Source organism: Pinus tabuliformis, chromosome 4_2 (assembly GCF_031772625.1).
Source record: "Pinus tabuliformis cultivar Carrire ecotype Pingquan chromosome 4_2, CPIR1, whole genome shotgun sequence".
NCBI lineage: Eukaryota > Viridiplantae > Streptophyta > Pinopsida > Pinales > Pinaceae > Pinus > Pinus tabuliformis.
This window is the reverse complement of record NC_142304.1, coordinates 936,075,667-936,652,382: the sequence shown is the minus strand read 5'-3', so window position 1 is coordinate 936,652,382 and position 576,716 is coordinate 936,075,667. Positions and strand designations below refer to the sequence as shown.

The 576,716-nt window shown below is 39.1% G+C and overlaps 2 protein-coding genes across 5 annotated transcripts; one reads left to right on the top strand and one right to left on the bottom strand.

Annotated features, from left to right (window-relative positions):
- Nucleotides 1–177,656: 177,656 nt before the first annotated feature.
- LOC149172763 (metal tolerance protein 5-like) lies at nucleotides 177,657–489,152 on the top strand. 4 transcript variants are annotated; one of them, XM_089424430.1, is made up of 7 exons: nucleotides 177,657–177,873; nucleotides 235,699–235,902; nucleotides 238,182–238,346; nucleotides 415,235–415,350; nucleotides 415,455–415,700; nucleotides 485,604–485,837; nucleotides 488,448–489,152. In XM_089424430.1, exons 1-7 carry the CDS (start codon nucleotides 177,672–177,674, stop codon nucleotides 488,787–488,789), a joined length of 1,509 nt encoding a protein of 502 aa, XP_089280556.1. In that variant the 5' UTR covers nucleotides 177,657–177,671; the 3' UTR covers nucleotides 488,790–489,152. The 4 variants fall into 4 exon arrangements, with proteins under 4 accessions (XP_089280556.1, XP_089280557.1, XP_089280559.1 ...); XM_089424431.1 differs by lacking the exon at nucleotides 177,657–177,873 and adding an exon at nucleotides 448,883–448,963 and having other exon boundaries at nucleotides 235,594–235,902; XM_089424433.1 differs by lacking the exons at nucleotides 177,657–177,873; nucleotides 235,699–235,902; nucleotides 238,182–238,346 and adding exons at nucleotides 308,394–308,617; nucleotides 448,883–448,963.
- Nucleotides 354,287–355,395, bottom strand: LOC149172764 (uncharacterized). The gene is made up of 4 exons (XM_089428083.1): nucleotides 355,232–355,395; nucleotides 354,935–355,122; nucleotides 354,421–354,828; nucleotides 354,287–354,327 (listed from the first exon to the last, which is right to left on the bottom strand). Exons 1-4 carry the CDS (start codon nucleotides 355,393–355,395, stop codon nucleotides 354,287–354,289), a joined length of 801 nt encoding a protein of 266 aa, XP_089284209.1.
- Nucleotides 489,153–576,716: the final 87,564 nt, after the last annotated feature.

The window sequence follows — 576,716 nt, the reverse complement described above, 5'->3', positions numbered from 1 at the left end:
GGGCAACCTCTTCATACTAGGCTCGGATCAGATTCTAAGAAGGTGTGTCAAGGAGGAGGAAGTCTTTGACATCCTTCTGACCTGTCATGATGGGCATTTTGGAGGTCACTTTGCAGCAAAGAGGACAATATTTAAAGTGTCACAAGCTATTTATTATTGGCCCACTCTTCATTAGGATGTGAAAATATATACTAGTCATTGTGATCGGTGCTAAAGGATGGGAAATCCTTGTAGTTTTTAACCCCGTATAGAAATTACCTGCATATGAATTATAAAACACAGAAAATAAACAATGCGAGAGAATAACACATAAAACACATATACACATAGATTTTCCCCTAGATCACAAAACCAAGACTACCAGCTTGATTTTTTATTATGTTCCTTTCAATGTTATAATACATATTTCTACATGCTGAAGCATCCAATACCATGGACCGAAAACTATCACATTCAATAACATGGACCAAAAACCATCGCACCCAAAAAACATGTGCAAAAATCATGCACAAAACCATAGGTGGGTCCGCCCAACCTAACATACGGTCCAAAACCCAAATTTTCCATGGCGCTGCCCCGAACCCCATAAAGTGGGGTTATGGGTACACCTCAAACCCCTTGTGACCTCCCCCCCTCTAACCCCTGATTAACTACGTGGGCTAGTCGTGGAAAGAATATAACACAACCCAACATTCTCCCACTTGTTGTTTTCTTTCCACAAAGGGCCACAAGAGAGCTTAGTCATTTTTCAGCCCTGAAACACCCATTGTCTCTCTACACCAAGAAAACTTCTTAGAGCTCACAGATTTTTTCAATGCATCTGCAGTTTTCTTCAAAGTGTCCACCTTTACCAACAACACCTTTTTGTCTTCTATCATATCCTTCACAAAGTGATACTGAACATAAATGTGCTTTGTCTTTGAATGATATGCAGGGTTCTTTGCCAAGAAAATTGCACTTTGGTTGTCACAGTCTATCCTTATAGCTCCCTGTACTAACCCCATACTTAAACACAATCTATGCAACCAAACTGATTCCTTACTGCATGAGTGGCTGCCATGTATTCTGCCTCTGTAATTGATAGTGCCACTACAGATTGCTTCTTACTCATCCAACTGACTGCACCTCCAAATAGGTTAAACACAAATACTCACTTGTAGATCTTCTCTGATCCAAATCTCCAACCTAGTCCGCATCAACAAAGACATGAATATCCAACACTTTGTCTAATCCTGGTCTTCCTTGGTAGCACAAACTATAATCACTAGTGCCACGCAAATACTTGAAAACCTACTTCACTATTGTCCAATGCTCCTTCCCTGGTTTTGACATAAACCTACTCAATACTCCCACTGCATGTGCAATGTCTGGTCTAGTACAGACCATCGCATACATCAAGATACCAACTACACTTGCATATGGAACATGTTGCATGTCTGCTTCCTCTTCTTGTCTCTTGGGACACTTTTCAGCAGATAACTTTACACCTACAGGAATAGGAACCTTCACCGGTTTATTATCCTGCATGTTAAACCTTTGCAATATTGTCTCGACATACTTCCTCTGGTTTAACCAGAGCTTCCTCTTTGTCCGATCTCTTTTAATTTCCATGCCCAAAATATAGTTTGCAGCACCAAGATCTTTCATGTCTAATTTGGAGGACAATTGGGTCTTCAAATCCTGGATAATTTCTTTGTCATTTCCAACCAGCAACATATCATCCACATAGAAGACCATATAAATAACACAGTCACCAATTAATTTAAAATACACACAGTGATCTGCTTTGCTTTTGGTGAAGCCAATTCCCTGTATAAAACTATCAAATTTCTGATACCACATTCTTGGTGACTATTTTAACCCATACAGAGACTTCTTTAACTTGCATACTATTTCTTTCTTACCCTTCACCACAAAGCCTTCAAGTTGCTTCACGTAGATTTCCTCTTCCAGATCCCCGTGAAGAAATGTTGTATTCATATCCATATCTTATACCTCAAAATCAAAAGCAGCAGCGACAGATAAAAGTAATCTAATAGAAGTTACCTTAGCAACAGGAGAGAAAATATCACCAAAATCAATTCCCAGCACCTAGGAATAACCTTTTGCTACTAACCGAGCTTTGTATTTCTCCACCTTTCCTTCTGCATTTGTCTTCTTCTTGAACACCCATTTGTTGCTAATGGGTTTCCTTCCAGCTAGCAACTCCACCAGATACCAAGCCTCATTTTTGTGCAAAGATGCCATTTCATCAACCATGGCCTCTTTCCAGAGTTTTCCATCCTCCAAATCCACTGCTTCCTTCATGGTTTTGGGATCATCATCAGTAATAGATAAATCAAAATTTGAACAGAAAGTGGATGTAATATACCTTTCTGGCTGCCTTCTTTCTCGAACTAATCTTCTCAAATTCGTAGTTTGTGGCTCTTCATCTTCTGATTCCTCCTCTGCTATAGAGTCTGATTTTTCCTCCTTTGATCAAACTCTATCTTCTCAGGTTCCTTTGGTTGGACTTCATGTTTAATAACATCTTTCACCTCTCTGAACACCACATCTCAGCTGTACACAACCTTCCTTGTTAGTGGGTTCCAAAGCTTATAACCCTTTAAACCATCCTTATACCCAATAAAGATGCACTTTTCAGATTTACTATCCAACTTGGTTCAATTCTCCTTTGGAACATGTACATATGCATCACATCCAAATACCCTTAGATGTGAAAGAGAGAGTTTCTTACCAGTCCATACCTCTTGTGGAGTCTTATCCTCCAACACTAATGAAGGTGATCTGTTGACCAGGTAACATGTTCTCTCCACCACCTCTACCTAGAATTCATGTCCTAACTCGGCACCACTAAGCATGCTTCTTGCCCTTTCCATAAACGTCTTGTTCATTCTTTCTGCAACTCCATTTTGCTAAGGTGTATATGGAGTAGTCTTTTGCCATGCTATACCACACTTCTTGCAGAATTCTTCAAATTCCTTACTGCAAAACTCTCCACCATTATCTGTCCTCAGCACCTTTATCTTCTTTTTTGTCCAGTTTTCCACCAGAGCCTTAAATTCTTTAAGCTTGTCAAAGACTTCAAATTTCTTCTTAAGGAAATATATCCATGTATTCCTTGAGAAGTCATATATAAATGATACATAGTACACAGACTTACCTAGTGATGGAACCTTCACAGGTCCAAACACATCACTATGCACAAGCTCTAATATATGTTTCACCCTCTTACCACCAGAGGGGAAACTCATCTGATTCTACTTCCCGTATACACAATCTTCATAGAAATCAAAATCTAGAGAGCTATTACTCATACCTTCTACCATACCTTTACCATGAAGTATTAGAAGGCCCTTTTCTCCAATATGTCCAAGCCTTTGATGCCACAACATGGTCTTCTCTCCAGAAATCACTAGATTTTCTGCTCCACTTTCAGGAACCACAGAACTGTTGCACCCATCAACAATTGTGCTACCTTGCAGCTTATACAGAGTTCCAATCCAAACTCTCCACATCAATACTAGTGATCCCCAAACCATCTTGCAAGTATCCTTCTCAAACACTGTTTTTACACCTGCATCATCCAGCTTGCTTACAGAAATCAGATTTCTAGCTAATGTAGGAATATACAAAACACCTGGAAGTGTTCTAACCCTTCCACCTTGCAACTTCAAATTTACTTTTCCACGACCAATGATTCTAGCCTTCCTATCATCCCCTAAGAAGACATCACCTCCATCATATTTCTCATACTCACAGAACCACTCTTTATGGGGAGTGAAGTGAAATGATGCACCTGAGTCAATCAACCGTGCCTCATGATCTACATGTGTACTTAAAGAAGCCAAGTACACATCCCCACCTTCATCTGAGGTGGTTTTCGCCTCTACAGAAGGAGCATCATCAGATCCCTTTCCTTTATCAGGAGCTTTAGATTTACAGTCCCTTTTGTGGTGCCCTTCCTTTCCGCATTTCCAGCACACGACCTTTACAGGTTTTCCTTGAGATTTAGATCTCCCACTTGATGACTTATTTTTGTTTCTGTTCTAGGACCGTCCTCGTACAGATAAGGCATCACCATTCTGGCTCTCCATATTTTTCCGTCTCATCTCCTCTGTTAGCAAGGCTGAGACTATTTCATCAAACTGCAAGGCAGATGCATTGCTACCTATTGCAATAACTAGACTATCCCACAAATCTGGTAGAGAACACAACAAACTGATGCACTTATATTAATCTAAAATTTTAACATCAACAGATGCTAACTGACTTACCACAGTATTAAATGCGTTCAGATGCTCTGTCACCAAGTCTCCATCTTTCATCCTCAAGTTATATAGCTTTTTCCGCAGGAACAATTTATTCACCAGAGACTTAGATTGGTACAGAGTCCCTAACTTGTCCCACAAAGCCTTCGTCGTAGCCTCCCCTGATACATTCAGCAATACTGAATCTGAGACACAATCTTATTGTGCTCTTTGCCTTATGATCCAACTTCTTCCATTCTTCATCGGACACATCCGTTGGTTTAGTACCTGGATTTATCGTGATCCGTTGATCTTTATCCACCAACAGATCCTCCATCTTGAGTTTCCACAACTCAAAACTCTAACCATTAAATTTCTCAATCTCTATCTTTCCACTGCTCACCATCTTCTTTCACCAACAGAATCGATCTCACATATCTGCCACTGAACAGGGTCTACAATAAGCCCGAGCGAAACCCCTCAGCAACAAATGCATCCCCTTGAAGCCAAAACAGCTCTGATACCAAATGTAGGTTTTAAACCAATACATAAATTACCTACATATGAATTCTAAAACACACAAAATAAACAATGCGAGAGAATAACACATTAAACACATATACACAGAGATTTTCCCCTGGATCCCAAAACCGGGACTACCAGCTTGATTTTTCATTATGTTCCTTTCAATGTTATAATACATATTTATACATGTCGAAGCGTCCAATACCATGGACCGAGAACCATCGCATCCAATACCATGGACCGAAAACCATCGCGCCCAAAAAACATGTGCAAAAATCATGCACAAAACCATAGGTGGGTCTATCCAACCTAACATAGGGTCCAAAACCATAATTTTCCGAGGCGCTACACCGGACCCCATAAAGCGGGGTTACGAGTACACCTCATACCACTTATGACCTCCCCCCCTCTAATCCCAAATTAACTACGTGTGCTAGTCGTGGAAAGGATGTAACACAACCCAACAAGCCTACTCCAAGAGATGAAATGCCTCAGTAACCTCAAGTGACTTTCGAGCCATTTGACAAGTGGGGCATGGACCTCATTGGACCTATTGATCCTCCTTCCAAGAAAAAGCATTTTATCATTGTATGCACTGACGATCTCACTAAGTGGGATGAAACCAAGGAAATCAAGGCAGAAACAAAGGAGAAGGTGGCTCAGTTCTTAAGGGAGAATGTATTTTACAAGTTTTGGTACCCTAGAGAACTGGTCACTGATCAAGGTAGCCATTTTACCTCCAACATGATTGAAGACTTGCTAAGCCAGCACAAGATAAAGCTTAGAACCTCCACTCCCTATCACCCACAAGCTAATGGGTAAGTAGAGGTGACCAACAAAGCACTGGAAGGCATCTTGACCAAAGTGGTTAGTAGTAGCAGGAAAGATTGGGCAGATAGACTAGTTGAGGCCACTTGGGCCTATAATACCACCTAGAAGACAACCACTGGATTCACACCCTATGAGATGGTCTATTGGAAAAAGGCCCTGATGTCCATTGAGTTTGAGTATAATACATTGAGGATGGCAACCCAACTAGATCTAGATCTCATCATTGCACAAAAATATGGATTGCTCCAGTTGAATGGTTTAGATGAGTTCAGAATACAGGGGCTCCTACACACAGAGGTAACTCAAATTTAGAGGAAGATATGGCATGATAAGAACATCAAGGATAAGAAATTTCAAGAAGGCGATTGGGCTTTGTTATATGATTCCAGGTATAAAGACTTTAAGGGCAAGTTAAGGACAAGATGGTTAGGGCCTTATGTTATAGAGATATGTCATGATAATGGTTCGGTGCAGATCAAAACCATATATGCAGAGGCCATTCCTTTACTTGTTAATGGGAACATATTAAAAGCTTAAAAAAGGCCATTGTCAAAGAAAGACTTCATTGATGGTATCAATAAAATAGTGATGGTGTTGGAGCAAGCCTTAGCTCCTACCTCATCATGTCACTGAGAAAAAAGAAAAAGAAAAAATAAGGAGACTTAGGTGAAAACCTCCATGAGGTGCCTAAGTCCCACTATTAGGTTGAAAACCTCTTGGGGTGGCCCAATGGTGTCAAAACAAAACCAAAAAAAGAGATAAAAATATATCTCGGTGAAAACCTCTCTTGAGGCACCTAGGGCAAGTAGCTAGGATGAAAACCTCTTGGTGGTAGACTAGTTGTTTTCAAAAGAAAAAGAAAAAAAGAGAAAAGAAACAAATCATGAAAAATTATTTGTAGGTCAGCAGGAGGACGATCAGAGAGAAAAGGAGAATCAAAAGGGACTTGTTCCACTCATATTTTTATTTTTCCATTCATTATCCTTCATCATTCCACCATTCCTTTCATTTTTTTCACTCATTTTCCTCAGTTTGCAAGGGTACTACGTTTTCTACAGGATTCCCTGTAAACCTATAGGATCCCCTGAAAACCTGCAGGATGATCTTGTAGGAATTACAGTGGCTTGGGAATCCTAGAGGATGTAACCCTAGGGGATGGAAATGACCTACACATGTCAAAAAATAAAATTCCTACATCACCACTCCATTAACATAACTCTCTCTGCCTTGATCACCCCTGCATTCATCATTAAAAAAATAAGTTTTCAAAAAAAAAATACAGTCTTCAAGAAAAAAAACAGAGAAAAAATGAGACAGAGAGAAAATGGGAACAACACCTCAAGGTTTATTTCTTATTATTCACACACCCCTAGACCTCCTCTTTTTCCATGTTCATCATCCTCAAGTCCCAGCAGTATAAATGATTAAAAATTCTGAGGGAGAAGAAGCTACAGGAAATCTTGTAGGAAATCCTATAGCAACCTATCCCATAGAATAAAAATCATAAGTTGCAGCAATTTTCCAGCATGGAGATCCAATGATAGAAGAAGCTCCATAGCAGCAGCAACACCATCATCTTCAACACCAGGTACCTGCACATCAAAGAAATCATCAAAGGACAATAAAATAAAAAAGAAGGAAATATCACATGTAGCCAACATATAGCAAAAACCTCGTTTCTTCAACAAACTGCAACAAGGTATTGTTACCACGGGTAAGTATCTCGCTTCACTCTCTCATTTGCATAATGTAATCAAAATATGTAAAGGTTGTGAACGAGTTGGTTTATAAGTCAAAGGTGGTCAGTTAACTTGGCCACCTTCGTTCAGTTGGCAGGGACAAAACAGTTAGTCCTCACACAAGTGGCAGCAGTCAAGTCAAAGAAAAGGAGGATGAGGTCGAAATCAGTTAAGACTACAGATGCCTGAAGTGGGATTTTATTATGAGGTGAAAGGAATGATAATGTGGTAGTGGGGACCAATGTCCAAAAATAGAAATCCATACCTCGGATGCCAGCACACCACCTCACTCAACTCAACCATAAGAGGAAATAAACTTTTATCACCATGCACTCATGCATTCATTTTCTCAAGGCTCATGCTAGAAAAGTCGCTCTTGTCCCAAAGCAACCTATAGAAGTGGAAAACTTAATTTTTTCCTGCACAGGACTTCCTACAGGATCCTACAGGAAATCCTATAGGATCACATAGGAATCCTACAAGATATAGTCAGGTAGTGTACAGGATTGGTAGAGAGCAATTTCAGAGGGGGAAACACAAGGGTTGGCTACAACAAACACTATGAGGAGGTAGGCTCTTCATTTCTTTCCATTTTTCCAAGTAAAAAGAATGGATAAATCTCCTAGTTTGATGAAATTGATAGTTGTATAAGGGAATTGTATCCACATAAATTTTAGTTCCATTTCCTCCGTTAAAATTTTGTATCTTTTCTCCTCAAATTCATGAGACAAAATGACTAGGGGGTTTAATAGAAGGGAGCCCATTAACACTGTAAGGATTCACCAATACCCGCCTATGATAGAAATATTCACAAGGCATAATTGGATGGGGAACTTTGAGAAATTGCGGGGGTATGATGGTAAAGTAGCCAGAGACTTTTCTCTCTCCCTCATTCCACTGACCAGGACCCATGCTACTATTGTGGTGAGAGGCCTCTCCATAGAGATCACCCTTGAACTCATAAGTAGAATTACCACAATTCCCTTAGGATTGCCTTGGAGAAATGAAGACACGGGAGATAGCCAAACTACAAAAAAGAAATTATTTTTAGAGGGAGAGGATCCCATTGAAGACAAAAATGGAGTGAGGAGAGAAATCCTATAAGATACACAGTAGGGCCTATAGGAAGCAGAGGAAGTCCTACAAGAAACTCTGCTAAACCTACAGGAAACTCAGAAATTGGATAAGGAAGGAAGTATGCAGTAAGAAACAAAGAGAGAGGACCCAGAGCTAAGGGAACCTAGTCCTCAACCTAACCTTGACTCCTACTATAGATTTATTGAATGGGTAGGGTCATTGCACAAAATTTTCTATCCCATTATTCTTTGAGCTCAAGAAAGAAAGATCCAGAACACATAGATGGATGTAGATTTCCAAGTCCAAGTGTGTGGAGGACATTTGTCAAATGGAGGAGAAGTTCAAAGAGATGGGCAGAGAACTAAGTATCCTGAGGGACAGAGAGGCCATAATAAAAACTCAGTGGGAGGCAAAAAATGCATGGTTGAAAGGACAGTTGCAAGAAAGAGAGAATCAATTAGCATCCATGGCCAGTCTATCTTTGGAAGCAATCCAATGCAGGATGCTAGCTAAGTCCTATGCATTATACCTTAAGGAATATTGGATGCAATTCCAAATCAAGACCCTAGCACAAAGAGCCACAATGCCATTTGTTGTAGGGAAAAGTATCTGACTCGGATGACCCTATCCCACTCTAAGGGTGATAGTTCCTTAGCAACAACTGTAAAACAAACTACTTAAGGTTTACTTCTTTATGAAAGCAAAAGAGAATGGAGAAATGCACTAACCGTTGCCTTGCGCTTAATGTCGAATCCAAACTCTTCTCTTTGGCCGCTTGCTCCTAGCTCCTTGTTCTTTTGCTTGCCCAGCTACAATGAGATCCTTCAAAATAACAAAGAAGGAAACTACAAGAGGCATGCAATCATAACTGGTTCATGGATTAGTGTAAACCAAACATGCAATCATCACAATATATTATTGAAACAAGAGCACATAGAAGAACCTCAATAGCTTTTATTAATGAAGAAGTAAAGGTTCTGAGAGTATTACAACCATTGAAGGTTCCAACCCAGCAACACCTCCCAGCAGAAAGAATTTCTCCTCTTCACCTCTCTCAAACAATCACCCAATAGCTCAATAGTGAAACCAACAGCATATCATTACTTTGCACAAAATTCCCCTCTTGAGCTCATAGGAGAGAGCTCAATATATAGATGAATTGAGAAAGGATGAGTCAGCTTGCAACTGATGTGTAGCTGCCTTGTGTCCTCTCTCTCTTCAGTTAATCTTTAGTTGATCTTCAGTTCTTGAGTCCACTTGGAGAACTTTGCTTCCACTTGGAGAAACAGAGCCTCTGACTCATCACAAGGCGAAATACCTGATCCAAGTGTCATTTTTGGAAGATTCCAGAGCAATGACTCAGTGTGCCACTTGTCCCATCTCGCTCAGCGCAGGTGGCCTTTGTTCCACTTGCTTTGCAACGCAGGTATACCATGGAGCAACTGAGTTTCAGCGCAGAAACCTAGTGGAGCACCTGCTTTGATTTCAGGATTGCTTGTTTTTGAGTGTTTTCAGGTGGAGAACTGATCTGAGAGCTGTTGGTTTGATGACCTTGTTCCTCTAGGGGTAGGAACATCATGTTTAGGGAACTTTGGATCCCTTGGATTATTGACAATTCATGCTTGTTGCTGTAAGGCACAAAATTGTCTATAACAGATGCCCCCTAAAGTATGAGGTCGTTTATCGGGCGAAATGCTTTATTGAGAGGATCCGAAGTTCATTCAATCTGCTGAGAAGTGTCCTGTAATAAGATACAATACGATACATTATTTTTCATACATTTTCATGATCTAGCTGAGGCGGGCATTCCCATGCTCAGCTTTATAAATACATTTTGGTACATAGAACAGACGATCGTCTGATTGTAGACTGATAATTCTCTGCTGAAATTATCATCCTTTGAGAAGGATGATCATCTGCTGCAATGATGTACATATCAAATGTCTTTATATCCTGAATATATATCGCAGCCCGGATGGATGAAACTAGATCCGGGGTCTTCAATCTCTTCCGATCTTCACTCGATGTACAAGTCGATCCATGTGAGAATTTCTTGAAGTCGAACATGGAAAGACATCGCTTGATTACCGGCCAATGATGTAAACCGTTAACAAGCGCGAGAGGAATCACCGATAAGGATGATGACCCTCCAGGTACAACAGTACAATTCACATGGTGGGAATAAAGGACTTGGCGTCGACCACCATGCAAAATCCTCTGGTCGAAGGTCATTGATGTATACCTGTCGCCGGAAGTGAGAAACTTGCCATTGAGGCATGCAAGCTTCAAAGTACTGAAGGGGATGTTCCTAGATCAACTCCTTGGATAATGAGCTGATGTCGACAAGGAGCGATCCGTCAAAGGAGGGCCTTAATGAATCCCACATCATTGACACGGAACGGAGCTAGTGATTGTGATGAGGTGAAAACAAACTGTGATGTATGATTCAGGGTGGCGGTCATGAAATGGATGAAGGACAATGTATGGCAGTGGATGGGACACGGTTGACTCTTTGCAGAACAACATCTCTTGAACATATAACGACACTGATGTGATGGATCGGTAGCATTACCCCAAATGTGGATGGTGTGGCGAGGACCATGGTGATGAGACCGGTGAATGAAACAACCCAACCCGATGTGATACGGAGGACAAAGTGTCATGTTCAAGAGCGACTTGCTACCATTAAAGCTGTGAGGTTCTCCCAATTTTTCCTCAGTCATTGCTGACCAGTACCTCTTTATTTTTGTCAAGCTTGAGGAGGATAACATATGCTTGTTCTATAACCTGCCCTTCGGGCAAGCCCATCGCTATGTTTTAACGAGCCTAGCGATAGGGAAACTCGTTCTCGTCTAAAGACAAGTTTGTCGCTATTTAATGAATTTAACGAGTCTAACGACAAGGATAACTCGGTCCTTTTCATTTTTAGAGAGTCTGAAAAGGTACGTAAAGTCAACTCCAAAATTCCTTTTTCGTCATCTAATCCCTTCAGTCCGGAAAAGTATAAAACAATACAGAAGGGATGAATTTTCGATTGCTTTAACGAGCCGAACAAAACAAGCGCTCGATCTCTTTGTGCAATAATCCCTCAGGTCCAAAAAAGATTAAAATCTAGAGGAGGGATAGCTTTCCGGTCGCTTTAACGAGCTGGAAGGCCAAAACTCGGCAATCTTTTCATATTTTACGAGTCAGTGAAAAGAGCTTAAAGACGACTCGTCTTTCGAGGAACGAGTGATGAACAGGGCAGCAGCAGATTCCAGGTACAGGTTGGAATATTCCAATCACGGCAGTGTCACAAGGATGGCTTAGTGAAATCACTCTTCGCAGCTGTTCCTCAAAACGGGTAAACAAACATATGGAGATGAACGATTGGCCAAATGAACGAATGGAGGTGAGACTGCAAGAACACGACCAAGGGCTTTAATATGGCTGTCAAAGGTTACATTTACCAAGGTTATTTACCGGTTCATTTTTTCTGGGTGAGCTTGAACTCTAGGGGAAGATTGCTCACAACTTATGTTTATTTTTTAACGAGCATGAACTATGTGCTAAAACTGCTCGGATCTTGCGTTTATTTTTTAACGAGCATGAACTGTGTGCTAAAACTGCTCGATGGTGGATGCCCCCAGCATAATAATGCAGACGAGGCATATGCCCCCTAAACTTTTGAGGGGACATTTCATTTTTTAATGAGGTTGACATCGTAAAGAACTATCCTCTTGACTCCTTATTTCATTTTTTAACGAGGTTGACATGATATAAGAACTATCCTCGTAACTTTTAGATCCATTAAAAATAGAAGGCTTCATATTCCGTTGCACCCATCTCCGTAAGATTACTTGGCGGTGATGGGGCAAAAGTGCCTATTAAAGAAGGGCCTTTTAGGAAAATTACTCCGATATATTGGAGAGGATGATTGCCTCCATGGATCGTTGGAATGCGTCTTGTATTGGATGGCGGCACAACTTCTGTCGAAGTTGTTGTCGAACTGCCTGATCGACCTTTTCTCTCGCCATTCAACAACTGTGAATTCCCATGAATTTTGTTTAATGTTGAAATTAAAGCATCATCTTGGTGCTTAAAACTTGACAACATCATAACTTGTGATGGGGAAGCATTTCCACTATCAACCAGATTCTGACTCGGATCGGGAAACGGATCAGTTAATACAGCTGGGGTTTGTGAATTCTTTATGAATCTTTTAAACTCAGCTTTGAACGGACAATCTGTTGTCCAGTGATCCTCTTCACATATTCGACATGGATACGGTTTCCTATTCCTAGGAGGGCTTGAAGAATTTTTCTTAGGAGATGACTCACCTTGTTTATTCTTCTTCCCTTTGTTTTGTTTCTTCTTGCTTCCTGGTTGATTGGTTTCTTTGCCCTTATCTGTCGATACGGCATTTACTTCCGAAGCAAGAACTTCTTCATGTGCATTTTGATTCGAATCCTTACGGGCCTTCTTTTGATGGGTCCTTTTCGGATTCGTGTTTGCCGTGCCAATCACGCCATCGCCGGCATGAGAGTCACTATTTGATTTAGGAGGAGGAGGGATTGAAAACTCTGGTCTAGGGGCGTCTGGTATTTTGTCATAGAGCGTGCCGGACTGAGTATATACTAAGTCCAAATATTGCGCACGAGCAATAACCTGCTCTTCTGTTACGACCCCCCCCTTTGCCACATCTTCCGTTATGGCCGGAAGTAACGACTTTATAAACCACTCAGCTAAAAGCTGATCAGGAACGTATGTTTTAACCATTCTTCGTCGACGTCGCCACTCATGTATATGATCTGATATATGAGTTGCGGTTGTCTGTTTGAAGTTATTCAATATCTCTGTTCCCGTTTCATACCTTATTGGTAATTGAAAGTGGGTTAAGAATGTCATGGCAAGGGAGCTAAAATTGTCGAACGAAGCTCTAGGCAATTCTATATACCATTTTGCCGCTGGACCTGTCAATGTCCTCTGAAAGAGGCGAAGCCTTACTGAATCGTCATTTAAAGTGTTCGACGAACACCATAGATGAAATGTCATCACATGATTCGACGGGTCTTCGCCTGGATTTCCATTGAATTTAGGAATGTCGGATGGAAGTTTGTGCGGAATCACTGGCCACCAAGGGGCGTAAGCAATTGGATCATTGGTTAACCGATGTAAATCAGGCAACTCTAAAGTCGCCACGAATGGTAACTGTTGATTCAAGTTAGGTGAAGCGTAACCAGGATACGATGGAATCGCCTGAACAGTTGGTCTTTGCATACCAGCATAATGGAGTTGATGTTGGTACGATGAATACGGTTGATGGACTTGACCACTATAAAGTGGTTGATTTTGACCATTTTGGATATATGGTTGTCCAGTATTCGCAAAGATTTGTTGTTCAGAACCTTGGTACACTTGTTGGAATTGTGGCTGTTGGTATTGCACTATCCATGGTTGTGATACCATGGGTTGTTGCGCTATACTAACCATTGGACCAAGATGTGGGGTGATTGTGCCCGATTGTACTTGTGTCGCCCCACCAGTAGGCGATTGTGGTTGGGTCGTAGGGTCAAGGGGCTGTTGCATGAGAACCTGAGAAATCTGAGGTTGACATACAACAGGCATCGTTTGAACTTGCGACACGGTTACAATAGCCGGTGTAGTTGGGATGTTCGTCACAGGTACACACTGTTGCATAGAATATACAACTCTTGGTGGCTGGGATAGCATAGGTACCCAACTACTCGTTGCAATTCCACCATAACTTGAATAAGGTTGAGAACTCCCGTATGGGTACCCTCCCGGAGGGGGTAATGAAAGGGCATACTGCCCCCCATACGGTGGTAATCCAGAGCTCAAGGCAATTGATTGTCCTGGAGGACTGGATGGCCTAGATTGATTCCCAAAAGGGTCAATTTGTTGAGTCTCACCATAAGAGTTACCAGACATTACTCCGGAACAAACAGGAACAGACCATACTGTCGAGATAGTCCCTTGGTGGACTCCTTCTAGCGACTGAGAGCTAGTTGGGACAGATGGTATGCCGGCAAACATTGTTGGATTTGTAGCAGGTAATTCTGTCGTCGCCGTGTCGTTTGACACAGTCCTAGATGTCGACGGTTGTTCAGACATTTTGAGTCTATCCAATTGATTGCCTAGTGATTCTACAGGAACTTCCACTGGTGATGGACAAACTTCTGTTGTAGCAGGAAATAGAGTGACCTCTACTCCAAAATGAATTGGAGTGGATACTTGCGGTTCCTCTATAATTTCCTCTATCGCAATCAAACCAGGTGGAAGAGGAAGACCGTCAGGTCCGTAAAAGATTTCCGGTGCCGAAGAAGGGGTTGTATCAACAGCGACAGATGTTTGAGGAACAAAACTCTCTGGACCAGTTATAGATGGAACTGGTTCAGTTATATAAGTATTTGCCCCCAGACTAGGATCAGTATTACTGTCCTTCTGTGGCGGTTGAACTTCTTCTATAGAGGCAGGATTTCCGGAAATGTTTGGAGTAACCAGAATCTCAGATGTTGTCGGAACACTTGTTCTAACTTTTAAAGGAGATTTTGAACTGGTTCGACGAGCTCGCTTTGTCTGGATTGTTTTCGATTCCGGAGACAAAGATGGTTGACTCACAAGCCTCTGAGAACGACGGATATTCAATTGACTTTCTTCCACGATTGTGGATTACTCGATCAACTAAAATATAAAGGGGAAAATTTGTGTTTCCGATTTGAATGAATTTTATTAGACGCTTTTAAACATAACTTTGCTTTTTCATGTTTTAAGAGTCGAGAAAAAGCTAAAGATGACTCTAGTCTCCTTCGATGTATTAATGAGCCCGAAGTGACAAATGCTCGGTTGGACCTTTTCAGTTATAGAGTTTGAAAAGGGCCAAAAGAAACTGCTTTGGAGATCTAGGCAGAGGGTGTGCCAAACCTTTCGTGAAACCACAGAATACGTTTTACGGTACGGGTGGTCGATCTTCGTGAATGCTGTGTTCACTGCATCGCGATCAGTAGGGCGGCCGACACGGCTTCCTAAGAATAAAGGATAAATGCCTATAGGGGTCTCCCAATATATACGCGACGGTACGTGGGAGCACAAGTCCGTATTAGTGCCACCGACTCTCAGGAGGAATCACCCACCTTCGTAGAGATCGACAGTCACTATGTTTAACGACGCCGGAACACGTCTCTACCTAGACCTCTATGTGTTTGCGTTATGTTTCAAATGCGTTGTTAGGTTCATTCAGTATATTTTAAGTTGATCTTTTTAAAGTTTGCCTTTCAAGGTTCACCACGAGATGTATATGGACAATTCCTAAATGCAGCCTAAGATGAGAAGCAAGCTTTTTCAAATCTTTTTGACTGATGAAAATCTTAACTACTGAGGGAGAAGAAAGGCAAATCTTTTCACACAGTTCATACAGCACAAACTAATGCACTTTCTCCTAAATCATCATGCAAACTTTTTCAAATGCAAAATGCACAATGCATGTATTTTCTTTTCCCTTTCTTAATGTTGATGGGTTACAAAAAGAAAGTTGTTATATAACTTTGATTTCGATTTAAAGCGAAAGTAAACAAGCTTGTCCAAAATCAAAAGACACCTTAAGATTCACTTGCTTAATCACTGGAAATGCATGAAATCAAACCATAATGGCGAAAGTAAATGACTAATCAGCTATGGACAGCAAACAAGCTAACTCTTTAGACCAGCAAAATGCCTAACACAGGTTCAGATCTAAGAGGCCAAAAGCAAGACTAGTTTACTCTTCGTTATGGGAAATTGTAAATGAGTAAGAAATACAAAAGAACAAGTACAATTTCGTTATATAACAGAGGCAGAATGATGGCAAGTAAGGTTGGTTTCAGAACAGGTACAAGACTGGTAACTGGCAGCCAAATCTATGGTGAAAACAGGCAAGAAAAAAGGAGGAAACCCCAACTGCACTAGGCAAAATTGGGCCAACGCAGGTGCTGCACAGCCAGTCTGGCTCTCAGCGCAGGTAGCCCCTTCGGGACCTGCGTTGCAAAGCAGGTAGCCTGTGTACTACCTGCTTTGGAAAACGAAAGTTGCGTTTTCTCAGTTTCCGGGTCACAATTTTCTCAAAAATGCACAGTTTTTGCTCAAATCAGAAGCAATCAGTCAAGCACACTCAAAGGGATGATTAGGAAGGTGAAAAGCTATCACTAAGAGCTTACAAGGATCCTTGTAGATCAGCTCTTCAAATCATGAACTTGCTCAGAAATGAGCTAGAGTAGCTGCCCTCTACTTCGCTTTTGATATAGTCAAAAGCTTTTCGATTTGGTACTCTTTTGTTCAGGAAATGAATAGCAAAATACTACAAACACAATCAAACGGATACGATCCCCAGTGGAGTCGCCAGTTTGTTGTAGGGAAAAGTATCCGACTCGGATGACCCTATCCCACTCTAAGGGTGATAGTTCCTTAGCAACAACTGTAAAACAAACTACTTAAGGTTTACTTCTTTATGAAAGCAAAAGAGAATGGAGAAATGCACTAACCGTTGCCTTGCGCTTAATGTCGAATCCAAACTCTTCTCTTTGGCCGCTTGCTCCTAGCTCCTTGTTCTTTTGCTTGCCCAGCTACAATGAGATCCTGCAAAATAACAAAGAAGGAAACTACAAGAGGCATGCAATCATAACTGGTTCATGGATTAGTGTAAACCAAACATGCAATCATCACAATATATTATTGAAACAAGAGCACATAGAAGAACCTCAATAGCTTTTATTAATGAAGAAGTAAAGGTTCTGAGAGTATTACAACCATTGAAGGTTCCAACCCAGCAACACCTCCCAACAGAAAGAATTTCTCCTCTTCACCTCTCTCAAACAATCACCCAATAGCTCAATAGTGAAACCAACAGCATATCATTACTTTGCACAAAATTCCCCTCTTGAGCTCATAGGAGAGAGCTCAATATATAGATGAATTGAGAAAGGATGAGTCAGCTTGCAACTGATGTGTAGCTGCCTTGTGTCCTCTCTCTCTTCAGTTAATCTTTAGTTGATCTTCAGTTCTTGAGTCCACTTGGAGAACTTTGCTTCCACTTGGAGAAACAGAGCCTCTGACTCATCACAAGGCGAAATACCTGATCCAAGTGTCATTTTTGGAAGATTCCAGAGCAATGACTCAGTGTGCCACTTGTCCCATCTCGCTCAGCGCAGGTGGCCTTTGTTCCACTTGCTTTGCAACGTAGGTATACCATGGAGCAACTGAGTTTCAGCGCAGAAACCTAGTGGAGCACCTGCTTTGATTTCAGGATTGCTTGTTTTTGAGTGTTTTCAGGTGGAGAACTGATCTGAGAGCTGTTGGTTTGCTGACCTTGTTCCTCTAGGGGTAGGAACATCATGTTTAGGGAACTTTGGATCCCTTGGATTATTGACAATTCATGCTTGTTGCTGTAAGGCACAAAATTGTCTATAACACCATTCCAGGGTTATAAACAGTTCATTGATCTTTGTGATCAAAGCACATTGGAAGATAGGGCTAAGATGTCTGAGTTCTACTTGCATAACATGGCCTTAATAGATATGAATGTATGGGACCCTAATGCAAAGCTAGTGGATTTACAGTTGATGGCTTTGGCATCAAGGATGAACCATGAGGAAGAAAGGGCTACAGAAATGAAGAGGATATTGGCAAGGGAACAAATAGAGCCTCTCATGATAAGAGCTAAGCAGTCCAATCCAATGGTTGTCATTAGCACACATAATTTAATTGCAAATGATCCTCAACTTGCACCCAGGTATCTTGCTGCCCAAGAGTAAGAAATTACAAATTTTGAGTATATGTTCAGACTGTTAGGGGATGACAGCATGCAATCTTACCAAAGGAGATGGAATACTTTGCCTTACAGTTTGAAAATCAGAGAGTACCATTATCCTCAAAGGATTAGAGAAGCACTGAACAGGACACTGATGTACAAACAAACCACCAAAGGCTCAAAGTCAATTGGATTTGCTTGAGACACAGTCCAACACTGCTCTTGGGGATGTTAGAAGGAAGGAAGGAAGAGGAAAAAAGAATACATTGGGAGGAGATAGAAAGGAAGGCAGGATTTTATGCACAAGAAGAAGAATGAACAGCAGAAGCATGGTATGTTAGGGAAGCCACTAGAGCTATGAAAGACATGGATATTGATTGAGTTGTTCAAAGAATGAGTAACACTTTTAGTAGGAAAGTGATGATGAGCCTCATCATTTGGTAACTATATGGACCTTCATTCACCTCCTAAATTAGTCAAATCAACTCTTCTCACAACTTATTGCATGTTTTGATTATATTTTGTTTAATGAGATGAGTCAAAGTGAGATATTATGCCTATTGGACTAATGTGCATTAAATGCAGGTTTGTGAGAGAAAATAAGGGAATTTTGGCAATATTAAAGGCTGAAACTCAAATGGGACAAGGAATAGAGATTTAGGAGTTAAATCCTCCTCATTTACTCCTCCCTCATTCAAATATTCCTCCATCAATCACACTAGCTCGAAGTACAAGCAGCCAATTCATGGAGATCAAAATGCAACCGAGCAAGTGATAGTCAAAGATTTAGTTCATCTTGAAGTTGTGAGTCAAGTCTCCCTAGATTTAAGGAAGTCATTGGAGACTTCAGTTGTATAAATAAATAGGCCTAGAGTGTCATTAGGGTTCGAATTTTTGTTGTAAAAAAATGCTAGTTATTTTGGAGCTCCAGACATATGGAAGACATTGCTATGTAATTTTCTATTTTGATAATGAGAATGAGCTTTTTCATGATCCAGTACTGAGTTAACTCATAAAGCTGAAGCTCTTGGGTTAGGGCCCAGCCCTAGCAACAAAATATCCTCTTATTGTATCTGTATGCTTAGATTAGTATCATAAATTCATGGTTAAATCGTCCTTAGAAGTATTTCATTGCAAGTAGTGTAGATTTGATTAGTTTGTTTATTAGTCTTCTTCCATTTCTGCTTTACTTTAGCAATAGGTTATAAAGGATAAAATTAACACCAAAAAGTTTTCTATAGGTGTCTTTGCCTCACTTCCTCCTTCAGGGATCATGATTTAAGGAAAGGACCCCTATGCAGCCCCAAAAAGACAGATTTCTACTCTCTCATAGATTTTAGAGTTTATTGTACTTGAACCAACATTTGATCAGTTTGCAAGTGTATGATTTAATTACCATTTCTTCCATTTTCAGTCTTACATTAGATTTCATCAATGACTTCATCTTATTCTGCAAATTTTCCTCATGCATGAAATAGACAGCTAGCTCATTAAACTCTGTTTTTCTAGCTCATTGAAATTCTTCTTATTTACATGATTTTTGGGCAAATATCATTGTTTGATGCAGTGTAGTTGTTTCAGAAGTACAAAAATATTTCATATCAAGCAACCTCCCTCCAACTTCATCCATCCATTATCATTCCTTGCTTTCACTAAGACCTTCACCAATTTCATCATTTTACATGGAAACTTCTACAAGCATGTTGAGCAAATCCAACCATCTCCCAATCTTGGTTTTGAGTTTTGAGTGATCCTAGGCATTTTTTCACTCCATTCCATCCACCAACCACATTCCCTAAGCCTTCCATCACCTCCATTACCCATCATTTTTCTCTTGGTTGTATCCTGTAGAAATATAGGGAACCTTGTAGGTTTTTAGGGCATCCTATAGGTTTTCCTGTAGTGGCTTGTTTTGAGGCCGAATTGAGGGAAAACCTCCAGGAAGCCACACAAGGTCACCTAAGGGTCTCCCAAACCTTCCAACCATCCACCAGCATCCCTAAGCCACCTGCCACATCACCAAAAGATATTAGCTTTCACACTTGTTTTTCCATAAAAAGAATAAAAAGAAAAAACATATTTATTTCATTCCTTTACATGCATAGTAGTGATGTTTGATGTTTTGAACTTTCATGCTTAGGACAGTAGCATTTCATACATGCTAGCTTGGAATTCTTGTAAAACTTATTTTCTTAGTAGTTAGTTAGGAAATGGTGTGTTTTGAGCATTGGATTTCAATCCTTTTCCTTATTGCAGTAGACAAGCTTTCTCCTAGAGTAAATTTCTCTTTCTTTCATCAGTAATCAAGCTTCTTCTAAATCCATATAAGTCTTACTTGAAAAACCTAGTGGTCTCTCTCTAGCTGAACAATGAAAAAAGGCAGAACCATCACTTTTACTTGTGTATACAACACTATCACCTCTAATTTTGTACGAACCCTGGGTTGATAAAGTAAAGCTGGTAGCCCTAAGAGTTGCAACATTCTTGCTGCAATACTGGTGCTCATCAGCAACCATCATTCTAGCTAGGGTCTAGTCATCAATGCATGACCTTATCACCAACGCATACCACAACCTCATGCATAACAACCACCATTAAATTACTATACACTTGACCACATGCAAACCTTAACATGCATAAGCAATGCGTACTCAACCACACACACACACATAAACACATATAATCAAGCATAACTAAACAATACTTGTAACCAAGCTTACAAGAATGATACATGTAACCAAGTTTACAAGAATGTAACCAAGCATACAAAAATGATATATGTAAGCGACATATAATGACATCTAACCAGTCATGCACTCATGATGATGCACTCCACAATAACAAGATCAACTTCCACATGGTGACATCACTACAACCATAGTCAACACCTCAAATGCAACAAGCGCATGGAATGAAAACATAAGCGACGCACATGCAACGAACATGGAGGCATGAATGGCACACCCAACGCATCCAGTCTGAGGGGTCAAACCATGCTCTAATACCACTTTGTAACACCCTCCTCCCACATCTACCCAAGAAATCAGCCAACCAGAGGAAACATGTGACAAGAGGCCACTGATATGATTCAAACTCCTAAGTTACATTAACGAAGTGGAACTGACGGAAACACATCATACAAACATTCAACATCAGCATTATGACGCTCAGGAATCAACCCAACCTTTCTACCAACCATCCCATGGGTCCCATTAAGATTTTGGACCACTTGGCCCTAGTACGCTCCCATGTTATAAGCCTACCAGCATCCAGGAGGCTCTGAACACTCTCATGCTATAAGTGTTCCAGCATGTATGGAATATTTTTCTCAGTGTTGTTCCAGCATCCTCAGGGTTTGAGCCACTTTTTCAAGCCCAGAGCCCAAGTGAATGCCCAAAATTGAATGACACCTTCAAAATAGTAAGATAACAAGGAAATGACAGTACAAATGAAGTTACTTGACAAGACCTTGACTAAACCCCTACTAGCCATGACGCCATTTCATCAAACATATCACTAATATGTAATCCACAGGTGTAAATAACATATCTGAGCATAGGGGTCTCATACTTAGCTGAGAATCGCTAAGAGACATTGATGCCTCAACACATTAGTTGTCATTTCATCCATTAGGTCATAGATACATTGTTCATTCATTTACCAATAAAAGGATGATGGGAGCCATACATAGCTATTGTCACAAAACATATACATAACCAAAAGACTAGCAATAGAAATACCAATGAAATCATAGCCATATGATCCACATATAAACTAGTATAATACTCATAGAAATACAAGAATAAATAACCTCATATTGATGATGTAAAATCCAAACTCAGGATGGGACTTCCACATTCCACCCAATCATAGAATGGTTGAGCCAAATCTCTCTTCAGCCATTCACCCTAGTTCCATATAACAACCATGAATGTGGGATATCATAGAAAACATCAATCCAAAACCATCCAGAGATTCCAGAGGCCATCAACCTCAACCCATCAAAATAGTGATTCCACCTCATGGTCGAACATCACAAAACCATCATCAGATTGGTCTCTAGCCAAGCCTTCTAGAGCTCTAGAGCGTTTGTTACAATCAAGGCTCCAAGAATAGTAGCTCAACCCACATTTTTCATTGGGCTCCAGAGCATTTTTCCAACCAAGGCTCCAGAACTAGTAACTCAACCCCACCAAGGGCTCTGAAGTGTTTGTCCATCTAAGGCTACGGGACTAGTAACTCAACCCAAGCTGTTACAGGGATCTAGAGTGTTTGTCAAACCAAGGTGATGAGGCTCATCAATAGGTAAATTATATGGGCTTAATGCCTCTCTATAGCTTATTAAAATTAATGTTTCTCACATTTCTTTACATATTGTATTATATTTTTCTTAGTGAGAAGGGTAAATGTGAGATGTTGTCAGGTGGCCTAATGTGCATTAATTGCAGGTTTTGGAGAATTTTTGGGCTAATTAAGTGCATGAACTCAAAGTAGACAAGAACAAGGGATTTTAAGAGATTGGGTCTCCCTCCTTAACTCCTCAATCACTCGAAGATTCCGTCTTTAGATATCATAGCTTGGAGTTACAAGTTGCCAAGCCCACTGAGTTCATTGGCAGCAAAGCCAATGATAGTTGAAGACACGTCAATCTTGGGTTTGAAGCCTAGCCTCCCTAATTTTAAGGAAAGTGTTGGTAGCTTCAGTTGTATAAATAAGAAGGCCTAGGGCCTCATTAGGATTTGACTTTTTATTGTAGCCAAAAGGCAATTTCGAGCTTAAGATATTGTGATTGTTATTCTCATGTTATTTCTGACATTTTGGTGATAATGAAAAGGGTTTCTTTGATCCAGCATTGAGATGACTCAGAGGCAAAAGCTCTTGGGTTAGGGCCCAACCTTAGTAGTAGAAGTTCCTCTTTCTATACATGTATCCTTAGATTAGAATCATAGATTAGCTACTGAATTTATCTATGTTTTGTTTAATTTACAAGTCTTTGCATGGTTGGTTATTTTTCTTTCCATTAATTGAAGAAGTAGATCAGTGTTACTATAGTGAAAGAAAATACTTATAAAATATTGTGACAGTGACCTCGTCCTCATCTCCCTCATGGGATCAAGTTTTGAGCGCCCCACTCTCACAGCCCCAAAAACAAATTTATATTTTGGTTATTACATAAATTAGGATTTCTTGTTGAGTAGATCATTGTTAATGATATCTTAGAAGCACCTACAATTTTCATTTTGGTTTCCTGATTTTTTTCTAGATTAGAAAGCATTCCATTCAATAGATTTGATCCATTAGCTATCAATAAATCCGTTTCTCAAATTCAGCCCATCTTTTCCATATTTACATAAACTTGTGAATAAATGAAGAAATGAATATGTGTTGTTGCAGGAGTTGTTGATCTATAGGGAGGAACTCATTCAACTAGCCTAATCCAAGTCTTCTCCACCTCTCACCAAATCCTACCAATCACTAATTCATATTTTTGTTTTTTGGCTACCGTGGACAACCACCTTAAGAAAATTCAATCATCCTAAAGAGTTGGGTTGATGCTTGGGTAGTGTTCACCTTCCCCATACCTTATTCCACCATCATACACCTTCCCAAAACTTCCTTTCACCTTCCCTACCTTCCTACAACTTTCAACTAAGTTTCTTGTAGTAAACTAGGAAATCCTCTAATAACTACAGGAAATCCTGTAGCAACTATAGGAAACCCTATAGTAGCCTGTTTTAGATTTTTTTAGGTAGAAATGATGATTAGAGCCTAGGATAGGGCTTCAACTTGACCTACATAGCCCTCAATGCCATTTTGTACTAGTTTTCCCATACCTTCCTCCCCTACAAAAGATCAACTTCTTTGGCTTAACGTTTACATTTCTAAATTGAAAACCAAAAGACTATTTTTTGTAAAATTTAGCTAGTACATCCATACATCAGTCTTAGCAATGTTAGGATCATTCCCATGCTTAGTCCCGATAACTAGATGATACAGTGCAAGGTTAAATTAGGTATCTTCTGCAAGTAATGTGTGTTAATTCTTAGCTAGGTAATTTCATGTCATTTCATAGCACTTTCTATTCAGCACTTTCTTTTCCTCAACATAGGCAAGCATTTACTTTCTACATTAGAGATAGATTTACATTCACTATCAGTAGTCAACCTCCTTCTATTCAATAGAAGATTGGTTTGAAAACCCTAGTGGTCTATCGCCATAGTTTAGAAGTGACAAGATTAGATTGTTGCATTTGTTGTGCATATAGCACTATCACCTCCAAGTTTGTATGAACCCTAGGTTTATAAAGTAAAGGTGGTCTCCCTAGGAGTTGCAACATCCTTGCTGCAATATTCGGGCTCATCACTTTTTGGCACCGTTGCCATGGAGGTGTCTAGGTAGATGTGATTTATGTTTTCCTTTCTATTTGACATTTAATAAATAGATGTAATTCATGCTTTCCTTTTATTTTTCATTCAATAGATAATTGCAATTTATTCTTTCTTTCCATTCTGCAAGAATTTCCATTCAGAAAATAATTGCAATTTCTTCTTTCTTTCCATTCTGCAAGTAGTTCCACTTAGAAAATAGTTGCAATTTATGCTTTCTTTCCATTCTAAAAGTAGTTTTGAAAAAACCCTAAAAGAAACAAAACAAATTTATTTCATGCATACCCTATCATGTTTGTTTGATGGTGTGTGGGTGAAATACTACATACCCTTACTCTGCAAATGGACACCATTCAGATCAAGAGGAAGAAAGAGGAATCAGAAAGAGCCTTAGTTGTTTTTTTCCCTAGATGCACTAGGAGGAAACCTATAAATGAATGTCCATTGAATCTTATAGAGATCTACTCAGTCTATGAGGAGAACCACTCCACCGAAAAGTGCCCTTCTCTGCCTAAATTAAAAGTTATGTATCAAGGCACTGAAGGTGTGATTGAACAGCTCTGCTATATCAACCAAAGGAGGCCTTAAGGACCTTGATCATACCAGCAAGGCATGTAAGGGACATCCTATTCATATTACAACCCTAACCAGAATTCATCCATTCCCCTTGGTGTCCTCCTGCTCATCCTTCATGGTCCACACCTTCTCCCTAGACTTTTGCACCTCAATACCATTCCCTACCTTCCAATCAATCATTTTATCAAATATGCTCCCCCACAACCTCAGTGGAATACACTATCACAGGGGTAGAGGCCCTCATACAGCCAATCTCCAACATTACTATCTCCACCTCCATATCAACCACAACTCCTTCACCCTACTCCACCTGAGAAACCTCATATTCTTGCTCAGCCAAAACTGAACCCGAAAAACAAGAAGGCATAACAAGTCTATAGTGGAGAAACATCTTACCCTACCTATGCTGTGGAAATTCAAGAAATCAACCTTAGGTCTAGAAGAGTGCTTCCAGATAACCAACCTCCATCTCCACCTGAGGAGCTTGAAGAGGAAAAGGAAGAGAGTGTTCCTCTAGCCAGTCCACCTCCTTTCCTTAAGAGAATAATTCATCCTAGCCAACACGCCCCAGAAGAGATTGAACTTCTGGGTGAATTGAAAAAATTGTTTGTTAAAATCCCACTCCTACACGATATCAAGGATGTCCAGATATACAACAAGTTAATCAAGGAGAAATTATCCAAACATCCTGGAAGGAGACATAAAGACACCCCTACCATTAATGTCATTGGAAAGTTGTCTAACTTAATGTTGGTGATAGTGATTTTCCCAAAGTATCTAGACCCTGGAAGTCTTGTGGTATATGTGCATATCGATGTTATCATTGTACCTCATACCTTTATTGATCTTTGGATTTCCATCAGTGTGATGACTAAGGAGACTATGCTTAAACTAAATCTCCAAGGATCATTAACAAAGACCACAATAGTCTTGCAGCTTGTAGACATATCCACAGTAGCTCCTGAGGGAGTTGTTGAAGATGTGATGATCTGCATTGATTCCTGGGAATACCCTACTTAATTCTTGATTCTCCAACCTAATACCAAGTTAAATGGTTATCCTCTCATCCTTGGAAGTCCATGGCTAGCCACTGTTGATGCTTATATAAGTTACAGGGCTAGGAATATGACCATTAAAAATGGGCATTTGTCCAAACAATTGGTCTTGTACCCTCCTGCTCAACCATATCTAGAGCATGACTTACCTTTATGGTTGGAAGAGGAGTAATATTAATTCTACTCTGCCACATCTTACCTAATTTGTACCCTAGATGCTACTATAGGAGGGGGGAAACCTGATGAAGATGATCAGATTGGTCAAATCCTCTAGAATTAGTCCCCCAACACCATGTCTCTTGATGAGTTAGTAAAGAAAGTTGAAGATAACCCTTGGACTAATTTGTGTCTAGTTGGCTCAAGTCCCACTCATGTCAAGATGATAGAATTTGGTCCAACTAGATCATTGAAAATCAACCCCTCTCTCTCTGCACATCAGGAAAAGGAGTTACCTGACATTCTAAGGGAGAATCTCGATGCGTTTTCTTGGAGTTATAAGGAAATGAAGGGAGTGCACCCTTCAATGTGTACTCACCACATTTACATCAAGGAAGGTTGTAAGCCAGTGCACCAACCTTAGAGGAGAATGAACCTAGCCCTCAAAGACATAGTTAAAGAAGAACTACAAAAGTTGTTGGGTGCGGGGTTAATTTACCCCATCTCAGATAGTGAGTGGGTGTCTCCTCTTTTTCTAGTCCCAAATAAGAATTGAAAATGGAGGATCTTTGTGGAATACAAAGAGTTAAACAAATCCATCGAAAAATACAATTTCCCTCTACCTTTCATTGATCAAGTCTTGGATGGTTTTGTAGGAAAGAAGTTTGTCTTTTTCCTAGATGGATGTAGTGGTTACAATCAAATCCAGTTTAACCCAAAGGACCAAGATAAAACCACCTTCACTTTTCCTTGGGTATCTTTTCTTATAGGGTCCTTCCATTTGGATTATGTAATTCCCCTACCAATTTTCATAGGGCAGTTATGAGCATCTTTGCAGAGCTAGTCCATGACTCTGTAGAAATTTATATGGATTATTTCACTCCCTATGGGTGTGATTTCTTGGAGGCTCTCTCTAACTTGGGGAAAGTATTAAATAAATTCATTGGAATGAACCTATCCCTTAGTCCTGAGAAGTGTGAGTTCTTGATGAATGCAGGGATTGTTCTAGGTCACTCAATATCCCAAGAAGGACTGCAAGTGGACCCAAATAAAATTTCTATCATAAAGAGGGTTCCTACTCCTCAAAAACAAAGGGATGTCAAAAGTTTCTTAGGCTTAGATATATACTATAGGAGATTCATAAAGGACTTCAGCAAAGTAGCCTCACCTTTGTTTGGACTATTGGCCAAGGACTCTAAATTTTTCTGGTTAGAAAGTTTCCAAGTGGCCCTAAAAGCAATAAAGGACAAGTTGACTACTACACCCATACTTTGAGGCCCAAATTGGGCTCTTCCTTTCCACATCCATGTTGATTCTTATGACAACGCTATAGGAGCAGCCCTAGGCCAGTTAGATGAAAAGTTGCCTTATGTCATTTATTTCATCATGAAAAATATGTCCAAGGCAAATTGAACTATTGTGGCTGAAAAAGAGCTCCTAGATATTCTCCATTCCTTTAATAAATTTAGACATTACATCATTGGTCACCAGACCTCTGTACATACTGACCATGTTGTTATTAAATATTTGATGAACAAGCTTGACGTGAATGCCAGAATTATTAGACGGTTGCTTTTATTCCAACAGATTGATCTAACTATGATTGATAAGCCTCGTAAAGAAAATGTAGTTGCAGATTTTTTGTCTAGACTTGCTTTGATTGCAGGTGAGGAAGGAATGGTTGACGATCAGCTGCCAGATGAGAATTTATTTTCTATTTCAATTCTCTCTCCATGTTTTGCTAACATAGCCACCTACTTAGTGGTTTCACAGTTCCCTCCAAATCTATCCTCCAAGGAAGAGAATAAAATTATAAGAAAGAGTGCCCCATTCACTTGGATTGGGGGAAATATCTTTAATCTAGGCCCAAATCAAATTTTTAGGAGATGCATTAGGGAGGAGGAAGTCTTTGACATCCTTCTGGCCTGTCATGATGGGCCTTGTGGAGGTCACTTTGCAGCCAAGAGGAACCTTCAAGGTACTGCAAACTAGCTATTACTGGCCCACTCTCCACCAAGATGCAAGAAGATAAACCAGTCAATGTGACCAGTGCCAAAGAATGGGGAAACCTACTCCCATGGATGAAATGCTTTTGCAACCTCAAGTGATTCTTGAGCCATTTTAAAAGTAGAGCATGGATTTCATTAAGCCCATTGATCCACCATTAGGGCAGAAAAAGTACATAATTATGTGCACTAATTATTTGACAAATTGGGCTGAAACCAAGGCTGGCAAGGTAGAAATAGAAAAGAAATTAGTTGAGTTCTTAAAGGAGAATGTATTTTACAATTTTGGGTACCCTAGAGAGCTAGTCATTGAGCAGGGAGCTCAATTCACCTCACACCTGATTGAAAATCTATTAAGGCAGCATAAGGTCAAGCACACAAAGTCAGCTTCTTATCATCCTTAGACCAATGGACAAGTAGAGGTTGCCAACATAGCATTGGAAGGCATTCTCATGAAGGTTGTGAGCAGTAGCAGAAAAGATTGGGCTGACGGACAAGTAGAGGCAACTTGGGCCTATAATACAACCTGGAAGACAACCACTGGCTTCACCCCTTATGACTTGTTCCATGCGAATAAGGCTCTGCTCTCCATTGAGTTTGAGTACAACATTTTCAAAATGGAAACTCATTTGGATTTAGATGTTACAAAGGCACCACAACAGAGGCTACTCCAACTAAATGGTTTATATGAATTCATGATGCAGGCCCTCCTAAGAATAGAAGTTACTTAGGTACAAAGTAATGTTTGGCATGATAAAAACATAAAGACAAATTTTTTCAAGAAGGTGATTGGGCTTTGCTATGTGAATCTCAGTTCAAGGACTTCAAAGGAAATGATGACCAGGTGGTTGGGCCCATATCTAATAAAAAAGTGCCATGACAATGGGGTTGTGTAAATAAGGACCATTGATGAAGAAGGTATCCCCTTGCTTGTCAATGGATACATATTGAAAGCCTATAAAAGACCTATGTCAAGGGAAGAGTTCATTAGTACCAACAGTAACGAAGTGAGCATGCTTGCAAGTGTCTCGGCTTCCAGCTCACCAAATTCTTAAAGATTGTTTTTATTTTTGAAAAAATGAAAAAAGAAAAAAAAATTATAAGGGACCTAGGTACCTCTATGGGGCACCTGAGGCCAACTTTTGGGGTTGAAAACCTCCTTGAGGCAACACAAGAGTGAAAAAAGGAAAATAAAAAGATCCCTAGGTGAAACCCTCCCTTGAGGTTCCTACAGTAGGAAGTCAGGTTGAAAACCTCGTTTGAGGTGACCTGTGTGTCTTTCAAGAAAAAAAAAAGAGGAAAAAAAAAATGACATGGCAGGGACCTTAAACCTTCCCATTAATAAAATTCTGTAATTTTTGCAGGTTTTTAATGGAAACAAAGGACTCTAGAGGACAGCAAGCCAAGCATCACCACACTCTTCATCAATTCACTTCATATCTCCCATTTCTACTATGTCTCCATCATCCATCCTCACTCCTAGGCATCAAAAACCAATTTTTATGCAATTTTATAACTTCTACAAGGATTCTTGTAGTTATTACAGGAGTTTTCTGTAGTACTACAGGATATCCTGAAACGCTATAGAATGAAATTATGATTCTAGGTTAAAAGAAGGGACCATACACCTCACCACCTCTCACCCAACACTAGCTCATGACCATACCAACCTCTGTGTCCATCAAAAACCACTCAGAAAAATAAAATAAAAATAAAAAATAAAAAGAGAGTCCAAGGGCCATGCCATCATTTGCCTCACTCACCTACCACTCCATCTCCTCCATTTCCATCCTTCCACTCCTACATCACCACCCATTCCTCCTCCAAGTGAAAAAAAAAAAAGCAAAACAAATGATGAAAAAGGCAGCTACATGATTTCCTGTAGTAACTACAAGAAACCTTGTAGCAACCTGTGTTCTCATAGCAACAGTTTCTCCATGCATTCTCCTTCAACACCCATGCAAGGAAACATCTCTAGCACCCCTAAAGACATTATGACTCCCATCCAGAGGTCAGCATTAGAAGCTGTTAGAGTCGGTCTGGTCAGTCCTCCATCAGAGATCAAAACACTTTATGAATTTCATTTTTAGGTGTCCCACTCCATTCACTCAGCTGCATTTCACTAGGGGCATGCCACGATCTGACGAAGAAAGTCATGCTAGTCATTTCCCCTCATGTCTGGCTCCTGTTGGCTTATGTCTTTGTGTCAAATAATCAAAAAGTCCATAACAGTCAAGGTTTGGTCCTTTAATGGACAAAAGTCATTTTTGGTCGTTAGGTCTAGGGAGGTATTAGTTTGGTCTTTAAATATGCCCAGTAAAGCCATGCAGGCTAGAGTGATGCTCTTGCAAAGTAATGATCCACAGATTTCCATCATCTTATTGATAAAATCCGACAGTTCTTCAAAACTTTGTTTTGAAGAAAAGTCAAACAGTGCTATTGGTGACAAATTTTCAAAAGGGTCAACAATTGATTTCTTCAGGTGCAGTCATGGTTTCCATGACAAGATGCTCTGTCATGCAATCCCTGCAAAAAGTGTCGAAAATTTCATCGTTTGAGCCAAAATTTCAAAGGAAAAGTGAAAAATAGGGTTATATTAAAATCAGGGAAAATGTGTCAAAAAAGACATTAGAAAAGTGGGTTTTTTAAAAAGTAAATTTAAAACATGACCTCCAAGCCTATATACACAAGTTTCCATCACAAAACAAACTCATTGTGCAATCAAGGCATTGGGAGAATGTTGCAAGGTAGTGAGGTGAGCAATTGAGTGATTTGGAGAAATTGGAGGGGGTTTCAGGGTGCGCGGCGCACACAGAGCCCGCCCACAGTGTTAAATCATAACCAGCGCGGCGCACACAGAGCGCGTGGCACACTGGGCTTTTCGCGTGGCGCATTGGGCTTTGTGCGCGACGCACATGGAAAAAATGCCCAGAACTTTACCAAATCACCTCAAATCTTTTGTGGAGCTCATCTATTTGCAAGATTATCAAAACAACATACCTTTCATCATCATCAAAGGGGGAGCCTAAATTCAGTTTATAAAATAGCAGTCATGGCATCCGAGGTTTCATCAGAGTATGAGGAGGAAACCCACAGTGATACAACTTCAGGAGAACAGGCCCCCAGGAGACATCACCGGAGTGGCAAACATGTTAGAGATGAGCCAAACACCCTCACCGAGTTGCATGCATGCCCTCTTGCTATGTCATGTTTCCTGCATTTAGCATGTCTTGAATTTTGTCAAAGAGTGGCAAATGTCAGAGTTCATCATGAGTTGGCCCGTCTTTTTGCACTTCACCTACATGGAGGTCAGTCTATCTTGGCTGGGGTCACTTTCACATTGACACCCGAAACCGTATCAATGGCAACAGGCATACCAAACATTGGAGAACAATGGCATAAGAAGAAGAAGGTGGATAGGCATAATTATGAGCCTTGCATTAAGGCCAGTTGTTTGAGTCAGCTCACGAGAGTTTTCCCATTCAGATTTTTTACAGATGAGTATGCTCCGCTCATGAAATTGATCATGAAGTACTTCAGTTGTGAGGGGAGGTTTTCTCGCCTTTATGCCTATCACATCAGGTTGCTCATGCACTTTACCAGGGTGCGGATGATGAACCTCCCATTTTTCTTTTGCGGGAACATAGAGAGGATGAAAAATTTCATGCAGCATAAGACCCCTCAGCAGCAGCTCAATAGTGTTTATCACTTTTCTCTTATCCACTTTTCTCTTATCCGGATTTTGGTGGATCATTAGTTGGGATTACAGGGTATTGCTTGGGAGGACTTCATCTCCGTGACTTCTTCAGCACTCCACAGGTAGTATCAGAGGCAGAGCATGAGATTGGTGGTCCTTCACATCAGTATGAGCGCCACGAGACCGCTACTATGCCAGTATTCATCACCTATCAGAGAGGCAGTAGACATTTGTTTGCAGCGGCAAAGCGAGTGTTATCTCCACCCGAGGTTGAAGGGGCCTCGCTCCCGACATCAGCATCACATGAGCAGGGTAGAGGTAAGGAGCCAATGCAGGAGGAAGGGCCATCAGGTGAACGAGAGACCGAGTTCGTTCTCCTCCATGATGATGAGACAGATACAGAACCGACAAATGCAGAGCTTGGAGAGATCATCCAAGAGCAGCAGTCAGTGATTGAGGCCTTATCCCTTGACTTGGAGAGGGCCAAGTGGAACATGAAGTACCTGGATCAAAGAAACAAGCAGCTTGAGGACCAGCGGGTGATTATGGAGCTGCAAAACATTCGTGAGCATCGCCAAGTTGCTCAAAGGAGAAGAGTTGAGCTCACATCATTGGAGTAAGATATCAATGAGGATCGGGAGGCCCATCTTGAGAGCGTGAACATGCACTTGAAGAGGCTACTGGACAAGGCCGATCAGGACCTTGCCTTGCTGAGACACATGGATTATCATTACAGGACACGAAATATGAGTGCAAGGGCCCGAATAAGGAGCTTGAAGGCAAAATTAAGGAAAGCAACAAGAAAGGCAAAAGAGGAAAAAGAGAAAGATCGGCTTTGAATCTTAGTTGAGGCTTCCTTGGCCCATCATAACACCCCATAGAGAACCTCCAGCCCAAATTTCAAGAAATTTGGGGAATTTTTGGTCACATGACAAATTTTTGGGCAAAACACATGGTTTTTCTCCCTGTGGCACGGCGCTAAAAATCTAGAGCTCCAAATGAGGAATGGTTTGCATTTTTGGATTCATCATGGAAAATCACTACTACTGGTGCTCGGACAAGAAATTTGGGCGAGATATGAGTCTCCAAAAGGTCAAAAACACCCAAACAATGGCCTCCCTGCCCCTTTTTTGACACATAGGAAGCAGTCTTGGGAGAATGGAGATTTGGAGGGGCAAATGAGCACCAAATTCAAAAATTATAGTGGGGTTAGAAATTAGATAGGACAGGCTTTCCAACAAGCCCACTTGGACACATTTTGGACACCTTCAAGTGCCCCAAAAGAGGCCCCAAAGTAGCGTGGTTCACAGAGAAAATGGCGCGGCGCACAGAGGAAAAAATTGCAAAATTTGCTTCCGTTTCGCGAATTTTCAATTCGTGACTTCTCCAAGTGGGCCCGCTCATCTACACTTCATTTTTTTGGCACCAAAGGCCACATTTAAAGTATTTTCTTTCCACATGGGCTTCTATCCAAGTGGCGAAGGAAGGCAAACAGTCACCCAAACCATTTGTCATGTTTGTAACGCTGCACCTGTAGCTGATGGTTGGCTCTTCACCTCCATTTTGAAATGATTCAAGTAACTCCCCAACCCTTGGGCGTTCTATCTCTTCATGGCACATTCTATATATTGTATGCAAGCTATTTGCAAAGGGTGGGTTAGTTTGTAACTTCTGGGAGACTGTGGGAAAGAAACTATGTTTCTTCACTGTGTATTTTTGACAGAGAATTAATGAAAGGCAGCGGCTGTGTTTCATGAGATTCTTGTGGTTGTGAGTGTAGAAAATGTGTCTCTTATGTTTTCATATGTATTTAGTTATGTTTCATAATTCAATTCATGTTCATTTCCAGTGAAATTTTCTGAGTGAGATTAGGTAGAATTCAATTTTATTGCTCTGCCTATGGGAAAATTTCATGTTCAGTGTTCTTCTTCTGTTGAAAAGGATTCATGTTCCTATGCCCTTTTCACACTCCTCGGCAATCTCTCTGTTCTTCGTTATTACAAACTAAATTGCTACACTTTCCGCCTGCCTTGCCTCACGAAGTAATTTGTGCCTTTGTATTAAATTCTCTGTTCGTTGCTGACCGTTGGTCCCATACCATCCCAGAAGCTCGGCCATTCATAAAAATTGTTTCTCGTATCCATATTCACTTACTAGCCTAAGATAAATATTTCAGTGTAAGTCATCTCAGACCGTTTTTGCTTATCTATTCACTGAGCGTGACTCGGAGAGAGCCCTCTCCTGTTCTGGTAGGGTTAGCTACCAGACTGAGCATGGTTTGTGGTTACCCTGAATTTTGCCTTCCTTCAGCCTAGGGCAGATTTAGGTGCTAACATAGTGGCGACTCCATTGGGGAGGAAAATTGTTTGCTTGAAGCTTGTCTTGCCCTAGTACATCTATCAAGTTCAGATCTGATGGTTGATGGTGAACAACGATTAGACATAAGAAGGCTGAAATCATTCACCTGGCGACTCCATTCACTAAAGAATCCAGCAATCGATGCTTCATGGTGACTCCACTGTAGAGAGGTCAGTAGCTTTGAGATTTTGAAAGATGGATTGGGTTGCAAGAAGATACACTCCCATGAGCTGAGATCACATTCCAGGTTTTCCAAATAAGATTCCGAAAGTATATTGGTCAAGGAATTTTCCTACGTTTAAAGATGATGGTAAGAAGGACGCCGATTTACATCTAGTTCGATTTCACATGCATATTCGCAAGTTGAAGGTTGATTTTCCTGAAGATTTCTTAATGAAGATATTCATGGCCACTCTAGAAGGTGAAGCCCAATATTGATATGAAAGTTTTCCACCTGCTTGTATTTACTGTTTAAAGGATTTTCATGCCATGTTCATTGAAAGATATAAAGGCTCTTATCCATCATTAAATCTAGTTCATGACTGTTGCAAACATGCTTCTACTTTTATTGAAAGCCTTGAAAAATACTATTAGGATGATAGTTTTATGGATGATGAGATCATGGAAGCCCTGGATGAAAATCCCTTTCAGCAGTGTAAAGACGATCATGAAAATTTGCAGCATGATCAAGATTGTAGTATGGTGGAAGAGGAAAGAATTTTGCATCTTGACAGTCAACAGGAATTACATGAAATGGATCAGCAGTATGAGGAATATTTATATACACCTTCACTTGAAATTAATGAAGACAATCACTGTTTGAGTGAAAGGAAACAAAAGGTCTTATCTCCTTTGTCTGAAGACGAGATAGGTCAACTCTTGCACGGTTATGTTCCAGCACAAGCTAAAGTAGATTTGCAGTGCACACATGGTCAAGAAAGTTTTGGTGAAACTTCTTCCTCTTTTGAAAAGGATGGCAGTCCAGTGAACAACTTTATAAATCAGTAGGTTGAAGAATTCCATATGGCTGAAAGTGATGAAAGAAAAAGTGTCGTTTCGGATCTGTCCATAGAAGAAGACTGCATGCAGGGAAGTCTAGTTCTACTTTCAGAATGTGATAACGTTAAGTCAACCCTTTCAGATCTAGATTTGGATTATGGTGACCAAGAAAACCTTGTACTAAGTCCCATGAAAGAGAACTCTGCTGCTAAAATCATCTGGGATGAAGAAGACAGAGTTTTGGATCCAAATGTTCTCATGTCATCAGAACACAGTCTTCATGAAGAGGTAATCCAGTCAGCTCATGAACAGCAAGATGAGAATTTTGTTCAAGTAAGTGAAAAAGGTTCCTTGGATGAATCATTGGTAGATGATAGAAATGTCATGCTTGGGTTTCAAGAATGATTCGAAGTTTCTTTTCTCATGATTGATGAATGCAAAGACAATCTGGTTGTCATATCATATGAAGGTGACCTACAATACATTTAGGCTACCGAAGAGCAGAACATTCAGGATTGTCTTTCAGACTCTTCCTCATATGTTTCATGTTTTGAAGTGTTCTTTGAAGAGGAAATCCGCTCAGAATTTTTTGAGGACCAGGAACATACTTTTTCTGAAGTACATTATGAATGAAGATCATAATCAAAAGAAAAGGACCTCTTGTTTCCTCAGCAGGAGGTAAATCTTCATGATTTTCATGATCCAATGGAAAATCTGTTACAATCAGTAGTGAAGGTCATTATTGCAGTATTCAGTGATGAAGGAGATCATGGTCAATTATGTTTATGGAGGCTCAGTTACCAGCATTTGTTGTTGACCAGAAGATCTGATCCGGAGAATCAATCAAGGAGGCATCTACTAGATTGGTTACATTGGAAGACACATTACACATGATTGTACATATTGCATTAGTACATAGGTGGCTGTCATCATGATTTGAAACCCTCACATCTTGATGGACTGCTGCCATTGAATAAGTTTTGTCAGTTCTTGTTTTAGTTAAGTCATGAGTCATTTCCTTTTGCATTGAGTCGGTTTTTCAGTCATGTTGGTTTCATAATTAAGTCGGTTTAAGTCAAGTTTCAGTCAATAAATAAGTCAGAGTCCTGTGTTGTAGTCAAAATGATGACTCCATAGCCCAATGGACAAAAGGCACTATCTAGCTCCTCCAGAGATCTGTTGTTCTTGGAACCTACAAGGAGCTACCATCCCCCATTGGAACCAATGTTAGAGTCGGTCTGGTCAGTCCTCCGTCAGAGATTAAAACTCTTTATGCATTTCATTTTTAGGTGTCCCACTCCATTCACTTAGCTGCATTCCACTAGGGGCATGCCACGATTTGACGGAGAAAGTCATGCTAGTCATTTCCCCTCATGTCTGGCTCCTGCTGGCTTATGTCTTTGTGTCAAATAATCAAAAAGTACATAACAGTCAAGGTTTGGTCCTTTAATGGACAAAAGTCATTTTTGGTCATTAGGTCTAGGGATTGATTAGTTTGGTCTTTAAATATGCCCAGTAAATCCATGCAGGCCAGAGTGATGCTCTTGCAAAGTAATGATCTGCAAGTTTCCATCATCTTATTGATAAAATTCGACGGTTCGTCAAACAGTGCTATTGGTGACAAATTTTCTAAAAAGGGTCGACAATTGATTTCTTCAGGTGCAGTCATGGTTTCCATGACCAGATGCTTTGTCATGCAATCCCCGCAAAAAGTGTCGAAAATTTCATCGTTTGAGCCAAAATTTCAGAGGAGAAGTGAAAATCAGGGTTATATTAAAATCAGGGAAAAAGTGTCAAACAAGACACTAGAAAAGTGGGTTTTTTAAAAAGTAAATTTAAAACATGACCTCCAAGCCTATATACACAAGTTTACATCACAAAACAAACTCATTGTGCAATCAAGGCATTGGGAGAACATTGCAAGGTAGTGAGGTGAGAAATTGAGCGATTTGGAGCAATTGGAGGGAGTTTCAGGGTGCACGGCGCACATAGAGCCCACCCACAGTGTTAAATCATAACCAGCGCGGTGCACACAGAGCACGTGATGCACAGGGACAAAACGCCCAGAACTTTACCAAATCAGCTCAAATCTTTTATGGAGCTCATCTATTTGCAAGATTATCAAAACAACATAGCTTTCATCATCATCAAAGGGGGAGCCTAAATTCAGTTTATAAAACAACAGTCATGGCATCCGAGGTTTCATCAGAGTATGAGGAGTAAACCCTCAGTGATACAGCTTCAGGAGAAAAGGCCCCCAGGAGACATCACCGGAGTGGCAAACATGTTAGGGATGAGCCAAACACCCTCACCGAGTTGCAGGCATGCCCTCTTGCTATGTCATGTTTCCAGCATTTAGCATGTCTTGAATTTTGTCAAAGGGTGGCAAATGTCAGAGTTCATCATGAGTTGGCCCGTCTTTTTGCACTTCACCTACATGGAGGTCAATCTATCTTGGCTGGGGTCACTTTCACATTGACACCCGAAACCGTATCAGTGGCAACAAGCATACCAAACATTAGAGAACAGTGGCATAAGAAGAAGAAGGTGGATAGGCATCATTATGAGCCTTACATTAAGGCCAGTTGTTTGAGACAGCTCACGAGAGTTTTCCCATTCAGATTTTTGAGAGATGAGTATGCTCCACTCATGAAATTGATCATGAAGTACTTCAGTTGTGAGGGGAGGTTTTCTCGCCTTTATGCCTATCACATCAGGTTGCTCATGCACTTTACCAGGGTGCGGATGATGAACCTCCCATTTTTCATTTGCGGGAACATAGAGAGGATGAAAAATTTCATGCAGCATAAGACCCCTCAGCAGCAGCTCAACAGTGTTTATCACTTTGCTCTTATTCTGATTTTGGTGGATCATCAGTTGGGATTGCAGGGTATTACTTGGGAGGACTTCATCTCCCGTGACTTCTTCAGCACTCCACAGGTAGTATCAAAGGCAGAGCATGAGATAGGTGGTCCTTCACATCAGTATGAGCACCACGAGACCGCTACTATGCCAGTATTCATCACCTATCAGAGAGGCAGTAGACATTTGTTTGCAGTGGAAAAGCGAGTGTTATCTCCACCCGGGGTGGAAGGGGCCTCGCTTCCGACATCAGCAACACATGAGCAGGGCAGAGGTAAGGAGCCAATGTAGGAAGAAGGGCCATCAGGTGAACGAGAGACCGAGTTCGTTCTCCTCCATGATGATGAGACAGATACAGAACCGACAAATGTAGAGCTTGGAGAGATCATCCAGGAGCAGCAATCAATGATTGAGGCCTTATCCCTTGACTTGGAGAGGGCCAAGTGGAACATGAAGTACCTGGAGCAAAGAAACAAGCAGCTTGAGGACCAGCGAGTGATTATGGAGCTACAAAACATTTGTGAGCATCACCAAGTTGCTCAAAGGAGAAGAGTTGAGCTCACATCATTGGAGCAAGAGATCAATGAGGATCGGGAGGCCCATCTTGAGAGCGTGAACATGCACTTGAAGAGGTTGTTGGACAAGGCTAATCAGGACCTTGCCTTTCTGAGACACATGGCTTATCATTACAGGACACGAAATATGAGTGCAAGGGCTCGAATAAGGAGCTTGAAGGCAATATTAAGGAAAGCAACAAGAAAGGCAAAAGAGGCAAAAGAGAAAGATCGGCATCGAATCTTGGCTGAGGCTTCCTTCGCCCATCATAACACCCCATAAAGAACCTCCAGCCCAAATTTCAAGAAATTTGGGGAATTTTTGGTCACATGACAAATTTTTGGGCAAAACACAGGGTTTTTCTCCCTGTGGCGCGGCGCTAAAAATCTAGAGCTCCAAATGAGGAATGGTTTGTATTTTTGGATTCAGCATGAAAAATCACGACTACTGGTGCGTGGAAAAGAAATTTTGGCAAGATATGAGTCTCCAAAAGGTCAAAAACACCCAAAAAATGGCCTCTCTGCCCCTTTTTTGACACACGGGAAGAAGTCTTGGGAGAATGGAGATTTGGAGGGGAAAATGAGCACCAAATTCAAAAATTCCAGTGGGGTTAGAAAGTAGACAGGACAGGATTTCCAACAAGCCCACTTGGGCACATTTTTGACACCTTCAAGTGCCCCAAAACAGGCCCCAAAGTAGCACCGCGCACAGAGAAAATGGTGCGGCGCACAGAGGAAAAAATTACCAAATTTGCTTCCGTTTCGCGAATTTTCGATTCGCGACTTCTCCAAGTGGGCCCGCTCATCTACACTTCGGTTTTTTGGCACCAAAGGCTGCATTTAAAGCATTTTCTTTCCATATGGGCTTCTATCCAAGTGGCGAAGGAAGGCAAACGGTCACCCAAACCATTTGTCATGTTTATAACGCTGCACCTATAGCTGATGGTTGGCTCTTCACCTCCATTTTGCAATGATTCAAGTAACTCTCCAACCCTTGGGCATTCTATCTCTTCATGGCACATTCTATATATTGTACGCAAGCTATTTGCAAAGGGTGGGTTAGTTTGTAACTTTTGGAAGACTGTGGGAAAGAAACTATGTTTCTTCACTGTGTATTTTTGACAGAGAATTAATGAAAGGCAGCGGCTGTGTTTCATGAGATTCTTGTTGTTGTGAGTGTAGAAAATGTGTCTCTTATGTTTTCATATGTATTTCTTTATGTTTCACAATTCAATTCATGTTCATTTCCGGTGAAATTTTTTGAGTGAGATTAGGTAGAATTCAATTTTATTGCTCTGCCTGTGGGAAATTTCATGTTCAATGTTTTTCTTCTGTTGAAAAGGATTCATGTTCCTGTGCCCTTTTCACACTCCTCAGCAATCTCTCTGTTCCATGTTATTCCAAACTAAATTTCTACACTTTCCGCCTGCCTTGCCTCATGAAGTAATCTGTGCCTTTGTATTAAATTCTCTGTTTCGTTCTGACCGTTGGTCCCATACCATCCCAGAAGCTCGGTCATTCATAAAAATTGTTTCTCGTATCCATATTCACTTACTAGCCTAAGATCAATATTTCATTGTAAGTCATCTCAGACTGTTTTTGCTTATCTATTCACTAAGCGTGACTCGGAGAGAGCCCTCTCCTATTTTGGTAGGGCTAGCTACCAGACTGAGCGTGGTTTGTGGTTACCATGAATTTTGCCTTCCTTCAGCCTAGGGCAGATTTAGGTGCTAACAAAGGCAAAGACCAAGAACCTACACATAGCAACAAAGAGGAAAATTACATCAACAGGAAGAAATACACAGAAAAGTGACCAAGGAAAAGCACTTACCTGAACAAAAACAAGAACATCATAGTCACCCTCCAGCATGCATACACCAAGTGAAGGAAGACATAGGTATGGCACCTCATCTGAATTCTTCCCTATGTACGATATCATAAAAATGTAGGAATATGAAAAATTTTGATTTTATAAGTTGGAGGTGGCTAGTTAACTTGGCCACCCTCAACTCGAAAAAAAAAAGGTGAACTCCTAGTTATCCTGACACATGGAAACATCACATCAAGAAGAATGAGTTGAAAAGGTGGTCGAATTAAGTTGTGTGAGAGTGGGTGACAATTATGAGGGGAGGTTGCATGATAAATAACGGTGGGCCAACAATACCAAAGAGGAAATCTTGTACGCTATCAGCAAATACAACACTCCAAGGAATTGATCCTAAATAGAAAACATTCCAAACTCTCATGTACCATTTGTTCATTTCGATCAAAGAGGACTGAGACCAACTTGGAGACCTACAGGAAATAGAACTACAAGAACAACTACAAGAAATGCAAGCAACTACAGGAAATCATGGAAATTCAGAGAGAATGCTAAAAGGCGGTGCATATGGTCCAGCTGCTCAGAAACTCTCCTCATCCAAAGCATCACAGTGAAAGTGTTATAGACATTTTTGGGCACTACAACCCCAAGCATGAAATGTCCATAAACCAAGGGCTTCTAAGTCCCTAAAAGTGTTGTTCTAACCCCTAAAGGAACAAGGTCAACTGATTACAGCTTCTCCCAGAAGTTCTCCATGAAAAACTGCTCAAAACTGGTCAAAACAGGATCATTTCAGCTGCTCCATAGGCAAAGTGTGTTGCATCTCACCTAAGTACACTGTGTGGGTGCGTTGCATTTCAAAAATCCCTTCTATGGGGTGCGATGGGCGATAAGTGACAAATGGTAGTGTCATTCCGCGAGGTGGAGAGGCATGGAATCTTCCAGAAACTTCTCCTGTGACACTTGCCTCTCTGAATTCAACCAAGGATGAGTAAGAGATCATCAATCTCCAAGTGGAAGAAAGAACTATCAGAGGGAATACACTAATCAAATCACAAGCTGACTCATCTCCCTTACAGATATCTATATATGGATCCCTCATCCCAGAGATCCAGAGGCTGGAATTTTGCATATTGTAAGGAATTGTTGTTGGTTTCTTGAGACAACATCATAGTGTTGGGTGATCTAAGCTTTGTGTGAGGTGAAGAAGGGCTTACTTGCTGAGAGGATGATGCTGGGTCAGAACAACTGGTTGTAACTCCCTTGGCTCTTTCTTGTTTATCAATAAAAGTTATTCAAGTTTTCCTCCATACTCTTGTGTTATTTATGTTTTATGCATTTGTATGGTCAATTTACATCTGATCCTAGATTGTTTATGATTATAGATCCATGTTCTTGTATAGTGTCATGCCACTATGATCCTACAGGTACTTTGTGAAGTTGGGCGTACAAGGGAGAAAGTAGCGAAAGGCTATCAAGAGAGAGAGGAATCGAACTAGGAGATTAGCGCAAGACAGAGGTTGGTCTTCTTTGTTCTTCTCTCATCTATATTTCATAAAGGAAAAACGAAAGTAGCTTTACTTTGTTTGTTTCTAAGGTAGCTACCACACCTTAGTGGGATAAGCAGTTCTGTGTAGACACTTTTCCCTGTAACAAAATGGCGACTCCGCTGGGGACAAATTAGTTTGTTTGTTTATCTTCCTTGTTGCTTATTTTATAAACTTACAGACGGAGCCTGAAGTAGAGCCAGGTAGCTTTCGAACTGCATTTGCTATCCAAATTCAAAGTAGATAAATGTTGCTTCAGTCAATCTCCAGGTTTTGTTTATAGATTAAACAACTGATTTACAAACTCTCCGATTGCCCTCGTGGTAGCTCTTGGAACCTCCTTAGATCTACCCCTGATTGTTCCTTTAGTGATTACCATTTGCTCAGCCAAAACCCATGAACTAAACTACAAACCGTGACCCGGAACCCAAGCAAAGTCTCGTCTCTGGCCCAGCGCAGGTACTGTTCTGTGAAATCGAAATTCAGCGCACTTCCCGAGTGTAGTAGGTGCGTTGCATTTCAAGTTCCCTGTGTTACAGGTGCGCTGATCAGACTAGGCATTCTTCAGTTTGGTTTCTGTGATTCATTCTTTTCAGTTATATTCATAAATTTTGCTTCCTGTAATCAGTATATCTCTGTTTGAAACCCCTTTCCTTGTTGTTATTCTGCCTCCAATGTGAAAAGAACTGTAAATGTTTTAGTGTATTTGTTGAGTCATTTTCAGTTCTCCTTTGCAAAAAGTAACGTAATTGTACTATCGTCCTTTGATTTGAAAGTGTCGTAAGGGTCGTTTTCAGTCATAGGAAAGATTTTGGTTGCTGTAGATAGTTGATTACCCTGTTACTATTGTATTTGGTCTGAATTTGTAATTTTTCTAGTGTCGAAAACAAGTATTCATTTCCAAATCGTAAAGTGTTGTGATTGTCTCCATTTTTTATTTCGAAAAGAAACTTGTTAGTAATTGTCGCTTGAAAAGTAATTCAGATTTGTGCATTAGCTTTCTTTTTACCATTCATCTACTAAGAAAGTCGAAAACAAATACATGCATGTGCATTTGCATTTAGACTATTTGATTGGTTTGATTTAGGATAGTGCATTTAGAGTGTGCTCTTTGCTCTTTGTGAAAGAATACTGTCTATCTTTCCTTAGTAGCTAGGATTTTCATTGCACAAAGAATATAAAAGACTGTTTATCATCTTAGATTGCATTTTAGGAATTGTATATCTACATCTCGCGGTGAACATGAAAGGCAAATTTCTTAAGCAAGATCAACTATAAAATAAATTTAATGAATCTAACAACGCTTTGGAACCTAACGCACAACATCTAGAAGTCTAGGCTAGAGACGTATTCCGGTGTCGTAAAGCCTGGTAACTATTATTCTCACTGGTGGTTGGGTGATTCCTCCACTTTGAGACGATAAGTGCCAGTACGGACTTGTGCTCCCACGTACCGTCGAGTATATTTTGGGAGACCACAATAAGCTTAATTTTTTATCCATAGGAAGCCGTGTCTGCCGCCCTATCGATCGCAATGCACTGAACACAGCATTCGGGAAGATTGACTGTTGTACCGTAAAAAGTATTCTGCAGTTTTGCGATTGGTTTGGTAATCCCTCTACCTAGATTTCCAGAGCAGTCCCTTTCGTTCCTTTTTAGACTCCTTAACGGAAAAGGTCCATCTGAGCACTTGTCACTTCAGGCTCATTAAAAATCGAAGGCGACTAGAGTCATCTTTTGTTTTTTCTCGACTCTTAAACATTGAAAAAACAAGTTGTGTCAAAGCGTCTAAAAATTTATTTTAAACGGAGTAATCATCACCCTTTCCTACATTGATCTTAGGTTGAGAAAATGGAACCCACCAACCAAGGAATTCCCCTTGGAGGAAATCCTAGTACCTTCTCCTCTTGGGGAGATGTTGGTGCACCCCATATGGCCACATTGTCGCTTCCAGGATTGAAAATCGGCTTGCCCATATGGCTCTTCTCAACCTCTGTCATTCAGAACACCGTAATTCATGAACAATCGAGTCAGCAACTAGACGAATCCAGAGTTACCCACCAACCTTCTACTTCCTCGAATTCTTCCTCTCCTCCTTCCTCTTCGCTTGATGGGGTTGGTAAAGCCAAAAATCAAGTACCTAAGAAGAAGAAGGAAAAGAAGAAGAAAGAGAATAAGAAGAAGGAGCCAAAAGCGAAAGGGGGCAACCAAGCGTCGTCTAGCGAAAATCCACACAATGCACCGACCAGGCCTAAATCGCCATGTGTCATTTGCAAAGGAGACCACTATCATAGATATTGTCCTTGCATCCCTCGGATCTTAAGTGACTGGTCTCCTCGTTTTCACAACCCGGTGTCATCAACCTCTGATGATCATGTTGAAAACACACCGTCGACTAGTGAAAGTGAAGCCCCATGACAAAAAGGAAAATATAGATTTCCTTGTAAACTGTGCGAAGGCGACCATGCCGTCCATCGTTGTCCCTTCTTAGACGAGGCTAAAAGAGTTTTGGATGATCGTCCGGTTTCACCGTTATGACTTCCCCCTAGATATAAAAAACTCTTACCGAGTCCGTCACTAGTTGAAAAGCCGGCTGACCCGCCTAGGTGGTCGGCCGAAGCATCTATCATTGAAGACAAACCATCTGAACCCATACCAGACGAAAGTCAAAAGGTCGAGGCGGCAGTTGACCCGGTCTTGCCTTCAGAGGTTCCATCTTCAGATGATACAATCACAGAAGAGAATAAGGATGACACCGTCCAAATTCTTTTCATAAGCACAGACTCCGATGAACATGGGGGCAATTTACCCATTCCTTTACCACAGGAAGGAAGTTTTTCAGAGTCGTACCCGGCCGTCTATTCGGTCCCACCTCCAAGCAACCTAGTTGTCTCCTTCGACTGGAATCAACTAGGCAGACCCCGTTTACCGGCTAGTGTACCATTCTGAATTATTGCTCAAGTATATAGAATGGTTATGGCTGGTACCATCATAGATGAAGGGGCTTCTGTGAGTATCCTTTCCTCGACTGCTTGGAAAGCGCTTGGTTCGCCATCGCTTTTGCCTGAGATGAGAAATCTAACAAGCTTTGACAAAGGAACCAGTCGACCATTAGGGATCCTTCCCAATGTGCCCATAACATTGAGAGGGAAAACCATTCACATGAACGTAATGGTAGTTCAATGGCCCCTGGATTATAATCTACTCCTTTGACGAGACTATATTTATTGCATGGAAGCCATTGTCTCATCACTCTTTAGAGTGATGTGTTTTCCGCACGAAGGAAGAGTGGTCAAGCTCGTAGACCAGCTTTCATTTCCCGGATCACACAGAGCAAATAGTCATATGCCATCCCTAAACGGTCTTTTCACACAAGGAATGTCTCATCAATCTCCAGTCCGTCCACCTGATGAGCGCGAGTGATTCGGGGGACACGACTAAAACCCAAGGGGCATGCACCCTGGTCTGCTTCGGCAGGAAAACTTTGGGTATAGGGTAGGTTTCCGCGAGAGATATATGACTGGACTGTACTCCCATCCATGATTGGAAGAGGGGGTTAGACTGGAATAAGATTCTCTTGTCAAAGTTATGTGAGTGGATTGTCTCACCTTTGTCTATTTCGGTAGACATCGCCGAAGAAGTGTTTTGTTTGCGTTGTGAATAGAACAATCTTTGGTAACCTGAAAGAGGTAGACCTTTCCTAATAAAAAAAATGTTTTGTTGGAGATTTGAAAGGTGACCTTGAAACTCTTTTTTATACCTGGGGGCATGCAAACCTTTTGGTGTGCAAGCGAAGAGCGACTATTTATTTTTTAAATTTGTAGGTCCTCTAACCCTTTAAACTCGTAGGATTGGTCGTTTCCTAACTTGCATAAAGAAAGGATGTGGGGCAAAACTCTAAAAATTGTTGTTTTCATATATGAGACATTCTTATTATACGACTGGATTAATTGAGCAGTTTTAGCACATAGTTCAAGCTCGTTAAAAAATAAACATAAGTCATGAGCAAATGTTTCTTCCCGCATTTAAGCTCATTAAAAAATGAACTATTTCCCGGTAAATAACCATCGTGAATGTAGTACTTCAGCCTTTAAAGCCTTGGTCGTGTTCACATTATCACCTCCACTCTCACCTCCATTTGATTGTTTACCCCTTTTGAGGAACAGCTGCGAAGAGTGATCTCACTAGCCATCCTTGTAACACTGCCGTGATTGGAAAATTCCAAACCTTACCTAGAATCAGCTGCTACCCAATTTTATCACTCGTTCCTCAAAAGACGAGTCTCCTTTAAGCTCTTTTCAACTGACTCGTAAAATATGAAAAGATTGCCGAGCCATTGGCCTCTCCAGCTCGTTAAAGGGACCGGAAGTGCTATCTCTCCTCTAGATTTTAATCTTTTTGGACCTGAGGGATTATTACACAAAAAGATCGAGCGCTTGTTTTGTTCGGCTCGTTAAAAGTATCGAAAATTCATCCCTTCTGTATTGTTTTATACTTTTTCGGACTTAAGGGATTAGATGACGAAAAAGGAATTTTGGAGTTTCCTTTACATTCCTTTTCAGACTCTCTAAAATTGAAAAGGACTGAGTTATCTTTGTTGTTAAACTCGTTAAAACTTAATAGCGACAAACTTGTCCGTAGCAGACAAGAATGAGTTTCACTATCACTAGGCTTGTTAAAACATAGCGATGGGTTTGCCCGAAGGGAAAATTATAGAACCAGCATATGTTATCCTCCTCAAGCTTGACAAAAATAAAGAGGTACTGGTCAACAATGACTGGGGAAATATTGGGAAGAAAACTTGAAGGAACTTTGTTGGTAGCAAGTCGCTCTTGAACATGACACTTTCACTCCGCATCCAAGTCTGGTTGGGTTGTTTCATTCACCGGTCACATCACCATGGTCCCATCACACCATCCACATTTGGGGTTAATTCTACCAATCCATCACGTCAGTGTCGCCGATATGTTAAAGAGAAGTCATTCAGAGAATTCACCTGTGTCTCACCCGCTACAATACATTTACCCTCCATTCTTTCATGACCGCCAACCTAAACCTTATGTCATCAGATCGTTTTCACCTCCATTAAAATAATTTGCTCCGTTCCGTGTCATTGATGTGGGATTCATTAAGGCCCTCCTATGACGGATCGCTTCTTGTCGACATCAGCTCATTATCCAAGAAGTCGATCTAGGAACACCCCATTCAGTACTTTGAAGCTTGCATGCCTCAATGGCAAGTTTCTCACTTCCGGCGACAGGTTTACATCAATGGCCTTCGACCGAAAGATTTTGCGTGGTGTTCAACGCCAAGTCCTTTATTCACACCATGTGAGTTGTACTGCAGTACCTTGAGGGTCATTATCATTATCGGTGATTCCTCTTGCGCCTGTTAACAGCTTACATCATTGGCTGGTAATCAGGCGATGTCTTTCCATGTTCGACTCCAGAACATCTCTCACATGGATCGACTTGTACCTCGAGTGAAGATTGAACGAGATTGAAGACCCCGGATCTAGTTTCATCCATCCGGGCTGCGATATATATTCATGGAAATAAAGACATCAAATGTACATCATTGCTGCACAGATAATCATCCAATCAAAGGGATGATGGCTCTACCAGAATCATCAGTCTACACTCAGACGATTGTCTGTCCTATGTACATGAAAATGAATTTATAAAGCTGAGCATGGGAATGCCCGCCTCAGCTAGATCATGAAAATATTATGAAGATAATGTATTGTATTGTATCTTATTACAGGTCTCCTGTCAGCTTGAAAGAACTTCGGATCCTCATAATAAAGCATTTCACCCGACATCAAAAGATTAACGACCTCATGCTTTATGGGGCAACTGTTATAGACATTTTTGGGCACTACAACCCCAAGCATGAAATGTTCATAAACCAAGGCCTCCTAAGTCCCTAAAAGTGTTGTTCTAACCCCTAAAGGAACAAGGTCAACTGATTATAGCTTCTCCCAGAAGTTCTCCATGAAAAACGGCTCAAAACTGGTCAAAACAGGATCATTTCAGCTGCTCCATAGGCAAAGTGCATTGCATCTCACCTAAGTACACTGTGTGGGTGCGTTGCATTTCAAAAAGCCCTTCTATGGGGTGCGATGGGCGAGAAGTGACAAATGGTAGTGTCATTCCGCGAGGTGGAGAGGCATGGAATCTTCCAGAAACTTCTCCTATGACACTTGCCTCTCTAAATTCGACCAAGGATGAGTAAGAGATCATCAATCTCCAAGTGGAAGCAAGAACTATCAGAGGGAAGACACTAATCAAATCACAAGCTGACTCATCTCCCTTATAGATATCTATATATGGATCCCTCATCCCAGAGATCCAGAGGCTGGAATTTTGCATATTGTAAGGAATTGTTGTTGGTTTCTTGAGACAACATCATAGTGTTGGGTGATCTAAGCTTTGTGTGAGGTGAAGAAGGGCTTACTTGCTGAGAGGATGATGCTAGGTCAGAACAACTGGTTGTAACTCCCTTGGCTCTTTCTTGTTTATCAATAAAAGTTATTCAAGTTTTCCTCCATACTCTTGTGTTATTTATGTTTTATGCATTTGTATGGTCAATTTACATCTGATCCTAGATTGTTTATGATTATAGATCTATGTTCTTGTATAGTGTCATGCTACTGTGATCCTACAGGTACTTTGTGAAGCTGGGTGTACAAGGGAGCAAGTAGCGAAAGGCTATCAAGAGAGAGAGGAATCGAACTAGGAGATTAGCGCAAGACAGAGGTTGGTCTTCTTTGTTCTTCTCTCATCTATATTTCATAAAGGAAAAACGAAAGTAGCTTTACTTTGTTTGTTTCTAAGGTAGCTACCACACCTTAGTGGGATAAGCAGTTCTGTGTAGACACTTTTCCTGTAATAGAAAGGTAGGTGGCCCATATCTCCTATTCTTTGAATTGATAGCTAGGAACAAAAATTATGAGTTTTAAGTGATTACATTGGGCTTGGTAGTTTTAAAAGAATTGTGAATAATTTAAAAGTTGTATGGAGATAGGGAGAAATTGCAGCCATCCACCACTATTATAAACTCTCAATCACCCTAAAAACTAAGGCTGGCCTACTAAAATCCCTATAGCCAGCCAACCAAAAAAGAGACATGATAGGAGGGTTTAATAGAAGGGAACCCACAGAGACATCCAGGATACCCCTCCTTCCCCCTATGGTAGAAATATTTAGAAGGCATAACTGGTTGAGATTCTTTGAGCTGCTTAGAGGGTATGATGATGATGTAGCTTTCCATGGCACTTAACCCTCAAGCTAGAATCAGTGCTACCACTATGGTAAGAGGACTATCAATTACAATTATTCCTGAAGTAATTAGAGGGATCACAACACTTCCTCAAGGGATGCCATGGAGAAAGGAGGATGAGGCTACAAGCACTTTTGTAAGGAAAAACTTCTTCTTAAGGGATGAAAAGCCAATTGAGGAAAAAAAATTGGATAATAAGGGAAATCCTTCACTACCCTTGGAATGAGGTGAGATATCATATTCTCAAATATATCTCTTGTGAAGGGAGGCTCGGTATCATCTGTGGCTATCAATTTAGACTCCTCCATGATTTGAGATTTGGAGAGGAGATACCCATTGACAGAAAACCCAGTGTACCCTACTTCTTGATGCAATAAATAATAAACATGAGCCTAAAGGTCCAAGATGGAAAACATCATCAATTGGCACACAATGGACTCACTAAGCTAATACTAGAGGATGCCTTGATCTAGCTAAGAATCCCCATTCAATGGTCCACATTTAAAGACATGGACAAAGAGTATGTGATTGAAATACAAGCCCTTGAATATGATAGGGACAATACCTCTAGTGGTTAATAGGAGGTAGAAGAAGATGAAGAAAAACATAAAATGATGAATAAGAATAAGAAGACGAAGAGGAGGTAGAAAGAGAGAAAATAGAGGAAGAAGAAGAAGAGGAGGAGAAAAGTGAAGAGAAATAACATAAGAAAGAAGAAAGCTGATGAGCCTCATAATTGGGTAACTATATCGACCTTAATCCACCTCCTAGTTTATTCAAATCAACTCTTCTCATAATTTAGTACATATTTTGATTGTATTTTTCTTAATGAGATGAGTCAAAGTGAGATATTATGCCTAGTGGACTAATATGCATTGATTGCAGGTTTTTGAGAGAAAATCATGGAAATTTTTGCTAATTAAGGGTTGAAACTCAAATGAGACAAGGAGGAGAGATTGTAGGAGGTAGATCCTCGTCATTTACTCCTCACTCATTCGAATATTCCTCCATCAATCACACTAGCTCGGAGTACAAGCAGCCATGTCATGGAGATAAAAAGGCAGTCAAGCAAGTGACAGTTAAAGAGCTAGTTTATCTCGAGTTTGGGAGCCGAGCCTCCCTATATTTAAGGAAGTTGTTGGAGACTTCAGTTGTATAAATAAGGATGCCTAGAGCCTCATTAGGATTCGAATTTTTGTTGTAAAAACACTAGTCATTTTCGAGTTCAAGACTTGTGGAAGACATTGTTATGTAACTTTATGTTTTGATGATGAGAATGAGTATTTCCTTGATCCAACACTAAGTTGAACTAGAGGGATGAAGCTCTTGGGTTAGGGTCCAAACCTAGCAGCAAAGGCTCCTCTTTTTGTATTTGTATGTTTAGTTGATTTCACAGTTGAATCGTCTTTAGCATTATTTCATTGCAAGTAGTTGTGGATTTGATTAGTTTGCTTCCATTTGTGCTTTACTTCAGTGGTAGCTTAGAAGAGATAAAGGAACATCCAAAAGTTGTTAGTAGGTTGATTTCACCTCACTCCTTCCTTCAGGGATCATGGTTTGAGGAAAGAAGCCCTATGCAGCCCCAAAAGGGCAGAATTCTAGTTTCTCATGGAATTTAGGGTTTTTTGTACTTATACCAGCATTTGATTAGTTTGCAAGGATAGGATTTAGTTATAAATTCTTCTATCTTTTATTTTTACTTCAGATCTCATCAAGGTTTCATCTTATTCTGTAATTTTTCCCTCATGCATGAAGTAGGCAGCTAGCTCATGAAATTTTGTTTTCTTTAGTTAATTGAAATCCTTCTTATTTGCATGATTTATGGATAAATGTCGATGTTTGATGCACTACAATAGTTTCAGTAGTACATAGATATTTCATGATCAATAACCTCATCCCAACTTCATCCATCCATGATCATTCCTTCCTTTCACCAAAACCCTCACCAACTTCATCATTTCACAAGAATATTAAGCTTCTTGACCAAATCCACCCATCTCCCAACTCTGGTTTTGAGTTCTTAAGTGGTCCTAGGAACTCCTTGGCCTCATTCCATCCACCAAACACCTTCCCTAAGCCTTCCATCACCTTCAACATCCGTCCTTTTTCTCTCGGATGTATCCTGTAAGGATACAGGGGATCTTGTAGGAATTCAGGACATCTTGCAGAACGCATTAGGACATCCTGTAGGTTGACCTATAGTGGCCCATTTTGAGGCTGAATTGTGGAAGAATACCTTAGGAAGCTAGAAAAGGACCCCTACTTTTCTCCCAAGCCTTCTAACCATTCACCATCATCCACCTGCCACATCACCAAAAGAAGTTAGCTTTCACACTTTCTCATGGAAAAAGACAAAAAGAAAAATAGAGTTATTTTGGTCACTTACATACACAGTAGTAGAATGTTTGATGTTTCAATTTACATGCCTATGACAGTAGGATTGCATACATGTTAACTTAACATTATTTTGAAGCAAAGCCTCTTAGTAGCTAGTTAGAAAAGTGGTGCATTTCAGCATTTGATTTCAGTGTTTTTCTTCACTACAGTAGACAAGCTTTCTCTTGGTGTAGATTTCTCTTTTCCTCATTGGTAATCAAGCTTCTTATGAATCCATAGAAGTCTGGTTTGAAAAAACTTAGTGTTCTATCACCAGCTTAGCAGTGAAAAAGATCAAACCCATCACATTTACTTATGTATACAGCACTGTCACCTCCACATTTGTATAAACCCCAAGTTGATAATGTAAAGTTGGTAGACCGAGGAGTTGCAACATTTTTGCTGCAATACTGGTGCTCATCACTTTTTGGCATCATTGTCAGGGAGGTGTCTAAGTAATATGTGATTACTTCTTTCTTTCTTCCATTTCTTATCTCTGACATTCTACTATTAGTTTCATTTCTGCAAAAGTAATTTAGTTTCCTTTCTTTTCCATTCTGCAAGTGATTTTTCATTCAAGCAGTTAGTTTCATTCAGTCAGTTAGTTTCCATTCAGTTTGCAATTTCAATTCTGCAATTATTCTCAAAGCTAAAAAAACAAAAACACTTCTTTCATGCCTCGTAGGAATAGGGATAACTTAGGGAAATTTTTGCCAAATACCCCCACCGCTTCAAATAGAAACCCTTCCCTCTTCTTCGGTGGTTGTGAGTTGGAGGAACCCTTAGGTGAAAAACCAAAGATATTTGAAGAGCATACAGGGGGAAAAGAAGAAGAAGAACACATTCCAACTGACCCAATGGCTGAAAATAGAAATGACAGAGGAAATAGAGAAAGATTTGAGGATACCTTTCCCATCAGAGAAACTAATGGGGATACCAAGATGAAAAATATAAACCCATCTTCTTTTCCTCATTTCAATGGCTGACCTCAGAAGATCCAGACACTTTCTTGCTTGAGTTTGTTGTCATATGCAAAAACTATGATTACACCAAGGATGAGAATAAGTTGAAACTATTCCCATCCACTCTAAGGGATGCAACTTTGCCTTGGTTCATGGGTTTACTTGTGGATAGCATCACAACTTGGGCTCAAATGCAGCAACCCTTCAACAATAAGTATCGAGACTACTGCAGGTCCAAAGACACTAAATAAGAAACTTTTAGGATGACCTTAGGGCATGATGAATCCCTAGAGGATTATGAAGAAAGATTCCAATTTAGCTACAAAACATCCAAGTGTACACTTGATCCTGAGTCACTGAAGCTAGTCTCACTTAGAGGGGTAAGGGAATATCTTCTGGATACCCTAAACATGCTAACAGGAGGGGAGATCTACCAACTACCCTATGAAGTTATCAAGACTGTCTTTAGGAACCATTCTAGGATAGCTAGGAAAAATGGCCGAGGTATTCAACCTATGGTAAGTCTATCCTCTTCCAATACATCCATCAAAGGTGAGTTGGAAATATGCTGCAAGATATCAAGAGTGAGATGTCGCAAACCCTTTCCCTACAGATGGACATTATGCACATCAAGAGAAAGTAGGAGGAGTCAAAGAGAGCCTTCGCCATTTTCTTCCCTAGATGCACAAGGATGCACCCTACGAATGAATGTCCATTGAATCTGATTGAAGTATGTTTGGTATATGAAGAAAAACACTCCACATTCAAGTGCTCTTCTCTACCTGAACTAAAATCCGTGTATCAAGGAACTAAAGGAGTGATTAAACAGTTATGCTACATAAATCAAACGAGACCTCATGGGCCTTAGCAATACCAGCAGAGCATGCAAGGGTCATCTCGTGCCTATTAGAACCCTAACCAAACTACATCCATTCCCTCTTGGGGCCCCCCTACTCATCCTTCCTGACCTAGACCTCCTCCTTGGTCCTTTGCAGCTCAATACCATTCCCAGCCAACCATCCAGTAATTTCAGCCATATGCTCCACCTTAACCAAGTGGATGATGAGCCTCATCATTGGGTAATTATATGGGCCTTAATTCACCTCCTAGCTTCGTCAAACCAACTATTCTCACAACACATTTCATACTTTTGATTATATTTTGTTTATGAGATGAGTTAGAGTTGGATATTCTGCTTTGTCATCTAACGTGCATTTAATGTAGGATTAAAGGATAAAAGAAATGAATTTTGGCAAAGACCTTGGTCAAAACTCGAATGGGACAAGGGATAGAAATTATAAGAGGTAAATCCTCCTCATTTACTACCCCGCATTCGAATATTCCTCCATCAACTTGGAGTGCAAACCACCAAATATTGAGGACTAGAAGGCAGCCGAGCAAGTGAAAGTCAAAGCACCAGTTTATCTCGAGTTTGGGAGCCAAGCCTCCCTAATTTTAAGGAAGTCATTGGAGACTTCAGATGTATAAGTGGAGCGACCTAGGACCTCAGTAGGATTTAGACTTTTGATTGTAAAACTCTATTCTGTTTTCGAGTTGCAAGACTTGTGACAGTTTTTGATGTAATCCATTGTTTTGATAATAAGAATGAGTTTTGTTTTGAGCCAGCACTGAGTTAACTCAGAGGGCTGAAGCTCTTGGGTTAGGGCCCAACCCTAGCAGCTAAGGCTCCTCTTTATTATACATGTATGCTAGTGTAGATTCATGGTTTAATTGTTCATCTGCTTAAGTAGTGTTGGGCATGGAATCCCCCACAGCATGTTTTGGGGCTTAAAGCCCAAGTTTTGAGTTAATATTGTTGTAAATCTCCACGAATTACTGGCACGAAATGTATGTTAGAGTCATAGGGTTGTCCACCCTATTTTTGAATGAAATGCTGGCCTACCCATGGTCCGCAGACCATGGGATTGTATAAATAGAGCGAAGCTCTATGTGTAAAAGAAGGGGAAGAAGAGTGAAGTATGAGATAGAAGCATAGAGCAAGTGTCTAAGTGTATCTTGGGTCGTAGAGTAGGAGAAGACTCTGCACTTGAGTGCACAGAGGCCTAGTAGAGTCTGTAGCTAAGTGTGCGGACCCCTACAGCTGAGTGCGTAGGGTGGAATAGAGTCTATAACTGAAGGAAGAAAATAATAAAGAGAAGTTTTATCTGAATTTTGTGTATCTCTTCTTGGGTTGTTACATGTTTGATATCAATTTGCAATGTACTATTTATTTACTGCGCGCACTTGTATGAATGATTTATATTGCTAAGTATACTTTACACAAGCAAGTAAGCTATGTTAATCAACTAATATCGGGTTACTAGTAAAGTCTTGGGTAATCACATTATTCAGCCCCCGAGTAGGGCTACGTGAAGGTAGAATCATAGGCTACGAGGTACGTGTAAGTGCGTGTAGCGACGTGCGCACAGGGCCGAACCATGGACCACTTGAAACTCATCAGACATCTCCAAGGTGCAGAAACCTGGTTCTAGCACCCTCCCATACTACTTCGAGTGAGACCTCAGTGCGCGCTCCATGGACTACTGTTGAAAGGGCCAGTAGTATCTGGATATGTTTGGCTAAATCACCTCTGAACCTGGGTCAGGCCCCAGAAAGCCAACAAATGGTTCATTTGTCGGGACCAGGATCTGCATAAGGGATGTCTAATGTCATGCCACTGGAATCCAACAAAGAAAGAAATTGAAGGGTGGTTGGATAGAAATATTCAAGAGTTTGCGGCATAGGAAAATAGGAATCTACAAGTATCAAAGGAACGGTGGTTGGAGAGCTAATTATATGCGGAAATCCACAAAATTTTCTTTGCATCCTTCCCCTCTAAGTTGTACTAGTGGATTGCGAAGCTAGCAGACATTTAGGGAAGGTGTAGGCTCGACAAACTGATTGTGTGGACTCCAAAGTTGGTGCACAGACTAGAAGCATCAAAAGATAAGATCGTGCGCACTGTGGACCATTGGCTCAATCAAATTATAGGAGGGTTTATCAACGAGTTCGTGGTAGACATGACTATCAGCTACAATGAGGCGGAACGACGCTTCCTCAAAGGACTACGAGGTAAGTACATTAAATCTTTCAACACTTGGATTAAAATGCTACTATGTGAAAAGTGTGTTATGCGAATAAATTGATGTTTGGGGCTATGCAAAGTGGGAGGATCTATAGAAATGAAGGTATTGCAGAAATAGAAAATAGCCCCTTGATTTCGCCTCGACGGAAAAACGAGGAAGAGCTCGTGAAAGTTTCTCCAAGAAGCGTAATCAGTCTGATAAGGCAGTGAATTCCGTGCGTACAACCCCCACCTAGACCACCACTAGTTTCACCATCATCACCTACATCTCCGTCCACACCACCTTTGCCACCACCGTAGTTCAATATGGCGAGCGCAATAAAATTGCCAGTGTTCAAAGGAGTAGGGAACCAAGATCCAGACCAATTTTGGTTCGTGGTAAAAGTTGTATGGGAAGCAGAAGGAGTTGTGGATGAAAATATAAAGAAGGAAATGTTGGTGAGCGCATTGCAGGATCATGCACTAACATGGTACATGAAGAATTCTAATGACCATCCAAACGCGGGGATTGTAGATATCCAAGCCGCACTAAACAGGGAATTTAGCAAGCCAAAATCGGAGACATAATCAATTATCAGGTTTAATGAAATCACGTTGCTTCCAGCCGAGACTCCATGGGATCTGGATCAGAGACTGAAGAGTATGATTCACAAAGCCAACATGACCTTGACGAATGGGCAGCACTACATATGGTTTGTAGCGTCACTAACGCCGCATTTAAGGATGGCGCTATCATAGCAGAAGTTATCCACCCAGGCCGAATCTTTGGAGATTGCAATGAGACTGCACGAGACCCCAATACAAGATCCTGGCCTGGGAGTCCAACAAATCCATGCGCAACTGCAAAATTTGTGTCTAGAAATGTAGAGTTTGAAACAGGACAGGACAACTTGCCCAGAAGCACGTGAGAAGGTATGGTGCATAAATTGTAAAGACAAGGACCATTGTCCAGTCTTCACGAACTACTTGGTGGGAGGAGGGTTGATGCCACTAAGACCAGAGGCATAAAGAGGACTGAGTGCGACGCCTGCATTATGGTGCACGATTTGTCAGATAGGAGGAAAACACGCTACAGATAACTATCACCTATTACAGAATTATACGCAGACGTCCCAGCAATTGTTCTGTAATTTTTGCAAGTCAGTAGGCCATGATGAGCGCACCTGTAGAAGTTACGAGCTGATGATGGATCAAAATCCTACCTATATAGTGCAGACTGAAATGTGAGCCCTCGATCCAAATACAGGAGTAGTGCACACTCGATTTTAGGGGGACAAGGTCGAGGTTGAAGGGAACTAGGAAGGGGTCGCAGACAGCTGATTTGCTACAATTACAGAGGGCCAGGGCATTATGCCCATGATTGTACAAATCTGACAAGAGAATCATGTTTATATTGTACTCAGTTTGATCATGAGATAGAAGACTTCCCTACACTAATAGCGAGGTTGCGCAATAAAGGAATACTCTAGCCTCCCCCGACTCAGAACCTACAAATGATGAGGCCTGAGCCATGTGAAGAGGACCCAAATGTAAACATCGTGCTTCGAAGTGGTATCACAACAGGAGATGACAAAGGTAAGTAGCCTAAAGAAAGTGTGTGGGTTTGCACGGCTCCTACAAAGTAACCTGAATTTGATTTGGATCGTGTGAAGCAGACATTCATGGAAGCTAAGAAGAGCTTCACAGAGGCATCCACTTCAGGTAGTATGAATCAACTAGAACCAGGGATGGATCCTTCAATGCTCACTACCTTTCTAGAGACATGCATGAAGCTATTGCATGACAACAAGGTCGTGAAGGGACTGTAGGAACTCATCACTAGGTGTGCTAGGTCAAGAGAACCGCATGTAGTCCAAAAGCTTGAAAAGCATGCATTGTAAACAGAAAGGGAAATGAGATTGACTGTGAAAATCGGAGGATATGAAATGGATCAAGTGATTCTGGATTTAGGATCGGACGCAAACGTACTGCCAAAGCAGACATGGGAACGCATGGGCAGGCCACGTTGCAATGGTCCCCTATTCAATTGTAAATGGCGAACCAATAGAAGATCCTATCGATGGGGAGATTATAGGGAATAACGATAGACATCGAGGTTGTGAGCACGCTTGCAGATTTCGAAGTGATAGAGATTGTCAATGATAGCAATCCCTATCCCGCACTACTGGGAATAGATTGGGACACTGATATGAATGGAGTGATAAATCTAAAGAAGCGAAAAAAGATTTTTGAGAAAAATTCACTACGTGTAGTGGTACCTTTAGACCCTTCGAAAGGATCGCACTACACAAAGCTAGTGCGTGATGACAAAAGCGACGATGAGCTAGACTGTATCTACAAGATAACCACTTGAGAACATGATTGGTTAAATCCTGCTGCCAATGGCAGGATTTTGTGGGAGCAAAAAATCTCCTGCACATTAGATCTAGATGACAAAACAGAATGATGGCAGAACTGGTTACACGAGGTAACCACACTCAATTGCAACATGATGATATGATCACTGCGCTGCATGACAACAGAGGTAAGGGATCTGCCTATGTATGACGGGTTGACAGTGGTGGATGAAATACTGAACAAATTTGAGAGAAAAATGCTAGAACAATAGCGTTTTGACGCTTTGAAATGGGCACTACACGCTACACCCGCAAGGTGGTGGGGTACGCATCAAAGAAGCCTTGAGGACTAGCATGGATGTAGAAGGATGATGCACCTACAATTTGGGAAACCACAAATGCAGCTAGCAGACAAGTATGATAGATGGGATGATCCACGTACACACCTCGTGAAATGGACCAAGGTTTATGGAGAAGAGCCACAACCTGAATGGGTGCATTTGTTCTATCATACTCTGGATGTCATACACATGAATTGGTATACTGAAACAGAGCTCCACCATGGCATGAGTGAATGGGATATCTTGCGCGAAGGATTCCTACTAACCTTCACATTTGAATATCGTTGGTGAGATACTGTTGATGATGCGCTAAAAGTAGTAAAAGCAGCTATCTTCAAAATAACCCAAGAGCCAATGGAAGTGCTTCAGCCGAAATGGGTGACACAGCTGAGCTGCGCACTGGAATTACAATGTAAATGTTGAGGAGGATGATGAGGACGCACAAAATATTAACATCCCAAAAACAAAAGGCTGTCGCGAGGTTCGAGGACCATTGATTGAGGACCCCGACATCACAGCGCCATTAAAAACCAAGCAAGTAAACATTGGAACGAAGGCGGAACCAAAGTATGCAACGCTTGGAGACTATTGGGATGAGGCCATGGTGGATAAGGTCATTGAGTTATTCCACAAATACCAAGACTTATTCCCAACCAAAATTACAGATTTAAAAGGGATTGTTGGCAACTAAGGGATGATGAAGATCACTCTAAAACCCAACGCGAAGCCGGTTAAGTAGAGGCCTTACTTCTTGAATCTGATATATAAGGAAAAGGTCCATGTAGAATTATACAAAATGCTTGCAGCCAGAATTATTGAGCCAGTGGAAGAATCCGACTGGGTGAGTCCTATGGTAGTATAGGAGAAAAAGAAGAAGGATGAAATAAGAATATGCATGGACCTCAAGAAGCTGAATGATGCCTATGTACACAACCCATTCCGACACCGTTCACAGATGAAGTATTGGAAAATGTTGGTAGACAAGAAGCATACTCGTTCATGGATGGGTTCTCGGGGTACCACCATATCAAGATCATGCTGGAAGACAGGATCAAAATGACCTTCGTAATGGAATGGGGCTGTTTTAAATACACCATTATGTCATTTGGATTGAAGAACACACCAGCCATCTTTTCGTGCATCGTTGTTGCCGCGTTCAAAGAATACATCCATAAATTCTTGGAGGTCTATCTATATGATTGGACGGCCTTCAGATTAGTTAAGAACCGTGTAGAAAGCTTACGCTTGATGCTGGATACTTGTCGACGACGCCAAATTGCGTTGAACCTTAAGAACTACACATTCCTCGTTCCCTTCGAAAACCCATTGGGACATGTGGCTTGCAAATAGGGACTAATGGTGCACCTTGGGAATATCTCTGTTTTTCTAAATTTGGAAGCACCGCGAAGTGTTAAACAGCTACGCGCTACCTTGGGACACACTGGGTACTACAGAAAGTTTATCAAAAACTATGCCCAAATCACCACGCCAATGGAAAAACTAATGAAAAAGGATGTTACATTTTGCTGGAATGATGATTGCATGAAAAGTTTGGATGTCCTGAAAGGGAAATTGGCCTCCGCTCCAATCCTGGTCTTCCCAAAATGGGATGTGGAGTTTCATGTCCATGTTGATGCGTCATGTATCACGCTAGGAGCAATGCTCACACATGAGGGTGGGGAAGGCTTGGATCACCCTATCGCATTTACAAGCCAAAGGTTGTCCAAACCAAGAAGAACTATTCCACCACCAAGCGTGAGGGGTTGGCGATGGTGTATGCGCTCCAAAAATACTGACACTATTTGCTCAGAGGATATTTCAAGATGTATATTGACCATTCCATGCTGAAATACCTGGTCAATAAGCTTGTGTTGGGGGGGTGCATATGCAGGTGGCTCTTATTGTTCCAAGAATATGATTTTGAGGTCAGAGTAAAGCTAGGATGCTTGAACGCAAGACCAGATCACTTGTCACACATTGAGATGGGCGAGGAATCCACTAATTTGGAGGAGGGACTACTTGACACACAGCGTTTTGTGGTGCAAGTCGCGGACGGGCACTTTGAAGATATAATCCATTTTCTAACAACAGGGACTGTGCCGAAGGAATACTCCGTCCAACAAAACAAGGAATTGGTGGTCCGCGCAGCAGATTTTTCTTTCATTGCAGGGCACCTATATAAAATGGGAAATGATGAGATATTGCAAAGATACGTACCTGAATTTGAAAGAAGTCAGATCCTCGTGGAAGCACATGGGGGCATTACAGGAGGACACTATGCAGGATGAGCAAGTGCACAAAAGATTCTCCGCGCAGGGTTGTGGTGGCCAACCCTGCACCAGGATTGGAAAGCGCACTGTAAGTCCTGCAATATATGTCAAAGGACTGGAAAACCATCACGGAGGGATGACGTGCCATTAAATCCACAAATGACACTATAGCCATTCAAAAAATGGGCAATTGACTTTGTGGAACCAATCAAACCTCAGGGAAAGATAGGCACACACTACATCATCACCGCAACGGGGTATCTAACACGATGGGCCGAAGTGCAACCAGTCAAAGACTGCACGACTGCTATGGCTGTGAAGTTTTTGTTTGAAAGCGTGTTAACCCGATTTGGTTGTCTAAAAATATTAATGAGTGATCGCAAAACACATTTTCTGAACGAAACTATCAGCGTGCTCACAGAAGAATTCAAGGTGTATCATCAGAAAAGTACACCGTAACACCCACAAGCCAATGGGACTGTAGAAAATTCAACAAAATACTAGAGACTACACTAACCAAATTATGCAATGCACAATGAAACGATTGGGACCTACATGTACCTGCCATGCTATGGCCTTAAAGGACAACTTGTAAGAAGCTGATGGGATAGACACCATTCTGGTTATTTTATGGCATGGAAGTTGTCATGCCAATGGAATATATCGTACCTAGTCTACATTGGCTGGAACCATATGTGGTTAAGGAGGTCACAGACGAATGCGCGGTCCAGCTAGTCAAACTAAATGGAGAACCCTTCCCAGGCAAAGTAAATGGTAGCCGCTTGAAGCCCTACATGGGTGGTCTGGCTATCTGACTAACCGACCAACGCATAATCTTCGTGCTCTAGGGAGCCGGACAAAGGCATAGGACTATAAACATACACAACATATGCCGGTACAAATGTAAGGAAACAATTCAGACACGGAGGTCTCAGACCATAAGATGCAGCAGGTTCAACAAATAGCATCTCAATGCGTTGCAGACATCAGTGCCATTCAGGAACAGTTGGAGGGACTCCATGCAATGATTGCCACACCTACCAAGTGACTCGAGGGCGAGTCACGATGTTTTTGTTGGGGGGCTGTTGGGCATGGAATCCCCCCACAACATGTTTTGAGGCTCAAAGCCCAAGTTTTGAGTTAATATTGTTGTAAAGCTCCGCGAATTATGGGCGCAAAATATATGCTAGAGTCATAGGGATATCTGCCCTAGTTTTGAATGAAATGTCGGCATACCCATAGTCCACGGACCATGGGATTGTATAAATAGAGCAAAGCTTTAAGTGTAAAATAAGGGGAAGAAGATCAAAGTATGAGATAGAAGCATAGAGCAAGTGTCTAAGTGTATCGTGGGTTGTAGAGTAGGAGAAGGCTATGTAGTTGAGTGCGCAGAGGGCTAGTAGAGTCCACAATTGAGTGCATGGATCCCCATAGCTAAGTGCGCAGGGCGGAATAGAGTCTGTAACCGAAGGAAGAAAATAATAAAGAGAAGTTTTATCTGAATTATATGTATATTTTCTTGGGTTGTTACATGTTTGATTTCAATTGCCAATGTACTATTTATTTACTGCACGCACTTGTATGAATGATTTATATTTCTATGTATAATTTACACAAGAAAGTAAGCTATGTTAATCAACTAATATCGGGTTACTAGTAAAGTCTTGGGTAATAATATTGTTTGGCCCCCGAGTAGGGCTGCGCAAAGGCAACATCACAAGCTGCGAGGTACGGGTAAGTGCGCATAGTGACGTGCACGCAGGGTTGAGACGTGGACCACTTGAAACTCATCAGACATCTCCAGGGTGTGGAAACCTGGTTCTAGCACCCTCCCATACTACTTCAGGTGACACCTCAGTCCACACTCTGTGGATTGTTGCTGAAAGGGCCAGTAGCACCGGGATTTGTTTGGCTAAATCACCTTTGAACCTGGGTCAGGCCCCAACAAACCGACAAGTAGCTGCATTTCCATTATAGTAGTATAGCGCATAGATTCATGGTTTAATTGTTCATTTGCTTAAGTAGTTGCATTTCCATTACAACAGGGTAGCATAGATTGGTTGTCTTTTAGTTTGCTTCCATTTGTGCCTTCTTTCAATTAGCAGGTTATCAAGGAGAAAACGATCACCATAAGGTTGTCAGCAGGTGTCTCAGCCTCACCTCCTCCCTTTGGGACCATGACTTGAGGAAGAGACCCTTCAGCAACCCCAAAAACATAGATTTCTAGTTCTTGCATGAGCTTTGGAGTTTTTCATCTTGATTCATTACTTGGTTCATTTTATTGTCATATTTTTCCATCGCTCTCTTTCTGTAATAAGATCTCACTCATATTCTTATTTCCTTCAACACTTTCTCCATTCATAATATATGCAGAAGCTAATAAATCATGTCTTAATCAGATTATGCCCGTATATTTCCTTACCGTCCAATCCACAACAAACCTAGCCAATCACCATCAACCGTGTGCATATTCATTTCAATGTTTGACTTTAGGTGCTCTAAATCTCCACTATTGATCTGCCTCCCTTAATCCAATGGCTATTGCGTCACCCAATTGCTAACTAGCTTGCCCGATCTCCACTGCTGATCAATCCTCCATGATCCAACATTTATCGTGCAATCTTGCGTGAATTCTTGCATGGTTGATATCCACCCAAGAGCACACGAGAAAAGTGGTTTTCTCATGCTACTTGTCACTCACTTAGGCTAATCACGTAAAATTTAGGAATTCCACTTACATCTTTGAGGGTGCATGAGAAACTGCTTACCACCTATGAAAACCCGCTCCATCATTCCACATGTTTTCCACCCTTTTGTCAACATGTGACTTGATGTGATCCATCCATCTATTGACTTCATCTCCCGTGATAAGATCTCCACCATTCATCTCCCATTAATCATGTTCGTCCATCTATTGACTTAACCTCCCGTGATAAGATCCCCATCGCTTATCTTCGATTAGTCCTATTCATCCATCTATTCACCTAATCCCCTGTGATAAGATCTACGCCATTCATCTCCCGTTAATCCTATTCATCCATCTATTCACTTAATCCCTTGCGATAAGATCTTTGTCACTTATCTTTCGTTAGTCCTGTTTGTCCATCTATTCACTTAAGCCCCTGCAATAAGATCTCCACCATTCATCTCCCATTAGTCCTGTTCATCCACCTATTCACTTAATTTCCTCCGATATGATCTCTTTCACTCGTCTTCCATTTATACTATTCGTTGATCCGACTGATCCAATGGTTCCCATGCACTGTTGCTTCATTATATCCTCCTTTCAATGATTTCGATCTTTGTTTGCTCTTCTGCTTGACTCCTTGCATGCTTCATTTTACCAATAAAAAACCAAAAATGCGAAAACAAATTTAGTTTAGTTTCCTTTCTTACACATTAGTTTGGTTTGATGCTCTTTACTTCTATAACCTAGATAGAAGCATTAGGATAGTCTTGATTTAACAATTCTTCTTAGCATATTTATTTAAATGGTTAATTTAGATATGGTATGATTTAGCATTTCATGTTGTTTTCTTCATTTTGCAGTAGAGTAGCTCTCTTAGAATAGATTTTCTCTTCTTCCATCAAAGAATCAAGCTTCTTCTGACCCTACAGAAATCTAGCTTGGAACCCCTAGGGTTTCTCTCCAGATGAACAGTGACAATAGGTGGGACCTGCACTTCTACTTGTGTATATCGCACTATCACCTCCAAGTTTGTACGAACCCCAGGTTGATAAGTAAAGTTGGTAGCCCAGGAGTTGCAGCATCCTTGCTGCAATACTGGCGCTCATCACTTTTTGGTGCCACTGCCGGGGAGGTGTCTGAGTAGAATGTGAGTACTACTTTCTTTCTTCTATTTCTAGTCTCAAATTTTTTTCCTTTAGTTTATTTTTTCAAAAGTAATCTAGTAGCTTTCTTTCTTTCAGTTGTCATTATCTACTTTCCTTTACATTCTACAAGTAGAATTTCAATTTAGCAAGCAGTTTTTTTGTCAGTAGTTTTCATTCAATCAACCATTTCATTTCTGCAAAGTACTTTCCAGCTTAAAAAATATTATAAAAGCCAACCCAAAAACATTTCCTTTCAGGCCTCATAGGAATAGGGAAAACTTAGGGAGATTCTTGCCAAACACCCCCACTGCATCCAACAGCCAACCTTCTCACTTCTTTGGTGGCTGTGAACTAAAGGAACCTTTAGGTGAGCAACCTGACATATTTGAAGAACCTACAGGGAAAGAAAAAGAAGAAGAGGAACCCATTCCAAATGAACCAATGGCTGAAAACCGAAATTACAGAGGAAATAGAGAGAGAATTGAAGGTTCCCTCCCCATCAGGGAAACCAATGGGGACACTAAGATGAAGAATATAAGCCCCTCTGCTCTACCTCATTTCCATGGCCTGACCACAGAGGACCCTGACACTTTCCTATTTGAGTTTTTGTATATCGAACATATGGCTATACAGATGATGATCAAAAGTTAAAACAGTTCCCATCTATCCTCAAGGATGTAGCATTGTGTTGGTTCATGGGTTTACCTGGAGATAGCATCACAACTTGGGCTCAGATGCAGCAGGCTTTTAACAAAAAATATAGGGAATATTGTAGGTCAAAGGATACTAAAGAAGAGATTTTCAGGATGACCATGGGCCAGGATGAATCCTTAGAAGACTACGAAGAAAGATTCCAACTCAGTTACAAAAGGGCCAGGTGCACACTTGACCCCAAGTCACTAAAGTTAGTCCTGCTCAGAGGACTATGGGAAGATCTTCTAGATAACTTATATTTGTTAGTAGGAGGAGATGTCTGTCAATTACCTTGTGAGGATATCAAGACTATCTTTAGAAACCATTCTAGGGTAGCTGGGAAAAAGGGTAGGAGTAATCAACCTATGGTCAGTACATCATCTTCCAACTCATCCATCAAGGATGAAATTGGAAATATGCTGGAAGATTTCAAAAGTGAGATGTTGCAAACCCTTGCCTTGCAATTGGACACCATGAACATCAAAAGGAAGCAAAAGGAAGGAGAGAGAGCCTTGGCCATATTTTATCCTAGATGCACCAAGAGGCATCCTAGGAATAAATGTCCATTGAACTACATTGAGATTTGCTTGGTCTGTGAAGAAAACCACTCCACAGACAAGTGCCCTTCTTTACCTGGACTCAAAGTTTTATACCAAGGAGCTGAAGGGGTCACTGAGTAGCTTTGTTACATCAACCAAAGGAGACCTCTTGGGCCTAGACCATACCAGCAGGGTATGCAAGGGTCATCCCATGCATATTACAACCCCAACCAAACCATAGCTATACCTTCTTGGGGACCCCTACTGATCCTTCCTGGTCTACACCCTTGGTCCTATGCATCTCAGTACCATTCCCAGTGAGCCATTCGGTCATTTCAACCTTATGTCCACCACAACTTAGGTGGAATACCCCATTTCAGGGGTGGAGGCCCCAATAAAACAATGCTCTAGCTCTATTTCCTCCACCACCTACCCAACCACAACTCCTACACTCTGCTCCACCCAAGCAACCCCATATGCCTACTCAACCAAATCTGAACCTGAACAATAGGCAGACTCAACAAGTATATAGTGGAGAGACATCATACCCAGCTTATGCTATAGAAATCCAAGAGATCAACCTAAGATCTCAGAGAGTTCTCCCAGATAACCAACCTCCCTCTCCACATAGGGAGGTTGAGGAATAAAGAGAGGAAACCAACCTTAAAGTAAATCCACCCTTTCCTAAGATATTAGCCCAACCACTTCAACATACCCCAAAAGAAACTGAACTTCTAGGAGAATTGAAAAATCTATGTGTAAAGATCCCCCTTCTCCAAGCAATAAAGATGTTCCCATTTACAATAAGTTGATTAAGGAGAAATGCTTCAAGCATCCAGGAAGAAGAAAAAGGGATGCCCCTACCATTAATGTCATTAGGCAGGTGTCTGACTTAATGTTTGGGTAGGTAATATGTTTGAAATAGTTGGACCTTGGAAGCCCTATAGTAGATGTGCACATCAATGGAACCATCATCCCACACAATATGATCATTCTTGGCTGCCATTAATGTGATGACAAAGGGCACCATGCTCAAGCTCAACCTCCAAGGGTCATTGAGGAATACCACAATAGTTCTGCAACTTGCAGACCATTCCATAGCCACCCCTGATGGAATTGTGGAGGATGTAATGGTCTCCATTGACTCCTGGGAGTACCCTGTAGATTTTCTAGTTCTCCAGCCTAAGGCTAAGCTTACTGGTTACCCTCTGTTATGAAACTAGCTCAATAAAAGATAGAAAAGATAGATCAACGCCTTAGAATTCAGCCTCTTCGAGGGGGCAACCTCCTTTACATTACATAAATGAACAATTCTTGGATGATACAAATGACAAAACCTCATTTCTATATATAGGAGTCTAAGGAGTCACAATATAATCCAGCCGACCTAACAATAATAATATAAAGCCACAAAAAAAACAATAGAGGGATTCTATGGGGCACAGAAATAACAACATGGGGGTAATATGGGCACAACAATATAAATAAGGGGTGTAACTACAATAGTAATGTGGTAATCACTAGTATTATAGGGACCCAACATGCCCCTCTCCTTCAAAAAAGTGTTGTCCTCAACGCTTGAGTAGTTCTGGATACGTCTGCATAAAATTCTCATCCTCCCATGTGGAATCTTCAGCGGATAAGTTCTTCCACTTGATAAGATACTCTGAAATTGATTGATTTCGTAGCTGTCGAGTTCTTATTTCTGTGACTGCTTCCGGTTCCAATATAATTTTTCCTTCCTCGTCAAGTTCTGGCAATATTGTTTGAACTGGGAGCTTGTCACCTACAACCTTCTTTAAACATGAAACATGGAAAACTGGGTGCAATCGAGAAGCTGCAGGAAGCTCCAATTTGTATGCCATAGTACCAATCTTTTGCAACACCTTGTACGGACCATAATACTTTGGTGATAATTTATTATCCTTTTTAGCTTGCTTTAGGGACATTTTCTTATATGGTTGTAGCCGTAGGAATACCCAATTACCTACATCAAAACTTCTTTCACTGCGAAGTTGATCTGCCTGTTGCTTCATTCTATTTTGTGCCAACACGAGGTTATCCTTTAAGAGTTGGAGGACTTGTTGTTGATGTTCGATGTGATGTTCCACTGCCTGAACCTTAGAATTTTCTCTTAAATATGATGTGATGGATGGTGGTTGATACCCATAAAGTGCCATAAATGGGGTCATTTTTGTTGCTGTATGGAAGGAAGTGTTATACCACCATTCAGCCAGAGGCAACCATTTGACCCATTGTGTCTGTTTATCAAATACAAAGCAACGAAGATATCCTTCCAAACATTTGTTTACTATGTCAGTTTGCCCATCAGATTGAGGATGATAAGATGAGCTATGAGCTAACTGAGTACCAAGACAAGAAAATAATTTTGTCCAAAAATTTCCAGTGAAAATGGGATCTCTGTCACTTACAATAATCTTTGGGTTTCCATGTAGCTTTTGAATTGTTTCCATAAATGCAGTAGAAATTGTACTGGCTTTAAATGGATGTGATAATGCACAAAAGTGTGCATACTTGGTAAGTCTGTCAACTACCACCATGATGACACTCTTTTCCTCAGACTTGGGTAAACCTGTGATAAAATCCATTGAAACCTCCTCCCAACATTGGCTTGGAATGGATAAAGGTTGTAATAGACCTGGTGTCTTAATTGTTTCAACTTTATTTTGTTGGCAAACCAAACATTCCGCCACAAACTTTTGAATATCTGATTTAAGGCCATCCCAAAAAAATTCCTTCTTAACCCTGTGGTAAGTTTTTAAAAATCCTGAGTGCCCTCCTAAGGGAGAAGTGTGCAATTCCATAAGAATCTTTTGTTTTAGCTGAGAATTCTTACAGAGGTATAAGCGATCTTTGTACCATAATGAATCATTTTGCCAGCTAAATGTATCAGACGTACTGGAATCTTGTTGTAGCTTTCGAATAAGTGCCCATACTTCTTCATCATTCTTCCATTCCTCCCTTGCTTCGTTTATCCAATCTGGTTGGATAATAGAAATGGCGCACAACAATGCTTCCACATCCTCATCCTTTCTTGAGAGTGCATCTGCCACCACATTTTGCTTCCCTTTTTTGTAGATGATTTCAAAGTCATAACCCAACATCTTTGTGACCCACTTTTGTTGCTCTTCATAGGATAATCTTTGTTCTAAAAAGTATTTAAGGCTATCATGATCCGTTTTTACCTTGAAGTGTCTTCCCATTAGGTAGGGTCGCCATTTCTTAAGTGCATGGAGTATTGCCAACATTTCCTTCTCATAAATAGCTTTGCTTAAAAACTTTCCCTTGATTGGACGACTTTCAAAAGCAATGGGTCTTTCATCTTGCATTAGAACAGCACCAATTCCATTTCCTGAAGCATCACATTCCACAATAAAGGTTTTTGTGAAGTCTGGTGTAGCTAAGACAGGTGTTTGGCACATTGCCTCTTTAAGATGTTCAAAGGCCTTTGTTGCTTGCGGAGTCCATGAAAATGCATCTTTCTTCAATAATGTTGTTAGAGGTGCTGCTATTCTCCCATAATTCTTAACAAACTTGCGATAATACCCTGTCAACCCAAGAAATCCTCACAGATGCTTTATGGATGTGGGGATTTTCCATTCCTTAATGGCTTTAATTTTGCTAGGGTCTACCTTAACTCCTTCATGAGATACAATATGACCCAAATATTCCACCTCCTGGACTCCAAAGAAACATTTGGATCTTTTTGCATATAATTGTTTCTCCTTCAATAGTTGTAGCACCCTGTCAACATGTTCAACATGATCCTTCCAAGACTTGTTGTAGATTAGTATATCATCAAAAAATACTAACACAAATTTTCTAAGGAATGGTTTGAAAATTGAATTCATCAAACCTTGAAATGTTGAAGGTGCATTAGTAAGGCCAAAAGGCATGACCAAAAATTCATAATGACCCTCATGAGTTCTAAATGCCGTTTTCGGAATGTCTTCAACCTTCATTCTGATTTGATGATATCCCGAACGAAGATCCAACTTGGTGAAGTAAATTGATCCATGCAATTCATCCAGTAATTCATCAATGACAGGAATGGGGAACTTATCTTTAATAGTGAGCTTGTTGAGCTCCCTATAATCCGAACACATGCGCCATGATCCATCCTTCTTGTGCACCAATACTACTGGAGCAGAGAAAGAACTTTGACTTGGTTGAATTATACCAGCCTCTAGCATTTCTGCAACCATACGTTCAATTTCACTTTTTTGGACATAGGGATATCTGTACGGCCTGATGTTTGGAGGAACACTTCCTGGAATCAGATGAATAGCATGATCATGATCATGCATAGGTGGGAGACCTTTGGGAGTCTCAAATACCTTGGAATGATTGTCCAGGACTTTTTGGAGATCTAGAGAAATAGATGATTCCGATGTGGAAACATCTAGCGAACATAATTGTGCAATTACACCTCTTTGCTCCTTTCTTAGAAGCTTTGTCATACCATTAGAGCTTATTATCTTTCCTGGTTTCCCTGCAATACCCCTTAATTCAACTTCCTTTCCTTCCGTAGAAAATTTGATGGAAAGTTCTTGAAAATTAAAAGCTATTGTACCCAAGGATTGTAGCCATTGGACTCCTAGTACAACATCAGCACCTCCCATTGGAATGGAAAGCATTGGGCTAGTCAATACATATTCTCCCATGGATAGCTTGATATTATGGCACCTTCCAGAGCAATTTATTGTTCCTCCATTTGCAATCATCACTTGACACTCTGGTGCTGGATATAGGAAGCAATTCAATTCTTTTGCTACCCTACAATGAATAAAATTGTGGGTGCTTCTTGAATCAATCAACACTATTACCTTTTTCTTCTTGATTTGTCCTTCTATCTTGATGGTTTGAGGAGTGGTAATTCCCGCCAATGCATTACAAGATATGGTCGGATTTATTTGTTCTTCATCTAGGCTTTGTTCCTGGAGTATATCTTCTTCTTTTGACCTTTCTTGCTCCTTTTCTTCTTCCTCTTCACAATCTATGTAGAATAATTTCTTCTCAGCACACTTATGACCTTTAGTGTATTTGCTATCACAACTGTAACAAAGCCCTTTTGCTCTTTTTTCTTCCAATTGTTGTGGTGTCAACCTTATAGGTTGTGGAAGACTAGGGGCAACAACACTTCCGTCTTTATAGTTGTGAGTGGTATGCTTCCTAGTTGCCATAATTTTGCTTTCCATTTTTCTTGCTAACCTGAATGCCTTCTCTAATGAATCAAGTTCCCAAAGTCGAACATCATGTTGGATATTTTCCTTTAAAGACCCTATGAACACATCAATCCTATGCTCCTCTGGAATATCTTTTACCCTTATGTTCAATTTTTGGAACTCCTCAATGTGCTCCATTACTGAACCCTTTTGTTTGAGACTTATCAATTGGCTAAAAAAAGTGTTGCTTTTTGTATCTTCATAATGTGCTATCAATTCTTCCGTAAAAATTGCCCAAGTGATAAATTTTTTACGAGAGCAAAGCCATTGATACCATACAAATTGATTTGGTTCCAAATATACAGTTTCCATACGTACCTTTTGTGTGTTTTGCACATTATTGAGATCGAAGAACTGCTCCATCTGTAATATCCATGTGGCGGGATCCTTGCCATCAAACTTCCTGATATCGATTTTTGGAATATGGTGGGTCTTCGATCCAACATTAGAGTCTATGGAATCATGATTAACATTACTTTTGTTCACATCATGAGTTTCCTTTACACCCTTTTCACCATTAGTAAGTATTTCTTGTAGAAAATTTGTCAAATCTGTCTTCAAATCTGCCATGTCTGTCTTTAAATCTGTCTTCAAATCCGCCATGTTTGTCTTCAAATCCGTCTTCAAATCATCCATCTTAGCTTCCATGCCCTTTATCTTAGATTCGACGCCATTTATCTTATATTCCACGCCATTTATCTTAGCTTCTATTAGCTTTTGTGAGCGTGACATTAGTTGCACTTGTTCTTGTAATTTTGATATATCATGTAGCATTTCTTCCTCTTCTTCATGAGTCATGCTAGAGCTTTTAGGTTCCTTACTAGATGTTTGCATTTTCTTTCCTCAGGGCATCAGTTACCGATAATAATGCTTTACTATGCCCTTTGAATTCCGTTAAACCAAGCTTACACAAAAATTTTAAAAAAAACTACACACCTTTTTTCACTTTATAGAAGCCTGATATTGAATCTGATGTATCTCTGTAATTTCAGATCATCCAATTCTGAAGTTGCAACCTGTAGTAGCCTTCTGCGTCCTCTTTCCAATGCCACAAGTCTGACCCAAATTGGATTCTCCAAGGAAGAGTTATGTGAAATCTCCCACAGTGACTTGCTTTTAGACTAGTTCAGTAGAGCAAACTTGTACGACGTACCACGAGTCACTGTTTCAACCATTGGATCTGAAACTCGCATACAAGAAACTACAGTCCGTCCTCTTTCTGTATCTTCTTACGAAATTTCAATCCGATCCCCAGAGAGAAAGTTATGACGATTTTCCCCAGGTCACCTGTTTTGAATGTAATTCAGGAGTCTGCAAAAAGACCAACTTCCTTAGATCATATCTCCGCAAATATCGCACGAAAAGCTCTAAAATTCAGACCCAAGGTTCAGCGCGATTTCTTCTTAAACTGATTTTTTTTGCGACTTCTGAAACGTTACAAAAAAAAAGTTATAGCGAAAATGCCACGATGACCTGTTTGGAGCAGCGAAACCCTAGAATCCAAAGCTCTGATACCAAATGTTATGAAACCAGCTCAAGAAAAGATAGAAAAGATAGATCAACGCCTTAGAATTCAGCCTCTTCGAGGGGGCAACCTCCTTTACATTACATAAATGAACAATTCTTGGATGATACAAATGACAAAACCTCCTTTCTATATATAGGAGTCTAAGGAGTCACAATATAATCCAGCCGACCTAACAATAATAATATAAAGCCACAAAAATAACAATAGAGGGATTCTATGGGGCACAGAAATAACAACATGGGGGTAATATGGGCACAAAAATATAAATAAGGGGTGTAACCACAATAGTAATGTGGTAATCACTAGTATTATAGGGACCCAACACCCTCTCATCCTTGGGGGGCCATGGTTGGCCACAGCTAATTCTTACATTAGCTACAGAGCTAGGAATATGACCATCAAGAATGGTCATATGTCCAAACAGTTAGTCCTATACCCTCCTGTTCAACCTTCTCTAGAGCATGATTTACCCTTGTGGTTTGAGGAGGAGGAAGAAGATGAGGCTTATTTAGCCCAACTTTATGCTTTGGAAGCAACCATAGGAGGAGGACAACAAGATTAGGATGACTCAATTGAACACCTGCTCCAAAGTTCAACTCCTAGTTTGTTAGCATCAGAAGAAGAAGTAAGGGAAACCCATAACAATCATCCAATTGACTTATGCTTAGCCAATTCCAACCCACTCCATGTCAAAACCATAGAATTTGGCCTAGAGAGAACTTTGAAAATTAATCCATCTCTTTCTACTCTTGAAGAGGAAAAGCTATGCAACATGTTGAGATTAAACCTAGAAGCCTTCACTTGGAGTTGCAAGGAAATGAAGGGAGTACACACCTTAGTGTGTACTCACCACATATACATCAAAGAAGCTTGCAACCCATTCTGGAAACCAAAGGAGGATAATCCAGCTCTTAAATATATAGTCAAAGAAGAACTGCAAAAACTGCTAGATACAGGATTCATTTACCCTATCTCTGATAGTGAGTGGGTCCTTTAGTGCTAGTTCCCAAGAAAAATGGTAAGTGGAGGATTTATGTCGATTACAGGGAGTTGAAAAAAGCCACAAAGAAGGATCATTTTCCCCTACCCTTCATTGACCAAAAGCTAGATTTCCTGGCAAGGAAGAAGTTTTTTTCTTTCCTAGATGGATTCAATGGGTACAACCAAATCCAAATCTGCCCAAAAGACCAGGATAAGACTACATTCACATGTCCTTGGGGTAATTTTGCCTATAGGGTCCTTCCTTTTTCCCTATGCAATGCTCCTCCCACTTTCCAGAGAGCAGTCTTGAATATTTTTGCTAAATTAGTACATGATGCGGTGGAAATTTATATGGATGATTTTACACCTTATGGCTATGATTTTCAAGAAGCCCTGACTAACCTAGGCAAGTATTACACATATGCATTGAAACGAACCTCTCTCTAATTCCTAAAAAAATTGAATTCTTAATGATTGAATGGACCGTGCTAGGTCATTCAATATCTCAGCAAGAACTATAGGTGGACTCGAACAAAATAGAAATCATCCAAAGGGTCCCACCTCAACAAAAGCAGAGGGATGTCAATAGTTTCTTGGGGTTAGCTGAATACTACCAAAGGTTCATAAAAGACATCAACAAGTTGGCCTCTCCTTTATTTGGGTTAGTGGCCAAAGATTTTGAGTTTATATCGTCAAAAATTTGTCAAGAGGCCTTAGACATTTTAAAGGGTAAGTTAACCACTGCACCAATTCTTCAAGGCTCAAACTGGGCCCTCCCTTTTCATATTCATGTTGATGCCTCACACAAAGCCATAGGAGTATCCTTAGGTCAAGTAGAGGATAAATTGCCCTATGCCATTTATTTTATCAATAAGAACCTGTCAAAGGTTAAGCTAAATTATACTATGACTGAAAAGGAACTCTTGGTTGTTGTGCATTCATTAAACAAATTTAGGCATTACATTATAAGCTACCAAACATTTTTGCATACTGACCAAGATGCAATCAAATATTTAATGAACAAACCAGATGTGAATGCTAGAATTATAATATGATTGCTTTTATTGGAACAGTTTGATCTAACTATTGTTGATAATCTGGGTAAGGAAAATGTTGTTGTAGACTTCCTATCTAGGATGAATATGCTTGCAGGTGAAGAAGGAATGGTGGATGACCAGTTACCTGTCCATTGAGTTGAATATAACACATTGAGGATGGCAACACAACTAGATTTGGATCTCAGTCATGCACAGAAAGAAAGATTGTTCCATTTGAATGGCTTGGATGATTTCAGAATGAATGGCCTCCTACATACAGAGATAGTTCAGCTTTAGAGGAAGATCCAGCATGATAGACATATTAAGGAGAAGCAATTTCAAGAGGGAGATTAGGCATTACTATATGATTCTAGGTATAAACACTTCAAGGGCAAGCTAAGGACAAGATGGATCAAACCTTATGTGGTGGAAAGATGGCATGATAATGGTTCAATGCAAATCAGAACTCTAGATGAAGAAGCCATTCCATTGCTTGTTAATGGACACCGATTGAAAATGTACAAGAGGCCTTTATCGAAACAAGAGTTCAATGACAATACCAATAAGACAGTGATGATGGTGGAGCAAGTTCCAGCGCCTCCCTCACCAAGTCATTAAAAAAGAGGAAAAAAAGAATAAGGATTCAAGTGAAAACCTCCATGAGGCACTTGAGTCCCATCTTTCGGTTGAAAACCTTGTGAGGTGGCCCAATGATGAAAAAAAATATGATGAAAAGAAATGGAAAAAATAATAAGAAGATCCCTGGGTGAAAACCTTCCTTGAGGCGCCTAGGGAAAAAATCTAGGGTGAAAACCTCTCTGAGGCAGCCTAGGTGTATATATATATATATATATATATATATATATATATATATATATATATATATATATATATATATATAACTGTTATTTGTAAGTGGGCGAGAAAGACAATCAAGGAGCAAAGAGAGGATCCAAAGGAAACCCTGCCTCACATATATTCATCTCCTCCACTCCTTACCATGCATCTCTCCATCAATTCCATTTTTTTGTTACTTCATTACTTCTATTTAGGCGAAGACTATGTTTTCTACAGGATCCCCTATATTCCTATAGGATCCCCCGCAAAACCTACAGGGAGTAATCCGAGGGTGAATGGTAGGTTGGTTAGGTCCTGTAGCAGACTATCCCACAGAATATCAATCATCAGCTATAGGTCTTCACTAGGATGATCCAGGAGCTCTAGACAGTAGAAAATAGACAACAGATAGCAAACAATAGAGGAGGAAGAAGAATGAACATGCAACAAATAAACAACGCAACACCTCTGATCTTCGACAATTGCAGCATGGCATCGAGACCACAGGTAAGTACCTTCTCACTCACTCATATGCAAAATTTGATCAAAAGTTGTAAGGGTTACGAGGTAGTTGGTTTATAAGCAAAAAGTTGGCTAGTTAACTTGGCCACCTTCGACAAAGAAGATAGTTAGGTGGCAAAAAGGAAATTATTTTTAAAATCAAAAGAGAAGGCAAGAGTCTGAAAACAGTGATTTATTTCTTATGGCATTCAATCCGATGTAAGGTGTGGCCCCGACCCATATTAAAGTTCGAGCGATATCACAAGATTTAAGTAAGTGTGGGTTAGAGAGGCAAATAAAGTGCTCTATGGGGGAGCAATGAGCATGAGTTACAACTTAGGCTTAACCCCCGCAGTTGACCATGACATCAAGGTGTTTGACCGAGATCTACAGCCTGAGATTGTTTTTTTTTGGGGGGGGGGGTGTTCAAGCCTGATGAACATCTCGTACATTCCCTACCCCTGCAACGAGCCATCCCAATCGCTCCACTCCATCTCATATCATCCACCACCCTCATTCATTATTGTCCACCTCATTCACCGTACCCCAACACCTCATCTGCCATTCCATAAATACAATGTTTTTTATGGCTACCATTTTTAGGATGCTTGAAGAATTAAGATTTGGGGTAGAAACACCAGTTCACCAAAGATTCAGCATACCCTATTTATTGAAGCAATCACTCATAGACTCCAGCAACGAAGTAAAGGAAGGGAATTCCCAACAATTGGCTCACCATGGGTTGATCAGGATCCTCATTGAGGATTCCCTCTAAAACCTCAGGATCCCTATAACATGGTCATTCTTCAAAGACTTAGCAGCAAAGGATGACTTCAAAACCTTCACCTATGATGTTATTCCTTTTATCAATGAGGAGGAGGCAAAACAACAAGAAGAAGATACAGAGCTAGATGGGGATGAGATGGATGAAGAAAAAACTAATACACGGGAACATGATGAAACAGGGGAAGAGAAGGAGGATGATGTTGAACAGAGGAAGAAATGAAGGAAGAAACTAATGGAGATGAGAAAGAAAATCAAGAGGAAGAAGATAAGAAAAACAGAGAGGAAGAAGGCATTGAAACAAAGCTCAAGGAAATGGGCAAATAGCTAAGTGGATTAAGGGACAAAGAAACAATAATGAGAGATCAACTTGAGGGGGAAAATGCATGGCTGAGAGGACAGCTACAGGAACCAACTAGCATGTATGGCCAACCTCTCCTTGGAGGCCATCCAGTGTAGGATGCCAACTAAATCCTATGCTCTTTACCTCAGAGAAAAATGGCTGCAATTTCAGATTAAAACACTAGCACAAAGGGGCACCATGCCATTTCAAGACTACAGGTAGTTTATTGATCTTTGTGATCAAAGTACACTAGAGAATAGGGCCAAAATGGCTGATTTTTACTTACATAACATGGCCCTCACAAACATGAATGTTTTGGATCCTAATGCCGAGTTAGGAGATCTGCAATTAATGGCTTTGGCATCATGGATGAGCCATGAGGAGTCAAGGGCTGCAGAGATGAAAAGAATATTGGCTAGAGAGCAGAATGAACCTCTTTTCATCAAAGCTAAACAATAAAATCCAAAGGCCCTAATCAACACCCATAATCTAATTGCAAATGATCCTCAGCTAGCACCTAGATATCTTGTTGCCCAAGAGCAAGCAATTTCACATTTAGGATGCTAGAAGATGATAGTATACATGCACGCTTAAGGAGATAGAACACACTGCCGCAAAGCTTGAAGATCAAAGAATATTGTGGAGTACTAAAAAGGTATGTTTTTGATGATCATTTCAATGGCTTTTCAGTGGAACTTGTGAACCTTTTTGCATCATGAACGTGGAAAACAATAAAAAATTATAACAAAACATGTGCGATTATTATGCAAGACTTAACCACTGATAGTTGTCATTCTCCTGTGCAGGAAGGGGTAAAAACGAGGAGCTGTTGTTCCAAAGAAAAAGACAAGAACAAGGTAACTGTTGTCCCTTTGACAAAGGACCAAGTGCAAATGAGGCTAAGCAGGTTGAGGCAAACCGGTCCGGAAAAGGAGGATAAGACACCAGCTCGGCGGAGGAGAAAAGAAGTGATTAAGGATTAACAGTTTGGCGAATCCCTCAGGATCTTCGATCCTGGGGGATCGCTGCTTTATTTATCTTATTGCTTAGACATCTCCGTCGTCACCCTTATATAAAGGGACGACACTGTTAGCTTTGGGAGTGATGTTTTTATGTAACTTTCTGTTAAAGATCGAACTTTGATCATCGAGTCTCGTTGAACTTGGCTCATTGTACTTTTCGTTTTATGCATTAATATAAACTTGGTGATTATCATATCTCTATGTCTGGATTAACTTAAAGCGGTGTACCCTTGAGGCTAAGGGCCCGGCCCCGGAGGACACTTGCTTTTGTATCACTACGATTTGATTTCTGCGTGGTTTTCTTATCGTCATTATTTGGTAATCTGATAAGTTACATCATATGCTCTGTTAAGATTCGTTCATTAAGGTTTTTACAGAAAATAACTGTTGTATTGACTCTGCATTATGTCACTAATCCTTTCGGAGTTGATTGAATATTATTAGACTTAACTGAACATTGTTACTATTTTGTTACAGAGCTCTTATGATGTATACTCGTGTTATGGAATTTATCTGAAAGTTGTGTTCTTTATTATTTAGGAGTAATGTTGTTCCATTTTGAAACACAGTTGTATTCTTGTTGATGATAATTGGCGCTAGATCAGATTACTTTTCAAGTGTGTTGTTGTGTGCATGATTTCCAACGTTGTTCCATAACTTATTAGTAATTAATGTTGTTCCATTAATGTGTGCTGCTTGATTTGCCTGGAGAATGAAAGATTGATGTTTGATTACAACGAGTGCATTTGAGTTGATAGGATAAAGCTTGATTACTGCTCGCGAGATTTAGTTGTTCGATTGTCATTCCATTTCAGAATTGTTGTTCCATTTGAGCATTGCTGTTCCATTCCAGATTTGTTGTTCAATTTCTTATTTGTTGTTCCATTTTTCTACCGGTCGTTTCATTTACTTAAAATTGTTATTTTGGTGTGAGAGACGATCTGTGGCTGTAGTGAGCCTCGGCATTTACTGCCTAGCTCCCAGACCCGTGGTCCATGCTCTAATTTTCTTTCCATCAGTTTCCAAAGGGATGGGCTATTGTTGTCGAACCCTTGACTGATAAAGTTGCCTAGCTTTCTGAGTGTGTGATTTATTCCTTTGAAGTAACTTAGTTGTAGACAAGCATTCGTTTACTCTTGTATTTCTGTTAAACGTTGTACTACTAGCATTACTCTGACAAGTGATAGCCTTAGACTGAGTCACTCTTTGCAATAACAAAACGCTCCCGGATTGACATATTAATGTGAGATAATTAGAGGTGAAAGAGACCCTTTTTATAACTCTACATTTTGGCATCGTTGTCGGGGAAAGAGTGTAGCCATTTGTCTTTTTCAGAGTAGTGTACGAACCTGCTAGGGAAGAGTTGGATCTTAAAAACGAAAGGTAAGAACCTGCGTGCGGAGCATGTAAAAGCCCTGCTCCACTCTCCGCTTTCCTAACAGATTTGTTGTTTCTTTGTTTGAATAGAATTTAGTAGTTCAATTAAGTGCATGACTAAGCAGAAAAAACTAGAAAAGAATATTAAACCTCCACCCAAACCTGAAAAAGCTAAGGGGTCGGTGACCCTTGGCCGAACGACCTTCATAGACGAAATATATAAGAAAGCAGAATCTCAGCCATCAGTAGGCCCCAGGAAAACCATTTCTAAATAGCCTACTAGTTCCCTTCAGGCCACAGAATCACCATCTGTAGCCTTTGCTGAGGTGCATAGTCAAACTGAAGAGCAGGACTTTCAAGAAATTGAAAATTCTACTCCAGAACTATTGCAGGAAGGGAATTTTACAACTTCTGTGAAGGAGAAGGAGAAACAGGGGAGACCGAGGAACCAAAATCTCCTATTGGAACAAATCAGCCATTAAATAGCCCAGATAAGGGGAGCACTGCAAAAATCATTGTTGAAGGAACCCAATCTCCTCAGACATCAGGTATTATCATTATCCCATATAAAGGAAGTGCTATTAAAACTATCCCTGTCAAAACCATCCCCTCTCAACCTAGGAATACCCTCCTAGATATCCCAGAAGGATATTGGCATATATTCGATCCTATGGCTCAGAATTAGCCAAATACTCAAACCTCTACATTACAATATCCTATAGTGGATTCTGCAGCAAATGCTCCCATGAAAGCTATCCCTCTTCAACATATCCCTACATTTCATGGTATCACATCAGATGATCCAGATGCATTTTTATTCGAATTCGATGTGTTATGCAGGGGATATGATTACACCACCGATCCTCAAAATTGAAATTATTTCCCTCTACGTTAAAAGGGGCTGCTCTAAGATGGTTTATGGGACTAGGAGGTGGGGTTATAAACAATTGGGATCAAATGAAAGAATCCTTCTTAAAAAAATATCAGGATTATTGCAGGTCTAGAGAATTGAAAGACGAAATATTCCAAATGACAGCCAAACCGAATGAAACATTAGAGGAGTATGTGGAACGTTTTCAATACAATTTACAAAGATCTCCTTATGCATCACTACCTTTACCTGATAATGTGTTAAAAACTGCATTGATAAGGGGCATGAAGGAACAATGGATTGAAACATTAAACATTATGGGAAAAGGGGATATTTATCAAGAGAATTTTTCTGACATCATTGATTTATGTATCAGGAGTTCGAGAGGCAGCACAAGAGTAAAACCGGCAGAATATGATCGGTTTGTAAGAGATAATAAAATACCAACAGAAGGAGTAACACGTGTAGAGATTGGAAATTTATTAGAAAATTTTAAAACCGATATTCTGGGGACACTGACTACAAAACTTGATATTATGCAGGCTAAACAGAAGCAGATGGAGGCAGAACAGAATTTGGCAATCTTCTGTCCCCAATGCAGGAAAAAGCATAGTCACAAGGAATGTCCACTGGATACAGTCCAAACATGCACCATCTGTACAAAAGACCACCTTACGGAAAGCTGTCCCTCACTTCCTGGATTAAAAGCAGTATATAAGGAAGCGGAAGAAGAACCAGAATCAGCATACTTGATCAATCAGTGCCGCCAGTGGCAGCCAAGACAATCTGGTATGTTTCCAAACCCAACTTCTTCTTTTCAACCTCCACAGTATAATGCTCAACAATATAGTATGTGGCAAAATCAATCTCAACCCCCATTTTCAAACTGGTCACCACAGTCGTTTCCTTCTTCAAACCCGTGGCTGAATCAGGCAAGCCAATCTGGGTGGCCGAATTTCCCTTACACTCCACCATATTGGCAAAATGGCCCATATTCTCCATAATGGACTCCCCCTACTTCACAAAGTTCACCCTGGCAGACAAACTGGCAAAGACCGATGCACCAGCCAGTAGGAACTATTCCACTCCATCAACCTACTCTGCCAGCTTTACAACAAAATCCCCAGTCCAATATGAGACCACAACTCCCAGCCCAACCCAACCCCAATCCAAATAACAGACCGGTCCAATCTCTTCAAATTATAGAATCACCAGAAATAGGACCCGATCTGAGGGAGTGTAATGATCTTCAGTTACGATCTGGACGTATTATTGAAACTGAGGGAGATAAAACAGTTCGTATTGAAGATCAGCTACCAAGAGAACATCAGTTGCAACAAGAGGATGTAAGTAAACAACAGACTCATAATCAAGCAACCACATCCTCTCCTCCATTCCCAGAACGATTAGTCATACCTCAACCTCTACAGTATCCTAACTTTGACATTCTGGGATAATTACAATATCTATACATAAAAATCCCATTCCTCCAAGCCATTCAAGACATTCCTATATACGCAAAAACTATCAAAGAATTGTGCATAAAGAAACCAAGGAGGAATATAACAACTAATCCAAGAGTCCAAGTAGTCGGTACCTTATCTGATCTACTATCGAGGAAAGAAACACCCATTAAATATGAGGACCCAGGAAATCCAATTTTAACTGTTCAAATTTATGGTCAGACCCTGTCTAATGCCTTGGTTGATCTAGGAGCTGCAATTAATATTTTAACAACCACTACTTGCCAAAAGGTCAGCATTACATCTGTAGAACCCACCTCTACTTTGTTAGAATTGGCTGACCGATCTGTGGTTAGACCAGAAGGCACTCTACATGATGTCATGGTCTCTGTAGATTCCTAGGAATATCCAACCGATTTCCTGATAATTAATCCAAAAACCCGACTTGATGGACACCCGTTAATCCTAGGTAGACCTTGGCTTGCCACTGCTAATGCTTACATTGGTTGCCGGCAAGGAAATATGACCATAACCAAAGGACCAAATATCAAAAATTTAGTTCTATACGCTCCAGCGCAGCCAAGTGTCACAATAATTAAAACTAACAAACACCCTGTATCATACCTTACTGATAACATTAGATCTCCATTGACTATACAACAGGCACTTGATTTTAAAGATCAAACGGAAGATGATGCCATTAACAACTTCATTAGTCAAACTGAATCTGTATCCTGCACACAATGTCACATGATAGAAGCAGCATTTGATAATGAATTAGAGGAAGATCCTATGAAAGATACGCATGACCAAACAATACCTGTTACCTCTGTTGCAAATAGTAAAATTGTGGAAATTGAACCAAGAAAAACTTTAAATATCAATGCCAACCTCACACCTGAACAAGAAATGAAGTTCATCCATTTGTTAAGAAAATATCAAGAGGCATTCACATGGGATTATCCTGATATGAAAGGAATCGATCTCCAATTATGTACACACCACATTTATATAGAAAAAGATGTCAGACCTATTCGTCAACCGCAAAGGAGACTTAATCCTCATCTAAAGGATGTGGTAAAAGCTGAACTTCAGAAACTTTTAGATGTTAATTTTATCTATCCTATTTCTGATAGTAAATGGGTCTCTCCGCTTGTGGTGGTACCAAAAAAGAATGGGAAATGGAGAATTTGTGTGGATTATAGAGAACTCAATAAAGCCACACAAAAATATCACTTCCCTCTCTCGTTCATAGACCAAGTATTAGATACTTTAGCAAGAAAGAAATTCTTTTCTTTCCTGGATGGCTTTAGTGGATACAATCAGATTCAGATTGCCCCTGAAGACCAAGAACAAACTACTTTTACTTGTCCTTGCGGAACATTTGCCTATCGAGTCCTACCTTTTTGCCTATGTAATGCTCCTGCCACATTCCAAAGGGCTATCCTTAGCATTTTTGCAGATTCAATAAATGATGGACTTGAATTATACATGGATGACTTTACACCATATGGAGATGATTTTGATCCGGCACTAGACACCCTAGAAAAAGTCCTACAACGCTACATAGCTAGCAGGCTCTGCTTAAGTCACGAAAAATGTTACATGATGATGACTGAAGGACTTATCCTAAGACACTATGTTTCAGCAGCCGGTATTCAGGTAGACCCGGCCAAAATCCAAATACTTTTGCTTATTCCCACTCCTACTACTCAAACAGAGGTACACAGCTTCCTTGGATTTTCAGGTTATTATAGACAATTTATAGAACATTATTTGTATATTGCTGCACCTTTATATGCACTAACTGGTAACGTTGATTTTCTTTGGACAGAAAAATGTGAGCGTGCTTTCAAGGATTTAAAGAAGCTCGTATCCATAGCCCCAGTCCTTCGAGGACCGAACTGGGATTTTCCATTCTAGATATCATCTGATGCCTCAGATACAGCCATTGGCACAGTCCTTGGGTAGGAAGAGGATAAAAAACCATATGCTATCTATTACATTAGCAAAAATTTATCTCATGCCGAATTAAATTACACTGTTACTGAAAAAGAATTCCTAGCTGTAATAAATGTTGTCAATAAGTTTAGACATTATATTACAGGCTATCCTGTTATCTTGTATACAGATCATTCTGCCATAAAATATTTAGCAAATAAGCCTGTTACAAACGCCAGAATAACCAGATGGTTGATTTTATTGCAGGAATTCGATATCACAATCAAGGATCGACCTGGCAAAGAAAACCCTATGGCTGATTTTCTCTCAAGAATGCCAAAGCCAATCGATGCAGCAGCAGTAGAAGATCAGTTTCCAGACAAACATCTATTTGTTGTTGGCGTTCAAACACCGTGGTATGCGGATGTTGCCAATTACCTCGCAGTAGGCAAACTACCAAAACACCTAACCCCTAATGAACGCAAACAGATTGTTCAGAAGAGTACTCGATTCTCGTGGATTGGGGGCTACTTGTTTCACACAGGGGCAGACATGCATATCAGGAGATGTGTTCGAGAAGATGAAATCTTTGACATCCTAAAAGTCTGTCACGATGGACCATGTGGTGGACACTTCGCTAAGCGTAGAAGTGGACATAAAGTATTGCAGATAGGATATTATTGGCCTACGATTTTCAGAGATGCAAGGAAATTTGTCCAAGCCTGTGACAACTACCAGTGAGCAGGATGTCCTGGTCAAGCTGACGAGATGCCTCTGAAGCCACAATTATTCATTGAACCATTCGAGCGATGGGCTCTTGATTATGTTGGACCCATCAACCCATCATCAAATAAGAAAACATATATCTTGGTGGCAACAGAATATGTCACCAAATGGGTTGAGGCAGAAGCATTGCCAAGAGCCACAGAGGACTTTGTCATTCAGTTCCTGTTCCATCTATTTGTACGTTATGGCCTTCCAAGGGAAATAATTACAGACGGAGGACCACAATTTGCTGGGAATAGATTAGCTGCAACACCCAATAATTATCACGCCCAGCATAAAATCACTACTCCATACCACCCACAGGCGAATGGACAAGTAAAAAGCAGCAATAAGGTAATAGAATCAATCCTAACAAAAACCATTGCGTCACATAGGCGTGATTGGGCTGCCAGACTACCTGAAGCACTCAGGGCCTATAGAACAACATGGAGGAGCACCACTGGTTACTCACCTTATCAATTAGTGTTTGGAAAACAACCCATTTTTCCCATAGAATTTGAAATCCAAACATTACGAACAGCACAGGAAGTTGGCTTAGATCTAAGCGAGGCACAAATCAATCGACTACAACAGATCAATGAATTGGACAAAATTAGGCTCTCTGCACTACAAAATACAGCACTGATTCAACAGCAGCGAGCTAAATGGCATGATGCGCTCATCAAAAACAAAGTCTTCCACGAGGGAGACTGGGCTCTGTTGTACGACTCTCGATTTCAGGACTTCCCTAGGAAACTCCAAACTCGTTGGTTGGGACCATACAAAATCCAGAATGTACATGACAATGGGACCCTTACTCTAATCACCATTGACGGTTCTGGATATGCCTTCAAAGTCAATGGCCACCGAGTTCGTCTCTATCGTAAACCACTCACTCGGGAATCCTTCTGCCAGCAGCTAAGCCGAGACACTGATATGGAGATCATAGGAGAGCAAGAGAAGTCTTCCTCACCGGTAATTCATTAAGGAATTCATTTCTTTTTACAATTTGTACATAACTTCTTTTCTTTGAGTCGCTCTTGTACATATGTTTGAACTGAATATTTTCTTGTCATTTTTGTTGTTCCCTTTTTCAAAAAAAAAAAAAACAGCATTTCGATTTTTGCCGTTCCTTTTCCAAAAGGATGGCATTTGTGTGTTTCTGCTATTCCTTTTCAAAAGGAACAGCATTCTTGATTTTCTGTTGTTCCTTTTCAAAAGAAACAGCATTCTTGTGTTTCTGTTGTTCCTTTTCAAAAGGAACAGCATTCTTGATTTTCTGTTGTTCCTTTTCAAAAGGAACATCATTCTTGTGTTTCTGCTGTTCCTTTTTCAAAGGAGCAGCATTCTTGATTTTCTGTTGTTTCTTTTCAAAAGGAACAGCATTCTTGTGTTTCTGTTGTTCCTTTTCAAAAGGAACAGCATTCTTGATTTTCTGTTGTTCCTTTTCCAAAGGAACAGCATTCTTGATTTTCTGTTGTTTGTTCTGTTGTTCCTTTTCAAAAAGGAACAGCATTTTGATTTTTTTCTGTTCCTTTTTCAAAAGGAACGGCACTGCAGTGTGTTTGTTGTTCCTTTTCTAAAGGCACAGCATATTTTTTGATTTCTGATGTTCCTTTTTCAAAGGAACAGTATTTTTGCATCTTTTGCTATTCCTTTTTCAAAGAAACAACATTTTTATGGCTGTTGTTCCTTTTTCAAAAGGAACGGCATTTGCACTTTTTGAGATTTATGCTCTTTTGTTGTTCCTCTTTCCAAAAGGAACACTTCTAGCCTACTTTTTCTCTTCTTGTGAAATAGCTTATCCCTTTTGCTGATCTAAATTAAGGATGCTTCTTGCTCCTGTTCTTTCAAAGTCTTTAAGAGACAACTATGCACTTATGCAATGAACACAAAATCACAACATACTGAAATCCGCAAATTATAAATCGCTATCTTTATAAGGCTCTGTATTAGTAAGAGGACAAAAGGAAGGACACATTTATTCATCATCTTTTGTTGTCATTGACTTACTAATTTTTCTTTGATTGGTTATCTTTATCATGACATTTCCTTTAATCCTCTTTGATTATTGTTTAGGAATAAGAGCAAAGGGTTTATATCTTCCTATTGAGATGATAAGACTTCTTCCACCATTCCTACTCTTAAGGAGTGTTGAACCACCCTTTGTGTATAAATAAGGAAAAGTGCTTTATGAAAAAGAAAAAGTAAAAAAATGAATTATAAATTGTCAAATGCAGGATAGGGGGTCTCATCAAGAGCCAGCCTACCATGATCATAAGGATGGAAGTGAAGTGGCATTCCCACTATGGCCACCACACCACGGATATGGTCCAAAGGTATATCAAATAAACAAACCTTGGAACAGGAGGTCTCATCACGAGCCGGCCTGCCCACCTTTCGCTCCTTCCTCGTGAATGGCATTATGATTCACTGGTTACCAAGCCAGCATAATGGCCTACATTATTGACATTACATTCCTTAATATATACATAAAGTATCATGGTTCCAGGGGTGAAATAAACAACTCTGCCAAGGTTATGGACACCTATTGGCATCAGAGCACTGTTAATGGTATTGAAGTCACATTGGTTCCACCAATAGGTAAGATACTAATACTCTTTTGTTTCTTATAGCCTAGGCACTAATCATATATTATTTCCAGACTTATATAACGTATGAACATTTATTACCACCAATCATGGCAAAAGAAATGACAATGACCACTTGAGATTTGGCAAGTACGACAGACGTCCTATCCCCCAGCCTCGCATCATATCACAGCAGCCTCTTACGTAATAGGCGATCCAACTTTATGCCTCGATTTCGGTAATTCGTTGTTTTTCTAAACATGGCATACTTTCATACGTTGTTCCTTTATGACTTTGTTGTAGATCGGGTGCTGCTCCTTTCTTTGATGGCTGGGACAGCCTATCATATTGTGGGGGGGGAGGTTAACCTCATTATTCCCCGGATTATGTGTCAGCTCACCATTCGAGAAAGATAGTGTACTAGGGTATGGCACGGCTTAACGGCATGATATTTCTATTTTTACACAAGTTGTTGTTCATAAGCCATTTTTGTTGCATACTCTGTGTTTTTTCGAAATCTTGCGATTATTACCCTCTCTGTGTTGCTGTTCCATTAAGGATCCACAGTGAAACCTTGGGAGGAAGGGCAATTCGAAGGGAACCTCAGGTGTTGGCAATCTCCGCTACTGCCCGGGAAATCCTGGAAAGAGCAGGGTGGCTGACTTATCTCAACCGCTTGCAGGAATATAATGAAACAGTGGCGATTGAATTCTTGCAGAATCTGCAGGAGAACTACTCCATAGTAAGAGGGAAGCAGATAACAGTCACCGACGATATAATCACAGAAGTCTCGGGACTACCAGTCACCGGACCTGTATGGACACTAAAGAAGGAAAGACTACAGAAGATTATGGAAATCTTCCAGGACGAAGGCCAGAGCTTGACTATCAAAGGGAAGGGAGTTCTGTCGGCAATGCTAGGAGAACCCTGGGCAGAATTAGAGAGAACCGTGATAAGCTACATTACCTGCGAGGGTAGAAAAGACGTGGTAAGACCACGACATCTCAAACTCTTAGCTGTTTTAAAGCAGAAATTCTCTGTAAATCTGCCTGCACTTCTAAATTCGTTACTTCATGACGCTGCACGAAGCTTAAAAAAGGCACATCATATAGAGTCAGTCGTTAGTCACCACGGGTTAATTCGATTAATTGTTAGTCATAGCCTCACCCAGTAGCAAAGCAGCTGGTAAGAGCTAATTGCAATAATTGAGGGAAGGGTGACAGCAACATCCCCAAAACGTAAACATACTACAAGCACACCAGAACGCTCGGAAAAACGCAGAGAATTAGGAAAACAAAAACATGTTGCTAGTACATCCGAACGACCAGAAACACGATAGGAATCGGCAAAGCGTAAGCATGCCACTGGTACACCTGAATAGCCAGAGAAACGCAGAAAATCAGTCTGTTTAGCTCGGATAAGAGGAAGGCTAGAAAAGCTCCAAGAAAGCACCAGCCAGCCAGTGGAAATTGAGGACGAGCAATGCTCACGGTCAGAAGTAGAAGTAGAACAGGCTGAAGGAGAAGAGATAAAAGAGGCCGAGCAAACCAAAGAAGAGAACGAGGAAGAAGCTGAGCATTCTGAAGTAGAAGTTGAGCATTTTGAGGCAAAAACTGAACATCCAAGCAGGAGGAGGAAATGGGACAGCAGGAAGGTAGCCCACCACAGGACCCAGTGGGAGAAGACGAATTGGCCGCAATTTTGGCCAATATGGGTGAATATGGCCAACCCCCAGTCCAGCAGACCTACACGACAGACCCCAAGAAGAAAATGCATCTGAAAAACCACATGCAGAAGAGGCAGAAGAAGGAAATCTGCTTGTTCATGAGGAAGAGGAGATAAGAGATACTGAACGGGAACAATCTGTTCCCAAGGCACCAGAGGAAATTCTGGAGGAAGTAGGAGCAGAAAAAGAAGCTGCCCAGGAAGTGACGGAACCAGCTAAGGTTCCTACCCCAGAACAGCTAGAGCAAAACAACGAAGAAACACCCCAGGAGAAAGATCCAGGAACTAGTCACGGTCCAGACCACAGCAGACAGCCTGCTGTTCCTTCTAAGGAAACACTGGAAATTAAGGAATTGCGAAAGGAACAGCAGAGATTATTGAGCATAATAGCCCAACTCCACCAGCAGATCAGGATCTTGAAAGCAAGGCAGAGGGTAAGAAAGACCGCGGGGAAAGAAAAAGGAGACCATTCCAGTAAAACTCCATAGGGTAAAAAGGCGGAGGACTAAAAATTGCCCTGCTGCTCAAAACCCTGCTGAAGATCCAGCTGTTGTTCCAAACCCTGCTGAATATCCAGCTGCTGTTCCAAATGATGCTGAGGAACAGACTGCTGTTCCATTTTAAAAGGAACAGCAGCATGCTGATATTCATGTTAAAATAGAAATGGAGGATATGATGACTTGTGACAAGGAAATCCAGACGGAGGCACCACCCTCAGGGGTGATAAGGGTTCTGAACTCAAAACAATGCAATAGGAAAGTTCAGGTAAAACTCCCGGCCTCTACTGCTACATGGAGAAGAGATCCAAAGACAAGGACCTTGCACAAGGGATTGAAACAGGCTCAGCAAGAAATAGAAAGGCTTAGAGAACAAACGGTCCCTCGCGAGAAGTATGAAGAACTCCAACAGCAACTAAGGAATGTCAATCAATCTGAAAGCCAGGCCTTTGAGGGGTGGCGAAAGGAAAAAGAGAAGGTTGCAAAGGTAACTCATAGGCTAGATACTGTTATCAAGCAGATGGATACCTTGTGTTCTTTATACAATGACGTTTTAACATATAGGGCCCCTGCCAAAAACTATGCTCTATTTTTGCTGGAACGGTATTTACAATTAAAAATAAAAGCTGTTAAAGCAGGCGCCCCTATACAAATTAACACTGTCAATGACTTTATAGACTATTGTAAACATTATGGGGTGAAGGTCCAGAGATTGCTGTGTGAATTTTATTTGCATAACCTCGTGCTTGATTAGGAGACTGAACTGAACCCCAGCCCTTTTGTTGGGGACATTCAATTGCAAGCAGTCATCTCATTCAGGGTTAATCAGATTAAATGGCTCAAAGCCTATAATACTTTCCAGAGGCAGGAAAATGGCCTAGACTTGTGGGTAAGGGCTGAGCCTAGGAACCCAGTGCAGTTGTGGAAAGCACATAGAAACCTCATGAGGACTCTGGGTGTTATTGAAACGTTAGGACCCATGCATGAGGCACTCATTCGACAAAGTTTAGAATATTTTCTTTCTATCAAAGACCTCGCCATTGATGCAGCCAAATTTCGGTACCGAATCTCTAATCCAAACATCCAGCTCAGGGAGCCATTTAAGTATGAGAATTTTCAATTAGCTGCCAACCGTTTGAACCTCTATGGTGAAAGCATTTTGAAAGCAGGGCCATCCTGGTTAGGATATAGATTCCGCAGTCCAATTATCTGGCACCCTGCACCTGGATATCAAGCCCTATATGAGATGCCTGAGGGTCAAACAGGCTAGTTCTTTGACTACCTAGTCACTCACCATGGCTGTAGGCCTCCACATGAGATTCCTTCTCCAGCCTATTCTCTCACTTCTTTGCATGTCAACTACAACGTTTTCATGAGGGCATGAAACAAGGTAAGCAGGGGGGTGTGTGGAGTACTAAAAAGGTATGTTTTTGATGATCATTTCAATGGATTTTCAGTGGAACTTGTGAACCTTTTTGCATCATGAACGTGGAAAACAATAAAAAATTATAACAAAACATGTGGGATTAGTATGCAAGACTTAACCGCTGATAGTTGTCATTGTCCTGTGCAGGAAGGGATAAAAACGAGGAGCTGTTGTTCCAAAGAAAAAGACAAGAACAGGGTAACTGCTATCCCTTTGACGAAGGACCAAGTGCAAACGAGGCTAAGCAGGTTGAGGCAAACCAGTCCGGAAAAGGAGGAGAAGACACCAGCTCGGCGGAGGAGAAAAGAAGTGATTAAGGATTAACAGTTTGGCGAATCCCTCAGGATCTTCGATCCTGAGGGATCGCTGCTTTATTTATCTTATTGCTTAGACATCTCCGCCGTCACCCTTATATAAAGGGACGGCACTGTTAGCTTTGGGAGTGATGTTTTTATGTAACTTTCTGTTAAAGATCGAACTTTGATCATCGAGTCTCGTTGAACTTGGCTCATTGTAATTTTTGTTTTATGCATTAATATAAACTTGGTGATTATCTTATCTCTACGTCTGGATTAACTTAAAGCGGTGTACCCTTGAGGCTAAGGGCCCGGCCCCAGAGGACACTTGCTTCTGTATCACTACGATTTTATTTCTGCGTGGTTTGCTTATCGTCATTATTTGGTAATCTGATAAGTTACATCATATGCTCTGTTAAGATTCGTTCATTAAGGTTTTTACAGACAATAACTATTGTATTGACTCTGCATTATGTCACTAATCATTTCGGAGTTGATTGAATATTATTAGAATTAACTGAACATTGTTACTATTTTGTTACAGAGCTCTTATGTTGTATACTCGTGTTATGGAATTTATCTGAAAGTTGTGTTCTTTATGATTCAGGAGTAATGCTGTTCCATTTTGAAACACAGTTGTATTCCTGTTGATGACGATTGGCGCTAGATCAGATTACTTTTCAAGTGTGTTGTTGTGTGCATGATTTCCAACGTTGTTCCATGACTTATTAGTAATTAATGTTGTTCCATTAATGCGTGCTGCTTGATTTGCCTGGAGAATGAAAGATTGATGTTTGATTACAACGAGTGCATTTGAGTTGGTAGGATAAAGCTTGATTACTGCTCGCGAGATTTAGTTGTTCGATTGTCGTTCCATTTTAGAATTGATGTTCCATTTGAGCATTGTTGTTCCATTCCAGATTTGTTGTTCGATTTCTTATTTGTTGTTCCATTTTTCTACCTGTCGTTTCATTTACCCGCATTTGTTATTTTGGTGTGAGAGACGATCTGTGGCTGTAGTGAGCCTCTGCATTTACTGCCTAGCTCCCAGACCCGTGGTCCATGCTCTAATTTCCTTTCCATCAGTTTCCAAAGGGATGGGCTATTGCTGTCGAACCCTTGACTGATAAAGTTGCCTAGCTTTCTGAGTGTGTGATTTATTCCTTTGAAGTAACTTAGTTGTAGACAAGCATCCGTTTACTCTTGTATTTCTATTAAACGCTGTACTACTAGCATTACCCTGACAAGTGATAACCTCAAACTAAGTCACTCTTTGCAATAACAAAACGCTCCCGGATTGACATATTAATGTGAGATAATTAGAGGTGAAAGAGACCCTTTTTATAGCTCTACAAATATCACTCCCCTAAAAGGTCGAGAGAGGCACTCAATAGGACACCCGTGTATAAGCAATCAATGTAAAGGTTGAAGGTCATTTGGATAGACCTAAAACTCAGTCCACCACTACTCTTAAGGATGCCAAAAGGGAGAAAAGAATAAGAGGAAAAGAGGCAATGGGAAGAAGTAGAAAGGAAAGCAGGCTTCTATGAACAAGAAGAAGAGACCACAAAAAAAGGCATGGGATGTCAGAGAGGCTACCAGAGCCATGAAGGACATGGACATTGACTAAGTTTCTCAGAGGATGAGCAACACTTTCAGTAGGGGGTGATGACGAGCCTCATCATTGGGTAATTATATGGGCCTTAATTCACCTCCCAGCTTAGTCAAACCAACTATTATCACAACTTATTGCATAGTTTTGATTATTTCTTTTTATGAGATGATTTAGAGTTGGATATTTTTCTTTGTGGTCTAATGTGCATTTAATGCAGGATTAAAGGATAAAAGCAAGGAATTTTGGCAAAAACCTTCGTCAAAACTTGAATGGGACAAGGGAGAGGAATTATAGGAGGTAAATCCACCTCATTTACTAACCCCCATTCGAATATTCCTCCATCAGCTTGGAGTGAAAACAGCCAAATCATGAGGACTAGAAGGTAGCCAAGCAAGTGAGAATCAAAGCACCAGTTTATCTTGTTGGGTGTGGAGCATGATTATTTAGAGGTCTTTGTTTCAGCCGGATGTATACCCCAGGAAGATTGTACACCCCTCCACGCGGGGGGGTGCGAGGGGGACTTGTCCCCCTACGGGGGTTCAGGGGGTCCCATCCCCCCCGGCTGGGGGGTCGCGGGGGCCAGCGACCCCCTGGCATGGATTTCGGGGGCAGCGCCCCCAAAGCTAAAAATAGATGTAAAATTGCCTTGTAAAAGTATAGAAATTTCTAGTCAATTTGGGCCATTCATTAGGCGAATGATCTAACGGTAGAACTTATGTTTAGTTTAGGGTTTTTTTCCCTAAAAGGCAACCCCTCTCTTAGTATGAGGGCATTGTATTGAGGCTATGAAATAGATGTGTATTCTCCGAGACAGAAAAAGAGAGGTGAGACTGTGAAAGAAAACAGAGGATATTATAGCGGATCTGTTGTAGGTTGTGTCTCTTCATTTTGCTGGATAATAGAAAGGAAGGACTAGCTATTCGGGGTGGACGTAGCCCAAACTAGGTGAACCATGTATATCTGTGTCTCTCTAGTTTTATGCATTTTCTTTGTTTATATTTATGCAATATTCTATGTGTTACATTGCTTTGTAATATATAATTTTCTAACATATCTCGAGTTTGGGAGCCAAGCCTCCCTAATTTTAAGGAATTCATTGGAGACTTCAAACGCATAAGTAGAGAGGCCTAGGACCTCAATAGGATTTGGACTTTTGATTGTAAAACTCTACTCTATTTTCAAGCTGCAAGACTTGTGATAGTTTTTTATGTAATCCATTGTTTTGATAATAAGAATGAGTTTTGTTTTGAGCCAGCACTGAGTTAACTCAGAGGGCTGAAGCTCTTGGGTTAGGGCCTAACCCTAGCAGCTAAGGCTCCTCTTTACTGTACATGTATGCTAGCATAGATTCATGGCTTAATTGTTTATTTTCTTAAGTAGCTGCATTTCCATTACAACAATGTAGCACATAGATTCATGGTTTAATCGTTCATTTGCTTATGTAGTTGCATTTCCATTACACCAGGGTAGCATGGATTGGTTGTGTTTTAGTTTGCTTCCATTTGTGCCTTCTTTCAATTAGCAGGTTATCAAGGAGAAAATGATCACCATAAGGTTGTCAGCAGGTGTCTCGGCCTCACGTCCTCCCTCTGGGACCATGACTTGAGGAAGAGACCCTTCAGCAACCCCAAAAACATAGATTTCTAGTTCTTGCATGAGCTTTGGAGTTTGTCATATTCATTCAGTACTTTGTTCATTTTATCGTCATCTTTTTCCATCACTCTCTTCCTGTAATAAGTTCTCACTTGTATTCTCACTTCCTTCAACACTTTCTCCATGCATAATATATGTGGAAGATAATAAATCACGTCTTAATCAGATTATGCCCGTAGATTTCCTTACGTCTGACCCACAACAAACCTGGCCAATCAACATCAACCACATGCGTATTCATTTCAATGTTTGACTTTAGGTGCTCCAAATCTCCACCGTCGATCTACCGTGCTTGATCCAATGGCTATCGCGTCACCCGATCACCAACTAGCTTGGTTGATCTCCACCGCTGATCAATCCTGCACGATCCAACGATTATCGTGCAATCTCGCGCAAATTCTTGCAGGACCGATATCCACCCGAGAGCAGGTGATAAAAGTGGTTTTATCATGCTACGTGTAACTCACTTAGGCTAATCTCTTAAAATTTAGGAATTTTTCTTACAGCTTTGAGGGTGCGCGAGAAATGGCTTACCACCTATGAAAACCCACATGTTTTCCACCCTTATGTCGACATGTGACTTGATGTGATCCATCTATCTATTGACTTCATCTCCCGCGATAAGATCTCTGCCATTCATCTCCCATTAATCCTATTCAACCATCTATTGACTTAACCTCCCGTGATAAGATCCCCATTGCTTATCTTCCGTTAGTCCTGTTCGTCCATCTATTTACTTAATCCCCTACGATAAGATCTCCACCATTCATCTCCCATTGATCCTGTCCGTCAATCTATTCACTTAATCCCCTACGATAAGATCTCCACCGCTTATCTTCCATTAGTCCTGTTCATCCATCTATTCACTTAATCCCCTGTGATAAGATATCCGCCAATCATCTCCCGTTAGTCCTGTTCGTCCATATATTCACTTAATCTCTTGTGATACGATCTCTGCCTCTTGTCTTCCTTTTATATTGTTTTTTGATCCAACTGAACCAATAGTTCCCATGCATTGTTTCCTCATTACGTCCTCCTTTCACTGATTACGATCTTTGTTTTCTCTTCCACTTGACTCTTTGCATGCTTGATTTTACCAAAAAAATCCAAAAACACGAAAACAAATTTAGTTTAGTTTCCTCGCTTACACATTAGTTTGGTTTGATTCTCTTTACTTTTGTAACTTAGATAGAAGCATTAGGATAGTGTTCATTTAGCAATTTCGCTTAGCATAGCTGTTTAAATGGTTAATTAGGATATGGTGTGATTTAGAATTACATGTTTTTTTCTTCATTACTATAGTAGAGTAGCTCTCTTAGAATAGATTTTCTCTTCTTCCATCAAATAATCAAGCTTCTTCTGACCCTATAAAATTCTGGCTTGGAACCCCTGGGGTCTCTCGCCAAATGAACAGCAACAACAGGCAGGACCGTCACTTCTAATTTTGCATATAGCACTGTCACCTCCAAGTTTGTACAAACCCCGGGTTGATAAGTAAAGATGGTAGCCGAGGAGTTGTAGCATCCTTGCCGCAATACTGGCACTCATCAGTGGAATGAACTGCTCAGTGGTGGAGGCCCCCATACAATAATGCTCCAGCTTTATTTCCATCGCCACCTACTCAACCACAACTATTACACATTTCTCCACCTAAAAAACCCTAGATGCCTGCCCAGCCAAATCCGAACCCGAACAATAGACAGGCACAACAAGTATACAGTGGAGAGACATCCTATCCTGCTTATGCTCTAGAGATTTAGGAAATCAACCTGAGATCTAGGAGAGTACTCCTGGACAACCAACCTCTACCTCCACTTAGGGATACTGAGGAAGAAAGAGAGGAAAGCATGCCTAGAGTAAATCCTCCACCCTCTCCTAAGAGATTAACTCATCTAGTCCAGCCTATCCCAGAAGAGAATGAACTTCTGTGTGAATTGAAAAATCTTTGTGTCAAAATTCCACTTCTCCAAGCCATAAAGGATGTACCTATTTACAACAAGTGGATTAAGGAGAAGTTCTTCAAACATCCAGGGAGGAAAAAAAGAGACACCCCTACCATTAATTTCATTGGACAACTGTCTGACTTAATGTTGGGGCAGGTAATTTGTCCGAAGTATTTGGACCCTGGAAGCCCTATAGTAGATGTGCACATAAATGGAACCATTGTCCCACACACTTTGATTGATCTTGGAGCTGCCATTAATGTGATGACTAAGGACACCATGTTCAAGCTCAACCTCTAGGGTTCATTTAGAAAGACCACAATAGTCTTGCAACTTTCATATCATTCCACAGTGACATTTGAGGGGATTATGGAGGATGTGATGGTCTCCATTGACTCTTGGGAGTACCCTGCAAACTTCCTATTTGTCAAGCCTAAGGCCAAGCTTACTAGTTATCCTCTCATCCTTGGGAAGCCTTGGTTAGCCAATGTCGATGCTTACATCAGTTGCAGGGTTGGAAACATGACTATAAAAAATGGGCATATGTCCAAGTAGTTAGTCTTGTACCCTCCTGCTCAGCCATATCTATAACATGACTTACCTTTATGGCTGGAAGAGGAGGAAGAAGATGAATTTTATTCAGCCCAAATCTATACCTTAGAAACAACTATGGGAGAAGGACAACCGGATGAAGATGATTTGATTGAACACATACTCTAGAGTCCAACCCCTAGAACCTTGTCCTTAGAGGAAGTAGTAAAGGAAACCCAGAACAACCATCAGATTGATCTATGCTTAGCTGATTCTAACCCTACTCGTGTCAAAACCATAGAATTTGGCCCTTAGAGAACTTTGAAAATCAACCCATATGTTTCTGTACACCAAGAAGAAAATTTGTGCAAGAACATTTGGATGCCTTCTCTTGGAATTACAAGGAAATGAAGGGAGTGCACCCCTCGGTGTGTACTCACCAAATTTATATCAAAGAAGGTTTAAAACCAATCTGACAACCCCAAATGAGAATGAATCCAGCTGTCAAGGATATAGTCAAAGAAGAACTGCAAAAATTGCTTGATACAGGATTCATTTACCCTATCTCGGATAGTGAGTGGGTCTCTCCTTTGGTGATGGTTCTAAAGAAAAATGGGAAGTGGATGATTTTTGTTGATTATAAAGACTTAAACAAAGAAACAAAGAAGGACTATTTCCCTCTACCTTTCATTGACCAAGTGCTAGATGGCCTAGCAGGTAAAAAAGTTTTCTCTTTCGTAGATGGGTTCAACAGGAAAAATCAAATCTAGATCAGCCCGGAAGACTAGGATAAAACCACCTTCACTTGTCCTTGGAATACTTTCGCCTATAGGTTCCTTTTGGCCTATGCAATTCCCCTGCCACTTTCCAGAGAGAAGTCCTGAGTATCTTTGCTGAGCTATTCCATGATGAAATAGAGATTTATATGGATGATTTTACACCCTATGGGTGTGATTTCTAGGAGGATCTATGCAACATAGGTAAGGTGGTGAACAAGTGAATTGAAATGAACCTTTCCTTTTGTCCTAAAAAATGTGAGCTCTTAATGACTGCAGGGACTGTTCTAGGTCATTCAACATCCCAGCAAGGACTGCAGGCGGACCCAAACAAAATAGCCATCATCCAAAGGGTCCCACCTCCGCAAAAACAAAGGGATGTCAGAAGTTTTCTAGGTTTAGCTGGATACTATCAAAGGTTTATAAAATACTTCAGCAAGTTAACTTCTCCTTTATTTGGGTTATTGGCCAAAGTCTCTAAATTTGTATGGTCAAAAAGATGCCAAGAGGACTTGGACACCCTAAAGGACAAGCTGACCACTGCACCTATTCTCCAAGGCTCGAATTGGGCACTTCCTTTTCATATACATGCTAATGCCTCTCACAAAGCCATAGGAGCAGCTCTAGGCCAGATAGATGACAAGTTACCTTACGCCATTTACTTTATCAGTAAGAATATGTCAAGGGCTGAACTGAACTACACAGTGACCAAAAAGGAGCTCCTAGTTGTTGTGCATTCATTAAACAAATTTAGGCATTAAATTACAGGTTACCAAATATTTGTACATACTAACCATGCTGCAATTAAATATTTGATGAATAAACCTTATGTGAATGTCTGAATTATTATATGGTTTCTTTTATTACAGCATTTTGATCTAACTATTGCTGATAAGCCTCGCAAGGAAAATGTTGTTGCAGATTTTTTATCCAGGTTAACTTTGTCTATGGGGGAGGAAGGAACGGTTGATGATCAATTACTGGATGAACACTTATACGCCATTTCAGTTCTCTCTCCATGGTTTGCTGAAATAGAAAACTATTTTGTGTCTGCACAATTCCCACCGAATTTGTCCTCCAAAGAGAAAAGCAAGATTGTGAGGAAGAGCACCCCATTGACTTGGATTGGAGACAACTTCTTCAAACTAAGCTCGAATCAAATTCTGAGAAGATGTGTCAGGGAGGAGGCAGTCTTTGACATCCTTCTAAACTGCTAGGATGGGCCTTGTGGAGGTCACTTCGCAGCTGAGAGGACAACATTCAAGGTGTTACAAGCTGGGTATTATTGGCCCACTCTTCGTCAGGATGTGAGAAGGTATACTAGTCAGTGTGATCAATGCCAAAGGATGGGAAAGCCTACTCCAAGGGATGAAATGCCTCTGCAACCTCAAGTGACTTTTCAGCCATTTGACAAGTGGGCATGAATTTCATTGGACCTATTGACCCTTCATCCAAGCAAAAGCAATACATCATTTTGTGCACTAACTACTTGACCAAGTGGGCTGAAGCCAAGGCAATCAAGGCAACAACAGAGGAGAAAGTGGCTGAGTTCATATGGGAAAATGTATTTTACAAGTTTGGGTACCCTAGTGAACTGGTCACTGATCAATATAGCCAATTTACATCTCACATGATCAAAGACTTGTTAAGACAGCATAAGATCATGCATAGAACCTCCACTCCCTATCACCCACAAGCTAATGGGAAAGTAGAGGTGACCAACAGAGCACTGGAGAGCATTCTAACCAAAGTGGTTAGAGTAGCAGAAAATATTGGGCAGATAGATTAGTTGAGGCCACTTAGGCCTACAATACCACTTGGAAGACCTCCGCTAGATTCGCACTCTATGAGTTGGTCTATGGGAAAAAGGCCCTGCTGTCCATTGAATTTGAGTACAATCTGTTCGTTGAATTTGAGTACAATACATTGAGGATGGCAGCCCAAATAGATCTAGATCTTAGCAGTGCACAAAACAAGAGATTGCTCTAGCTAAATGGGTTATATGAGTTTAGAATGCAGGCCCTCCTACACACAGAGGTGACTCAAATTCAGAGGAAGATCTGGCATGACAAGAACATCAAGGACAAATAATTTCAACAAGGTGATTGGGCTTTGTTATATGATTTCAGTTATAAAGATTTTAAGGGCAAGTTAATGACTAGATGGTTAGGGCCTTATGTCATAGAGAAATGTCATAATAACATTTCAGTGCAGATTAGAACCATTGATACAGATGTCATTCCTTTACCTGTTAATGGGCACATATTGAAGGTTTACAAGAAGCCATTGTCAAAGAAAAAGTTCATTAGTGGCATCATCAAGGCAGTGATGGTGGTGGAACAAATATTAGCTTCTACCTCATCAAGTCACTAAAAAAAGAAAAAAGACAAAAATAAGGAGACTCGGGTGAAAACCTCCATGAGGCACCTGAGTCCCACTGTTGGGTTGAAAACCTCTTGAGGCAGCTTAATGGTGTCAAAAAAAAAAAAAAAAAAATCTGGGTGAAAGCCTCTTTTGAGGTGCCCATGGCAAGCAGCGAGGATGAAAACCTCTTGGAGGTTGACTAATTGCTTTAAAAAAAAAAACAAAAAAAAAAAAAATTATATATATATATATATATATATATACATATAAAAGAGGAAAGACATTTTGAAAATATTGTTTGCAAGTCAACAGGAGGAGGATCAAAGCAACAATACAGGATCAAAAGTGACCTATCCAGTTCATTTTTTTTTATTTTTCCATTAAATATCCTTCATCATTCCATCATTCCCTCCATTTTTCCACTCAATTAGCTCAGTTTGCAAGGGTTTTGTGTTTTCTACAAGATTCCCTGTAAACCTACAAGATTCTTTGAAAACCTACAGGATGATCTTGTAGGAATTACAGTGGCTTTGGGATCCTAAAGGAAGTAACCCTAGAGCAAGGAGCTGACCTACCCATGTAAAAAAAAAAAATTCTACTTCACCATCTCATCACCATGCCTCTCTCCACCATGATCACCCCTGCATTCATCCAAAAAAAGCCAGTTTCAAAAATTACAGGTTTCGAAGAAAAAACAAAGAAAAGAGGATGAAGATAGAGAACAAGGGGACAACACCTGAAGGTTATTTTCCTCATTCACAAATCCCTAGACCCCTTCCTTGCCCATGCCAACCATGCTCATGTTCTCTAAGTGGAAAATGATTAAAAAAAATTGAGCGAGAAGCAACTATATGACATCCTATAGGAAATCCTGTAGCAGCCTATCCCACAAAACAAAAAATCATAGGTTGTAGTTAGCTTTCAAGCATGATGAACCAAAGGTCAAAGAAGCTCCTCTAGAGCTTAGCAGTAGCATCAGGATCATCAACATCAACACCCAGTACTTTCACATCAAAGAAAAACATCAGAGGAAAATAATAAAAAAAGAGAGGAGAAAAACACATGAAGCTAGTACACAACAAGGACTTTATTCTTCAACAAACAACATCAAGGCATCATTACCATAGGTGAGTATCTCACGTCCACTCTCTTGTTAGCATAATATGATCAAAAATGTAAAAGTTGTGAGAGAGTTGATTTATAAGCGAAAGGTGGCCAGTTAAATTGGCCACCTTCGCTTAGTCAATGAGGAGAAGATAGTTAGTCCTTACACACGTGGCAGCGGTAAAGTCAAGGAGAGATGAGGTCAAAAGTGGTTAAGCTACAGATGCCTAAAGTGGGAGTTGATTACGTGGTGAGAAGAATGATGATGTGGTAGTGGGACCAACGGTCCAAAAATAGATATTCATACCTTGGCTACCAGCACACCACCCCACTCAAATCACCCATATGAGGAAATAAACGTTGATCCCATGTAGATTCACATTCTCGAGGCTACACACTAGAAAAGTCTCTCTCAGCCCTCAAACATTCTACAGGAAAGGCAGAATTCATTTTTTCCCTGTGTAGGAGCACCTACAAGATCCTACAGGATGCAAAACAACACCTACAGGATTGGCAATGAGAAATTATAGAAGGGAAAAACAAAGGTTGGCTTCATCAAGTAGTGATAAGGAGGTAGGCTCTATAATTTCCCATAATTTCCAGGTGAAAATAATATAGAAAAGCCTTCTATTGTGTTGGAAAATATTGCAATCTACGGGAATTGTATACACAGAATTTTCATTTAAAATTCCTCATTCATTAAATTTGGTATTAGACATATACAACCCTCCATCCATAAGAGAAAATGACAAGGGGATTTAATAAGAGGGAACCCATCAACATAGTGAGGGTTCATCAGCACCCTTCTGTACTAGAGATATTTACAAGGCACAATTGGTTAGGGAAAATGACAAGGGGATTTCATAAGAGGGAACCCATCGACATAGTGAGGATTCATCAGCACCCTTCTGTACTAGAGATATTCACAAGGAACAATTGGATGTATTTCTTTGATAAACTGAGGGGATATGATTATGAAGTAGCTAGAGATTTTTCTCTCTCCCTCATTCCACTGACTAGGACCCATGCCACTGTTGTGGTGAAAGGCCTACCTATAGAACTCACCCCTGAAATCATAGGCAGAATTGACACCCTTCCTTTAGGGATGCCTTGGAGAAAGGAAAGGGAAATAACCAAATTGAAAAGAAGAAATTCTTTTTAGAAGGAAAGGAGGCAGTGGAAGACACAAATGGAGTAAGAAGATCAAGCCTACCATATCCTTGGAATGAAATTAGCTACCACCTTTTAAAATATATATCATCTAAAGGTAGGTACAGTGTGGTATATGGATACCACTTTAGGCTTCTCCAAGAGTTGAGGTTTGGAGTAGACACACCTCCTCAAAATAGACTCAGCATACCCTACTTCCTTCTTCAATTAGTGATATATATGAGCATTAAGGTGTAGGAATGAAACCATCAACAGCTAGCCCATCATGGGTTAATTAGACTAATCATAGAAGATGCCCTCCAAAACTTCGGATTCCCTATCATATGGGAAACTTTCAGAGACATGCAAGCAAAGGAAGGCATAAAATCCCTTGAGTATGACAAGAGCCCCACTACCATTGAAAGGGATGAAGAAGAAATAGAGAAGGATGAGGAAGAAATTGAAAAGGAAAACGAAGAAATAGAGAGGGATGAAGAGGAAATAGATGAGGAAGAAGAGGAAGAAAAGGAAAAGGAAAGAGGTGAAGAGACAGAAGAAGATGCAAAGGAGGAAACTGATGAAGAGAGTGAGGAAATGGAGGGAGAAGAAGAGGATAAATACAAGACTGGAAAGGGAAATGGAAAAGGGGAGGAATCACTCAGGGTATCTCCATAACCCACTGAGAAGTAGGTAGCTTCTACTCTCACTACCCTTAGTACCCTTATCAAACAAAAAGGGAAAGTGATGAGCCCCATAAATCGATAATTATATGGGCTCATTTTACCTCCTAACGTAGTTAAATCAACCATTCTCTTAGATTATTGCATGTTCTTTTATTATATTTATGCTTCTAGAGTGAGTTGGGTTGGTTATTATGCCATGGAGTCTAATATATGTTTAATGCAGATTTTTGTTGAATTTTGGAGACAAAGTCAAAGATTTAATGGACAATTGGCAGCAATAATTCAAAGAAGACAAGGGAGAGGATTTATAGGAGGGTGTCCCCCTCATTTATGACTCCCCACTTCAAATTCTCCTTCATGAAGCTCAGAGCATAAACAACCAAATCAATGCACTAGGAGGCAACTGAGCAAGTGGAGGATAACTTCTGTTTATCTCAAGTTTTGGAAGCCAAGCCTCCCTGATTTTAAGGAAGTTGTTTGGAGCTTCAGTTGTATAAGTAAAGAGGCCTAGGGCCTCATTAGGGAGTTGTTCAAACTTTCGAATTTTTGTTGCAGCTTTGCTCTGCTCAACTTCGAGCTTACTTTTGTTGACAGTCTCATGTAATCTTATTATTACTTTGATAATAAAGATGAGATCCTTTTTGAGCTAGCACTGAGTCTCAAAGGGCTAAAGCTCTTGGTTTAAGTCCCAATCCAAGAATCCAAGCTCCTCTTTTCCTGTGCTTTTATGTTTTATTTCAGTTTATGGATTCGCCACTGTCAGATAAATTCCTTTCTTGGTTAAGAATAGGTTGCTTTTGGTAATTTATAAGGTTGTTTCGATTTAAGTTTTCTGTAGAAGGTTGAATAGTGATATAAAGAAGATAAGAAAAGGCCATCACAGAGCCTTGGCCTCCTTTCCTCCCCTTGGGACCATGAACTGAGGCCAAGACCCTCTTGCTGCCACAAAAACAGAGATTCCGCTTCTCCATAGGATTTCTAGTGTTGCATTTTGTTAGAAGGTTAATACTTTGCTTTAGATCTATCTCATCATGCTCATTTCTGTATTTGCAATAAGTCTTCTTCCATGCTTTCTTTCCTTGTAGCATTTCTCAGCATTTACTTTCATAGATCAGAGTTTAGACTAGCTTGATGCAAAATTCTATTTTTCTTATGTATCTAGTTTCCTTGCTTGCTTAATCTCATTGTTTGATTTTTCAGTTCTCTTGCAGCAAATCTCTTCTCACAACAAGTCATCCAATCAGCCATCACAATCTCTCCTTGATCTATGCCCCGCAGGTCGCCCAAAGTTCCTCACAAATCTGCCTTAATTTTCTGCACTTTTCCCATAGACTTTCCTCTCCTTCCTTGAACAAGTCCAACCATCTTTTCCCTCTCCTAATAATTCTTGGTGAACCTTAGACACCTTAACACATCATCCTAGCCTTCAACTACCCTTTCCACCCACTTTCCCACCTTCAAAACCTCCAAAACTGCTCTCGGCATCCTCCTGTAGACCTCTTGTAGACCTCTTGTAGATCCCCTACATCCTCCTATAGATTTTCCTATATGCTTCCTTTTGAAGTCCAATTGCAGGAAAAGCCTCTAGAAGGCCACCTGAGACCTCCTAGGACCCATCCACACCTTCCTACACCTCTACAAATCCCAAAGTCGCCCTCCATTGCCACCTAATCGCTGGCACATTCACAAACAAATAAATTACATGCATGACAATTTCACATAAAAATCCAAAAGATGTTTTTTCCTCATTTAATTCTAGAAATAGCTTGAGTAGATGTTGTTTACTTCTGAAGTAGGTAATGGCATTCATTCCATGGTTTTTCATCGCTCTTTCTACAAAATTAGGATTAGTTGGTTAAGTAGGGTTTGCTAGGTTTACTTTACATTTTAGTCCTTTTCCTTTGTATAAGTAGAGTAGCCTCTGTAGAGTAAGTTTTCCTCTCTTTCATCACATATAGAGCTTCTTTTGGAATCCATATAAGTTGGCTTGAGCTCCTAGTGATCTTGCGCCAGCTGACCAAGTGACAGCCTGTAGTAAGCACTAGTACTTGTGCATACAACATCGTCGCTTCCAAGTTTGTTACGAACTACCAGGCTAATAAAAGTAAAGTAGGGAGCCCAAGAGTTGCAGCATTATTACTGCAATACTGGTGCTCACCAGCTTTTTTGGTGCCATTGCCAGGGAAGCGTCAGAGTATTTTTTGATTACTGCTTTCTTCTATTTCTTCTTGCAACATTCCGCTAATAGTTTATTTCAACAAGAGTAGACTAGTCATCTCTTTCAGTTTCTGCATTTCCTTGCTTTCGTTTTCAATTTTGCAAATTTCATTTCAGCAAGAGTAGAATAGTTGTTTCTTTCAGTTTCTGCATTTCCCTACTTTCATTTTCAATTCTGCAAATTTCATTTCAGCAAAAATAGAGTAGTTGTTTCTTTCAGCAAATTCATTTTAGCAAAAGTAGATTAGTCATTTCCTTGCTTTCAGCTCTATATTTCATTTGCTTTCCTTTTCAATTCTACATTTCCATTTCAGCAAAAGTAGATTAGTCATTTCCTTACTTTTAGTTCTGCATTTCATTTGATTTTCTCTTCAGTTCTACAATTTCACTTCAGCAAGTTCATTTCAGTTAGTTGCAATTTGTTTTGTTCAATCAATTTTAGTTTTGCAGGTACTATCAGTGTGGGGAAAATAAACAAAAACCAGCCAAAAATATTTCCTTTCATGCCTCATAGGAATAGAGATAATTCAGGAAAATGTTCGCCAGCCACCCCCACTGCTTCACACAGCCAACCTTTTCTCTTCTTCGGTAGCTGCAATGAATAAAAACCCTTAGGTAACAGCCGGACATATTTGAAGAACCTATAGGGGAAGAAGAAGAAGAAAACATTCCTCTGGAGCCAATGGCTGAAAACAGAAATGTTGGGAGAAGTACCTTTTCTTCCAATTCATCCATTAAAGGTGAAATTGGAAGCATGCTGGAAGACCTAAAGAGTGAGATGCTGCAGATTCTTTCCATGAAAATGGATGTCTTACATATCAAAAGGAAACAAGAGGAAGTATAGAGGGCTTTGGCCATTTTTTTCCCTAGATGCACGAGGAGGCATCCTAGGAATGAATGCCCATTGAACTCTATAAGGGTTTGTTTAATCTGCGAAGAAGATCATTCTACAGATAAGTGCCCTTCCTTGCTAGGACTTAAAGCTATATACCAAGGGGCTGCAGGAGTCACTGAAAAGATCTATTACATAAACCAAAGGGGCCTGCATGGACCTAGACCATACCAGCAGGGGATGCAAGGGACATCTCAGGCATACTACAACCCCAACCAAGTCACATCCATACCTTCTTGGGGCCCCCCTGCTCATGCTTCCTGGTCCTCGCCTCCTCCTTGGTCCTTCACATCTCAATATCATGCCCAACCAGCCACCCATTCATTTCAATCCTATGCTCAGTCGCAACCTCAGTGGAATGTAGCTCATCAGGGGTGCAGGCCCCAATACCACTCTCTTCCCGACCTTCTGCCTCCACCACCTACCCAACCACAACCCAATCCACATCCATCCCACATATACACTCCCACTCAACTACCTATCCCACCATTTCCAAAACCGCACATTGAAGTAACTCAACCCAATTACAATGTTGAGGTACAACACTTCCAAACAACTCCTCTTGAGCTCAGTGATATTCACCATAGCTTAGAAAGAGTATTGCAAAAAAGAGATTATATTGGTATCATTGAAGGACCACATCCAGAAAAAGAAGATTCAAAAGAAAAGATTAAATAACCATGGGCTGCACTTGATGAAGAAAAGACATCAAAATCAGAGATCGGAAGAGCTCCCTCATGGTTACCATCAAATCCTCCATGTATTCAAGAGAAAAATCAAAAAAAAGAAGATGTGAATGTCACGATAGAAGAAGACATGAAGAATGATCTAGATTAGCAAAAGGACCAAGGACATCACAACTATATTGAGATATGGTTCCAGACAATCACTAATTTGTAGCATCACTCTCTTCCTCAACTATGCTTGATCCCTTCAAAGTCAAATCATTTGGTCTCTAAAATCCGGATATATGTCAAAGCATACATTTCCAACCTCCACATCATTTTGTCTATCATCTTGATGTGCACATGGCTCAATTGGAAGTATTCTTATACTTGAAAGTGATTTTGTTTTTCAAGTAGGGTAGGGTAGAGAAAAAATGAAAAATAAGAGAAAAAAATAAAAATCTAAGGTGAAAACCTCCTTGGAGGTGCCTCAGACTGGCGTATTGATTGAAAACCTCCATGAGGCGGTCAATGGGTTGGAAAGAAGAAAAAAGAAGAAAAATAATAAGATCCCTGGGTGAAAACCTCCCTTGGAGGTGCCCAAGGCAGGCAATCAGAGTGAAAACCTCCTTGAGGCGGCCTAGTTGTTTTCAAAAGAGAAAAGGAAAAAGAAAAATGATTTTCCAGTTGTATTGTAGGTGCAGAATGACTACAGGAAGTAGCAGTAGGTGCCAAGGAAGCTTTGAAACCAATACCAACACCCATCCTACCTTCCCTCACCTTTCTCCATCATTCTTGACATTCTTTTCACCTCACTGTGCTTCTTTTTCGAAAATTGTGTTTTCTACAAGAGGCTCCTATAGAAATTACAAAGAGCCAGAAATGGATTTTAAAGGAAGTTTGAGGAAGAGGGAAGCTTCATACAAGATTTCTAAATCCTCCTGTAGTCTTCAAACCTCTCTTCCATCATTTCCAAGCCTACATCACACCCCAAGCTCATTTTCCTTGCTATCCAAAAAACTATAGGATGCAAAAATACATAGAGAAGAGATTTGTTTTTTTCCATAACTTGAAAGCCATGCATCTATTTGCCAAGTTGTTTTAGGGGGAGATGGATATGGATGATGGTAACATGCTCAAGAAATTTTAGCAAATTTTAGTGCATAGTTTCCAAGAAATCGGCCTCCATCACCTTCAGCCATTTTTACACTTTATCAATATACATGCATCCATTTAAAAAACTGTTTCATGGGGAGATGCATAGGGATGATGGTAACATTCCAAAGAAATTTCAGCCAATTCCAGTGCATGGTTTCCAAGAAATCAGACTCCATCACCTTCAGCCATTTTCAGTTTTTCTCAAAATCCATGCATCCATTGACCAAAATTTTTCTATGGGAGGTGCACAATGATGATGGAAACATGCTCAGAAAATTTCAGGTCAATCAAGTCTACCGTTTGGGAGATATGGACAACACAAGTCATTGTCCCATTAAAATCTAGCATCAGCAACACGAGAGTGTAAATCTGAAGTTGAAGCAGACACCTGAAGATCAAAACCAGCCAGAGGATACCTGCATAAAGCAAACAAGCTACATATCAAGAAGAAAAGATCATGCAGTAAAGGAAATACAGGCATGCAGAAACTGAAATACAAGAATGCAGCAGCAAAAGGAACCAAAATGCCTCACAGCACATACATTCGACTCACAGGTAAGTGAGTAAACCCTCTCATCTGTTGCATCTGTGTAATTAAAAATATGCATAAGTGAATGAGATGGTTAGGGTTGAATGAGAAAAGGTGGTCTGTTAACTGGCAACCCTCATCCAGTTGACTGCACTCATCCGGAGACGCCACCACACGTGTGCCTAGTCAACTCAGGGAAAAATCTAAAGGACAGGTAGTGGAGGGTATGCAAACTCTGATGCAATGGTGGGAAGTGATTGCGAGAAAGAGCCATGATGAAAAGGCAAGTGGGGACCAATGGTCCAAATATGGCAATGTACATTTTTTCCAGTTCACCCCATCACCGGAAATATCTAAGTGAAGGAATAAGTACTCCTCCTCAAAACTCCTGCACCACCTTTTCCCTCATTCTCTCCTCGTAAAATTAGCTGCAGCAAACTCCTTGTCAACCGACAACCTTGAAACCATAATTTTCCATCAATCTCACCCATCCTCCTGCTCTCAGCATTGTCTACAGGAGCACCTACAGGCAGTTCTACAGGAGGGGCAATGAGTTGTTTTTAAGAAGAAAACACGAGTTTTTTGCTCGATTTCTGGCTTGAGAAGGTAGGTTCTGTGCATACCCACCTTTATTATTAGCATATCCAAGAAATGATATCATTTGAAGGGTGAATTAAGTCCATAGAAGAAGAAGAATTGCATAAGAATTTTTTGCATGTCTTTTAAAATAACACTGTTTTCCTCTGTTTTCCTGTTTTTTCAAAATTCTTGTCTCCATCTCTACATTTGGTGTTAAAAAGGGGATATAAGCACAATGGCAGGAGGATTCATGAGGAAGGAGCTCCCCAATTCAGAACAGGCTCCATGAACATCCCCAAGTAGTAGCCATATTCACAAGAGCAATTGGATGGCCTTCTTTGAAAAATTCTAATAGTTTGATGAGGAAATTGCTCAAGCATTTTCCCTTTCTTTAGTCCCTCACTCAAGGACCCATGCCACTATTACTTTTAGAGGTATCTCCATGGAAATCACCCCAGAATTTATCAGTCGGGTTACCACCCTTCCTCTTGGATTACCTTGGAGCAAAGATGAAAAGCCAATTGGACAAGCTGCCAAGAAAAACTTCTTCCAAAACAATGAACACCATGTAGAAGACCAAAATAGCATTAGAAGCACAAGCATACCCTACCCTTGGGATGAGGTTAGTTACCAAATCATCAAGTATATTTCCTGTGAGGGGAGGTATAGCATAATCTATGGCTACCATTTTATAATTCTTCATGAGTTGAGGTATGGCATGGACACTCCAACACACCAAAAACTAATCATCCCCTATTTTCTCCTACAGTCCCTCATAGACTCCAACACTAAGTTTAAGGCAGAGATCCTAGATCAACTGGCTCACCATGGGCTCATCAAAATTTTGGTGAAAGAGACCCTCCATACATTTACATTCCCCATAGCCTGGGAAATCTTCAGAAATATGACAATGGAAGATGACATAAAGGCTCACACATATAATATCAGTCCTTCTGACAATGAGGAAGAAGAGCAGAAAGGGGGAGAAGGTGAAGCAACTGATGACTCTACTGAACAAAAGAAGGAGGGGGAAGATACCAAGATAGAAGAGGAGAAGGATGAAGAGGCAGAAAAGGAAGAAACACAACAAACAAAGGAAGCAGAAAAGACAAAAGTGTCTCCAGAGACCTTAAAAAGAGAGGCAGCAGTTACCCTCACTACCTTGAGCACTCCAATTAAACCAAAAGAGAAAAGAAAGAGGCAGGCCTCCATGTATTTCAAGGCCAAGAAAAGCACAAGGATAAAAACAGGAAAACCACAGCCATCTTCAATAGTTCCCATTATAATTAAAGTTCACCTACTATCAAAGGGGAAGAAACTCCCTCTAAAACCCCTATCACATATGAAATAGGAACTCTCAGATCTTCCACCTGGAAGGAAAGAGTGCAACTACAGGACTCAAAAACAGTTCTACAGGAGGCACAGACTGTTCTACAGGAGACCCTGACAAAGCTACAGGAGACCGAGAAACTTGAGAAAAGGGTAGAAGAACAGCCAAAGGGGAAGGAGGAAGCTACAGAGCCACAAGAACCTGATCCCCAGCCCAACCTTGCCTCCTATTACTGCCTCCTTGAAGGAGGAAGGATAATTCCTCAAACATTTGTAATTCCACTATTCTTTGAGTTGGAGAAAGAAAGAATAAGGAGCCATAGGTGGATGAAAATCGCCAAATCCAAGGGAGTAGAGGATATTGGCCACATGGAGAACAAGCTTAGAGAAATGGCAGGGAGTTAAGTGATGTAAGACATCGAGAGGCAATTACAAGAACTCACTTGGAAACAGAAAATGCATTACTTAGAAGACAGCTACAAGAGAGGGAGACACAACTAGCATGCATGGCTAGCTGGTCCATGGAGGCACTACAATGCAGAACACCAACAAAATCATATGGATTATACCTCAAGGACCAATGGCTACAGTTTCAGATCAAGACTTTGGCATAGAGAGGCACAATGCCTTTTCAGGATTACAGACAGTTCATGGACCTATGTGACCAAAGCTCTTCAGAAGACAAGGAAAAAATAGTAGAGTTCTATTTGCATAACATGGCCCTCATAGACATGAATGTGTGGGACCCCAATGCTAGGCTAGGGGACCTGCAACTAATAGCCATGGCCTCATGGATGAATCATGACGAGTTGAGGGCAACGGAAATAAAAATATTTGATGGTAAAAGAGCAGAATGAGCCCTTAATGATTAGAGCTGAGCCATCAGACCCCATGGCCCTCATCAGCACACATCACTTGATTGGAAATAATCCCCAAATTGCCCCTAAGTATATCAATGATTAGGATGAATCCATTGTGCATTTTGACGACATGGAAAGGTTACTTGGGGATGACTGTGTGCATGCATGCATAAGGAGATGGAACACCTTACCACACAGTCTACAAATCAAGGAGTATCATTCCCCAATGAGGATGAAGGAGGCATTAAGGAGAGTGTCATTATACAAGCACTCTATGCAGAGTTTGAAGGTCAATTGGATTGGCCTCAAACTGAGTCCCCCACTACTGTTAGGTATGCTAGAGGGCAGAATAGAGGAAAAATAGCAACAGCAGTGGGAAGAGGTGGACAGAAATACAAGATTCCATGACAAAGAAGAGGAGCTCACATCAGAAGCATGGGATGTCAGGGAGGCCATCAAGGCCATCAAAGATGAGGAGATGGAGTAGTTTCTCAGAGGATGAGCAACACCTTTAGTAGGGGGTGATGATGAGCCCCATAAATGGGTAATTATATGGGCTCATTTTGCCTCCTAACATAGTTAAATCAACCATTCTCTCAGCTTATTGTATGTTTTTTAATTATATTTATGCTTCTAGAGTGAGTTGGGTTGGTTATTATGCCATGGAGTCTAATATGTGTTTAATGAGATTTTTGTTGAATTTTGGAGACAAATTCAAAGATTTAATGGACAATTGGCAACAATAATTCGAAGAAGACAAGGGAGAGGGTTTATAGGAGGGTGTCCCCCTCATTTATGACTCCCCACTTCAAATTCTCCTTCATGAAGCTCGGAGCACAAACAGCCAAATCAATGCACTAGGAGGCAGCCGAGCAAGTGGAGGATAACTTCTGTTTATCTCAAGTTTTTGGAGCCAAGCCTCCCTGATTTTAAGGAAGTTGTTTGGAGCTTCAGTTGTATAAGTAGAGAGGCCAAGGGCCTCATTAGAGAGTTGGTCAAATTTTTGAATTTTTGTTGCAGCTTTGCTCTGCTCAACTTTGAGCTTACTTTTGTTGACAATTTCATGTAATCCTATTATTACTTTGATAATAAAGATGAGATCCTTTTTGAGCTAGCACTAAGTCTTCTCAGAGGGCTAAAGCTCTTGGGTTAGGGCCCGATCCAAGCAGCCAAGCTCCTCTTTTCCTGTACTTTTATGTTTTATTTCAGTTTATGGATTAGTTAGATAAATTCCTTTCTTAGTTAAGAATAGGTTGCTTTTGGTAATTTATAGCATTGTTTCCATTTAAGTTTACTGTAGCAAGTTTAATAGTGATAGAAAGAAGATACAAAAAAGCCATCAATAGAGCCTTGGCATCTTTTCCTCCCCTTGGGACCATGAACTGAGGCCAAGACCCTCTTGCTGCCACAAAAACACAGATTTCCCTTCTCCATAGGATTTCTAGTGTTGTAGTTTGTTAGAAGGTTAATCATTTGCTTTAGATGTATCTCACCATGCTCATTTCTATCTTTGCAATAATTCTTCTTCCATGCTTTCTTTCCTTTTAGCATTTCTCAGCATTTACTTTCATAGATCAAAGTTTAGACTAGCTTGATGCAAAATTCTGTTTTTTTATGTATCTAGTTTCCTTGCTTGCTTAATCTCATTGTTTGATTTTCAGTTCTCTTTCAGCAAATATCTTCTCACAACAAGTCATCTAATTAGCCATCACAATCTCTCCTTGATCTATGCCCCGCAGGTCACCCAAAATTCCTCACGAATCTACCTTAATTTTCTGCACTTTTCCCATAGACTTTCCTCTCCTTCGTTGAACAAGTCCAACCATATTTTCCCTCTCCTAATAATTCTTGGTGAACCTCAAACACCTTAACACATCATCCTATCCTTCAACTACCCTTTCCACCCACTTTCCCACCTTCAAAACCTCCAAAACTTCTCTCGGCATCCTCCTGTAGACCTCTTGTAGGTCCCCTGCATCCTCCTGTAGATTTTCCTATAGGCTTTCTTTTGAAGTCCGATTGCAAGAAAAGCCTCCATAAGGCCACCTGAGACCTCCTAGGACCCATCCACACCTTCCTACCTCTACAAATCCAAAAGTCGCCCTCCATCGCCACCTAATCGCTTCCACATTCACAAACAAATAAATTACATACATAACAATTTCACATAAAAGTACATAAAAATCCAAAAAGATGTTTTTTCCTCATTTAATTCTAGAAATAGCTTGAGTAGATGTTGTTTACTTCCTAAGTAGGTAATGGCATTCATTCCATGGTTTTTCATCGCTCTTTCTGCAAAAGTAGGATAAGTTGGTTAAGTAGGGTTTGCTAGGTTTACTTTACATTTCAGTCCTTTTCCTTTCTGCAAGTAGAGTAGCCTCTGTAGAGTAAGCTTTCCTCTCTTTCATCACATATAGAGCTTCTTCTGGAATCCATAGAAGTTGGCTTGAGCTCCTAGTGATCTTGTGCTAACTGACCAAGTGATAGCCTACAGTAAGAACTAGTACTTATGCATACAGCACCGTCGCTTCCAAGTTTGTTACGAACTACTGGGTTGATAAAAGTAAAGTAGGGAGCCCAGGAGTTGCAGCATTATTACTGCAATACTGGTGCTCACCAGAAAGACAGAGAAAAACTCCATTGTATTTTAGGACAAGAAAAAGTACAATAATAGGCCAAGGAAAACCTCAGACTCCCACAAAAGTTCTGTTGTGCTATACAACAACCCCCCCATTTCATTTTTTTTAACTCTTAGTCTTAAAATGCTAACTAAGAAATGGGTCCCCTTCAAAATATAAATAAAATAAATTTTCCATAAAAAGTCATACAATTTTTTTTTGAGTATTTAAGACCGTTCATCACAAACCGCATTGCCTTAGAACCCGTGAACTTCCATTTGGAGAGCTTGTCATGCAACCAGAGTTATAATGAAACCCTCATCATGAATTTTTATCAAGATAAGCCATTTATACACATGATGTAATAAAACTATCACATCTCGCGCAAACATAAATCCCACGGAATGACTTAAAGTGGCACTAAAAGTTGGCATTGTGATAATACTATCGCAATCGCATATCGCTCATTCATAGTGAAGCACTCCAAAAACTCTATTAAAATATCGCGATGCGATGTGAATAACGCTATCACATCTCGCTCATTCATAACGAAACATCCAATGCACCTTATTAAGAAATTTGTGATGCAATTTAATTATCGCATATCACGCTCTCGATAAAAGCAAATCCTAAATACATGCATTATAGAGATGGATTGATTATAAAGAAATAGCATGATTTGCCAAGTTTGAAACCCGCCATTTCCCCAACGCCGACTCAGCACTCATCGCAATTGCAACTATTTAAGCAAACCATTTAAGAATGGTGCTTGAAGCTTCTGATTTTCAATACGCGATTATTATACAAATATTAAAATCAATCAATCGTTGATCGCAAATCACAGAGTCTCGGCACCTATTCTAAAAAGGACCGTTACAAAGCTGCTACACAACGTATGGCTTCAACATTAAATTTTCACGTTGGAAGTTACTGTAAAACATTAAGGAGCAGTTATGAGTAAGTCTTTTAAATATTTCATCTATGATAATTAAGTGAAATATAACATCCCATGCATCTAATGCGCTTAACTACATTTTGTCTGCAATTTGTGTTATATGTTCTCAAGTTTTCGACTGTTATACTCCTCTTTCTCATTTTGCAGAGCTAACTAAGAATTACACAGTCAAGCAAGATGTTGAAGAAATCTCGAAAGGCAAAGGCCCCCGTTATAGTGGAAGAGGCACCAGTAAAATTGGTGTTAATTGCAGACACTACCTATCAAGGCCTCGGTAAAATCTCATGGGAGGGCATATACTCTTTACTCGAAGCAAAAAATCCAACAGAGATTGAGGAGGAAGCAACAGCTGATGCAACTAACCAAACAAAGAACATGCTCAGTGATTTGGCCAGCACCTTCCTCCATAGAATAGCAGCCCGTGCTAAAAATTTTCCATACAATGATCTAGTGAGATGGATGATTGAAAGTATTAATATAACAGGCAGATATTTCTATATAGCCAATGGAAGGATGTTTGGGACATTCAAGCCTGAAGATGTGAAGAAGATGTATCACTTGTTGGATCCCCAACGACACTACAATAAGGCATTTCTGGAATATTTTGCTAAGGAGAACGAGGTAGAGTCAAACCATATCAAATAGTGGAGGCATTTTCCCAACAAGAATAAACATGAATCTTCTGGTATGTACTCCGCAAACTCTTTGGCATCTCCATATTCTTATGATTCCGCTATGGTATGTAGTCTCTTTGGAACCCATGACTCTACTAGATTCTCTTTAGAAATGGTTCCTTTGATAGAAGCAGCAATCAACTCCTTCATTATGGATTGGGAAACCATTCTATCGGATAAAATTGCTAGTCAAGTATTAGAGTATAGAAGGAACAAATGTCACCACCAGAGTCGTGCCCCAATTTTATATGAATGCCTATATAATGGACACAATCTATTTTAACTATGACTATCCCATTCTAGGTTGGAAATGGACAGTCCAAGACCCAACCCCCATTCATATTTATCATAGGTATTTATGGATGTCTGACTATAAGAATCATATACACAGAATTTGCCATGGTTTTATTTTACATGTTCATCAAGCCATTTTTAATAAACCTACTCCTTTGGTGTCTGACGAGGCAAGCATTGATTTAACTTCAATCGGCAGTTGGTTCAGGGAGGAAAATTTCACTTATAGTAGGGTTTTTGGCAGTGTTACAGATCTCCATGTCCTTCCACTCTATATTCAAAATAAGCTATTAGCTAGAGAAATAGCATACTAGATAGTGGAAAATGGAATCACTAGAAATCTTAAAGACTCTAAAACACAAGTATGGCCTTCAGTTCCCTTCCACTGTGGCGCTTATACATTGCATGATATTAAACATGCTGAGAAAGAGGCAGAGAAAACTAAGAATCTGGGTCTAGTAGTGATTCTTAAAAGACAGTATGATCCAAAAAAGGTCGCTTACAATTTCAGCAATCAAGTGAAAATTAGTAAATTTATACATGAGGAGGATGAGTTTGATGATTCATTTGCTTCAGCACAGCTATTCTCACAAGTAACTCATCTGGTACAATTAAAACTAGGAGCCGAGAAGATGGATAAGTTCATGGAATATAGGACATGAAGGTTATAGACATTGCCTCTAGATTTATTGAATACTACCCCTATTGTTTAGTAAACGAGCATAGCGGGGAACAAACTATTGAATATATTTCTAGGGAAGGGGAAACAATTGAAAAAACTAGTGAACCCCTTAGCAAAGATGTTAATATTGACCCCATCTTGATCAGAGAATGGGAGCAGTTTGATCAGTAGATCAAAAGCCAGAGCGACCCCCAAAGCATCATTGCATCAGCATTGTCCACAACAAAACAGCCCATTGTTACTGACAGTGCAATTAAGGGGACACCCAGTATAGACATGGCTCAAAAAGAGGTTGAAATAATCCCTGAAAATCCTTCAGGAGAAATTACATTAAATATTGAGGAAATACTACCTTTGGATGTATTTTATAGCCCAAAGCATAGGGTTGTAGTCAAGAGACAAAGGAAAAGGAGGAAAATTGATTAGACATCATCCATGGCTCCTCAATCAGAATTCATGAATCTAATATGGAAAGATTCAGAGGTCAATCCTTCTGAGGACTTAACTAAGTTGTCCCAATTTGCAGGGGCATATACAGCTGCCACAATTGATAAGGCTATTGAATTTAATCTATTGATCAAAGAAAAATATCAAAAGATTACTCATCTTGAAGAGAAAACAATAGTAGAACAACAGAAAATTCATTAGCTTGAGGAACAATTGGCAAAAGAAAAGCGAAAGAACGAGCAGCTTAAAGTGCAATCAAACCTAGAGAAACAAAAGATTGACCAGCATGCCATTGAAAAACAACAACAGTTGTCCCAATAGCTCGAACAACTTCAATTGACACATCAACAAGGAATGAAAGCTAAAGAGGAGGAAATCTCACAACTACAACTGTATATAGAACAATTCAGAGATAATCCTAAGGTCGAGGAATTTAAGAAGGAAGCCCTAGAAGCAAGTAAGGCCTTATCACAACAACTCAATCTACTTTGCCATAAAATATCTCTTGTTGATCCATTATGCATTATAACTACATCATTGATTGATCAAGCAGTCAATACCATATTAGAATTTGAGGACGCAGATGACAAGGTCACAAATTTCCTCTCATGGCAAAGCACAGCAGAAGGCAGAGCTGCTAACCTACCAAAAATTCAAGAATCACATAAAGAAATATTATTTTCGGAATGGGAAACACAACTAATAAAGGCAAAAAGGGCTACTTCCAGAGCCAGGGCTACAATGAACAATGTGATTGAGCTGGTAAATGATAATTTATATGGAGAAAATTTGATTTCCGATTGTTCCCTAGGGAAGCTTCCAAAAGCGAAAGTCTTAGAAAATCAATGGAAGCAGGATTTGGCCACTAAAGATGAACAACTCAGTAGAGTACAAAGCCTTACTTGGGATGCTTATTGGTCCTTTTTAGTCAAGTCGCACAGTCAACAGATGACCGTCAAATGCCTTACCGACGCTGTTGATCGCATGGTGCCCGAGCTTTCAGCTGCCATGTGTATAGGACAACTACACTCCACGATGAGTCATCCTCCGAAAATTCAAAGAATGCTCTCAATTTTTTAGTTGCGGGTACAGGAGAAGAAATAGATACAATGAATCTTTGCAAAGGCAATTGCACTACTATTTTTGCAATTCAAATCCCAGATTTTAATGTTTATTATTTCAACAACTCTAAGCGATTTTTGTTGACATTTTGTCTTAATTCTATTATACAAACCCTTTCATGTTATTGAAGAAAGGGTCCTCAATTTGTACAAAAACTAGACTTGAGAAGTTGCACTTTTGCACCTCTAAATTTATTTTTTATGAGCAGCGGATCAAGGTTTCAAATTTTTGTGGGAAACTTTTTCAGGACCTGCATTTTTGTATCTTCTGAAAGTTTCTAGAATAAAGAGGTTGAACCAGAATGTTATTTACATATCAAGACTCAATCGCATGTGGTATTTCTATCATTGTTCTTTTGTCTTAATTTAATTAGAATTTTATTTAACTTGTTATTGTTGATGTATTCATACACTTCAAGCAATTCTATATTGAGTTCTTTTTGAATGGTTTAGAATTGTTAAAATCGGAGATATATCTCAGCAATATATATTATCATGTCATGCGATATGTTTTTATAAATACTTTGTTTAATTTCTTAAACAAAGTAATCATTATTTAAATGCATCTTTCCATAGATAAGCAAATCATCTATATGATTGTTTGTCTAGTAGGAATTATCAGAAATCACATTGTTGTAAGCTTACCTGGGTTATATTGGTATATTTGTATACTTTAAAGTCATAGATTAAATGATCTACCACCTTTGATATATATTTTAAAACACTCATTCATTATAACCACACCTTATTGGGAAACTGGTCCCATAATATCCAGTTGCAGCCACCATCCCAAACAGAAAAGGAGTTGTACTAAGGTCCATGCCGGTTAGTTATCCCCCAATGTTGGTGCTACGATTTTAGAGGCATCAACATTTTTGGTGCTAGAAGGAGGGCTAGACTGTGAATGGCGAGCAAATCCAAATCCATAAGCCATTCTAAGAGTAAAACTCCCTCACCATCCCCTCCAACTTCTCCTTCGCATTCTAAATCTCCTATTTCTAAGTGATAAGTTGAAAAGAAAAATACAACACCCACTACTGAAACATTAAACACACCAGAGAATTATTCTCTCGAACCACCTGAAGTACAATCTTTGATTCATAAACTCCAATGGTTTTCGATATCCCAACAACAGTCTGAGTTATCCCAAGGCAGTGTGACTTCGCAATATATCCCATCATAACCACTTACTAGAGCACAGAGTGAAAAACTTGGTATTCCACCAGTTGAATTCTCTCTGCCAAGTCAAAAAAGGGCTAGAAAGACACCATCAGAGTCTAACAGTGAGACTTTGTCCTCATCATCATCCGTTCTATCCATACCACTCCAAAGTCACCCATCTGTTTCCCAACTTCAGATCATAGTCCAAAAGGATACAGGAAATTCAACATCCTCTACCCAATCACTTTCAACTGTCTTGTCACCCTCTTCTACTGTTAGCTCGACAATGACACATAATCAAACTCAACAAAGGCCATGGACCAATCCAGGAGCAGTCAGAATGCCTGCACCTCTGAGCCAATTGCCAGCTCATCCTGAAAAATGGTTACCAAAATTGAATCCTGACATCGGCCTGTTAGCAGAAGAACATATAAACAGTTTCATGTTATCAATCAACTTTAATGCAGTAACGGAAGAAGATGTTGTTGTTAGACTATTTCCATACACTCTACAAGGAGCAGCAAGATCATGGTACTTTTCGTTACCACCAGGGTCCATCAATAGCTGGGATGCTTTTCAGGAGCAATTTCTAACTAAGTTTGGAGATGATAGGTCTACTGCCACTTTGATTAATGATCTCTCCTTTTCAGGAGCAATTTCTAACTAAGTTTGGAGATGATAGGTCTACTGCCACTTTGATTAATGATCTCTCCAATCTAAAATCGGAATCAAAAGAACCCATCAAAGACTTCAACTCACACTTTAATAAGCTATTAAATAAAATTCCTGCAACATCCAAGCCTAGTGAAGAAGTCTGAAATGAATGGTATATCTCTTCGTTGATAGGGCTACTAAACCAACATTAGCATAAAATATGAAGGAAGTTATCACTGTTGAAAAATGTATCCTTGCCTTGGAAAATAAAAATGCTCTCGAGGAGAGGAAATCCAAAAAAGTGACCTTTAGAGATGATTCAAAGAAGAAAGCAATCAAAGATCCATATGACATGGAAGGTTTACAAAAGGTTCTTAAAACTATGTCTAATGAAATGGTGGAAATCAAAAAATAGGTGGTTGAAACTTCTACGAAGAAACCATTTAGGAACTTTAAAAGGAATCAGTTAACTGATCCTAAACCGCCTAATGCTATATCTAATGTTGAATCTAATCTTAATGATGACGAAGATGAAGATACAATTTTATCAGCTGAAGAAATCGAAGAAGATGAAATAGTTGAATGTCATGGAATGTTGGACTTTATCTTACCCAATTCGGATAATGAGAGTGAAGGGGAAGCTTTCTGAGTAGGTACCAGAAGCAAAAGTATAGCTGAGCCTAATCAGGTAAATTCTAAGAATAAAAATTCAAGTCTTGTTACTAAAGACAAAGCTCCCATAAAGAAAACTCCAGTCACACCTCCGCATAATCAACCATCATCCTCCAACCCTCCCTCATCATCTAAAACTCTAATAGTTTCAGACTCCATGGATTATAACATTGTGGAAGACATGAAGAAGACTCGAGAAAATATTTCTTTGCATGAACTTAGCAAGATCAAACATCAACAAAATTTGCTGCTAAAAGAATTAAATGTAGTACCTTCTTCTCCTTTTTCAACCAATGTATTATCCAAGGCAGCTAAAGGATCAGGTAAGCCACCATCTAATAAGGTAGATGCTACTGATGTTGTTTTAATTGGGGATAGATCAAATTCTCATACTCCTCCTTTTCTCTTGACCTATGAGATCTATAATAGAAATTTGCATAACTGCTTAATAGATTCAGGGGCTTCATTAGATATAATGCCAGCCTCAGTTTGCTCAAAATTAAATATTGAGCCCCAGAAGTCTACAATTCACATTATTCAATTAGATTGAACTAAGGTACAAGTATTAAGAGAGATAAATTTAGTTACTATTAGACTAGCAGCCGATCCCAGGGTGGTTCAAAGAATTGATATATTAATTGCTGACATCCCTGAGTTTTATGGTTTGATCCTTAGTAGAGATTGGTCCAAAAAATTTCACGTTATATTTCAACCGATGGATCTCACATGTGGCTCCCCTATAATGGGAAACCAAATCAAATAAGAATAGATCGCGAAGAACATTTGACTCATACAGTAACTGAGTTTGAACAAGAAAATCGACTTGTAGCCTTCAATAATAACATTCTTGGAAACTATTCTTCTTAGTCATTTTTTGGGAATTTTAATGCTCAGAAATCTCCTTTTCCTGTTAATAGTGTCATATCGCAAATTGAAAATTTTTCCCATATTGATACATCAATGTGTGTTAGTGTTTTTGATGAACTTGTAAATAAGCTTGTAAATAAGCCTTTGTTTTGGTCTTTGTATTTTGACAGATCAAAATCTAATGACGATGCAGGAGAAGGATTTATTTTAGTTAGTCCAGAAGGAGAAAAAATGATGTTATCATGTAGATTAGAATTTGAGTGTACCAATAACACTGCGGAATATGAGGAATTGATTCAAGGGCTTTATAAAGCAATAGGCCGGAATATCTAATATCTAAAATTTTTTGGTGATTCTGAAATCATAATTAAACAAGTAAGAAATATTATCCATTGTCTCTTGGGTCATCTCAAACATTATCAATCACTTGTTCAAGATATCATAACTCATTTTCTAGCATTTGACATTTCTCTTATTCCTAGATCACAAAATGTAGCAGCCGATATTTTGGCTAATGTCGCTTCTAAACTCCTTCCATCCGAGGATTATAGTCCAGATAGATTTGCAATTGAATTAATTTTTCGACCATCTGTCCCAGATAATGTCACCAATTGGCATGTATTTAATGATGATGAAGACATCTTAAATTTCTTGACCTCTGAAGCATCTTATGACGAGAATATTATTGATGAAAGTAATCATGATCTTCAATTAAAACAAAGACTCAATGAAAATCCTATTCCTAAATCTATGGTCAAGCTCGAAGATCTTTATGATATTAAGGATAGATTCAAAAAGGTAACTAGTTCAAAGCTTCAAAGTTCTACTTTAAGGTTTGAATTAGTAAATCTTGGTACTAAAGCCTGTTAAACACACACATGGCAGCAACATAATAGGAAAGATAAGCAGGAGAGTACATTTATTATTAACAAATGATATACATTTATAGTACATGGTGTGACCCTTGGATTCATATTCCAAGTGGTCTCTTGGACTCCTTTTGGCTGTTCATCTTCCACACCAACCCTTAGAGGATTAGGTGTCCAACATTCCCCCCTTAATCCGAAGTGTTATGTATGAGTCCAAGAAGAGAGCTATAATACAAAATGTGCAAAAAATGCATGGCAGAACTAGGCTGAATGTGCTCTCTGAAATGTTGGTATAAAGGGTGGTGGTTTAAGGATGACCACCAACACTGGAACGCTTAGTGCAGTTCCTAGAACTCTTCCAAGTCTGGCATTAAGCTCAAGTATTCTGTTAGAGGAAGTGCTCTTGATGTTTTGAAGAGGGAAACCTTCAACCATGAAAGGGAGGTCTCACCCCGTATAAAAGGAAAAACTTCAACCTGAAAATGGAAGTCTTAACCTGTGATGGTTTAAGGATGACCAAAAACTATGGAATGCTTAATGAAATTCCTGGAACTCTTCCGAAACTGGCAAGAAGTTGAAGTCTTCTACTAGAGGAAATGCCCCCCATTCTTTGAAGAGGTATCACTGACTGAAGGCATGCTCAGGGGCATCTTTGTCTCTGGCTATAACTCTAAATTTGGTATGGCAGGTTGTGGCTCAGGCTTGCTTGATGTGGCTTTGAAGCTTGTAGATGACCATCATTTCCCCTTATCAAATACAAGGTGAGATGATGGAGAAAACTCAACTACAAGACTGTTCAATACTCTTGAACAAGTTTTGACATGTGACTGAAATATCTTCTTGGCTGTTGATGCCCATTGCCGAGAAGTGATCCATCCAAGATGAATCTTTGTTCTTGCAGGAGGTTTGTTTCTGAATCATTTGTTTGAAGAATGAGTGGTTTTATGACAATGCTTACATGGATGAAGATCAAAATAGTGATCTTTCAAATGGCCAACTCGGTCACAGTGCTAGCATTTCACAGTCTGTTGTTGATGTTGTGGAAGAGGAGCAAAATTTGGAACAGTTGAAGGTGAACTGTCATGAGGAGCAGATGAAGATGAACCGTCCTGAAGAAATCTAGCACTTTGAAATTGGATTGGTTTGGAGTAGTCTAGAATATGAAAGGACACATTCTTGTCATATCCAAGACCATTTTTGTGCTTGTTGTGGACAAGCTCTTCCCAAGGTCTAATGACCGACTTGGGAAGTGCAGATTGAATTTCTGCATCTATATGCAATTCTGTTGTTGCATTAGGCACTGAATATGAATTGATTTGTTTCTCATGGGAGTCTACTTCAATGTTCTGAACAAAAACAAGTTTAGAATGATGACTCCACTGTTGTAATTCTTCTCGTTGTAGGTGAGATTCAAGCTACAAAAAATCAACGTTTTCCTATGCATTTTGTAGACAGGTTTGGATGTCAAAGACAGTGTCTTTGTTGACCTTCATCATTTCTTCAACAATAGACAACATTAATGTGCTTAATAGCTCTAAAAAATCATTGATTTTGGCCATTATCTCAGCAAAAATGAAGACCTCAAAGGATTTCAACTAGAAATAAATCCCAAGAGATAGAGGTGGAGCTGGGCCCAAAATAGTAAAAAATATCTAATATATTTCAGCAATTATCTCCAAAATAACGTTGTAATTTTGACTTTATATGTTTCAATGATTTAAATAGTAGCCACGCACCAACCATGCATCATATATGTGAGCCAACATACCCATACCAAATTACTGCCTTCATAGAAAGATACCAATGAACCATGCACAATCTTCCACATACATATATCACGGCTTTCACACACCACATACCAGTTGCAACAAGAATACATACCATTAAAGCTGACATCATGCTCCAAATAATGTATCACTTCCTCTTTGTAATAGCCTGAACGCAAAATAATGCACTATATACAATCACAATAATTACACTCAGGGCCACGTTTTATGGCAGAACAAGATGCTTCTCCTTCACTACAATGACCCAGGCAATGTGGGATCCTTTGCAGAGATATAATGTCGATGAAGGGGCATGGACGCTGTCAATCGAAATCCACAAATCACTTTCTTCTCAACAAAGTGTTTGAGTAGGAGATGAAGGGAGGTCAAGAAAGTAGAGAAATCGCAAAAAGTCAATCCACCATAAACACTAGATGGATTCTGACAAAAGAACAAAAAGATTTATTAGAAGAAATGTACAGGGAAGGGATCTGCAATCCCACTCCCAATCAAATTGATGAGATTTCTGGTCGACTGCAAATGTATGGTACCATTCAAAGCAAGAGCGTGTACTACTGGTTTCAAAGGACCACAAATTTCTTCAAGTGGCAGCGAAGAAGCAGAGTCTTGGGCATGATTAACCATAGAAAACTGATGCATACTGCAAGTGTCCTACTGGCTTTTATTATGTGTATTAATCTCTAAGGCAGCCGAAGCATTAATCGTCATAAAACAACCGAAGAGATTGCTGCTTACTGTCTTTGATTGGTTGAGATTGTTAATGTCGTTGGAAGACCTACAGTAGGATTCGATCGAATGATTCGCGGAGTCATCACATTCCAAGCTAAGAGAACTATCATTTTTTCTTCTGTTGCTGATGGGAGGAGCATTGACGACCGAGGAATTAGATGTCCTAGAGTCGTCCCGATAGTTTTTTGCCTTCCTAATGAACGAAATCTCTCCAGTTCCCGAGGTCCAAGGTTCGACTCTGTTTTGGCTACTATGACGGCTGGATTAATAGATGTTTCATCGCATATAGAACTGGATTCTTCCACCTTGGATGATATTGCTCCAACAAGAAGACTATGTGTAGGAAGCCATATTCTCAATCTCGGCTGCAAGTAAATATGCTTTTTTTTAAGTTATGGTTTTCCTGGTTCTATGTGAATCGAACGCGAGACCTGAATTGTGGAAACAATTGACCCAACAGGTTTACAGGAATTTGGTTATCAGATATTTATGTGTTTCCCAAGCCTTCACAGCTAATCTCGATCATTGTTTGAACATCCCTATGACTGAGTCTCGTCATCGATCTTTGGAATGGGTTTTACTGTGAACTCTTTGTCGGGAACTTGGTTAAGATCATTGGCTCCTCCTCACAATTAATTGTTCGCCATTTTCAGCAGCTGCAAACGCATATGGAAACCAAATCCAATGTGAAAAAATGCTTGTAGCTATGGGCTTGATGCCTTGAATTGGCTCAAACGATGGCTCAAAGCCATAATGAGGGCAAGCTGCAAGAAAGGAGCGCAAAGCATTTTGTTTGCTGAGCGTTTTGTTTGCAAGTATTGTACAACAGCATTCAAGTCAATGAATAAATTGTCAGACCAGTGGAAGCGTCAGCATCAGAGCTGCCAAGATTTTTCTATTTGGGGAAGTGTGCGCAGAGAATGCAGCTAAAATATGGCTGATAGGATTTCAAAATAGAGAATCTAAGTCGCAGAGGGTTAGTACTTGTTTAGAACAGGTTTGAGTGGGAGCATGAAAGTGTTAGAGTGTTGCATTGGTAGAGAGGGATAGGTCTGGCAATATTCCTCTTTGTAGTAGTAGAGGCAGGTCTGCTCACAACAGAGGAATGGCAGAGCTGATAGAGGCAACAACCTCTATTCTAACAAATGCTCAGAAAGGTATAATCAGGAGGAGAGCATTGGTTTACAAAGGCCACATAAACAAGTGGCTCACACTTGAGCAAGGCAAGAGATCACCTGCTCTGATACCATGTTAAACACACACATGGTAGCAACATAATAGGAAAGATAGGCAAGAGAGTACATTTATTATTAACAAATGATATACATTTATAGTACATGGTGTGACCCTTGGATTCATATTCCAAGTGGTCTCTTGGACTCCTTTTGGTTGTTCAGCTTCCACACCAACCCTTAGAGGATTAGGTGTCCAACAAAGCCAAACCCAGAATGTCAATCTAGGACTTGGACTTTCATTAAAGGAGAGATTTTCTTTTATCAGATTATTAAAGAAATACAAAAATGTTTTTTCTTGGAATTACGAAGACCTAAAAACTTATGATACCCCTATCATCCAACACAAGATTCCAATGATTTCTGATGATAAACTTGTACAACAAAAGCTAAGGAAAATTCACCCAAACCTTAAAATCCAAATCAAAAAAGAGTTGAATAAACTCCTTAAAGCTAAAATAATCTTTCCTTTCAGACATTCTAAATGGGTCTCAAACTTAGTACCTGTAAGGAAAAAGAATGGTGATATTAGGATTTGTATAGATTTTAGAAATCTCAACAAAGCATGACAGAAAGATAATTTTCCATTGCCAACCATGGAACAGATACTTCAATCAGTAGCTGGCTCAAAGTTAATGTCTTTCTTGATGGTTTTTTAGGATATAATCAGATACTAGTACATCCAGACGATAGACTAAAGACTACATTCCGGACTAAATGGGGAACATATGCTTATCAGAAAATGCCTTTTGGTTTGATAAATGTTGGAGCTACTTTCCAACGATCCATGGATATAGCCTTCAAAGGTTTGATCAATCGGACAGTCATTGTTTACTTAGATGACATAACTGTCTATTCTAAGAAAAGGAGCAATCATCTGCATGATTTAAAACAGATCTTTGAATGTTGTAAAAGGTATGGGATTTCTTTAAATCCCAAGAAATCATTCTTCGCTCTTAATGAAGGAAAACTCTTAGCGTTTATTGTATCCAAAGATGGCATAAACATTGATCCAGACAGGATAAAATAGATTTCTGATATTCCTTTGCCACACAATAAAAAATCTATGCAAACATTTTTGGGACAGATAAATTTTGTGAAAAGATTTGTTCATGACTTTTCTCATATAGTATTACCCTTGCAATCTATGATTAAGAAAAATTCAGTTTTAAAATGGGGACATAACCAAAAAGAGGCTTTTGAATCAATCAAACAAGCAATCATTAATGCTCTTGCACTGAATTCTCTGAATTTTTCTAGTCATTTTATTTTGTATACTTTGGCCACCAAAACAACTTACATTGTTGTCTTAACACAGATCAATGACCAGTAAGTAGAAGCACCCATATCCTTCTTTAGTTCTAATTTGCAAGGTTCTGAACTCAACTATTCCGAAGTTGAAAAACAAGATTTCGCTATATTTAAATCTATCAAACACCTTAGAACATTTCTCCTAAAAACACACACAAAAGTAATAGTCCCATTCTGTAGTGAGGCAATTGCTAGTTCAAAGGGAAGTAGGAGAGAAGAGAGCTAACTGGGTAACAAATTTACAAGAGTATGATGTTGATATTAAACCAGCGAAAATTGTTAGAGGACAAGGTTTTTGCAGGTTATTAACAGGAGCTCTAATATTCCAAACTATGAAGATTCAGGCAATACTACACAAATAAATGAGATAAGTATCAATAATTCTCAATCTCAATATGCTGATATGATATTTTACTTAAAGAATGGATATGCTCCTCTTGAAATAAGTTACAAAAACAAACGTGCCTTGAGATTAAAAGCCAAACACTTTGAAATCATTGAAAATGTGTTATTCAAAAGAAATTATGATTCAATTTTATTAAGATGCCCTCAAAAAACAGAAGCGCAAATGGTTTTGAAGGAATTGCATGATGGCCCAGTAGGTGGACATTTTGCAGGAGACACTACAGCTCACAAAATACTACATACAGGATATTACTGGCCCACTTTGTTTAAAGATGCCCATGACTACGTAAGAAAATGAAAGATATGCCAAACTGCTAGTGGAAGACAAAGGAAACCATCCTTTCCTCTACAACCAGTAAACATTGAGCAACCATTTGAATAGTGGGGGCTTGATATTATAGGAGAGATTGTTCCACATTCTTCCAAGCAACACAGATACATCCTCACTGCCACAAATTACTTCACAAAGTGGGTAGAAGCAATTCCACTAAAGGTAGCCAATTCTGATGCAATTATTGAATTTACTGATCAATTCATCATTATAAGGTTTGGTTTACCTAACGCTCTTATTTTTTATAATGCATCTTCTTTTTTTGGGAATAGTATATTTGAATTTTCTCTTAAGAGAGTTTTTAAGTTAAAGTACTCTGCAAATTACTATCCTCAAGGAAATGGCTTAGCAGAGTCAACTAACAAGAATCTCATCAAGATTATTAAAAGAATTGTTGATCAAAACCAAAAGAATTGGCATAAATCTTTAATATTTGCATTATGGGCAAATCGCATAACTCAGACGACCTCTATAGGTACTTCCCCTTTTAACTTGGTATATGGGAAAGAAGCTATAATACCTCTAAAATTAGCACTCCCATCCCTAGCCCTAGTGCAATTTATTGAATAAATCCCTTCCTCCTCTATCCAATTGAGGTTTGACCAAATCCTTAAATTGGATGAGGAAAGGGAAAATGCCAAAATTACTCAAGCTAAACATCAGCAAGTCATTAAATCTTCTTTTGATGCAAGTTCTACCAGCTCAAAAACATTACAAAGTGGTGATCTTGAAATGGGACAAAGCACATGAAGACAAAGGTAAGCATACCAAATTTCAGAAAATGTGGCTTGGACCATTTCAGATCATTGAAAAGATAGGCTCATCAATGTTTCTACTGCAAGACTTATCAGGAAAGAGAGATTTTCTTCCTGTAAATGGACTTATTTTATAGAAATTTTTTTCCTAAGAAGGTAACCCCTTCCTATTTGTACATATTCTTTATGCAAGCTAGTTTCTTTTAGGAAATAATGTTGTAAATAGTCTCCCATTGACTTTTCACTATTGAAAAGATCTTTGAAAGAATTTTGTGAATACTTGCTTTCAAAAAATAGAACCTTTCAAGGAAATGATTACAATTTTGGAAGTTAGATAAGAAATGAAACTCTAAGAAACTCTTTAAATTTGTGAAATATTCTAAATCTTGAAAATACATTAAATCATTATGAGTTTTATAAAGTTGAGAAAGGTTATCTACAGAAAAGGTAGAGACTTTTTCCAGCTAAGCATCCACAACTCTAGAATTGTCATCCATAAACTCTTAAGGAGTAAGTCATTCACCCCATCCACTAGGTTTATGATTTTTTAGTGTGTAATTCTAAAATATATCTGATATAAAAGATAAGAGGTCTCATTACAAGCCTGATTACCATGATCATAAGGAACTAATTAAACTGACATTACCAATACTGCATATCAAAATAGAGTAATGGCTTATAATCATACGACAAGGTGTCTCATTACGAGCCACCTTGTTCAGTGCAATTACAACCAGTGAATGGCATTGTCATCATCTAGCTCCCAAACCAGGACAATCGCTTTTATCCAAAAAAAAAAAAAGCAAGGAAAAAAAATACAGATAGACATATCTTTTTGGATATACCTTTCAAAATTTATACTCTTAGATGGATGGGACAATGAATCACTGATGGTTAAAAGATAACCCTGCCAAGACTATAGATGTTTGTTGGCAACAGAGGCACTACCTGTGACAAAAGAGAAAATTTAAAAGCTAAGTTGGAAGTGCCCCCTATTTTATATTTAACAACCAATCGAAAGCTTGAAGAAACCAAAAAATGTTTTTATTTTATCGTAAGGGTTTGTGCAAGAAGTTGCAAAATTCATATATTTTTGTTCAGAGTAAATATTTATCTAAACAATTCTTAAATAGTTGTTTTTTTTCCTTAATTGATTCTACATAAGAAAGTTTTAGAAATTTCAGAGATATATGGTTCTCCCATTGAATCGCCAATTGTTGTGCTATACAACAACCCCCCCATTTCATTTTTTTAAACTCTTAGTCTTAAAATGCTAAATAAGAAATGAGTACCCTTTAGAATATAAATAAAAGCAATAAACTTTTGAATAAAATAAAATTTCCATAAAAAGTCATATAAAAATTGCTTTTAGATTATTTAAGACCGTTCATCACAAATCACATTGCTTTAGAACCCGTGAACTTCCATTTGGAGAGCTTGCGATGCAACCAGAGTTATAACAAAACCCTCATCACGAAGTTTTACCAAGATAAGCCATTTATACACACGATGTAATAAAACTATCACATCTTGTGCAAACATAAATCCCATGGAATGACTTAAAGCGGCATTGAAACTTCGCGATGCGATAATACTATCGCAATCACATATCTTTGATTCATAGTGAAGTGCTCAAAAAACTCTATTGAAATCTCGCGATGTGATGAGACTATCGCAATCGCATATCACCCATTCATAAGGAAACATCCAATGCACCTTATTAAGGATTTTGTGATGCGATTTAATTATCGCATATCACGCTCTCGATAAAATTGAATCCTAAATACATGCATTATAGAGATGGGTTGATTGTAAAGAAATAGCATGATTTGCCAAGTTTAAAACCTGCCATTTCCCCAATGCCAGCTTAGCGCTCATTGCAATCGCAACTATTCAATCAAACCATTTAAGAATGGTGCTTGAAGCTTCTGATTTGCGATACGCAATTATTATACAAATATTAAAATAATCGCTGATCGCAAATCACAGAGTCTCGGCGCCTATTCTGAAAATGACTATTACAAAGCTATGACGTGACATATGGCTTCAACATTAAAGTTTCACGTTAGAAGTTACGGTAAAACATTAAGGAGCAGTTATGAGTAAGACCTTTAAAGATTTCATATGTGATAGTTAAGTACAACATAACACCTCATGCATCTAATGCACTTAAATACATTTTGTATGCAATTTGTATCATCTCTTCTCAAGTTTTCGATTGTTATACTTATCTTTCTCATTTTGCAGAGCTAACTCAGAATTACACAATCAAGCAAGATGTTAAAGAAATACTGAAAGGCAAAGGCCCCCGTTATAGTGGAAGAGGCACCAGTAAAATTAGCGTTAATTGCAGACACTACCTGTTAAGGCCTCAATAAAATCTCATGGGAGGGCATATATTCTTTACTCGAAGTAGAAAATCCATCAGAGATTGAGGAAGTAGCAACGACTGATGCAACTCACCAAACAGAGAACATGCTCAGTGATTTGGCCAGCTCCTTCCTCCATAGAATAGCAACTCGCACTAAAGTTTTGCCATACAATGATCTAGTGAGATGGGTGATTGAAAGTATTAATATAATAGACAAAGCTTTCTATACAACCAATGGAAGGATGTTCAGGACATTCAAGCCTGAAGATGTAAAGAAGATGTATCACTTGCCGGATCCCCAGCAACACTACAATAAGGCATTTCTGGAAGCTTTTGCTAAGGAGGAGGAGGTAGAGTCAGACCCTATCAAATAGTGGAGGAATTTTCCCAACAAGCATAGACATGAATCTTCTGATATGTACTCCGCAGACTCTTTGGCATCTCCATATTATTATGTTGTCACTATGGTATGTAGGCTCTTTGGAACCCCTAACTCTACTAGATTCTCTATAGAAATGGTTCCTTTGATGGAAGCAGCAATCAACTCCTTCATTATGGATTGGGCAACCATTCTATCAAATAAAATAGCCAGTCAAATATTAGAGTATAGAAGGAACATATTTGTCACCACCAAAGTCGTGCCCCCATTTTATATGAGCGCCTATATAATGGACATAATCTGTTTTAATTCTGACTATCCCATTATAGGTTGGAAATGGATAGTCCAAGACCCAACCCCCATTCATATTTATCATAAGTATTTATGGAAGTCTGACTATAGGAATCATAAATACAGAATTTGCCATGGTTTTATTTTACATGTTCATCAAGCCATTTTTAACAAACCTACTCCTCGAGTGTCTAACGAGGCGAGCAATGATTTAACTTCAATCGGCAACTGGTTCAGGGAGGAAAATTTCACTTATATTAGGGTTTTTGGTAGTATTACAGATCCCCATGTCCTTCCACTTTATATTCCAAATAAGCCATTAGTTAGAGAAATAGCATACCAAATAGTGGAAAAGGGAATGACTAGAAACCTTAAAGACTCTAAAAAACAAGTATGGCCTTCATTTCCCCTCCGATAAGGTGGTAGTTGGAGCTATAACAGAGTTTTCTTGGTTTTACTGGATATTATAGAAGATTCATAGAAAACTTCACAAAGATTGCATCTCCACTCTTCAAATTACTCACCAAGAACTGTGAATTTAGTTGGAACTTTGATTGTCAAAAGGCTTTTGAAACTTTGAGAAAGAAGATCTCTAAAGCACCTATCTTAAAAAGACCTAATTGGAAATTTCATTTTCTTATATCAACTGATGCTTCAGAGACATCTCTAGGAGTTGTAATAGGACAAAAAGACCTTACTCCTTATGCCATTTATTATACTGGTCAGTAAAAATTTAACTCTTGTAGAGCTAAATTATACTGTACCCGAAAAGGAGTTTCTAGCAGTGATACATGTTATTAATAAATTTAGACATTACATTACTCGCTATGAAACTTTCATTCATACATATCATTCTGCCATTAGATATTTAATGAACAAACCAGATACTAATGGCAGAGTAACAAGATGGCTATTACTGTTACAAGAGTTTAATATCACCATTTTGGACCGACCTGGAAAACAAAACACAATTGCTGACTTTTTATCTAGAATTCAAAATGATAACAACAATATACCTGTAGACGGTAAGTTTCTTGATGAATATCTTTTTCCAGTGTTTACTATATCACCTTGGTTTGAAGATATCTCCAATTATTTAGTTTCAGGAAAATTACCTCCTATTTGCTTCCTGAAGAAAAGAGAAGAATAATCTAATCAAGTGCATCTTATTCATGGATAAATGAAGAATCATACAAGACTGGACCAGATCTCATCATTCGAAGATGTGTAAGAGAAGATGAAATACCTGAAATACTTAAAGAATGCCATGATGAACCATGTGGGGGTCATTTTGCTGACAAAAGAACTTCTTATAAAGTCCTTCTCTTATGATATTATTGGCCTTCCATTTTTAATGATGTCAAGGAATATGTCAAGAGGTGTGATAGTTGTCAAAGAATGGGGAAACTTGTTCCTTCAGACGAAATTCCACTACAACCTCCGGTACTCATCGAACCTTTTGAAAAATGGCCTTTGGATATTTTTGGACCAATTAATCCATCTTCAAAACATAAAAAAATATATTCTTGTATGCATTGATTATGTTATTAAGTGGGTAAAAGCTAAAGCACTTTATTTTGTTACTGAAAATGTTGCAGTTTCATTTCTTTTTGAGGATATTTTTACTCGTTTTGGTGTCCCAAGAGAAATTGTAACAGATCAAGTAAACCAATTCACATCCAGAATGGCGCAAAAGATAGTGGAAGAATATGAAATCAAGCATTGGAAGTCTACTTCATACCATCCACAAGAAAATGGGCAAGTAGAGCCTACCAACAAAGTCATTGAAGCAATCCTTACCAAGACAATTCACTTGCATAGAAGGGACCAAGCCGAAAAGCTTTCAGAAGCTTTATGGGCCTACCGTACCACATGGAAAAACACTACAAGACATACTCCCCATGAACTTGTTTATGGGAAACAAGTCCTATTTCCAATTGAGTTCCAGATCCATACTTACAAGACAGCAGTGAAGTTGGAACTTGATTTATCAGAAGCACAAAAACAAATAATGGGACAACTCAATGAGCTTTATGAAATAAGGTAAGATGCTATCCAGAACATTATTTTGGTCTAGCAATAGAGATCCAGATGGCATGATAAGTACATCAAAGAAAGAAAATTTCAGCGAGGAGACTAGGCATTACTCTTTGATTCAAAGTTCAAAAATTTCCAAGGAAAATTTCAAACTCACTAACTTGGGCCTTTTTCAAACTCACTAACTTGGGCCTTATGAGATTGAAAATGTTTTTGATAATGGAGGAGCCAGAATTACGATTATTGAAGAAAAAATTTCCTCTCCTAATAAATGAGCATCGACTCAGAATCTATCACAAACCCATGACAAAAGAGAAATTTGTAAATATTTTCTAAAACAACTCTGATGTGAGAAGACCATAATTAAAATAACAAATAAAATAAAAACCATAAAACAAAACCGAATATATATATATATAAACCAAAAAAGAATAAAAGACAAATCATAAAACAAAACATTAAGAAATTATTAAATAAAAACAAAAACACTATGTCATTCTAAACATCATTGTATATACCAAACAAAAAAACGAGGGTTTCAATTTGTTAAACAGCAAACCCTATGAAACAGAATATGGCAATGGCACTACTTCACAATGGCCATGGCATGTGGAGGAAAAATAGCTCCTTGATGAGGCAAATCGTTTCGTTTCATCTTGATACCTGCAACAAAAAATTTCGACTGCGCAAACCATTTGAGCTCTGGCTCAGTAATTAAAATGGTAATTTGTATTTGGCAATTCGTTAAACAGATTCATTTTTTGCGAGAGAAAGATTTTAAAATTAAATCAAAAACCTCGGTGGCAATGAAGTCATAGGGTGAAATGGCTTGATTCATTAAATTGTTGACGGAAATCCTGGAATGCAGTTCACTCGTCGTTAGTCATTTTGTCTAATAGTTTATCATTTTGTTACACTATTAATATTTTACAATTTAAATAAACTTATTTTCATTTTATTTCATAAAATATTCATGTGGCTCAATGGTAAATTATTTGTTTGAATTTAAATAAACTTATTTTCATTTTATTTCATAAAATATTCATGTGGCTCAATGGTAAATTATTTGTTTGTAGATTGGAAGTCATTAGTTTGAATCTTGGTGGAGGGCATTTCTTAATAATCCAACAATTTGATAGTCTTATTCATTAACCATGCGACAATTTGCTATCATGTGGCAGTATGCAATTGGTCCACACGCTAGCATATCATTGGCCCATTTCTATTCTCAATTCACTATAATGTGGTAGTTTGCAATTGGCCCATTTCAACCACTTAGTTGTCTGCCACGTTAACATGCCACATCATTGCATAGTCAACAATGTCAAATCAACATCAGTATATTCCATGTTGCATTTTCTGGTATTACCACGTGGCATCATCTCATGTTTCCATGCGACACCCTTCACAACATTTTTTTATTGTTTCATAAAAACTTTAGAAGATAATAACTTTCTCATACGACATCTGTTTGCATCATTGGAAATATCTTGACGAGCACTACATGATGGGATGATTTTCATTAACATTGGAGACATTAAACAATTGGTCATTTTTTAGATTTTGTAGCAATTAGACTTCCAAAATTCATTGATTAATTAAACACATTTTTCTGATATGAATTTATTTTAACCTAGTTTTTGAATCACTCAAATTTGATATCAAACAAAGAAATTATCAACAAAAATCTGGTAGGTTGTCCAAGGTACCACTTTCTAGCATGTAAAAAGTGCATTTCATTTTTATTTATCTTCCTTGAATTTGTTTTTTTAGCATTATTTATGAATTTGTTGCATATATATCGTATGAAGAGAGACTAGTCACTTCTATCCTTCGAGAATCTTACATTTTATTGTAAATTAGTGCTAAGCTTTTGTAGGTTCTAAGATTATCAAGGAAGACAATCTATGCACGAGTGGTTTCCAAAAACCAATTTCTTTTCAAAATAACATGAAGAAGTCAAGTCCATGTTAGAATAATATTCATCATGTCATTTATACTCATTCATTTACGTATTTTCTAAGCTAGAAGTCCATCCAAGCATTTTCATCTTCTTGGAGCATGACTTCAAAATCACTTTCCTTTGCAAGTTTCACACTTTCTTGTCTCACTTACATTTTATCCCTAACCCATGATGAATAAAGTCATTGAGCTCACTTACAATGTTGAGTTACCTCATTGTCCTTTTCCTTTTGCAAAATAAAACCTACCTCATAATTGCAAATATTTCATCTATGGTCATTTAAATCATTACTTTATGCTCGTGTTAGATGATGGGGGATTCATTAAGGCCCTCCTTCTAGTAAGTCTTCACCCATCGACTTCGCCACATTATTTAGGTTTGAGACTAAAGTTCTTTTTATTACCTTAAGGCTTGCATGCCTTAATGTCAAGCTCTCTTGACAATAAACAGTGGGAATACATCAATGTTCCTTGTTTGTCAAATCTTCTAGGTGACTCAACTCCAAATCATCTATTTGTACCTAGTAAAATTGTTATGCTCTTAACCTGCAAGACGATACCAGAATACCAAATATGCGAAGAAAGATACCAAGAACATAGAACAATGAGAAATAGCAGCAAGTATTTTATTATTTAGAAAGCAATGTTCACTTGCCTCTTCAAGGGGGCAACCTCCAATAGAGCTGAGCTCAATTACAAAATAAGACACGATGCTCCTCGAGGGGAGTCTCTATCCTTTATATAGGATTCATACATGCAATGCCATGGTTCTTATTAATACCATCTATCTAATACCATGACCAATTTGCAACTAATTGTGGTCCCTTCATTAAATGCAGGTTAACCACTTACAATTATTAATATGGAATTTATTGACTCTTTACTTAACTATAACTATGAATCGATCCTATTACATAAATAAGGGGGTTAGGGTTGGACCCTAACATGCCCTCCCCCATAAGAATAGCCTTGTCCTCAAGGTTGAAGTTGCGGAAACTGCTGAAGGATAGTGGCTGTTTCCCAGGTTGCATCTTCCAGAGAGGTTTCTTTCCACTTGACGAGGACTTCCTTGATCGTGCGGCCACGCAGGTGTCGTTCTCGTGTGTCAAGAACCTATTTAGGTTGGAGCCAGATTGACCCTTCTTCATCCACGTCAGGTAGACTGGTTTGAATTATGCAATGGTTCCCAATCACTTTCTTGAGGCATGAGACATGGAAGACTGGATGGATTTTTCCAGTGGGTGGCAGAGCTAACTTGTAGGCGACTTCTCCAATGCGCTGAAGTACTTGATACGATCCATAGAATTTTGGAGATAATTTCTGACAACCCTTGTCTTTGAGTGATTTTTGCTTATATGGTTGCAGCCTCAAAAATACCTGATCCCCTTCTTGAAATTGGCGTTCTGAGCGATGTTGATCTACATGTTGCTTCATGTGGTTTTGGGCTTGATGAATATTCTCTCTAAGGTGGGCCAGCATGGTTGTGCGGTTATGTAGGAGTTGATCCACTGCTTGTACCTTCGAGCATCCCTTGATATAAGAAGTAGGGGAAGGAGGGAGTTGACCATAAACTGCTTCATATGGAGTCATTTTGGCGGTGGCATGATAGTTGGTGTTATACCACCATTCGGCTAGAGGTCACTACTGTACCTAGAGATGTTGCTTTTCTGAAGTGAAATACCTAAGGTAGGTCTCCAAATATTTGTTGACTGCTTCAATTTGACCCTCATTTTGTGGATGATAGGTAGTACTAAGTTGTAGTTGGGTACCTTGTAGCTGGAAGAGTTCCTACCAAAATTTACTGGTGAAGATCGAGTCACGATCAGACACAATGGAAGTGGGCATGCCATGTAATTTGAAGATCTGATCCATGAAAGATTGAATGACCAAAGTCGGTGTAAAAGGGTGGGGTAGGGCGCAAAAATGAGCATACTTAGAAAGTCTGTCCAGAACCACCATGATGACTGACTTGTTTCCTAACTTTGGAAGACCCGTAATGAAATCCATAAAGACCTCCATCCAGATTGAGGCTGGGATGGGCAATGGTTGTAATGTGCCTAGGGATTTGATTGTTTCTCCTTTGTGGCGCTGGCAGACTTCGCATTTATCTACAAAAATAAGAATGTCCTTTTTCATGTCTGTCCAAAAAAATGATCTTCAAGTGCGAGCATACATCTTCTGAAAGCCTGAATGTCCTGCAGTGGGAGATGAGTGCAACTCCACCAAAATGTGGCTTTTGAGGGTGGAAGTTGGTGATATTACGACTCTGTCCTTGTAGCAAAGAATCTCATCCTGCCACAAGTAGCCCGCTGTGGAATGTGGATCCATCTGCAATTGATTAATGAGTTGGGAGAGCCGGGGATGTGAAAACCATTCCTTACGAGCCTCTTCAATCCATTCTGGAATGGGAAGGAAAATTGTGAGCAGAGTACTTTCCTTCTCAAATTGGCGGGATAATGCATCTACTGCAATATTTTCACGCCCTTTCTTGTAAATTATCTCATAATCATATCCCAGCATTTTGGCAAGCCATTTATTTTGTTGTGGTGAGGATAGGTGTTGCTCCAAGAAATATTTAAGGCTTTTATGGTCTGTGCGGATTTGGAAACGTCGCCCCAATAAGTATGGTCGCCAGGTATCTACTGCATGTAAGATGGCCATCATCTCCTTCTCATAGGTATATTGTCCCAGATTCTTCCCACTTAGTTGTTGGCTCGTGAAGGCTAAGGGTCGACCTTCCTGGATTAAGACCGCCCCAATACTCGTACTAGAAGCATCACATTCAATCACAAAAGATTTGGTGAAGTCAGGTAGTGCTAAGGCTGGAGTTGAACACATGGCATGTTTGAGAGCTGTAAAGGCCTATTGTGCTTCATCATTCCAGAGGAATGAATTTTTCTTGAGGAGTTGAGTGAGGGGCCTAGCAATGCGACCATAATTGTGGAAAAATTTGTGATAATAACCTATGAGACCCAAAAATCCTCTCAGGCTCTTCAAGGTCTTTGGTTGAGGCCAATCCTGCATTGGCTAGATCTTTTTGGGGTCCACCCTGACACCTTCACGCCCCACAATGTGGCCCAAATACTCAACTTCTTCCATGCCAAAAGAGCACTTGGACATCTTGACAAATAATTTATGCTTACGGAGCAGTTGCAAGAGCAGATCTACATGCTGAAGATCTGTGGCCCAGGTGCGACTGTAGATGAGGATGTCATCAAAGAAAACAAGGACAAATTTTCTGAGATATGGTTTGAGCAGGTGGTTCATAAGGCTCTGAAAAGTGAATGGGGCATTACAATGACCGAATGGCATGACTAGGAACTCATAATGGCCTTCATGAGTTCGGAAAGAAGTCTTTGGAATGTCTACTTTTTTCATGCGAATTTGGTGGTAGCCCGAGCGAAGATCGAGCTTGGTAAAGAATTGAGCCCCATGTAGTTCATCCAGCAAATCATTGACAACCGGGATGGGAAATTTATCTTTGACTGTCAACTTATTAAGGGCCCTGAAGTCTGGACACATACGTTATTCCCCATCTTTCTTGAGCACCATGACCACCGGTGATGAATAAGGACTAATGTTGGGACGAATGACGCCTGCTTCCAAGAGTTCCTTGATTATTTTTTCAATTTCATTCTTTTGGACGAACGGATATCTATATGGGCACACATTTGGTGGTTGGGCCCCTGGGACCAAAGTAATGCTATGATCATGTTCCCCTCTCGAGGGTGGAAGCTCATGAGGCTTGTCAAAGACTAGTAGATGGTTGTTTAAGATCTGTTGCATCTCAGGATGAATATGAAAAGAATTAGGTTCAAGGCCTGGATGGCATTAGATTGGGCTATAACTCCATCGTGTCCCTTTTTTAACAATTTTTCCATCTGATGTGAGGTGATGATAGAGAGAGCTCCCGCTTGGAGTCCGCGGAGGGTATGTGTGTGGTTGTTCTGCTTAAAGCTCATATATAACTCTTGGAAATCCATTTTGATTGGGCCAAGTGTGTGAAGCCATTCAACACCTAGGACAATTTCGCACCCTCCCATGTGTATGGCAAACATGTGGGTCTTTAACTGATAATCCCTCATTTGAAGTTTGACATTTTCATAGCAGCCTTCACATTTCATTGTCCCCCTGTCAACAATTTGGACCTGGAAGTTAGAAACTACTCGGACAAAACAATGCACTGCTTCCGCAACTCTTTGATGGATAAAATTATGTGTACAACCACTATCAATCAAGACTACTACTGGGTGATTCTTAATAAAACCTCTGATTTTGAGAGTTTGGGGCGAAGAAATCCCTGCCAAAGCATGCAGCAAGATAACTGGTTCTTCAGGTACATTGTCCTGTTGGTTGACCTCTTCTTCCTCTTCTGGTTCCTCAAGTGGTGGGGCTTCCTCCGATTAACTGTGATCAGTAGGATCAATTTGAAAGAATTTGGGCTCCTTGCATTTATGCTCCAGGGAGTATTTCTCACACAGTAGTAACATAATCCTTGCTTTCTTCTTTCTGCCATTTTTGCTAGTGACACCTTTTAAACCTTGAGTGTTTGGGTAGTGCTTTGAGCCTGTGGGGGGCGACCCTTGGCGATGAAATTTGGGCGATTGGACTGGGCCACTAATCCACATTCTACTTCACGAGCTATCCTGCAAGCATGCAGCCATGAGCTAGGGTGGTGCAGTCGGGCGTGCACTTGTATGGCTTCTTTGAGACCATTGACAAAACATTCCACATAGAACTCATCGTGTAGACCTCCAGTATGGAATGCTAAGGCTTCAAAGACGGCAATATATTCGTTCACTGTTCCTGTCTGTCGAAGCTTAGTGAGACGACCCAAAAATCAAATTCATGGTCAAAGCGATCCATAAGAGCTTTTTTGAATGTCTTCGAAGTCAAGGACCTTCCATAGCAACGTTGATGCCATTGCCACCATTGCCATCTTTCATTGTCCAAGTACATGATACCCACACTAAGCTGAGTCGCATTATCTAGGATGTAATTTAGTGTGAAATATTGCTCCATTTGTGCTATCCATGTGACCGGGTGAGAGCTATCAAATTTATACATGTCTAGCTTGGGTGGTCGCAAATGGGATTTGTTGGTGGGTGCCAAAGAGGTGAAGAGACTGGCTAGACTCACCCTCAATGTTTTCATTGCCAATATATGCCTCCTCGCGTGCCTCCACCTTGCCCTTAGAGAGTGTTGCATTTAAGTTCTGCAGCTGCAATACAACCTCTTTCAATTGTGATTCAAGGTTGTCAATCCTCTCATTCGCCATAGCTTGAGCTCTATTTTGTACCATGCACCGATCCGATGTACTTGAAATTTGGGACCGCATGAATTTTTTGGCACTAACAATTGAATTGTACCACCTTGCTCAGCTCATCATTCTGATTATTATGTGCTAAGTCACCAATAAGCACCCTGGGGGGTCTCAAACTTTTTTTCAGAAATGTCAATGCTGCCAAAAGTCTTACGAAAATCATGCCCAGGTATAGGAACCCACACCACTACTCAGATCTGAATGGTGGATCTGATGGATCTGAGAGATCGGAATGGCTGATCTGATAGATCTGAACGGTGGAACTGATTACTGCTACTACGACAAAAACCCCACTTGCGAGATCTGATCTGGCAAAGATTATGCGTGATCCAGAGATAGAGAAGGGAACTATGGTCTCCAGGAGTGTCAATGCTACAGATCGCAATATACATAAGGGTCTGACAGTAGTACTCGGCCCAATTTTTCAGGGCACTAATCAAGGAGGATCAATTGTACCCTTAGGCATACAACCCGACTACCCTATCGTACGAGCAAGTAATCTCTCCGAGTGCTGTTCTCGGTGTACTGTAGTAGCAAGACAGCCGACGGTTTATCTATGGCGAGGTTTCAAGGGAGATAGGGGGCTTCCGATATACCCAGAGGGTACTTAAAAGATAATCTGTGCGCGGTTCTGTCTAATGCGCTACTACTCGAAGGGGTACCCACAGGGGTTACAAGGGAGTCCAACAAGCGTGACCACCTCTTGTATTTCTTGCATGCATGCCTCCCCAAATCTGCAGGTTTATGCGCTTAATGACAAATCTCGTGGTTTAAAGATGCCGGAACATGTCTCTAGCCAAAAAAAAATTGCTAAAAAATGTAGATCCCGCCAGCCCTGGAAAGCGCTCTGATACCATTTGCTATGCTCTTAACCTGCAATACGATACCAGAATACCAAATATGTGAAGAAAGATACCCAGAACATAGAACAATGATAAATAAGAACAAGTATTTTATTATTCAGAAAGCAATGTTCACTTGCCTCTTCGAGGGGGCAACCTCCAATAGAGCTAAGCTCAATTACAAAATAAGACACAATGCTCCTCAAGAGGAGTCTTTATCCTTTATATAGGATTCATACATGCAATACCATGGGGCAATACCATGGTTCTTATTAATACCAACTATCTAATACCATGGCCCATTTTCAACTAACTGTGGTCCCTTCATTAAATGCGGGTTAACCACTTACAATTATTAATATGGGCTTTATTGACACTTTACTTAACTATAACTATGACTCGATCCTATTACATAAATAAGGGGGTTAGGGTTGGACCCTAACAAAAATGTACTTTGGCATCTTGACACTCATTAACATTAATGGTGAGTAGTCTCAGGTTGGTTAACAACATTCTTTAATGGTTGGTAATCCAACAATTTATTTCTATGTACAACATCTTCAAATGTATTCACATAGAGAAGAATTATGCCATGATGCGGATATGAATGAAAACTATATGATTTCAGTAACTTGCAACAATGTTCCCATAAATTATATTTAGTTTCCAAAAAAAGGCACAAAGATTCCACTTTCAAATTTCATCCATTATTCATGCAAAAAAGAAGCAGATTAGATTCTTTCACTTCACATTCCATGATCCAACAATAACAACCAAGATCTCACATATGCATATCTTATCGACTTTTCAAGTATGTGAAGGTATGTTGTTTTTTAATCTTTAATCATTAATTCCTTGAACGCTAAAAGGCATGTATTTGAAAATTTTCCCATGTGACATTTATTTCCCCATTTTCAAAAGACAAAAGCACCTTTAGTTGGGGGGAGGATATTCATTACCATTTTTCATTTCCATATTCCATAACCTCATACATTATTGATCAACATGCTTCTTCGAATTGAATGTTGTAAAAGATGGATATGTTTTGTAAAATATTCAAATTATAAGCAAGGATTGATTGATATGTATATGAATATGTCTTCATTGAATACATTCTTAAGTATTCTTTGTTGTAGCAAGAAGAAGAATAAAATAAAAGTGTTTTCACACAAAAACCAACACTTGAAATAGTCATGGTTGTCACACAAGAACCAACCATAAGTGTTTCCACTTAGATATCTTTTGGATAAAGATGAATTTTCAAAAGATGTAAGCCTTGCAAAATTATATTAAGTCACAAAATTACTTGTTGAAAAATCTTTGAGGCTACAAAAAAAGAGAAAAAGTTATTGAAAATGACTTTAGAACCAATGCAAACTTGCATGAGGACATGCAATATCTTTAGTTGGGGGAAATTTTGGGTCTCCAAAATGTCATTCATTTCACCCTCTTTTCTTTCACTTTGCTTCAGAATTTACCATATTTCGTAGCTCCATAACCATGCACTAAGACCATCTTCATAATTAAATATGGGTTTAGACACATTATTTTCCAATACATTTATTTTGGTATTTTAAGTGAATTTATGGTTAAATATTAGAAAAATAACATGTATTCACTTATATATAAAATTTGGATGAGTTTTGCAATGTGTGTAGGCATATTTGAAGATTTCAGGACAATCATATTTGGCCTAGAAGTCTCAAATTCGAATTTCCTCTTCAAACTCTTGAATATTTGAGAAAGATTTGAGATCATTGATCAATCATAATTCATAGAGAAGAATGATGGAAGTTCTCATAAGTGTCTGATATCAAAGCTATGAGAGACTTGTGAGAGGATATGAAGAGATGCTAGTTGTTATATCTTAACACATGGTTGTAACCACATGAGATATTTGTGGATCTAGGAGAGATTTGTGGATCTACATTTATGAATTAGTTATCTTAGTTTTTGTATAAATAGGAGTGTCTTCTCCTCTCAAAAGGTGTGAAAAGTTTGGGAGCTATGCTCATGCTTCAGTGTAAAGTTTTGAGTGTTAAGGATTGGCATTATGTTTATTATTGATGTAATGAATACCATTGTAATTCACTTTTATATAGTTGTGCCTTCATCATGAAATACGTTGTTTGATCAATATTTTTCTCAACTTTTCACCTCTCATGCACTTGATGATGGCTATTTGATGAGTCAAGCATTATTACTTTCATTTCATAAATTCAATGCTTTTCAATTTGTTTGTTTTTCATATACATACTCATGAATAATTCTAATTTGATAATGCACACAATAGTAATTTCAATTGATCTCTCACTTTTTTCAAAATAAGTTTCTTTTAAATTTCATAGTTTAATAATTCAATGCTTTCTTAGTATAGGATTTGTTGATATAAATTAAATTTACTTTCAAGTCATTAGGATAATTTTTTTTTTCTTGTTTGATAAGATAGATTTACTTTCGTGTCCGTAAAATAGATTTATTTTCATGTCAATAGAGTAAGTTTACTTTCATGTCAATCGTCATTTCAATTTCATATATTAAAAGATTGATTTCCAAGTTCTAAATTTGAGACTTTTGGAAAAGAAAGTGTGTGCATACTCATCTTAGACATTTTTCATGAATAGGTTTTATTTCGGTCTTGCAATTTCTTTCAATAGAGTTGAATTTCCTTTCGAAATTTAAAGTTGATTCCTAACATATATTTTGCAAGTGTACTTTGCAAGTTCACTAACCCCAAGTTTGACAAATTAATGACAAGTAATTTAACTAACAATTAAGTTACCGAACACTCTGTATTGGCATTGTAATCCAATAGAAAACTAACTTTAAGAATTATTATAAACTTTATAACTTTTAATAATAATAAAAATTAAAATAAATATATTTTGTTAATAATTTATAAATAATATTAATAATAATATGTTAAAAAAAAAAATTTATATATCAATTTAGAGATATAGATTTTTAAAATTAATTTATTAGGTTTTTAAGTGTATATAATGTTTTCTAACCCATTTAAATTTCAAAATTATGATGCTTGTGAACGTAATTACAATCTTTACACATTTAACATATACTTGAAATGAAAAGGAAAGAAGTGGTGCAAAAGTGAATCATTAAAAATAAAATAAACTGAATTATTCAAAGGCCCTAATGACCATTAATTAGAGTCCCTGATTGGGGTGAATATCATAATGATAAAAGATATTTGGAGGGGCACCCACCACCTTGTCACCTCCGAAAGAATTTAATTTTGGGGGGTGGGTGACGTGGCTTACCCTTACCGAGTAGAATGCATGCAACATCCAAAGATGCACAAGTCTCTGGCTTGGGTCATCTGCAGACTCTTGAGTGAAATGGTGATAAATGGGGATTTTTATTTAAGGATCAATGATTATGCTAGCCATCTACAGGTGGGAGTAAAATTTCCCTAACCTAGCTTAATAATTCTAACAGTAGGGTGGGGTTCAATAGACATATGGGACAATTTATTATTCTTTTTGGATGGAGCATTGCTATTTCGCAGAGTGTGCGATGACGAATTTTAGATAGTCTTATCTAGTTGCATTATGTTGTAGAAAGGGGTAGCTATTGTGCAACATGTTGGGAACATAGTTGCATGGAGAATTTTCATTCAAAGAGTGTTGAGGTTCTAGCATAGGATACCTTCGTCATGTCTACAATATGTCGAGAGGTATGCACAGTTGATTCCTTCCAGCTCTTTTGGACTTGCCTTCAACCAAAGTTGGAGTGTCGGCGCTTCCTCATTCTGGTAAACGTTTTGGTCATGTTCACTGTTGTTTTACTATTTTGGTTTTGTGAGGCAAGGTCTCTATTGGATCTCCTAGCTCTGATTTGTTATATTTGTCAAGGGTTTTCATAAGTCTTTTGTTGTTCATCCTGGTGTGGAGCCTTCAACCTGGATTTAACTTCTATATATTGTCTCTCTCCGGCCTGAGAAAGGCACCTCCATTCCATCCCTATTTGGACTTACATTATAGTCGTATGAGGTTCAATTGATACTTTTGTATTATGCTCACTTTGTCAATTAGGGTGTCTGTAATTGTTGTTATGTCTATGTATCTAATAAGACCTCATTTTTTATTAGTGTGGTGGACCCCTATTGGAGATGAGGTCGTGGCTCATTGGATCTCGTTGGGCAACACTTGGGATTGTTTCTGGGGGGGTATTAATATTTCTCGTCAAATCTAAACAAAGAATGAGATGCAATAGAAGGCATGCAAGATGAGGGGATCATGCCCAACCTACCTAGCTATTAGCCCAATGATCCAGGTGGATATTGGTGGCCACCTGCCAAGTCCACCTGGACCCCCACCATTGTCTTTCTCAGCATTTTCAGTTTCCTTAATTGTAGCACAACTTACTATTTTTAGCAGTTTTTCGGGTCCTGAACTTCCGGAGCCGTTTTGAGGCCCTAAACGACGTTTTTTGGGGAATCCGGGGGTGACTCGTGTTGCCCGTTCCAACAATGATAGTGCTCGGATAGATCTTTCTAATGAGCTATTGTACGCGTCAAACGGAGATCATATGCCAAAGTTACGACCCCGGGAAGTTGATGTACCAACTTACCCCAAAACGGGGCCCACAGTTTGGCGTTTCATCTCCTAGGGTTAGGTTTTGGAATGATAAGGGTTTTTCCATTGTTTCTCAACAATAAATAGGCCTTCGAGCCTCATTGTAACACAGTTCAGAGGCATGTAGCCATCACATCTCTTCTCAGAGATAAGCTACCATCGCCCTAGCTAGTTTATTTCCATTTATGTTTGTAAGCATATTTCAGTATTTTCCATTAATGAAATGAAGTATTATTTCCGCTGCATCTTTGTGTATATGGTTATCTCTGTAATTTGTTGCGTTCCTATTTAAATCCGGATCAGTGGTATCAGAGCGGTCTGCTTTTTCTCTGTTTTTCTTTGCATGTCCCCAACAAGGTCGAGATATAAGGAGTTAGGGCTTGAACTGGTTGAACCTTTGCAAGACCAGCCTCGCAAATCCCGATGGCCTCCCATGGCGGACAAGAAGAAAGACGAGGGGGCAGGAGATCCCATCAAAATCTTGCTCGAAGAAGCGCTCGAGCGACAACGGAACGCGATGATGGACAGCTTTGCGCAGATCCTTCAGCGGCTACCCAGAAGCGGCGCATCGGCTTCCAGCAGCTCCTCTGGAAACGCCACACCCTTTAAGGTACAAGTTAATTTTGAAATCCCCATATTCGAGGGTCAGATAGACACCGATGCCGTAGATAAATGGTTAAATCTGCTAGAGGGTTATTTTTCTGTTCATGAATTTTCGAGTCGGGAAAAGATTGTTTTTGCTCTTCTCAAAGCAGCCCCCCACGTCAAGGACTGGTGGGAAACCTACTGCGAGCAGAAGGATGAAAGTACTGGCTCACTATTTTCAGCCGCACCCACCTGGGATTCGTTCCGGGATGCCATCAAGGAGCAGTACTACCCTGTCGGAAGCTATGAGGATGAATACATAAAGTGGACCACGCTGCGGCAAGGAAGGGACCAAGACGTGCCAGAGTTCACCAATCTTTTCCATACCCTTCGCACAAAGTTGGGTATCAAGGATTCGGAGCAACATTTGATACTCAAATACCGTGGTTGCCTGCACAAGTACATCCAGGAAGAAATACAGTTCCTAAACATCCCCTCGCTCGGCGCAGCATACCGGTATGCCGTCAAGGTCGAGCAGAAGTTTAAATAAAAGAAGCGAGACTTTGGATCTGCGAATCCAAAGCAGGGGAAAGGTGCCCCTAAACCACAGAACAAAGGACAAAGCCAAGGCGGGACAGCCCAAGACAACCAGCCGAAGCTGCAAGCAAAGAGCAACGCCGCGAAGCTGAGAAAGGACACTGGAAAATGGTGCGAGTTCCATAAGAGCTCCACTCACAACACAAGTGAGTGTCGGGCCAAGCAGTCACTGGTGGCTGAGCTAAAGGTTTCAGAATCAGATGCATGTTCCGACTCTGAGTCAGAACCCGATAAGGGGTATGAAAAAGGGAAGCAGATCATTGATGCGGATCCCAGCGCCACTGTTGCTACCGCAAAGATCCAGAAAAATGAACCCGAAGATCCAGAGGAGGAGGAGCGTCTCTTCCACTCCCAGATGTGGGTAAAGGGCTCCCCGATACAGTTCATTGTTGATAGCGGGAGTCAAAAGAACCTCATTTCGGCAGAGGTCGTGAAGCGGTTGGGCTTACCGACCACAGCACATCCACAACCATACACCATTGGGTGGCTTCACCAAGGGCGAGATCTTCGCGTGAGCCAGCAGTGTCGCCTTCCATACAACATCAAGCCCTTCACGGATGAGGTATTGTGTGACATTGCTCCCCTTGAAGTTTGTGATGTATTACTAGGACAACCATACTTGTGGAAGCGACATGCTGTGTATGAATCAAGGCCCCGTGCTGTTATTATTACATTGGGAAATAAGTTGTTCAGGATACCAGAGGTAGCACCACCTGCCGCCATCTCTTTGATTACTGCAAAACAATGCAGTAAGATCATTTCCAAAACCAGGAAATTTGTTTTCCTGATGATACGCCCTCAAGGGAAGAAGAAGACAGTGGCCGCGGCCTCCAAACGGGGTCCCTCTGCACGGCAGCTACAGATGGACAAGATTGTGGAGGAGTACGAAGACATCTTCACCTCCCCGGCAGGGGTTCCTCTGCACTGTCAAGTCAAGCACTCCATCGATCTGACCCCAGGTGCGCCGCTACCCAATGGACCAATTTATCGGCGCTCCGTTCTGGAGAACAATGAAATCAAGAGGCAGATTCAGGAGCTCCTGCAAAAAGGTCACATCCGTCCGAGTTCTTCGCCCTGTGGGAGCCCGATAGTGTTGGTACAGAAGAAGGATGGGACGTGGAGACTCTGTATTGACTATCGGGCGCTGAACAAGATCACTGTCCGTAATAGGTACCCGATCCCGCGGATTGATGACCTCCTAGACCAACTAAAGGGGGCGAAATATTTCAGCAAGATCGATATGAAGTCAGGATATCACCAGGTACCAATTGAACCCTCAGATGTGTGGAAGACTGCCTTCAAATCCAAGGAGGGCCTCTTCGAATGGTTGGTCATGCCTTTCGGATTGACGAATGCTCCTGCAACCTTTATGAGGCTAATGGATGACATCTTGCGGCCATTCACCAACTCCTTTGTAGTAGTATACTTGGATGACATTCTGATCTTCAGCCAGAGTTGGGAAGAGCACCTCCACCACATCCGACAGGTTCTCCAAACACTGCGGCAACACAAGCTATGTGCCAATTTGGAGAAATGCACTTTTGGCATGACCGAGGTTCAGTATCTGGGATACATCATTGATGAACAGGGGGTGCATGTTGATCCAGCCAAGGTCCAAGTCATTCGGGATTGGCCCTCTCCAACCACTCTAACAGAGCTCCGCAGCTTTCTAGGTCTTGCCAACTTCTACCGCAGGTTTGTGTTGGGATTTTCTCATATTTCTTGGCCCTTGAGTCAAGTCACCAAGGGCGGGGCGAAAGCAAAATTCTTTTGGTCTGAATCTCAACAGAAGGCATTCAGGGAGTTGAAGGATCGCCTCTGCACGGCACCAGTGCTTGCGTTACCAGATTTACAACAACCATTTGAGGTCGAGACAGATGCCTCTGACTATGCTATTGGGGCAGTCCTTACTCAACATGGACATCCAGTGGCATATCACAGTGAAACACTTTCAGACACAGTCCGAAAGTACCCCACTTATGATAAAGAGATGTATTCCATTGTACAGGCCTGCCGACAATGGAAGCATTACATTTTGGGGAAGGAAACGGTCATCCACACAGACCACCGACCTCTGCAGTTCATACAGACCCAAGGGAAATTGCAGAATGATCGCCATCAGAAGTGGTCTACATACCTGCAACAGTTTCACTTGAATATCAAGTATAAAAAGGGCAGCACCAATAATGTTGCAGATTGCCTCAGTCGACCACCGATCATGGCGCTAACCACCGTGCTCAACTCTTGCGGGCACGAGACTTCTGATTGGCCACTTCTCTACAAAAGCGACCCAGAATTCGGCCACACATACCAGACACTCTTGGAGGGTCGGCAGGTTGCAGATTTTCACCTCCAGGATGCCCTATTATGCCACCTCGGTCACCTTTGTGTTCCTTCAAGCGAGCGTGCCAAGATGATTTGGGAAGCACACTACAGTCGGGCTGCTGGGCATTTCGGGGTCGAGAAAACAGTGGCAGTACTGCAAAACTATTTCTATTGGCCGAATCTTCGACAGGATGTTGGGAAGTACATCTGATCATGTACTGCCTGTGCCATTGCCAAACCGACCATTAAGAAGCAAGGCCTCTATACCCCGTTGCCTACCCCTAGTCGACCTTGGGAATCCATCTCCATGGATTACATGTCAGGCCTTCCTTCCACTAAGCATGGAAATGACTGTGTTTTTGTGGTCGTCGACAGGTTCTCAAAGATGGCCATTATGATGGCCTGCAAGAAGAATATCACAGCAGAAGCCACTGCTAAACTCTTCTTTGAACGAGTGTGGGTGCACTTTGGGATCCCACAGTCTATCATCTCAGATCGGGACAGTCGGTTTCTCAGCACCTTTTGGTCCAGTCTCTGGTCAATGCTGGACACCAAACTCACGAAGTCCACAGCCTTCCATCCTCAAACTGATGGCCAGACAGAGGTTGTCAATAGGATGATTGTGCACATTCTGCGCATGTATAACTCAAAGCATCCACGCACATGGGACGAGAGCCTCCCCTACGTTCAGCACAGCTACAACCGAGCTCTTCACAGCTCCACTGGCCATAGCCCTTTTCAGGTGGGTTTTGGATTCCAACCACTATGCCCCATTGATGTGGCCATGCCACTTGCAGCTACTCACATGAATTCAGCTCATGTCCAGTCCGAAACAGATAAGGCCACCAGCTTCATTGAGCGCATCCAACATATTCGCCAGCAGGTCCATGACATTCTTGAGAAATCAAATGCCAAGTACAAGCAGCGACATGATCAACATCGGGTGCCACACAAGTTTCAGGTGGGCGACAAAGTCTGGTTGCATTTGCAAAAGAACGCCTTACTGGAGCCTATCGGAAATTGAGACCACTCCGATATGGTCCTTACACCATTACTAAGGCTATGGGAGACAATGCATTTGAGCTCAGCATTCCCCCATTCCTTGGCCTGCACCCAGTATTCAATGTGGACCGCCTTCGGCCATACTTTCCACCATTGCTAGACACATCCGACATTGCAGAACAGCTCAAACCCACAGAATTAAATCCAGATTGCATGGAACAAGCTGCAACTGATCGGATCATGGACACACAGATCAAGAACACTCGCCAACAGAATATCCAACTGTATCGAGTTGTCAAAGCGGGCCAACTCCTTCAGCAGGGCAAGTGGCTCACCAGGGAACAAGTTCAGCAGAAGTTTCCTCATCTCATGGAGGAGCTCAACGCAATGGGGACCATTGCTTCCTAAGGGGGGAGGAATGATCCAGGTGGATATTGGTGGCCACCTGCCAAGTCCACCTGGACCCCCACCATTGTCTTTCTCAGCATTTTCAGTTTCCTTAATTGTAGCACAACTTACTATTTTTAGCAGTTTTTCGGGTCCTGAACTTCCGGAGCCGTTTTGAGGCCCTAAACGACGTTTTTTGGGGAATCCGGGGCAACACGAGTCCATGGAATGGACTCGTGTTGCCCGTTCCAACAATGATAGTGCTCGGATAGATCTTTCTAATGAGCTATTGTACGCGTCAAACGGAGATCATATGCCAAAGTTACGACCCCGGGAAGTTGATGTACCAACTTACCCCCAAACGGGGCCCACAGTTTGGCGTTTCATCTCCTAGGGTTAGGTTTTGGAATGATAAGGGTTTTTCCATTGTTTCTCAACAATAAATAGGCCTTCGAGCCTCATTGTAACACAGTTCAGAGGCATGTAGCCATCACATCTCTTCTCAGAGATAAGCTACCATCGCCCTAGCTAGTTTATTTCCATTTCTGTTTGTAAGCATATTTCAGTATTTTCCATTAATGAAATGAAGTATTATTTCCGCTGCATCTTTGTGTATATGGTTATCTCTGTAATTTGTTGCGTTCCTGTTTAAATCCGGATCAGTGGTATCAGAGCGGTCTGCTTTTTCTCTGTTTTTCTTTGCATGTCCCCAACAAGGTCGGGATATAAGGAGTTAGGGCTTGAACTGGTTGAACCTTTGCAAGACCAGCCTCGCAAATCCCGACGGCCTCCCATGGCGGACGAGAAGAAAGACGAGGGGGCAGGAGATCCCATCAAAATCTTGCTCGAAGAAGCGCTCGAGCGACAACGAAACGCGATGATGGACAACTTTGCGCAGATCCTTCAGCGGCTACCCAGAAGCGGCGCATCGGCTTCCAGCAGCTCCTCTGGAAACGCCACACCCTTTAAGGTACAAGTTAATTTTGAAATCCCCATATTCGAGGGTCAGATAGACGCCGATGCCGTAGATAAATGGTTAAATCTGCTAGAGGGTTATTTTTCTGTTCATGAATTTTCGAGTCGGGAAAAGATTGTTTTTGCTCTTCTCAAAGCAGCCCCCCACGTCAAGGACTGGTGGGAAACCTACTGCGAGCAGAAGGATGAAAGTACTGGCTCACTATTTTCAGCCGCACCCACCTGGGATTCGTTCCGGGATGCCATCAAGGAGCAGTACTACCCTGTCGGAAGCTATGAGGATGAATACATAAAGTGGACCACGCTGCGGCAGGGAAGGGACCAAGACGTGCCGGAGTTCACCAATCTTTTCCATACCCTTCGCACAAAGTTGGGTATCAAGGATTCGGAGCAACATTTGATACTCAAATACCGTGGCTGCCTGCACAAGTACATCCAGGAAGAAATACAGTTCCTAAACATCCCCTCGCTCGGCGCAGCATACCGGTATGCCGTCAAGGTCGAGCAGAAGTTTAAACAAAAGAAGCGAGACTTTGGATCTGCGAATCCAAAGCAGGGGAAAGGTGCCCCTAAACCACAGAACAAAGGACAAAGCCAAGGCGGGACAGCCCAAGACAACCAGCCGAAGCTGCAAGCAAAGAGCAACGCCGCGAAGCCGAGAAAGGACACTGGAAAATGGTGCGAGTTCCATAAGAGCTCCACTCACAACACAAGTGAGTGTCGGGCCAAGCAGTCACTGGTGGCTGAGCTAAAGGTTTCAGAATCAGATGCATGTTCCGACTCTGAGTCAGAACCCGATAAGGGGTATGAAAAAGGGAAGCAGATCATTGATGCGGATCCCAGCGCCACTGTTGCTACCGCAAAGATCCAGAAAAATGAACCCGAAGATCCAGAGGAGGAGGAGCGTCTCTTCCACTCCCAGATGTGGGTAAAGGGCTCCCCGATACAGTTCATTGTTGATAGCGGGAGTCAAAAGAACCTCATTTCGGCAGAGGTCGTGAAGCGGTTGGGCTTACCGACCACAGCACATCCACAACCATACACCATTGGGTGGCTTCACCAAGGGCGAGATCTTCGCGTGAGCCAGCAGTGTCGCCTTCCATACAACATCAAGCCCTTCACGGATGAGGTATTGTGTGACATTGCTCCCCTTGAAGTTTGTGATGTATTACTAGGACAACCATACTTGTGGAAGCGACATGCTGTGTATGAATCAAGGCCCCGTGCTGTTATTATTACATTGGGAAATAAGTTGTTCAGGATACCAGAGGTAGCACCACCTGCCGCCATCTCTTTGATTACTGCAAAACAATGCAGTAAGATCATTTCCAAAACCAGGAAATTTGTTTTCCTGATGATACGCCCTCAAGGGAAGAAGAAGACAGTGGCCGCGGCCTCCAAACGGGGTCCCTCTGCACGGCAGCTACAGATGGACAAGATTGTGGAGGAGTACGAAGACATCTTCACCTCCCCGGCAGGGGTTCCTCTGCACTGTCAAGTCAAGCACTCCATCGATCTGACCCCAGGTGCGCCGCTACCCAATGGACCAATTTATCGGCGCTCCGTTCTGGAGAACAATGAAATCAAGAGGCAGATTCAGGAGCTCCTGCAGAAAGGTCACATCCGTCCGAGTTCTTCGCCCTGTGGGAGCCCGATAGTGTTGGTACAGAAGAAGGATGGGACGTGGAGACTCTGTATTGACTATCGGGCGCTGAACAAGATCACTGTCCGTAATAGGTACCCGATCCCGCGGATTGATGACCTCCTAGACCAACTAAAGGGGGCGAAATATTTCAGCAAGATCGATCTGAAGTCAGGATATCACCAGGTACCAATTGAACCCTCAGATGTGTGGAAGACTGCCTTCAAATCCAAGGAGGGCCTCTTCGAATGGTTGGTCATGCCTTTCGGATTGACGAATGCTCCTGCAACCTTTATGAGGCTAATGGATGACATCTTGCGGCCATTCACCAACTCCTTTGTAGTAGTATACTTGGATGACATTCTGATCTTCAGCCAGAGTTGGGAAGAGCACCTCCACCACATCCGACAGGTTCTCCAAACACTGCGGCAACACAAGCTATGTGCCAATTTGGAGAAATGCACTTTTGGCATGACCGAGGTTCAGTATCTGGGATACATCATTGATGAACAGGGGGTGCATGTCGATCCAGCCAAGGTCCAAGTCATTCGGGATTGGCCCTCTCCAACCACTCTAACAGAGCTCCGCAGCTTTCTAGGTCTTGCCAACTTCTACCGCAGGTTTGTGTTGGGATTTTCTCATATTTCTTGGCCCTTGAGTCAAGTCACCAAGGGCGGGGCGAAAGCAAAATTCTTTTGGTCTGAATCTCAACAGAAGGCATTCAGGGAGTTGAAGGATCGCCTCTGCACGGCACCAGTGCTCGCGTTACCAGATTTACAACAACCATTTGAGGTCGAGACAGATGCCTCTGACTATGCTATTGGGGCAGTCCTTACTCAACATGGACATCCAGTGGCATATCACAGTGAAACACTTTCAGACACAGTCCGGAAGTACCCCACTTATGATAAAGAGATGTATTCCATTGTACAGGCCTGCCGACAATGGAAGCATTACATTTTGGGGAAGGAAACGGTCATCCACACAGACCACCGACCTCTGCAGTTCATACAGACCCAAGGGAAATTGCAGAATGATCGCCATCAGAAGTGGTCTACATACCTGCAACAGTTTCACTTGAATATCAAGTATAAAAAGGGCAGCACCAATAATGTTGCAGATTGCCTCAGTCGACCACCGATCATGGCGCTAACCACCGTGCTCAACTCTTGCGGGCACGAGACTTCTGATTGGCCACTTCTCTACAAAAGCGACCCAGAATTCGGCCACACATACCAGACACTCTTGGAGGGTCGGCAGGTTGCAGATTTTCACCTCCAGGATGCCCTATTATGCCACCTCGGTCACCTTTGTGTTCCTTCAAGCGAGCGTGCCAAGATGATTTGGGAAGCACACTACAGTCGGGCTGCTGGGCATTTCGGGGTCGAGAAAACAGTGGCAGTACTGCAAAACTATTTCTATTGGCCGAATCTTCGACAGGATGTTGGGAAGTACATCCGATCATGTACTGCCTGTGCCATTGCCAAACCGACCATTAAGAAGCAAGGCCTCTATACCCCGTTGCCTACCCCTAGTCGACCTTGGGAATCCATCTCCATGGATTACATGTCAGGCCTTCCTTCCACTAAGCATGGAAATGACTGTGTTTTTGTGGTCGTCGACAGGTTCTCAAAGATGGCCATTATGATGGCCTGCAAGAAGAATATCACAGCAGAAGCCACTGCTAAACTCTTCTTTGAACGAGTGTGGGTGCACTTTGGGATCCCACAGTCTATCATCTCAGATCGGGACAGTCGGTTTCTCAGCACCTTTTGGTCCAGTCTCTGGTCAATGCTGGACACCAAACTCACGAAGTCCACAGCCTTCCATCCTCAAACTGATGGCCAGACAGAGGTTGTCAATAGGATGATTGTGCACATTCTGCGCATGTATAACTCAAAGCATCCACGCACATGGGACGAGAGCCTCCCCTACGTTCAGCACAGCTACAACCGAGCTCTTCACAGCTCCACTGGCCATAGCCCTTTTCAGGTGGGTTTGGGATTCCAGCCACTATGCCCCATTGATGTGGCCATGCCACTTGCAGCTACTCACATGAATTCAGCTCATGTCCAGTCCGAAACAGATAAGGCCACCAGCTTCATTGAGCGCATCCAACATATTCGCCAGCAGGTCCATGACATTCTTGAGAAATCAAATGCCAAGTACAAGCAGCGACATGATCAACATCGGGTGCCACACAAGTTTCAGGTGGGCGACAAAGTCTGGTTGCATTTGCAAAAGGAACGCCTTACTGGAGCCTATCGGAAATTGAGACCACTCCGATATGGTCCTTACACCATTACTAAGGCTATGGGAGACAATGCATTTGAGCTCAGCATTCCCCCATTCCTTGGCCTGCACCCAGTATTCAATGTGGACCGCCTTCGGCCATACTTTCCACCATTGCTAGACACATCCGACATTGCAGAACAGCTCAAACCCACAGAATTAAATCCAGATTGCATGGAACAAGCTGCAACTGATCGGATCATGGACACACAGATCAAGAACACTCGCCAACAGAATATCCAACTGTATCGAGTTGTCAAAGCGGGCCAACTCCTTCAGCAGGGCAAGTGGCTCACCAGGGAACAAGTTCAGCAGAAGTTTCCTCATCTCATGGAGGAGCTCAACGCAATGGGGACCATTGCTTCCTAAGGGGGGAGGAATGATCCAGGTGGATATTGGTGGCCACCTGCCAAGTCCACCTGGACCCCCACCATTGTCTTTCTCAGCATTTTCAGTTTCCTTAATTGTAGCACAACTTACTATTTTTAGCAGTTTTTCGGGTCCTGAACTTCCGGAGCCGTTTTGAGGCCCTAAACGACGTTTTTTGGGGAATCCGGGGGCAACACGAGTCCATTCCAAAAGTGCTCGGATAGATCTTTCTAATGAGCTATTGTACGCGTCAAACGGAGATCATATGCCAAAGTTACGACCCCGGGAATTTGATGTACCAACTTACCCCCAAACGGGGCCCACAGTTTGGCGTTTCATCTCCTAGGGTTAGGTTTTGGAATGTTAAGGGTTTTTCCATTGTTTCTCAACAATAAATAGGCCTTCGAGCCTCATTGTAACACAGTTCAGAGGCATGTAGCCATCACATCTCTTCTCAGAGATAAGCTACCATCGCCCTAGCTAGTTTATTTCCATTTCTGTTTGTAAGCATATTTCAGTATTTTCCATTAATGAAATGAAGTATTATTCCGCTGCATCTTTGTGTATATGGTTATCTCTGTAATTTGTTGCGTTCCTGTTTAAATCCGGATCAGTGGTATCAGAGCGGTCTGCTTTTTCTCTGTTTTTCTTTGCATGTCCCCAACAAGGTCGGGATATAAGGAGTTAGGGCTTGAACTGGTTGAACCTTTGCAAGACCAGCCTCGCAAATCCCGACGGCCTCCCATGGCGGACGAGAAGAAAGACGAGGGGGCAGGAGATCCCATCAAAATCTTGCTCGAAGAAGCGCTCGAGCGACAACGGAACGCGATGATGGACAGCTTTGCGCAGATCCTTCAGCGGCTACCCAGAAGCGTCGCATCGGCTTCCAGCAGCTCCTCTGGAAACGCCACACCCTTTAAGGTACAAGTTAATTTTGAAATCCCCATATTCGAGGGTCAGATAGACGCCGATGCCGTAGATAAATGGTTAAATCTGCTAGAGGGTTATTTTTCTGTTCATGAATTTTCGAGTCGGGAAAAGATTGTTTTTGCTCTTCTCAAAGCAGCCCCCCACGTCAAGGACTGGTGGGAAACCTACTGCGAGCAGAAGGATGAAAGTACTGGCTCACTATTTTCAGCCGCACCCACCTGGGATTCGTTCCGGGATGCCATCAAGGAGCAGTACTACCCTGTCGGAAGCTATGAGGATGAATACATAAAGTGGACCACGCTGCGGCAGGGAAGGGACCAAGACGTGCCGGAGTTCACCAATCTTTTCCATACCCTTCGCACAAAGTTGGGTATCAAGGATTCGGAGCAACATTTGATACTCAAATACCGTGGCTGCCTGCACAAGTACATCCAGGAAGAAATACAGTTCCTAAACATCCCCTCGCTCGGCGCAGCATACCGGTATGCCGTCAAGGTCGAGCAGAAGTTTAAACAAAAGAAGCGAGACTTTGGATCTGCGAATCCAAAGCAGGGGAAAGGTGCCCCTAAACCACAGAACAAAGGACAAAGCCAAGGCGGGACAGCCCAAGACAACCAGCCGAAGCTGCAAGCAAAGAGCAACGCCGCGAAGCCGAGAAAGGACACTGGAAAATGGTGCGAGTTCCATAAGAGCTCCACTCACAACACAAGTGAGTGTCGGGCCAAGCAGTCACTGGTGGCTGAGCTAAAGGTTTCAGAATCAGATGCATGTTCCGACTCTGAGTCAGAACCCGATAAGGGGTATGAAAAAGGGAAGCAGATCATTGATGCGGATCCCAGCGCCACTGTTGCTACCGCAAAGATCCAGAAAAATGAACCCGAAGATCCAGAGGAGGAGGAGCGTCTCTTCCACTCCCAGATGTGGGTAAAGGGCTCCCCGATACAGTTCATTGTTGATAGCGGGAGTCAAAAGAACCTCATTTCGGCAGAGGTCGTGAAGCGGTTGGGCTTACCGACCACAGCACATCCACAACCATACACCATTGGGTGGCTTCACCAAGGGCGAGATCTTCGCGTGAGCCAGCAGTGTCGCCTTCCATACAACATCAAGCCCTTCACGGATGAGGTATTGTGTGACATTGCTCCCCTTGAAGTTTGTGATGTATTACTAGGACAACCATACTTGTGGAAGCGACATGCTGTGTATGAATCAAGGCCCCGTGCTGTTATTATTACATTGGGAAATAAGTTGTTCAGGATACCAGAGGTAGCACCACCTGCCGCCATCTCTTTGATTACTGCAAAACAATGCAGTAAGATCATTTCCAAAACCAGGAAATTTGTTTTCCTGATGATACGCCCTCAAGGGAAGAAGAAGACAGTGGCCGCGGCCTCCAAACGGGGTCCCTCTGCACGGCAGCTACAGATGGACAAGATTGTGGAGGAGTACGAAGACATCTTCACCTCCCCGGCAGGGGTTCCTCTGCACTGTCAAGTCAAGCACTCCATCGATCTGACCCCAGGTGCGCCGCTACCCAATGGACCAATTTATCGGCGCTCCGTTCTGGAGAACAATGAAATCAAGAGGCAGATTCAGGAGCTCCTACAGAAAGGTCACATCCGTCCGAGTTCTTCGCCCTGTGGGAGCCCGATAGTGTTGGTACAGAAGAAGGATGGGACGTGGAGACTCTGTATTGACTATCGGGCGCTGAACAGGATCACTGTCCGTAATAGGTACCGATCCCGCGGATTGATGACCTCCTAGACCAACTAAAGGGGGCGAAATATTTCAGCAAGATCGATCTGAAGTCAGGATATCACCAGGTACCAATTGAACCCTCAGATGTGTGGAAGACTGCCTTCAAATCCAAGGAGGGCCTCTTCGAATGGTTGGTCATGCCTTTCGGATTGACGAATGCTCCTGCAACCTTTATGAGGCTAATGGATGACATCTTGCGGCCATTCACCAACTCCTTTGTAGTAGTATACTTGGATGACATTCTGATCTTCAGCCAGAGTTGGGAAGAGCACCTCCACCACATCCGACAGGTTCTCCAAACACTGCGGCAACACAAGCTATGTGCCAATTTGGAGAAATGCACTTTTGGCATGACCGAGGTTCAGTATCTGGGATACATCATTGATGAACAGGGGGTGCATGTCGATCCAGCCAAGGTCCAAGTCATTCGGGATTGGCCCTCTCCAACCACTCTAACAGAGCTCCGCAGCTTTCTAGGTCTTGCCAACTTCTACCGCAGGTTTGTGTTGGGATTTTCTCATATTTCTTGGCCCTTGAGTCAAGTCACCAAGGGCGGGGCGAAAGCAAAATTCTTTTGGTCTGAATCTCAACAGAAGGCATTCAGGGAGTTGAAGGATCGCCTCTGCACGGCACCAGTGCTCGCGTTACCAGATTTACAACAACCATTTGAGGTCGAGACAGATGCCTCTGACTATGCTATTGGGGCAGTCCTTACTCAACATGGACATCCAGTGGCATATCACAGTGAAACACTTTCAGACACAGTCCGGAAGTACCCCACTTATGATAAAGAGATGTATTCCATTGTACAGGCCTGCCGACAATGGAAGCATTACATTTTGGGGAAGGAAACGGTCATCCACACAGACCACCGACCTCTGCAGTTCATACAGACCCAAGGGAAATTGCAGAATGATCGCCATCAGAAGTGGTCTACATACCTGCAACAGTTTCACTTGAATATCAAGTATAAAAAGGGCAGCACCAATAATGTTGCAGATTGCCTCAGTCGACCACCGATCATGGCGCTAACCACCGTGCTCAACTCTTGCGGGCACGAGACTTCTGATTGGCCACTTCTCTACAAAAGCGACCCAGAATTCGGCCACACATACCAGACACTCTTGGAGGGTCGGCAGGTTGCAGATTTTCACCTCCAGGATGCCCTGTTATGCCACCTCGGTCACCTTTGTGTTCCTTCAAGCGAGCGTGCCAAGATGATTTGGGAAGCACACTACAGTCGGGCTGCTGGGCATTTCGGGGTCGAGAAAACAGTGGCAGTACTGCAAAACTATTTCTATTGGCCGAATCTTCGACAGGATGTTGGGAAGTACATCCGATCATGTACTGCCTGTGCCATTGCCAAACCGACCATTAAGAAGCAAGGCCTCTATACCCCGTTGCCTACCCCTAGTCGACCTTGGGAATCCATCTCCATGGATTACATGTCAGGCCTTCCTTCCACTAAGCATGGAAATGACTGTGTTTTTGTGGTCGTCGACAGGTTCTCAAAGATGGCCATTATGATGGCCTGCAAGAAGAATATCACAGCAGAAGCCACTGCTAAACTCTTCTTTGAACGAGTGTGGGTGCACTTTGGGATCCCACAGTCTATCATCTCAGATCGGGACAGTCGGTTTCTCAGCACCTTTTGGTCCAGTCTCTGGTCAATGCTGGACACCAAACTCACGAAGTCCACAGCCTTCCATCCTCAAACTGATGGCCAAACAGAGGTTGTCAATAGGATGATTGTGCACATTCTGCGCATGTATAACTCAAAGCATCCACGCACATGGGACGAGAGCCTCCCCTACGTTCAACACAGCTACAACCGAGCTCTTCACAGCTCCACTGGCCATAGCCCTTTTCAGGTGGGTTTGGGATTCCAGCCACTATGCCCCATTGATGTGGCCATGCCACTTGCAGCTACTCACATGAATTCAGCTCATGTCCAGTCCGAAACAGATAAGGCCACCAGCTTCATTGAGCGCATCCAACATATTCGCCAGCAGGTCCATGACATTCTTGAGAAATCAAATGCCAAGTACAAGCAGCGACATGATCAACATCGGGTGCCACACAAGTTTCAGGTGGGCGACAAAGTCTGGTTGCATTTGCAAAAGGAACGCCTTACTGGAGCCTATCGGAAATTGAGACCACTCCGATATGGTCCTTACACCATTACTAAGGCTATGGGAGACAATGCATTTGAGCTCAGCATTCCCCCATTCCTTGGCCTGCACCCAGTATTCAATGTGGACCGCCTTCGGCCATACTTTCCACCATTGCTAGACACATCCGACATTGCAGAACAGGTCAAACCCACAGAATTAAATCTAGATTGCATGGAACAAGCTGCAACTGATCGGATCATGGACACACAGATCAAGAACACTCGCCAACAGAATATCCAACTGTATCGAGTTGTCAAAGCGGGCCAACTCCTTCAGCAGGGCAAGTGGCTCACCAGGGAACAAGTTCAGCAGAAGTTTCCTCATCTCATGGAGGAGCTCAACGCAATGGGGACCATTGCTTCCTAAGGGGGGAGGAATGATCCAGGTGGATATTGGTGGCCACCTGCCAAGTCCACCTGGACCCCCACCATTGTCTTTCTCAGCATTTTCAGTTTCCTTAATTGTAGCACAACTTACTATTTTTAGCAGTTTTTCGGGTCCTGAACTTCCGGAGCCGTTTTGAGGCCCTAAACGACGTTTTTTGGGGAATCCGGGGGCAACACGAGTCCATGGAATGGACTCGTGTTGCCCGTTCCAACAATGATAGTGCTCGGATAGATCTTTCTAATGAGCTATTGTACGCGTCAAACGGAGATCATATGCCAAAGTTACGACCCCAGGAAGTTGATGTACCAACTTACCCCCAAACGGGGCCCACAGTTTGGCGTTTCATCTCCTAGGGTTAGGTTTTGGAATGATAAGGGTTTTTCCATTGTTTCTCAACAATAAATAGGCCTTCGAGCCTCATTGTAACACAGTTCAGAGGCATGTAGCCATCACATCTCTTCTCAGAGATAAGCTACCATCGCCCTAGCTAGTTTATTTCCATTTCTGTTTGTAAGCATATTTCAGTATTTTCCATTAATGAAATGAAGTATTATTTCCGCTGCATCTTTGTGTATATGGTTATCTCTGTAATTTGTTGCGTTCCTGTTTAAATCCGGATCACCCAATCTCAGGCTCAAGAAATCACACCCACTACCATTTAACAAACCCCCTGGTACCATATAAGAAATCAATCAGTTAGAGGAGCAAGTGGCTCAAAGTTGATGAGCATTCTCAAACATATAATTAATTATAAAGATATCCACTTAGTTACCTAATTTTGGTCACACTAAGGGACGAAGGAATCAATGCCTGCACTCTATCACTCTATATTAGCAACTAAAGACATTGCTTGGTCATAATCTGAAGGAGAAGCAAGAAGATAGGAATGATATCATCTCATTCTTGAATGATATTCATAGGATTCAACATGAACAACGATCCTGACTAGAGATATTGAATGTCTGCATTGGTCACTTGGAGAGTCATATCCAATGTGACTCTAAGCCTTCTGATCCAGCAAGCACTAGTGCCTAGGACCTAGCTCTCGTGACTTTGTTAGACTCGTAAGCTCATCTTCTGGTCTTTGTTCAATTTAATCAATGGTCTGTAGTAGCTTTATGTTATATCTAGCTTCAATTATTATTAATGTTACCTTGTTTACCTTGGCACTAACCAAACTTTGTAATTGCTTGAGGCCAATTTTCTTGTTTTGTTGGCTTCTATTCTATCATGACATACTAGTGATGCACTTTTCAATTTGAAAGTAATACAAAATCAACTTACAAAAAAAAATAACCACTAATTAAAAATGCTAAAGAAAGATGCAGTTTATATATGTTTATATCTTAGTGAGTTTCTTTAACCAACTTAAATGGTGTGTTACGATTAAAATTATTTGAGACTTTATCAATATCAAAACTCAAAACCTAATGAATAAAAATAAAGAATGAAAAGAAATCAAATCATTATGTCAATTCGTAAGAACTTCAATAAGAAAATTAAGAAAAAAATGATTCTCTTTAAATGTTATTAAATACTCAAATTATTATTTGTCTTTTAACAAACAAACAAACAAAATATATATATATATATAAACTAATTAAATAAATACACAACCAATATTCAAAAAAATCAAAACTCTTTTCTTAAAATCAACTTCACCAATGACTAACCCAACTTAGTTATCACCAAATATATATATCATTTAAAAGACACAAACTAATTAAATCAACACACAACCAATACCCAAAAAAATCAAAACTCTTTCCCTAAAATCAACTTCACCATAAAAGTTTTCCCACAATCAACTTCACCACTGATTAACCCAACTTAATTATCACCCATAAGTAACTGAACTTAATAACAACAACCAACTAGATTACCCCTTTATCACACGACCAAGCTTCAATAAAACAAAAACTCTTATCATAAAATTTGAACTTATAACTATTCTACCGTATACCATGTTTTTCTCACATAAGCTCATAATTCTCCCTTTCACAACGTATCAACACAATAAAAATGAAATTGCTATGAACATCATTAGCATACAACAAAATTCTAAAAGTGGAATACCTAAACCAGTAAATGAAGTTGGTATGAACATCATCATACAACAAAATTCTAAAAGTGGAATACCTAACCTTTTAACTGAGCTTAAAAAAAAACATAAATCCAACCTTATTCTAAGAGTGGAATACCTAACCCTTTAACTAAGCTCAAGAAAAAACATAAGTCCAACTTTATCCGTTCAAAATATTAAAGAAAAAACATAAATCCAACCTTATCCGTTCAAAATATTAATCATCAATGGGATCATAAAGTGTCTAGGTGGGCGGCAAAAGAGAATAAAGGTAAAAGACGACAAATACAAATACAGGAAGAGATGTGACCAAAAACGATTACGTATGTGTACCCCCTACAGCCATATGAATGTTATAATGGTCTGCATCGGGGCATGCTTTACTATGTGTTTGTTTAAATATATATATGTATATATATAAATATATAAAAGTAAAGGTTGCGTAAGCTTTTGTTAATAATTATTTTTAAATAATTAAATTTTGAAATTGAAATTCAATGAGTTAAATATTTTTAAATGATTAAAATTTGAATTTAAATTTTACTGAAAATTAATTCATATTAGTTATATCTCAAAAATATCATCCACCTGATATATATATGATTGGAAATGTTATAAATAATAAGTATAAATTATAACAAAAATACAACATATATATGATTGGAAATGTTATACTATATAAGAAGTATAAATTATAACAAAAAGAGAAGTATAAATTATAAAAACAATAAGAAGTATAAATTATAACCAAAAAGAGAAGTATAAATTATAAAAACAAAAACAAGTGAGATTTATATTTTTACTAATATGTTATTTTTTGAAAAATATGTTTGAAGTTTTTTTTAATAGTGGACAAATAATTAGATTTATTGAAATTCATGTAAATGGAAATAGTTAATAAAGTATTCAAAAATATTTGCTAATGCATTTTTTTTTAAGAAATAGATTTTTCTTTAAGGAAAAAATGGATAAAGATATTTAATAAGTTAGTCTGCAGAATTCTAGAATAAATGGATACATATAATTGAGTCGAGAGTGAGTCGAGAGGTTTATTCTGCAGCCCAGGGGATGTGTAAGCGTGTCCGTCTTTCTGTGCCCCTTTAAAATAAAAATAAAAAAATAAATATTATGTTTTAAATGGAAAATAAATGTTGGTTATGAATATGCTATAAAGTAATTAAAAGTTAAAAAATGTGAATCAGATATTTAAATCTTACACTTTTCAAAAATATTTTAACAAGAGATTTAAATAAACTATTGTTATATCCATGTTAACTAATCTATGTGGATATCAATTTCATATATCTATATATATATATATATATATATAGAGAGAGAGAGAGAGAGAGAGAGAAAAAAAAGGGTTAAGTTTTATGGTTAAAATTTTTATTTGCCTCTATATATACTCTATTTAGCATTCAAAAATACAATTCAAACAATGAAAAATAACACATTGTATTTTGCATTCTAAAAAAGTTTACATGTGAAGAAATTTGATCCCTTTGGTTCATGTTAGATCAGTAGTTAAGATGGATCTATGTTGGTTTAAAGAAAAATACTAATAAAATAAATAGGTAGATCCATACCTAAGATAGATCTATATTGATCGATAAAGCAAAATCCTAATTGAATAAATAGGTAAAGATAGTTGATAAAGCACTCAACAAAAACCACAAATTTCAGGATTTTTTTTCATATATATCTTTCTCAGCACTAAGAAAATTCAAAACATTTGTTCACATTTTGTAAATGGTACACCTATCTACATAGAAACACACATTTGAAAATTTTCTTTTCTATTTTATACTTTACAAATGAATGTATTTTCTTTATGTATTTTCTTTTTGAAATATTTAGGAGAATTTCTAAAAACCCAAATTTTACCTAGTCATATAAGTTAAATTTTGATTAAAGTCGATAGATTTAAGGCATTGATGTAAGCAAGAATAATCACAAATTATCATTTATGTAAGTAATTATAACTAATAATATTTGTAATAAAAATAAATAAGTAATAGCCATGTTATAAAGTATTATGTATATCATGAAATCAAGCTTCAAATTCTCATAAGTTAACCCACAAAAAAAAAACAATTAATAAAAAATTTGTAAGATCAAATACCGCTTTTAAAACATAGATACTAGTAAGAATGATCAATGATCACAGATTCTCATTTATATTTGTAATAAAATTGTTGAAAATAGCAACAAGAAATGTAAAAACAGAAGTGCTAAAATTAGCACTGCTATAAATAGCATTTCGGGATACATTCCAATTTTAGTTAATCCCTAAAATAAAATTGAGAATTAAAATTCGAATTTGATCTTAGCAGTTGTTTGTAAAATAATTAATTTTCATCTTGAGTTAATTAGTTGTAGAAAATCAAACATGAAGTCTATGTGAAGACATGCAATAGTTTCTCCATTGATTGAGGAAGTTATCCCTTGATTAAAGAAGATCAGGATGAGTTGTACTTTGAGTTGTAATTAGTTAGCTCAGTTAACTAAGTTAAGTCCAATTAGATTAGTTCAAATAGTTTGTTGAACTAATTGTGAGTTCAGTTAGTTAATGCATGCATGCATGTAACTGCTGCACTTCAGATAACTGAATATTCTCTCATAAATAACTCATGCATGGCAGTTCATACAGAGACCCAGTTGAGATCAGATGATAGGAAAGTGTACTATCAGTTGCAGGAATATTTCATGGAGGATATCTCTTGCATGCAGAAGGTCATTCCTTGGAAATTGCACAGTTACTTTTGAGTTTGATGAGTGTGTGATGAGGCCAATTCACACAGGTGGCAGCATTAGACCCCAAGAGAAACTGCGCAAGGAAATAGGAGGTTTGGAGGGCTGAGGGAAGGCATATGTTGTGTCTATTCAGTCTGTGAGTTGTATTGTTGGATTGTGCTGAGACCAGGATAGCTTGTGAGTTGATGCTTTGTGTAATCTACACATATTTCCACTTGTATGATAATACAGAGATCAGGCTTTTTAGCTGAGGCTTTCCCCAGAGTATTCTTCTGTGTTCATGTGTGATTGATTTCTCTTCATCTGTTATATGTGTTCTATTTGATCTTGCTCATAATTCATTAAGCTTCCACAAGTTTGTTGTAGAAGTAGATATTATATTTTGCTTTAGTATATTGCATAATTTGTTGATCTACAGTGGGAAATTCTACATGGTATCGGAGCAAAGGTGATCAAAGCGAATAATAGTATACAAAGAAGGGAGAAGTTTCAAGTTTCAAGTTTCTGATTATAGAATTCAAATTCTTATTACATCTCAAATTTCCCCAATGGCATTCAATGGTTTAAGACTCGAGTATGCCCTTAATGGCAACTCAAATTATATAGCCTGGAAGGATCGCATGGAAGCAGTATTAGAGGACAACGGTCTAAGGACTTCATTGATCAAGAAGTCCCCAAGCCAGCAACAGCTAATGCTATAGAATTGGTGGAATGGAATAAATGTGTGGCTAGAGCGAGGAGAATCCTCTTGGAGGGAGTTCAAGACCACATTGTCTCGAGTCTCCATGGGAAGGAGACACCATTTTCAATGTGGAAAACATTGAAAGATCTATATCAGAACAGCAGTGATCAGAGGAAGCTGGCGCTAAAAGACAAGCTTCGGAAAATCAAGTGTGAAAAGGGCGACACGATCTCTACATATCTGAACAAGCTCACCACCTGCAGGGATGAGCTTGGAAGTGTAGGGATCACGACAGCCGATGGTGACATGGTGAGTCTTACTCTCCTCGGTCTTCCTAAGAGTTGGCATAGATACCAAGACTCGGTTAATGGAAGAGAGAAACTGCCAGATTGGGAACGACTTTGGTTGAATCTGATGCAGGAGGAGATAAGAAGAAGCACCAGAGATGGATCTTCATCAAAGCAAGATGATGAAGAAAATATAGCCTTAGCGAGTAAGGTGAGGAAAGGGAAGGTGTCCCATCCAAAATCCAGTTCTTCGCATGGTGGGAAGAAGTTTGACAAATCGAAAATGCAATGCTTTCATTGTCATGAGGTGGGCCATTATGCCACGAATTTTCCATAGAAGAAATCCAAGAAGGGATCAAACGGTGAGGCACTGGCCTCACAACTCGAGTTGGATTTCTCTCTCATCGCATGCATGGTTTCATCCATGGTGGGATGTGTTTGGTACCTAGACAGTGGAGCCTCTTTCCACATGTCCAGCGACAAGAATCTTTTCAGTACCTTGGAGGAGAAGGATCTCCAGATGCGGATCGAGATGGGCGATGATGGAAAGTATCGTGTTTCAGGTGAATGTACGATTGTGTTTCAAAGGGAGCATGGAGCTCCTCTCACCCTAACTGATGTAAAGTATGTACTGGGTCTAAAGAAGAATCTTGTGTCTGTCACTATGCTAGAAGATAAAGGCTATGATGTAGTCTTTAGTAAAGGAAAGGTATTCCTGAGGCATATCGGTACTGGACAGACCAAGAGGATTGGGATTCGAGTAAAGACTATCTACAAGCTGGAGGTAGATGACTATGCTGCATTGAGTTCCAAAGCATAGGTGGTGCAAAGCCAAGATGTTGGCGAGCTATGACATTGAAGATTGGGCCACTTGCACCCTGGGGCCTTGAAGATCATGCAGCAAATTTCTACCGGACTTCCCAAGGGAAAATTGGAGCAGACAGATACATGCAAAGGTTGTACCTGGGGTAAGTATGTGAAATCTTCCTTTCGGGATCGAAACAGTAGAGCTAGAGCAATCCTGGAGCGAGTTCACACAGATGTTTGTGGACCATTCTCTACAGCCTCCACCGCTAAACAAAGGTACTATGTTATTTTTATTGATGATTTTTCTCGTAGATGTTGGATCTGCTTTATGCAAAAGAAGGATCAGACCTTCTTGAGGTTTTGGGAGTTTAAAGCGTTGGCATAGAAAGAATATGGAAAGAAAATAAAAGCCTTGCGTAGCAACAATGGTGGAGAGTATGTCTCCCAACAGTTTAAGGACTTATGCGTTGCAGAAGTAATTAAATGGGAGTTAACGGCACCCCATAACCCACAGCAGAATGGGGTGGCCGAAAGGAAGAATAGATCAATTATGGGAGTAGCTCGAGCGATGTTGCACGAACAAAGCCTACCACTTCATTTGTGGGCTGAGGCAGTATACTTGGAGAACAGAAGTCTGCACCATATACTGGGGATGAAGGCACCTATGGAGGCCTTTTCCAGGAAGCGATCAGATGTGAGTCACTTCAGGATCTTTGGATCATCGGTTTATTGCCATGTGACCAAAGATGCTCGGAGGAAGCTAGATCCAACAGCTGAGTTGGGATACTTGTGGGGTAATTGATACACCCCACAACTATCGGGCTTTCCTGCCTACCAGTCAGAGGATAGTGGTACGTAGAGATCTGAAGTTCGATGAGTAGAAATCCATGTGAGTATCACTTGAGAGGGAGCTCAAGTTGCATGCAGAGGAGGAACTTTCAGTTCCTAAGGAGGAGGAGCCTCAAATTGATGCGAAGCAGCCACATGCAGACGATCCAAGAGTGGAGACATCCACTCATGCTGAGTCTTCCAGAGATGGGCGGAAACACTCAAGGGAAGTTGACAGGATGATGGTGGATGCGTGAGAGGATGTGGGACAGCCATCTTCTCAGCATAGACAAAGGAGGTCACCTGAGCAGTACACTGGTTACATGGCCCTGGTTGGGGAGTGTGTAGAGTCTGAACCTTCTTCATTCGAGGAGGCAATGCAGCAACCAGTCTGGGTTGATGCTATGGTAGAGGAGTATGACTCTATCATTTGGAACAATATGTGGGATGTTGTCCCAAGACCTCAGGACAAGTCAGTGGTGAGTTCCAAATGGCTTTACAAGGTAAAGCAGGCATTTGATGGCAATGTTGTGAAACATAAGGCAAGGTTTGTTGCCCGTGGTTTCTCACAGGTCGAGGGGATCAACTACGATAAGACCTTTTCTCTTGTAGCAAGGTACTCATCTATCATATCGATGTTGGCACTATCAGCTCAGATGGGTTGGAAGATCCATCAAATGGATGTGAAGACCACGTTCCTCAATGGGAAGATTGAGGAAGAGGTGTACATTGAGCAGCAGGAAGGTTTTGAGACCTTTGGTCGTGAGTCGCATGTGTTGCCAACTCAAGAGCGCTTTGTATGGGCTGAAGCAAGCACCTCGTGCTTGGTACACAAAGATCGACAGCTATTTCACTGGGATGGGCTTCACCAAGAGTGAAGCAGATGTGAACCTTTACCACATCATGGTAGAAGGTAATCCATTGATCATTGTTCTTTATGTGGAAGATCTGATTTTGATAGGTGATGATTAGTTGATCAAGTCTTGCAAGGAGGACCTTGCAAGCAAGTTCGAGATGAAAGACATGGGTTTTATGCGCTACTTTCTAGGCATCGAAGTGTGACAGAAAGATGGGGAAGTATTTGTGACTCAAGGCAAGTATGCCAATGAGATACTCAGGCACTTCCACATGGAGAAGTGCAAGCCCATGCAGACTCCTCTAGTTGGGAACTGGAGGAAAGAGGATGCTACTTCAGGTGAGGTAGTAGCATTACTGTTTATCGGCATCTTGTGGTTCACTTATGTATCTAGTGAACACACGACCAGACTTATGCTTTGCGGTGAAATAGCTGAGTCAAGCTATGGTTCAACCTACCAAGCTATTTGGGAAGGCAGTGAAGCATGTGATGAGATACCTCAGAGGCACATCTCAGTATGGATTGTGGTATAGATGGACAGAGGGAGTGAAGCTTCAGGGCTTCACAGATGCAGATTGGGCAGGGAGTCCATCAGACCGAAAGAGCACTTCTAGAGGAATCTTTAACCTTGGTTTAGTGGTAGTTTCCTGGTACAGCGGGAAACAGAGGTCAGTTTCACTTAGCTCAGCAGAGGCTGAATACATGGCTGCCAGTCAGGCAGCATGCGAGGCCATTTGGATGCGGAAGATTCTAGTGGGATTGTTTAGTCAGAGGATGGATCCAACTATGATCTACTACGATAATCAGAGTTGTATCAAACTCTCTGAGAATCCAGTTTTTCATGACGATTCCAAGCACATTGATATCCGATATCACCATCTTCAAGACTGTGTGTTCAAGAGGGTCATGTTATTGCTGTATGTTTTGACCGAGGAACAAGATGCAGATATTTTGACTAAGGCATTGTCAAAATGCAAGTTTGAGTTCCACAGAGATAGGATTGGGGTTACTGATAATCCCTTTCTTGTTGAGAGGGAATGTTGAAAATAGCAACAAGAAATGCTAAAAATAGAAGTGCTAAAATTATCACTGCTATAAATAGCATTTCGGGATACATTCCAATTTTAGTTAGTCCCAAAACTAAAATTGAGAATTAAAATTTGAATTTGATCTTAGCAGTTGTTTGTAAAATAATTAATTAATTCATCTTGAGTTAATTAGTTGTAGAAAATCAAACATGAAGTCTATGTGAAAACATGCAACAATTTCTCCATTAATTGAGGAAGTTATCCCTTGATTAAAGGAGATCAGGATGATTTGTACTTTGAGTTGTAATTAGTTAGCTCAGTTAACTGAGTTAAGTCCAGTTAGATTAGTTCAAATAGTTTGTTAAACTAATTGTGAGTTTAGTTAGTTAATGCATGCATGCATGTAAGTGCTGCACTTCAGATAATTGAATATTCTCTCATAAATAACTCATGCATGTTAGTTCAGACAGAGACCCAGTTGAGATCAAATGATGGGATAGTGTACTATCAGTTGCAGGAATATTCCATGGAGGATATCTCTTGCATGCAGAAGGAATTCATTCCTTGGAGATTGCGTAGTTACTTTTGAGTTTGATGAGTGTGTGATGAGGCCAATTCACACAGGTGGCAACATTGGACCCCAAGAGAAATTATGCAAGGAAATAGGAGGCTTGGAGGGTTGAGGGAAGGGATATATTGTGTCTATTCAGTTTGTGAGTTGTATTGTTTGGATTGTGCTGAGAGCAGGATAGCTTGTGAGGTGATGCTTTGTGTAATCTAAACATATTTCCACTTGTATGATAATACATTGATCGAGGTTTTTAGCTGAGGCTTTCCCCAGAGTATTCTTTTGTGTTCATGTGTGATTGATTTCTCTTCATCTGTTATATGTGTTCTATTTGATCTTGCTTATAATCGATTAAGCTTCCACAAGTTTGTTGTAGAAGTGGATCTTGTATTTTGCTTTAGTATATTGCATAATATGCTGATCTACAGTGGGAAATTCCACAAAATAGTTCTAAAATTTGATATCTTTTTCAATTATTTGAAGACATTTCGGAAGAAATCACATTGGTAGAATGAGGCCGACGCATTTCAAACCAACCAGTGTGGTTCATCATCAGGACAAGATGAACAATCAGATCATAGCTTCAAGTTAAATAAGGAGTTAGGACCATGTAATAGCTATAGGGGAAACAACTAAAAAACGGCTTTTTTTCACTGGATAGGAAAAAAGGGACAAATTATTATTATTTGTTAATAATTAATAATAAAATAATAAATCAAATATAATGTATAATTATAAACCTATAAACACCAACTTGATGCTTATAAGTCATTTCTTTTTTTTAAATAATAATTAAGTCAAATGAATTAATGAATTAAATGTAAAAAATAATAATATTGAGATAATTGAGTCAAATAATATTAAATAGATATGTTACTTAGTTATAAATTAATTATCTTGGTATAAATTAAACACGTTTATGTCCTCCTCCGATCGGGGTGTGGAGAAAAGCAGGTGAGGGCGGCAGGAAGAATTATAATTATGGCAGGACAGAGGAACTAATTCCTATATGTGACGCCGCCCTTTCAGCCAGGGCAGTGTACTGCATGTCAGCGCACATCTCAAAAAACTGGAGTGCAGGAGGTGGAGTGAAGGCGGTAAGCAGTAGTGGCAGCGGTAGTGGAAGAGGGAGTGGGACAGATGTATTATATCATATGAAGGTGGTGAAGGGTAGAAGGAAGGGCAAGCTACACTGGGAGGGAGAGGAGCAGAGCGCAACGCAAACAGAAGGAGCATCCAAGGAAACTAGCGATTACGGGTATGTTAATTCTGGTCCCCCCTCAGTCTTATTCTCTGTCATGAATGGTATAATGGATGAAACCAAAATATTTGAAGCCTCTGAGGAAGTAAAGAGCAGGCTTGAAGCCGCCCTTTACTCAGCAATGCATTGTGAGGGTGAAATGGGATAGAACCAGGGAAGGGTTCTAAACGGGTGGAGAAAATATTGCCAAGCTAATAGTCTGGGAATAAATAGGGAGGGTCGAATCACCCAACTCACAGTGAAGGATAAGAGGGAGGCTGATGGGAGTGACATGAAAACCATGCACCTAGCCTAGCAATTGATTCGTATGACTGAAGGCCTTCTTAATTTCCTGCATCCCGATAACGACAAGCATTGAAACACCCTAACAAATGGAGGTCACTGTAGCAGGGGAGGAGAGATAAACACCAAGAAAATTGAGGAATACAGTTATGTTAAACTTCAAAATCTGACCCCTGTGAATGAAAATTGTCAACAGGAAAAGGTAAAAAGAAGGATGGTGCGCCCGGGTCGTGGCAAGGGACGTGGAGGCAGAGGTCGTCCGAGACAAAGGAATCTAGAGGATCGGCCAACAGTTGCACCCAATAGCCAATGCAAAGGGAGAAGATCTACTTTGACAGCAGTCCAAGAGGCTACTAGAGCTTATAGGGAAGGCACTGATGAGGATATTCCTCAGGTTATTCAAGAAATGGAAGCTAATGTGATGGAGGAACAGTCTAATTCCGAGATAGAAGAATGGGCAGAAGTTGTCACAGATCCGAGAAATAATCGAGGAAGGTTGACACTATACCGGCAAACTCTTCACATATAATGGGTGTTAAAACGCCTTCTTGCAAAGGCTCTGGAGCAGGTGGCGGGGGAAATGGCTGAAATCGCACAAGGTATGCCAAACCTGAAAAAAGAAATGAAAAATTTTCAAGCAATCATGGTAATGTAGAATAACAAGCTGGAGGAGATGCAACAAAAGCTGACCTAGACGACTCAGACGACTCCAAACCAGGTAGAACCCATGGATACCCCCATTGATATGGATCCAAATACTGGAGATCGAAAGGAATGATCCTTCTTTGTCTCTTATGTTTTTAGTGAACTTCCTTGCTTTTGTTGTCTTATGCTTGCTCGTAGCTTACTAAGTATTTTTAACTGTTTAGTGCACATTGCCAGGATGGAAAGACTTGTCAAATTTTGTTTTTGGAATGCTTATAGCAAACTTAGGTGGCCAACAGACCTGGTTTCCCTTCGGGGCAGGTTGAGGCCACCAAAATGATGGCTGGTCTCATTGGTTACTATAAATAGAAAAGGAAGGCACTACCTACACTTGAAAAAAAAAAAACATGTTTATGTCCTAAGTTTATTCTCAATTATATGTTTATAATTATAAGACTAACCAATATGATCTTTATAAGTCTTTTTTTTTTTAAATAAATGAAACACTAATTAGCCCCAAGGGTTAGCTCAATCGGTCAAGTCGGGGCCTCGCCAGATGGAAGGTTACAGGGTCAATTCCCGAAAGCTCTTGGGGTCAGGTCTGCAATGGCCGAAAGGTTTGATCCCCTCCGATCGGCCTAGTCTTTTACTGTGGACGTAGCGGCCACCTAGTGACCAAGGGTGTTCATGAACCACACATAAAAAAAAAAAAACAAAAAAAAACAAAACAAACAAACAAACAAACAAAAAAACAAAAACACTAATTAAGCTTAATCAATAATATTAAATTATTTAAGTCAAATAGATATACTATTTATTTATAAATTAATTATATTGGTCTACTTATCTAGGTATAAATGAAAATTGTATATATATATATATATATAATTTTTTGAATAATTATGAATTAAATTTGAATGTATTCTAATTATTTTTTGTTCCTAGATTTTAGTTGTCTATTTTTTGTTTCGTAGATAGTAGATATAAATATACTTTTATAAACTAATTAAATTTATAAAAATAAAAAGATGAATAAATAAATGAATTAAGGATTTTTATTCTTAATTAATTTTCATTTCCTTTTCTCCTGGAAAAAAAAAAAGAACCTCAGGGGAAGAGAAAGCGAAAAAAGAAACAAGAAAGAGAAGGAACTAAGAGGAAAGTTCTGGAATCCAGTAACTGTTGATTTTCCAACTGTTGTCTCTATTAAGATTACTTAGCCTCTTCTCAATTTCAATGGCTTCCCTAAATTTACGATGATGAAATTGAGAAATCTTAGCAATGACCTTAGCCTCTTCAATGCATATCTGATGCTTGGTTTTCTCAGCATGCTCTGCTAAGGCCGAAGAGCGGGTCCTTCCATGCTTAATATCGAAAACGTGTTCCTTAATCCTTTGATTAATAGAACGACCAGTTTCACCAATGTATGAAGTTCCATAGGAGCATGGGATGACATAAACACCCTTCATATCCTTGGGATCCACAGGGTCTTTTGCTGATCTCAAGGAACTTTTGATGGTGTTAAGGGGTCGAAAGGGAGAGGGAATGTTGTGCTTTCTCAGGATTCTCGCAATCATGTCAGTCATCCCTTGGATGAAAGGGAGGTTAACCCAAGAACTATGATCCTTAGGGTCTGTCGTAGTTCTGGGTTAACCTCACTTTCATCCAAGGGACGACTGACAGGATTGCGAGAATCCTAAGAAAGAAAAACATTCCCTCTACCTTTTGACCCCTTAACACCATCAGAAGTACCTTGAGATTAGCAAAAGACCCTGTGGACTCCAAGGATATGAAGGGTGTTTATGTCATCCCATGCTCCTATGGAACTTCATACATTGGTGAAACTGGTCATTCTATTAATCAAAGGATTAAGGAACACACTGTCAATATTAAACATGGAAGGACCCGCTCTTCAGCCTTAGCAGAGCATGCTGAGAAAACCAAGCATCAGATATGCATTGAAGAGGCTAAGGTCATTGCTAAGATTTCTCAATTTCATCATCATAAATTTAGGGAAGCCATTGAAATTGAGAGGAGGCCAAGTAATCTTAATAGAGACGACGGTTGAAAAATCAGTAATTGCTGGATTCCAGCCCTTTCCTCTTAGTTCCTTCCCTTTCTTGTCTCTTTTTTCAGTTTCTCTTCCCCTGAGGCTTTTTTTTTTTTGCCAAGAGCAAAGGAAATGAAAATTAATTAAGAATAAAAATCCTTAATTCATTTATTTATTTATCTTTTTATTTTTATAATTTTAATTAGTTTATAAAAGTACATTTATATCTACTATCTATGAAACAAAAAATAGACAACTAAAATCTAGGAACAAAAAATAATTAGAATATATACCAATTTAATTCATAAGTATTCAAAAAATTATAAATATATATATATATATAATGCAAATTTCATTACTAATTAATTTATAAATAAATAGTATATTTATTTGACTTAAATAATTTAATATTATTCATTTAGCTTAATTAGTATTTCATTTATAAAATAAAAATAAAAAATAAAAAAATTGACTTATAAAGATCATATGGGTTAGTCTTATAATTATAAACATATAATTGAAAATAAGCTTAAGAGATAAACATGTTTCATTTATACCAAGATAATTAATTTATAACTAAGTAATATATCTATTTAATATTATTTGACTGGATTATCTCAATATTACTATTTTTTACATTTAATTCATTAATTCATTTGTCTTAATTATTATTTTTTAAAAATGACTTTATAATTATACACTATATTTGATTTATTATTTTATTATTAATTATTCACCAATAATAATAATGTCTTTTTTTCTTATCCAGTCAAAAATAGCCATTTTTTAACTATTTCCCCTATAGTCGTTAAAAAATAGGAGTTTTTTAGTTGTTTCCCCTCTAGCTCTTACATGGTCCTGGCTCCTTATTTAACTTAAAGCTATGATCTGATTGTTCATCTTGCCCTGACGATGAACCACAGTAGTTGGTCCTAAACACATCAGCATCATTCTACAATGTGATTTCTTCCAAAAATGTCTTCAAATAATCAAAATATAAATGACAGGGGCTTGAGTTTTATTATCTTTTCCAATATGAACAACTTTATAAATTTAATTAAAATATTGCAAAATTGCTTTATTTTAAAATAATTATTTTATCTAATAATTATCCATTTAATATTAGAATTTTTTTCGAGCAATTAAGTTTAAAAACTCTTACATTTCTTTATACATTTTTCTTTTGCATTCAACCGTTTTCATATGTTTTATACGATTTTGAAAATCAGGTAAAGCAATTTTTTAAAATAAATTTTCAACAGAATTTGGTAATGTAACATTAAAAATTTTGATACTAATTTTTTGCAATTTTCTGAATTCGGATGAGTAAAGCCCATTATCGTTGGAACAATTTTATATTACAATTTCAGCTATTGGCCCTCATCCACACCAATAACACCATTGTTTACTCACACCGACTACATTAAAAATCTGAATAATAGTTCTCTCCCTTTCTGCATATATTCTCTTAAGTTCTCTGATATCCTGCAATACCTATTCTGCTTCTTCGCATATTATCATATTCTCTGTCATCTAACAATGGCTGATTCTCTGCGATCCCCTACGCCAGAACAAGGAATGGATGCGGCTGAGCCCAGCGAAGAGATTGCATGGCGTCAGCCATCGCCACTGCGAAAACAAGGAATTGGAAAGCCTGAGTCCAGCGAGGAGAATGCATGGCGCTTGAATTTCGATGGGATTCCCGGACCTGAAAAGCCTAGGCGCCGCTTGAATGTGTCCGGTCTGTACTTTCAATCTCTGAATTCTTGTCACCGAATCTTGTTATGTTTGTAAAATTCATCTATTGCTAAACCCAATTCTTCAATGACATTTTTAAACCATGCTATCTTTTAAGGTTTGTTACAGAGTAGAGTGATGAGTAGAATGATGTCCATAATTATTAGAATTCATACATCTGGAATCACGCTATTTTACTGCATATTTGCCTGCTAAAAACTTAGAATACTCCATTTATATAGTCTATTTGTTTGTTTTACGTTCAACTTAGAGACCCACTAGTAGGTAAGGCCTCTTTTTTCTCACCATGAAAATATATATTGGAATGTAGTCACGGAGTTAGTTAAATAAAAAAGTATTTAATTTTGAAATTTAAAGTTAAAATCTATATGTGTATGAATTTAAGTGGAATTTCAATGGGTTAAATCATGATTTATATGTTGATATTAATGATGAAATGTATTAATGGTGTGATGGTTCAACCTAACTTTAGATTAGTAGTTTGTTTCTGATTTCTAGGGTGTTGTTTCAACTTCCCTAATTGTGTGTGAATTATATATTTCTCATGTAATGATTGTAAGGGCAAAGCGTGTTCTGCAGAGGCAATCCCCAGGTTCCACACCTGTGAGCTACCTAGGTTCAATTTAGTTAATTTGATTTTTTTGTTTTTAACATAGTATCAGAGCCCTTAAGGGCCTTGCCCTTCTAGGCTTGGCCCGTCCTAGGCCAAGGGAAATGTGCCAAGGAAAATAAGAGTGAGAATATATTTTATTTTAGTTTTTTAAGTTTGTCCATCCTCCTTTTTCGAAGACGTTGCAGCAATGCTCAACAGAGTGTGAAAAGTTTATAGGATCTAGTCATAGGGCGTGAAGAGCAGTGAAGAACCAAAGAGCATGGCGTGTCCACATTAGAGACTGGTGTGGCCAAGGACTGTGGTGATGGTCTGAGAAGGGCGCACATTGAGAAAAACATTATTTCTAGCCTAGAGGATCCTTTTTCTACCTAGCTTGTTCCAACATGTGGAGATAGAGAAAATCATGCCCTGGGTCGTTGAACATTTTCCCCGGTAGGATGAATTCGTTCCTTGGCACAGAGGAATACGTATCTCCAGAGATGTTGCGGGCAACAGAGCATAAATCTGCGATGTACTGGTGGGTGTTGGAGATTCTGCTCTACGATATGCTCTAGAGTGCATGGTCATTGAGTGTCGAGCTTGTATTATGGAGTTGAAGGCCAGTTGAGAATGTCACTTGTTACGGTGTGAACCTTGTACTATTGTGGGTGTGGGTGACCGAGAGTCATTCTGAGTTCAATTGATTGATTGCAGCAAACATCCAGTGAGCGATTGTTGCATGGAGCAAAGTTGGTATATAGATCTAGAGTGATTGCACTCGCAGGAGATGTATGATGCCTTCCCGTTTTTCTTTGCAGGTCGATCTTCTCGGTATGTGCATACAAGGTAACAACATCCAGGTAAGGCAATGAAACAGGGGAGTTCTATCTATTGTGCGGTACATGAGTAAGAGAATTGATAGCGTTTTTCTCCACAAAAGATGATGAATTTGTTTCGAGTTGCGCCCGATTTGGCCGAGAATTTAAGCTCTGTCCATGGAGAATCCTTCGACCCTGCTTTTGATCGATTCAAGTGCCCATGAAGATTGCGAAACCGCCAGACAAATGGTAGTCTGTAGACCCCCTGACATTATCGGTGGAGATAATCCCTTTGCCATTTGGCTGAATGATTCCTCTGCGACGGCATCCTTGGAGAAGGATCAATGGTGCCTGCCTACTGTTCGTGCCTGCATGAATCTTTAAACGCTGAGACCAGTTTTCTTGAAGTGAGCCTATGACTGGGCTTTGTGAACTGGATCGGCCGATGGTGATTGTGGCGTGTTGTGCACTGCTTGTGCGTTGAGCTGCTGGAACCGTGGATCCGTTGTGTTGCTTGGTGCAGCCATTTGAAGTTCTGTGGACCATAAGGTGCCACTGAACCCGCCTTCAATCGTTGAGGAACATACATGCTCTCTTTCGATCCACTGAAGAGTTAGTGTGGGCAGCGTCTCCGTGTGAGAGCTGCCTCACCATTTGGACTTCCACTATGCCATGAATTAGTATATGCTTGGTAAAATGAATTTTTTCTTGAATTATTTTTGAGTTTTATAACTGAGACATGTTGAGCCTAATCAACTTAACATGTAAATGTTATTTGTTAGAATTGATCACTCTAACAACTGCAAATTAAAGCTGGAAAGATTCAAGATGAAGACACCAAGTTTGGATATGATTTTAGAAGAAGTTGATTGTGGCAGTGGATATTAGTTTGTTGAAGCAACATTAGATGGACAAACAAGGTAAAAGAGTGTATGTTGAAATAAACAAGAGTCAATATTATTATGAGTCACACATATTAATTGTAAGCAAGTCTAGGATGTTTTGTAGTAGTCTTTGTAATGTTTGTACCTGGTAACTCCAAGAGTTGGATTTTTTTTGTAAGCCTTGTGAAGCATGTGTATCCCCATACAGTTCGTGGTAATCTAAAAACCACTTTGTATTTGCAATGTCAGTTTGTGGTAAGCCAAAAACCACATGTGAGAGTGAAGTGGGAGAGAGATTCTTGTTGGCATGGTTTAGGGTTAGCCGAGAAAACCCTCGGCCTGGTTGAGTCAGGTCTTTGGTGAGCCTTAGTGGCTAGAGTTCCCTAGTGGCAAGTTTGTGTCCCATAGTGGTTGGAGTTCCTTAGTGGCAAATTTGTGGCCTAGAGTGGCTGGAGAGCCTTCGTGGCTGTGTTGAGCCTTCATGGCTGAGTTGAGCCTTGGTGGTTGTGTTTAGCCTTGGTGGTTGAGAGCCCTTGGTGGCATGGTTGAGGGTGATCTGATAAAACCCAGAGCATGGTTACGGGTAATCTGATAAAACCCATGATGATGGAGGGGGATTTACAGGTACAGATACATGTATGCAATTATAATGGTTGACAAAACCATGTGTGCGAAGGACATCCTACAAGACTGGTGGTTGCAACGGTTGGCACCCATGCATTCCGATGGATGGTTGCTCCTTTATATGGACATCAACATATTCTTTTATGTTTGACCACAACTAGACTTTGCATATTGATATCGAGACAAGTACTCATTAAGGGGGTGTGTTGGAATATTAATTCCTACTTGTCTCAGTTGTGACTTTCTATGTAAAGAGTTTGTTCCTATTCTATAGGAGTGGTTTCCCTAGTTTGGTGTGTGGTTGAGATATTCTCTCAACCAACAGATTGTGTGTCCAAGATAGTTTTCCTATCTTGAGAAAATATTCCTGTATATATGTAATATCATATTTCATTAATGGAATGTTCAGTTGCTAGCAAGATATAGGGAAAATGTTTTTAGAACTACTATGATGAATATTTTTGAACCCTCTAGTTATAAAGAAGTCAATCAATACAGTGAATATAGGGCTGCTATGGAAGAGGAATATGAGTCAATCCTCAAAAACAAAACTTGCAATTTAGTTAAACTACCTGAAGGCAAACAACCCATAGGATGCAAATGGTTATATAAGCCTAAATTTAAACCAGATGGGAGCATAGATAAATATAAAGCTAGGTTGGTTGCAAAGGGGTATTCGTAGCAAGAAAGCATAGATTATGATGAAACATTTGCCCCTGTAGCTAAACTAAACACAATCAAAATGATAATTTCTTTAGCTACCAAAAACCATTGGATGATTCACCAGCTAGATGTTAAATCTTCTTTTTTAAATGGGACTTAAAAGAAGAAGTCTACTTAGTGCAACTTGAGGAGTTTGTCAAACAGTTTAAAGAACATTTAGTCTGCAAGTTGAAGAAAGCGTTGTATGGACTAAAACAGGCATGCAGGTCATGGTATGACAAAATTGATTCATTTTTCTTGCAGCGTGGTTATAAAAGAAGTAAAAATGACCCTAATCTTTATACAGTGTTTGATAAAGAGGGAAGGATTGTTTTGATTTCTTTATATGTAGATGATCTAATCATTACAGGGAATGTTGATAATCTCATTAAAGAAATCAAGGAGCAAATATCACAAGTCTTTGAGATGAAAGACCTTGGAGAGCTAGATTATTGTTTGGGTCTGGAAGTCTAGAGGGATTTTGGACAAACTTTTATGTCACAAAATATGTATGTCAGGAGCTTACTGGAAAAGTTCTGAATAGATAAGTGCAAAGCTGCAGCAGTACCTTTACAACAGAATATAAGACTTCAGAATGATGATGCATCTAAGGAGGCAGATGCGACTTTGTATAGACAACTGGTAGGGAGTCTAATCTACTTGACTACAACTAGGCCAAATTTGGCTTAAGCAGTCATTGCATTGATCCAATTTATGTCAAAGCCCCTTGAGAGCCATTGGGTTGCAGCGAAAGGTGTTTTAACGTATCTCCAGGGAACCTTAGATTTTGGTATTGTTTATACTGAATCATGTGATGTTAAATTGACAAGTTTTTCAGACTCTGATTACGCTGGAAATGTAGATGACATACGATCCATAATAGGCTATGCATTTAGCATTGGATCCGGGGTCATTACATGGAGCAGCAAAAAGCAAAGCATAGTATCCTTGTCTTCTGCGGAAGCTGAATATCAAGCTATGTGTGCAGCAACATGTGAAGCAGTTTGGTTGAGGAGACTTCTCCTTGATGCTGGAGAAGAACAGAAGGTTGCAACAGTGATCAAATGCGACAACCAGAGCTCCATCAAACTTGCAAATAATCTAGTATTTCATAAGAACACAAAGCATATTGATACATAGTTTCATTTTGTCAGGGAGAAAGTTTAGTCAAAAGAAATCCATATTGAGTATTGTAATAGTTGTGACAATGTTGCTGATATTTTTACCAAACCTCTTGGTAGAATCAAGTTTGAATTGTTTAGGGAAGTGTTAGGCATATGTGTGAATCCATTTCTCCATTAAGGGGGAGTGTTGAGATTAATGATGAAATGTATTAATGGAGTGACGGTTCAACCGAACCTTAGATTAGGAGTTTGTTCCTGATTTCTAGGGTGTTGTTTCAACTTCCCTAATTGTGTGTGAATTATATATTTCTCATGTAATGATTGTAAGGGCAGAGCGTGTTCTGTAGAGGCAGTCTCCAGGTTCCACACCTATGAGCTACCCAGATTCAATTCAATTAATTTGATTCTTCTGAAATCTTAACATTATATTCGACAACATTGCACACCATAACCAACTTTGTGAATTATGAATGAATATTGTGTTATATATATATATATATGGAATTTCAATGGGTTAAATTATAATCTATATTCGACAACATTGCAAACCATAACCAGATTTGTGAATTATGAATGAATATGGTGTTGTTGATGTAAAAAACACATTTAGTTGGTTTCCCGTCACCATATTTCCATCTGGACCCTTGTTTGGTTGCATGTTTTGATTTCCAAGATTTGATGTTGATGAGATGTATTTTTAAATTTGCAGCCTATGGAGCTGAGCTGCACGTAGGACTCATAAAGGAATTTGAATAGGAAACCAATGCATGATCAGCTCCATTTGAGACTCAAATTTAAATGAATTTGACTATGACTACAATGTATCATCTAGAATTAATGTCCATCCTATTGAACTCTGTTTAATATAAGTTTGTGAGAAATATGTGATGTGCACGTTTGTGAGCAATATATGAAGTAGATTTTTAAGGAAATTTTTTTGAGTCATTAGGATAAATAGAGGGCCATTTTGAGTTATTGGAGGGTCTATTTACAAAGTTAATTTTCCGATGATGAGAATTTATATTTCGTTTAATTTTTATTTTATTAATAGAGAATCTAATTAAGTTCAAAGTGTTTATTTTGGAATATGGCTTTTAGAATTTTAATTTAATTATCAATAATTATTAGGTGGATGGTAGTAACTTCCATGACATATTACAGAATATTCACAATAGTATACACAAATCAATGCTTAAGATTTATCTCCAAAGTAGTTATGTATTTTTCACTCTTTTAATTAAATTGATTGATTAAAAAAATGGCATATCAACAAGGGTCATATTAAGTGAGATAGGAACTTTTGGGCATGTGAAATAAAGTTATAATTTAGCTAGCTTTTATAAAAAAAAAAAATTTGAGCAAAGTGAGATATATTATGAAGTAAGTGTTTTGATGCTTATTATGGACTCTCTATCAACATGTATACCAACCGTTTAATTTATATAGCTAATTATTTGAATTTACAACTCTATTAAGAAGGAACCAATTATATTTTTTTATGTTAAACCTATTTGACTTTCCTTGTGGCTCTGTAGCCCTGATTCCCTAATGCGTCCTACTCACCCCTATGGCCACTGCAGGCCCTCACCTGTCAATCCACCTCCATGTCGTTTCTCCCTCATTCTAGTTCCTCTTCTCTATGTTGCTACTCCCCACTACCTCTTGAAAAGTGTCCCATGCTTTGGTGGGTGGTTAGTCATGACCAATCTAGCCTCCACCTCCTTGCTTGACCAAAAGATCATCGCTTTCAACTCAGTGGTTTCAAATGGATCCAAATATAAGAAAGCTTCAGTCTCATGATTTGCTAAAAAACTTAATGAAATTCTGAAAGTTGAAATCTTTGATCCACAGGCTCGAGTTCGTGTACTCCAACTTGTAGATTGGGGTTTTGTTGGTCAATTTATGGGCCTATGGCCTTCCCTAGATGTCTTCGTCAATGGGTTCAAACAAATAGAAACAATTGATCGATGGGGAGGTCACATATTCCTTCTATGGCATGGGCTTCTTCACCTTTTCTTCGAAAAAAATAAAATCATGACAAGATCTTCAAAAGCGTCCCATATTTCATGGGCACCCAATATCTTTATCTTGATCAATGGAACCCTAAATTCAACCTAGACTATGATGTTCCTACTATTTTCCATGTTTGGGTCAAAATTCCCTACCTTCCCCTTCACTCTTGGAATGACGTTACTTTTAGAAAGATCGGGAAAGCCCTGGGGAAATATGTGGACTGTGCAAAGCCACAAGATGCTTTTTTCTCATGTGCTTGAATATGTGTTGAGGTCAAAATGGAAAAAGGATTACTGGCAGTGGTCAACTTAATCCTAGATAGTTGGTCACACATCCAGGAGGTGGATTATGATAAGCTACCCTTAGAATGCAAGATTTGTCATGACTATGGCCACTTCTCTAGGAACTCCCCCAAGAAGCCAAAGGATCCAGGGAATCAAGCTGAATCAGGCGAGCAATGGCAATAGAATAAATGAAGTAATGGCTCTAAAAAACAATTGACCCACCCCCCTAACAGTTGTAACACTCTCCAACAAATGACCCCGATCCTCCCCCCTAAGGCCATCTCAGATAAAAAGGGCGAAGGATCAAGCAAATCAGCCTCTCATGGAAATACTAGCAAATAGTTTGAAGCTCTCTCAAATGAGCTAGAAGAAGGGGAGATCTCGCAACCTGATCCTCTGATATTTGATCCACCCTCCAGTTGAAATTCTCCCATTAGCATGAATGAATGAAACTCTGTCTCAAATTCTAAAGACACGGCCAATCTCAACCAAGATGAAACTTTTGAGGATAAGGAAGATTTATTCTCACTAAGATAAGGCATGGTTGGGGCCCATTTTGCTAGCTTTACGGATGAGAAATTTGAAGTAGACAAAGCCATAAAAAAATGTCAATGCTCACATAACTCAGGAACAAAACCAAACAAATAAATAAGGCTAGAGGAAACTGAAAAAGAGAAAGAGCTAGCGCATCAAAAGACTCTAAAAAACATTCAAATGGGAGAAGCAAAAACTAAAGGCACTAGAAGGAATGCAAGCCCTGCCCCATCCAAGGGGGCCCCCTCTACAAAAAGTAAATAATGATTGTACTCTCCTAGAATTGTAGGGGGTTAGGGTCATTAAAGTGAAGATCAAAAGTAAAATCATTAATCAAAAAGGAAATGCCCACCATTTCCCTTCTCTAGGAGACCAAACTTGACGAACAGGAAATTCTAGTGCATCAATTCCAACTTTGGTCGGCAGTGGTATCTCTTCAGTTAATACAAGAGGTGTGTCTGGTGGATTATGCACTATATGTGACCGTTCTCAGGTGTGCCTTATCAATTCCCTCTCCACGATGCACTGGCTTGCAACATCCTTCCTTGATCTATCTTCAAATTAGGTACGCTGAGTAGTTAATGTTTATATGATGATTGATTATAGGGAAAAACAAGGGTCTTGGGCCTCTCTCCAGTGTCTGACTAATACTGAGTTTGGTACCTTCTATATTTTTGGGGGAGACTTCAAAACCATTCTAAATAGTTATGAGAAAGAAAGGTGGATTGCATGTCAGAGATCCCTTTCAAGAACATATGGAAGATTTGATGTCACAGGCTAAGCTCAAGGACATTAAACCTTCTGGCTTCAAATAAATCTAGAGCAATAGGTGCACTAGTCCAAACAATATTGCAGCAATATTGGATATCTTTCTTATTTCCAATTAATTACTCTGCAACAATCTCTCTATAAAATATTCCATTATTCACTGGTTGGGGTCTGACCACCAACCTATCTGTCTCAACCTCTCTTCTCTGATAAATTATGGTCCCATCCCTTACAAATTCAGTCCCATTTGGATACTTCACCATGATTTGAATGAGATCATTGCCTAATCTTGGCATCCCTGGGTTGATTGTACTCCCATAAAGATCTGGAAGGAAAAGATCAAGTGCCTAAAAATAGACCTCAAATATTGGGCCCGGTCTCTGTAGATAGATTGACAGGGATCCATCTAAGACTTGGGGCAGTAACTTAATCATCTTCACTCCATCATGGAAGAAAAACTTATTTCTGAAGATCTTCTTAGTCAAGATAAGACCGGATTTGATAAATGTCACGCTCAACTGAAAGAGGAAGAGGAATACTAGAGATTGAAGTCCCATAGTGTTTGGTTGCAGGGAGGAGACAAAAATAAAAAGTACTTTACAAACAAGCCAAGAACATAGAAAGAAAAAATACCATCCAAGAAATATTAATCAATGAGGCCAAGTTGGTTGACTTCAATATTATAAAGGAAGAGGCAGTTCTGTTCTTCAATAATCTCTGCTCCCAAATCAACCCCCCATCTGAGGTAGTTGAGGCATGTATGTTAGATCTCATCCCTCACCTTATCTTCGAAGAAATGAACAATAAAATTACTCTCCCTCTAACTGAAGAAGAGGACCACAAAGTGGTCTTTTCCTTTCACCCAAACAAAGTGCCAAGTCCTAATGGTTTCTCAGCCTATTTCTATCAATACTTTTGGGACTTAATTAAACGAGATTTATGCAGACTAGTCAGCTACTCTCTGAAAAACGAATGTATATGGGGAGGTATAAACTCGTCATTTCTGGATTTAGAGCCAAAAGAGAACAACCCCTCCTCTTTGCTCAGATTTCAACCTATTTCTTTATGTAATGTATCTTACAAGATAATATCTAAGCTTATTGCAGAAAGATTAAAAAAGTTTCTCCCTAATCTCATTTGAAAAAATTAGGGCAGCTTTGTTCCAAGGAGACAAATATTTGGTAACATCGTCTTAGTTCATGAAGCAATATTCTCTATCAGAGAGAGAATGGACAAAGGAATGGTCACTAAACTAGACATCGCTAATGCTTTTGATAGGGTTAGACACAACTTCCTCTTCAAAGTTTTGAGTAAGTTGTGCCTCAACAAAACTTTCATCCAATGGATCTCAATATGTATAAGATCACCTTGGATCACCCCTTTGGTTAATGGAAGATTCACCAAATTATTTTGTGCTTCTAGAGGTATTTTCCAAGGGGGTCCCCCGTCCCCTTTTCTTTACATTCTTGTGGTTGACGCCCTGAGTAGAAGACTAGAGTTTGAACGTAGTTCGAGTCACCTTCTAGGACTCAGATTCACACCACTCATCAAGAGTGCCAATCACTCCCAATTTGCTGACGATACTATTTTTCTCTGGGGAGCCTCGGTGGTTATATCTTGTAGCTTTAAAATGGTCTTCGATAATTTTCTTTTTTCCTCAAGTGGGTTGGCTAGCTCCACCAAATCGCAGATTAAAATACTTGGAATATCATAGTTACCAAGCAACTCCAAATCAGGGATATATTTGGCTTCAACCTTGTGGAAGAGTGGAAAGGCTTCAAGCATCTTGGAATCCCCATATGTTTAAAATACCTCTCTCCTAAATCTTGGCTTTTTGTTCTCTCTAAGATCAAAATCAAAGCTTGAATCATGGGGATCCAGATGGTTCACGTTGGTGGGTCTTGTTGTTCTCATCAAAATGATATTGTCTACTATGCCTTTGTATCAGTTATCATCTCTTTTAGCGCCCCACCATTTTCTATTGTCACTAGGGAAAATCATCCGCAAGTTTCTCTGGGAAGCAAGCACCTACAAAAAATTCCACTTAGTTAAATGAGCCACTATCTTTGCCCCTCGTGATCATGGTGGATTGGGGACAAGAGACCGTGCCTTATGAATTATGCCATAGGGGCCAAGCTGGCCTAGATGATGAAAATGAGCCAGAGTTCCTGGTGGGTCCAAGTGCACTCCAACAATTATATCCCTCCCTCCCTGGGGTATGATCCTAATGTCACTCTAAGATCCTGCTCACTTGCCTAGAAGCTCATTTCTACCTCAATGGATCTGATAAACAATCACATGAGTTGGACCCCAGGTAATGGATCCAAAATTAACCTTTGGACTAACTCAATCATGAATCACCCCTCTTTGTAGGATTTTGAACCCCTGAAAACATTGTGCCTTCATCTCACCAATCAAGGGATCGCCTCCTCAACTCAATGACGTAACTAGGATAGTTCTGGAGCCTGGTCTAGACGATCTCTAGAATCTTTCTAACATGGTGAAACTGCTAAAAATTAAAAAATCGAGGTGTTCTCTAATTAATCGTCAAGTAGATGACAAGTTGGGCTACAAGTTGCATGAGTATATAGTGAAAGCAGGGTATGTAGAACTTTTATTCTCTGAACAAATCCCTCCCAAATACTCCCCCTAGAAAAGCTTCTAGTTAAATAATGTCATTCCCAAGGTCAATTCCTTTTGTTGGATCCTTCTCCATAAAAAAATCCTTACCTCAGAGAATCCTAAAAGACGTGGAATCAATGGACCATCGTGCAACCCCCTTTGCTGCAACCATGAGGAGTTAATCCCTCATCTATTCCTCTCCTATCCATATTCCCTTCAAGTTTGGTTGATTTGTTTGGGCCCTATGGATGAACAAATAAGCATGCCCAATGAAATGTCAAGTCTCATCATCAATTGGCACAAGCAATATGTTGGTTCCTTCTCTGGAAAATTTGGCCTTAAATGGATTTGGACCTCCCTACCAAAATGAATTTGTTGGAAAATTTGGCTCTCATGAAACATTAAAATTTTTAAGAATGTTTTGATATCCCCCTAAACTACTGCAACTAAAGCTCTTTCCCTATTTGTAGAAACAAGTAGAGGGAAATTAAAGGAACGAGATCCTTTTCTGGATGGTCAATAAAGTCGTATGGATTTTCTGGTAAACCTGTTAGCTAGTATATCTCTACCTTCCTCTTTAGTTTCTTTGGCTTGTGTGAATTGGAAACTCTGCCTTAGTGATAAAGAATTCAAATATAGGAAAGCCCAACAGAGGAAATGGATCCTTTTTTTCGATGGTTCCTCTAAAATAAACCAGGGGTGGCAAGAGGGGGATATACGGAATTTAAGTTCACTTGGGGCTCAGGACAAAGATTGAACAACTTAGCGGAATTGTATGACCTCTTTATGGGAATTTAGTTGGTCAAGGAGCATGATATCTCTTTTGTTGTAATTATAAGAGACTCTCTCATCTCAATTCAGTATCTCCTCTTGGGATCACAACATAATAACAACCTTATTATGGTCCTCCTTCATAGGATAAATTTCATTCTTGAAACCATCCCTTCCCAAAAAAAACTCCATATCCTTCATGGGAAGAACAAGGAGGCAAATGCTCAAGCCAATTCATCCTGTCGTCTAGAAGAAGGGAAATGCAACGTAAATGGCTCAATATGTTGGACGGTGATTCCATGAACTCTATTTATAAAATATACATACACTCTAACTCGTTGAAAAAGGAAGGAGCAGTCTTTGGTAAGAACAAGGTTGTAGTAGACCTAGGGGGATAATATGGGTTATAGAGGGAGGTACCCAAGGGAATAATATGATGTAATGATTAAGGATGATAAATAAATGAGCCATAGGTTATAAATAAAGTGGTTAACCTGCATTATGCTAGAGATCACAAGTAGTTAGGAAATAATGTGATAAGCCCATGGTGTGGGATGTATGGTATTTAGAGACCCGTGGTAATTAACCATGGTATTGTATGTATGAATCTTATATAAAGGCTAGAGACTTTTCATTGAGAGATTTTACAGATTGTTGTATTGACAAGTGTATGGCTTGTAGAGTGATCTCCTTCCTTAAGGAGTACTTGTATGGTGTTGCCCTACCTTAAGTATTGTTTTGAAGATATTAATAAAGAAACAATTCTATATTATTTGTGTATTGGCTCTTGGGTTTATTTTATCAAAGAATTTATTATTTCAGGTCAGATCTATTACAAGTGGTATCAGAGCACTTTCTTGGGCAAAGAGGGGGAGATTTTTTTTTCATTTTTGCAAGAATTTTTTGGGCGACCAGTTTCCAGTTCAGATATAAAAGTTTTTGTACAAAATTTTCAAAACAAAATAACATATCTAGATTCCTTGCAAAACAATACCGAAATTCAAAAAAAAATATCGGCCTGATTAGAGTCCGGATGAGGGAGATATTGCTGATTTAAAATCAACTATGTTGCAAAAATGTTTCTGATGACAATTCGTGGATGGTGTCTCTCCTATTATTTCTTGCATTTTTTGTGCAAAATTTCAGGAAAAAAAAAAAAAAAAATTGGATATCCGAGCTCCTCTTGAAAAATGATCCAATTTCAAAAAAACAATTAGTCGAATCGGAGTCCAGATGATGGAGATATCACTAATTTAAAATCAGCGATTTTTTTCAAAATTGTTTGTGAAGGTCGGACAGTTCCAGCGCTAGTCTGACTTTCTAGAGTGCCCAGATCAAGATTTCAATCACATGGGAAAATGTAGAATGGTCTTTCCATTTCTGAAAACAGGCTATAATAAGGATTTTGATCCATATTGACCAAGTTGTGACCATTTTAGATTTGCCGCATAAAGTAGGTAATTTTTTTCAAAACCCTCATTCTTCTTCATGGCTTCTACTAAGATGTGTTTTACAAGAAAAGATGATGGCCCTACTATTGAAGAATTCCTAAAAAGGGAAAATTCAAAATGTCTGAGATTTTGGAAAAATGTAGCATGGATTCTTTTTAAAGATGAGGCTGCCATATGGTGGGACTCACTTGAAAAAAAGAAGTTGGTAAGTCTTCCCGATGAAGAATTTGAAAAAGTCCTTTTGGACAAATGGTCTCATGCTAGAAAATAGGATAATGAGAAACATAAGGGGTTATTTTTTGTTGGTATCTCCTTATTACAAGTTCATGGATCGATTTAGAAAGAAAAGATCATTGTGTCTATCAAACCTAGTTGCCAACATAATTTTATCAATGTTAATTTGGCTAAAAAACTACAAGTCCCAACAAAACATATTGAAACACACCGGTTGATAATCAATATGTTCAAATTTATAAAGATTTGAAGATTTATATAGATAAGTATGTGTTGCATTCTGATTTTTATGCTTCAGATATAGTTTATGTGGATGTTGTTTTTAGATACCCTTGGATGGAATCTGTTGGTACTATCAATATTAATGTGCAAAGTAAATTCTTAAATCTCTAGTATAAAAAAAGAAAATTAAATTACAAGATATTCCCATTAATAAACAAGTAGAACCCAAGGAGGCCCAAGCATAAAATTATGCAAACACTGACACATCAAATGAGGAGTTTGTGGTGGAAGTAATAATGGAAGACAAGTAACAACTGCGGGCGTGAAAATAGGTACTAGATACCACTCAAGCTCCATCAGGTGATGAATTGAAGAAAGATACACCATTAGTTAAAACTTCAACATATCACTATCTGCACCACCCATCCAGACAACAACCAGTAAGGGGGGAAATAATTAGCAATAAGGATAATAACCCCTAGACAACACATAGAGAGGTGCGATGATCCACCCACAACACATCAACACAAAGGAACTGCCATAACCAACTTCCACCTCAAGCGAGCGAGGTGCCAGCTAGATCAAGTGTTCACCTTTCTCTCGGATGGCTAGATGCACGTGCATGGTACCACTGTAATACTCTTTTGAGTAGATCTTGTTATTTGTGTTATTCTCATGTTTTGGGGATGAAACATGTTTAAGGGGGGTGGAATGTAGTATACCTATGGGAGATAATATGGGGTACAAAGGAAAGTACCCAAGGGAATCATATGATGTAATGATTAAGGATGATAAATAAATGGGTCATAGTTTATAAATAAAGTGATTAACCCGCATTATTCAAGAAACCACAAGTAGTTAGGAAATAATGTGATAATTCCATGGTATGAGATATATGGTATTTAGAGACCCATGGTAATTACCCATGGTATTGTATGTATGAAGCCTATATAGAGGCTAGAGACTTCTCATTAAGAGATGTCAAGTATTGTTGTATTGACAAGCATATGGCTTGTGGAGTGATCTCCTTCTGTAAGGAGTAGTTGTATGGTGTTTCCCTACCTCAAGGTTTTTGATATTAATAAATAAGAATTTCCATTTGATATTCTTTGATCAATTTTGATATTTCTTGGGCGTATTTTCCATTGTTCTATATTTGAGGTCAGATTTATTACAAAGGTGGACAATTCATATTATCTAACCATGGTCGTCACCTCCCTCAATAACAGTATAAATATGGAAAATTGTGAGTGTGCCCTGAGGACACACATGTGGTAGGCCTGTTTGAAAATCATGGCAGACCTCATGCATGTTTCCCCTAAATTTAGTTATGAACAACGTGATATGGGTTTGGGAAAAGGACACCTCTATTCTACAACAATCATTCAGACACTTGATAAGATTGGGAATATGTGGGCTCATCCTACAGAAACGGATATGGTGGTCTCTCCTGTTGCGTAGGAGAACGTGGCTTTTGATCCTACATTCATGGAGGTTAACCTCATCTCCATGACGCATGACCTGGAGACTTGCAACTTAAATCATCTTACATGGAAACTCACGATCCAACATAAGGAGAAGGAGGGTGATATTGAGCTATATTTGAATCGCTCTCTGCTTAGTGAAAATCAATGCATCTCTTGGTCTTTCAAATTCTCTGTCACTCTCCATTTTCTTAGAATCTGGGAAACTAATTCACATGGGAGCACACCAGGGAAGCTTCATCTATCTTTGCCTCTCAACCACACTCCTCAAATTGTGTTAATTTTCCTCCTTTGGATTGTCAATTCTACCCAATTCATTGTTTATCAGTTGTGGGCACATAGGAATTCTACTATAGTGAAGCAGAAGAAACTCTGGAGAGTTATTTTGTTAACAACTTTGTCCTATAGATCGGATTCCACATTTCTTAGGTATTTTGGTCAATTCCCATATTTGCTTAGTGTTCTATGTGCAGAAATATGTAACTCCTAGTCGTTGTCCTCTTTTATATAGGGAACTTATATTCTCCTTTGCAACATTTGTCTCATGATCAACATGGCTCATGTAATCCCCCTCAACTGTGAATTTTGTCCTCATCCACCATTGCACTAGCAAGGAGATATTCACGAGCTTTGACAACATATCACTTACCTCAAAAACAAAATATCAGTGCTCACTGAAGAACTCCAAAGTCATCAAAAAAGATTTTCCACTCTAGGGGAGAAGGTTGATTGGTTGTGTGTCATGTTCCCATGTTTTGTGCATGCAAAAATCACTTAGGAGCTTTGCAACATTTTGTAAATATCAAAAAGGGGAAAAAATATTTTGTGAGAGAAAGAAGAAATTATTATTTTAACAGGATGGCGGAAAAATAATATTTTATTGGAGGAGGAAGGAAAAATATTATTTTAATAAAAGATGGGCATACTAATATTTTATTGGGGAGTGAAGGAAAATTATTATTTTATTGGAAAATGGAGACAAAATAATATTTTATTGAGAAAGGAGGCAAATTACCATTTTATTTAAAATGGCAATAAAGAGTCTCCAAGTGGAAAATGGGCCCCACCAATAAAATAATAGGGAAAAAGGGAGAATCTAAAAGCTAGAAGGAGGCTCAATGGAGAATTATAAATAGAGGATTGGGCTCAATTAGAAGGCATTCTATTCCTATCATTTCTATTTGACATTGAGAAGAAACTCAAGCAAGTTTCAAGAGTTTCAAGTGAAACTCAATAGCTGATTTCAGTGGACTTCGAGTGCCACCCTAGTTAGCTCTTGGGGAAGATCATTTCAGACCTTCTAATTGGGAATATTATAGAAAGTCTTTGTCATTGAATGAATTTGATTACATGAGGCTCTGTTTGGTTTATTGTAAAAATAATTGCAAGTAAGGGGTCAAATTTCCAAACCTATAACAGAGGACGAATAGTATAATTTGGAGGGACGAATCCACTCCCAAACTCCAATATTGAACCCATCTCCAAGAGGACCGAGCAATTTGTCTAGGGCCAAATTTAATTGACCACACTAGCTAAAGGCTGAGTTACTCAAGTTGAAGGGAGGAGTTCATATAACATCTTTGTACAGAGAGACTATAGTATCCATGGCGTGTTCGTTGAACTATTTATGTTCAGAAGTTGATGGAAATTTTGCATGTAATTTTCAGTGTTTTTCCACATCCTCAAGGAGGGCCGAGTTTTTGTGTCCATTGAAGTCATATTTCATGATTTCCAGCTCCAAAACAAGAGCTCAGTCTCTGCCATCTAGGGGGGTGAATTCAATTAGATAAAGGCGGTTAATTTCTTTATGGGTCCAACATTTCATGAGGTTGAATTTCACATAACAGCATCACTTAACTTCCAAGGATGAATGGCTTGTGAGAACAATATTGCATGAAGTATTTCGCACACATTTTCAGTGATTTATGCCAAGGAAGAAGGGACACATTCTCTTCGAATTCTTGTGACCATATCTAAGGAAGAACCACTATCATTTCTAGAAATTAAGTATTATCTCTTGACTAAAGTATATTCTATCCTATAACAACATTTCTAGTGAAACCAAGAAAATATCAGTCGTGTAGCAGCCGATAACTATGGGCTGAATTGTCTAAATTTGATTTCCCTTTTAGTAAGGAGCACTTTCCAAGTGTTATCTCACAATGTCCTTTGTAATTTTTAGAACATTTCTATTAATGGAATAATCATATTTTGCCTCTAAAATTGGTTGATTTTCTCTATAAGTGATTATCAAACTGTTTGGTGAAAACACTATATTGTTTATTAAAAGAAATTCTCAAATTTGCACATGATATATATTAATGAAATAGATTTCATCAGTAATTCAATTCATTCCATGATTTTTGCATGGAATATCAATTGTTGGACTGAAGTTGATTTCTCCATAAATCTATACCATTTTATGTTCACACCCAGTACTAATAAATAAAGTACACCTACAACAGTATGTTTGTGACATGTTTGTTAAAACCTCACACTGAAAAAGATCACTGAAACTTCGAAAAATTATTTACCAATTTGGGATATTTTCGTAGAAGGAACATTTCAGTGGTATCAGAGCATGATTTTGGCCAATTGTGGGGGAGCTAGCAAGATCATGGAGGTGTAGGCATGCATGCACAATGATGGGTGAAACTATGGACATTCCAGTGATGCAAAGAAGATGGAGTACACAGAGGATCATGGAGGAGATCAACATAAAAAATGAGATACTAAAAGAAAATGTTGAGAAATTAAAAGAATTATGGGCCCAGTTGAGTAGCAGTAAGGGGATAAACCAAAAGAATCCTAATTTTTATGATAGAGACCCTAGAATTAAGCATCCCACAAGGGTGAATCCATTTACACCATGTGGGGATAGTCAACAAAATCAAGGCACTAGGCCTCCTCAGAGAAAGTGGACAAGACAGGGATAGTTAGAGGGTGAGACTAGGAGGAAATTATTCCACCTGGATTTAGATATCAAGAGCCTAGGGAGGAGGTTGAGCATGAGGTTGATGGCACACAAGAGGAGCATGTAGATATACTCAGAGTGATGCAGGAGTCACCCTTGTTGGAGATTCCTTTGATAACTTTGGTTGACACATTGGTGGAGATAGTTGAGCATACACCCATAGGTCCATCCATTGAGGAGGTATCCATTGATGAGCTACCCAGAGTTGTGACTGAGTCTTTAGATGATGTTCTCCCATAGTAGGATGATGAGGTGCTTGGAGACACAAAGGTATCCATATTTGTGTCCAAGCATACAGATGATAACCGCCCACAACAGTTTTAGCAGCTCTATGTCGACCTTATAACATTGAAAAAGAAGGTCAAACAATTTGAGAGACCATTTTGTATCAAAATGAGGAGCTGGAGGGAATGAGAGCGGTCTATGTTGAGTCAGTTACCAAGTTTACTCACATTGGGGAACAGTTGACATCACTAATGATGCAGCTACAGGGGTGTACGTTAGAGTGTCATATCATCCCTCTTCACACATACATAGATGGGGCTTGTAGAACTAGTGGGTTGTCTTTGTATGGTGGAGAGGGATAGGCAGAGTCACCTAGACATATTTTATGTATCGACCAGACTAGCGATATGAGGCGACATGAGTTACACAGGGTGCAACATTCGCAGAATGGAGGGCTAGTTTTGTGTAAGGGAGTTCATGCATTTGTTCCCTCTCTTGGGGTTGGATGGTGATATATTATGAGTTGGTACATGATGGAGTGGGATTGACATATGGAGATGGTCATAGTCGAGAGTGAAGTTCAGCAGGAGCTCCTAGAAATTAGGGAAACTAGAGGCCTGGGTTGGCATTGGGATCCAGGTGGGGCCTCCTACCATATGCTCGATATGCAGGATGATGGATGTTGGGATCTAGGTGGGATTCCCCACCACGTCATGGATTTTTCTATTGAGGGTATTGGCAATGTGACGATTTGGTGAATGAGCGATCACACATTTTCGTATCTCCATGATAATTAGTGATAGATTAGATTGGCAAGAGAGCAAGAAGACTATACGAGTTGTTTGGGCATGTTAGTTGTTGTAACAGTCCAACCTGAAATTGGCTTGATTTTTTCCATGTAATTACATCATGTAATTGAATTATTAAAATTAAAAATGGGTTGAGTCAAGGGACACAGATTCCAAAGACCGGATGGTTGCTTACTTGGGATGTTAAGTTTTCTTGATGCAAGGAAACCTAAACTGATTATGATAGCCATTAAAGATTGGTTGGTGCAAATTTGAATACCTGGTACTTTCATGATTAATGGAACTGTAAGAGAAGTATGCAGACTTGGATGCTTTCAAAAACATTACAAGGCAGGAAGGACAAAGAAATTAACGAGGAAATGACTACCCTGACATTTGGAAGAAGAAAGAAGGAGTTCGTCTCATTTAGGGCATGTGATCAACATTCAATAGAAGCAAATCAAGAGGAACGAATAAAAAGAGACTTGCAAGATGAATAAAAAAAAGGGAGAAGACAATGAACTTAGTTCGGTTGGAAAAATTGGCAGGAAGAAGGTCACTCCTAGGTGAGGAATAATGGCCTCTCGATTCCCTGTATAGCTAGAGGGTGGAGATGTCCTTTCTCTGGATTCCCTTGATGGCTAGGGTGGAGGTTTTTCCTTGGATTTATAAAAGGAGGATCTCTGGAGCCTTCTTTCCATGTGGTTTTACAATGGATTATGGATTCCCCAAAGTGGGTGGAACAACTATGATTTGTTGGAAGGGTGGAGACTCGTTTCTCTAGAATCCTTAACACTCTTGGGTGGAGGAAGTTGGCCTCTACATTCCCTGTGTTTTTTGACTGGATAACATTGGATAAATGGGGGGGTGGAGGTTATTGGCCTCTAGATTCCATGTACATTTATTAATTTTTCAGTAGCTAGTAGGTGGGGGGAGGAGGGCCTCTAGAATCCTTGTTTCAGTTGGAAGTTGATGTTTTATTCCCTTGAGAAATACCATCTCAGTCTTTGGAATTTGGATCGGGGGTGATACTTGTAAGTGAGAACGGGTTGCAACTATCTACCATTGGGAGGAGAGTCATAGTATCTGACTCAGTTTACCTAAAATTTTGCAAGATAAGTGCTCTTTTGTATTTTCTTAAATAGTAATGAATGTATGTTGCACTTATGGTTTGAAATGGTGTTGCATAGAAAGATTCATGACTATAATATGACATTATAACAATGAATAGTAAATTATGCAAAACCCTTACCTTGTAAAAAGGATTATGTTTCATTACTGGATTGGAATGGTGTGTTATATGAAATGTTTGATTCTGTTGTTAATAGCACATAAACAAATAACATATTGTGAAAAGTTGAAGGGAATTGAAAAGATCTTTAAGAATCTAAACTAGATCATGACAACGATTGACATAAGGACTTCTTCTATTGTGATATAATGGCTACATAGAGGACAACATGTGTTGACAGGGTCTATGTGTAACATGTTGAAGGTGTTGATTACCATCCCTTGTTATTGTTGCATTGCATTGTAATAATGTTGGGGTAATTTCTCCTTACTTAACTTAATGACTTGTGATCTTACATAAGGGGCTTTTATGGCCTACTGCAATAAGTGCACTGGTATTGGGTCTGCATTGATTACTTGACCAGGATTTGGTCCAAGGGATCTATGTGCTCTCTTGAGTAGAGCATGACCTCATAAGAGGGGATGGCTAGATTACATTCTGCATACACTATAGGATGTATTATTCTTTGGTTGCATCCATGTAGAACTTATTTAGGCTAGAAACCATCTCCTCTGTAACATCTCAGCACTAAGATGTTGCAGTAGCTTCATGCTTGAATAGTTGGTAGCATCCATGGTGTTTGAGGGATAGTATCTCATCCATGAGGGATGAAGTGCGCATCCCTGGTAATAGCCAAATGCCCCTGAAACCCTTAAGAAGTGCAACAATGTTACTTGCAAGGTTTCTTTAAACCGTAGGGTGAACCTTGGCATTTGGCAGGAGAGTTAGAGGACCTTCAGAAGTCCACAAGTTCTTAGTAGGGGGCTGTTGAAAGGCCACTAATGTAGACATGCGTGTAATTCCCTGTCCCTAAACAGGGAATGCTTGACGGCTAAGAACTTAACCATTATACGCTTTCCCATGAGGCTCATGCCAGTTTATAGACTCAAAACAAGAATTTCGTGTTCCCATGAGGAGGGTTAACCTCCTCATGGACTTCATGGTGCCTCATAAATCTCGTGGACTCGAGAAGAGTGGCTCTAGCTTAAGCTTAGGAGCGATAACACCACTGAGTGCTTTAGTAAACCATAAATTCCATGATTGAACGTTGGCGCAAAACTAAACATTAGAAAAACCATTATATCTAGGCTATAGTCAAAGTGGCTTGTGAATGGTGTCGTGCGCAGGAAGGGAATGAACCCTTATAAAAACCACCAGAGTTAATATAGGGCTTATTGTTTATGCTTTGGTAAGACCTCCCTAATTGGGCCATGACAAAGTTTGGCAATGAGTTGCATTGTTGATACCTCAAGTTTGGGCTCAGCCTTATAGCCTTATCAGATAAGCCTTACTCGGTGGCATAGTGAAAAACTCATTGTGAAAGCCAAGGATTGGTTGCCTAGATTGCGCTTGATTGCAACTTGGCAAGGATCGTGATGGCATGTCCTGGTGGTCCCTTATCTGAAGTATAAAAAGGGAGTAGTCAAGAAGAGTCGTCAGGATGGCAGGTACAAGGATGAGTGTCCCAGAGGTCCCTTCCCAGATTCTTAAAAGGGAGTTGTCGAGAGAATTTTTAAGGATGGTAGGGATCGAGATGATGTGTCTCGAAGATCCCATTCTGGAGGTGTAAAGGAGAGAAATGGAGGAGAAGTGCAAGGATGACTAGGCTCCAGGCCAGTGTAGCAGGGGCTTAATTTCTTATTGATTGGAATGGAGCCCACATTACAACTCATTGTGATGGGAAAATTTCTCGTAAATATCGCAGGCGAGCTCACTTTGAGAAAACAAGATGGCATAGGTCTAGGTCGTGTTCGCAGACATGTGAGCCTGATGGTCTCGCTATTGGTTGAAAGGTGGGCCCACCTGACAAGCCATCTTGATGTGTTGACCCCGAAACATTTCAAGGGCGCATGCAAATGGGGTTGCAGGGTGACAAGATAATGGGATGTGGTGGCAGTTGAGTCAAAGTGGCAGACCAATGAAACAAAGTAACATGTCTCCGGTGTGTAAATGGTTGCACAAGAGTTAAAGGACCGAGGCCCCACCTCAATCAGACGATGAAGATCTCTTTCGAGGATTGAAATACAAAGGTAGTATTGCAACACCCCCCTCCCTGTGACATCAACAGGGAGGAGGGGAAGGGTGGCACAATTTCTATGGACTGTTGGATGGCGAAGGCATTGTGGGCTGTCTGATGGAGGCCACATAACCCTAGGATGGAACCGTGATTAAAATGGGGTGCCTACCAATTAACGGTAGGGCACATCAACCCTTTGTAGCCCATTTGTTGACCGTCAATCTTCCTGCTCTAATGGTGACCATCAGATTTAGTTGGTGATGGTGGGGGCCGCTAGGGCGTAGCGGTGGGGTGTTATATATATATATATATATATAACAAATGAATATAGAGGTATGTAAATAATATATATAAATATATGTAATAAGCAACAACACAAAAAATTACCATTCATCTAACAACATAAGAGGAATTGGACCTCTTAGTTACCACCTCACTGGTTGAAGTAGTGGATTGTGTTATAGTTGTGCATGGAGTCACAGGGTGAGTAGCATACTCTGGCAAGGGCTTGTAGGATGAGGTGGTAGCGGTAAGCCACCAGACAGGGTGTTGCATGGAGACGGTGCTCTCTCATTGGTATATTTGATACAGGATCTACTGAGGATAGGCACATTAGTGTCATTCCCATTAGCGTGTGACGAGTTATGTCACTCAATATTGTTATGGAAGATGAGTTGATGTAGCTCACATCATGGAGGGATTACTAGTAGAGTGGTGGATGTATTGGCGCATGTGGGATCCCCATGGATTTGGGTATTGTCACTTGATCCTCTCATCATGAGAAACAAGTCCCTAGAGTTTCAATCAAGATAGTTGGACGAGACACAGTGCATCCGAAGAGAGGATTTCTAGTTGGCGCATATAGTCAGGCGCGATTTGGTAGGTGCAAGCTTGGGGATGGTTCGATCTTCTGTACGGGTAGTATGTGCCCCACCCTTAAGCCCATATTTAGGGAGATGCATGACACCTACTGGGAAAACATTCAGATATGTCTCAAGAGCATATATAACGGTTGGTGGACCCATCTTGCAGGCAAATGTTTAGACTCCAAGAAGTTTATGGAAGCACCTACATGAGGCAAGATAACATATCTCACTGTGTGGAATGGTAGGCACAGGGCAGTCTTGCATGCACCTAATTGATTCGAGAGGTATGGAGTCCATATACTGATTGCACCTAGGGGATCGAGACGTGGCACAAGTTGGCGTCGATAGTTTTCAAGACTATGTCACAGCCGATATGGCTACGAGATCTTGGGATTCGGTTGGTTGATTGGTCACTCTATTTCGTGACAAGCAAGACCAGGGTAGAGAATGACCCAACTCACTCTTGGTTTGACATATAAGGTAGTTTCAAGGCCTTAATAGAATGTCATAGTTGGTTTTCCTTGTTACTGGTCCAAACCGAGATTGATAGTAGATGGGTAGACATTGATGTCATGGAGATGCTAGGGTTGAATGAGCTTGGACTTCATATATCTTTTGCCATCAAGTTCCAGGAGAGGAGGATACAATATGTACACAATGGGTCGTCTATCATAGTTATAGTGGCACATCGTCAGCATGGTGGCACCCTTCTGAGACTGGTATGGGATCCGGGCATCACAGGATTTCATATTTCAGCTACCCTCAGGGGTGATCTACTTCCTACAGGGGAAGATGATTCAGAACTTCAATTGGGCTTTAGTGATTCACTGATGACATGGGGAACTTCACTAGTATGGCATGATATTCCTCGTGAGGAGATCAGGTTGGTTTGGGACTTTGTGACATAGGATTTGTTCATCTGATGGTGGCGCGACTGTGAGGAGTGGTTCAATGGCAGATTTGGGAGATTCACATTAGCTCGGCTAGCCTATGGATCAATAACATAGGGTGATATTTCTTAAGGACAAGCAAATTTTGGTGGGGAGGATTGTCATGTTCCCAATTTTTCTGCATGCAAAAATCACTTAGGAGCTCTACAAAATTTTGGAAATATAAAAAAGGGGAAATATTATTTTGTGAGAGAAGGGAGAAATTAATATTTTAATGGGATGATAGCAAAATAATAGTTTGGAAAAATATTTTTTTAATGGAAAAGGGAGGCAAACTAATATTTTATTGGGGAGTGAAGGAAAATTATTATTTTAGTGGAGAATGGTAGAAAAAGAATGTTTTATTGATAAAGGAGGAAAATTACTATTTTATTTAAAATGGAAACAAAAAATCTCCTAGTGGAAAATGGTTCTCACCAATAAAATAATAAGGAAAAATAGAGAATATAGAAGTTAAAAGGAGGCTCCATGGAGAACTATAAATAGATGATTGGGCTCAATTGGAAGGCATTCTATTCCTATCATTTCTATTTGACATTGAGAAGAAACTCATGCGAGTTTCAAGTGAAACTTAATAGCTGATTTTGATGGACTTTGAGTGTCACCCTAGTTAGCTCTTGGGGAAGATCATTTCAGATCTTCCAATTGGGAATATGCAGAGAATCTTTGTCATTGAACAAATTTGATTGCAATAGGATCCTTTTGGGTTTATTGTAGAAACAATTGCAGGTAAGGGGTCAAATTTACAAGCCTATAGCAGAGGAAGAGTAGTATAATTTGGAGGGATGAATCCATTGCCAAAGTCTAAGATCAAACCCATCCCCAAGAGGACTGAGCAATCTGTCTAGGGCCAAATTTAATTGGCCACATGAGCTAAAGGCCAAGATACTCAGGTTGAAGGAATAAGTTCGCATAACATCTTTTTGCCAAGAGACTATAGTATCCAAGGTGTGTTCATTCCACTATTTATGTTCAGAAGTTGAGGGCATATTTTCATAAGTCATTTTTAGTCGTTTTCCATAGCCTCAAGGAGGGTTGAGTTGTTATGTCCATCGAAGTCATTTTTCATAATTTCCAAATCCAAAATAGGAGCTTAATCTCTTCCATCCAATGGGTTGAATTTAATTAGAAAAAGGAGGTTGTTATGTCCATCGAAGTCATTTTTCATAATTTCCAACTCCAAAACAAGAGCTCAAACTCTGTCATCCAATGGGTTGAATTCAATTAGAAAAAGGAGGTTAATTTCTATATGGGTCTAACATTTAATGAGGTTGAATTTCTTATAACATCAACACTTAAATTCCAAGGCCAAGTTGTTTGTGAGAACAATGTTGCATGAAGTATTTGGCACACATTTTTAGTGATTTATGCCCATGAAGAAGTGACACATTCTCTTCAAAATCTTGTGACCAGATCTAAGGAAGAACTACTATCTTTTCAAGAAATTGAGTCTTATCTCTTGACAGAAGTATATTTTGTCCTGTAGTGGCATTTCCAATGCAACTAAGAAAATATCAATCTTGTAGCAGCTAGTAACTATGGGTTGAATTGTCTAAATCTGGTTTCCCTTTCAGTAAGGAGCGCTTTCTAGATGATATTTCATGATGGGATTTGTAATTTTCTGAACATTGCTATTAATAAAATAATAATATTTTGCCTCTAAAATTGGTTGAGTTTCTCTATTTTAGTTTTTGTGTCATCATATGTGTTCTAGTCTTGAAATTTTGTGGAGAGGCTAGAATGCATGAGATCTCAAAAACTCATAAATCGTTTCTGGAAATTCTACCTAGAAATGACTTAATTAGATTATTACTATTTTTTTGAATATTTCCTAAGTCTAACATTAGGGAATATGACTAATTAATCATAATTAATTAAGTCAAGTTGTGAATGTTCTAGAAACTCACACGGATTGACTTCCAGTTAATCCTAGCCATCGATTAAGATCTAATCTTGGTCGTTGAAGTCCCAAAAGAGGATTATAATAAGAATTAGATGGGAACTTGGATAAGACACTTGAGCAGTTCAATTTCATGAGCATATTGATTTCCAGAGTAGCAGCAATCAGTTGCTAGAGAGAGACAGTGAGATCGAAGTAGTGAGAGAGCGATAGGGACAATGAATCCGGAAGAAGAATTCCAGTACCAGTGAGTGTATTTGTAGAGAGGCAAGTGAGCCACAGTGAGGCTGATGCAGAGCAGCATAGTAGCCTCTAGAGGCAATTTCAAATCTATTGGGGAAAGCTGAGTTTCAATGCCAGAAGTTGGGCAGAGGTTTTGGAGGCTAAGAGGGACATTTTCCTAGACAACAGAAGACTAGACAACTTAAGGAGAAGTTGGTTCGAGCTAAGTTTAGAAGTGACTGCGCTAGGGTGAAGCAGTAGCTTTCCAAAGCCAATTTGGACAGCTCAATTTGAGCTAAGGTTAGATCCTGATTTTCCTATGGAGTGAGGAAATTTCCTCATTATATTTTTCTTTCCAGTATTTCTTTGTAGGATTTCCAGTTTCGACATCCATTTGTACTCAAATTATTTCATTGTTGCATAATAATAAAACCCTCAGCTACTGCACCAGTTTTCCCAAGTTGGTTTTTTTGCGGGGACAATTAGTCCAAAAATAACTGTCATTTTATGTGTGTGTGTGTTAGTATTTCTTCCGGCGTTTGTTTCTTCCACCGTTTATTTGTGTAATTTGTAGTGTGATTGATTCAGTATTTTCAGTAGCAAGTAGTAGTTAAATTGTTAAAAAATAATTTAACAATTAGGAGAATTATTTCCAGTTACTGCATTGGGATTCGGGTTTCCGAATTTTCACATGGTATCAGAGCGTAGATGATCAGCTTGAGAGCTTATTAGCAAAGGAAGAGGGAGTTTCGTTGTTCATTGAGGAGCATCAGATCAAAATCCCAGAGGAAACACTGTCACCTTCGCTAAGAGGTCAAATTTCTTGAGGAGAATCAATTTTTTTGAGAGGGACTGAAAATATGATCTCTCTAGATGGAGGGATTGCAGAGGCAGAGGGAGAATCCAATATTTTTCACAGAGTGGATCTCTAGGTGGACACAGTAGTTTTGCAGCAGAGGGAGCATCCAATATTTTTCGCAGAGTGGATCTCTAGGTGGACACAGTAGTTTTGTAGCAGTTTGCTAGAGAAGAACTAGTGTCGGGTGGAAGAAGAGCACACACTGAGGGAAAATTTCCTCAGGGAACTTCTAGTCTCAAGAAGTTCAATTTCCCTTGCAAATCAACATTCATTGTGAGCAAAATTTATCACTCCAAAAGGGACTGAGAATAGCCTAGCAACAACTGGGGATAAGGGAAGAGGGGATTTTTCACATTGTTTGAGATGGCCACTATTGGACTTCGAGATCAGGACAGGTTCGATGGTGCTTCCAGCTATGTCATCTGGAAGGCAAGGATGTCCTTCCTTCTAGATCAATATGACGTGAAGCCTTTCATAGATGCAATGGTAGCTATCCCCACGGATGCAGTTTAGCTGAAGGAGTATAGAAAGGAGATGGTGCAAGCAAAGAGGTTGATCCTTGATGGTGTTCAGGATCACATTGTTTCAGACATAGCTAGCAAAGGGACTGCTAGAGAAATTTGGGAGACTCTCAGCACATTGTACCAAGGCACTTCCGAGCAGAAAAAGATGTACACAGAGGAGAAGCTGAGATGTTCCAGGATGCAGAAAGTGGAACACGTAAACCCCTTCCTCACCAGGATTTAGGATATCTGGGACCAGCTTGCATCTTTTGGAGCAACGCCTCAACCCATAGAGCTAGTGTGATTGGCACTCAATAGTGTTCCTAAGGAATGGCAGGTATTTGTCCAAATTATCTTGGGCAGAGATACCTTTCCAAGGTGGGATAAGATATGGTATGATTTGCAGCAAGAGGAGTTGAGACGAGACCTAGTGAAGAGCTCCATTAGTGGTAGTAGCAACAAATCGAAGCAGGCGAAGGAGGAGGAGAATGTGGCCCTCACATCAAAAGGTCCTAGTCAAGGACAAGGTGAGCAGTGAAAGAAGAAGGACCTATCAAAGGTAAATTGCTTCAGGTGTGGTGATTTCGGCCACCACAATAACCAATGTCCTCTCAGGAAGAAGGACAAGGAGGAGAAGCAAGACCAACAAGAAACATTCTCAAAGATCGATAGGTTGTCCTCCAGGCTGGAGAAAGACTTCGCCAATTTTGTTGATATACCCCCATGATTCAAATGGGGTGATTTGGTGTTGTAGTTCTAAAGTGCTACAATTGGGCAGGATCCTTGAGGAGTCCACCTCTTGGATTAGTACCTTACTATGGGGGCCCACAGTATTTAGTAGTAGGATGGATCAGTGAAAGTAGATGTTGTTAGATGCCAGAGTGACAGATGTAGATTCTAGTAGAAGTCAGATGCTAGGGAGTGGAGTGTAGAGTTGGCAGAAGTGTAGAGTCAGCAACAGTGAAAATGCCTCAATGATAGTGCAGATACTAGAAGAAGTCAGAGACTCAGGTGACAGATGCATCATACTGATCACAATTGATTCAATATTTAGGATGCTTTTCAGTTGTAGATATTGCAGTTGTAGCAACAACAGATGGAAAGGGAGTTGCATTGTTGACAATAGGGTTAGCAGTAGCACAGATGCAACAAATATTAGATTTGCACAATATTTTGTGGGCAGTAGAAACCAGACATCTACATCATAACAAGAGATGATGTAGAGACACGGTGTTGCTACATGAAGCAACAACGCTAGAACACATTCCTCGCTAAGAGTGAGTGTTAGTTTTTGTAGCATCAAATGTGTTCTAGCCTTGAAATTTTGTGGAGAGGCTAGAATGCATGAGATTCAAAAACCCAAAAATAGGTTCTAGAAATTTTGCCTAGAAATGACTTAATTAGATTATTAGCCATTTTTTAAATATTTTCTAAGTCTAAACTTAGGGAATATGACTAATTAATTAGAATTAATTAAGGAAAGGTGTGAATGTTCTAGAAACTCACACAAATCTACTTCTAGTTAACCCTAGTCATCGATTAAGATCTAATATTGGTCGTTGAAGTCCCGACAAAGGATTATAAGAAGAATTCGATGGGCACTCGGAGAAGAAACTTGAGTTGTTCGATTTCATGAGCAGATCGATTTCGAGAGTACCAATAGTCAGTTGGAGGAGAGAGAGCTAGTGATATCGAAGTAGAGAGAGAGGGGCAAGGACAGTGAAGTCATAGGAAGTATTTCAGTTCTAGTGAGTGCATTTGCTGAGATTCAAGTGAGCCATAGTCAGGTTGGCACAGAGCAGCACAGTAGTCTCTAGAGGAAATTTTGAATGTGTTGGGGAAAGCTGAGTTTCAGTGCCAGAAGCTGGGAAGAGGTTCTGGAGGCCAGGAAAGATATTTTCCCAGACAACAAAAGACCAGATGGCTTGAGGAGAAGATGGTTCGATCTGAGTGCAAAAGTGACTGCGCTAGGGTGACGCAGTAGCTGTACAGAGCTAGTTTGGACGGCTCAATTTGAGTTGAGGTTAGAGCCTGGATTTTCCTGTGGAGTGAGGAAATTTCCTCACTAGATTTTTCTTGCCAATACTTCTCTGTAGGATTGTCAGTTTCGGCATCCATTTGTACTCAGATTATTTCATTACTGCATAATAATAAAACATTCAGTTGTTGCACTAGTTTTCCCAATTTGGATTTTTTCTGGGATAATGAGTCCAAAAATAACTGTGTCATTTTATGTGTGTATGCTAGTATTACTTCCAGTATATATTTCTTCAACAATTTATTTGTGTAGGTTGCAATGTGATTCATTCAGTATTTGTTGTAGAAAACAATAAATAAATTGTTAAAAGAAAAATTAAAAATTAGGAGAATTATTTCCAGTCACCGCAATAGGATTCAGATCTCTGAATTTTCACACTCTATAAGTGGCTATCAAACTTTTTGGTGAAAACACTATATTACTTATTGAAAGAAATTCTCAAATTTGCACATGTAGGTCACAGCACTTCCAGTGGATTAATAGTTTAACTTTCATCAGTAATTCAAGTCATTCCCTAAGTTTTACATGGAATATCAGTTGTTGGACTGAAGTTGATTTCCCCATAAATCTATGCCATTTTATGTTAACACCAGTTCCAATAAATAAAGTACACCTGCAACAATATTTTTGTGACATGTTTGTTAAAACCTCACACCGAAAGAGAGCATTGAAACTCAGAAAATTATTGACCAATTTGGGATATTTTCATAGAAGGAACATTACATTGTGACACCATCAAATGGACCTGCAAGCTAAGATTCAAAGCTAACAAAATAAAATTAATATGTTGGAAGAAGAGATGGAGGCTCTTCATAGAAAGAAAGTGGATCATCAAGCTCGTCAAAATCATGAAGACAACTGAAGTACTGCTAGCAGCACCCCCGAAGATCCCTCGAACAAAATTTTTTCCCACCCCCTGCATAAGTTATGTCAGTCCCTTATAAATGCATTTTGCTTTGCAGCTAGTTTTGCAAAGTATATATTAGTAAACACTTTGGATTTGTCTCTAGCTATAATACATGTAAAGGTATGATGATCCATGGGATCAATAAAGTGCTCAAAAATGAAAAGGAAAGAATTGAGCTTTTCCATATTAGTGTCATAACAAAACATAACAAATGATACTTGTTCCCATGGCAATGAAAGATGGCTTTCTTATAATATAGATATTCGCTTCCCACAACAATATCGCATATGTCAAGTGGTACTACATCAAGTTCTACCTCGTCGATAAAGTTTGCAGTGACGGCAATATTAAGTATGCATTTTCTTGTCACTTGCAATTGTGCATTGTTACACACCCAACCCAAAGGATAAGGTTTAGGATGAGGAATGGTTTCCAAATTTAGTTTCTTGAAAATGGCCTCTTAAATAAGATTGCCTTGTGATCCATGTTGGCTTATATGGGCCTGACCTAGGTTCGGAAGAATTATTTATCCAAGCAAATCCCGTAACTATCGGTCCCTTCGGCAACAGCCCGCGGAGCGCGGACTGAGGTCTCACCCGAGGTAGCAGGGGAGGGTGCTGGAACTAGGTTTCTGCACCTTTGGGATGTCTAGATGTGGTCTGGAGGGTTCGCACACCGTTTTGCAGCCTCGCGCTGCTTGGTATTCACGCAGGTCCGAACCCAGAATAACTTTAACTTCCTATTATCACGTTGGTTACAGATCTAATCTATTTGATGAAGTATTGTACACCAGATCTACTTATAAGGGTCTTTAAGCAACCATTTAATAGATTTTACCTATTCGCGCACTCAGAATAAACTCAGATTCACATACATCTATAACATAAGCATATGCACATAGATCAAATAGTTATATTAACCATACATAAATTCATATTTGTGATAACTCATATTATAACATAGACTTTACAGAAGAAACTTATCTTTATTTCCTCTTGATCACCAGTACATCCAGATCCGCCCTGCGCACTTAGCTGCAGGGGTCGCGCACATAGCTGCGGACTCTTCTAGGCCTCTGTGCACACAGCTGCAAAGCCTCTATCCACTACCCCAACCCTCGACTCGGACTTATAGACGCTTTCACACTATTCTTCTCAAAAAACCATTACAATTTAGATCCAAGATCATATTCAAAAAGAACTACCTTTCCCTCATAGAGCTGCGCTCTATTTGTACCTTCCTATGGTCCGCGAACCGACTTACTTCTTGTTATTATATATTATTTCTTGGGCAGACAACCCTTTGACTCGACCTTTTACATTTCGCACTCCGCATATTTCGAAGGTGTACAGTATTTGTATCCTACTTTCTAGGCTATCAAACCCAAAACTGTTACACGGGACCTCCGCTACCCAACAATCCCCCAACACAATCATCGTGACTCATCCCGAGTCACTCGTTGGTGCAGCAAGACGTGTTGCTATGGCTTCGTGGTTCACCTTCCTCTGAGTGATGCTCGTTGTCCTACTGCTTCTTTGTTGTCTCCTACAATGCTTCGTCCGACTCCTGCTTCGTTGTTTCTACCAATTATGGCGACTGATAATGCTCATTCTGCTCTGCTCGGTTAACACAAAACACCCATTCCTAGGATTTTAGCTCTAGTGAGGGAGCCGCATATGGGACCTCCTTGTACCACCGTAGCCATTTTCGACCTTCGTATCTACTCTTCGCACTGTCTGCTGCAGCTTGTGTTGCAATTTTGCAAGACTATGCTGCTGTCCGTGAGATCCCAATCCTCAAGGTCCTTCAGAGATGACTTATTAACTTTGTTTCTACCCATGGTCTCCGTTTGTCCATCCTTTCGCCTTTCTATTGTGGTTCACCGACCTGCCCCTGGGTGGGGCGATGGTATCCGAACCAATTCTGCTTTGTGTCTCCCCTTTTCTAGTACATCCCCTACTGTTGATGCTACCTTCTGCAGGATGCCCGCAGCTGTCAACACCATGCTCGTTAGAGAGTCCTACTTCTCCATTGACCATATCACCACCCTCGGGCTTACTCCTTTTGCAGAGATAATGAACAGCTCCATATCGATAACTAGCATGTATTTTCCAAAAGTGTAGGTCACCCGGTGGATGCCCCTCGGTGATTTATAAGCGATTTGAATGTCAAATTCACTGGTTCCCTATTGTTCTAGCGTCCTCGTGTAAAATATGTGGTTTCTTGTTCCATATCTGAGTTGTACTCCCTCTCTTAAATGCCCGCCACCCGCTCCCTTTTGGCATAATGTAGACATCTTATCATGAATAGTGATAGGAACGGTCACCTCTCTTCTTAGCAACGCATCGGCGCACTTCTTATCATTCAACCACGATCTTGTTAATGAGCCAAATTGACGCATAGCCTAGTGCTCGTGCCTCTTTTCCCCATACTTCTTTACCGTCCCGCGCTCTCTTACAACTGGCTGGAGTGGTGAGACTGTCCCTCGAACGGTTAGTCAAGCGGCCTCCTTGCCCGTGTAGAGCTTCAGGCGACTGCCATTCACTCTGCCCGGGAAGGGGTCTCCATTGAGTTTGGCAAGCTGAACCGCGCCCCCATCAGTAACTTCTTTGACGACATAAGGTCCCAACCAATGCATTCGGAGTTTGCTAGGGAATTTCTTGAACTTACTATCGTATAGCAATACTAGATCATTCTCCTTGAAGGTGCGCACCTTGATATGGCGATCATGCCACGATTTCTCGCGCTGCTTCTATACTTGCTGATGGAATCCAACCAAAAATCGTTCCTCCTCCAATTCCGCTAGCTGCGTAAGCCTTTCCTCCAAAGCCCCGCGGTCTGTCATACCTATGATTGCCGCGATCCGCAAACTAGGCATAATATATTCCATAGGCATAACGACCTCCTTGCCATAGACTAATTGAAAAGGTGTCTGGCCCGTAAACTTCTTGCACGTGGTTCGGTATGCCCATAGCACAACAGGGATGCGCAAGTCCCAGTCATTTCGTTGCACATTACAAACCTTGGTCAACACGGTCTCCAAGATTTTGTTGAATGCCTCAACGGTCCCATTCTCTTGCGAGTGGTATGGCGTACTCTGTTGGGCATATATCTAGAATTACTTAGTGAGTGCACTGATTGTTTCATTCAGAAAATACGTTCCCCGATGGCTCATGAGAATTTTGGGACATCCAAACCTTGTCAGTACGTTCTCAAACAAAAACTTCGCAGCTGTGCAGTCCTTAACCAGTTGTGATTCTGCCCATCGAGTCAAATATTCGATTGTGGTAATGATATAGTGCACACCCATCTTCCCTCGCGACTCGATAGGTCCTACGAAGTCAATTGCCCACTTCTTGAATGGCTATAGCGTCTTTTGTGGCTGGAGCGGAATTTCATCTCTTCGCGATGGTTTCCCCGTCCATTGACATACGTCGCAGGCTCGGGAGTATGCTTTCGAATCCTGATGCAAAGTGGGCCACCATAATCCTACGTGAAGAATCTTTTGGGCTGTGGCATGACCCACATACTGTCCGCTAGCAACCCCCGCATGTGCTTCGGCAAGGATCTGTCCTCGCTCGAACTCCAGGACATACCTACACAATATTTCGTCGTTCCCAATTTTGTAGAGGTGTCCTGCAATCACGGTGAAGTTTGTTGCGCGTATCACCAATTCCTTCTTTTGCTGAATAGAATATCCCTGCGGCGTGGTTCCTGTAGTTAAGAAATGGATTATATCCTCAAAATGGCCATCCGCTACGCGCACCGCATATAGTTGTGCATCCGGGAGTCCGTCCTCTAGATTTGTGGGTTCTTCGCCGGTCTCGATTCGGGACAGGTGATCTGGGCCTGCGTTTAGACGTCCCGGCTTTACAACAACCTCAAAGTCATATTCCTGGAATAACAACAACCACCTACAAATGTGCCCCCCAACACAGGCTTGTTCACTAGGTATTTTAACGCCAAGTGACAGGTATACATCTTAAAGTTTCCTCCAAGCAGATAGTGACAGAATTTTTGAAACACGTATACCATCGCTAATCCCTCGCGCTCGATAGTGGAGTAATTCTTGTCAGCTTTTGACAACCAGTGACTTGCGAAAGCAATCGAATGGTCAACTCCCTCCGCTTCTAGTTGAGTAAGTACCGCCCCCAGCGCGATACATGACACGTCGACATGCACATGAAACTCGACATCCCATTTCGGAAAGACCAATATAGGGGCTAATGCCATCTTTTCCTTAAGCGTCTCTAGAATTTTGTTGCATTCCTCATTCCAACAATAAGTAGCATCCTTCTTCAGCAATTGTTCCATCGGAGTCGTGATCTAGGTGTATCTTTTGATGAACTTCTGATAGTAGCCCATGTGTCCTAGTGTGGCGCGTAGTTATTTGACACTTCGCGGTGCTTGAAAATTGAGTATGACAGTGATCTTTGCCGGATCCACCATCAGGCCCTGCTTAGAGACCACATGGCCTAGCAGGTTCCCGAACGGGGCAAGGAAAGTACACTTCTTGAGATTTAGCACAATCTGGTGTCGGCGGCAAGTATCCAGCATTAACTGTAAGCTCGTTATGTGCTTCTTAACTAGTCCAAACACGGTCCAGTCATCAAGATAGACCTATAAAAACTTGTGTATAAATTCCTTGAATGTCGCTACCACTATTTGTGAAAATATCGCCGGCGCATTCTTCAGACCAAAGGGCATCACCATGTACTGAAGCAACCCCATTCGGTGGCGAACATTGTTTTACTCCTATCTTTTGGTACGATCTTGATCTGGTGGTATCCTGAGAACCCATCCGTGAAGGAATAGGCTTCCTGCCCCCCCACATTTTCCAGTACTTCATCTGTAAACTGTGTTGGAAACGGATCGTTAATGTAGGCATCATTGAGCTTCCTGAGATCCACATAGATATGAATCTCTCCCTTCTATTTCTTCTCCTGCACAACCATCGGACTTACCTAGTCGAACTCCTCGACAGGTTCAATGATTCCTGCTGCCAGCATCTTGTCTAGTTCTTCATGGACCTTTGCTTTATATTTTGGATTCAATCGCTAGGGTCGCTGCTTAACTGGTTTCGCATCTGGCTTCAATGTTATCTACATTATTCCCAAGTCTCCTAGGATCCCTTTTAGCTCTGTGATTTTTGATGGGAACAAATCCCGATACTCCCGAAGTAATTCGACGACCTTCTCCACTATAGCGTTGTCCCAATAGTCCCCAAGCATTGCATACTTCGGCTCCTCTTCGGTTCCGATATTGACTTGTTTTGTTTTCAATGGCGTCGTGATATCGGGATCGTAAATTTCAAGTCCGTGCACCTCACGGCTCCCCTCCGATTCTGGAATATTGACGTTTCGTGGATCGTCCTCATCACCTTCTGCCTGGAAATTATAACATTCGAGGGCCTGGCTCAGCTGCCGTGACCAATCGGACTGCACAGTTTCTTCTGGTTCTAGTGGAATCTTGAAAATGGCGGCCTTTACCAGCTGTAACGCTTCGTCCACGGGATCCATCCATTGATCTTTGAAGAGGAATGTCAACAAAAACCCTTCGCACAAGATATCCCACTCGCCTGTGTCATGCCGGAGCTCCGCTTCAATATACCAGTTTCTGGGAATGACGTCCAGGGTGTGATAAAATAAGTGCACCCATTCTGGCTGAGGTTCCTCTCCATAGGCTTTGATCCATCTGGTAAGATGCATGCGTGGGTCATCACATCCATCGTATTTCTCCATTAGGCATAATTCCGGCTTCCCAAATCTGATCTTCATCATACGCCTGCAGGCGTGCCAATCTTCAAAAGTCCCTTCATGTGTTCCCCACCATCATGCAGGCGTCGCGTGCAACGCCCACCTCATCGCATCAAACCGTTGGTGCTTTGGTACTGCGATTTCAAATTTGGTCAGGAATTCATCTATTATTTTCAGCCCATCATACGTCGACAATTCACGATCCTGGGCCCTCATGCAGTACAAAGATTTAGTCACCATGTTGCAATGTAGCGTGGTCACTCCGTTCAACCTGTTGCACCACCGCTCGTCTTCCTCATCTGAATCGGAAGTGTAGGATTCTCCATAGCTTCGTGATATTCTTCTATCCTCCATTGTCTTGACCCATTCTCACCTTTGTGCAGACATTCTGTAGCTACAATCTACGTCGTCATCGCTTTCTCTGTCGCACACAGGTTCAATGTAGCACGGTCCTTCAGCCGGATCTAGTGGAATGACTACGCAGAGCGACTTTGTTTCAAATACCATTGTCCGCTTCTTTAAATTAATAACCTCGTTCATGTCAGTGGCCCAGTCTATTCCTAACAACACAGGATAGGGCATACTTTCATCCATGAGCTCAATAACTTCAAATTTCATCCGAGTACTTGCGCCGTCAAGGTCTACCGTAACTCCTTGCAGCCTTCCCATGGGCAGCACCTTCTGCTGGTTTGCCATCCACAGTTGGATAGGGGACCATTGTAGTGTAGGCTTACCCATGCGCTCCCAAGTCTGTTTAGGCAGTACGTTGGCATCTGATCCTAGATCCAGAATGACCTGATCCATTTCATACTCACTGATCTGTGTTGTTAGTCGCATTTCCCTCCCGGTCCGCGACGCATGTCTTCCCAACTTTTGAACTATGCGAGGTTCACTCCATCCTGCACATCTATTTATCAATTCCTGTAAGCCTTTAACTGCCCTGTTGTCATGAAGCAATTTTATACATGTCTCTAAAAAGGTAGTTATCATCGAGGGATCCCTGACTGGCTCAGGCTGATCCCTACTACCTGGGGTAGAGACTTCCGTGAAGCTCTCCTGAGCTTCCAGATATGTCTCCTTACCCACCCCTACATCTTCCTTACTTAAGCTCCTTCTATCCGCTCCTATGGCCGTGCCACTTCTCAGTACCATGTTGACTTTGGGATCTTCCTCGCAGGGTTCAGACCTCATCATTTGCACATTTTGGGTTGTTGTTGGTTGCGGTGCACTTTTTTCATGAATTTGTGTTATCAGTGTAGGACAATCTATCAGCTCATGATCGAATTGCTCACAATAACTACATGAAATTCTGGTGGGGTTGGTACAATCTCACGCGTAATGTCCTGGACCTCCGCAGTTGTAGCAGATTAGCTGCCCACGACCCCTTCCTGGCCCCATTCTGCCCTGTCCTCGTCCACGGCCCTAGAACCCACCGCGCGCGATCGTCGCGGCTGGATCCTGACCTCACACCTCAGTTTGCATTCTGTAAGTAGGTGACTAGTCCATTAATAATTGATAGCTACGACAGTCCCTTTCCTCGTGGTCCACCGATCTGTAAAAGTTGCAAAATAGCTGCTGGGGGGTCTGGTTGTATTCTGGCAATAGATGACAATTATCAGTGTTGTGCTTTCCTCCCACCTGACAGATTGCGCACCAGAGCGGGGTTGTCGGGCTCAGCCCTGCCTATGCTTCTGGTCGCAATGGTATTGGTCCCCCCATTTCCACATATTTTACTAAGACCGGGCAGTGATCTTTATCGTGTCCCTGACTCTTGCACTTTATACACCATACTTCCTCCCAGACTTCTGGTCGCGATGCCTATTCTTGTTTTAACTTCTTCATTTCCAAACACAAATTTTGGATCTGCGCTTGGATTTGCTAAACTCCCAACCTTGGGTCTTGTAACAGAGTTTCATGCAACCTCATCGCTATCTCTAATGCTTCAGGGGTTGAGATCTTCTCTTGTGACAAAGCCATCCTCAGATGTGGTGTTAAGGATGCCATAAACCAAGCGCAGTGCTGCACATCCGTCAATGTCGTGTTAGCCTCGCGAATAGTACTTTTCAGTCTTTGGTCCAGATCCCACGGTGTTTCACCAGGCATCATCACGATCTCCTTAAACCCTATGATCGACTGTGTTTCTGACTTCATCCGGCTAAATTCTTTCTTTAGCTCGGTCTAGATTTCTACTATCCCCGCCGTTGGGTGATCGCTTGAGTACTTTATGTACCATGTCAGCGCCCGATCCTGCAACGCGCTGACTAAGGTGGCCTTTCTGATATTATTATCCGCAATTTGTTGTGTGTTCCATATTGATGTTAACACAAACCAGAATTGTTTCAGGTCTTCGCCTCCTGCTCCTTTGAATACCGGTAGCTGGATCATGCTCATCATTGTTACCCTTGTCAATGTAATCTGAGCTACTACTGTTACCCCGCGTTTCACATTAGACACCCCTTAGGCAGATCCTGGTCCTAGCAACGGAACCATTTGTTGGCTTATATGGGCCTGACCCAGGTTCGAAAGAATTATTTAGCCAAGCAAATCCCGCAGCTACTGGCCCTTTCGACAACAGCCCATGGAGCGCGGATTAAGGTCTCACCTGAGGTAGCAGGGGAGGGTGCTGGAACCAGGTTTTCGCACCCTTGGGATGTCTAGATTTGGTCTGGAGGGTTCGCGCACCGTTCTGCAGCCTCCCGTTGCTTGGTATTCACACAGGTTCGGACCCCGAATAAATTTAACTTCCTATTATCGCGTTGGTTACAGATCTAATCTATTTGATGAAGTATTCTACACCAGATCTACTTAGAAGGGTCTTTAAGCAAACATTTAACAGATTTAACCTGTTCGCACACTTAGAATAAACTCAGATTCACATACATCTATAACATAAGCATATGCGCATAGATCAAACAATTATATTAACCATACATAAAGTCAGATTCGCAATAACTCAGATTGTAACACGGACTTTACAGAAGAAACATATCGTTATTTCCACTTGATCACCAGTCCATCTAGATCCGCCCTGCGCACTCAACTGCAAGGGTCTGCACACACAGCTGCGGACTCTTCCAGGCCTCTGCGCACACAGCTGCAAAGCCTCTATCCACTACCCCAACCCTCGACTCGGACTTACAGACGCTTTCAGACTATTCTTCTCAAAAACCCATTACAATTCAGATCCAAGATTATATTAAAAAAGAATTGCCTTTCCCTCATAGAGTCGCGCTCTATTTACACCTTCCTATGGTCTGCGGACCGACTTACTTCCTATTATTCTATATTATTTCTTGGGCGGACAACCCTTTGACTCGACATTTTACATTTCACGCTCTACATATTTTGGAGGTTTATAATATTTTTATCCTACTTTCTAGGCTATCAGACCCAAAACTGTTACGTGGGACCTCCAGTACCCAACAATCCACTATCAAACAAGGTATCTACTTTGTTATGTTTTTTTATGACCCTAATATGAAAAAGCTCAATTCTTTCTTTTTCATTTTTGAGCACTTTACTGATCCCCTGGATCACTCCTCCCCACTGGAAGCTTTTGGACCTCCAAAAGATCATTTTCAGTCAAAAAATAGATGAGGGTACAACTCCCTCACTCTTCCAATCTCAATCCATTTGGCCTTGCTTGGATTTGTTCCCTTGAGCCCCACATGAAGGTACTCCACGTTCCCTCTTCTTGAAGTTATTCTTTTTCTATAAAGGATAGTGTCTTGCTGCAATTCTTCAACATATTCAGGAGATAAATATTCTATTGGAGGAATCTGAACATTCTCTCCTTGATCTTCACTCAAAGGGGGTTCATATAATCTCAAGTTCTCAACATTAACAAGTGCATAGAATTGCATAAATGGAGGAAAATCCAACCGGAAGGCATTATTACCAATCTTTTCTAAAATATTAAAAGGTCCATATCTAATTGGTTTTAATTTTTTACCTTGTCCTTGAAGCCTCTCCTTGCTAATGTAAATCCAAAATTCATCTCCAACCTAAAAATTGTGGTCAACATGATGCTTATCATGTCTTGTCTTGTACTTGGCTTGACTTTTTCCCAATTGTTCTTGAACCATTTGATGCACCAATTGAACTTGTTCAATAAATTACTTGGTCTTATCTATGTCACTATGTCCATCAATAGCAACATATTTCCCAAAGTTAAAATCTAAAGGAGATTTTAGTAAGTATACCAAGCATGCCTCAAATGGTGATATTTGAGTCGAAGAATGCTTGGCCCAGTTGTAAGCATGTTGAATGTAGTGTAAGTGTTCATCCCAAAGCTTAGGATGTTTGTTGCAATAACCACGAAGGAGATGTACTATTGTTATGTTCACCACTTCTATCTGACCATCGGTTTGTGGATGGAATGTTGTGCTCTTCTTCAACTTGGTTTCCATGAGTCCCCATAAACTTGACCAAAATTTCCTGACAAATCAAGAATCTCGATCATAAATAATATATGTGGGCAACCCAAAATGCACCCATACATTTTGAAAGAATATTTGTGTAGTTTGTTTATTTGTAACTTGCTTCTTACAAGGCATCAAAATACACATTTTTCTGAAACGATCCACAAAAACATAAATATAATCATGACTTTTCCTTGACATAGGTATCCCTCCCACAAAGTCGATATAAACAATTTTCGAAGGATGGGAAGGAACCAGAAGTGGAGTATACAATCCTAACTTTATATTTCTAGGCTTACTAGTAGCACACAAAGAACATCCCCTTACATATCTTGACACACTTTCATTCATACTAGGCCAATCACAATACCTCTGTAATTGTGCCACTATCTTGCCTCCACCAAAATGGCTAGCAATAAGAGAAGTATGTGCTTCCCTTATGATGTTGACTCTTTCACCCTGTGGAATACATAGCTTGCCAAGGTGATATAACAATTTATCATGAACATGGCAATCTAATTATTCTACTTGGTTGCCTTGACACAAAGTTGCATGTACATCCTTAAAATATTCATCTAAAGAATATTGTTCAACATAGCTCTCATGCATGATAGAATTATGCTTAAGAATAATGGAAGCACTAACAATTTGTCTAGATAGTATATCAGCAACTTTGTTATAGATACCTTTCTTATACCTTATCACCAAGTGGAATTGTTGCAAGAAACCCATCCATCTAAAATGCCTCGCTTGTTGTAGCTTGGTTTGTGATTGCAAGTATTGCAATGGTTGATGATCAATGTGAATGATAGTTTCCTTTCCCATCAAATAATGTTTCCATTTTTTCACACTTTGCACCAAAGAATAAAATTCTTTGTCATATGTTGGATAGTTAATTACTGCACTGTTAAAGGTTTCAAAATGGTAACAAATAGGCTTACCATGTTGCATCAATACCAATTCCATAGCATAGTCACTTGCATCGGCTTGTATCTCAAATGGGTGCTTTAAATCAGGAAGTACAAGAACTGTTGATGTACTGATTCTCTCTTTCAATGCATCAAAGGATTTTTGTTGCTTGCCTCCCCACTAAAAAATCTGTTTCACACTTGTCAAAGCATGTAATGGAGCTGCAATTGATGAGAAGTTATAAATGAACTTTCTCCAATATTGGGTTGCTCCCAAAAATCTTCTAACCTTTATTACATTATTAGGTTTAGGATAATTCAAAATGAATTTGACCTTTGAGGGATCAATCTTCAATTCACTCCCTCCAACAATATGACCCAAATATACTAACGAGGTTTTTCCAAATTCACATTTAGACATCTTCAAAAAAAACTTTTCTTTCTTTAAGACATCTAGAACTTGCCTAACATGCTTGACATGCTCTTCACGAGTCTTGCTGAAATCAGTATGTCATCTAAATAATCACAAAATCATCAGGAAAAGGTCTTAAAAATTCATTCGTAACTCTCATGAATGTTGCAGGACCATTACAAAGCCCAAATGGCATAATCAACCATTCAAACAAACCTTGATTTATTTTGAAGGATGTCTTCCAAATATCTCCTTCAGCAATCCTAATCTAATGATAGCCACTTCTCAAGTCCAACTTAGTGAAATAAACCACATCTTTCAATTGATCAAGCAAATCATCAGTTCGAAGAATAGGATAGCGGTTCTTTACCATGATTTTGTTCAAGGCTCTGAAGTCCACACAGATGCGCCATGTACCATCCTTATTTGGTACCAAAACAATAGGAGACCCACAAGGAGATGTGCTTGGTCTAATGACCCCTTTATCAAGAAACTCTTGGATTTGTTTCTTAATTTTTGCATTCTCCATAACTGACATCCTATACATGCCAATGTTTGGAAGAGGAGCATCCTGCTGCAATTGGATCTCATGTTGGATTCCTCTTTTAGGAGGAAATCCTTTAGGTTCCTAAAACATCTTATCATATGTGTTAACAACCTCAACCAAATCAGATTTAAGTTTTGCATCACATCCTTGGAAGGATTCATTTTCAGTATCATCTTTGGGTTTGATCATCAATAGTACAAAATTCTTACTAGCATTAACAAGCCTCTTCATTTGTCCAACATTCACAAGAGACAAATTCAATTTCTTGTGATGTGCTCTAACAATATACTCAATCCCATATTTAAACAAATGATACTTGTTCTCATGGTGATGAAATATGGCTTTCCTATCATATAGATATGGGCTTCCCAAAAGAATCTCGCATATGTCAATTGGTACTACATCAAGTTCTACCTCATCAATAAAAATTTGCAGAGATGGCGAATTTAAGTATGCATTTTCTTGTCATTTGCAATTGTGAATTGTTACATACCCAACCCAAAGGATAAGGTTTAGGATGAGGAATGGTTTCAAAATTTAGTTTCTTGACAATGGACTTTGAAATAAGATTGGCTTGGGATCCATTATCAAACAGAGTATCAACTTTGTTATGTTTTTTTATGACCCTAATATGGAAAAGCTCAATTCTTTCTTTTTCATTATGAGTTTCAATGGGCTTGCTATAATAACTAGTACTTGCAATAGAATCCTTACCTTTCAATCCCATGGTTGTGATCTTTGTTTCATCTCCAGAATCAGATCCTAAACCATGTTGTGTAATTGCAGCAGTCTTTTGTTTCCCTTTTTTGTTAAAATTTTTGGGTCTCATCTCAAGATGAAGTTTCCAACAATGGTCTTCATCATGGTCTTCTTTTGAACAATGTTTACATGTGAGTTTTTCTCCCTCTTTCTTGATTGAAGCATTATTTTTACCCTTTCCTTTGAACTTCCCCTTTCCTTTGTCTCCACTCTTGAATGGCTTCTTTTTAGTCTCTTGAGGAACATTTTTCCTTCTTGCTTCTAAATGAGTTGCCTATACACAAACTTCATCTAGATTTGTAGGGTTAAACATAAGAATTGTATGCCTCAAGTAAATATGTAATCCACCTATGTATTTAAGGAGAGTGTCTTGAGAGGACAAATATACACCCAAAATGAGAGCTCTTATTCTAAACTTTTGGGTACAACTTTGAACACTCATTCCTTTTGCTTGTCTAAAATTTTTCCAATCGATTATTTCTTTCTACATGTATGCTAATGGATAATTTTTTCTTCTTAATGCAGCTACAAAATCATTCCAAGAGGAAATAATCTTACCACTTTTATTGAGATCCTCTTGAGTTTTGGCCTCCCACCAAATGAGTGTTGCACTTTCCAACCTTAGAGAAGCAAGCTGAATTTTAGTGGAATCATCATCAATTTGTTGAATCCTACAATAGACTTCAAGTTGACAAACCCAATTATCCAATTTCTCAGCATCTACTTCCCCATTATACATAAGCAATTCAAATTTTACATCAAGCTTTAACAAATGGGTTTTACCATGTCCCTTTGGAGTTCTTAAAGGAGTATGTGAAGGGGTTGAAGTAGAAGAAGATCAGGGTGAAGATGGAGTTGAAGAAAAAGGTGGAGGTGGATGTTTGTCACCATTTCCTCCATTACCTTTTGGAGGATTTGAGCTCTCTCCTTGCACTCCTTCTCCTCTTTTCAGCTTCAACCTTGTAAGAATTCGAAAACACTTGCAAACAAAATCAAACCTTTAAAATAACCTTGAGCTCTGATACTAATCTAATATGTATTACAAACTTGAAGGTTTATGGAAAATTTGCAAGTACATTTTTATGTCTCTTAGGAGATTGAACAATTTGAAAAAGTACATAAATTAATGGTTTTTAAACTCAATTTGTAGCATAAAAACATAGATAAATATACCATACACAACAACACAAGACAACAAAATGATAAAGAAGTTCACCCCTCCTGGACTACATCGCTTGGTCCAGCTTCCAATGTTGGGCCTCTTTCATTAAGTACTCAAATATATGATTTAATATATTTATAATGCTTAGAAAGTAAAAATAATGTCTCCAATGGCTCCAGGACGCCCAAAAACCCCAAGTTGGGATCTTGTTGGGCTCAATTTGTCCAAAAAATGAGAAATTTATGCTCTAGAGAAGTTTTGCTGCTAACTGCTCTACAAAATGGCTCCTTTGTCTAATTGTTCTATGAATTCCGCAGTTCAGGAGACCGCCGAGTGTTATTTTCGCCCGACGTTGGTAAGTACAATTTGTCGGTCCATTTAAATTCACAATGACCCCTATGGTAGAAAAACTGGGCCACATGGGTCAAGCGATCGAGGGTTGGGGATAACCGCCCGCCCCTGCCAGCTTAGTCCCCAATATTCGGACCACAGTTCCAACAGTTCATAGAACCCGGGGCTGGCCCTCGTTTTTCCACACCCATCACCTAGCACCTTTCCGCTTGCGCCACGGTCCTGTAGTTCTCCATACGCCCTAGGGTCAGGCCATACCTAAGCCCCCTTCACATTAGAGTCAATTTCTCCACTGCCCTTCAGTCATGTGTCATATGATGTGACTTTGGGCCAGGGCTAAGCCCGAAGCCCTTAGTTTCTCTGCCTCCGATTCTATGGGCGTGTGGTGACCAGGGGCCAAGGGCTTAGCCCCGACCCCAACCCCCAAACATGATTTTAGGAACTTTTAAATATCAATTCGCCACAACGCTTAATAAGAACCACCAACAACGCATTAGTAAAGCATTGCCCTATCTGCTCCGAGGTCACCGGTTCGAACCTGGTGGAGGCTACCTCGACCCTTAACCAATTTTGCATTGTTCTGGGGTGCCACGTGGCAACTTGTGATTGGGCCACGTGGCACCCTGTCATTGGTCCATCAAAACAAACCATCATCTAATTAAAATTCAACAATCATGAACAAATTAACTGTAGCCACTTGGCAGCCTTCCATTGGCTTAAGGTACATAGTTAACCTGCTAAGTCATCGTACAAACCGCCCAGTCAGCAGTCATGTACTTCACCCTGCAAAAATTTTACTTATTTAGGAAAACGATCAGAACGCGATATCTGGAGCATGCGATATTGATTTTGAGCAATTCAAGTTGGATTGGATTTAGGTCGACGAGATCTACGTTTTAGCACCAGTTTCGAGCACTTTTGAACACTTTCATTTTTTAGCACTTTACTAATCCCTTGGATCATCTCACTATAAATTTTGAATTTCTCCTCTCTTGTTGTCAAGAATATTTTGCTCCTCCGGTTGGAATGTAAATCTCCCCATTTTTTTCAGTTTTGATGGGGGCATAGACTTAATGAAATCTTCTTATCTTTTCTGTAAAAAAATGACGCAGGGCTAGCCTTCAATACCCAGGATCTTCAAATCACCACGCATATAAGAATGCATTTCATCTATTTCCCCAATAAACTAAATCTGGCAATCTCAACTTTTCAAATCAGAAGCTCATAGGATTTAAAAATCTGAATCCATAATCAAATTCTTTTATTGTCTCTCAATTCCCATTCAATTTAAAATATTCACATATGGCTATATTTAAAACCAATGTAACCATGCTTTAAGTCTCATCTTGACCACATATGAATTAATCTCCTCATAAAATCGGATTCCATATAATATTCTGTTTGCATAATATCATTGCAAATATTTATTATATCTGCACTTAACAATTTCCACATATCACAATTGATTCAACTGTGCAAGAGATCAATCCATTCATTTCAACAATAAAACCTCCATACGCTACAAGGTGCTTACCTCAACAAACACCTCTGCAAATTCATAATTTGCCCCAAAGAATCCAAACTCACACCTTCGTGGTTAAGATGGAGTGCGCCTGATCTTGTAATCTCTGTAATTCGACCAGAACTTCATAATTCTTCTGCTACATCTGCTTCAAGCACTTTCATCTTCTCTAGACCGATTTTCATCAGTTGTGTTCTATTCACAAACGCCCTTCAATTTCAATTGGCCTCCTCGCTTTGCTGTGTTCATTACAGAACTCGACATTTACAGCTCAACGCTGCAATTTAAATTGTATGAATCCCTGCACAGTTTTCTATACGCAAATTCAATTAAATTCAGAACATATTCCAATAAAAAAATGCTCTGCGCCCTTATGAAGCTCTGCGTTTCATATTACTGTGCGTTTTATTTGTTTTTAAAACACCACAGCTTAACTCAATTCAACATCTGATCGAAGTTACTGTGAGCTCACCTCACCGCTCACGATTCTCCAACAATCGATTTCTATCTGCAAACTTAATAAACATTCAAAACACATTAAATTACCTCTGTTCCCATTGCAACTCGCCTTTGAATCGAGTCACTGTATTCAGATTCAGACTTGCGCCCTTCCACATCGACCATTTATCGCTTGCCATTATCTCTCAACAATTTTCTAGTTGTTAAAAGCCCTTCAACGTCTACAGGCCCACGAGCATGTATCCCGTTTATTCCAACCTTCCACTTGCAACTTCTTTACAAGTACTCCGGCAAATTGCGTCTTCCACCTTCTGTCCACGCTGTCAATTCTGCCTTTTCTCAATTTCAATACTTTTCTGTAAATCGACTTCCAAAAGTCAATACCAATTTGGATTGAATTTGATTCGATCCACTTCCAGGCTGATCGATCCAGTTTGCAATCTGGGTTTTAAACTTACTCCATTTTCAATCTTGAAGACTCTCTCATCGAACGCTCCTTTATGTTCTATTCTCTTGATTCATTCAGGACTCGACCATTTTAATGGAATTGCATTCCAGTTCCACGCTTTGCTATATTTCCTGCAACTTCTTCAGTCTATGATTATCGACCTTCCATGTCATATCCTATCATATCGAATTCTATTACATAGCAGTTTAATCAACGGATTTCACACACAGAATTCGATTTCAATATGAGCTTCAGAATTCGATTTCACACAAAATTAGTTATATTAAATAACCACCAGTCTTCAAGCTAGATAATGAATTCCAAAAGGTCGCGCTACACAAGCTTTAATCCATACTGAACTGTGGATTCATTCAAATTAGGAACAACCAATCCAGCACCTATTCCACGCATTCCACATTCAATAGTTTTACATTTTGGGTTTTAATAATATCCGTGCCAAGTATTCAAGCCGAACTGCCAATCCCTTGCAAAGTTGATTCATTCAATTGTTCTTAAACTCATAAACAATGATTTCACAAACAAATTATACAAAGCGTGCATTCTCTGTTTTAAACCCGGTTATAGAAAAATATACACCACTCCATAAATCGAACCATATAATTTCTGAAATCACTTTTCACCTTAACATTAAAAATACTTACAAATTTTCTTCGTGGCCAGATATTCAACAGTTGTGGCCCTTACAATTTGCTGAAGGCTTACAGCCCTGTTGTTCAAGCCTCCTCTCAATCTCACACTCTCCAACTATCTCAATGTATTTTCCTCTCAAACCCCTTCCTATTTATACAATTTTAAAAAATGATCTAATTAAATGCTCAATCCCCTTAATATCTCAACAAATCCCTAAATCTCTCAACATCCCTAAAAGATAGATTCTCATCCCTAAAACTTAGAAACTAATTCCAACTTAGGCTCCCTCATTAATTCTAAATAATCTAGAAACTAATTTCTCTCACATTTACAATTTCTCACAAATAATTAATTAATCACTCAAAATAATATTAATATTTACATGAAATTTTAATATTTCTTCAAAACATGAAACCCCCTAGCTTAGGTAAAATACAAGGTGTTTTTCAGAGATGATGCTCCTGCATCAAAAAAAAAAGAGTGAACCTATTATATATTGGAAAAAAGAAATAAGATTCAGAATCTACAATCCGATTAAGATTATGATTAATAGAGAACCTATTATGTATTAAACTATAAAAACTTATGAATGGGTATTTGTGAATTTAAAAAAAAAAAACATTAATAAATATATTTTTTGAAAAATATTCAATTTAGAAAAAAGAATATTTTCCTTAAACATTAAAATAAATTTAGAAGTATTTTGTTTTTAATCTTAAACATTAAAGTAAATTAAAAAGTATTTTGTTTTGCATTTTCAAATAAATTCAATTTTTTCTACAATAGTTTATCATTAAACCCACTCAAGTTGTTTATATAATTTTGTTAAAACATGTAAGTGGATTGGAAAAATCACTTTCTTTTTCACACTTTGAGATTAAACCAAAATAGATTAGATCAAATTGCAATATTAAATAATATGTAGAAATAGATCAATGTCAAAGAGAGAAGATTAAAAGACATTAGTGCGAAGAGAAGCGTTGCGGCCTTTATGAGATCAAGGCTTTATGGATGTCTAAAGGTATCTCCTTTTGAAACTTAGAATTTCCTTAATTTTCTTTGCATTATGTTATGTGTTTTAAGGGGTGGCAAGTGGGGAGGGGATTATCCTTGATACTAAGGGACAATTAGAAAAAACATTTTCCTAAGGTCTAGGTAAGTCCACATACAACAAAGTTGATGCATATGTTTTTCTTTAGGGTATTTTTATAGCAAATGAAGCTAAAGCGAAAATATTGACCATCATTGGTAACTAAATTATAATCACCAATTGTTGATCTCAAAATTAATCCCTTTCGATAGAAAAATATCATTTGTTACAACTCAAATCAAGAATGATATTTGCATACTCCAAAAGGTTTCACTCTATCAAGTTTTAAGAGAGAATAACCACCACGCAAACTCTTTAACCAATGAAGCCACTTTGTTCAAAATGGGAGTCCTTTGAAAAAATGGAGTTATGTAACATAAGTAATATCTTAATCCTTGTAGGTCTATAGTCATGGAGACATGTTACATCATAACTCATTAACATAAGTGAAGGTGCCACCATAATTTTATTTCAAGAAGGGACCAAACAACCACCCACCCCCTCTTCATGCATTAATGAAATTACTCATAAATTAGCTTCTTGAACCATCCTATGTGAGTTATTAGCACCCAACAATGCATGAATAAAATTACTCCTAAAATAGCTTCTTGAACCATATTGTATGATTTATTAGGGGAAAGGTGTATGATTTATTAGGGAAAAGTGGGACAAGGGAGACTTATGTCTAACGAATGAGCAACATTACTGGGAGTATGTCTATTCAACTCTAAATATTTACTTGGTAAGAAGTTTCCTCAACCTTCGAACCATCTTTTGGAACTTTTGTTTGAAATTTAAAGGTTTAAGGTGTTATCTCTTTGTTTTAGCAATTGGAAACCTTTATTAGGGAAAGGTGGGACAAGGGGTACTTGTGTCTAAGGAATGAGCAACATTACTGGGAGTATGTTTGTTCAACTCTAAATATTCTACTTGGTAAGAATTTTCCTCAACCTTCGAACCATGTTTGAAACTTTTATTTGACATTTAAAGGTTTAAGGTGTTATCTCTTTGTTTTAGCAATTTGAAACCCTCTCAGGTGTTTGGTATTTTGGTATTTTGGTATTTTTATAATTCTATTATTCTAGAGTTTTTCAATCTAGTATATGTAGCCATGGACATTTATTGTCTTGACTTTTTTTGTCATATAAACTATAGTATAATAGAATAATTCTTTTTATACTTAAAAAAATTAAATTTTTCTAAATAACAATATTAATCTATTTCCATCATTATTACAATTATATAAATATAATACTTGTATATATAGATAAAAATAATTCAAAAACTCTTACATTTTTTACAAGAAGTTATTTCATTGACTAACGATAAGATAATAAGAAGTTCAAGTTATTTCACTAACGAAGATGATAATAAGAAAATGTTCTGGACAAGCGAGAAAAGTGGTTCAAATTTCAATCTGGGATAAAGTGGTTGAAATTTATATATACGCATATTAATATAAATATGAAATTATAAAATAGTAAAATATATAAATATAAATTTAATTTAATTTAAGTAAATAATTACAATTTTAATGAAAAATAACAAATCTAGACGATGGAAAATCGAAGTATCTCGATAGGTAACATTACATAAAGTAGTAGATGCGTCTTAAATTGTAACTTTGTCATATTCTTTTTAAAAGTTTGAGATGTTGATTACAAAATCAAATTCAATATCACTAGTTTGCTTTTTTTTAATGGTCCTCTATAAAGCGAAGAAGACGTATGTTTCAAATAATTCAATTTTTTTTAGTGGTCCTCTCTAAAGTGAAGAAGAGGTATGTTTCAAATAATTCAAATCAAGATAGGAAACCAATCTTTTTCACAAATCTAAATGATCAATTCAATTAATGTTGTTTAGAAAACCATGGATGTCAAATGAATTTGTTAAATGATTTAAATAAGAAATAGAAAAAGTAATCTTGTGTCAATTTGCAAGATTCTGAGTTAAGAAATCTGTAAGATTCTGAGTTAAGAAATTTGCAAGATTCTGAGTAAAGAAATTTGGAAAAATAATGTATTTGGTTAAATTTTATAAAGTATTTAAGTTAGCGAGTGGTTTTTGATATACAAAAATATAATATATATTTATAATAAAATGAAAAATTAAAAATAAATATTTAAGTTTGGATTTCAATGTAGTAAGATTTTAAATTTGAGTTTAATATTAATTAAATAATTAATTTATAATGTGGGGAGGGGGTGTGGAATTATCAAATAAATGAAATTAATAAAAAAATAAAATAAAGAGAAATATAAACATTTAAAAAACAAATAAAAAAAACACTATTCATAACTACTATCAAGATAAATTCATAACCACTATTAAGAGAAATTAAAAAAAAAAAAAGGTGGGGAAGTGGTGGGGAATTAACAAATAAATGAAATCAATAAAAAAAATAAAATAAAGAGAAATATAAACATTTAAAAAGAAAAAAACAAATTTTGAAAGGGAGGATAAAAAACCAAATGAAATCAAAACTTATTAAGGGCATGTGGCAGGGAAACAAAGGAAAATAGGGAACAATAGAGGATGATTGGAATAAAGAGTGACGGATAAAGAGAATGAGATAAAAAAGGTTGTAAACAATTTAATTGTTCCAAGAAAATAAATGGCATTACTAGCCATCTAAATATACCTTGCCTATCTTGAAGGTGGTCTTCTAGGTGTCACCTTCTTCAACTTGTACCTAGTGGTTTCCAGGTTCGAGATTGAACTTGGTAAATTACTTACCATGTTGTAACTAATCTAAAAAATCATTGATCTTGGTTAGAGTGCATCAATTCTTGAGGGTGATCTCGTAAATTATTGTGGATATTTGATCATAACATATCTTATTCAAAGTTTTGTAGTTGATGCACATTCACTAAGTCCCATCCTTCTTGGGTGTTATGGTGGTAGGTGACCCATAAGGTAGGTTCTTGGTTGAATGACTCCCTACTCTAATAGCTATTGCAATTGTTTCTTCACTACATCTATTTTTATGATAGGTTATCTATGCATCCCTATATCTCACCATGGAGAGTTAGGAAACAATTATATCTCATGATCCACTTCTCTCTTACGAGGTATACCTTTAGGATATTGGAACACTTCTATGTGTGCATGCAACAACTCCTTCAATTGATATTTCTACTCTTTAGTACATCCGTCCATATATACCTTTATCTTACGAATTCATTCTTTAGCTAATTCTCTATTAAGAAAAGGAATACATACTTTCTAATAGAACTAATCATTTTCTTAGTTTGGTTAGCACTTATCAAAGAGACCTTCGATTTACCTTTGTGTGCATCGATGATAAAAGAATTTGCATCCTTGATTAAGTGGTATTGGTTTGCTCTCCTCATGAAGATTACATACCCTATATACATGTAGGGGTTTCTAAGCACTACACCACACACATCGAATGTTACTACATCTACCTCCATTTCATCAATATAGTTTGCACTTGCAAAAAAGTTGATTGTACACTATTTGGTGACCTTGATATTTGCATTCTTATTTACCCATCCCAATGGATATGGGTTAGAATGATCATGTATTCCAAAACCAAATATTCTTCTACTAGGTTGGCCTATGAGTTGAAATCGAGTAGATCATCCACTTTTGTATTTTTAACCTAGATCTTCATATGGAAGAGTTTAATCATATCTTTCTCTTCTTTGTGATGAAGGTTGCCTAGGTTAACCTCTTTTTTCACTGTAGTTTAGATAATCATTGCATCAACATATAAACTATCTTTTGCTTTGATTCTTCTTCTTGCAATCCTTCTTATAGGAAACTTTGGATTCATCTCTAGATATAGCTTCCAACACTCATCTATGGTGTGGCCATGTAATACTAAGTTTAAAGAGCATTACTTTCTTCCAAAAATGATTTTGTAGAACCCCTAAATACTTCAAGAGTACATCTAGATTCTTGGGTATATACTTAACATAATATTCATTCTTTTGAACTTGGTGGTCTACTCTTGGACGTACTCTAACCTTGTCTTTGCATGAAGTGATGCCAATGGTTCCATCAATCGTCTACATGCGAAATAGGTTATAACGTGGACTTGAGGAAGGTTTTAAATGTATCTCACTTATTTACTGATGGATCACCCTCTAGCCTGAGTGTCTTCATGTGGCTTTCCAATTAGGTTAGTGCATATTCCTCAAACTTCAATAAAAATAAAATAAAAAATTTCATTCTTCGTTTATGTTATGGACATTGAAATAAACTTACAATTGTTACAACTAATGACTCTACTTAACAACACCAATGTGACCTTTGTAGGGTTTGATGTCCGCTATCACTTCCATTTTAAATAGAGATTATGAAGAAATGATGACATTGGACCTTGGTTTGATGTCCACTATCGCTTCCATTTTAAATAAATATTATGAAGAAGTGATGACATTGGACTTTGGTTTCTAATTTTCTCATTTTTTGGCTCCCTTTTTAGGTCTCCATTATCTTCCAATTTCTAATATGATCCAACTTTTGAGTTAGAGTCACCAACTTCCCCAAAAATTCCAAACTTGTTCATTAAAATTGCCATGAGAAGGGCCACCTTAAGAGATATATCAATTACTTGTTCTTCTAGCTTCATAAATCTCTCCTATCTCTCCTTTGCCTCATCTTGAGGGTTGTGACAACAAGACACATCCACTATGACTAGGGTTTTGGAACATTCTTTCCAAGCCAATTAAATATTATGTTTTTTTTTTTATTACATGGGATTTCCTTCCCATTAAAAACATATAATTTAAAAAAATCATAAAACTAATTAAAAAGATAATCATTTTAATATTAAAATATATAGTTTTAAAAACTCTTCAAATAAATTTAAAAGAATATTTTATTAGTAATAATAATTTTAATTATTATAAAGAATCAAACTTCTTAGTAAATAATAATAAGAATAAAATTATTTTCTAAAATCAATTTATATAATCAATTTTTAATTATTTATATTTTAAAATTATTCAAATCTATTTAATTATATATAATTAATTATTATATAAATAAAATTATTTATATTTAATATGTAGATAATTATGTATAATTAAAAAATAATATAAATGAAATGACATATTTCATAAAATTAAGAAAATAAAAATTAATAAGGAAAGAATCACAAATTAAAAAAAAAAAACAAACAAACAAACAAACCAACAAAACTGAAAATAAAAATGATTACTAAAAATAGAATAAATCTTAATAAACAAATGCCAAATTTTCGATACCAAATAAGAACATTGTTTTTATCAATATAGATGATTCAATGTAATTATAAAAAACAAAACACTCCATATAATTATAAAAACAAAAGAGAAAAATAAAATATCCATGTGTTAATTTAAAAGATTCAACAAATCTGTTTTCCTTAGATATTGTGAAATTCATGTTTTATTTAATCAATTCATTAACAAATAAATTAATAAAATATTAAATCTACACAGAAATATTAGAAATACACATCCAATGAACTAAAACACAACCAACAACTCCACCCAACTCAATTTGATAACCAAAAATTACATTGACAAACCCTAAAAACACTCACCCAGTCCACACACAACTAACATCCAACAAAACAAAAACTCTTATCATAAAAGTTAAAACTTATAACTCTTGATTATATACACTCATAAATTATCAAAATGACTCTGAATGAGATTCCTATCAAGACTGTCTGACAGACATCAGCATACAACAAAATACTAAAAGTGGAATAGCTGATCCTTGTAACATGAAACAGACCTCATCCATTCAAAATATTAGGTATCAATGGAATTTTAAAATGAATGAATGTATATCATCATTGTTTGTCTTCAGCGAATCAGCAACTGTTAAAAGTTGGGTCTGAATCCGAATGTATATCTAACATTATTTGAGTCCGAATCTGTATCCATCATTATTTGGCATTATTTGGCTTTAGTCGAGAGGAAAAAAAAAGAATAAAGTGAAAAAAAAAATAGAGGAAAAGGAGTGACCAAAAATTACTAGTTTGGGAAGTGTTTATTAAAGTAGAGGAATTGTTAGGATGGTTAAAAGTGGCCAGAATCAAGGTAAATATTTTTAAGAAATTTTGCAGTAGCAGTTTTTGAATCATGTTTTTGATGGTGAAAATAGATTTAGCACCATCAAAAACCTACCCAAAACCTTAATGTTTGAGAGCTATAACCTGGATTTACAAAAATCCCTACCGAATTTATCAAAATCTTGTTAGAATTTCCATGATTTAAAAGAAAACAACAACAACAAAACAACAACTCTGGTTAGACTGCTAATTGATCAAAAGTGTTATTCTAAACACTGGAAGTAACTCGTTCTTTCTTTTTAGATGTAAATACATTTTCATATATATATTTTACAAAAATCCTATTATTTAAAGTGAGATGCATCTCTTTCCTTTGTAATATTCATAATATACTTTATAAGGATAACAATCTTAAACAAGTGTAATATGCAGCGTAACTGCTTAGTACCCGCCTCTTAAGCAAAAAGTAATAGATAACAAGCAAAAAGTAATAGATAACAATTATTGAATGTTTGAACAAATTCATAAATCTAATAATGAAACACATTTGAATAGTACAAAGAGAAGCAATTAATGGGCTAGATAACCTTGGACCAAAATAGAGATAGGGGCATAGAAAATTTTGGATGAAACATTAACCCCAGCATCATTGTTTGTTACAAAAGTTAAGAGCTTATTGAAATGTGTTTGTCCACATTTTATTCCATCTTTAGCTTATGGGATTTTCTAAATAATAATTATTGGTTTCACTATAGTTGTATTAAATGAACAAATTCATAAATGTAATAACGATATAAGACAAAGAAAAGTAAATTTAGTTATTTCCACCTTAAAAAAATAAAAATTTAAATAATAAAAATCAAAAATTAAATTTTAATTTCCAAAAAACTTTAATATTTAATTTTACAAATATTTTATTAAACTTTACAGATAATTTTTAAAATTTTGCAAATCAATTAAAATTCAATACAAACTAATCACAATTAAAAAAAAAGAGATTTTCCCTTTTTCCAAAAATATATGCTTCTGCCAGCATTTTGAGTCGAAATTTGAAATAATTTAGAGTAGAAATTTGAAGCACATTTGGTATTTCATCTATATTTTTTTATTTAAATTCCTCGACACTCGACTGGATAGAAAAAGCTGATAAGGCACTCAACCGAAACCGTCAATACCACGATTTTTCCACATATACATTACTGGTTGGATAGTTGACAAGGCACTCAACAGAAATCCCCAATTCTTGGAATATTTTCTTTTCTGGCATTTATTTTACATGAAATTCCCGAGCAACAAGAAATTTAGAGCAAATTTTAAATGGTACATTTATCTTATAGAAACCTCTAATAAACACACAAGAAGCAGCAAAGCCAAATTTTATTTCATAATTTGTGCTTTACATCTAATTTATAATTTACAATATTGTAAGCCAAATTTTATTTCATAATTTGTGCTTTACATCTAATTTATAATTTACAATATTGTAATATTAGAAATTGAATATATTATTTTATTTACCGGAGTTGTTTTTAATGTGATTTTTTGAATTTTCTGATGTTAGAATTGTTGAAAATTTTGAGGTGAAATCTTAATTTATATTATTTAAATTAATTTTTTGACCATATAAATTTAACACCCTAAAAATTCCTAAAACACTTAAATTATATAGAGATTACCTATCAAACTTATTATTTCAATAAATTTTTACTAAATTTTAAAAAAACTAGACTAAATTATAAAATAAGCCGTACTATTATTAATTTATTCTACTTAATATAAAACTTTCTCACATTTTCGTACACATCTTTTAAAAGATGTGGGGATACTATTATTAAATTATTTTACTTAATTTAAAAAGTTCTCACATTTTCGTACACATCTTTTTAAAAGATGTGGGGAGTCATTTAATTTTAGGGCAAATCCGATCTCTCCATCGGTTGCATTCAAAAGCACTTACATTTCTTTATACACTTTTCGGCTACACTCTAAACTCTTACTTACACATCTTCCAATGTCAGGATATTTAGGAGTTGTTTAATTTTCAGGCAAATTCAGGGTAATCAACAGCTGTCTAATTTTAAAATATTTATTTACTTTATAATGTCGATAGTTAATGAATCTCATTTTAATTAAAATATCAAGTGGTCTAATTTTAAAATATTTGTTTACTTTATAATGTCGATAGTTAATGAATCTCGTTTTAATTAAAATATCTTTATATTATAATTTAATTTACTAAAATTTAGGATTAAAACTTCACTTAAAATATATATAAAAAGCTCTCTGAGAGCTTAAGACCCTTAAAGACAATCAGAGAACTTACAATAAGAGAAGTTTATCTTTATGCTAGTGACAAGGACCGTATCATTTTCTCCTGCTCCAGTGCAAACCTGCATCCATTGTTAATTACTCATCCACATAGAAAAAACTTTAGTGGCCTTTTCATAAAGCCATTGCTTACTCGCACCTACTCCATTAAAAATATGGAAAGTTCTGTCCCTTTATAAATTTTCATTCTCTAACTCAGTGAGATCCTGCAATATCTATTCTGCTTCTTTGCATATTAATCTATTCTCTTTGTCATCTAACAATGGCTGACTCTCTGTTATCCCATCTGCCAGAACAAGGAATATCCCCTCTGCCGGAACAAGGAATAGAGGAGGCTGAGGCCAGCGAAAGGAATGCGTGGCGTCAGCCATCCCCTCTGCCAGAACATGGAATCGAGAAGGCCGAGCCCAAGAAGGAGACTGAATGGCGCTTGAATTTCAATCAGATTCAGAGACCTGAAAGGAATGAATGGCCTAAGCACTGCTTAAATGTAGCCGGTGTGTACTTTCAACCTCTGAATTCTTCTTGTCACTGGATCTTGTTAGGATCTTGTTATATCGGCAGAATTCATCAATGGCCAGACCCAATTCATGAATTTTTTAAGCCAGACTATCTTTTAACATTTGTTACATAATAGAATGATACGCATAATGATAAGAATTCATACATTTGGACCCCTGCCATTTTACTGCACATTTTCTCGCCCCCCAAAAAGTCTCCTTTGATATATCAATTTCCTTTTTTTTTTGTCTGTGTATTTTTGTTTTGGAGACAGCTTAGTCTAAAGAGCCTATCTATTAGTTCCGAAAATAAAGAAATTCCCGTAAGATTATGTTAAAATTTAGAGAAAATTTTTAATTTTTTCAGTTGTTAAACATCAGGATTTTAGGTGATTAAAAAGTTTTTGATGGTGTTGAATTTATTTTTACTATCAAAAATAATTCAATTATAATTTTTTTTTACAAAATTAAAAAAAAAAATCTGTTGTCCAGACAATTTTTGGCTTTGATAAACAAAAAAAATTGTTTGTTTTGGCTTTGATAAACCAAAAAAATTTAAACAAATTTTGAAACTCAGCTGTTATTTGGTTCACAATTGAAAATAATAATGCCCGCTAAAAAGACTCCAGTGATATAGTTTATTTGTCTGTTTTCCTCTAAGGCTGTTTTGAGACTCACTTGGTACTTGGCTACACTATGGAAAGAATAAAAACAACTCCATTGATATAGTTTATTGGTCTGTTTTCCTTTCAAGGCAGTTTTGAGACTCACTTAGCTTTACTGTGGAAAAGAATAAAAACAACTCCATTGCTAGAGTTTATGGAAAAAAATAAAAACAACTCCATTTATATAGTTTATTGGTCTGTTTCAGTTTTGAGACTCACTTGGCTTCACTATGGAAAAGAATAAAAACAGAATAATCCTCCACTAAAATTCTTATGCATGTATATTTTTCTTATAAAAACTTTAATTTAATGTAATATAATTAATATTAAAAAAAAAAAAATTTAAATTGATTCTAAATATTAGAAATATTTCAGAGTTTAATAGACAAGATTTACTTTTATCTGTTCAAAGATTTTAACTAGGTATTTTGGGGAAGAATTTGTTTCTTCAACTGTGTGAGTTCAAATCTTGACCAATTATTAGCATTTATAGGACATCTAAAATAATTATATTTAGTGAGATAATGGCAGCCCAGCCCATTTTCGAAATTTTGGATTCTCCAAAAAAAAATTAATTACTATTGAAAAAAATATCCTTGTTATCTCTCCAATTCCAAAATATTCACAAAATTCTTATGAAATACAATTCAAACTATAACCATACAGCACAGTACATTGCTGTTTGTGTCGAATAAACTCAGGACTTTACCTTTCTCTGAGAATAAAGTGAATGAGATAGCGATAAGCATCATCTGACTTTATTGTAGATCAAAATACTAAAGTGGAATTCATATCTCTTGGAACTAAGCTCAATAAAAACATAAATCCGACCTCATCGGTTCAAAATATTAATTATCAGTGGGATTTAAAATGACCGCATATCATTATCATGTGGCTTCCGGAAAAAGCACACTGTAAGTTAGGGTTTGAATCAGAATATAATATTTAATTATCAATGTGATTTAATTGGACTGCATATCATCATTATGTGTCTTCAGGAGGGGGTACACTGTTAAAAGTTGGGGTTATATATATATATATATATATATATATATATAATTTGAATCGGAATCTATATCTCCCATGATCTGGCTTTCAGGGCTTTAATATGCAGAAAAGAGAGTAAAGTGGAAAAGGGGATGACAGGTACAGGAAAAGAAGTGACCAGAAACGATCACGCATATATACCTCCACAACTAAAGATGAACGTTATAATGGCCTTCATTCCCACACTTTTTGTCTCATCAGTGCATGCTTTTATTTTACAATATACTCTTTATTATGTAGATAGGCTTTTTTGGCAGATATATATATATATATATATATATATATATATATATATATATTTTCTCGGAAGAGGGGTGGGCATATTCTCATAAAATTTCAAATATACCAAGTTTACTATTTCTCAATCCAATTAAATTTGCTATATATTGTGCTAACAATATCTGTAAATATCCTTCATCAACAAATTTTTTTCATGAGTCTCTTTCGTTTTCTGATATATTCTTAAGCTCAGTGACATCCTACAATATCTATTTTGCTTTTCCACACATTATCATATTCTCTGTTGTCTAACAATGGCTGAATCTCTGCCATTGGCTCTGCCAGAAACAGGAATAGAGGAGGCTGAGCCCAGCAATCAGCCATCCCCTCTGCTAGAACATGGAGTCGAGAAGGCTATGCCCAGCGAGGAGAATGCATGGCGCTTGAATTTCAATCGGTTTCCTAGGCCCGAAAGGAAGGAAACGCCTAAGCGCTGCTTGATTGTGTCAGGTCTGTACTTTCAATCTCTGAATTCCTGTCACTGTATCTTGTTATATTAATAAAATTCATCTATAGGTAGACCCATTTCATGAATTTTTTAAGCCCTGCTATCTTTTAAGATTTGTTACAGAGTAGAATGATGCCCATTTTTAGTAGAATTCATACGTTTGGACCCATGCCATTTTACTGCACATTTGCCTGCCAAAAAAATAAAATACTCCATTTCATTGGTCTGTTTTCCTATCAAGGTACTTTTGAGACCCACCTACAAAGACTTCTTTTTCTTAGAATGAAAATTTGAGACCCACCTACAAGACTTCTTTTTCTTAGAATGAAAATATAGATTGGAATTTAAGCAGAATTTCCTAAAATCTTTTTGTTAAATTATGTTGAATTCTTATTTGATAATTTGCGCACCAACAAGCTTTCTGAATTATGAATGGATGTTGTGTCATTGTAGTAAATAAAGGAGTTGAGTTTTTTTTCAAACATAAACAACACTTTCTATTAAAACGTAGTAAAGAAAGTAATATATCACCAATTTTCGCCTGTAGCAGAGCTTGATAACAATAATCATTCAGACCACAGGATCCCGGGCTGAAACTTTGTGCAAGATCAAATAGAGAAAAAACGCCACTGCCATGAAATCACTGCAAAAAGCCATGCAAAATGAAAGGACTGATGTTAATAAAGGAGTTATGTCGCTCTGTAAGAACAGATTTGGGTGGTTTCAGTCACTATATCTCCATCTGAACCCTTGTCTGGTTGCATGTTTTGAATTCCAATATTTGATGTGTTGGTGTTTTAAATTTGCAACCTCTGGAGCTGAGCTGCATTTTGAGACTCAGATTTAAATGAATTTGAATATGGCTTCAAGCATCATCAGCTGCATGTGAGACAGACTTCAATGGATTTGGTGTGTCATTATTAATGAAGTAATAGTGAATCGATTACATGCTAAAAACTTAAAAGGGGAAAAGACTATGGAGTCTTTAATGCACAAGTCAATGACTCGGTTCCAGTGAATTTTGGTAACGAATTTGCAAGGTTAAAAGGAATGACTCGGTTCCAGTGAATTTTGCTGAAAATTTTGTTGAATAAGAATTATTAAAAAAAAAAAAAAAACAAACAAACTACTGAATTAGAAATATAAATTATAAATTAGAGGTATATGGACAAAGATCCTTTGAAATATATGGAATTGTTTTTGTTTTCTTTGGGTTTTACGGGTGATGTGTTAGGTGATTATCCATGATCTTGAAAGATAATAAAATTATAAGAAGTTAGAGTTATCTTAAAAATTTTAGTGAATTTATTAATTTTTAAAATATTAATTATAAAATTATAAGAAGTTAGAGTTATCTTAAAATTTTTAGTGAATTTATTAATTCTTGAAATATTAATTATAAAATGTTTGGTGATTATTTTTATAAAAATATTTATATTTTTAGGAATTTTATATAATTTACAATTTTTTTTTATGATTTTCGGAGTAAAATAATTGTATGATTCTTTGTTCTCATTGGGTCTTTGCCCTCATTGGGTTCTTCCCTCTAAGGAAAAGGAGATGTTGGTTGATCCCTGGCAAGGACCTAATGAATCCATTTTTTTTGCAAACCAAAAGTAGTGAGCATGTTAAAAGTAAATTGTCAACTCAATTTGTTAAATGCTTTGGACATATCAAGTTTGAAGAGCATACCAATGGACTTATTGGAATTAAACAAGTGAACGTGCTCATGGGCTAGTATTATGATGTCCATAATTTGTCTTCCTTCCACATAATTAATTTTCTCAAGAGAGATAAGTGAGGGGACAATGGGTTTTAATTAGGTTGTGATAACTACAATAGGCTTGAAAATGAAGGAGAATCAACGCATAATGTTTTAGGAATAAGAGATATAATGGTAGCATCAAGGGCTATTAAGATAGAGGAGCGTCAAGAGTCTTATACTACTTGCCAAACATCATATCCAAGATTTTCTAGCAAGCCATGTAGAAATAGGTGGTAAAGCCGTCGAGACCTAGGGACTTGCATTTAGGCATTTCCATAATAGTTGTTTCCATTTCTTGCATGGTGATTTCCTTCAAAAAGATATCATTGTGTTCCCTTGTTACAAGTTTGGGAATGTGCTCATTCATTTTGTTGATAGTCGGCCTTATATCTAAAACCATTTCCATGAGTGTGGCTTGGAAATGATTCGTGAGTTCATGGGATATCGCATCATGGCTTTCCACTTTTTGGTGGTTGGTTGTTTTGATGCTTGATATTCTATTGCTTTGCTTCTAGTTGATCATGTATCTATGGAATATTTTAGTGGTTTTTTCTCCCTTATTAAGTCATTGTACTCAATATTTTTGTCTCTAGAGGATTTCCTCTTGCTTCAATCGTTCCTCTAGCTGGAGGTGTGTGATTGCTTCTTAATGTTCTAATTCCTCAAATCTGTTATTTGATATTATTGCTTATTGGATGACGCGCATCTCTTATTCTAGCTTTAGTTTGTCTTTGTGGATGTTATCAAAATATTCAATATTCTAGTTCTTGAATTTCATTTTGAGATATTTTAACCACTGCTATAAGCGATACATAAGGGTCCTAGGAAAATGATCTGCTTCTTTCCACCATTTTTCTACATTAGAGAAAAAATCAAGATGTCATAACCAAAGAGCCACAAATTTGAAGGGCTTGTTCCAGGGACTACCAATCCAATCCATGGAGAGTTCTATGGGCTAGTGATTTGAACCATGGCACGGGAGAATAGAGGCCTCAAAATTAGTGCCTGAAATATAGAGATACTCTACTATGAGGAATCTATTTAGTCTTGAAGCTATTTGGGATGTGTCTCCTCATGTATTGTTTTGGTCGTATAAGTCGTTGCGTGTGCTAAGATCTATAAGTTTGGAGTTATTGATAAAATCCTCAAAGAGGGGGCTTTCTTCATTGAGTCTACAAATCCCACCTTTCTTTTCATTGATATTTTTATCATGTCAAATTCCCCACCTATAGTTGAAAAGTTCCCCCCTATAAGCTTTGAGGCTCATTGGAGGTTTTGAAGGAATATTTTTTTCTCAGCAAGAATGCTAGGGCCATTAACATTGGTTATGAAACTCGAACTAGCTAAACCACTGGGATGAAAATTAGCAATTAGGATTCTGGGAAGACAAAAGGAATCCTAAAGAGTAACTGAAGAAAGGTTCCATGCAATAACAATACACCTTGGTGCTCCTTGGGCATCCTGGGCTATATCATTGCAATTTCTCCAGACATTCTTTAAAATTTTGTTCAAAGACTCAGAAGAGCATTTCATTTCCTAAATCATCATGATGTCAAGGTGTTCTTGGTGGATTTTGTTTTTTAGGAGTCTTTTCTTTGATTTCCAATTAAGAACCCTAGTGTTCCACGAGATGACTTTCAATGATGATGTTGAGAGGAGGGTTGAAAGATGGAATCCATTGGTGACACTTTACCGATATTAACCAAGTGATTGCCTAGGTAGTGTAGTAATTGACTATTTCTTTTCTTCCTTTTTTTCTTTGGTTCCTTTGGAATACTCAATTGATCTATAGGAGCAACTTTTTTATTCCATGAGAGGAAAAATAAGAGTTTTGTTTAGGGGTATTACCTAGTTCGTGAGCTTTACAAAGAATTAGATCTTGATTTTGGATGTATGCTCTTGTGATGATTTGAAATTGATCCTCGGGAATGGTTTTTGGGTCTTTGTTTCTCCATTCCCCTACAAGGGATTGCAGATCAATGTGTTGCAATTCTATTGCCTCGAAATATTCTGCATCAGAAAAATATTGGGTGTTATCCTCCATTTCTAGATCTTTATAGTAATATTTGTCAGTCGATTTTACATGGACATCTTGTTTTGGTTGGGGTGGTTGCTAACTCGTTTTCCCAATCTCTTCCATTTTGAGATTTTCTCCTTCGATAGCTATCTCATCTTATTCCAACAACTGGAGGACCATGTATTGGTTGTGGCCCGCTACATTTTTAGAGGTTGGGTTCTCTGTTCCTTTTTTAGCTTTCTTCTTTTTTTTGGTGACCCTGGTAAACCCATCTTGATCCAACAACAGATTAACTTATGCATTTTGTTGGACTTGGTTTGCTAGGAATTCTCAAAATAAACGGTTGTGTTTGTGGCATTTTTAGCATCTAAATGGGATTTGCTCATAATCCATTGGTTGTTCCCATATTTCAACTTCACTGCCCAATTGAATGCTTGTTGGGAGGGGCTTGAATATGTCTCCATAAGTAAAAAGGCGGGCATAGGAAGTGTATCTACCTTGCTTTGTGGTATTTGAGATCATAACAAAATGCCTTATGGCATTTCCAATTCTTTCTAAGATTTCAGGGTCCCAAAACTCCTAAGGGAGATAATAGAGATGAATCCAGACTACAACCATGGAAAAGTCTTATTTGTCGAGGTGGAATCTTTGAAACCATGGCTTCATGAATAAACTGGTCAGATTCATGAAATATGGTCCTCCCTAAAATATGTGATCTCTATCCTCTATATTGTTGAATATGGTCATGAAGAAACCATTGGACCCAAACTTGAGGTTGAGATCCCCTTTGAGTGTCCAATTCTTTTGGATCCAACTGAGTAGGGTTTTTTTCAAGAGCTAAAGACCTACAAATTTTCCTATTACCACATGCTCTCTCATATAAATGATTTTTACCCCTTTTTATATGGGATTTCCTCGAGGGGAGCTTTGATTGTTTAACAATGGGAGGAACCATTAGCTTTTGGATGGTTCATTGTTGGAGTAACAATGCTAACAATTGTAGCTTCAATACTAGTTCTATTAGATGGGTTCACCTCCAAATATGGCTTGTGAGCTGAGGAATTGTTGCATTTGTGTAAGGTAGCCTGATTGGCTTTGGAAGCGATTGCACTTTTGTAGGAGGGGACTCCTCCACCCCACATGGGAGTGTCATTGGAGGGAAAGTTGTTGACAACTGAGGAAAAAACCCTAGAAGCAAAGGTTGCAGAGCCCAATAATTTATTTTCTATTATTACTTAAATGATCTAAATTTTGATATTAATTTTTCTACTGATAAATAAAAAATAATAATTATTTTCATTTATTTGTTAAGACATTATTATAGGAACAATATCTTATTACGAAAAATTTTATATGTGTATTGTTAAGTAAAAGGAATTAACGATAAAAAATTAATAATATTGACACAATTTATTTAAATTATTTGTTATCATTAAATTTTGTTGAATAATTTTATTTTATTTTATTGAATTCATACTAATTTGAATTCAAGTGTTTGAAGCCCAAGGAGCTTCTTGGCCAAAAAACTCAATCTAAGTCCTAAGATGACTAATTTCATCCTCCATCTTCTGGATTTGATGTTTCGGATTCATAAGATTTTTCATGATGGAGGTACATTTTGTGACCATTTGTCTTATTGAATTTGAAGTTGATGTATTTCTTGTTGCATATATGTCATTTCCTCTACTTCTCTACTAATAATATCATGATTTCCTTTCTTTTCTTGTTGATCCATTATCATTAGCAAATTATCCTCCCAATGGAGCACTAGGATGTCATGTATACACTGAAGTAGGGCTCAACCAAAGGAGAGTCTTATTACCACCTCATTAACTAAAATGTGTTCAAGAACAAAGGGAACTTGCACGATTACAGAAAAGTTTCTTGGCCATAAAAAGGATAATGGCCTTGGCGCTATCTATAAAGTACATGAAGAGGTAAAATGCAGTCGTGCACGATGACAAGAGCAAGAGCTAATCCATCATACCCCTAGAACATGCAAATTGATGACGAGGAACTTCAACCCTGCGATGAGAGCATAGACACATGGGAGAGATGAAGGGTACCATAATTTATATCCATATTTACCTCTTATCCGTGCATGGGAATGTGCCGCCACTTCCCAACTAACTAACCACAATATTAACCTTGGTTAGGGGATGGGGCAATGGGAACCTTGACCATTAGTTATTAAACTTCCTTCTTGTTATTGAATGGCTCGGTTTAAAAGTACATCTACTTCTCTATTGTTCTACCTTAACACATGGGAAACTTGAACTTCTTGACTATGATTTAAATCTTGATGGATTATATTGAAAAAAACACTTTGTTTTCCATATGAAGGCTTAGAATTAGATAGATATTTTGGAATATGAGCACTAGGTCTCCCACAATGATTAATCAAATAATGTTTAGATCTATATCTTGCTTGATTCCTTGGTATAGTGCATATGTCTTTACCTGGTTATTTGTGGCTCTACCCAAGATCTATGAAGAATGTATTTATTTTTGTCCTCAAGGGCACATTAACACGCCCCCTTCCCCCCACCTCACCCCATCACACCTGCCACCCCTTTTATTGAATAAAATATTAAATGTTAAAAACATTTTTTTGATAAAATTATTTCAATAATTTCAATGGTCATGTTATCCACCACTTGTGGGTAGCATACATAGGAGAAAATTTTCGCCTAGATGGTCCTCAGTCAACAACCAACAACCCCATGCAACCACTAGATAGCTTGATGTGCCACTATCTCCACCACTTGAGCCAACCGTGTGCTCCCTCGCCCATTTGTTATGATTGTATGTTTGAAGGTGGGTCCCCCGACCTCGAAGATATGGATTTTCATTGGTCTAGTTGAGTAATTTTGCTTACTTATCATGGACACTTTTAGGCATGGATTGGTGGGGAGATTCGGCATAAACAATAGGCTAGGTCTATACTCTTGTCTCCTTTACCTAATTTGGTGGTTAGCCTTGTATCCTAGTCCCATGGAATCACCTTTACTGGATATTAGCTTTAGAAATTGCACTACATGGGAAATCCTGATTTTGGTTGCATGATCCCACTTCGCAACACCATATACATCAGTCCCCTCTGCTCATTTTAACCCCATCCATCACTTTTCCCATCTGGGTTCACATTTGTCCACTGGGTCCACAAAGGGTTAGCCTCCACCTCCCCTTGCCCACACTTTGGGTTGGGCCTGGAACGATGTCCCGAAGGTTGATGCAGTTATAAAGAAAGGAAAAAACATAATTTGGCCACTCTCAACAGGAAATGTACCACAAAATGCAAAAGATGGCTGAGACATACAAATTTAGCACATGGGAAAAAGTCAAACATGAGCTCTACCCTTTATCTATGGCCATCACCCTGGTTCCTATGGGCCCTGGGTGAACCCCCTACACATTAAGGAACCCATGATTGTCCTAACCCCTAATGGGCAATGAACTGCCCTGCCTCAAAGGGGATATCTACTGTTATATGCTACACATCATGCTCTCATCTCCTGGAGCCCCGAGTAGTTATGAAGAAAAATGAATCAAAGGCAAAAGGCACATGAACAAGGGTGGAAAAATAAATTTCGGGGTAACTCATGTACCATGTTTTCTCCCTTCTACAATCATATACCCAAGTATGGGCTTCCCCTATTATAACTACTCTTTTACGATGGCATGTAGCTTGGAGCCTTCCCCTAATCCCCACTCCATTCCATTATTATATCACATGACACCTACCACTTGATGGTTGCACCATGGACATGTCAACCCCTTTAAAGGCTGAGACCACCTAATAGGGTCCTTGGTTAACCCCCTTATTGAGCTTGGAGACATCTGTACATGCCTAATCCCACTATGGAAGGGCATGCCACCATGAAGTATCCATTTGATTCCATGATCTGTAAGCTCTTTTAATTGATTACTCTAATAATTTGTTGTATTGGAGGGTAAGGGGATGCATTGGATCTTATGCACGATTGCAAGTGGGCCTCCATTATGGGTTTGGTCCCCCTATATGGGGTCCAAGACCTCCAGAGGGCCACATTAGCACTTGTAGGATGAGCGTAAAGAGCCATGGGCCTCCACCATAGCATAGAGAACTTCATGGATCCCCACCACACACTTAGCATAGGTTCTAGAGTCTAGATGACGATGTGTCTCACCACGAGAGACAAAGGGAGGGCTTATGTCATCATCCTAGCCCTTACAGATGGTTTACAGGTATTATTGATCCGCTTGGAGACCCATGAGGATGCCATTATCCCACCACCCCCAGTTGGGGACACCACATGTGACTTGCATGGATAGCAAGGGGCCAACCCCTTGATCACTGTGTTTGGAGCCCATTCTCTCATTTTGACACACTTTGGACTCCACTAGGCCTTCTCAATTACCCAACGACTCATCAAGTTTACTATTTTTCCCTCTTGAGAGGCGTATTTTTGTATTATAGAGCTATCTTGGTGGGCTTGTCACCAAGGGATGTTATTATTGCACATTATTTTATTATTTGGGGCTTAATTATGCCTAATTAGGCAAATCTAACTCTTTACGAAGGGTATAAATAGATGAGGCTCATTCATTCCTCTCATCATCACTTGGATTGGATTAATATCACTTGAGAGATTTTCGCACTTGTTGCTGAGATGCAATTTTTGGAGTTTTCTTGATGCACTATGATGTTTGGATTTTTGCTATTGTCTTTGGAGCTTATTTCTAATGCCAATTTGATGAATGGATATACTCTCTCTCTCTCTCATGTAAGTGAAATTTTAATGCTATTCTTGTTATCTTACTTGTCTAATGCATGTTATTGTTATCATTATTCTTGTATGGGTTAAAGTATTGTAAAATTCTTCTAGAGACCTTGAATAAGTGATTTAATGCATGTGTTGCTCTTTGAGGGATTCAGTGAATGTTCCTAGAGGAACCTCTTAGGTTGAAAGACCTTGAAACTTCATCTCCCTTGCACATTTGAAGTATAAATCTCTAATAACCTATTTGTTGTAGTTGGAAAGGCTATCGAAGGTGAATTAGGGCTCCTTAGCTCACAAAAATTCTTGATCTATGTGTATCTTGACTCTATTAAGCCCAAGAAGTAAGGAATTGATCCTTGCATCTCCTTGGTGGTCAAATTTACCTCTCTTTTCTTCACTTTTCCTAATTCTAGCCCTAACCCTAGAGGGTCGACCACCTAGGGAATCAAGTGAAATTACTTGTAGCCATCTAAATCCCATTCTAGTCCACTACTGTGTTGAAGCTTTCTCTAGAGCTCCTCCAAGTTTAAAGCAAACCTGACGGTGGAATCTCAACATATAGCAAGCCCTAGCCCCGAGACCATCTCTTTCCCTAGGTTGATTTGGGTTAGTGTCCTCACTTGGGTCATTGCATTTGTATTTCAAAATAAAATGTGTCCTATGACCCTATTCTCCTCCCTAAATAGGTCAAGCCCCTCTAGCGTTGATCAACTCCACATCCTTGACCTGGCTTAGGTCCACTTTGCCTCTTTGTGGTCCCACAACTTTATAACTCAAATTCCACAAGGATTGCATAGGAGTCATTTCTCCACAAGGATTCTTATATCTAGGAAGCTTCTTGACTTGGTACATTCCTCAAACCTAGGCTTAAGTATATTCTTAGTTCTTCATAGAGAGCCCATCACCTTGCTTCTTGAGCAAGTAAGCCATAGAATTGAGTGTCTCTTGTGAATAGGTTCTATGAATCACCCTCCATCCATTCATTGATCTATTCATCTTTGTGATTCCTCTTATATTGGGTCTCCTCCCATCGGGGAAAGTCTGTAAAGAGCAGCGAGACTTAGTTGAAGTGGTAGTGGGCTATCGCTCCATCGTTGCCCTTGTTATGCTCCTATACCAATAGGTGTCATATTTCATGATTGACTGATGAAATGCCAAATATGTTCATCCTTTCCATGCTGCAAAGGTTCCATATTTTGAAAAGATCAAAAAATTTAAAAAATTAAAAAAGGGTATGCCCTAAAAGAAAGATCAAAGGGCAAAAAGAAAGAGAATGAAACCCAAAGAAGACTAGGAAAGTGTGCTAGTCCAAAATGCCACTACTATCCTATTTTTGCAAAGAAGTTCAATGTGTGCAATTAGTTGACTTTTGTCACACTTGATGGATGGCCAAACAGCTTAATCTTGGCCAGTCCATGTTTAAATTTCTTATTTTAGAGGTAGAGAATGAAATCTGTCCATACAGTTCAAGCTTGGAAGATAAGTAGTTAGATAGAGAAGCAAAGGAGCTCAACAGCTAAATATGAGCCCCTGGAAGAAATAAGGATAGACTTAGATAGGATGGTAGTTAAAGAAAAGAAGAGAGTAAGGGTTTGCTAGTTCAAATGCACCCAAGGGAAAAAGGAAGAGAAAATGTTAGGAGTAATAGGCTGGGTAGGCAGTTTTGATGTTGCAGAAGCAGGTTTATAAGCAATTTTGTCTTTTGAAGATAATTCATCTCATGGAAATCATAAGTATCATGGCAGCTATGTGGTCACAAAACAGATGAAGCATGTCTAACTTCCCTCCTCATTTCTCCAAAAAACAATTACTAACCTCCCCACAAGGATGTTGGGATCTGCTCAATACTCCTAGTTCACTTCATTTCATGAAAAAGACTAAGTGAAACTCTGTTTTTACTTAGGACAATAAAGCCACATTTCTTGTGTAAAAATGCCTTTCTTCCATTATGCTAAGTTTGCCAAATTCATAGCTTGGATCCTTTTCATTTCCCTAAGCCTAAGTTTTTCACTCTTTAAACTTAGCGCTTTTGGGTTAAAAAGCATGTCTCCCATATTAACCTTTAACTTTATTATATAAACCCTTATATTTTCCCCATGCCCGTATTATATAAATATATAAAAACCCCCCAAGAAAGCTAATATCCCGCCCCCGGCTACACTATAAGCCATATGTTATTATACAAAGGGAATTAAAAGGTTTATTTGGAACCTTTTAATAATCCATTACCGCGCCATTCAAAAGACATTAATCAACATCCGGTTGATTAATTAAATTAACCCCTAAACCTGCCGACCTAACCAAAAGTCATACCCCGCAAAACATTATAAAACATTGATTTTTTTGTGTGGGTCCCACGTCGTAGCCTCCGCCATATCCCAATCGCCGCCAGCCGTCGGATCATAGTCTGCAGATCGGACGGCCCACAACAATATCGCGAGCCCTTTCATGCCGACCTTTAGCGCCCGGGGGATGGTGGTTTTGCCGTCGTACCTTGGGACAGGTGGCAGCCTCCCGCACTGCTCGCTGCCCTCCCCTCCAATACCACCTCTGTCCAAAAGCGGTGCGGGGGCCAAACCGCTTACCGCCCCCCGCTACCTCCCTGCTGACATCATCCCCGCGTCATCAGCTGACGTCGCAACCACGTCAGTACCACGTCACCCCGCTACATGACAAAATACCGCGTCATGCTGACGTCACCCGACAGAAACGCGCCAAAAGCCCGCCAAAATCAATTTTTTGTTAAAAAAGGCGTGAAAGCGTCATTTTCACTCGTTTTCGTTTATTTTCTCTGTACGGCCTGTGCATGTCGTTTACGTCCAAAATCAGTGATTCGACCACACAGTCCGCCATCAAGCCAAATCAACCCCGCAATTCGGTCTTCCAGCTCGTCCCGCGACCTGCAATCCACACAGTCCACTGTTAAAACAGGTATTTACCTCAATTTCACTTCCAAACCCTATTTTTTTAGCTCTCCTCTGCAAATTATCCAAAAACGCCCAAATTTAAGTTCAATTCATCAAACCACCTTCAAAAAGGCGCACCAGAACCACTGTTTTTGCCCACTTTTTCCGAAAAACCCTGCAGACCTCGTTTTCCTCTACAAATTTCACCCTATGAGCTAAATTCAAGTCGGCTTCAGTCTGAAATTCTCGGAGAAAAGCCTAGAACTATTATTTTACCTATTTGGCTACAAAACCCCAAATTTCAATTGAAAAATCACAGAGAAGTGGCAATGGAACCTCCAGTGGCCCTGAACATTGCTCCCCTCAATGCACCTCATAAGGACTTGGAGTGGTTGCCCTTAGCTGATAGGGATTTTCAAATACAAGACTTAATTGGTGACAAAAACCACCTCCAAGCATTCTGTGAAATCAGGAACAATCACCTAAACAAAACTGATCTCTATGGGATATGGGAATCCAATCTGCCCAGATACTATCTCCCCTCAGTAAATGTATTCCCAGATGTCATCCGCCTATGCTGTGCCAATTATGAACCTACTCAAAGAGCAGTCATGTCTCCAACTGGAACTGTCCTTTTTCATATAACTCCTGAGTCAATCACTAAAATGCTACACTTCAAACCTAGTCAGCCTTTGGCTCCTCTTTCCATGGGACATTTGTTGGATGAAGGCTCTAAACTATCCACTGCAGAAATAGGCCAAATTGCCAAGTTATTCATGAGACCAGATTGTCAGCCCAGAGAGTCACCTCCTTTTCACCATGTCTGGTTCAATGACGCTGAAAGATTCATTATTGACATGATATCCTATGTCCTGGGATTTAAGACAAGTGAATATGTTGATGAGACCATTTTAGCTCTGATGTCCATGTTTATTCTAGGACATCCTCCTGCTGTCAAATTTGACTTTGCTACCTTCATTACCAACAAGATCCATGACCAATTCATAAATCTGGACAGAGAAGGAGTCTTCAAGTATACCTCTTATATATATCATCTGTTCGTGTACTATCAAACATAGAGTTTTCAGTTTCCTATCAGAAAATTGGATATTAAAGGAGAAAGGAGGTCTGTGATATTTTGGACCTCAGTCTTCCATCAAGTCCATAACTCTCCTTACACTTACTGTGAATTCATTGATTTGTTTATACATCCAGTCTCCTCTCTGCTGATGAGAACTCCTCCTCCTAGACTCTCTGGTGACATGCAGAAAATTTTACAGCTCTCCAAAAGCTACAAAATAGGTGACTGGTACTTCTACCAGAATCACATTGAGATCAGGATATATGGCTGTGAGTTGTGCCCTTATAAACTGCCAAAATATGTGCCTATGAGACTGTTTGCTCTTGAATACTTCAGGCAATTTATCAGCTCAGATTTGACTCATTTTTATGGTGCCAAGAAAAAAGCTCAGCTGAAATTAAGAAACCAATTAGGCCCTTTCATCATTAACAAAAAGGAAGGATGGCAAGATGCTGAAAAGATATTGGGTGAACAACTCAAATTAAAAAGGAGCTTTTGGTGGGTACCCTATGACCCAAATGGATTCATCTGTGATAGAAAGGTAAAAAATAGGCTATCAGCCTATAATCATTGTAGGATCCCTGAATTAGAGTAGTATGCTAATCAAGATGAGTGGGTAGAGGGCACATTGATAGAAGAACTCACTGAGGAAGAAAAGATGGAACAAGCAATGAAAAATCTTGAAAAGACTCTTGACCTGGACTCTTTTGGACAAGTGTCTTTCAAATTGCCTCAGCAAACCGGAGTGGGCACATCATCCGCTGGAACTTCACAGCAACCTGCCCAAGGAAGCACTACACCAGCTGCAGGGACATCTAAAGGCAAAGAAGTGCTGGATTCAGAGCAGCACATAATGACAGATCAGCCAGCATCATCAAAACAACAAGGCCAAGGGCAAATTCCTCCTGCCCAGACCAAAGCACCAGAGGTACCAGCATTACAGAATCCTCTAAATGAGGAAAAGGGTAGAAAAAGGGACCGAGAAGAGACCACACCTGTAAGTGGGCCAGCAGAGGAACCAGAGGCGAAAAGGAAAAGAATAAATCCTCTACCTGAAGAGGAAATTATTGAGGAAATCATAGAAAGTCCAAGAGGCGAGAGGGCAACCAGCCCACAGACATCCCCAGTGGTTGAAACATCCACCAGTTCTCAAAGGCAGGAATTGGAGAAACAACATAGTGTGGAAATTTCCTCCTCAAGGCCACAAAGTAAGCAAGGTTCTGATATCAAAAGAACATTCACGGACATCAAGGCCCAGAATGAGCCAATAAGACTACAACTTTATGATCAATTTCTCAAGATGACCCCCGCCAAACAGCAAAGGTTAATGTTTGCATATGATATTAAAGAAGGAAAAATGATCTTGAGCCACTTCAGGCCTAAAGTGCAGCAACCACAGTCAACAGCTGATTATATTAGAACAAATCTGGAGGCCCTTGCCAAATACATTCACTCTTTGGACCAGATTGAGTTGCACAAGCAAAGGAGAAATGGTCTACTCCACATTGGCAGACAAGGCAATGTTAGCTCAGAAATTGCAGAACTCATTGAATAACACATCTGCCCAACTAGATTTGGAAAAGGCATCTTCTTTGGCCAAGGACAACAGGATAAAGTCCTTGGAAGAAATTATCATTGAGTTGGGACATGATCCCAAGGATGCCAAGGGAATAAAAGCATTGATAAAGAAAAAGAAAGAGGACATTGCTGCCCTCACGAAACAATTGAAGTTGCCAATTACTATGCATCCACAAACCACAGAGGTTGTGCAAGAAAAAGCAGAAGAAGACATGATGGATTTACTAATGAAAATGAATCAAAGACTAAGTGAAACAGAGCAGGAATTGGAGAAGGCATTACAGGAAAAGCAGGGAGTGTCGACCTCCCAGCCATCTCAAATAGCTCCAACAGTTACAACAGCAGTCCCTCCCACTGGCCCAACATCAACAGCAACAGGCAGCAGCACTACCATGACCACTGAGGAATTAATAAAGGCTATGGAAGATTTAAAACTCCTAGTATCAGAATTAAAAGAAGCCAAAGAAAAAGTGGAAAAAATAGAGGTAAGTTATGACAAATCTAAAATGACTGTGGCAGAAAAGACAAGAGAGGTGAAAGCATTAGAGAATAAAGTAAAGGCATTGGAAAAGGACCTCTCTTTAGATAAGCCTCTGGGAGAAATCAAGGGCATTTTGTGGGCTAACATCAGTGAATCAATCAGTAATGTGTGGAGATCCATTCAAATTATATATGAACAGATTGACTTGATAGCAGCAGCCCAGGTGGAAATTCAAAAGGCCAGAAATTTATTGGGACATAAGCCTGAACAGGCCAACAGGCTAATCCATTTTTTGAACACTAAAACCAAGGAAGAACTAGCAGCATTGGACATCAGAGACAGGACAGGCACCATCCTAACAATCAAAAGAGTTCTGACCATGAGAACCCTGATGCAGAATTTGGAGAGGAAGAGCCAAGACATGCAAGTGGAGGTAAATTCTTTTTTAGAAAAATTTGCAGTTTTGCAGGAAAGGGGCTTGCCTAGTCTGGTGGGAAGTAATGAACGCCTGCTGAGACAAGCTGAGTACCAGCTCAGGTTGAATAGACATGCTGCTGATCAACTAAATGCATCATCAAGTACTCCAGCAGAGAAGACCCTTCCATCTGGCCAAACTCTTTACAGCAACTTGGAAAATCTGTTTTATATTGAGCATGAAGTACAACATCTTTTTACAGTCCAGCCTAACTTCTACAGGTACACAGACGCTGATGAGACTTTGATAAAGCTGCAAAGACATCAGTTGCTAGAAGAGCAGTGGTGGCAAAGCATGTTGGAAATCTTGTAGGCGGGTTTCAAATTTTTTTTTTCCCAGAAAAACAATAGATATCATAAAGCAGATAAAAGGAACGGTGAGAGTCTCGCGGGGCTGCAGTCTATTAAATCAAAATTAAATGCCCCGAAAAAGCTAAGCCAGCAGCGCGAATATCAACAGAAACAGCCACTGGCCGACTCACCAAGCAAACGGTCAATACATCTCATCAACTGAGCGGCCAGCACAACAACATTTACTGCTGCATTTATTCCTTCCTGTTCCCAAAATCATTTACTTCTCCTGTAAAGTAGGTGGAAGAAGTTATTGCTAGATATTATCTCTTTGAGATATTTTGTAAACATTTTTGTACAAATACCTCCCCAAGCGAAATATTAGGGGTTGGTGATACATTTCTGGAACTGCGCTGTAACTCTAAAAACTCTTCTGAATAAAAGGTTGCTGGAATGCGTTGTTGCTAAACTCTCTGGTTGTGGAATTGATGGCAGAGGACTATGTTACAGAATTCTTGAATTATTTCATGGATCAATAAGTCTTTTTAACTCATGTTTAACAGTTTCTGTGTTTTATATATCATCTATGTTCATGATCTGAATAACAGGGAAAAAGAATAACCCAGAACTTGCTTAACTGCACTCTGTGTTCAATCTTTGTTATTATTTACGTTTTCTCCAGAATTAGCATAAGCAGGAATTCTTAACTGCTCCTGTTTCCCCTGGTTCTTGCATCTTGAATATAGCTAAGGAATTCTTAACTGCTCCCTGGCAATATTCATCCACTTTCCCTATGTCAATATGATGAAGGATTCTTAATTGCCCTTCGCCCCCTGACTCCATCCCACCTGATTTCAGTTTACAATTTGTTCCATGGTTGATTACCTTGCTCTGTAATACCCCCTTCTGTCAAAGAAACCATGTCCAGCAGTTCATCCTCATAGACTCCATTAGCCCAATGGACTGAACTTCTCATATTTACACCCCTGTTCTATTGAATGTCACCATCCAAAAATCAAACAAACCCCTGTACTTCATAACTAGCCTAATATACCCCAAAACAAAGCTAAACCATAAAGAGAGAGCCCTCTCTGGATGCAGATTGGCTAGAACCTGCATCTAAAAGATTGGTCTGTGGTTACCTCGGCCGTATTCCCTTTTCTTACAACTTTTGGGGAACAACCTGAGTGATAACAGCCCCTTGACCTAATAGTTGCTCTATAAGATCCCCTCCTAGGACCCCTTCTAGTTTGAGCAGTAACATTTTTTGCATCGTTGCCAGGGAGAAAGCAGGTCTACCTCCCTAGTTAATCATTGAGGAATTGATTCATAAATGACATATCAAGTATTCCCCTGGTGACTCCATTCATTGTCCAATCCCCTAGTTTGCTTGAAGGTGACAACATTCCTCCTTTAATTGAGGCAGTTGCAAGAATGGGAGGATGAACTCCATCACCTGTTAGAGCTAGCCTTTTGCCTAAGTTTGAAAGGGTCGATGATCCCACCCCCATGATGGCAACAAACTCTAGCACTAACCTAAACTAAGACCAACCCAAAATGCCGCAAAGTAAAAGGAATTTAGTCAGTGTATTTGCACCCTTAAATTTGAGTGACAATCCTGAGATACTACCTGAAAAATACAATAATTGGTTGCCCATGTTTAAGGGTGATGCTACCATTAGTGCCCGTGATCATGTTGAAGAATTATATTGGGCAATTTCTCCTAGGTTAGTATTTGAAAAAGACAGGATCATGATGTTATTTTCCTTATCTTTTGAAGGACAAGCAAGGGAATGGTACCTTATTCTTCCCCCTTGATGCATGGAAAACTCTAACTAATTTGAAGATATTTTCATAAGAAGATGGTCATGTGATGCTCAAGGGACTTGCAACATTGAAATTTTTTACTAAAGAAGTGGGGGAAGGGAAGACATCAAGGAGTTTATCAAAAAAAATTATAGGGTATTTAGGGATATCCTTGACGATTTGAGACTCCTTGATGCCAATATGCATTAAAGGATAAGAAACCTGAGACCTTGGCTAAGGCTAAAGAGTTAGTCATGGAAGTTGAACAAAACCTACAAATTTCCAAAATGGATGTAGATGAACACCCCAAAGCTAAGGTTGAAGTCAAAAAGGCAAAATCCAAGGACGAAACTGAAGAGACCCTTTTAGTGCTCCTTAAGAAGGTCGATAAGCTAACTGAGGAGATGAACCCATGAGATAGACTCTACATGAACAAGATAACCACCTTGGAAAGGGCCCAAAAATCAAATTGTATTCCTAAAGGCAAGCCTTTCCCTAGGAAGAAAAATGATGAAGACAAACTAAGCTCATCTCAAGTCCCCAACACTTTGGCTCCAACAAAAGTCGTGGAATGAGAATCATCCTTTGAGAATGAACAAAGTGATGAAGATGAGAGTGAAGATGAAGAAATCAATGAGCAGGCTAATATTGTAAAATCTGAAGCCTTCAACATTTTGTTGGGTGGTTCATATACTCATCCTCCCATTAGTGAAGTGACTATTAAGGAAGAGAAAAATGAGCCAATCCTCAATGTCGATGATAGTGGAAGGTTTACAAGGATCCAATATTCACGAAAGAACAATGATGAGAACCCCACAACCTCCATGGAAACCAACAAGAATGAATCTTTTCCTAAGCAAACCCCTCATAAAGAACCTCTCCTTAAAGAGCCCCTTAAGAAGGATCCTCCAAAGAAAGTCAATTCTAAAAGGAATCCTCAAAAGGGGGAACCCACAAAAAAGGATAAGGGTAAAGAGGTCGAGCTTGATGTTGATATAGAAGTTGCTATAGGAAAGATGATCATGCAAGTTCCATTAAAGGATATTGTGAAACTTCCACGACAACATTCGCAAGCCAAGAAAACCCTTAGGTTTGAAGTGTTGTAAAATCCAAGGAGTTGGCAGTTAAACAGTTTTCCTTATTAATGATATTATCTTGTGATGTTTTCACTATTATTATTAGTTCTTTCGATTTATATTTTCTTATCATTAAGACTAATGCCAAGCAACAAATAAAAGAGTACACAAGATGTAGGCACGTTGCTAGGGCAAAACCCCCCTTAAGGGGAAAACTCAATCACAAATTCTTCCTTCAGTAGATTCGAGATGAGATGACCAAGACCCTTACAACTTAGACTCAAGACTACCTCCATCAAGTCATCCTTCCTTTTATTTGTCAGTGTATTATCACCGAATTCTTGTCACTGTGTTTGCACGAAGACATCATTACTTTAATTCCATCAAGACCTTGTCACTGTAGTGTTACCAAGATTTTGTCACTGTAGTTTCACTGAGAATTTATCATTGTAAGAGCACTGAGGCCTTCTCATTGTGGGAATACCAAACCTTCTTTTTGTGGTGACACCAAACCCTCATCACTCTAATTACACCAAGACAGTGATTGCATCATGATTGTGGTATAGTAGCACCAAAACTGTAGTAGACTGGACCCCAATCTGCATTCCTTAATTGTGATAGCACTAAGAGTATGGTTCTCTAAGATCTGAACTTTTGGGATAGTCATCGAACCATTTGTCTCCGTAAATTCACCGAAATTATCTAACTGTAATTACCAAAATCATCTCTAAAAGTGTGGGCTTCTTTTCAGAGATCTCCGAACTTATTCTTCTGTGATATATGCGAGGTGTATCACTGGACTGTGGAGCGAGGGATACCCTCCTATTTATAGTTGTTCTCCATAGTTAATAAACCGACATGAGTACTTTGAAAATTAGTGTCTCCACATGAGGTTAGGTCAACTAGTAAGCCAACTTGATGAAGATTTGTTTGACAGCAAGGAGTCTTTGACTTGATGGAGGAGTCTTCACAAATTGACTTTGACAATAACCTAAAGCCTACAATGGAGGCTTGATCTATACATTTGACCCAAGCACGAAACCCATGCTTTAATAAGTCAATACAATAATAATAAAAATTATTTTTGATTTTCTTTTGACAAATATATTACATTTTGACTTCATGTACAAATATGAAGATCGAATATAGTTACATTTTCCAACACTCCCTCTTAACTAGGGAGGTATTCATATTTACATATAACAAAAGAGGTACATGGAAGATCTCAAGCCACATCATATATGAATAAGTTTGGGCACCGTAATGCCATGGACTAGATTCCCGACCAGGGCAATCTATCCATTGGTCTCTCAACAATTTTGGCACTGCAATGCCACATACTAGATTCCTAACAAAGGAAATCTATCCGGGTGGGACTAATATGGACTCAAGCTTTCATCCTCTCTAGGTACCATCAGGCTTACTTTCTAACCATCAACCCAGAGATCTAGGTGTGTGTCAAAGCTCAATGACCAACACCACCTTTCCAACTTTGGGACCTAGACATCAAACACAAAGTGTCAAGCATATGTCCTCCTAGGCAATGATTCACTCACAAAGCCTCAACACTCCTTGATCCAGCAGATCAAGGATAACCAATCTCTCCCAATCAAACTGATTGGTAACCAACATGCTATCAAATCCTTCGAGAGATTCACCTGTATAAACATAAGCCCAATCAATAATATACTTTCACATGTACATAATCAAAAATACAAACCTCCGGGGTCTTCCAAACAACTTAATGTTGCTTCTCAACTTTTCATAGTAGGACTATCAACTAAATATTTGACAGAATATTCCTCAATCATGCACTTTCCTCTCCTACTTCATATGCAATAACATATTCTTCAACAACACCTCAAAATGAATTCTCCAATTTCCTTCTCTCACACATACCCTTCACTAAGACTTATGGCTATTAGTCCTAGTCTAGTGCATGACACATGAAGTAGAGAATCACTTCCTCTTAAATAGAGAGGATCTAATTATTCCTGTACAAGGAATTTTCTCAATCATCCTCTTATCTAGGGAGATTCCTTTTCATTCAAGCTCCCTCTTAACCTAGGGAGATTTCATCTAGACTCCCTCTTAACTTACGGAGTTCTACTTCTTCTTTACAACATTGGAGAATCTTTCATGGCTTCCATCCTTCTTATCAAATTCATTCATATATCATGCTTATCACATCAACTTTACTTGCAATCATCTTCACCAACTTGAAGATGATGTACCTGCACAACCTAGATAGAAAGTACAACCAAAATTATAGAAGCATGAAGTTAGCCATATCAAAATCTTATAACAACGGAAGCATTTAGACTTTACAAACATAATCAACAAGAGACTATAATTCAACTTCTTTCCTAGGTTTAGTTACAAACCCTAAATCACATCCACAACTCAAAATATTAAACTCATCTAGGGTTTCAACAATGAGATGACAAGTTCTTTCATATAGCAAACCATAGAAATAAGTCAAACAAGTAACGTGTCTAACAATTATCATAATTCATATGTTAGACTCCTCACTAGGATTTCATACATATCCTAGATCTCATACACGAGCTTCAACAATCAAAACCAATCACAACTTAATCAACATCATGACTAGAATCTACTAGGGTTTGATGTAAACGCTAGATTTCCATCTACAAATTATCAGCAACCATTATATAGATTCATAAATTCCATATGATTATACATACTAGAGAATTTAACTACTACTAGGGTTTAGCTGCTAAACCCTAGATTTTCCAAACAACATCATCCTAGACCATCAAACTTTAACTAGGGCTTGTTTCCAAACCCTAGGACTCATGACCATTAATACTTAGGTCAACACATATATCTAGGAATTCATCAGCATATCATAAGCACATCATATGTCAGACAATAATAATATGTTGGATATAATCTGATCTAGAACAGGCTAGGGTTTCAACGAAAGAGACACATACCTAGGGTTTTATTCCTAGGACTCTAAATACATAACAAAGGTTTTTCTTATAGACCCAACCAAACCCTACAGGTCTAGGGTTTCAATTCATAACATAACAAACCCTACTTTACCAAAACTTCAAAGGTTTGGAATTTTAGACAACATCATTTCAACCCTAACAAGTTAGGGTTTTCATGATCACACCAAAGACCCCAAACATGACATCATTAACAAAACTTCAAATAACATTTCACAATAACCCTAAGTAGTTTTAGGGTTTCAGATGTTACATTAACATACCTTTAGGTTAGGGTTTTCTAGAGAACCTGTCTAAGGTTCTATAAAATCAATTATGAATATGAGGAGGGTAGATTTATCAAGGGATGAATCACCCAAAGCAAGAATCATTATGATTCAAGATAGCTAGACATAATGATGTTAGTAATGTAATGCAAATTTCAAAAATAGGATGATCATACTTTTAGGAGAATTTTCTAAGGAGTATAGTTTGAGACATACCTGGAGATGTTCCTTGGCAAACCTGATAAGGATTTCTAGAAGTGTTCTATTTTTATTAATTCATCATCTTTTATATATGTAGTACATACTTACAAGCGCAACATGTGATGCCAAGAACATGATTTAATTTCTTAAGATAGATCTTCTACATAATCATGGAGGATGGAATCCTATGATAAGTTGTTCATTCTTTCTGTTAGCCTCCTGTTGCAACAGGTGTTCATATTTCATGATTGACATTTTTACATGCCAAATATGTCATACTTTGCATGCTGCAATGCTCCATATTTCCAGAAAGAGGCAAAGAAGGGGCCATGAAAGTGTGCCAGTCTAAATGCCACTGCTGTATTCCAATTTTGATAAGTTAACCATTTTTGAAGAATTTTCTGTTAAGGGAAGTCCAAACAGCTTAATCTTGGCCTCCCTAGGTTTCAATTTCTTGTTTTAGAATATAGAGAATCATTATTTGTACAAACAACTTAATCTTGGCAGATTTGTAGATAGGTAGAGAATCTTGGGCGCTCAATAGCTTAATCTGAGCCCCGGCAGAAATAAGGATTGATTTAGATAGGAGGGCAGTCAAAAGAAAAATTGTAAAGAAGGGTCTGCAAGTCTAAGTGCACCCAAACCAAAAAGAAGAAAAAATGCTAGGTAAGTAGGCTGGGTAGGTATTTTTGAGGTTGCAGAATGTTGATTTGTGATCAATTTTGTGTTTCAAAGTGATATTGTACTTCAGATCACATGTATCAAGCAATTTTCCCATGGAGCAGCTCAAGCGAGGCATGACTAACTCCCCATTCTTCCTTGTCCCCAAATCCTTCACTAACTTCCCCAAAGAGGTCAAGATCTGCTTGATACCTCTTAGTTTCATCATGTTTCATAAACATTTGCCTAAGTAGAGATCTGCTTTATTTAGGAGTGCTGATATCTCTTCTACAAGTTCTATTTCCCCTTTGTAGCCTAAGATTTCCATACTTAGCGCTTTCTTCACACTTTTCATGTTAACTACTAACTCTATTATGTAAATCCCTATCTGTTTCCCCTCCCCCTACTAAAACTATGTTAATAGCTCCCCTAAATACATATCCCCTCCCCCTGGTTGAAAAATAACCATAAGTACACTTGGGAATTGCTAAGTTTATCTGAAACTCAACAAGAACCCTCATTGCCACCTTCAAACCATCTTCTCATACTTTTGGACTCCTTCCGATGCCTTAAAAACCTTTTAAAACACCCAAAAATCATTCTAAGGCCATAAAGACCCTTTGCCGAGTCATAAGAGCCCTCCTTTCCATGAAGAAACCCCCCTCCGATTTCATAAAGCCTCCCTTTAATGTTAAAACCTTGCTCCAAATACAAAAGCTCCCTTTGGATCCCCTCCGATGCGATTTCGGCGATCGGCAGTTGCCATGCTGGTTGGCCCATATATATGCCCCCATCATATTTCCCTTTGTATATATATATATATATATATCTCCGCATTTTTGTAAAAACCCGCTTTATCGTGTTAAACTAAGTTATTCATAAAATTAGCTTTAAACGTAAAACCCCGCATTTTCATGTATCGCAGGCTCTATCGCATACCCCCGATGGTAAAGCGCCGATTAAATGTCAGCCGTCCATCGCATCTACACAGCAACGGCTCAGATCATTTCGGCGATCGCCCATTTTGGCGATCGCATATATGTGAACCCTCCGCCCCGCCGATTGCCGAAATACCGACTTAATCGTGGCCGTCCATTCGGGCCCTCAGATCAACGGCCCGCATTTAATCGCATCGCTCCCATGTATCGCTCTGAATGGCCAGAGCTGAAAGATTATAAAGGGCAGTTTAAAGGGATTTCGGGTCCGCAGCATTTCGAAGGTATTATGTGTTTTGGGAAAGCCAATCTGCCGACCACCGAAATAGCGCCAGCCGTTGGATCGGCCCGCACCGGATCCAACGGCCCAGATTTAATCCAATGAACAGTGATCGCTCCCGCCCCGGATTTTTACGATTTTTGCGTGTAAATGGGTTTTTTGTCTGTTTTAAAGAAAATGGCCATTTTTACAGGGTTTCTTCCAGCGCCCGCTCCCGATCAGGGAATTCATGCATTTTAAGCCATTTTGTCATCACCAAAAGGGCGCAGAAGGCGAAAATCACAGCAAAGAATGCCTGGAATGAGAAACTGAGGCAGTTTTCGATGCGCGATCGCTAAGAAAAATTGCCCAAAATGGAAAGCCTCCTATTGCTTGGCTACCAGCAGGCCCAGAAAACGCAGATTAAAGGCCAGCCTCAGTCCAGCACAGTTATCAGGTTGCATTCCTCCAGCATTATTTAAACAGGATTTCTGCATAAAGGTTCATATTCAATTAGCCAGCGCCGATAGCATCCCAAAGGCCACGGAAGCATTTGCAGCAGTTATTTTGCCTCGAATAGGCAGAAAAGGGGCGATGGGACAGTTTAAAGAGTATCAGAGGAAAGAGAAAGCCCAAATGCATGTCAAAGAGTATCAATGTTGCGGCAAAGAGTATCAGTTAAGTGTTTTTAGTGGAAATCTTTATTTCCCAAAGCAGGTGAACATTGAATGGCCTCCAACAAAGTCAAAGAAAGCGGTGAAAGCCCATCAAGGCTCTCCAATCACAGTTAAAGCATTTAAAGCCACCGAACAGCAATGGATCAGAGACCAATGCGCAGTTATGGCCAAGTGAATAGCACAGAGCCACCAGGACAGATTTCAGCTCATTTTTGAGGCGGTTGCCCCCAGCGCACTTAGATAGATCATTATGCATTTATTTGAGGATAACTTAGATTTAAAAAGCACTTATTTCCCCCAGATCTGTTTAAGATCTGCTGTTGTAGATATTTTGTAGACATTTCCTCTATATAAACCACCCTCTGCATTGTTTTAAGGGTTGGTTGGTTGATAATCCTCATTAGAGACTCGCACTGTATATCTGATATGTTTTCTTTAATCAAAGATTGTTGAAAGCTTGGAGAATGGACTGTTTGATGTGTTGTTAATGGTTTCCGAAGAATGAATTTGGAATTCTTGTGCTGCAATATGAATCAATAAGTGTTCCTTACCTCTGTTATTTCAATTTCATATATGCTCAAGTCACAGAACAAAGGATTGGTTTAGAATTTTCTTAGCTGCACTCTATGCTCAGTTTCTGTGGCTTCTTAATGTTTTCCTCTTGATTTAGGCATAAATATGAATTCTTTTATGGCTCATGTTTGATCTATTTCACATATGAATGACTGTTATCTAGGAATTCTTAGCTGCTCCTAGATAGGGCTCATTTATCTTCCCTCTGCTAACCTGAATGAGAGATTCTTAATTGCCTCTCATTCCTTAGCCTTTAATCCATCTCTTTTACCTTGAATGATTGTTTCATATGCAGCTGTCTTGCTCCATATTCCTCTCTTGTGACCAAGAAAACGCACCAGCAGTCTTACTCCATGACTCCATGCCCAATGGTTTGAAACTTACCACACTATGTTTTGCCTCTCTACTTGAAAGCATCAATCATCCCACCAAAATCAAAACAAAACCCCTTGAACTCAATAACTAGCCTAAAATCATCTTCAACAAAGCTAAATCAGAAAGAGAGAGCCCTCTCTGATTGCAGGTGGGCTAGAACCTGCAGTCCAAAGATTGGGTTGTGGTTACCTCGGCCGTATCCTTTCACGAGCTTAAGGACAACCTGAGTGATAACATAATGGCGACTCCACTGGGGAAATCCTCAGATAATTTCACGAATCAAGTTGGAAAGCTCGACTAGGGAACTCGAAATAATTTTCCCGATTGCTGTCTATTTCTTAAAACTACAAATGAAGTCTGAATGTCAGCCAGGAAGCCTTTGAAACTGTTCTTGCTTTGCATTTACAGCATCAAATAAAAGCTGCTTCAGTCAATCTTCATTCTAGTTTTAAGCTCTAAACAACTGTCTCAAAAATTTAATCAATTCCTTCCTAAACTAGAAACATTCCCAGGAGAATACCAAAAACAAAATTCGGAAGCTGGCTCCAAAGAGGAAAACTCGTTATACAAGGTCAAATCCCGACCCAGACCCTCTAGCTGTTTTTGACAATCCCAACTTAATCCCAAAGATTCTTAGGAAACAAGAAGATTTTGCTGATAATAGTCCTGAAGCAATTCACCCAAGCTGTGTTCCAACCCCAGTCAAAGTTTTATTTCGTTCAACTCCTTCTTCCCCTTGTTCACCATCCGCCTCTCAAAGCACTCCTTCCACACCTCCATTCACTGCACATACTACCACTACCACTACTGCTGTTACTGCTGTTCCAGTCGTTCCATTTATCCCTGTTGTTCCATTTATCCCTGTGAATATGGCCAATAGATATGCACCCCTGCAACTACCTGCTAATCCTGGGGCTATGCCTCAGGATTACCAAACTAAAATCACATATTTTGATGGTACTGGTTCTTGCACAGCCCTTCAGCATACCAAGAAGATGCAAGACTATTTTGAGAACTACGAAATAGATGATGATAGCGTGAGAATGAAAATTTTTGTCCAAAGTTTAACAGGTGATGTAAGAACTTGGTTCAGAGCACTTGCTGCAAATTCCATAACCAATCCGGATGAGCTTTACCAATCCTTTATCAACAGATGGGAGAAAAAGAAAGACCCCTTGCACATACTAGCTGAGTATGACACCATAAAAAGAGGCCCTCAAGAGTCTGTCTTAGATTATTGTGCAAGATTCAATAATGTCTATAATGCAATACCACAGAACTTAAGGCCTCCACCTGACCTTGCCTTGTATAAATTCCTGATGGATTCGACCCGGATATGGCCTACCAGTTAAAAGAAAGAGCCCCTCAAACCCTTGCAGACATGCAAAATGTTGCTGTTAGCGTAGAGGCCAACCTAATTGCCAAAAGAAACAGAGCTAGAATGGAGAGAAGAACCACCTTTAAGGAAGAACCCTCAGCCTTAGATCAAAAGCTGGATGCTATTATCAGTGGCATGCACAGTGTAGGAGACAAAGTAGAGAGTGTTGAGAGGAAATCTTCATGGGAAGGACAACAGCCTAATGCCATAAGGAACCCAAATTTCAGGAAAACTCAGAACACAAATGCTGGCAGGTCTAGCCCAGACCATGATGTAAGGCCCCCTTTTCATGAAAATTATGCTGAAGCATCTACGTCTAGTGAGCCCACAGAGGATACTCACATGAACTTAGTGGATTTAAAGGGTCAGCATCAAATTTTCCTAACTCAAGAAGACCAAGATGAGCATGACTTTAATCAATTTCAGACTAAGTCTGGTGAGTCTTTTGATTTTAAACAAGGTTATGATACTGCTGTGTATGAGGTCCACAAACAATACAAGCTAAGAACTAGGACCATTGATGTTTCTGAACCTAGCAAACCAAAGGATGGTAAACAGCCCAACAAGATTAAAGGCAAGGCTGTTATAACAGAACCAGTTGATACAACTGTCCCAAACCCGCATCAAGTGACTGTAGAAGACATAACAGAAATGCAGCCTGCTATTGATCAGCCTCTGCCACCTCCTTCCTCGAAAGAGAATTTGAACTGCACTCCTAAAAGCCTTCCAAAAACAGAAATACCGCAAGGTATCACTCACTACAGCTCTGATAATCAAGAGCAAAACGCTGATAATTCAAATGAAAAAAGAAAAAACTGCCATCATCAACACCAAGACTCCATTGGAAAATCCATTTAATTTAGAGGCAGAGATTGGAAAACTTAAGATATCCATCCCCCTCTCAGAACTTGCCAAGCATGATGTGTATAGGCAACAAATTCAAAGATCACTTCAAATGCCAGAGGTCAAGGATGATGTAAATGTTTTAGATGATACCCCTGAGCTGCTGTTTGGTCCAGAAGTTAATGGAAAATCAACATATGGATCTGTTCTACCCTTTTATGTTAGTTTGCACATACATGACAAAGTCTTGCACAATGCCATGTTTGACTCAGGTGCCTCACACAATCTTATGCCCAAAGCTGTAATGGAAAAGCTAAACCTTGAGGTCACTAGGCCATACAAAGATCTATTTTCCTTTGACTCAAGTCAAGTGTTTAGGTCTCATCAAAGACTTGTGTGTCTCCTTAGTCCAATATCCCAACAAGACAATCCTTATGGATGTGGTGGTTGCTGACATTCCACCAAAGTATGGCATGCTATTGTCAAGATCATGGGGAGCAAAAATTCAAGGATCCCTTCAATTAGACCTCTCTTATGCCACTATATCTGTCTTTGGGCAACCAAAGAGACTATATAGAGAAACACTAATGAAATATGTGGTAAGCAGTGAGGACAAGCCTGAAAATTTTCCGATTTACTCAATCCATTCTGATATGGATTCTTTTATTTTATTTAATGAGGAAACAAGTCCTCCAACTGGTGATAAGCCTTTGGCTTTAGAATTAGACACACACATCAGTGAAGAATCGGTTGCCCATACCCAAGAAAATGTCAAAACAGTTAATGCAACCAGCATACTAGAAGAACTGCCCCAAACAGAAATTTCAAATCTGCCCAATCCTAAGATGGCTGAAACTCTTAGTACTAACCACAAGCAAGAAATCACATGGTATTTAGAGTTTGATGGCTCTGTTAACAAGTTAGGAGCAGGGGCAGGTGTATGGATTCACAATACACATAACAATCATGCAGAAGGTCATGCCTACAGACTGAACTTTAAATGCACCAACAACATGGCAGAATATGAGGCTCTCCTTTTAGGCCTTAAACTGCTCAAAGCTCTAGGAGCTGCAAAAGTGTCTATTCTAGGTGACTCCGATTTAATCATACAACAAATGAAAGGTAACTTTGTTACCAATGACAATAGAATGAGGGCCTATAGGACTGCTGCCACTAATATACTCAATGCATTCACTGAATCCAAGCTTGCTAAGATTTCAAGAAATCATAACATTCATGCACACAGCCTAGCCACTTTTGCTAGCACATGCAAGCTTCCCTTTGAGCCAAATCACCACTTTACTGCTGAGATAAAACATAGGCCCGCTGTCCCTAATAACGTTAAAGACTGGCAAGTGTTTGAAAATGATGCCCAGATTAACAATTTCCTCACTCTTGAGCATGAGTTTTCAAATATTAACATTGACATGGATGCTATGACAGATGAACAACAGCAAACAAATGAAAATCAGCAGGCTGTAACAGCCAAACAAATCCTGAACCCAACTGTTTTTGACAAAACAAACATAGAAGAGCTGAAACAAACGCATTTGGAGGAAATAGCCAAAACAGAGGCCGAGATTATTGACTTAAAGGATAATTTTCTCCCGGCTGGCCTCACTCCATTAGAAGATATGTTTGATGCAAATGATTTCCCCAAGAAGCCAAAAATGCAACCATTGAACACTGCTATAGAAGAACACAACATTGGGACAGCAGAGCAGCCCAAAATGATCAAACTATCTCAATCTTTGCCACCAGATCAAAAGCCCAAATATGTTGATTTGTTCAAAGAATTCCAAGATGTATTTGCTTGGAGTTATGAGGACTTGAAGTCCTATGACACCTCAGTAATCCAACACACCATTCCCTTAAAACCAAACCAGAAGCCCTTCAAACAGAAACTAAGGAGAATCAACCCTGTGCTTCTCCCTTTAATTGAAAAGGAAGTGAAAAGAATGTTTGAAGCAGGCATAATAGCACCCATCAGATTTTCTGATTGGGTATCCAATCTTGTTCCCACAAGAAAAAAGACAGGTGAGATTAGGCTATGTGTAGACCTAAGAAATTTAAACCAAGTCTCCCTAAAAGACCACTACCCATTGCCAAAAATGGACCACATTCTACAAAGAGTAGTGGGGTCATCTAGAATCTCTTTGCTAGATGGCTTTTCAGGTTTCAATCAAATACTGGTTCACCCGGATGACCAAGACAAGATAGCCTTTACCACACCATGGGGAACATTTAAGTATGTGAATATGCCTTTCGAACTTAAAAACGTTGGTGCTACCTTTCAAAGAGCAATGGATATTGCATTTGCCAAGGAAATACATGATTTCCTAGTTGTCTACCTCGATGACTTAACCCCTTTCTCTAAATCTGATCAAGAGCACCTCAAACATTTGAGGCAAATATTCATGACATGTAGGAAATATGGCATTTCCTTGAACCCCAAGAAGTCCCTCTTAGGCCTTGAAGAAGGCAAACTTCTTGGCCATATCATATCAAAGGACGGGATTAGAATTGATCCTGAAAGAATCCAAGCCATCCTCCAAATCCCATATCCAAGAAACATAAAGGAGTTGCAAGCATTCCTTGGAAAGATCAATTTCCTAAGGAGATTTATCCCAAATCTAGCTGAACTGATAAGACTGTTAAGCAACATGTTAAAAAAGGACGCCAAGGTAAAATGGTCTCTTGAAACCAAACAAGCCTTTGAGAGTATCAAATCTGCCTTAACCCAAGCCCTTGTCTTCACAAGTCCACAATTTGATAGGGACTTCATCATATTCTCATTTGCATCTAATCACACCATAGCTGCTGTCCTTTTGCAAAAGGATGGTCAAGGAGCTGAAAAGCCAATTGCCTTTTTCAGCCGAGCCTTAAGAGATGCCCCTTTGAAGTACCCAATCATGGAGAAGCAGGCCTATGCCCTTGTTAAAGCAATCAAGGATTTCCGAGTTTACATTTTATATTCACATGTGATTGCTTATGTCCCAAATGCTGTTGTAAAAGACATATTAACCCAAGAGGGATTAGAAGGCAAGAGAGGCAAATGGATTGCAAACATCTTTGAGTATGACATAGAAATAAAACCAACCAAAATGATAAAGGGACAAGGTTTAGCCAAACTGATGTCTGAAACAAACTTTCAAGCCTTAGACATTAACCAATTGGACAATGAACAGGAGTTGGCGACTCCACAGATCAGTGAAGCCTTTTTGCAATCCCCATGGTATGCTAATATATGTTTTGTATTGTTAAACCTGTTTGCTCCCCCAGGATTGTCCAGAACCAAGAAAAGATTTTTGAAAATGAAGGCTTTAAAGTTTTGTGTCATAGATGGTGCATTATTTTGGAAAAATCATGAAGGCATATTGCTTAATTGTTTAACCACGAATGAAACTAACAATGTCATGAAAGAATTCCATGCAGGGGACTATGGAGGACATCTATATTGGAAGTCCATTGCTGATAAAATTTTAAGGGCTGGTTTCTATTGGCCCTCTATTTTTGTAGATGTAAAGAAATTTGCCATTTCATGTCACAAATGCCAAATCTTTGAGGGCAAAAGAAAGCTGTTGCCCCTGCCCCTTAAGCCTATCTCAACTGAAAAGCCTTTTCAACAATGGGGTCTTGACTTCATTGGAGAAATCCATCCCTCTTCCTCAAGCCAGTACAAGTGGATTCTAACAGCCACCGACTATTTCACCAAGTGGGTTGAGGCCATCCCATGCAGGCAAGCTAATGACACCATCATTATCCAATTCCTTGGGTGCAATATCCTTTCTAGATTTGGCTGCCCTGAGAATTACCGATAATGCCGCTGCCTTCAAATCCAAAAGGATGATCAACTTTTGCCATAAATTTCACATTACCTTGGGCCACTCTACAGCCTATTACCCTCAAGGTAATGGCTTGGCCAAATCATCCAACAAAAGCCTCATCAACATCATAAAGAAAGTGCTAGACGAAAACAAAAAGAACTGGCACAAAAAGCTGATAAATGCCCTATGGGCAGACAAATTGTCAACCAAGAGATCCATTGGGATGAGCCCTTATGAGCTAGTATATGGCATGGAGGCCAGATTTCCTTCATCCTTGGGCATCCCTACTATCAAACTGTTACAGGAGATTCAGGCTTAACCAAATGACATTCAACGAAGAATCAATCAGACCATTCATCTTCAGCAAACCAGACAGCGAGTTTATGACAGAGCTCAAATTTTGCAAGAAAAGCTCAAAAAGATGTTTGATAAGAAAGCTAAGGCGGAGGATTTCAACATTGGTGACAAAGTTCTAAGGTGGGACTCACGAAGAGAAGACAAGGGAAAACATGCAAAATTTGATTTTCTATGGAAAGGGCCATTCGTTATTTCTACTGTTCAGGGAAATAACACATATTTTCTCAAATCTGTAGAGGGCAGCACTGCTGAAGAAGGCCCTGTTAATGGCCGAATGTTAAAACATTACCATGATCCCTTTTAAGGGATACAATGCAGCTCTGTATATATCTCTTTGTACATTGATATTTGTATATATCAACACTTTGTTTTTATTTTTTATATAAGCAGTCTGATTGTTAGAGAAGCAGCAGCAAAGTTTGTGAAGACACAGCCAATGCAAGTACTCCATTTTTAAAGCTCTGTCTCTGCATTAATCTCAGCAAAACAGCGAGAGTAGCACTGTCATATCACAGAAATTCATGGTAAAAAGAAACTGATTGCAGCTTGTAGTCTTCAGTCAAACAGTATTAATAAGAGAGGAGCATTTTTTAGTTTCACATCAGCAACTGTTTCTAGACCAAGGCTAAGGGAAATACATCAGTCTGATCCATGTTTTGGATCTATTTCAAAGGCAATGCTCAAGCAACATTGTATATAATATCAAGCACGCAGAAGAAAGCAGGCAGTGCTATGTATTTCACAATATTTCAGTTGAGGAGAGGGCTGCTCATATTTCAAAGTTTCACACTCTTAGCAGCCAGCATAAAGAATTTTTTTCAATCTACAGAAACAATAGAAGATCAAGGCAGTCTCACCTGCTGTTCTTGGCATTTCACAAGGAAAATCCATCCCCAAGTGGAGCCACTGTTAGCCTCCTGTTGCAACAGGTGTTCATATTTCATGATTGACATTTTTACATGCCAAATATGTCATACTTTGCATGCTGCAATGCTCCATATTTCCAGAAAGAGGCCAAAGAAGGGGCCATGAAAGTGTGCCAGTCTAAATGCCACTGTTGTATTCCAATTTTGATAAGTTAACCATTTTTGAAGAATTTTCTGTTAAGGGAAGTCCAAACAGCTTAATCTTGGCCTCCCTAGGTTTCAATTTCTTGTTTTAGAATATAGAGAATCATTATCTGTCCAAACAGCTTAATCTTGGTAGATTTGTAGATAGGTAGAGAATCTTGGGCGCTCAACAGCTTAATCTGAGCCCCGGCAGAAATAAGGATTGATTTAGATAGGAGGGCAGTCAAAAGAAAAATTGTAAAGCAGGGTCTGCAAGTCTAAGTGCACCCAAACCAAAAAGAAGAAAAAATGCTAGGTAAGTAGGCTGGGTAGGTAGTTTTGAGGTTGCAGAATGTTGATTTGTGATCAATTTTGTGTTTCAAAGTGATATTGTACTTCAGATCACATGTATCAAGCAATTTTCCCTTGGAGCATCTCAAGCGAGGCATGACTAACTCCCCATTCTTCCTTGTCCCCAAATCCTTCACTAACTTCTCCAAAGAGGTCAAGATCTGCTTGATACCTCTTAGTTTCATTATGTTTCATAAACATTTGCCTAAGTAGAGATCTGCTTTACTTAGGAGTGCTGATATCTCTTCTACAAGTTCTATTTCCCCTTTGTAGCCTAAGATTTCCATACTTAGCGGTTTCTTCACACTTTTCATGTTAACTACTAACTCTATTATGTAAATCCCTATCTGTTTCCCCTCCCCCTACTAAAACTATGTTAATAGCTCCCCTAAATACATATCCCCTCCCCCTGGTTGAAAAATAACCATAAGTACACTTGGGAATTGCTAAGTTTATCTAAAACTCAGCAAGAACCCTCATTGCCACCTTCAAACCATCTTCTCATACTTTTGGACTCCTTCCGATGCCTTAAAAACCTTTTAAAACACCCAAAAATCATTCTAAGGCCATAAAGACCCTTTGCCGAATCATAAGAGCCCTCCTTTCCATGAAGAAACCCCCCTTCGATTTCATAAAGCCTCCCTTTAATGTTAAAATCTTGCTCCGAATACAAAAGCTCCCTTTGGATCCCCTCCGATGCGATTTCGGCGATCGGCAGTTGCCATGCTGGTTGGCCCATATATATGCCCCCATCATATTTCCCTTTGTATATATATATCTCCACATTTTTGTAAAAACCCGTTTTATCGTGTTAAACTAAGTTTTTCATAAAACTTAGCTTTAAACGTAAAAACCCCGCATTTTCATGTATCGCAGGCTCTATCGCATACCCCCGATGGTAAAGCGCTGATTAAATGTCAGCCGTCCATCGCATCTCCACAACAACGGCTCAGATCATTTCGGCGATCACCCATTTTGGCGATCGCATATATGTGAACCCTCCGCCCCGCCGATTGCCGAAATACCGACTTAATCGTGGCCATCCATTCGGGCCCTCAGATCAACGGTCCGCATTTAATCGCATCGCTCCCATGTATCGCTTTGAATGGCCGGAGCCGAAAGATTATAAAGGGCAGTTTAAAGGGATTTCGGGTCCGCGGAATTTCGGAGGTATTATGTGTTTTGGGACTGCCAATCTGCCGACCGCCGAAATAGCGCCAGCCGTTGGATCGGCCCGCACCGGATCCAACGGCCCAGATTTAATCCAATCAACAGTGATCGCTCTCGCCTCGGATTTTTACGATTTTTGCGTGTAAATGGTTTTTTTGTCTGTTTTAAAGAAATTGGCCATTTTTACAGGGTTTCTTCCAGCGCCCGCTCCCGATCAGGGAATTCATGCATTTTAAGCTATTTTTTCATCACCAAAAGGGCACAGAAGGCGAAAATCGCAACAAAGAATGCCCGGAATGAGAAACTGAGGCAGTTTTCGATGCGCGATTAGCGCGCATCGCTAAGAAAAATTGCCCAAAATGGAAAGCCTCCTATTGCTTGGCTACCATCAGGCCCAGAAAACGCAGATTAAAGGCCAGCCTCAGTCCAGCACAGTTATCGGGTTGCATTCCTCTAGCATTATTTAAACAGGATTTTTGCATAAAGGTTCATATTCAATTAGCCAGCGCCGATAGCATCCCAAAGGCCACGGAAGCATTTGCAGCAGTTATTTTGCCTCGAATAGGTAGAAAAGGGGCGATGGGACAGTTTAAAGAGTATCAGAGGAAAGAGAAAGCCCAAATGCATGTCAAAGAGTATCAATGTTGTGGCAAAGAGTATCAGTTAAGTGTTTTTAGTGGAAATCTTTATTTCCCAAAGCAGGTGAACATTGAATGGCCTCCAACAAAGTCAAAGAAAGCGGTGAAAGCCCATCAAGGCTCTCCGATCACAGTTAAAGCATTTAAAGCCACTGAACAGCAATGGATCAGAGACCAATGTGCAGTTATGGCCAAGTGAACAACACAGAGCCACCAGGACAGATTTCAGCTCATTTTCGAGGCGGTTGCCCCCAACGCACTTAGATAGATCATTATGCATTTATTTCAGGATAACTTAGATTTAAAAAGCACTTATTTCCCCCAGATCTGTTTAAGATCTACTGTTGTAGATATTTTGTAGACATTTCCTCTATATAAACCACCCTCTGCACTGTTTTAAGGGTTGGTTGGTTGATAATCCTCATTAGAGACTCGCACTGTATATCTGATATGTTTTCTTTAATCAAAGATTGTTGAAAGCTTGGAGAATGGACTGTTTGATGTGTTGTTAATGGTTTCCGAAGAATGAATTTGGAATTCTTGTGCTGCAATATGAATCAATAAGTGTTCCTTACCTCTGTTATTTCAATTTCATATATGCTCAAGTCACAGAACAAAGGATTGGTTTAGAATTTGCTTAGCTGCACTCTATGCTCAGTTTCTGTGGCTTCTTAATGTTTTCCTCTTGATTTAGGCATAAATATGAATTCTTTTATGGCTCATGTTTGATCTATTTCACATATGAATGACTGTTATCTAGGAATTCTTAGCTGCTCCTAGATAGGGCTCATTTATCTTCCCTCTGCTAACCTGAATGAGAGATTCTTAATTGCCTCTCATTCCTTAGCCTTTAATCCATCTCTTTTACCTTGAATGATTGTTTCATATGCAGCTGTCTAGCTCCATATTCCTCTCTTGTGACTAAGAAAACGCACCAGCAGTTTTACTCCATGACTCCATGCCCAATGGTTTGAAACTTACCACACTATGTTTTGCCTCTCTACTTGAAAGCATCAATCATCCCACCAAAATCAAAACAAAACCCCTTGAACTCAATAACTAGCCTAAAATCATCTTCAACAAAGCTAAATTAGAAAGAGAGAGCCCTCTCTGATTGCAGGTGGGCTAGAACCTGCAGTCCAAAGATTGGTTTGTGGTTACCTCGGCCGTATCCTTTCACGAGCTTAAGGACAACCTGAGTGATAACACTTTCAATCAATAGTAGGACCTTTTTACTTGACATCCTAGATTATTTGTAAACTCTAGAAAGCAAGTATTAACGTTCTAATATGTATGATATCTAGGGGGTAGTATCTTTATCCTAGTCTATTTATAAACAAGGCTCATATTAGCCATTAGAGATAATAGAAATTTGAACATTTGTACCTTGTGAATTACATACCTCTGATTTCATTAGACTTGTTGTAGGTGTATTTTATTACGTGACAATACTTACTTGATTTCCTTGAGCTGGTACCTTGTGCTTTTCATAGGATAGACTTAGCGTTTCCTTCAAATTGAATACTTCTTGTAGTCATAGATACCTCAAATCATTGGTAGATTTTCATAGGAAGCTATTTAGAGATTCTTTTCTTCAACGACTTGAAGACCGAATGTACTACTTCAACTGAAAAATGCTTCATAAGATCACTTCTTAAATTGATCTGAGCTTGCCTCACTATGGTAGATTAAAATCCGAATTTCCTTTTGAGATTATTTATTGAACTTACACCTTTATCATAATGTGACTTTTGTAGTGACATCATTAATTCAGTTTTTCTTTGATTAGAAGAGATATATTTCAACCCATCGATTCTATAGTTTCAAACTTGGTTCTTCATTCTTCTGTGGTAGCAGCACATATTCTCAGTCCAAAGATGGTAGCCCATAATTTGGTTATACTAGCCTAATATGATGATGCTTCAACCGAATTATTTCTTCACTGTAATCCACCGAAATACTTTTATGATATTTCTGTGAACTATCTCTCTTTCTTCTTCAAGGCGTCTTCATATGAAGACTGAACTAGCTCACTAAAATTTGTTACCCAGCCCTTCTTTCACTACCTTTGACCTTAACCAACTATAACCCTTAAACCATGTTGGAAAATCCAAGGAGTTGGCAGTTAAACGATTTTCCTTATTAATGACATTATATTTTGATGTTTTCATTATTATTATTAGTTCTTTCGATTTATCTTTTCTTATCATCAAGACTAATGACAAGAAAAAAATAAAAGAGTACACAAAATGTAGGCATGCTGCAAGGGAAAAACCCCCCTCGAGGGGAAAACCCAATCACACATTCTTCCTTCAGTAGATTCAAGATGAGACAACCAAGACCCTTACAACTTAGACTCGAGACTACCTCCATCAAGTCATCCTTACTTTTACTTGTCACTGTATTATCACCGAATTCTTGATGCTGTGTTTTCACAGAGACATCATTACTGTAATTCCATCAAGACCTTGTCACTGTAGTGTTATCGAGATTTTATCACTGTAGTGTCACTGAGACTTTCTCACTGTCAGAGCACCGAGACCTTCTCACTATGGGAATATCGAGCCCTTCTTTTTGTGGTCACACCGAACCCTCGTCACTATAATTACACCATGAAAATGATTGCATTGTGATTGTGGTATGGTAGCACCGAAACTGTGGTAGACTAAACCCTAATCCACATTCCTTAACTGTGATAGCATCGAGAGTATGCCTCTCTGAGATTCAAACTTCTGGGATAGACATCGAACCATTTGTCTCTAGAAATTCACCGAAATTATCTGACTATAATTACCAAAATCATCTCTAAAAGTGTGGGATTCTTTTAAGAGATCTCCGAACTTATTCTTATGTGATTTATGCGAGATGTATCACTAGAATGTGGAGCGAGGTATACCCTCCTATTTATAGTTGTTCTCCATAGTTAATAAGCCAACATGAGTACTTTGAAAAGAAGTGCCTCCACATAAGGTTAGGCCAACTTGTAGACCGACTGGTAGGCTGACTTAATGAACATTTGTTTGACAACAATGAGTCTTTGACTTGATGTAGGAGTCTTCACAAATTTACTTTGACAATAACTTAAAGCCTATAATGGAGGCTTGACGTACATTTGACCCAAGCGTGAAGCCCATGCTTTAATAAGTCAATTCAATAATAATAAAAATTCTTTTTGTTGTTCTTTTGAAAAATATTATACATTTTGACTTCAAGTACAATTATGAAGACCGAAACTAGTTACATTTTCTAACATGAAGGAGAAGACATACTCGTGGCATTGCAAAATATTCGACTTCTCGATCTAAACCCAGGTCATGAGCCATTCCTCCTCACCTTAGTTATTAATGACCTCCTATTGCATAACTGCATGTTAGATGCAGGGGCTTCCACAAATACTATGCCATTAAAATTCATGAAGCAATTGAATATTAACATTACTCGTAGGTACAAGACGGTATGTGGGTTCAATTCTCAACCCATTGAAATAGAGGGCCTCATAAATGATCTCAAAGTTTCGTTGGCTATGAATCTTGAGATATCATTACTCATGGATGTCATGGTCATAGATATTCCCGATGTATGGAGGATGTTGTTATCAAGGAAATGGGGTGCCACTGTGGGTGGTCAACTTCAAATGGAATTATCTTACGTCACCATTCCACAGTTTGATGGGACTACTTTCATTCTTTATAGAGAACATGCATACCCTACCCATGTGGTGAAGCCTAGACCAATCCCTTATTATAAGATGCCCAAGATTGAGAAACCTTCTCCCATTCTTCCTTCACAAGAAGTTTGTATCCTTAAAAGGCCTAGTCATAAACAAAAAAAGAAATGGAAGCCTAAGAAAGAATACAAGGTTGGGGATGTGGTTTTGGTAGACAAGAACCCTGTGCCTATCAAGATTCATGGAAAGGTAGGAGAATATTATTATTACATTACCAAACTTAACGATGAACTTTGGCCACAACCGGACAAATTGAGTCGTATCACCACTTTCCTTGACACTTGACATTGTATCATATGCATGTTAGGGTAGGATGTATTACATGTTGATTTTCTCATTAGAACTAACATCATATGATACTATCATGATATATTAGCTACATTTAGATTAAGATTGCATTTAGAATAATTTTATTTTCTTGTTGATTTTATGGCCTAATACTAAGCAAGGGTGATCATAAAGACACCACAAAAAGATGGTGCCCTGTGTGTTTGGTATTTGATATGTGCAGGTAACAGGTCTGTGGTCCCAAGAGATTGATAGTGTTCTCATCATTAGAGGAAATTTCAGCGTAAAAGTGGCCTCCTAAGGAAAAATCTAGAAATTAATTAAAAAATGCCATGTAGATATTTTTTTAATATTAATTTATTTTTATCTATGTTCCACTATATTTATTAACACGAGATTTAATAAGAAAAATTAATATATTATTTCTAATTTTTTACTTTTATCGAAATCCCAAAATATATAACAATTCTATTAAAATATTTGTCTATATATATTTTATATTTAAATTTAATTATCTAAATATATTTTATATTTAACTATTTTTTATTTATTTTTTTAATGACATTGTCTACTAAAGTCATAATTCGCTTGGAATACATTTTTTGGCCGGAATCCACTAATTTTTCCTTTCTTGAATGCATTTTTTAACTATTTAACTATTTTATATTTAATTAATATTTAACTATTTAATATTTAATTATATTTAGCTATTTTATATTTAATTAAATTTTAATCACTTTACTATTTTATATTTTATTATATATTCTATATTTTTGGTCGAAATTTGGTAATTTGTCCTTTTTGGAATATGTTTTTTAGTTATTTCATATTTAACTTTTTTTCATTTTGGCTGAAATTTGATAATTTGTCCTTTCTGGAATACATTTTTTTAACTATTTTGTATTTAACTATAACTATATTTATTTTTAATTATTTAAGTATTTTATATTTTGTACTTTATATTTAACTACTATTTAATATTTAATTATAATTATATTTTAATTTTAACTATTTAATTATAACTATCTATATTTATATTTTATATTTAAGTGTTTATATATTTTTTATATTCAACTAATTTTTTTTGGTATTTTTTGAGGCATTGTTATTAATGTCAAATGGCCTCCATTTTTAATTTATATTTTTTCACTGGTATCAAGATTTACATTGCATTAATAACTTTTTAGATATTCTAATTCACACAATTTAAAATTATTAGGGACATGGACCTCATTTTTAATTTAAAGTATTTTGATTGGTTTACATATTATGACATGAAAATTACGTGAAAATTTCATGGGCACTTTTAGGTTGAAATTTCCACTAATGGACCTTTCGTTGGAGCACATTCGTGCACTCTTCTGAGATCTCATATCCCAGTTGGAGCCAGATGTTACCCACCACCTATGGGTAGCATCGATAGGAGAGAATTTTCTCCTAGATGGTGTTCAATCAGTAGCCAACAACCCCATGCAGCCACCAGATAGCTCTATGTGCCACTATATCTGCCACTTGAGTCAGTCATGTGGTCCCTCACCCATATGTTATAATCATATGTTTGAAGGTGGGCCTTTTGACCCCGAAGGTATGGCTTTTTATTAGTATAGTTGAGTAATTTTGCTTACTTAGACTTTTGGGCATGGATTGGTGGGGGGATTCGGTGGAAAGAGTGGGCTAGGTTTGTATTCTTGTCTCCTCTGTCTGATTTGGTTGTTAACATTGTATCCTAGTCCCTTGGGATCTCCTTTACCGACTATTAGCTTTAGGGTTGGCACTACATATGAAATCTTGATTTTGGTTGCGTGGTCCCACTTCCTGGCACCATATTCATCACTCCCCTCTGCTAATTTAACCCCATTCATCACTTTTCTCATATGGGTCCACATTTGTCCATTGGGTTCACAAAGGGTTAGCCTTCCCCTTCCCTTGTCCACACTTTGGGTCGGGCCTAAAACGATGCCCCAGAGGTTGGTGTAGCTAAAAAGAAAGGAAACAGCATAATTTGGCCACTCTCAACAAGAAATGTACCACAAAATGCAAAAGATGGACGGGACATACAAATTTACCACGTGTGTAAAAGCCAAACATGAGTTCTACCCCTTATCTATAGCCATCACCTGGTTCTTATGGGCTTTAGATGAGCCCCCTCCACATTAAGGAACCCATGATTGTCCCAACCCTTGGTGGGAAATGAATTGCCTCACTTTAAAGGGGGTATCTACTGTTATATCCTACACATCATGCTCTCATCCCCTGGAGCCCCGAGCAGTCATGAAGAAAAATCAATCAAAGGCAAAAGGCATATGAAGAAGGGTGGAAAAAAAAATTTCAGGGTAACTCATGTACCAGAATTCCTCCCTCCTACACTCATATACCCAAGTGTGGGCTTCCCTTATTATAGCCACCCTTGTACCATGGCATGTGGCTTGGAGCCTTCCCCTGATCCCCACTCCATTCCATCATTATATCACATGCCACCTACCACTTGATGCATGCACCACGGACATGTCACCCCATTTAAAGGCTGAGACCACCTAAGAGGGTCTTTGGTTAACCCCCTTATTGAGCTTGGAGACACTTGTACATGCCAAAGCCCATTATGGAAGGGCATGCCACAATGAAGTGTCCATTTGATTCCATGATATGTAAGTTCTTTTACTTGATTACTCTAATGATTTATTGTATTGGAGGGAAAGTGGACGCATTGGATCTTAAGCATGATTGCAGATGGGTCTCCATTTTGGCTTTGGTCTCCCTATACGGGGTCCAAACCCCCGAGAGGGCCACATTGGCACTTGTAGGGTGAGTGTAGAGATCTATGCGCCTCCACCATAGCAGAGAGCACTACATAGATCCCCAACACCATTCAATGATTGCTTGTGTTCCACCTTTTGGATGAGGATGATGCACCTGGATCACCATGCCCAACCGACTTCACACTTGTAACACACACTTAACAGACATTCCATGGTCCAGATGAGGATGTGTCTCACCACGGGAGACAAAGGGAGGGAATATGTCATCATACTAGCCCTTACAAATGGTTTACATGCATTATCGATCCACTTGGAGACCCATGAGGATGTCATTGTGCCACCACACCCACTTGGGGACACCACATGTGACTTGCATGGATATCAAGGGGTCAACCCCTTGATCATTGTGTTTGGAGCCCATTCTCTCATCTTGGCACACTTTGGACTCCATTAGGCATTCTCAATGGCCCGACGACTCATCATGTTTACTATTTTTCCCTCTTGAGAGGCTTATTGTTGTATTATGGAGCTATCTTGGAGGTCTTGTCAACAAGGGAATTTATTATTGTACATTGTTTTATTATTTGGGGCTTAATTAGGCCTAATTAGGAAAATCAAACTCTTTAGGAAGGGTATAAATAGATTAGAGGCTCATTCATTCCTCTTATCATCACTTGAATTGGATTAGTATCTCTTGAGAGATTTTCACACTTGTTGATGGGATGAAATTTTTGGAGTTTTCTTGATGCACTATGATGTTTGGATTTCCTCTATTGTCTTTGGAACTTATTTCTAATGTGAAGTTGATGAATCAATACACTCTCTCTCTCTCTCATGTAAGTGAAATTTTAATGATATTCTTGTTATCTTACTTGTGTAATGCATGTTATTGTTATCATTATTCTTGTATGGGTTAAAGTAATGTGAAATTCTTCTAGAGATCTTGAATAAGTGAGTTAATGCATGCATTTCTCTTTGAAGGATTGGGTGAATGTTCCTAGAGGCACCTTTTAGGTTTAAATACCTCGAAAATTCATCTCCTTTGCAAATTTGAAGTATAAATCCCTAATAACCTAGTTGTTGCACTTGGAAAGGCTAGCGAAGGTGAATTAGGGCTCCTTAGCTCATGAAAAATCTCGATCTAGGTGTATTCATAATCCATTAAACCCACAAAGCAAGGCACTGATCCTCACATCCCCTTTGTGGTCAAATTCACCTCTCTTTTCTTCATTTTCCCCAATTCTAGGCCTAACCCTAAAGGGTGAGCTAGGGCATCAAATGAAATTCCTTGTGGCCACCCAAAGCCCATGAATTCAGGTCCACATTGCCTTGAAGTTTGCTCTATAGGTACTCCAAGTGTAAAGAAAATATGAAAGTGGAATCTCGAGATATAGCAAGCCCTTATTGAAAAAAGTGTAACTAGGTTCGATCTTCATAAGTATGAAATTTATTCTTGTAAATATAAAATGAAAAAAGAAATCATTTTTATTATTGGAGCATGTGTTTCATGCTCAAGTGCTTTTATTTTATAGGTCAAGCACCCATTGAGTGCTTCTAGGGTTTGTCCTAGGTATAAGAGCCATTTTCATATATTGAAGAACCTATGGGCACATTGTAAATTGTAAAGAAAAAATTATTTTTTCTTTAAAGTGTCAAAATACCTCCAAGACCAAGTCGGCCTAATGAGTTGTCAAAGTCAGCCTACATGAAGATCCATGTCCAACCTTGAAGAAGACTATGTATAAGAGGAACTCATCCTCCATTTGGATCACTCACTCTTTCATCTCTTTGTCAAAGAAGGAAGTGTGAAGAAGAGAAAATCAAAGAATTCGAAGTGTTTCTAGGCCTTAACTATTTTTTTGGGAAGATCGAAGTTAGGGTTTTTTGCACTAGATCTTATGGGGTTCGATTTTGGAAGTAGAAGAGAAGGGAAGGAAAGAAAATGTCTCTTAGGGCATCTTACTAGCCCTAGGACTCAAGTCAAGGCAAGCGAAGTCAAGAGGAAGGTTGTTAGAAGGAGATCAAAGTCTCTTAGAGATGCAACAACAGTTGAAGCAGTTGTTGGGGAGCAGAATTTTAGATCTACTGGGAGGTCAAAGATATTGCAGAAGGAGGTCATGGTAGAATTGATCTTGGTGGGTATTTGTCTGAGTCTAGGTCATGGTATTCGTCAATTGAAAGATTTGAAATATAAAAAGGAGATTTATGGGTTTTCTCCTCAAGAGGAGGGGTTTTGGCCCTGGCTTGCAACCTATATACTGTGTCACTGTTCTTACTGTTTCGGTAGTTGTTTGATGTATTGCACATTGGAATAATAATGAACAAAGCTAATAAGTAAAAGGTAACATAAATAGTTATCAAGTTAAGAGAATTAACATATTCATTGCCCTATTCAATTCTGAACATGGTATCAGAGCTTTGGTTATCTAAGGGCATCATGAAGATCTCCTCTATAATGAAGAAGTTCATCAAGAAATTTCCAAGCCATCTTAAGAAAGGTATCAAGGAAGCATGGAGTTTCTTATTCTCTTCAAAGAAGGCATCAATCAATGAAAGGGATGAAGGTCTCTTTTTGGCTCTCTCTGGTACATGCCAAGAAAATACATCTGGGTAATTGATAGTGGTGCATCAAGGCACATGACTCGTCACTCGAACCAACTGAATCTTATCAGAAGGAAAATCCACTTACTTTATGGAACCTCGAGACAACAAAAGCTATCTGGTGAATGGCATTGGATCAACGTCCATAAAACTCAAGGATAGAAGCCACACCCACCTCAACAACATTCTATTTGTTCCAGGTTTGCACAAAAATCTCTATTTCTAGTTTAGAAGATAAAGAAGATAGAGTAGCCTTCATTGATGGAAAAGTGGTTGTTTGGGGAAAAGACTCAAGCATAGATCAAGCTAAAGTTATTGGTATCCGAGAAGGAAGGCTTTATAGATTAATATCTCCTGTAAACCAAGCCCTAGTTCACACTGAGATTAGTCCATGTGAATTTTGGCATCGAAGGTTTGGTCATCTACATTTAAAAATACTTCCAACTTTAAGTTCCATAGTAGATGGAATACCGAATTTGAAGAAGGATCATGAAGGTGTCTGCAAGGGATATGCATTAGGAAAGAATACCAAGAGACCATTTGGAAGTAGTGCCTCAGAGTCGAACGAAATCTTGGATCTCATTCACTCTTATGTGTGTGGCTCTATGACTCCAAAATCACTTGGAGGCCATCTATACTATGTCACATTCATAGATGATCATTCAAGAAATACTTGGTTTACTTAATGAAAACCAAGGATGAAGTATTTACACAATTCCAAGAATTCAAGGCTGAAGTGGAGAACCTTACAGAAAGAAGAATCAAGATTCTGAGATCTGATAATGGAGGAGAATATACATCTAAAGAGAATATAGAATTCTGTAAGGAGTCTGGGATTAAGAGGGAGTTGATAGTCCCATACAATCCTGAACAAAATGGAGTTGCAGAAAGAAAGAACAAATCCATTGAAGAAAGTGTAAAAGTTTTGTTACACGATCAAGATCTTCCTAAGTCTATGTGGGGAGAGCCAACAAATACAACAATCTAAATTCAAAATCGATGCCCTCACATATCTCTAGATAACAAGACTCTAGAAGAATTGTTCACTGAGAAGAAGCCATTTGTAGATCATCTCTGAATCTTTGGGTGTCCTATGTATATTCATATACCAAAGGACAAAAGAAAGAAGTTGGATCCTTCTAGTATGAAGGGAATATTTGTTGGGTATAGTAACTCATCAAAGGCCTATAGAATCTATATGAAATATGGACATCACATTGAAGTTAGTCGTGATGTCATATTTGATGAGAGTATAACATTCAAGAAGTCAAAATAACTTTCCATAGATTCCGATGATGAAGAACATCCGATATTTGAGGAGGAAGTTGACAAGGAAGGAGAAGGATCACACCATGAAGAAGAAGGGTCGAGTGAACCTGTTAAACCCGTGGTCATTTCCAAAACAAGGAAAATACCTAATTGGTTGAAATCCACACTAATTGATGTAGAAGGTCATGGGGAAGCACAAGGATCATTTAGAGAAAGTAAGAGACCCAAGAAATATTCTGGGTATGTTGCATACATGAAAAAATTAATAGAAGCAGAACCATCCACCTTTGAAGAGGTTGTAGAACATTGAGAATGGAAGGATTCCATGAATGAAGAGTATCGATCTATTGAAAATTGTAAGAAGCAACTGGAAGTAGAATTTAACATGAAGTATCTTCAACTGATGCATTATTATTTGGGACTAGAAATCTGGAAAGGACCAAATGAAATCTATTTGGGTCAAGGAAAGTATGTGATCGAAATTCTAAAGAAGTTCGACATGATGGACTGTAAACCTATGCCCACTCTGATGATCACAAACTTGAAGAGACTCTAGAGTTCTGAGTCAAACCCTGTGGATCCTTCCAGGTATAGACAACTTGTTGGCTCATTGATGTACTTGGTGAATACTTGACCAAAAATATGTTTTGCAGTAAATTTACTTAGTCAATTCCAAGTGGAGCCGAAGCATGATCATTAGATAGCAGCAAATCATATTTTGAGATATCTACGAGGAACCATCAACTACTGTCTGAAATATGATAGAAGGAATGATGTTCAATTGATTGGTTATATAGATGCCGATTAGAGAGGCAATGAACAGGATGGAAGAAGCACTACAAGAGGGTGTTTCAGTTTAGGGTCCTCCATGGTCTCATGGATGAGCAGAAAGCAAGACACCGTTTATTTCAGTAGTGCTAAGGGTGAATATGTTGCAACATGCGAAGTAAGTAGAGAAGTAGTATGGTTAAGGAAGTTGCTATCTGACTTGTTTGAAGGATCGATGAACCCTACAGTGATACTTTGTGATAATACTAGTTGTATTCGTTTGTTTGAGGATCCATTTTTCCATGGAAATACAAAGCACATCAACAACAAGTATCACTACATTCGAGAGATAGTACAAAATGGTGTGTTGCAGCTACGGTATATCTCCACTGATGAATATGTTGCTGACATATTGACGAAATCACTTCTGAATAAGAAGCTTATATACTTAATGGACAAGCTTGGTTTGGTGGATTTTTCCTCTCTAATTGATAGGGAGAGATAGACACTACATTATTGTCTTCACTTGGGAAGAAAGAATGGAGGATTGGGTAACCATCTGGCATTTGATACTCCTTGAGAATGTGGTAGGGAATTCAAGACAAGAGTAGTCGTGGACCGATATTCTTTGAGGATTAGCTACCCAAGATAAGAATATTCCAATGGGAGGTCATATCTATGAACACCCGGGTGGGGTATGGACCTTGGGATACAATGATGATGGTGTCTATACATCATTAGTCTCACTAGCATTGTGCCCTGATCTTGTGGAGAGATAGATTTGTTAGTCAAGGCCTTGCTATGTGACAATGCTGGTTAATATGATGCTAGACATATGGGTTACCAATCTGATTCTTCTTATGAGATCTATTCATATTGAGAATTACCATGTACCTCTTATGAATACCTCCCTAATTAAGAGGGAGTGTTTAAAAATGTGTAACTAGGTTCGGTCTTCACAAGTATGAAATGTATTCTTATAAAATATAAAATGAAAAAGAAATTATTATTATTATTGGAGCATGGGTTTCATGCTCAAGTTCTTTTATTTTATAGGTCAAACACCCATTGAGTGCTTCTAGGGTTTGTCCTAGTTATAAGAGTCATTGTCATATATTGAAGACCTTATGGGCACATTGTAAAATTGTAAAGAAAAAATTATTGTCTTTAAAGTGTCAAAATACCTCCAAGATCAAGTCGACCTAATGAGTTATCAAAGTCGGCCTACATGAAGAGCCATGTCCAACCTTGAAGAAGCATATATATAAGAGGAACTCATCCTCCATTTGTATCACTCACTCACACATGTCTTGGTCAAAGAAGGAAGTGCGAAGAAGTCAAAGTTTTTATGGGCCTTATCTATTCTTCTGGGAAGATCAAAGTTAGGGTTTTCTACGATGGATCTTCTAGGGTTCTATTTTGGAAGTAGAAGAGAAGGGAAGGAAAGCAAATGTCTCGTAGGGCATCTTACTATCCCTAGGACTCAAGTCAAGGCAAGTAAAGTCAAGAAGAAGGTTGGTAGAAGGAAATCAAAGTCTCTTAGAGATGCAACAACAATTGCAGTAGTTGCGAGGGAGCAAAATTTCAGATCTACTAGGAGGTCGAAGATATTGCATAAGGAGGTCATGGTAGACTTGATCTTGGAGGGTATTCGTCTGAGTCTAGGTCATGGTATTCTTCAATTGAAAGATTTGAAAGATAAAAGAGAGATTTACGGGTTTTCCCCTCAAGAGGAGGGGTTTTGGCCCTGGCTTGCAACCTATACATTGTATCATTGTTCTTATTGTTTTGGTAGTTGTTTGATGTATTGCACATTGGAATAATAATGAACAAAGATAATAAGTAAAAGGTAACACAAATAGTTATCAAGTTAAGAGAATTAACATATTCATTGCCCTATTCAATCCCGAACATGGTATCAGAGCTTTGGTTATCTAAGGGCATCATGAAGATCTCCTCTACAATGAAAAAGTTCATCAAGAAAATTGCAAGCCATCTTAAGAAAGGTATCAAGGAAGCATGGAGTTTCTTATTCTCTTCAAAGAAGGCATCAATTAATGAAAGGGATGAAGGTATCTTTTTGGCTCTCTCTGGTACATTCCAAGACAAATACATCTAGGTAATTGATAGTGGTGCATCAAGGCACATGACTGGCCACGCCAACCAACTGAAGACCTTATCAAAAGGAAAATCCACTTACTTTGTGGAACTTGGAGACAAAAGCTATTCAGTGAATGGCATTGGATCAACGTCCATAAAACTCAAGGAGGGAAGCCACACCCACCTCAACAACATTCTATTTGTTCCAGGTTTGCACAAAAATATACTTTCTATTTCAAGTTTAGAAGATAAAGGAGATAGAGTAACCTTCATTGATGGAAAAGTGGTTGTTTGGGGAAAATACTCAAGCATAGATCAAGCTAAAGTTATTGGTATCCGAGAAGGAAAGCTTTATAGATTAATATATCCTGTAAACCAAGCCCTAGTTCACATGGAGATTAGTCCATGTGAATTTTGGCATCGAAGGTTTGGTCATCTACATTTCAAAATACTTCCAACTTTAAGTTCCATAGTAGATGGAATACCGAATTTGAAGAAGGATCATGAAGGTGTCTGCAAGGGATGTGCATTGGGAAATAATACCAAGAGACCATTTGGAAGTAGTGCCTCATAGTCGAAAGAAATCTTGGATCTCATTCGCTCTTATGTGTGTGGCTCTATGACTCCAAAATCACCTGGAGGCCATATATACTATGTCACATTCATAGATGATCATTCAAGAAAGACCTAGTTTTACTTAATGAAAACCAAGGATGAAGTCTTTATACAATTCCAAGAATTCAAGGCTGAAGTGGAGAACCTTACAGAAAGAAGAATCAAGATACTGAGAACTGATAATGGAGGAGAATATACATCCAAGGAGATTATAGAATTCTGTAAGGAATCTGGGATTAAGAGTGAGTTGATAGTCGCATACAATCCCGAACAAAATGGAGTCACGGAAAGAAATAACAAATCCATTGAAGAAAGTGTAAAAGTTATGTTACACGATCAAGATCTTCCTAAGTCTATGTGGGGAGAGCCAACAAATACAACAATCTACATTCAAAATCGATGCCCTCACATATCTCTAGATAACAAGACTCTAGAAGAATTGTTCACTGAGAAGAAGCCATTTGTAGATCATCACTGAATCTTTGGGTGTCCTATGTATATTCATATACCAAAGGACAAAAGAAAGAAGTTGGGTCCTTCTAGTATGAAGGGAATATTTGTTGGGTAAGTTTTATTGTTGGAAATAATACTGAGAGGGGGGGGGGGGGGGGGTGAATCAGTATTAGCAACTCAAACACTTTTTCATTTTCATACTCAGATTCATATACGCGACTTCAGTTCAGGATATCCGCGTATATACGCGACTGTGTTAAATGCAACTAGCGTACATACAGTAATCTTATGATTCAGTTAGTTTATCTTCAGTGAATGCATCAGAACATTATTAACCATATTAACAGTAAACAGGAGCAGTATAACAGAACAGATCATCACACATAAGCCACACACATGAACACCATGATATAAGGTGGAAACCCAATGTGGGTGAAAACCACCTGCTGCAATTTGTTTCTATCTTCCTTTAATAAGAAACTTCTTTTACAATGTACTGGTGTAGTCCTTTACCAGTACGCAGGCTTCTACCTGCAGAAGGCTACAACCTTCTTAGCTCTTGTACTAGCCGATCCATTTACTAGTACGTAGGCGCTGACCTACTGAAGGCTCCAACCTTCACTCGTTTTCCATCTGCTCCTGAAGGGAGCTACAACCCCCTGGCTCTTGTACTGGCCAATATGTTTACCAGTACGTAGGCGCCGGCCTACAGAACTCAACAATCATCCAGGGACCACGTTTCATACATTTTCATACTGGATCCATAAATAAAACAATCTTTACTGTAATCAACAATCTCTGAATCACCCTATCAACAACACAATCAACAACAGAACTCTGCAATAATAACCAAATCCAACTGCAACCTCAAATATCATATCTCATACTGTATACGCTACTTTGACGAACCAAACCTGCGTATATACGCACTTTCACCAAGGCCAACCCGCGTACAGATCTGCAAATATTTACTCATAACATTACCGTTGTTCCAAACATCTGTCATACCCAGATCATAACATTCATACAATAAACATGCGTCAATAGATCTAGTCTATCCATAATCAAACCATATAATGATAATCATTCCAAGCCTTAAGCTCCCGATCTATCGTTCATCATCCTTCACATGAGTGCCTCCTTAGTTCAGATCAAGCAAGGCATCACCAACCCATAGCCAGCATCTAGATCTCACACATCATCAGATATTCATCACATGCTCACCCATTCTCTTGGCCTAATGATCTTCTCCTTATATAAGTTTAGGCTTCTCTCAATACCATGGTCCAAAACCATGTAGAACCAATACCTTGGACCCAATACCTGGGGTTGTCACTTCGGGCCAATTACCATGGACCAATACCAAAATACCATGGACCAAATACCACTGACCAAAACCATGGTTTCCGACATGTACGCGCCTTTCCTTCTGCGAACCTGCGTGTGTACGTATACGCGCCTTTTTCTCCACTAACCCGCGTGTATACGCACTTTCATCACGGTAAACCTGCGTATACCTCTCTCTTGACCTGCTGCTCTATGATCTGTCATCTGAGTGAGTTGCCATCAAGGACAACACTTGTATCATACCTCTGAGTGAGTTGCCATCAAGGACAACACTTGAATCATAATGCCAACATTTATGTGCAAGGAGGTTCATGGTTCAACTCCCCTTGATTCAGTTATGTGTGCAAAAGGGGCATATGCACGCCTAAAGGTTATAGTGGTAGTCGTTGGAATCGGCCCTATGTCACAAAAGTACAAAATTGGTCCATTTTTCAATTCCTTTAGATACCAAAAAATGAATAAATAAGTAAATAAAAATATGATATTATGACAATAAGATTTTAATTATATATATATATATATATATATATATATATATATATATATCCGGGAGGTTCAAGTAACAAAAAAAATGACTTATATTTTAAGTTACTAGTTAAATTGACGAATTGAATTTTTATTTTAAAGTCATTAATTTAAAAGCATTCATTAAGTGGACAAACAAGATAAAATATTCACATATTAATTTCAGGATTGTATTTTAAAGATATCCTTAGATTAAGGAAATTTGGAAACTTATATTTTAAAACTATTAGTTAAATTGACAAATAAGAGGTTTAAATATTAATTTGAATTTATATTTTAAAAATATTATTAAATTATATTAAAAATATTTGAATATAAATTGTGTGTATGTGTGTGGAGTTCATTCCTGACCAGATCCATTGACCCAATATTTTATTTCGTTATTGGAAGAATCAGGGTTGGTCGACATTGAACAAAATCCAATTTGTCCAACTTGGTACAACAAGAGATTGGGATCTGAATGAATCACTAAAAGGTTGGATCGTTCCCTGGTGGTCGATCATCCACTGGAAATAGTGAGGCATTACAAAAGATGGATAGGTGATTCTTTTGAAGGTTAGTCAGATCACACCCCCATTTATTTTCAACTGGGAAAGAAAACAAAAGAAGAAGGCCCCAATCAAATTCAACTCGCATTAGCTTAAAGAAACTTCTTTCTCCAAATTGGTTTGATCCAGTTGGGTATCTTTTTATTCTTCAAGATAAGGTTCTGCGATTGAAAACCTCATTTGTGACCTTAAAAAGTTGAGATGAGAGGTCATTGAATGAGATCATGCCCGTCAGGAAAGAGAAAAGAAGGAGATCAAGGATTCGGAGGTTGGAATTGCTCAACTATATAGAACTCGAACATCCTGAATATTTTCGGAGGAAGAACTTGAAAAAGTTCGAACTCTAGCAAGTAGAAAAAAACTATAATGGATGAGGAAGAAGTAACTTGGCAACTTCATAGTTGAGATCTATGGCTTGAATAGGGGGACAATAATATTAAGTTCTTTCATAAGTTTGTGGAGCATCATAAGGTATCTAATACTATATGGGAGATGATTGGAGAAGATGGCTCACTTATTTCATCACATGATGGTTTGAGTAATTTGGCTTTTAGTTTTTTCCAAAATTTATTTTAGGAGCCATAGGTTCCTAAGATTGAAGCAAAATTGAAGGTCATTAGACTTTATCCCAGAATGTTTGATAATGACTCCACTAAGGTTCTGAAGAAACCTATTTTGCAAAAGGAAGTTTTGCTAGTTCTTAAAGAAGCCAAGAAAGAAAAATGCGTGAGACCGCATGGATGGACAACATAATTTTATTTAGAGTTTTTCGATATCCTAGCTTAGGATATTGTCAATGTCATTAAAGATATTAGAGTGGGACGAAGAATTCCTGAGGCACTCAATGCATCTTTCAAGTCATTAATTCCCAAGAAGACCAATCCATAATTTTCCGGGGAGTTTCGTCCTATATCTTTATGTAATTTCATTATACAAGTTGAGTTCAAAAATTCTAATTGATCATGTGAAGGAATAGTTGTCAAAAGGTATCTCTAAAGAACAGTTTGGATTCTTGACATTCGAGGAAATTTCAGCCTAAAAGTGGTCTCCTAAGGAAAAATAGTAAAATAATAAAATAAGAGTTGTGTATTTTGGAGGAAAAAGAAAAAACTACTTTTTAAAGAACATTTTTGGCTTATCTCCTTATAGGTTTAATCAATTTTTAAGTGTAAGTACTCGTTGGATCCAGAATTAAATTCTGCATCCAACGAGTACATGATTATGCATACTTTTGAAAAGACCCACATTGATTAAAAAAAAATGAAGATACATTAAAAAAACGTATTGAACATGGTTTTTAATGTATTTTCAATTTTTATCAATGTGGGTCTTCTCAAAAGTATGCATAATGGGTACTCGTTGGATTTAGAACTTAATTTTGCATCCAACGAGTGTCTACACTTAAAATTTGAGAAAATCTATAAGGAGATAAGACAAAAATATGATTAAAAAAAGTTTTTCTTATTTTCCCTCCAAAATATTTACATGTACCTCTTTTTAAATTTGAAAGATTTTGATTGGTTTACATATTATGACATGAAAATTTCATGGGTACTTTTAGGCTGCAATTTCCTCTAATGCAAATAGACAGATCCTTGATGTTATTGGAACAATACATGAAGGACTACATAGTATAAAAGTTAAGAAGCTCCTAGGGTTAGTGCTGAAATTAGATTTGGTTAAATCTTATGACTGGGTAAATTGTATCTTCCTCGGAATAGTTTTCCTACAAATGGGTCTACCTATTGAAATTACTGATTGGATTGTGGGATGTGTCACTTCGGAAAACTATGTGGTATTGGTTAATGGCATACCTACTTGTTTATTTAAATCCTCCAGGTGAATTTGACAAGGATTCCTATTATCCCCTTTTCTATTCTATTAGTGATGAAAGGATTAAGTTTTCTACTCAACTAGGCATCGAGAGAAGGGAGAATAAAAGGTATTCAAATATCCTCTCTCGTCAAGCTAATTCAATTGTTATTTGTTGATGATGTCCTCTTATTTGGACATCGCTCAATTGAAGAATGGAGGAGTATTTGGAACATAATTAAGTTGTATTGTGAAGCTACAAGGATGGAATTTAGTCCTTCTAAATCAATTATGTTAACCAATGGAGTTCTGAAAGTCTAATTTTAAATTTTAAATATTTTCTTCATTTCCAATTCTCTTCTTTAGATAGGGGAATAAAATATTTTGGTTATAATTTAAAGGCTAACAGATTTAGGGTGGCTGATTGGCTATGGATGATAAAGACAGTGGAATGTCGGATCAATCATTGTTGCAATCGTTGGCTCTCTTTGGGGGGTGATTGATCCTGGTTAAATCGGTTTTGGAAGCAATATCAGTCTATTGGTTGGCCTTAGCTAATGTACCAAGGACAATTTTGAACAGAATTACAAGTCTAATAATGCTTCCATTTTATTTAGAAAGGAAAAAGACAAAATGACATGCATTTAGCATGTTGGAGACATATTGCTAACCTAAAGATATTGGGAGGATGGGGGCTTAAACCATTTTCATTTATGCATAGGCATTAGCTGCCAAAAGATTTTGGAGGAGAATGTTTGATGTTGGCCTTTGGGGATCCTTGATGTGAGACAAGTATTGGAAGAATAAAAAAATCGAAGAATGAGTTCAATCAGAAAAGAAGTCTTGGCAGTGAGGGTCAAATATTTGGAAGGTGTTGGTGTCAACGTTTGACATAATCAAAATAGGTCTTGTTTGGAAAGTAGGAGATGGAAGAAAAATTAACTTAAGCAAGGACATGTGGATAAGAGGTGACAACATGCAAATGGTCATACTTTGAATGACTTACTTAACGCAGTTGAATCCCAAAAATGATATCTAATAACATGCAAATAATTTCTTTAAATTTGGTAGCGTCATTAAAGTATAGAGGCATTTCTTTTCTTTCTGAAGTGTTGATCCTGGAGCAAATGAAATGTCTTTAAGACCTTGGAAATCATGAAACAGCCTGGACCTCTGAAGGAATCTAACGTGGGAATGGTCACAATTTGTTTTTTCACTCACACAGAATGGAATTAGGCTGAGTAGAAACTTGTATTAACTCTTGTGGAAAATGAATAAGTAGTGCAGGATGGCAACAACAAAACTAGCTTATGAAGCGATGGTGACACAAGAAATAGAGTTAGTACCTTTTTTGTGGTATAAAGTTGTTTGGAAGTGGTGTTGTCCTTTAAAGATCCATCTCTTTCTTTGGCTGGCGATAAATAACATGATCCTCATGCAAGATAATCTTCAAATACGTGGTTGGGAAGGGCCTACAAGATACCCACTCTGTTGTGAAAATCAAGAGTAAGTGACACACTTGTTTGTGGATTGTGACTTTTTGCAGGCAAAGTGGAGAACAATTTTATTTGAGGCGACCTGTGATGGGTCATGGTTGTGTAGATAATTAGGGGAATATCTCACAGAATGGATAAAAACCCCATCCTTGAAACATTTTTCCATCCTTATAAGTTTGATGCTATGGAATATTTGGTTACATAGGAATAGAACCATATTTTATAGTCAAGTCCCAAATCTTTGAAATGTGGTGGAAAAATAAAAAATAACAATGAAGGAGCTCAACACAAAAGGTGTAGATAAGAAGAATATAATTCTGATTTGGCCTAGGATTGATTCTTCAAAAACTTGTGCTTTTTTTTATGGGTCCAAGAGTCATGTTAGGGATTTTTGTGGAACGGGAGTTGCATTTCACCTAAATAACCATCATTCTTTCCTTCGGGGTTAGCACCTGAATCTAATAATAAAGTAGAATTAATTGGGCTTTTCTCCTCCTAGATTTTGCAATCTCTAAGAATGTCAAATGCCTTCAAATATATGGTGATTCTTAAGCGATTATTGATTGGTTTTTGGGAATCATCACATTACATAGTTTGACCCTTAACCCTTGGCAACAAAGAATTCACCAACTTCAGGAATTTTTTGAGGTGTTGGAGGTATCACATATCCACAAAGAAAACAACGTTGGTGTAGATAGAAGATCAAATAAAACATTACTCCAATCTGTTGGCCTTTTAGTGATAACATAAAAGGATGTTGATGTTCTCAGGATGAATGTCAACATTTTTCTGAATCAAATTTACTGTAATTAATGGGATATTAATGGGATCTTGTTTGTTATTATATTTTTGACTATTTTTGTTCTAATTTAAAAGACATGTTAAACAATAACATGTATACTTTGATTTCTATATATATATATATATATATAACTTAAAAATATTATAAAATAAAGAAAATATATAAATATAAATTTAATTAAAGTAAATAATCACGAAAGAATAACAATTTTAGTGAGAGATCCTTATGGGTGGCATTACATATACAAGTAAAGTAAAAGAAAGAAAAGCATCATAGTATGTAGTATTTATAGTTTTTGTCACAACAAAAACAATGATAATTACAAAATCAAATCATTTATTATTAATTATATATTTTTCCTAATGTGAAAGAAGGAAATAAGTGATGTTAAAAAAGGAAATAATTGATGTTAAAGAAGGAAATAATTGATTTAACCAATTTAAATAATGTAATTAATATTCTTTAAATATTATTATTTTAAATCCATTATTTAGATAAAAAGAAAAATATATATATTTTATTTATTTGGAAGAATTTTTTAAAGAATGAAATATATATAGATAGATAGATAAATATATTTTTAATAATTTAAATTAAGAAAAGAAAATAATGTATTTAAGCAACGATGCCATGTAATTAATATTCTTTATATACTATTGACTTCAAAACAATCATTTAGATAAGAAAGAAAATTTGAAAAAATAATATCTTATCCATTTGTAAAAAATTTAATTAAAAATTATGGAATAATTTAAGTCTTATAAAGCCGTACTGTGGTTTATGGTGTATAGATATTGTAGTTCTATATTTAGATTAAAACAAACATTAAAATTGAAAATTGAATTTTTGAGTTTGAATTTCAATTTAATAGGATTTTAAGTTTCATTTTAATAATAATTGAATAATGAATTTGTAAATTGTTTTTTTTAATTATTAACCAATTATAAATGATGTTTGGTTTAAGCGTATAAGTTTTTTTTCCCTACTTTCGGTTAATAGTTTTTTTTGTTTTTTAAATGTATTTTGAAAAAATAAAATAAAATAAAATGCAACTTTATAAAGTAAGAAAAGTTTTATGGATTAATAAAATTTAAAAATAAGTTATATATAATTGTAATTAAAATAAATTGAGAAAAAGGAAAAAAAACCTCAAAATTGAATTTTATTTGTTAAAAATAAATAGTGGAAAATATTTTGATATTTTATATGAAGAATATATATGTTCTATTTTTCAAGAGACTAATCATTTTCAATGACAAGGTTCAAAACTATTCTATCAAAGTTCATCATATTACTTGCAAAATTTAACATGGATGAAGATGATCTCAATTATTCTTCTCAACCATAAGAGATAAACTTAATTGAAAAGTAACATTTAACACTTAAACAAAAATTAAAACATTATTAAATTATTGGAAAAAAAACAACTTAATAATCAAGGGAAAAAATCCAAACAAGGAAAGTGGAGAAACAAACTCAAAATTAAATAAATTAAATTATTTAATAACCAAGGGAAAAGAAAAACAAAGGATAAGGGGAAAACAAATTCAAAAGAATAAGACAAATTATCTAGCAAATTATCAAAATTGGCAAATAATTCAAAATTTAAACCCTCTTGCTTTGTTATTTATTTTTGTTTTATGAATTGATGATTTTTTACAAATTTGAACTTGCAAATAATTCAAAGTTTAAACTCTCTCGCTTTGTTATTTGTTTTTGTTTTATGAATTGACCTTTTTTAAAATTTAATTATAATTCTCATCATTTTTGTTGGAATAATGGAGAAATCTCTAGAAGATTCTCTCATAATTATATCTTGTTATGTGTTGTTAAAATTGTTTGCCTTGACTAGACTTAGTTGGTTGATAGTTCTTATATTCTAGGAATTTGTTGAATCATAATCTAATCCTATATATGTGATACATTGGTGGCATGGTGAATATAGTGTGTGTGTGTTGTGGTGCAGTGTCCTAAGTGAATGATTGCCTAACCAGAGATTTGCATCCTTCATCAATTTTGTCTTTCTATTTTTCTGTGTTGGTATCAGAGCTTGGGTCATGAGGGTGTGGTTGGTGTGAATGTTGCATGTGAACCAGTGTGGCTAGCATGGAGTTGTGTTGTTGTTTGGCCGGTGAGATAAGCCTGTGTGAAGAATTTGTTCATGGGCGAATTGCATGTGACGACCTTGGCAAGTTTAGTCGAGTATGTGATTTGAGGTTGTTGTGAAGCTTGTCCCTGCAACTTGAGTCAATTACACTATGACCCTTGGAGCCATCAGTGTTTTTGCTGAAGAGCCGAGTGTTGTGGCTATGGTTGGAGCTATATGTTGGCCACTGAATAAGAACCACCAGGTCAATTGGGTATCTCATGGTGTTTGGGTTTATTGGACCCATTCTGAGCACTTGATAATAAAGAGTTTCTTCTATGTGAATGTGTTCATTATTTTCTGCAAATAGTGCCAAAGCAATTATCTATTTTTTTATTATCATGCACTGTGTTGAAAGGTTGCAGGAAAGACTCTTTGTGGCAAGACAAAATCCTATCCACAAAAAACGAAAGTTTTTTCCTTAAGAAGTTTTCGGCCCCCTAGCTAGTGGTTTTAGCGTTTCCTTTTTAGCAATTTTGGTAGTTCTATCCGAAAGTTGGAAGCGTGATTTTACGATGTTGATTCAGATAGTGTGGAGGATCACAAGACTCTTCATTTGAGTTGGAGAAACTTTTATATCGAAATGGCTAATCCTCTAGCAAAATCATATATAAATGACGCAACCAAGTTGGATGGTGCCAATTATGTGAATTAGAAGTATAAAATGCAAACATTAACGAAATGATACAATTTTTGGTCAATAGGAAGTGGTGATGAAGTAAATCCAGAGGCAGTTGTGGGAGCTATAGTTGCATCAATTCAAGATTGAGATGTAGAATTTCCCACTATAGATCACCTGATAATGCAATATACTAAAGCAAAATACTTGATCTACTTCTACAAACAAACTTGCAGAAGCTTAATCGATTTTGAGCAAGATCAAATAGAACACATGTAACAGAGAATGAGAAATCAATCACACATGAACACTAAAGAATACTTTGGGGAAAGCCTCAGCTAAAAACCCTGATCTTTGTATTATCATACAAGTGGAAATATGTCCGATTACACAAAGCTTTAGCTCACAAGCTATCCAACTCTCAGTACAATCCATCAATGATGCCCATAGACTGAATAGACACAACATATGCCTTCCTCCAGTCCTCCAAGCCTCCTATTTCCTTGTGTAGTTTCCCCTGGATCCTCTGGCTACCACCTTTGTGAATTCTCCTCTCACACAACTCACCAAACTCAGAAGTAACTGCACAATCTCCAAGGAATGAATTCCTTCTGCATGCAAGAGATATCCTCAATGGAATATTCCTACAATTGATAGTACATTGTCCCATCATCTGATCTCAACTGGGTCTCTGATTGAACTGACATGCATGAGTTATTTATGAGAGAATATTCAGTTATCTGAAGTGCAGTAGTTACATGCATGCATGCATTAAATAACTAAACTCACAATCAGTTCAACAAACTGTTGGAACTAATATAACTGGACTTAACTCAGTTAACTGAGCTAACTAATTACAACTCAAAGTACAACTCACCCTGATCTCCTTAAGCAAGGGATAACTTCCTCAATCAAAGGGGAAACTGTTGCATGTCTTCACATAGACTTCATGTTTGATTTTCTTCAACTAATTAACTCAAGATGAATTAATTAATTATTTTTCAAACAGCTGCTAAAATCAAATTCGAATTTTAATTCTCAATTTTAGTTCAGGGACTAACTAAAATTGGAATGTATCCCAAAATGCTATCTATAGCAGTGCTATTTTTAGCACTTCTATTTTTAGCATTTCTTGTTGCTATTTTCAACACTCCCTCTCAACAAGAAAGGGATTATCTGTCACTCCAATCCTGTTTCTGTGGAACTTGAACTTGCATTTTGACAATGCTTTAGTCAAAATATCTGCATCATGTTCCTCAGTCGAAACATACAACAACAACATGATCCTCTTCACCACACAGTCTCGAAGATGGTGGTACTGGATATCGATGTGCTTGGACCTGTCATGAAATATTGAATTCTCAGAGAGTTTGATACAACTCTGATTATCGTAATAGATCACAGTTGGAACCATCCTATGACCAAACAATCCAACTAGAATCTTCCGCATCTAAATGGCCTCACATGATGCTTGACTGGCAGCCATGTATTCAGCATCTGCTGAGCTAAGTGCAACTGACCTCTGTTTCCTGCTGTACCAAGAAACTGCAGCTGAACCAAGGTTGAAGATTCCTCCTGAAGTGCTCTTTCGATCTGATGGACTCCCTGCCCAATATGCATCTGTGAAGCCCTGAAGCTTCACTCCCTCTGTCTGTCTGTACCACAATCCATACTGAGATGTGCCTCTAAGGTATCTTAGCACATGCATCGCTACCTTCCAAAACAGCGTGGTAGGCTGAACCATAGCTTGACTCAGCTGGTTCACCACAAAGCACAAATTTGGTAGTGTGTTCACTAGATACATCAATGAACCCACAAGCTACCAATAAACAGTAGCAGCTACTACCTCACCTAAAGTAGCATCCTCCTTCCTCTAGTTACCAGCTAGAGGAGTCTGCATGGGCTTGCATTTCTCCATGTGGAATCGCCTGAGTATCTCATTGGCATACTTGCTTTGAGACACAAACACTTCCCCATCCTTCTACCACACTTCCATGCTTAGAAAGTAGTGCATAAGACCCATGTCTTTCATCTCGAACTCTCTTGCAAGGTCCTCCTTGCGAGTATCAACTGATCATCACCTGTTAATATCAGATCATCAACATAAAGAACAATGATCAATGTCTTACCTTCTACCATGATGTGGTAAAGGTTCGTATCTGCTTCACTCTTTGTGAAGCCCAACCTGGTGAAATAGCTGTCGATCCTAGTGTACCAAGCACGAGGTGCTTGCTTTAGCCCATACAAAGCTCTCTTAAGTCGGCACACATGCGACTCACAATCGAAAGTCTCAAATCCTTCCGGCTGTTCAATGTACACCTCTTCCTCATCTTCCCATTGAGGAACACAGCCTTCTCATCCATCTGATGGATCTTCCAACCCATCTGAGCTGATAGTGCCAACATCGATATGATAGATGAGTACCTTACTACAAGAGCAAAAGTCTCATCGTAGTCGATCCCCTCAACCTGTGAGAAACCACGTGCAACAAACCTTGCCTTATGTTTCTCAACACTACTATCAGTTGCTTGCTTTACCTTGTAAGGCCATCGGGAACTCACTACTAACTTGTCCTCTAGTCTTGGGACAACATCTCAAACACTGTTCCAAACGATGGAGTCGTACTCCTCCACCATAGCATCATCAACCCACACTGGTTGTTGCACTACTTCCTCAAAGGAAGAAGGTTCGGTCTCTACACACTCCCCAACCAGGGCCATGTAACCAGTGTACCGCTCGGGTGATCTCCTCTGTCTGCACTGAGAGAATGGTTGTCCCACATTTTCTCTCGCATCCAGCATTAATATGTCAGCGTCCCTTGAGCATTTCCGCCCATCTCTGGAAGACTCTGCATGAGTGGATGTCTCCACTCCCGGATCCTCTGCATGCGGCTGCTTCGCATCAGTCTGAAGCTCCTCCTCTGCATGCAACTTGAGCTCCATCTCAAGTGATACTCGCATGGCTTTCTGCTTGTCAAACTTCAGATCTCTGCGTACCACTGTCCTCTGACTGGTAGGCAAGAACACCTGATAATTGTGGGGTGTATCAGTGTAACCCACAAGTATCTGCAACTCAGCTGTTGGATCTAGCTTCTTCGGGGCATCTTTGGTCACATGGCAATAAACCGATGATCCAAAGATCCTGAAGTGACTCACATCTGGTCTCTTCCCGGAAAAGGCCTCCATTGGTGTCTTCATTCCCAGTATACGATGCGGGCTTTTGTTCTGCAAGTATATTGTTGTATTGCATGCCTCAGCTCACAAATGAAGTGGTAGGCTTTAGTCATGCAGCATCGCCCGAGCTGTTCTCACAATCGATATGTTCTTCCTTTCGGCCACCCCATTCTGCTGTGGGTTATGGGGTGCCGTCAACTCCCGTTTAATTCCTTTTGCTACACAGAATCCTTAAAATGTTGGGATACATACTCTCCACCATTGTTGCTTCGCAAGGCCCTTATTTTCTTTCCAGATTCTTTCTCTGCCAAGGCTTTGAACTCACAAAACCTTGAGAAGGTTTGATCCTTCTTCTGCATAAAGTAGATCCAACATCTACGAGAAAAAGCATCAATAAAAATAACATAGTTAGCGGTGGAGGCTGTAGAGAAAGGTCCACACACATCTGTATGAACTCGCTCCAAGATTTCTCCAGCTCTATTGTCTCGATCCTAAAAGGAAGATTTCACATACTTACCCAAGGTATAACCTTTGCATGTATCCATTTGCTCCAGTTTTCCCTTGGGAAGTCTAGTACAAATCTGTTGCATGAACTTCAAGGCCCCATGGTGCAAGTGGCCCAATCTTCTATGCCATAGCTCACCAACATCTTGTCTCTGCACCAACTCTGCTTTGGAACTCAATGCAGCACAGTCGTCTACCTCCAGCTTGTAGAGATTCTTTACTCGAATCCCAACCCTCTTGGTTTATCCAGTGCCGATATGCCTCAGGAATGCCTTCCCTTTACTAAAGACTACATCATAGCCTGTCTTCTAGCATAGCAACAGACACAAGATTCTTCTTAAGACCATGCACATACTTTACATCAGTCAGGGTGAGAGGAGCTCCATGTTCGCTCTGAAACACAACCATACCTTCACCTGAAACACAGTACTTTCCATCATCGCCCATCTCGATGCGCATCTAGAGGTCCTTCTCCTCCAAGGTACTGAAAATATTCTTGTCGTCGGTCGTGTGGAATGAAGCTCCATTGTTCAGGTACCAAACACACCCCACCATCGATGAAACCATACATGCGATGAGGGTGAAATCCAATTCGAACTGTGGGGCCAGTGCCTTATCATCTGATCCCTTCAAGGATCCCTTCTTGGATTTCTTCTGTGGACAATTCGTAGCATAATGGCCCACCTCATGACAATGAAAGCATCTCACTTTCGATTTGCCAATCTTCTTCCCACCATGGGAAGAACTGGATTTGGAATGGGACACCTTCCCTTTCCCTTTCCTTGCCTTACTCGCTAAGGCTAGATTTTCTTCATCATCTTGCTTTGATGAAGATCCATCTTTGGTGCTTCTTCTTATCTCCTCCTGCATCGGATCCGACCAAATTAGTTCCCGATCTGGCAGTTTCTCTCTTCCATTTACCAAATCTTGGTAGCTATGCCAACTCTTAGGAAGACCGAGGAGAGCAAGACTCACCAAGTCATCATTGGTTGTCGTGATCCCTACACTTCCAAGCTCATCCCTGCAGGTGGTGAGCTTGTTAAGATATGTAGAGATTGTGTCGCCCTTTTCACACTTGATTTTCCAAAGCTTGTCTTTCAGTGCCAGCTTCCTTTGATCACTGTTGTTCTGATATAGATCCTTCAATGTTTTCCACATTGAAAACAATGTCTCCTTCCCATGGAGACTCAAGACTATGTGGTCTCAAACTCCATCTAGAAGAATCCTCCTTGCTCTAGCCACACATTTCTTCCATTCCGCCAATCTTGGGCATTAGCAACTGCTGGCTTGGGGACTTTTTGATCAATGAAGTCCTTCAAACCGTTGTCCTCTAATACCGCTTCCATGCGATCCTTCTAGTGTATATAATTCGAGCTGCCATCAAGGGCATACTCGAGTCTCAAACCATTGAACGCCATTGGTGAAATTTGAGATGTGACAAGAATTCGAATTCTATAATCAAGAACTTCAAACTTTGAACTTCTCCCTTCTTTGTATATTGTTCTTCGCTTTGATCACCTTTGCTCCAATACCATGTAGAATTTCCCACTATAGATCACCTGATAATGCAATATACTAAAGCAAAATACTTGATCTACTTCTACAAAAAAACTTGTGGAAGCTTAATCGATTTTGAACAAGATCAAATAGAACACATATAATAGAGAATGAGAAATCAATCACACATGAACACATAAGAATACTCTGGGGAAAGCCTCAGCTAAAAACCCCGATCTCTGTAGTGTCATACAAATGGAAATATGTCTGGATTACACAAAGCTTTAGCTCACAAGCTATCCAGCTCTCAGTACAATCCCTCAATGTTGCTTATAGACTGAATAGACACAACATATGCCTTCCTCTAGTCCTCCAAGTCTCCTATTTCCTTGCATAGTTTCTCCTGGGTCCTCTGGCTACTACCTGTGTGAATTCTCCTCTCACACAACTCACCAAACTCAGAAGTAACTGCGCAATCTCCAAGGAATGAATTCCTTCTGCATGCAAGATATATCCTCAATGGAATATTCCTACAACTGATAGTACATTGTCCCATCATTTGATCTCAACTGGGTCTCTGACTAAACTGACATGCATGAGTTATTTATGAGAGAATATTCAGTTATCTGAAGTGCAGTAGTTACATGCATGCATGCATTAAATAACTAAACTCACAATCAGTTCAACAAACTGTTGGAACTAATATAACTGGACTTAACTCAGTTAACTGAGCTAACTAATTACAACTCAGAGTACAACTCACCCTGATCTCCTTAATCAAGGGATAACTTCCTCAATCAAAGGGGAAACTGTTGCATGTCTTCACATAGACTTCATGTTTGATTTTCTTCAACTAATTAACTCAAGATGAATTAATTAATTATTTTTCAAACAGCTACTAAAATCAAATTCGAATTTTTATTCTCAATTTTAGTTCAGGGACTAACTAAAATTGGAATGTATCCCAAAATGCTATCTATAGCAGTGCTATTTTTGGCACTTCTATTTTTAGCATTTCTTGTTGCTATTTTCAACATGGGAGAAGTGAGAGACTAAGGTGAAAGTGTTGTTGTGAATGTCTGTAAAATACAACACTATACCACATATTAGAGACTTTGAGATGTTGAAGGAGACCTGCACGAAGCTTAAGGAATTGTACGAATCAAAGAATACAAATCAATTCATATCCTTGAAGAGTAAGTATATGTCTATTAAAATGGAAGAAAATGAAAGTATCAATAGTTTTATTTCAAGAATTAAGGATTTTAAAGATAAACTTGGAGATATCGGTAAAGTAATATCTAGCACTGACGTAGGCACTATAGCCTTAAATGAAATGCTAGATGAATATCAGATGTTTATCATAGGTCTTGCAACAAAGGACAAGGTTCCCACTTTTGATGAGTTGGCAGGTATACTCATGTAGGAGGAAGAAAAACGAAATAATCTTAAACCTCAAGGTTCTGATTTGGCACTGATGGTAAAAGGGAAACCATATTTCAAGAGAAAGTCTTGGGAAGGTAATGAAGGAGGAAAGTCACCACAAGGAAAGCCATCATTTGGTAAGCCACAATTTGCAAAATCATAACCAGGTTTGACATCTTCAAAGGTAGATATTAAATTTCATTATTGTGGAAAGCTTGGACATTATCTTAGAGATTGCATGAAAATGAAATACCATGAGTCCAAACATATAAATAAGAGGCACACTGGTAATTTTTTTTGATAAAGGAGAAACAGTGAATTATGGCATCAAAAACTTTAGAATATTTGTTATAGATGTTGCATTATCTACTGAAATAGACTATCCAAATTCTTGGTTTGTTGATTTTGGAGCCTCGTCCATATGCCTTGTAATAGGAATTGGTTTGATAACTTTCATGAAACTAACAATGGTATGAATATATATCTTGGAGATGATCGTGCACACTGAATTAAAGGGCATGGTGATGTGCTAGTGGCATTACCTAATGGTTGTGTAAACTAATCCACAATGTGATGTATGTGTCTGGTATTAAAAAGAATCTAATCTCAGTCTCTAATATAATATATCAACGCTTAAAGGTTGAATTTGTAAATTCACATTGTGTGGTGAAAGACATGCAAAATCACTTCAAGGTCATTGCAACAAGAGTTAGAATTGGAGGATTGTATAAGCTCAATGTGACAACCAAAAGCCATCAAGCATTGGCATCCACAACAATGACAACAAAAAATCTTTGGCATCAAAGGTATGGCCACATTAATTTTCATGATCTATTACTACTGCAAAAATGAGGAATGGTAGAAGGGCTTCCAATACTTAAGAATGAATATTCTACATGTGAAGGGTGTGCATTAGGGAAGATGCACAAGGAAGAGTTCCCTACTCATATAGATAAAAGGAAAAGGGATGTTCTAGAACTTGTGCATACAGATGTATGTGGTCCTATGCAAACTAGATCATTAGGTGGAGCATATTACTTCTTGATATTTATTGATGATTGTATGAAATATACATGGGTATACTTCATGAGAAAGAAGAGTGATGTATTTGAATATTTTAAGGAGTTCAAAACTATGGTTGAAAAACAAATAGGAAAATACATCAAGATCTTTCGATTAGATCAAAGGGGAGAATATATTTCAAATGAATTCATCAAGTACTGCAAATCCCATGGAATTGTACAACAATACACAGTACCGTATGCTCCACAGCAGAATGGAGTAGCTGAAAGGAATATCAAAACCATGGTCGAATGTGCATGGAGCATGTTAAAAGTAAGAAATATGAGAATCTTTGGTAGTAAAGCATTCTCTCATGTTCCAAAAGAATACAAGAGGAAACTTGATGCAAAATCTATCAAGTGTATTTTCATAGGTTATTGTTCTGATCATAACTCTTATAAGTTGTTTGATCCTTGCACTTATAAAATATTTACAAGCATAGATGTATTTTTTCGTGATCTTGTAGATGAAGGACATAAGAATGACAAGTATGATGCATGACATATCCCTTACAAGTATGATGATGTCTAAGAGGAAGTAGATGATAAGAAAGAACAAAAAGAGGAGGAAGAATCCATCGACATAGACACCTCTAGCAACCATAACACACCAAGAGGAAGATATGATTCACCGTGAAGCAGGAGAAGAGATGAAAGTAGTGAAGTTCCAAGAAGGTCATCTCGTCAAATTCAACCACCAATAATATTTGAAGATTATGCCTTAATGATTAAAGTTACGAATGTCATAGAACCTTTGAATTTCAAAGCTAATGAACATAAAGAGTGGAGAGATGCAATGAAGGAAGAATATGATTCTATAATGAAGAATGATACTTGGGAACTAACATAATTTTCTAAAAACAAGGTATCCATAGGATCCAAGTGGTTATTCAAACCTAAATTTAAAGATGATGGAATTATAGATAAATATAAGGCCAAATTAATTGCAAAAGGATACTCATAGAAAGAGGGCATCGATTATGAAGAAACTTTTCACCTGTAGCTAAGTTAAATACAATTAGATTGATGATTTCTTTAGCTACAAAACATAAATGGAAATTACATCAGCTAGATGTTAATTCCGCCTTCTTGAATGAGGAACTTAAAGAAGTATATCATGTTCCACCAGAAGGGTTTTTTAAAACGGGTCAAGAGAACCTTGTTTGCAAGTTAAAGAAAGCATTATATGGATTGAAACAGGCACCAAGATCATGGTATGTGAAGATTGATTCTTTCTTTCTTCATAAAGGTTTTATGAAAAGTAAAAGTGACACTAATCTATAAATCAAGACAGATAAAAAAGGGTATGTTATTATGATTTCTCTGTATATTGGTGATCTTATTATAACAATAAATTCTTCTAAGTTAATTGATGAAGTTAAAGGTGAAATGTCACATGAATTTGAAATGAGATATCTTGGTAAATTGCATTGTTGCTTAGGTCTTGAGATATGGAGAGAAGGTGCACACACATTGGTTACACAGATTAAGTATACTAGGGAGTTACTAAAAATATCCAAAATGGACCAATGCAGGGTAGTATCAATACCATTAGAACAAAATGCCAAAATATGCAGTGATAATGAGACAAGAGAGGTGGATGGTACGTTGTATCGTCTGCTCGTGGGAAGTTTAAACTATCTCACTACAACCATGTCAGACATAGCATATTCAGTTAGCATTCTAAGTAAGTTTATGGTCAAGCCTCTTGAAAGCCATTGGGGAGTAGCTAAGAAAGTACTTTGGTATCTAAAAGGAACAATTAATTTTGGTATTAAATATAGCGATGATTTTGGTGTTGAGTTGGTAGGCTATTCCAATTCAGATTGAGTTGGAAATCCTAATGACAGAAAATCAACTCCAGGATATGCATTTAACATTGGATCTGGGATTGTGGCATGGAGCAACAATAAACCAGCAACTATTTCTTTATCACCCACTAAAGTTGAGTTCAAAACTTTGTGTAGTGCTATGTGTGAAACATTTGGGTGAGGCAAATTCTCAAAGATGTGGGAGAAGTACAAACTAAACCAATTATTATCAAGTGTGACAATCAAAGCACCATCAAGCTAGCCAACAATCCTGTGTACCACACACGATCAAAACATATAGAGACACATTACCATTTTGTCAGGGAAAATATGCAGTCCAATGAAATTGATATAGTCTATTGTAATACTAATGAAAATGTGGCTAACATCTTTACAAAGCCTCATGGAAAGACGAAATTTGAAGTATGTAAGAATCAGTTGGGTGTGGTAGAAAACACATTTCTCCATTAAGAGGGAGCATTAGAATAATGGAGAAATCTCTAGAAGATTCTCCCATAATTAGATCTTGTTGTGTTGTATTGTTTGCCTTGATTAGACTTAGTTGGTTGGCAATTCCTATATTCTAGGAATATGTTGAACCATAATCTAATCCTATATATATGTAATACTTTGGTACCATGGTGAATATAGTGTGTGTTGTGGTGCAGTCTTGTGTGTTATCAATTTCCTCACCAAAAAGTTGTGTCCTTCATCAATTTTGTCCTTCTATTTTTTTTGTGTATTTGATTTTTTCAAACATGAGTTTTTATTATTCCTAATGTAATCATACAAATCAAAAAGCTAGAAAATATTGATAGACATCAATTATCTTATGATACATCCCACATTGCCAAAATCAAAATAAAAATAAAAAATCATGAAAATTAACTAAATTGTAATTTTATTTTAAATTAATATTATTAATTATATAAAGAATTAATATGAATTATATAGAGAGAGAGAGATTCACTTTCACTTTTTAATATGTAAATTTGTTTTGTTACAATATCATGCTTTATTATTACTATCTATCTTAAAAACCATAAGCTATGTTACATTTTTTCTAACTAATCAATTTAATTAAAAAGGAAAAAAAAAACATATAAACATGAAACAAAACAAGTATATTGAGTTTTTTTATTTTTTATTTTTATTTTTTTAGGTTTTTTATTTTTTTGTAAATTTGGTAGGACCACATCTTTATCATGTCCAATATATCACCCTAATAAAAATGGAGAATGTGACTTCACATCAAGAAGTGCCTTAAAAGAGCACCGGATCTATCATGTCCAATATATCACCCTAATAAAAATGGAAAATGTGGTTGCACATCAAGAAATGCCTTAAAAAAGCACCAGATCACCGTCTATCTAAAACTCCAAATTTTTTAACTTTATTTTTGATAAAATACAAAATATATATTAAATAAATTTACATTCCTATTAAATCTCTGAAATCAGAGAACGCGTCATATCAGCGAAATTTTGCCCGAATCTATATCGAAATAATTTAACTTTACTGTAGAAGAGAATAAAATGAAACAGAGAGACAGAGTATAAACAGTGATGAAAGTCACAACATGTTTATGTTTTTCCTCACGCGTAATCATCTTTTGCATCTCAGCTAATGGCTAGATCTACAGATGAGACTTGTATCGTATAATCGAAAATATTTGGCTTTACATTATAACTAATACATCTTTTAAAAGGGTTGGTGATGAGCCCCGCGCTCACATTTTCTTGGACTCGAAGCAAAGATCAAGTCACGGCATCTTTCCGAGAGAAACCATTTCATTGTCGTAGAATTCCACTCCGAATCCATCTTTGGCTCTTCATGCACATAAGTAAAGCTCTCATTTACTTATACGAGCTTCATTAACAATCTCAATAATCATCCCCATATATATATAATTTCTCCTAAGTTCAGAGAGGCGTACAATATCTATTCCGCTTCTTCACATACTATCTTTTGCTCTGTAATCCAATAATGGTGGATGCTCTGTCGTCGCAGCAGTCACAAAATGGAACAGAGATCAAGGTTTCGGACCTTGATAGGGCCGGCCGCAGCGAGGAGAAGCCATGGGCCCTGAATTTCAAATTAATTCCGAGGCCTGAAAGGCCTCAGGCCTGCTCGCGTGATTGCTTCACTGTGTTCGGTCTGTCTTTTCAATCTCATAATTCTTGTCATTGATTGTGATTGGTTAAATTCATCCGGGGCTAAAACCCAGTTCATGAATTTTGGTCATACAGTTTTTTTTAAATTTATTACATGATACCGAATAGAGTAATGCCCACAATTACCTATCTGCTACAGAATAATGTCCACAATTATTAGGCTTCGTACACTTGAACCCATGTACAGATATTCTGGTATTTTAAAGCACTTCCTTATGACTCACCCGATCTGTAGGACCTCTTTTCTTAGAGTCAGAATCTTTGTTTTGTAGGTAGGTTCATTTCTGCACTCTGGTTTGTCAAAAAAAAATGATTGTGCATATCAAGTTTTTCGGCTATGCCTTCCTTTTTTTTGGTTCACTTAAAATTTGATACCCATGAGCGAAATAACTATATATATATTTGGGTTAGTTTATGAGAAATAATAAGTATTTTTGTTTGTTAGTTTATATGAGTTGAGACTATTAGTGGAACTCAGGATCTGAATTTTCAAACTAATGACCTTTACACCATGGAGTGTCTTAAACCATGGAGTGTTATTACACCATGGAGTGTCTTAACAGGACATTTTACAGGACATTTTATTACCGTCTGCTCATTTTATTACCGTCTACTCTATGTCCAATGTCCAATGGACTCAAAAATATATCTTATTATGGGTATAAGTCTGACCTGTTTTGGAATAGGATTTTCTGAATTTCCATTTTTAAAAAATAAAAAACTATGAATTGTCTCTATGAAATTTTCTAAGGGTTTCGAAATAATTTTTCTCTTTCCAACCTCCATTTTTTCTATTTCCAACCTCCAGCATTACAAATTCTCAACATTACGAATTACCCATAAATATTTTGATTGTTTTTTTTAAACTGTCATATATATAAGGTGAGTACTTTATATATATCTGTAAGCTATAAAATGATTCTAAAGAAGGTATATCTGTAAGCTATCTGGACAGTCACATTTTTTTTGTGGAAGTATCTGTATAATCTGCTGTTTTCGACCTATCTGTTTATGTTCCAGGATGGGATAGTCATATTATGTATTCAGAACTTTATATTCTCTTAATATAATCCATGATGATTTTCTCTCTGGAAAAAATGAGTAAAAGCTCAACACCCTTGCATTTGATATCAAATACAATAAATATATATTTATCTTTATCCCAGTAAACTAAGAATTTACGAGTCGGTGAAAAATTGCACCTAATTATACCAAAAACATTACTGCTCTAAATTCTGCCAAAAACATTACTCCTATAAATGCTATAAATTCTGCAGTAAGACCCCAAAAACATTACTGCTAATTCTGCAGTAAGATCCCAATAGAGATATACATTTAAAAAAACATGCTATATAGAGGGAAAAAAGACAACCAGTTGCAGAAACCAAAAAGACAAAACGCTCGTAGGAAAAAAAGACTGAACCAGTTGCAGAAACCAAAAACACAAAACGCTATGAAACCAGAGAGAAGTCACCCGACACGGCATCCACCCTCGTTTGGCCCCTTGGGCGACGATCCCTTTACTGCCAAGAAGAGAGGCTCTAGAGGCATGTTCACCATTCGATATGCCTGCACAGTTGACGATGAAGCCTCCAAAACCACAACCCTATCTGAGAGAAGGAGAATTTCCTTCCTTAAATCATCCACAATGTCCTCCATTTCCACGCGGTGAGCAAGAAAATTTGCCTTCAGGAAAAACTGGAAAGAGCTTCTCTGCTACTCCACCATGTCCTCTAGCTTGTTAATTGAGACCAACAATGCCTGAGAGGCATTTAGCATCCTATCAATCACAGTTGCGAGATCCACATAGTCCTGGGGTCCGGACTCTTAGCCATCCTGAGTTGAAGATTGGAAATTCGGCTAGAATTGGTAATACGAAGAACCGGAAAGTGACAATCCACACCGCCAAGAGCATCAACCATAATCAAACGAAGAAGAGGGGAGGCCGGAGGCATTGTTATATAGAAGAGGCTCAGACTCTGGCACAGCTCAGGGTCTGGCACGAGCCAACCTGCATTGAAAGGATGAAAATCCTCATTGCAGAGCCCCTAACACAGGTGAACTACAGTAATGAGACGTTCAAAGGCGAGCTGCTGTAATGGGACGTTCAAGGTCAGAAGAAATAAATTCATTCTCTGCGGAGGTGAATTGAGCTCCTTAAAACACAGGATTTGAAGTTGCTTGAATCGATTTTCCATTAAATGGATATGACCGATGTTAAAGAGGCGTGCCTTGGGATGTGTCCACCTGTACTCTTTCATAAAAAAAAAACTTGTTAAACCTGCTATGATTCCGAGGCCGGAGAAAGGCTGGAAGAAACCGGGGAGGAAGAAACCGGCGATCCACCACGAGGAGAGCCTCCAACATGCTCCAAAAGACATGCCAGAGTGTCAATGTATGACAAAGGCTTGACATATTAACGGATTGGAATATTGTCAATCCTTTGATTATAACTAATTTCACGTTCGGTCATCATAGCCCTTTTTTGCTAGAATATATGCCTCCGAATTCAAATGCCAAAAGATGCGATAAAAGTTTACCACTTCAAAATCTGACAGGAGGGAGAGGATTCTTTGACTAGTTGTGGCTGATTCTTTCTTGGCTTTTGTGAATTGGTAGATAACAAGCATGAATCTTCTAAAACAATTAGTTTTGAGATTTTTTATTTTACAGTGATGTCTAGACCCTTCTGTAAAGCCAAATACTCTGTCTGGTTGTTAATTGCGATTCTAATATCCCAAGTGAACTAATACACCATTTTTCATTGAAACCGATTAAAATATCTCTCACTCCAGCTTCCTTGCATAAATATTTTGATGGTTATCCACATTTATCAGCCAATATAATTTAAATAATTACAATTTGTAATTGTAATATTATATATATATATATATATATAATTTAATTGCAAGTATCATTCTATTACGAGTTCTTATAATGCTAAAAAAATCATGAAGTGGGCGAATTTATTTATCTGTTTTATTTTAAGGTACTTTTGAGACTACCTGGTCCTTTTATTTATGTATTTTTACTTAAAACAAATACACAGACAAATACATGGACAGAAAACCAGCAAAAGTGAGACAAGGCTCACACACAACTTCATTAACTTATTTGCTCAGTTACATCACACTTATATAGGAAGTATCTGCAACCAATTCCTAACCACACAAACTAATTCTGATCAACTGCTCATAACTAATTCTGTTCAACTGCTTCATAACTAAATCTATTTCTACATTATTTTCACATCCTCCCTTAATGGAGAAATGGATTCTCTACAATACCTAACTGACTTCTAAAAACTTCAAATTTGATTTTACCAAGGGGCTTAGTAAATATATCAGCCACATTATCCTTGGTGTTACACAATATCAATCCAATTTCTTTTGACATAATTTTCTCACGTACAAAGTGGTACTGTAACTCAACGTGTTTTGTTCTAGCATGGTAAACTGGATTATGTGCTAATTTGATAGCACTCTGATTATCACAATTGATACATGTTGCACCACTTTGCGCTTCTTCAAGATCAGCAAGAACTCTCCGCAACCAAATAGCTTCACAGGTGGCATTGGTTAAAGCTTTGTACTCTGATTCTGTTGATGATAAAGAAACAGTTGGCTGTTTCTTACTGCTCCAAGATACGACCCCTGATCCAATATGGAATGCATAGCCAGAGGTAGATCGTCTGTCATCTGGATTTCCTGCCCAATCTGAATCAGAAAAACCTGTCAGTACAACATCAGATACATCAGTGTACATAATACCAAGATTCACTGTTCCCTTTAAGTATCAGAGAACTTTCTTTGCAGCATTCCAGTGATTTCCTGAAGGCTTAGCCATGAACTGACTAAGGATATTGACTGAGTATGCAATGTCTGGTCTGGTAGTGGTGAGATAGTTCAAACTTCCCACTAACTGACGATATAATGTTCCATCTGCCTCTTTCGAACCATCTTCTTTGTACAACTTTGCATTCTGTTCTAAGGGAGTTGACATAGCTTTACAATCTGTCATATTGAACTTTCTTTTTAAGAATCTCCTTTGTATATTTGCTTTGAGTGATCAATGTTTTACCAGTTTCTCTCCATACCTCAATGCCTAAATAGTAATGCATTTCACCCAAATCTTTCATTTCAAAAACCTGTGACAACTGAACTTTAATTTCTTCAATTAACTTGTGAGCACTGCCTGTTATAATGAGATCATCCACATATAAAGATATTAAAGCAACATGTCCTTTTTCATCTTTCTTAACATACAAGTTAGGATCATTTTTGCTTTTCACAAACCCATTCTGAAGAAAGAAAGTATCAATCTTTACATACCATGATCTTGGTGCCTGTTTCAAACCATACAAGGCCTTTCTTAACCTGCAAACCAGATGCTCCTGTCCCTGTTTGACAAACCCTTCAGGTTGAACCAAATAAACTTCTTCCTGTAAATCACCATTTAGAAAAGCAGATTTGACATCCATTTGATGTATATTCCAATTATGTTTTGTGGCTAAGGCAATCAGTAATCTAATTGTATTCAACTTAGCTACTGGTGCAAAAGTGTCTTCATAATCAATGCCCTCCTGTTGAGCATATCCTTTTGCTACTAATCTTGCCTTAAATTTATCAATTGTACCATCTGCTTTAAATTTTGTTTTGTACAACCATTTGCTTCCAATTGGAACTTTATTTTCAGGAAGTTCCACTAATTCCCATGTTTGATTTTTCATAATAGAAGCATACTCATCATTCATAGCATTAATCCATGGTTCATGTTGTTTAGCCTGCTCATAATCAATTGGTTCTTCAACATTCATTATATTAGACATTAAGGCATAGTCTTTATACCTTTCAGGAAGCTGAGTCTGTCGGGACGACCTTCTTGGTGTGGGTGTTCCATCCATGATTCGTTGGCTTTGAGGTGTATCACCTCCTTGTGATGACTCACTGCTGCTAGATGTGCTCGTACTGCTGCTATCATCCTGATCCTGTACCTGTACCTGTTCCTGTTCCTGCTTAACCAAAGTATCAAGCTTGATATGTGCATCATCATTAGAAATATGCCATGTATCATTCTTTGTATTACTTTTATCAGTCTGCTCATGAAACAATACATCACGACTTGCAAATAGTTTATGGGAACTTGGATCAAACAATTTATAGGCTTTCTGATCCGTACAATATCCAATGAAAATACACTTGATGGACTTGGCATCAAGTTTTCTTCTGTTAGCTTCAGGAATATGAGCAAAAGCAGTACATCCAAAGACTTTGAAATGACTCACATCAGGTTTATAACCATAAAGAACCTCAAAAGGAGTTTGAAAAACTAATTTCTTAGTGGGACATCGATTCTTCAGATAAATAGCAGTGTTAATGGCTTCTGCCCAGAAACCATTAGAGATGTTCTTACCTTGCAGCATACTACGAGCAGATTCCACCAAGGTTCTATTCCATCGCTCAGCAACACCATTTTGCTGAGGGGTATGTGGCACTGTGAACTGTTGTTGAATTCCATTAGATTTACAATAGGTGTTAAATGCCTTTGATTTATATTCACCCCCTTGATCAGATCTGAGTATTTTGATGCACTTTCCGGTTTGTTTTTCAACCATATTTCGAAATTCTTTAAAATACTCAAATATATCACTTTTCCTTCTAACGAAATAGACCCAGGTATATCTAGATCTATCATCAATGAAAATAACAAAGTATGAAGCACCACCAAGAGACCTAGTTTGCATAGGTCCGCATACATCAGTGTGAATTAATTCAAGAATATCATACTTCCGTTTCTCAGTATGAACAGGAAACTCTTCTCTATGCTGCTTACCAAGTGCACAAGCTTCACATGGTAAATGTTCACACTTCATCTCAGGAAGACCTTCAACCATTGTTTTCCTTTGTAACAACGATAAATCATTGTAATTGAGGTGCCCATACCTGTGATGCCATAATTCTGCTGTCGATGTCTCTTGTGATGTCAATGCAACATGGCGCTTGACTGTCACATCCAATCTGTATAATCCTCCAACCCTGGTACCTGTAGAAACAACCTTGTAGTGGTCCTGAACATCTTTCACTATACACCCCAATTTACCAAATTCTACTTTTAAATGATTATCAGTGATAGCAGACACAGATAGCAAATTCTTTTTAAGAGCAGGTACATACATCACATTATGAATCTGTCGCATTTGTCCATTAGGTAAGTACACATTTATTATGCCATAGCCTTGAACTTTAAGTGACCTATCATCTCCTAGGTAAATGTGTGTACCATCAGATTTCTCATAATATTTATCATACCATTCTTTATTACAAGTCATGTGTGCCGATGCACCAGAATCTATAAACCAAGTATTCTCATCATCAGTTTCAGCAGACAATGCAGCATCAGAAAGAAATAACTTAAGATTTTTAAATCCATCATTCACTGAGGTGTCTTTGTTTATGTAGTTTCCATTATGCCTGTTATGTCTTTGATTTGATTCATTATTCTTTCTCCTATAGCAATCTTTTGCCAAATGTCCAGGTTTTCCACAATAATGACATACAATGTTCCTTTTAACATAAGAATCAGGAGGTGCCATACCTTTCTGCTTTGCTTGAAAACGGCCTCTGTTTCTGTCCCATGATCTCCCTCGGAATGGTTTTTGGCCTCTTGCAGTCAAAGCCAAATCAGAACCATTTGACTCCAGTTCAAAAGTTTTCATGCGTTCTTCTTCTTGAAGAAGAATTCCAGCCAATTCTTCAAATGTAGGGGGTGTCGGTCTAGCTGAGAGAGCTGAAATAAAGACTTTATAGTCTGGGACTAACCCCTTTAAAGTAACAGTTACCAAGTCTGTACTAGAAACCTTTTCACCAATATCACCAAGCTTATCACTAAAGTCTTTAATTCGGGAAACAAAGTTACTAATGCTTTCATTGGCATCCATTTTGATAGATAGCAGCTTTGTTTTTAAAAATAAAATACGATTTGCATTAGAAGTCTCATACAAACTTTTAAGAGTGTCCCATGTCGCCTTCGAAGTTTCACAGTCCCGAATGTGAGGAATAATATTGTCCTTCACTGACATACGTAGCAACACCCTTGCTCTCACTTCACGCTTTTCCCAATCTTGAGTGTTAGTAGGAGGTTGAGGCTTGGTCTCGTCACCTTTTACAATCGGCCAGAGATTGTATGCCTCCAACACTGTGATGATCTTAAATTTCCAATTTACATAGTTTTCTCCGTCAAGTTTTGAAGACTCGTTTAAATATGAATCTGCAAGGGGATTAGCCATCTCTGAACTCTGCTATCTTTTTTAAAAACACTGAACAACCTCTGCTATCAATCAATTACAAGATTCGGCAGCAAACTAAACCAAAACAGCACAAGTATATGACCAATACTCGACTTAATCTTAAATCATAACTTTGGGAATTATACGTCAATTTAATAAAATCCTTCAAATCTTTATCGAATACAATGACTTGAATTTCAAAAAAAATAGATGGCGTCTAACGGTGGCTCTCGGCGAAGAACATAGCCCAGGTGGAAAGACCCCTTCAGTGCATATTGGCAATTCTATGACCGTTGGCTGTGGGGATTGCTTCCTTCTCTCGATCCCGACAAACAGTGGTGCCTCTTTTTGCAGAAACGTCTATGGCTCGCCTCAAAATGGTAGAGATTATTTCAAACAGTTACCACACCCTCAATTAATAGCAGTTGTGTAAACAGGCCAGCAAGGGCATTTGAATTGCAGTTATGTAAACGGCAAAGAGGAGAGTAGGGACGATACCCGGATTTTCTTGCTCAGAATAAAAAAAAAAAAAACGATACCCGTCCTGCTGCACCGGATTCAGGGCAACGCTGTCCACAGGTCAGCGTATTCTTCAAGCTTCTTGCTGCAACGCCGCTGAAAACTTCGAGCCGGATTTGCTGCACCGTATGCTGTCCACAGCGTATCCTTCAAGCAGACTTCGACCACACCGTCCACAGATCAACGTCCAGCAGCCACACACGCTGGGTTTACTGCGCACACTCTAATGGCAGAGTCTTACTGCCCACGAAGAGGAGAGAGGCACAGACAAAAGAGCACAGAGCTCTGATACCAACTTAAAACAAATACACAGACAAATACATGGACATAAAACCAGCAAAAGTGAGACAAGGCTCACACACAACTTCATTAACTTATTTGCTCAGTTACATCACACTTATATAGGAAGTATCTGCAACCAATTCCTAACCACACAAACTAATTCTGATCAACTGCTCATAACTAATTCTGTTCAACTGCTTCATAACTAAATCTATTTCTACATTATTTTCACATTTTTTCCTTGGAGTCAAAATCCAGATTTAAATTTAATCAATTATTTTAGCAAATTGTATTGAATTTTTAAGTCATAATTTTATGTACCATAATGAGCTTTGCTAATTATGAAATAATTATGGTGTTACTTTTGTAGATTAATGAGCTCTAGAAATCTTTTGGGTAGTCTGGACTAGCCATTTTGGTGATGAACTAGCACATACCCATTTAAACCAAGGTCTATTATTTTCGTCCATGTTGCATATCTTCAATTCCCATATTTGAGATGTTGCATATCTTCAATTCCAATATTTGAGATTTTGGTTATGTATGTGAACTTCATTTGCGTGAATTAACACAAAAGTGAGATATGCATCTTTACATGTCACAACCTTGAGTTGCATATCCGATTTGGCTTTAGACAGGTCTGTGAAAGTGTTCTTATCCAATGCACCTGTTTGAATTCAATCCATCATTATGCAAAGTGTAGATGGATTACCCCACCCTACCTTTAAGCTGTAGAGCACCTTGCTTGACTTGGTGCCACAAGATTTTTTTAATCTCTGTTTCCCAAATTGCAGTAAAGACTGCTTGAATCTTAAATTTATCAATCTAGTTGATAAGTATATATGTAAGAATTGATTTTGAGTCAATTTGTCTGAGATTTTGAGTCATTCTGACAATTTGAAGTTTATCGATTCTATGTGCCATTATTAATCAAGGAATAGAGAATCTATTGCATGTTGAATGATGATGGATAAAGAAGCAAAAGATTCTGGAGTCTTGAATGCAGGCATGTCTAGTGAATTACTCCATGCAGTGTAGTGGGGAGTGACTTGGCAAGCTGAAGGGTAAGAGTATGTCCTGATCTCTGAAAATTCTTGGGAAAAGCTTGGCAAATAAAACATTCGAAAAATATTCAATTCATGGGAGGATCCTCTTCACAGACATGAAAGTAAACATAAAGGCATTTTGCACTTTCAAGAAGACCACAAATTTTTTGAAATATTTTGAATCTAGCAGCAATATGAACATAGATTGCTTTGTCTGAAGTTTTCTGCCTACGGATGAAAATCAATGAAGAATGAGGGTGCTTTCATCATTTTCGGCTTTTATGGCATTGGCTGAGTTTGTAACTCAATAAGCCTTGACAAAATCATCGAGTCCGGGGAAAGTTTGGTGAGATTTGTCGAGTCTGGATGAGTTTGCCCAAAATTACCAGTATTCACTTCTCAAATAAAAGCCTCTTTCTAGGGCTTTAGCCGAACCACGTAGACTGTACTCACAAACTTCAGCAAGTTTTGTAAAGAATTCTTGGATTGTCTACTAACTTTTAGATGATAACGAATATTGAAGCATAAATTGCTTTGATAAGTTCCAGAAAAGACGTGTTTGATTTCACATTATCAGCAGAGGAGCAGGGTAGCATCAACAGCCCTTCCTGGAGAATTGCATGCCCAGACAACATGCCTTAACAACACACTCTCTGTTTTGTTTATATCTCTAGGGTTCAGTTCCGTACCATTTTGGTAATTCCAGTCCGTTTTCACAGTGCAAAATTGAATTTTGGTTAAAAGGATCTGTTTCTAAGCTATTGGATTCTTCTGGCATAGATGGAAATGAACTTCAGTTCTATAAAAGGCTATTTCAGTGTGGATCAATGCCAGTGGAACAATATACTTGGACATGGGCCTGAACAATATAGGGAACACTATTCAGTAATTACCATGTCTGGGGTTTTGTTTTGGCGTCAATGGTTTTCTAGGTTCAAAGCTATTGCTCTTCTCGGCAGAGTTTATCTCATCTGAATCGAGATTCTTTTTTAATCACTTTCAAGATCGAAGGAAGATCGAGAAGGCCGAAATTTCGCCATCAATTCTTGAGATCAACATTGATGAAGTGTAGTTCTCCAAAGACCTATGAGGTAGTTGTCATTGTTGCTATCTTTGAAGGGGATTATTTGAGGTAGTCTAAATACTATTGAACGTGAACGAAAGTGATATTGAATATTAATGGCCTTGGAGAAATATCATTTTTGAAAAAGATGAAACATAATGTTTTAGCAGATAGGGAGCAACTCTGAGAAGGCGGTTAAGTCACAATAGAAAGGCTGCAGTCATACAGATGATTAGTGTTGATTTCTGGTAGCATCGTATATGATTAGTGTTGATTTCTGGTAGCATCGTATGTGCTTTAAGTTTTAAATTTTGTTGGGAGGCTTAGGCACATGTATTCCAAAGAACCCAAAAAGCGTTTTGGGAAATTCCACCCAGAGATAGTTTTATTAAAATAACTAATTATTTTTAATGGACCCTAAGTCTAAACTTAGCAAAATAAAATAATTAAGGGGTATTAATCTCACTGTGGGTGTAACTTCTAGAAGAAGACCAGGATCAAAGAGAAATGATCTTAGCTATTGATTAGCTTCTAATCTGAGTCATTGAATGTCAATGAGGAGATTATTTAAGGAAGCTTGAGGGTCATTTGGAAGACACACATAGAGTTGACCAGTCAAATCGAATCGTTGAAGCTAGAGGTAGCACAATGGTTTATAGTGATCACGCAAAGAGGGGCAGAGGGAGTTTTGGCTGGAGGATCTTCTCTGGAGCCAAGAATACTCACCAAAGAGGCAGAGAGACACACAGAGGAGGCAGCGCAGAGGGCAGAGAGGGTGGCGCAGAGCCAGAAAGGGCTCACGCAGAGTAGCGCAGAGGCCTCCAACGTAGAAGTCTGAGTTTGCTGAGGAGGCTGACGTTTTTGAGTCGGGAGGGTTGGAAAAGGCTTCTGAGGGCAAATCGATTCTAAGTTGAGCTGATGCAGGGCTTTAGAGGCTGACGAAGGCCCACGCAGTGGCAACACAGAAGTAGCCGGGGAACTCGTTGGTTCAGCGACCAGATCAGCGAGGACTTGCCTTGTAGAGTGAGGTAATCTCACCAGTTTCTTTTGCGAAGTGATTTTCTCTATCACTGGATTGCCGAGAAGGCACCCGTGGTTGTATTTAGAAATACTTTAGGTTAATAAAAACTCCCTTAGATCTGCTGCACTGATTTTTTCGCATTGACTTTTTCCGAAGATGTTTGTCCAAAAACAACTGTCATTTGTGTGTATCTTTCTCTATTGTTCAGTTTCTTGTTTCGGCATATTATTTAAATGGCGCAAGCTGCCGTGTGTGTATATCTATGTTTGTCGTAGAAGTTATTTTTTCATGTCAATCTAACGAATAAAAGAAATATAATCAGTGTTGTAGTAGAGTAGAATAAATATAATGAGTGTTGTAGTAAGAATTCCCGTGTTTAAGGAATTTTCACAAGTAGCTCGTGAGGCTGTTTACCAGCGTAAGGGAGCTACGCAGTGAGGTTTGTAACCTTGCTGAGTACGCCCACCGTCACAGATCCAACAACAGAGGGCACAGTCAAGAGAGATCGGCCACCGGGAACTTGAGCGCATCATTTGCTTCGGTTACAATCCGTCCATTAGGCCTGTTTCAGTGGATTGCAGAGGAGCGTCGAATCTGAGCAGTCGTGAGCCACCAGATCTGTTGCCTAGAACTTGAGCGCATCATTTGGGTGACAATCCTTCCATTCGGCTGGTTGCTTGGCCGACGACGATTTGAATTAATTCCCCCTGCTCTGGGCCGATTACGTATAGATTGATATGGTGCAGGGATTATGCCTTTGATTGACTTAGCCAATTAAATTTTTTGATATCCTACACTCGAGAATAATCATTACACCTCTGTAAATAACAAAGGAGTGGCACACCGAGAGTTGTTGATCACAGGGAATTGTTACAAGGGATACAGATCAAGGAGCGGGGACGACGAACTTCAAAAACTGTCAGTGAAGGGCCGATCTATTAACAAGTCACGGATGCCAGGCAGAGTGGCTTGAAGACCCCGCACACCACAAAGTCGTGAGAAGGTCTGAACTACGCCGAAGGAGATTCAGACGCCGATAGCCCATACTCCTGTGCGCAGGAATCAGGTAGGCCCTCTTTAACCATCCGCCGGACTTCAGGGGCGCTGAAGGACGAGCAGTCAATAGAGACCGTGCAACAGTTATGAAAACTACATTGTTTTGGAAGAAATCTGAATGAGCATTGTTAGACATCATCCTGGAATACAGTCTGTTCGACATCATTGACAATATTATTCACCCACTACAAAGTTTTATATACTCGGGATTTGGGAGTTGTCGTTGCCAGAGACTGTTCAGACTGTTCGGTCATTGTAGTATCATCAATGGAGCTCTGAAATAGTTGAGCTGACAGATTTGTGAAGGACTAGCAGTCACAGTACGTGGAGATTGGATCGAGAGGTTGAGCACGCAGATAACAGAGGTGGAGGAGCCAAGGTTGTAGGGACCATACACCCTCCTGCTAGCAGTTCAACGCTGGTCATGGAGCCATACGAGGGTCAATGTAGAAATCGTCATTTCAGTACTATAAAGGACTGAATGCCATCTCATACAGAAATCAGACTTTGTGTGTTGAGACTGAACACTGAGCCCTGTATTTCAAGACAGATCAGGAGTGCGGGCCACCCCATCGAGGACGAGAGTGCAGGAGAAAGGTTGAACGACCAAGTGCACAACAGTTTGAGCCACAGGTTCAACTCATCGGTCGAGCAGCCGGTTGTGCATAGGAGGCACTGGATTATCAATTGGGCAGATCACATAATCAACAATTGTGATTGCAGATGAAGGAGAGCCATGCAACAATTGTGATTCTAGCTGTTGGGGATTATTGTTTTCGTTGGGAATTATTGTGTCAGGGCTACAACCGGGCTTATTCATTGGTATCTCTGGGCCAAATTTGTTTGAAGCTAAATCTAATACTTTGGAAAGTATGATTGACATAATTAATTAGTGTATTCCTGCCTATTTTCTTACTTGGTATTGGAAAACACCTAGAAATTGCTTGATGAACTAGTGAGAATATATGGTCCTCTACGCACCAATATCTTTTTAGACCAAAATAATGGTCAAAGCAGCAAACCTTTTTCGAAGAGAGTCTATACCATTTTGCAGCAGAAGTGCCCATGGGAAGTGAAGGAAGTACAAGGAAGAGGGGCTAAGCTCTTCATGCTTGGATCTGAATTGCAACAAACAAAGTCAAACATAGATCTTCATAAGTTGGAGGAATTAGATACATGTATCTCCGAGGTGGGGCAACCAAAATGGAAAAAAATCAGTTGGGCTTTCAAGCTATCCATGCTTGCATTGATACAACCCAAACTTTGTGAAAATCCTTGTGAAGAGCTCAAGCTCACGGTTGCGTCTTGTCTCAGTAGGATCATAGCTCTAACATCGTCACTACTGCCTTACAATAATGATCTCATGAGAGAAATATTGCAGATGATAGTAGAAGCCCTTCAGGGGTTGAATAACATCATGCTTCCTACCTTTCAGAAGCGGTGCAGAATTTTAAAACTCATGGTAGAGTTCAGCTTTGGCACCTCTATGCTAAATTTGGAATGTGACGACTTAATCTTTCAGTTACTACAAAGCTTTTACACCAACATTACATCAGCTCATCCAGATTGTGTCAAAACAAGCATGCAAATGATTGTGTCTCTATTCTTAAAAGGAGACATTGACATCTGCAAGATACCAAGATCCAAATTGTTGATCATCTGGAGGAAGAAACCAAAAGTATCACCAACTGCCTATGATCTAGTTGAGAAGTTGGTCAGGGAAAACATAAAATTGCTCAGAAGGGAGCTGACTAGGAAGGAGTTAAGAACGATTGATGGAGGAAGCAAGAACAAAACCTGCAGCAAAAATGAACTAAGGAGGAGAGGAATATGCTTTATCTATAAGGGACCTTGGGCCCTTAACCATTCATGTCCAGGTGATAGGAAGGAGGTAAAAAGGACAAAACAAGAGGAGATTCCTTCAGATCATGGGGAGTCTTCTGTAGTTGGGTCTATTGATTTTCAGGATGGTGAGCAGCAGCGTGATATTATTCAAGGAGTCTTGCAGGATGGCAAGCATTTGAAAGTACACGAGGAAGGAAATTCTACCTAATGGTATTGATGAAGTAGAATCATATACAACTAAGTCCATAGGTCTCCATAAAGAATATGAACAACCAAGTAGAGATAGTAGTTCACCGGTGCATCTATGTTCAACAATTGGAGAGGATGGACAACATATTGTCTTCACAAATGGAGGAGGCTAGGGAAATTTGAGTGAGGAGCCAGCCGTAGTGAACCAACATGATGAGCATGATCATGAGGAATAGCATGACAGATATAATGTTCAAAATGAACCGTTCCCGGAGAGCCAGTCAAATGCTCAAGCTAAAGTTGTGGTCGTGGGGCATCTAGTGCAAACAGGTACAAAGACATTCAACAGAGCACTAGAATCACTTGTAGAGGACTTTCAGGGGAAGATCACACATTTCAAGATAGATCTTATGACGTTAAAACAAGGAGTCCGGACAGCGCGAGACACAGAATCACAGGAGAACAGAAAAATTGAGGAGCTCCTAGGAGTATGTGTCGAGTTAGCGACTAAGCTGTCTAGTGTTGAGGAACGACTCAAGTCCCTCACAAAGCCCCAAGAGGAGTACAGTTGGGAGTTCCAAAACAACGCACTACAAGAGTACATATATAAGGCTTGCAACACCACCAACCCACCTTTATACATTGGGGAGAGCAGGGCATAGTTCTCTAAATGGATCATGATGAGTGACTAGGTGGAGCAGCGAGAGTGGGGCATCGAGCAACATCAACATAGTAGATTTGTTCATGTGCTGGTATTCATCCTTCACACGACATGGATTGGCGAGAGATTATGAGTTGGTACACTATTGATGGGATGATTTTTAGGAGGGCACTTTTAGCCGGAATATCACAACAAGGGCCCTTAAACACCGGCAATGATGGAGGGATGGGATGGTATCATAACCCATAGGTCCCAGGACTTAGGTGGCATTAGGATCCGGGTATCAAAGGATCTATTCAGGACCATTTAGCATGGACGCATGGAATAATACACTGGGTTATATGGGATACTAGTATTAGTCTACAAATGCTTTTATTATGGATTGAAGTGGATTTCGTGAGGGAAAACAATCTTTGGGCGAGAGGATTTGTAATATTCCATTTTCTAGATATGGTCAAAATGGACAGAGTCTACCCATGGTATTTACCGTGTTATTCACCCATGGTATCTGCCCACGGTATTCTCATTCGTTTTTTGGGGAAAATAAGCCCACTTTATTCTCCTTCGATTTTTGAGGGAAAATAATAAAATAAGGTTTCTAGAGAATCCATCAAGCCTATATAAAAAGAAATGTGAGCTAGGCGTTGAGGGCATCCTGAGTTTTTCTATCTTATTATGTGTTTGTTGAGGTGTGGCTAGTTCTAGCTTGACCTCGAGACAAAAACCCCGTGGTGAATTTGTCTGGTGGTTCCATCCAGAGTCCACAATTGAGCTTTAGTGTCTTAGATTAGTCTTTCAACGACCAACGGTGCATGCCATTTGCAGGAGCTCCATTATCATTTGTATGGGCATGTATTTTGTTTTCAGCTATTAATATAAATAAGAGGCTGCATTTCTGGATGCCTTTGTGTTCTTGTTCCCGTTGCAAATTTACTTTTAATCAAAACGCTAAAATGTCCTAAATCTATTAAATTTTTTATTGTTTGGGATCTTACAGGTATTTAAGTTCAATATTAGTAAATTGTTTTTTAGCTAAAATATCTTGTTATAACATCTTATTATGGGAAAATAGATATTCTATTAAGTAACTCCGATTTTATTATTTTATTGACTAACCCCAATTTAAAAAAAAAAAAAAAACACCAACCACTTTTTATTAAAATAAAAAGATATCTACATTTAACAGACATAGTGTGGATATCCCCGTAACATATTACTGATATTCAACATCGTACACAAAAATCTAAGAACAACCAACCCAAAGGCAGCAAAACTGTGCGAAAAAACAAGAAAACCCCGCAGCAAAACTGTACAGAAAGAAACAAAACACGCAAACCCATAATAATCCAACAGCGAGCAACCACCCATTACAAAGTCTTTACTTATGTTCGGGAGTTCCTCATCGATTCGCCTTCCCCACCTTCCCCATCCCGTATCACAAGCCTAATTATGCTCCATTTGCAGGTGTTCATCTGGAACTGGTGGTTAAGGATCATGGCCATCAAGATCTTGTTGCATCAGAGTGGATTTCCCACTCCAATGCAAGGGTTTTACTCCTGAGTTGGCCTCAGCGCCGAGGCTAGCTATTTAATCGGTAACGCTTATGGCCTTGTACATGCTCAAATTTGATATATGAAAAGGTCTTCAGATAATTCTCATGCTTGTCATAGCGGTTTTAGTTAAACGTTGCAAAGTATATAGAATTTTGGTGTGCTTGCCATAGCGGTTTTAGTTAAACGTTGCAAAGTACATAGAATTTTGGTGTGTTAAGTTGTTTCTTTATAGGCTGTTTTTGTTTCGAGGAGTACCTTTTTTTAATAAAAGATAGAGGAAGGTGTAAATAAGTGTAACTTCGTAAAACCAAAAAAAGTAAGGTATGAAAATTATTATTTCTAATTATTATTTTTAATTAAAAATATAATATAAAAATTTAAAAATAAAAAATATATATATATATATATATATATATATATATAACTTAAAAAATATAAATATATAAAAGATTAAAAATAATAAAAAGATAAAATATTAAATATAACTTACATTAAAAAAATTAAAGAAAAAGAAAATTTAAGGAAAAGCAAAATGAAGTAGAGAAATAAAAAGAAACCATGGGAGAGGTGTAGAGGAAGGGAGAGATAAAGAATAAGAAATAACCAAATTATCTTATGACATTAAAAAAAAAAGAATAAAAGGGTAAATAAGCTAATGAAGGGAATACATTGAGAAAATGAAAGGGAAGAGGATAAACTTTAGATGTCAAAAGGGGAGGAAACATAAAGTGGCAAAGATGAATGAAAGGGATATAGGGATTAACCAACATTATAACTATTTTTTTTCTAAACCAAGATCATGGAAATTTATATTTAAATAAAGAATGCACCGAGGATTCACTAAGGGGGCTTCCTACTAGAAAAAAGATGATATTGATGTTTAAATAATTGTGCACCGATACCAAAAGAAGGGAGTTTCATAACATCTTCTTTCTAAAAGACTTGCAAGTGTAAAGCCTATATAAAAGTCCCAAAAGATAGCGGATTTTGTAATACACGAGCATCAAAAAAGTTGAGAATAAACTCAGTCAATGACACTTTCTCTGATGGCTATTCCTTTGAACCTTAGGTTGGGAACTTGTTGTTCCTTTGAGCTTGTGACACTATGTCCAAGTGTGGTCGAGGTTGGTCACTGAGAATTGGAGCTTAAGTTGCCTTGAAATTATTTTGGGATAGAGAGATAGAGAGATAGAGCTTAGGAGAACTTGCTTTAGAGATTATTGTGGGGTTAACTAGAGTTGAAGGTTCCACACTTGTGCTTCCAATTTAAAGATGCAATTGGTTTGAAATATCAACACATAGATGAAAACTTCGTTTGTCATGAATGTTGGAGGCTGCATTCGCATGATATTGATGTTGTTTTGGCTCAATTGGTGTTCCAATTTACTTATCCTTGCTTCATAGTCTATTAGGGCATGTCTGGCCTCATGGAGTTTTGAATAATCCATTTTCTTAGTGTATAACCATGTCTTTGAAATTCTACTCAATTGATGTACATCTCTGAGTGAACATAGACCATGCTATAACAAACTAACTATCCATGAAATTGTACCTCATCTTTGACTGAATTACTGAGAGGCTTGTAAAAATTGGAGTAGCTCAATCTTGAATGAGATTGATTTGTGCCCAAAAGGGATGATGAAGCTACAAGTAGACAAATGGAGCAGGAGATAAGGGAAACCGAGATCCTTTAGACCTCAAATTTCCCAACTCTTGGAAGAAATAGGAGACATTTCATGTCCATCCAAAGTTGCAATTAAACCATTCATAATGGCAATCCTAGATATGTCCTATGGACATGTCGATAGGTAATGACAATGCATAGAGGATAGGAGAGTGAGTGTGGAAAGGTGGTGGAGAGGTCTTGTCGACTTCTTCCCACTAATTGTCATAGAGTCAACTTACTGTACATAATGTGCATTGTGTTGATTTCACTATGACTTGACATAGAGAGAGTATGATATTCATTGATCATATGTATTAAAGTTAATGAGTATTATCCCCACATTTTTCTATATTGGCACATTTGTTACAACATCTGCTTTCTTGCTTTGGTGCCTTAGAATATGGAAATTGGATATTAATGGAAGTTTTCTCTTCTCTTACCCTGTTCTCTCTATTATTAATCCAAAGCGATATTCTTAGAATGGATGATTACAATGAAAGACACCAATGATTACCATAGAATCTCTTAATATGGTCATCTTCAAAATTTTGAGATGCACAACTAATTTGATGCCTTGAGGGAATAAGCTTTGTTGCATTATTTGAGAATTTTCCAATACTCCAAGCATATGAAAGCACACTTGTTCCCTCGGGTTATAAATAACCTCTCCACCCCTACACGTGTGACCCCTTGTTGTACACAATGATGTTAGGATTTCTCAATCTTGACCTCTTTTCTCATAAATACGGTGGAGTATTCTCAAGCTTTGTTAGAATTATTGTTCGGTTAAACAAGATGAGGTGATTAGTGAATGAAGAGTGTTTGATGATGATGAATTTAGAAGTACTATTGTTTTTTAACACCATCATAGATCCATTTTAACTATGAATCTATTAAGCATCATTACAGATGAAAAAAAATGCATACAAATCTAGTGGTGTTTAAAATATTTCAAGTTTAGATGAATTTATGCTTGTGTGTGTGCATATTTTTTTTCTTAAGAAAACATTATTGGGAAGTCTGAGGGAATTTTTCCATAAATCATTAGTAAATCCATGCTTGACGTGGGATTCAAATTGAACTTTTACTAACATGAATTAACTAAATTCCCAAGAACATTAACCCCACAACACATATGCTTTTGATATTCTTTTATTAATTTCTTTTAAAATTATATTATAGATATTAATTTTTTTATAGTTGAATTTAAAACATGGAGGTCATACATTTCACTCTAAACTATTATAGATATATTAAATATTTTATTAAATCAAATTAATATCACTTGTAATATAACTCTTTCAAATGTAATAAAAACATTCACAAGTAAGGTAACAATAGATCCTTTACAAGAAACATATTCATTTACAGTTCCCCTTTACAAGAATTGTCAATAATAAATTTATTATTCAGTTGCCACCTGTTACCAGAAACGGAATGGGAGGCTCCTTCGTTTGAATAAAACATAACAACATGGGAAACCACATTTTGTACAAACGTTTTCATTTCTCAGTGTAGTCTAGAAACGAATGGTTTCTTAACACCCATCGCAAAAGGGAAGGATATTATCATTCTGCTAGAAACACACGAGCACAATGGATGCAAGGTTCTAGATTTCGAGGGTTACAAAAAGATTTCAGTTTGGAACAAAGGAAATGAGATAGGCAAAGGACACAAGGGAGTCACAATGTTAATAAGTGAAAAATGGGGTGACATTGTAAAAGTAGAAAAAGAGGATCCAAATAAACAATATATTTGGCTACAAATAATAGAAAAGGAGATCATTTTCAGGTTGGCAGCCTGTTACTTTGCTCCAAGAAACTCAAAGATCTATAAACGAAGAAATTTAGACAACGAAGACCTATATGCCTCATTAAATAGAGATATATATTTATCCAGCCCTCTTGGGGAAATATTGTTAATAGGTGACTTTAACGCAAGGACAATGAACAACCAATCCCTCCAGTTGAGCAATGAAGAAAGAGGAGAAAACAATCCCCTATGGTTGGAAGAGGGGGGTGGTCAACCTTGAGAAAGGGATTCACAAGATGAAAAGGGGGGTGTGACGCACTCTTGGGTAGAATTACTGGGACTTTGTAGTTTGTTTGACATGGTTATTTGCAATGGAATGAGAAGGTGGCTAGCTTCCGAAGAGATCACATGCAAAACTTACAATGGTCAAAGTGTGGTAGATTAAGTAATCTACTCCCAAAATTTCACCTCTAGACTGTTGAAATTCGATATTGGAGACTGTCCTATCGAAATGAAATCTGACAATGCCCCTCTATTTGTTAAGCTTGATTTTGACCATAATAGTCCACACAATAGTCAAACTCTGGGAATACAAAAGAAGCCTCTCTACAAAGGAAAAATCCTCGTAAATTAGGAAAACAAGGAAAGGTTTAATGCGGTTCTTAAGCAACAATTTTAGACTATAGAGCGAGGCGTGGTAGATAAGACAACCATTGAGGTGGGTTGCCATGTTCATTGCAGTTTGTTGATTCCAACAATCCATAGGGCCTTAAGTGCATGCAAAAGGTACTGCCCCAAGAAGGGAGCTACAAGTACTTTTCTGGCAAATTCATGGTATGATGAAGAATGCAAAGGCAACCACGAGATATCTAAGAGAGAGAAAATAGAGCAAAAAAAACAAGAAGACATATGAAAAATCAGTACAATAAAAAAATAAGAATATGTAAATGGAAGAAGAAAGGAGTTAATCTCTCTTGGAAAGTACAACCCCAAGGAATTTTGGAAAGATCTACATCAAAGGAGAAAGCAGGTTGAAAGCAATATTATAGGAGGCCAATGTTTGGAGTATGTGAAGCTTCTCTATGAGCAGATGCACGAGAATCATACCCCCCTCCCACCCCAAGTGAACACTTTAGTGGAACTATTCACATAGGGTGATATGAAGGAGGGAATAAATAATTTAGCAAGCGATAAAGCAGAGGACATATACAGGCTTAAAGTTGAATTCCTAAAATAGGGAGCTAAGCTCCTTGCTTTGTGTTTAAAAGGAATTTTCAATGGGATCATCTAGGACGACTTTCCGGGAGAGTGGACTACTAGTGTGGCCATTCCTCTCTTTAAGAGTGGAGATATCAATAACTCCTCTAACTACCGCACTATTATGGTCAACCCCCTCATGGGAAAGCTCTTTGGGAGCATGATAGAGCGAAGAATCAACAATTGGGCAGAAAGTAAGGGAAAATGGGCAAAATGACAAGTAGGCTTTAGACCTAGAAACTCTACCATTGACCACTGTGTCACCCTTAGACATTTGATAGAAAAAGTTTGGGACAAACAAGGTGAAACATCCTATTGTTGTTTTGTGGATTTCAAGAAAGCCTTTGACACAGTGCCTAGAGACAAACTATGGAACATGATGGAAGAGTTGGGTATCCCAAATGAGTATAGAGCAGTAGTTCATAGACTTTATGAGAAGGTTAGAGCTAAAACCAGAACAAGTGAAGGGATGTCCAAATGTTTTGGTAGCGACATTGGTGTCAAATAGGGATGTCCTCTATCCCCACTTTGTTCGATTTGTATATCAATAAGTTGGAAGCTTGGTTAAGCAAAGCGGATGGAGAAGGGGTTCATCTAGCAAGCTACGTGGTAAAGTTTCTTCTATACGCAGATGATCTTATCCTAATCTAAAAAACAACGCATGGATTAAGAGAACACTTAAAGGTCTTAGAACACTTTTTTCAGGAGGTGGGGATGCAAGTGAATATTAACAAGACCAAAATCATGATTTTCTCCTTAAGTAGGAAAGACAAACCAAACACTTTTCTTTTCGAAGGTAATCCTCTGGAGATAGTGAAAGAATACAAATATCTTGGGATTGAATTCCACTAGAAGCTCAGTTGGGAGTCTTGTAGGATGAAGAGAATTTAGGGAGGATGGAGAGCCTCATACTTATTCCAAAACAGGTGTAGAAAAGCTGAACTTTGGGATTGGAAAAGAAAGAAAACCCTTTTCGGTTTGTTGGTTACGTTGGTTGTTCTTTACAGTTGTGAAGTATGGGGAAACATGTCAACTTGCAACTGGAGGCAGTTAGAAAGAATACAAAAACATCTAATTACTAGAAGTCTCAAAGTTAAAGCCACAATCCCGTACGAAATCCTTTGCGCTGAAGCAAACAATTTTCCATTGGAGGCAACAACGACAACCAGACTAATAAGCTATTTAAATAAGACTAGAAACATGGATAGCCAAAGTTGGCCCAAGATAGCTATGGAAGAGGGATTAGATCGAAGGAAGAAAACTTGGATGAAGCAAAACAAAAAGTGGCTGAGTAAGTGGAATATCAAGCTACATGAATGCCCTAGTACCAATGAGGAAATAAAAAAATTCGTGATGGAAAAATTTAGCACTGCCATGTGGACCAACCACAATGGGCGTAAAAAAACATACTACATCAAAGAGTGCAATCGAACTTGGGACCATGGTGAGAAAACATATTTACGAGTAGCTATTATAGGAAAAGCAAGAGTGCTAGTGGCGCACTTGAGGACAATGTCACATCACCTTAGATGTGAAACTAGCAGGTGGAAGAACCCCAAGGAAGTTTTGGAAGAGAGAACTTGCATTTTTTGCGATAAAAGTGTGGTGGAGACAGAATGACACTTTGTCATGAAGTGTGCAACATATAAGGATATCCACATTAAATATGAAACAATCTAAAGGTTGGCAACATGCACCATCTATTTGACAAAGATAAGATCAATTAGATTGCTAGCCTTTTAGTCAAGACTCATAGCCGAAGATCTGACATCGAAAGCAATATGAAAATGAGTTAAGGTTGTTATGCTCTCATAGCCGAAGATCTGACATCGAAAGGAATATAAAAATGAGTTAAAGTTGTTATGCTTTGAGTCCCATAGGCTGCTCAACCTCGTGGATGTCATTAAAATCATTAATTTCATTTCACATGAAATGGTTTCCCAAGAAACTTGATGCCCTTTCTCCTTAAATTGTTTTACCAACATAGAATAAAATTCCTGCTAGTAAGTACTTCCTCCTAATGAAATTTATATATAATTTTAGAGATATACATTACAATGCAAAATTATAATATGCATTTAGTTAATAATTAAAATTAATATATTAGATTTTATACAAATAGAATATTTAATAAATATCTTTATATATTTTATTAAATCAATAAAAATATTTTAATAAATTAAGATAAATATATAAATAATCTTTTCCATAAACTTTAAAATTTATTACTTTCTTTTTTATCTTCTATTATTTTTATAATTAGGGAAATCATACTCTTTTCTAAAAGTTAAATTTTATTAATACGTTGTTGTTTTTTTAATTAATAATATTTATTTATTTTTATAATCAGAGAAATTCACTCTTTTTCTAAAAGTTATTTATTTATTTATTTTTTCTAAAATTAATAATTATAATTTTAATAATAAAATTAACACGGTTTAATTTTATTATCTACTAATATGGACCTTAGTTAATTTAAATTTAAACTAATTTTTTTTATAATTTTCATATAACCTTTTTTTTACATAATTTATATGTTAAAAATTAATATATATTAAGTTTTTAAAAAAGATTATAATAATATTTGATATTTTTTGTTTTTCAAGTAATGTGAGTTCTGAGATGATTGACACATTTACTCAGTAATGTGAGTTCTTAGATGATTGACATATTTACCTAATAATGTGAGTTCTGAGATGATCGGTTCTTAAATTTCGAACCAATATATTTACTTTATAGAATTCAAGTGCCATAAAATCTTTAGAAGGTATTCAATCCATTTATACATTCAAAAATTATTTTAAACAACAACAAATCATATTTTTAATTAAAATTATATTACTAAATTTTAATAAAAAAATCTATTTTATAAATAAATTAAACCAATAATATTTTTAAATAAAATTATATTACCAAATTCTAATAAAAAAACCTATTTTATGAATAAATTAAACTAAACCTTTTTTAACTGTATATTTGGATTCAGCACCCTGAAAAATCCCTGGGACGCTTTGATTGTGCAGAAACTAGCTATCAAACTTGCGATTCCAATAAATTGCTGCCAGATTTTGATCAGAAAAATCCACCAAAAAAACTTCCAAAAAATCACATTATAGACAACTGCTTAAATAAACACTTCATCCTCATAAAAACACAAACCAAAATGAGCTCATGGTTTTTGAACACTTGTTTATTTGAACAACCGCAACTCATTGAAACGTGGATATTATCTATTTGATAGATAAAAAATAAAGGTCACTTTATTTTCTTTTCTAAAATATGATTCTTTATTAGGTTGAGTGTTCGACCAAAACACATAGGTAATTGGATATTAAAGGAGTTGTCTATAATGCGACTTTTTGAGATTCCGGTGACGGAATCCGGCGGAAGAAATTGAGATGAAATCATGATTTGTTGCAGTTAAAATGGTTTTTTAACTGCATATTCGGATTCAGCACCCTGAAAAACCCCTGGGAGGGTTTCATTGTGCAGAAATTAGCTATCAAACTTGGATTCCAATAAATCACTGCCGGATTTTCACCGGAAAAAATCGCCGGAAAGGCTTTCAAAAAGTCGCGTTAAAGACTACATCGATATTAAATATTCGACGCTACATAAAGTCAATGAAATCAGATGACATGGGTATACATAAGAGTAACTTTGCATCTCAGCTCACCAACGGCTGAATCTATATCACTATGATGGGTTTATATCAAAAATTTTCTGTAATAAAATATTAATAAGATAGAAACAGGATAAGCAGGGACCTACAATACGATAGTAGTAGCGTGTATAACTGTATGACCTGGTCAACAGTATAATGGCACGCGTTTAGATGTTCTTTCCTCGTCGGTATATGCCCTACCTTCCATTTTTTTTTTTCTTTCGGTCTCATAGTGAGCTGTGGCTGCACACAATGTTTTGATTTTTGAACCCTGACCGGAGCATCCGTGGCGGCACACTCTTCGGTTTGATCTTCGAAGCCTGACCGGCGGATCTGAAGGATCGAACTTATGTTTCGTGACAGAGGGCCGGTAGATTGGCGGGAGATCTGACCAATCAGGCTACCCGCCGGGACTTGAAACTATTTTATTAAAAAAAAAGCCGCCCCTAAAGAGTAATCTATTTAGAAAAAAATAATTGTTTCACTAAAATAATGGATGCACAATTTCCTGGAAGGTGGTTAGCCCACTCTCTCAATTTCTTTAAGTCGAAGGAATATCCATTTTTCAGACAACCCTTCTGAGAAGACGGATTCAACTGCTCTCACGTTTTCTTTAACTCGAAGATAAGTGAAGTCACATCATCTTTATGAGAGAACCCGTTTTTTTTGGAAATTCCTATTTCCACTTCTATAGTAAAGTTATCGCACTTGACATGCAAGGGGAATAGTGGGTGTCTTAAGTCAATTTTGACAGAAATATAAATGCAAGGCAACCACTAGCATGTCAGGGTGCAATAACTTTGCTATAGAGGTGGAAATAAGAGTTTCCATTTTTTTCCCTTCGAATCCCACTTTGTATCATCGTAAAATTGCGATCTCCACACGTCATGTAGATGAGTAAAGCTATTATATACTCATACCGAGTTCGTACCCATCTTTCTGACAGAACACATTCTGAGAAAATGGATGCAATTTTTCTTGAAAGCGACAAGAACTGCTCCCACATTTGCTTTAACTCGAAGATAAGTGAAGTCACATCATCTTTCTGAGAGAGAACCCAATTTTATTTCCTTTGAATCCCACTTTGTATCATCGTAACATTGCAATCTCCACCCCTCATATAGATAAGTAAAGCTCTCATACACTCATACGGACTTCGCTAGCAATTTGAACAATTCTCCTATACATTCTCTTAGGCTCACCGACTTCGCCAGCAATTTGAACAATTCTCCATATAAATTCTCTTAGGCTCAGAGATGCCTGCAATATAAATTCTGCTTCTTCAGTACTACCTTATACCCTTTCACCCAACAACATGGTGAATTCTTTGTCGTCGCCTCTCTCACGACATGGGACAGAGATCAAAGTTTCGGACCTCGAAAACTCCGGGCCTAGCGAGGAGATGGCATGGCGCTTGAATTTCACTGGGATTCCAAGGACTGAAAGGCCTCGGCGGGGCCCCCATGTTTGCTTCAATGCGCTAGGTCTGTTCATTCAACTTAGAATCCTTGTCATTAAAATTCATCCAGGGCGAGATCCACTTCATGAATTTTTTGGGCCAGGCTGTTTTTCACGAATTTCTTACAGAACAGAGCAATCCCCGCAATTATTGGACTTCATACACTTAGACACATGTACAATTATTGCCTGTTTTCTTTCAAGGTATCTCTGAGACCTACCTGGTCTGTTGGACCTCTTTTCTTAGAATTTTGGGGATCGTATTGTTTTTGGCAGTCATTTTTCTCCGCTCTGGTTATATGGGATATCATAGATATTGGCACTGCCATTTTTCCGCATATTGGCTGGTTAAATTTTTTGATATATATATATATATATATATATATATATATATATAAAAGTCATGGTTAGCTTGATCAGTTGAACCATCTGTTAAAGGCATGTTGTTAAAAAGAAATAAAAGTCAAAGGTTCAATTCCCGTTGAGCCCTTGGGTTCATCCTTTGCTCTTGCAGCTTGGGTTTGACACTGTACATCATCTAAGTATTTCAGTCCTTGGGGACCGGGGTCTATCAGTTGCACTTGCGGCTTGGGGTTGACACTGCCCTTCATCCAAGTATTTCAGTCCTTGGGGTTATAAGTTGCTCTTGCAGCTTGGGGTTGACACTGTCCTTCATCCAGATATTTCAGTGGAGAAAAAAGAATCTCTCCAACTGTTTTTCTGAAAATATATATGTGACAGACCAATATGCAGAATTCATCCAGATATTTTAGTGGAGAAAAAAGAATCTCTCCAACTGTTCTTCTGAAAATATATATGTGACAGACCAATATGCAGAAAAATGACAAGGTCCTAAAATGCATGAAGTGTAATAATAGTGGACATCATTCTATTCTGTAACGAATCCTTAAAAAAAGGCATGCCACATAAAATTCATGCAGTGTATATAGTTTATTTTATGAAACATGAATCTCTAATCAGTGGTGATCAATCGCGAGTCAAATTCTGCTCTTTCCTCAAACGATCCGATTCAACTCTGGATGAGTCAAACTCGCGTTGACCGAGTTTGACTCATGGTCAATTCAAATTTGACTTGCGACTCACCGATTAATTGAAATTTAGGCAATTTTCAACCCTCAACTCGGCGAGCACAAGTTTTAACTTTTAGGGTCCCCGCATTTTTCGCTGTGGTTTAGTTAGGTTAAAAATTAAATGTCGGTCCATAACTGAATTCTCATTGCTCAAGCCCGCAACTCATATGCTAAGAAGGTAATAGAGGCATGGTTTCAGATTCAGTTTACTCCGCGTAATAGAGTCATAATGTAATAGAGGCACAATGTGCAGTCCACTGTAGCTTCAGTGTGTGCTCTATCAGAGATTTCAGTAGCAAACCATTATCTTATCATTTCAGCAGCAATCAAGAGATTTCAGTTACTACTTTTTTACTGAATAGTATGCAGTATTTTATAAACTTTTAGAAGTAGATGCTCTTATGGTTCTATGTAGTTGCTAGTTAGGAGTTAGGATGTTGAGAAATCTAGGGCATGAATAGTTAAAAGATTTCTCTGTTTGATAATTGCTTGTGATATACTTTTACTTCTTAGCTTATAGTCTTTTCTTTGTTATGTTATTATTGTTTTTTTATCATCAAGACGATTACCAATATGCACAATAATAGACAAGTGACACAGTATGTAGGCTTGTTCGCGAGGGCCAAAACCTATCACCGCTTGAGAGGAAAACCCGATCAAAATTCTTCTTCTAGATCTTCAATTGATGAGTACCAAGACCATGACACAAACCCTTGACTCTAGTATCCTTCCAAGAACCTTGTCGCTAACCTTGATGCTCTCCCTCTTCTCTTTCTTGACTTCCTTCTTGATCTTGAACTACTCTCCTTGGCTCCTTCTAGAGAAACTTGGTCTCTATGATCTCACGAGCTTCCTCTAGAGAATCTCGGTCTCTAGAACTCGATCTCAGTTACCTAGAAGAAACCTCCTTCGCTGTCCCAGAAGAAACCTCCTCTTCGCTGCCCCATAAGAATTTCTTCTTCACTGCCCCAGAAGAGACCTCTCTTCGTTGATCTAGAAGAAACCTCTTCTTCGCTGCCCCAAAAGAATCTCTCCTTCACTGCCCCAGAAGAAACCTCTCTTCATTGATCCCAGAAGAAACCCTACTTCGCAACACCCAGAAGAATCTGCTTCGCTATACCTTCTTCGCACTTGTTTTGCTGGACTCTACTTCGCACTTTTTCCTGATCAAATGCTTGTCGATTTGCTTGCTCTAAGTGAGGCCGAGTGTGGCTTATATATACACCTTTCCTCATGTCCTTTAGCCCAACATGATCACTTATGGTTAGGCCGACTTCTTCTAGCAGTGTCTTCCATTGTTGTAGGCCGACTTGAAGAGGATAAGTGACAAGGTCTTGGAGGATACTTTTCATAGACAAGTTTGACCTTTTACAAAATGTAACATGACTTCATTACATGACAATGACTCTAACATTTTATGACTAGATGACAAATAAATCCTAAAGACTCTCAATGGGAGTCTTGACTCAAAAATAAAATCTCTTGCTCATGAAACCCATGAAGCAAGTCAATACAATAATTTTATTTTTCTTCTTTACATCTCATTACATAAAATTATATTTACATTTCATTATGAAAGCTGAACCTAGTTACACTTTTCAACACAGGACTCGGTGCTTTGGATCATGTTTGGACTCATAACATATAGGAGATACTTATTCATTCATGATATTTTGGACATCTATTGATATTATGCATTGTTTGTACATGGCTTTATTGAATATCATTGAGAAATGTTTTTTTTTTGTTTGTGTTTTGTTTTTGTTTTTGTTTTTCTTAATTCAATATATGTGTATATTGTTATTTATTGAATTCACTAATTTATTCCTGATTTTTCCCCAATCCGGTTCAAACTCTTCCAAGTTCCCTCTTTTGCCTCACCGATTTATTGCCGATTCCGAGTCTGGTAACATTGGTTTATTTCTCTATTTTATTTCAAGGTACTTTAGGGACCTACCTGTGTAAATGACCTCTTTTCTTAAAATCAAAATCCAGATTTTGCATTTCATCAGAATTTAATCTAAAATATGTTGGATTTTTATTTGATAATTTTACAGATCATAATGAGCTTTATGTAAATTATTAAGTGGGTACGGTGTCATTGTTGTAAATTATGGGGCCCCTGTGCTTGGCAAGAAAACATTTGGGCAGTTTGGTGTAATCATCTTGATAATAAAATAGCAAACACCCATCTGAACCTGTGTCAGTTATGCACTTTCATGTTGGATATTTTTAATTCCAAGATTAGAGATGATGGTTATTTGTATGAATTTGTGATATGCATCCTTGAGATTTACACTAGCACATACCCATCTGAACCTGTGTCCGTTAGGCACTTTCATGTTGGATATCTTTAATTCCAAGATTAGAGATGATGGCTATTTGTATGAATTTGTGATTATGCATCTTTGAGCTTTACAACTTTGAGGTGCATATTACATTACGATTTAGATTGCGAAAGTGTTCATATTCAATGTACCTCATCCATCATCTGAATTCGATACATCATTATCTAAACAAAATGTTGATGGATCCCCTCACCAGACCCAGGCTATAAAGCACCTTGATTCATGTGGTGCCAAAAGATTTTTCTTAGCTCTTCCCAAATTGTAGTGAAGACTACTTATACGCTTTCAAGAAGCCTTACATTTATCATTCTAGTTTATCAAGTATATGTAAGAATGGCATTTGAGTCAATTTGTCGGAGACTTTGATTCTGACAACTTTAAGTTCATTAATTCCGTGTCGTTAATCGTTATTAATCAAGTATTAGAGACTATATTGCATGTTGAATTGTGATGGATAAGCAAGGAAAAGACTCTGGAGTCTTGAATGCAGCCCTGTCCAGTGAATTCCTCCATTCAGTGTAGTTGGGAATGACTTGGCAAGCTGAAGGGTAAGAGTGTATGTCGGTCTCTGGATATTCTTAGGAGAAAACTTGGCAAATAAAAACACAGAAAAGTATTCAATAACTAGAAGAACCCTATCCACAGACATCAAAGTGAACTTGAGGGCATTTGCACTTTCAAATAGGCCAAAATTCTTGAAAATAGTTTGAATCTAGCAGCACTATGCACATAGATGGCTTTGTTCAAAGTTTTCTGCCGATGGAATGAATATCAGTGAAGAATGGGGTTTTTTTCCTTCAATCATTTTTGGGTTTTATGTCATTGGTTGAGTTTGTAACTCAGCAAGCCTTGACTAACTCATAGAGTGCGCAGCAAGTTTGATCAAATTTGTCGAGTCTGGATGAGTTTGCAACTTTGCCCAAAGTTGACCTAGTATTGCTTTTCTTTTAGGCTTTAACTGAGCCGAGTAGACTCGCAAAGTACTTAGAAGGCTTGGCAAGTCTTCTAAATGACCCTTGGATTATCTATTAGCTTTTAAATGATAAATGATATTTAATACTGAAGCATAAATTGCTTTGATAGGTTCCAGCCATCACGTGTTTTTGATTTGTTACTATCAGAAGGGAATCAGGGTATCGTGAATTCTGTCCTTCCTGAACCATTGCATGCACACACAACATGCTTTAACAAAATGTTGTCGTGTTTGTAAGGTATTTCCATTAGGCGGAAATTTCTGGATATTAATATAGTGGAAAATATGAGAGCTTCTAGGGTTCAGTTCTGTAACTTTAAGTAATTCCGATCTGTTTTCACAGTGCATAATTTGGGTCTTCTTTCGTTTAATATCTGAATATTTTTGGTTTGGATTCTTCTGGAACAGATGGTAAGTTAGAAAATGACCTTTAGTTCTATAAAGGCTATGTTTCTGCAGTTTGTTTGCCAATGACAGTGGAACAATATATTTGGACACAGGGTCTGAACAAAATAGGGAACACTTTTAATATTTACCATGTTTGGGTGTCTAACTGGAGTTCTTTAATTTTTTTAAACTGCTAGTGATAGTTCCAGAGTACTTTGAATTGAACTGACAATCTTTGAAGCATTTCATCTTTAGGAGTTGCGTAGGCTCTAAATAGAAAATTTAATTATGTGAAATGTGTTAACATATTTTGGGTAAGAAAATAGGATTTCTATAATATGCAATAAAAATTACATGGCTAGGAGTTGAGATGGTGGCCAATGACTTGTAATCTAGTTCTGGGATCCTGTCCTCGTGATCCAAAGAACATCTTATAAAAATTCCTAGTGTCAACTATGAGCAAAGGTTGTAACAGGACAGCAGAAAAAGAGAAGCTCTCCTAAACTGTCACAGCACTGTGATATCAAACAACAGTCATAACATTCAAAGCCAGTAATATGTTTTCATCCTGATAATGCTGTTAAATTTCTCAAGGCTGGACAGTTCATCTTATTGGCAAAATACATACAATCCATTAAAGCAGAGAACTAACACATGTGTGCTTGTAGGCCAAGGGGTTAGCTCAACTTGCTTGTAGGCCAAGGGGTTAGCTCAACCAGTTGTCACCAATGTTGCTGAAGATTTGGCTAGTTTCGTGTTGGTAGGTGCTCAGTTCAAATCCCCCTGGATGAGGTGCACTAGTCTACACCAATGGATTTACTAGGGGTGCCATCCACGAATGTGGGGAAGAATCCCTTGGGTTTCCACAAGAGGTTTTCCTTGGAAAGCAAAACACAAGATTGCTAGAGGGTCAAGTTGAAGCATCAGATATCCCTTGTTGTCTGTGTATACTGATGTGAGGGAGCTGCTCATCAGTTCCCCTTCCCGCATCCAGTGTCACAGGCTTAAGTGTTTCATTTGCGGGTGTTCATCTGGAATTGGTAGTCCAGGATCCTGGTCACCGATATCTTGATCTATCATAGCTTTAAGTTGTGATAGTGGCTGTCCCACACCATATCTGTCCAGAGGTTATACGGGCATTTTAGTCCCCAGTTGGCCTCAAAACTGATGCTGGCTAGCCAATCAGCTATCCGCTCAAAAGGAAGGGGTTGACTATGAGGAGACCTTCGCCCTGGTAGCCAGGTATACATCTATTAGGACCGTGATATCTCTTGCAGCCCAGATGGGATGGGAGATCCATTCAAAATGGCATTTCTGAACGGGGTAATAGAAGAAGAGGTATACATTGAAGTTTTGAACAACCAGGGGGCTTTGAAACTCATGAGAAGAAGTCTCATGTATGCAGATTGAAGAAAGCCTTGTATGGGCTGAAACAGGCATCGAAAGCATGGTATGGTCGAATAGATGACTACTTGCAGAAGATGGGGTTTGTCAAGAGTGACGCGGATCCGAATCTCTACTATCTGGTTGTAGAGAACGAGCCGCTAATCTTAGTATTGTATGTGGATGATCTCTTTCTGACAGGATCATCCAGACTCATTGGGGACTGCAAGAAGAATCTAGCCATAGAATTTGATATGAAGGATTTGGGACGAATGCACTACTTCCTAGGGTTGGAAGTTTGGCAGCAGAAGGGAGAAATCTTCCTTGGGAAAGGGAGGTATGCTATAGAAATCCTGAAAAGATTCGGGATGGAGGATTGTAGACCTATGGCTATGCCAATGATCACCAACTGGAAGAAGATTGATGCATCAGAAGACAAGGATGTCGATCCCACCCTATACAGGCAACTCATAGGGTCCTTGATGTATTTGGTCAATACCAGGCTAGACATTTGCTACTCTGTCAACACCCTCAGTCAGTTCATGGTGGAACCGAAGAGGGCGCACTGGGCAATGACCAAACATGTTCTTAGGTATTTACAGGGAACAACCGATTATGGACTCTTGTACACCAAGATTAAGGATATCAGATTGAGTGGATATACTCCTGCAGATTGGGTAGGAAGTTCAGTGGATCGGTAAAGTACCTCTGGGTACTGTTTCAACATTGGATCAGGAATGACCTCCTGGTGCAGTAGGAAACAGAAGTTCGTGTCTCTGAGCTCATCTGACGCAGAATATATGGCGGCAAGCACAACTTCATGTGAGGCCATATGGCTTAGAAAACTGCTTGTGAACCTATTCAGAAGGAATATGGAGGCGACTAGGATCATGTGTGATAACTAGAGTTGCATCAAGCTCTCTGAGAATCCGATGTTTCATGATAGGTTGAAGCATATTGATATCCGGTGTCACTTTGTCAGGGACTGTGTCCAACAAGGAGCTGTACAGTTGAGCTACACTCTTACAGGAGAAAAGGTTGCGAATATCCTCACCAAGGCCCTTGGAAGGACAAAATTTGACTACTTAAGGGAAAAGATGGGGATGGTAAAGAACCCGTTTCAATAGAAAAAATGGGAGGGATAACTGCAAGGATGTAGAGGGAGTTGCAGTGCGGATGCAATGTTGCGAGAAAGGACCAGCAGCAACACAGATGCAGAGGGAGTTGTTGTACAGATGCAGCAGTGGCAGTAGCAGAGCCATGGGCAGTAGTACAGGATGCAGCAGTGCAGAGGATGTTGGGCAAGGAGGCTTAGCATCAGCACAGGGACTGATGTCGAATGATCAGGGTGATACTCAGTGAGAAGTATTATTGGAGCACAATCTTCGCTAAGAGGGAGTGTTGATTTGGGGTATCATTGGATGTGCTCTAGCCACGAAAATTGGTGGAGAGGCTAAGGCAAATGAGATATCCAATACCCAGAAAGGATTTGGGCAGATTCTAAACAGTTTGGGAGATATTAAAATAATTAATATTTTTAATGGAGTCCCTAAGTCTAAACTTAGGGAAAATAAAATATTAATGTCTATTAATATAAAACTGTGTTAGAATGGTCCAAAAGGCATGGATCAAGCCAGATCTAATCTTAGCCGTTGATTAGGGACTTAATCTCAACAGTTGATTTGTCAATGAGAAAAGTATAAGAGGAGGCTTGAGGGTCACTTGGAGAACACGCTGAGGGAGACCAGTCAGTTCAATTTCTGGAGTGGGGTTAGCTGAGAAATTGAACCAGTGCTCTGGTGAGCAGTCAAGAGGCAACAAGTACGGAGGAGAGAGGCAGGATCAGCGACTGGAAATCAGCGCTGAGGCAGGAGAGGCGGACACAGGGATTTTCAGGTAGACACAGAGGTAGCAGAAGACTACGCAGTCACTTGCTGGGCCTGCGTGAGTGACGCAGAGAGGCCCAGGGCTAACGCTGGGATTGGGAGAAGTGTTGGAGAATTATTTCTCTTTGTGGGTAAGCTAGTTTGGCACTCTGTTGTACAGAAGAATTGCTAAATGATAAAATCCTCCCTTGTTGCACCGGTTTTCCCACATTGGGTTTTTCCGGGGACTGTTGTCCAAAATATCTGTGTCAATGTGTTAATGTTTGTGCATATGTTTGTTTCTGTATTACGGTGTGATATCTGCAACAATATTTATTTTAATGTTTATTGAAGTAATTTCATAAACAACTTATTCTGGAATAAGTAGGAAAAATAAATCAGTTGCTACAGTGATAGAATTTTCACACCTAGAGGCCCCATGAACCTTTGGTTTTAAGTTGCAGTGATGGTTTCTTCCTTATTATCCTTAGATCTGATCCCTCCTTTACTGCTGTTGATCAAACTTTTAAACTTTGCATTGTAAACCCCCAACTCTTCAATTGTAGCCTTATCTTCTTTTGAGGGATTGAGGTTTTAATCTGACAATTCTTTAGCCTTAATTGTCTTCGTTATGTTCCTTGATATTCTTTGGCAGAGTCGAAGTATGGTTGAAGACTTTTCTCAAAACTTTGTTGTTCCTCATTCCAAATTCCAGATTATGAAACCAGGGACAATATCTCAAATTATGTTCAAGATGTCTGATTTGAAGTCTTCTTCTGGCTGCTTTTTCAGACTTTCCCTAACTCTACCCCGTTGATCAGGCTTTTCCTCATTTAATAAGGGACTATTTTCCAACATATTTTGGCAATTGTGCAATGAAGGAAGAGGTGGTTTATCATTTCTCCTTCTTGTGGGTCCAGATCTCGCTTGCTTGACTAGATTATCGCAGGGCATGATGTTATTCCTCGCAATCAAAACAGAAAGGTGGAGATCTTTGACATAGGCCGAGATTCCAGATTTTTTCCAAAAGGGGTCTTTAGCTGAATCACGGGTTTGGGTCAAGAGGGTATTATATTCTTGCTTCACTACACATGAGCCTAGCTTTGTTTGTCCTTGTTATGTTCTTTAATGTTGAGATGAATAACAATGTAATGTCCCTTTTTCCGAACATGGGGAACAAAGGCTAACTTAGTAGCCTAGCCATTCTCATAGGCCACAAATTAAAAAGTAATGATGTAATATTTGGGAATTATTTAATTAAAAAGTGACCAAGGAAAATTAATATTATAAGTTACTTTAATAAAGAAAAAAACCCATGGTATTCCGATAGTCCATGGCTATTAAAGGATATGAGAGCTCACTCCTTAGGCATACGTTTGGATTATTGTTTTGTTGTTGTTGAGTTGAGCTCTTGGAGCTTGTCTAGGTGAGAGCCCATATTATGTAGAGGGTTAGTTTTAGTGGTAAGTGATCCACCCTAGCTGCTCCAATTAGGAGGGGTTTTGGTATTGAGATATATACCCTAGCCACTCGGAAGAGGAGGGATTAAACTAGGTCCACTCACTGGGCTTAATGTGGATAGCGTGAGGAGAGGTCAATCAGATCTCTCGTAGGTGCATAACATTGGAGGAGCTATTGTCAACCATTCATAAATCATATTTAGCATGTATTTCCAGATCCATATTTAATAAAATAAGGTTGAGTTTCTGATAAATATTATTTGTGTTTTTCTTGATAAGTTTTTGCAAAGTACCATGGTGTTATTTTAAATTTAAAACAAAACTATCTGTGGAATTTTTTTGAAGTAATCTGAAGAGAAGATTTATCAACATTTTTATAAAATAATTAAAGGAATATTACAAACAAGCAATATAATCAAGATTATGATAGAAATTCCCCTTTATTTCATTAGATCATAAACTCTTAAGGTAGGGTAACACCATATAATAATCCCTTTATAGAAGGATAAACTCCCATTGACTTACCTATTGAAGGGGCAACCTTCAAATGAGCAATGCTCCAATACAATAACAATACTTGATATTCCAAAAGCATGACTACATCCTTATTTATAGTTATGTTACATGCCTGTTGACAGTGCTGGACCCGCCAACATATCAGGGGATCTCCCTGGTAAGAAGTCCCAATTAGACTACACCTACCGTTTGGTGTAGGAGTCTTAGTAGTGGGTCGTACGGTAATGCCTTGATTGTAATTTTGCACAGAGGCAAGTAAGATAATTCTGTTCGTAGCAAGGGTGTGACAGGTGCAGTAAGACAAGGAGGGTGCATGAGAGGTTCTAACACACTGAGGATGAGGTGAGTGCGCCCCTTAGAAACTTATAATAGTACTCGGCTTGGAAGGGAACACACGAGCGAAGATGCATCACAAGCTGGAAAGCAAGTTAGCGAGCAATCCAAAGTGATGGTTAAACCAACAGCACATTTAAGAAAGATTCATACATAATTATACAGAATAGTCCATACATGCATGCATAAGCAAACAATACATATATCATTTAGAGTAAACCGGATAGCATATAATACAATACAACATATGCATGAAACGCGCTGGCCCTGTTATATTAAGAAGTGTAAGTTCCAGTCATACAATACAACCATGTCCAACCACTAGTTCCAATAGTGGAACATACAGCCACAACCGCCTGCTCCTCCAAAGAGATGTACTAGCTCTACGTAGTGGAGAAGCCAAGGCTCGTTACAATACTGTCCAAACTCTCTCTAAGATAGTTTTATCGGAAGCTTGGCTGACCAAAAGCCTTTATAATGAGTAATGAGGTTCTATTTATAGCAAAGGGTGGGGTGACCCTTGACATTCCCCTTTGTGACAATTCATCTACCTTCATGACTCTTCATCTACTCTATGACTGTTACATCCAACTATCGACACTTGAACTTCCACTTGACAAGATGTTACATTACAATGCACATGTGCTCATGTGAGACAAAATGGCTTGAGCAAGCCATGCAAGACATCACTGACACTTAGTCCATTGTGGTGAGACCAACTCTTTGACAGGCTTGTGATGGTCAAGACGTTGCGCTGATGCCAAGCTTGGTCGTCTGTGATGGTGTGCATGTGCTCCATGGTGACATCTTGCTGAAGCGAACTCTTGCCTCCGTTGCATCCAGGTGCATTGGTATGGCTACTCCGTCCAACTCATCCGATAGCATGCGCATGGTCTTCTGGGTGAACCGGCAACACACTGATGCATAGTGTCCGCGCTGATCTTCAAGTGTGTGCTGGTGGTCATGCGCATCAATTGTCAACTACATGCTCAGCTCTAGTGGGACATGCTTCTTGTCTTCACCTTGGTGAGTGCGCTGAATGGGTGGGATCGCATGCATGCGCACAATGACATGCATGTTGTTGCATTCCCTTGCATGCGATCAACAACACTGCTCACCTTGTCTGCTCCGTGCCAGCTGTTGGGATGGATCTATAACTTGTACGGGTGCATTTTCATCCGTGAGTGCATGTTGCGCTCCCTGCTATTCCTGTTCCTGCTGCAACTCATTCGCTTGTCTGTGCAGCTCATGTTCTTCCTTGAGTTGCTACTTCAGCACATACAACTCCTCCTTTGTTCTGTTCTCTGTCTTCGCGCGATCTTCCTGTCGCACCGTCACCTCATAGCTTGAGTCTCCAAAGTTGCTTTCATCACCAGTGGATCTGCCTGAGCTTGCAACTTTGTTCCGCCTCTGGTTGCCAACAACCTTCCTCTTGCAGTCGTTACATACAGTACGCTGCCTTCAACTGCTGTTCATGATGTTGCTCGCTGTGATGCTGCTGCTGTCATATCTTGATGTCCTTGTCTACGAACAACTTGATGTCTTCGTGGGTAGGCAAGTCCATAGACACTTGATTGATTGCATCCCCAAGTGTGCTTTGAACGGTGTCTTCGACTCTGCTCTCTTGGAAACCATTGTACCTGTACTACTGAGAGGCAGATGAACACCTGCGATACCTGGAGACATGGCAACACTCATGGCAAGCAATTTGTCAGTCGAAAACCAAAATGAACTTGAGAACTGACTTGCAACATACCTGTGTGACTGATCATGAAGGTTGCGCAATTTCTACCGGGAGGTTGGGAGACTGACTGCCAAGACTGCGCAAGGCACAGTCTGGGCTGCTGGGAGGTTGACTGACTGCTAGAACTGCGCAATGCACAGTCCATTCTGGCTGCTGATTGCTGGAATTGCACAATGCGCAATCTCAACTGGCAATGGTTGTAGGCTCAGTGACTGCATTGCGCAATTTTCTGGGCCAGTAGTCACTGTCCCTCAGAATTGCGCAATGCAAGACTGGAGGATAGTCACTGGGTAGAAATGCGCATTTCCTGAGAGGAAGACAGAGCCTTCCCTCTCAGGATTGCGCAATGCTGTCTTGGTGAGGCAGAGTCTGGGCCAACGTTGCCCAGACTTGCCGATGGGCAAACGAGCAACTGAATGCGAATGTGAATGCATGGTGATACTGAGTGTAAGCATGAGTGAATGATCGTGCATGCAAATAGTGAATAATAGATTCAGAAAATGGAACAACATGCATGTGGGTGAGGCGAGTCGCCGAATCGACGACCGTTCGTGAAAACAGTTTCATGCATGCGACAACAATGAGATGTTAATGAAAACTGAAACGGTGCTAGTACAAGCTAGTATGTATCAAAATGACAACAAACGCTCACTGAAATCAAGCAGACAACGTTCATACGAAGTGAAACACAAAAAGCGCCAGAAATGCAACACAAGACATGGAAAGCGGGCTTACCCCAAAATAGCTGAGCTGAATGTGCCGACAGCTCCTAGATGCAATGTGGGATGTCAAAGCTGCAAGGTTGATGTGAGGAATGAGCTCTGCAACATTTGGTTGATGAGTTTTGATAAAATCGAGGTTGTGATGCGCATGCCACAAATCTAGGGAAAGCGACACTTGGTGGGAGGTTTCTGAAATGATCCTTGCATGTAACCTCCAACTGCCAAAAATAGATCCTTGAAATAAGGGATGCCTTTGCATGCTGCCTTGGGAGAAGCAGCCCATGCATGCAAGTCTGTTTTGCTCGGTCTCAGAGGGAACCAGTCAACTCAACTGCACATGCAAGAGGCTGCTCAACTGCTGGGAGAAAATGCGCATTTCTGGCTGGGAGTTGGGCTGGTTGCTCAGAAGATTTGCGCAATTTATGGGTAGAGCAGTTGACTGCTGCCTAGATTTGTGCAAATTCTGGGCTGAGCAGCCCAGCTGGGAAGGATTGCGCAATTTTCTGGGTGAAGCTTGCTCAGCAGAATTGCACAATTTTGGGGCCCAGCAGGCTTCCAGTTAGGATTGCACAATTTCTGGAGGGAAGGCTGGTTGCCCTCTAGATTTGCGCAAATTCTTGAAGGACCTGCTCAGCTTGTTGCTGGACCAAGTCCGAATGAACAACTTGTGAGGGGAATGCATCAAGGTTTGATCGACAGGCTGTCTTTCTGCAAGAAAATCACTGGAGCTTGTGTACTTGATGAAGAAAGACATGCTGCTATGAAGGTTGGTAGGGAGGCTCCAAAACGAAGCTAAGGTAAAATTTTGGAGGGTGGTTGTAGCCACTACAACAATGCCATAGTCTTGACCCTAACCATTATTGTCCCCTACATTAATGAATGAGAAATATCATATTTATTATTGGACTCGGGCATAGGTGCTCATGTTGACACCTAGCTATTGAAACATGGAAGTGGAAAATGGTTGTGTGTTGTGTACGAAATGGTAACCATGGTCCCATGGATACATAAAATAGTTGCCTTTGAAGAAGATTCGAGCTGAAAAAGTGTAATCAGAACTTGCTTATGACCATCCTTAGTGATTTTAGCTCCATCTAATGGAGGAAATTCATCAAAGAGAAATTGAAAGTGGTTGTCTTCCCATAGTTTACAATTTTCCATATACCATTCCTTACATGTTCCTTTATGTCATTCCAACCAAATATGTTTATTGTATACTTCTTGTCAAGATATCTTGAATGTTTCAACGTTTGGATTACCTAACATGTTTCTTGCAGCTTTTGTACCCGCTCTAGAAACCCTTATTTCTATACGGATGGCTTCAAGGTTTGAATAATGTTGGTGTTAAGGTTACTTGGGAGCAGGAGCGACATTTTCAGAAGCTCTCGGTTTGGGAGCGATTCAGGGAGTGATTTTCATATATATATATATATATATGTCAACAAAATCATGTAGAATGATGAATTAGATATAAAAAGCATAAAATACATAGATTGAACCATATAACAACAATCATCTAGAAGCTATAATCTTCATCAACCACATCCACAAGTTAGTAATATACAACATATTGAGTCTCATGATTCATCAATCTTAAAGTTTCAAGCTTTCAAAATTCAATATATAACATTTATCATAATTGATCAGCAAAGTTGTACTTGTAAGCTAAGTGTAACCATTACAACAAAGAATATCTAACATGAAATGAAACAACTTTCAACTTTCACGAAGCATCATACTCATAATTCATTACCAATGAGTTATAATTGCCAGCTTCACACTTCAAACTTAAATTGTCATATATTGTTTACAAAAAATATCATAATGAATATGAAAGAGTCAACAATTATTAAAACTACTAGAAACTAGAAAATACAAGTAAATCTATTATCTACAGCTTCCTCTTGCCATGAGAAATGTCTAATTTCTACGCAGGTCGTGGTGGTCTTCTAGGAGTCTCCTCTTGCACAGTCGCACGACCAGAACCAGAAGGTACATGTCCTCCACGTGAGGATGTAGATGGAGGTGGCGGCAACAAAGGAACAATACTTGGAACCCTGGAACTACTACTGGATTGGGGGGGGGGTGGCATGGTTGTTGCTTCATCATCATATCTCATAAGTTCTGCTTCCAATTCTTCAAGATGTATAGTGCCATCCTCCAAATTATCGTCCTCTTGGTGGTTGTCCCAAATTTTATATGTTGGATCCAAATAAGCCCGATCACAATAATGACTCAACAACCTCAAGTTGTAGTGCACATAAACCAAGCTTTCTGCCCGGTTTTCATTGAGTCTGTTTCTTCTCGCATTACGTATGAAGCTGTAGGTGCTCCAACACCTTTTTGCAGAAGAAGTATTTACAACTTGTGAGAGAACTTTTTTTTTCCAATTTTGGAAAAAGTCCCATGCCGCCATATGCTTCCCACCATGTGAGAGCATCAAATTTGTCTCTATCTTCCATTGCATGCAAAGAACCAAACAAACCAGTGCAACTGAAGTATCTACCTAATTCAAGACGTAGATTAGCACACTCCTCCTTGTCAGGTACTAGCTTGTCTAATGCTTCCATATATCTTTTAGATACCTCTGGATCTGTATGGGGTTTGATCCTAACCCCACCCCTAGGTGCAGGTTGGCCCAACCAAGATGGAGAGTAGTATTTTGGCATAAGGATATATGCCAAGGCATGTAGTGGAAGATTAAGTTTATTCCACCTGTATACACACAATTGTGAATCAGTGAATACAAGTTGGGATCATCTTCCTGAACAATATCTTTTATTTGCCCCAACATGGTATCCATTTGCTCATACACCTCCCCAATCACTTGTTTATTTGTATCTGCAAAATGAATCATGCTATAAATGGGCCTGGTGAATTGCAATACTTTCCTCACACGTGCCCAAAACAGACCATCAAGAGCGGTCTCCTCCACCTGTTCAAAACCTTGCTTGTCAGCTGCATTTGTAGCCCTGTCCTTTAATACCTGCGAGTGTGGACTTGATACCATGCTAGCCAATGACTCTCTTACCTTTAAAAGGCGCTTGAAGGTGAGGTAATAACTAGCAAATCTACTCTTCACAATCTTCAACAACTCCAATCTTGAGTGACTGTAGAAAAGCCCATGGGTATTGCTATTGTTTGTAATAAATTTTATCATTTGTTTGCCTCTCTTGTACAAATCACCAATCCCTTTGTATTGTTGGTTTTTGTTCTTAATAATATATGCATCAAAAGGTTCATTGTGTGAACCAAATACCCAAACCAAAATATGTTGGGTATTTATCCTCAGTGATTGCTCTCACTGCCTTACAATTAGCAACATTATCAGTGATGACTTGGATGACATTGTATGGCCCAATACGTTCAATCGTTTCAAGTAATGGTTTTGCAATGTTGATGTCAGTCTTGAACTTCTCTGAGCAATCATATGCTGGAAGAAAGATGGCACCACTAACAGACACAACAAGAACACTTATCAATGGATTGTGTTTTACATTTGTCCATCCATCAGATACAATGGACACCCCATGCTCAGTCCAAGAATTTGTCATTCTACTCAAAGAATGTGATATTTTTGCTTTTTCATGATCAAGGCCAATGGTTCTAGGCTTGTCATACCCAGGGCTCTTGTATCCTTTGGGGGCATCATTTATGGAAGAAGCCATTTCATGCCAATAAGGTGAGCGAAGAACATTGAATGATATCCCACATGCATAGAGAAACTGGTAAATTTTTGAATCCACATCATTCCTACACCCTTCATCAAGGAAATATGATATGGTTCTACGCCTTAAAGAGATGTTTCATGTTTGTTCCTGTGCCTCCATATCCACTGCCATGGGAGGATGCTGAAGGAGTTCTTTGTTCATGTTGATGTGATTGTGAGGGCTTCCTCCTCTTCCCTTATGTATTTGGCTCTATTTGTTGCTGACACACTTATACAAGTTTTGATTCCTATTGGTTTAGTTTCATCCCATGGTCTTTTCCCACAGAGGTGCCTTTTGGCACGGGTGTATGAACCTGTGTAAGAGGTGTATTGGGCTTCCTCCTCTTTCGTTATGTATTTGGCTCTATCTGTTGCTGACACACTTACACAAGTTTTGATTCCTATTGGTTTATTTTCATCCCATGGCCTTTTCCCACAGAGGTGCCTTTTGGCACCAGTGTATGAACCTGTGTAAGTTTTGTTGCAATGAGGGCATGTAAATTTAGTGGTTCCACCCCCTTTCCTTCCTTCAGGCCTAGAAACATATTTCCACAATGGGGTTTGGTCTTGTTTAGTTTTTGGGGCATCATCATGTCCACTCTCTTCCTCCTCACCCAGTTTCTCCTCTCCAGGGTTTTCATCAAATCCACTATAACCCACTTCTTCATCCTCTTCTTTATCATGATCAACCCTCCTTCTACTCTCCAACACCATAATAACCAAAAAAGGAACCAACAAGAAGAAATGCCAAGCCATATAGCCATGATGTTTGAACTTTGAAGTTTTGAGTCTGCAAAAAATGGAGGAATGGGAAATAGAAAATTTATTTTATTTTATTTAGCAATGAACATAAAAAAAATGCTAGATTAGAGTGTAGATCCTACCTCTTTGGCCTTGAATCCCAAACTCCAATCTCCCTTGCAAGCTTCTCAAGCTCCTCCAACCTCCTCTCTCTGGCTCTCTCCAAGCTCCTATCTTTTTCTCTCTCCAATCACAATGGGTGAATAATGGTAGGGGAGAGGGTCTTTTTATCCTTCCCCCCTCCTCTTTCCCTCCCTTTCCTCTCCCTCTCCGCCGCCAACCTTTGCCCCTCTCTCTCGGTCGCGTGGCCTTTTCCGTCGTCAATGGGAGCATTTTTTAAGAGGGGGAGCGATTGGGAGCGATCGCTCCCCAATCACTCGCCCTCTTAAAAAACGCTCCTGGCATGAAGGGAGCGGTGAAGGAGCGATCACTCCCTAAAAAACAAGGAGCATTTTTTTTAAAGGGAGTGCGCTCCCGACTAGCTCCCGAGCGAAGCGCGAACTGGGAGCAGGTTTGTTGGGGGGGGGGAGGGGAGGTGCTCCCTCGCAACCCTGGTTTGTGTGCCTTATATTTTTTTTCAACTTATAGTAACCACTTATTATGACATTCTTCCTACTCACTAGCAAACTCTATAGACTTCGAGGAGGGGCTTCTTCCACATAAATGTCATATTAACCTGAATATAAATGCAATACTCCTCTATAAGTATGAGAGCTAGGATTTCAAAATAGAGATTAGAGAAGTTTATATTCAATGGAGCATCTTTGTGTGGTTAGGGTTTTGAGGTTGAAATATAAAATGACCATAACTTCTGCAATATTGATGAAAAATATATCATTTGATATTTCAAATTGTAACTGTTGAAGTGCTCTTTCACCTAGCTTTGGTTTGGCTTCAATCTGGCAACATGTGAAAATTATTTACTTGGCAATAACTGGAATATAGTCGCAGCGGTAATAGAAGAAAACTCTAAAATAACTAATTTTAATCAGTGATATCTGTATTTTTGGACTTTGATTTGAGTTCTATTTTTTATTTTCTTGAAATTATGTATTTTTTTGAGAGGAATGCAATTGTGTAATTTGTTTCTACAGATTCTTCCTTGAAAACTTTAAAAATTGATTTAAGTGTCGCAGCCCAATTTATCCTCCTAAAAATTTGCAGAAAAAAGTCAAAATTTTGCCCAAGAAAATTCTTTGATACCACTTGATATGTTCCTTAATGTATAAAGCAATATGACTAAGACTACGATAGAAATGCTTCTTTATTTCATTAAATTAACCGCAAGGTAGGATAACACCATACGATAATCCTTTAATGGAAGGATAAATTGTTGTTCACTTGCCTCTTCGATGTGGCGACCTCCAAATGGGCAATGCTCCAATACAATAACAATACTTGACATCTCATAAGAGAACTCCATCCTTATTTATAGTTATCTAATGAAACCTAACCCAAACCACTATTGGCCTCTACATTCTTGAATGGGCCATATTACATTTATTACATGACAACTATGTAATGGACCTGTTACAACCCAAATTAGCACCCCTGTGAAAGTCCCAACTGTGGTGCTACAAGGGTAAGCACAATTGGGAAACGTACTTCTGTCACCTTAACATGGTTTCCCCTTCACTTTAAGTTGGTGCCTTGAAGCCATGGGGGTATCTCAATCAATGTTATCGGAATCGAACCAGTCATCAAACTGAAAAACCTTGTGGACCGGGAACCAGTCAGAATCGGAAAAAAATCGGAAAAAAAACTGGTTTACCCAAAACATATAAAATATTCATATTTTAAAGAAAAACAGATATATTCATGTACATCCATATGAATCCAAACCATTTATACACAAATATGCAAAAGTTCTCATTTATATAGAAAGTAATAGTGCATATAACCAAAATAGCATTTAGTGCAAAACATCGCTGAACCAAAAATGTTACAAAAATCAAGAAGAAGGCTCTAAAAGGCCTTTATAGTCCAAAATAACATGTTAGATCATAGTATTATGCTACATCCTACATTGCTACAAGCTACAACTATAGCAAATCAATGATCAAATCATCAATCATCATCAGCATCATCATCCTCCTCCTCCTCATCCTCCTCATCGAAGTCTGCAATGGGATTACGGCTTGATTCCCCTGGCCCTGAAGCTGCGACTGGTGCTTTTGATATATCTGCCTCTACATCTAGTGGAGGTGGGTCCAAGTCCAACCAAGAAAGGTCTTCATTGTCAAATGTTGTTGGTTGACTCTCAATAACCCATTCTAATGTTGGATCAAAGTCACCCAAGACAATGTTGTTTGTTTCAGGGGTTTTATTCAGCAATTGATTGCGACTCAACCTAAGGTTGTACTGAACAAAAACCATGTCATTCAACCTCTTTTTCTCCAAACAATTCCTCTTCTTAGTGTGTATATGCTCAAACACACTCCAATTCCGCTCACACCCTGAAACACTTAATGTCTGACTCAAAATTCTAATTGCAAATTTTTGCAATTGAGGGCATTCACTACCAAATTGTTGCCACCAATACACTGCAAAAAGAGTGGAAGGAAAAAAAGTATTAGAAAATGAAGTAAAAGTTGAAATCAAATGAGTAAATTATTAATATAAGAATTTGCAAATTTTAACAATTTTTACCTGGTGGACTCTTTTCTCTATTTCTTATAACCATAGAAATTCCAAATATACCAAGACTCTCACTAAAATTCAAGAGCTTGCCATGAATTTGATATTGAGTCTTGGAATCTGGGACCATGCGCTCAATGCATTTATACAATCCCCCTAAAACCTCCCCATCAACCTCAAAATTTGTAGTGTAATGGTACCTTCAAAATTCAGAAAACAAAAACATATTCATCAAGTCAACAAAACTAAAAGCTAAAATAAAAAGTTAAAACTTATAAGCAATGAGAATTGAAATCCAAAATTACATACCTTGGATTTAAGTAGTAGCCGGTTGCATGTAAAGGTCTATGGAGTTGTTTGTTCCATCTTTCATCAATGATTCTCCATAGAGGAATGTACTTTTGTCTTTTATCCCCATATGCTGCCTTTATTTGTTCCTTGGCTTGATCCATGGCTTCATAAACAAAACCCATAGCCTAAGTCACCTGACACGGGGATTCGGGACACGTAGGATTCGGGATTCGTGGTGTCGGATTCGGGACACGCTGACCCCCCGGAACAGGACACGTTATATATTATTTTATTAATATATATATATATATATATATATATATATATAATATTTAAAAATATATATATTAAAAATTAGATATTATCATATTTCTTACACAAATTTTAATTAATGATACAAATTTATTGATTTCAAACATAGATCTTCATCTATAGCTATTAGCATGCATAGTACATACAAAATTCAAATAAATGTCAGTGGTACTGGTCACATAAATGATAAATCTATTAAAAATTTAAATCATGATTCATAATTCATAACTGAAAGACAACTTACAACTACAAGATAGTAAGATAAACACACTGACAACTGTAGTTTTCTCATTAATTCATCAAATCAAAATGTGTTACATAGGTAGTGTTGGTGCAATGCCAATGGCAAATAGAAATAGAAAATATAAAACAACTACAGGTATACAAGCCTCAAGGCATCAATCAACATCAGAATCAGCATCACTGTCCCCATCATCATGGTCCCCACTGCTCTCCTCTACATCCTCCTCCTCCCCTGTATCCATAGTCGCCTTTGCATCTGCTGGTATGGAGGCTGACCCCTCTAAGTCATCAAATCTAACAGGCTCTAGCACTGGATCATTGAGATCCATGTTGGCCAATGCCAACTCAACAATGGTGTCCAGACCCATATCATCAGGAACAGTGTTACTTGGGAGCGGGAGCGAAAGCGGGGAGTGGGAGCGAAAACGGGAGCGGGAGCGACATATTCAGAAGCTCTTGGTTTGGTGCTCTTGATTAAATACGAGTTCCATACCCTAATACATGAAAAAATTCAATGGAAACATTGCAATCCCCCAATCCTAAAATCCTGAAAAACTGATAAGTCTGCTGGATTTTGAATGAAATCTAAAATTCTACTTTCTCCATATGAAATCCAATGAGGCCGGAACCACTCTCAAACATCCTGAGTCATTTCATGGTAATGTTAAAAATTTAAGTAAAAGGATGAAAATGAAGATTAAGGAGAATGTCACTTTTACTTTAAGAATTTAACATTACCATGAATAGCATATCAATACTAGGGCCTAGACTTGATTATGAAGCTGCCAAAATGCTCTACTCCTTGCTGCAACAGCACAAATCACTTACCAAATGAAAATATTAATGAGCAAACACGCCCTTTTCATACCCGCGCTGAGCTTAGTGAGTCCTGGAAACCGGACACGTGTCCTAAAATCGCGACACGCCCTCGGACACGAATCCGGACCGAATCGTGTCGGATTCGCCAGATTCGGGATTCGCAGGGGGTTTAGGACGAATCCGGTTTCCTAGCCCATAGCAGATTTATCACTATCCACCATCCGCAAAACTCTGACAAGAGGCTCACTAAATAACACAATATCCTCTGCTTTTGACCAAAATCTTTTGTCAAATACTTGGTCAACTATCTGTTTCCCTTCTGCCTTTTTGCTCCACTGAGATGAATTCCATTCATCACATGAAAACATCTTCCTCAAGTTTGCTTTTTGTTGAACAAGGATTGCAATGGAAGGAAGTTGGTTGCATATCACGTGATGGCTGATCGAACAAGCTCTTTACCCCCTGTGTGCTTTCTCATAAGGTTCAAAACTCATGAGTGGTTGTAGATGTACCTAGTTATGGATTTTGCATTTTCCACACACTTCTTCACCCACTCAATTTTGCCAATATTCTCAAGCATGAGGTCCAAACAATGGGCTGCACATGGAGACTACCAAATGGTGGGGTGTTTTTCCTCCAACATCTTTCCCGCTGCAACATAGTTAGAGGCATTATCTGTGATAACTTGTACAACATTTTCAACCTCTATTTCCATAACTACTTTATCCAAAAGACAAAATAGCAATTGTGCATCCTTCACCTGATCAGATGCATCAACAGATTTGAGAAACATAGTACCTTTTGGACAAGCAATTAAGAAATTTAGTATGCTGTGAGAACTACCATCAGTCCATTCATTAGACATAATTGTGCATCTTGTTTTGGTCCATGATTGCTTGAACTCTGTAAGGTACTCTTCTATTCTTTGGACCTCATTTTGTAAAAGTGGCCCCTTGATATCATGAAAGCTAGGGCCTTTGAAGCCTGCTCCACATGAAGCTATAGCATCAATCATGAGCTGATAATATGTAGAATTAGTAGCATTAAAAGGTATGCCTGCATCATACCACCATCTAGCAATAAATTCATATGCAACTTCCTTCTGTATTTTCTTCCATTTAGCATCAAGGGTTGGTTGAGAACCAGGGGTGGTGCAGGGTACAAAGAAGGAGTCAATCCCTTTACAGGTTGTTGTCCTCTTCAAGTTTAAACCACTTGAACTACCCTCTCCAACTTTAGAAGGGAAACTAGAGGATTCTTCAAAACTGGACACATATGCTTCAAAATCATGGTCACTATATATGGAATAATCCTTTTCACTTTTGGCTATATCTTTTTTAAGTCTTTTGTTTTTCCCCTTCTCTTCATTGTAGGATTCAATTAAACTTTGCATTTTTGCTTTGAGATCATCAGAAACATTTTCACAAGGTTTTACTTGCCCTCTCCAATGTGCTAGGTGTTCTTTGATTCTATGGATCCCCCCACCCTTAACTTTTTTCCCACAATAGTTGCAGACTTTTACCCCTTGTTCATTTAAATGACAGTGAACCCAAGCTGGATCATTCTTGTTTTTGGGGGCCATGGGGAAGAATAGAAAAATATGCATAGAAAACCCTATGGTTTTTAGAATTTTATGACATTTTTTTTAGAGAAAAATAAAAGAGTAGAAACAATGAAATACCTGGAGAAGATCTGTAAATTTTGAGAAGAGAAGAAGCTCCAACCAAGCTGAAAATAAACTCTTCAATCAACTCCAAAATCTCCTTCAGAAATTTGCCAATGAAATCTCTCAAAATAACCCTGCAAATTACAATAATTTTTGAGAAAAAATAGAAGAAATCTGAAATTCTGAATTCTGCATAAAAAAACATTGGGGTTTTAAAATTTTAAGAGAAGAAAAAAATAGTTTTTTGAAGAAAAATAGAACATTAATGGTTGAAAAAAATACCTTGTATTTCCCTCTTAATTTGCTAAAGAAAATCAACTCCAAACTCCTCCAAAATCAGCTCTACAACAACCCCTACAAATCTGCATAAAAACAATGGGGTTTTTAATTTTTTTGAGAAAAAATAGCCGATTTTTAGAGAAAAATATAAGAAAAAATCGCTGTAATTTCCTTGATTTACTCTCTAAATATTTTGGAGAAAATTAGCTCCAAAATCAGCTATGTAGCAGCCCCAACAAAATTAAAAAAAAATCTTCCACCAGCAGCAAAAACCACTGAAGAAAACCCAAAAATCTCTGGGAAAAAATAAATTTTTGAAGTAGCTCAAAAATCTTCCAACCCAACAACTCTCCTTCAATCAACTCTTCAAATTTGCAAAAAGTCTCCCTCAGAACAACCCTGTAAAAAGCTCTCCAAATTCTCCTCACCGAACTTAGTTCAAGAAATGCAAGAGACTCGAATGAATAGCGTGAGTAGAATAGAGGGGGTGGGGGTGTTTAAATAGCTTTGGGGAGGGGGGCTGGGTGGATCTAGATTAGGTTTAGAAATTAGGAAAAATAATAATAATTAAAAAAAGATAAAAAAATCGATTTTTTGCCTTGCCTGGCCTGGCAGAACCGGTCTGGAACCGGTCCAGACCAGTTTGGTACCAAACTGGTCATTTCCGGTTCGAACCGGTTTTGCCTCCAAACCAGTCGCACTGACCGGTTTTGCTGGAACCAGTTCGGTTTCGATAACACTAATCTCAATTTATGAAAATGGTCATGTAGAGTATATCATTGGATGCACAAGACAATTCACCTCAACAAATACAAACCTCAATACATAGGTAGATAGACCAATGCCAAACAAGTGATAAGATGACTTAAGAATATTCAACAAGAACTAGGGCATCAAACACCACAATATAATGAGAATTAAGTGCTAACTAATAAGTTATGAAATATGAAATTAGAGATAAGCTACAACAGAAAATACAAACCATCACTACGATATCACTCTAAAGATGAGAAAACAAGTTACCTTTAATGCCTAGGAGTGAGATCTGATTGCATAAATAAATAATGGATGTTATACTTGAATTACCTCTCGATAATATGATGAAAATAGGATGAGCTTGCTATTGTCCACAATTTCCAGAATTTGATTTAGAATAAAACATAGAAAATGCAGATTTGGAATGAGAAAAAGCAACACAAGAGTGCCTTAAAGCACTTTAAATAATAAACCTTGGGTGGCTTTGCTGGGGAAATTAAAATATTATGTAAAAACAACCCAACAATGATGAATTATAAGTCTTAATGAATAATAATCATAAAATTAGCATAAACTTATAAAACTAGATGGTGAATGGCTCAAGGGTTTCACCAGAAGTCTCCAAAATGAAATATAAATACCATGAAGCTCTTAGGAGATGAATTTCATTGTTAGATTGTGTTAGATAAGATTTATAAACAATTTTTGAGTGAAAAATAAGGTACACTAGGCTTAGATTGCATCTTTTAGGGCTAAACCTTAGCTTTTAATGTCTTACTAATTCTGATTTTTCTTGCTGCAATTTAATTTTCAGAATTAATCTTCCTCAAAACATTAGATAACACCTTTAAGCATAAATATGTGGGGCTATTTTGCCTTATTAGGGTTGGAAATCAATAATTAAGCACAAACGCTTGGACCAAAATTGTCTAGAGAGATGAGATAAATTGTTAACTTTGCACTAAACAATGAGCAAATATTTTTGTGGGACTATCTTTTAATTTCTTTTCTAAAGTTTTATCTTTTAAAAGACATATTTTGGTTGGTTGTTGGGAGTAAGCTTAGTGCCTTGTCTCCTCTTAGGGCTTATGGGGTCAAGTAGGATGCCCCTTTAAGATTTGGTTATTCAATGCTTATGGATTAGAATAAGAGACTGGGGTCTAGAGGCAAAAAATTTCCTTGTCTAATCAAGACAGGTCATGAAAATCAAGGCCCTACAAGAAGGGTTTGCTCAAAAGAAATCGCCTTTACCAACAAGATCAACAATGGATTCGAAAAGAATACCTAAAACCCTTGTCAAAGAGCATAAAAATAAACAAGACTAAACCCTTGTGAAAGTAAGGAGAATAGAAAAAATACAAACCAATGCTGCTAAAATTGGCATTGGGATAAAATCAGCAAGAGTTTGAATTTTTTGTTGTTGTAAAAATCAGGGAAATATCGGTAAAAATCACAGCAAACATTGACAAAATAAAAAAATAAAAAAAATAAAAAAATGACTTAAGGTGATTTTTTGGATTGACTCACGATTTTTGCAATTTTATCCTGGTTTTTATGATTTTCTTGATTTTTCCTGATTTAAAAATTGATGATTTTTTTGGCCAAAATAATCGGCATTAGAAAAGATCATGATGTCGTGATGTTATCATGTTTTTACATGATGTTTGCAACATTGATACAAACCTAGATGTTTTCCTATAAAGTGACATAGTTGCCCTTCATATGGATCAATCTTTCTAGCTAGTCGAAGTATTGAACATTCACAAATATATCTTCAATGAACCAAGAAAATAACCAAGAAAGAGAGAGCTCCAAGAATTTGACACCAAAATACCAAGAAAAGATATTCTATTAGTGGCTTATAAGAGTAATCTCCAACAATTCACAACAATTTGGAATGAGAGAGAACGCTTATATTTATAAATGAGGCTCACAATTCCTCATTCTTTATTTTTGAAATATAGCCTAAGGAATCACACAAAAATGACTTGTCATTCTCTTAACTTGGAGATTAAGTAAATACAATTAAATGATGCTTTTACATGTTTTAAACCCCCAAAAAGGGATGATGTGAATCTTAGGGGAGGGATGATCTGACTTAATGGCATTCCCTTGAAAAAGCATTGTGGAGGCTTCATAAGAGGCTAAGCAATGTTCCTTGTCCACTTCCAATCCAACATCTAGCCAAAAAAGGTGGATAGACCTCTCTAGGAGTCAAAATAGAGCCCCCAAAGGTGGACAACTTCTCCATATGGGTTAACAACTTCTCAAAAGATGATTTTAGGTCACCTCAACATCATCAAAGCGAGTTTAGATGAGTGCCATGTCATGTATTCAAGATAAAACATCACACAAGTGACCTTCACATCATCAACATAAGCTTAAAATAACGCCACAAATGCCATAAGAGGCCACACGTGTGGGTCGACCCTCAGTAACAGTGGAAATCAACTCAAAAAGTGTTAAATGGTGAGAGCGCTCTCGTATCTTCCACATGGAATGTGTGAGTCTTCAGGTTGATGTAAATAGCCCATTTGTGCATCAAAGAGTGTTACCAATGCCTTAATATATGTGATATTCCTCGAGAACTATGAGATTTCCTTGGGAAATGTGAAATTTGATGATCATATAACAAATCATCTCTAAGGCTCATGGCCAAAGTGTGGTACATACATAAGAAGAAAGGGGTCCATGTGGGTAAAAATTGGTGTGCTAAACCATGAGTGTCATGGCCCTTACAAGGCACAATCACCTTTACATAGAAAATAAAGTAAGTGAATAGATAAGGCCCTTGTAAATCATATATCTTAGTAGATCCACCTCAAGATGATTGAATACATACCCAAGACAATAATCCTTGATTTTGATCAGAGGTAGCACCGTCAAGGGATAGTTGGTCGGAGCAATAAAACCAAGCACCTTGAGGATGGGGACTAAAAGGACCTACTATGACTGTTCACCAAAGGGGATTTGGGCTACCAAATAACCAACACTTGTACATCAGTCATCCCAACATGACCACATACAACAAAAATCATCACACTTTTGGCTCATCATGATGGTCACATCTTGTGAAAAATGTTGAGTACACTGCAAAAATTTTGAGGTGTAACATGACCTTATTTAATAATTCTACGATAATGGACCTAGTTCAGGCTACATTAAATGGGTCATTAGAGCCCATTACATCGTGAAGGATCCCAAATGCTTGTCTTAATCTATCTTCTTCAAATATTTTGGAACCATTATTCTTCTCAGAGATTCCTATAATTTTCCTTTGGCTGCATTAGTCGATCCCTCTTGCCATTAGTAAGATGATTCCCAATTTATATATGCCCAACTAGTTGTATGTTGGTCCCATTTTTCCACCCAGTACATACAAATTTCTCCTAAGTGGCGCCAATGAAGATGTTCCTCAACTTCCTCTCTCATTACAGATCATATTGCTCCCAAGCATCAGAGCAAACCAGGGTGTAATCCTAATCCAGAAACATCTTTGGTTCCAAGCAATTGTACACACGACACCACCCCCTCCCCCCACCAAAAAAATAAAGAAGCAAAATTGATTCTTGTTTTAGTTTTGTGTTGAAGTCCAAAATTTACTTGTGGTCTACTTTAATTTGTGCAAAGGTATGCAACCTTGTATTTAATTTGAAGCTTGATTTGGTTTGAGGATTGGGGTCCAATCTGCACCCATCACTTATACATACGTGGTAGAGGGCATGAGATGGATAGTGACCATTCATCCCCACTTAACTATATCAACAATTGGGTTTAATATCGAGTTCAAATTACACCTTTTTGTCCATGGTCCACATATATATCAAAAGGGAATTTAGAAAGCCAAGGACCGTTTGATATGTCAACACATCAGTGACCTCTAATTCATCTTGGGGTTTATTTTGTGGTTTGACCTTGATGTCTCAGAGGTCATGACCATCGTCCAATCTTGTTCAATCAAAAGTGAGGATATAACCTTGGGTTGTTCGAGAGTCGTTTGATTTTCTTAGAGAAACAACCCATTCTTAGCCGCACAAGGCTTAGTCATGTGCCCAAGCATAATGAGAAGAACCACAACGTGAATAACCATCTTTCGACTAATCATGAGCAATAGTTGAGGTCCATTTTTAGAGTAATCAAGTCAATGCGTGAATCTCATCAGCCATTGGCATACAAAGATCAATACTTTGAAGGGTGACTCATGTTGCACTGCTTAATTGATGTGGAACCTGAGTTGGCTCCCTGTTCATTGGGAGTTTTGGCAGCAAAGCTAAGGAATTTCTTGTTTAATGAAGCACTAGACTAACTATCTGAGTGCATCAAGAATCACTTATTGCCTTGCTTGACTTCATACCTACAATTGAAAGGGTTTTAACTGTTCCCAAAGAGGAAAACATATATTGGGGAAAGTGAATTTGATTCAGTTTTTTTTTGTTGGGAAGAGATTTAAGGTTGTATTGACAAAAGGAGAGGCCTTCAAGCCGATGATTGTTAACGAGAAGAATTGTTAAAATTGGCAACTAGGGCCAAACTCCATGCGGGTCACCTTATTTATGGCAACTGATATTTTTCATGGATTCCTCTCTCTGAGAGGTATAGGATTGATCTAAAGATCATCCGATTCCGACATGTATTTATGGAGATATGAATTTATTCATATTATTGACAATTTGTCAAGGTCGGCCAACAAGCTAAACAAGCACTTTTACCCCCAGCTCAACCTCAACGTTGCATTTAAATAGAGGAGACCTCAAGTCATTTGAGGAGCACATTATCTCATGATCTCTCTCTCCATTTGTTTGGGTATGTCTTCTCACAAGGAGGACGTGGTGGAAAGAGAGATCTAAGGAGCCCTAGCTGCAGTCAAGAAAGGAGATCTAGCTGCAATTAGAGAGGAGACCTAGCCGCAGTCAAGAGAGGCCCTTATCCGCAGCTAGAGGAGCCCTAATCCGCAACAAAAGGAAGGCCCTAATCCGCAGCTAAAGGAAGGCCTTAATTTGCAGTCAAGGAGCTCTTATCCGTAGTCAAGAGGAGCCCTAAGTCGCAGTCTAAGGAGCCCTAGCCGCAACAAAAGGACTTAATCCACAGCAGAAGGGACCTTATCATAGCGTGAAGGAGTCTAGACAGTGTGGGTATTGATAACATTGAATAAGGTTGTTCTTGTGCATGAACCAAAGTCTGGTTTAGGTGTATATGCTAGACAGTGAAGTTGCAGTCACAAGGAGGAGAAATTCAGGTCTGTATATGTATGCATTTGAGTGTAGGTAAGTGTTGTTAGCTTGGCCGAGTTCATGAGGAAGGCAACGCTGTTGTTTGAGACTGTTTGGGTATCATTTGGGAAGGTCCAAAGCTACAACTAGCTGTTGTGTTAGGCCGCAGGCCATAGCACACAGTTGAGGTTGTGGTAAGGACTGTCAAGGGTGGACAACACCTTCAGATGGTAGCGTGGCATGAGAGAAAGCTCTCCAAGGTAAACTGCAGTCCTAAAAGGACTTGTGTCCTAACTGTGTGTTGAACTAAGGCTACTTGACATGCCCTAACTAGCAATGTAGCAAACCACAGTGCTAACATGTTGCAACAATGTTTTGTGAAGGGCTAATGGATTAGTGAACTCCTAAAGGGTATGCCACAACACTCTTAGGGATTGTGTGAAGTCTGTCATAAGAATTCAGGGCTGCAACAAGTGCCCTAACTAGAACAATCATCATTAGCAGAATGATATCAATATTATGAGCAACATTTGGGTTGATTGAGCTAACTGTTGGAGGCTGAAGTTGACTGGGCTTGACCAAGCCATTTAGAGGAAGATTCTCTCTCTGCTGAACTATTGAAGAATATAAGAAGAATTGATCAAGGGTTTCCCCACATTGGGGTTTGTCCCTGGCTGGTTCCACATCTTGTGTCCTCTTGTCTTGGCTTGTCTTCTACTGTTTATGTTTATGTTCTATCTGCATTTTACTATCATGCTAATGTGATTGCTAAATTGGATATTGATATTGGGCTAATAAGAAAATTGAAGTAAATTGCTCTTAAGCATAGAACATACCAAAAATTAACATGGTATCATAGGTGAGGTGAAGACAAAGCCCAAGCAAGAGTGAAAGGGAAATCACTGGACAGTTGGAAAGGACAAAAGGCTCAATGGGTTCCTCATCCCACTTCCCGGCTGAAGACAAGCTCCGTGAAAAGTCTGACTATCACAGATGGAAGATGTCTCAAATCCCTGAGCCTCCATCAAATGCACCGGCTGCTACAAAGAACAAGTACAACAAGGTTGAAGTCAAAGCAAAGAAGAGTATTAGAGATTCCGTTGAAAAGCGTTTGGTGGCTTACATCTTTGATCTAAACACCTACAAGGAGATCTACGACAGATTGGTAAGCATGTTCAAAGTTAGTGATGCAAATCAAATTTTATCTCTCAAAAATGTGCTGAAGGATATTAAGAAGGGTAAGGATGAGGATATTCAATCCTACTTCTTAAGAATCACTGAGATCAAGAATGATCTTCTTGCCACTGGAGAAATCATATCTGACATGGAACTTACTATCACTACTCTTGGAGGGCTCCCACCCAAGTGGTATATATTTAGAACCACTATTCTCAATAATGATCGAATTCCAGGGTTTGAAGAATTGATGTCGAGATGCATTCAAGAAGAAACAAGAATGGTGGAGCAAGAAATGCCTTCTACTAGAGGCAACCCTACTGCATTCTCCGCTCATGCCAAAAGGAGAAACAATGCAGGGACTAAAGGTCATTTCCATGGAAAGCCTGGATCTAAGGGAGGAAGGAAAGGCAAATGCTTTGCTTGCAATAAGTTTGGTCACTATGCAAGGGAGTGTCCAAATAGAAGGGACACATCACATGATGATGATCACAATCATTCTAGGGGCAACTTCAATAACAACAATCGAAGGATGACATGTATAATGGCAAAGGAAAAAGGAATGCGGGACATCAAGGAAATGGTCAACCCTCCAAGAAAGAAAGGAACTCCAGGTATGAAGAATCAAATGTTATTAACAATAAGAAAAAGGAGTATTATCTTATATTGACCCTCTCCACTACCTCTCCTCTGGACACTTTGGGGAATTGGCTTATTGATAGTGGTGCTTCAAGGCACTTCACCGGATACAAGGAAGCTCTCTCTAATCTGATAGAGAAGGAAACAAACTTGGAGATTATTCTTGGAGACGATGCCACCTATCTCGTAAAGGATGTAGGGAATGTTACCCTTCAATTGAATAAGGGTAACACGATTCAGTTACAAGAAGTTCTATATGTACCTGATCTCAAGAACCTGGTGTTCATTTCAGCAATGGAAGAGAAAGGTTATAAGGTGGCATTCATTGACGGAAAGGTACGTGTTTGGAAAAGGAATTTGCTTTTACTCTTGGGTTCACGGTTGGCACTTTGTATCAAGTTGTAGGAAGTCCATTGGGGGCCATGTCTTGTGACACATCTCTTCAATCTGAACTATGGCACTCGAGGTTTGCCCATCTTCATTACAAGGCCCTTCTGAATATGAGACAGATGGTGACAGAGATGCCCGAGTTCAAAGAAGAGCATGAAGGTATATGTCCGGGTATATGTTCGGATGTACCGAGGGAAAACTTACAAGGGGACCATTCCCCTCAAGTAATAGCAAGACCAGAGATGTGGAACAACCAGAGGGACTTGGATTCTGAATTTGAGATGAAGGACCTAGGACTGATGCACTACTTCTCAAGGTTGGAGGTCTGGAAAAAGGCAGGAGAAATTTTCCTGTTTCAAGGAAAATATGTTGTGAAGATATTGAAAAGATTTGGGATGGTGGACTGCAAACCTGTGACTACCCCAATGGAGCTCAACTTGAAGAAGTTATTGTAGAAAAACCTGTAGATTCACAAGCTCATGTAATCTACTAAAACAAGAGACAAGAATCTACTTCTACTCTTTACAACGGAAGCCCATAAACATTGAGCAAACAATAATCAATAGAGGAAGAGAATCAAAGGCACATAACACAATAAATATCCGGGGAAAGCCACAGCTCAAAACCCCACTATTTGTTTTGTATTAATCCGGAAAATCAAGATGAAATTACAATTCTTGTTCTCTCTAGAACAATCCCAGCACTCAGCAAATTCAATCTCCAACTCATAAGCAAGCTCAAGGCCAAAGCTTAGCCTCTTCACAAGCTCTCCAAGTCTCTATTCCAATGTGTAATTCCTATGAAGGATAGCTTGTATTTAAAGGGAAATAAAGCCTCTAAAAATAGCGTAATCCATCAAGGATCAGTTCCTGATTGTATGCATTATTAGTGCAACTCAGAAAAATCTAAAACAAATAGTACACTGTCCCCGCACTCTAGTCTCAATTGGGTCTTTCTCAGAATTGACGTGCATGAGTTTCTAATGGTGGAATCTTCAGTTAACTATAGTATCACTAATTAGGTCACTAGTGTCCCAACTGACTGTATACTCACTATTAGTTCTTGAAACTGATTGGAACTAATTTAACTGGACTTAACTCAATAAACCGAGTTAACTAATTACAACGCATTCATAACTCATCCTTAACTCCTATAAGTTAGGGAGAACATATACATGTCTTCTAAAAGACTTCCAATTCGAATTTCCTTAATTAAGTTAATTAAAATTAATTAATTATTTTCAAATTGCTATGAGAAAAGAATACTATTTTAATTCACAGTTTAATTCAAGGACAAATTAAACTGGAATTTCTTGTTTCCATTTCTCAACACTTCCTCTCAACAAGAAAGGGATTGTCCACTACCCCGATCCTGTCCCTGTGAAACTCGAATTTACATCTTGGCAATGCCTTTGTCAAGATGTCAGCATCTTGCTCCTCCGTGGGAATGTAATCGAACAACATGATCCGCCTCAATACACAATTTCTGAGATGATGATATTGGATATCTATATGTTTGGACTGATCATGAAAAACTGGATTTTTAGAGAGTTTGATACAACTCTAATTATCACAATAAATCACTGTCGGATCCATCTGCTGACCAAACAAACCAACGAAGATCTTCCTCATCCAGATAGCCTCACATGCTGCTTCACTTGTAACCATGTACTTTGCCTCTGCCGAACTGAGTGCAACCGATCTCTGTTTCTTGCTATACCAAGAAACTGCAGCTGGCCCAATACTAAAGATCCCTCCTGTTGTGCTCTTCTTGTCAGATGGACTCCTCGCCCAATTTACATCGGTGAAGCCTTGAAGCTTCACTCCCTCTGTCCGTCTGTACCACAAACCAAACTAAGTAGTGCCTCTGAGGTATCTCAATACATGCTTTGTTGCCTTACAATATAGCTTGGTAGGCCTAAACATTGCTTGATTAAGCTGGTTAATTGCATAACACATATCTGGTCATGTGTTCACCAAATACATGAGTGAAACCACAAGTTGCTTGTAAACAGTAGCTTCCACTACTTCTCCTGAAGTAGCATCCTCCTTCCTCCAGTTACCAGCTAGAGGAGTCTCCATGGGTTTATTGCTCTCCATGTGGAATCTCCTGAGTATCTCATTGGCATACTTGCCTTGAGAAACAAACAACTCCCCATCTCCCTGCCATACCTCCATGCCAAGAAAGTAATGCATGAGCTCCATGTCCTTCATCTCAAACTCTCTTGCAAGGTCCTCCTTGCAAGATTTGATGAGCTTCTCATCACCTGTCAGTATGAGATCATCTACATAAAGTACAATGATCAAAAGCTTACCTTCCACCACTATGTGATATAGGTTCGCATCTGCTTCACTCTTCATGAAGCCCAACCCAATGAAGTAGCTATCTATCCTGGTGTACCAAGCACGGGGTGCTTGCTTCAACCCATACAATGCTCTCTTGAGTCGGCACACATGTGACTCATGGTCCAAGGTTTCAAAACCTTCAGGCTGCTCTATGTACACCTCTTCCTCAATCATGCCATTGAGGAAGGCAGTCTTCACATCCATCTGATGGATATTCCAACCCATCTGTGCTGATAGTGCCAAAATAGATCTGATAGATGAGTACCTTGCAACAGGAGCAAAGGTCTCATCATAGTCAATCCCCTCTACCTGTGAAAAGCCACGGGCCACAAATTTGGCCTTATGCTTCTCCACACTACCATCTGCAGCTTGCTTTACCTTGTAAAGCCAACGGAGCTCACAACTGACTTGTCCTCTGGTCTTGGGACCACATCCCAAACACTGTTTTGAACTATGGAGTCATACTCCTCCACCATCGCATCAACCCAAATTGGCTGCTGCACTGCTTCCTAAAAGGAAGATGGCTCTATCACAACACATGCACCCATAAGTGCCATGTATCCAGTGTACCTCTCTGGTGACCTCCTTTGTCTGCGCTGAGAAGAGGGTGGTCCCACTTTCTCTCGTGCATCATTCAACAATTTGTCAGCTTCTCTAGTGCGCTTTCTTCCCTCTTTGGAAGACCTCGCCTGAGTGGATGTCTCCACTCTCGGAACCTCTACATATGGCTGCTCCACATCAATCTGAGGCTCCTCAAACTTAGGAAATAAAAGTTCCTCCTCCGCATGTAGCTCAAGCTCCTTCTCAAGGGATACTCGCATGGCCTTCTCCTCATCAAACTTGACATCCGTGCGAACCACTGTCATCCAACTGGTTTAGTACGCCTGATAGTTGTGGGGAGTATCAATGTACCCCACAAAGATCCCCAACTCTATTGTTGGCTCAAGCTTCTTCCGTGCATCTTTGGTCACATGGCAATAAACCGATGACCCAAAAATCCTGAAGTGACCAACATCTGGCCTCTTACCAGAATAAGCTTCCTCTGGTGTTTTACTCTCAAGTATTCAATGTGGGCTACGGTTTTGAACATAAACCGCTGTGTTGCATGCCTCAACCCACAAGTGTAGTGGTAGGCCCTGATCATGCAACATCGCCCTTGTTGCCCCTACTATGCTCCTGTTCTTCCTCTCGGCAACCCCATTTTGTTGAGGGTTATGAGGTGCCGTCAACTCTTGTTTAATCCCTTCCACTGCACAGAAGTTCTTAAACTCATTGGAGACATATTCTCCACCGTTATCACTCCATAGAGCTTTAACCTTCTTGCCTGACTCTTTCTCGACCAATGCTTTGAATTCACAAAACTTTGTGAATGTCTGATCCTTTCTCTACATGAAAAATATCCAGCATTTACGAGAATAGTCATCTACAAATATAACATAATACTTGTGTTTGGCGGTGGATACTATCGAGAATGGTCCACACACATCTGAATGGACTCTCTCCAAAATAAACTCTACTCGACTGTCTCTATCTCCAAAGGAAGACTTGGTGTATTTTCCCAAAGTACAACCCTTGCATGTATCAACTTGCTCAAGTGTACCTTTGGGAAGACCGGTAGATATTTGTTGCAATATCTTCAAAGCCCCATGATGCAAGTGGCCCAATCGCCTGTGCCACAACTCGTCGATATCTCGGCTCAACATCTTTTCCGCTTTTGAACTCAAAGCAGCACAATCCTCTACCTCTATCTTATAGAGATTTTGAACTCGAATCCCTATCTTCTTTACTTGACCCGTGGCTATGTGTCGAAGGAACGCCTTTCCTTTCGAAAAGATCACATCATAGCCTCTATCCTCAAGCATGGCAACAGATACCAAGTTCTTCGTCAGTTCGGGTACATGCATAACATTCTTCAAGGTGAGTGGAGCCGCATGCTCCCTCTGAAATGTAATAGTACCCACACCAGTAACACTATACTTACTATCACCACCCATCTCGATATGCATCTTGAGATCCTTCTCCTCCAGGTCACTGAATAACTCCTTGTTGCCAGTCATGTGGAATGAAGCTCCACTGTCAAGTTACCAAACACTTCTCATCATTGATGACACCAAGCATGCAATGAGGGAAAAGTCCAATTCGAATTGTGAGGCTAGTGCCTCACCCGCCACTCCTCTTGAGGACTTTTATTTGGACTTCTTCAATGGACAATTTGTAGCAAAGTGACCCATCTTGTGACAATGAAAGAATTTAACTTTCGTCATGTCCTTCTTCTTACCTCCATGATAAGAATCTGATTTGGAACGAGAAATTTTACCTTTCCCCTTCCTTGCCTTAATCGCTAAGGCACAGTTCTCTTCATCATCAGTGTTTGATGAAGAGCCATCCCTGGTGTTCCTCCTGATCTCATCCTGCATCAAATTTGACCATAGTCGTTCCCAATTTGGTAGCTTCTCCCGACCATTGACAGAGTCCTGATAACTATGCCAACTCTTTGGGAGTCCAAGAAGAGTAAGGCTCACCATATCCTCCTCAGCAACTTTGATTCACTTCCAAGTTCATCTTGACATTGAGTGAACTTGGTTAAGTACTTTGGAATCGTCTTGCCTATCTCCATCGTGATTTATGAAGTTTATCCTTCAGTGCCGACTTCCTTTGATCACTACTATTCTGATACAAGTCCATCAATGTTTTCCACATAGCATGCAGAATTTCCTTGCCATGGAGACTCGAGACAATGTGGTCTCGAACTTCCTCAAGGATTATCCGCCTTGCCTTCGCCACACACTTCTTCCATTCGGCCAAGTTCTGTGCATCCGTAGCTGTTGGCTTGGGGACTTCTTGATCAATGAATTCCTTCAAGCCATTATCTTCTAGCACAACCTCCATCCTGTCCCTCCAGGCTATGAAATTCGAGCTGCCTTCCAAGGCATACTCAAGCCTCAACCCATGGAACACCATCTGCCAATCCTGAAGTATGTATTGCAAATTCGACTTTCACCTATAACCCAGAAACTCAAAACTTCGAAATCTCCTCTAGAGAGCTGATTTTAAATCAGCGATATCTCCCTCATCCGAACTCCGATTCGGCTGATTTTTTTTTAATTTGGGTATCTTTTCCCAAGGAATCCAAATCTGCAATTTTTTTCTGAAAATTTTGCACAGAAATTCTCAGAACTTCTCTGCAAACTCTCGGCCCAAAAAACAATCTTGCTCTAATACCATGTAGAAAAACCTGTAGATTCACAAGCTCATGTAATCTACTAAAACAAGAGACAAGAATCTACTTCTACTCTTTACAGTGGAAGCCCATAAACATCGAGCAAACAATAATCAATAGAGGAAGAGAATCAAAAGCACATAACACAATAAATATCCGGGGAAGCCACAACTCAAAACCCCACTATCTGTTTTTTATTAATCCAGAAAATCAAGATGAAATTACAATGCTTGTTTTCTCTTGAACAATCCCAACACTCAGCAAATTCAATCTCCAACTCATAAGCAAGCTCAAGGCCAAAGCTTAGCCTCTTCACAAGCTCTCCAAGCTTCTATTCCAATGTGTAATTCCTATGAAGGATAGCTTGTATTTGAAGGGAAATAAAGCCTCTAAAAATAGTGCAATCCCTCAAGGATCAGTTCCTGATTGCATGCACTCTCATTGCAACTCAGAAAAATCTAAAACAAATAGTACACAGTCCCTGTACTCTAGTCTCAATTGGGTCTTTCTCAGAATCGACATGCATGAGTTTTTGATGGTGGGATCTTCAGTTAACTAGAGTAGCACTAATTAGGTCACTAGTGTCCCAACTGACTGTTTACTCACTATTAGTTCCTGAAATTGATTGGAACTATAACTAGACTAACTCAATAAATTGAGTTAACTAATTACAACTCATTCATAACTCATCCTTAACTCCTATAGGTTAGGGACAACATATACATGTCTTCTAAAAGACTTCCAATTTGAATTTCCTAAATTAATTAAGTTAATTAAACTTGATTAATTATTTTCAAATTTCTATGAGAAAAGAACTCTATTTTAATTCACAGTTTAATTCAAGGACAAATTAAACTGGAATTTCTTGTCGCCATTTCTCAACAGTTATGTAGTAGTGTTGCTAGACCCAAATTAGGAAATGCTTCTGAGTATCGTCAACTCATAGGAGCATTGATGTTCTTGATGAACTCCAATCCGAATATATGTTTTGCAGTTAACACATTGAGCCAATATATGGTTGACCCTCATCACACATATTGGATTGGTGCCAAGAATCTTCTGAGATATCTTCGGGACATAATTATTAATGGACAGAGATACATTGCCGGGAATGTGAGGCTGCATGGTTATTCTGATGTTGATTGGGCAGGCAGTGTCGTGAATCACAAGAGCACTTCTGGGTGTTGTTTCTCTTTGAGTTTTGCTTCGATATCCTGGATGAGTAGGAAGCAGAAGTCGCTTGCTTTGAGCACCGCTAAGGCTGAATACATAGCTGTGAGTATGGCCTCTTGTGAAGTTTTCTGGTTGAGGAAGCTCTTCAATGAGCTTTTTGGACATGTGCTGGATACCACTGTGATCCTCTGCGACAACCAGAGTGGGATCCGATCATCAAAGAATCTTGTGTTTTATGATTGCTCCAAGCATATAGACATCAGGTACCACTTTATTCGGGATATGGTACAACGAGGAGCAATAAGGCTCCAACAGATTGGGACTGATGAGTAGGTCGGCGATATTCTGACGAGGCCCCTGGGAAAGGTCAAATTCTTGACTTTCCGAGAATGACTAGGAGTCATGGAGAGACCCTCTCCTGAGGGTCCTGTATGATGTTGATATTGAGCTCTGGGGGGCTTGGGGTACTTCTTAGAGCAATGAGCAACCATAGGGTGAGTGGTTCAACCTTCCCCTAGTGGTTTTCTATGTAGGCAGGATGAGTGGTTCATCCTTCTCCCGCTGAGGCACAATCATAGGGTGAGTGGTTCAACCTTCCCCTAGTGGTTTTCTGTGTGCAGGGTGAGTGGTTCAGCCTTCCCCTGCGATACCCCTTGGCGACATGTAGGTAGGACGAGTGGTTCATCCTTCTCCCGCTGAGACATCCTACCCATGCAGTCTGGGACTCATGGGAAGTACCTCTCATCTGGCCAATGAGTAGGGAAATGAAGATAGGGACCATAGTACTATCGATGAACGCATCGTGTACTACCGTACTCCCTATGCTAGGTGTTATCACTTAGAAATTTCTCAAGGTTAAAGAAAGAAATCACCGAGGTAACCACAAACCTACTTTTGAGATCAGGATCTAGCCTTCCTAATCTTAGAGAGGGCTCTCTCTTTTTTATTTAACTTTGTTTAGTTATTTGATTTTAGGCTAGTTATGATTGTGCTTGGGTTTTGATTTGAATTTGGGTGGTGGGATCACTTACTTAGATGAATAGATGAATGTCTATTTTCCATTGGGCTATGGAGTCAATCAGGCTTTGAAAACAGAACAACAACAAACCATAAAGAAAATGTTATAGGGCAAGATAGGTGAGCAATATTAGATCTCAAAGGCTAGATGGTGAAATGATTTCCAATCGGGATCAAGGAGCAGTCAAGGATTCCTTAAACTGGATTATGAAGAGAAATGCAAGAGGTCAACCGGGATGGGAGAGCAATTAAGGGTTCTCAAATCCGGATATCAGAAGAAAACATATAAATGATCAACTGTGCAAAACAGAGTGTACTTAAACAAGTTCTGAGTTATATTTCCAGTTTGATTCATTCAAATTTGGATAACATTTAAGTTTATGAAACACTTAGAAAAAGAACATAAACAAGATGAAATTTGTACTTCACTGAGATAGCTCAACACATGAATCTTGTAAAGAAGTTTCTTTATAACTTGTCCTGTCTGTCAACTGGAAATTGGTACAATAACCCTTAGGTAGTAGATCAGTCAGCTATAACAATATTCAGAAATCCACTCACCCTCAATACTTCGAATTATGAAGTATTTATACAAAAGAACTTACAAAATATCTCAAACTGCATTGAGAACTAATCTAGGAAAAAGAAATATCTTCATGCAAGAAGATAGAGACAACTATTGAACTGTTGTTTGCTGTTCCTGTTATTTAGGTTCTGCTGTCTTTTAGTCTTTGATCTTTTGCCCTTTAAGCTGCTTTGCTGTTTGGTCTTCACGCTGGATGTTATATTTACTTATGAGCTTTCATCTGATATACTTTCATTTGTTTGTCTTTCAAATGTATTTCTTTTACCATGAATGCTCTGTCACCTGCTTTTACTTTTACCTTTTACTGTAAATCTTACTCACTCTTTCATGCTTCTGTGTTTTTAGTAAAAATGATTTTTACTAAAAGACACATGTAGAATACAAAATGTTTCTTGGAGAGTAGTTTGTAAGAATCTTTTGCTGTGCTGGTGAAAATGATTTCATCTCTGTTTTATCATCTATTATGTAAATTGTTTCCTTCTGCTCTGCTGCTGTATTTAAACTTGATTTTCTCTTTGTACACAAAACTCCTGCTAAATGAAGCCTTTGAATACATTTCCTGGCGAATCTTGGAGTAAACAGGTTTTGGAACTAGTATCAAAACTGTTTATCCAAGCTCCTGGCCTTCTAATCACCTGCAAAATAAAACAATTGTTAATAAGAACACAGGTTGGCAGGGAGGTGATAATGGCTTCAGGGAACTAAGATGTCTGTGGACGGAGTCCGGAGCGTGTTCGGAAGGTAATCAGAGGTCAAATTCGGTTACAGAGGCTTAGGGTGGCGTAGGAAGGCTTAGGCAACTTTCTAGTGAAAAACGAGCGAAAAGAGTGAAAATGAGCGTCTTTGGCCTTTTAACGGGTAACAGTCACATTTGGCGCGGAATTTATATAAATGAACAGTGGGTGGTTTCATTTTACACGGGGAGGCAGTTTCGGGGGCCATTGCATCGCTTTTGGCAGTTGGGCAGCATTTCCCCGAGAGCACGCGAGTTTAACCCAAAGCTGCCATGAAACCGAAAGGGGCCTGAGCAAAACCGCGAATGTCGCGTGCTCTCGGGTGGGTAAAGCTCGGAAAAGAAATCAACGTGATATGGATGCGCACCATCAGATCTGGGGGTGCAAGATCTAACGGCTGTCACGTGGTGGAAATGCACGGAGGGAATAAGGGCGGAGATTTGCGGGGCCCGAGGGGATTAATTACACTTAACTGTAATTAATTAATGATATAAAGCGGGGTTAAATATAAGCGGGTTTAGTAAAATGGGACCCGGGTTTAAAATGTGGCGGGGTTTGTTAACCGCACCAAGGGTGGTGGGTTAAACGGGTTTATATCGGGAAAATGTGAATTTTGCGGAGTTAATTAAATAAAGCGAGGGGGAAATAAAACTTAGGAAAAAGGGGTTTTATGGGTTTTTAGATAAAATAGAGAAATTAATAAAGGGAAAATGATTTTTTCAAAGGGGAATGGGTTTCACACTAGGGAAGAGGGGTTTTGGATTGGGAAATGACCTTTGGAGAGTAATTTGCTGGGGAATTGTGTGAAACCAAGGGGTAAGGGTCAAAATGAAGGGAAAATGGTACTTTTATAAGAAATGAGGGGAAAATGGGGAAATTAGTAAATAAGTATGTGGGGGGGGAAATGAAATGAGGGGAAGTTAATCAAATCAGCTTATGAACATCCTTTCACTTTCATAACTGCTCCTGCACACTAAAACATAGGATTAAGCATGATGAATGTGCTTATTCTTTAACAACCTTGTACTTCTGCAACCTTTCGTGTACCTACTCTTTACTTATCCTAACATTTTTTCTTCACTTTATAGGGTGCATTTAAATTAGTAGACCATTTCTTTCTTTTTTCTTTTGATAAGTAAACTATCAAATTCTAACCTTATATCTTCTAATGGCTCAGATTAAGCTTATGAGCACATTTTATTTCTCTACCTAACTACTGATCTGCCAAGGTTAAACAGTTTGGCCAGATCTTTATCCTCTATCTATAAACATGAAATTTAAAGCATGATTTAGTCAAGATTAAGCTATTTGACTATCATGGTTTGTGGCATTTATGACGAGCTACACACAACTTTATTTGCAAAAAGTAAATTGAGAGGAGTGGCATTTGAATGTGCACACTTTCGTGATCTATTTTTTGTTTGGGGTTCATATTTTTCACTTTTTTGATCTTTTGTTTTTTTGTTTTTGTCCTTTGATTATTCTTTTAGGACATACCCTCTTTACATCTTTTAATCTTTAATATGGAAAACATTTGCAGAAAAGCAAAGGTATGTACAATATTACAAGACTAATCATAGCCAATTCAAACTTATGAATCCTATTATTATAGGACCCTAACACTAGGATGACATATATTGATCTGGGATCAATTGGAACTGACTTCGGGTCAATAAGAGTGGTATGGCACACTCTATATTATCTGGAACTGACTTCGGGTCAGTAAGAGTGGTATGAGACACTCTCTTCTATTTTGGGGTTGACTTCGGGTTAGTAAAGAATGGTATGATACATTCGCGATCACTTCTTTTTCTCCATAGTTTAGCAGAGCAGTGCATTGATGGCAAAGATAGTACCGATTGACCGATGGATTAGCAGATGGAGTTCTCCCTAGTTTAGAGGGAGTGTTAAAATTGGCAACTAGGACCAAACTCCATGTGGGTCACCTTATTTATGGCAGCTTATATTTTTCTTGGATTCCTATTTCCGAGAGGTGTAGGATTGATCTAAAGATCATCCGATTCCGGCATGTATTTATGGAGATATGAATTTATTCATATTATTGACAATTTGTCAAGGTCAGCCAGCAAGCTAAACAAGCACTTTTACCCCCATCTCAGCTTGAATGTTGCATTTAAATAGAGGAGGCCTCAAGTCATTTGAGGAGCACATTATCTCATGATCTCTCTCTCCATTTGTTTGGGTATGTCTTCTCACAAGGAGGACGTGGTGGAAAGAGAGATCTAAGGAGCCCTAGTTGCAGTTAAGAAAGGAGATCTAGCCGCAGAGAGAGAGGAGACCTAGCCGCAATCAAGAGAGGCCCTTATCCACAGCTAGAGGAGCCCTAATTCGCAGCAAAAGGAAGGCCCTAATCCGCAGCTAAAGGAAGGACTTAATCTGCAGTCAAGAGGAGCTCTTATCCGTAGTCAAGAAGATCCCTAAGCCACAATCTAAGGAGCCCTAGCTGAACAAAAGAAGGACTTAATCCACAGCATAAGGGACCTTATCATAGCGTGAAGGAGTCTAGACAACGTGGGTATTGACAGCATTGAATAAGGTTGTTATTGTGCATGAACCAAAGTCTGGTTTACGTGTATATGCTAGACATGGAAGCCGCAGTCACAAGGAGGAGAAATTTAGGGCTGTATATGTATGCGTTTGAGTGTAGGTAAGTGCTGTCAGCTTGGACGAGTTCATGAGGAAGGCAACACTGCTGTTTGAGACTGTTTGGGTATCATCTGGGAAGGCTGAAAGCTACAACTAGCTATTGTGCTAGGTCGCATGCCATAGCACACAGCTGAGGTTGTGTTAAGGACTGTCAAGGGTGGACAACACCTTCAGAGGGTAGTGTGGCATGAGAGAAAGCTCTCCAAGGTAAACTGCAGTCCTAAAAGGACTTGTCTCCTGACTGTGTGTTGAACTAAGGCTACTTGACATGCCCTAACTAGTAATGTAGCAAACCACAGTGCTAACATGTTGCAACAATGTTTTTTGAAGGGCTAATGGATTGATGAACTCCTAAAGGGTATGCCACAACACTCTTAGGGATTGTGTGAAGTCTGTCATAAGAATTCAAGGCTACAACAAGTGCCCTAACTAGAACAGTCATCAATAGTAGAATGATATCAGTATTATGAGTAGCATTTGGGCTAATTGAGCTAACCGTTGGAGGCTGAAGTTGACTGGACTTGACCTAGCCATTTAGAGGAAGATTCTGTCCTGTTTGACCAGCATTGACTTCTCTGGTCAAGGCTTTACTTCTTTTGTCATAAAATATTAGTTTTGTATATTTGTACTATCTCTCTTTTCGCTGAACTATTGAAGAATATAAGAAGAATTGATCAAGTGTTTCCCCACATTGGGGTTTGTCCTTGGTTAGTTCCACATCTTGTGTCCTCTTGTCTTGGCTTGTCTTCTACTGTTTATGTTTATGTTTTATCTGCATTTTACTATCATGCTGATGTGATTGCTAAACTGGATATTGATATTGGGCTAATAAGAAAATTGAAGTAAATTGCTCTTAAGCATAGAACATACCAAAAATTAACAAGAATGGAATATGATTCCATCGAGACTGTAATCCAAGACTATCATAATTGAAATAAAGGATTGAATGTGTTGTAGCTCAATTTCGTCATTAATCCGTTGTGTATGGGTTCTTTGACTTTTCTTTCTCTAGTGAAACTATAATGCATAGCTATATCAAATTGTCTAGAGCACATTCACCTGTATGATGTTGTGAGATTGAGAGTTTGCATCATGATTGCAAAATAAGCATCTACAAGAGGAAATTGTAGAGAAGAGTAGACTGCATTGTGAAATTGTAGTATGTCATAGAAAGAAGGCATTTGAGTTGGAAGTGGTACAGGGATCCCAAAGACAAGATTATAGTGATGACATTGCAAATTTGTTGAGGGCAATGACAACAAGATTGAATTCTATTGAAATGCCCCAACAAATGGGAGTCACATCAAAATTGAATGATGTGTGAAATGACAAGGAACATGGAGTTCCATAAGAAGAGCATGGGCTAGAGGAAAGAATGATCACATTCTTTATGAATTTGGGACTTTGGCCTAGACTTGATATGTGTGGATTAGGGAGATGGAGAAATAATTTAGAGTTTGATCAAGATGAAGATACTAGGAGCATAAAATTTGTTTCTACCAAGCTGAAAGGTCATCGATTGTTATGGTCAGTAGCTATTAAATAGACAAAATAAAGGAAAGGAGAAAATAAAGACTTTGGAATGAATGGTTGTCAAATTGAAAGGTAAATTCTTTCCCTACTTATAATTTGTTAATTTTTCTTAAGAGACTACAAAACTTGATGTAGAAGGACATGACCATGAAGGAATACTTCGAAAAGTTTTATATATCATCGATATGGTTGGGGAAGAATGAGGAAAGTGAAGAATAAATTGCTAGGAATGTGAATGGACCCAAATTTTCAATTCAAGGTGAACTCAGTGTGTTGAAACTTCGTTCAGTGGCAAAATCATATCAATTAGCATTGATGGAAAAAAGAGAATTTAGGCAGAAAACAACAAATTTTGGGAGGAAGAAGAGTAAGAGGCAGAGGGAAAACAACGACTTGATGAGGACAATCAAGTGGGGAGAATGAATAAGAAACCAACACGAGTACCATGAATCAAAATTCCAAAGGAGGTTACAATGATGCTCTAGCAAAGGGTTATGAAGTAGAGCACACAAGTTTTATTAGACTTCCTTTAAGTGTGGAGCACAAGGATCTATGGCATATGAATGTTTAGAAAATCAAAACGAGGAATGAAGACAAGCTGAGCGAGACAATGTTGCACAAACAATAAAATCAGTGGTTGGAGATAATGTGTCTTGTTACCCACCAAAAGTGGGCAACCCCATAGGGAGATATTTTATCCTAGTTTTTATTCCGTTGACAGCCAATAGCCCCTGACAACCACTGGTGTAGCTGATATATCATGCCATTTGATCTCCGCTCCTTGAGCCAGTCATATGTCCTTTCACCCATTTGTTGAGAGTATATGTTTGAAGGTGGGCCATCAAATCCTAAAGGTATGTTTTACATTTTGCAATTGGGTGCTTATGCTTGTTTTTCCTTGGGCGCTTTGGGTATGGATTATTGGGTGACTTGGAAGGAGGAGGTTTTTGACTATAACTTTGTTCCCTCACCTTAAATGGGGGATAAATCCTCAATCCTAGTCTTGTGGGATCTCCCCTATTGGCTTATAGCTTTAGGAAGGGCACTACTTGGGAAGCCTTGATTTTGGTAGCATGGTCCCAAGCATGAAACAAAAGAAAAGAATATTATAAAATGAAAAAGATGGTCGAGACATTATATTAGCACATGGGAAAAAGCCAAACATGAGCTCTACCCCTTTATTATGGCCATCATGTTGGTTCCTAGGGCCCCATGAGTTCCCCCACATCATAAGGGAACCCATGCATGTCACGACCTCCGTTAGGTGATGAACTGCCCCACCTTAAAGGGGTAATAATTTCTTATATCATACACAACATGCTCTCATCTCCTAGAGCCCCGAGTAGTGATACAAAGAAAAATCAAGAAAAGGCAAAAGACAAATGAAGAAGGGTGGAAAAATAAAGGTTGGGGTAACTCATGTACCATGATTGCTCCCTCCTACATCTATACACCTAAATATGTGGACATCCCTCATCATTACCATCCTTGAACCCATGGCATTTGGCCTTGAGACCCTTGTGTCCCTATCCACCTCATCATTATTCACATGACCCCTACTACTTGAAGGATGTACCTAGGACTCGTCTTTCCCCGTAGGGGCTGGGAACACCTAATAGGGTTGTTTAATAGCCACTCTTACCTAGGGTGGTAACACTATTACATGCTTAAAGCCCCAAATTTGGAAGGGAAGCCCAATATGAAGTCTCATTTGTGCCCTTGATTAACAAGCTTGGTTCACTTAGATGCACTAATGAGTTATTTTATGTGATAGTGAGGAAGCGCATTGGATCTTATATGTAATTGGAAGGTGGTTTCTGTTAGTTTTTGTAGCATTAGAGGTGTTCTAGTCTCAAAACTTTGTGGAGAGGCTAGAATACAAGAGTTCTCCATATCCCAAAAATAGTTTTTGGAAATTCCACCTAGAAAAACCTCAATTAGCTTATTAGCCCATTTTTTAATTATTTCCTAACTCTAAACTTAGGGAAAGGGGTTAATGATCCAGACTTATGTAGGAATGCAACAATATATAGATATACACATAAACACAGAGATGCAGCGAAAATAAAACTTCATTTCATTAATATCAAAGAACTGAAATATGCTTACATACAAAAATGTAAATAAACTAGCTCGGGCGATTATAGCTTATCTCTGAGAAGAGATGTGGTGGCTACATGCCTCTGGAGTCTGAACTGTGTTAAAATGAGGCTCAAAGGCCTATTTATTATTGAAAAACAATGGAAAACCCTAAACATCCAAAAACCTAACCCTAGGAGATGAAGTGTCAAAACTGTGGGCCCGTTTTGGGTAACTTGGTACATCAACTTCCCGGGGTCATAACATTGGCATACGATTTCCATTTGGTTATCATAATACCTTGTTTGGAAGATTTTGAAGAGGAGGTCGGAAAGAAACCGGTAAACCGGTTTGGGACTTCTCAGTCTCTCTGTTTTCCCTAAAAACACCATTTAGTCCCTCAAAACGGCTCCGGAAGTTTAGGACTCGAAAAAATGCCAAAAATAGTAAGTTGTTCTACAATTAAGAAAACTGAAAAGAAACAACAGTGGGGGTCCAAGTGGAATAGGCAGATGGCCACCAATATCCACCTGGATCAGTTAATTAATCATAATTAATTGAGATAAGGTGAGAATTCTCTAGAAACTCACACAGATCAATGGAGTGATCAAAACCCTGAGGGTGCGTCCAAGGACGAAAAGTATCATCGATGAAGGGCTTTTCCTTGATACTATACTTGGGTGGGGGGAAGGGCTCACAATTACTTGACATCATATGACCAGGGGTGAGGGAACTGCTTGATGAAGACTCAAGATGATGACCAATAGGAAAAAGGGAGAAAGAAATATTGCATTCAACAGGTTGTGCTTTCCTGAAATCATAAGCTAAAGGCTCAAGTGATTTGAACATTGAATCATACACAAGAGAAGTGGGAGCCATATCAATTTCCTTAGTATCAAAGATCAGGTCTCTATTAAAAGGAAAATTGGTTATTTCCAACTGCTCCTTTTTATGCAAAGGAAAATGAAGGTTCTCCTTCCCAGGGGTATTAGCAGGTATGTCATCATAAATAGTGCCTGAGGGGAAGGGAAGACCAATCTCATCCTCATCCTCCTTGTCGGTGTCGTAAATCGGAGCACAATCAAATTGAGGACCAACGATTTCCCATTTCTCCTTTTCAATGTGGAAATAATCTTCAATGTCATCTTTCAAGGGGCAAAGGGATCATCTCTCTCAAGGTTTTCGAAAGAGAATTTGTTGTGAGTAATATCCTTGAGAAAGGTAGGGTTGGTCTCAATTTCACTTTCCATAAATTCATCCTTCCCAGCATGTGTCCTCAAAATCATAATTTTCATCATGTGGACCCAAGGAGGACTCATCTTCTTGTTCATTACCTAGATTCTTAATGTCCTGATGATACTCGATTAAAGCTTCCTCTTGGATGCTTAATGCGGGGTGTACTTGAAAATGTCTAAGAAAGCCCTCAACGAACTCTTCAATAGATGAGATGCTCCTAGGTTCATGATCATGCAAGCATGAGTTATGACCACCGAAAGATCCCATGAACAATAACATAAGGACATCTTAGTGGAAAACCTTCTCTCGTGAAGCATGTACATTAAATCTTTCTACGTGGTCAATTGCAGAGAGTGTATCACCATCAAACACAGGCACCGCACGTACCATCTTTCCCGCGACATGATTAAGATGTCCAGGGATGCTAGCAATGTCCAAAGCGGAAATTTACGAAAGAATGACAGCCTATTTGAGGTGTACTTGAAACATGTGTAGGAGTCGCCAGGGTGAAATTAAAGATGCCTAAAGAAATGCTTGCTTCACCCTATAAGCACCTACCTTAAAGTTCAATGAAGAACAAGGGCTTCCTTCTTCCAATGGAGTCGCTAATAATGATATGTCAATATGTTGTATGGGGAACAAAACACACGTTTTGTGTCCTTGGCAACAACGGCAAATTTTACTGCTCAAACTAGTAGGGGGCCTAACAGTGGATCCTTAAAGAGCAAATGCTAGGCCAAGGGAAACAAATGGAGACTTAACCCACCGTCACCTCAGCTAGGGCTCCCTTCTATTTACAGATTTTCACCAATGGGAGGAGACCCGGTACGTATGGAGTCACCAATGAAGGATAAGTCAATGAATAGATATGAGTGACCCAAATAATCCCTTTCCCACAAGAGCTTGAAGGATGGAGCTTGCTTGCTTTCTAAGCAAGGTATTATGTATTCTAGGGAAAGGAAAGGAGGATTTGAGGGTTAGGTTTATGGGATATGACTTGTGGAGGAGCTTCCCAATCCCTAAAATCCTTGTTGCAATTGGTATCCCGGATGGTTCTTGAAGAATGTCTTTTCAAAGGAACGGGACCACATGGGACCAAGTGGACCTAGTCTAGGGTATGAGGAAAGAATATAGAAACCGATGATATTCTTACCCTAGACAAGGCGGGGGAAAAGATCAAATAAAGAATATTCACTTGAAGGTGTTGGTTTGACACTATGAGGTACTAGCCTTGGGGATGGCAAGGCAAAATTTGATCCTATAGCTAGGGCTTGGATTTTCTCTCAACTCCACCATCGGATTGGCTTCAAAATTGGAGGAGCGCTTGAGGAAACAATAGCGCAGGAGGCGCTAGGAGATTGAACTTTTTGGAGGGCTAGCTTGTCGGGAAATTGATGCCCCAGGTACCCTTTCTTGGCTAGAACTGGAAGGAGGTGAAAGAATGTGATCTTTAGTGACCACCCTTAGTAGATCAGTGCCTTAATATTTGGGAGAATGGAGTCTATGATTAGCATGAGTAGGATTTCTTGGTTCCTAGTGAAGGACGTCTCAAGACCACTTCGCTAGCCTTCTAGGTCAAGGAGAAGTAATCTTGCAACTTTTATACTTCGATGTGCAAAGGAAATGGCTTATCAAGGTCAAATTATTTTGATAGAATTAACCCTAGGAGATTCCGTTCATATTACATGGCCCACACATTAAGAGATGCTATAATAGAGACAAAATTCCATAATTTTAAGCAGTAAATGCATGCAACAATTAGCCCTAGAACAACGAAAATCCCAATACAATGTATATGACAAAGTCAAATAAGAATAACATTAAAATCATGTACTTATATGTAATAGAATATATCCAACCACTCACAATTGACTAGAGAGAAGCTCCAAGAGAAGATAAACCAATATCCACACATCAAAATTCATCCATAAAAGCTCCAATTCATCCTCTAGAAAAAGTGCAAAATTCTCAAGAGAGAGAAAAGATCCAATCCAAAGTGATGATGAGCAAATGAACTCATCTCACTTGTATTTATACACTAATTAGGAGTTCGAATGAGCCTCCTTGGCTTACATAGACCTAAAATTAAAATAATGTTCTAATAATTCAACTTTTGGTGACAAGCCCACCAAACTCGCTCATAAATGAAAGAATAAGCCTCTCAAGAGGTCAAATAATATTTTGCATGTCGTAGGGCCCTCTAAGAGGCTTAATGTGTTGAAGTTTCTAAGTCTAACAGTTAGAAACCCTCCATGCACTTTACTGATTTATTCCTACCTACTTGTTTTGTTAATTAACAAGTTATTTACCATGTAAATACTGAAAATAAATACAAGTGCATGCTCAACACATTACAGATCATCAACTGAAGGAAACAGAAACAAGCACACAAATGACACCGTTATTTTTGGACTAATGTCCCCGGAAAAACCCAATGCGGGAAAACTGGTGCAGCTATCTGAGGGTTTTATTATTAAGTAGTTCTTTTCTGAGTACACTGGGTGCCAAACTGGCTAACCCGACAGAGATAAAAAAATCTGGCAGCAATACCTCTCTTCGGAAACAGGTATTCGAAAAGCCTGCTCCACGAAATCCCTCTCCAGCACAATCTGAAGCTCAGTGTCAGCTTGAAACCCTCTGCGTCAACCTACTCAGGCTCTGCGCAACATCTCTGGCTCTCTGCGTTACTCCTGCAGCCTTTGCGTGGATGACGCAGGCCCTTCTGGCTCTGCGCAGTCTCTGCTGCCTCTGCCTCTCTCTACTTCTGCGCTTGTCTCTCGGCACTGCCCCTGCCTCTCTGCCTCGTACTCACTGCCCCTCGTTGCAACTGATCACTAATTCTATCTCTCTTAGCAAACCCCGCTCTAGAGAATAGAATGACTGATCACTCTGGTGTGTTATCCAAGTGACCCTCAAGCCTCCTCTTATACTTTTCTCGTTTACAAATCAACGGCCGAGATTAAGTCCCTAATCGACGGCTAAGATTAGATTTGGCTTGATCCATGTCTTTTGGACCATTCTAACACAGTTTTATGTAATTCACATTAATATTTTAATTTCCCTAAGTTTAGACTTAGGGACTCCATTAAAAATATTATTTATTTTAATATCTCCTAAACTGTTTAGAATCTGCCCAAACCCTTGCTGGGTATTGGAGATCTCATGTGCCCTAACCTCTCCACTAAATTTCGTGGCTAGAGCACATCCGATGCTACTCCAAATCAACACTCCCTCTTAGTGAGGACTGTGCTCTAGCAATACTCCTTACTGAGTATCACCCTGATCATCTAGCATCGGTCCCTGTGTTGATGCTAGGCTTTTTGCCCATCATCCTCTGCACTGCTACATCCTGTACTACTGTGCATAGCTCTACCACTGCCATTGCTTCATCTATACGACAGCTCCCTCTGCATCCGTGCTGCTGCCCATGGCCCTGCCACTGCCACTGCTGCGTCTGCACTGCATCTCCTCTCATCATGCTGCATCGTGCTACCCATAGCACTACCACTGCTAACTGTTGCACTGCAACTCAGTTACTGAGAAGTAAGTAACTGATCTCCCAACTCTGACCTCTCTGTCAAGCTAGAGTACTCCTGATGCTGAAGCTCTCTCTGCCGCTAACAAGTGCTCCCTCTCTAACCTCTGCGCTGCTGCAACAACTCCCTGCATCTCGCACCATTGCACACCTCTCTGTGCCATCCTGCACTGGTGCAACACTCCCATGCCTCTCGCACTATTGCAGCCTGCTAGCCTTGCGCTGTCCTGGGAATTCTGCACTGTAGCTCTCTTTGTCGCTTCATCTACATCCATCTCTACCCACATCCGCCAGTCCTGCTACTCCTCTTCGGGGCGCTCGTAGCAAGGTATAATCCAAGAGGCTGGGTACCTTGAGGATTCGCCCCTCATTGCCTGTAGTCCGTCTGACTACAACTCGATGTCTCCCCACTTCCGCTCAAGTGGCATGTGTGCACTCATGGCACAGTCATTGCCTGTCTCCACTTCCTTCTCTGCCCTTGTTGGCACTGCCTTGGTCTCGGAGGCCTCTCCCTTGTTCTTCTTCCTTGGACACTGGGTTGCATATGACCCAGCTCCCCACAGTGGAAGCATTTGATCTTGGAGAGGTACTTCTTCTTCCATTTCTCTTGCTTTCCCTCAGATGCTAGGGAAACATCCTCCTCCTCCTCCTTCTTGACTCTGATCCCCTTGCCGCTGCTTCCTGCCTTGCTTAGCCTTCTGATCTCTTCTTGGCAAAGAGCCACCCACATTTCCTCCCAATGTGGAAGGGTCGATCTGCTAAGTATACTTTGGACAAATACCTCCCAGTCTTCTGAGACTACATTCAGGGTTGTTCTCACCATCAATTCCTGATCCGACGTGGCCCCTATGGAAGTCAGCTGATCCCGGATCTCATTCAGTCCACTGAGGAAGGTGTCGATCGGTTCTCCTTTCTTTATCTGGTATGAACACAACTGATTTTCTAGTAACATTCTTCTCTGCACAGAAGTATGTTGGTACAATTTCTTTAGGGCCTCCCACATCTCATTTGTCGTTTCCTTCTCGGCAATGTGTGGTACTACATGGTCCTTAACCTTGTCAAGGATGATGCTCTTGGCCCTTGCCATTGCCTCTTCGTACTTGTCGTTATCAGCTGGGTCAACAGGGATCACTATCGTCCTCAAGACGAAGTGCTTGACACGATTTTTGTCAAGTACAGATAAGATTCTGGCCTTCCAGACTGCGAATTTTGAGGCTCCGTCCTGTCTATCCTGGTCTCTTACTCGTGTAGTGCCATGTTGCTCTTCTACTTCCCTCCTAGAAGTTCTCGATGTGACTCCCTCTGAGTCTTGATTTCCCTCTTGGAAACCCTTCTGCCGATGTCGAGATGCCCCCTACTCTGATCGTCTGTGCAATTGCACCACTGATCCGGATTTCTCGGCTAGAAACCCTTGGTAGCAACTCCCTCCTCCTTGGCCTTGCCTTGTTAGGTACTGTTTTGACTACAGTACCCCACCAGCTCCACTCTGCAACTTACCCACAGCCTCCTAAACCCCAACAACCTGAAGGTGAGAGCTCCTAGGCTTTGCGCAGTCCTGGCACCGGCAAACTAGCTCCCTCAGCCAACTGTGTCAGCCCTCTTGGCCTCTGTGTGTGCTTGTCTTTGCCTCCTTCAGCCTTTGCACAACCTCTTCTTGGCTTGAACTTGATGATGCAGGCATTGCGTCACCCCTTCCTTGCTGCTTTGCTGCTAGGAACAACTTCTGTCACTCAGGACAACTATTTTCTGCTGCTGCTGCTCTGCTCTGCTGATGTCCTTAGTTCTCCTGTGATCTGCAACCACGCTCTGATACCATGTTGAAGTTTCTAAGTCTAACGGTTAGAAACCCTCCATGCACTTTACTGATTTATTCCTACTTACTTGTTCTGTTGATTAACAAATTATTTATGATGTAAATACTGAAAATAAATACAAGTGCATGCTAAACACATTACAGATCATCAACTGAAGGAAACAGAAACAACACCGTTATGTTTGGACTAATGTCCCTAGAAAAACCCAATGCGGGAAAACCGGTGCAACTATTTGAGGGTTTTATTATTAAGCAACTCTTTTCTGAGTACACTGGGTGCCAAACTGGCAAACCCGACAGAGATAAAAAAATCTGGCAGCAATACCTCTCTTCGGAAACAGGGATTTGTTAAGCCTACGCCACAAAATCCCTCTCCAGCACAATCTGAAGCTCAGCGTTAGCCCTGTTGGCCTTTGTGTCAGCCTGAAACCCTCTGCGTCAGCCTACTGAGGCTCTGCGCAGTCTCAGGTGCCTCTGCATGGCTCCCTCTGGCTCTGCGTCTGCCTCTCTCTGCTTCTGCGCTGGTCTCTCGACACTGCCCTTGCCTCTCTACCTCATACTCACTGCCCCTCACTGCAACTGATCACTAATTCTATCTCTCTTAGCAAACCCCACTCTAGAGAATAGAATGACTGATCACTCTAGTGTATTCTCCAAGTGACCCTCAAGCCTCCTCTTATACTTTTCTCGTTGACAAATCAACGGTCGAGATTAAGTCCCTAATCGACGGCTAAGATTAGATCTGGCTTGATCCATGTCTTTTGGACCATTCTAACACAGTTTTATATTAATTCACATTAATATTTTAATTTCCCTAAGTTTAGACTTAGGGACTCCATTAAAAATATTAATTATTTAAAATATCCCAAACTATTTAGAATCTGCCCAAGCCCTTTCTGGGTATTGGAGATCTCATGTTCCCTAACCTCTCCACCAAATTTCGTGGCTAGAGCACATCGATGCTACCCCAAATCAACATAATGAGGTCCATGGGTGTCATAACGAAGAGTAGGATCCTCAAAAGTAGTGGACGAGGGGTTGGCCCCTTGTAATAACCTGTAGTGCTCCAAATGACATGTGGGGGCACACAAGTGTCCTCATGGGTCTCCAAACAAATCGAAGATGCCTGTAGATCGCCTACAAGGGCTAGGATGATGGTGTAGGTGACGCCACATCATCATGCAAGTCTTGGATCATCTGCCAACTAAGTCTCCTGACACGTGGATTCGGGATTCATTGAGATCCATGTTGGCCAATGCCAACTCAACATTGTTGTCTAGACCCATATCATTAGGAAAGACATCCCACATCTTTGCCTTTTCCTTCAACCACTCTTCCCTCTGCCAGTAAATAAGACGAAGGTTGGTGTGCACATACACCATTGTCTCTACCCTAGACTGCTCAAGCCTGCACTTCTTGACACTATACAAATTCCCATAGGTGATCTAATTCCTCTCGCAACAAGAGGATGAAGTCACTTGAGAGAGGAGCCTCATGGCTAACGGCTATAGAGGAGGGCTTGTTGCCCCAGATTTGCCCACCAAGAATAGGGCTTCTTAGTCCCCCTATCTCTAATCAGATCATATCTTGAAAATCGACCAATGTTAGTGGAAAACTCTGCAAAGGCATCCTCCACCTCATCAAGGGATGCTCGATCCTGAAAACCCCTCCTGAATGCATCTTTCCTCCCCTGTGAGATTTCACCATCCATGTGAGGAGGGAATCTGCGGGAAGGTCCTTCATTCAACCACTCATGGCTGTACTATTTTGGGTTCAATGAGTGAGCCAAGCAATGTAAAGGTGTGCAATTCTTGTCCCATTTGCTGACAAGAATATCCTGTAGAGTGGTGAAGAAGGCCTTTGAAGATGTCTCATACTCGGGGCATTCACTCTGTAAAATAATGCTCCTCACTGACTCAATCATGGAATCCCATTCCTCATAAACCTCTCCTAGAATGGATTGGTTGTATTTGCAAATCAAAGCAAGGAAATGATAGGGTCCATGATCTAAATAACTAGATCTACTCTCTCCCACCAAACATCATCTAACACTGTGTCCTTCAGTCTTTTAGAGGTTATTTGATCTGTCTTTCTCCAAAAAGATCAAAACTATGAAATAACCATGGCCCCAAGAGTGGTCTTGACCTCCCTCAACCTCTTCAACATGATGAATGAAGAGGCAAATCGTGTATCTGCAATCTTCAGCAATGATAGACTGTTGTACTCCTTGTAGATAGTGAGGGCATTTTTATGGTTTTGTACAAAGTTACGGATATGCCGTGCATCCTCAATAATGTTACCAATCCAAAGCACATCAGAAGCAATAGATTTCAGTGCTAAGTTCAATGAATAGATAATGCAAAGCGTCCAAAACACTTGTGGATATTTAGCTTCCACAATCATGCCAACAACCTTGCAAACATGTGCATTATCTGTAATGATTTGCACACAAGAATCAACACCTACATCTTCAATAACTTTAATGAACAACTCACCCATATATTATGTATCCTTGTATTGTCCAAGTGCATCCACTGCTTTCAAGAAAACTGGACCATTCAAAGAAGACACCATGAAGTTGTTGAGTGGGTGGTGTGCTGGATTTGTCCATCCCTCATAAACAATACTAACTCCAGATGTTGGCCATGTTGATTTAATAGGCTCAAGCATTTTTTCCACCTATTTTTTTGCCTTTGTCAACAATGTGGTTCTAAGCTTCTCTAACCCAGGAGGCACATACCCTGATGGATCCCCTTGAGTTAGAGTTCAACACATCTCAATAAATAAAGGTGAGTGTGTAACATTAAAGGATATGAAGTTCTAATAGAAAAAGAATGCAATGGTGAGATCAAGCTCTTCCTGTTTCTCTTTTTGAAAAATCTTGTCCATTGGACCAAGTGTCACTGTCTTTCTTTTTGTTGTTTGTGCCCAACCAAAACTCTCAAATGAAAATTTGTTGCTGTTTTTCCTCAATAATGGAAGAGGGTCATCATTCTTGGTTTTTTTTATATTTTTATTTTCAGCCACATTTGCCATACCAACATTGGTCTCTCTTTCGATTTCTTTCCTTTTTGATATAGGCACCTTTGTACAAGCTCCAATCCCACAACTTGGTAAAGCCAACAAATGACCCTTCACACGGAAATATGTGCTCGTGAAAGTATTGTGGCAATAGTTGCATTTCCAATTCACATTGCCTCCTCCCTTCACCTTGCTGCTTGGCCCTTGCTCTCTTGTGACATATTCCCACAAGGGATATTTGTCAATGTTACATTGAGGAGGAAGTCTTCCCTCAACATTACTTGCAGTAAACTTTGATGAAATTGTGAGAGGAGGGGCATCTCCAATGGGGACATTCTTCCCCTTCTTTTGCCCCTTCCCTGCCCTTGATTGAGCCATGAATACTGTACAAAACTAAACAAAAAATGCACAAATTTGTAAAAGAAATGCATTTGCAAACTGCTGTAATAAAAATGCAAAAATATTAGAGAGAAAATGCACTTACCTATTGCTTGAATCTCCTTGAAAATGCTCCCACACCCTTTGCTCCTTTCTCCTAAACACCCACAACGAAGTAAATGAGTGAATGTGCAAAAAGAAATGAGGAAAGACCTCTTAAAGAGCTGAGTGGTTCATTGTTTTGCCGGATTTGAGTCTAGAAATTGTGACACGATCCGGATCGGACACTATGTGTCACGATTTCCGGACTCAAATCCGTACGAATCATGTTGGATTAGATCAAGATGGATTTGTGACACGTGGCTCCTGTAGGACGAATCCGGTTACATAGTCTGCCAAGTTTATGGTGCAAATCTGGGGTCAGCTGGGCATGATGGATCAGGTGCATCTTCCTCGTCCAATAAGTGAACCACGAGCAATTTATGAATGACTGTGGGGACCCCTGGAATGTTGTTTGCTACTATGGAGGCCCATGGCTCTCAACGCACACCCTACATGTTCCAATGTAGCCCTTTGAGGATTAAGACCCCGTATAGGTAGACCAAACCCAAGATGGAGACCATCTGCAATCCTGCATAAGATCCAATGCGTCCCCTAGCCTTCGAGTACAACAAGTTATTAGAGAAATCAAGTAAATGAGCTTACCAATCATGGACTACAAGTGAGGACTTCATAATGGCCTGCTCTTCCATAATGGGCCTCAGGATGTGCCAATGTCTCCTAAACTTTAAATGGGGTTAACCAAGAATCCTATTAGGTGGTTTCTACTTCTTAAGGGGATAATATATTCAAGGTACATCATTCAAAGGTGGTGGCATGTGACAAATAGGTGAATGAAGTAGGGGATGAGAAGGGGCAACCCTGGGTCACATGCTGGGGTACAAGGGTAGATAATAAGAGGGAAGCCCATATTTGGGCTTATTATAGTAGGGAGAAATCGTGGTACATGAGGTGCCCCGACCTTGATTTTCCACCCTTCTTTACATGCCTTTTGCCTTCTTATGATTTTCTCTGATTAACTGCTCAGGGCTTAAGGGGTAAGAGCATGATGTATAAGATATAGCAGTGAATACCCGCTTTAAAGGTAGGGAGGTTCATTCCCCACTAGGGGTTGGGACAATCATGGGTTCCTATATGATGAAGGAGGTTCATAGAACCTGTAGGAACAAGGGTGATGGCCATGATGATCGGGTAGAGCTCATGTATTGGCTTTTGCTCACGTGCTAAATGTGTTTGTCACGACCATTTTTTGCATTTTGTGGTACATTTTCTTGTTGAGTTTGACCAAATATGCTTTTATCTTTCTTTTTAGTTGCATCAACGTTTGTGCTTCATTCCAGGTCATGACCTAAGGTGTGGGCATGGGGAAGGGGCAAGCTAACCCTATGTGGACCCAGGTGGGAGAAATGATGAATGGGGTAATAATGAATGGAAAGATGGTAATGTAAGCGAATAAGGGAGCGGGACCATGCAACCAAAATCGGGGTTTCCCATGAAATACCATCCCTAGAGCCAAATAGTTAGTAAAAGAGATCTCACAGGACTAGAATCCAAGGTTAACACCTACAAGGGGTCTAGGGGACAAGGGCACAGAACTAGACCATTCTTTTCGCCGAATCCCCCCATTAATCCATACCTAGAAGTGTCCATGATAAGCAAACTACAATACTCAATTTCCAAATGACAAGGCATACCTTTAGGTTCGGGAGGCCCACCTTTATACATACGATCGTGACAGATGGGCGAGGGACCACATGGCTGACTCAGGTGGCAGAGAAATGGCATAATGAGCTAGCTGGTGGCTGCAATGGGCTGGTGGCTATCGGCTGAGGACCATCTTGGAGAAAAAAATAAATAAATCTGCTAGGGATATTACCCACAAAATGGTGGGTAACAGGGTACCAGGGTAGCTATGATGAAGGAAGCACACACATTGGGTATATGGATGTAGGAGGGAGCAATCGTTGTACATGAGTCACCCTGACCTTTGTTTTTTCCACCCTTCTTCATATGCCTTTTTCCCTTTCTTGATTTTTCTTTCTTTTACTGCTCAGGGCTCCAGGTGATGAGAGCATGACTTGTATGATGTAGCAAGAATTACCCCCTTAAGGTTGGGCAATTCATCACCCACCAGCAGTTGGGACAATCATAAGTTTGTTATTGATGTAGGGGGAACCCATAGGGGCTCTAAGAACCAGGGTGATGGCCATAATGATAGCGGTAGAGTTCATGTTTGGGTTTTGCCTATGTGCTAACTTTTTTATGCCCCGACCATATTTTGCTTTTTGTGGTACATTTCCTATTGTAAGTGGCCAAATTATGATTTTAACTTTCTTTTTAGCTGTATCAACCTCTAGGGCATCATTCAGGCCTAACCCAAAGTGTGGACAAGGGGAGGGTGAGGCTAACAACTTGTGGACCCAATGGACAAATGTGGACCTGGATGGGAAAAGTCTGAAAAGGGGTTGTAATGAGTGGAGGGGAGTGACATATATGGTGTCAGGAAGCCGGACCATACATCCAAAGTTAGGGTTTCCCATGTAGTGCCACTCCTAAAGCTAGTAGTCCATAAAGGAGATCCCACGGGACTAGGATACAAGACTAACCACCAAGTTGGGACAAGGGAACAAGAGTATAGTCCAAGCCCATTCTTTCTGCCGAATCCCCCCACTAATCTATGTCCAATGTGAAATTCCTAGATCTAACAATCTCTGGAATCCTACTGCAACTAGCTGAATGTACTTCACCTAGATTGTAAATTACATTACAAACTTATTTCAGATTTCTTCTTGAAATATTGAAGTAAATTATTGAAGCAGCCTACACCAAATTAAATATGATTGCGAAATATAGAAACTGAGCAAGGAAATACAAACACATAGGACATTGTTATTTTTGGACGAGTGTTCCCGGAAAAACCCAATGCGGGAAAACTGGTGCAACAACTCTGAGGGTTTGTTATTATTAAGTAATAGAAAATTCTGAATACATCTCTGAATACCTCACAGGGTTATTCAGTTATAGAGAGAAATATTGGCAGAAATTATTGTGAGGTTGCCTCACACTATCACTGGAAATCTTGGTTGATTCAGCCCCAAACTGATTGCCCCCGGCTTTTCTGGCTGCCTTTGCGTAGTATCAGCATCAAGCTCTCTGGGGACTGCGTCACTCATTTGGCTAGTCGATTTGCTGCCCAGGAGATTCAATTTCTGCCTCCCAGTCTCACAGCCCGGCTCCCGGCTTCTGAAACTCGAATTCCCTCTGCAAATTTCGGACTCCTCACTGGATTCTGCATTGCCTCTGTGTCGTTTGGCTCAGCGCTTCCACTGCTGGATTACTATCTGCCTCTCTCTGCTGATGATTCTCCGACTGAGAAAATCACTCTCTCCGGAAGCTATCCCTGCCCCTCAACTACAAGAAATCTCCTCAATCGAATTTTCCTACTGAGAACTTCTCACTTCAAAAAATCGATTTCTTAATCCCTCTTGGTGTCGTTTCCAAATGACCCTCAAGCCCCTTCTTATATCTTCATGTTGGACAACCAACGACCTAGATTAACTCCTAATCAAAGGCTCAGATCATTTTGACTTGATCTCCGTCTTTTTTTAGAAGTAACACCCACAATTAGATTAATACCCATTAATATATTAATTTTCCTAAGTTTAGACTTAGGAAATCCATTAAAAATATTAATTATTTTAATAAAATCGTCTTTGGGTGGAATTTCCCAAAACGCTTTCTGGTTGGGCCTTTTACACCTTTCCAACTTGCCCTTATGTTTTTACCTTGAATGAAAATTTACATAAGCTTCTATCATGGACGGTTACTCTACAAATGACCCTCCATGCTCCTTAAATAGAGATCATGGACCAATCGGGTGTTAAGCCATGGATCAAGTGTCGGTAATACCGAGGAGAGAATGAACCGTCGGATCACTACATATCGTGACCGTCGGATTGTAAGTTACAAAATGTACATAGTAAAGAAACACACTTTACCTAACTCTATACTAGACCAAGTTATACTTAACTATTTCCTATGTGTCGGAATATCCTAACATCCCCCCTTAAGAACAACTTGGGATAGGATTGAAGGATTTACAAATATGACACAATAGGAGAAGGAAGGAGGCACTAGAGCCTATCCCCCCTTAGTGACAACTTCTTGAACTCCAACCATAAATCGAAGTTTAGTAAACTTCGCTTCTGTGAGAGCCTTTGTAAAGATGTCTGCAACTTGATCATCTGTTGAACAATATTGCACTTCAAGAACATGGTCGTGAATGAGCTTTCTGATGAAGTGCATGTGCAGTTCAATGTGTTTGCTGCGCTGATGTTGGACTGGATCTTTGCATAGTTGAATGGCACTTTGATTATCACACCAAAGTGTAGTCGGATGTTGCTGCTGAAAGCCAAACTCTGACAGGATCTGACGAAGCCACAAGGCTTCCTTACTAGCTTCTACGGCACCACGATACTCTGCTTCTGCTGAAGAAAGAGAAATGGCACCTTGTTTCTTGCAAGCCCATGTAATAGGTCCTGAACCAAGAGTGAACACATAACCTGCGGTAGACTTCCGATCATCAGGGTCACCAGCCCAATCGGAATCAGTGAAACCAACCAATAGAGGCGCTGCTTCGGCACTGTAATGAATCCCAAACTGAACTGTACCTCGAACATAGCGAAGTATTCTTTTAGCTGCTTTCCAATGACTTTCATGTGGGTTTTGCATAAACCGAGCAACAAGGCCAACAACAAAGGAAAGGTCAGGACGAGTATGGGTTAGATACAAAAGTTTTCCTACAAGTTGACAGTATAAGGTAGCATCAACTTCAGGAGAGGTACAAGTGACTGAAAGTTTGACTTCAGACTGAAAGGGAGAAGGGGTTGGCTTACAGTCTTCCATGTGAAAATGGTGTAGAATATCACAGGCATACTTGGACTGGGAAAGGGAAATACCTTCCTTGGATTGCAAGACTTGAAGACCAAGAAAATAATGTAAGTGTCCTAAGTCTGTCATTTCAAACTTCCTTTTAAGGCTAGACTTCACATGGTTTATAAGGTTGGGATCACTACCAGTGAGGATAAGATCATCAACATAAAGAACAAGAATGATAAGGGACTTGCCCACTTTCTTGGTGTAGACAGTATTGTCAGAATGACACTTAGAAAAGCCATTTTCTAAAAGAAAGTTATCCATTTTGGCATACCAAGCTCGAGGAGCTTGCTTGAGACCATAAAGGGATTTCTTAAGCCGACATACAAGGCTAGAGTCTGTTTGTATAAAGCCAATAGGTTGTTCCATATAGATTTCTTCATGCAAGTCCCCATGCAAGAAGGCAGATTTAACATCCATCTGATGGACTTTCCATTTGAAAGAGGCAGCAAGGGAAAGAACAAGGCGGATAGAGTTCATTTTGGCAACAGGGGAGAAGGTTTCAGTGTAGTCAATGCCTTCAACTTGTGAAAAACCCTTAGCAACAAGACGAGCTTTATGTTTATCAACTTTCCCATCTGGTCCATACTTGGTTCTGTAAACCCATTTGCATCTAACAAGTTTTCGTCCCTTTGGTTGAGGAACAAGATCCCATGTATCATTTGCCAATAATGAATGATATTCTTCATTCATAGTTGCTTCCCAATCTGGATGGCCTGAAGCTTCTGCAAAGGTGTCAGGATCATAATTCACTGAAGCTTGAGCCAGTAAAGAAGAGGCTCTATCAAATTGAGAACGTGTACGTCGTTGATCTGTAGGATCACCGGCAAGATCACCTGCTGCATCCCGAGTAGCTCGGACCCATTTTGGAAGCTGAGGAGCTGAAGGAGGATCCTGAGAAGGTGGGGGAGGATTTTCATCCTCGCTTTCATCATCTGAAGAAGAAATATTTTCAAAAGTAGAAGAGATAGGGAGAGGTGGCACATTCGCCGAACTAGGCTCGTAGGCCGATATATTTTCAGCAAACTTTACATCTCTTCTAATGATAACATTTTTGGACTTAAGTGGAATAAGTCTATATCCTTTGACATCTTTAGAATATCCAACAAAAATACATTTTTCACTCTTAGGTTCTAAAGCTTTATGTTTCTCATTTGGAATATGGGCCCATGCTTAACTTCCAAAAACACGAAAGTGACTTACATCTGGTTTAATTGAGCTCCATGCTTCTTCTAGAGTGATATTCTTTAAAACCTTAGTAGGAGTGCGATTTATTATGTAATTTGCACAGTTAATTGCTTCTGCCCAATAATTAAGACTAAGTCCTTTAGATTGAAGCATACAATTAGCCATTTCCTTTAAGGTGCGATTCTTCCTTTCAGCTACACCATTTTGTTGTGGAGTATATGGAACAGTATGTTGCATTTGAATTCCATTCTCAGTGCAAAAGTTGATGAATTTGTTGTTAACATATTCTCCGCCATTATCAGATCTTAGCTTAAGAATTTGATGTCCAGATTGTTTTTCAACAAAGGCCTTAAAGGCCAAGAACATGTTAAATACTTCACTCTTGAGTTTTAAGAAGTATACTCAAGTGCGTCTGGAGAAATCATCAATGAAAGTTAAGAAATACTTGTAGCCAGAGAATGAAACAACTGGAAGTGGACCACATAAATCACTATGCACGAGCTGTAAAGGGGCTGAGGCGTGCCAAGAGGCACGTTTTTCAAAACTATCCCGATGATGTTTTCCGAGTACACATCCGGAACAAACACCATCTTTGCAAGATACCATTGGAAGACCTGTCACCATATTTTCTTTACATAGATTCTGAAGGGAGCGATAGTTTAAGTGACCAAATCGCTCATGCCAAAGTTTGCTCACTTCGTCGTGATGAGCAACAAATACCGAGGGAGGATTTGATGACCCAAAGTTGTGAAACTTATACAACCTTGTAGAATCATCAGCAATGCCAGTAGCTAAAATCTGTCTAGGATCTCTTAGGTCCTTAATTACAACATCGTGAGGTGAAAATTCAACGATTTTACCTTCACCTGAATGAGTTATCTGATATACAGATAGAAGGTTGCAGGATAAGGTTGGAACACATAATACATCATTAAATTGACCATTGTCTATATGAACAGTTCCAGTCCCTACAACACTAAGAGATCTATCATCACCAACATATATATTTTTGGTGTTACAATCATTTAAAGAAGAAAACATGGTTTTGTTTTTGGCCATGTGATAAGAAGCTCCAGAATCAATGAGCCACTCATGAGAATGAGAAGAAGAAGATACATTTAGTGCACAGCTAGACTGAGATGCTTGACATCCACATGCAGAAAGTGCCATTCCTGAAGATGAAGTTGAAGTTGAAGAGTGCTCCAAATGGATATTATGCTCTTCATTGCTGCTTCCAAGGCTTCCATCTTCTTAAAGCATTTGGATTCTAAGTGGCCATCTCGATTACAAAAGTTGCAATGTTTATCAGTCTTCTTCCCTTTGTTTTTATTTGTCTTATCATTTTGTTGAAATGATTTTTCATTATGAGGCTGAAATTGCTTAAGACTCTTGTTTGGTTTAGGACCATTCCTTTTAGGATACAACTTCTTAGGATTCTTTGAATTTGGTTGCTGCTGGGCAGCTAACGCTTTCTTAGAAGAGTTTCCAAGATTAAGAAGACCAAGGTGTAAGAGTTTTTCTTGTTATCTTATTAAAGAATCACAAAAGGAATCAAGGAAGGGGACTTGTAGGCTTGTCCTTGAGAAATGAAGGCTTCTCTTGTAGAATGGAAGGTGGAAACAAACACAGAATACGCTGGTCCCAACTTAGTAAGAATGGAGTAGATAAGGCTACTATCATCTTTCTTAACCTTAACACCTTCCAAGAGAAGTCTAAGGGTCTTGAACTTGGACAAAAAATCTTCAATGCAAGAAAAATTATTGGGGTCCAATGTAAGCAACTCATTTTCAAGTTGATGGGCTTTAAGTTCATTTTTAATTCCAAAAACTTTAGTGATCTATTTCATTGCTTCTTCAGGAGTATCAAGTTCTGCAATATGGAATCTAAGATCTGGAGAAATAAACATCCCTATCAACCCACGTGCTTGATCTTGCCTATTTTCCCATTTAGCTGCCTTATCTTCATCTTTCGGTTTGGTTTCTTGGCCTGAGGCTATTCTGTAGTGACCTTTACTTCTAAGTAAATCCACAATGTAGGACCACCATTGGAAGTAGTTGGTGTTGTCAAGAATAACTTGGCATGGACTTTCCATTTTAACAGAAAACTGAAGCTATAGATGCTGAAACTAAGTGTTCCAATGAAAAGATCTCGAAAAATTAGGCTGGTTCAAAAAAAATGGCTCTGAAAACGGCTTCCGGATGAAGAAGTTATGGCTTTTTGAAGAAAATTTGATGAAGATGCCCACGAAGTGCGGGAATGAAAAATCCGCCCCCACAAAAAGGAGACTTGAACTCAAGACCTCTACTCTCATAAATTAGCTTTGGACCAAGTGAGCTAAACAAAAAGTTTGAGAGAGAGAGGGGGGGGTTGAAGCTTTGGGTTGCGTGCTTGCTTTGAGAAAGCTCTTTTTCCCTACAAAACAAGAAACACAAAACCCAACACGGACATACAAAAAAAATGAACCTTACGGCTCGAAGTTAGTTTTAGTCTTAACTAAATATTTTCCTCTATGTTTTTGATTTTCCGAGATCACACTAAGGCGCAACGGAAAAGAGCATACGCATGAGAAAAATCCTTCCTTTCTGTTTCTGATTCGCCCAGATCGCACAGAGTCGCGGGGCAAAGAGCATACGCAGAAATGAAAGGTATAGATCCGGTAATAAAAAAAGCTAAATAAACCGAAACCGAAATAAACAGAGAGAAAATAACTGTAAACTGCAAATAAACAATGTATACCTCCAGATCTTAAAAATGACGTAGCTAGGGCTACCGAAAACCTTTTCGCGTGAAACGAAAGGGGTTCCTCACTGGAACAGATGCTTCCAACACAATAGAGCAGTCCTCTCGGCCCGAAAGTAGTCAGAAACAGTAGATCTAGGAAACGACAGTCGGATGCAGTTCTACCGGCTTCAGATTTGGATCACCAACAGACGCGGCCCTCAAATAGCTCTGATACCATGTAGGAATTTACAGGGTAAGTTCCTCAGACAGAACACCAAAGGACACCGCTCACAAACAGATCACAGATCAATACACCAGTACTTTTGACGTGGTTAAAACCCTCAAAGAGGGAAACAGTCCACGGCCTGAGCCAACGCGGCCACTTCAGGCAATTTATTAATAAAAGAATGAAAATTTTCATACGCTTCTCTCATGGACGGTTACCCTACAAATGACCCTCCATGCTCTTTAAATAGAGATCATGGACCAATCGGATGTTAAGCCACGGATCAAGTGTCGGTAATACCGAGGAGAGAATGAACCGTCGGGTCACTACATATCGTGACCATCGGATTGTAAGTTACAAAATGTACATAGTAAAGAAACACACTTTACCTAACTCTATACTAGACCAAGTTATACTTAACTATTTCCTATGTGTCAGAATATCCTAACACTTTTACACCTAGGGTGAGAGTATAAGCGGTGATGATTCCAACTGATAAACAATAGTTTTCCTCTTGATATTGGTCTATTTTAGATGTTCTAAATCCATCTTGAATCTATATATCAAACACACCACTGCCCATATACTTTAATGATTTCTACTGACTATCATGGCAACTTAGAATTACTACCCAGATAAGCTATCCATATGTACTGACTATCATGACAATTTAACATTACTACCCAAATAAACCGCCTAGACTTCCAGGGCACTTATCATCATAACTATTCTTCTATTTTCATTCTTATTTCTTCATTTGATGTCTCATGCTTCACTGGCCTTGTGATTAATCTGTTTCTGTCTGCATCCAGAAAAGGAGATGGGACTTCTCAAATAGAAAACAATATTTTAATAGACTTCCTGTTCTTCAGACACGCTGCCATTCTTCTCAAATTATTGTCCTTGAAGATAACTGCATTTCTATTAAATATAAGGTTTGTCTGAATATTATTTAGAAAATTCTTTAACAAACTTATAATTCAAAGACAGATATCCAAATGAATATGCAAAAGAATTTCTAATGACAACTATATTTTTTTCCAGCCCACATTTTAATTGGCATCTTGGAACAGAAATGTTACAAATATAAATTATAATCTATGTCACATGGTTCGGGTTCGAATTCGAGTTCGGAAACAATTATGTTCGATTCGAATTCGAATTTTCCGGTGAGGTTCGTATGAGGTTTGGCATTAAGTTCGACTATATATATATATATGACATGAAATAGTAAAAAAAAAATCAATCAATAAAACTATATGAGTAGCAGCGAGCACCCACGAGCCACAAATCACGAACACTATTAACTTCACGCTCCGGGCGGCGGGGACAAGCAGCGTCTAGAAATTGAATTCAGGAAATTGCAGAGAATACAACACGCAGCGGCAGCGATGAGCACAATAGAGCGAGTACACTCAGACTGAAGTTGGCTTGTGAAAATCTATTGACAACCATTGTAAATAAAGCCAAACCAGTGTCCACCGCGGGAAACTAATTGGCGGGAAGCGTAACAAAAGAAAAAGCATGTGTTGCCCATGGTTTTTCTCATAAACCTTAAAACAACTGACAAAAACCGCCTGAAATCTAACCTCAAACCCCAATTTTTTTTTTTAAATTATAAAATTGGCTTCAGGTTCGTCTTTAGGTTCGCCTTCAAGTTCGAATTCATTGAGGTTGGAATTTGAGGTTCGGCTATTAGGTTCGAATTCGTTAAGGTTCGAATTTGAGGTTCGACTATCAGGTTTGCCCAACTGAAACAATTTTTTTTTTTTTTTTTTTGGGTTCGCCGAATTTCGAACCTCAAGGTTCAAATTCGCTGAACACTGTGACATAGATTATAATCTGTGTTGCACGGGTACCCGCACCCGGGGGTGGGTTTCTCGAACCCGTCCCGGGTTCCCGCACCCAAGTACCGGATTTGGGTACGGGTTCTTCCCAGACGAACCCAAAAGAACCGGGTTCTTCAAAAAAAAAATTTGGGTTCTTTTCCTTTAACGGGTTCTTGGGTTCTTCGGGTGCTTGGGTTCTTGGGTTTTTCGGGTTGGGTTCTTTGGGTTCTTCATAAAAAAAACTATATTAAAAATTTAATTTTCAAATAATTTTTTTTTATTGAAATTAAAAAATAACTTATAACAAAACCTAAAAAACCCTAAATCCATTCTTGTAAATCAATTTGGAATGAAACATTCTTCCACGGTCTTACCATCAAAACCTGTGTTGCACGGGTACCCACAACCGGTTTTTTAAGTTTTTTACAAGTCTTGTTTTTTAAGAATTCTTGTAAATCAATTTGGAATGAAACATTCATTCCCGAGCTAAATAACCATCAAATTATAAACTGTAAATGCACACATACAGGTTTAGAAATTTTCGGTCAAATAGAAAGTAGGATTGAGACCAGCCATAAGCTGTAATCCGCTGATGCTGTTAAATGGCGAAGGGCTATTTTGGACAATGGCTAAATTAAGTATCAAAATCTGCCAATTTCTCACAGCATTCTGATAACATCATGTTAAGATTAAAACTAGGAAAATATGCCTAAATCATATATGGTCTCTACAGACTTGTACACCAAGTAATCTCTAAAAACTGCGAAGATGTTTTATGTTTAGATAATTAATATTCAGGCAGAGCTTCGCACTCAAAGACAAACTCAAAGACAAACTATCCCTCAAGACATCAGATGGCTGTTGTGCATTTTATTGGGAAACAAAGACTGATAAGCGTTTTTTGTGGAAGGGTAAAGTTGCCACTGTTTTTGGGATTGCTTTACCACAGAGCACACCATTCATGGGGCAGGTGGATGATTAGACATCAAAAAAATTCTAGACCACTATCAGGTTGAGAAGAATCTCCTATGAAAAAATTGTGTTTTTATATGGGGGAAACTAAACATTCAAAGCAAAGTTACAAGCTCAAGCTCCAGCCAGAATGAGCAATTTCAATAAGGAGAGACGCTGTCTTGAAATTAGGGCAGGAGGCAGAAATGCTAACACTCCTTGGTTGTGTAGGAGGAAGGGTCTGTATGACCACAGCCTGATTCATTGATAGGCATCCTTGCAAATGAACCTAAGCTGCATAGTTATTTTAAAGCCTGTGTGTGACAAAATCTGTCCCAAGTTTCACCAAAATAGCTGAGTCTAGCATTTATCCTAGTATGTATTTTGAATTTTCAGTGTTAGTAGTAGCCTTGAGCTCTCTCACATAGCTGTCACAGTGTCATGGTTACACGGAAAAGATTCAAAAGAACAGTTTTTTGGTGATAAATTTTGAAATTTCAATGTCAATGTTGAATGTTCAATGATGTGCATGTTTAAATGATTATCATTAAAGTTTTCTTGTTTAAAGTTGAAAAAATATACAAATTCAAATTTCATATATATTATTAATTATAAGTTTATAATTTATAAAATATAATTATTAAAATTTAACATTATTATATTACCCGACGAACCCATGCACCCTGTTTCCAAAAATGCCGTCCCCGTCCCTGTTCCCGTCCCCGTCCCCGTCCCCGTCCCCGCACCCACGTTTCCTGGCAACATAGATTATAATACATTAGAAGCAGCCATCCAAGGAACACAACGTATTGCAAGCAGGCATAGATCTAGGGATCAATGCAATTACAATACAGGTGAAATGGATAATAATTGCAGATGATGGAGGAAATGCAAATGTCAGAAGAGGAGAATCAGAGATGACTCACCATTGGTTGCATATGTTTCTTCCCAATAGGATAACAGTAAGGATTTTCTGACTTCATCTTAAATGCAGTGAACCAAAGAATACAGCCTGATAGAAGATCAAGAAGTGAGTCCAATGTTGAAGCAATTATGGCTAGCGAACCACTCTTTACCAATGCATATACTTTTGCAATGAAAAGAACAACGTTTGCTACGTTGGATAAATGGATTGCAGCTGTTTCACTTCGTGCAAGCTTTGTAAAAATTTCTCATTTCCCACCCCGGTTTTCAGTTTCACCTTATTTCTCCAAAATAGTTAAATGCCCTTTCCCATATCCATACATTCAACAACTGGAAAATAAATTTTGCTGAAAACACAAATTCTGGAAATTTTACAGAATGCTGGAAAATGCAGAAATATAAAAATCAGCACATACAAACAGCCATTCAACACATTTAAACACAGTGATTTTTGGTCAAGGTGACCCTGGAAAAACCCCCTACAACTCTTGGGGAAAACCAGTTCGAGAGCTCTTTCTTATTTCTGGAAAATGCTTTTTACAGTGAGAAATATTCAGCAAAAAAATCAGCAAGCAAACTTTTACAACTTATCTCGTTTTCCGTGCCTCACAGCCAACTGGAAAAACTTGCAAACAACAAAACTGAACAGCAATAAATGTTGTACAGCCTCCTCAATTTTTGTGCCAAATTTCAGCATTAAATGCTGCTGTACGGCCTGCCTAGAAAAGCGTGCAAGCTGCCATAAATACACTGTATAGATTTCCTTGATTTGCATGCAAAAATAAACTAGTAGTACAACTGTATGAATTTGCCTCGATTTGCGTGCCAAGGTACAACCACTTGCTGTACGGATTTCTACTCGATTTCTGTGCACTTGATGTACGGATTTCTAGAAAATCGTGCCCAATATTTGCCTTTCACTATGTGCTAACTTAGCGGTACGGATTTGCTAAAATGCTGCCTTGGAATGTGTGCCAAGCTGTTGCCTCCTTCTCCTCACTGTCTAGAAATCTCCCTTGCTGTCTTGCCCTCCTTCTGTCAATCTGCTCATGAAAAAAGTAATGACCTTTTCCACCTTTTCCTCTTCTAATCTAACCCTAAGTGACTTTTGGGGAATCCCTAAATCCAATAGCTAAAATAGATTGAGATCTAGGGCTGAGATTAAATGCTCATTTAAATCTCACTTTCTATTTTTTAATTCACCCCACTTTAATAAAGACCCATTTAGTCATTTATTTCCAAAGTTACTTTTCCTTTGTAATTTTATATTGACTTTATTAAAGTCACTTTAAAATTAGACTTTAGTAATTTTATCACTTAAAGTCACTTTTAAATTAGATTTGACTTTATAAAAATTATAAAGTCACTTTAGGAGAAAAAATTAAATTCTTTTGGACACTTTTCCCTAGGCCAAAGATCAAAGCCTTAGGGAACCACCTGTCCTCTGGTACCAAATTTCAACACTCCCTTTTACCGAGGAAGGTGTTCTTTACCACACCCATCTTGTCTCTGAAGTAGACATGCTTGCCCCGTGGTAAGGCTTTGGTAAGAATATCTGCAACCTGCTCATCAGTGGGAATATACTCAAGCTTCACAACTCCCTTCTGAACATAGTCTCTGATGAAATGATATTTGATTCCGATATGCTTTGACCTATCATGAAATACTGGATTCTCCGTGAGTTTAATGCAACTTTGATTGTAAATCACTGAAGGTCTCAACGGCTGACCAAATAAGCCAAACAACATCTTGCGAAGCCAGAGGGCCTCACAACTAGCTAGACTGGCTGCCATATACTCTGCTTTCGCTGAACTCAATGCTACTGACTGCTGCTTCCGGCGGAACCATGACACTACTGCCAAACCCAACCCAAAACAGCACCCTGAAGTTCTCTTCCTATCAGAAGCACAACCTGCCCAATCAGAATCAGTATAACCTGCCAATCTCACTCCATCCCCCTGCCTGTAGTCCAGACCATAATCCACTGTCCCCTGCAAGTACCGCAAAATGTGTTTTGCAGCCACCTAGTGAACCTTCCTAGGCTCACACATAAACTGACTCGTCAGTGTTGACTGCAAAACAAATATCTGGTCTAGTGTTGACCAAATACATCAAGGAACCAATCAGCTGCCTATACAATGTGGGATCCACCAACTCGGAATCCGAAGCATGAAGCTTCTTCCAGTTGGTGATCATCGGTGTCGACATGGGTTTACTATCCTCCATGTGGAATCTGCCAAAGATGTCCAAAATATACTTCCCTGTCCTAGGAAGAAATGCCCCTCCTCCGGCCACACCTCCAAACCCAAAAAGTAATGCATCAAGCCGATGTCCTTCATCTCAAACTCCGCCGCAAGATCTCTCTTGCAGTGCTCTATGAGTCTCTCTGCACCTGTAATGACCAAGTGATTCACATACAACACCAGAATGAGAGGCTCCTCACCTATCACAATATAGTAAAGGTTCGGATCTGCCTCACTCTTTGTGAAACCCATCCCCTGCAAGTATGTATCTATCCTGGAGTACCAAGCTCTGGGAGCTTGCTTCAGGCCATAAAGGGCCTTCTTTAGTTTGCACACATGGGACTTCTTCCCATGCACCTCAAAGCCCTGTGGCTACTCAATGTACACCTCCTCCTGTATGAAGCCATTGAAAAATGCAGTCTTCACATCCATTTGGTGGATCCTCCAACCCATCTCTGCTGCTATCGATATAATGGAGCGGATCGAAGTATATTGAGCCACGGGAGCGAAGGTCTCCTCATAATCAACTCCCTCTACTTGGGAGAACCCTCTAGCCACAAACCTCGCTTTGAATTTCTCAAACTGCAGCATGCTTTACCTTGTAAAGCCATTTGGAAGTAACCACGGATTTGCCCTCAGGCCTCGGCACCACTTCCCAAACATCATTCTTTATGATAGAAGAATACTTCTCCTGCATGGCCTCTCTCCAGACCTGCTGGCTAGCTGCCTCCTCATAGCTAGAAGGCTCAGAGTCAAGGATGCTAGTAGCCATTGCCATATAGCTACAAAACCTCTCAGGTGGTCTACTCTCTCTGACCGACCTCTTAGGCTCAGCAACAGATGTGGCATCTCTCAAGGTGTCCTGAAGCCACTTGGGCTTCCTCTTCCCTGAGCATACTTCTCCCATTGGAGAATGAAACTCCTCCTCCTCATCATCATTAGGAGCCTGAACTCCTGACTGTCTGTCTGCTGTCCTCTTGCCTGCACCTGAACCTGTAGAAGCTGAGGTACCGTGTGAACTGTCCATCAGTGGACTCCCTAGTGAACTGCTCTGCATGCTGCCCGGAGCACCACCCCTCTGGCTCGGCGAGCCACTGCTCACTGACGGACCTGACATCCTCATAGATGTACCTCTGGATCCTCCTGATCCCTGCCCATTGGATCCCTGTGACTGACTCAACTGCTGCTGAGGGTCGGGCTGATCCAGATACTCTGACTCCCGTGATCTCCTAAAGGCCCTGTCCTCCTCGAACTTCACATCCCACTTGACAACAACTTTCCTCTGTGCAGGAATGTAAATCTGAAAGGCCTTTGAGGTCTCACTGTAGCCCACAAAGATACCTTTCTCTGCGGTGGGCTCTAGTTTGGTCCTCTTCTCCTTGGGTATGTAGGAGCATGTAATGCACCCAAAGATACGAAGATGACCAATATCAGGCTTCTTCCCAGAAAAAGCCTCCTCCGGAGTCATGTGCCCCAAGGCACGATGCAGACTCCTGTTCTGCAAATAAACAGCTGTGTTGTAGGCCTCTGCCCACAAGAACAATGGCAACCCCTGATCATGTAACATGGCTTTGGTAGCCCCTCCGATGGATCTGTTCTTCCTCTCTGCAACCCCGTTCTGCTGGGGGTTGTAAAGAACAGTGAACTCCCTCCTAATGCTTGCCTCCGCACAATAGTCAACAAACTCTCCAAGGGTGTACTCTCCCCCATTGTCTGACCTCAGGGACTTGATCTTCCGACCTGTCTGTGTCTCCACAAGAGCTCTAAACTCCTGAAACCGCTTGAAGACCTCACTCTTGGTCTTCAAGAAATAAATCCAGGTCCTCTTGGAGTGATCATCAATGAATAAAATATAGTACTCATATCCACTCAAGGAAACATGAGACATCCGACCGCTCACATTAGAATGAATCAAATCAAGAATCCCAGTCGCTCTGCTGTCACTGCTGGGAAAAGGGGATTTGGCAAACTTGCCCATCGCACATCCTCTGCAAGTATCAAAGTGATCAGTACTGAAATCTGGCACACCTGTAGTGATCTCCCGCAAGGTCCTCAAGGCTCCATGATACATATGCCCCATCCTGCGGTGCCAAATCTCACACAGCTCAGAACTGCTAGCTCTGCTGTCGGTACTACTGCTCAATGCCAAAAGGGGCTGGAATGCAAACTTGTACACCTTTGCATGGCGTACACCTATCACTCTAGCTGAATCAGCTGGAGTGCCCCTGGGATACATCAACACCTGTCCTCCCCTGAACAGTACCTCATATCCTCTGTCCTCCAAAGCTGAGACGGATATGAGGTTCTTCCTCATCCCTGACACATAAAGAACATCTGACACCTTCAAGGGAGGTTTGGACTCCCTCTGAAATGTCAGTGTCCCCACACCGACTGCTCTAACAACTCTGTCATCACCGAGTACTACCTCTATATCAGTGCCACTCTCTGAAAGCTCTGAGAAGTACTCACGGACTCCTGTCATGTGACGTGAAGCCCCACTGTCCACATACCAGATACCCGAAGATGCTCCACTAATCAAGGGAAAAGCATGCTCCCTCTGAACCTGTGTGGCAGGTGATCCTGCACTAGAGGACTTACACGCAGTCTATGTTACTTGGGAGCGGGGAGCGGGAGCGACCATTTTCAGAAGCTCCCGGTTTGGGAGCGAATCGGGGAGCGATTTTTTAAAAATATATATATTTTTTATATTTTTTAATTTTTGATACATATATGTCAACAAAAACATGTAGAATGATGAAATAGACATAAAAAACATAAAAAAACATAGATTGAACCATATAACAACAATCATCTAGAAGTTATAATCTTCATCAACCACGTCCGCAAGTTAGTAACATAGTAACATACAACATATTGAGTCTCATGATTCATCAATCTTAAAGTTTCAAGCTTTTAAAATTCAATATATAACATTTATCATCATTGATCACCAAAGTTGTACTTGTAAGCTAAGTGTAACCATTACAACAAATAATATCTAACATGAAATGAAATGTTATAAAATGAAATGAAATGAAACAACTTTCAACTTTCATGAAGCATCATATTCATAATTCATTACTAATGAGTTATAATTGCCAACTTCAAACTTAAATTGTCATATATTGTTTAAAAAAATATCATAATAAATATGAAAGAGTCAATAGTTATAACTTATAAAAGCTACTAGAAACTAGAAAAGAGAAGTAAATCTATTATCTATTTCTTATGCTTGGGCCTCTTGCCACCACGAGAAATATCTAATTTTTTAGTCTTGTTGCAAAATCAGGATCTTTGTCATTAATATCACCCTCCAAGCATTAATATCCAGAGGTATCTTTGTCATTACCTTTGTATCTGTATAGGGATCTTTGTCATTAATATCACCCTCTAAGCATTAACATAAGATAGAAAAAGCATAGCATGTCAAGTCAAGATTTTGTTTGAGTGATGCGTACATTTTTAGAAGGGTCATGATAGAGGAGTTCGACAACCAATGTCACTAACATCAAGGTACATAGAGGGATTGGTACTCTTGATTAAATATGAGTTCCATACCCTAATACATGACAAAATTCAATGGAAACATTGCAATCCCCCAATCCTGAAATCCTAAAAAACTGATGAGTCTGCTGGATTTTGAATGAAATCTAAAATTCTACTTTCTCCATATGAAATCCAATGAGGACGAAACCACTCTCAAACATCCTGAGTCATTTCATGGTAATGTTAAAAATTTAAGTAAAAGGATGAAAATGAAAATTAAAGAAAATGTCACTTTTACTTTAAGAATTTAACATTACCATGAATAGCATATCAATACTAGGGCCTAGACTTGATCATTAAGTTGCCCCACTCAAAAACTATTTGTTTCTTTCAAAAAAAATTGCATTTCGAACATTACTACAAAAAAAAAATGCAAAAAAGGCAAAACGCTCCCGAAAACGCTCCCGAAAAGGCAGGGAGCGAAATTTTTTTTAGGGAGCGCGCTCCCGACCCGCTCCCGAGTCGCTCCCGCCCGGAGCGCGGATCGGGAGCGGGAGCGAGGGGGGGGGGGCGCTCCCCCGCAACACTGCACGCAGTGAACGCAAACTCCCGGTCAAAATGATCTGCAAAGTCCTCAACCTCTGCTGAAGCTGCCATGCTCTGGTTCTTCCCCTTCTTCTTCTTCTTCTCCGGACACACAACTGCATAGTGTCCCATCTTTTGACAATTCCAACACTTCACCTTGGAATAGTCCTTCTGTGTGTTATCCTGTTTACCTTTACCTTTGCCTTTGCCCCCACCATTGCTTGTGGAAGCCTGCTTCTTCCCTTTGCCTTTCTTGCCTCCTGCCAACAGTGCTACATCCTCATCCTGCTCAACTGGCTTGGTTGCCCCAAGCTGACCTTTCCTGATCTCTGTCTGAATGCAATCATCCCAAAACCTCTCCCATGTGGGAAGGGTCTCACGTGCACAAACCCCATCAGCAAAGTTCATCCATGAACGGGGGAGGCCATTCACTGCAATCCGCACCAACTCAGTGGGTGGAATGACCTCTCCAACTGTTGCCAACTCATCTCTCACATTAGTAATCTTTGTGAGATATCCAGCTGCACTATCATTGTCCATCTTAATGGTCTTCAACTTCTCCTTCAGGACCATTTTCCGGTTCTCATTGGTACTCTAGTAGAGATTGGACAATGCTGTCCACATCTCATGGGCATTTCTCTTTCCTCTCACATGAGGAATGCAATGGTCTTTGACTCCGTCTAGAATCAGTCTTTCACCCTTGTTGTTCTTTTTATTATAATTAGCCAACTGAGTAGCATCAGTAGGCACAACAACAGGGTTCTGTGTGGTATGCACCATGATGTCCCAGACTTTTGTCTCCTCAAAAATACTCTGCATTCTCTCATTCCAAACGCTGTAATTGGAATGCCCATCCAACCTATCCTCCACCCTCAATTCCAATGACATCCTGCTGTCCTAAAACTGAAAAATAGCACTGCTGTAGTAAAGATAAAACTGTTGTTTGTGAAAAATCAGCTTGCTGGAATTTTCTGAGTGAAAAATCAGCAGGCTGTAATTTTTCTCCTTACTGTCCCAAACTGCACTTTAGCACTCAAGCTTTGATACCATGTAAAAATTTCTCATTTCCCACCCCGGTTTTCAGTTTCACTTTATTTTTCCAAAATAGTTAAATGCCCTTTCCCATATCCATACATTCAACAACTGGAAAATAAATTTTGCTGAAAACACAAATTCTGGAAATTTTACAGAATGCTGGAAAATGCAGAAATATAAAAATCAGCGCATACAAACAGCCATTCAACACATTTAAACACAGTGATTTTTGGTCAAGGTGACCCTGGAAAAACCCCCTACAACTCTTGGGGAAAACCAGTTCGAGAGCTCTTTCTTATTTCTGGAAAATGCTTTTTACAGTGAGATATTCAACAAAAAAATCAGCAAGCAAACTTCTACATCTTATCTCGTTTTCCGTGCCTCACAGCCAACTGGAAAAACTTGCAAACAGCAAAATTGAACAGCAATAAATGCTGTACGGCCTCCTCGATTTTTGTGCCAAATTTCAGTGTTAAATGCTGCTGTATGGCTTGCCTAGAAAAGCATGCAAGCTGCCATAAATACGCTGTACAGATTTCCTCGATTTGTGTGCAAAAATAAACTAGCAGTACAGCTGTAGGGATTTGTCTCGATTTGCGTGCCAAGGTACAACCACTTGTATGGATTTCTGCTCCTCGATTGTTGTGCACTTGCTGTACAGATTTCTAGAAAATTGTGCCCAATATCTGCCTTTCACTGTGTGCTAATTCAGCTGTACGGATTTGCTAAAACCCTGCTTTGGAATGTGTGCCAAGCTGCTGCCTCCTTCTCCTCACTGTTCAGAAATCTCCCTTGCTCTCTTGCTCTCCTTCTCTCAATCTGCTCATGAAAAAAGTAATGACCTTTTCCTCCTTTAATCTAACCCTAAGTGACTTTTGGGGAATCCCTAAATCCAATGGCTGAAATAGATTGAGATCTAGGGCTGAGATTAAATGCTCATTTAAATCTCACTTTTTTATTTTTTAATTCACCACACTTTAATAAAGACCCACTTAGTCATTTATTTCCAAAGTCACTTTTCCTTTCTAATTTTATATTGACTTTATTAAAGTCACTTTAAAATTAGACTTTAGTAACTTTATCACTTAAAGTCACTTTTAAATTAGATTTGACTTTATAAAAATTATAAAGTCACTTTAGGAGAAAAAATTAAATTCTTTTGGACACTTTTCCCTAGGCCAAAGATCAAAGCCTTAGGGAACCACCTGTCCTCCGGTACCAAATTTCAACAAGCTTGTCGCTGTCTCCCTGCAAGGATTTGAGCAAACATTTCTCTTAAAATAATCAAACACTCCACTGTTGCTGGTTTGATTGTTAGAATGTGCTAACAGCAATAAACCTTGATATAGTTAAGCCAATGCATAACAGGCATTCCCTATTAATGGAACAATTGCTTGCAGCATGCAGACCATAATATGGTCCTAATTTTTGTAATTTTGATGTATATCTTGGAGAGGAAACTTGAGCAAGAGGTGCATGACCTCTTTGGTTGCATGAGTAAAGAGAAAATACCGGAAGGCGTCTCGAAGGACATCCACGTGCCTATCGTAGCAATGTTGCTATGTCAATTTCTTTTCTTTTCCTTTTGACATATACATCTTGGGTTACAAGCTTTAATTGGTTCATCATTGACCCTTTTAAGATGAATAATTTCATTGCTCATCGGGGTTGTGATATTCAAAGTTCCTTTTTTAGATAGCTCATGCATTGGCTAGTAATTGGGCGAGGGCTAATGATGGGGGTAGAGTTTAGGCTAGGATTTTATCCATTCACTTCCATTATTCTTGCCAATCTTTTTCATTTTAACATCATGGCTCATGCTTTTTTTTTTCTTTTTGTTGTTTCAACCTCTTAGGAAAAGTTTCCATGCCCCTATTCAAGGATGAGGAAAACAAGGAACCAAATCTGGTGATAGATAGCAATCAACCTGAAGATGGCATGTGGATATAAGAGGAATATGGAAAATGTAAGTATGGATCATCATGGACACGCAACATCAATTTGAGCCTCCTATTTGTGCCCCTCCTAGAAAGGGAAAGAAAGGCCTCAATGAAGGTCACATTGGACTAGGGGAAAGTGATAACCATCAAGGTAAGGCCTGGGAACAAGAGTATAACCAACAGCAGTCTATCATTCAATTCAACCTGTGATCCATACTAGAATGCATTTAAGCATTCAATGAAATCACTTGAATACAAAAGTTTTTAATGTACCTCATATTTGATGACCCACCTTAATTGGATGAATAAGCTAGAGAAAGAAAGCACTAACAGAAGGATGGAAGCAAGTCATTTGAGACTATCTATATGTGGATCATGATAGGGCTACTAGCTGGCAGGTTTAAAGTTGAAACAATATGAGAAAATATTTCTCCAAGGGGTTACCCACATGGTTGGGTGACAGAGCCAATTAATGTGTTTTTCATAAATGCAGTTATTTGAAACTCTCTTTCAAGAATGAGGATCCAAACTATGAGTTGGAATTTCAAATGATTCATTCAAAACAGGAGAGATTACTCAGAATAAGGAACCATCCTAAAAGAAGATACAAACAACTATATAATATGAACCTTCCATTCAAAATATTTAACTCAATTTCAAAGGAGCATGCTCATTGTTTGTTTACAGTTGATCACTCATAACCAGTGGCACAAGAATTCAGTTTTATGGAAGCATTCTCAAACAAATCATACTCTCTGCTAAATTCTATTGTGCTTCTCTGCTCCATGTTCATCTATCAGTGTTTTATCATAAAAAAGCTTCCTGGCCACATAAATACAGAAATTAAACTTCTTAGAAAGTCATGCACATGTTTCAACGAGATTGAAAGTTTTTTCTTTTGTCTGTAATGGCTTTCCCTTTAATATGTGTTTACTGGATTGAGATACATCGGGTGCTTTGCTATAGAATTTCTCATGGGTTTTGGTTACAGAATGCATGCTAATATATGCTTTAACTTTTGCAACATGCAACCCAAGTGCTTTCTTAGTTGTTTCTCTGTGGGGAATACAGGTCCTTGTAGTGGTGATGGAGTAGCCAAATATTATCAGCAGCAGGGGGAAATGCTTGACGGATTTGCAGAAATGGATTTGGTCACTGATAATTGTGCTTTGCCTGGCATGTCTAAGGTTTCATCATTATATTTATTGCTGTTAGCACATTCTAACAATCAAACCAGCAACAGTGGAGTGTTTGATTATTTTGAGAGAAATGTTTGCTCAAATCCTTGCAGGAAGACAGCGACAAGCTTGCACGAAGTGAAACAATTGCAATCCATTTATCCAACATAGCAAACATTGTTCTTTTCATTGCAAAAGTATATGCATCGATAAAGAGTGGTTCGCTAGCCATAATTGCTTCAACATTGGACTCACTTCTGGATCTTCTATCAGGCTTTATTCTTTGGTTCACTGCATTTAAGATGAAGTCAGAAAATCCTTACCGTTATCCTATTGGGAAGAAACGTATGCAACCACTGGTGAGTCATCTCTGATTCTCCTCTTCTGGCATTTGCATTTCCTCCATCATCTGCAATTATTATCCATTTCACCTGTATTGTAATTGCATTGATTCCCTAGATCTTTGCCTGCTTGCAATATGCTGTGTTCCTTGGATGGCTGTTTCTAAGGTATTATAGTTTATATTTGTAACGTTTCTGTTCCAAGTTGCCAATTAAAAGTGGGCTAGAAAAAAATATAGTTGTCATTAGAAATTCTTTTGCATATTCATTTGGATATCTGTCTTTGAATTATAAGTTTGTTAAAGAATTTTCTAAATAATGTTCAGACAAACCTCATATTTAATAGAAATGCAGTTATCTTCAAGGACAATAATTTGAGAAGAAAGGGGGCGAGTCTGAAGAACAGGAAGTCTATTAAAATACTGTTTTCTGTTTGAGAAGTCCCATCTCCTTTTCTGGATGCAGACAGAAACAGATTAATCACAAGGCCAGTGAAGCATGAGACATCAAATGAAGAAATAAGAATGAAAATAGAAGAATAGTTATGATGACAAGTGCCCTGGAAGTCTGGGCAGTTTATTTGGGTAGTAATGTTAAATTGTCGTGATAGTCAGTAGACTCAGTACATATGGATAGCTTATCTGGGTAGTAATGCTAAGTTGCCATGATAGTAAGTAGAAATCATTAAAGTATATGGGCAGTAGTGTGTTTGATATATAGATTCAAGATGGATTTAGAACATTTAAAATAGACCAGTATCAAGAGGAGAACTGTTGTTTATCAGTTGGAGTCATCACCGCTTATACTCTCACCCTAGGTGTAAAAGGCCCAACCACAAGGTGAAAACACAAGGGACAAGAGGAAAAGTCTAACCTCTACAGGAGAGCCTACAGGAAAAAAAGGCAAGCTACACACTTCAGACTAAGGAAACTAAGCTACCCTAACCTGGGGGGGGTTGCCACAAAATCTAGCAGGCCTTGGAGAGGGGTACCCTACAAGGCTATCACTAGACCAAGTGACAACAATATGGTAATAGCCCACTGTCACCACAGCTACTACCCCGTGCTCTCCATGGATTTTCACAAATGGGAGGAGTCCTTGTAGGTAAGTCACCAAAGAGATTTTCTATGCTTAAAGGCATAAGGTGATTAAGAGGCTTCTAAGAGAAAATCACAATTTAGGTACAAAGCTCCAACAATGAAGAATGGGCAATTCACTTTCCAAATAGAGACTAAATTGAGGCAATGCAAGACCTAGGGTTTGATTGCTATGTTGTGTGTTGGGATGAGCCAAGGTCAGGATCAATGTTGTAGGAATTGTCCCCCCTCCCAAGGATCCAAAGGCAGATCCACGTCCCGTACGGATCCGCCACCGATCCTTCGGCAGAACCGCGGATCGGAAAATTGGATCCGCGGTTCCTGCAAAATTGGATACGTGGGGGCCCAATTTGCGGCTCCTACTGCCCGATCCGCGGTTCCTATTTCCCGATCCGTGGATCCGGAAAGGATCGGGTGCAGATTTGTGGAGGTTTGGGCGTGTGTCCACCGCGGATCTGAGAGAAGGTGGACGGTTCCGCGGGGTTTTTTTTGTTTTTTTGTTTTTGGAAATTCCGAACTGATCTGTGAGGAACTATTCTTTCTGAATACTCCTAAGGTGCCCCTTGATGCTCCCTAATGGTAATGTTAAATTCTTAAAGTAAAAGGATGGAAATGAAATATAAAAGTGACATTCTCCTTTATATTTCATTTCCATCATTTTACTTAAATTTTTAACATTACCATGAAATGAATCAGGATGTTTGAGAGTGGTTCCAACCTCATCAGACTTCATATGGAGAAAATAGAATTTCATATCCCATTCAAAATTCAGCAGACTTAACAATTTTCACGATCAATGGGATTGTGGCATTTCATTGGATTATATCATGTATGAGTGCATGTGATTGGCATTTAATCAAGAGCAACAAGCCCTATATGTACCCCAATGTCGGTGTTATTGATTGTTGAACTCCTTTGTCATGGCCTTAGCAATTATGTACCCTTCACTCAAGTCAAAATCATTGATAATGCATGTTAAGCTTTCTCTACCATATTATAAGTCTTGGATTAAGCTGTTTGATCAAAATTAGGCAATGTTGACTAAAATCCCTATAGAATTGAAGTAGAGGCAAAGGCTAGACAAGAGAAGAGGAATCTAGATTGTAGATGGTTGATGCTAGAATAATTAATCATTGATGTACAATGGATGCCATATCTATCTTGATTTATGTAAAAATATGCATGTTTTCATGTATTCTACATACAACTAATTTGGTATTTTGGATGTTTTTTTAATATAAATGCAAAAAAATATATAAAAATATGTATATATAGTAGACGCTTCCGAGATGCTTCGCTTCCTATATTTTTGGAAAATGACGCTTCCACGTCCCTGCTTCCAAAAAACGTCCCCGTTTCGTCCCTGCTTCATGAAACATTGGTCAGGATGCTAAGAAAAGATTTCCAATAATAGGTATTAGCAAGATAAAGGCACATGAAGCCTTCAACAAGCCCTCAAGTTGAAGTTATTACCAAACTCGGGTTTTATCCTAGGGCAAGAGAAATGATGGATAAAATTGAATGGAATGATAACCAAAGGGGAATGATTTTGAGGAAACCACTCAACCCTAGATGTTGAGACCTTCCAAGATCAAACATACTCTTCCTAGCCAATTTTCACTAAACCCTAGCTAGGTCGCTTGGCCTTAAGAGAGCCAAAATTATAGAAGAGAGCGGAGACTCAGTTTTATGGATAAGAATTGATTTGATCACCAACAATGGATGGCCAATGCCTAGTCCTAGGGTTGATGGAGTCTATGGATTCTTAAGGTTGGCTAAAACTTGCAAAGGAGTAAGGATATTTTGATGCCCTAGCATCAAAACCCTAACTATTACCTTTGTGAGGGATCAAAATTCACTTGGGAGAGCTAATGTAAGATCACCAAGGGGATTGCCATTCACATATCATACAATGAGTAATGCATGCAATAATATGACCTAGCTTCCATACAATTGATATTCAACAAAATTAGGGCACAATATTTAACCTAGATCACCAATTTATTCCATACATTAGACATGAAATCATAAATTTTCAATAAAAGGGCACTTACAAGACAATATGCATGTACAATCCAATCATTGATCCAAGGCAACTTCTCCAAAGACAAGAATATAGCTCCAAGACAAAATATGCTCCATAGATCACATCTCTCCAATAGGTACAAGAGGCCAAAATTCTCACAAGAGAGGCTGAGTCACAAGTGATGATGATGAGAAATGAAATAGTCCTCTCCTTTATTTATATGAGGAGGATAAGTTTCTAATTAGCCCAAGAGCCCCTAATAGCAAGTTAAAATTACAATAGAACCTTGGGTTACAAGCCAACCCAACTAGCTTAGACATAAATGCAAATGAACACGTGTGAGTCATGAGGCCTCATAAGGTTGACGTTATCCATGAAATGAGTTCCAAGTGTCAAGTGTTGAGGCTTTTGAGTGCCAAGTGTGGTGTATAAGCCCTTAAATATCATCATTTGAGGGTTGGCCCTCAAATCTCCATCAATATCCCTTTGTGGTCCCAAAAATCCATTTGGGGTACAGTAAGGTGGTCTCCTGGGTCTTCTGCTCATAATGTCCATCTTTATTCCAATGGTGAGGCTTTCTTGGTGCTACTAGCCCTCCCAAGTCTTTGAAGGTGAGACCATCCTCATCCGAGCCTTGGATCAGCTGCCATCCTTTAGAAGGTGCTAAGGCCAAGTTGGGAGCATGTTTGTCCAAGTGTATCATCCTGACGAATCGTCAAACGTAGTGCAAAGTGGTAAAATGTCTTGGGTGCAAGAGATGCCCAGGGGTAGGTATGATGTGCTGCTACTACTCGAAGACCCAAGGGTCTCAATGCTTCACCTTGTTAATTTGTGTAGCTCAGGCAGGTGTTCTAGTCTCTAATGATGTTTATGAGGCTAGAGACACAGTTGGATTAATTTCTCCAATACCCAGAAAAAGTATCTAAGCAAGATGTCAGACCAGGAATAACTCCATGAATATGATTGTTATTTTTCATTAAGATAGATCATAGAACATGTATGTATACATGGAGAGAGAGACTATTTGGTTTCATCTCCCAATGTCTCTTCATCTTCCAATTCCCTTTATTTTTCTATTTACAATATTTACATGGATTTACCTAATCCCAAAGAGGGATTAGGTGTCAACATTCCTCCCTTTAATATGAAGGGATGTTGGTGTGTTAGGTCCTTGTACTACTAGTGAACCCTTATTGTTATTAGTGCAACCCCTTTATTGTATTATTGTGCCCATATAGTCCCCATGTTGTTATTATTGTACCCCATAGAAGCCCACTATTGTTATTGTTGTGCCCTTGCAATTTATTGTTATGTAGGCTTTGATTGTATTGGGACCACTTAGACTCCTATATATAGAAACGGGGTCTTATCATTTGTATCATCCAAGAATTGTTCATTTGTGTAATGTAAAAGAGGTTGCCCCCTCGAAGAGGCTGATTTTTAAGTTGTTGATTTATCTTTTCTATCTTTTTGTGCGCTGGTTTCATAACATAAGGTATCAAAGGTTTGAATTCTAGGGTTTCACTGCTCCAAAACAGGTCATCATGGCATTCTCGCTATAAAACAATTTCTACGACGTTTCAGACGCTAAAAAAAAAACCCATTTGAGCCGAAATCTCGATGATCCTCGGGTCCGAATTTCAGATCTTGTCTTGCTATATTTTCGGAGATATGATCTGAGGAAGTTAGGGTTTTTGCAAGCTCCAGAATTCCATCTCAAATAGGTCATCGTGGCATTTGCGCTATACGTTTTTTTTTTAACGAAGGTTCAGACACTGAAATTAAAACCCATTTGAGCTGAAATCTTAATTAAGCTCAGACCCGAATTTCAGATCTTGTTTCACTATATTTTCGGAGATATGGTTCAAGACATTTAGGGTTTTTGCAGGCTCCCGAATTACATCCCAAACATGTGATCTTGGGAAAATCGTCATAACGTTCTCTTTGATTGTCAGATTGAAATTTCGTAAGAAGTTACAGAAAGAGCGTCGACTGTAGTTTTCTGAGCATTGTTTTCAGGTCCGAAGGTTGAAACAGTGACACGTGGCACTTCGTACAAGTTCACTCTACTGAAAAAGTGTATAATCAGGTCATCTTGGGAGATTGGGTATAATGCTTTGTTGGAGAATCTAATTTTGATTAGACTGGTGGCATTAGAAATAGGACTCAGAGGGATACCACAGTTCACAATTTCAGACCTTGGAGATTCGAAATTTCGGAGATACATCAGATTCAATATCGAGCTCCTACAAAGTGAAAAAAGGTGTGCATTTTTTAAAATTTTGCATAAGTCTGGTTTGAAAAATTAGTTTGAAGGAATTCAAAGGGCATAGTGAAGCATAATTATCATTAATTGATGCCCCGAAGAAATAAAATGGAAACAACTAGTAAGCAACTTGAAAGCTCTAGCATGACTCGTGAAGAAGAGGAAGAAATGCAACATGATATATCAAAATTAAGAGACCAAGTGCAACAAATTTCACTCTCACAAAAAGTAACAGAAGTTAAGATGGATGGTTTAAAGAAAGGCGTGGAAGATGAGATGGATGGTTTAAAGAAAGGCGTGGAAGCATAAGATGGATGGTATAAAAGACAACATTGAAGATTGGAAGGACGTGGAAAGTTGGAAGGAAGGTTTGACAAAGTTGCTCCAAGAAAGGTTTCCTAATGGCGAAAAGGTAGTAGAGAAAACTCGAAATGAGAACAAAATATATGTTAATCATGATTTAAAGAATGACAACATTGAAGATTTGAAGAAAAACGTGGAAGGTTTGAAGGTAGGTTTGACAAAGTTGCTACAAGAAAGGCTTCCTAGTGGCGAAAAGGTAGTAGAGAAAACTCATGATGAGAACAGAAGAAACGTTAATCATGATTTCATAGACTCTAACGTTGGAATAAAGACCCACCACATTCCAAAGATCGATATGGGGAAGTTTGATGGCAAGGATCCCGTAACATGGATACTACAGATGGAACAATATTTTGATCACCATAATGTGTAAAACGCACAAAAAGTACGCATTGGAACTTTATATTTGGAACCCAATCGGTTTGTATGGTATCGATGGCTTTGCTCCCATAAACAAATTGTCACTTGGTCAATTTTTACGGACGAAATGATAGCACATTATGAGGATACAAAGAGAAACACCTTCTTTAGCCAATTGGTAAATCTCAAACAAAAGGGTTCAATGGCAGAGCACATTGAGGATTTCCAAAAATTGAATATAAGGGTAAATGATATTCCAGAGAAGCAGAGGATTAATGTCTTCATAAGAACATTAAAGGATAACATTCAACATGAGATTTGTCTTTGGGAACCTGATTCATTGGAGAAGGCATTCAGGTTGGCAAGAAAAATGGAAAGCAAAATTATGGCAACAAGGAAGCCTACCACTCACAACTATAAAGATGGAAGTGTTGTTGCCCCTAGCCTTCCACAACCTACAAGGTTGACACCACAAAAATTGGAAGAAAAAAGAGCAAAAGGGCTTTGTTACAGTTGTGATAGCAAATACACTAAAGGTCATAAGTGTGCTGAGAAGAAATTATTTTACATAGATTGTGAAGAGGAGGAAGAAAATGAACAAGAAACGTCAAAAGAAGAGGATATACACCAGGAACAAGCTCTAGAAAAAGAAGAAATGGATCCGACCATATCTTGTAATGCATTGGTAGGAATTACCACTCCTCAAACTATCAAGATAGAAGGACATATCAAGAAGAAAAAGGTAATAGTGTTGATTGATTCTAGCAGTACCCATAACTTTATTCATTGTAAGATAGCCAAGGAATTGAATTTCTTCCTATATCCAACACCAGAGTGTCAAGTGATGGTTGCAAGTGGAGGAACCATAAATGCTCTGGAAAGTGCCATAATATCAAGCTATCCATGGGAGAATATGTATTGAATAGCCCAATTCTTTCCATTCCAATGGATGGTGTTGATGTTGTACTAGGAGTTCAATGGCTACAATCCTTGGGTACAATAGCTTTTAATTCTCAAGAACTTTTCATGATTTTTTTCGGAAGGTAATGAAGTTGAATTAAGGGGTATCGCACAGAAATCGGGAAAGCGAATCAGCTCTAACGGAATGACAAAGCTTCTAAAGAAATAACAACGAGGCATAATTGCACAATTATGTTCACTAGAGGTTCCCACATCGAAATCATCTAGTTCTCCAGATCTCCAAAAAGCCTTGGACAATCATTCTAAGGTATTTGAGACTCCCAAAGGCCTCCCACCTATTCGTGATCATGATCATGCTATTCATTTGCTTTCAGGAGGTGTTCCTCCAAACATCAGAGCTTACCTAATGGGAAGACACTTCAAAGTAAAATATAGATCATGATAGTCTGAAATACTTTTTAGAACAAATATTATCTTCAAAAGAACAACAAAAATGGGTCACAAAGATGTTGGGTTATGACTTTGAAATCATCTACAGAAAAGGGAAGCAAAATGTTGTTGCAGATGCACTCTCAAGAAAGGATGAGGATGTGGAAGCATTATTTTGTGCCATTTCTATTATCCAACTAGATTGGATAAACGAAGCAAAGGATGAATGGAACAATGATGAAGAAGTGTGGGCACTCATTCAAAAGTTGCAGAAGATCCCAGTTCAAACAATATTGCCAGAACTTGACGAAGAAGGAAAAATCATATTGGAACCTGAAGCAGTCACAAAAACAAGAAATTGACAGCTACGAAATCGATCAATTTCAGAGTATCTCATCAAGTGGAAGAACTTACCTACTGAAGATTCCACATGGAAGGATGAAATTTTTATACGGAAGCATTTAGAACTGCTCAAGCATTGAGGACAACACTTTTTGAAGGAGAGGGGCATGTTAGGTCCCTATACTACTAGTGTAAACCCTTATTGTTATTAGTGCAACCCCCTTATTGTATTATTGTGCCCATATAGTCCCCATGTTGTTATTATTGTACCTCATAGAAGCCCACTATTGTTATTGTTGTGCCCCTACAATATTATTGTTATGTAGGCTCTGATTGTATTGGGACCGCTTAGACTCCTATATATAGAAAGGAGGTCTTTTCATTTGTATCATCTAAGAATTGTTCATTTGTGTAATGTAAAAGAGGTAGCCGCCTCGAAGAGGCTTATTTTTAAGTCGTTGATCTCTCCTTTCTATCTTTTTGTGAGCTGGTTTCATAACATGGTGAGTCCAAACATCATTTTGAATATTTCAAACATTTCCCTTCCAAGTGCTTTGGTGAAGATGTCTACAATCTATTCATTTGTGGAACAATGTCATAGGTGGATTGTTTTAACCTCAACATGATGTCGAATCGGATGGTATTTTGTATTGATGTGCTTGGTTCGTGTTGATTTGGGGTAGCATCGGATGTGCTCTAGCCATAGAATTTGGTGGAGAGGTTGGGCACATGAGATCTCCAATACCCAGAAAGGGTTTGGGCAAATTCTAAACAGTTTGAGAAATATTAAAATAATTAATATTTTTAATGGAGTCCCTAAGTATAAACTTAGGGAAATTAAAATATTAATGTGGATTAATATAAAACTGTGTTAGAATGGTCCAAAAGATATGGATTAAGCCAGATCTAATCTTAGCCGTTGATTATGGACTTAATCTCAACTGTTGATATGTCAACGAGAAAAGTATAAGAGGGGGCTTGAGGGTCACTTGGAGAGTACACCAGATGATCAGTCATTCTATTCTCTAGAGCGGGGTTTGCTAAGAGAGATAGAATCAGTGATCGGAGTTGTAGCTGAGGGGCAGTGAGTACAGAGAGACAGAGAGGCAGAGATAGTGCCGAGAGATCAGTGCAGGAGCCAGAGAGAGTGATGCAGTAGCAGCCAGGGCTCACGTAGGGCCACGCAGAGGCAGCCAGGAGCTGCGCAGTGCTTCAGAGAGGCCAGCGTTGCTGACGCAGAGGGCCAGAAGGCTGACGCAGGGCCTCTTGAGGTTGACGCAGACCCATTCAGGGTGACGCAGGGCCAACGCTGGGCAGAGAGAGGCTGACGCAGTCTAGAAAGGCTGACGTTGGGGTTTCTAGGGCAGATTGGAGCTGAGGAGCTACCAGAGGGTTTATCTGGGGTTTCAGCTGGGACATTTGTCTCAGACTGAGAGGTACTACTGCCAAGGGCATTCTCTGTTGGGTAAGCCGGATTTGGCACCCAGATTGTACTCTGAAATTGCTTAATAAGAAAACCCTCAGATAGTTGCACTGATTTTCCCGCATTGGATTTTTCCAGGGACATTGGTCCAAAAATAATGGTGTCATTTTGTGTGCTTGTATCTGTTTCCTTCAGTTGATGATCTGTGATATGTTGAGCATGCACTAGTGTTTATTTTCAGTATTTACAGTGTAAATAACTTATTAAGTAACGGAACAAGTAGGTAGGAATAAATCAGTAAAGTGCATGGAGGGTTTCTAACTGTTAGACTTAGAAACTTCAACAGTTCGATCATGGAACTTTGGGTTCTTGGCCAAATTTATTGCAAAGGTGTTGTCAATCAAAAGAGGAGTTGAATGCACTTGTTTCTCCTGCAAATCTTCCAGAATTTTCCCAAGCCACACAATTTCCTTCATTGCTTTAACCGCTGCCACATATTTTGCCTCAGTTGTGGAATCTATTGGAACTGATTGTTTGCGTGACCTCCAGGAGACAACTCCTGATCCAAGACTCATAACATAACCTAAAGTAGATACTCCAATTTCTTTATATCCATCGAAATCTGAATCAGAATATCCAGTCAAGCTGAAGTCACCCACTTATGTATACTTGAGTCCAAAGTTTTGAGTTCCCTTCAAGTATGTTAGAACACTTTTTGCAGCAAACCAATGACCCTCAAAAGGCTTTTGCATAAACCTAGAGAGGATTCCAACAACAAATGAAATGTTCAGTCTAGTAGTAGTCAGGTAGTTGAGACTTCCTACGAGCTGTTTGTACTTTGTTGCATCTTAAAATTCTTTTTCTTCAATGGATGTGAGCTTTAAATTCTGTTCAATTGGAGTAGTTAAAGGATTGCACCCAACCATGCCAAACATGTTCAACAGATCTCCAATGTACTTCTTCTGAGAGAGGAATATAAATTTCAGATGTTGGGTTACTTCAATACTAAGTAGTAGTGAACATAGCCCAAATCTGTCATTTCAAAACCTTTCCTTAGTTCCTTCTTTATGGATGCAATGTAGTTCCCATTGTTCCTTGTCATCAAAAGATAACCTACATACACCACAAGATATACAATTGTTTTGGCAACTTTCTTGACAAACAAAGTTGCATCATCAAGATCATAATTTTTGAAATTGAGTTTTAGAAGAAGCTCAATTAATTTCTCGTACCAGGCTCGTAGTGCTTGCTTGAGGCCATACAAGGATTTTACGAGCTTGCATACTTTTTGTTCCTGACCCTTCACAACAAATCCCTCTGGCTGGGACATAAAAACATTCTCTTTCAGATCTCCATTCAAGAAAGCAACTTTTACATCAATTTGATGGACTTTCCAACCGTTCTGAGATGCTAAGGCAAAGAGTGTCTAGATGGTAGCCCATTTTGTTGTGGGGGAAAAGGTTTCCTCATAATCAACCCCTTCCTTTTGTGCAAAACCTTTTGCCACAAGCCTAGCTTTATGCTTGTCAAGTGAGCCATCTGCTTTATACTTGTTCTTGAAGACCCACTTGCAACCTATTGGTTTGGTTCCCAATGGAGGATCAACTAGCTTCCAAGTGCCATTCTTTATCAAAGCATCATATTCTTTCTGCATTGTGTCTTTCCATTCATCATGAGAAGCAACTTCTTTAAAGGAAGTTGGTTTGAAATCTGTAGACAAATTCAGTTCACAATCATAAGAAACATCCATATCAACAGGTGAATCAGAATCGTCTACATCACCTCCATTCTGTCTAGTTGAGCTTCTTGTTCCTATCTTTCCAACCTCATCAGGACGAAAACTTTCAAGTATCTTTGTTAGTGATTTTGTAGGACCTTTCTAAGATGGCCCAGGCAACTCATTTGACTGAGATGGGGCTAAATCAAGATTTAGTCTCCCAATTATGTCAATCACATCACTCAAAGTGTCATCAGTGGTTGGAGCTTCATGCGGGGGAGAGAGTGCTTCAGAAGAAGATTCCACAGATTGATCCAGTATAGGGATCCCCCCTTCAAGATGTGGAATATCATTATCAAACTCTTGAAAAGACTTTGCATGTCCAAATATATCTAAGTGATCAAGTTGCTGCTCAACAACATTGTCGGTCTTGGAAGATTCAAGAAAGATCACATCTCTAGATTAAACTTTAACTTCATGATAGAGATGATATGCTTTGGAGGTATTTGAGTACCGCAAGAAGATACATTTGCGACTCCTTGTACCGAGTTTGTTTCTTTGTTCCTTAGGTATCAAGGCATAACAGGTGTAACCAAAAACCCTAAGATGCCTCACTGAAGGAGTGTGGCCATACCACATTTCAAAGGGAGTCTTGTTTCTGATAGCATGAGATGGACACCTATTCTTTATATACACAACACATAGTACTGCATCAGCCCAAAACATCAATTTAACATTCTTGAAAAACATCATGGAACGTCCCATATTTAAGATTGTCCTATTCATTCTTTCAGCTACTCCTTTTTGTTGGGGATTAGAGGGCACAATTGTTTGATGTTTGATTCCATGCTAGCGAAGATAGTTTTCAAATTCATTTGAAGTGTATTCTTTTCCATTATCAGTGCCAATAGAACTAATATGAGATTGTGCATCATTTTCAATCCATGCATGAAAGTTCTTAAATATTTCAAATGCTTTAGATTTGTTCTTCAATAAATAAACCCAACACATTCTGGTGTAGTCATCAATAAATGTCATCATTTATTTATTACCATTTGTAGAAGGAACAAGCATTGGGCCACACAAATCGGAATGAATGAGTTCAAGCTTTCTATGTGCTTTGGAATGAGAATCATGAAAAGACTGTTTGCTATGATTTCCTAAGATACAAGCGTCACATTGCTTAAGTTTCCTAGGAATTGTGGGCAAACCCGTAACGTCATTTTTCTTCAACAAATGAAGGTTGTCATAGTTTAGATGTCCAAATCTTGCATGCCATAAAAGACTTGATGGAAATGTACCTTCATCATAGTGAGAACTGTATGAAATATTTTGTGCACGAGCAGAGGTTCCTTGCAACTTTACAAGTCTTTCTTCTTCTATCCCAATCATCACAAGTGAGTGATCTGATGCTTTTTTGACCTCAACCTTTTCATGAAATATGTGAATGTAGTGTCCTTGTTGGCGGATGTGGACCAAACACTTCAAGTTTCTCGTCAACTTTGGGAGGTATATAACATTATGTAGAAGAAAGTCTAGAAGACCAGGCAGTTTGAGCCTGATGGTGCCAAGGCTTGATGGCTTGAGTTTTGACTTGTCTACAAAGATTACTGCTCCATCAACATTGTGAGTGAATGGGTTTACAAAGTAGTGGGATGTCTTTGTTCAAGTTATTAATGGATGAGAAACCTTACCGAGTTGGGATTGATTATGGAGCGATTTCACTTAGGAGGAGCTTAGACTAAGTCTTATTAGTGGCAGCAGTAGGACTCAGAAAAATGAGGAGCAACAGGAAAACATGGCCCTAGTAGGAAAAGGGAAAGTGAAGAAGGGGTCTAGTAGAGGACCGAACCCAAAAGGTGAGAAGAAGAAGAAGGACCTTTCCAAGGTCAAATGCTATGGCTGTCATGAGTTTGGCCACTATGTTAGCAATTGTCCCCAAAGAAAGAAGACTGAAAAGAAGGGCAAGGGCAAAAAACAACTTCAACAAGTGTGGATGAACTCTTTAGCAAGATGGAACAGGAGTTCACACTTATAGCTTTCCTATTTAGCTCAACCTCACAGGGTGTTTGGTATATAGACGTGGGGTGCCATTTCACATGACAGGAGTTAGAGGTTACCTCTCTAGCTATAACGAGGAGGACATTATATTGCATATTCAGATGGGGAACAAGTCCAAGTGCAATCCAATTGCAAGAGGGACTGTTCTATTTCAGAGGGAGAATGACAAGCCAATTCCTATTCATGATGTGTTACATGTGCCAGGCTTGGGCATGAACTTGATTTCCGTATCTATCCTTCAAGATAAAGGGTACAATGTACTCTTTAGAGGGGCATAGGTGCTGATTAGGCACAAGGATTGGAGATCACCCATAGCGATTGGAATTAGGAGAAACTGGTTGTATAGGTTGCAGATGGATACTCCTAAGGCATTGGTTAGCAGCAGTGACCCTAGAGATCAAGGTTAATTATGGCATAGGAGGATGGGCCATATATGTCATGGAGCACTCAGATTGCTTCATGAGACAATGACAGGTGTTCTGGAGGTGAGCACAAGGCATGATGATGTATGCAAGGGATGTTTGTTGGGGAAGTTTGCGAAAGCAACTTTCCAAGGAGTGAGTAGATCCAAGGGTGTTCTTGATCTAGTGCATTCAGATATATGTGGACCGATGTCGATAAAGTCTTTGAGAGGATACAAGTAATTCGTTACTTTTATCGATGATTTCTCCAAGAAGACCTGGATATACTTCCTGAAGACCAAGGATGAGGACTTTAGTCACTTTCAAGAGTTTAAATCTCTAGTGGAAAATGTGATAGGTAGGAAGGTGAAGGTTCCTTGGTTATACAATGGAGGCGAGTACACAAGAAAGGAGTTCCAAGATTTTTGTTCTAGGGCAGGAATCAAGAGAGAGTGGACGGTTCCTTACAACCCATAGCAGACAGGGTTTGCTGAGAGGAAGAATTGTTCTATTTTAGAGGCAGTGAGGGTTATGCTGTATGACCAGGATATGCAACATCATTTATGTGCAAAGACATGCAATATGGTAGTCTACATTCAGAACAGGGTCCTCACATAGAGAATTAGGCAAGATGACACCAGAGGAGGCATTCACTAGGAAGAGGCCAGATGTCAGTCATTTCAAGATATTTGGTAGGTTAGCATATTGTCACATTTAAGGAGATACACGTTCCGAGTTAGATCATATTGCAGACAGGGCGTACTTTGTAGGGTACAACGAGACCTCAAAGGCATATCAGATATTCATTCCAGAGGCTAGGAGGATTATTGTCAAACGAGATGTCATGTTCATGGAGGACAAAGCATACAGGAGATCTAGAGATTTGCCAACAGTAGGTGATTAGAGTGAGCAAGCAGCAAAAGCTCCAAGGGGTGAGCAACAAGATAACGGGTAGTAGAGCCTGAGTACAGGTACCAATACGAGCACAAAATCAGGTGCAGGAGTTCCTGAGTGTTCGCAGAGTATGGAGCAACAGATCAGGGAGATAAATCAGGAGGACATAAAGGTGGATATTCAATCGTCTACAGTTGGCACGAGGAAGCGTGAGGTTCAACAAACACTTAGAGATTCTTAGGAGTTTGTGGGAGCTCCTAGGGCGGGCAACAAGCAACGGAGACAACTAGAGACGTACACTGGTTACATGGCATTAGTCAATTAGTGAGTAGATAGCGATCCTTCTAGCTATCAGGAGGCCACACAACAAGTGTGGCAAGATGCGATGGTTGAGGAGTATACTTCAATCATGCAGAACAATGTGTGGGATGTTGTGCCTAGGCTGACAGATAGAGCGATGGTAGGGTTTCGCTCTCCAAGGCTTGCTAGATTTTGCGGCAACAGGCCTTAGCAAAAATGTGCCCATCACTCAAACCATAATCATTGATTAGACATGTTAAGAATTTTCTATATTTTAAGGCTTGGGTTAGGTAGTTTATGGATATTGGGTGGAGTCGACTGACGTCCCTAGAGAATCGAGGTAGATGAAAAGGATAGACAAGATGAAAAGAATGAAGGATGATGAGGATCCTAATATAAGCAATGGTGGAGCATGCATGGCGATGCTACCCCACAACAACAACATTTGGCAACATCGGTTGTTTCAAATTTGGTGAACACTTATTCTATAGAGAGGTGTTTAACAACTAGTTCAATTTATTGATTTGGACCTTTTGGTCTTCACATTTTTCTATGTAGATGGCCTATTTTGTAAACACAACTATTTGGTCATGTTATTGTTGACAGTTGCTCGATAATCTATTTCAGTCCATTAATTAGTCATCTACTTTCTATTATGAGGCTTAAAAAATTGTATGTTTGTTTGTAATTGATAGGATAGAATCTAGATGGTTGATGCTAGAATGATTAATCATTAATGTACGGTGGATGCCGTTTCTATCTTCATTGATGAACAAATATGCATATTTTCATATATTTTGCAACTAATTTGGCATTATATATATATATATATATATATATATATATATATATATATTGCAAGTATCATTATCCAAAAAACCTCAAGAGCAGAGCATTCTACTCTTGCAAGTATCATTGCTCTGCTCTTGAGGTTTTTTGGATAATGATATATATATATATATATATATATATATATATATATATATATGCTCCTAGAATGCTCTACTCCTGAGGATTTTTGGATAATGATACTTGCAAAGCTCCCACTCTCAAAAACGCTTCTGCTTTGTGCAACATTGGCCTGGTGTGCTCACCAATAGTCACTACTAAGAACATTCTCATCTTTCGACATTTTTTAAAATTATGAATGGTTAGTGAAACAAGACCTACCATACTATATGTTATGTTGAAACACTCAAATGATGAAAAAAGGGGCATCCATTGTTTGTCTGACACAAATGTCCTTTGTTTGGGATTTTTTATGAGGACATGGATGGCATGCTTGAAAATATTGAATAAATTATCATACATAGTTGAACTTTTTTTACAATACGTACAACATTGTAAGCAACTGACATATATTCAACACATACCAAGATATTTTGGCATTTGTGGTATATCCATAGTATTATGATACAAACTACTTCGCTGAATTTAGAGGCAAGTGGAAAGTTGAAAATAAATGTAAGGTGGTTATAGGATATAGAACAAATTTTGCAAATATGTATCCATGTTCCAATGGAATCTTGCTCATTCAGAAAACTGGGATCAATTTGCTATCTGATTGAAGGGAGATTTTTTTTTATTGATATGCAAGAATTTGTGGAAAGGAACAAGATGAGTTCCATAATATGGGGGTTGTCGTTTTATGGTTTTGTTAAAATGCACATGGGTTCATTGGTTTAGTTAAAGGAACAAGTTTGACTCTTCCATGATCGAAGATCTAGTACCTGATAAAATAACTTTTACAAAATTGTATATCGGTCACAATAAAACCTTACTAATTTGGAAAATTGGAATCAGTTTTCTATTCTCATTGAAGGGAGTGAAGCTTTAGTAAAGTGCAAGCAATTGTAGTTAGGAAGAACACTATGTTGATTTATGGTAGCATCGGATGTGCTCTAAGCCTCAAAATTTACAGGGACGCTTAGACACATGCATTCTCCAATACCTAGAAATCGTTTTGGGAAATTCCACCCTGAGACAATTTTATTAAAATAATTAATTATTTTTAATGGGACCCTAAGTCTAAACTTAGGAAATTAAGACAATTAATGGGTATTAATCTAAACTGCGGGTGAAACTTCTAAAAGAAGGCGGTGATCAAATCAATATGATTCTAGACATTGATTAGAATCTAATCTGGGTCGTTGATTAATCAATGAGAGGATTATAAGAGGAGGCTTGATGGGTACTCGGAGAATACACGAGAGGCAAAGACTCAGTTACCTGAGTAAGATTGATTTTCTCACTGGTCGAAGTTCGGCAAGAGAAAATCGAATCAGAGGGAGAGTTGCAGGTGAGAAAGGAAGAGAGGGCATCAACATCTTTCGAGAGTGCAAGGCAGCAAGATGCAAAGTAGGAACAGGGTGACGCAGAAAGAGGCAGCGCAGAGGCAGATTGACGCAGAGCCTGCGTGGGTAGCTAGACGCTGGGCCAGTGTGAGAAGTTTGACGCAGAGGGACGCAGAAGGATTTCAGGGAAGAGGAGTACTTCACCTGGATCAGAAATTTGTCAAGAAGCGTCTGTAAAATTTCTCACTCCTGTTTTGCTGGTTGTAATTTGTACATGAGAATTTGCTGAAGAATAATAAAGAAACCCTCATCTACTGCACCGGTTTTCCCACATTGGGTTTTTCCAGGGACGATTGTCCAAAATCGCTGCCACTGTGATTCTATTTTTGCTAGTATTTTTTTTCTTACATTTACTTTCTGCAATATTTTAATTGTGAAGGCTGCAGTAGAATATATTTTGATATTTGCTGTAAGAACACTGTGAATAACTTATTTATGAGATAATAAGTAGAAGAAATAATATTAATCACTACAGTAGGATTTCTATTTAGAAATTTTCACATGGTATCAGAGCAAAGGGAAAGCAAAAGCCAGAAGACCTAGCGTTGAAGGAAGAAAGGAATTCGAAATTCCTGCAGGGGTAGTAATTCAAATCTCCAAGGGGCTTAAAAGGTTCAAAGCCAAGAGGATTAGATTTCGTGGGAAAACTCTCTCTGAGTGAGTCGACAGAGAGGTAAGTCTTTCCGATTGAAATTTGTCAGTGGTAGAAGGAACAATGCAGCAGAAGATTCAGTGAGAGGGGTTGTCTCAAGTGGGACGCAGTTTTTCCTGCAACAGTTGTTGGGACAGGTTAGCGTCGGAAATTGGCACAATATGGATACTCAAAGTGTCTCAGAGTTATCTACCAGATTAGATGAAGAATTTGCATGCCTAGCAAATTCAGCGTCAGCAGATGTTTGGTACATTGATAGCGGGGCTTCAACTCATATGACTAGAGTATGAGAACATTTATCAAGCTATCAAGAAGAACAAATGGACTTTCAAATCACTATGGGAAACAAAATGAAATGTACTCCAGTAGTGAGAGGCACCATCGCATTTCAGATGGAAGCAAGGACCAACATCCGAGCCACCAATGTTCTGCATGTGCCAGGATTAGGAATGAGCTTCATTTCAGTGTCCCAGTTACAAGACAAGGGATACAATGTATACTTCATAGGAAAGAAAGTATACGTCTGGCATCCAAGCTAGAAGAATAAATGGCAAATTGGGATTTGAAGCAACAAGTTGTATAGATTGTAGCTTGAGTCACCAATGGCACTGATAGGAAGCAACTATAATGGTGAGAAGGAGAAAAATGAATTATGGCACAGGCGAATGGGGCATTTACACCATGGAGCACTGAGGATGCTCAGAGAGACTATTATAGGAGTACCAGTTCTTAGTAGTGAACATGATGACTTATGTAGAGGATGTGTACTAGGGAAGTATGCTAAAGCAACTTTTTCCAGAAGTAACAATAGAGCAGAATGTGTATTAGGATTGATACACTTAGATATCTGTGGTCCTATGTCCACAAGAGCTCTTAGTGGTGGCAAATACTTCGTCACCTTTATCGATGATCACTCCAGAAAAACCTGGATCTATTTCTTAAAGACCAAGGATGAGGTACTTGATCATTTACAAGAGTTTAAAGCTCTTATTGAAAATATGATAGGGAAAAAGATAAAGGACAAACTTGACAGATTTCTACGCAAAGGAGGGCATCAAAAGAGAGTGGACAACTCCATATTATCCAGAGCAGAATGGAGTAGTAGAACGGAAAAATAGAACTATTGTTGGGGCAGCCAAAGCTATGTTGTATGATCAAGATCTAAAATAGAACTCCTCACAGAGCATTGGGGAAGAAAATGCCCGAAGGGGTCTTCACAGGGAAGAAGTTGGAAGTTAGTCATCTTAGGATATTCGGAAGCGTGGCTTATTGTCACATTCCAGATGAGAAGTGCAGTAAACTGGATCAGACTGCAGAAAAGGGGTATCTCGTAGGATACAACGAGACCTCAAAGGCATACAAAATCTACATTCCTAGCAGCAGGAAGATTGTAGTGAGACGGGATGCAAAGTTCATGGAGGACAGAGCTTTCAGGAAATCTCGTGAGATGCTTGCAGAAGATCAGTCAGGAGATGTTCCATTAGTCCAAGAGCAGCAGGGACAGGTAGGAGGACAGACACCTAGATCAAGTACAGTGACCAGTACTAGTATCTCCTTAGAAGGAGGAAATGCAGATAGTTCTCAGCAGATGGAACAACAAGATCAGGAGGAGGAGTTGGTTGAGCCTCCCACCACTAGTGGTAGAACTAGCAGAGAAGTACGATAGACACTGAGGGACGCAGAGGAGTTTGTTGGAGCTCCTAGAACCGAGAAAAGGCAGTGTAGACAACCTGACAGATACCAAGCATTGGTAGCTCAGGTTGAAGAACCCTCTAGCTTTCAAGAAGTTGTTCAACACCAAGTATGGGTGGATGCCATGGTAGAAGAATACAACTCTATCATGATGAATGATGTCTGGGAAGTAGTACCTAGACCAGAAGATAGATCAGTTGTAGGATCACGATGGATCTACAAGATCAAGTATGCTGCAGATGGAAGTATAGAGAAGTACAAGGCAAGGTTCGTGGCAAAGGGGTATGCTCAGAAAGAAGGAATAGACTATGAAGAGACCTTCGCCCCAGTTGCTCAATACACCTCTATCAGATTCGTTATATCTCTAGCAGTTGACATGAGATGGGAGATTCACCAGATGGATGTCAAGACAACATTCTTGAACGGGGTGATAGAAGAGGAGGTGTATATAGAACAACACAAAGGCTTCGAAACCCATGAGAAGAGAACTCATGTTTGCAGATTAAAGAATGTTGGAATTTTTAAGTCTAACTGTTAGAAACCATTCATGTACTTTTCTGATTTATTTCTGCCTACTTGTTCTAATTAATTAACAAGTTATTTACCATGTAAATACTAAAAATAAATACTAGTACATGCTCAACACATTATAGATCATCAACTAAAGGAAACAAAACAAGCACACAAGTGACATTGTTGTTTTTGGACCAATGTCCCCCGAAAAACCCAATGTGGGAAAACCGGTGCAGCTATTTGAGGGTTTTAATTATTAGGCAGTTTCAGAATACAATTTGGGTGCCAAAAATATTAATTACTGAAGCAGTTTCAAAATAGCCTCTAGGAACTGCGTCAGCCCTTTCTGGCCCAGCGTCACCCTAGCTCGCCCTGCGTCAACCTCTGGAGGCACTGTGTCAGCGCTTAGAGCCTCTGTGTCACCCACGCTAGCTCTCTGAGGCACTACACAGCTACTGGCTGCCTCTCCGTGAGCCCTGGCTGGCTCTGCGTGAACCTCTGGCTGGCTCTGCATCCCTCTCTCCTGACTTTTGCGCTAATCCTCCTGGTACTATCTCTGCCTCTTTGCTTCTGTATTCACTACCCCTCAGTGGCAACTCTGATCACTCTTTCTACTTCCTTAGCAAACCCTGCCCCAGAAAATCGAAATCTTGATCAACTCGGTGTGTTCTCCAAGTGACCCTCAAGCCTCCTTTTATACTTTTCCCATTGACAATTCAACGACCGAGATGAAGTCCCTAATCAACGGCTAAGATTAATTCTGGCTTGATCCATGACTTTTGGACCATTCTAACACAATTTTATATTAATACACATTAATATTTTATTTTCCCTAAGCTTAGACTTAGGGACTCCATTAAAAATATTAATTATTTTAATCTTTCAATCTATTTAGAATCTGCCCAAACCATTTCTGGGTATTGGAGATTTCATTGCCTTAGCCTCTCCACCAAGTTTAGAGGCTAGAGCACATTCGATGCTACCCCAAATCAACACTCCCTCTTAGCGAGGATTGTGCTCTAGTAATCCTCCTAACTGAGCATCACCTTGATCATCCGACATCGGTCCTTATGCTAATGCTAGGCCTATTGCCCAACATCCTCTGAAGCTGCTGCACCATGTACTGCTACCCATGGCCCTGCCACTGCCACTGCTGCATCTGCACTGCAATCCCTCTCATCATGCTGCCCATAGCACTGCCACAACTAATTGTTGCACTGCCACTGGTAACTGTTGCACTGCAACTCAGTTACCGAGAATTAAGTAACTGATCTCCCAACTTTGACATCTCTGTCAGGCTAGAGACACCCTCAATGTTGAAACTCCCTCTGTCGCTAACAAGTGCTCCCTCTTTGACCTCTGCGCTGCTGCAACAACTCTATGCATCTCACACTGCTGCCTCACGCTATCCTGGTGATCCAGGTGGCTCCAGCCACATGCAGAAGTCCAAGAGGACTCAGGAAGGGTCAAAAATCAAAGTGTGTGGATTGTGCTCGAACTAGGTTCATGTTGAAGATCTCGTCGTCGTGATCGCGGTGGTGCAAACGGTTCGTCAAACTGAGTCCGTATGTGAAAGTTAGGAGCAGTCAAAGTTTTGGTCAAAGTTGGGTTGTGGGCCAGGTTTAAGTGGTCCTACAATTTGACCGACCCCGGAGCATGAAACCTAGCTCCCGAAAGCGGGCAAATTCGTTGGGTCATTAATTTGTTTAAAAACCCTTATGTTAGACAAAATTTAAAAAGAATCCCATGTCAAATAAAAACAATATATATATATATATATATATATATATATATATATATATATATATATATTTGGGGTGGCGGGCCACCAAGCCCGCCGCGCCCCCCAATGACCAATATATAATTAACAAAAATTATTTAAAAATGGTCGACGGGCCATGACCCTTGCCTGCCCGCACCCAACCGCATAACAAAAACAAAATTTGAAATTTTGGGTCGGTCACCATGACCCCGCCGAACCCTCCAACCACACACCAAAACTATATGGTATTACCGTATGGGGTGGGCGGGCCACTCCGGTGGACCCGGCCCACATCCCCACCTAAAAAAAAAAGTCAATGCAACTAATGTGTGAGGCCGGCGGGGATCAAGCCCACCCGACCCACGTGGGCCAGCCCCCACTAGGCAACCCCATGTTCCAACCTCCGCCCCAATAAACAATAATGCAACCAAACATCGGTTACCAAATCAAAACTAATTGCGCCCCTTTTGATAACGGTTGCACCTTAATTCAAATATGCTAATTTTGCAAGGCGGGGGATTTGAACCTTGATCTCTGCCGGGCTAGGGATCTTCGCCACCATTGAGCCACAAGGCTTGACCTTGGTGCCTCCGCCCTCTAAATAATAACTCACATTCTGTAGATGCACGAGGAGAATGGAGGCGAATTTGAGTAGAACGAAGGCGGATTTGAGCAGAACGGATGAGGCCAGGAGCGGACACGGATTTCTATGCAGGTGGAACCCTGAGCAGTGCAGAGAGGGGGGCTGGAACCATGATCTAAGAAATTTCTCCATGGGGCTAGATTTTCATTTTGTCAGTTTTCGACAAATTTTATATGGTTTCAGCATTTCTCGACGCCACGAACAACGGTGGTGTCCATTTCTCCATCAGAGGTCTGCAATTTTCGGGCTTCAATTTTGGAGGTATAAGGTTGTCATTTTGACTTTTGATGTATTTTCATTATTTTGCCATCTAATGAAAACAGGGCCTCCCCACTAATTCGAGCAGGGCCCAGAGACGTAGTCCCTCCTGGACGAACTCCGATATCAATCCTGTGTCTTCTATGTGTGACTTGCTATTCTTCTCTTCCTCTTCTTTTATGCACTTGTAATTTCATGGTTAAATGCAAGCTTAATATGTAATTCTTTAATGCATCACAAGGAAAAGTTTTTTGGGATCAAGTGGTATCAGAGCTGGTCCTTGTAGATGTGAATTGCATGTTTGTATGCTAACAAGAAACAGGCTTCGAAGAGGCAAAGGGAAACTAAAGTCTTTCGATCCCGAAGCAGGGTGTGCACATCGAAGGAGGAGCATGGCAGACGAAGAGGCTCGTTACGAAGAGGAGCTCAATTTCCACAAAACCTCATATACAATGGCAGAAAATGTCGGCATAGGGAAACTAAAGTCTTTCTATCCCGAAGCGGGGCGTGCACATCGAAGGAGGAGCATGGCAGATGAAGAGGCTCGTTATGAAGAGGAGCTCAATTTCCACAAAACCTTCTATACAATGGCAGAAAATGTCAATCAGTTGCTTTCAAGGCTGGAGAAAGCAGAAGGGAAAAAGGCAGAAGAACAAGGTTCAGTGCATGGAAATGGTGGAGAAGAACCCCCTCCTTTTCCTTCCACGAGTGAAAGTTCTTCCTCTCATCACCATCATCATAGAAATTCAAGGGGTGCATCTAAGAAACCTTTCTTTAAATTAGATGTCAAATTTGATCTACCCATGTATAACAGTGAAAGTAATGCAAAAAATCTTAATAACTGGATTAGGCAGATTGAGATCTACTGCAGGATTTAGTAGATCGAAGAGGACAATGCAAATATTCAGTCGGCCTCTCTTCGGCTGAGTGGCACTGCTCTCGTCTGGTGGGAGAGCAAATTGTGAAGTAGTAAGAGTGTGGGTAATCTTCTTTCCTCATGGCCTAGTTTCATTTCTGCATTAAAAGAACAATTTTATCCCTTGGGTTATAAGCAAAAAGCCATAATGGAGTGCCAATACTTGAGGCAAGGCAGAGGTCAGGATGTTCAAAGCTTTATCAAGGAGTTTAGAAAACAAGCATTTAATTTGGGCATTGCACTTGACTCACCTGAAGTAGTAACTAAGTATATTGGATCATTACATAGTTACATTAGACATTCATTATTATTGTTTGAACCTACTACCATTGACTCGGCCAGTGTAAAGGCCATTCATCTGGAAAACAGGGGAACACATGGACGAGATGACCACCCAAAGAGAACCGCAACAACCAAGAGAAGGGGAGCAAAGCCCTCTTGTACACATTGTGAGAAAGAGGGGCATGACGAAGAAAATTGTTGGAAGCTGCACCCTGAGTTGAGACCTGAAAGGAATGACAAAAAGGGGAAGCAGAAGGCCACCACCACTGTGCAGCAAAACCAAGATTCCGAGTCAGAGGAAGATGAGAAGGTCACAGCTGCGGGATTTTCACGAGGTAAGCCCATTGACTTGGGGTCCGATTCCGGTGATGAAATGATGGTTGCAGCCCTTGGGATCACTACAGGAGGACCCATAGATTTGGGGTTTGATTCTAGCAATGAATCAAGGAGTTCAACAGACATAACAAAAAAGGCACTCCCTGTAGCAGGACTACAAGAACTTGAGGAGATCAACCACCACATCCAAGCAGAGAATGTTAAGCTAAGGAGGCTTCTATAGGAGGCAAGGGAAGAAAAATAAAGATTACTATGCTAGTTGCAAGCCAAGGATGAGGCCTTGGAAAAGTGGCAGCATAGCTATCTGGAGGTAAAAAGCGATTCTCCGATTTCATATGATTTTCATGATGATGAATTCACCGCTTTTGAAAAACATACTATAGGGATTGGATCCAAACTATTGAAGAAGATGGGGTATCAGGGAAAGGGCCTTGACATCAAAGGCCAAGGCATCGTAAACCCCATCGAAGTCCAGGAATTGCCGCGTCGTGTAGGACTCGGATACACCAGAAAGGGAATGGGAGAAAGCTCCAATACAGCTAGTAACCAGCCAATGACAGACGATGAAACTCCTTCCTCATAGTCCAGCGATAGTGAGGGCTCCATGAACACTTATCGGAGGAACACCAGGGGAAAGCGCCCCAAGGCAGCCTCGAAAGTTTGGAGGAAAAAGAATCGTTGTAGTCATTGCAACAAAGAGGGACACCAACAAACCACGTGTCTGATGCTCCATGCTTTGGAAACATCGCTAGAGGAGCCGAAAGGTGAACATGTTCAACAAATGAATCCCCCTGATTCGTGGTGGTCTGCTTCATTAAGTTGGCTTTTTTAGAGGTAGTAGCTTGTTATGGCCACCATTGTAAATCATACGTTGCAAGTAAATGTAAAAGTGATGGTGTGTTTCCCATCACTTCAAAACGCAACGATGATATTTTGGCCTTTCCTTATTAGTAGTTGAGGTATTGATTACTTTTTATGTAATCCTTGGCCAAGGAGTGTGTGCTATAAACTCTTGGCAAGGAAGGGTTGTTGAGTCATGTGTGGTGTGCATGATTGCAAAAGATGTACCAGTTTCGCGTGCAGGTGATTGAAAGTGTGGATTGAAAAGGACACAAACAGTGTGCTAAGTGTAAATGCTTTTGGGGTCCAAAAGCTCCTTAGTGGGGAGGATTGATCCAGGTGGCTCCAGACACATGTAGAAGTCCAAGAGGACTCAGGAAGGGTCAAAAATCAAGGCGTGTGGATTTGTGCTCGAACTAGGTTCATGTTGAAGATCTCGTCGTCGTGATCACGGTGGTGCAAACGGTTCGTCAAACCGAGTCCGTATGCGAAAGTTAGGAGCAGTAAAAGTTTTGGTCAAAGTTGGGCTGTGGGCCAGGTTCAAGTGCCCTACAATTTGATCAACCCCGGAGCATGAAACCTAGCTCCCGAAAGCAAGCGAATTTGTTGGGTTGTTAATTTGTCTAATAACCCTTATGTTAGACAAAAATTGAAAAGAAATCCCATGTTAAATAAAAACAATATATATATATATATATATATATATATATATATATATATATATATATGGGGTGGCGGGACACCAACCCCGCCACGCCCGCAATGACTAATATATAATTAACAAAAATTATTTAAAAATGGCCGACGGGCCATCACCCCCGCCAGCGCCCACCCAACTGCATAACAAAAAACAAAATTTCAAATTTTGGTCGGCGGCCATGACCCCGCCGAACCCTCCAACCACACATCAAAACTATATGGTATTACTGTATGGGGTGGGCGGGTCCACCGGATCACACCCCCACCTGAAAAAAAAGTCAACGCAACTAATGTGAGGCCGACAGGGATCGAACCTGCCTGGCCCATGTGGGCCAGCCCCCACCGGGCGCCCCATGTTCCAACCTCCGCCCAAAAAAAAATAATGCAACCAAACATCGGTTACCAAATCAAAACTAATTGCGCCCCTTTTGATAACAGTTCCACCTTAATTCAAAACAAATATGCTAATTTTGCAAGGCGGGGGATTTGAACCCTAATCTCTGCCAGACTAGGGATCTCCGCCACCATTGAGCCACAAGGCTTGACCTTTGTGCCTCCACCCTCTAAACAATATATAAACTCACATTCTGCAGATGCATGAGGAGAACGAAGGCGGATTTGAGCAGAACGGAGGAGGCTAGGATCGGGAATGGATTTCTATGCAGGTGGAACCCTGAGTAGTGCAGAGAGGGGCCGAAACCATGATCTGAGCAATTTCTCCAGGGGGCCAGATTTTCATTTTGTCAATTTTCGACAAATTTTATATGGTTTCAGCATTTCTCGACGCCACGAACTCAATGTTGTTGTCTGTTTCTCCATCAAAGGTCTGCAATTTTTGGGTTTCTTCAATTTTGGAGGTATAAGGTCGTCATTTTGACTTTTGATGTACTTTCATTATTTTGCCATCTAATGAAAACAGGGCCTCCCCACTAATTCGAGCAGGGCCTGGAGACATAGTCCCTCCTGGATGAACTCCGATATCAATCCTGTGTCTTCTATGCGTGACTTGTTATTCTTCTCTTCCTCTTCTTTTATGCACTTGTAATTTCATGGTTAAATGCAAGCTTAATATGTAATTCTTTAATGCATCACAAGGAAAATATTTTTGGGATCACCTGGGAATCCTACACTGTAGCTCCCTCTGCCGCTCCATCTACATCCGTCTCTACTGACATCCCCCTGTACTGCTACTCCTCTTCGGGGCTCTCGTAGCAAGGTATAATCCAAGAGGCTGGGTACCTCGAGGATCCTGCCCCAAATCGCTTGTATTCTGTCTGACTACAGCTCGATGTCTCCCCACTTCCTCTCAAGTGGCGTGTGAGCACTCATGGCACAGTCATCATCTGTCTCCACTTCCTTCTTCGCCCTTGCTAGCGCAGCCTTGGTCTATGAAGCCTTTCCTTTGCTCTTGTTATTTGAACACTGGCTCGCGTAGTGACCCAGTTCCCTAGATTGAAGCATTTGACCTTGGAGAGGTCCTTCTTCTTCCGTTTCTCCTGCTTTCCCTCGATGCTAGGGCAACATCCTTCTCTTCCTCCTTCTTGATTATGATCCCCTTGCCGCTGCTTCCCGCCTTGCTCAGCCTTTTGATCTCTTCTTGGCGAAGAGTCGCCCCCATTTCCTCCCAATTTGAAAGGGTCGCCCTGCCCAATATGCTTTGGACAAACACCTCCCAGTCTTTAAAGACTGCGTTCAGGGCTGTTCTCACCATCAATTCTTGATCCAGCGTGGCCCCTATGGAAGCCAGCTAATCCCGGATCTCCTTCAATCGACCGAGGAAGGTGTCGATCTGTTCCCCTTTCTGCATCTGGTATGACTGCAGCTGATTTTCAAGTAGCATCCTTCTCTGCACAGAAGTGTGCTGGTACAATTTCCTTAGGGCCTCTCACATCTCATTTGGCGTGTCCTTTTCGACAATATGTGGTACTACATGGTCCTTGACCCCGTCGAGGATGATGCTCTTGGCCCTCGCCATTGCCTCCTCGTACTTGTCATTCTCAGCTGGGTCAACTTGGATCGCTATCGTCTTCAAGGCGAACTCCTTGACACGATTCCTATCTAGAACAGATAAGATTCTGGCCTTCCAGACTACGAAGTTTGAGGCTCCATCTAGTCTGTACTGGTCTCTTACCCCGTTCACTGCCATCTCGCTACTCCTCTACTTCCCTCTTGGAAGTTCTTTGTGTGACTCCCTCTGAGCCTCGATTTCCCTCCTGGAAACCCTTCTGCCAATGTCGAGATGCCCCCATTCCGATCGTTAGTGCAGCTGCACCACTGATTCGGATTTCTTCGCTAGAAATCCTCGGCAACGACTCCCTCCTTGGTCTTGCCCTGTTAGGTATTGTTCTGACTACAGTACCCCACCAGCTTCACTCTGCAACTTACCCACAGCCTCCTAAGCCCCAACAAACAGAAGGGTAGAGCTTCTACGCTCTGCGCAATCCCGACACTAGCAAAATCCACACCTCCTAGCCATGGTCGTCAATCCTTCCTGACTGAGAAAGATGACTAGGCACTGCGTAGGTCGAGTCTGCTCCCCTCTGCCACTGCGCTGATCCTCTTCCCGGCTCAAACTTGATGATGCAGGCACTGCGTCACCCCTTCCTTACTGCTTCTCTGCTAGGAACAACTTCTGTCACTCGGGACAGTTGTTTTCTGCTGCTGCTGCTCTGCTCGGCTGATGTCCTCAGTTCTTCTGTGATCTGCAACCACGCTTTGATACCATGTTGGAATTTCTAAGTCTAACTGTTAGAAACCCTTCATGTACTTTTCTGATTTATTTCTGCGTACTTGTTCTAATTAATTAACAAGGTATTTACCATGTAAATACTGAAAATAAATACAGGTACATGCTCAACACATTATGGATCATCAACTGAAGGAAACAAAACAAGCACACAAGTGACACCGTCGTTTTTGGACCAATGTCCCCAGAAAAACCCATTGTGGGAAAACCAGTGTAGTTATCTGATGGTTTTAATTATTAAGTAGCTTCAAAATACAATCTGTGTGCCAAAACTGGCTCACCCAACAGAGAATAATCTCGGTAGTAGTACCTCTCATTCGGAAATAGATGTTTCGGCTAAAACCCCAGATAAACTCTCCGACAGCTCCCAGCTCCAATCTGCCCCACGAAAACCCCAGCGTCAGCCTTTAGGGACTGTGTCAGCCCTTTACGGCCCAACGTCTGCCCAGCGTCACCCTAGCTCACCCTGCGTCAGCCTCTGGAGGCACTGCGTCAGCGCTTAGAGCCTCTGCGTCACCCACGCTGGCTCTCTGAGGCATTACACAGCTCCTGGCTGGCTCTGCGTGAACCTCTAGCTGGCTCTGCGTCCCTCTCTCCCAGCTTCTGCGTTGATCCTCCTGGTACTATCTTTGCCTCTCTGCTTCTATATTCACTACCCCTCAGCTGCAACTCTGATCACTCTTTCGACTTCCTCAGCAAACCCTGCCCCAGAAAATCGAAATCTTGATCAACTCAGTGTGTTCTCCAAGTGACCCTCAAGCCTCCTTTTATACTTTTCTCGTTGACAATTCAACGGTCGAGATTAAGTCCCTAATCAACGGCTAAGATTAATTCTGGCTTGATCCATGACTTTTGGACCATTCTAACACAGTTTTATATTAATACACATTAATATTTTATTTTCCCTAAGTTTAGACTTAGGGACTCCATTAAAAATATTAATTATTTTAATATCTCTCAAACTGTTTAGAATCTGCCCAAACCATTTCTGGGTATTGGAGATCTCATGTGCCTTAGCCTCTCCACCAAGTTTCGAGGATAGAGCACATCCGATGCTACCTCAAATCAACAGAGAAAGCCCTATATGGGCTCAAGCAGGTACCCAGAGCATGGTATGTACTATGGTTGGATTGATAGTTAGTTGCAACAGTTGGGATTTGTCAAGAGTGATGTTGATCCCAATCTCTACTATTTGATGGTAGAGAATGAGCCACTTATTCTGGTATTATATGTAGATGACCTATTCCTAACTGGGTCATCCAGGCTCATACAGGATTGCAAGAAGAATCTTGAAGCTGAATTCGACATGAAGGACATGGGGTTGATGCATTATTTTCTAGGGTTGGAAGTTTGGCAGAAGAATGGGGAGATCTTCCTTGGACAAGGAAGATATGCTACAGAAATTCTAAAGAGATTCAGAATGCAGGATTGTCGACCCATGGCTACTCCCATGATCACCAACTAGAAGAAAATAGATGCATCAGGAGACAAGGAAGTAGACCCCACCTTGTACAGGTAGCTCATTGGGTCGCTCATGTATCTGGTCAACACTAGGTCGGACATTTGCTTTGCTGTCAACACTCTTAGTCAGTTCATGGTAGAACCAAAAAGGGTGCATTGGGCAGTAGCTAGGCACATTCTTAGGTATGTGCGCAGAATAGTCGGATATGGGTTGAAATACTCCCGAGAGGAGGACGTCAGATTGAATGGGTTCACAGATGCAGATTGGGCAGGGAGTTCAGTAGACTGAGAAAGTACCTTGCGGTAGTGCTTTAGTGTTGGATCAAGGATGATATCTTGGTGCAACAGGAAGCAGAAAGTGGTAGCTCTGAGCTCAAGAAAAGTAGAATATATGGCAGCTAGCACAGTTATGTGCGAAGCTATATGGCTTAGAAAATTGCTTGTGAGCTTGTTCAGAAAAAGGATGGAGGCGACCAGGGTTTACAGTGATAATCAGAGTTGTATCAAACTCTCTGAGAATACAGTATTTCATGAGCTGTCGAAATACATAGATATCCGATGTCACTTTATCAGAGATTGTGTTCAGCGTGGGTAGTACAGCTGCAGTATGTCCCCACAGGAGACTAGGTCTCCGATATACTCACAAAGGTTTTCTGAAGAGCAAAATTCACTTATTCAGAGAGCATATAGGTATGGTAGAAAATCTGTTTCAGTAGCAACAACAGTTTGCAGTGTGGGGACAGTTGGTAGTGGCAATGCCAGCAACAACACAGATGCAAAAATTCAGAGGGAGTTGCAGTACGGATGCAGTGTTGACAGTGGCAGGGTCAGCAGCAGTACAAATGCAACATTTGCGCAGAGGTTGGTGGACAACATGACAGACATCAGCAGCGCAGAGGGAGATGTTACAGAATAGAGTGATGCTTTAGCAGGTTGCGTTGCTAGAGCACATTTCTCACTAAGAGGGAGTGTTGATTTTTGGTAGCATCGGATGTGCTCTAAGTCTCACAATTTGCAAGGAGGCTTAGACACATGCATTCTCCAATACCCATAAATTGTTTTAGGAAATTCCACTCGGAGACAGTTTTATTAAAATAATTAATTATTTTTAATGGGACCCTAAGTCTAGACTTAGGAAATTAAAATAATTAATGGGTATTAGTCTAAACTGTGGGTGAAACTTCTAGAAGAAGGTGGAGATCAAGTCAATATGATCCTAGCCATTGATTAGAACCTAATTTGGGTTGTTGATTGATCAACAAGAGGATTATAAGAGGAGGCTTGATGGGCACTTGGAGAAAACACCAGAGGCAGATACTCAGTTACCCTAGTAAGATCAATTTTCTCACTCGTCGAAGTTTGGCAAGAGAAAATCGAATTAGAGGGAGAGTTGTAGGTGAGAAAGGAAGAGAGAGAGCATCAACATCTTTCAAGAGTGCAAGGCAGCAAGACGCAGAGCAGGAACAGGGTGACGTAGAAAGAGGCAACGTAGACGCAGAGCCTGTGTGGGCAGCTAGACACTAGGAAAGTGTGAGAAGTTCGACGCAAAGGGACGCAGAAGGATTTCGGGGAAGAGGATTCCTTCACCTGGATCAGAAATTTGTCAAGAAGCGTCTGTAAAATTTCTCACTCCTGTTTTGCTGGTTGTAATTTGTACATGAGAATTTGTTGAAGAATAATAAATAAACCCTCATCTGCTGCACCGGTTTTCCCACATTGGGATTTTCCGGGGACAATTGTCCAAAATAACTGTGTCATTGTGATTGTATTTGTGCTAGTATTTTTTTCTTACATTTCCTTTCTACAATATTTTAATCGTGAAGGCTGCAATAGAATATATTTCGATATTTGTTGTAATAACACTGTGAATAACTTATTCTGAGATAATAAGTAGAAGAAATAAAATTAATCACTACAGTAGGATTTCTAGCTAGAAATGTTCACACACTAAAAGTGAGTTCCACAAAATGGTTGTTATCCTTTAAATATTTTGAGACATAAGCTCTAATCCATTACCACTCATATTCTTCCTAATTTTTTTCTCAAAATTTAACCTTGTGGAATTTTCCAACCCTGCCACACCCCCAATGCCCCCCCCCTCCAAAAAAAAAATGGATGTAGGGTGGCTCAAATTCCTACCACGATAGTAGTTGGTAACTACAAGGGACTCGACCATATTTGGAGTTGTGACATATCCTCCCCATCCACAACATGCCTTGGGAAGATGTTCGAACTAATTGAACTAACCCTTGGGGATAAATTCTTCCTTAATTGAATCCTCTTCAATGGAAAAAAGGAATTGAAGAACTTATGGGTACATTTGTTTAGCAAGGAGGAACTAGTTTGGCTTTTCCAAGACGAAAGATTTAGTACATGTCACACAAAAATTTCTCTTATCTTTTGCATAAATGGATGAGTACAAAGAGGGGCCTAGCATGTGATGTGAACTAGATGATTTTGAGTTTGTTTTTGCTATTTGACTTATATAATTCTAGGAGGACATTTTATGGGGTATCCATTTGGGGATTGTCTTTAGTGGTTGGAGGTGGTTTGGTAATGGGTTTTATACTTTCTCTGGGATTTAATTTTTATTAGTAGATTCACATCAACCCAGAGGGTGTAGGTTTGGATGTATAGGGTGGATAATATATTGACAGTGAATGCTTCATTGTTATTTTAAGCTACATTTCTTTGCTCAAATTTTGTAATTTTGTTAAATAATATATTTTGTACTACACATTAGATAACATTAAATTTTAATATATGTAGATCTATAGAGTTTTTCATTGTTGCATTGTAGCATGTATGAAGGCAACTATTTAGATTTCTTCATGAAGAATCTTGATTCTTGAACAATGAACATTAATGTATGCATTTCAGTTTATATTGATTTTAGGTTTTTATGTATATATATTATCGAAAATATGTAAATTGTTGATTCCCGTAAGATTTGGCTAGGGTGCATCTCGTGTGCCTAAATTGCACCAATGCCTATGATTCTAATGACTTTTGATCGTGATTTGGTGTAAGTATTCTAAGCAACAAGCAATTAATTTGTGTTTAGGTCTAGGATGAGAGTTAGTGTTTGATTTCTTAATAATAAATCATCAATGTAGTTTATGATGATTTCAATTTTGCTTAGTATTGGAAGGTGCTTGGTTTCTTTTGTCGTGTTGACTATTTTAACCCCTAGGGGTTCTATGAATATAGATCTTTAGTTGGTAATAGATAGATTTAGGCATTCCATGTATATATACATAATATTTGGGAACATAATGAAAATAATTCATTCAATCTTCCGACAATTAGTTTCTTGGTATATATGAATGTGATGAATTTTCGATGCATTCTTATTTAGTTGGTTGGAATTTATTACACAAAGCATTAATATTTTGAATGGAAAATTTTACTAAGCATTGATCTTCAATAAAACGCTCTATATGCAGGGAATTATGGTTTTTGCTTCAGTGATGGCTACATTGGGATTAGCAATCTTACTAGAGTCTATTCGACAACTTGTATCCAAGGTAAATATCATAACCATGTTCCTCTTCATAACTATTATTTTATTAGCAATAACCTCTAATAGTAGGTGCTACATTTGTTATGTACGCCATTCTTTTTTGGAACTCCATGTAAGCATCGATGATTAACTTTGTGCTTGTTTGGATCTTGTGTAGTTTATATATTGTTTATGGTCACCTATGAACATAATATGACATTTTTCTTTTATATTGTGGCCATAACTGTGCACATGATGTCTTGTTCTTTTCTTTGTGTTCTCTCATGTGGAACTTGTTTGTTGCATTGGTGGTTCCTCATTAATAAGATTTGCTTTCTATATATAGTATGACTCCAAATACAATGATGACTCACATTTTTTATCTTCCTAAAACAAACAATCTCATGCTTGTCTATATTTTGGGAGGGTATTTTGGTGTTGGGAAGACAATTTCCAACTTATAGAGGTATGGTATTGGTCCACAATGAAAGAATATATAGTTGAGTTTATTATAGGATTCATATTTTGTTGTATTAGCAAGTCCAGTGACAAAAGGCGAGGTTTATACCATTCCCTAACTATACTTGGTAGACCATGGGAGGGATTCTCTATGGATTTCATGTGTGGTTTTCCATGAACAAGGGACATGACAATTTGTTTTTGGTAGTTGATAGGTTTAGCAGATGTGTTTTTTTCATTCCTTGTAAAATTACTGTCAAGGAACAACATTGCAACAAACATGTTCTTTAAAATGGCCTAGGTGCACTTTAGGATAATGAGGAGCACCATTTCAGATAGAAATACTAGATTTCTCAATGCCTTTTGGACTTCACTTTGAGATAAGTTGGACACCAAGTTGTATAGATCTATAACATTCATCCTAAAATAGATGGAAAGATAGAAGTAGTGAATTGGACATTGGTCCATCCTTTTAGGGGTTATAATCAGAAGCATCCAAGTACTTGTGGTGAAATTGTGAAATTTTCCTTGAAATGCAACAACTGGAATTAACTATTCTAGTTGATTAAATTATTCAGTTTATTTTATTACGACAAGATAACGAATTAATAACACTACAATTTCTTCACAATAAAATCGCTGTGGAAATAAAAATGCTGGAAATTGAGAAATATAGAGTACACACAATAAAATTTGACACAGTTATATTTGGACAATTGTCCCTTGAAAAACCCAATGCAGGAAAACTGGTGTAGTAGATGAGGGTTTTATTACTATGCAACAGTGAGAAATTTGAGTACAATCTGGATGCCCAAAACATGCAAACCCTCAGCAAGAAAATCTGGAAAAATTACTGATGGAATTTCTCCCTCCTGCATGGGCAAAGCCGACACAACTTGCCTTAGAAAACTGGTCATCCAAAACCCCTAAGCAGACCTCTGCGCTGATGCTGCGCAACCTGTAAATCACACTCCTGGAATCTACCTTTGAGTCTACTGTCCTGCCTGTTGTTGCTGCTGAAAGTAATCCTCCGGCCCTCTGGAAACTTTTCCTGGCCTTTGGAAGCTGAATTGACCCCTTGCTAAGTTGAATTGATCGGCCACTTTGAAGCTGTCTCCACAATCCCTGCGCAACCTCTAGTGGAATAACTCCGCCTCCTCCTGTTGCCTCTATGGAACTGGAAATCTTCCTCCTATTAACATTATGCAACTGCGGTCAAATTTCACTTTGGACAACTCATATGATGAAGATAATAATTGCAATAGATTCCTCTTTTTGAGAGGACCAAAATAGACCTAAATATCACCTTATTTGGACAAGCGGAAGTTGATTTTTGAATTATTTTATTCACTCATGTATAATGGAATAGGTCGGCCTGAACCCCAAGTGGACCCTCATGGAAGCCTATAAATAGAAGAGACCTCAAACTCATTTAGACACATTGATCAAGCCATCTTCTACTCTTTTCTTTTGTCTTGGTTCGCACAAGTCTGATGGAAGAAGTTCACGCAAGGGTCCGAAATTACAGGGGTGAAGCTCGCACGGATTTAGGGTTTCTATTTCTCGAACGCTCGCACAGAACCCTGAAGGGAGCATCCAGGGTTTCAAAAATAGATCTGATGGTATTGGTCCTTGGACGCACGCACAAATTGGTCCAAGATGCGTCCAGGCAGTCCTAGACACTCGCATAGTAACTGGAAGGGGGCGTCCGAGGGTTTGGAGCAGTTTTGTGAGTATTTGACCCCAGACGCACGCACACAGTCTTCTTGGGAGCATTCTGGTCAGACACAAACACCCTCACAGAGTATCTATGGGAGCATCCGATGAGTTATCAATATGCAACAGTGTTCAACATTGTTCAACACAGTGACAACCATATTCAGCAGTTGACTAGAACCAGTGACAGTGCATTACAGTGCTCTGAATCAGGATCTTTGAGTATAAGTATGCTTAAGGTCATGTTATGGATGTTCTAGTTGTTTTGTTGTATTGATGAAGATATGGATCATTGTACTCTCTTTTGCTAAATTATTTGATGACGATCTAAGAAGAAGAAGAGTTTACAACGGTTTTCCCCATAGTGGGTTTTGCCCTAGTCTCCAATCAAATCCTGGTCTCTATGTGTGCATGCTTTTCTTCTATTGTTCCTTTATAATGAATATATCAATGAGAGGATGAAAGTTGATCCCAAAAGCCTATTCACAAGAAAGGCTCAAATATATGGCTTGCTTGCTTGGGAAGCAGAGTGAATGGCTCTCTAGGAAGGGTTAGGAGAATTTTAGGGTTAGGGTTTGAAGGTATGACTTGTAGAGTGTTTTTTGGTAGCATCGGATGTGATCTAGCCATGAAAATTGGTGGAGAGACTAAGGCACATGAGTTCTAAAGAACTCAAAAACCGTTTGGTGAAATTCCAACCGGATTGTATTTTATTAAAATAATTAATATTTTTAATGGGGTTCCTAAGTCTAAAGTATTAACGGGTATTAATCAAAATATGGTTGAGGATGATCTAGAAGGCGGATCAAGTCAAGTTTTAATCTTAGCCATTGATTAGAGACTTAATCTCGGTCGTTGAAGTCTCAACGAGAAAAGTATAAGGAGGAGGCTTAGGGTTCATTCAAAGAGACACATAGAGAGAACGAATCAATCTGGTGTTTGATTTCTGGGGCTAGGAAGTTGAGAATTCGAACTGAGCGATCATTCTGTAGCAAAGGGGCAGGGATGGTTCGAGAGTACTAGCAGAGAGGCGGAGAGACGCTAGTGGAGGCAGCGCAACAGCTAGGAGCACTGACATTGAGCCAATCTAGGCCCACGCAGGCCTGACGCAGAGGCAAAAGGGCCAGCGCAGAAACAGAAGCTGCCCTCACACAGAAAGTCAGAACTGTTGGGGAACTGCTGGAACAACCGAGAAGGTTGATGTAGAAGGTAGAAGAGACAATGTAGAAGCTGACGTAGAGCATGTAAGGCTGACGCAAGGCCTACGCAGGGCCAGCGTAGAGATAGTCGGGGTTAGCCAATTCTACTGTCGGATCAGCTAGAATCTACCGCGTGAAGTGAGGTAAAACTCACTCAGTTTTCCGCCATTATATTTTCTTTGTCACTGGATTGTCGGGAGGGCATCCAACATTGTATTTAGAATTACTGCTTAATAATAGAAAACCCTCAGAGCTGCTGCACCGATTTCCCATATTGGGTTTTTCCAGGGACTATTTTGTCCAAAAGTAACTGTGTCCTATGTATCTTGTTCTTTGCTTAGTTTTCTGTTTCATGTAATCAAATATTAAACTAGTATAGGCTGCAGAATTAATTTACTTCAGTATTCAGAAAATAACTTGATAATGTATATTAAAATCAAGTAGGAGAAGTAAATTTAGTTTTGCTGCAGTAGGGGTTCCTTGGACTAGGAATTTTCACATAGAGGAGATTCCTAGAGCTCAAAATCCTTGTGGGGTCTTGGTTTATAAATGGTCTTTGAAGGATTATCTTGGATAAGAAGTGGGACCACATGAGACCAAGTGGACCCAAATTTAGGTTAAGGGGATGGAATTGATCAACCAAGAGTGTGCTCGACCTAATTGAGGAGGAGAATGGGATCAAAGGAATTTTTTCTTTGATTTTGATGCAATGATCTCAATGAGGTCACCAGCCAAAGGAAACGAAAGGTAAGAATTAATCTTGGAGCTAGGGCTTAAAATATCTCAAGATTCCCCTGTTAGAATCTCATGAAATTTGGAGGACACCTAGGAGACACACCATCGCAGTAGTGGGCAAGAGATAAAAGTTTTCTGATGGATGAATCGTGAGAACAAAGAAGAAGGTGAGAGAATAAGCTTTAAATGTGATCACTTATGGAGGATTAGTGCCGTGTCCTTTGGGAGAGATGGAATAATGGAGAATTTATAGCTTGGAATAGATTCACCTAGTCAAGGAGGCCTCAAAACAACTTCGCATGGCATTAGGGCATGAGAGAACCAACTTTAAGGTCTTTACACTTCGATTTGCAATATTTGATGACTTATCAAGATAAATTTTGACACAAATTATCCCTAGGAATATTCACTCATTCATACATGGCCCATGACATGATGGAACACTATAAAAGATCAAATTTCCACAGTTTCGCATAAGAAAAGAAGTAAATTTCAGCCTAGTATATCAAAAAATCTAGCAACATGCATGTGACAAAAGTAAATAACAAGAATAACATTAAAAGAGCACTTACATGTAAGAAAGAGTATATCCAATCATCAACATATGCCAATAGTGAAGCTCCAAGACAAAATGAAAGATATCCAAACATCAAAACTCGTCCTCCAAGAAAGATAGCAAAAATCTCACAAAAGAAGATAACCCAATCCAAGTGATGATGATCAAAATGAATCATCTCACTTCTATTTATACACTCTCTAATGGATTTGATTTAGCTAAATTTGCCTAATTGAGCCCTAAAATAGAATAATGTGCATAATAACAATACATTTGGTGACAAACCCACCAAATAGCTCAATAACATAATAAGAAGCCTCTAAAGAGGGTCGAATGATGAACAAAATGAGTCGTTGGGCCTTTGAGGAGGTGTAATGAAGTCTAATGGGTGCCATGATGAAGAACTGGACTTCAAACATAGTGGACAAGGGGTTGGCCCCTTGTTTTCCAAGCAAGAACCTGTGGTGCTCCCAAGTGGGTGTAGGGGGGCACAAGGACATCCTCATGGGTCTCCAAGTGGATCGCAAATGCTTGTATACCATTTGTAAGTGCTAGGATGTTGATATAAGCCCTCCCTTTGCAGTGGGAGACATCCTCTGGACTCTGGAACATGTGCCACGTGAATGGTGCATGTGTGGAGCCGACTGGGCATGGTGAACAAGGTGCATCGTCCTCATCCAAACGGTGGAACACGAGCAATCAACGAGTGGTGCTGGGGATCCATGAAGTACGCTTTGTTATGGTGGAGGCACATGACTCTCAATGCTCACCCTACAAGTGCTCATGTGGCCCTCTGGAGGGTTAGGACCTCGTATAGGGAGACCAAGCCCCAAATGGAGACCCACCTGCAATCCTGCATAAGATCCAATGCGTCCCCTTGCCCTTCAATACAACAAATCATTAGAGTAATCAAGTAAAAGAGCTTACAAGTCATGGGATCAATGGGGCATTTCATGGTGGCATGCCCTTCCAAAGTGGGCTTTGGCATGTACAAGTGTCTCCAAGCTCAATAGGGGGTTAACCAAGGAGCCTATTAGGTGGTTTCAACCTCTAAAGAGGGAGACATGCCCATGGTACACCCCTCAAGTGGTAGGTGGAAAATGATATAGTAATGGAACAGAGTGGGGATCAGGGGAAACATCTAGATCACATGTCATGGTGCAAGGGTAGCTATAATGAGGGGAACCCACACCTGGGTATATGAATGTAGGAGGGAGAAAATCGTGGTACATGAGTTCCTTGGCCTTTGTTTTTCCACCCTTCTTCATATGCCTTTTGCCTTTGATTGATTTTTCTTTATAAGTGCTCCGGGCTCTAGGGGATTAGAGCATGATGTGTAATATGTAGTAGTGGATACCCCCTTAAGGTGGGGCATTTCATCTCCCACCAGGGGTTGGGGCAATCATGGGTTTCTTAATGATGGAGGGGGGCTCATATAGGGCTTATAGGAACTAGGGTGATGGCCATGGATAAGGGGTAGAGCTCATGTTTGCCTTTTTCCCACGTGCTAAATTTTGGATGTCCCGACCATCTTTTGCATTTTGTGGTACATTTCCTGTTGAGAGGCCAAATTATGTTTTTTATTTTCTTTTTAAGCATCAACCTCCTAGGCATCATTTCAAGCCCGACCCAAGGTGTGGACAAGGGGAAGGGGAGGTCAACCCTATGTGGACCCAGTGGGGACATGTGGACCTGAATGGAAAATAGATGAACAAGGCTAAAATGAGTGGAAGGGGAGTGATGTAGGTGGTATCATGAAGCGGGACCACGCAACCAAAATTGAGATTTTTCGTATAGTGCCAATGGTTAGTAAAGGAGATCCCATAGGACTAGGATACAAGGGAACCATAGAATCAGGCTGTGGAGACAAGAATACAGACCTAACCCATTTCTTCCGCCAAATCCCCCCACCAATCCATGGCCAAAAGCGCCCATGAAAAGTAAACAAAATTACTCAACCAAACCAATGAAAAGTCATACCTTTGGGGTCGGGAGGCCCAACTTCAAACATACATTCTTAACATATGGGCAAGGGACAACATGGCTGGCTCAGGTGGCAGGGAAAAAGGCACATCGAGCTATCTGGGGGCTGCAAGGGGCTGCCAGCTGAGGACTATCTAGGAGAAAAATTTTCTCCTATGCATACTACCCACATGTGGTGGGTAATAGTGCCCATATCCATTACATTCATAGCATTGGATCTTTGACATGTCAAGCTTCTTCTTTTTCCGAGGATCAAACTTTCGAAATTTCCCTTTCTTCCTAGGCATTGCAGCATATGCTTGAACTTGTTCACTTGATCCAACATTGCTCTTTGTCTTTTACTGGGTTTCTTCACTTTTACATAATGACCAAAGTTCATTGAATGGAGTGGCTTCCTTCTTTCCATAGATGCTTGATACAAAGTTGCCCCATTCATCAGGTAGTGCAGTGAGCACAACAATGGTCATTTTTTGATCATACATTATTTCTCCTAGTTCTTGTAGTTGATCTCTTATTTGTGATACCCTCATAAGGTATGAGGCTATGCTTTCTTCCTTTGATACCTTCATCTTGTATAGTTCGGATCTCAGTGATATAACTTCTCCTGTTGTGCTTACAGAAAACATTCTACCAACTTATCATAGATTTCTTTTGATTTCTCCAACTTTGCTACATAAGGAATGAGAGAATCCTTGATTGATTCTATGAGGATTCTTTGAGCCCTTACTTCTCCTTTCATGTACTTTGATAGTGCTTGAGATTGCTCTTGTGATGGTTTGGAGATTGTACCCTTAACATATTCAATAACTTCATTCTCTATGAGGATCAAATGTATCATCTTCTTCCATGTAAGGAAATTTGATGACTTGACCAATTTGTTGTTCTCCTTGCAAATTGAAGTCACTTTGATAGTAGATTCAAACATAAATATAAAGATACTTACTTGTCGAGTGAAGATGCTCCTTTGGTGATTATATCTTCAACTTGATGCCTTCTTGATGATGTTGCTTCATTGATGATCTTCTTTAAGGATGTTTGAGATGTGATCTTTGCTTCAATGTGAGGGAGATCACCTTAATTTCTTTGATGATTATGCAATGCTTCTTCTTCCTTCCTTTGGATGATAATGTAGAATGTGGAGGCTTCCCAAGGCGCTTCAAATGTAGAGTCCTTCTTTCAATGGAGGTAGGGTGTTTGAGGTCTTTTTCTTCTTCCAAGAGTTGTGATGATGTGATGGTTGGTACTCCTTGATACTCCTTAGTTTGCTCGACCCTTATGTATCCTTCTTTCAAGTGGATGATCTTCAAGCTGCCTCTTCTTGTCTTGTTACCTTAGCTTTGATACCATGTTGTGAATTCTAGGGCAATTAGATTAGGTGATTTCTCTTTCTTTGATAACTGCTTGTGATGTATTTTTACTTAACTTGATTAGCTTCTTCTTTCATTTGAATTAGTGTTCTCTATCATCAAACAGTTACCAAAACAATGAAGATCAATGAGACAAGAGGACACACAATGTAGGTTGTAAGCCAGGGCGAAAACCTCTCTTCTTGAGAGGAAAACCCACAAGAACTCCTCTTCTTATAGAACTTCAAATGATGAATTCCAAGACCTAAGACCCTTGTCAAAGACCCCTCCAAGACCAAGCCAAATTTCCTTCTTGATGAGCAACTTCGACCTAGCACCTTCTAGCAACTTCAACTTCCTAGCAACTTCGACTTCCCCAAGAACTTCTTCTGCAACTTCTATTTCCCAGCAACTTCTGCGATTTCGGTCTAACAACTTTTTTAGAAACCCTAGCGTGAGAGAGAGAGGTCCAAAACTTCGATCTTGCTTCTCTTCTTCTTTTCCTTGATTTTTTGTCCTTTTCCTTTTGTCTTCCAACTTCATTCTTGAGGAGATCGAATTTGCTTTCTTGCTTGGATGAATGTCTCTTCAAATGAAGTTGAGGCTCCCTTACATATAGGCTTCTTAGGAGGTTGAATTGTTGCCCATGAGGCCGACTTGATCCTTCTTGTAGGCCGACTTGTATGACAAGGTCTTGGAGGGTCTTTAGGACACTTTTGACTTTACAAAAGTTTTCTTTACAAGATACAACATGCCTAAAGAGGTCTTACATGTATGACAATGACTCTTTTGACTTCATAATTCTATGATAAACCTAGAAGCACTCAATGGGTGTTTGACCTACAAATAAAGTTATCTTGAGCATGAAACCCATGCATCAAGAATGACAATAATAAATTTCTTTTCTCTTTAACATCAAATATATAAAATCATGATTATAATAAACATTATGAAGACTGAACCCTAGTTACACATTTCAACAGAACAAGGGCTCGTAATGTACGGAAGGGAGTAATAAGTATGGAAAAGGGATAGATGGAACATGCCATCTCGATCATGGATTCCCAAGAAGCGTCCCTTCCTAAAGCAATAGGCCATTAAGGGCAGTTTCGCTGGACTAGGATAGAAAATTAACCCTCCATTTAAGGTGAGGGAACAAAACTACAACCAAGACCCTTCTCTTTTCCAAGTCACCGCATAGTTCATGCCAAAATGCCCAAAATAAAAACAAGCATAAGCACCCGAATGCAAAATGAATAAAGTACCTTTTGACAAGAATCCTACCTTCCATCATGTGATCCTGACAAATGGGCGAGGGGACATATGATAGATGTAGGTGGCAAAGATATGAATGGCATGTCACATCGGCTACAAGGTGGCTCTTTGGGGCTGCTAGCTGCCAACTAGAAGATATGAATAGGAGAAAATTTTCTCCTAGGGGTCACACACTTTTGGTGGGTGTTGACCACTACGTGTTAACAACCCGTAGCAATACACCCCATTTTTTTCGCAAAAGGGATAGCACTTGATTGATGTGTCCCTGACGTTCAGCTATCATCGTCAGTCTGATTATCATGTTATAATGTAAATCCATTCTGCATGTATATGATGTAAATAATCTCAACAGATCCGTGTTATGTATGTAATTTCCTAAGTAAACCTACTTTTCTGGTGACGATCTACATTCTGGGAGGTTTTTTGTTTCACCGATCCATTCTCGGATGGTTGGCAGAGTTTTCCTTCAGTCTCACCCCAAAGCCAGAATGTATCTTGTCACTGGGATCTTAGGCAAGTCCTAGTGTTATAGATCGAGTCTATATAAAAGTGTTTTGGGAATAATCTTAGCTATTTGGATAGGTTATTTTATTACAAATCGTTTGGTCTACTGGATTATATTTGTGTCGCTGAAATGGGTAGTCTATGAGGGTTTATCACAAATGGGTTTTCTTTCTTATGATGTAAAAAATATGAAAATCATGATGTAAAGTGTCGGGTTAGAAAAATAATTTATCCCCTCATAGGTAATTAATTAAATTTTCTGGCAAATAATTAATTAAAATCCTAAGGGAGAAATTTAATTAATTCTAGGTCCTAAGTAAATTTAAAATTCGTCGGTCCTTAAAAATCAAAATTTAAAAGGTCCTAGGACTAAAGTAAATTAATTATTTTGCTAAATTTTAAGCCTTTGGTCCCTGGGGTTTTAAGTCGAGGAAATTAACTCAAAATTTTTATTTTTGAGTTAATTAAAATGCATTTAATTGAAAAATTTGAATTTCCTCAAGAATTTAATATTTCAACAGATGAGATTAACAAAAATTTTAATTCTCATCAACGGTCGAAATTGTTTTGACGAGGATCACTCGAAATAGCCGTTGGAGGAATTATCTTTAAATGGGAGGTCATTTGTCAGTTGATCCATTCGATCTTTGAGTTGTGTGCTAAGCGAAAAGCTCTCGTGTAATCTTTTTTTTGAATAATAAAGAAAGACTTTGGGGTTAATCTTTGCCTGTGTTACTCTTCATGGAAATATTGTAAGATGTGTCATTTTCATGCATAATTTTTTTTTAGCCATTGATGATAGCTTCTGAAGAGTGATTTGAGTACAGGTATTTTGCTCAGTCACTGAGGTTTAAATGATAATTTAAGTTTTGAATATAATAGCAGGTATCTCTATTTATTTGAATTTTATTATTGTTTTCTCGCTCTATTCTAATGGTCGAATTGAGTTTTGCAGGAAAGTCTTGATTTTTAGATCCTCTGGCGTTAAGCGAAGTTTTCAATTGGACCAGCCAACTCCCAATCTGTGTTTTCTTAAAAGCCCAACTTAATTTAGTCCCGGGCTTATCATAAGATTTTTTATTGGTGATGCATGAAAGGTTTTGAGCTAAGCACCTCTTTTAAAATTTAAAAATTTAATTTTTTATGTGCGAAATTGAAAAATTTGGCTTTTGAGAGCCTTGATTATCAGATCTGGGAGCGGAGTTGGACTCACATTCCTGTGCATAGATCTATAAATTTTTTTGGGTTTTTGGGGTTTTATTTATTTTTGTATATCTGGGTTCTGGGTGTCTTTTGTTTTCAGGTACAGGTTGCAGATCTGAAGGTAAAGTTTGATTTGAAGCCAGATCCAGGCCCTGGAGGGTAAGATCTGGCCTCAAAATCATTTTTGCAGGAATATTATCCAGCCTTCTACAGTCCAAGGGTTTTAATATTTTTTTTTTAAATTTGGAAACAATTTAACGAAGGTTTCATTGATAAATCTGAAGCATAAATATACATTGGTGCCAAATTCGTTTTTTTGAGTTTATCTTGAGTTTGAGCTATTGGTTATCCTCTTCCTGAGGTTTTCGGATTTGTTTGCTGCCTGGAGTTCTGCAACAAAAATTTTTCGAAATCGTTTTTTTTAGGTTTTGTTGCCTTGGGTTTATTCCTCTCTCTTGCTATCCGAAATTTTTTCTGCCATTCGCTGTTATAGCCTCCCTTATCTGCTACTCTCTTCAACCCACGAATCCCTTCTGCTCCACGTTCCTCGACTTGCAAGCATTCCTTTCTAGCTCCTTCCATACTTCTGCTGCCTCATCCCTCAAACTCTGCCTGATCCGCTGCATTTTTCTTTTCCTCCAGTGTGCTCTCCCCTTGCAGCCTCTCTCATCAGTCCATCCTCAAACGTTGTCATCGCACTCTGTCCCTGTAGCGTATTACGTCCTCCGTCAACATTCGAGCTCTTCTCCCTTGGTTGCAATCCTTCCACGAGCTCCATCCTCGCCGCCGCAAACCTAAATCATAAGAAAACTCAAAACGCATCGGCTTGCAACTCCCACTCTGCGTGATTTCCCCTCACATCGCGATCTGCCTCTTCTCCATACACCGTCGTTCATCTCTTTGCTCTTCTCTTACCTTGTGCCATTGACCTGCACTCAGAAAAATCTTGATTTCTCTTTTGCTTTATGTTTTATTAGGGTTAGTCTTTTTTTTATACAATTCAATTTTTTTTTATTTGGTTGCACTTTTCTTTGTTTACATTTCATTTTTATTCGTTTTGATCTAAAAAGGAAAGAGATTTTACATTCCATTTAATTTTCTGACTTGATATTTTCGATTTTCACTTTACTTTGCTTTTCCTTTTTTCTTATTTTGATTTTGATTTTTTTTTTTTATTGTTTTTATTTTTACTTTTTTTTTTTGAAATAAAACCCTAAAAACCTAAAAATAAAATTAAAAATAAAATAGTCTTCATTTCATTTTTTATTTTTCATGTGACTTTGAAACATCCTAAAAAATTTAAATCAAAATTAATTTTTCAGATTAAAAGATTTTAAATTTTTTATGTGGCCTTTGGCCATCTAAAAAATTATTAAATCATTTTGATTTGTTTTGGTCACATAAAAAAATTCTTAATTAGTCATTTACCACATTATTCTTGCTTCATAAAACTTAGCACATCGAAGAATTTCTCCTAAGGACTAATTAAATTATTAATCTATAGTTCCTTCTTGTTGTTCCTTTTGTGTGTTAAGGGTAAAATCTAAAGAAAACTTTTGTGATATTAACATTTTTTCATTTCTCTATAGTTAAGCATACTTAAATTTTTGTATCTAAAGATTGACTATAGGAAGGTGGTAAATTTTCCTAGATTTGGGTCATTAAGCATAAATCATTTTAATTCTAGGATTGTGAATTGATTAGCATTTAAATTTCATGTTTTTTTTTTTAAGTTTTTGGATCTCTAGAAATTTAATTGCTAGAATATTCTGCATCTACTGAAATTGATCATCATTGCTTGAATTATTTGATGTTCGTTACATGTTAGACATTTTGCAAATATTTTCAAGTAATTGTTAAAGTCGTGGAATTGTAATAAACTGCGTACCATTGTTTCCTAAGATGAATATTTTTTGAGCATTGGTTGACATTGATATTAGATTGCAAAGAAGTTTTGTTCTCTTTGAGCTATAATTGTATTAAAAATATTTTAAATAAGCCTGTGGTTTAATTGTAATATTTTCAGGGGTTTATTTTTTAAGTCTTCATCCAATAAAGCGAGCATTTTATTTTGGTGATTAAGGGCTTTTGCGACACAAGTGTTTTTAATCCTTGAGTCTAACTTCATCTCATCATCTAGTGCATTTACATATAAGTTAGCTTTGCATAAATAAAATTTATTTCCAAGCATAAGCTTGGTCGATAGAGAGATAGGTATCCATCCATCTTTGCTTGAGAAGCCTGCTTTTAATTGCACTTAAAACGGTGACCTTATAGTTGTCAGAGCCACAGCTCTCTGTAACGCCGGAGGCACCGGGTATGTTAGATTTTCAGGAGAGGTATCGTTAATCACACCTTAGTGTGCTTCACCTTATCTTCTCTCTGCCAATTACTATGAAATCAGGCTCAACATAGAAATGATCGAAGGATTCAAATTCAAATAGGCATTTAACTAAAATTAACCAAGATTTTTGCATCTCACATTAGCTTTAGGATTTGCATTTCATATAAGATAGTCATTCATCTAAGCAGCAGTTGCTAATCGATTACTTGGTCTTAATTTCCCTAGCAAGATCGTTGACTCCATAAGGCACTGGTATCAATCGTTTAAAATCTAATCAAATCCTATAAGTCTTGCTAAATCTTAATCAAGTACTTGGTCGCTTCACTATGTCTCCCGAACTGGTTGGTTCCCAACTAGTTCTTCTTCATTCCATTTTTCCATAGGGTCTACCCCCCTTAGCCTGCTATAGGGAGACAACTTAAATGGAGAGATTGGGGATTAAGGTGACAACCCCCAATCTGAGCCGTTGTCGTGGTGCCTAGACATTCTGTGCGACAACATTTTTTGGCGTCGTTGCCAGGGATAGAGTTTTTCTGTCCTTGGTTTCCTTGACATCGTTTTAATCATCTCATCTTTTTTGCCATTCATTAGCCCGTCAAGCGGCACAACATTTTTTGGTGCCACTACTGGGGACCAATTTCTTGGACTTTGGCTTTACTACATTTGACATTCTTCTCATCCTTTCGTCTCTTGCCAGGATAAGTTCCTTGTCCTTTGTTCCTTGCTTTCAGGTTATTTCGAGTTAGATTTTTGTCTAAATGGTAACTCCACTTATTCTATCTTCTACAAGAGTGTGTACTAGAAGACATCCAAGCAGTTTGGTTAATCTTGCTCCTGATCCTGAAAGGGATCTCAGGGTACGATTACACAAACTCTCTTCTCGCACCCTTCTTGTTTATCTCGGACAAGAAGCTCTCTTTAATATCCATTTGCTTTTTCCTAACTCGATTGAGCATGACGTCATGAACGTGTTCGTCCCTTGTAACTTTGCTAACATTCAAGGTTATCCCAATGATTTTCCAAACCATGGGATGGATAAATTGCCTTCCTTTCAGGGAAATAATGCAATTACTGTTAATGCTCATCTGAAAGCTTTTGGTTCTTGGCTGGGTAAGTATGTGAGGGCTACTGATTATAATCATGAAGATGTAAAAATGAGCCTTTTTGTTCTTACCTTGGAGGGGGATGCTTTAGATTGATTTACGGAAAAACCTCATAATTCATTTGATTCTTTGCAATCGATTATTAATGCCTTTAAGGAAAAGTATGGAGATAAGAGAGAAGAAAGGCATCTCATAAAAGCTATCAGTATCATTAAAAGAAAGAAATTGAGACCGTACAAGAATTTAATAAGATGTTCAATGATATTATTAAGGAATTACCTCAAGATTATAAACCTCTTGATAAATCTCTTCGGGACTTCTATATTGAGGCCGTTAGCCTTGATCCCTCTTATGAATTAAGATGTGCTAAACTTCCTAATTATAGGGATTGTTAAGCTTTAGCGGTAGAGCTTGAAAAGGATAAGAAGGCATCTGGGAAGTCTGAAATCCCAGGTTTTGATAGGGATTTTTAACAAAATTGAAAGAACCTAAAGGAAAAGAGGTTAAAGAATCTGATGACGACCTTATTCAAAGATTACTGCAAAAAATTGAAAGCATGGAGCTTAACCAAGCGAAATTAATCTCTAACCATGCTAAGGAGATAACTACTTTGCAGACTAGGTTGGTTCAAATGGAAAGAGCTCAAAGGCGGAATTTTCAGCCTAGAAATAATAATAATAATAATCGAAATAATAATTGGCAAATGAAAAATCAATCTAGTGAGCAAAGACCACCTAATCCGCTTGAAATTACTAATTTGGTCAATATGAAGCTCCGCCTTATTGTCGGGCTTGTGATGCTCTTCACAAGGAGGCTACTTGCCCCACTATTAAAAGGATTTTGGATAGTGGAATGTTTGGGGCAAGTAATCAAATAAATGTAGTGGGTAAAGAGTTTTCTTTGTCTATGGAAGACTGGATGGAAATTAAGGAAAACAGTTAAGATGTTAGGCCTTCCACATCAGCTTTTAGTATAAATAATTTTGAGCATGAAAATGATATGATGGTTAAATTATTTGGTGAAAAGCCTTCTCCAGAGAAAGTCATGGAAATTACTAAATATAAGGGTTTAACTTATCAAAGAAGGGATAAAGATCAAAGTGGGAATCAAATTCCCCCTTGAAGTTTTAACTCGGGTTCAAACTCTGGATTAGATATCGATTTGGGAAGTTGGTTTAATAATGCAAAAATCTGGGTTCCTCTCACCGAGATTGCGAAGATTCCTTTCCAAAGGGCTATGTTACTAAAAGCTATTGAAGCTCCTTAAGTGAATGTTTCTCAACAGAAGGCACCTGAAGCTGATTATCAGGATTCTCCTATATATTTGCAAAGTTTAGATTTAGATAACAAGGATCATCAGTCATTCTTCATTACTTTGGATGGTCAATGGATATAAATTGAATAATTGTATGCTGGATTTTGGTCCATCAGCTTGTGTCATGACCAAGAGGGTCATGGAACAACTCAATTTAAGAGTTTCTAGGCCTTACTACAATATATGTGCCATGGATTATAAGAAGATTGAAGTTCATGGGTTAATCAATGATTTACAGGTTCATTTAATTGTTTACCCTGACATTATGATTGTTATGGACATTGTTGTTGTTGATGTGCCTAATGCTTGGGGTATGCTTTTATCTAGAAAATGGGCCTCTGATCTAGGAGGGAGTATTCAAATGAATTGGTCATATGCTACGATTCCTTCTCCTAGAGGTGATGGGTTTGTAAGACTTAATAGAGAGCCCAAGAGAAGATTCCATCTTGAAGATCCTAAGAGACCTCATAATTAGATAATTAAAGAACAATCTGACATTGGGAATTATGCTATTCTGTCTAATTCCATAGTTCTTCTCGATGATAAGGTTGATGAAAAAATTGGGGATCTCAAGGATAAAGTTTGGTACATGTATTTTGATGGTGCATTTTCTAGGCATGGTAAAGGTGCTGGAATAGTATTAAAAGCTCTCCTTGGTTATATTTTCAAGTTTGCCTATTGATTGGAATTTGAAGCAACCAACAACGTTGCTGAATATGAAGCTTTGTTGTTGGGTCTTGAGTTGGCAAAGGCTTTAAGAGTTAAGTTGCTTAGCATCAAGGGGGATTCTGACTTAGTTATCATGCAAATTAAAAATAAATTTACATGTAAAAATCAAAGGCTAAGGAATTATCGAAATGCTATATGGAATACTATGGAATACTTTGATGCCCTTGACCTTGAAGCTATCCCAAGAGAGCAGAATAGTTCGGCAGATGAGCTTGTTGTAGCTGCTTCTACTTTGCAATTATATGATGGGTTGATCAAGGATAAGATAAAAATGGAAGTTATATTTAGGCCCTTTGTTCCAGATAACTCAGAGCATTGGCAAGTTTTTGATGACAAGAAATAAGTGATTCGTTTTCTTGATAATTTGGATGAGTTTGAAAATTTTCCGATAGATTCTAAGGAGGATGGATATAATGATCATGAAGATATTATAAATCCTACTCCTAGGAATGTTGTTTCGTTATAACAACACTTTGATCGGCATGATGCCACAAAGATGAAAGAGGAAAATAAAATGGATCTAGGCGAACTCATCGAGGTAAACATTGGTACCCTTAGTGATCCCAAGGCTATCAAAATTAGTAAGGGTACTAATGATGGAGAAAGGAAAAAGTTAACTAATTTACTTCGTGAATATGAGGATGTTTTAGCATTTTCTTATGATGAATTAAAAGGTTATAGGGAAGATGTCATGGAGCACACTATCCCCTTGAAAGATGAAAATGCTAAATCCTTTCGTCAAAAGCTTAGGCAAATAAATCCTAAGTTAGCCCCTTTGGTTCAAAAGGAGCTTTCAAAGATGCTTGCAGCAGGAATTATTGCTCAAAAGAGGCATTCAACATGGTGCTCCAACCTGGTGATTGTTAAAAAAAAAATGGTACAATTAGATTGTGTCGATTTTCGAAACCTTAATCTAGCATATAAGAAAGATAATTACCCTTTGCCAAACATGGAGACTATGTTGCACAGAGTAATTGGTTCTGGAATGATGTCATTGGTAGATGGTTTTTCTGGATACAATCAGGTATGGGTTAAGAAAGAGGATCGTCACAAAACTACATTCACCACACCATGGGGTACTTTTGAATATATTAGAATGCCATTTGGATTAACCAATGCTGGGGCTATGTTTCAAAGGGCTATGGATTATGTCTTCAAGGGTTTAATTGGGAATATTATCGAAATTTATCAAGATGATCTTACTATTTTTTCTAAGGATGGTATTAGTCATATAGGTCATCTTAGGAAAGTTTTTGATAAATGTAGAGAGTATGGGATTTCCTTAAATCCGACTAAGTCTGTTTTTGGAGTAATTGAAGGGAAATTACTTGGTCACATCATTTCTAAAAATGGAATCAAGATAGATCTTGAAAGAGTTGAGGCAATCCAAAAGATTCCTCTCCCCCATAATCTTAAATCCCTTCAGTCTTTTCTTGGAAAAACAATTTTTCTTAGAAGATTTATTCCAAATTACGAAGAAGTAGCTATAAGCCTATTCAAAGTCTTCTGAAAAAGGATGTAAAATTTTTATGGAAAGAAGATGGCAAAAAGGCTTTTCAGGAAATCAAAGGTGTTATTGCAAAAGCTCTTGTTTTAGTTAGTCCCGATTACTTGAAGGATTTCATAATTTTTTCTTTCTCTTCTGACGATACCATTGCTAGTGTCTTATTGCAGAAAAATAAGGATGGTCACGAGCAACCTATTGCTTTCATGAGTAGAGCGCTTCAAAATTCTGAATTAAATTACAATACCATGGAAAAGCAAGCCTATGCCTTAGTCAAATCTCTTAAGCATTTCAGAACTTATGTGGGCTATTCCAAAATCATTGCTTTTGTCCCACATTCTGCGATTAAAGATATATTAACTCAAACTGATTGCTTAGGGACTCGTGCTAGGTGGGTTACTAAAATCCAAAAATATGATTTAGAGATTAGACCCACCAAGTTAGTCAAAGGTCAAGGCTTGGCTGAAATGATGACCGAAGGTAATGAGAAAGCTCTTGGTTTGATTTGTCTTAACGATTCATCTTCACCTGAGCTGCAAAGATTAGGAGAGCATGAGTGGTACAAGGACATTATTTATTACTTGTTAAATCTTACATGTCCTAACCATTTAGTTGCTCATAAGAGAAGGGCTCTTAGATTAAAAGCCACTAAGTATTGCCTCATGAAGGATGGCCTTGGATGGAGAAATCTTGAGGGCATAGTACTTAGGTGTGTTGATGAAATTGAGTCCAAAAAGTTAATTTCTGAGTTTCATTCGGGATTTTGTGGTGGTCATTACGCTGCTAGAACTACTGCCCACAAAATTCTGAGAGTTGGTTATTATTGGCCTTCAATTTTTTCTGATGTGCATAAGTTTGTTAGAAGTTGTCAAGCCTGTCAACTATTCACTAGGAAATAGAAGCTTGCTGCCCTGCCCTTACGACTTGTGGTTGTGGAGGCACCTTTTCAGCATCGGGGTCTGGACTTCATTGGGAAGTTTCATGAAAATTCTAGCAAAGGCTACTCCTGGATTTTGACTGCTACTGATTATTTCACTAAATGGGTCGAAGTCATCCTTGCTAAGAATGCCACTATAAAGGTCATTATGGATTTCATTGAAAATAATATCATTACTAGATTTGGTGTCCCTGCTAAGATCACTACTGATAATGCCAAGGCTTTTAGTTCTTCATAATTTTCATCTTTTTGTTTCAAGTATGGAATTATGTTATCTCATTCATCTAATTACTATCCTCAGGGTAATGGACTTGCTGAATCAAGTAATAAAAATCTTATAACCATTATCAAGAAGATAGTAGGAGATAATAAGCGATCTTGGGACAGTAAAATCAAGTATGCTTTATGGGCAGATAGGATTACTAAAAAGAAAGCTACTGGTAAAATTCCTTTTGAATTAGTTTATGGCTTGGATGTAACTTTACCTATGCACCTTAACTTGCCAGCTTATAAACTCCTTCAACATTTTTCTACTAATAAAGATGTTGTTCAAAATAGAATTGATCAGATTGTGGAGTTGGATGAAACTCGTAGGACAACTTTTGATAATATGTGTAAAAGTCAATCTAACATTAAGAAAAGCTTTGATAAATCGTCTCGATCTAGATCTTTGCAGGTTGGAGATTGTTGGAAATACTGAGAGGGGGGTGAATCAGTATTTTCTTCCAATTGTTATTATTACCAGTTAGATTCTTCACAATTTAATCAAAGAAACGTATAAGAATAATTTTGAGTATAAAAGAATAAATACAATGTATGAGAATTATTCCCAAGCACCAACTTGGTTTTTGCTGAGGCTTCAACCTCTAGGGTTCTGACCCTATCTTATCCAAGGCACCTACCTTGAGTTTAGGAGCACCAACTCCAAGGACACCAATCCTGCTGTTTTTAATAGAGTGTAAATATAACTTACTTGAATGTTCTTATAATAGAAATACTTGAGATTAACTTCACTTACTTTTCACTATACCTTGTCCACCACTAGACTTCATTGTTGCTGCAATCTTAGTTCATAATAGCATAGCTCAACGACATAACAAGCTCCAACCCACTGTACAAATTGGTCATTTCACTTCACTGCATTATAGAGAATCCTCCACTTCTGTTCGAGAAGAGTTTCCAGGTCACTATTTGAAACACCTTTCCACAGTTCGAGAAAAACTGGAGCCAAAAATCGGAGTTACTGTGTTAATGAAGGCACAATTATGATATCGATCCATTGTGATTAAGACTCCGTCAAGATCAGAGTTTCTGCACCACAGTCCGAGCCTGAATAAGATGGTCCACCATTTAAATTGTATGTAGTTCTGTTTTAAGATGATGTCTCTGTCCACAGTCCTTAAACACTTGTCCACAGCCTTTTACAGTGCACAGTTCATTGATTTAATCTGCAGTTGGACAGACCCACAGTCAAGTAGACCCTTACCAAGTATAAGTGCAAACCCTAAGTATAAATTCACCGCAGCAAAGAGTTAACGTGGATCCTTATTAAGTGTAGATGCACCGCAGTAGAGGTTTAAACTTAGACCCTTATCCGCACTTCAGTTTTTAAGCACAACAATCCGCAAATCAGTTCATAGGGTGGCTAGCATAGCACAGATCCTTAAGCCGTAGTTATTTCCATGATCCAATCAATCCGCAATCTATCTTAGTTCACCAATCAGTTCTTGAGGTGGCTAGCTTTGTCCTTAGTTCATGAGATGTGAATTGTGTATCCTTATCTTTTTCACACCGAATTGTTCTGTCCTCCAAAAGTGCAGAGTTCCTTCTATATATATACTTGTTTGTGTATGAAAAATGAAAGGATGTGTCTGCTAGCTAAGCCGACATAAGTTTGACAAGTTCAGGTCGGCTCACTGACCGGAATTATACCCTTAACTTTAAAAATTCATGTCTCCTAAAATATTTGGAGTTTCGGGGCATGTGATAGCTCATTAGAAAGCTAAAAATATGCTCTAAAATATGCTATGGGTCTCATGATGATATTCTTTCTCTATGATGGATAAAAATATTATTTAATGTGACTGGTCATCATTAGTGTAGAAATGGAGGTAGGGCAGAGTGTCTTTGAGTGTTGGGCTTCTTCATCGTTTGGTTCCTTCATTGATTGCCACCAAGTCCCTGCCTTCTTCAATATATTGACATCAATGACAACTAGATTAACAATCTCCCCCTTTGTCATTGGATGGCAATATTTTTCTTCTCTCCCGCTTTGACATCAATGGAAAAGGAGTGCACAAGGACTCCCCTTGTCGAACTGCTTCCCCTCTCATGCGACATCTTAAGAATCAGCTCAGTGTGATGCTAGACCAATAACCCGCATCTTTTGGCAAAGATGTTCAAATGCTTCTCGAGGAAGGGGTTTGGTGAAAATGTATGCCATCTGCTCCTTTGTATTGATATATTCCAACCTGATGTTTTGTTCAGCCATTTGTTCACAGAGAAAATGATATTTGATTGGTATATGTTTGGTCTTTGAGTGCGCCATTAGATTTTTACTGAGACTGATAGCACTTGTGTTGTCACAATAGATGGTGATTGGTTGGTCGGTATCTATGTTGATGTCCTTCAGAGCTTCCTTCATCCATAATATTTGAGTACAACAATCTGCAGTAGCTATATACTCGGCTTCAGTGGTAGAGAGCGGTATGCATGATTGTTTTTTGCTGAGCCAAGATACTAGACAATCTCCCATGAAGAATGCATTTCCACTAGTACTTTTTCGATCATCGATACTTCCGGCCCAATCAACATCGGTGTATGTAGTCACAGTAAGAGTTGAGCTCTTAGGGTACCAAAGACCAAAATCAGGGGTTCCTTTCAAGTATCTGAGAATTCTTTTTACAGCCAACAAATGGGATTGTTTAGGCGCTGATTGAAATCTTCCCACCATTCCTACTGCTTGCATAATGTCAGGTCTCGTAGCAGTTAAGTATAGAAGGGCTCCAATTATTGACCTGTAATGAGTTGCATCTACCGGAGGAGAGTCATCATCTTTTCTTAATTTGCAATCTGTGGTCATAGGTGTGCTCATGGGTGCACAGTCTTCCATTCCATATCTTTTAAGCATGTCTTTAAGATATTTTGCTTGAGATATGAACATGCCTGCTGTGGTTTGAGATACTTGTAGTCCAAGGAAGTAAGATAACTCTCCTATCATCGACATTTCGAACTCTTTTGACATATTTTGAGCAAACTCATGGCTCATCTCATCATTATTGCTAGCAAAAATCAGATCATCAACATAGACAAGAGTGACTAGTAACTTATCCTCATCCATCTTCATGTAGAGATTACTTCCTGCCACCCCCTTCTTGAAGCCTTGTTGTTGTAGATAGTGATCCAATCTTGCGTACCAAGCTCTAGGAGCTTGTTTCAACCCATATAATGCCTTTTTCAACTTACAAACAAAGTCTTTTCCTTCTGCTAGATTAAACCCTTCTGGTTGCTCCATGTAGACTTCTTCCTTGAGTTCCCCATTCAAAAATACTAATTTTACGTCCATTTGATAGACTTTGAATCCTTTTGAGCAAGAAAATGCCAAGAACATCCTTATAGCTTCCATACGAGCTACCGATGCAAAGGTTTCTTCAAAGTCGATTCCTTCAATTTGTGAATAACCTTTACAAACAAGCCTTGCCTTATTTCTGATGATTTGTCCATCTTCATTCATTTTGTTTTTGAACACCCACTTGGTTCTGATTATATTTTTATCCTTTGGATGAGGTACCAGCTCCCATGTCTCATTCTTCTCGATCTGAGACATTTCTTCTTCTATGGCTTCCACCCAATGAGGATCCTTGCTTGAGTAAAAGTTTCTGGTTCTATCATAGATAGAAGAGCAACATCATTTTTCCTTGGTGTACTTGTCATCCTTCTTCAAGTTTACATTGCCAATAATCTGCTCTTCCGGGTGATGTTTTTGGAGGAATTTCACCTTTGAAAGGGTTTGAGATGGTTCTTTTTCCTTTTGTTTTTCTTGATCTTTTTCCTCTTTTTGCAGGTTGTTCTTCGTTTTCTTCAATGAGAGGGTCAACTTCATGATTTTCAATTTCCTTTTCTGGAAGGTCTTCATCAATCTTCACATCAATGCTTTTCACTATTTTTCGTAGTCGATTATTGTAGCACTTGTAAGCTTTTCTCCTAGTAGAATATCCAAGGAATATTCCTTCGTCAACCCGAGAATCAAATTTTCTTGGTGAGTCATCATTGATTTTTATGAAGCATTTGCTTCCAAAAATCTTGAAGTATTTTACTGAAGCAGGTCTTCCTTTCCATAATTCATAAGGAGTCTTCTCATTATTTGGTCTTAGTTGAGTTCGATTCAAGGTATAAACTGCTGTCCCAATTGCTTCTCTCCAAAATTTTGGCTGCAAGTCAGCTGCTAGTAACATTGTTCTTGCCATTTCTTGAATAGTTCGGTTTCTTCTTTCAACTACCCCATTTTGCTTGGGTGTTCTAGCAGCAGAGAGTTCTCTTTCGATTCCATGTACTTTACAGAATTCATCAAATTCTTTTGATGTGAATTCTCCCCCTCTATCCATTCTAAGACATTTAATCTTAGAATCCTTTTCATTTTCTACAAGAGCTTTAAGATTCTTAAAACATTCAAATGCTTCGGATTTATATTTTATGAAATATACCCACATCATTCTAGTATAGTCATCAACAAATAAAGCAAAGTACCTTTCTCCTTGGAGCATTAGAGTTCTAGTTGGTCCACATAAATCAACATGAATGATCTCCAAAGGTTTTGATGTAGATAACTCCTTGGTCTTGTGGTTGGTTCTAGTTTGCTTTCCATGTTGACATGGACCACATACACCTTGATTTGGCTTGAATAACTTTGGGATGTCTCACACTGCATTAATCTTGCTAATATTGATCAAGTTATCGAAACTTGTATGTCCCAGTCGCTTGTGCCACAACCAACTTTCATATGTTTGACTTAGGTAACATTTATCTTCTTGAATTTTGTTCAGAATGTAGACGTTATCTGATGTTCTAACTCCTTTCGCCACAAGTTCTCCTGAGGAAGAGTTCCTTATTTCACAATCTTTAGTGCTAAAGACAACATTATGTCCTTGATCACAGATTTGGCTAACACTCAAGAGATTGTGTTTGAACCCGTCTACCAGCAAAGAATTTTGAGCCTTTCCTTTTCCATTAATAAGGGTAATAGTTCCTTTTCCAACAATTTTGGCAGATCCACTTCCAAAGGATACATTTCCTTCCTTTTTGTTCAATGAGACAAACTTCCTTTTGTCACCTGTCATATGTCTGGAGCACCCACTATCCACAAACCAATGATTTTCATCATTGTGAGCACATAGAGCTAGGCCACATTTATCCGTATTGGGATTCTCATCTTTTGCTTCTCTTCTTTTGAGGGGGAAATTTTGTTCATTATGTCCATTATCATTACATAATGAACAAATTGGATCAAATTTGGCCAAAGGATCAAAAGAGTTGTAGGTCTTGATTTGTCCTTGCCCTTTGAGACCATATGGTTTGTTTGTTTGATCCTTCAATTTTGGTGTTTCATTCTTACGAGCCATGCAATGTTTAGCTTGATGACCAAAATTTTTACAATAATAACAATGCCCAAAAAAGATAGTTTGGTACCTGTTGTAATAGCCATGATTTGAATCAACATTCTTCCTTGGAGTTACTCTTTCTTCATTCTTTGGATTTGAGATGGGCCTTTGATGAAATGATTTTTCTTCTTTTGGGTTGCTGGAAAGTATGTTGGCATAGCTTTTTGCATTATCCTTAGTACTTGATGATTCTCCTTTAAAACCTATCCCAGATTTGTCATATTGAGGTTTTTGAGCATTTAGGATAATGTCAAGTGTTTGAGAGCTTTCCCAACTCTTTTTGACTTGCTCCAATTCCTTCCTCAGAGATACTATTTCAGCTTCACGATTTTCACAAATTTCTTCCTTTTCTTTTAGCTTATTTTTCAAGAGGTCTTCCCTTCTTTTTGCTTCCTCCTTTTCTACCTTGAGAGAAATGATTTTATTTCGTAATTTCTCATTTTCTTCAATGGCACTTATTAACAATTCATCTACATTTCCTTCTAGTCCTGAATCATCATCATTTGTGAATGCCATGAATAATACTTCTTGGCTTCCAGCATAGTCATTTTCTTCATCTGATTCATCATTACCTCCTTTGCGATGAGGGAAATGATTAGTTGATTTCTTTTTTATGACTACAAATTCATCTTCATCAGACTCATCTTGCTTAGAGAAGAAATTCTTCTTATTAAACCCTTTCTTTTTGTATACCATCCTTTTAGAATCCTCCTCATCATCACTATCATGCTTATGAGGACATTTTGCAGCATAATGACCTATTCTTCCACATTTGAAACAAATAAGAGGGTACTTACCTTTTAGCTTGGATCCTTTCTTTAGTCTTCGTACAAATTGCGCCAATTCAGATTCAACATCAGAGTCATCACTGCTGGTATTCCATCCTTTCCCCTTTTTTATTTTGAGGCCTTGAATGCTACATCTTTGGAACTTGGGATTCCTTTTCTCATCTCATAGGCAATGAGGATTCCATGAAGTTCATCCATCTTGAGAGTATCTAGGTCCTTCATTTCTTCTATAGCACTTACTTTGGAGTCAAATCTATCAGGGAGAGATCTTAAGACCTTTTGAACAACAATGCTTTCTTCAATCTTTTCTCCCAATCCTTTAAGAGAGTTGACCACTTCAGCTACTCGGAGAAAGTATGATGCAATATCTTCTTCATCATCCATTTTCAGACTTTCGAATTGCCTTCTATGAGTTTGAAGCTTTTCCTTCTTAACTTTGGAGTCCCCATCATATAAGCTAACCAGCTTATCCCATACTTCTTTGGCCAAGTCACAATTCATGACTTTTGTAAATTCAGAATCAGTGATTCCACTAGTGATGGAATTTAAGGCTTTTGCATTTGCAATGTAAGCTTTCCTTTCGTCTTGATCAGTTGGAAGAGTGGAAGGAGAAATGTACCCATTCAAAACCGAATGCCAAACTTCAGGTCCAAGGGACATTAAGTAGTAGGACATTCTTTTTTTCCAAAAACCAAAATTTGTGCCATCGAACAAAGGAAGCCTTCTTAACACTTCTTGATTTTTCATTGTGACTAAGAATCCTTCTTCCAGTTGTTAGGCTGATTATGAAGAAGCTGGCTCTGATACCAATTGTTGGAAATACTGAGAGGGGGGTGAATCAGTATTTTCTTCCAACTGTTATTATTACTAGTTAGATTCTTCACAATTTAATCAAAGAAACGTATAAGAATAGTTTTATTGAGTATAAAAGAATAAATACAATGTATGAGAATTATTCCCAAGCACCAACTTGGTTTTTGATGAGGCTTCGACCTCTAGGGTTCTGACCCGATCTTATCCAAGGCACCTACCTTGAGTTTAGGAGCACCAACTCCAAGGACACCAATCCTGCTATTTTTAATAGAGAGTGTAAATATAACTTACTTGAATGTTCTAATAACAGAAATACATGAGATTAACTTCACTTACTTTTCACTGTACCTTGTCCACCACTAGACTTCACTGTTGTTGCAATCTTAGTTCATAATACCATAGCTCAACTACATAACAAGCTCCAAGCCAATGTACAAATTGGTCATTTCACTTCATTGCATCATAGAGAATCCTCCACTGCTGTCCGAGAAGAGTGTCTAGGTCACTATTTGAAACACCTTTCCACGGTCCGAGCAAAACTGGAGCCAAAAATCGGAGTCACTGTGTTAATGAAGGCACAATTATGATATTTGATCCATTGTGATTAAGACTCTGTCAAGATCAAAGTTTCTGCACCACAGTCCGAGCCTGAATAAGATGGCCCATAGTTTAAACTATATGTAGTTTTGTTTTAAGATGATGTCTCTGTCCGCAGTCCTTAAACACTTCTCCATAGCCTTTTACAATGCACAGTTCATTGATTTAATCCGCAGTTGGACAGACCCACAATCAAGTAGACCCTTCTCAAGTATAAGTGCAAACCCTGAGTATAAATTCACCGCAGCAAAGAGTTAACACAAATCTTTATTAAGTGTAGATGCATCGCAACAGAGGTTTAAACTTAGACCCTTATCCACACTTCAGTTTTTAAGCACAACAATCCGCAAATCAGTTCATAGGGTGGCTAGTACAACAGAGATCCTTAAGCCGTAGTTATTTCCATGATCCAATCAATCTGCAATCTATCTTAGTTCACCAATCAGTTCTTAAGGTGGCTAGCTCTGTCCTTAGTTCACAAGATGTGAACTATATATCCTTATCTTTTTCACACCGAATTGTTTTGTCCTCCAAAAGTGCGGAGTTCATTATATATATATATATACTTGTTTGTGTATGAAAAATGAAAGGACGTGTCTCCTAGCTAAGCCGACATAAGTTTGACAAGTTCAAGTCGGCTTACTGACCAGAATTATACCCTTAACTTAAAAAATTCATATATCCTAAAATATTTGGAGTTTCGGGGCATGTGATAGCTCATTAAAAAGCTAAAAATATGCTCTAAAATATGCTATGGGTCTCATGATGATATTCTTCCTCTAAGATGGAGAAAAATATTATTTAATGTGACTAATCATCATTAGTGTAGAAATGGAGGTAGGGCAGAGTGCCTTTGAGTGTTGGGTTTCTTCATCGTTTGGTTCCTTCATTGATTGCCACCAAGTCCCTGCCTTCTTCAATATATTGACATCAATGGAAATTATATTAACAGGAGATATGGTACTCCTCTGGGATCGCAAGTATGAAAAACCAGGAAAACATAAGAAATTTGACAGTTTGTGGTTGGGACCATACATTATCCGAGACATTGCTGGGCCAAATTCATTCCACTTGAGCAGATTGGATGGCGAACCACTTGACTTACTTGCAAATGGCCAAATGCTCAAGCTATTCTTCAAAGATGACATTTGATGCCACTGGGCATCCTTTGTATTGTATTTCTAACCCTACACCTTGTCATTTCAGCATTTCATTTCTGTTTTAGGATTAGATTTACTTTTCATGTTACTAGATGGTTAATAAATGAAGAGCTTATATCTTTCCTGTGCTTAATGTTATATGATGATTTTTGAATGGACGCTACTTATATTATATTGTGTGTTGCATGGATGTAGATTCTGGATTCTCACATTCCTACGGTGCAACATGTCCCCATGTAGAGCCAGATGTTGACCACTACGTGTCAACGACTCATAGCGGTACACCCACTTTTTTTCACAAAAGGGATAGCACCTGATCAATGTGTCCCTGCCATTCAGCTATCATCGTCAGCCTAATTATCATGTTATAATGTAAACCCATTATGCATGTATATGATGTAAATAATCTCAGCAGATCCATGTCATGTATGTAATTGCCTCGGTAAACCTAATGTTCTGGTGACGAACTAAATTCTGAGAGATTTTTTGTTTCACTGATCCATTCTCAGATGGTCGGCAGAGTTTTTTTTCAGTCTCACCCCAAAGCCAGAATGTATCTTGTCACTAGGATCTTAGGTGAGTCCTAGTGTTATAGATCGAGTCTATGTAAAAGTGATTTGGGAATAATCCTAACTATTTGGTTAGGTTATTTTATTACGAATCGTTTGGTTTGTTGGATTATATTTGTGTCGCTGAAATGGGTAGTCTGTGAGGGTCTATCACAAATGGGTTTTCCCCCTTATGATATAAAAAATACGAAAAACATGATGTAAAGTGTCTTGAGAGTTGGAAAAATAATTTATCTCCTCATAGGTAATTAATTAATTTTTCTGGCCAAAAATTAATTAAAATCCTAAGCCAAAAATTTACTTAATTCTAGGTCCTAAATAAATTTAAATTCTCCAAAGGAAAAATTTGTCGGTCCTTAAAAATCAAAATTTAAAAAGTCTCGGGACTAAGGTAAATTAATTATTTTGCTAACTTTTAAGCCTTTTGGTTCTTGGGGTTTAAGTCAAAGTCAAATTTTTTACGAAATTAACTCAAAAATTTTATTTTGAGTTAATTAAAATGCATTTAATTGAAAAATTCGAATTTCCTCAAGAATTTAATATTTCAACGGATGAGATTAATAAAAATTTTAATTCTCATCAATGGTCGAGATTGCTTTGACGAGGATCACTCGAACTAGCTGTTGGAGGATTTATCTTTAAATAGGAGGTCATTTGTCAGTGGATCCATCCGATCTTTGAGTCGTGTGTTAAGCGAAAAGCTCTCGTGTAATCTTTTTTTAAATAATAAAGAAAGACTTTGGGGTTAATCTTCGCCGATGTTACTCTTCATGTAAATACTATAAGATGTGTCATTTTCATGCGTAATTTTTTTTAGCCATTGATGATAGCTTCTGAAGAGTGATTTGAGTACAGGTATCTTGCTCAGTTATTGGGGTTTAAATGATAATTTAATTTTGAATATAATAGCAGGTATCTCTATTTATCTGAATTTATTATTGTTTTCTCGCTCTATTTTAATGGTTGAATTGAGTTTTGCAGGAAAGTCCTGATTTTTAGATCCTCGGGCATTAGGGGAAGTTTTCAGTTGGACCAGCCAACTCCCTATCCGTTCTTTCTGAAGAGCCTAGCTTAATTTAGTCCCGGGTTTATCATAAGATTTTTTTATTGGTGACGCATGAAGGGTTTTGAGCTGAGAAACTCTTTTAAAATTTTAAAATTTATTTTTTTATGTGCGAAATTGAAAAATATGGCTTTTGAGAGGCTTAGATTATTAGATCTAAGAGCGGAGTTGGACTCACACTCCTCAGATCTAATAGATCTGCTAGATTTGCCGTTCCTGTGCATAGATCTGTAAATTTTTTTGGTTTTTTCTGACTTGGGTTTTTGGGGTTTTATTTATTTTTGTATATCTAGGTTCTGGGTGTCTTTTGTTTTCAAGTACAGGTTGCAGATCTAAAGGTGAAGTTTGATTTGAAGCCAGATCTATAAGCCCTGGAGGGTAAGATCTGGCTTCAAAATCATTTTTGCAGGAATATTATCCAGCCTTTTATAGTCCAAAGGTTTTAAATTTTTTTAAATCTGGAAACGATTTAACGAGGGTTTCATTGATAAATCTGAAGCATAAATATACATTGGTGTGAAATTCATTTTTTTGGTTTATTTTGAGTTTGGGCTATAGTTTCTCCGCTTCCTGAGGTTTTCGGATTTGTTTGCTGCTTGGAGTTTTCCAACGAAAAAAATTTCGAAATCATTTTTTTAGGTTTTGCTGCCTTGGGTTTATTCCTCTCTCTTGTTGTTCAAAATTTTTTCTGCCATACATTGTTGTAGCCTCCCTTATCCCTTGCTCTCTTCAACCCATAGATTCTTTCTGCTCGACGTTCCTCGACCTGCAAGCATTCCTTTCCAGCACCTTCCATACCTCTGTTGCCTCATCCCTCAAACTCTGCCTAATCAGTTGTGTTTTTCTTTTCCTCTAGCCTGCTCTCCCCTCGCAGTGTCTTTCCCGTTAGTCCATCCTCAAACGTTGTCATCGCACTCTGTCCCTGCAGTGTACTGCGTCCTCCGTCAGCCTTCGAGCTCTTCTCCCTTGGTTGCACTCCTTCCACGAGCTCCATCCTTGTTGCCGCAAACCTGCATCATAAGCAAACTCAAAACGCGTCGGCTTGCAACTCCCTCTCTGCGTGATTTCCCTTCACATCGTGATCTGTCTCTTCTCCATACGCCACCGTTCATCTCTCTGATCCTCTCTTACCTTCCTCCGTCAAATCCCGCCGTCAACCTGCACTTAGAAAAATCTTGATTTCTCTTTTGCTTTATGTTTTATTAGGGTTAGTCTTTTTTTTATACAATTCTAAATTTTTTTATTTGGTTGCTCTTTGCTTTGTTTATATTTCATTTTTATTCCTTTTGATCTAAAAGGCAAAGAGATTTTAAATTCCATTTAATTTTTGACTTTGATATTTTCAATTTTCACTTTAATTTGCTTTTCCTTTTTTCTTATTTTGATTTTGATTTTGATTTTTTTTATTGTTTTTATTTTTACTTTTTTTTTTTAAATAAAACCCTAAAAACCTAAAAGTAAAACTAAAAATAAAAAAAGGCTTCATTTCGATTTTTATTTTTCATGCGACTTTGAAACATCCTAAAAAATTTAAATCAAAATTAATTTTTCACATTAAAAGATTTTAAATTTTTTATGTGGCCTCTGGCCCATCTATTTTTTTTTTTTTTTTAAATTATCAATCATTTTGATTTATTTTGGTCACTTAAAAAAATCTTAATTAATCATTTACCACATTATTCTTGCTTCATAAAACTTAACACATTGAAGAATTTCTCGTAAGGACTAATTAAATTATTAATCTATAGTTCCTTCTTGGTGTTCTTTTTGTGTGTTAAGGGTAAAATCTAAAGAAAACTTTTTTGGTATTAACATTTTTTCATTTCTCTATAGTTAAACATACTTAAATTTTTGTATCTAAAGATTGACTATAGGAAGGTGGTAAATTTTTCTAGATTTGGGTCACTAAGCATAAATCATTTTAATTCTAGGATTGTGAATTGATTAACATTTAAATTTCATGTTTTTTTTTTAAGTAATTGGATCTCTAGAAATTTAATTGCTAGAATATTCTGCATCTACTGAAATTGATCATCATTGCTTGAATTATTTGATGTTTGTTACATGTTAGACATTTTGCAAATATTTTCAATTAATTGTTAAAATCGTGGAATTGTAATAAATTGTGTATCTTTATTTCCTAAGATGAATATTTTTTGAGCATCGGCTGACATTGATATTAGATTGCAAAGAAGTTTTGTTCTCTTTGAGCTATAATTGTATCAAAAAGATTTGAAATAAACTTGTGGTTTAATTGTAATATTTTCAGGGGTTTATTTTTTACGTCTTCATTCAATAAAGCGAACATCTTATTTTGGTGATTAAGGGCTTTTGCGACAAAATTATTTTTAATCCTTGTGTCTAACTTCATCTCATCATCTAGTGCATTCTCATATAAGTTAACTTTGCATAAATAAAATTTACTTTCAAGCATAAGCTTAGTTGATAGAGAGATAAGTATCTATCCATCTTTGCTTGAGAAACCTGCTTTTAATAGTACTTAAAACGGTGACCTTGCAATCGTCAGAGCCACATCTCTCTATAGCACCGGAGGCACCGGGTATGTTAGATTTTGCAGGAGAGGTATCGTTAATCACACCTTAGTGTGCTTCATCTTATCTTATCTCTGCCAATTACTACGAAATCAGGCTCAACACAGAAAGGATCGAAGGATTCTAATTCAAATAGGCATTTAACTAAAATTAACCAAGATTCTTGCATCTTACATTAGCTTTAGGATCTGCATTTCATATAAGATAGTCATTCATCTAAGCAGTAGTTGCTAATTGATTACTTGGTCTTCATTTCCCTGGCAAGATCGTTGACTCTATAAGGCACTGGTATCAATCATTTAAAATATAAGCAAATCCTATAAGTCTTGCTAAATCTTAATCAAGTACTTAGTCGCTTCATTGTGTCTCCCGAACTGGTTGGTTCCCAACTAGTTCTTCTTCATTCCATTTTTCCATGGGGTCTACCCCCCTTAGCCTGCTGTAGGGAGACAACTTAAACGGAGAGATTGGGGATCAGGGTGATAGCCCCTGATCTGAGTTGTTGCCATGGTGCCTAGACATTCTGTGCGACAATAGTGGGTATAAGACCTATTCTTCCTTTTTGCAAACCCCATTGAGTAGGCCATGGAAAAGGAAAAATCATAACCCCACAATCATTTTCCGATATCTAAAACATACAAAATATAAGGACAAAGGCTGAGCAAAAAATCGAAGGCGAACAAATATAATTGGAAGTACTTATCTCTTGATCAAGGAAAAAACTTTTGAGGGTTACAGGGAACTATCAACTTCCTCTTGATCCTCGCCTCCTTATAGAAATCATTGAAGTCCCTAGAAGTATACCCTCCTCCATTATCTGACCTCAAAACACTGATCTTCTTCTTTGTCAATTTTTCTACCTAAGACCTGAACTCCTAGATCTTGTCGAAGACCTCATTCTTGGCCTTCATGGAAAAAAAATCATTAATGAATGTCAAAAGAAGTATTCTTTCCGGGGTCCATTTGCAATCTCATCAAGTTTAGATTCTTTTGTATTCTTTTGAGGTTGTTGTTCATCATCATCATCAACATTGACTATTGATAAATGTTGCGTCTCCTTCCTTTTGCTTTTAGGACATTGGGAGGCATAATGTCCAAAATCATGACAATTGAAGCACCTGATCTTTTATATATCCTTCCTCTCCTAGTCCTGAACTAGAGTGGGTCTTCTACCTGTATTCTTCTTGTCAAACTTTCCAAAATTTATTTTTCTTTTTCCTTTCCTTGCATGAGCTATAAGAGCTTGAGTTTCTTCATCACGAGGTCTCTGCAAGATGTCATTGGACAACATCTGGCCTCCTCTTGGACACAATCATTCCATAGCTTATCAAACTTGGGCAGGCACAAATTCCCTAAACAAATGGGTCCCATGAGGAAGGAAATCCATTGAGAGTCATTGTAACAAACTATGCATCATCAATGGTTCTAAGTTCATCTCTCCACTGGGAGACTCTCATAAGATAAGAGAACAAAATTTGATCTAGACATCATGACACTACGGAGTTGGTGCCCCAAGGTTAACTTCCTGCTACTGTTGTCATTCAGGAACAATCCCACCAAAACATCATACACTTCTTTAGCAATCTTCAACTTAGCAACATGTGGAATCAAGTGGTCCTTTATGGAATCTGTCAAGATTCTCTTGGCCTTGGCTTCATTCTTCTTATACTTGCCTTTCTCCTCAACTCCCTTTGTCATTGGAATGACTTCCTTCACATGATCTTGAAGGTCATTTTTTTCCAAGATAAGACATATCCTGGTCTTCCAAGATCTGAAATTAGTAGCACCATCCAACCTGTCTTCCACTCTGAGACTTGGCACCATTTTGACAAGAGATCTAAAATCCAATCAAGCTGTTGATTATTGTCTCTTAGGCTTACTTCAATGGTTTCTCTTTCAACAAAGATCTGATACCATGTTGAATTCTAAAGCTAGTGTAGTAGAATACAATTTTTTGCTAGATAATTACTTTCTAATGATTTTCAACTAGTATATTATGCCACTGCTATCTTTGAATATTACACTCCAAAAAACCTCAACAGTAAATGCAATGGAAATAGTAAAGATCACAAAAAGACAACCATGCACAAAAGAGAGAATATTTTTACCCTAGGAAACCCAGCCTTGGGAGAAAACCCAACAACTTTTCTTAGGAGAAATTATTCTTCAGCGAGGTTTACAAATCAGCAATTTGTCTAGAAGTTTGTGCCAATAATCCAAGTCAAATATCAGTCAAACTTGGTCAAAACATTGGCTGGTCAACACTAATCAAACCAGCCAAAAAATAGAAATTCATCGATGGTCAAACCAGTCAAAAAACATAAATTCAACACTGGTCAACTCCACCTAGTCAAACTGGCCTGCGGTCAAATTTTGGCCCTGCGGTTAACTGCAGTCAACTCTGCAGTTTGCTGCCAACAGTCTGCACATGCAGCCCTCCTGCAATCAACTGCAACTTGGTCAACTATGGTCAACTCAGTCCCAAAGACAACTTGGTCAATCCTGGTCAAAGTTCAGTGAAAGCTTGTCCACATGTTTGGCCAGGAGAGATAGAAAATGAGGAAAAGATGATCTCCAAACCGATTTCTCCTTTGCTCAGACTTGCTTCTTCGTTGGTGATGAAATGAGATTTCACATCATCTATTTATACTTGTCAAAGGGGTGTGACAACCCAAAGGACACGTCCCTTCACTGGCTGGCTGATTTGACTTTTCCTGGGTTGACTTGACTTTTCCAAAATAATAATTTACATAATTCTTCTAGGGCTGACTTGAAGACCCTTAACCATGTGGAAATACCTCCCAATGCTACACAAAAATCAACATATGTCACTGCCAATCAATCCTTCAGATGAATAGAACTAGTACTGCACTGTCATTGCCAAGCAATACTTTGGATGAATAGAACTAGTACTTCCCTAATAAGAGAGCAAAAAAGGAGTATGCCACCTTAGAAGAGGGTACAAATCTGCAAAATGTCCCCCTTGAATTCATTGAAAGGACAAAAAAATGCCAAAGAAGGGTGTTGGTGAAATATACGGTAGAAACACTAGAAGACTATGTATTATCCCAAAAAAATGTTGAAAACATTAATTTTAACAGCCCTAAATATAGGCAAAATGCCAAAAAGACCCTAGTTTCTGACCTAAAACCAACCCTTGGACAATTTTACCTTTCACAACTCCAGACCGGCTTCAAATGAGTGGCTGAAATAAGAATGCGGGTGAAAAAAGGCAGCATGTAAAGCAACAATGTAACTCATACATGGGTGCCCTATGTGGGCAGGGGGAAACTTTAGTCCTATCATTAATGTGTACAAGAGAGAAAATGTTAATCACAAGGAGAAAAATGCAATCATAAAAAAGGTTGAATAAGTAAAGGTGACACCCTCTTTGATACCACGTTGAGATCACAATCAATATATATATATATCGAGAGAGAGAGAGAGAATGGAACACCAATAAACCCTAAATTGGGATGAACCATAAGCGTGTCATGATGAGGAGAGAAGATGAACGCATGAACAAGAGAAACACAAGTTATGGTGCCCATAGGCTAAAGCATCAATCGCTAAAAATCAATATGATGAGATGATACAAATGAGAGCTTGAGGTGTTTATTTATATATGACCCAAGTTAGGAATCCCTTCAAGAAGGAAGGTGTCTCTCTAGGAGGAGGTTATGGGTTCGCATAACCGGGGCACGCACCCCAATAGGATGACTAGGTTGACCTAGTCAAATATTTAAAAATAATAAAGACGATGCTTAACCATAAATGATCACATGTAAAGATTACCATCATTCCAACAAGGATATGATGTGTACCCGACAGGAACAATGGGACATCCTCTGCTCAAAAAACAGAGCCCATGAAAATGCAGGAAAGACACTGTTCCCCCTGACACCCATTTTTGAAAAATAGCATCCATGTACCTTTACTCCTATCCACATTCACGTACCCTACTTATCTTGGTTGTAAAGAGTCCCAAGGGTACAATGAAGCTATCTAAAAATCATACTTCGCTTTTTTATTTGAAGTTCAAGTATATTGATGAAGTAACATTCAGGTGTTCTCTTTTGATTCTCTGTAGCAGGTTGAGGAGCCACCAGTCTACACCTTTTGAGTATCCTTGCTTTTGTTAAATCTCATGAAATGAAATTCTGTTTTTGGTAAAGGATTGCTTTTTCTTTCCTTTCATAAATTAGAAACTTTTTAAAGAGGTTCTTCTTCGTATAACCAAGCATCTAGAAACTTGTTATAAAGGTGTTATTTGTCCAAGAGAATGTTTGTATGTTCTCTTCTACGGATAATACTCGTGAAAACTCGTGCACTTTTCTTGTGACCTCCTTTAATGTCAAGTCTTACAATTTTGTCTTTCAGAAATCATTTTACTTACACTGTTTCTGTGTTCTGCTGTCCTCCGTATCATACCTTTGATTGCTCTTTATCATGTACGTTGTGGTCAGACCTTTGTGTATTCCATTTTGAGAACGATGTTATGTTGTTAATATGCATATAGCGAATTAACTTTTGTCTACTCTGTTTCCAAATTTGAACAGGAGCATAATTTATCTTTAGAAGGTGGTGGATGGCATTGGGTGGTTGGTATCATGGTTTCAGTCACTATCGTGAAGTTGGTCCTTGTAATCTATTGTCGAAGTTTTACTAATGAGATTGTGAGGACATATGCTCAAGATCATTTCTTTGATGTCGTCACAAATGCCATTGGTCTAGTTGCTGCTATACTTGCTAGTAAGCTATATTGGTGGATAGATCCTGTTGGAGCAATTGTGGTAAGCAGTTTTTTGACCTTTTGCGTTAGAATTCATTGTTTACACATGCTTGATTTGTTTTCTCCATTAAGTATGCTCCACAGGTTCTCATCTGTGGGATACTGGCTATTGAAGATTATTTTTTTCTTCCATTTTGTCATTTGTGTCCTTTTCATAAGCAATGCCCACTTGCTTAATAAGAAACTTTCTGTTGGTCATTTAGATATCATCAAATAAGTTTTGGTCATTCAAATGAAATGCCTGTCCTTGAACAAGTGCTGCTTTTATTTCATTACAAGTTTTGCCTGTTATTTGTCCTTCCAAGAGGAGAATCTGCCATAGGCCCAACATAGCAGGGCATTATGGTGTGGACTAGAATTGCGTGCATCCTTCTTTCATTGGTAAATTTTATTTTTGTTTCATCGGTTGACATTATTTGATCTGGATATGTAACCTAAATGCATTACCATTGGCGATGCCTTGGCATCCCCTAACTGGTTGCCCTTGTTCACAAGACGAACTAATTTTTTTTCAATATAATATTCTCTGTTCTTAGTTCTGTGGTTCTTTATACCTAACTTTAATTCATCATGTCAAACTCAAAAGCAATGAGCTTGCCTCAATGCATATTAATTGGAGTTTCAAAACATATCCAGAACTTGCTTCTCACATGCTCTGTGTCCTTTCTATGTTTTTCATAAAGATGGTTATTTGCTGATTGGTATATAATTTTATCCTTTTTCCTTATTATAGGTATTTTTCTGGTCTGGAAGGAAGTGATACATATCCAGAATTTGGATTTAAGGATAATTTGAGAACCATCAGCTGCTCGATGGATGCTATCAATAGAAGCATGCATTGAAAGAATGAATAGCTCAGAAAATATAGCCAAACATTTTTCTGGATTAATCTGAATTGTGCTTTCCAAGCAAGACGAGAAACTACAATTCAACAATTGTGATGATATTTAAGGCTCTGAAGATTCTACGGAATGTTGTGATAGTATAACTATTGACATTTGGGATTAATAGCACCATAGCTGACATTAGCACATGCCTTGTGTCTGCACACAACGATTAGTGCAGTCCTCTCATACCATAGAGAGCACCCGTTAAGTGTGGACTTGTGATTGAGCCCTTAGTCTCGCCAGCTTAAATTTGAAAGGAAAACAAACTGTGCATATCTTTTAACTGGGGAAAACTAATTTCTGTTTCATTTGTCCAATAAAATATCTCACACTTTCATTTCTCTTGCTGTTAAAGGTTTTTAGGTTCACAAAACATGATTTTCTTTTTCAGTTTTACCTTTGATGTATTGTTGTCATGGAACTGTATAATTATTTTTGTCTTCAATGATTCACAGAAATGGGGGGTAAGTATTTTTTCTTTTTCAAGGGAAACAATGCAGAATCCCTCTCTCTACCCTGCAATATCAGGATGGAGGGTGGCTCAACTGTCAGTCACAATAGTTGCTGGTAACCCTGAGGGACTTACCTGATTTGAACCTGTGACCTATGGCTTCCCCATTGGAAACATGCCCTGGGAATGACCTATAACTGTCTGAGCAAGCCTTGGGGTTTAATCAGGATAAGAACCTATATCTTGATTCAAGGCATTTCCCTATGAAAATGTTCAATTTTTTCCCTTATTTATCCTAATTGTGCTGATGTCATGTAGGTACATTGTAAGATAGCACAATTTCCAACCTACATGGTTGGAAGACTAGTCACTAAAGAGAGGGTTGAGAGACTAAAAGTGGATCCCCAAATGCAGATGCAGGTGTGGCTAGTGGACAGATGAATCCAGTTTAAACACAAAACTTGTTTCCTTCTCTTTTCTATGGTGCTTACGACCATGGATTGATTTATTAGATCCTTCAGTGCTGGTTTTCATTTGTCTTGAGCTTTATGGCTTGGTTTTCATTTCCCAGATAAGATAAACCTGTGTGAGAACACATAACTGGCAACCCTGTACATTTGACATTGTTTCAAAGCTTCTGTATAGTCTAGCTAATTGAACCTCCTTGCTACACACCTCTATAAATTTTTTCCTTATTTGTTATGCATATTGAAATGGCAATCATTATGACCGTATTAGAACCTTCTGTATGGGGAGTGTTTGGGATACTAGTAACTGAACCACCAACATGAAATAAGGTTGCTCACACCCAAAGGTAAGTAAATTCCATGGTTATATTTAAAGGGAATGATTCTGTTCTGGTTGTAACTTGATTCCAACTGTCCGCACTTCATATCAGTATAAGGTGTTCTTATTCATATATTTTTTCATTGGTCTCCACACTTTTGAGACATTTTTATTCTTAACCCAATGTTAATCCGATAATTATTGTTTTGGCCTTACTGCCCCTGCTAGCCTTCTTATCTATCCAGATATTGTACCTCACATGACTAGACCATTTTCTTAATGGGAATAAAAAGTTAGAAGAGAAGACAGGAATATAAAAGTATTCAGTTCCTGAGTTGGTTCCATTATCTTTGAATGATGTTAATTATTAATTGCAGTCTGCTCTAGTTTCTGTATTTTGGAAAACGAAGGGTCCTTGAATGAGTTACAGAATTTATACTCTTTTTATAATTGACATGGTAAAGCTGATAGTGTACTTTCTCTGCAGCTGGCTCTCTACACAATGAGAACATGGACGAACACAGTTTTGGAAAATGTGAATTCATTAGTTGGGAAATCGGCTTCACCTGATTATTTGCAGAAGTTGACATATCTCTGTTGGAATCATCACCAAGCCATACGGAATATTGATACAGTGAAAGCTTACACATTTGGTTCTCATTATTTTGTCGAGGTAGACATTGTGCTGCCCAGTGATATGCCTTTACAAGAGGCTCATGACGTTGGAGAAGCGCTTCAGGAAAAACTGGAATCTCTTCCTGACATAGAGCGGGCTTATGTACATTTAGACTATGAATATCGTCACAAACCTGAGCATAGAAAAAATTAGTCCTAGCTTCGCACTTATAAGTGTCATGTTTTTACTGTAGAAACTACATAATCCTTTCAGGTTTCGTAAAGTATATAAAGCTCATGCTTATATAGACAAGAAAAGTGAACTAATTTAGCCATGTCTGCATTGATGTTAAAGAAAATCTCCAGATCCAAATTATTTACGCAAGGAACAGTCCAGCATATGTTGACTATAAAACTTGGCATCATAGATGCTCCTTGCAGATAAGTTTGAAATTGATTGAAATATTTACATATTCGGCATTTATGAAAGAAAATTTCTTTCTGACGCCTGCGGGGACTCTTATCCTCACAAAGTAGGCTGCAGACACATTGCGACTGCTAACAGTTTCTGAACCTATTTCAACTCTTGTGCACCTCTTGCCTTAAATCTGAGTATTGCAATCGAAGAAGTGGTGCAATTTAGACTTACATATTTAATAGTAGAACTAATATGATGAAAATGATATGGGGCGAAGTAAGTTCTAGTAAGAATATTTTGGTGAAATTTCTGCAGGTCACTCTCTGTAAAAATATTTACATTAAAAGGCTAAACCGTAGATAGAATGGTCTAAATTTGGATAGGTGAATTTGAGTTCTTTACGCATTAAGGATGTGTAAGGCTGTTTGTGATAACGAATCTGGTATAATTCTATGTGGCAATTTTGGGAGCATTGCTAGTCAACGATTTAATCAACTTTGAAGTATTGGAAATCAGTGTAAACAACGAGGAAGGGGAATGGATGGGAAACTTCCGAAATCAAGCCCACATTGCTCCAGAGGATTATATTCAACCGGGTTGGAGACAGGGCAGCCCAATACCCCTAGGAATTACCTTCAGCATTGTAGCGTTGGGAAGGGCTATAGCATCTAACAAGTTAGCTTGATTATCAGAGTTATTTACCAAAATCCAGAAAGGAGACAGAAGCAGAAAGCAGGGATCAACAAACCTTGAATGATTGTAATCCAAATATGGCAAAAACTTCGAGAACTGTTCGAAAAAGAGACGAAGTTTGTCATTTGGAACCTGCCTTGATTTCTCGATTAGAGAGACTTCTCTCAGGACCTAGCATGATCACACCTTTACTCTATCATAGTCCTCAAATTTCCCAACTTCGTTTTGCTGGGATGGTGTCACTCTTATTTATCCAATCAATCCCCACTTAGTTTTTACACTTTCGTGTTTGGGAACGTGGAAACTCATTATTCAAAACTGGGGAGGTTTATTATTGAAAGTGTTATGTACAAAACTTTCTACCTTTTTGTGTCGGGAAGCTGATTATTCAAAATAGACCATGTACATTATTCTGATTATTCAAAATAGACCAGGTACATTATTCTAAGTGTCTGCGTATGAAATTTATGTATATGTTTATATTCACGATGTCATTTTTTAATGATGGTGTTAATTGAGATTAGGAATGTGTTAAATTAGAGCTTGTATATTATTGTGATCCATATTGATATTATTATGGTTTATTTTATTTTATTTGGTATGTATAGAGAGGTATTTTCAAGTCCACGTTTATTGTTCCTCTTATCTCTCATCTCAAAGGTAATTTCTCTATCTACATTTTATGAATTCCGGTCGACTTCTGCAACATGATTTACAAAATTATATCTAAGGTGATAGCAGAGCGGATCAATGTATATTTATCTTGTCATATCTCTGCAAAGCAATTTGGTTTTCTACCTAACCAGTCCATCCATGATGTGATTGCTATCGCTCAGGAATGTATCCACTCAATTCAGAGAAAAAAACTTGAAGCTTTGGTGATGAAGATTGATTTACAGCGGGCTTATGACTGCGTGGATTGGACATTTCTTCGTCTTGTATTACAAAATATTGGGCTATCAATCCAGATTATCGAGTGGATCATGGTGTGTGTATCAAATACTTGGTTGGCGGTGCTCATTAATGGTTTTCCTACTGAGTTCTTTAGGGCGGGTCGGGGATTACGTCAAGGTTGTTCTCTATCGCTGTTATTGTTCATTCTTATCATGGATGGGATTGGTCAGAAGATCCAGATGGCAAAATCAAGTGGCATTTTCAGGGGCATTCAAATATGTCCCGAGGTTTGCGTCACTCACCCATTTTTTGTTGATGATATTTTGACTTTTGCCATGTTGTTGTTGTTGTAGAGTTCCATAACTGTTTTGCTTTGACACCCGTCTTCCACCATTTTCCTCTTTTTCATCATCACTATCAACTCAATAAAGGCAATAAATCATAGATTTTGATAAGGTAGCAACTCTTACTTGTCTTATTTTTCATATACGTTAATGTTCCTTATTGTTATATTAAAGAGTGCATTAGCTACGGAATTAACATGATTCTGCAACCATTTTATAAATCTGCAGCTACCTCCATGGTTCGCGGGGTTCTGGTGCGCTAATGAAGCAACTAAGCATATGGGTAGTTGAGGATCGATCCCCTCATGGATATTCTCCTATTCACTCTAACTAATTCATCGAAGGAATCACACATTGGCACGATCAAAGACACAGGTCAACACGTAGCAGCGAAAGTCTGGGCACAACACGTTTTCTCGATCTGCTTTCCAAATAGCAAATCGACGAAATAACGCTTTTCTGGTCTAGTTTCATATTTGAATTAGGATTGAACAATATATCTGTAGGCATGGAAGTCTCAACTGATTGAGCATGCATTTTATATAAATATGTATCCTCCATAAACGATAGCAAGGAGGAAGTATCAGTTAATAGCTGAAGAAATTGTGGACCAAACCTTTGTTCTTGTATTAATTTGAAATTACCTTTCTGATTCGATGTGTATGTGATTGTGAATCATACCTATTGGATGCGGAGGGCCCCTGCAAGGTTTTTAGTTTATTTTCATTTCGCTACTTTATGATTGTTTTTATTCAATTGCTTTTTTTTTTATCACTGCATTCTATTTTAATTACTTCATTGTTTTCAGTATTTCGTATAACTTAGATTATCTCGTTTACATTTCATATTTCGTTATGATTGCAGTCATTTAATAGTTTAGTCCTTCAACGTTTTTCGCTTCATTACAGATAGTCTTTCCATGCTTTCTAGAATCATAATTTATATCACTTTGTAGTTTGTAATTAGAGATTTATTTCATGCTCTTTAAGATCAGAATTTGTATATATATTTCGTAGACAAGCTTTTGTTTGAATTCCAATACTCTGTTTCATAAGCAACAAGGTGTTTATATAGATTCATAATTTTATGACGAATAACTTTAAAACATTTAGAATGATACTCACTTAGATATGATTTGGTGGATTAATCTAACAATAGCTTAACTTCCATTTAATCTAACAATAGCTTAATTTCCATTTATTCTAAATAGTAGCTTAACTTCCTTGTATTAATTTGTAGAAATCTAATTGTAATAAAAATCTAGATAACAATGAAAATCTCAAAACAAATATAACCATCATCCTACTAAATGAAAGAATAGGCTTCTAACATATATAATGTACATGCACTACATAAGTTTACCAACTCTGGTCGATAATTTATGCTTGCAATCCAAGAACATTAAATTGACCAAACAATTTGGTGCAGTTGTCGGAGAAGTGTAAATAGAAGCCTTAAAAAAAATCAAATAAAAACATGACATGCATAGGGAAAGAGACTCTAGAAGTAGGTTTGTAGGTCGAGGAAGAAGTTCAATGTCTACATCGTCACTCACTCTACCACGACCTCATAGTGCCACACCACCCACACAAACTCAAATTCCATCAATAATAGGGCAATATAGACTTCTTGAAGTCTTAAGATCTGAAATCCAATCTAAAGGTTCACCAACTTCATCAACAGAGGCTGTGATAGAAGAAAATCCTACATCTCCAACAACTAGAATAATTTTTCTATCTTCAACTGGAGAACAAATTCTAGCTCAAGAGTTAGAAGTTCCTTCTGAAGAAGAAGAGGAAGAAACTTACTTCAAACCATTGATAGAGGAACCAGAAGAATTAGAAGAAAAACTAGATAATCCTGTTGTAGAACCAGATATCTCTTTTGAGGAATCCATCATGGCTGAAGAAGGAGAAGGAGAAGTACACAATGTCAATGGTGAACAACATAGGATTGGAGGAGGAGGAGGAAACATAGGAGGTGGAAGAGGGGGTGGTAGAGGTAGAGGAAGAGGAGATCCAGAACCTTTTGGATTCCCTATCCTTGATGAGGATACAACATTAACAATGAAGAACATCTCACCCTCTATTCTCCCCAATTTTCATGGAATAAGAAGTGAAGACCCAGAGACATTTCTCTTTGAATTTGAAGTATTATGTAGATCATATGATTATCTGCATGATGCTCAAAAACTAAAATTGTTCCCTGCCACCTTAAAGGATGCAACATTAAAATGGTTTATGAGTTTAGAAACAAATTCTATAAGGACATGGGCACAAATGAAAGATGCATTCTTAGAGAAATATAAGGATTATTGTATGCCTCATAGCATCAAAGATGTAGTCTTCAAAATGGTACAAAAAGAAGATGAGAATCTTGAAGACTTTGTCGAGAGATTTGTTTATAATATCAAAAGGGCAAAAATGAATAATCTGGATGAGGAAACTTTGAAAGCTCTCTTACTCAAATCCATTAAAGATGAGTGGATTGATCTTCTCAATCTAATGGGAAAATGAGATATTTCTCAGTTACCATTTGCAGATATTTGTGATCTATGTGTACATATTTCAAGAGGTAAAGCAAGAATAGGAAAAAGTTCAAGGGATCCTCTTTTATCAAGAGTAAATAAATCTGCAGCCGAGACAGTAAGTAGGGTAGAAATAGGTAGTTTGTTTGATAACTTTAAAACATATATTTTAGGGAGTCTCAGTGAGCAAATTGACACCCTTAAAATACAAAACAAGCAGAAAGCTGAAAATGCTGCATTATCCATCTTTTGTCCTAGGTGTAGAAAGAAACATGCTCTAAGAGAATGTCCTTTAGATTTAAAAAGCATAGAAACCTGTGTTATATGTGCAGAAAATCATGATACAAAAGAATGTCCCTCTATACCAGGTCTTAAGGCCGTGTTTAGTGAAGAATGAATGCCAAATCAGGTAGACCCCCTTTACTTTAGTGCCAAAAGACCATGGCAAAATCTTCAAACAAGTCAAACTCAAGGTTTTAATCCTCAACAATTTGCACAATTTTCACAAAATAATTGGAATCCACCTATGCCATGGCAACCTTGGGCTCAACCACCACAATCTTGGAATCAAGGATGGAAAAATCCTTATGAAAGATATTTTCAATATCAACACTATTTGCCACCTTATCCAAATTTTCCACCACAATACTTCAGTTAAACCAACCAGTTACCTCAAGCTGAAGCTCAAAATGCAAATCCACAACTTTCTTTGCCATTTTCACAAAGACCAAATCAATTACCTGTTCAACCACTCCCAAATCCAAACAATAAAACTTCACAACCTGTTTACAACTTAGAAGGACAAAATCCTCAAACTTATATGAGAACTCCATTAGATTTGAATAATGTTCAATTAAGGTTTGGTAGAGTATTAGAGAGGAAGAAGCCATTCGTTGTTATTCTGAAAACAGAAAAGAATTCTCAAAAAGATAATAGTAACTCTAAAGAAGAAATTTCCCTTAGAAAAAAAATATTGAAATAGAAAATATCCCACACATTCTAATAATACTCTTATTATAGAACAACTTTCAGTATCTATCTCAAGACGACCTTTTCCGGAAAGGTTGAAAATCGATAAAAGAATAGAAAAACAAATCATATTGCCTGATTATGATATGTTAGATGAATTGAAAAATGTCTGTATAAAAATTCTTTTATTACGAGGAATAAAAGAAATACCGATTTTTGCAAAAATAATTAAGGAATTGAGTACTAAATGATAAGGAAGAAAAATAAAAGAAATAAAAATAATCCAATTAGTCAGGAAAATTGCAGATATTATGATGGGGTTGACAACAATTCAGAAATATTTAGATCCAGGAAGCCCCATTGTAAAAACACACATCAATGGAACTGAAATACCAAACACTCTGATTGATTTAGGAGCAGCAGTAAACATAATGAGCAAACAAACTATGGATAAATTGAAGCTTCCTAATCTTCAATACACACCAACATTGTTACAATTAGTAGACAAGTCTGTAATTAAACCTCATGGTGTGTTAGAAGATATAAATGTATCCTTAGTTTCTTGGGAATATCCCGTTGATTTCATAATTCTAACCCCTAAGAATAATTTAGGAGGACATCCATTAATTTTAGGAAGACCATGGTTAGCTACAGTCGATGCCTTTATCGATTGTAGATCATGAGACATGTTTATCCCAGATGGAAGCTCGACAAAGAAATTTACATTGTACCCACCTGCAAAAACAATGATAGAAGTAGAAAAATGAAGAATGGATAGATGAAGAGAATGATATACAACCAGTTTTCACTATTGCATAAATAAATGAGGAAGATCAAATTTTAAATTCAATAGAAAATCATGAACCCTCTTTATATTGTGACGACAATCAAAATTTTCAAGAACAATGTAATATTGAATATCTATCATCTAGACAAATGTCTTTACATTCTGTGGAAAAATTTGGAAATTCTTCAATAGAAATTTTTCTAGGAAAAACCTTGAACACCAATGAAAACCTCGAAGAATTACAGAAAAAATAAACTGGTAGAATAATTGCAAAAGCACTCTTCTTTATATGCATGGGAATACACTGATATGAAAGGAATTGATCATAAAACTGGCATGCATCATATCTATGTTGAAGAAAATGTTAGACGAGTTCGACAACCACAAAGAATAATGAATCCAAACTTAAAAGAAATTGTTAAAGAAGAATTGCAGAAACTGTTAAATGAAATTTTCATCTATCCAATATCAGACAGTCAATGGGTTTCACCCTAGTGATCGTTCCTAAGAAAAATGGAAAATGGAGAGTATGCATTGATTATAGGGAATCAAATAAAACAACTTTTAAAGATCACTTTCCAATTCCTTTCATAGATCAAGTTTTATATAAGTTAGCAGGGAAGAAATATTTCTCATTTTTGGATGGTTTAGTGGGTATAATCAGATTCAGGTAGTACCTGAAGATCAAGACAAAACCACATTCACCTGTACATGGGGGACTTATGCTTACCAAGTACTTCCTTTTGGATTATGCAATGCTCCAACAACATTTCAAAGAGTAGTACTATGAATTTTCTCTGATTTTATTCATGATCATGTGGAAATGTATATGGATGATTTTACAGTTTATGGAAATTCTTTTGAAGAAGCATTTGAAAATTTAGAAAAAATTCTCATAAGCAAAGAATCAAATCTTTAATTAAGTCATGAAAAATGTTTTATGATGTTTAATGAAGGAATTTTTTTAGGTCACCATATTTTGGGAAATGGAATTAAGGTAGACTCATTTAAGGTAGAAGTTATTTCCCAATTATCAATCCCAAGTTATCAATGAGATGTTAGGAGTTTTTTTGGTTTTACTGGATATTATAGAAGATTCATAGAAAACTTCACAAAGATTGCATCTCCACTCTTCAAATTATTCACCAAAGACTGTGAATTTAGTTGGAACCCTGATTATCAAAAGACTTTTGAAACTTTGAAAAATAAGATCTCTGAAGCACCCATCTTAAAAGGACCTAATTGGAAATTGCCTTTTCATATATCAACTGATGCTTCAGATACAACTCTAGGAGCTGTGTTAGGACAAAAAGACCTCACTCCTTATGCCATTTATTATACTAGTAAAAATTTAACTCCTACAGAGCTAAATTATACTGTAACTGAGAAGGATTTTTTAGTTGTCATTCATGCCATTAATAAATTTAGACATTACATTACTAGCTATGAAAATTTCGTTCATACAGACCATTCTGCCATTAGATATTTAATGAATAAATCAATTACTAATGGTAGAGTAACAAGATGGTTATTACTGTTACAAGAATTCAATATCAGCATTTTGGATCGACTTGGAAAACAAAAAAACAATTGCTGACTTTTTATCTAGAATTCAAAATAATAACAATGATATACATGTAGAGGATAAGTTTTCTGATGAATATATTTTTGCAGTGTCTACTAAATCACCTTGGTTTGCAGATACTGCTAATTATTTAGCTTCAAGAAAGTTACCCTTCTATTTGTTTTCTAGAGAAAAGAGAAGAATAATCCAAACAAGTGCATCTTATTCATGGATAAATGAAGAATTATACAAGACGAGCAAATCTCATCATCCGAAGGTTTGTAAGAGAAGATGAAATACCTGAAATACTTAAAGCATGCCATGATGAACCATGTGGAGGTCATTTTGTTGATAAAAGAACTTCTTATAAAGTGATTCTCTTAGGATATTATTGGCCTTTCCTTCTTAAAGATGCCAAAGAATATGCTAAGAGGTGTGATAGTTGTCAAAGAATGCGGAAACTTGTTCCTTTAGACGAAATGCCACTACAATCTCAAGTACTCATTGAACCCTTCAAAAAATGGGTTTTGTATTTTGTTGGACAAATTAATCCATCTTCAAAACAAAAAAATATGTATTCTTGTATGCACTGATCATTTTACTAAATTGATAGAAGCTAAAGAACTTTATTTTGCTACTGAAAATGTTGTAGTTTCATTTTTTTTGAGGATATTTTTAATCGTTTTGGTGTCCCAAGAGAAATTGTAACAGATAAAGGAAAACAATTTACATCTAGAGTAGTGCAAAAGATAGTAGAAGAATATAAAATCAAGTATCAGAAATCTACTCCACACCAATGTTTTTAAAACTGGAATCGGTGTCTGGACCGGTCCACCTAATGAACCGGTTTACGATCGGAACTGGTTAGGTCTAAACGAATTGGTTTTAGAAAAATACATTAAATAATTAATTTTTAACGAAACAAAACTATTTTTAAGATTTAAAACCATGATTCCAAGCCAATAGAGACAAAATATGCAAAGTTTGATAATTTAGATACCATGTAAAGGTGAATATATCAAAATGGCACCGAGCGCAATACATACCATCGACAAAATAGTAAAATACATAAGCAATGAGGCTCTAAATGGCCTATAAAGTCCAAAAACAATGTTGCAAGCTATAAGGCCATTGGCCTACTACAAGTATATAGTGTACACATGATCAATCATCAAGTTCATCACCACTACTAGACACAAGATCATCATTAGGAGCTACATAGACATCATCTGGTTCAGAGGTTGAGGATGCCTCAATTTAATCTACAACTTGTGATGTGGCACATCGCTATTGATCTGTCTTATGTGTGTTGTTGTGTGAGTTGAATCTTTCAGTCGTTCTTATGTGTCTTGTTGCGTGAGTTGAATCTTTTAGTCGTTATGATGTTTGCGACATGTCACTTTCATTTACAACTTATCATGATAAGCCCTTTTCCTTGTTGCAATGTACTTGATATTGAAGTTTTACTTTCTTGTGAGGTTGAGATTTTTTGAAAGTTTAAGTAGCTTGCAAAATGCAACATTTGCAAATTCTTTTCCATTTTCTCCCTATCATAAGGATTGGAGTTTTCAATCTTTCATTTACATGTGATCTGATGCACATTATTGAAAGTTCCAAACTTGTTTCTTTTGATTTGTGGCTCTTATGTTCTTATTTCACCTTTATTGATACCCAAAGGTACATCATTGTGAAATGTGTTGTGTTAACTTTGAACTTCAAAACTTACAAACTTTGTGCCATAGGTTGATACAAAAAATCAAAATATAGAGGAAGTTGATCAAATGACACAGGCTTAAAAGGTTCAAAGCCTAGGAGATTTTCACCTTGTCATAAGTATTAAAAAGTTAAAAGCTTCGATGATGCATGTCATATTACAAAGATGGAAGGTTGCCAAAAATTAGTGAATGTTCCTGGGACTAGCAAGTTCTAAGTTTAAGTGACATGAAAAGCGTCACAATGAGAGTAACTTTCGAGGAGGTGTGTAAAAGCTTGAAAACTTCAACAAAAGACTTGAGGTGAAGATAAAAGAGGGACTAGTAGATGGAAAATTAAGGCTTAGCAACACTCCACAAATTTCACAAGTCAGAAGCTCAATGCCAAAAAGGCTTTAAACAACACAAGCTAAAGATCTAATGTGAAACAAGGAGCTTGTAGGTAAAATGTAGTTGTTTGAAGATGTAGGCGGACTTTAAGTGGCAATGGACACTGATTCCAACTCAAGCTTGTTTCATTTGAGTCACAACCTCTACTAGTTGCACATCTTGAAAGTTTGATGTTAGTTGAACCAACCTAGCTCATTCACATAAACATTATATAGTAACCAACTGGTTTAGGATGGAACCGGCCGGTTTCATTCTAAACCGGTCGGTTAGGGCCAAAAATCTGCCACATCGCCTTCCTGACCAGGTTTTTAAGCCGGTTCTAACCAATGTCTTTGCTGACCGGCTGGTTTGACTGGTTATTGGTTAGGCAGGCCATTTTTAAAAACACTACTCCATACCATCCACAAGAAAATGGACAAGTAGAGTCTACCAACAAAGTGATTGAAGCAATCCTCACCAAGACAGTGCACTTGCATAGAAAGGACTGGGCAGAAAAGCTTCCAGAAGCTTTATGGGTGTACCATACCACATGGAGAAACACTACAGGACATACTCCCTATGAACTTGTTTATGGGAAGTAGGTCTTATTTTCAATTGAGTTCCAGATTCAGACCTACAAGACAATAGTCAAGTTGGGACTTGACTTATCAGAAGCACAAAAACAAAGAATGAGAAAACTCAATGAGCTTGATGAAATAAGGCAAGATGCTATCCAGAAGACTAGTTTAGTCCAACAACAAAGATCCAGATGGCATGATAAATACATCAAAGAAAGAAAATTTTAGCCAGGAGACTGGGCATTACTCTTTGATTCAAAGTTCAAAAATTTCCAAGGAAAATTTCAAACTCACTAGCTTGGGCCTTATGAGATTGAAAATGTTTTTTTATAATGGAGCAGTCAGAATTATGACTATTGATGAAGAAAAAGTTCCTCTCCTAGTGAATGGACATCGACTCAGGATCTATCACAAGCCAATGACAAAAGAGGAATCTGTAAAGATTTTCTAGGACAACTCTGAATTGAAGTTGGTTAAGAAGAATTCTTCTTCTTCTCCACCTTAAAATTTTCATTTTCATATATATATATAAACATGAAAACCAACAATTATTGGCATGTTTATGCAGAAAATTCAAGATGAAAACCAAGAATTCTTAGCATCTTAAATTTTCTTTGTATCCCATTTTCTAGAAATCCACCTTTTATCCCTTTCTTTTCAATAAGAATAAATAGCTACAAAATTATTGATTTTCTTCAGCTCTGATGCCTTTCTGCAACCAATGTGACAGACACCTATGATTATGCAATTGAAGGAATGATTGACTCCCTCCATTGCAAAGTACCTGATGACAACATAAAAAGCAACCAAAGGTTAGCAAGAAAATAAACGAAAGGTGTGCATTTATTTAATTTAATAATAGGGATCAAAACATTACATATATGAATTGTAAGATATATTACTACCGAAAAAATCAAAATCATTATTGCAAAGAGTTGGTCATGTCATATCAAATCTTGCATAAATCCGCCATTCACTTCCAGTCATCATAACTCATATCCCGATCCATTGAATCAGCCGTCCAAAACATAAGCATGAATGATCTTAACGGTAAGATTCTGCCTCATTTCCTTATACCTTCACTACATACGCTCTCATTGTTCCATCACTCACACTTTCGATCTCTCCACTCTAAAACCCTACTAAACCATCCTACCCTATCAAACAAAAAAATTGTGAAACAAAGCTTCTCGGCCATAGGTGTGATAGTCAGAACAAAGTGGACAGGAAAGAAGTTTTTGGAGGGGTATCCACAAACAAAATAATTACTGCAGAAAGCGCAATGGCTCAAATTTGTAGAGAAATTCGATGGCTTTCATAGAGAAGTGACCAAATCCTTCACTAGGGCCTTTGATGGAGTTGAAGTGGAGATAGGGGACATCAAATTCACAGTGACAGAGTCATTTATAGCCAAAGCCACTGGACTGTCGCGGATTGGAGAGAAATGGTTCAAGAACAGAGGTATTGAAATAGAGGACTGGAAGGTTTTCTTAAAGAAACCAAGCATGGACACCACCATTTTCAAGAAGGGAATCCCAAGCACGACATTGAAAAGTAAGTGGAGGAACCTACTTCTAATAATCCAAAAATTTGTTACCTGTGAAGGAAGGTTTGGATGTATGTTTTTCTATCATATTCGGCTGCTAATGAATTTTCTTGAAGAAAATGAGATAAACCTTCCATATTTCTTGCTGAATAGTCTTAGAAAGATGTCAGGAAATGTTCAGAGGAGAATTCAGTTTATAGATAATACAATGTATCACCATGGTCTAGTCAAAATACTTGTTGAATTTCATCTCCAAAACATAGGTGATAATTGGGAGAGATTTTTAGTAAGAAATCACTTTCAGGAAGAAACTCATGGGAAGCCAAATAGCAGCAGACCTAAGAGGGGAAGGAAAATAAAAATTGATAAGACACAGGAACAAGAACCACAACAGCCACAAAAAATGTGAGAAGATGACATACCGCTTGCAAAAGTTTTAGAGAAAATAAACAAAAGAAATGTTAGAAGAAATAAAGCCAGAAAAGAAACAAAGATTTCATCACAAGCAGAGAAGCCTAAAATAGAAAGGAAGAAAACTCAAAAGACCCCTGTCATAGGTTTAAGAAGGAGTACTAAACTCAACTCAGTAAAAGGACTACCCTCAAAGAGCACAGAGCATGTCAGTATAGAAATATAAGAAAACTCAGAAGCCAACGAAGAAGATTCAGGAACTCCTCCAAGGGTTTTGTCACCAAGGGTTTCACCATTGAGGGTTTCATCGCCAGCTGTCACATCGCCTCCTCAGAGTCCAAGATGAAGAACACTAGAGATTTATCTGGTGCAGCAAGAGATCTATGATTATGTTTAGTCCTTGGAGAAAAGGGATGCAACAAGAAAATCAATTCCAATTCAAGAGGAAGAAGAAAGTCAGTTTAATGAGCCATAAGAACCTCTAGTAGTCAATATATTGAAACAAGAAATCTTTGAACTGGAGACATTAAATAGGTACATTAAAAATGAAAATCAAGCCTTGAAAGCACAAAATGAAATTCAAATAGCTAAGAGTGACAACCTCCTCTTACATCTAAGTCTGTGGTTTAATAAGAACAAGAAACTGAAGAAGAAAAACAAGGCTTTACAGAAACAGGTTATAAACTTGAAATACAAGATCCTCATGAGGAAACCAAGGATGGAAATTACTGGAAAGAAAGTGAAAAAGATGAAGTTGGATGTACTGGCAAAAGTGTCCAAGCAAATGCAGTAGTTCAAGATATCAATTTTGCAATTTGTATGAGGACATACAAAATCTTCAGTGTGGGGGAATGTAGAGTTCCATAATTGTTTTGTTTTGACACCCTTTTTCCACCATTTTCCTCTTTTTCATCATCACTATCAACTCAATAAAGGCAGTAAATCATAGATTTTGATAAGGTAACAACTCTTACATGTATTATTTTTCATCTACATTCATATTCCTTATTGTTATATTAAAGAGTGCATTAGCTATGGAATTAACATGATTCTGCAGCCATTTTATAAATCTGTAGCTCCCTCCATGGTTCGCGGGGTTCTGGTGCGCTAGTGAAGAAAATAAGCATATGGGTAGTTGAGGATCGATTCCCTCATGGATATCCTCCTATTCACTCTAGTCAATTCACTGAAGGAATCACACATTGGCGCGGTCAAAGACACAGGTCAATACGTAGCAGCAAAAGTTCGAGTGCAACACGTTTTCTCGATTTTCTTTGCAAATAGAAAATCGATGAAATAATGCTTTTCCTCTCTAGTTTCATATTTGAATTAGGATTGAACAACAGAATTGTACGCATAAAAGTCTCAACTGACTGAGCACACATGTTATATAAATATGTATCCTCTATAAATGATAGCAAGGAGGAAGTATTAGTTAATTGTTGAAGAAATTGTGAACCAGACCTTCATTCTTGTATTAATTTGAAGTTACCTTTCTGATTCGATGCGTATGTGATTGTGAATCATACCTATTGGATGTGGAGGGCCCCTGCAGACAGTCAAGGTTTTTGGTTTATTTTCATTTCGTTGCTTTATGATTGTTTTCATTCAATTGCTTTCTTTTATCATTGCATTCTAGTTTAATTACTTTGTTGTTTTCATATTTCGTATAACTCAAATTATCTCGTTTACCATTTCATATTTCGTTATGCTTGTAGTCATTTAATCTTTTAGTCCTTCAACGTTTTCCGCTTCATTACAGATAGTCTTTCCATGCTTTCTAGAATCATAATTTATATCACTTTGTAGTTTGTAGTTAGAGATTTCTTTCACTCCTTTTAAGATCAAAATTTGTATATATATTTCATAGACAAGATTTTGTTTGAATTCCAATACTCTATTTCATAAGAAGCAAGGTGTTTATATAGATTCATAATTTTAGGACGAATAACATAAGACATTTTAGAATGATATTCAATTAGATATGATTTGGTAGATTAATCTAACAATAACCTAACTTCCATTTAGTATAACAATAGTGATGAGCCCCAAAAATGGGTAACTTATTGGGCTCATTTTGCCTATTGTTCTCCATTAATCCACCATTCTTCATATTTTATGCATGTTTTTAAGTATATTTATGTTAATTGAATGAATGAGAATAGTCACTTGACCATGAAATCTAATACGTGCTTATTGCAGATTTTTGGACATCTTTTGGACCAAGGTCAAGCATTTATGAGCCAGTTGATAGCCAAATACGAGGGAACAAGGTTGAGGATTTGTAGGAAGGGTGTCTCCTGCACTAAATGGCCCCTTCCTCGAGTTCTCCACCATCAGCATGGAGTTCAACGACCCACCGAAGATAATCCCCAAGGGCAGCCGAGTAGCTTTTGTGAAGTGGTTGATTACTTGCAATTTTGAGCAGCCAAGCCGCTTGAGTTGAGGAGGGCTGTTGGAGGTCCTCGTAGTGCATAAGTAGGAAGGTTTCCAGCCTTCGTAATTTAGCTTTTGAACAGTTGTATTTTCGCACTTTAGTGTTGCTCTGCCTTTCAGCTCATTTTCGAGCTTTTGCTGTAAACACTTTTGTGACATGGTTATTTTTTGAGTAATGGAGATCAGTTTCACTTTGCATCAGCTCTGAGCTTCTTTTAGGAGGTTGTAGCTCTTGGGGTTGGGCCCAACCCAAGTGCCAGTACCTCCTCTTGTGTACTTTTATATGTTTTTGCTGCATTCCTAGAATAATTTCTGCTACTTAGATTAACATCTTGCTTTGTTACTTAGGTTGCTTTTGATGATTGAAATAGTTTTTCATGCTTCAGGTTGATTTGATAGTTTGAATACAGAAAAGATCTTCAAAAAAAGGCCATCAAGCAACCCTTGATCTCACCTCTCCCTCCTTGGGACCATGAGCTGAGACCAAGGCATACTTGCTGCCACAAAAACATTGTTTTGCCTTTCAATGCAATTGCAAGTGTTGGATTTTTAGATGGAAAAGTTGATACCAGTTGTGCTTGCATATTTAGATCTGTTCTTGCTTGGTTTTCATAGTTGTCTTACATGATTTTCTGCCAATAAACTTATGTCCATCATGATTTCTGGTTTCTAGGTCAGATTAGGTCACAGTAGATAGATCTCTGATTCTTTTAGTCTTTCTTTGATTAGTTTTGAGAAATTGTGTGCAGACCACCTATAATCCATCCCTGCCTATCCTTCCCTCCTCACACAACCTACTCCAACCCCAAATTCCAGATTCCTTCCCTTCATTCACCACACTTTGCCAGTTTGACCTAATTTCTTCATTTTTGTGCAACATTGCTCCCTCCATCCTTGAACAAATCCAACCGTCTTCATCACTTCCTAGCCTCATTTACCAGGTCCTAGACCTCTCCACAGCCTCATCCAACCTCCATTTCCACTTTCCCACTGGTTTTCCTCCATCAACCCTCAAAAATCCTCTTTCAGATCTTCCTGTAGAACATCCTGTAGAACCCCTGCAGACTTCCTGTAGAAGATCACGTGAGCAGTTTCTCGAGATCTGATCACTATGAAACTCTCTGGAAGGGTGCTAGGGATCCCTTAGGCCCTCTTCTCACCTTCCCAACCTCCTGCAAGTGCCCACTCCACTTCCTTTCGCCAATAAACCCCTGCACAGTTAAACATAGTTAAAGCACATGCATAATAATTCTGCCAACTTACTCAAAAATACAAAAAGATGTTTTTTTCCAGGTTTTACTTCAGAAGTAGCTTAGTCACATGCATTTTACCTTTCTAGGAGTCAATGGCATCCATTTCCACTGCTCTCATATCTTTTCTTGCACTAGTAGGGCTAGTTGGTAAAAACTAGGGTTTGCTAGGGTTTGCGTTTCTTTTCAGCTTTTAGCTTCTTTCTGCAAGTAGATTAGCCTCCTTTGAGTTAGCTTTCATCCATCACAGTTAAAAGCTTCTTCTAAGAGCTCATAGAAGTTGGCTTAAGCTCCTAGCGGACTTGTGCTAGCTCATCAAGTGACAGCATGCGGCAAGAGCTAGTACTTGTGCATACAGCACTGTCGCTTCCAAGTTTGTTACGAACTACGGGGTTGATAAAAGTAAATAAAGGAATCCCAGGAGTTGTAGCATGATTACTGCAATACTGGAGCCCACCATCTTTTTGGTGCCGTTGCCAGGGAAGCGTCAAAGTATTTGTGATTGCTGCTTTTCTTCTATTTTCTACTACAACTTTCTGCTAAGTAGTTTATTTCATTTCCATTCTGCAATTTCGATTCTGCAAGTGTAGTTTAGCATTTCCATTTTGCAATTTCAATTCCGCAAGCGTAAATTAGCATTTCAATTCAGCAAGCGTAGCTTAGTCATTTCCCGCTTTCATTTCAATTCTGCATTTTCATTTCAGCAAGTTAGATTTTAGTTAGTTGCAGTTCAATCTATTTTAGTTTTGCAGGTACAAGCAGAAAAAAACCAAAAAAATATTTCATTTCATGCCTCGTAGGAACAAAGACCATACAGGAAAATTCTTACCCAACACCCCCACCACATCACCGAGTCACCCTTCTCTCTTCTTCGGTGGCAGTGATCCAGAAGAACCTATAGGAGAACCTCCAGAGATATACGAAGATCTTATAACAGAAGAAGAGTAAGAAAACGTTCCTCTTGAGACCATGGCTGAACACAGGAATGGTGTAGGGAATGAGGAGAGAATAGAAGGTGCCTTTTCCATCCGAGAGACAAATGGGGACACAAAAATGAAAAACATAAGTCCCTCAGCCTTACCTCACTTCCATGGATTGACCATTGAAGACCCTGATACCTTCTTGTTTGAGTTTGTTGTCCTTTGTCGAACTTATGACTATGCAGAAGACGAGCAAAAGTTGAAACTCTTTCTCTCTACCCTCAAGGATGCAACACTACGCTGGTTCATGGGGTTACCTGGAAACAGTATCACAACTTGGGCTCAAATGCAGCAAGCCTTTAACAACAAATACCGGGACTACTGTCGATTAAAGGAAACGAAGGGAGAAATCTTTCGAATGACCATGGGAAGTGATGAGTCTCTGGAAGACTATGAAAAAAGGTTCTAACTCAGTTATAAAAGGGCCAGGTGCACACTTGACCCCGAATCTCTGAAGTTGGTTCTGCTCTAAGGAGTCCCTGAAGACCTTCTAGATACCCTCCATTTGCTAGCTGGAGGAGACATCTACCAACTACCTTATGATGACATAAAGACTGTGTTTAGAAACCATTCTAGGGCAACCCAGAAAAGAGGTAGGGGGAATCCACTTTCAGCTAGTGCCACCTTCTCCAAACATGAGTTTACAAATCAGATGGAAGACCTTAAAAGTGAGGTGAGATAGACCATTGCCATGCAATTGGATACTTTCCGAATCCAACAGAAGAAAGAGGAAGCTGAGAGGGCTTTGGCCATCTTTTGTCCCAGATGCACAAGGAAGCATCCTAAGAATGAGTGCCCATTGCACTTAGTAGAGGTATGTTTCGTTTGTGAGGAAGACCACCCTACAAACCAGTGCCCAACCTTACTCGGACTTAAGGCTGTGTACCAAGGGGCTGAAGGAGCCACTGAGCCACTCTACTTCCTCAACCAAAGGAGGCCACATGGATCCAGACCTTACCAACAGGGGATGCAAGGGACATCCCAAACATATTACAACCCCAACCAATCTGCTCACATACCTTCTTGGGGCCCCCCTGGTCATCCTTCCTGGTCCGCACCCCCTCCTCGGTCATATCCACCTCAATACCATACTCAACCTGCTGCTCATTCGTTCCATTCTCATGTTCAGCCACAACCTCAGTGGAATGCACCACAACCTCAGTGGAATACACCGCAATAGGGGTGGAGGCCCCAGTACAACTCTCCTCCCGCCATTTTGTCTCCACCACCTGCTCAACCACAACCATTACCTCCTGATCCTCTAAGACAACCCCAGATGCCTGCTCAATCGAACCCGAACCCCAATAACAGATAGGCCCAACAGGTATATACTGGAGAGACAACATGCCCTACCTACCTGTGGAGATTCAGGAGATCAACCTTCGATCTGGGAAGGTCCTCCCAGATAGCCAACCCCCTCCTAAGGAAGATGAAGCAGAGGAACAGGAAAGTGAATCCAAAGCCATTCCACCATTTCCTGAGAAACTAACTAGAAACACACAACCAAACCCAGAAGAGACTGAACTTCTAGGAGAACTTAAATAGCTGTGTGTAAAAATACCACTTCTCTAGTCCATCAAAGATGTACCAATCTATAACAAACTGATCAAAGAGAAGTGTTTCATGCACCCAAGCAGGCGCAAGAGAGATGCCCCAACTATCAATGTCATAGGACAACTGTCCGATTTTATGTTGGGACAAGTAGTCTGTCCAAAATATTTGGACCCTGGGAGTCCTGTAGTTGATGTCCACATCAATGGCACCATTATCCCCCACACCCTGATTGATCTAGGGGCTGCCATTAATGTGATGACCAGGGACACTATGCTCAAACTTAACCTTCAGAGTTCCCTAAGAAAGACCTCGACAGTACTGTAGTTAGCAGACCGCTCCACTGTGACTCCCGAAGGGATTGTGGAAGATGTCATGGTCTCTGTTGATTCTTGGGAATACCCTACGGACTTCTTGGTCCTTCAGCCAAAGGAAAAACTCACTGGATACCCCCTCATTTTGGGAAGGCCTTGGTTAGCTACTGCAGATGCTTACATCAGTTGTCGAGCTGGGAGCATGACCATTAAGAATGGGCCAATGTCCAAACAGCTAGTCCTATATCCTCTTGCCCAACCTTTGCTCGAACATGACTTACCTCTCTGGTTGGAGGATGAAGATGAGGATGAAGTCTACTCTGCACCAGTGTGCATCGTGGAAGCCACCAGGGGAGGTCCTCAAACCGAGGATGACCTTATTGAGAATTTAATCCAAAATCCACCTCCCAGTGTGCTGCCATTAGAAGAGTTGGTAGGACACGCCCAAGCCAGTGCTTTAGTGGATCTCTGTGTGGCCGATCCGACCTCTTCCCGAGTTAAGAATGTGGAATTTGGCCCTGAAAGAACCTTGAGGATCAACTCATCCCTATCTACCTCTCAAGAGAAGGAGTTGTGTAGCTTATTGAACCACCATTTGGATGCTTTTGTTTGGAGCTACAAGGAGATGAAGGGAATCCACCCTTCAGTCTATAACAATCACATTTACATTAAAGAGGATTGTAAACCAGTTAGGCAGCCTCAAAGGAGAATGAATCCAGCCCTTAAGGACATTGTCAAAGAAGAATTGCAAAATTTATTGGATGCAGGATTCATTTACCCCATCTTTGACAGCGAGTGATTTCTGCTCTGGTGCTGGTGCCCAAGAAAAACAGGAAGTGGAGAATCTATGTAGATTATCGAGAACTTAACAAAGCTACCAAGAAGGACCATTTCCCTTTACCTTTCATAGATCAAGTGTTAGATGGCTTGGCAGGGAAGAAGTTATTTTCTTTCTTAGATGGGTTTAGCGGGTATAATCAGATCCAAATCAGCCTGGAAGACCAAGATAATACCACTTTCACTTGTCCATGGGGTACCTTTGCCTATCGGGTCCTTCCCTTTGGGTTATGCAATGCTCCTGCCACTTTCCAGAGAGCAGTATTGAGCATATTCGCTGAGTTGGTATATGATTCGGTGGAAATCTATATGGATGACTTTACTCCTTATGGGTCCAACTTCCAAGAAGCAGTGACTAACCTGGGAAAAGTTTTAACCAAGTGTGTTGAAATGAACCTGTCCCTCAATCCTGAAAAATGTGAATTCCTAATGACTGAAGGGACCGTGCTAGGTCATACAATTTCTCAGCAAGGATTACAGGTGGATCCCAACAAGATTGCTATCATCCAAAGGGTTCCAGCTCCTCAAAAGGTAAGGGATGTTCAAAGTTTTTTAAGCTTAGCAGGATATTATAGAAGGTTCATCAAAGATTTCAGTAAGCTAGACTCTCCATTGTTTGGTATTTTGGGGAAAGATATTGAGTTTATGTGGACTAACAATTGTCAAGAGGCTCTGGGTGTGTTGAAGGATAAGTTGGTAACTGCCCCAATCTTGAGAGGTCCAAACTGGGCCCTACCTTTCCACATTCACACAGATGCCTCGAACAAAGCCATAGGAGCAGCCTTAGGACAAGTTGAAGAGAAGCTACCATATGCCATATATTTCGTCAGTAAAAACCTATCCAAGGCAGAATTAAACTATACTGTAACCGAGAAAGAGCTCCTAGCTGTAGTCCATTCCCTAAACAAGTTCAGACACTACATCACTGGTTATCAAACATTCGTACACACTGATCATGCTGCAATTAGGTATTTGATGAATAAACCTGATGTAAATTCTTGTATCATTAGATGGTTATTTTTATTGCAGCAATTTGATTTGACCATTGTTGATAAGCCAGGTAAGGAAAATTTCGTTGTTGATTTTCTATCTAGACTAGATTTGCTTGCAGGAGAAGATGGGGTGGTGGATGATCAACTGCCAGATGAACACCTGTTTTCTATTTCAGTACTCTCGCCATGGTTTGCTGATATAGCAAATTACTTGGTTTCAGTACAATTCCCGCCACATCTATCCTCAAAAGAGAAGAGCAAGATTGTGAGGAAAAGCACCCCATTCACTTGGATTGGGGGCAACCTATTCAAACTTGGCCTAGATCAGATTTTGAGGCATTGTGTCAGGGAGGAGGAAGTTCTTGACATCTTCCTGACCTATCATGATGGACCCTGTGGAGGCCACTTTGCAGCAAAAAAAACTGCTTTCAAAATTCTACAGGCAGGCTATTATTGGCCCACTCTCCATCAAGATGTCAGAAGATACATCAGCCAATGTGACCGATGTCAAAGGATGGGGAAACCGACTCCAAGGGATGAAATTCACCTCTAACCTCAGGTGACTTTCGAGCCATTTGAGAAGTGGGGAATGGACTTTGTGGGTCCTATCAACCCTCCTTCAGGACAAAAGTCTTACATCATTATATGCACGGATTACCTGACAAAGTGGGCAGAAACAAAGGCAATCAAGGCAGCAATAGAAGAAAAAGTGGCTGAGTTTTTGAGGGAAAATATCTTCTGTAAGTTGGGCTACCCAAGAGAATTAGTCACAGATCAAGGAAGCAAGTTTACCTCTAACCTGATTGAAGACCTGCTTTCTCAACACAAGATTAAGCACAGAACTTCCACCCCTTATCATCCGCAAGAAAATGGGTAGGTGGAAGTCACTAACAAGGCTTTGGAAGAGATCTTGACTAAAGTGGTGAGTAGCAACATAAAGGATTGGGCAGATCGATTGGTTGAGGCCACCTGGGCCTACAACACCACTTGGAAAACTACAACAGGTTTCACACCTTATGAGTTGGTCTATGGGAAGAAGGCTTTGTTGTCCATAGAATTTGAATACAGCACATTGAGGTTGGCAGCTCAGCTATACCTAGATATCAGCCATGCACAATAGGAAATACTACTTTAGCTGAATGGACTGGATGAACAAAGAATGCAGGGCCTCCTCCACTCAGAGGTGGTCCAACTTCAAAGAAAAATATGGCATGACCGGCACCTCAAAGAGAAGCAATTTCAGCCAGGAGATTGGGCACTGTGATATGATTCAAGATACAAGGATTTCAAAGGGAAGCTGAGGACAAGATGGCTAGGACCATATACAGTGGAGAAATATAATGACAATGGTTCAGTCCTTATCAGGACCATTGATGAAGAAGCCATCCTCATGCTTGTCAATGGGCATCGTTTGAAGATCTACAGGAAGCCCCTTTCTAAGCAGGAGTTCATTGAAACTCTGGATAAATCAGTGCTGGTAGTGGAGCAGGCCCCTGTCTCCACCCCATCCACAGTCTGAGTACCAAAAAAAAAAAGAAAAGAAAAGAAAAGAAAAAAACAGGAAAAGAATAAAGATCCTTGGGTGAAAACCTCTTGGAGGCACCCAGGGCAGGCAGCGAGGGTGAAAACCTCCTGGAGGTGCCCCGGCTGTCTCAAAAAAAAGAAGAAAAAAGAAAAAAGAAAAAAACAAAGAAAAATAAACCTGACTTCTGTTGAACAAATTGCAGGTTGCAGGAAGGATGTTGCAGGTTAGGAGGATCGCAAAAAACAAGGACAGAGTTCAGCACCAGGCTGCAAACACCCCTCACAAACCATTCCTCCATGACCACTACCCTTTCCTAAGATTTGATCTCATTCAGGCCAAGATTTCACCTTCTATAGGAAGTTCTGTGTCTTCTACAGGAAGATCCTGTAGAACCCACAGATGAGAAAAATTGATCTCAGAAGGGAATCCGAAGGTTCGGAATCTGCCTATGAGACCTGCAAACATCCCTATTTATGTCCATCACCGTATGTCACCCTTTTTCATCTCTTTTACACCTCCGTTGCACTCGTCCTGTTATTTGTTCCTGCACAGTCACACGCCAAAAAAACCTTGTTTTCTTTACACTGCCAGCAAGAACTTCTAGTGACAAATCAAGCAGTAGTGTCTCGCTCACCATATCTGTCAATCTCCATCTGGACGCCTCATTAGCCGAACCCCTCGTCAGCAGTATAGCCCTGCTCATTCTAGCATTGCATTCCAGGAGGAGAAGCAGCTACAGGACATCCTACAGGAATCCTGTAGCAGCTGATCCCTCTGGAAGACATACTCTAGAGACAGGGACAGCCGAAAATGACAAAGGAGACATGCAAAGGGCTCTCCTTGAACGTGAGAATATCAGCAGCAGTCGAAGCCAAGCAAAACCTGTGCATGTAGCGACAACAAACAAAGGAATGGGTTCCAAAACCCGTGCATGCAGCGACAGCAAACGAAGGAATGGGTTCCAAAACCCGTGCATGAAGCAACAACGAATGAAGGAGTGGTTCCAAGACCCGAAGTCTACATAACACGGCTGTGACCACATAGGTAACTGCCTAAACTCATTCATCAATTGCATAAATTATATTTTAAAAGATGCATGCCTATGGGAATGGTTCAAATTGAGTGGAATTGGTGGCCAGTCAACTGGCCACCCGCGGCCAGTTACATATCCTCGCGGGATCCAAACGAGACCCGTTACATTCAAAATTGCTTACGAGATGTGTAGCCAGCACGTGTGGAGTGTCCATTCAGGGAGAAATCGCCGGGACTGGTAGTGGTGGCAGTGAATAACGATAGAGAGGAGGTGATGGCAGTCAGAAACACGCCGAACCATTATGGCTGTGACGTCGAACCAACGGTCCATTCCAGCCACCTCATCCCGTCACCATGAATCACGCCGCAATTAGAAGATGCCCGGCTGAAACTTACACCACCTTCTGTTCATCTTGCACTTGCAACGTCCTCGACTGGAGTACGCGTCCCCCGCTTCCAAAAACTGTTAACCAGTGTTCCTCCACCGGTTTTTGTGCTTGTTTTCGAAAATCTCCCGCGTATCGGGCTCGCTTAGCAGCACAGTGACATTCTACAGGAACTGGGGGCCTTCTACAGGAAAGGTTCTACAGGAGAACCTGCACAGCGTTCTAGAGCAGGAGAACTTGGGATTTTTCGTCGAATTTGGAGCTCCAAACAAGGTAGGCTCGAAAAACTCCTCTATGAATGATGTGTTTGTACAAGGTGGTGAATTGACGGCATTAGATTGGAAAATTAGAGGAAAAATCTGCCTGTGTATTGGAAGTAAAACGTTTGCCTGCGTATTGCATTGAGTTTCCTAGTTTTCTGCATCGAAATTCTCCTCCACATTTCCTTTTTGAATTCTCTTGTAGGGAAGATATATGCAGCCATGGAGGCCAGCCTGTGTATGTAAAAAATTTTGAATTTGCATCTCTGTTTGTGTGCTGAGAAGAAAACTTGATCCTTGTGCTCTGTCTGTAAAAACCAAATTCGTCCTTTCATAAGCAGACAGTGGAGTTCTGGGTGACAACAGTCTTAAAACCAAAGAATTGTTGCTAGTTTATATTGGACACTCGAGAAATTCCTTCTTTGGTTCAGGGGAAACCATAAAAGGCATTCCCTTTTCTGATTAAAGCATAAAAAGAGCACTCCCACCATGCCAGGAGGATTCATAAGGAAAGAACCATCGGACTCTAGCAAATTGCATGAGCATCCTGAGGTGGTGGACCTTTTCACTCGAGCAAATTGGATATCCTTCTTTGACAAAATTCAGGGTCATCATGAGGAGATAACTGAGGAGTTTTTAATGTCCCTGAGACCACAGTCAAAAACACATGCCACAATTAGTTTTAGGGGTTTGACCCTAGAACTCACCCCTGAGCTCATCAGTGCAGTTACTGGCCTACCATTGGGGCTCCCTTGGAGTAAAGAAGAGAGATCATTGGGCCAAATTGCTAAGAAGTCATTCTTTTTGCCCACGGAGCATCCTGTAGAAGACAAAAATGGGGTTAGAAGAACCAGCTTGCCTCCTCTCTGGAGTGAAGTGAGTTTCCAAATTATGAAGTACATCACATGTGAAAGGAGGTTTAGCATCATCTATGGATATCATTTCAGGTTGTTGTGTGAACTCAGGCATGGGATTGACTTGCCTCAAGACAAGAAACTGAGCATCCCCTATTTCCTTCTCCAGTCACTAATTGAATGTGGTACAAAATTAAATGAAGGGATCCCAGATCAGTTGGCCCATCATGGGCTCATCAAATTATTGGTGGAAGATGCTTTGCACACCTACACTGTCCCCATATCTTGGGAGATCTTCCGAAACATGTCCAGGGATGAAAATACCAGAATTCTGGCTGAAGACATCACCTCATCCAGCAGTGAGGGGGGAGAACACACTGAAGAAGGTGAGAAAACCAATGGTAAAGGAACACGGGACATTCTAGCACAAAAAGAATAGAAAGAAAAAGGGGAAATGGGCCAGATTGCTGAGCCTAAAATAGAGGAAGAAACAACAGCAAAAACACCAAGGGAAAAGAGGATGCAGAGTAGAACAGAGAAGGCTGAAAAAGCCCAAATGAAGGCTGCCATAGCCAAAGCAGGCACACAGAAACAAAAGGAAAAGACACACCCTGAAATCTCAGCAACACAGACAGAAACAGTTGACACAGGGATTTCTACAGGAAGCAAGGAAAAAGAACAGCAAGAGGAGAAATCACCTGAGATATTGGGAAGGGAGGCAGCAGAGGCAGCAGCTGTGCTTGCTGCCTTAAGCACACCTCCAAAACAAAAAGGGAAGAGAAAGAGACAAACCCCCATGTACTTTAAAGCAAGGAGGAGCACACGGATCAAAGTGGGCAGATCCCAGCCACAGTCAAAGGAGCCAATTGTCATTGGGGACACCACAACTAAACCAAAAGAAGAGTCTCCTACAAAAATATCTATCACCTATGAACGAGGAAGCCCAAAAACCTCCACCTGGAGAGAGAAAATTAGGATGATAGACTCAAAAACAACTCTACAGGAAGCCGAGACATCTCTACAGGAAAGTCTGGCTAAGTTAAAAGAGACCGAGAAATTGGAAGAAAAGGTAGCCAAATCATCACAGGGAGAGGAAGAGACCGAGGAGATACTAGAACCAAGCCCTTAGCCTAGCTTGGACTCATACTACAACCTGTTAGAGGGTGGGAAAATCATCTCACAGAAATTTGTTGTGCCACTCTTCTTTGCATTAGAACAGAAGAGGATCAGAACACACACATGAATGAAAATTGCCAAATCTAAGGGAATTGAAGACATAGGCCACATGGAGGAGAAGCTAAAAGAGTTAAGAGGAGAACTAGCCATGGTTCAGGCATGTAGAAGGCTGCAAAAGAGCCTAGCTGTAGGAGGAGAATGAGCTGCTAAGAAAACAGTTGTAGCTACAGGAAGTCCACAAGGAAGGTATCCCATCCATTTTAGGAGGGAAATAGCAGCAGGAAGGATCTCCAGCAGACAAGGACACAACTGAGCAATAGCAGAAGGAGGCAGAGCTACAAGCTAATGTGGAGATGCTCACAAAACTGCTGCAAGAACAGGAGTCTCAGGCAGCAGAAAAGATACAGGGTTTACAACAACAATTGCAAGAAAAAGACACCCATATGGCCTGCATGGCCAGCTGGGCAGTAGAAGCCTTACAATGTAGGCAACCTACCAAGTCATATGCCTTATATCTTAAGGATCAATGGTTGCAATTTCAAATTAACACCTTGGCCCAGAGGGGCACCATTCCATTTCAGAATTACCATCAATTCATGGCTTTGTGTGACAGCAGCTGAGCAGAAGATAAGGCCAAGTTATCATAATTCTATTTACACAAATTGGCCCTTCCAAACATGAATCTGTGGGACCCTAATGCTACATTGGGAGATGTGCAACTTTTGGTCATGGCCTCTTGGTTAAACCATGAGGAAAAGAGGGCAACAGAGATTCAGAATGTTATGAGCAGGGAACTAAGTGAGCCACTCATGATCAGAACAGAACCAGAGGATTCCTCAGCCTTAATATATTCCCATCAGCACGTGGCCAACAACCCTCAGGTTCTCCCAGATTACATTGAAAAACAAGCTCATGCCATTGCTCACTTTGAGGACATGGAAAGACTATTGGGGGATAACTGCATTCATGCTTGCACAAGGAGATGGAACACACTGTCCCATAGTCTGAAAATAAGAGAATACCACACCCAAACAAGGATGAGGGAGGCCTTGGCAAGAGTACCACTCTATAAACAGTCAATGCAAAATGTGCAGGCCAACTGGATCGGTCTAAAGTTCAGTCCTCCCTTGCTTTTAGGACTGCTGGAAGGAGTCAAAGAAGAAGAGGAGCACAGGTAGTGGGAGGACGTAGAGAGAAAAGCAGGGTTCCATGACCGAGAAGAAGACATCACCTCAGAATCTTGGGATGTGAGAGAGGCAGTCAAAGCAATCAAAGATGATGAGCTGGATTAATTGCTCAGAGGATGAGCAACCCATTTAGCAGGGGGGTGATGATGAGCCCCAAAAATGGGTAACTTATTGGGATCATTTTGCCTATTGTTCTCCATTAATCCACCATTCTTCATAGTTTATGCATGCTTTTAAGTATATTTATGTTAATTGAATGAATGAGAATAGTCACTTGACCATGAAGTCTAATACGTGCTTATTTCAGATTTTTGGACATTTTTTGGACCAAGGTCAAGCATTTATGAGCCAGTTGACAGCCAAATACGAGGGAACAAGGCTGAGGATTTGTAGGAAGGGTGTCTCCTGCACTAAATGACCCCTTCCTTGAGTTCTCCACCATCAGCTCGGAGTTCAACAGCCCACCGAGGATGATCCCCAAGGGCAGCCGAGCAGCTTTTGTGAAGTGGCTGATTACTTGCAGTTTTGAGCAGTCAAACCCCTTGATTTGAGGAGGGTTGTTGGAGGTATTCGTAATGCATAAGTAGGAAGGCTTCCAGCCTTCTCAGTTTAGCTTTTGAACAATTGTATTTTTGCACTTTAGGGCTGCTCTGCCTTTCAGCTCATTTTTGAGCTTTTGCTATAAACACTTTTGTGACATGGTTATTTTTTGAGTAATGGAGATCGGTTTCACTTTGCATCAGATCTGAGCTTCTTTTAGGAGGTTGTAGCTCTTGGGGTTGGGCCTAACCCAAGTGCCAGTACCTCCTCTTGTATACTTTTATATGTTTTTGCTGCATTCCTAGAATAATTTCTGCTACTTAGATTAACATCTTTCTTTGTTACTTAGGTTGCTTTTGATGATTGAAATAGTTTTTCATGCTTCAGGTTGATTTGACAGTTTGAATATAGAAAATTTCTTCAAAAAAAAGGCCATCAAGCAACCCTTGATCTCGCCTCTCCCTCCTTGGGACCATGAGCTCAGACCAAGGCATACTCGCTGCCACAAAAACACTGTTTTTCCTTTCAATGCAATTGCAAGTGTTGGATTTTTAGATGGAAAAGTTGATACCAGTTGTGCTTGCATATTTAGATCTATTCTTTCTTGGTTTTCATAGTTTTCTTATATGATTTTCTGCCAATAAACTTATGTCCATCATGATTTCTAGTTTCTAGGTCAGATTAGGTCACAGTAGATAGATCTCTGATTCTTTTAGTCTTTATTTGATTAGTTTTGAGAAATTGTGTGCAGACCACCTATAATCCATCCCTGCCTATCCTTCCCTCCTCACACAACCTACTCCAACCCCAAATTCTAGATTCCTTCCCTTCATTCACCACACTTTGCCATCTTGACCTAGTTTCTTCATTTTTGTGCAACATTGCTCCCTCCATTCTTGAACAAATCCAATCGTCTTCATCACTTCCTAGCCTCATTTACCAGGTCCTAGACCTCTCCACAGCCTCATCCAACCTCCATTTCCACTTTCCCACCGGTTTTCCTCCATCAACCCTCAAAAATCCTCTTTCGGATCTTCTTGTAGAACATCCTGTAGAACCCCTGCAGACTTCTTGTAGAAGATCACGTGAGCAGTTTCTCGAGATATGATCACTGTGAAACTCTCTGGAAGAGTGCTAGGGATCTCTTAGACCCTGTTCTCACCTTCCCAACCTCCTACAAGCGTCCACTCCACTTCCTTTCGCCAATAAACCCCTGCACAATTAAACATAGTTAAAGCACATGCATAATAATTCTGCCAACTTACTCAAAAATACAAAAAGATGTTTTTTTCTAGGTTTTACTTCAAAAGTAGCTTAGTCACATGCATTTTACCTTTCTAGGAGTCAATGGCATCCATTTGCACCGCTCTCATATCTTTTCTTGCACCAGTAGGGCTAGTTGGTAAAAACTAGGGTTTGCTAGGGTTTGCGTTTCCTTTTAGCTTTCAGCTTCTTTCTGCAAGTAGATTACCCTCCTTTGAGTTAGCTTTCATCCATCACAGTTAAAAGCTTCTTCTAAGAGCTCATAGAAGTTGTCTTAGGCTCCTAGCGGACTTGTGCCAGCTGATCAAGTGACAGCCTGCGGCAAGAGCTAGTACTTGTGCATACAGCACCATCACTTCCAAGTTTGTTACGAACTACCGGGTTGATAAAAGTAAAGAAGGGAGTCCCAGGAGTTGCAACATCATTGCTGCAATACTGGAGCCCACCAGCTTAACTTCCCTCTATTCTAACAGTATCTTAACTTCCATTTATTCTAAACAATAGCTTAACTTCCCTCTATTAATTTGTAGAAATCTAACTGTAACAAAAATCTAGATAACAATGAAAATCTCAAAACAAATATAACCATCATCCTACTAAATGAAAGAATAGGCTTCTAGCATATATAGTGCACTTGCACTTCATAAGTTTACCAACTCCGGTTGATAATTTATGCTTGCATTTTAAGAACATTAAATTGACCAAACAGTTGTCACAATAGGAAACTCTATTTCACTTATTCCAACATTATGGTCTTGCATCTAGTTTGATTGCAAATGGAAAAAAAATTGTGCTCATATATTCATTTGGAGACAAAAATGTGATATATATTATTTCTGCTACATTTGGGGTCGACTCCAAACCCCTTCAAGATGGTTTTACATACTTGGGCTACAGACTGAGGCCTAATAACTACTGTTTCCAGGATTTGTCTTGGTTTCTCCAAAATTTTCATAACAAGCTGACGAATTAGACTCATCAGGCTCTATCTCTGGGTGGTCGCTTCACCTTGGTCCAATCTGTACTCCAACAATTTTCCAGCTATTGGATGCATTTGTTTACTTTACTTGCCTGTGTTATTACGAAAATCTAGTCGATAATGGCTCACTTCTTATGGTTTGGTTTTGTGGGAGATGGTAAGTTTCACCTAGTTAAATGGGTCGACATAGCCAGGCCCTGTGACCTTGATGGGTGGGGTGCTCTCAACACAAATATTTTTGGTAAATCCCTTATTATAAAGTCTATGTGGAGAACCCTCTTCGACACTGGCATATTACATCAAATATTTCATTTCAAATACTTAAAATAAAAACCTATCTTTGACTGGATCCGTAGAGGTGAAATATGTATGAGAGGTGGATCGTATATATGGTGTAGTTTCCAGAAATCCAATCATTTGTCCCTTCAACGTATTAAGTGGACCTTTGGGGGCAGCGACAAGATCATGATTGGAAGGGACGATATATTGGGTGTGGATGCAGATTCTTGTCCCGATCTGAATGTGAAACTTGAAGATTTTTAAATAATTTGCAAGTTAAATTTTTATGTGTTTTTGTAGCGGATCAACTTACTAGACACATAAACAAATAAATTTAAACTGAATTTTACATCCAAAATAGAGACAAAACCAACATATTTGGAACACATAACACAAGCATGATAAAGGAGTTCACCCCTCTCTTGGGCTAGCTTCCAATGCAGAACCTCTTTCATTGATAATGCTCAAAGTGTGTTTTTACATGATTTACACTACTCAAATAGAAGATATGATGTCTCTAATGGATCTAGGAGTGTCAACCTAATTTGGCAAAAAACTCACAAAGTTATGCTTGTTTCCCCTTTTTCCCAAATTTTGTAGCTAAGCATCCTACAATTCGGCCTCAACCTGGCTCGAGCGCCCCAAATGCAGAATCAATGCACAAAACCTGACACAATTCCTGCTCGGCAGGGGAAATTGTAGGACCGTTAAGTGCCCCATTGCGCCCCAGTCTTGAAAATCGTGGTCACGTGGTGCCATGCGATCACATAGGGTGCTGAATTTTGGGGTTGTTGTTTGGCTGCCTTCGCTAGCACGCCTTTGGTTCCATGCACTCACATGTGACTGTGAGATGACCCCCTCTTAAATTCGCGTTGTTCACGTGACAAGGTCATATGACTTGGGGATGACCCCCCTCCATTTTTTTGATGCGACTTCGTTTCGTGCTTGGGCACACAACTTCGAACTTGTGTTGGGCTGTGCTAATGGATGCGACCATGGGGTTGGGCTAGGAACTATTCTTTGGCCCCCTGCCCGCGGTCTTTTGTTGCAGGGGTGGCTAGGGGTTAGGGCTTAGCCTGACCACCTCCCCCCTCCCCCTTGCCAAATGCGCCATTACTAAATATTCAAATATGATTCGATTGCATAATATAACAAGAGGCATGTTGGTAGTGCGATGGTTGTTGGAATTGGTTGTTTGGTATGTGGTCCCGCATTTGATTCCCAGGGGGTTGTTCAACCTTCAAACCAATTTTGGCCGCCATGAAGAGGCCACACGACAACCACTGGTTGACCCATGTGGCACTCCCTCATTGGGCCACTTAACCAAACCAATTAACCAATGAAAATCAACCAAATTCAAACCACTAAAATTATTCCACTTGTCAACCAAACATTAGACGATGATGGTCTAGTCACCTTACCATGTCATGGTCCAGTTAGCAGTACGAACTGTTGAGTGGGCATCCTTGTAACTCAAATTCCAATTTCTTTTGTTGTTTCCAAAAATTATCAGAACACAACTACGGGAGAATTCGATGTCGGATTTGAGTGAAACGAGTTGTATTGGATTCAGATCGCTGAGATCTATCCAACTATATAGGTTTCAAGCTCTTCCTAACACTTTCAATTTTGAGAATTATTTTGATCCACCAGATCAATCCTCCCCATTGGAAGCTTTTGGACCTCCAAAAGCTCCTTACCAATGAATAAATAGATAAGGGAACAACTCCCTCACCCTTCCAGTCTCAATCCACTAAAATTTGCTTGAATTTGACATTTTGAGCTTTTCATGAATATACATCATTTTCCCTGATTTTGGAGTCCTTGTCTTGCTGTCATAGATGAAATCTTGTTGCAATTTCCCAGAATATGCAGAACAATAAAATTCTTTTGAAGGAATAAACGAATTCCCTCCTCGGTCTCCAATAAAAGGAAACTTAAACAATTTCAAATTCTTCTCACCTTGAACATTGGCATCATGACAATGCTTACCATGTCTAGCCTTATACTTGGCTCGACTCTTGACCAAATGTGATCACCATTGCCATGCACCATCCCTTTTCAAAGCCAACACATTATGAAACCCATAAGAAGAATTTTTGGAACCAATGTCCTCTTTGTCAATTTTCTTTTGCATTTTCTCTTTGACCTTTGCACTCTCTAACATTGGCATCCTGTTCACACCAACGTTCAACAATGATGCATGTTGCTGCAAATTTTCTTCACTTTGTTTATCTTGATTAAGAGACAACATGTTAGAATCCTAAAAAATGTTATCACATGAATTAGAAACAATAATGAAATCAAATTTCAAACTTGAATCATATTCTTGAAAGGCTTTAGATTCCTCAACACCTTCATTTTTGATCATTAACAATGCAATGTTATGACTAGCATTAACAATCCTCTTCATTTGTCTCGCTTTTACCAGAGATGCATTCAACTTCTTTCTGTGTGCTCTACCAATGTACTCAATCCCATTATTGAACAAATGATATTTGTTCTCATGACGATGAAAAATAACTCTCCTATCATATAGATACGGGCTTCCCAAAACAATACCACATATATCAATTGGAATTACATCAAGCTCTACCTCATCTAGGAAGTTTGCAGTGATTGCAAATTTAATTATGCGTTTCTTTGTCACCTGCAATTTTTCATTCTCACATACCCAACCTAAAGGATATGGTTTAGGATGAGGAATGGTTTCTAAATTCAACTTCTTGACAATGTCTTCTGAGATAAGATTTGCTTGTGAACCACTATCAAATAGTGTATCTATCTTGGTATGTTTTGAAATAACTCTAATATGGAAAATCTCTATTCTTGTTTTTCATCTTGAGTTTCATTAAGACAATTTGAAGAACTAGTACTTGCAATGTCCTTACCTTTTAAACCCATGGTTGTGATCTTTGTTTCATCTCCAGAATCTGAACCTAAATCATGTTGTGTAGTTGCAACTATCTTCTCCTTCTCCTTGTTCTTAAACTTTTTGGGTCTCATTTCTGGATGAAGTTTCCAGAAATGATCTTCATCATGGCCCTCTTTGGAACAATGTTTAGATGTGAGTTTCTCTTTCTCCATCTTTATGGTAGAATTCTTCTTCCCCTTTCCTTTTAACTTACCTTTTCTTTTTTCTCAAAACTCAAAGGAACTCTCACTAGTTTCTTCAGAAACATTTTTCCCTCTTGCCTCCAAATGAGTTTCATGAACACAAAATTCATCTAGTTTTGTAGGGTTAAACATGATAATGGTATGTATCAAATAAATATGCAATCCTCCAATGTATTCGAGAAAAGTATCTTGTGGGGACAAATATTTACCCAAAATAAAAATAAAAAATTCCTAAACTCTTGAGTATAAGATTGCACATTTTGTCCCTTAGCTTGTCTAAAGTTCTGTCAATCCATACTATCTTTTTTCATGTATGCTAATGGATAAAACTAGCTTCTTATTGCAACAACAAAATCATTCCAAGAGGATAAAACCTTACCATGTTTCTTCATGTCCTCTTGAGTTTTGGCTTCCCATCAAATTAGTGTTGCACCTTCCAATCCAAGAGAAGCAAGCTGAATCTTGGTTTCATCATCTTCAATTCTTTGTATCCTGCAATAGACTTCAATCTGACGAATCCAATTGTCCAATATTTCTTCATTTACCTCTCCATTGTACATAGGCAATTCAAACATAATATCAAGCTTAAGAAAAGGAGTTTTACCATGACCTCTTGGGGAAATGGAGGTGTTTTTGAAATGGTAGTAGCAGTAGAAGAAGATGAGGCTAAATGTGAAGATGAGGATGATGATGAAGGTGAAGTTGGTGGTTTGTCGCCATTCCCTCCATAAGATTTTGAGCTCTCTCCAAACAATCCGGAATTCCTCTCCTCATATAGAACCTTAACCATCTCTGGCATCTTAGAGAATGTTTTTCTGAAGGTTTTCTCATCTTCGAACATCTCTTTAGGGCCTTCTTAATGTGCCATGACTACTGAAGCTTGAGGTGTGTTTGTTCTCCTTGAAACAATTTGAGATCTTGGCTCCATAAGTTATCCTTCTCTTTTGAGCTTCAACCTTGTAAGCATCAGAAAAATACTTGCAAACAAATTAAATCTTCACAATAAACTTGTGCTCTGATACCAAAAATGATCTAAATGTGAAACTTGAAGATTTTTAAACAATTTGCAAGATAATTTTTTATGTGTTTTGGATAGAAGATCACCTTACTAAACACATAAAAAAGTAAATTTAAACCAACTTTTATAGCCAAAACAGAGACAAAACTAGCATATCTGAAACACATAACACAAGCATGATAAATAAGTTCACCCCTCTCTTGGGCTACATCTCCTGGTCCATCTTCCAATGCAGGGCCTCTTTCATTGATAATGCTCAGAGTGTGTTTTTACATGCTTTACACCACACAAATAAAGAAAATGACGTCCCCAATGGATCCAACACTGTAAAAAACCCCTATTTTGGTTCTTTCTGCACCTCATTTGGCAAAAAAATCACAAAATTATGCTTGTTTCCTCCTTTTCCCAAATTCTATAGCTAACCATCCTATAATTCTGCCTCAACCTAGCTCGATTTCCCCAAATGTGGAACTGACACAAAAACCCTGACATAATACCTACTTGGCAGGTGAAATTGTAGGACCGTTAAGGGCACCATTAAGTCCCAGTCCCGAAAATTGTGGTCACGTGGCACCATTGGACCACATAGGGTGCCAAATTTTGGGGCTATTGTTTGGCCCCCTTCATTGGCACGCCCTTTGTTCCATGAAATTGCATGTGATTGTGGGTTGGCCGCCCTCCATTTTTCCGCTCAGACTTTGTTTTGCGACTGGTCACACAACTTCAGACTTTTGTTGGGTTGTGTTAATGGCTGCAACCATGGGCTTGGGCTAGGCCCTAGCCCCTGGCCCCTCCTTTGCGATCCTATGGTGTAGGGGTGGCCAGGGGCTAGGGCTTAGCCCGACTGCCCCCCAAATGCACCATTACTAAATATTCAAATATGATTCGGTTGTGTAATATAACAAGAGACATGTTGGTGGTGTGATGGTTATTGTACTTGGTTGTTTGGTATGTGGTCCCACGTTCGATTCCCAGGGGTGTTGTTTGGCCTTCAAACCAATTTTGGCTGCCATGAGGAGGTCATGCAGCAAACATTGGTTGACCCACGTGGCACTCCCTCATTGGGCCACTTCACCAAACCAATTAACCAATGAAAATCAACCAAATTCGAACCACTAAAATTTTTCCAGTTATCAACCAGCCATTGGCCAATGATGGTCCAGTCACCCTACCATGTCATGGTCCAGTTAGTAGTACAACCTACTGACTGGGCATCCTTGCAACTCAAATTCCAAAATTTTTAGTTTCCCAAAACGATCAGAACACGTTTCTGGGAGCATTCGATATTGGATTTGAGTGAAACGAGTTGTGTTGGATTTAGATCGCCGAGATATATCCAACCGAACAAGTTTCAAGCTCTGTCACACACTTAAATTTTGAGCATTATTTTGATCCACCGAATCGCTAGGGGATATTTACTGGAGACAATTCATCAGTGTGGTTTTTTTTTATTGGCACATATTATATCAGAATGGCAGGGACCATTTCCGGTTTGGCAGGATGCTTCACAGATTGGATTGGTAGGGAATTTGGCCCAACAATGGTCTCACTTCGTCTTGTTGAAGAAAGTGTGACTAGGTTCGGTATTTACAAATGTAATTTTGATCTTTGTACTTGTCAAGAAAAGAAATATTATTTTTGTAATTTATAAGAATGAGTTCCTTGCTCATTTCATAGGTCTAGGAAAGTCAAAGAGTCAAAAGCATGTATAAGGAGCTCTTCTTGAGCCTATGTGTAATGTATACAAGTCTAGAATAGCCCTCCAAGACAAGCACAAAAAGAAGTATGCAAGCTAAATGACAAAGAATAACAATCATGTCGGCCTCAACACATATATAGTTGTCAAGTTGGGTCATAAAAGGTGACACACCAGTTTGGTAGACATGTCGACTTATTTATGGAGACATAATAACTATAAATAGGCGTGTAGGGTCACCACATAATGACAAATTTTCGGATCTATCTGAAACTTCACATGATGATAGAGGCACAGAACTTCGGATGGGTACATAAGTGCAGGAATCTTAGTCAAGTCACTTCGGACAAGCTCAATGGTTCAGGTTCTCGGATGAGTAATAGTCTTTGTGTTTTCGAATGGGTATTGTAGAGATAATGTCTCGATCTCTTCACTCACTATCTCGGCATACAACTCAACCATAGTCCCAAGCATACATATGATAAGAAATTTATTGGAAAACACTCATTGTATCGGCATATAATTGTAGTCACAATCAGTCTCAACATACTGAACGTGGTTAGAACCTTGATATATTGGTGATGAAAAGGATCTTTGATACACTCTATCTCGACTTACTTCCTAGATACAGTCATGATCCCAACATAGATGCAATTGTGGTCTTGGTGGTTTCTCAATGAAGATATTAGTGGTGCAGTAATGATCTAAGTGCAACAATGATGATGATCTCGGTGAGAGTGCAGTAATGACCTAAGTGAAGATGGAGATATGATACAACGGTCATTTCAGCGAAGGTGCAAGAATAATGATCAAGGTAAAGCAACAATGTTGATGATGATCTCAACAGTAAGAAGAGGATTGGTGTCTTGGTCTTGGAGTGGCCTAGTAGATCAAGGGGCATGGTCTTGGTATTTGTTAATTGGAATCTCTATAAGAAGAATTTAGTGTGGGTTTTCCTCTCCAAGAGGGAGAGGTTTTGGCCTTAGCAGGATGCCAACATCTTGTGTTCTTTTCTCTTTGTTTTGGTAGCTATTTGATGAACTAACAAAGATACACTCTAATAATAATAAGTGAAGATTGGAATAAGAAAAATTGGAAAACACCTCACAAATAGTTATCATGCCTAGAAGAATCTCATTATCTATAATTTCCCTAGATTCTTCAAATGTCAAAGGAAGTGAAACAAAAGAGACATACAAGGATTAGTCTTCAAGAAGGGCATCAAAGTAAGGTTAAAGATCATTGTCAAGATTGAAGGATTAATCTACAAACAAAAAGTCTACAATGAAAATCAAGAATCAGTCTACAAAAACAAGAACTTGTGTCTCCACAACCATCATTCAAAGACTACCAAGACTCTCATCAAGATATCTACAAAGCTATGAAACTCAAAGGACCTCAAAATAAAGATCTCGTCATCTTGGAAAAGATTGAAGCAATCCTGACCTACTCTACAAAAGAAGCTAGAACATATTGAAGGCAAGAAGGCATTGTCATTGTCGAGGTTGTAATCGAGCAAGGATCATTTCCTTATCCGAGAAGAAGATCATCCAAGGAAGTAGCAAATAGCAAATCATCCCTATCAAAAGGAGCAACCTTTCTATTAAGAAAAAGGCTTTCTCATTCAAATTAAGATCATTCAAGAAGAGACCATCATGTATCTTCTTCAACCATCATCAGAGAATTCAAGTTGAAGATTTCATCTTCACATGACAAGTAAGTATATTTTCATTCTATAATCAAATTTGGTTAAATGAATTCATGAATTGCAAGGGCATCTATAGGTTGATGGGTCATCAAGATTCCTTGCATGAAGAAGGAAGATAAACATAGTCCTCTAAGTAGTTGAAGTCATTAAACATATCAAAATGTCTCCTCTGAATGTATGGAAAGGGATACTTATGAAAGATCCCCTCACATAGCAATATTGGAGACATCAAAGTGATGAAGATGAAAAACTCATTCTTTGAACGTGCAATGAAGAAGGTTAGATGAAATCTGATCTACATGAAAGTAAAAGGTACCAAAGGATGTAGGATATCTTCATAAGGTCTCATATACAATATCTAGGAAGGAAGATAACCATCATTGATCTATAATGCACTAACAAGGTAACAAGTATCGATGAGATAAGGAAGTTACCATTCAACAACTTATGGTCTCTATGCTAAATAGAGAAAGAAAAGTTGATGGAAAAAAACATTGAAGGTTAAAAGAACTCAAACATGTGCAGAAAGGAAAGTCAAGTTTGGTCCTCAAGCAGACAAAATAAGTATAGCTAAGATTCAATGCTATGGAAAGGTTAAAAGCTCATATCACTGGAAAGATGGAGGAAGCTAAAGAAAAGGGGCCAAGGAAAGAGGGAGTAACAAAATCACTACTATGAGTAAGATGGTATCCCTCACAAAAGGGTCCTATCATAAGCTCCTAAATCTTATGTTACAGATATGACCAAGATAATAAGATGCATCATGGCATCATGGAATCATTAGAAACAAGAGCTCGTAACATCACCATGGGAATTATGAAGGACCAAAATCCATGATAGACAAAACATGAAGAATATATCTCTTGGTAAACTCAGTGGACATTGAAGGGAAGGAAGAAGTCATCTAGGACAAGGCTCATCATACATCAAGTCAAAAAACATCTGCTAGTTGGGGATATACAAGATTCTCAAAATTCTCTGATGGAAACCTCATCGTAGGGTTCAATAATCTAGAAAGGAGGCAAGTCTTTCAACAAGAACTCCAACTTATGGAATCCATGAGATGATGATTTGATGACATGAAGCAAATCAAGTGATTGAAGATTTTTTCAATCAAGGAAGCTACTGGAAGAAGCCTCGATGACTTGAAGGTAAAATGAGGTATGTATGCTATGTTTAATATTATAATGTCATGCCATATGGATACAGGTAACATAGATCATTGCTTTTATCGTGAGAAGCATGATCAAGAGAAAAATATCTCCTCCTCTGAAAGGATGTAGGAAGGCATAAGCCACACTAGATGAAATCAACACAATATGTCCTCATATGAAGTATGAGGTGGTTGACTACAATTAAGAAAATATGATTAAAAGCTCTTAGGCATGGAATGTGTGAGGAAGGAAGAGATCGTGAGATATGCAACCATGATGAAGGCAATCAACATCCAAAATACCAAGAAGATTTGACTATGAAATCTCCGGGAAAGATATGAAGACTCTGATGAAAGTTTGAAAAAGATGAAGACCCTTAACAATGGAAATCTTTGGGAGATGTGTCAATATGAAGATCCATCTTGTAAGGTATGATTTGATTTAATATGCTGTTTTCATTTCTTGAATAATATCTGGGTAATGCAGGGCTACTCAAACAAGAGTTGTAAATACAAGTACAACTAGCATTCATGTTGTGGATGGAAGAAGCATGATGAGAAAGAAGTAATCATATAATGAAGGTTCTAGATATGAAGAAGGCCACTTTCCATGAAGAAAGGAATGACATGATGAACTAAGGAGGAAAATGATCGATGGTTGTTGCCCTACAAGGAATAAGCTCAACTGATTTTCATGACATCAAGGAGAAAAGTTGATCATGTTGGAAATACTGAGAGGGGGGGTGGATCAGTATTTCTTTTCAATTGTTACTTTTACGAGTTAGATCACTTATATTTAGAACACAAAATGAACAATAGAAATAAATTCTTTTATAAATATAATCTCTACAATGAATAAAGTACAATATAGGTAGGGCTCTAACCCTAGAAAAGACACCCAGGCTCCAACCTGGGATGTGCCAAGCACCTACTTGGACTTTAGTGAGGCTCCGACCTCTAGGGCTTCGGCCCTATCTTATTCAAGGCACCAACCTTGAGTTTAGGAGAACCAGCTCCAAGGACACCAATCCTATATCTTCACTTTGTCAAGATATGTTTGGTTTCACGGCTTCCAAAGTATTCTTCACCTAGCCCTGTCAATCTTCAGTTATCCCTTCACTTAGTCTCCACGTCACGTCATCAATGACAACCTTGTCATACAGACAGTGTCACCACTGTTCTTCATAATACCCAATCAATCTATTCAAGTTACCTCATCATGACATCAACACTACATTATGATCTTCAATACAACACTTCAATGTGTCTTCAATGAACTGCACCAAGTTCTGCACCAACTATATTAATAGTTTTGCACCTTCTTCAAATGTGGTCCAAGGTTAGTCCCAAAGATTACTTCAAGTCACCTCCAAAGATCTGCACCAAAGTTTGTACCATGAGTTCTGCACTGCACCAATATTTCAACACCAGATTATCTTAAGACTATTGGATCACTACTGCACCCAGACTTCAGCACTAGATTGTGACAATTCTTCTTTACAAATGTCCTTGCACCACACTGTGCCATACCATTGTTCAAACTGTTCCAATACTTCTACACAAGGATTTATACACCATACTAAACCAATTGTCCCAATAAAATTGCATTGCAGCAAGACTTTTCCCTACTCCAAACGCTAAGTCATTTTCTGCACCAATGCTATCACAGGTTCATATTACAAATAGTTCTCCACACCACTATTAAGTTTGCTACACCACCAAGAGAGGTTTGCCACAACACCGAGAGAAGTTTGCTACACCACTAAGAGGGGTTTGCCACAGTACCAAGAGACATCTGCTATAGGTATGAACCAAATCCTTCTAGATACAACATAAATATGCCTCAATAGAAACTTTACCACAGTCCACACTTGCCTTGTACTTTAACCCTGGTCAATGTTCACCACAGATTCGGAAAAACAACACCACAGGTCAAAATTTCATCACTATAATAGGTCCAAAGATTTAGAGGGAACACGTCCAAATGATTTAGCCTCTGCACAGCTCGAATTAACACCACATAAATGCACATGAACCAATCCGAAGATTCTGAGGGTAAAGGCACTGAGCTGGAACAATCTCCTTAGCTTGATCTTCTCATGTTCATGAGGTATGAACACCCTTTTCCTCTTAACCGAACTCTGTAATTGAATTGTTGTAGAGGATGATCCGAAATTGATTGGTTTAAGTGCTTATATATATGCACAAATTCAACCACCAACGAATAGTCATGTCCCTTAAGTGCAGGCCGACATGAAAAAGAGCTTAGGTCGGCTTAATGACTAGATTAATTTCCTTATCTTTAAAAATTCATATCTCTTAGAATATTTGGAGTTTTGGGGCATGTGATAGCTCATTAGAAAGATAAAAATATGCTCTAAAAGATGGCATAGGTATCATGTTTAGATGTTGCCTCTAAAGAGTGAGAAATATGTTTTTATGTGGCTTGTCAATAGATGGTGCAGAAAAGATTGAGGTCAATGGAAATTCTTCATGGATGGGCTTCATGTCATCAAGGGAATCTTTCATCATTAGGATCATCAAGTGTGGTGATCAAGGTGAGGTAAGGACATGTCCTTCATCAAGTATAGTCATCAAGGTGATCATCTTGTCTTCACCAAGTGTGGTCATTCATCATTTGGAACCAAGCATCTCAAGAATATTTGTCATCTTAGTTAGTGCCATATTGACATCAATGACAACCTAGATTAACAGATCAAGTAGCTGAAGGACCCATGAAGAAGAAGTTGCTAATGTATAGAAGAGTCCCTAGCTAAGAGGGAGCTCTGACAGGTCCCTAATCAAGAGGGAGCTTGGATTGGATCACCCCTGATTAAAAAGGAGTGACAAGTTGTGTTTTTCTATTTTCATGTGTCATGAACTAGATCAGGACTAACAGCCATAAGTCTAGGTGAAGGCCATGAAGATAAATTTAGACACATGATATCCTCCCTAGTTGAGAGGGAGAGATAGACACAACATTCTTTTCTTCACTTTGGTAGAAAGAATTGAGGATTGGGTAATCATCCTGCATCCGATGCTCTTTGAGGATGTGTAGGGCATCCAAGATAAGAGTAGGCAAGAGGACTAATATTCATTGAGGGATGGGAACCCAATATAAGAATATTCATAGAAGGTCATACTCAATGAACACCTAGGTGGGTATGTACCTTGAGAGACAATGATGAAGGTGTCTATAATCATTGGTCTCGCCAGCATTGTATCTCATGATCTTGTGGAGAGATGGATTTGTTAGTCAAGGCCTTGCACTGTGACAATGTTGGTTGATATGATGCTATACAGATGGGATAACCAATCCAATTCTTCTTATGAGAAATTATTCAGATTGAGAATGACCAAGTACCATTATAAATACCTCCCTAGTTAAGATGGAGCGTTGAAGAAAGTGTAACTAGGTTCGGTATTTACAAATGTAATTTTGATCTTTGTACTTGTCAAGAAAAAGAAATATTATTTTTGTAATTTATAAGAATGATTTTCTTGCTCATTTCATAGGTCTAGGAAAGTCAAAATCATGTATAAGGAGCTCTTCTTAAGCCTATGTGTAATGTATACAAGTCTAGAATATCCCTCCAAGACAAGCACAATCCTCCAAGATAAGCACAAAAAGAAGTCTGAAACCTAAATGATGAAGAAGAACAATCATGTTAAACTCAATACATATATAATTGTCAAGTCGACTCATAAAAGGTGACACACAGGTTCAGTAGACATGTCAGCTTATTTATGGAGACATAACAAATATAAATAGGCGTGTAGGGTCACCACAGAAAGGCAGATTTTCGGATCTCTCTGAAAATTTGGATGATGATAGAGGCACAAAAATTCGGATGGGTACAAGAGTGCAAGAATCTCAGTTAAGTCACTTCGGACAAGCTCAATGGTTCATTTTCTTGGATGAGTAATAGTCTCTACGTTTTCGAATGGGTACTATAGATATAATGTCTCAGTATTTTCACTCACTGTCTTGACATACAACTCAGTCATAGTCTCAAGCATACATATGATAAGAAAGTTCTCGGAAAACACTCATTGTCTCGGCATATAACTGCAGTCACAAAATGTCTCAGCATACTAAACGTGGTTAAAACCTTGATATATTGGTGATGAAAAGGATCTCTTATACACTCTGTCTCAGCTTACTTCCTAGATATAGTCATGATCCCAACATAGATGAAATTGTGGTCTCGGTGGTGTCTCAATGAAGATATCAGTGGTGTAGTAATGATCTCAGTGCAACAATGATGATGATCTCAGTAAGAGTGCAGTATGATCTAAGTGAAGATGGAGATATGATACAACAATTATCTCTGTGAAGGTGCAAGAATAATGATCAAGGTAAAGCAACAATGTTGATGATGATCTCAGTAGTAAGAAGAGGATTGGTATCTTGGTCTTGGAGTGGCCTAGTAGGTCAAGGGTCACGATCTTGGTATTCGTCAATTGGAATCTCTATAAGAAGAATTTAGTGCGACTTTTCCTCTCTAAGAGGGAGAGGTTTTGGTCCTGACAGGATGCCAACATCTTGTGTTCTTGTCTCTTTGTTTTGGTAGCTATTTGATGAACTCACTGTTACAGGGAAAAGTGTCTATGCAGAACTGCTAATCCCACTAAGGCTAGTGGCCACCTTAGAAACAAACAAAGTAAAGACTACTTTCGTTTTCCTTTATGAAAGATAGATGGGAGAAGAATAAAGGAGACCAACCTTTGTCTTGCGCTTGTCTCCTTGCTCGATTCCTCTCTCTTATGATAGTCCTTTGCTACTTGCTTCCTTGTATACCCAGCTTCACAGAGTACCTGTAGAATCAAAGCAGCACAATACTATATGAGAACATGGATCTATTATCATAAACAATCTAGGGTCAGAAGTAAATTGACCATACAAATGCATAAAACATAAATCACACAAGAGTATGGAGGAAAACTTGAATAGATTTATTGATAATCAAGAAAGAGCCAAGAGAGTTACAACCAGTTGTTCCGACCCAGCATCATCCTCTCAGCAAGAAGAAGCCCTTCTTCACCTCATGACAAGCTTAGATCACCCAACACTATGATCTCACACCAACAAACCAACAACAATTCCTTACAAGATGAAAAATTCCAGCCTCTGGATCTCTGGGATGAGGGATCCATATATAGATGTCTGTAAGGGAGATGAATCAGCTTGTGATTTGATTAGTGTCTTCCCTCTGATAGTTCTTGCTTCCACTTGGAGATTGAGGATCTCTTACTCATCCTTGGTCGAATTCAGAGAGGCAAGTGTCATAGGAGAAGCTTCTGGAAGATTCCATGCTTTTCCACCTCGCGGATTGACACTGCCATTTGTCTCTTCTCGCCCATCGCACCCCACAGAAGGGCTTTTTGAAATGCAACACACCCACTGAGTGTACTTAGGTGAGATGCAACGCACTTTGCCTGTGGAGCAGGTGAAATGATCCAGTTTTGACCAATTCTGAGTAGTTTTTCACGGAGAACTTCTGGGAGAAGCTGTAATCAGTTGACCTTGTTCCTTTAGGGGTTGGAACAACACTTTTAGGGACTTAGGAGCCCTTGGTTTATGGACATTTATGCTTGGGGTTGCAGTGCCCAAAAATGTCTATAACACTCACGAAGATACACTCTAATAATAATAAGTGAAGATTGGAATAAGAAAAATTGAAAAACACCTCACAAATAGTTATCTTGCCTAGAAGAATCTCATTATCTATAATTTCCCTGGATTCTTCAACACGTCCAATTTCTAATAAATGCTAGTCTTTGTTGCTATCTTGGTGGTGACTCTCTCATTTGTGGGGGAAAGATCATACAACACTTGGTGGTAGTATCTGACTATTATTGTTTTTTCTCACATATTAATATTTCTTATTCTCCTTGGTCCTGGTTTCTCCCTATTTGGAAATCCTACACTCCTCTCAAAATTATAATTTTTTGTTGGTTGACTTGGATAAATCGTATCCTTGCTTGGGACAACTTATGTAAACGGGGCTTCTCTGGACCAGGTTGCTGCATTATGTGTTGTGAGGGGGCGGAATCGGTAATCCATCTTCTCATTCACTGTAAAACTGCTTTACACATTTGGTCTATTATATTGTCTTTTTGCAGGTTACCGTCCACCACATTTCTATCCATCGAACACTATCTAGGATGGAGAACATTTGGGGTGGGTCTTCAAGCCTTCATCCCACTGTTCAATTTTTGGGAGATTTGGAAAGCCTGCAATCACTAAATTTTCTGAGGGGTGTCGATCAACACTCCATTGTTTCAAAGGTCCTCTCATGGCTAGACTATATGTCTCTGCGGTGTGTGGACATCTAGGACATGTCCAAAAGATTCACTTCGCCACACATCACTTTACCGGCTGGATATTTTGATGGTGCTTCCCAACGAGGTCTGTGTGGATGTGGGGCTTGGCTTTGTATTGATGCACTCTCATATTACCAATTGCACTGGAAGGGTGGGAGGGGCTCAAATACCAGAGCTGAGATAATTGCCTTTTGGGGACTACTTTGGTTCACACTATCAAAGAATATCATGAACATAAACATATATGGGGATTCTAAGACCATCATTGATGGCTTCCTGGGCACATCGACGTTCGATCCACCCGACCTTCAGGGATGGGGAGAGTGGATCAGGCACTTGTTGCATCAATGTCAGAGCTTCACGATTGCCCACATCTACAGGGAGTCCAACTGTGTTTCAGATTCTCTCTCCAAGCTGGGCATTTAGGATCCAAATGGATTCATGTATTTCTCTTTTTTTTTACTGCAGGAAACATCTCAGAAGATGGCAGGATTTCCATTCCGTAGTGGCGTTTTTTGGTTTATACTATTCTCCAGCATACTTTTTATCTAGATATTCTCAACGTTTATAGCATCCTTCGAGGAACATTCTCACTATTTTGAAACTCTACTCTATAGACAATATTTAAGTTTTAAATATCTGGCTGATGGTTTTGTATAGCATATGTTACCTATAAGATGTAACTGGTTTGGTTCAAATAATAATATACCAGTTAGTTTTTTTCCCTTTGAAAAAAGAAAATGTATAGAGAGGTATTTATGTTATGAAATTAATTCTAGGATATTAAGATTTTAGTGATATCTAACTTAGCAATAGGGATATTTTTTAGAAAAGATATGCAAAGAGTAATGTAGAGTACCATTAAGGAAGGATTTTTTAATCTTTTCGCATGGAGGGGTGGTCAATTAAATATAATTTTGTTCTTAAAATGAATCTCATAAGAAAATTGTCACATTGTTGTATGAGTTAAAGTTAATTTAGAATTATGAAATGAAATTAAAAATAATAATGAAGAGTGCTAAACTAATTTAATGAAGAGTTAAATAAGACACGCTTTCTCACAGATAATATTAATGGAAATACAAATTACTATTAATATACAATAATAATAAAAGTATTATAAATAAATGATTATATATATTATTCAATAAATGATGAAAATATTAATAATACAATATTTATGTTGATATGTACGTCTATTTTGGAATATGGCTTATAGAATTTTAATTTAATTATCAATAATTATTAGGTGAATGGTAGAGATTTAATTTCTCAGGAATATTTTAAAATATTCATAGTAGTATACACAAATCAAAGGTTTAAATTTATTTCCAAAGTAGTTATGTCTATTTTTTTTCCCTTTTTAATTAAATTGATTAATTAAAAAATATATATCATTTGAACAAATATCATATGAAGTGAGTTAGGATTTTTTAGGCATATGGTATTGATAATCCAATGTATGGCTCCATGGTATTGTAACAAAGCATATTTACAAATTAGGAATCTTCATGGTTAAGAATTTTGTTCCATATTTTTTTTAAATGTATATATGTTTAACTTTATTTGCAAAGTAGTTATGTCTTTTTTTTTTTCCTTTTTAATTAAATTGATTAATTAAAAAAAAATATCATTTGAACAAATATCATATGAAGTGAGTTATGATTTTTTAGGCATATGGTATTGATAATCCAATGTATGGGTCCATAGTATTGTAACAAAGCATATTTACAAATTAGGAATCTTCATGGTTAAGAATTTTGTTCCATATTTTTTTAAATATATATATGTTTAACTTATATATATATATATATATATATATATATATAAAAATTTATTATTGACAATAATTTGAAATAAATTTATAATTTAGTTAGTGTTTTTTTCTTTTGTTTTTTTCTTTTAAAGAATAAGAGATGTATCATGTAGGAAGTGTTTTGATGTTGATTATGGATTGATGCCTATGAGTATATATGGTTGTGCTAGTTGATATTCCAAATGCGAGTTGTCTTCAAGTGCTACTTTTTCAAAAGTTCTCCGGTTTATTTTTTTTTATCTAATTTGTCTAGAATCCGACAAAGATTCGTTGAAATCAAAAGTTTAACGGGAGAAATTACACGAAGTGCCCCAAGGGGTTTTCAGGTCCTGAATCCATATATGCATTCAAAAAACCAATTTAAAAAACACAAATCAAGATCCGACCATAATTTGTTTTACTAGATTTTGGTTATAAATCCGCTAGAAACTCCAAAAGTTATGACTTAAAGACAATTTCTTTTAAATATATTTATCATATTTCAAGATAATCTCATTAAGATCTGAATCGTTGTGATATTTATATATGATAAAAATTTAAATATTTCCAAATAAAATCATGAAACATAATTATTCTTGACTTTTGAGATAGGTGCCTAACTCAATCATTATAATTAGTTATTTGAATTTTTATTTGTTATTAAATTTTGAACTCAACAAACACATTTTTTTGTATTGGACCCATTTTAGCCTTTAATTGAGAATACCCAACAACAGGCACATATAAAACACAATCCATTATTATGTTGGGTTGTAATGTGACTACATTATAATATGGAATGTTAGTAATTAACAATTTTATTATGTTGGGTTGTGATGTGACTACATTATAATATGGAATGTTAGTAATTAATAAATTGTAAAAAGGTGATTTAATAACCATCCAGGAAACATAAAACATCATGTATGTATATTTGGATTGTGGAAAATAAAATAAAATCAATTGACTTTGATTGATATGGATGGACATTATGTTAGTAAAAAAAAATGGTATTAGTGGAAATTATTTTTTTAAGAAAGATTTCAAGTCTTTTGAAAAAAAGGTAGAAGATGAAAGCATTTTCAGAAGTATGGATCTTAAAAGTTAGGATAAAGAGAAAAGTCTTTTGAAAAAAAAGGTAGAAAAGGAAAGCATTTTCAGAAATATGGATCTTAAAAGTTAGGATAAAGAGAAAAGCATAGAAATCACAACAAACCATAAAGCATCAAATAGTCTTGTCATAAATGCAAACCTTGGAATCTTGATTGAGTGTGTTTTTTAACTAAAATCTTGTAAAACATTAAGGTTTTTCCTTATACTTTTGAGAAGTATGCTTGATGCTTCGAGTTTTCCTAATAAATACAATCACAAAGAGAAAGAAGCAACATGGAAGGAGGGATATATTCCCAGATACATAATATTTACATTTAAGATATTCTGTCATGTGTAGCAATGGAAGATGAAATATCAAGATAGAAGTCCAAGAACATACAAATGACACATGAGGATATGTGCTTTAGGTATCAATACTTTATTAGATGTGGTTGTAATGTGTGACATAGGAAAGCATAAAGGGAAATTCCAATTAGAAGAGGTTGATGTGATCATTATAGATATTTATTGCTATTTCATCTAGAAGTAAAATGACACACTTAAGACCTTTGGATAAGGTACTAGAAGCTTGGGCAAATTTCTCCAATCATGTTAGAAACAAAAGGCGTAACTTAGATAAAGACACTTTAACTTGATTTTGTATTTCAATGTAGAAAGATATATAATTTCACTGGAGAAATTTAATGGTCATGATTTTCCTATATGGAAGTTATCACTACAAAAAGTGTTGATTGAAAACACTTATGGAGATTAGTTGAGCACACTAGAAACTAAAGTATTGGAGTGGAAAACTAGATAAAACAACATTAAAGAATTTATTGGCATTGTCATAACATGCATCCATATCCGTAATTTAGATATGTTAAACCTAGCAAAGCATTTATTGGTGTTGGCATATCATGCACCCATATCCATCATTTAGATATTTCAAACCTAGCAAGGGTGTATAAGAGAGTTTAGAAGAACCATTTGAGAAAAACCACTAATCCTAGTGATTTATTAAATATTACAAGGGTTGTAACACACCATTTGATAACATGTTTTCATATAGTTTGTGGGTTCTAGATTTGAGGTATTGTGTATCTATTTTAGGAGGCAAAGTATCCTCATCTTCCTTTATACAGAAAACAATGCATGGCTAGTCACTTTGAAAGCACTGTGTTTCATCTTATTTCTATGTTGCACGTTGTTGATGACATTTGGGCAATTTTTTAATATTGATTTTATCTTTTTAATATTTCATGATCTTTTTATTAATGGGAACTTTTTTCTACGAAATTTGTTTTTATACACTTTGTTTTGAATACATTGGTATCAAAGCCATATCAAGTGTTATACGACATTTCAAATACAAATATTCATTTTGTTTTTCGAGACTTACAAAAATACAATGTTTTAATGGAGATTTGCCTTAATGAATAGTTATATACTATAAGGGAAATTTGGAATGATATATTTTGAGAAGTCAATATTCGAAGGATGAAGCTCATTGTTGATGAAATATTTATAAATACATAAGAATAGAATTCACTTTGAGAAGAATTTGAAACATTCTTACTATTATATGGATAAAGAAACGAAACAAAGTAAATTAATTCCTTTCATGTTGAGAATCAAGGATGTATGCAACATCTAAAGCATAAATCAAATTGGATCTATATAAAAAAGTTATAGCTTTGGCAGGTTAGTGTACCTTTTTAAGGACATAGTCTGAGAATTGTCAAGTATGATATTACTTGATGTGAACTTAGTACAACTTATGATTCAAATTGCACAAAAAATGAAATTAGAATGAAATATATAAAACATTAGAAGTCGATTGGGTCTAGTTTGAGTGGTTGCTAAGAGGAATGTTATTCTCTCCATCCAGGTTCAAATCGTGTTTGTGACATGTTCACTCTTTATAAGACAATTGTTGATTGAGGCTCTTTGAAAGCCAATTGTTGATGGATTTGACAAGGTGACAATGATTTCACTCTCCCATAGACTTAAGAGTGGGAAAAAGTGTATTCCAAAAGTGTGTGTGTGTGTGTGTAGAGCAAAGAAGTCATGTATCATCAATTATAAACTTCTAAAGATGGGTTGAACAATGCTTGCACTAGAAACATAAACAAGGACACTCATTCAAGATTTACACAGTACCTTCAACCTAGGATCTCATGAAATATAAGAGGAACAATTATCTAATGAATCCTTATAATGTTATAAAAGTAATATGTTTATAACATGATTCCTAACTCTATTGATCATGGATGTCATAGTTACACAATAAAATAAAATTATGGATATTTAAGATCATCAACCATGTAGAATGTCCTCAATGTCCAATTACATTCACTTATATGCTTAAACTAATCCTTCAATATCTACATGACCAAATAAGATAATCATCCTATATGTTATTCGTGTAGTATGTTGTTTTAAGTATTATTAAAAATATAGAGCAGAGGTTTATTTTAAGAAAGGTAAGAACACCAAAAGAAAAATTTATCCTTGTCCTATTGAACTTGCTTATGTTACCTAGAATCATTGAGTCTATGCTTATGGTTCACTTGAAGGAACCATGAATAATAAAGAAGAAAATAGCACTATTGTAATAATTCATAGCACTAATGTAGAAGACATTTATGGTACCACTTGAGATATAATTGCAAATGATGTTAGATATTCTTGACAATTGGCATCTCAGGGAGAAATTCCCTTCATTGGGAAGACTTCATCATCCAAATAAGCCCCTACTAGCCCTTTTTAGAATTTGATTTGGTCAAGGAAAAATATTATTTTGGCACAAAAGTACAGGTCGACCTAAAGGAAAAAATTGGGTTTCCTCCACCACATATAAATAGACCTAATGTCACATCACTTTGGAGAATCATCACACACATTTCTCTTCCCTTGATTTGTTCATACTACATCTGAAATTATAGGTTGTCTTCACACGTGAGAAGGGAAGGGAGTTTTTTTGTTTGGGTGTGTTGAATTTTTGTTTGGGATTGTTTTGAATAGCGTTTACCAAGGAATAAAATACTTCATTTGAATTGGATTTTGACCTATTCCTAGAGGCTAAGTATAGGGACGATTTGATCTAATTTTTCTGGGCACTTTGACCCATGTTGACTACAGGTCTGCACCTAGGGTTTTCACAAGTCAATGATTTGACTTTGACTGATTTATGTGGGATTTTTGTTGATTGTTTTGACTTGGTTTAAATGATCTCAGAAGGTTGAATTTGTTGATGCTTTGACCGAACTGTTTGGAGAACTATTGACCGTTGACTGGTTAGGGTTGTTGCTGCTGTTGACTTTGACCAAAATTGAAATTTGACTTGTTGACCAAATTTGACATTTGAGCCAATCATTGGATTAGATATTTATTGTTGACTTGGTTCGTCAAGGGCATGACGCTTTGACTCATTGTGGATGAAATTGAACATTTTATCTCTTTGTTGAACATTTTATGACAATCTAATAGAAGAAGATTTTTTGAAAGGATTTTCCCCCTTATGGGGGTTTTACTTGGTCTTTAACTAAATCTTGTGTCTCTCTTATTCTTGTTCTTGGTTGTCTTCTATTATTCATTTAGATTACCGTTCTACCTACAATTTCTTACTGCCATTGGAAGATTGAATTGATTGGATAAAGTGATTGTTAATTGGAAAAGAATTGTTGTAAGTGATTGTGCTAAGAATAAAACACTATAAAATCAACATGGTAGTAGAGTTGAGGTGAAGACAAGCCTAAGGAGACAATAGAAAAAAGTAATCACCTTTGGAAGAGTTGAAAAAGATTATTTGACTTGGTCAAGATGTTTACCTCATGCTTCAAGGAGGGAGAAAAGTTGAATGACTCATCAAATTTTGCTGCTTGGAAGATCAAGTTGGAGGTGACCTTGGATGAGAATGATGTCTTGGAATATGTGGAAATAAAGGTACTTGAGCCTTCAGAGAATGCTTATGCCTCTATCAAGGCCAAGTACAAGAAAGGTAAGACCAAAGCCAAGAAAATAATTATTGATCCTTTCAGAGATCATTCGCTTATATTTCTAAGTTGAAGAAGTTCAAGGAAATATATGATAAGATAGTTGGGAGGTATGAGGTCAATGATTTGAATCATAGTCTCTCCTTGAAAAATCAACTCAAGGACATAGATTTGAACAAGGGGGAGACTGTGCAATCACATTTCATGAGATTATCTTAACTTAAGGATCAACTACTGATTGTCGGGAAACTAATGTTTGATAGAGAGTTGGTACTAATTGCACTTCAAGGTCTTCCTCCAATTTGGTATACATTCATCACAACTATTAGTAACAATGAAAGGTTCTCTTCATTTGATGAGCTCATTAGAAAGTGCACTCAAGAAGAGACTAGGATGTTATTGATCTAGGTGGATAGTGGTGGCCACCCGCCTATTCCACTTGAACCCCCACCATTGTTTCTTTTAGTTTTTCATTTTCCTTAATTGTAGCATAGTTTACTATTTTTGGCAGTTTTTCGGGTCCTAAACTTCCAAAGTCGTTTTGAGGCCCTAAACAATGTTTTTTTTGGAAAATGGGAAAACATGAGCCTTTGACTCATGTTTGTGGTTGAAATTTGTAGTCCTTGGATAGATATTTCTAACGAACTATTGTGTGCATCAAACGAAGATTGTATTCCAAAATTATGACCCCAAGAAGTTGATGTACCAATTTACCCCAACGAGGCCCATAGTTTTGGTGTTTCATCTCCTAGGGTTAGGGTTTTGGATGTTTAGGGTTTTCCATTGTTTCTTAATAATAAATAGGCCTTTAAGCCTCATTGCAACACAATTAAGAGGCATCTAGCCACCACATCTCTTCTTGGAGGTAAGCTACCATCGCCCGAGCTAGTTTATTTCCATTTTGTATGTTAGCATATTTCAGTTCTTTGATATTAATGAAATGAAGTCTTATCTATGCTGCAACTCTCTATTTATGGTTATATCTATATTTTGTTGTGTTCTTGTTTAAGTTTAGATCAGTGGTATCAGAGCGACATGCTCTTTCTCTATTTTTCTGTGCATGTTGCCAACGAGGTTAGGGTATAAGGAGTTAGGGCTCAAACTGGTTGGACCTTCTCAAGACCATCCTCACAAACCTCAACAACCTCCCATGGCGGAGGAGAAGAAAGATGAGGGGGCATGAGATCCTTACAAAATATTGTTCGAAGAAGTCCTCGAGCAACAGAAGAATGTGATGATGGACAAATTTGCCCAGATCCTTCAATGGCTACCCACATGCAACACATCTTGTTCCGGCAACCACTCTAGAAGTGCCACAAGATTTAAGGTACACGTTAGGTTTGATATCCCCATATTTGAAGGTCAGATAGATGCAGATGTCGTAGATAAATGGTTAAATATTCTAGAAGGATATTTTTCGGTTCATAAATTTTCCAACTGGGAAAAGATTACTTTTGCACTCCTTAAAGCCATCCCCCATGTCAAGGATTGGTGCGAAACCTACTATGAGAAGAGGGACAAGAGTACATCCTCACTATGTTTAGTCACACCCACTTGGAATTCTTTCTGGGATGCTTTCAAGGAGCAGTATTACCCTGTCAAGAGCTACGAGGATAAATACATAAAGTGGATCATGTGTGGCAGGGAAGGGACCAACACATGTCGGAGTTCACAAATATTTTTCATACCCTTCGCACAAAGTTGGGTATTAAGGATTGTGAGCAACGTTTTGTACTCAAGTACCATGACTGTCTACACAATTACATCCAGGATGAGATGGAGTTCCTGGACATCTCCTTACTCAACATGACTTATCGATACGCTGTCAAGATCGAGCAAAAATTTAAATAGAAGAAGTGATACTTTGGATTTGCGAATCCAAAGTAAGGGAAAGGTGCCTCAAACCGCAGAGCAAAGGACAAAGCCAATGCGAGGCAACCCAAGAAAACCCATCGAAGCTGCAAACAAAGAACGACACCACAAAGACAAAGAAGGATACAGGAAAATGGTGTGAGATCCATAAGAGACCCACTCATAAAAAAAATTGAGTGCCGGGCTGAGAAATCACTAGTGGTTGAGCTGAAGGATTCCGAATCGGATACATGTTCGGACTCTTAGTTAGAACCCAACAAGGGGAATGACAAAGGGAAGAAAATTATTGATGTGGACCTCGATGCCACCATTTCCACCCCCAAGATATAGAAGAATGAGCCCAAAGATCCAGAGGAGGGGGAGTGCCTCTTCCACTCACAAAGGTGGGTGAAGGATTCTCTGTTGTAGTTCATTATCGACAATGTGAGCCAAATGAACCTCATTTCAGCAGAGGTCGTGAAGTGACTAGGCTTATCGACCACAACAAACTCAAAGTCATACACCATCGGGTGGCTTCACTAAGGATGAGATCTTAGTGTTTGCCAACAGTGCCACCTTTCCTAAAACATCAAGCCCTTCATAGATGAGCAACTGTGTGATGTTGCTCCTCTTGAAGTTTGTGATCTATTATTAGAACAACCATACTTGTGTAAGTGACATGTTGTGTATGAGTCTAGGCCTCACACTGTTATTATTACTATGGGAAATAAGTTATATAGGATATCAGAGGTAGCACCACCTACCACCATCTCTTTTCTCACTTTGAAGCAATGCAGTAAGATAATTTCCCAGGAAGGGAATTTTGTTTTCCTTATGAATCACCCTTAGGCCATGAAGAAGATTGTGGCCACGACATTGATATAGGGATCCTCTGCATGGAAACAATAGATGGACAAGGTCGTGGAGGAGTATAGGTACATTTTTAGCTCACGCACAGGGGTACCTCTACATTGTCAGGTCAATCACTCCATCAATCTGACCCTAGGCACGCCGCTACCCAGTGGACCAATCTATTGATGCTTTGTTCTGGAGAATGATGAAATAAAGAAGAAGATTGAGGAGCTGTTATAGAAAGGGCACATCAGGCCAATTTCATCAACCTATCTGTTTCTAGGAAAACAAGTGTCTTTTCGAACGACTAGCCCTCTAGGTTTGGCAGCTACCCTAGAAACAACAGTTTAAAGCAATTCATGATTTCTTCTATGTATAACAGATAAAAGAAAGACAATGGAACCAACCTGGAACTTTCGCTTAATCCCTTTCTTGATCTATCTCCCCCTTGACAGAGCTTGCAACTCCTCCCCTTACTTAACCCGCTTGGAGAGTACCTGCAGAAACACAGTAACAAAGAATCGCCAAAGCATCTTGATTTGTTACTACATAAGCATTACAGAATCAGATATATAATGAACATATAATAGCATTTACAAATGATAACATTCACAATTGCACAATTATATGGAAGAAAACTTGAAGAACTTTATTAAATAGAAGGGAGAATTACAACCCATTTGTCTGATCCAACATCATCCTCCTAGCATCAATCGCTCTTCACCTCATGAAATACCAAGATCACACCAACAATACAATGTTGTCTCCTCAAATACAAACTATCAGCACTTCCTTGCAATTCACAATATTCCAGCCTCTAGATCTCTTAGATGAGGGATCCATTTATAGATGTGTGCAAAGTTGTGAGTCATCTCTGGGTTTTGATTAGTGTCATTCCACTTGTTACAATTGGTTCCACTTGGAGCTTTCTTGGATCCCTTACTCATCCCTGGGCAAATTCAGAGAGGCAAGTATCATATGAGAAGTTTCTAGAAGATTCCATGAGCAACCACCTAGCAAACTGTCTCGGACATTTGTCCATCCTCGCCCATCGCACCCTATAGAAGGCCTAATTAGTATGCATCACACCTGAGCAGTGTACCACTCAGTATGCATCGCACCTGGCTAGTGTAGCAGTTAGTATGGTTCAGTTTAGGCCATTTCTGGATGGTTTCTTAGGTGGAACTTTTGGGGAATGATGTAATCAGATGACCATGTTCTTTTAGGGTATGAAACAACTCTTTTAGGGGTTGATAAGCCCTAGTTTATCGACATATAAGTTTGGGGTTGAAGTGCCCAAATATGTCTATAACAGTTTCCCCCTAAAGCATGAAGTCGTAAATCTTGATGTCAGATGAAATGCTTTATCATGAGGATCCGAGGTTTCGAACTGGAAGGTGACCTGCATAAGTTACAATACAATACATCATCATAATATAATTTTCATGATCTTAGCTGAGGTGGGTATTCCCATGCTCAGCTTTATAAATTCATTTCAAGTACATAGATCAGATAATCGTTTATAGATGTAGACTGATGATTCTTCAGATGTAGAGTCATCATCCCTGGTTCGGATGACCATCTGTGCAGCGCCTTTGTACATTTGATGTTTTTATATCCCTAAATATATCGCAGCCCAGATGGATGGAACTAGATCTGGGGTCTTCAAACTCATTCAATCTTCGCCCGATGTACAAGTCAATCCATGTGAAGAGATGTTCTGAAGTCGAACATGGAAAGACATTGCCTCATTACCAGCCAATAATATGAGCTGTTAACAAGCACGAGAGGAATCACCGATAATGATAATGACCCTCAAGGTACTACAGTATAATTAACGTGGTGTGAATATATGATCCGATGTTGAACACCACGCAAAATCTTTCGGTCGAAGGCCATTGATTTCAACCTATCGCCGGAAGTGAGAAACTTGCCATTGAGGCATGCAAGCTTCAAAGCACTGAAAGGGGTGTTTCTAAGTCAACTTCTTGGATAATGAGTTAATGTTGATAATAAGTGACTTGTCGTAGGAGGGCCTTGATGTATCCCAAATATATGACACGAAATGAAGCAAATGATTTTCTAGAGGTGAAAACGATTTGACGACACAAGGTTCAGGAATGGCGATCATGAAAAAATGAAGGGTGGAGGTATTGCAGTGGATGAGACATTAACTGGATTGTGGTTTCTCAACTGAATGACTTCTCTTGAACATTTCGGAGACACTGAGATGGATTGGTAGCATTAACCCCAAAAGATGGATGGTGTGAAAAACCAATGGTGAGATGACTGGTGAACAGAATAACCCAACCTGACTCAATAATGGTGATGGAGTGAAAGTGTCATGTTCAAGAGCAACTTGCTACCATAAGTTCTTCGAGTTTTTTCCCTTTTCGCCAGTCATTGCTGACCAGTACCTCTTTATTTTTGTTAAGCTTGAGGAGGATAACATATGCTTGTTCTATAATTTTCCCTTCGGGCAAACCTATCGCTATGTTTTAACGAGTCTAGCAACAGTGAAACTCAGTCTTGTCTAGAATGGACAAGTTTGTCGCTATTGTTTTAACGAGTTTAATGACAAGGATAACTTAGTCCTTTTCATGTTTAGAGAGTTTGAAAAGGGATGAAAAGGAAACTCTAGCAGTTCCTTTTTGTAAAATAATCCCTTAGGTCCAAAAAAGGATAAAATAATACAAAAGGGATGACTTTTCCGATCACTTTAACGAGCTGAAAAAGACAAGTGCTCAAAATTTTTCGTGAGATATTCCCTCAGGTCCGAAAAGGATTAAAATATATAGAATGGATGACATTTCCAAGCACTTTAACGAGCCGTAAAGGCCAATTGCTCGACAATCTTTTCATATTTAACGAGTCTGAAAAGGGTTTAAAGGAGACTCGATTTTGAGGAACGAATGGTGTCTAGGGTAGCGACTGGTTTTGGGTAAGCTTGGAACTTCTCAAAACATAGTGATTTCTGTGAAGAGGTTGGCTAACAAGACCACTCATCACAACTGTTCTTCAAAAAGGGTAAACAACCAAGTGGAAGCATATGATCAGCCAAAGAGATGGAGGTGATGAGAGGTACACAACCAAGGCTCAAAAGGCTGATAGAATGGCAATCACAAAGGTTAATTACTGAAGGTGGGTTCATTTTTTGACAAGCTTGAACCATGGGGGAACTATGCTTGTTTTTGGTTTCGTTTTTACGCAAGCTTGAAATGACAAAACTAAAAAGCTAGAAATGATAAAACTAAAAAGCTAGAAACGACAAAACTAAAAATTGAAAATGGGAAAAAGGTTTACATGCCCCCAGCATGATGAAAAGGAGAGTCTCCTGTAACCATATGGAAACTACTATGGTTAGGAAGGATGGTTTCATCCAGAAGACAAAACACTTCCTTGGCTTCATCCAGGATAGACAAAGGTGAATGGTGTGTCAGACCAATCACATAACCTACAGGGAAACTTATCTTTTCAACTAGGTTCGTCCGCAGAATAAACAAGGGTGCATGCCCCCTAAGCTTTTTTACATTCACTAGACTACTCATGGCAATCAGGTGGATGGAATGAAGGTTCTTTTACGAGAGCAAGTGAACGACTCGACTTGGAACTTGGGACCTTGTTTCATTTTTTAAAAGAGCTTGACACAAGACAAGGAACTGTCCTCGAGGATCCTTGGTTTCATTTTTTAACGAGGTTGACACAAGACAACGAACTATCCTCAGACCCTTGGTTTCTTTTTTTGACGAGGTTGACACAAGACAACGAACTATCCTCAGAGACCCTTGGTTTCATTTTTTAACGAGGTTGACACAAGACAACGAACTATCCTCAACCTCCTTGATCACAACTCATAAGTGGTCATGAAGGAGAGATCTAGTTCCAATGCCCCCACTACATAATGTACAACATCATCTAATTGATCGTCAGTCGATGTGGGTATGGAACAGGTTGCCACATAATTAACCCGTGGCGGGGATGATACCATTGGCATAAATGGACCATTTAGGGATGATGGTTGACTAGGAGCTATATTTGGATCAGGAAATGAAAGCTAGTCAATGGTGACAATCCTACCTTCATGCGGGAAACAAGTCACTCGAAAGAGTTTTGAAACAATAGCTCCCATGTGATAAACATAGTCATGCCCAAGAAGTAAATTTTAATCTAGAGGTCTTGGGACTACCATCACATTCAGATAAACGGTTTTTTCTCCCAAAGTGATAGGTAACTGAGGAAGGATCCCTAACGGTCGACTGGTTCCTTTGTTAAAGCCCAACAGATTCTGTGTAACAGGCACAAGCGGTGGCGAACCGAGCGCTTGCCAAGCAGTTGAGGAAAGGATACTCACTGATGCACCTTCGTCTATAATAGTGCTAGGTACAATCATATTACAAACTTGTACTATGATCTAGAAAGGCACATAAGAAGGAAGGCGGCATCTTGCCAATTGATTCCAATCAAAGGAAGTAACCAGATTACCTGGAGGGGGTACCGTAGAAATAGGAGGATTAACCCCTTGAGTTACTAGAACTGGAGGGTTTTCCTCCTGTCTTGATGGAACAGGTGGATTGCCTCCAAGCTCATTTGTGTTGAGTATGGAGCATGATTGTTTAGAGGTCTTTGTTTCAGCTGGATGTATACCCCAAGAAGTTTGTACACCCCTCCACACGGGGGGTGCAGGGGGGACTCCCCCCCCCCCTCCCCGGGGGTTTGGCGGGGCCGATCCCCCCCTGCTAGAGGGTCCAGGGGCCAGCGGTCCCTCGGCGGGGGTTTCGGGGGCAGCGCGCCCGAAGCTAAAAATAGATGTAAAATTGCCTTGTAAAAGTATAGTAATTTCTAGTCAATCTGGGCCGTTCATTAGGCGGATGATCTGACGGTAGAGCTTATGTTTAGTTTAGGGTTTTTCACCCTAGAAGGCAACCCCTCTCTTTGTATGAGGGCATTGTATTGAGGCTGTGTAATAGATGTGTATTCTCCGAGCGAGAAACAGAGAGGTGTGACTGTGAGAGAAAATAGAGGATATTACAGTGGATCTGTTGTAGGTTGTGTCTCTTCATTTTGCTGGATAATAGAAAGGAAGCACTGGCTGTTCGGGGTGGACATAGCCCAAACTAGGTGAACCACATATATCTGTGTCTCTCTGGTTTTATGCATTTTCTGTGTTTATATTTCTGCAATATTCTATGTGTTCCATTGCTCTGTAATATATAATTTTCTAACAATTTGGATTTGAAGAAACAAAAAGAAATTGAGCGGTATCATTTTCACTCTCTTTGGGAAAGGTACGATTAGCTGAAGGTGAAATTGGGTTAACTGTTACCTCGACCTGTTGACTTTGGTCGAACAAAGACTCATAAGATTCACTTTCAGAGAGAGTGGTTTCGACCGACGGTTGATTTAAGTCAGTTGGCTTTTCAACTAGTAAAGGACTTGGGGAGAGTTTCCTGTAGCCAAAGGAAAGTCACTACGGTGAAGCAGGACAGTTATCCAACACTCTTTTGGCTTCATCCAAAAAGGGACAAAGGTGAAAGGGGTGTATACCTTCACATAACCTACATGGAAGCTTGACTTTTCCCTTTTTTCCATGAACTTTATTATCACTAGTTGATGGTGTGTTACCAACATGATCTCCAGAGGTTGATGACACAGGATGGTGTGAATGGGAAGACCATTCTTTCAAGATCTGAGGAAAGTAAGGACAATGTTGATGAAAATGGTCTTCTGCACAAATTATGCACGGACATTTGACTTTGTGAGGCTTAACGGACAGATTTTCATCAGATGTTGCATTCAGAGCGATGGTTGCATAGTTGCCCCCTTGCTGAATTGGCTTCTTCTTCTTCTTCTTCCCTTTTTTCTTCTTCTTAGCCACTTGTTTACTAGTACCAATACTTTCACCAAGCAAAGAGGAAGACGGGGAGGAATAAAAAAACGAGAAAAAAGGAAAAGGGTCAACTTTAGGATCAATTGGAGGTTGATTTTGTCCAGTTGGAGGTGTACTCGATTTCAGAGAAGTCTCAACATTTTGAACTAAGGAGGTTGAAAACAGCCATACTGGCAAGCCAATGGTAAATCTCGGAAGGGACAATGTGGCCATATAAGGAGCACCAATATTTCCGAAAGAAGGAAAAGGATGAGGATTCCCATCAAAAGGAATTCCTTGATTGGTGGACTCTGGATTTGTTGCCATATGTCTCAACCTAAGATCAACTGAGGAACAGGAGCGTTATTCCGAATTCAATTAATTTTAATGACACTTTGACACAACTTTTCTTTTTCAGTTTTTAAGAGTCGATAAAAAGCTAAAGATGACTCTAGTCGCCTTCGATTTTTAATGAGCTTGAAGTGATAAGTGCTTAGATGGACCTTTTCATTTAAAGAGTCGAAAAGGAACGAAAGTGACTACTTTGGAAAATCTAGACAGAAGGATTAGCAAACCAATCACAAAACTGTAATATACACCTTGGTGATAAATTAAAGAGAAATTACCAAGGACTTATGTACGACAGTCAATCTTCCCGAATGCTGTGTTCAGTGCATTGCGATCAATAAGGCGGCAGACTCGGCTTCCTATGGATAAAGGATATAAGCCTATTGTGGTCTCCCAATATATACGCGACAGTACGGGGAACACAAGTTTGTGCTAGCACTTGTTGTATCAAGGAGGAGGAATCACCCAACCTTCGATGAAAATGATAGTTACTAGTTTTTACGACGCCGAAACACATCTCTAGCCTAGACCTCTAGATGTGTTGCGTTAAGTTCCAAAGCGTTGTTAGGTTCATTGAAATTTATTTTAGAGTTGATCTTGTTTAAAGTTTGTCTTTCAATGGTTCACCACGTGATGTTGATTTGAAATTCCTAAAATGCAATCTACAATGATAAACAATCTTTGTTTATTTTGAGCAATGAAAATCCTCGCTGCTAGGGAAAGAAGATTACACTTCTTTCAAACAAAGAGCAAAGAGCACACACTAGTGCATTTTCCTAAATCATTTTTCGCACACAAACTAAATGCAAATGCAAATGCATGTATTTGTTTTTCGTTCTCCTTAATGTAAAAATGCCAAAAAGGAAAACTAAATGCAACAAAGATCTGAAATATTTCTTTCAAAATGACATTTTCGATGATTTCTTCTTCAAAAGAGAAAGGAAGACTAAATGACACTTTTCAATTTTGAACCGAAAACATGCTTTTGACACTTAGAATATCAACAAATCAAACCAAATACATGGTGAAAAGTTCAACTGACTATCCAGGGAAAGAAGAATCCACGACACTTCTCTTTTCGACACAAAACGACAGTTACGACACTTGTTGTACCAAAATGACAGATCGATTTAAGCAACTTTTCGACAAAGGATTGTAAATGATGAAAAAATACATAAAAACATCTACTAATCCTAATCTAATGGAGGCTGATCTATGTGATGCAACTAGGCTTCACTAATGAGGCACTATTCATAAGCAGCAAAAACAACTAAACAAAACAGAAAACAAGGACAAAAACCCCCAATTTCTAGAATGGAATAGGTTTAGTCAGTCATGGCACCCAGGCTTCACAGAAACAGGGATGCATCACAATTTACACACTCAGGAGGTGTGATGCATACTGGTTTATAGTGACAGACAATGCGATGGGCTAGGGAGCGCAACTGAAGTGGGTTTTGGCTCAGATGTGCAGCTATTTTCAGTGAGTTAAGCTGAGCTATGATGGACAGTAAAGAGAAAAGTATTAAGGAATGTCTTGAGAGGTTACTGAGCTACCAAAATGGCATCTAGAATGCTTGTAACTCAAGTGTTTAATTCATAAACTAAACCAGAGATTGACTGAAGCAGCATTCATCTACTATGCAATTGTAGAGCAAGAGCAGTTCGAAGGCTACCTGGCTGACTTCAGGCTCTGTCTATAGTTTATAAAACAAACAACAACAACAAACAAACATCTATTCGGTTCCCTAGTGGAGTCACCAATTTGTTTATGGTAAAACTAGTGTCTTTTCGAACGACTAGCCCTCTAGGTTTGGCAGCTACCCTAGAAACAACAGTTTAAAGCAATTCATGATTTCTTCTATGTATAACAGATAAAAGAAAGACAATGGAACCAACCTGGAACTTTCGCTTAATCCCTTGCTTGATCTCTCTCCCCCTTGATAGAGCTTGCAACTCCTCCCCGCACTTAACCTGCTTGGAGAGTACCTGCAGAAACACAGTAACAAAGAACCGTCAAAAAATCTTGATCTATTACTACATAAGCATTACAGAATCAGATATATAATGAACATATAATAGCATTTACAAATAATAACATTCACAATTGCACAATTATATGGAAGAAAACTTGAAGAACTTTATTAAATAGAAGGGAGAATTACAACCTAGTTGTCTGATCCAGCATCATCCTCCCAAGATCAATCCCTCTTCACCTCATGAAATACCAAGATCACACCAACAATAAAATGCTCTCTCCTTAGATACAAACTATCAGCACTTCCTTGCAATTCACAATATTCCAGCTTCTAGATCTCTTAGATGAGGGATCCATTTATAGATGTGTGCAAGGGTGTGAGTCATCTATGGGTTTTGATTAGTGTCATTCCACTTGGAGATTTCTTGGATCTCTTACTCATCCCTGGGCGAATTCAGAGAGGCAAGTGTCATAGGAGAAGTTTCTAGAAGATTCCATGAGCAAACACCTAGCAAACTGTCTCGGACATTTGTCCATCCTCGCCCATCGCACCCTATAGAAGGCCTAATCAGTATGCATTGCACCTGAGCAGTGTACCACTCAGTATGCATTGCACCTAGCCAGTGTAGTAGTCAGTATGGTTCAGTTTAGGCCATTTCTGGATGGTTTCTCAAGTGGAACTTTTGGGGAATGATGTAATCAGATGACCCTATTATTTTAGGGTATGAAACAACTCTTTTAGGGGTTGATAAGCCCTAGTTTATTGACATATAAGTTTGGGGTTGAAGTGCCCAAATATGTCTATAACACTATCAGAGCCCAATCATGTTGGTATAGAAGAAGGACAGGACCTAGAAACTCTATATTGCCTATCAGGCGCTGGAAAATATCATTGTCCAGAATATGTATACAATCCCACATTTTGATGACCTTATGGACTAGCTCAAGGGGGACAAATATTTCAGAAAGATATAATTGAATTCTAGTTATCATCGTGTACCAATCAAACCCTCCGATGTGTGGAAGATTGCCTTCAAATCCAAGGAAGGCCTTTTCGAATGGTTGGTCATGCATTTCGGGTTGACGAATGCACCCACAACATTCATGAGGCTAATGGATGACATCTTGCAACATTTCACTAGCTCATTCATGGTGGTGTATTTGGATTACACCTTGAGCTTTAGTTAGAGTTGGGAAGAGCACCTCCATCATATTCGAAAGGTCCTCCAAACCTTGCGACAACACAAGTTGTGTGCCAATTTGGAGAAATGCACTTTTGGTATGACCTTGGTTCAATCATTAGGGGAATTTTGAGGTCTAAAATGGGCCTCCTAAGGAAATTATAAAATAATAGTGGAAATAATAAAATAAGATTAAATTACATCATCAAAGTTTAGAGGGAAAAAAGAAAAAGAAACAAAATTCAACTCATATTTTCAACTTATCTCCCTATGGGTTTACACACATTTCTAGCGGTAACACTTGTTGGATGCATATTTTGATTCCTTATCAAAGTAGTACCCATGTTTCATACTTTTGATGGACCCTACTACACAAAAAATGAGAAATACATGAAAAATGTGATTGCAATCACACTTTTTCATGTATTTCATATTTTTCATGTAGCAAGGTCCATCAAAAGTATGCAACATAGGTACTCCTTCGATGAGGAATTAAATTTTGCATCCAACAAGTACTCCCTATCAAAATTTTAGTAAAACCTTATGGAGATAAGTTGAAAATATGAGTTGAAAGAGTAGTTTTATTATTTTATTGTTTTTTAATGTTTTTACTTTTTTACTTCAAGAATGGTGAATCATACCCCATGGTTGACATCATCATCTTGAATCCTATTGATTCTTATAAAGTTTATTTTGGTTGTACATTTTTCTTAGGAGGCCCATTTTAGACCTAAAAATTCCCCTAATGATATGGGGTACGCCATTGATGAGCAGGGTGTGCATGTGGATCTAGCCAAGATACAAGTCACTCAGGATTGGACATCCCCAACCACTCTAACAGAGATCCGAAAATTTCTGGGTCTTGCCAATTTGTACTACAGGTTCGTGTTGGGGTTCTCTCATATCACTTGGCCTTTAATTCATGTCACCAAGGGTGGAGCGAAAGAAAATTTCTTTTGGTATGAATCCCAACTAGGGTGTTTGCTGAGTTGAAGCATCGCCTCTACTTTGCACTAATGCTTACATTATCAAACATGCAACAACCATTTTAGATTGAGACATATGTCTTTGACTATGCTATCGGTGCAGTTCTTATTGAGCAAGGGCATCAAGAGGCATATCATAGTGAGACAATTTCAGACATAGTCCAAAAGTATCCCACCTATGAAAAAGAGATGTATTCCATTGTGTAGGCCTGCTGACAATGGAAGCATTACATTCTAGGGAAGGAAATGATAATCCATAGAGACCAATGACCCCTGAGTTCATATAGACACAAGGAAATTTACAAAACAATCACCATCATAAATGGTGCACATACCTACAACAATTCCATTTGAACATTAAGTATAAGAAGGGCAACAACAATAATGTTAAGAGACTGCCTCAGCCTACCACCGGTCATGGAACTAATCATTGTGATCGACTCTTATGGGCATGAGACTTTAGGGTGGAAGCATGTTTACAAGAGTGATCCAAATTTCAACAACACATACTAGACACTCCTAGAAGGAAAACAAGTTCCAAATTTTCACCTCTAGGATGCACTGTTATGCCACTTAGGACACATCTATTTTCCTTCAAACAAGCAGGCCAATATGATCTCGGAGGCACACTACAATCGGGTTGCTGGACATTTCAGAGTAGATAAAATAGTGACAGTGTTGCGGAAGTATTTTTATTGGTCAAATCTTCGACAGGATGTTGGGAAGTACATTAGATCCTGCATTGCCTGTGCCATTGCCAAACAAACAATAAAAAATCAAGGCTTATATACTCCTCTGCCTACTCCTATTTGACCTTGGGAATCCAACTCCATGGATTACATGTCGGGCCTTCCTTCTAATAAGCATGGAAACAACTGCATTTTCATGGTCATCGACAGATTCTCTAAGATGGCCATTCTGGTAGCCTACAAGAAGAGTATCAAAACAGAAGCCACTACTAAGCTCTTCTTTGAATGAGCATGGATCCCTCAGTCCATTATCTCATATTAGGACAACAAGTTCTTAATTACATTTTGGTTAATTTTTTGGTCGATGCTGGATACCAAGCTCACTAAGTCCACAACTTTCCACCCCCAAATGGATGGCCAAACAAAGGTCATCAATAGGATGATCATGCACATCATACGCATGTACAACTCGAAACATTCATGCACATGGTATGAAAGCCTCCCCTATGTCAACCACAGCTACAATAGAGCTCTCCATAGCTCAATTGGCCACAACCCCTTTCAGGTGGAGTTGGGATTCTAGCCACTATGTCCCATTGATGTGGCCATACCATTTGTAGCTACTCACGTAGATTCAACTCATGCCTAGTTTGAAGCTAAAAATACTAAAAACTTCATTAAACATATTCAACACATCTTCTAGTAGGTCCATGACATATTGGACAAAGCCAATGATAAATACAAGCAGCGTCATGATCAACATCAGGTGCAATACAAGTTCTAGGTGGGCGACAGAGTCTGGTTACATTTGGAGAAGGAGCACCTCATTGGGCCCCACTGCAAGATTTGCCCACTCTGATATGGTCCTTACACCATCACTAAGGCAGTAGGGGACATTGATTTCGAGCTCAAGATTCCAAGATTCCTTGCCCCGCACCTAGTGTTCAATGTGGACTGCCTTTGACCATACTTCCCACCATTACTGGACACATCAGACATTGGAGAACAACTCACACCAATAGAGATAAACCCAGACTACATGGAACAAGCCACAACGAATTAGATCATGGACACGTAGATCAAGAATACTCACGAATGGAAGATCCAACTGTATTAGGTTGCCAAGGCTGCCCAACTCCTGCACCAAGGCAAGTGGCTCACCAGGGACCAAGTTCAGTAGAAGTTTCCCCATCTCACGGAGGAACTCAACACAATGGGGACTATTTATTCCTAAGGTGGGAGGACTGATATAGGTGGATATTGATGGCCACCCTCTTATATCACTTGGACCCCCACCATTGTTTCTTTCAGTTTTTTAGTTTACTTAATCGTAGCACAATTTACTATTTTTGGTATTTTTCAGGTCCTGAACTTCCGGAGTCGTTTTGAGGCCCTTTAAACGATGTTTTTTTTTGGAAAATGGGAAAACACCCTACTTTGACTTATGTTTGTAGTCTAAAGTTTTATTCCTCGGATAGATCTTTCTAACGAGGTATTGTGTGCGTCAAACATAGATCATATGCCAAAGTTACGACCCCGGGGAGCTTATGTACCAATTTACCCCAACGGGGCCCATATTTTTGGCACTTCATTTCTTAGGGTTAGGTTTTTGGATGTTTAGGGTTTTTCATTGTTTCTCAATAATAAATAGGCCTTTGAGTCTCATTGTAACACAATTCAGAGGCATGTAGCCACCACATCTCTTCTCCCCAACTAGTTTATTTCCATTATGTATGTAAGCATATTTTAGTTCTTTGATATTAATGAAACAAAGTGTTATCTCTGCCGCAACTCTATATTTATGGTTATATATTTATTTTGTTGCGTTCATGTTTAAGTTCAGATCAAATATCTAGAGGAAGAATTCAAAAACATGAAGAAGGAGAGCCCAATGCATTTGCTGCTCAAAAGAAGAAAGGAGGAGGGAGGCCATTTAATTCAAGAAATCTTTCCCCTAAATCAGAGAATCCAATAGAATATTAAGGAAAATTGAATGCTATAATTGTCACAAGCATGGTCACTATGCCTGATATTGTCCAGAAAAGAGAGATGCTCCAAGGTCCAACTACAACAACAACGTGTTCAATGATAGAAGAAGAAGAGATGATCGGAGAAGAATATATGCTCCCAATGATTATGAAGAAGACCATCATCCTCAAAAGATATTAAGAAGTTCAAGATACAAAAATAATACAACTACTACTCAATTTAAATATTTTCATATTTGTACTCTTTCTAGTCCCTCTCCTATATATTCATTTGATAGTTTGTTGGTAAATAGTGGGGCCTCTAGACATTTCATTGGTATCATGAGTCATCTCAAACCTGGTTGAGAGGGAGAAAAAATTGAAAATAATTCTTGGGGACCATTTCACTTATCTTGTGAAGGGTTTTGGTTCTGTTTTATTTCATTTGGATTATCGTGAAATCATTCATCTACATGATGTTATGTATGTTCCGGGATTGAAGAAGAATCTTGTATCTATATCTTCCTTAGAAGATAAAGGGATGAGAGTTTCCTTCATAAGAGGGAAGGTTCTCACATGTTGTATGGAATCTCACATGAGAGATGCATTTACTTTAACGTCTAGAATTGAAGGACTCTATAGAGTCAATGGAAGACCAATCCGAGAATTGGTACATAATACCAATCATCAAAGTGAGCTATGGCACCGAAGGTTTTCTCATCTTGAATATGAAACTCTACCCAAAGTAAGAGGATGGTTTCTGGAATGCTTGAGGTTCAGGCTAATCATGATGGTGTATGTTCAAGACATACAAGAGGAAATAAATCGAAATGACAATTCCCTTCTAGTAGGAGTAAGACTAGTGAAATTCTACAACCCATACATTTTGACTTATGTGGACCCATGTCGGTGAAATCTCTTAGTGGCTATCTATACTATATAATCATTGTCAATGATTTCTCATGAAATACATGGATATTATTCTTGAAGGAAAAGGACGAGGCATTTGTCATGTTCAAGGACTTCAAGACGCTAATAAAGAATAAAAGAACGAAGAGAATCAAGGTCTTCAGGTTTGATAATGGTGGATAATTCACTTTGAATGAGTTCATTTACTTTTGTAAGAAAGCTAGGATCAAGAAAGACAATATTGTACCTTACAAACCTCAACAAAATGGAGTGACTAAAAAAAAGAATAGGACCATCATGGAAGCTACATGAGCCATGTTGTGTGATCAAAAGTTGCCGAAGTTTCTGTGGGATGAAGCTGCAAACATTGTGGTCTATGTTCAAAACAAAACCCCTCATCAAGCCTTCGGTGATAAGACACCCGAAGAAGTCTTCGCAAATGTGAAGATTGATGTTGGACATTTGAGGATATTTATATGCCTCGTATAATTTCATGTGCCGAAGGATAAGAGGAACAAGATGGAAAGAAAGGTACGTTTTTTTGGTAACTGTTAAAATTCTAAATATTTTAGAATATATGTGCTTGGTCAAATGAATATTAAGTTTAGCAATGATGTAACAATTGATGAAGATGTTGCCCTTTGGAAAGCAAGGGAGACTCCTTCTCCTGCCCCTGTTGAAAAGAAGGATGATGTTATGGATACACAAGAAGGCCCTTATATTTCTAGACCTCAACCTAATGTTGATGATGACCTTATGGATCCCATGGACCCTTGGATCCCCCTCTAAGTGATCATCCTACTAGGAAGAGACCACTTTGGCTTCGTGATACTTTACAAGAAGTTGAGAGACATGTTATTGCTAGAGGAACCTTTAGAGAAATTAAGAATCCATGAGGATACCATGGTTATGTTGTGGCTATGAGCTGCATCATATAGGCCGAGTCTCCCACCTTTGAAGAAGCAGTGAAAGAGTAGGTCGGGAAGTATGCTATGGCAAAAGAATACGAGTCTATAATGAAGAATGATGTGTGGGAAGTAGTTCTGAGGCCTGAAGGGAAGTCTATTGTGACTTCTAAATGGTTGTATAAGATCAAGCATGAAGCAAATAGAAGTATCAAGAAATATAGGGAAAAGTTCATGGTTAGAGGCTTCTCCGAGAAAGAGGGAGAAGATTATGATGACATTTTTGCACTAGTTTCCCGCTACACCACCATTAGTTCTATTATTTCATTAGCTACTAGCTAAGGATGGACTCTTCACCAGATGGATGTGAAGACCACATTTCTTAATGACATTCTCTAGGAAGAAGTGTACGTTGAGAAACCACGACAATTTGATGTACAAGATAGGAAGACTCACGTGTAAGCTGTAGAAATTGATATATGGATTGAAACAAGCCCCTAGGGCTTGATATGCTCACATTGATAGCTACCCTATGAAGCTTGGATTCATGAGAAGCAATGCCAACCTGGACCTCTACTTCAAATTTTTCCAGGGTATGCCCCTGATTTTGGTTTTATATGTTGATGACTTATTCTTGATAGGTGGTGAGCCTATGATTCTCAAATGTAAGAGGGAGTTGGCCTCTGAATTTGAGATGAAAGACCTTGGATTGATGCACTATTTCATGGGATTAGAGGTGTGGAAAAGGCCCAGTGAGATTTTCCTTTCACAAGGAAAATACATTGTGAAACTGTTAGAAATATTTGGTATGGTAGAATGCAAGTCTATGGCCACACCAATGGAGATGATATTTAAGAAAATATGTGGAGAAGTTGTTGGACCCAATCTGGCGAATCCATCCTAGTATCGATAGTTGATTGGGGTATTGATGTTCCTTGCATACACTCGACCGAACATATATTTTGTAGTAAACACTTAGTCAATTTATGACTAAGCCTCTACATGCACAATGGGTCATTGCTAAGCATGTGTTGAGATATATACATGGGAAGATTAATCTTGGTTTGAGATATACTACCAAAGATGTGAAACTTCATGGATACACAAATGTTGTCTAAGTTGGAAATGTTATTGATAGGAAGAGCACATCGAGGTGTTGCTTTAGTTTGGTTTCTATCATGATATCTTGGATGAGTAGGAAGAAAAAATCTGTTTCCCTTAGCATGACTAAAGCAAAGTATATTGCAGATAGCATGGCTAGTTGTGAGGAAGTAAGGATGAGGAAGTTGTTTGTGCATGTTTTGGATACAAAAGTTATATATTTTGACAATAAGAGTGGGATTTGACTAGCAGAGATTCTCATGTTCCACGACAAGTCCAATCATATTGAGATTAGATACTACTACATATGAGATGTGGTGAAGAGAGGAGCAGTGATACTCCATCACATTTCAACTAATGAGTTGGTAACATATATTCTCACCAATGTTTTGTTGAAAGGGAAGTTCTTGGTCTTCAGAGAGAAGCTTGAAATGACGGAAGTGACCTTTTCGGGTAAGGGTCACGGATGATCGAGGACACAAAGCTATGCTCTTCCCCCCCTGTTTGAGCTCATAGGGAGAGGAATTGAGCCAGAGAACTCCTGGGGTTGAGGGAACTATGGACAATAGGATAGAATCTTATCCTTTCCTTCTATGGTAATTGTTGGAATAAGGAATTGCTGCAGTAGGGGATTTTTGAGGTCTAAAATGGGCCTCCTAAGAAAAATGTACAACCAAAATAAACTTTGTAAGAACCAATAGGATTCAAGATGATGATGTCAACCATGGGGGATGATTCACCATTTTTGGAGTTAAAAAGTACAAAGATTAAAAAATAATAAAATAATAAAACTACTTTTTCAACTCGTATTTTCAACTTATCTCCCTAAGTTTTTACTCAAATTTCAAGCGAGAGTACTCGTTGGATGAAAAATTTAATTCCTCATCCAAGGAGTACCCATGTTGCATACTTTTGATGGACCCTACTACACAAAAAATGAGAAATACATGAAAAAACGTGATTGCAATCACGTTTTTTCATGTATTTCTCATTTTTCATGTAGTAGGGTTCATCAAAAGTATGCAACATGGGTACTCCTTGGATGAGGAACTGAATTCTACATCCAACGAGTGTTTCTGCTCAAAATTTGAGTAAACCCATACGGAGATAAGTTGAAAATATGAGTTGAAAAAATAGTTTTGCCTTTTTTCCCTCTAAAATTTGATGATGTAATATAATATTATTTTATTATTTCCACTATTATTTTATAATTTCCTTAGGAGGCCCATTTTAGACCTCAAAAATCCCCTAATGAGAGGGGGGGTGAATCACTAGTTTAAGAAACTGTTAATTTTCTTTCCTTACTGTGCTTAAAGTTCCTTCTTATGTTCTTTCATATGTGAGAGCATTCATTCATGAAATAGTAAGTCAATAAAATTTCAGATACACATATTCAAATAGAAATATCATGAGCAACATGCTTTTGACACAATGTTTTTCATGTGGAAACCTAGAGGGAAAAAACCACCAATTTGTTGTTTGTTTTATGATGTAAATTAAGCACCAACTTAATTACATCTGTTTGTTTGTGAGAACCCATTCACTGGATTCACCAACCCCCTTTGTTTAGCAAGCACCAACTTTCCAAGAGGCACCAACCTCTTAAGTATGCAAACACCAATTTGTCACTGCCATTGTTCTACTATTTCATACAATTTTTTAACTGAAAATAGAGACATACAATTTTTCAAGTAAAATACCAACTAATGGTTATCTTGCAGATTCAGCTTTTGCACTCTACTTTTTGAACACTTGTGGCAGACCTCCTCTTGCTGCACACAACAACACTTCCTCTATGCTCTGCTTTCACTGTCCAGGGCTCTCCACTGATTTCACCTCAGCACTACCCTTGCAACACTCTACTACAATGGTCTAGATCACTGCTTTTCTCTCTCGCACATATGCTAACACTACCCTTCTTAGCTCAATGAAGGTTCTGAGTTTTGTTCTTGTGCTGCACTTGGTTCGATGTAGTCATTATCATCATCAACTCTGCCCAATTATGTACCACTAGTATGATACCACATTCTTCTTTTGTTTTACATTTTTTCCAATTCTGTCATTGCATTAAAATCACAAGGATGGGCGATGATCACTTCTCTGTCATACTACTGACTCTCCATGTTGTCTATTTAATTTCATTCCCCCATACACATTTCACAGAGACTCCCCATGCATATTTATGGCTCACAAATATCTACCTGTGCATCCTCATGGAGTCTCTATTCTTCATTTATATTTATAATTCTTGCACGAGAGGTATTCGGACATAATCCTTACTATTCTGCATTCAAGAGCATAATTTCCTATTCATATATCTTTAATGGCTCCCTGTACCATCATATAATATCTTTTCATCACAATGTTGTGTAGTGGTGTTAACACTATGAAACAATCAATTGCCAACCTCCGATCATGTATAGCCCCTTTTGATTTGACCCTTATCGAACTTCCATCATAGGATCGAGGGCAGTGACCGAGGGCTTTGCCTCAAGGTGCTAAGACCTTCTGACCCTTGATGAGGGCTATATTTCCTTTGTTAACCCCTTTACCTTTGGTTTCATGTTTGTTTCAAACACCAGCACTTAATACCCATGGAGGCCTTTTATCAGAGATTTCTATCTGTTGCACCTTATGCAAGCAACCATACATTTCCAATTGTTGATTGCTGATAGGATCCTCTGCTAAGCCCTAGCCTTCAGTTCCTTAAGAATTCGCGACCACCTATTAGCCCTCAAATTGATGAATCCCCATTATGTCCAATGTGCTAACCATTGCAAACCTTCGAACTTTGTTGACATCATCATTGCCACTTGGCATCTTCTGAGTGGTGACACGTGTCACTTGAATATGGCCCATTAGGCCACCTCAAAACACCAAAACTGCCTACCACATGTCTCTCTATATTGTCATGTCATGCTGATGTCAGCAACCACGTGTCCCTTACTAGAAGCAATTAGATCCTACCACTTGTCCATGTTGAAGCTCATATGAGACTACCATCTGTCCTTATTGGACCCAACCAGATGCTTCGATGTGTCCTACCTCGAGGAGAGAGACAAAGGCCCACCATACTTGGCTTTGCAGGGAATTCCTTTGTAAATATAATTTTGGCTCTCTCAGCGATTTAACAAAGAATTCACAGTCCTTGACATTTTAACTCTATTGGCATTCACAGATTGTCAGTCTGTTAAGGTTGACACTTTAAAAAACACCGAACGTTGATTGTCGAAATGGCCTGGCCCTCTAACATTGTGATATTGCTAATTGTTGATCGACGATTTGCAATAGATGTTTGTGTCACACCTTGGAGTCCTTCGATTTCCAATATGCATAGACCTTTGACATGTGATATTGCTAATCGTTGATCAATGATTCACAATCGTTGTTTGCACTGCTCCATAGGACTTCCGAACATCGATATGCAGGGACCTCCGACATGAGATATTGCTAATCACTAATCGAGGATTGACAATCACTGTGTGCTGCTCCGTAGCACCTCCAAATGCCGATATGTGATTTTTCGGGACCTCCAATTGGACACATGTTAGAAGGACACCAAACCATTTTCTTTTGTCTTTTGGTTTGGAGAGACAAAACTTCATCTGGCTCTAACTTTTAGTTCAGAAGTCCATTCTGGGACTTCCACATACCATTGGAAATATTTTTCTGAGAACCATCTAATGGAGGGGATCTGACTAATCTTTAAGCCCATCAGCTACCTCAAGGAGGGCTCCAAAGTATCTGCATAGCTAAAATCATAACCACCAAGGCATGAAGCCCAATCATCAGGATGAGCCTTGTTGACATCAATACCAACACTTACACAACTAGCCACCTTCATACCATAAAATTTCCAACAATCTCCCCTTTTGGAATTGATGGAAACATTGCAGACTCCCCCTCAGGCTTGGCATGGTCTGCGCTGATGCATGGCCTGCTCCGATGTCAAATTTTCTCCCCCTTTGACATGAGTGGCAAAGAAAAATTCACTTTCACCCCCCCTGAACCAATGTATCCTACTCTCCCATGAGTTCCTCCTACTGAGTAGCTGCCACCACCTACCAAAATGAAGTCATCTGGAGGGAGGAGTCACAACTCCTATCTGTTGCCTGAGATAATCAAATGGTTCTCTTGTTATTGGCTTGGTAAATATATCTTACAATTGATCTTTAGTGGGCACATATACAAGTTTGACAATGTTGGGTGCAACTTGTTCCCTCAAGAAATGATACATGATAGGAATATGCTTGGTTTTTTGATACATGACTGGATTTTTTGAGATGTTGATTGCACTAGTGTTGTCGCACATTATTGGAATGGGATTAGACAAATCTACCTGTATATCCTTTAAAGTTTTCTTCATCCATAGGATCTGTGTACAACAAGTTGTAGCAGAAATATATTCTACTTCAGTAGTTGATAGAGAGATGGAGCCTTATTTCTTGCTGACCCGTGATACCAAGAAGTCACCCAAAAAGAAGGCTACACCAGAAGTACTCTTCTTATCATCAAGAATTCCAGCCCAATATACATATGTGTAGGCCTTTAGATTGAAGTATTTACTCCTGACATACCACAGTCTATACTCTATTGTACCTTGAAGATATTTTAAGATCCTCTTAATAGTAACCACATGACTTTCTCATGGAAATGCTTGAAATCTTGCCACAATTCCCACTACTTGCATGATATTTGGCCTTGAAGTGGTCAGATACAGTAATATTCCTATCATCGATCTGTATTCAGTCTGATTTACCTGTGGTGTTGCACCTTCTTTGCGCAATTTACAACTTGTAGTCATGGGCGCACTGATAGGTTTGCAATCCTCCATTCCAAATTTGTTCAAAGTTTCCATGAGATATTTGGATTGGGATATAAAAAATCCTCATGGAGACTGATTAATTTGCATACCCAAGAAGAAGGACAACTGACCAATCATGGACATTTCAAATTCTGTTTGCATACAATTTCCAAACTGATGTTCCAACTACTCCACATCGTTGTTGTTATCACTCCTCCGGATCTCCAAGGCTGAGGAAGAGTCTAGTTGAGGTAACCACAGACCAACCTTTTGACTTCGTAGCTAGCCCTACCAATCCGGATAGGGCTCTCTCCAAAGGATCAAAACCAAGAGGGCTGGATGGATTAGGGTTTTAGGCTAGTAGCTCAGGGTTTGTTTGATTTGTTTTGATTGGGGTAGTCACTGGATGAGTGAATTAGGTCAGAGAGTGAACTAGGTCAGGGCAAAAGAGAATCATAATTGCAGACATCTGATTGGGCAAGGTAGGAAAGTTAATTTAAAACTTTGTAGTATAGTGATGAAATGGTTTAGACTGGTGAGGTGCTAAAAATATCATGACAATCATGAATTCTTTTTAAACTTAAGAAATAAAACAAATTATGATGATTTTCCCAAAACAACATAGAAGATGAATTCTTCCTATCACACCTTTAAAATCAAACATATTTAGAATTGAAATGGATCATGGAAGATACAAAAAATTCACACACATGTAACTGAAGAAGAAATAATATCAAAATACCATGCCATAGGAATCCCACCAAAATAGCTGCAACTCATCCAATATATTCCATGTCAAAGTCTAAAACACTAGTACAACATCCAATTGAGTCCAACCTATAGAATGACTGAAATATTACATGATATAGGCCTCAAAACCAACTCATCCTAGCCTTAGGGGTCAAATCCATGAGAGGAGGAGCAGTTACAACAAAAACTGAACTGATAGCTAGAGTGTAGGGTGGTCAAAGTGACTCATCCCTAACTTAAGTGAACTGATTCATTACAAGTCATGGAGGCCATTTACCTAATGTACTTACCCTAGGTAATAGTAAAAACATAATAATTACATCAACCACATCAATTACATTAGTAAAACATTGATTTCCCATAGGTAAAAATCAAATTTGGAGAGAAACAGTGAAAAACTAGGCCAACTGTCAAACGTGTAGCGCCAGTGTCAAACACACAACACCATCTTAAGATCCACTTTTTCCTGCCTTCCTCGTGTCCAAATTGATCCCAGGATAGGTCATTGGAAATATTATCCTATATTGTTTCCAAAAATGCCCTTGATTTTCAAAATGGGCTTGATTTGACCCTCAAAAAAATCCATTCTCCCAAGACTACTCAAATGCACAGCTCCTGGTCCAGAAATGAGGCAGAAACATGATTTTTAGGTAGTTTTTTGCCTTTTTCACCTGCCAGTTTTGCATTCTAGGGCTGGAAACATGGTTTTCCTAGATGTCTTGGTCCTTCTGAATCCACTAGTGGCTTCCAATCCTCCAAAAAGTGTCCCAAAAAAGTGTGCAACGCCTAGGGTGCTACGCGTTTGACCATTGAGCTGATTTGAAATTGCCTCAAAAAACACATAAAAGATAGTATTACAAAAAATGTTCCAAGAGTGTTTAAAATTAGTCAAGGAGATCATGTTTGGTGTGGCTATGCATGGAGTGAAGCCTCTGCAAGTATATCAAGCTTCTTCTTCTCTTCTTGGTGAGTTAGGGCTTCAATTTTTGCCTCAGCAGCCTTGAGCTTTGTCCTTGCTATTTGGTTTCTTTGACAATAATAATTTTCCATATTTCTCTGAATGTTAATGTCTCTTTTGGCCTTGTCTAGGAGATTTTCAAGATGGTTGTTCACCCTCTCAAGCCAATGCTCCCAATTCTCATTGATCATTTTGGAAAATTGTTCATTTAGGGTGAGCTCATTAGCTAGTTCAGCCTCTTTCTGTTTTTCTAGCTCCAATGCTCTTTTTAGGCCTCTGGTCCTTGGCCTTCTTCTTGGTACCTGTTCTTCCAGCTGGTCACTATATTATCCATATGATTCATCAAGTAAAGCCTTAGCCTTTTCAGCCTCCCTCTTTATCTTGATGAAATGAATCTCCATGAGCTCATGTTTGGTCTCAAACTGCTTGTTGTCCTAATCATAATATGAGATGATGTATTTTTCCCTCTGCAAGTTGACCTGGAGCTCCCTGATGAGTGCATCCTTTTCTTTGATGACAATTCTTGTGCTCTCACTATCATCATGCTCACTTAGGTCAACTAAGTCAAAATCCTGCTCTGTCTCATGGAGGTCCTCCTACTGTTGTTGGATCTCTGTGTTATGCTCTTAACCTGCAAGACAATTACCAGAATACCAAATATGCGAAGAAATATACCCAGAACATAGAATAGTGAGAAACAAGAGCAAGTATTTTATTATTCAGAAAACAATGTTCACTTGTCTCTTTGAGGGGGCAACCTCCAATAGAGCAGAGCTCGATTACAAAATCAGACACAATGCTCCTCGTAGGGAGTCTCTATCCTTTATATATGGCTCATACATGCAATACCATGGATCAATACCATGGTTCTTATTAATACCATCTATCTAATACCATGGCCCATTTGCAACTAACTGTGGTCCCGTCATTAATTGCAGGTTAACCACTTACAATTATTAATATGGGCTTTATTGACTCTTTACTTAACTATAACTATGACTCGATCCTACTACATAAATAAGGGGGTTAGGGTGGGACCCTAACATGCCCTCCCCCTTAAGAATAGCCTTGTCCTCAAGGCTGAAGCTGCGGAAACTGCTGAAGAATAGTGGCTGGTTCCCAGGTTGCATCTTCCGGAGAGGTGTCTTTCCACTTGACGAGGACTTCCCTGATCATGCGGCCACGCAGGTGCCGTTCTCATGTGTCTAGGACCTGTTCAGGTTGGAGCTAGATTGACCCTTCTTCATCCCATTTAGGTAGACTGGTTTGAATTCTGCAATTATTCCCAATCACTTTCTTGAGGCATGGGACATGGAAAACTGGATGGATTTTTGCAGTGGGTGGCAAAGCTAGCTTGTAGGCCACTTCTCCAACGCGCTGAAGTACTTGATATGGTCTGTAGAATTTTGGAGATAGTTTATGACAACCCTTGTCTTTGAGTGAAGTTTGCTTATATGGTTGCAGCCTCAAAAATACCTGATCCCCTTCTTGAAATTGGCGCTCTGAGCGATGTTGATCTACTTGTTGTTTCATGCGGTTTTGAGCTTGATGAAGATTCTCTCTAAGATGGGCGAGCATGGTTGTGCGGTTTTGTAGGAGTTGATCCACTGCTTGTAGCTTTGAGCACCCCTTGATATAAGAAGTAGGGGAAGGAGGGAGTTGACCATAATCTGCTTCATAGGGAGTCACTTTGGTGGTGGCATGATAGTTGGTGTTATACCACCATTCAGCTAGAGGCAACCACTGTACCCATAGATGTTGCTTTTCTGAAGTGAAACACCTAAGGTAGGTTTCCAGACATTTGTTGACGGCTTCAGTTTGACCATGCGTTTGTGGATGATAGGAAGTACTGAGTTTTAGTTGTGTGCCTTGTAGCCTGAAGAGTTCCTACCAAAAATTACTGGTGAAGATCAGGTCACGATCAGACACAATAGAAGTGGGCATGCCATGCAATTTGAAGATCTGATCCATGAAAGATTGAGCGACCAAAGTCGGTGTAAACGAGTGGGGTAGGGCGTAGAAATGAGCATACTTAGAAAGTCATTCCACAACCACCATGATGACTGACTTGTTTCCTGACTTTGGAAGACCTGTAATGAAATCCATAGAAACCTTCGTCCATATAGATGCCGGGATGGGCAACAGTTGTAATGTGCCTGGTGCTTTGACTGTCTCCCCTTTGTGGCGTTGACAGACATTGCATTCCGCTACAAAAGTAAGGATGTCCTTTTTCATGCCTATCCAAAAAAATGATCTTCTAGTGTGAGCATATGTCTTCTGAAATCCTGAATGTCCTGCAATGGGGGATGAGTGCAATTATACAAAAATGCAGCTTTTGAGGGTGGATGTTGGTGATATTACTACTCTGTCCTTGTAGCGAAGAATCTCATCCTACCACAAGTAGCCTTGGTGGAATTTGGATCCACCTGCAATTGAGTAATGAGTTGGGAGGGCCAGGGATGTGAAAACCATTCCCTGCGAGCCTCTTCAATCCATTCTGGAATGGGAAGGGAAATTGCGAGTAGGGTACTTTCCTCCTCAAATTGGCGAGATAATGCATCTGCTACACTATTTTCGCGCCCTTTCTTGTAAATGATCTCATAATCATATCCCAGCATTTTGGCGAGCCATTTATTTTGTTGTGGGGAGGATAGGCGTTGCTCCAAAAAATATTTAAGACTGTGATGGTCTGTGCGGATTTGGAAACGTCGCCCCAATAAGTAAGGTCGCCAGGTATCTACTGCATGTAAGATGGCCATCATTTCCTTCTCATAGGTAGATTGTCCCAGATTCTTCCCACTTAGTTGTTGGCTTGCGAAGGCCAAGGGTCAACCTTCCTGCATTAAGACCACCCCAACACCCGTACCCGAAGCATCACATTCAATGACAAAAGATTTGGTGAAATCAGGTAGTGCTAAGACTGGAGTGGAACACATGGCATTTTTGAGAGCTGTAAATGCCTGTTGTGCGTCATCATTCCAGAAGAATGAATTTTTCTTGAGGAGTTGAGTGATGGGCTTCGCAATGCGACCATAATTGCGAACAAATTTGCGATAATAGCCTATGAGACCCAAAAATCCTCTCAGGCTCTTCAAGGTCTTAGGTTGAGGCCAATCCTGCATTTCCTGGATCTTTTTGGGGTCCACCTTGACACCTTCACACCCCACAATGTGGCCCAAATACTCAATTTCTTCCATGCCAAAAGAAAATTTGGACATCTTAACAAATAATTTATGCTTGCGAAGCAGTTGCAAGAGCATATCTACATGCTGAAGATGTGCGGCCCAAGTGCAACTATAGATGAGGATGTCATCGAAGAAGACAAGGACAAATTTCCTGAGATATGGTTTGAGAAGGTGGTTCACAAGGCTCTAAAAAGTAGATGGGGCATTACAAAGATCGAATGGCATGACCAGGAATTCATAATGGCCTTCATGAGTTCTAAAAGTAGTCTTTGGAATGTCGACTTCCTTCATGCGAATTTGGTGGTAGCCTGAGCGAAGATCCAACTTAGTGAAGAATTGAACCCCATTGAGTTCATCCAACAAATCATCAACAACCGAGATGGGAAATTTATCTTTGACTGTCAACTTATTGAGGGCCCTGAAGTTTGGACACATCCGCCATTCCCCATCTTTCTTGAGCACCATGACCACCGGTGATGAATAAGGACTAATGCTGGGATGAATGACACCTGCTTCCAAAAGTTCCTTGATTATTTTTTCTATTTCATTCTTTTGGGTGAACGGATATCTGTATTGGTGCACATTTGGTGGTGGGCCCCTGCAACCAAGGTGATGCTATGATCATGTTCCCCTCTCGAGGGTGGAAGCTCATGAGGCTTGTCAAAGAATGGCATATGGTTATTTAAAATCTGTTGCATCTCAGGATGAATCGGTAGAGAATTGGGTTCGATGGCCTGGATGGCATTAAATTGAGCTATAATTCCATGATGGCCCTTTTTTAGCAATTTTTCCATCCTATGTGAGCTGATGATAGAGGGAGCTCCCGCCTGGAGTCCACGGAGGGTATGTGTGGAGTTGTTCTGCTTAAAGCTCATATATAACTCCTAGAAATCCATTGTGATTGGCCCAAGAGTGCGAAGCCATTCAACACCGAGGACAATGTCGCACCCTCCCATGTGTATGGCAAACATGTGGGTCTTCAATTGATAATCCCCCATTTGAAGTTTGACATTTTCACAGTGGCCTTCACATTTCATTGTTACCCCATCTGCAATTTGGACTTGGAAGTTAGAAACTGCTCATACAAAACAATGCATTGCTTCCGCGACTTTTTGATGGATGAAATTATGTGTACTTCCACTATCAATCAAGACTACTATTGGGTGATGTTTAATAAAACCTCTGATTTTGAGAGTTTGAGGTGAAGAAATCCCTGCCAAAGCATGCAGCGAAATAATTGGTTCGTCAGGGACATTGTCCTTCTGGTTGTCGTCTTCTACCTTCTCCAGTTCCTCAAGTGGTGGGGCTTCCTCCGATGAGCTGTAATCAGTGGCATCAATTTGAAAAAATTTGGGCTCCTTGCATTTATGACCTGGGGAGTGTTTTTCATCACAGTAGTAACATAATCCCTGCTTTCTTCTTTCGGCCATTTCTGCAGGTGACACCTTTTGAACCTTAAGTGTTTGAGTTGTGCTATGAGCCTGTGGGGGGCGACCCTTGGCGGTGAAATTTGGGCGAATGGACTGAGCTGCTAACGCACGTTCCACGTTACGAGCTACCTTGCAAGACTCCGACCATGTGGGAGGGTGGTGTAGTCGGACGTGGGCTTGTATGGCCTCTTTACGACTGCTGATAAAACATTTCGTGTAGAACGCATCTGGGAGATCCCTAGTGCGGAAAGCTAAGGCTTCAAAGGCTGTAACATATTCATCCACTGTGCCAGTCTATGGGAGCTTAGTGAGATGACCCAAAAAAGTAGATTCTTGGTCAAAGCGCTCTATAAGAGCTATTTTGAAGGTGGCCCAAGTCAAAAAACTTCCATTGCAATGTTGATGCCATTCCCACCATTACCATCTTTCATTGTCCAAGTACATGCTCCCCACCATAAGCTGAGTCTCATTATCTAATATGTTATTCAGATTGAAACACTACTCCATTTGTGCTACCCATGCGGCCGGGTGAGAACCATCAAATTTATGCATATCCAGCTTGGGAGGTCACGGACGAGATTGTTGGTGGGTGCCCCAGAGGTGAAGAGAGTGGCTAGACTCACCCTCACTGTGTCCATTGCCAATATACGCCTCCTCGCGTGCTTCCTCCTTGCCCTTAGAGAGTGCATCAGTTAGTTTGTCAAGCTGAGCTTGGATGGCTTGCAAGGATTGTTCAAGTTTGTTGATCTTCTCATTGGCCATAGCTTGAGCTCTAGTTGCTACCATGCACCGATCCGATGTACTTGAAATTTGGGACCGCCCAAATTTTTTTCACTAACAATTGAATGGTACCACCTTGCTCATCTCGTCATAGGAATACTGCAGTAGCCGAATCCTCAAAATGTCAATGCTGCCAAAAGTCCTGTGAAAATCACACCCTGGTATAGGAAGCCCACAAAACTACTAAGATCTGGTGGGTCTGAGAGATCTGAATGGCTGATCAGATAGCTCTGATCGGTGGACAGATTGCTGCTATGGATCTGATGGATCTAATAGATCGGAAAGGCTGGTCTGCTAACTCGGAACTGCGGGACTGATGTCTGTTGCTGCTACAAACCCCCTTGCGAGATCTGATCTAGTAGAGATTATGCGTGATCCCAAGATAGAAAAGGGAACTATGGTCTCGAGGAGTGTCAGGTGCTATAGATCGCAATATACATAAGGGTCTGACAGTAGTACTCGGCCCAATGTTTCAGGGCTCTAACTAAGGAGGATCAACCGTACCCTTAGCTGTACAACCCGACTACCCTATCGTACGGGTGAGTAATCTCTCCGAGTGCTGTTCTCTGTGTATTGTAGCAGCAAGATGGTCGATGGTTTATCTATGGCGAGGTTTCAAAGGAGCTAGGGGGCTTCTAATATACCTAGAGGGTACTTGGAAGATAGTCCGTGCACGGTTCTGTCTAATGCGCTACTACTCGAAGGGGTACCCACAGGGGTTACAAGGGAGTCCAACAAGCGTGACCACCTCTTGTATTTCCTGTGTGCATGCCTCCCCAAATCGGCAGGTTTATGCACTCAATGACAAATCCCGTGGTTTAAAGACACCGGAACACGTCTCTAGCCAAAAAAAAATTTGCTAAGAAATGGAGATCCCACCTGCTCTGGAAAGTGCTCTGATACCACTTGTTATGCTCTTAACCTGCAAGACGATTACCAGAATACCAAATATGCGAAGAAATATACCCAGAACATAGAATAGTGAGAAACAAGAGCAAGTATTTTATTATTCAGAAAGCAATGTTCACTTGCCTCTTCAAGGGGGCAACCTCCAATAGAGCAGAGCTCGATTACAAAATTAGACACAATTCTCCTCGCAGGGAGTCTCTATCCTTTATATATGACTCATACATGCAATACCATGGATCAATACCATGGTTCTTATTAATACCATCTATATAATACCATGGCCCATTTGCAACTAACTGTGGTCCCGTCATTAATTGCAGGTTAACCACTTACAATTATTAATATGGGCTTTATTGACTCTTTACTTAACTATAACTATGACTCGATCCTACTACATAAATAAGGGGGTTAGGGTGGGACCCTAACACTCTGTCTCTGTCATCTTGTCCTTGCCCTTTTGTACCTGCTTTGCTAATGAAGAAGGCAAGGCCCCTCCCAAAATATGTGGGGATAAGTATGTGTCAAAGTACCCAAATCAGCCCCTTTAGGCTTGATGACCTCACCTTGTTCAATGTGCTCTTGCTCTCTGATTTCATCTCTGTTAGGTGAATGAATATGCTCATGAAATAGCGATGATGGAGGTGATGGTGAGGCTGAATGATCAGATGAGGATGAATGATATATGGGCTGAGATGGAGGAATGGAGGTGGAAGGATGAGATGATGAAGGGATACTTTGAACATTCTGAGTAGATGAAAGAGTGAATATGGGATTGGCTATGAAGGTACTCCATGCAATGTTGAGTTCCTTGAGATGATAAAGGACTATGATTTTAATGAGGGAATGATGAAAGAGACTCTTCATTTGATCTTTATACTCCCTTTTCTAGGCAATGTAGTCCATCTTCTCAACACTTCGGAAAATATAGTAGGGTATATTGAGCATTTTTACCCTAGTGAAATGCATTAAAAGTCGGATGTGATAGGAATAAAGCCTAGAAAATCTACCTTCACATGAAAAATATTTCATGATAATCTTCATCATTGGGGCATATCTGTCAAGGAGGTGTGAAAAAGGAAAATAGCCCCTTCTTTCGTTTTGGTACCTTGGTTTCATGTAAGGCTCATAATAATGTCTCTCCAAATCACCTTGTTTAAACCATTTCTCCCCAACGTCCAGAATTCCGGTGGTAGATGATATAATGGCAGTAGATAAAGTAAAAGTGATACCTACTAGAGTTACTTGGTTGTCTTGGAGTTTAGATATGTAGATCCTAGTCAACTCAGGATGGTGTTGGACTCCCTGAACTTGCTCACAAAATTCATAACAACCTAGATATTTGAAGGATATCACAACCATGGAAGATGCCAAGAGTTCTTTGAGACCTGTGGGCTCAAATTTGTGTATCTTGCCTCCTTTGTGTGTTTTCTTGACCTCTGTTTCTTCTCTATCTATTTCCTCTTCCTCACTGTGTGGTTTGTATTCCTCATTTGCCATGGTGCTTAATATCAAACCATAGGAGGTATAAGGTAGTTGGAATGTGGTTTTTTGGGAATAAGAAATGGGGAAGGGTAAATATGAAGGAGGTGGGTGAAGGGATATATGTAATGGAGGAGGATATAAGGGATTAGTATGATAGCTTTTGGGATGGGGAATGTAGGGAGTTTTGGAGCCTAGGTAGTTGTGGCACCTAGGACTTATGGTTTTGGGACAACATGTTTAGAGGGTATTTGGGATAAAAAGGTTTAGGGAAAAGGAAGGAAGGTGTAGGGGAGTGTATAAAGGAATTGAGAGTGCAAGGGTAGTTTTGGGGAAGATCTAGGGTTTAGATATAGGATAAACACCAAATCTCCAATTAAACCTTTAAACACTTTGGGAGTGACTTAAGGAGGAAGAAACACACATTCCTTAGCTGGTACTTACTTGTTTGGAGGTTGAATGCACTTTGGAGGAGTTGAGGAGGTGACTGTAGCCTTTCTGGACAAACGTGCAACGCCAATGGGGAGTGCACAGCGCCTCAAACAAATGCACAACGCCTTAAGGGAACATGCAACACCTTAAGGAAACGGGCAACACCGGGTAAACGCACAATGCCAGAAGAGAACACGCAGTGCCAGAAGAGAACGCAGAACACCTGCTCTGTTCTGCTGATTTTCACCCAGAACTGTAAAAAGGGTCTCTTGGGGTTTTCTCAATCAGTGGTAGGAGGCAAATGAAGCTGAGTTTGAAGCCAAGAAGTCCTTTATAGCTGAGTGAATTTGATCTTTTAACTTTAAAACCCACTTTCTAATGTTTCATTTCACCTTTTTGACCTCTTTGCTAATTTCCTTTCTGACTTTTTCCTTTGCATGTTGATGATGTTTGAGTTTAGGCAATCTTTACTTTTGAATTTTGCTTGGATGATATTGTAAATAGAGTTTGAGTAAACAACTAGGAATAGTGACTTATTACATATGATAAACATAAAATTACATAAATAAATAAAATTATTACATCTCTCTTTTTGAAATAAAATTACAATTTGAAACAAAACTTATACTTTTGGAATGAAAATTAGAGCTCTGGCAACCATAGTTACATGTTTGCAAATCCTCTTTGAATGAAAAAGGGATATTATTTCTTTCACTCTCATGCTTTTGCTAGCCTTATGCAGTGAATGGTGTTTTTATTGGACCTCGGAGGAATGAAACCTAGTGACCTAATGGGACCTTGAATAACCAAACTTCATGTAGATTTGATAGACACAAGACATGATGAAATGAGATTTTAAAATGAATAGATGCTCAGTAAGACATAGGAAGGTGGGCCAACAAATATTGATTTTTTGAGGGAGAGTGGAATTTTGACTTGGGCTACCATTAGTGAGTAAATTTTTGCATGAGGACCTAGGTGGAATGATAAAACTTTCAACATGGGACACTAATATGATATAAAAGAGGAGTTTTGATCATTGATGGCAGTATTCAAACACTGACTCTAACAACTACCAAATATTAAGCCATCTACATATACAACCATTGTCAGTAGATGATCATGTTCAGATTTTACATAAATATTGGTTTGAACTGAGCCTTTCTTAAACCCTTGTTGCTAGATATACTTATCCAACCTTTCATACCAGGATCTGGGAGCCTATTTCAAACCATACAAAGTCTTCTTCAGTTTTCATACGAGCCCTTCATCGAAGGAGAGAAGAAAACCTTCAGGCTTCTCAATGTAAACCTCATGTTCTAAGTCTCCATTGAGAAAGGTAGACTTCATATCCATCTAATAAACATCTTATGAATGGAGCGAGCAAGAAATATTCTTATGGAATCTTTTCGAACTAATGGTGCAAAGGTTTCTTCAAAATCTACCCCTTCTATTTGGGCATACCCTTTGCAGACCAACCGAGCTTTGTTCCTGATTACTTGACCCTTTTCATTTAGTTTGTTCTTGAAAACCCACTTGGTTACAATAAAATTTTTCTCTTTTGGTCTTGGAACAAGCTTTCATGTGTCATTCTTTTCAATTTGGTCTAGCTCTTCATTCATGGCTTTCACCCAGGACTTATCTTCACTAGCTTGATAGAGGTTCTTGGGTTTTATCTATGAAAATAGAGGAAGATTTGCATGATTTGTACCTCCCATAGGTTTCCTTTTGGTCTGGACACCCTGTCTTTGATCTCCAAGAATATGACTCTCAGGGTGTTCCTTTTGCACATAATTGGAAGGCACTTTTTGCCTTGAAGACGTGCATGCTTCCTCACCTTCATTTTCTGAATTTGTTTCATTCAGATCGACAACCCTCAACTATGAACTCCCTTCATCATCTGAGTCCAAACTACTTTCAGAGGGTTCAAGTTGTAAGCCTACTTCATCAACTACTATGTCAATGCAGTCTTCTATCTTCCTTGTCCTCTTGTTGAAGCATCTATACCCTTTGCTTCAAATACAATATCCAAGCAGTGTTCCTTCATCAACGTGTGAGTCAAGCTTCCCAAGGTTCTTTTCATTTATTTTAATGAAGCACTTTCTCTCAAACACCTTGAGGTGTTTAACTGATGCAGGTCTACGCTTCCATAACTCATATGGAGTTTTTTCACTCTCAGGCCTGAGATAAGTTTTGTTTAACAAGTATACTACTGCCTGATCTG

What these genes read in the sequence shown, in the direction of transcription:
- LOC149172763 (XM_089424430.1), top strand. Translation starts at nt 177,672, where the DNA reads ATGGCTGATTCTCTGCGATCCCCTACGCCAGAACAAGGAATGGATGCG. An exon ending in GCACTGCTTAAATGTAGCCG is followed by an intron (nt 235,903 to 238,181) that starts GTGTGTACTTTC and finishes TGGCTCTGCCAG; the next exon opens with AAACAGGAATAGAGGAGGCT. An exon ending in CTTTGCCTGGCATGTCTAAG is followed by an intron (nt 415,351 to 415,454) that starts GTTTCATCATTA and finishes AAATCCTTGCAG; the next exon opens with GAAGACAGCGACAAGCTTGC.
- LOC149172764 (XM_089428083.1), bottom strand. Translation starts at nt 355,395, where the DNA reads ATGGGTTTTGTTTATGAAGCCATGGATCAAGCCAAGGAACAAATAAAG. An exon ending in GGCTACTACTTAAATCCAAG is followed by an intron (nt 355,123 to 355,231) that starts GTATGTAATTTT and finishes TGAATTTTGAAG; the next exon opens with GTACCATTACACTACAAATT. An exon ending in TAGAGAAAAGAGTCCACCAG is followed by an intron (nt 354,829 to 354,934) that starts GTAAAAATTGTT and finishes CTCTTTTTGCAG; the next exon opens with TGTATTGGTGGCAACAATTT.